Source organism: Moschus berezovskii, chromosome 2 (assembly GCF_049115385.1).
Source record: "Moschus berezovskii isolate FMDL1 chromosome 2, NW_MosBer_1.0, whole genome shotgun sequence".
NCBI classification, from domain to species: Eukaryota; Metazoa; Chordata; class Mammalia; order Artiodactyla; family Moschidae; genus Moschus; species Moschus berezovskii.
In genome coordinates, this window is record NC_142461.1 from 52,100,907 (window position 1) to 52,677,622 (window position 576,716).

Sequence of the window (576,716 nt, forward strand, 5' to 3'; positions counted from 1 at the left end):
TGACAAGCACATCTTTCATGCAGTAGACTATCCAGGAATGTTGGTTGAAATGAATTCTTGATGGCTCTAGGGATGGTTTTCTAGTGTGTGGGAAAAGTCAAGAAGGGGAGTTGGAAACCCATGGAAAATGGAAGAAAGGTGTTTACTTGTTCTAGACTTTGCATGCTTTGTTCTCCTACTTTGGCCCACATCAGCAGTGAAATTTGCAATCATTTCATTCCATGAGTAGTCCTCTGAGACCTTCTAGGCAAAAAGTTAAATAGGAAAATAGGAGTTAAGGCAGGGACCTGGAGCAACCAGCTAAGGAGGTTGCCGAAGTGTGATGGTCTTTAAAGGGTATATACTTCTCCAGGCAGAAGGAGGAGCACCCACCGCCTTTAGTTGTTCAATGCACCTGCTGCGGAAGTAGCACTTTGGCTCGGGCGCCACCCAGCGCCTTGGAAAGTGCCTCCCACGGGAACGCACTGCTAGTTCCACCGTGCAGTCCCAGGAGCACCAGATGACCGGAAAAGGAATGTGCGCGGGCCTGTTGCTTAGCAACAAATGCAGCCGGGACGCTAGACGGCCCCGGAGCGGAGGGAGCAGAGACTGCCTTGTCGCCGGGGGTCGCATCTCTCTTCCGAGGGTTTTCGTGGGGGCGCTGGCAGGAACGATCCAGGAGCCACCCGGTGCCGCCAGCGCGTCCTCGCAGCCATGAGCAGCGAGCAGGTGAGAGGTTGGCTCCTGGCCAGGCTCGTCCCCGCGGCGAAGCTTCCCTAGTATTTCAAAAGTGATAGACGCCTAGGTCTTCCGGACTTCCCAGGTGTTACCTCGCGGGCTACAGCTTCTTTATCGCACTTGTGCTCTGGGATACTGAGATTTTCCGGTGAAAACTTTTATATGTACTCTTTCCAACCGTTTGTACTTGGTGTTGTCATAACAACCAAACAAATCAGTGGAGCACTGCGTCAGCAGTTTAAATTACAGTTCCAGAGTGCCCCCATTGTACTAATGGTGGGTGTGTTTGGGTGGTGAAAGCTCAGGGTGGGGAATTGCCTTTGATTTGGGCTCTAGGATTGGAATCCATGCCCCTTCATAGCGGTGCAATTTTGGGCAAGTCCCCTGATCTGTCTTCTCTCTCTTTTATGCAAAAGGGAAGACTCAGAACAACTTTCCCTTCCTTCTAAGGATATTATGAAATTCAAATAATATAAGATACCATGCCATACATACCACACATGACAGGCTTTGGTCAGTGTCAAATGGAATTTCTTCTTCGGACAAGATTCTCATGGCATGTAACAAAAGATGCATATAAAACCTTGCGTTAGTCACTCAGTCATGTCTGGCTCTTTGCGACCCCATGGACTGTATCCCACCAGGCTCCTCTGTCCATGGGATTCTCCAGGCAAGAAAACTGGAGTGGGTTACCATTCCCTTCTCCAGAATATAAAACTTTGTTGTTCAGTCGTTCAGTCGTGTCCGACTGTTTGCGACCCCATGGAGTGCAGCACGCCAGACTTCCCTGTCCTTCACCACCTCTTGGAGATTGCTCAAACTCATGTCCATCCAGTCAGTGATGCCATCCAACCACCTCATCCTGTCATCCCCTTCTCCTGCCTTCAATCTTTCCCAGCATAGGGTCTTTTCTAGTGAGTCTGCTCTTTTTGATTCAGGTTGCGAAAGTTTTGGAGCTTCAGTATCAGTCCTTCCAGTGAATATTCAGGATTGATTTCCTTTAGGATTGACTGGTTTGATCTTCTTGCAGTCCAAGGGACTCTCAAGAGTCTTCTCCAACACCACAGTTCAAAAGCATCAAAACCTTGGCTAATCATTGTTAGTCAAATCCATTTCACCAGGCTTCACTCATCAAGTTCCCTTTTAATTTTTGCCACAAAAGACTTGCAGGCTCAGAGTTGTTTTCCAGGAGGTTGGAATCAGCTGTGTCTATGTCTGAGCTAATTAAGACTGGGTAGGCTCGCTGACCTTCCAACTGGCCATGAGAAAGTATTTGGCTAGGTGACCGTTTGACATCAGAGGGCTGACAACTCCACCATTAGACCCTGTTTGTTCTTGTTGAGTAGGTATGTTGTCGTGTTCGACTCTTTGCGATCCCATGGACTGAAGCCCGCCAGGTTCCTCTATCCATGGGATTCTCCAGGCAAGAATACTAGAATAGTTTGCCATTTCCTTCTCCAGGGTGTCTTCCCTACCCAGGGATGGAACCTACGTCTCCTGTGGTTCCTGCACTGCAGGCAGATTCTTTATCACCGGGGAAGCCCCAGATCCTGTTCACCGCATGTATCTTAGTTATACCTCACAGAACTAATTGGGCTTCCCCGATGGCTCAGTGATGAAGCTCAGTTCAGTTCAGTCGCTCAGTCGTGTCCGACTCGGTGATGAAGAACTGGCTGCAATGCAGGAGCCACAGGAGACATAGCTTCCATCCCTGGGTGGGGAAGATCCCCTGGAGGAGGAAATGGCAATCCATTCTGGTATTCTTGCCTGGAGAATCCTGGCAAGAGGAGGAGCCTGGCGGGCTATATAGTCCATGGGGTCACAAAGTGTTGGACATGACTGAAGCAATTTAGCATGCACAGAACTAATTATGACGCCTACCTCACCAGTTCCCAATCACCTTTCCCTAGGCACTAGGCTCCCCGGGCCTCCTCAAAGGCCCCGCTGCTATCCCATGAATACCCCAGCCCCTGGTTTTGAGATTTGCTGTCCTGTCTCCTTGGCTGCCTTGTGAGTTAAGCCCTGTTTTTGCCACAAACCTCTCAATCTCATTGTTTTGGCTTGCTCTGCCTGTGGCCAAGGAACCTTGCTCTGTCACATAGTTGCAATAGTTACTTTACAGAACTGTTTATTGAATTGAAGGGTTCAGTTCAGTTCAGTTCAGTTGCTCAGTCGCGTCCGACTCTCCGCGACCCCATGAATCACAGCATGCCAGGCCTCCCTGTCCATCACCAACTCCCGGAGTTCACGCAAACTCATGTCCACAGAGTCGGAGATGCCATCCAGCCATCTCATTCTCTGTTGTCCCCTTCTCCTCTGCAAACAAATGCTGAACAATGATCTGAACTTTTAAATGTCAGAAGAGAATAGGAAGATGTTAAGTGTGGACATTACTCTGGGCTAGCTAGAAAACAATGGTTAACTCCCGGCTTGTATGGAGGAGGCCCTCTAAGCCTCCTGGTACTGAATGGAAAACAGTTGCTTTTAAGCCTGCAAACTTTGTTTAGCTTCATGGTTTGACACTGAACTATAATTCTTTCCTTTACAAGGCTTTATAATATTTGAGGTGGGGGTGTGGTGGTAGTGTTAGAGTTTACTGTGAAAACGTTAAAAGTAACACTGAGTTGTAGATTACATGAATCAATATTTTCTTGATGCTTGCATCAGTCTTTGAGCTAATCTTGAATCATATTCTATGGTGTAGAAATTTAAAATACACCTTTAGGATATTTGCAGTGGTATTTTTCAATAGCTGTTATTTCACAAAGCCCCAGTTGACCAGTTTACAACTAAAAAGCTTCCACCAAAAACCATTTGGCAGTTAAGTTTTGCTTCATCTTAATAAAAGTGATGTTTGGAAATTACGCTTGCCTCCCTGCAAAAGAACCTATATTATTGAAAAAGCAGTGGGATTTTGAAAGAACAGGAATAAGACCATCTAGAATTATTCACATTTTCTATATACTATATTTTTTTAAACAGCAGATGTCCCTCTCTCACTGCTTTGGTTAATCTGTAATTTAAAAACTCTTGATACTTGCACTCATGCTAAGTTTGAGTATAGTTTTCCTTTTGAAAGGGTGGAAGTTTTTTATATTTTAACCTGAAACAAACAGAATGGATTAAACTTTTGGAAATGCCATTTTTATGTGACATTTACTTATGTATTCATTTAGTTTGAAAAGTGAGCAGGTGGTAAAATCATATTTGCTGAAGGAGATTTTAATGTGTTCAGCTCATTAGCGGAAGGTTTAGAGTGATATGGCATTTTTTCAGGAATAGCAATTTGAACTCTTAAGTTAGGTATTTACCAGAAATATAAATCTCTTGCAACTGCTCATTTCATTTTTAAAATTACTTAAAACATAAGGCATTTTGAGTTTCAGTTGAAGAACTTTCCAGTGTTTAAAAATACAAATATCCAAAGAGCACGAAGCACCCCCCCCCCAAAAAAAAAAATCCACTACAGATTTTGGGCAAAGAAGAGAGAAAAACTGTCAGCCTATCTCTACCCAAGTGCTTTTTCTAGTTGTTAAATTAAGTAGTTTTGTATTTATATGATGCTCATTCTGTTTTCCTTCATCCTATCTTCTTGATGTTATTGCTTAAAAAGGAGATGAGAGTAAAATAGTTGGGTATGAAGCCAACAGCTTGGTGATAATTTTAACAACTATAACACAGAACATATGATGACTATATTTAAATCAACCTTATTAAAGTTTGAGATGTGGTAGTTGATTTAACCAGACAACTTCATAACATTATTGTTGACTTTAACCAGGTGCATTCATAGATTCTGGTCATTTCATCAGAATGGTTAAATTTGGATTATACCAGGCTTAAAATATCTTTTTCAATAGACCAGTATCTGAAAATAAAAATAAAAGCTAAGGGCCAAGCCAGACTACTTAAGGAAGACCTTAACTCTTAATCAGTTTTAATTCTGGTAATGTAAAATTATATTAGGAACCCAACAGGAAACAGATGGCATATTCAGAAGGGTTAAATCAAAGAAAACTTATAAAAAGACCATTTGGAGAGGTATGGGCAAAGTTAAGGGAGGAAGCCAACAGAGATAAAATGGTACGTAAGGATTAATAACAGGAAGTCTTCTCCATTCCTGGGTCTTGCACTTCTGCTAAATTGATTCCTAAATATTTTATCTTTTTCAATACTGTTGCAAATTAGTTTCTTAATTTCAATTTTGGATTATTCATTGTTAGCATCTGGAAATACAGTTTTTATTTGTTCACTGTTAGTATAGCATCTAGAAATACAATTTTTGTGTATTAATATTGAATCTTGTGATCTCGCTGAACATTCATTAACTATAATAATCTTTTGTAGATTTCTTATGATTTTCTATACACAATATCCTGCTATCTGTAAAGTATGTTTTAATATATTTTAGATGGTAATGTGTTTTACTTTATATTAAACACTCGATAACATTTGGTTGAATTAATCAATTTCAGCATTAAGAGAGTAACAGTTTGGTTTGTGTGTGTGTTTTTTCATGCAGGATAAACTGCCCAGCAAAGAAAAATCCAAGACACAAGTCAGATTTTTACCACAGTTGTCTATGGTAATTTACCAATATCTCATCATTAAAAAAATTTTTAAATTTGTTTATTTTTTAATCGAATGATAATTGCTTGACAGAATTGTGTTGATTTGTGCCAAACATCAACATGAATCATCCATAGGTATACATATGTCCCCTCCATCTTGAACCTCCCTCCAACTTTCCTCTCCATCCCACCCCTCTAGATTGTTACCCTGGTTTGAGTTCCTTGAATCATAGAGCAAATTCCCATTGGCTATCTGTTTTACATATGGTAATGTAAGTTTGCATGTTACTCTATACATCCCACCCTCTCCTTCCTCCTTCCTTCTACCTCCCATGTCCATAGTCTGTTTTCTATGTCTGTGTCTCCATTGCTGCCCTGCAAATAATTTCATCATACCATCTTTCTAGATTCCATATATATGTGTTAGTATATGGATATATGGTACGTATTTTATTGCTTTTGTAATGTTGTTTACTAGTTTTCACACTTGCAAATAGGTTACTGAGTTTCTGATTAAAAATTTCTTTTCTGATGGAGAATATCTGGAGGTAAGTATTTTAGGAAAAATAACTGTCTTAATAAAGGAGCTAGTAAAGTCATGCTCAAAATTCTCCAAGCCAGGCTTCAGCAATATGTGAACTGTGAAATTCCAGATATTCAAGCAGGTTTTAGAAAAGGCAGAGGCACCAGAGATCAAATTGCCAATATCCGCTGGATCATGGAGAAAGCAAGAGAGTTCCAGAAAAACATCTATTTCTGCTTCATTGACTATTCCAAAGCCTTTGACTGGGTGGATCACAATAAACTGTGGAATATTCTGAAAGAGATGGGACTACCAGACCACCTGACCTGCCTTTTGAGAAACTTGTATGCAGTTCAGGAAGCAACAGTTAGAACTGTACATGGAACAACAGACTGGTTCCAAATAGGAAAAGGAGTATGTCAAGGCTGTTTATTGTCACCCTGCTTATTTAACTTATATGCAGAGTACATCATGAGGAATGCTGGACTGGAAGAAGCACAAGCTGGAATCAAGATTGCTGGGAGAAATACCAATAACCCCAGATATGCAGATGACACCACCCTTATGGCAGAAAGTGAAGAGGAACTACAAAGCCTCTTGAAGAAAGTGAAAGAGGAGAGTGAAAATGTTGGATTGAAGCTCAGCATTCAGAAAACTAAGATCATGGCATCCGGTCCCATCACTTCATGGGAAATAGATGGGGAAACAGTGGAAACAGTGTCAGACTTTATTTTTTTGGGCTCCAAAATCACTGCAGATACTGATTGCAGCCATGAAATTAAAAGACGCTTACTCCTTGGAAGGAAAGTTATGACCAACCTTGATAGTATATTAAAAAACAGAGACATTACTTTGCCAACCAAGGTCCATCTAGTCAAGGCTATGGTTTTTCCCATGTTCATGTATGGATATGACAGTTGGACTGTGAAGAAAGCTGATTGCTGAAGAATTGATGCTTTTGAACTGTGGTGCTGGAGAAGACTCTTTAGAGTCCCTTGGACTGCAAGGAGATCCAATCAGTCCATTCTAAAGGAGATCAATCCTGGGTGTTCATTGGAAGGACTGATGCTAAAGCTGAAACTGCAATACTTTGGCCACCTCATGCGACGAGTTGACTCACTGGAAAAGACTCTGATGCTGGGAAGGATTGGGGGCAGGAGGAGAAGGGGATGACAGAGGATGAGATGGCTGGATGGCATCACCGACTCTGTGGACATGAGTTTGAGTGAACTCTGGGAGTTGGTGATGGACAGGGAGGCTTGGCGTACTGTAATTCATGGGGTCATAAAGAGTCGGTCACGACTGAGCGACTGAACTGAACTGAACTGAACTGAAGAATACTTGAGTAGTCTGAATAAAAGAATTGTGAAGATGCACTAGAAGAAGTAGTGCTAGAGTTGAGAAACACAGAGTTGGATTACAGGCTTTTCACTAGTGGCTCTATGACTGTTGCAGAGTCACTTATCTCTCTGAGCCCCAGTTTGAGTTTAAAATGAGAATAGCTAACTTGGTTTCTGAAGAGATATCTCTTCTAGTACTTTTAGCTATAGGAGAGTTTTTAGATCTTGGCATTCTTTTTCATGATTTTGATGTTAAATTATCGTTGTCCTGTGGAAAAGTTAGTTAAGAGACATTTTCAGCTGATCAAGTGCTGGACAAATTAGATTTTCCTGCAGTAAGATTTACTGTCAAATAATTATATTGAGTTTAATATCATTGAGTTCTATTCTGGTATTCCTGCAAGTTGAGTGTAACTGGAGGTTCAAAGCAAACATTATTTGTTTTGGAACATATTTTACAATCTCAGAATGAACTATGAAATGGAATGTGAGTGGCTTCATACAGAGAAGATTTCTAATACTTTGAAATTAAGGACTCTTTCAGATTAAAAAAAACTCCAAAGAAATATTTTAGGTGAATGTGCTTCAACATTTCAAAGTACATGTTTTAATTGTGAACCTATTTGTATTGATGATGTTAAGATTATCACACCATGTTGTATAAAATCATAGCATCTTCTTTTAGTTTTGTAAATATCTAAAATATTCTATCTTGAGACAAAGATATGTAAAATGGAATAGACATTTTTCTCTTTAACTCATGTACACCCAGGGTGGATTCATGTCAATGTATGGCAAAACCAAGCAATGTAATATTGTAAAATAAAAAATAAAATAAAACAGGTAAAAAAAATTAAATTATCCCATTGAGACATTAAAAAATTTTTTTAACAAATTTTAAAATGGTATATTATTGCAACTAGTTTAAAAAGATATTACTAGTTTATAGATTTAGAAATACCAACTAAATTTAAATTTACTTACTGAATAAATACTCAGTGGCTGAGATTAATAATTCTTCGTAGCCTGTGAAGCATATAATTGTTTAAAATGCCTATTTCGCTGATTTAAACCTTACACTGTGTTCATCTTTGACTGTATCTTGCAGTTTTTCTTTTGTATCATTTGAGTTTTATGTCTTCTTAAGAAATAATATACAACCCTGACGTACACCTTTTCCTATTTGGAACCAGTCTGTTGTTCCATGTACAGTTCTAACTGTTGCTTCCTGACCTGCATACAGGTTTCTCAAGAGGCAGGTCAGGTGGTCTGGGATTCCCATCTCTTTCAGAATGTTCCACAGTTTATTGTGATCGACACAGTCAAAGGCTTTGGCATAGTCAATGAAGCAGAAATAGATGTTTTTCTGGAACTCTCTTGCTTTCTCCATGATCCAGCGGATGTTGGCAATTAGATCTCTGGTGCCTCTGCCTTTTCTAAAACCTGCTTGAACATCTGGGAATTCATGGTTCACATATTGCTGAAACCTGGCTTGGAGAATTTTGAGCATGACTTTACTAGCGTGTGAGATGAGTGCAATTGTGTGGTAGTTTGAGCATTCTTTGGCATTGCATTCTTTGGGATTGGAATGAAGACTGACCTCTTCCAGTCCTGTGGCCACTGCTGAGTTTTCCAAATCTGCTGGCATATTGAGTGCAGCACTTGCACAGCATCATCTTTCAAGACTTGAAATAGCTCAACTGGAATTCCATCACCTCCACTAGCTTTGTTTGTAGTGATGCTTTCTAAGGCCCACTTGACTTCACATTCCAAGATGTCTGGCTCTAGGTCAGTGATCACGTTATTGTGACTATCTTGGTCGTGAAGATCTTTTTTGTACAGTTCTTCTGTGTATTCCTGCCACCTCTTTTAATATCTTCTGCTTCTGTTAGGTCCCTACCATTTCTGTCCTTTATCGAGCCCATCTTTGCATGAAATGTTCCCTTGGAATCTCTAATTTTCTTGAAGAGGTCTCTTGTTTTTCCTATTCTGCTGTTTTCCTCTATTTCTTTGCATTGATCACTGAGGAAGTCTTTCTTATCTCTCCTTGCTATTCTTTGGAACTCTGCATTCAGATGCTTATATCTTTCCTTTTCTCCTTTGCTTTTCGCCTCTCTTCTTTTCACAGCTATTTGTAAGGCCTCCTCAGACAGCCATTTCGCTCTTCTGCATTTCTTTTCCATGGGAATGGTCTTGGTCCCTGTCTCCTGTACAATGTCACGAACCTCGGTCCAGAGTTCATCAGGCACTCTATCAATAAGATCTAGTCCCTTAAATCTATTTCTCACTTCCACTGTATAATCATAAGGGATTTGATTGAGGTCATATCTGAATGGTCTAGTGGTTTTCCCTACTTTCTTCAATTTAAGTCTGAATTTCACAATAAGGTGTTCATGATCTGAGCCACAGTCAGCTCCAGAGTACATCATGAGGAATGCTGGGCTGGAAGAAGCACAAGCTGGAATCAAGATTGCTGGGAGAAATATCAATAACCTCAGATATGCAGATGACACTACCCTTATGGCAGAAAGTGAAGAGGAACTCAAAAGCCTCTTGATGAAAGTGAAAGAGGAGAGTGAAAAGTTTGGGTTGAAGCTCAACATTCAGAAAACAAAGATCATGGCATCTGGTCCCATCACTTCATGGGAAATAGATGGAAAAACAGTGGAAACAGTGTCAGACTTCATTTTTTTGGGCTCCAAAATCACTGCAGATGCTGATTGCAGCCATGAAATTAAAAGACGCTTACTCCTTGGAAAGAAAGTTATGACTAACCTTGATAGTATATTAAAAAGCAGAGACATTACTTTGCCAACCAAGGTCTGTCTAGTCAAGGCAATGGTTTTTCCCGTGGTCATGTATGGATGTGAGAGTTGGAGTGTGAAGAAGGCTGATCGCCGAAGAATCGATGCTTTTGAACTGTGGTGTTGGAGAAGACTCTTGAGAGTCCCTTGGACTGCAAGGAAATCCAACCAGTCCATTCTAAAGGAGATCAATCCTGGATGTTCATTGGAGGGACTGATGCTAAAGCTGAAACTGCAATACTTTGGCCACCTCATGCGACGAGTTGACTCACTGGAAAAGACTCTGATGCTGGGAAAGGTTGGGGGCGGGAGGAGAAGGGGACGACTGAGAATGAGATGGCTGGATGGCATCACCGACTCTGTGGACATGAGTTTGAGTGAACTCCGGGAGTTGGTGATGGACAGGGAGGCCTGGCGTGCTGTGATTCATGGGGTCGCGGAGAGTCGGACATGACTGAGCGACTGAACTGAACTGAACTAAGAAATAATATTTGAAAGTTATTTTTAAAATATTTCCTTTATTTAAAAAATTTCATTTGAATGTTAAGGTTTACATCAAACTTTTCTGACATTAAAGATTTGGACGGGGGGATACTAATTACATTTATTTAAATTTTTGGTAAAACCTGATGTGTTCTTAAATAATAGACATTGTAAATGTTTGGAAGAACAAATGGTAGAATTGGAGCCATCAGGCTATTTCAGCAATACATAGCTTTTCTTTTTTTAGCCGGGGGTGGAGGGGTTATGGTGTGGGTGGGTGTGGGGAGGAATTGCAGAAAACACTGAAGTTACCAGCAGTTTTTCTTTTAGCCGATTCTACCCTCATAGCTTCCATGACAGTAGACTTTTTCACTAAAGGAAGAAAGGTGCTGTGAGTGGGGCTGGGGTAGTCAGCACTGCTCAGATTACCCTGGGTCATAAAGAAACAGACCATTTGCCCTGTGGTCTCTGGTGGAACACACACTTTTTTCCAAAATCAGCTTCTAGTATTGTGTACTCCACCCATCCAGAGAGTTTTTAAGCATACTGTGTGATGACCCAAAGTTTGGAGTTCTCACAACTGGCAGAAGTTGCTGGTATTTAAAAAGTTATGGATTTGCATCCCATAAATTCGATGAAAAAATAAGCCCCAGGCATCTAAGCCCAAGTGAGTATGTGAGCATATAAGGCTTTTCTATCTGAAAGACCTCAAATGATTTTCATTACAGACCTTCATGCTCTCAGAGATGATCCTTGTTAAAATCAAGGGTTCCCAGTACTGGTAGCTGCCAGCCTCTCAGAGCTGGGGATCTGACTCTCACCCTAGCTGCACACCTCACTCAGCACCTTCCCATGAATCCAAGATCCTTTATGGAAGAAGGAGAGAGTGGAAGAGTGGGGAGAGGTGGAAGGATAGAATAGCATTGCTTTTGATGTCTTAGATGATTTCCTGTGAAAGAGCCTGAAGATAGGATATGTGTGCAGTTGGAGAGGTGATCCCAGAAAGCAGGAGTAAAGGATCAGGGAGAGTAAAACTAGGAGAAACCAATATGAGGCAGCTGGGATGATCCTGCCTGAACTTCATCCATCTGAGGATGGTTAGGGTGGAGGATGGTAGCATCTAACCCATCAGCTCTCATCCTGTATTGATGTAGGTTCCTCTTGAGGATGTTAATATTCTACCTAATTCCAGCTGCTCATGTGTGAGTGCAGAATGGGCTACCCTGAGGGTCTTGTGCATGCATGCTCAGTTGCATCTGACTCCTTGTGACCCTATGGTCTGTAGCCCACCAGGCTCCTCTGCTCATGGGATTCTCCAGGCAAGAAAACTGGAGTTGGGTAGCCATTTCCTTCTCCAGGGAATCTTCCCAACCCAGGAATCAAACCCATGTCTCCTGCATTGCAGGCAGATTCTTTACCACTTGAGCCATCAGGGAAGCCCCCATGTTATGGCATCAAAGAAGCCTCATAGCACAAAGCATAAGACACTTTACTGAGCAGAAGCTCTGCATGAATTGAAGGCAGTACAGAACTATTCACTGCAACCACACCTGAAATCAAGAGGTGAGGCCAAGTGGATGTGAAAGAAAGTGTAACAGGGGTTGTCTTGATAGAAAAATCGATGGAATTCTTAGTCCAGCCTCTCAAAAGTTACAAAGCAGAGGGAAGGAGTGGCATATGTCTAAGTCATCTCATGACTTGTTTATCAGCATTAAAAATATGTAGATATTTCATTAAAATTCACCCTTCTGATTTTATTGAAGATCAGCGTTACTTAGCTAATGTGTGGCTGCTCTTTTTGGTTTGCCAGAGGGCCACTATTTATAATATATATATATATATATATAAATTTTTGCTGCAATGCAAGACAGAGAAAAACATGAAGGCCCTCACCACCCTTCACCTGGGGTGCTGGTGAAAATGGGGTGGTAGCTCAGTGTGCAAAGGGATGCTGCAGAGATCCTAAGAAATCAGGTGTATGGGAATTGTTGTACAAGGCTGGTGTTAAGAAGACATTTTGTACTTTTGTAGTGAAAGTGAAAGGCGCTCAGTCGTGTCCGACTCTTTGCGACCCCATGGACTGAACAGTCCATGGAATTCTCCAGGCCAGAATACTGGAGTGGGTAGCCTTTCCCTTCTCCCGGATTGCAGGCGGATCCTTTACCAGGTGAGCCACTGGGGAAGATACTTTTGTAGTAGCTCTAATGCAATAGACCTCATCTGAGTTGCCCCTGTATCCCAGTATGAAAATTTTAGGGAACTTGGACTATGTATTTCTTTCCTTCTATCATTTGCAGCTGTACTTTTAGGCTTTTGCTACATCCTCATTCTCTCCAAAGGGAAGCCTTTCACTCTGAGGACACCTGTTTCACTTTTAGCTCATATATATTTTGCCCTTGTTTCGCTTTATACCCTATAGCCCACTGGGGATTAAAGAAAACAGAGTCATTCATGGTATAGCACAGTAAATGCGTGAAACAGTCACCTAATTTGGTGTTTGTTCTTTGGGAAGTATTGTTTGAAGCTCATTGCAGTTTCTTTCACTTCCTTCTTATTCACTTCCCATTTTATTGAGATACAACTGCATATATCTCACCCTCTCTTTCCTCCCCCTGCAGCTGTGTCCATAATCTGTTCTCTGTCCATTGCTGCTCTGCAAATAGGGTCATCAGTACCATCTTTCTAGATTCCATATATATGCATTAGTATGTAATATTTGTTTTTCTCTTTCTGTCTTACTTCACTCTGTACAAGAGACTCTAGGTTCATCCATCTCATTACTGACTCAAATGTATTCCTTTTTCTTGCTGAGTAATATTACATTTTATGTGTGTACCACAACTTCTTTATCCATGCATCATCAATGGACATCTAGGTTGCTTCCATGTTCTAGCCATTGTAAACAAAGCTGCAATGAGGATTATGTGTCTTTTTCCATTTTCGTTTTCTCAGGATATATGCCTCAGGGTGAATGGCTGGGTCATATGTTGGTTTTATTCCTAGTTTTTAAAGGAATCTCCATACTGATGTTTATAGTGGCTGTATCAATTTACATTCCCACCAATAGTGCAAGAGGGTTCCCTTTTCTCCATACCCTCTCCAGCATTCATTGTCTGTAGATTTTTTGATGAGGGCCATTATGACTGTGTGAGGTAGTATCTCATTGTAGTTTTGATTTGCATTTCTCTAATAATGAGTGATTTTATTTTGGGGGGCTCCAAAATCACTGCAGATGGTGATTGCAGCCGTGATATTAAAAGACGCTTACTCCTTGGAAGGAAAGTCATGACTAAGCTAGACACCATATTAAAAGGCAGAGACATTACTTTGTCAACAAAGATCCGTCTAGTCAAGGCTATGGTTTTTCCAGTGGTCATGTATGGATGTGAGAGTTGGGTTATAAAGAAAGCTGAGCGCTGAAGAATTGATGCTTTTGAACTGTGGTGTTGGAAAAGACTCTTGAGAGTCCCTTGGAGATCCAACCAGTCCATCCTAAAGGAGATCAGTCCTGGGTGTTCATTGGAAGGACTGGTGTTGAAGCTGAAACACCAATATTTTGGCCACCTGATGCGAATAGCTGACTCATTTGAAAAGACCCTGATGCTGGGAAAGATTGAAGGCAGGAGAAGAAGGGGACGGCAGAGGATGAGATGGTTGGATGGCATCACTGACTCAATGGACATGAGTTTGGGTAGACTCCAGGAGTTGGTGATGGACAGGGATGCCTGGCATGCTGCGGTTCATGGGGTCGCAAAGAGTCAGACATGACTGACTGAACTGAACTGAAATGAATAATGAGTGATGTTGAACATCTTTTCATCTGTTTACTAGCCATCTGTATGTCTTCTTTGGAGAAATGTCTGTTTAGGTCTTCTGCCCACTTTATGATTGGGTTGTTTGTTTTTCTGGTATTGATTTGTATCAGTTGCTTGTATATTTTTGAAATTAATCTTTTGACAGTTGTTTCATTGGCTATTATTTTTCCCATTCTGAGGGTTGTCTTTCCCCTTGTTTATAGTTTTCTTTTCTGTGCAAAAGCTTTTAAGTTTAATTAGGTCCCAGTTGTTTATTTTTGTTTTTATTGCCATTACTCTAGGAGGTGGGTCATAGGGGATCTTGCTGTTGTATATCTTCTTTGGACAATGTTTATTCAGGTCCTCTGCCCATTTTAAAAGTTTGGTTATTTGCTTTTTAGCATTGAGTTTTACAAGTTCCTTGTGTATTTTGGATATTAATTTCTTGTTGGATACATCATTTACAAGCAAATTCTCCAATTTTGGAACTGGGCAGCCTTCCATTTGTTGACAGTTTTCTTTGCTATGCAAAAGCATCTTAGTTTGATGTAGCTCCACTTGTTTATTTTTGCTTTTGTTTCCCTTGCCTGAGGAGACATAGAAAAAAAAAAAAAAATATATATATATATATATATCTCACTAAGTTCAGTTCAGTTCAGTCGCTCAGTAGTGTCCGACTCTTTGTGACCCCACAAATTGTAGCACGCCAGGCCTCCCTGTCCATCACCAACTCCCGGTGTTCACCCAAACTCATGTGCATCAAGTTGGTGATGCCATCCAGCCATCTTATCCTCTGTTGTCCCTTTTGCCTCCTGCCCCCAATCCCTCCCAGCACCAGGGTCTTTTCCAGTGAGTCAACTCTTCGCATGAGGTGGCCAAAGTATTGGAGTTTCAGCTTTAGCATCAGTCCCTCCAATGAACACCCAGGATTGATCTCCTTTAGAATGGACTGATTGGATCTCCTTGCAGTCCAAGGGACTCTCAAGAGTCTTCTCCAGCACCACAGTTGAAAAGCATCGATTCTTTGGCGATCAGCTTTCTTCACAGTCCAACTCTCACATCCGTACATGACCACAGGAAAAACCATAGCCTTGACTAGACAGACTTTTGTTGGCAAAGTAATATCTCTGCTTTTTAATATGCTATTTAGGTTGGTCATAACTTTCCTTCCAAGGAGTAAGCGTCTTTTAATTTCATGGCTGCAATTAGCATCTGCAGTGATTTTGGAGACCAAAAAATAAAGTCTGACACTGTTTCCACTGTTTTTCCATCTATTTCCCATGAAGTGATGGGACCAGATGCCATGATCTTTGTTTTCTGAATGTTGTGCTTCAAGCCAACTTTTTCACTCTCTTCTTTCACTTTCTTCAAAAGGCTTTGTAGTTCCGCTTCACTTTCTGCCAAAAGAGTGGTGTCATATGCATATCTGAGGTTATTGATATTTCTCCCAGCAATCTTGATTCCAGCTTGTGCTTCCTCCAGCCCAGCATTTCTCATGATGTACTCTGCATATAAGTTAAATAAGCAGGGTGACAGTATACAACCTTGATCTACTCCTTTTCCTATTTGGAACCAGTCTGTTGTTCCATGTCCAGTTCTAACTGTTGCTTCCTGACCTGCATATAGGTTTCTCAAAAGGCAGGTCAGGCGGTCTGGTATTCCCATCTCTTTCAGAATTTTCCACAGTTTATTGTGATCCACACACTAAGACTGATGTCAAAAGGCATGCTACCTATGGTTTCTTCTAGAAGTTTTATGGTTTCAGATCTTGTATTTATGTCTTTAAATACATTTTGAGTTTTTCTTTTATTTTGTGTGAGAAAGTAGTCCTGTTTGGTTCTTTTGCATATAGCTGTTCAGTTTCCTAATATTGTTTATTGAAGAGACTGCCTTTACCCATTGCATATTTTTGCCTCCTTTGCTGTAGATTAATTGAATGTTGTTTCAATTGAATGCACTGTAAAACTGCAATAGTCAAAAACAGACATACAATGCAATTTGAAATAAAGGAGTGTGATACCTCTAGCTTTGTTTTTCTCTAGATTGTTTTGGCTCTTCAGGGTCTTTTGTGTTTCCACATAAAATAATTCTTCCAATACATGATATTGGGAGTCAGAGATACTGAATAATACCTTATAAACAGAGAAGAAACTTTGAGGTTTAAAATGAGGCAGGCAGAGACGCGAGAGACGCCCGGCTCCGGAGGCGCAGATGCAGACGCGAGAGACGCCGGCTCCGGCGGCGCAGACGCAGACGCGAGAGACGCCCGGCTCCCAGCGGCGCAGATGCAGACGCGGGAGACGCCCGGCTCCGGCGGCGCAGACGCAGATGCGAGAGACGCCCGGCTCCGGGGCAACCGACTACGTGCAGAATCATGGCTGAGAGGAGCTGCCCCGCGCCCAGGGTTAGGGCGGTAGCCGAGAGGAGCTGTACCACGTCCAGGAGGCGGTGGCTGCTTGGGCACCGGAGGGCCAAGAGGAGCTGATCCACATTCAAAGCAGGAGGGGCGGCCTTGAGGAGATACCCCCTCGTCCAAGGTAAGGTACAGCGGCTGCACCTTGCTGGAGCAGTTGGGAAGAGATACTCCACGACCAAATGGAATATAAGAATCCAGTGTTCTGGGGAGGAAGGAACAAGATGGCGGAGGGATAAGATGGCGAGACCACTCTCTCCCCCACAAATTCATCAAAAGAACATTTGAACGCGGAGTAAAGTCCACAAAACAACTTCTGAATACTGGCAGAGGACATCAGGCTCCCAGAAAAGCAGCCCATTGTCTTCTAAAGGAGAGAGAAGAATTCCAGCTCCACCCACCAGAATACTGACACATGCTTCCCTAACCAGGGAACCCGGACAAGTCACCCGTCCAACCCCACACACAGTGAAGAAACTACATAATAAAGAGAACTCCACAAACTGCAAGAAGAGGGAAAGGCCACCCCAAGCAAAGCAATATAAACAAGATGAAGAGGCAGAGAAATACCCAGCAAGTAAAGGAACAAGAGAAATGCCCACCAACACAAACAAAAGAAGAAGATATAGGGAATTTACCTGATAAAGAATTTCAAATTTTGATGGTGAAAATGATTCAAAATCTTGAAAGCAAAATAGAGTTACAGATAAATAACCTGGAGAAAAGGATTGAGAAGATGGAAGAAAGATTTAATAAGGACTTAGAAGAAATAAAAAAGAGTCAATATACAATGAATAATGCAATAGATGAGATCAGAAACACTCTGGAGGGAACAAACAATAGAATAACAGAGGCAGAAGACAGGATAAGCGAGCTAGAAGATAGAATTGTAGAAATAAATGAAACAGAGCGGAAAAAAGAAAAACGAATTAAAAGAAATGAGGACAATATTAGAGACCTCTGGGACAATGTTAAACGCTCCAACATTCGAATCATAGGAGTCCCAGAAGAAGAAGACAAAAAGAAAGACCATGAGAGAATACTTGAGGAGATAATAGTTGAAAACTTCCCTAAAATAGGGAAAGAAATAATCACCCAAGTCCAAGAAACCCAGAGAGTCCCCAACAGGATAAACCCAAGGCGAAATACTCCAAGACACATATTAATCAAATTAACAAAGATCAAACACAAAGAACAAATATTAAAAGCAGCAAGGGAAAAGAAGCAAATAACACATAAGGGGATTCCCATAAGGATAACAGCTGATCTTTCAACAGAAACTCTTCAGGCCAGAAGGGAGTGGCAAGACATACTTAAAGTGATGAAAGAAAATACCCTACAGCCCAGATTATTATACCCAGCAAGGATCTCATTCAAATATGAAGGAGAAATCAAAAGCTTTACAGACAAGCAAAAGCTGAGGGAATTCAGCCTCACCAAACCAGCTCTCCAACAAATGCTAAAGGATCTTCTCTAGACAGGAAACACAGAAAGAGTGTATAAACTTGAACCCAAAGCAATAAAGATGGCTACGGGATCGTACTTATCAATAATTACCTTAAACGTAAATGGGTTGAAATTTTCAAAAAGGCTAGGAAACAATTCTCATAGCCATCAATAGTTCAGTGTTGAGTTCATGAATAGTTTTTAAAGTTTGGGACAAATTGTAGTATTTGCTATTTGAAGTAATATTTGTAATTGGCATATTACGATGTAACATTGGTCTTCATTTCCAACTTAAAATGCCTAAAAATGTCTAACAGGTTTTTAGATTTGTGGATTTTAGTTGAAATGTATTTTATGATGTTACTAAACCTGCAGAAATATTGAAATATTTCAGAGAACTTATTCACTGTACATTTAATTTATTTTATTTATAAAAGTTATGAACTGTAGAAAGTTTTACTTGTTGGGTCAAATGCTTGTTGCTTCAAATGCTTGTTGCATTTGAAGTGCTAGTTACAAGAAAATCAAATACCTTCAGTGTATAAATGCTATTAAGTTTTTAAAGGACTCTGGAGTATAAGTAAGTTTGTTTAAAGAAATTTAGTCTATTCAACTTGAATCAGCTCTGTCAAACATTAATTAAAAGCCTCATTTAAAAAAAATAAATAAATAAATAATGGTGGTGGGAGGGAGGGTTGGGAAGCTGGCTGGAGGTGGAGGTGGTGAAGTTTATAAATCTAATTAAAAATGAAGTTGCATTTCCATTTTCCAAAACCACCCATCCACCAGCGTACTGTGTCACTAGACATTATGTACAATTTTACTTTGCGACAGAAACCATTACATTTAAAAATTCATTACAGCAAGGTTAGTTAGACACATGATGGATGCATCTTTAATCCTGCCATATATTATTACAGTTAAAATGTAAATGATGAAAAATATTTTGTGCTTATCAGCATTTATGTGGAAATGTGTTTTACAGTGATATATGGTGTTATATTTCTATTATTGTGATGAGAAAGAAAGCAATACAAAAAGATGAAGTGTTTATTAAAACATGAAAAAAAATAAAGAAATAAATGGTTTTGCAGCACTGAAGAGATTATAGAAAGTAAATAAGCTAGATCAAACCTGTTTTATGTAGTAATTTTATAGTTTATTTTAATTATTTCAGTTGTAAAATATTGTTATACTGTTAATTAGTTCTGATTGTTCATATTAAACTATTGAAATGCAAAAAATAAATAATTTAATTAAAAAAATAAATAAAATGAGGCAGACAATTCATAAAGTGCAGTTAGGAAGTATATTGTGGGTAGCTTACACACAGCCAGGAAATATTGAACAAATGATCTAGAGGCATTCACAGGTGCACTTAGAACCACTGAAAGGGTTCAGGGGAGTTTAACAGGACCAAAGCTAAAGATAGAATCTGACTACTAGAGAGAAGCATGTCCACATAGATGGGAACTGGGGATTTTTCCTACACTTGGATGTCTTATGACCATTAAACATCTGTGTCAGCAAAAACATATCTCCAGTTTTCAGGTATCAGACGAAGACCAAGGTAACAGTTGAATGGGAATCCATCTGGTTTAGGCATATTCCTTGTGAATTAGGCTAAAGCTTAATCATGTATAAAGGAGAGGGGATTGGACAGTGGGCCTAAGACAGAGTTGACAAAAAGGAGTTAGTTTGGTCCAGTCACACTCATAAGCATGGTGTATCTTTCCATTTCTTTGTCTTCAGTTTCTTATCAGTGTCTTGCAGTTTCCAAGTACAAGTCTTCTGCCTCCTTAGATTTATTCTTGTATATTTTATTCTTTCATTGCATTGTAAAAGGATTGTTTACTTAAATTCTCTTTCTGATAGTTTTTTAGTGTATAGAAACAGCAGATTTCTGTATTTATTTTGTATTCTGCAACTTTACCAAATTCATTGAGTTTTAGTAATTTTTTAGTAGCATTTTTACAATTTTCTATACATAGTATCATATCGTCTGCAAATAGTGAGTTTCCATTCTTCCTTTCCAATTAGGATTTCTTTTCTTGTCTGATTGTTGTGGTTAGAGCTTCAAATACTATGTGGAATAAAAGTGGAGAGAGTGGGCAACCTTGTCTTTTTCCTAATCTTTAAGGAAGTTCTTTCAGTTTTTTACTGTTGAGTATGATGTTAGCTGATTCCTAGAAGGTCTATGTTCACTCTTGCCATCTCCTGTTTGACCACTTCCAATTTGCCTTGAATCATGGACCTAACATTCCAGGTTCCTATGCAATATTGCTCTTTACAGCACCGGATCTTGCTCCTATCACCAGTCATATCCACAACTGGGTATTGGTTTTGCTTTTGCTCCATCCCTTCATTCCTTCTAGAGTTATTTCTCCACTGATCTCCAGTAGCATACTGGGCACCTACTGACCTGGGGAATTCCGCATTCAGTATCCTATCATTTTGCCCTTTGATACTGTTCATGGGGTTCTCAAGGCGAGTATACTGAAGTGGTTTGCCATTCCCTTCTCCAGTGGACCACATTCGGCTGTGGTCCATGTGATCAGATCGACTAGTTCTGGAATGGGTGAATTTAACTCAGATGACCATTATATTTACTACTGTGGGCAAGAATCCCTTAGAAGAAATGGAGTAGCCATCATGGTCAACAAAAGAGTCCGAAATGCAGTACTTGGATGCAGTCTTAAAAATGACAGAATGATTTCTGTTCATTTCCAAGGCAAACCATTCAATATTACAGTAATCCAGGCCTATGCCCCAACGTTGAAGAAGCCGAAGTTGAACGGTTCTATGAAACCTACAAGACCTTTTAGAACTAACACCCAAAAAAGATGTCCTTTTCATTATAGGGGACTGGAATGCAAAAGTAGGAAGTCAAGAAACACCTGGAGTAACAGGCTAATTTGGCCTTGGAGCATGGAATGAAGCAGGGCAAAGGCTAATAGAGTTTTGTCAAGAGAATGCACTGGTCATAGCAAACACCCTCTTCCAACAACACAAGAGAAGACTCTACACATGGACATCACCAGATGGTCAACACCGAAATCAGATTGATTATATTCTTTGCAGCCAAAGATGGAGAAGTTCTATACAGTTAGCAAAAACAAGACCAGGAGCTGACTATGGCTCAGATCATGAACTCCTTATTGCCAAAATCAGACTTAAATTGAAGAAAGTAGGGAAAACCACTAGACCATTCAGGTACGACCTAAATCTAATCCCTTATGATTATACAGTGGAAGTGAGAAATAGATTTAAGGGATTGGATCTGATAGATAGACTGCCTGATAAACTCTGGACGGAGGTTCGTGACATTGTACAGGAGACAGGGACCAAGACCATCCCCATGGAAAAGAAATGCGAAAAAGCAAAATGGCTGTCTGAGGAGGCCTTACAAATAGCTGTGAAAAGAAGAGAGGCAAAAAGCAAAGGAGAAAAGGAAAGATATAAGCATCTGAATGCAGAGTTCCAAAGAATAGCAAGGAGAGATAAGAAAGCCTTCCTCAGCGATCAATGCAAAGAAATAAAGGAAAACAACAGAATAGGAAAAACAAGAGATCTCTTCAAGGAAATTAGAGATTCCAAGGGAACAGTTCATGTAAAGATGGGCTCGATAAAGGACAGAAATGGTATGGACCTAACAGAAGCAGAAGATATTAAGAAGAGGTGGCAAGAATACACAGAAGAACTGTACAAAAAAGATCTTCACGACCAAGATAGTCATAATAACGTGATCACTGACCTAGAGTGGAATGTGAAGTCAAGTGGACCTTAGAAAGCATCACTACAAACAAAGCTAGTGGAGGTGATGGAACTCCAGTTGAGCTATTTCAAATCTTGAAAGATGATGCTGTGAAAGTGCTGCACTCAATATGCCAGCAAATTTGGAAAACTCAGCAGTGGCCACAGGACTGGAAAAGGTCAGTCTTCATTCCAATCCCAAAGAAAGGCAATGCCAAAGAATGCTCAAACTACCCCACAATTGCACTCATCTCACACGCTGGATTTTTACATCTATGTTCATCAGTGATATTGACCTAATTTTCTTTTTTGTGGTGTCCTTGACTGGGTTGGTTATCAGGGTGATACTGGCTTCATTGTAATGAGTTTGGAAGTGTTCCTTCTGCAATTTTTTGGAATAGTTTGAGAAAATGGGTGCTGATTCTTCTTTAAATGTTTGGTAGAATTGACTTGTGAAGCTCCTAGTCCAGGATATTTTTTGGAAGAATTTTTGTTTTATCACTGATTCAGTTTCATTACTGGTAATTGGTCTGTTTAAATTGTCTATTTCTTCCTGATTAAATCTTGGGAGATTGCACATTTCGAGGAATTTGTCCATTTTATTGGCATGTAACAGTTCATAGTAATCTCTTGTGATCCTTTGTATTTCTGTGGTATAAGTTATAACTTATTTTTTATTTCTGATTTTATTTGGGCCTTTATTTATATATTTCTTGATGAATTTGGCTAAAGTTTGATCAATTTTATCTTTTCAAAGATAAAAATTCTTAGTTTCATTGATTCTTTCTATTTTTTTTTTTTTAGTCTCTGTTTTGTAAAGGTCTGTCTAGTCAAAGCTATGGTTTTTCCAGTAGTCATGTATAGATTGACAGTTGGACTATAAAGAAAGCTGAGTGCCAAAGAGTTGATGCTTTTGAACTGTGGTGTTGGAGAACACTCTTGAGAATCCCTTGGACTGCAAGGAGAGCAAATCAGTTCATCCTAAAGGAAATCAGTCCTGAATATTCATTGGAAGGACTGATGCTGAAGCTGAAACTCCAATATTTTTGCCACCTGATGTAAGAACTGACTCATTTGAAAAGACCATGATGCTGGGAAAGACTGAAGGCAGGAGGAGAAGGGGACAGAGGATGAGATGGTTGGATGGAATCACTGATGCAATGGACATGAGTTTGAGTAGGCTTCGGGAGTTGGTGATGGACAGGGAAGCCTGGCATGCTGCAGTCCATGGGGTCACAAAAATTTGTACATGACTGAGCAACTGAACCACTTTGTATATTTCTGCTCTGATCATTGGGATTTTTTTTCTTTCTACTAATTTTGGGTTTATTCCTTTTCTATCATTTAGGTATAAGGTTAGGTTGTTGATGGAGGTTTTCTTATTTCCTGAGGTAGGCTTGTATTGCTATAAACCTCTCTCTTAGAATTGCTTTTTCTGTGTTTCATAGATTTTGGATTGTGTTTTCATTTTCATTAGTCTCTAGGTACTTTTTATTTCCTCTTTGATTTCTTTAGTGGCTCATTGATTGTTTAGTAGCATATTGTTTAGCTTCCATGTGTTTGTGGGGTTTTCTTTCAGGTTTTTTCCCTTATAGTTGATTTCTAGACTCCTACAGTTAGGATCAGAAAAGATGCTTGATATGATTTCATTCTTCTTTAAGTTATAGAAACTTGTTTTGTGGCCTAGCATGTGATCTATCCTGGCAAATGTTCCATATGCACTTGGAAAGAATGTGTATTCTGCTGCTTTTGGTTGGAGTGTTCTATATATATGATCTATTAAGTCCATCTTGTCTAATGTATTATTTAAGGCCAGTGTCTGCTTATTACTTTTTCTGTCTGGATGATCTGTCTATTGATTAAGTCAGGTCTTAAAGTTCCCTACTATTATTCTATTATCATTATTTTCAATTTCACTATTTTACCTTTTAGTCTTCCTTCTAGTTTTGTAAGTGGTTGATCTTTCTTTACTGTGTATTGCCTTTACCAATGAGATTTTTTTCCTTTCGTAATTTTCATATTTCAGTTAGAGAACTCCCTTTAACGTTCTTATAAAGTCAGTTTTGTGATGCTGAACTCTTTTTAGTTTTGCTTGTATGTAAAAGTGATCTCTCATTCAAATCTGAATGATGACTTTGCCACATAGAGTATTCTTGGTTATAGGCTTTTCCCCCCTTTCATCCATTTAACTGTATCATGCCACCCCTCTTCTGGCTTGCAGAATTTCTGCTGAAAAGTCAGTTGATAGGCTTATGAAAGTTCCCTTGTCTGTAACTAGTTGCCTTTCCCTTGGTGCTTTTAATATTCTGTCTATCTTTAATTTTTTTCTGTTTTAATTTACAGTGTGTAATGTTGAAGCCCTCTCTTTGGGTTGATCTTGTTTGAAACTCTCTGTGCTTCTTGGACCTGGATGTCTATTTCCTTTCCCAGATTAAGAAAGTTTTTGGCTATTATGTCTTCAAATGTGTTCTCTTCTTTCTCTTTTATTCTGGGACCCCTATAATGTGAGTGTTGGTAAATTTAATGTTGTCCTGGAGGTCTCTTAAACTCCTTATTGAAAACTTTTTTGTTTCAGCTTGAGTGATTTCCATTATTCTGTCATCGAGTGTTGATCTATTCCTCTATATCATCTGTCTCCTAATTTTGCCTAATTCTGTATTTTTATTTTTCTATATAATTGGTAAGTTGGATACTTTCCCCAGCCTTGAAGAAGTGGCCTTATGTAGGAGATGCCCTATGGGACCCAGCAGCATGCTCATCTCTGGTCACCAGAGCTCAGTGCTCTAGGGTGCCCTCTGTGTGGGCTGTGTGGACCCTTCTGCCATGGCAGGCTGACTACTGACTACCTCCACTCCAGACTGATTGGTTGCCAGGCCCTTTAAAGTATGGAGGCTGCCAGCAACTGGCGGACAGGGCTGGGTCATGAGAAGGCTGGTTGCACAGCTCCAGGAAGTCCTGGAGCTAGTGCCAGCCCACTGGTGGGTGGAGTTGGGTCTTGAGGGGGGGCTGGCTGCAAGTCTTGGTGTCCCAGAGCTAATATCAGCCTACTTGTGGGCAAGATGCCAGGACGAAGGGTATTCCTGGGACTGGTGCTCACTTGCTGTTGAGTGAGCCGGTGTAATGTTGCCAGTGCCGGTCCACTGGTGGTTGGAGTTACATCTCAGGGTCTCTGGCTTTGAGGGTTCCAGAGTTGCTGTTGGCCCCACTGGTGGGTGAGGCCAGGTCCCAGTGCTAATGCTGGGTCCCTGGTGGGTAGAGCCAGTTCTTGGTGTGTCTGTCTGCAAGGTCCAGGATCTGAGAGCTGGTGTGAGTGATGAGAGCTGCCTGATGGTGAGTGGTCCAGTTCCTGGGCCCCTCTGATGGGTAGGGCCAAATTTCTAGGTAGCTGGGAGCTGAAAGGGGTTGATGGCATCTAGTCTGCTGGTGAGTGAGGCTGTGTACCAGTGTTAGTAAGCTAGAGGGAGGCTTCTACAACAGCACTTACTAGCACCAATGTCCTTATGGTAGAATGAGCCCCCCAAAATGGCTGTCACAAGCATCTGTGTCTCCAAGTTGAGTCCCAGTTGCCTCCTTCCTCTCTGGAAGGCTGTCTGGTGTCAGTAAGTGGGTCTGACTTAGGCTCCTTTCAAATTATTGCTTCTTCCCTGGGTCTTGGAGCGTGTGAGATTTTGCCTGTATCCTTTAAGAGTAAAGTCTGGTTTCCGAGAGCCTTCTGGCTCTTCCAAAAGCAAGTGTGTTGGCCTTTAAAGCCAAACATTCCGGGGTCTTGTCTTCCTGGTTGGAGGACCCCTGGGCTGGAGAGCCTCATACAGAGCTCAAAGAGATTCCTTCAGGAGAATCTCTGCAATTGAGATTATTCTCCCTTTTGTGGGTCACTTTCCCAGGGGTATGAGTCTTGACTATGTAACATCTCTGTCCCTCATACATGTCTTATTGTGTCTTATTGTGGTTTCTTCTTTATATCTTTAGTTTCAGAATATGTTTCTATAAGTCTTCAAGTCAACTCTGTAAGACTGAATTATTAGTAGGCTAAGATGGAGCAGATTAACAGTATAGGAGAGCAGGATAAATATATACACAGATTATATTTCAGATAGAATTTAAACAATAAGAGAATTACCAAAGGAGTGCTATACATATTAAAAAATTGCTCACCTGCAACTGGAGGTTTTTTTAAAATAAATTTAGTATTGGTCTTGAAGAAAGTGTTGATTTTAACAGGGATATTGAGGGACACATTGGTGGCTCTGTTAGGGTACTTAATACTAGCTGAAATAACAGACAGACCCTCAAATCTCAAAGACTTAATCTAACAGAGATTACGCCTTGATCATGTAGTCAGATGAGAGTCAGTTAGCAATCTTTCGCCTTATAGCAACACTGGCAGAAACACTTGCCTCCTCACTGGCTGTGGCAGGAATGAGAGCATTATGAATGAGGCACACCTCTTCTTAAACTACCTGATGTGGTGGTCACTTTTCATTGGCTGACTAGAGTTATAAGGCTATGAAGTAACTATAACAGATGCTGAGAACTGAAAAGTTTAGAGCATATTGAGGAGGCTTCGAAAACCAAGATGAAGACTTGTGTTTATTTTTTTTTAAATACTGAGTTTATTTCACATGTATATTTTTGTCTCCCCACCATTTCCATCTGTCTGACCCACCGCTACTACTATTCCTATCATAACATTCCATACATACTTAAAATCAAGCAAAGGATCGAGTTCCATCTTTAAAAACTAAACAGGCATTTTGGGCAACACATGCTTGGCCATGGAACGTGGACAATATTTATCAGACACGGTTAGGAAAAGTTCTCACTCTGCATTATAAACAGGACAGCCAGATATCAACTGTTACAGAAATGAAATAAGATGGAAAATTTTTAACAAACTGTTTAAACTATTTTCTTAAAGAGACTTCCTCCACTGCCAGAGATCTTGAATAGCCTCCTGGTTAGTCATCTGGAAACAATTCTTCACATAATTGATAAACTTGGCTTCCACTTTGGGAAGGGAACCACCTTTTTCTATACTTGCTTGCATTTTTGCTTTAATGTCTTCTACAGAGCTAGGTCCTTTTGATGTTTTAGATGTTTTTTCCTGTTTTTTGAAGGATTCTTGACCTTTTGATCTTGGTGTTGACGGTTTTGAGTCTTTCCCATTTTGGTTTGATCTTTGTGCATATTTGGCTGGAGTATCTCATACAGATTTCTTTACTAGAGTTTTTCTTCAACTTCCTCATCAAAATCGTCATCATCATCATCACCATCTTCATTTTCATCAGCAAGCTTTACTTTTTTCTGGGGAACCTTGCTACCACTTCCAGGAGCAGAACGCTTTCCAGATATACTTAGGAGTTTCACATCCTCCTCTTCTTCATCTTCTGACTCTGCATCTTTCTCCACAGCTACAAAGTGCTGTCCACTGATATGCACAGGCCCTGAACCACACTTCAACCGTAAGACCACAGGTGGTGTAATTGCAAAGCCTGCAAGAGAAACCGTTGGCTGTACAGACATTTTCAAAGTTGCCAGTGTTACTTTAATTGGACTGCCTTCATAATTCATCGCCTCTGCTTCAACAATGTGTAACTCATCCTTTGCTCCAGCCCCAAAACTGACCATTCTTAAAGATAACTGGTGCTCATTTTCATCATTATCCACCTTGAAGTGATAATCTCTGTCAGCCTTTAGTTCACAACCAAAAAGATAGTTCTGGGGCCTCAAGGGGCTCATGTCCATGTCCATTGACTCCTCCATGGGTTGGCGGCATGCACTTATGTGGGAGAGAAGCCGGATGAAATTAAACGACTACTATTCTAATGAGCAGCCGTGCAGGACGGACTCACACCAGGGAAAGCTGTGTTTACTTTAATACAGGGCCTTTTGATCTTTCTGACCAGGGAGCAGAGGTTCAGAGCTGTGTCTTAATGTGACCTTCAGTTACTAGCATTTTCTGTAAATCAAGGTCCATTATCTCCTATTGCTTGGTTTATTAAAGGCTGTTGAACTAACGTCAGTAATGACTCTAGTTTCCTTCTCACTGATGTTATTTATTGCAACCAGGATGGTTAATACTCCTTTGTGTGTCATTGCGTGATAAATACCATGATGGTGTAATTTATCACGCAAACTTTTATGCCATTGAGGGTGAAAGTGCTACTGCTAATGCTTAGGTACGAGGTGTGAATTGGGACTGTCTCCAGCAAACCGGGACTGGAGGTTACTCCAAGAGGAGACAGTGATGGTTCTCTTCTGCCAGCCAGGCCAACCAAGCCTCCAAGGCCATGTCTCCTATAATATAGCATCAACCCCCGTCCAGCCCTTTCTTGCCCTTGCTTTACATCTCTACTCAAACAAAACATCTGAAAAGAGGCCTTGCTACCGTAATCTAACCAAGTGCTTCTCTGTCTTTCCCCACTATATCCCTTTACTCAGTTTTATTGTTTCCTTTGCACTTATTGCTTCCTGAAATTGTGTTATATTTATTCGGAAGTAGCTATCTCTACGGAGAAGGCAATGGCAAGCCACTCCAGTACTCTTGCCTAGAAAATCCCATGGATGGAGGAGCCTGGTAGGCTGCAGTCCGTGGGGTCGCTAAGGGTCGGACATGACTGAGCGACTTCACTTTCACTTTTCACTTTCACACATTGGAGGAGGAAATGGCAGCCCACTCCAGTGTTCTTGCCTGGAGAATCCCAGGGACGGGGGAGCCAGGTGGACTTCCGTCTATGGGATCGCACAGAGTTGCACACGACTGAAGTGACTTAGCAGCAGCAGCAGCAATCTCTATCCCCACTAGAATGTCAGTTCCACCAGGGGAGGGACTTTGTTTTGTCCATGGGTATATATCCAGTGCCTTAAAGAGAGCTCGATACATGGTAGGAATTCAGTAAATCATTGTCTAATAAGAGAATTGTCATACTTTCTACTTCACCATCAACCCCAATATCCCCTCCTAAGTCATCATTTGTGCTACTCCCTCTGGTTTTAGTAAGCTTGTTGCTGCTACTCTGGGAGATGCAGTTGAGACTCGAGGCTAAGTTTCCATCTTTTCTCATTTTTGAAGTTTCTTTGAATACTCTGTTCCACACCATCTCCTATCCTGCATGAAAGCATATAATTTTTAATACTGACTTAACTGAGTACTTTGTGGAAGCAGAGAATACCTCACTGAAAAAGTCCTCATGGAGTCTTCCCTGATGGCCCAGTCATTAAAAATCTGCTTTGCAATGCAGGGGATGTGGGCTCAATCCCTGGTCAGGAACTAAGACCCCACATTCCCCAGAGCAACTAAGCCACTGTGCCACTACTAGAGAATCCATGCACCACAATGAAAGATCCTGTATGATGCAACAAATACCCGATGCAGAAAAATAAATATTTTTTTAAAAAGTCCTCATGTATACAATACTCACAAAAGTGGTGTACTACTTACCTCACAGGGCTATAAAGAGAACTGAAAGAGGTAATTTTTGTAAACTTCTTAATACATAGCACATGGTGTGATCAATATAAAATATATTCTTATCAATATAAAGATTGACAAGATAAAATTTTTTGTACTTTGTACTGTGTCTTCAAAATCTATGTATTTTACTGTTTAACACATCTCACTTCATATGAGCCATATTTCAAGTGGTCAATGGCTCCAGGTGGCTAATGGGTGCTGTTTTGGATAGTGTAGCTGAAAACATAGAAATAGCAGACATAAAACCATTCCTTTTGGGACTATGGGAGAGTGGCTCAGGGAAGAGACTTGGACGATATATTCCTTCTCCAAAGCCTACATTAAGATCTCTTGGAGAGGAAATGGCTGTGGCCCACCTGGGTGCCAAAGGCATTTGCTGAAGTTTTTGTTTTTTTTTTTTTATTCAGGGCGCCTACTTTGTTTTATTTTATTATTTTTATTTTACAATATTATATTGGTTGGTTTTGCCATACATTGACAAGAATTCGCCCCAGGTTTACATAAGTTCCCCCTCCTGAACTCCCCTCCCACCTCCCTCCTCCCTTTATCCTCCCTCTGGGTCATCCCCGCACGCCAGCCCAGAGCATCCTATAACATGCATCGACCCTGAACTAGTGATTCGTTTCACATATGACAACATACGTGTTTCAATGCCATTCTCCCAAATCATCCCATCCTCACCCTCTCCCACAGAGTCCCAAAGACTGTTCTATACATCTGTGTCTCTTTTACTGTCTCGTATACAGGGTTATCATTTGCATCTTTCTAAATTCCATATATATGCGTTAGTATACTGTATTGGTGTTTTTCTTTCTGGCTTACTTCACTCTGTATAATAGGCTCCAGTTTCATCCACCTCATTAGAACTGATTCAAATGTATTCTTTTTAATGGCTGAATAATACTCCATTGTGTATATGTACCAAAGCTTTCTTATCCATTCGTCTGCAGATGGACATCTAGGTTGCTTCCATGTCCTGGCTATAATAAACAGTGCTGCAATGAACATTGGAGTACATGTGTCTCTATCAATTCTGGTTTCCTCGGTGTGTATGCCCAGGAGTGCGATTGCTGGATCATATGGCAGTTCTATTTCCAGTTTTTTGAGGAACCTCCACACTGTTCTCCATAGTGGCTGTACTAGTTTGCATTCCCACCAATAGTGTAAGAGGGTTCCTTTCTCTCCACATCCTCTCCAGCATTTATTGCATGTGGACTTTTGGATAGCAGCCATTCTGACTGGTGTGAAATGGTATCTCATTGTGGTTTTGATTTGCATCTCTCTGATTATGAGGGATGTTGAGGATTTTTTCATGTGTTTGTTAGCCATGTTTATGTCTTCTTTGGAGAAATGTCTGTTTAGTTTTTTGGCCCATTTTTTGATTGGGTCATTTATTTTTCTGAAATTGAGCTGCAGGAGCGGCTTGTATATTTTGGAGATTAATCCTTTATCAGTTGCTTCATTTGCTATTATTTTCTCCCATTCTGAAGGCTGTCTTTTCACCTTTCTTATAGTTTCCATTGCTGTGCAGAAGCTTTTGATTTTAATTAGGTCCCATTTGTTTATTTCTGCTTTCATTTCCAATATTCTGGGAGGTGGGTCATGGAGGATCCTGCTGTGATTTATGTCAGAGAGTGTTTTGCCTACGTTCTCCTCTAGGAGTTTTATAGTTTCTGGTCTTACATTTAGCTCTCTAATCCATTTTGAGTTTATTTTTGTGTATGGTGTTAGGAAGTGTTCTAGTTTCATTCTTTTACAAGTGGCTGACCAGTTTTCCCAGCACCACTTGTTAAAGAGACTGTCTTTTCTCCATGTTATATTCTTGCCTCCTTTGTCAAAGATAAGGTGTCCATAGGTGCTTGGATTTAGCTCTGGGCTTTCTATTTTGTTCCATTGATCTATATTTCTGTCTTTATGCCAGTACCATACTGTCTTGATGACTGTGGCTTTGTAGTAGAGCCTGAAGTCTGGCAGGTTAATTCCCCCAGTTCCATTTTTCTTCCTCAAGATTGCTTTGGCTATTCGAGGTTTTTTGTATTTCCATACAAATTGTGAGATTATTTGTTCTAGTTCTGTGAAAAATATCGTTGGTAGCTTGATAAGGATTGCATTGAATGTATAAATTACTTTGGTAGTATGCTCATTTTTACAATATTTATTCTTCCAATCCATGAACATGGTATATTTCTCCATCTATTAGTGTCCTCTTTGATTACTTTCAGTAGTGTTTTATAGTTTTCTACGTACAAGTCTTTGTTTCCTTAGGTAGATATATTCCTAAGTATTTAATTCTTTTCGTTGCAACAGTGAATGGAATAGTTTCCATAATTTCTCTTTCTATTTTCTCATTATTAGTGTATAGGAATGCAAGGGATTTCTGTGTGTTGATTTTATATCCTGCAATGTTACTGTAATCACTGATTAGCTCTAGTAGTTTTCTGGTAGAGTCTCTAGGGTTTTCTGTGTAGAGGATCATGTCATCAGCGAACAGTGAAAGTTTTACTTCTTCTTTTCCAATTTGGATTCCTTTTATGTCTTTTTCTGCTCTGATTGCTGTGGCCAAAACTTCCAGAACTATGTTGAATAGTAGTGGTGAGAGTGGGCACCCTTGTCTTGTTCCTGACTTTAGAGGAAATGCTTTCAGTTTTTCACCATTGAGGATAATGTTTGCTGTGGGTTTGTCATATATAGCTTTTATTATGTTGAGGTATGTCCCTTCTATTCCCACTTTCTGGAGGGTTTTTATCATAAATGGATGTTGAATTTTGTCAAAGGCTTTCTCTGCATCTATTGAGATAATCATATGATTTTTATTTTTCAGTTTGTTAATGTGGTGTATTACGTTGATTGATTTGCGGATATTGAAGAATCCTTGCATTCCTGGGATAAAGCCCACTTGGTCATGATGTATGATCTTCTTAATGTGTTGTTGGATTCTGATTGCTAGAATTTTGTTAAGGATTTTTGCATCTATGTTCATCAGTGATATTGGCCTGTAGTTTTCTTTTTTTGTGGGGTCTTTACCAGGTTTTGCGATTAGGGTGATGGTGGCCTCATAGAATGAGTTTGGAAGTTTCCCTTCCTCAGCAATTTTCTGGAAGAGTTTGAGTAGAATAGGTGTTAGCTCTTCTCTAAATTTTTGGTATAATTTGACTGTGAAGCCGTCTAGACCTGGGCTTTTGTTTGCTGGAAGATTCCTGATTACAGCCTCTAGTTCCGTGCTTATGATGGGTCTGTTCAGATTTTCTATTTCTTCCTGGTTCAGTTTTGGAAAGTTGTACTTTTCTAGGAATTTGTCCATTTCTTCCAGGTTATTCATTTTATTGCCATATAATTGCTGATAGTATTCTCTAATAATCCTTTGTATTTCTGTGTTGTCAGTTGTGATCTCTCCATTTTCATTTCTAATTTTATTGATTTGGTTCTTCTCCCTTTGTTTCTTGATAAGTCTGGCTAGTGGTTTGTCAATTTTATTTACCTTCTCAAAGAACCAGCTTTTGGCTTTGTTGATTTTTGCTATGGTCTCTTTTGTTTCTTTTGCATTTATCTCTGCCCTAATTTTTACGATTTCTTTCCTTCTACTGACCCTGGGGTTCTTCATTTCTTCCTTTTCTAGTTGCTTTAGATGTAGAGTTAGGTTATTTAGTTGACTTTTTTCTTGTTTCTTGAGGTGTGCCTGTATTGCTATGAACTTCCCCCTTAGCACTGCTTTTACAGTGTCCCAGAGGTTTTGGGTTGTTGTGTTTTCATTTTCATTAATTTCTATGCATATTTTGATTTCTCTTTTGATTTCTTCTATGATTTGTTCATTATTCAGCAGCGTGTTGTTCAGCCTCCATATGTTGGCATTTTTAATAGTTTTTCTCCCGTAATTGAGATCTAATCTTACTGCATTGTGGTCAGAAAAGATGCTTGGAATGATTTCAATTTTTTTGAATTTACCAAGGTTAGATTTATGGCCTAGGATGTGATCTATCCTGGAAAAGGTTCCATGTGCGCTTGAGAAAAAGGTGAAATTCATTGTTTTGGGGTGAAATGTCCTATAGAGATCTATTAGGTCTAACTGGTCTATTGTATCATTTAAAGTTTGTGTTTCCTTGTTAATTTTCTGTTTAGTTGATCTATCCATAGGTGTGAGTGGGGTATTAAAATCTCCCACTATTATTGCATTATTGTTAATTTCCCCTTTCATACTTCTTAGTAATTGTCTTACATATTGCAGTGCTCCTATGTTGGGTGCATAAATATTTATAATTGTTGTATCTTCATCTTGGATTGATCCTTTGATCATTATGTAGTTTCCTTCTTTGTCTCTTTTCACAGCCTTTGTTTTAAAGTCTATTTTATCTGATATGAGTATTGCTACTCCTGCTTTCTTTTGGTCTCTATTTGCATGGAATATCTTTTTCCAGCCCTTCACTTTCAGTCTGTATGTGTCCCTCGTTTTGAGGTGGGTCTCTTGCAGACAACATATATGGGGTTCTTGTTTTTGTATCCATTCAGCCAGCCTTTGTCTTTTGGTTGGGGCATTCAACCCATTTACGTTTAAGGTAATTATTGATAAGTATGATCCCGTAGCCATTTTATTTATTGCTTTGGGTTCAAGTTTATACACCCTTTCTGTGTTTCCTGTTTAGAAAAGATCCTTTAGCATTTGTTGGAGAGCTGGTTTGGTAATGCTGAATTCTCTCAGCTTTTGCTTGTCTGTAAAGCTTTTGATTTCTCCTTCATATTTGAATGAGATCCTTGCTGGGTACAGTAGTCTGGGCTGTAGGTTATTTTCTTTCATCACTTTAAGTATGTCTTGCCATTCCCTCCTGGCCTGTAGAGTTTCTGTTGAGAGATCAGCTGTTATCCTTATGGGAATCCCCTTGTGTGTTATTTGCTGTTTTTCCCTTGCTGCTTTTAATATTTGTTCTTTGTGTTTGATCTTTGTTAATTTGATTAATATGTGTCTTGGAGTATTTCGCCTTGGGTTTATCCTGTTGGGGACTCTCTGGGTTTCTTGGACTTGGGTGATTATTTCTTTCCCTATTTTAGGGAAGTTTTCAACTATTATCTCCTCAAGTATTCTCTCATGGTCTTTCTTTTTGTCTTCTTCTTCTGGGATTCCTATGATTCGAATGTTGGAGTGTTTAACATTGTCCCAGAGGTCTCTAATATTGTTCTCATTTCTTTTAATTTGTTTTTCTTTTTTCCTCTCTGTTTCATTTATTTCTACAATTCTATCTTCTAGCTCGCTTATCCTGTCTTCTGCCTCTGTTATTCTACTGTTTGTTCCCTCCAGAGTGTTTCTGATCTCATCTATTGCATTATTCATTGTATATTGACTCTTTTTTATTTCCTCTAAGTCCTTATTAAACCTTTCTTCCATCTTCTCATTCCTTTTCTCCAGGTTATTTATCTGTAACTCCATTTTGCTTTCAAGATTTTGAATCATTTTCACCATCAAAATTCGAAATTCTTTATCAGGTAGATTCCCTATATCTTCCTCTTTTGTTTGTGTTGGTGGGCATTTCTCTTGTTCCTTTACTTGCTGGGTATTTCTCTGCCTCTTCATCTTGCTTATATTGCTTTGCTTGGGGTGGCCTTTCCCTCTTCTGGCCGTTTGTGGAGTTCTCTTTATTATGTAGTTTCCTCGCTGTGTGTGGGGTTGGACAGGTGACTTGTCCAGGTTCCCTGGTTATGGAAGCTTGTGTCAGTGTTCTGGTGGGTGGAGCTGGATTTCTTCTCTCTGGAGTGCAATGAAGTGTCCAGTAATGAGTTATGAGATGTCAGTGGGTTTGGAGTGACTTTGGGCAGCCTGTATATTGAAGCTCAGGGCTAGTTTCCTGTGTTACTGGAGAATTTGTGTGGTATGTCTTGCTCTGGAACTTGTTGACCCTTGGGTGGTGCTTGGTTTTAGTGTAGGTATGGAGATGTTTGATGAGCTCCTATCGATTAATGTTCCCTGGAGTCAGGAGTTCTCTGGTGTTCTCAGGATTCGGGCTTAAGCCTCTTGCCTCTGATTTTTGGTCTTATTTTTGGAGTAGCCTCTAGACGTCTCTATCTGTCGTTTCCAAGGTGGTTCCCTCTGTTTTAGCTTCTGTTTGCTGGTCTCTTCAGTGTCTAATTTCTGCCCTGATACTAGGGGGTGGGTGGACACTTTTTAAGGCTCAGTTGTTAAGTCCTGTTCTGGGAAGGGAGGAACGCTGCAGACGAATATCTCTGGCATCTGTGGGGAGTGCTCGCAGCGTCTCGGTCACACTGGGTTTGCCCCCGCTCACAGCGCGTGTGCTGTCCTAGTCTACACTGCACATGCTCTAGGTTGCTCTGCCGGGAACTGTCCGAGGCCGGTGCTGGGTTGTATGCACTTCCCAGGTCTGAGCTGCTCAAGTTCAGGTTCTCAGGTACTCCACAAAGGCGCAGACTTGGTTGGGCCTGCGTTTTGTGCCTTCCCTGGTCCGAGCAGCTCAGGGGACCAGGTGTTTGGCGAGCGCGGTCTCTGCGACTTATCTCCTCCCCAGTCGCTGCCACTCGGTTTTCTGGGTGTACAACCAGCGCACCTTCTCAGGGGGATATTGACCGGCCCGAGCCCAAGAAGGCCTGATTAGCAACAAGCCTGCCTGCAGTTTGTATCAGATGCCTTTCTTGGGCCGTGGTTGCTCCCTCTGGCTCTGGCTGCCCTCCCTGCCTGTCTCGGCGGGGGATGGGGGATGGGCCGACCGCAGCCGGCTCGCTCTGCTCAGTCCTTTATTCTGTGAGCGGGGCTGGCCGAGTCTTAGGTTAGAGCTTTCCACCTTTTCGTGGGGAAGCTATCCCAGTCTGCTTTGCTCTCCCCAGTTCTCTCAAATTGTTCTCGTGGCATTCAAGCCCAGTCCTCTCGCTAAGCAGTTCAGCCGGCTCCTCCCTGCCCAGCCCCCGCTTGCTAATGGCATATGCAGGCGTCTGCGCTGCTTCTCCGCTGGGAGTTACCGTTTGGCGGGTAATCTATGGGTTTTAAAAAAAATCTTAAAAAAAAAAAAGAGGGTTATGTGGCCCTCTGAGATTCTAAGGCTTGCCACAGATTTGCCAGTGAGAGTGTTTCCTGGTGTTTGGAAACGTCTCTCTTTTTAAAGCCTCCCCTCCCGGGATGGAGCTCCGTCCTTACTTCTTTTGTTTCTCTTTTTATCTTCTATGTTTTTTCCTACCTCCTTTCGAAGACAATGGGCTGCTTTTCTGGGTGCCTGACGTCCTCTGCCAGTATTCAGAAGTTGTTTTGTGGACTTTACTCCACGTTCAAATGTTGTTTTGATGAATTTGTGGGGGAGAGAGTGGTCTCGCCATCCTATTCCTCCACCATCTTGTTCCTTCCGCCTACTTTGTTTTAATAGGGCAACTTTTCATCTTTCCCCTAAAGTTTTCACTTCTGTGTTTAGGGGGCTGGTCACAGAATGGGATGTGATTAGGTTTTAGATTATGACCCAGAACACATATTTAGTCCTTTTGCTGAAGTTTTGTAGGCTTAGGCTGGGAGGTAAGAAAACCATGTGCTTGCATGTGGAAAAATTTGAAAGGAAATCTCCCTCTGTGATGTAAGGGAAACTTTCTAGAAAGCTGTCCTTAGGGATGCCCGTGAAAACCTGCCACCCTGCTGGAGGGGGTCTGCCACTGGGTCAGTCACACTCCACAGGCTGGGAAGGTGCCAATGGACAAGGATGCTAACTGGCAGCCATACCATGGAAACAATGAGAAAAACCCTGGAACCAGAAAGAGAGTCCCCTTCTCTCACAGAGTTGTTTTGATACCCTTTATTAGTTCTGGTTGGCAAAAGACAGATGTTTAGAGTCCTGTTCAAGAATCACAAAGGAGGGCAAAAAGGGTAGACTTGGAGCTGAGAGGCAATAAAATGACCATTAGCAAAAAGAATAACATATATGTATTTTTACATTTATTTATTTTTAATTGAAGGATAATTGCTTTACAATATTGTATTGGTTTCTGCCATACATCAACGTGAATTAGCACAACTTATATTATCTGCTTTACAGATGGAAGTATGATTCTCAACAGTGCCTTCTCTTACCTAAGTGAAATTACTACCATGGAATCATACTCTACTCAAAGTATCAGCACTTTTTCCTGAGAGTTGCTGCTAAAAAGTACGTTACTTCCAGTAACTTTAGGATACGTTAACCTGAATACACTGTCAGCTTAGTAAGTGGAGCATTCTGGTTATCAGAGGACAAAAATGGTGATAAAATTTTAGTGATAGAGAAAGGAGATGGAGCAGAGTAAGCCCTGGATACTAACTAGATTCAGATAAATTCCAAGGAGATGACGTAATGGACAAGAGGCTTTGCACATTTTTAAAGCTTTCTGATAGGTATTGTTGGATACCACTTTCCTTTCTTGCCTTGCCATATTCCAAGACAAACATTGAGAATTAAAAAAAAATAGTAGAGTATGTCTTTGAATGAACATTTTGGATACTAAGTGCTTTACTCTAAAATTTGATTGTGAGAATAAGTTTTAGCTCTAACAGAGTAAACCTTTTCTTTTTTTTTTTTGCATGTAGGATAAATCAGCCAGCAAAGAAAAACCTAAGACACCAGGAAGAATTCTACCACAATTGGCTACGGTAATTTACGTGTACACTCCCATTGGGTTTTAGCCCTTTTAAAAATGTTTATTAGTTTTCAAACTCATAAATAACTGAATTTATGATTTTGAATTTTGTGCTTAATTTGATTATTTTCTGATTGAGAAACTCTGAAAGTGAAAGTAAAGTCGTTCAGTCGTGTCCGACTCTGCGACCCCATGGACTGTAGCCTACCAGGCTCCTCCGTCTGTGGGATTCTCCAGCAAGAGTACTGGAGTGGGTTGCCGTTTAGGAAAATTAACTATCTAAATAAATGTAATCCATAATTTCCTACTATTCTTTACTGAATATTTGAGTATTCTGGATAGAAGTGTTTCCAAGGTGGTCTAGCAGAAAATATTTCAGTATTGGAATTAGGGAGTAAAGCTGGGGGTTCCGTCTTGTCACTAATGGCTCTGCCATCTAAGGGAGTTAAGCCTTAGATCTCTGAGCCTCAGTTTCTGAGTTTGAAAGTAAGAAGGGTTAATGATTTTTGAGATGCATCTTCCAACACTGAAATTTACCATCTTTTTAAAATTTATCATTATGAATATAAATTGTCATTGTTCTGTGGAAGAGGCAGTTAACAAACATTTTCAGTTGACAAGTACTGGGAAAGATATACTTGACTGTAATAAATTTTTCCATTTAGTAGTTATATTGAATTTAATGACATTTAGTGTGTTCTTGTAACTCCTGGAAGTCGAGCTTAAGTGGAGGTTCAGTGCAAATAATGTTTTTTTTTAATTGTGATAAAATATACATAACATACAACTGATTATTTAAACTGTTTTAAATCTATAGTTCATTAATATTAAGCACATCCGTATTGCTGTACAGCCATCACCACCATCCATCTTCAGAACTCTTTTTATATTGCCAAACTGAAACTCTTTACCCATTAGACACTAACTCTCTGTTTTGCCCTCTCCTCAGTCCACATCTAACAGCATTCTTTCTGTCTCTATGTATTTTCCTATTCTAGGTAACTCATGTGAGTGGAATCATACAGTATTTATCTTTTGATGTCTGAAATATTTCACTCAGTATAATACTTTCAAGTTTCATCCAAAGGATTATTTTTTGAAAGATATTTTAAAAGCTGAGAACAAACTATCAAATTGAATTTGTGTTGCTTTATACAGAAAGATTCCTGATAATTTAAGATGGAGGACATTTTTCACTTACAAAACCTGACTTACTATTCTTAGATAAAGTAAATGAACATTTCAAAATATACATTTTAACTGAAAAAATTTTTAATAATGACAGATTATGCTGCCAAAGTTCCATAGAATTGAGATGTATCTTTTCTGTGGTTCTACAAAATCTATCTTAAATTTTCCAGCTTAAAATACAGGACTTGAAATGTAACAGACACATGTTTAAAATTTGATAAATTTTAAAACAAAATTACCCTCATTTTGTTGCGTCTTGTTAGTATACAGGCTTAGGGATGTAAAATCAATTAAAATTTTTTGACTTACTAGTCAGTGGCTGAGTTGAATACTAATCCTTTCTTGTCATTGGCATATACTAGTCTGAAATGCTTTTGTTGGCTAATTTAAACCTGGCTTTATGTTCTTATTTGGCCATGTCTTGCATTTTTCAGCATTCTTTGAGTTTCATGTGTTTTAGGGGAGATTGTATTCTTAAGAGATTTTTAAAAATTCACTGACAAACAACCAAGAAACTTTTATTTGAATATTAAAATTTGTTCTTGGATAACATTTTCCAGCAGTAGTTAAAACATAGAGTGATTTTCCTTACAGGCCTTTATTTCTGGTGGTGATCCTTGATGTTGAAATCAAGGGTAATTCAGTGCTGGGGGCTCTGATCCTCTCTGAGCTGAGGACCTGATTCTAAACCTTTGTGAACATCTCACTCACCTGAAATCCTTTATGGAGCAAGATCACAGCAGAAGATTGGCAAGGCAGATGAAATGATGGAAAAGCATTGACTTACTGTCTTAGCTTACTTTCCTGTGAAAGAAGAGCTTGAAAAAAGGATTTGTGTGCAGGTAGTTTATTTAAAAGTAGCAATAAAGGATTTGGAAGAGTAAAACTAAAAGCCAGTGCAAGCATGGGCTATCCAGTACTGGTTATGAAAGGAAGACACAGATTCAATTGTCAATGCTTAAAAATAAGTACATTTTACTTTAAAGACTGCCCATCTGGGTTTCTTGAAGAGCCATAGGTTCTAGCAGTAGTGGGTCTGTATTCTGGCATTGTAGGAGCTGGCTCGAGCTAATTAACTGTTGCATTTTTTGAAGACAGAGATTTTCTCCCTAGGCCACAGTCCCCAAGGCCCTGTAACGTTTCCTAGCACTGAAGCTGGGTGCCGATTAGCTATCATCACTAACTTTACTCCCTCTTTTATGATGCTTGCCAGAATTGTGTAGGTATAAGAATTTATGACCCCTGCCTTAAATGATAGAATGAATGTGTGAGTTGCCTGGGTAATCTAGCTGCTAAAGTCATGAGAATAGGAAGATCCTCTGGAGCTGGAATGTAGAGGAACTCATTAGCATTGGGGTCCAGCAAGATGAAAGGCTGAAAAATCACTTGCCAATGTCTGGGGCTGAGTGAACTCTGTGGAATGAACACCCGAGTTAGGTAACAGGCACCCATATCAAACCAACAGCAGAGCACTTGCTAATGTATTCCAAATGTCACACACCATGCCATTCACAGGCTTTAATGTGATTTGCTGTTGGGTGTTTATGCCTTCTTTCAGTTCAGTCACTCAGTCATGTCCGACTCTTTGTGACCCCTTGGACTGTAAGATGCCAGGCCTCCTTGTCCATCACCAACTCCCAGAGTTTACTCAAACTCATGTCCATTGAGTCGGTGATGCCATCCAACCATCTCATCCTCTGTCGTCCCCTTCTCCTCCCAACTTCAATCTTTCCCAGCATCAGGTCTTTTTAAATGAGTCAGTTATTTGCATCAGGTGGCCAAAGTATTGGAGTTTTCAGCTTCAGCATCAGTCCTTCCAATGAATATTCAGGACTGATTTCCTTTAGGTTGGACTGGTTGGATCTCCTTGCTGTCCAAGGGACTCTCAAGAGTCTTCTCCAACACCACAGTTCAAAAACATCAATTTTTTGGTGCTCAGCTTTCTTTATAGTCCAAATCTTACATCCATACGTGACCACTGGAAAAACCATAGCTTTGACTAGATGGACCTCTGTTGGCAAAGTAATGTCTCACCTTTCTAATATGCTGTCTAGGTTGGTCATAACTTTTCTTCCCAGGAGCAAGCATCGTTTAATTTCATGGCTACAGTCACCATCTGCAGTGATTTTGGAGCCCCCCAAAATAAAGTCTGTCACTGTTTCCACTGTTTCCCCATCTATTTGCCTTTAAATGATGGGATCAGATGCCATGATCTTAGTTTTCTGAATGTTGAACTTTAAGCCAACTTTTCACTCTCCTCTTTCACTTTCATCAAGAGGCTCTTTAGTTCTTCACTTTCTGCCATAAGGGTGGTGTCATCTGCATATCTGAGGTTACTGATATTTCTCCTGGAAATCTTGATTCCAGCTTGTGCTTCATCCAACCCAGCATTTCTCATGATGTAAGTGAGTGAGTGAAGTCGCTCAGTTGTGTCCGACTCTTTGTGACCCCATGGACTGTAGCCTACCAGGCTCCTCCGTCCATGGGATTTTCGAGGCAAGAATACTGGAGTGGGTTGCCATTTCCTTCTCTAGGAGATGTACTCTGCATATAAGTTAAATAAGCAGGGTGACAGTATACAGCCTTGACGTACTTCTTTCCCAATTTGGAAACAGTCTGTTGTTCCACGTCTAGTTCTAACTGTTGCTTCCTGACCTGCATACAGATTTCTCAGGAGGCAGGTCAGGTGGTCTGGTATGTCCATCTCTTTAAGAATTTTTCATAGCATTTGTGATCCACACAGTCAAAGGCTTTGGCATAGTCAATAAAGCAGATGTTTTTCTGGAACTCTCTTGCTTTTTCCATGATCCAGCAGATGTTGGCAATTTGATCTCTAGTTCCTCTGCCTTTTCTAAAACCAGCTTGAACATCTGGAAGTTCATGGTTCACCTACTGTTGAAGCTTGGATTAGATAATTTTGAGCATTACTTTACTAGTGTGTGAGATTAGTGCAATTGTGTGGTAGTTTGAATATTCTTTGGTATTGCCTTTCTTTGGGATTGGAATGAAAACTGACGTTTTCCAGTCCTGTGGCCACTGCTGAGTTTTCCTAATTTGCTGGCATATTGAGTGCAGCACTTTCACAGCATCATCTTTTAGGATTTGAAATAGCAGAACTGGAATTCCATCACCTCCACTAGCTTTTGCTTCTTAAGGCCCACTAGACTTTGCATTCCAGGATGTCTGGCTCTAGGTGAGTGATCATACCATCATGATTATCTGCATTGTGAAGATTTTTTTTTTGTATACTTCTTTTGTGTAGTCTTGCCACCTCTTCTTAATATCTTCTGCTTCTGTTAGGCCCATACCATTTCTGTCCTTTATTGTTCCTATCTTTGCATGAAATGTTTCCTTCATATCTCTAATTTTCATGAAGATACCTCTAGTCTTTCCCATTCTATTATTTTCCTCTATTTCTTTGCATTGATCACTGAAGAAGGCTTTCCTATCTCTCCTTGCTATTCTTTGGAACTCGGCATTTAGATGCTTATATATTTTCTTTTCTCCTTTGCCTTTCACTTCTCTTCTTTTCATAGCTATTTGTAAGGCTTCCTCAGACAACCATTTGGCTTTTCTGCACTTCTTTTGCTTGGGGATGGTCTTGATCTCTGCCTCCTGTACAACATCACGAACCTCTGTCCATAGTTCTTCAGGCACTCTAAAATGTCTAATCCCTTGGATCTATTTGTCACTTGCACTGTATAATCATAAGGGCTTTGACTTAGGTCATACCTGAATGGTCTAGTGGTTTTCCCTACTTTCTTCAATTTAAGTCTGAATTTGGCAATAAGGAGTTCATGATCTGAGGCACAGTCAGGTCCTGGTCTTGCTTTTTTGATTGTATAGAGCTTCTTCGACTTTGGCTGCAAAGAATATAAGATGTCCTAACTTGTTTGAGAAAATGTCTGTGTTTATATATTCTTATGCATTTCATGAAAAAAAAAAAGCCTTTTTTCTGATCTTGTTTTGTTGATGCTATCTAAAATTTCATATTTCAGGTGAGTACAAAGCCCCAGTGGCAGCAGGCAGCTCCATCATTCCATTTGAATGTTAAGCAGGATGAAGATATTCCAGAGCAGTTTAGTGTTAAAAATGAACAGTCATATGGTAAGAGCTCTAATATTCTGTCTTAGATTTAAGGAAATTTCCTGGAGGGAAAAAATAATCACAACATGTAGTTAAAGCAATTAAACTATAAAGTTTTTATTATGTTTATATCAAATGGAAAAATTTACCCCAAAAGTGTTTCCTCAGAAAATACTTGATTTCACGTCTTAGTTGTTTCAGACTGTTGCAAATGCTATAAAAGCTGATATTTTAGGAATTGCAATGTTTATAATAAAACTTTGATTAACTGTTTTCAGAATTTGCCTCTGTGTCAAAGACTAATGTTTTTTCTAAGGGGGATTATAATAGGTTGTAAACATTACTTCTAAATTATTCACATTAATATTTTTATCTTGACTTATTAGATTGATTACATTAAATGTTAACATTTTTTCTCATAGTTCTTTAAATTTGCCAAAATAGTTGTACATTCTGTGTTTATAATAATTTTAATTTTAAGAAGGTTCTATTCAAAATAGTTGAAAATTTGAGTTTATTTGCATTTATCAAAATATAAAATTAATTGAATATCCTTGAAATAAAGGTTTCTATTATGATGACATCAAATGAGATTAGTTTAACTTCAAGAAAGGAAATATGGTTACTTAAGAACTTAAAGAATGTAGTTTTTTCATTAAAAGATGCTTCAGTGTTTTATTTTAACCACTTAAATATTAAACTTACTTTTACAGATGACTAATTTACACCTTTTTTTTTAAAAAAAAAAACAATTCAAGCTGAATATAAGGAACGCTTTGGGAAAAAGGGCAGGTTACTTGACCAGATTGATGATAGTCATGCTGGACCATCTACTTCCAGAGGAAAGAGCAAATCTCCACATAAAGAACGAGAGAACTTCAGAAGCACTCTTGTTAATGTCATCATGTAAGTTCTGTGAGCTAACCAGTGTGTGTTACCCTAGTTAGAGTCCTTGGAAACTCTTTAATCTAAAATTATAAGAATTCCGTGCATCTCTAAGGATTCCTGAAAGCCTTGTTGGAATGAGGTTAGGTTATAAATAATGAAAGATTGAGCTTAACTCTATTAAGGTGTCCCATTTTTAAATATCATGAGCTGGAAAGGTATGCTGATGAGAATGATCAGTAAAATTCTGTAATAGGGATAGAAGAGAGTTTTACTCAGCCAAATTTAGGACTATAGTCTGGAAGATGTAGTTTCAATGTGCATTTGAATTCGTAGGCCTCTAGACTACAAAATGCGGGAGGCTTAAAGAGGCAAAAATCAAGAATTGTATTTGGAACTGGCAAAAAGGAAGGATGCTTGTTCAGTAAGGATTGGTTGGGGTACAGAATAGTTGCATAGTTACAGGAATTGTAGATGACAGCTGCTAGCAGATATTATTTTGAGCATAACTGGTGGTATCCTTGAGGTTGATAACAGTTCAGAAAATACAGGTCCTCAGTTATGAAGGAATATGTCTGAAACCACACCCAGCTGGCTCAGTTTTAAATGCTTGAAACAGTTACTCATTTAGATTTTTAAATTCAGTCTTCTCTTTAATGGTTAAAACAGATGTACAACACATGTTTGATAGGTCATAAGACAGGCTGTTGGAGTTAGCATGAACTTCAAGCCAAATCATGTATAAGCCAGAATGACTTCCCTGAACCTCAATATGTGAAAATTTCTTCCATCAGGTGTCAATATGAATACTTGATATTGGTTGAGAGAATGGGCTACTGGTTTTAGGTATGGTGGTTGGTGGAAGATTTAGGGCAGTTTTTCCCCCTATCTGTTTATTCAGGTGATGTGGTGAGTTCCCTGTAGTTGTAGATCTTTTTGTGCATAACAGGAAGGAAATGGGGTAAAGTGATCAGCAGCATGGTCAGGGCAGGGCTTGCCCAGTGTAAAGCGCAGATCTGTTTACGGAGTGTGGTGCAGATGCAAGTCACCAGTTCCTCTTTGCCTGTTTTTTTTTTTTCTGTTGCTTCTTGCCAGTTGTTCAGTGGCCCGTTTCTTTCCGTATGACTCACGGTGCACACATTGCCATTTGTGAACAGAGTTTAGTGACACACTGCATTAAGTCACTCACAGGAAAGCCCCATTTCACTGTCCCCACGTGACATCTTACTGGCTGGATAGGCATCTTGAGGGGAGGGCAGTGGTCACTATGTGCTACAAAGGGAAGGCAGTTTTGTGGGCCCCAGTTAGAATCCAGGCAGGAGCCTCTGTGGGGTGGCTAGGAGTTGGCTTTTGCCAGGCACCACTGGACATTTTAGAAAAGGCAGAGGCACCAGAGATCAAATTGCCAACATCCGCTGGATCATGGAGAAAGCAAGAGAGTTCCAGAAAAACATCTATTTCTGCTTCATTGACTATGCCAAAGCCTTTGACTGTGTGGATCACAATAAACTGTGGAAAATTCTGAAAGAGATGGGAATACCAGACCACCTGACCTGCCTCTTGAGAAACCTGTATGCAGGTCAGGAAGCAACAGTCAGAACTGGACATGGAACAACAGACTGGTTCCAAATAGGAAAAGGAGTGTGTCAAGGCTTTATATTGTCACCTTGCTTATTTAACTTATATGCAGAGTACATCATGAGGAATGCTGGGCTGGAAGAAGCACAAGCTGGAATCAAGATTGCTGGGAGAAATATCAATAATCTCAGATATGCAGATGACACTACCCTTATGGCAGAAAGTGAAGAGGAACTCAAAAGCCTCTTGAAAGTGAAAGAGGAGAGTGAAAAGGTTGGCTTGAAGCTCAACATTCAGAAAACAAAGATCATGGCGTCTGGTCCCATCACTTCATGGGAAATAGATGGAAAAACAGTGGAAACAGTGTCAGACTTTATTTTTTGGGGCTCCAAAATCACTGCAGATGCTGATTGCAGCCATGAAATTAAAAGACGCTTACTCCTTGGAAGGAAAGTTATGATCAACCTTGATAATATATTAAAAAGCAGAGACATTACTTTGCCAACCAAGGTCCGTCTAGTCAAGGCTATGGTTTTTCCCATGGTCATGTATGGATGTGAGAGTTAGACTGTGAAGAAAGCTGATAGCTGAAGAATTGATGCTTTTGAACTGTGGTGCTGGAGAAGACTCTTGAGAGTCCCTTGTACCGCAAGAAGATCCAACCAGTCCATTCTAAGGGAGATCGATCCTGGGTGTTCATTGGAAGGACTGATGCTAAAGCTGAAACTGCAATACTTTGGCCACCTCATGCGACGAGTTGACTCACTGGAAAAGACTCTGATGCTGGGAAAGGTTGGGGGCGGGAGGAGAAGGGGACGACCGAGAATGAGATGGCTGGATGGCATCACCGACTCTGTGGACATGAGTTTGAGTGAACTCCGGGAGTTGGTGATGGACAGGGAGGCCTGGCGTGCTGTGATTCATGGGGTCACGGAGAGTCGGACACGACTGAGCGACTGAACTGAACTGAACTGGACATTACCAGCTTGGCCCGCTTATACCACGTTTTTTCAGTTAAGCTCTCTCAGATCACACAAACTGTAAAATCAACACTTCAAGCCATGGGTGGGTAGGCCTCTGGTTACAAATTCTTAGAAGCGACTGTTTCACTTCCCAGTGTCCTGGTCAAAACAGATGGTCTTTTTGACACTACGTTCCTGTGCCTATCATTTTTGGTCTTCCCCTGATTGAGGATAGAGCCCATTTTGGGTTTCAGCTTTATACAGGGTTGCGGGTTTGAATTTTCCGTTTAAATCTAGCCTACAAAATCATCTCCTAACCCACATGAACATTAAAGTCCAAGGCTCTCCCCGACAAGTGCAACCATAATCTCAGGGCTTGGCTGTTCTTTGCCTTATCATTCCATCTTTTTCCTCCTGAGTATTTCCTTGAGAACTTGACTATGCATTCAGAGGAAATTTGTGACATATTATTCAGTATTTATAGAATTGTACGGGGAGATTTTTCAGATTATCTTTTCTGCCGAGTTTTAAGAAACAGAAGTCTCTTTTTACCTGTAAAACTCATGTCCATTGAGTCAGTAATGACATCCAACCATCTCATCCTCTGTTGCACCCTTCTTCTGCCCTCAGTCTTTCCCAGCATCAGGGTCTTTTCCAACGAGTCAGTTCTTCACGTCAGGTGGCCAAAGTATCAGCTTCAGCATCAGTCCTTCCAATGAATATTCAGGATTGATTTCCTTTAGAATTGGCTGGTTTGATCTCCTTGCTGTCCAAGGGACTCAAGAGTCTTCCAACACGACAGTTCAAAAGCATCTATTCTTCAGTGCTCAGCCTTCTTTATGGTACAACTGTCAAATCTGTACATGACTGCGGAAAAAACCATAGCTTTTAGACAGTCCTTTGTCAGCAAATTTATGTCTGTGCTTTTTAATATGGTCTCTAGGTTTATCATAGCTTTTCTTCCAAGGAACAAGCATCTTTTAATTTCATGGCTTCAGTCACCCTCTGCAGTCATTTTGGAGCCCAAGAAGATAAAGTCTGTCACTGTTTCCATTTTTTCCCCCTATCTCTTTGCTATGAAGTGATGGGACCAGATGTCATGATCTTAGTTTTTTGAATGTTGAGTTTTAAGACAGCTTTTTCACTCTCCTCTTTAATCTTCATCAAGAGGTTCTTTAGTTCCTCTTTGCTGTCTGCCATTAGGGTGCTGTCATCTGCTTATCTGAGACTGTTGACTTTTCTCCTGGCAATCTTGATTCCAGCTTGTGTTTCATCCAGCCTGGTGTTTCACATGATGTACTCAGCATATAAGTTAAATAAGCAGGGTGACAATACACAGCCTTGATGTGCTCCTTTCCCAATTTGAAACTGGTCTGTTGTTCCATGTCTGGTTCTAACTGTTACTTCTTGACCTGCATATGGGTTTCTCAGGAGGCAGGTAAGGTGGACTAATTACAATTCAGTCTGAGTTTCTGGACTTCAGTAGCCTGTTTAATCCCGTTATTAGTTATTGGTATTCTTATATATGTAGGCTTAATTCTAACAGCTTATTTTATATTTTCTGTTTACTATATGTTGCCTTATTTAATCTTTTTTATTATTTCTATTGAATTTTCCATCTTCCTTTATTCCTATTGTCTTAAAAGTTATAAAATGTATTTTAATTGTTTTAGTGGTTACCCTAGTTTTGAAACCATGTATTATAATTTATAGGGGGCTTCCCAAGTGGCACATTGGTAAAGAATCCACCTGCTAATGCAGGAGTTGCAGGTTTGATCCCTGGGTTCCGGAAGATCTCCTGGAGGAGGAAACGGCAACCCACTCCAATATTCTTGCCTGGGAAATAATCCCATGGACAGAGGAGCCTGGCAGGCTACAATCCATAGGGTCACAAGACTCTGATACAACTGAGCAACTGAACACACACATACACACACACACATTGTTATTTATATTTTCTTAAGTTTAAAATGCATTTGATTCATTTTCTCCCTGAGTAATATGAAAGGACTTTGGAGTGCTTTAGCTTAGCTCTGAACTTTCCTTGCATTTTTCATGTGATTGCTTATTTTATTTCCCAATATTTCTATAATATTTTAGTTTTACCAAATCCTTAAATTCCCCATACTCTTTTTTTTCTAAAGTTAACACTTACTTAGATTTACTAACGTGTTTTCTAATTTTTTAGAAAATAGTCTTTGCATTCCGCTTCTTATCTCTAGGTTCATTTTCTTTTTTGCTAAAGTCCATCCCTTAGTAGCTCTTCCAGTGAGAATCTGTAGAGAGTAAACCCCAAACTTCCATTTTATAAAGATCTCTACTAATTTTGCCTTTCTCTTGAAATGATGAGTAAGCTGGCTGAAGGGTTAAAGGATAATAGTATTTTTCTCCTACAAATCTGGAAAACATTAGATTGAAAAATATTAACATTTTCCCCATTTGGTGGTGGTGGTTTAGTCGCTAAGTAGTGTCCGACTCTTGCATCCCATGAACAGTAGCCTGCCAGGCTCCTCTGTCCATGGGATTCTCCAGGCAAGAGTACTGGAGTGGGTTGCCGTTTCCTTCTCCAGGGGATCTTCCCAACCCAGGAATTGAACCTGGGTCTCCTGCATTGCAGACAGATTCTTTACCAGCTGAGCTACGAGGGAAGCCTCCCCTAACTTTATTGACAAATAAAATTAAAGTGTATGATGTGATGACTTAATATACATTGTGAAAGAATTTCTACAGTCAATTTAGCACATCTGTCATCTGACATATTTAAACCCCTCCCTTTTTTTGATAAGAATCCTTAAGTTTTACTCAGCAAATTTTATTTACACAACACAGTATATTCTATAGCCACATGATGGCATGTATTAGTGTTGATGAGAAGCCTGTGTTGCTTTATTTGCTATTACTTTGCAATCTGTGTTTGTACAGTCAGTTTGTCTTTTCCTTTTTTTTCCTGAATGTCATATTTTCATAGTCTTCTATATAGACTTTAAAAAACACAGCTTTATTAAGATATAATTTATACACCATTAAACTTACCCATATTAAATGTACATTGAATGAATTTTAGTAAATTTCTATTGTTGCACAATCTTTACTAAAATCCAGTTTTAGAATACTTCTGTCATCCATAAATTCCCTTTTGCCCATTTCAATTAATCCTCTCTGCCACTGGTTGCCCCAGGCAATCATTGATCTGCTTTCTATCTCTGTAGTTTTATCTTTTCTAAAATGTCACATAAATGGAATTGTACAGTATGTATGTATTTGAAATCCATCTTGTTTATTGTTTGGGGCTAATATAAATGATGCTGCTATGAGTTTCACATGCAAGTCTTTTCATGGATATCTGTTTTAACTTCTGGGTAGATACCTAGTTGTAGAAATTCTGCGTTATGTGTTGATAGGAGGTCTATGTTTAAATTAAGACAATTCTAAATTTTCTTTTGCAAATCATCATACTATTTTACATTCCCATGAGAATGAATAAAGAAGTTTCTAATATCTCCACAGTCTTGCCCATGCTTCGTCTTTTGTTTTGTCATTCCAGTAAATGTACTGTTGTATCTATCATGGCTTTAATTTGTGTGTCTCTAATGACCACTAACGGAGAAGGCAATGGCAAGCCACTCCAGTACTCTTGCCTAGAAAATCCCATGGATGGAGGAGCCTGGTAGGCTGCAGTCCGTGGGGTCGCTAAGGGTCGGACACGACTGAGCGACTTCACTTTCACTTTTCACTTTCATGCATTGGAGAAGGAAATGGCAACCCACTCCAGTGTTCTTGCCTGGAGAATCCCAGGGACGGGGGAGCCTGGTGGGCTTCCGTCTATGGGGTCACACAGAGTTGGACACGGCTGAAATGACTTAGCAGCAGCAGCAGCAGTGACCACTAACAATGGACATCTCTTTTGTAGTTGTTTGGTATTCTCATAATTTCTTTGGGGAATTGTCAGTTTACACCTTTTGTTTTTCAATTTTAAACTTTTTGCCCATTATTAAAAATCGGGTCGTTTGTCTGATTATTGCATTGTAAGAGTTTTTATATATTTTCTATGGAAGTTTTTAATCAGATATAGCCTTTGAAACTATTTTCTTCCAGTCTATGGTTTATCTTTTAATTTTCCTAATGGAATTTTTTTAAAAGCAAAAGTTTAAAGTTTGAAGCTTGATTTATTGATTTTTTAAAATAGTTCATTCTGAATGACAATCGGTTACACCTGACACCAGTCTCGGTGGATGACTTGTGTTGGATAATGGCCCAGGGATAGACGCCAAGGGGTAGGGGGAAAGCACATCCCTAAATCAGCGATGCTCGGGTATGTGATGCTTAAATATGGATCTCATATCTAAATGCCACCTCCTTAGATCTGATGAGGCTGCCACTTTCTGACTAAGTCATTAGAAATGTACGAGGCTAGAGAGTCCAGAACCATTAGAGCACGTTCCTCGGGGCATCCAGGTCTCAGTTGTTGAGTTTTGTTTAGTGAGCATATTACTGTAAGTCCCATTCCTGGGCCTTAAGAGCTTATGCTGTCTCTCCTTGCAATAACCAGATGCACAGAACCCAGGGGTGTGTGGGGGAGGGTGGGGGTGGTGCGGGCAAGGCAGGGGTGGCGGGGGAAACAGCATTCACATGTCTTAGCTTTCTCTCCTCTTTTTCTTTAAGCTCCTGTATTGTCTGTGATTTGGGGGCCAGTCTGGTAAATAGTTTAGCTGATTGAGTCTTCTTTTTTATTTTTTTAACTTATGAATGTGTAAAACTCAAAAAGTCCACATCACTCCTACAACATGACGAAAGTGCCTCAGAATTCACACAATACCAACTTTCTCATGGTTCTGGTTAAATTACATATACCAGTTTATAACAAATGGCAAAATCTGTAACTCTGTTCAAAGTTTTAAAAAATTACTTAAGAATAATTTCTTGTATTTCTATGCCACCTTTACAGTTCTGGTTTCTCATTTCTTAATTAGTAAATTCAGCATGCAAGTTCTATCCCAGGCTAATTTATACACTTCTGGAAGAAACGGCCTCTTAAATTGTCACTCAGCACAAGTGAGATCTTTAGGTGGACATTAGTCACTGCTTTAGACATGTTAGCTTCAAGTGGAAGCAGTCAATTACAGACCAGAGGTTTTTTGGCTACATTCCGTTCCGTTCCGTCGCTCAGTCGTGTCCGACTCTTTGCGACCCCGTGGACTGTAGCCTACCAGGCTTCTCCGTCCATGGGATTCTCCAGGCAAGAATACATTATTACCATCATACAATTAGGTTTTCAGCAGTAGCATTCTGTCTGATTGATCTGTGCAAGGACATTGATGGATCACTTAGCTCTTCAGATGTCAAATATGTGGGACTTCTGTGCTTTATGTATTTACTGACACGCTCATCTCCTATGGATACCTTTTCCCCTCTGTGGTGTTCAGTTTTAGCAGATGAATGCCATCCTCTTCCTTCAAAGACTGTGTGGATTATATGTAATCACGTTTATAATTTCCTTCCTGTTCTCTCTCCAGTGAGAAGCTCTTCTGAGTTAACAGTACTATAGAGAAGTTTACCACACTAGGAAGATCTCTCACTGGTGTCAAGAAATAGATTTAGACAATTGATTTTATTTAGTTTTCTAATATGCAGAAATTAATTCCCAATTTCAGGGTATAGGTTAGACTTCCAAAAGTTTGATTCTCTGTTATTATGCTATTATGCTATGTTTAATTTTTGCTTTTTTTTTTTTTAACAAATGTATTCGAGTCAAATCTCTGAACTGCATAAGCTATCACTATCACCCTCAAACATCAGTAAATATTTTAGCACTTACAATATTGAACAGGATTTCTTATGTGAAATCCTTGACGGACTCGTAGAACACTCTTGGAGAGGGAGCTACTTTCAGTAAAACTATTAGGTCTTAAATTTAACCCTGAAGATCATCTGTCCTATGCAAATAGATAAAACAAAAACTGGGAAAGCTTTAAAATAAAATAAAATAGTTCATTCTTTTAGAGTCATATCTAAGAACCTTTTCCTATCATAAGATTGTAAATATTATGTTTTCTTAGATGTTTTAGCTTAACTCTAGTTTTAGTTTTGGCTCTCATATTTATATATATGCTTTATTTCAGTGTCTATGTTGTGAGGGAAGGGTTAAGGTGGGGTTTTTTTTTGCATATTGATATACAAATGTTTCAGTCCCATTGATTGAAAATACAGTTTTCATTAAATTACCTGGGCACCTTTGTCAAAAGTCGTTTGACTATATATAGGTTTCTATTTCCCTTCAACTGTCTGTATTTACACTGCTATCATGTTGTCTTGATCTCAATGGCTTTAAATTAAGTTTTGAAATCAGGTAGTTTAATTCCACAAAATTCTCTTTCAAAGTTGTTTTGGCTATTCTAGGTCTTTTGCATTTCCATGTATGTACACTTTAATATCACCTTGTCACCTTCTTTATATAAAAAAAGAAAAGCTTACTGAGATATAGTAGACAATGTATTGAATCTATAAATCAGTTTTGAGAGAATTGCCATTTCAATAATATTGAGCCTTCCAGTCCATGAACATGTTATTTTCCTCTATTAATTTAGATTTTTATTTAATTGTTCTCTATAGTGTCTTATATTTTTAATGTACAAATCTTAGTCTTTAAAAAACTTATTCTTAAGTACTTCTCTTTTTGATGTGAATGAAGTTATTTAATTTCATTTTCTGGTTGTTCTTTGTCAGTATATAGAAAAATTGACTTTTGCTTGTTAATTTTGTATCATGAGACCTTACTAGTTACTAGTTCTGGAGCTTTTTAAAAGGTTCCTTAGACTTTCCTACATCTCAACCATGTTCTCCGCAAATATAGATTTATTTCTTCATTTTCAGTTTAGATGTTTTTCTTTTCTTTCTCTTTCATTTTTTCTTAAATCATGTTTAGTACTTTTTTGCCTTTTAGGAATATTTTCTTTTTACTTAAATTGTCTAATTTGCTGGCATAAAGCTGTTCAGATAACTTCCTTGTTCTTAGCCTTTGTGCTCATTTCCTCCCTTGGTACTTGTTGACTGCAACTCCAGGTCTTTTCCAGGAGTCTCCGAGGTAGATTTCAATCTCTCCTTCATGAGTTATTGTCTGTGGTGTTTTAAATTGTTTCATCTCTTCTCTATCTTCTTTTCATGTTCCAGAAATTTATTGAAATAATTCCTCAACTGATGACCCTCTAGTTGCTTCACAATCACGGGCTAACGTTACTACCATTTTCACAGAAAAACTTGAAAAAATAGATGTTTGTGTTACTATCTTGAACCAAAAATCTCTACTGATAAAGAGACAAAAATATCAATTTAGTTCTTTTATTTTTTCAAATTAAAATACATCATATTTTCCCTTTAACAGGTTAAGTGTTTCTAGCATTGATTGATTTATTTCTGAAAGGGATGTTGCTTTGATGGAAAGAACATGGCAGTGTAGAAGCAGCTACGGATAATCAAATCCTTGTTTTTATATTTAATTAATGATGTGTACCAATGGCAAGCCACTCCAGTACTCTTGCCTAGAAAATCCCATGGATGGAGGAGCCTGGTAGGCTGCAGTCTGTGGGGTCGCTAAGGGTCGGACACGACTGAGCGACTTCACTTTCATGCATTGGAGAAGGAAATGGCAACCCACTTCAGTGTTCTTGCCTGGAGAATCCCAGGGACGGGGGAGCCTGGTGGGCTTCTGTCTATGGGGTCACACAGAGTCGGACACGACTGAAGTGACTTAGCAGCAGCAGCAAAGGGGAAGTTATTTAATCTCTTTGACATTATTTCTTCATCTGGACAGTGGGAATAATTATATCACTGTTCCCTGTTAACAGTCAGTCAGTCAGTTCAGTCGCTCAGTCGTGTCCTACTCTTTGCGACCCCATGAATCACAGCACGCCAGGCTTCCCTGTCCATCACCAACTCCTGGAGTTTACTCAAACTCATGTCCATTGAGTCGGTGATGCCATCCAGCCATCTCATTCTCAGTTGTCCCCTTCTCCTCCCGCCCCCAATCCTTCCCAGCATCAGAGTCTTTTCTGGTGAGTCAACTCGTCACATGAGGTGGCCAAAGTAGGTGTATGATTTAGAGATAATATATGTGGAACTATTTAGGGCCTGACTAAGTGATAAGTGAAGAGGAACTAAAAAGCCTCTTGATGAAAGTGAAAGAGGAGAGTGAAAAGTTTGGGTTGAAGCTCAACATTCAGAAAACAAAGATCATGGCATCTGGTCCCATCACTTCATGGGAAGTAGATGGAAAAACGGTGGAAACAGTGTCAGACTTTATTTTTTTGGGCTCGAGAATCACTGCAGATGGTGATCGCAGCCATGAAATTAAAAGACACTTATTCCTTGGAAGGAAAGTTATGACCAACCTTGCTAGTATATTAAAAAGCAGAGACATTACTTTGCCAACAAAGGTCCATCTAGTCAAGGCTATGGTTTTTCCCGTGGTCATGTATGGATGTGAGAGTTGGACTGTGAAGAAAGCTGATCGCCGGAGAATCGATGCTTTTGAACTGTGGCATTGGAGAAGACTCTTGAGAGTCCCTTGAACTGCAAGGAGGTCCAACCAGTCCATTCTAAAGGAGATCAATCCTGGGTGTTCATTGGATGGACTGATGCTAAAGCTGAAACTCCAATACTTTGGCCACCTCATGGGATGAGTTTACTCACTGGAAAAGAGTCTGATGCTGGGAAAGGTTGGGGGCGGGAGGAGAAGGGGATGACAGAGAATGAGATGGCTGGATGGCATCACCGACTCTGTGGACATGAGTTTGCGTGAACTCCGGGAGTTGGTGATGGACAGGGAGGCCTGGCGTGCTGTGATTCATGGGGTCGCGGAGAGTCGGACACAACTGAGCGACTGAACTGAACTGAACTGAGGTGATCAGTAAAGAGCTTCTATTACTGTTCCCAGTGAGCAGAGTTTTCACCTGTGGGCACGGAAAAATAGAGTCATAGAGTGTTAGAGCTGAAAGGATCTTCATTCTGATGGCAAGGATTTCTGCAGGCTCTGTTGTTGCCCCCAGCCTCCTCTCTCCTCCCCTCTCCCAACCTTGCTGCATCCTTTCAGGTCCATGTTACTCTCACAGAGGATGAAGTTTGAGTGCCGGGATTCAGCAAATTAGATAAGATAAGCATTTCTGCCATTAATAAGAAAAACAGTTATTAAGGTCGTATACTTTATAGTGGCAGAATCTGAGCCCAGATGTCCTGATTCCTGAAGAACATGATGGTCAGTAGTATCTTTTTACTATGCAAACACCAAAATAATAAGGGGGTTTCTTTTGCAATTAAAATAACCCTTCTCTTTCCAACCGCAGAATATCTTGACGATCTCTCACCACTCTTTTCATACGCTTTTTCCCTCATTTGATAAACATTTATTTCTTTGTCTTAAAAGACAAAAATCCTAAATCCTAAAGGATTTATGTTCTTTTTATTTAAATTGTCTAATTTGCTGACATAAAGCTGTTCAGATAACTTCCTTATTCTTAGCCTTTGTATTCATTTCCTTCCTTGGTGCCTGTTGACTGCAAGTCTAGACCTTTTTCAGCAGTCTCCTAGGCAGATCTCATTCCTAAATCTACTACATACTGAATTAAACTGAGACATTACCTGAGACACTGCTTGAGACATTGCCTTGACTCTTTCCTCTGGTCCATTTAATTGAAAAGAATAAGTGTAAAGCTCACAGAATAGTGGATTCCTAGATTTTCAAAAGACAAAATAAGTCAGAAGATCCATTCTGGGTACCCTCTTTGGTATGATATTTAAGACAGATATTCAATAAACCTCCTCCACTCACTGGACAGTTAGTGGGAAAAAGTATTTTATTACACTGTCACTAACCTGTATCCATCCCAGATGAAGTTGGGATCTGGAGCATGATACAGTCAATGATAAAGAAGGTAAAGCTGTTTGAGAACAGTTTATTTCTTTGAAGATGTGAACATAGGAGCCCCAGAGGAAGTTGCAAAATGTGGATCATATCTGATACAGATTTTGAAGTAAATTATACCTAGAAACATTACAGTATTGTATGAACAGTTAGTCAATAATAAATACATAGGAGCATATGAACTTCTGTCACTTGTTGCTAACTTTTAATGTGGCCCTAGAAATATGAGAAATGGTTTTTGGAGGAATATATTTGTGTCTTTGGCAAAACTATACTCCCATCCATGCTTTACTAAACCTCATTTATAAATAGTCATACATATTTCAGGAATAATGCAAGAACATTTCTATAAAATTTGAGGAGAGAGATGATTTTGGAGCAGTGAAGAAGAATGAATGAAGCTTATCAAAAAGGATATGGCCTCTGATTTAGATATTTCAAATCACTTCCAGTATAGCTGGGTGTGTGTCTATGAATAAAGAGAAAGTAATCTGGGAGGAATATGGTACCAAGTAAATGTTTTACTGTTTTAAAAATGTTTAATAATGTATTTTTCTTATTTTTATAGACTGCAGTCTGATAAATCTATTGATATATGTTCTAACTGACCTTTATATACATTTGAATAGTGTGTTTGTCATTTTCTTAGGCAACAAGATGCTGCCTTAGACTCAGCAACTCCTGATGAAATCACACTTCCAAAACTAACCACTTCTGCAATAGAGAAAGACATCTTGGTAACAAGATATTTCTTTGTCAGTATAATTAAAAGTAAAGGAAGCCCTTGAAGGTGCTTTTATGCTTTTGAGATTATTCTGCACTTCTTCCTTATGTAACTATGTGAATGTAGGAGTAAATTTGAAGTTCTATAAAATTGCTCTGTTGGATGAATGGAGGAAATTGTACTCTCCCTTGTCTCCTAAGACCACAGAGAATCTCAAGTCACCTTGCTCCTATGTTAAAGCTAGCATCATCATGTATATCTTTTCCATGTCTTTATTCTATGAGAAATTATCTTAGTTATGTAATGTACATTTCACAAACCATATCAGCTTACTTTAGAAAAAGTGATTCTTCAAGGATTTCAAATATAAAATTTTAAAAAAGTAAATATCAAAGGCTTTAGCATTGCTAATTTGAAAGTATTTTGATATTTGAATTCTTTTCTAAGTGACTTGTAAAAGCTTGTGAAAATATATTGAAGTTAAATGTCCATTATTAGAGAAATACTGTCACATCTTAAAATGAATTTCTCATGCACACATTTAATAACATTTGTAAAATTATGGTATGGACTACTAATAGGCCAATTGGAAATTTCATAAATCCTATGGTATAATATTTATGAGGTTAATGAATAGGGAATATTGGTTCACTTACGGCTTTTAATATCTACTTCTAATTGTCAATAATACAAGGTTCCTAAAGCCATTTTCACACAATTCTGCTTCCACATGGGTTCTGTCTAGTACATTACACGTTTGGTAATCTAACTTCATGTTTTATAACATAGTTATGAATTAAGAGCTTTGACTTTCATGAAATAAAAATCATCTTTTTAATATAAGTAAGTAAGTGAAGTCGCTCAGTCATGTCTGACTCTTTGCGACCCCATGGACTGTAGCCTACCACGCTCCTCTGCCCATGGGATTTTCCAGGCAAGAGTACTGGAGTAGGTTGCCATTTCCTTCTCCAGGGGATCTTCCCGACTCAGGAATCAAACCCAGGTCTCCTACATTGCAGGCAGACACTTTACCCTCTGAGCCACCAGGGAGACCCCAAATAGTAGAGATCAAATAATACCAGGGCTTCCCAGGTGGCACAGTGGTAAAAAACCTGCCTGACATGCAGGGGTCACAAGGAAAGTGGGTTGGATCCCTGGGTCGGGAAGATCCCCAGGAGTAGAAAATGGCAACCTGCTCCCGTATTCTTACCTGGAGAATCCCATGAACAGAGAAGCCTGGCAGGTTACAGTCCATGGGACCATGAAGAGTCGGATTCGACTGAATTACTAAACACAGCACACACAAATAATGGCAATACAAATTGCAGAAGATAATTTTTTATAATTTGTAAATTCTTTGTTCTAAAACTTTAGTTTTGCTCAGTAGTTTTATTTTTGATAAATACTTCTCTTATTATAGTACTAAAGTGAAAGTGTTAGTTGCTCAGTCATGTCTGACTCTTTGCGACCCCAGGGACTGTAGCCCACCAGACTCCTCTGTCCATGGCGTTCTCCAGCAAGAGTGGGTGGCCATTCCCTTCTCCAGGGGATCTTCCCAACCCAGGGAATGAACCCAGGTCTCCTGCATTGCTGGCAGATTCTTTACCATCTGAACCACTAGGGAAACCCATTACAGTACTAAACCCATCTCCATTTCTTGCTCTCTTTTCTATAGAGATATTACTATTATATCCACCATGGAATTGATACGGACCATGTAGCACCAATGGAAGATTCTTGGCTGGAGCACGTATTGAATTTAGTCCCCCAGCATCTGAAAGTCCTCACCAACAGCATACTTGCATTGTCGGATGAAATGAGAGAAGATTATCTTCTTAGTGTAAAAAAATCCATAGGTAAATCAGTGTTTCTCTTTGCTTTATGATTTGAATGTGTCATATTAAAGATGAATTTTTAAAAGTTTAAAGTTGACATCTATACCTGAAGCTATTTATTATATTTATTATGCTGTTTATTGTTTTGCTGTTATATTGCTTCAGGTCTCAGGCAAATTTCATTATTAAAATGTAGCAAAAAATTTCAAAACAGTCCTTCTATTTGTAGGGGTATATCCCTTCAACAAAGAACATAACTGAAAAATTTAATGTTAATTAGCATTAATATTACTGATATCATAGAGTGCGATCAATTATAGAATTATTGCAATGGATCAGAAGTTAGCAAACTACAGCTCACAGGCCCAATTTGGTCCACTTCCTGTTTTTGTAATTAAATTTTTGCTGAAACACAGCTACACACGTTCATTTACATATTGTCCATAGCTGCTTTTGTACCATAAGAGACTGAGTAGTTGTGATAGAGATCTTGTGGCTCACAAGTTGAAAATACTAGCGATCTAGCCCTTTATATAAAAGTTTACTGACTAGTGGTATAAACCAATAGACTCTAAGACTGACTAATAATCAGCATCATTTAAAAAATGCTCATTTCTGGACCCATCTGAATTAAAACCTCTGGAGGCAGGTCTTTCATATCTGTGCTTTTTTAAAGAAAGGTTTTCCAGTTGTTTGTGGTAGTAAGCCTGATATAACTGACTCTGTGTCAGAGTGGGAGAAATCATATTGCTTTGAAATGGTCCAGGAACCCTTCAAGGAGGAAACCATTCATTGCATTTAAGACTGCTGTTGAATGTCTCAGTCATGTAAAGAGCCAAATTCTTGCCCCTGAAGAGTTCATAATGTAATAAGAGGGATGGACAGATTACTAAATGATAAAGCAGAGTAGCAAGTATAGTGAGGAGAGAAATCGAGAACATGCTCTAAGGGAGAAGAGGTCATGTCTGACTTATTAGGAAGGACTCGGGGGCACCTGAACTGAGTCATGAAGGATGAACGTGTACTAGGAAACGTGCATGGCCTAGGAAATGGTGGAAATGATAGTAGACTGAAGTGAAAGGCTCTTCTGGGCTTACAAGCCCTTCTAGTGGCCCAAGAAAAGGGTGCATTTCAGGAAGAGGACAGAATATTAAGGGCCTTACAAAAGGCAACTTCTTAAAAGCATTTGAGGGTATAGGAGAGTCACTGAAAGATTTTAAGCAGAGGGGTAATAACATATTCGCATTTTAGAAAGAGCATCTTCAAAGAAAAGTAGGAAGAATAGAATTAGCTGAATTAAGGGCCACAGAAGCAGAGGGAGCTCACTTTACTGATTTCTTAACAAGATAGTTCTATGCTCTTAAGCAATTTAAAAGAGAACAGAGCAATATTTATCTTTCCTCAGTGAAGGGAAACTACTGCTTTGTATTGTTGACTTTCAATTCAATAAGACTACTTTTAGTGGTACATAGCTCAAAAGGAACGGAGAAGGCAATGGCAAGCCACTCCAGCACTCTTGCCTAGAAAATCCCATGGATAGAGGAGCCTGGTAGGCTGCAGGTCATGGGGTCACTACAAGTCAGACGTGACTGAGCGACTTCACTTTCACTTTTCACTTTCACACATTGGAGACGGAAATGACAACCCACTCCAGTGTTCTTGCCTGGAGAATCCCAGGGACAGGGGAGCCTGGTGGGCTGCCGTCTATGGGGTCTCACAGAGTCGGACACGACTGAAGTGACTTAGCAGCAGCTCAAAAGGAAAATGTAATATTAAAAGCAATGATTTTCAAATGAAAGAATGGGACATCATTAAGAAAGAGTACATATATTCTCAAAGACACAGACATCATAGATTTTCTCATAAAAAATTTAAAAATCTCTTGTGTTTATAAATGTACAAATTGCTCATTATTTTAGAAAGCTTAATGTAAACAATTTTAAAGGAGTTAGTTTTGCAGTTGTGTGGGAAATACTGTAATTACTATAAGATTGTTGAGTGGAACTTTTCAATTTTCTTTTAGTTGATTTTGTTTTGAAAGATCCTAGAGAAAAGGAAGATGACAAAAAGGTAGAAGAACTTCCACCCCATCGTGCTGAGTAAGCAATCAATTTTCTCTAAGAATATTGACTTTGCAATCATCTCTGTGTATGTGGATATCTTTATACACTGGTTATATTTTCTCATATATATGTTTACAATTTGTGTACTTCATTTATACAAGTGATTGTACTATCTTTATGTATTTAAGCCCTAATATGTTATGTTTGGGCTTCCCAGGTGGCTCAGTGATAAAGAATCTGCCTACCAATACAGGAGACAAGGGTTCCATCCCTGGGTCATGAAGATCCCATGGAGGAGGAAATGGCCACCCACTCCAGTATTCTTGCCTGAAAAATCCTATGGACAGAGGAACCTGGCGGGCCATAGTTCATGGGGTTGTAAAGAGTCAGACACGACTAAACACAAACACATTATGTTTACAAATTGTTGGATAAATGGATAGGCAAGCAGACGTACTGACAGATGAATGTCTATGTGGTTAAAATATAAGTGTGCTGATGAAAGAACTTGATATACAGATCTTTGTATTTCCACAGCTCCAAGCATGGGCTTCAGATATGATGTGGACATGAAAGCTTGATGGCATTTTGAATGCCTCAAAACACATTGGGAATGTTATAGAAAATATGCAAATATAGAACATATTTCATTTTATTACATGGATTAAAATATAGAATGCATAATATGAAAATTCACTTGCTATATATTTTCCCTGAAATAATTAACATTTAGGAATACATCTCTTAAATAGTTTGAATAGAACTTATGTGATTAAGTAACCACTTCAATTTTGCTTTGTTTCTATCATTTAAAATTGCCCCAAATCATTTATCTTAACAACTAAAAAAAGAGTCAATATATTTTCTGTGGAGAATATTTTTCTCCCAGGTTTAGACAAAAACTATCCTTTGTAAAGGTGGTATGGCCACAAATGACAAACTGAATTAAACTTACTGTATATTACAACAAGACTAAGTGTTTAAAATTAATGAGTAAAAAAAACATTACAGGCATAAAATATAAATGTTTAAATATACTCTGAAAGATGAAGATGGACCATCTTTAATATATAAAATATGATTTTTCAAGTTGGAGGAGTTACAAAATATTATTATTAAACCCTCTATCATTCATGTCTGACTCTTTACGACTCCGTGAACTATATAGTCTGTCAATCTCCTCTGTCTATGGAATTGTCTAAGCAAGAATACTGGAGTGGGTTGTCACTTCCTTCTCTAGGGGATCTTCCCGACCCAGTGGTCGAACCCTGGTCTCCTGCATTGCAGGCAGATTCTTTACCATCTAACCATCAATTACAGAATACATGTCTTTAAATAGAATGTTAGTGTTCCTGATTTTGTAATGACCTTTAAGTCAGAGGTGAAATTTAAGGAGATTTCCAGGCTAGACTATATTCTTAAAATGTTTTAAAAACCATAGGGTTATAAAATGTTTAAATGTTTCCTTTTAAAAGAATATTTGAAGATGTACATAAAACATAGCTGGCTATTCTTTTCTGCTCAATTACTGTTAGTTATTTGTGGACTCCATCAGATCAAGCATTTAGGGAAAAAAATGTCCTTATATGATAAAAATTCAAATCTAATTTTATATGCATTAGAAAGTATACTAAACCATAATGAGTGTGACTTTTATATACTTTAAAGCATAATTACATAACATGTTTTATTGTTACCATGACGGATAATTTAAATTAAACTCAAAAAAGTATTACTCAAAAAGTATTTTGAATATTATAATATTTTTTGATTTTTAAAGAAGATAATTAAATATTTTCTCAGGATGGAAATTCTTCCAAAGCCTTGGAGGAAATCATTTTTAGCTGCAAGCAGTTATATTCGGGATCACTTGAATGCAATGAACCCTACAATGTTGTCGGTGCTAGATTTGTGGCACAGTACTTTTAAGTAAGTATTTCTGGCCTTACTGAAGTTTATTTTTTGTTGTTTGTTTTTTAAGAGAGATGAAAGCTATTCTATCTTAATTATTTCATTTATTATTTTAACTATAAATTGTAAAATTCTTGCAAATTTAACCTAAGTATTTAAACATGGTTATAAATAACATAGAATTATATAGAGTAATAAGTGAGCATCATCTTCATCTCTAATCCAATTCTCCCTTACCCATCCCCCACCCAATTACCACATTTATTTTAAGGAGTGAAGTGAAGAAGTGAAGTGAAGTCGCTCAGTCGTGTCCGACTCTTTGCGACCCTGTGGACTGTAGCCTACCAGGCTTCTCTGTCCATGGGATTTTCCAGGCAAGAATACTGGAGTGGGTTACCATTTCCTTCTCCAGGGGATCTTCCCGACCCAGGGATCGAACCCGGGTCTCCCGCATTGGGGGCAGACGCTTTAACCTCTGAGCCACCGGACTGAATTGCCATGCCTTGTTTTAAATCCCATGGAACATTAGCTGCTGCAATAATCTGTATTGTTCAGAGACCTAGGAAATACTGCCCATGTGACTGGCATGAGGTGAAGTTTCTGGGCAACTGTTGGAGATTATCCATCTCCGTGTGGGTGATGTCATGTTGTGAACACTGGTGGGCACTGTGGTGCTAAAGGTCTTGGCCCTAGAGCTAAGGACAGTCTACCTCACAGTTTAGAAGCTCGAGCTTTGTATGCTTCCCTTGTGCCATCCCATCTGAAGCACTGGGGGGCATCCTAGCAATAGGCATACGTGGACATATGTATTTATAAACTATGCAGAAGTAATATAGTTTTATATTATTTTTCTCAAAGAAGACCTCTCAAAACCTGGATGGATCTCTGTCTAAAGGACACGGCACCCAGGTCTCCAGGGTGGTCCGTGAACCTTTTCTCACCCTTCCAGCCAAAGCCGCCACGGTTTACTTGCAATCTGTTCTCCAGGGTCTCTTGGTTCTTAATAGCAGGTATTGTTATGAGGGCACAATAATGAGCACATTTTCTCGCCTCCTGCAGACCAGTGAAGGGAAAGCTAAGAGCTCTGTGTGCTACAGAAGTGCAGCTGTTGTTTCTGTTATGGGAAGCCCCCTGGACATACACTAGGGAGGCCTCACTGATCAACTTCTCTGAATTCTTTCCGAAGTTGGGATCCTTAGCACACAGGAGCACCTAACCCTAACCAGGAAGCCAAGCCACCCAGAATCACCCCAGCTCTGCCACCCTCTCCTCAGAGGCTCTCCAGTTCCCACCTGTGAGATGAATGTGGGTTTGCAGTCTCTGAGGCCCCTCCTCACCCTCCCTCTGTTCCTCTTTCCCCTTGGTCCTTTGTTTAACAAATTTTAATTTAATCTCTTTATACAGATACATATGTAATTTTGTATGATCACAAATGTGATATATGCTTTTTAAATGCAATGCTCTTTTTCTTTACTTTACCTGACTTCACCAACCTGGACTTTCTTTTCCTCATGGCTTCCCTTCTTTCCACAAACCCAGCAAAAGACGATAACCATTAGTGGGGCATCTTCTCGTTTTTTGCTCTGGGCTCATGTAGCCAAATGTATATGTATGGCCACACACATGTGTATACATACATAGCATGAAACTGGCCTTTGTCAATGAGACTACTTAACTGCTAGAAATGACATCCTTTCAACTTTCCATTGTGTAATGTGGGTTTATTTGTCTTTTTTAATTTGTCAATTTTTTTAATTTTTAATTTTTTAATTATTTTTTTATTTTTATTTATTTATTTATTTTATTGAATTTGTCTTATAGGAATAGGAAGAGGCCATCTCTCTGCCCTATGCTTTTCTCATTCCTTTCTTTTGGGTACTGGTACTCAGATGTCTCTCCTGGACAAGGCCTGTGATCCAATTTTGTATGCAATGATAAGATCATACAATATAGTATATTGCTTTCACAAAGGGTGTTTATATGCAGTGGTACATTTTCAAAACACTACCACAGTGTGGTTTTTGTTTTGTTTTAAAATATCGGTTCACAGATGGAGCTGCCAGAATACGCTGGGCTGGACACTGGAGGACGAGCACCATTGCCTAATGTTGTCCATAAAGGGCTAGACTTTGTTACACAGTGTCAGGAGGCAAGAGACAAAATCAAAGGAGGAAGGGGAAGAAGTAAAAACAACAAAGTTGAGATAAGAAATAAATAGTATATGTGTCCAAAATTAGTGTTCAGGGTTGTAGTGGCAGAGATGTTAGTTGTAGCAGCTAAAGCAAGGACAAGTGAGAAAGAAGCTTTGTGGTCTGTGGGTGGGAAGAGAGCCCTACCAACTCCTATGCTGCCTTTGTTGGTGTAAGTCATTTTCACTCTGTGTGAGTATTAAGAGTGGGCTGGGCTGTCAGAGTGCTGCTCCTCTGAGTAGAAGCCAGCAATGGACACGCAGGGCATCCTTACTCTGAGTCTGCCCTGAATCTCAGCAGGTCTTGAATAAATAGGCCATCTCTGTGTGACCCGACTGGTGGTTCAGATGGTAAAGAATCTGCCTGTAATGCAGGAGACCTGGGTTCGATCCCTGGGTTGGGAAGTTCCCCTGGAGAAGGGAATGGCTACCCACTCAGTGGGAGAACCGAGTGACTAAGCATACACGCTCCGTGTAACAATGAGTTAGGGGTGAGTTGGGAATGGTAATGCAGAAAATCATTGGAATGACTCTAAAATGCCTGAATGTAGAACCCTAAAGGGATGCTCTCTAGATGAAAATGTGCAAATTCATGTCATTCAATATTTAGGCTTATGGAACCCACTTAATGTCAAAAATGGTATTTATAATATAGTCAAAAACCTACATAGCACCCAGGTGTTTTTCCTTGAAAAATGGTGTATGCAGGGGGACACATATATATACAGTGTATATATTAGTGTAGAAGTTATCATAGAAATTACAGTAGAAATCAGAGGATGTCAAAGAAAAGATAAAGTGGATTTTATAAATTCATGGTTTGACCAAGGTGAGTCCAATAAAATATTACTAGAACACTATGGATTAATTTACTGTACAGTACTCAGAGAGGATGCAACTTGATTACCCTTTAAATTAAGGGTGCTTAAAAAGGTGCTTAAACTAACTCATAGTAAGAGAAATGCAAAGAGATTGAAATAAAAACTACATTGAGATATCATTATATTTTCCATTGGATTGACAAAATTCCAATATATTAACATCATGCATTATTAGTGAAGCTTGGAGAAATGGGCCCCTTTTGAGGGGAATCTGGTCATATCTATCAAAATTTATAAATTTATTTACACTTGAATCCAGCAATCTCATATCTGGGAAATTCAGTTCAGTTCAGTCACTCAGTTGTGTCCCACTCTTTGCGACCCCATGAATCGCAACACGCCAGGCCTCCCTGTCCATCACCAGCTCCTGGAGGAAATTAGCTTACAGATAAAACCTGAAAATATAGCAAGTGATAGAGATTCAGGGTTCTTTATTGTGCCAGGTGTTAAGAGGGTAAGCCTGAAACAGCCAAGTAACCATTGATAGTAGACTGGTTCAATAAATGATGGTACAGTCACACAATGGAATGCAGCTATGAAATACAAATGAGAACAGTATCAACATGCTGCTATGGAAAGGTCTCCAGGATGTTTTAGTAAGTGAAGAAAGCAAGTGCAGAGCACTGCCTAGAGTGTGCTACTTCGAATGCAACAAAGGAGGATTATTGGCAACAGCAGAACATGTTTCTCAATTCATGGAGCAAGCACAAGAAACGTGAGCACTTGGAGTGTGATTGAAGAGGCAACCTGGGCCCAGTAAGGAGTGAGATTAGCTTTGAGAACCAGAAATCAAAGTCAGAGACTGACTTGATGTTAAGTCCAGTGTTGGGCCAAGACTGCTGAAGACCCTTCTGCCTGAAATCAGTGATGGATCCAAGGATCAAGGTAGTTTTCAGACTGTGATTAGCATCAAGCGGCAGGTGTGAGGATGGGAGGGATCCATGACCGCTGAGTCTCCAGAAATTGACATCTGCTTGCTTGCAGCAGGTAAAGGATAGGAAGAGTTCAGAGAAGAACCTGATATTCAGTCTGGGTGATTTGGGACTGTTATTTGTTGAGTGTCTTTTTTTCCTGACTCTGTAGTCTTAAACCAATGATTAAAATTATTGTTCTACTCCTAGATTGTTGTAGGAATTGTCCTGAGAAAGTAGGACCAATGTCCGGTAGTATTTTCCCCATCTTCTTAACAATTCAGCCTTTTGTCCAAATAGGGGGTGTTATCAGGGATTTCATGGGAAAAGTTCTATAAAACTTTTGTAAAAGCCTGTCAGTCTCAAAACGGGAAAGATGGGTGCCCTGTGCTTAGAATTGTCTCTAAATCAAGCACCAAGGAAGTGCAGGGAAAATTGGTCTGGTTGCTCAATGGCACAGTGGATTCCAGGGCTCCTGCCCTAGCAACTGCCCTTATTCAGGGCTGCTTCACATGGCATGCGCCTGCAACCTGATTTACAGCTTACAGCTTTAAAGCAGAAAGTCACATTGAACATGTTGAGCTAGAAGCCTAAAGAGAGCAGATTATGTTTAGTTTGTGGCATCATGCTACATTTTAGAAATATTTTATGTAAAACTTTGCTTTGCACTGCTCAGTTGTCCAGAATAACGCATTACCAATGATTCTTCAGCAATGGCTATACCGACTTTGTGCATAATATATCACTGATGTCATGTGCTGAACTCATTATAATCTAGGAGATGGACTTCCACTTGTGAAAGGAATGTAAATAGATGTGAAACGTGTTTTATTTACTAACCAGCATTTTATATTGGTCTTTAAGCAAAAATTAAATGTAATGTTTTAATAGTGTTTACTACTTTTCAGACAGAAAACATTTGATCATGTGGAAATTGAAAAGCAATTTCTTTAGGAAAGTAATCTGTAGTTAAATTGAGGTGAATAACAATGATACTAATAGGTACTATTGCTCTTTAATGTGCTAGAGAAAATTCTTGAGTGAAGCATGTCTGTAACAAGGATCATAGTGTTGTAGTCAGAACTGAAAACTATTGGCTGAAGTAAACACAGTTTTCTGAAAAAATAAGTAAATAAAAACCACACAAGTCCAAAATACTTTTTTATACACTGGGTCATAATTAGGTGTGAGAACTCCCTCACTTCATGGCTTCCCAATATTCAGGATTGCTTTCTTTTCAGAATGGGTACAGTTTTTGTTTTAGGAGGAGTGGACCTTGTAAACTTTGAGCCCTACCTCTTTTCCTGTTATAATTTTTCTAGTTTGAAGAAAAAGTCAGTCTAACTATCCATAAAATTTCAGTTATTATATCCTTCTATTGTATAGCACTCTTTCATAATATCAAACTGTGTTCCTGTTAAATTCAATTATATTATTTTAAAATTAAAATATTTTATGTTCTAGAATATTTTTATGAAACACTAATTTTAGTGGTAAAATCTAGGAATATTGTTTTTGAGAAGGGAACAACCAATTAGCAAAATATCAAATACCAAAAAAGCCACTCATACATAAATCACTGTTCATTGACATCTCTTGCAGAAAGTTACGGTTAGTTGATATAGAAGAATTTCACAATCGTCAGGATGCATTGGAGCTGTCAACTTTTCAGACAATTGTCATGAAACACATGGAATCTGCCAAAGAGACTCTACTGAAAATGTAAAGTTTTGAAATTTCATGTACAAAAAACATACATTTTAAAATGTGATGATTGAGCTACTATAGTTTAACTGCTTTCAGAAAATCTCATTTTAACAAGTTTGTAATCATTTCTGATTGAGAGTTAAATATGATGTCTTTAACTGCCTTGCTCTGTGATGTCTATCCAGATGTTCTATGCAGCATAGATAGTACATAGAAACTAAGACGGTTATAATTGATGTCTTTTTCAATGTCTTGTTTCTACCCTCTCCTCTGAGGGTAGGGTTGGGTAACATGGGGGCGGGGGTGGGTGGGTAATGATCATCAACTAATCGTTCTCCAGATACTTCTTTGAGTCTGCTATGAATACATGCAAGGTAATATGCCTGTTAATCCTGATTTTGGATGGAGGATACAGAAGAGTTTAAAGATGATTATAGGGGAAAATATTCTTTAAAAGAGTTTACAGTTGTATTGGGAGGTTAGACCTATCAAATGAGAATTAAACATCATTTTGATTTGGCCCTTCAAAATGCAGTAGCCACATATGATAATTATTGATACTGGTGCCAGATAATATGTTCTGAAACAATACAGGAAAATTGTCTCTGTTAGAGGTCATTAAGTTATTACAAATAAAACATTAAAATTGGATCACATTTAAGATAACAGAGGACACGAAACTCCAGCTTGGTTTTATGATTTCTGAAAGGTGCTTAGAAAGGTATCTTTTAACAGCTTACGGCTAAATCTTTCCCTTATGTTTTTTCTTCACTAATACATTAGAAGCAAATGCTTTGTTTGATATTACTTGAATGAACTTTAGACTTTTATATAATATTAGTATTTATTTCTTATAAAAAATAGAGAAGTGCAGAATGAAACTTCATAATTAATTGCAGAGAAGAATATGACCTCATAAGCACAGAATAAAAATAAATATAACTTATTCTATAACTTTAGGGTTCTACCCCAGGAATACATTTCCACTGCAAATTTTAGTAGACTGGATGTCAAAGAAAAGAGTAGAGGATAAACCTTTATTGAATTATTTTGCTGAAAGCTGTAGATTGCTTAACTGTATCTCTTGATGCTGCTTAATTGATTTTGAGGGAAGAACGCTCTGACCATACTTTAAATAGGGAGCCAGAATGTGTTTTATCATGGCTGAAAGGCAGAGCATCAGCTCACCACAGTGGAGAAACAATTAGTAAGTGATTAATTATGACATCTATGCCAAGCCCTAACGTCTTCTTAGTCCTCATCCTCCACTTCTCAGCAGTTGCTGTAGTTTATCACTACTGCCTTCTCTAAGTCTCTGTTCTGTGTCCCTGTGTCTATTTCTTTTTTGATCTCTTTTTCTGACTCTACTTAATCTTACTATCTTCTCTAAGAGTAGAGGCTGTGCAGGTATTTGCTTTCACTTTTCTTCTCTATATTCTCAACGGTTTCATGATTTCTTCTCTCTTAGCTGTCTTATGTTTTCTGAGCTCTGTTAAAAAAATTTCTGCCCTCTTATAAAATTTCTACTGTATATCTCCAGTTGAATGAAATGTCAGCACCTGCTTCTCAACATTTCCATAACAGTATTAGTCTTTATTCCAGACCTACCATTCTTCTTCTTCTGGACCATTCCCAGGCCAAGTTGAAAAGTTTTTTACTTTTTCTATCTCTTTTACTCATCTACATCCTCACCATCCCTAGCCAGCCTCCAGCCATATTCAGTGTATCTCTAACTATTCTTTTTTTGTTGAGATACATTTCACTTCTCTTCATCTCTTGCCTGAGTTACTGGAAACTTCTCAGTCCCCTTGGTATCTGCTGTATCTGGCTTCGCTCTCTCCCGTTAGTATTTGCTACCTATCCTCTTTACCTGTTGCTTTTGCAGTAATGCCCCATTGCAGAAGGATTTGCTGTTTATTCATAGAGCATAAGCTTGTCCCAAGTTCTTGTGTTTAGCTCCCAAGAGCATGAGCCTGTCCCAAGTTCTTGTATTTAACTCCCAAGTTTTTCAAAGTCCTGCATACTTTCCCCCACTTACTTATTCCTATTTTCTGGTCTGTTAGCTCTGTTACAGATAGCAAAATGATTAGATATATTAGCCCTACCTCTCCCACCTATTTTTTCATATCTTCTACTTCAGATCCTTTTCTCATGGTCGTCTTTGCTTCATTTTTATCTATTCTTTAGTGAAATTGCCCTCTTCACTACAAAACTCTTCTCTATTACTTAAGTAGAAAATATGTCTCTATCCTTTGATTTCAAATATATCTGCTTTTCTGCTATGACACATTGCCTTCCTTATTCTAAAAGATAAAGGATTATGTCATATTTTTCATATCTCCTGAGACACTGTCCCTAGCACAGAGGCACAAAACATATATTTGTTAAAGGGACAAATACATACATTTAAAACTTTGATCTCTCTTGGAGCATTCAGGCAACTCCTGAACTTATATTGACTGCTTAAAAATTCTATCTTATAAAAGAGGTACAAATATTCCTTAATTTTAGTGTTGGACAGTGGTTTTGTAAACTGAAAACTTGGCTTATCACAACATGTCTGTGAATATGAAATTCATTATTTTCCTTTTATTACAAGGAAGGATATACATTTGAAACTTGTTTTAAATCAGTCACTCTTTTAGAATTTCTCATTAAGGAGGATAAGAAAAGAACATACTTGATTTTGTTGTTTTGTATCTTGTTTTCAACTATCATTGTGAAATAGAATAGCATAAAATACCAAATGGGTTGAACCAAAAAAGGCCTCCCTTGATTTAGTGTTACTCACATTTTAGCTTTAAATTGACAAACCCATGGGAGGCATGCCTTGTAATATCCAGTAAAGATAATTTTTATAATATCCAAAGAGTGTCATACATGGAGTTCAAGTTACATTTTTATCACAGCATCATGTCATTGAGCCATTTTCCATTGTCTATGATTAAAATTTCTTAGGAGGGATGAAATATGCGAGTACTTACATTTCAGAAAGTGGATAATGTCATTTGGCAATATACCTCTCTATGAAGACCTTTGAATGTTCAGAAGTTACTGTTAATGTAAGAGGAATAATTCACTGAAAGTATTAACTTTTAAAAGTCTTTTTGTTCTTTGAAGGTGGTTTCCAGAAGTGCAGAATATTTATTACCAAGGTAATAAAAAAAAACTATTGCCAACTGGTGACAACAGTGCCAAAATGGAATCTTTTTTCAACTGCACTGCTACACTTATGACTTTACAGCTGCAGGAACTCGCTTTGCTTTCCATGCAAGATTTCACAGACTTAATTGCACAACCCCCAGTAAGTAAGATTCAGTCATACCAGTATTCACTTAGCAATTTATTTTCAGTTCTTTGAGAGTAAATAATTATAACTTTTACCAGTGAGAGATCAGAAAGTATATCTTTAGACCTACTACACTTACCTGTTTTAAAAAAGACAGTGTCAACCTACATGTGCAGAATATATTATTATTATTATATTAGTGAGGTTAGTGGCAATAGGTGAAAATTCCCATCATTGGGAAATTTGGGTCATGATGACAGGGGAAAGTTTCTTCAAACAACTCTTTTCTTTCTGTAAGAAGGTCCTGATACAGAGTGAGCAGTCTGGGAATTTGAATATTCTCCTCTTGGGCTCGTTCTTGCATGATTCTAGAGCCCACTGCTATACACATCTTCCTTTTTCTGGCATCTTGACCCTATAGTAGCTACCAACAAGTCTAGCTGGGAATGGCTTTTATCTTTTTTGGTACAGCTTCTCCTTGGGTTAACTGTCTAGGCCATGAGAGGAAGGGTGTATTCTAACTGGGATCAGTGCCCTCCCTAGTCTCTCACATTTGATATGCATGTTTATGGATACTTTATAATATATATATATTATATAATTTCTTTGTTGCAGGATTCTATTAGAGCCTTTGAACATCCAGGTTTTGTCATGAGGCTGATTCTTGATAACGACACCATTAAGTTTGAACCTGATTTCAATGATTATACAGACATCCTCCTAAATGTTTATGATGTCATGATTAAGGCTGTCAATTTTGTGCCAAGAGTTGAGACAAAATTGTATTCCAAATGGGTAAGTTGCTACGATATTCTGATTGCTTGAATTTCCATGACAATATTTCCTTCAAATAACTTCTAGAAGGTGTAGACTGGTATCCTCTGCTTAACAGAATATAAATGACTTAATCACATTGGCTTATAAGGCAGTTTTACTTGAAAACATACTATTTTCCCATTAGCTTCTCTTTAATACCAGTTTCTTAGACCAGTCTTTCATTGAAACCAGCTGAAATCTTTCTGAGGGGGAAGAATTAAAGTTGTGATCAGGTCCGAAGCTATCAGTGAGCATTTGTTGTCACACTTCTACATGCTGTTGACCACTAGTAAATGCTTTTCTTGCTTTGCAAAACACTGCTTCTAATGATTGCCTTCCTCATACACCTTTATCCAGGAATAGTCATGTCACCTTACTTCCAAATCATAGATCCTACTTCCCTTCTCTCTTTGGTCAAATATTTAGCAACATTCTGCTGAACTACAATATTTCAACAGTAGTTATTGCACTCTAGTATATGAAACGAGCATGTCTGAAAATTCATTTACTTAAAAGCTTTTCAAGTTTCCTAAGTCCAAACATTAGCTCTCTTTTTCCTTTTTTATTTTTTTAAATAGTTTATGAGTATTTCATGCATAAAAAGAGTACAGGACTCTTTAAAGTTTTAAGGCTAATGTTTAAAGTTTTAAGTAGTAATAAAGTTAACACCTTCATGCCTTCAATCTAACTTATACAATGACTGTGACCTTTAAGCTCTGCCCCTCAGTTGCCCTTCCCTCTTCATAGTTCTGTTCTTCTACCTTCTAACAAAGGATTCACTATCTTGCATTTCATAGTTATTATTCTGAACTTTTAAAGATGAACTTACTATCAATACACAGCTGCATATTAAATTTCTTTTTAGTTTTTCCATATTGTTGTATAGATGGAGTCATCTTATAAGTAGTCCATGACTTGTTTTATTTTACTTAACATTGTGATTGTGACATTATTCATTTTGAGAATATTATCGTCTCCATAGATCTAACTTTTTTATTTTTACTTTCTCAGGGCCCATTAACTTTTTTTTTCAACTAAGCCTGATCATTTTTGATAGTCTCTTGTACCTAGTTATATATCCATTACTCTTCTCTGTTTGCTGATCTGAGTCCTGCTCCGGGTAGTTTATTTCTGTAAGTGCTTTTCCTTTTTTACTATGGCCTCGTACAAGTGAGAACTTTATGCAGGATGTCTTTGAGGCCTTGATTTGAATTGGTTCCTCTGGAATTTGCATATTGATACGTGCTCTTGAGGCCCCTGCAAACCCAGTACCCTTTTAGACAAAATTTTTGCCTGAGAATTTGGTGGACAATACTGATAGGATGAACATTTACCCAAATCTGTATGAGAACAGGTTTGTGGTTACAAATTCTTAAGACAACCACCCTTTTTCTTCTCCACTGAAAAACAAGGCCCAGATAAGACATTTTCTCTTTATTGTCCCCTCAGCTTGCAACATTCTGAAATTTTGGTTGTGTCACCTCTTAATGTTCCTGTTTTTCTGTGGGGATACCAGTTATGACTTCCCACCTTACTTATTTTATGATGAATATTAATAAGATTCACATTGTTGTTCAGTCACTAAAGTCACGTCCAATTCTTTGTGACCCCAAGGTCTGCAGTACACCAGGCTTGCCTGTCCTTCACTATCTACCAAAATTGCTCAAACTCATGTCCGTCGAGTCAGTGATGCTATCCAATGATCTCATCCTCTGTTGCCACCTTCTCCTCCTGCCCTCAATCTTTCCCAGCATCAGGGTCTTTTCCAGTGAACCAGCTCTTTGTATCAAGTGGCCAAAGTACTGGAGCTTCAGCTTCAGCATCAGTTCTTCCAGTGAATATTCAGGACTGATTTCCTTTAGGATTGACTGGTTTGATCTTGCAATCTAAGGGGCTCTCAAGAGTCTTCATCAGCAACACAGTTCGAAAGCATATTCTCTGGCACTCAACCTTCTTTAGGGTCCAACTCTCACATCCATACATGACTACTGGAAAAATTATAGCTTTGACTATAGGGACCTTTGTCAGTAAAGTCTGTGCTTTTTAACACTCTCTCTAGGTTTATCATAGCTCTTCTTCTCAGGAGCAAGCGTCTTTTAATTTCATGGCTTCGGTCAGTGTCCACAGTGGTTTTGGAGCCCAAGAAAATAAAATCTGTCACAGTTTCCACTTTTTTCCCATCTACTTGCCATGAAGTCGTGATACCAGATGATGTGATCTTCATTTTTTGAATATTGAGTTTTAAGTCAGAATTTTGACTCTCCTTTTTCACCTTCATCAAGACACTCTTCAGTTCCACTTCACTTTCTGCCATTAGAGTGGTATCATATGCATATATAAGGTTGTTGATATTTCTCCTGGGCAATCTTGATTCCAGCTTGTGATTCATCCGGCCTGGCATTTCAAATGATATACTATGCATATAAGTTAAATAAGCAAGGTGACAATATACAGCCTTGTTGTACTACTTTCCTAATTTTGAACCAGTCCATTGTTCCATTGCTTCTTGACCTGCATATGAGTCTCTCAGGAGACAGGTAAGGTGGTCTGGTATTCCTGTCTCTTTCAGAATTTTCCACAGTTTGTTGTGATCCACATAGCCAAAGGCTTTCATGTAGCCAATGAAGCAAAAGTAGATGTTTTTCTGGAATTCTCTTGGTTCCTCTGTGATCCAATGGATGTTGGCTATTGAGCTCTGGTTCCTCTGCCTTCTCTAAATCCAGCTTGTTTATCTGGAAGTTCTTGGATTATGTACTACGGAAGCATAACTTGAAGGACTTTGAGCATTACCTTGCTAGACTGTGAAATGAGTGCAATTATACAGTAGTTTTCACATTCTTTGGCATTGCATTTTTTTGGGATTGGAATGAAAACTGACCTTTTCTAGTCCTGTGGCCACTGCTGCATTTTCCAAGTTTGCTGGCATATTGAGTGCAGCATTTTAACAGCTTCATCTTTTCGGATGTGAAATAGCTCAGCTGGAATTCCTTCACCTCCACTAGCTTTGTTTGTAGTAATGCTTCCTAAGACCCACTTGACTTCACATTCCAGGATGTCTGGCTCTAGGTGACTAACCACACCATTGTGGTTATCTGGGTTGTTAAGACCTTTTTTGTGTATTTCTTCTGTGTATTCTTACCACCTCTTCTTAATCTCTTCTGCTTCTGTTAGTTCCTTGTCATTTCTGTCCTTTATTGTGCCCATCTTTGCATGAAGTGGTCTCTTGGTATTTCCAATTTTCTTGGAGGGATCTCCAAGTCTTTGCCATTCTATTGTTTTCCTCTATTTTTTTTTTTTTTTTTTTTGCATTTTTCACTTAAGAAGGTTTTATCTCTTCTTGCTATTCTCTGGAAGTCTGCATTCAGTTGAGTGTATCTTTCCCTTTCTCTTTTACCTTTTGTATCTCTTCTTTCCTCAGCTATATGTAAGGTCTCCTCAGACTACCACTTTGCCTTCTTGCATTTCTTTTTCTTCAGACTGGTTTTGGTCACCACCTCCTGTATAGTGTTACGAACCTCCACCCACAGTTCTTCAGGCACTCTGTCTACCAGATCTAATCCCTCGAATCTATTCATCATCTCCACTGTATAATCATAAGGGATTTGATTTAGATAATACCTGAATGGCCTAATGGTTTTCCCTACTTTCTTCAATTTAATCCTGAATTTTGTAATAAGGAGTTCATGATCTGAGCCACAGTCAGCTCCTGGTCTTTTTGTTGTTGTTGTTGACTGTATACAGCTTCTCCATCTTCAGATTGATTGTATTCTTTGCAGTCGATTTCATTGTTGATCATCTGGTGATGTCTATGTGTAGAGTAGTCTTTTGTGTTGTTGGAAAAGGCTGTTTGATATGACAGTGTGTTCTCTTGGCAAAATTCCCTTAGCCTTTGCCTTGCTTCATTTTGTACTCCATGGCCAAACTTGCCTGTTACTCCTGGAATCTCTTGATTTTCTCCTTTTGCTTTCAATTTCCTATGATGAAAATGATATCCTTTTTGGTGTTAGTTCTAGAATGACTTGTAGGTCTTCATAGAACCATTGAAGTTCAGCTTCTTCAGCATTAGTGGTTGGGGCGTAGATTTGGATTTCTATGATGTTGAATGGTTTGCCTTGGAAACCAATCAAGATTATTCTGTAGTTTTTGAGATTGCACCAAAGTATTGCATTTTGGATTCTATTTTTGAGTATGAGGACTCCTCCATTTCTTCTAAAAGACTCTTTTTCACAGTAGTAAATATAATGGAATCAGTAAACAAAAATGGACAAGCTTCACATTAGACCCAACAATTTCACATTGCATAAATTTTACAATATGTATTTATTTATCCTAAAGTGCTTTTTCCAAAAGAATGACACCAAGCATCTACTGTGCCCCAAGAGTAGGGTTGAGATGATGGTGTTGGTGATGGGATTCACCAATGTTCTCATGAAGCATATAGTTCTTAAAAAGTGTTATTTCCTGAAATGCCCACTAGGGGACATAGTGGGCAAATGCACACTGGATACCTGAATGAATTACCCAGTTCGCTGAGGAATCATTTGATATTATCAGTTTAAAAGCTGTAGGATATTCACTACTAGTAATGATTTTTGTTTGTGATAGTTAAAAATCCCTTCTCTGGAAAACAGGCAGAGAGAGAGAGAGTGTGTGTGTGTGTATTTAAAGTGTATCTTGGTTCAAGATAATAAACTATATTTGCACATTTACTTGTCTGTTGAGATTTGTTTGCTTATTTAAAATTGTTGTCTGATAACATTATTGCCCATGTTATTCTAACGGTGGCAGCAGAATGCAAATTTTGTAATTAGGTATTTTAGTCTGTTCTAGTTGCTGTTCACAGAATCAAAACTCAGGTTCCAATCAATGAGTAAACAGTCTTTCTTTGTTCCAGATAGATTACTCCTCAAGGTGACAAAGTATTGTGATCAAAGACTATAATCAGATGACATTGAGCTGACTTATTTAAAAAAAAAAGTACAATGCAAGCACTACCTTTTAAGCTAGCATATACAGTTGCACAAATAAAATGTGGATTTTGCTGTTTTGATATTCTAATTCTTAATTTGTGCATGTTCTCAAGTGACTGCTCTTTCATCCATACAGAAAAACAAAGCACACCTAGATAGCCTCTAAGAAAAATATAACATTACATGAAACTTAGATATTTAAAATATGCTGTGATTAGACTGAATTTCCTTCTGTAGACATAGATTAGAAAAATCAGAGTACCTTGAGAGTAAAAAGACAATATGCTAAATTGGGCATTTTTATGTAGCTAAATGATATGGTGTGCTTACTTGGTGGCTCAGCTGTCAAGAATTCGCCTGCAATGCAGGAGATCTAGCTTTGATCTCTGTGCCAGAGAGATCCCCTGGAGAAGGCAATGGCTACTCACTCTAGTATTCTTGCCTGGGAAATCCCATTGACAGAGGAGCCTGGCAGGCTCATGGTCTTGCAAAAGAGCTGGACAAGACTTAAGTGACTAAACAGCACAGCACAAATGATATGGTTACCTTAATTTAAGATATTTTAAATGACTCATATAGTTTTTATCCCTTTGTTTAGGAAAGTAAGTCTAAACCAACAATCTTGAAGCCAATAATTCTGAATGAAATTGTTGAAGCTCACAAAGAAAAGATTAAGGAGGTGGTTATGCGTGAGAGCGTGGCACCCATTGAGCACCTCAAATTTTATGACAAGTATGATTTTTTAATTACCAGAAAGGCTGAGCAAGATGCTGATGCTTTCCTTGCAGAAAATCATCATTATGAGAAAATAATTCAAGAAATTCGCAAATATCAAAAACTCATAGAGGATATACAGTACACATCTAGAAAGGTAAATCACCTATTTTATACAACTGTTCTTTGTACCTAGTGATCTTTTCCCTGGTTTATTAGGATGTATTTCTACACTGTACAGTGAAAGAATTAGACCATTATTATCAACAGACAACTATTTATTGGACTTTTCTATATGCCAAGCATGTGGTAAGCCTTGGCTATATGGAAATAGACAAAACACAAGATTCTTCTGCTCAGAGACCTGAAAGTCTACCCTGCAACCCTGACTTTTAAGTACTTTCTTTAATTTGACCCTTCAAAAATATCAAGAACTAATTTTTTAAATTGCTTTGGTTTTTATAAATACTTTGGAAAATAATGGTAATTATACCAAAAGGTGGTTACTTCTGTTTAGTAGGAGACTGGTAATTAAACATTTTCTTCTTTTGTCCTTTTTAAAAATATTTTCCAAAATTACTACCATGGACATTCATTAATTTTTGTACAGAGCAAATATAACATTTAAATCCCACATTGTCTATGTAGCAATAACTCAGTTCTCCAAAGTTTTTATATCCATTATTGTCCTGAAATAGAATTGGCTTAAGATATATTATTCAAGGAGATTTACTGAGAAGATAGTAGTAGAGTATTTAAAAAACCCAACCTACATCATATTAAAAAAATAAACAAAACTCAATTGTATTAGATTATACACACAAAATCAATATTGTGGAAAAGGCAAAATTATGGGAATCATTTATGTCATTTCATGTTTATTAAACTTTTAATACCCAACATTGCAGACTGTTCGTTTAGGAATGTTTGAGGTGCGCTGTGAGGAATTAATCAGAGCTTTGGTGAAGCGAGCAGATGTCATTTGTGGAAAACTTATTGCTAAAATGTTCAGAGATCATCAGGAAGTAAACACAAGGTATTGTGTTTAATACTTTTATTTGGGGGGGAGGTGGTTTAAATAGAATCAACTGTCAACTAAAGTAATGGATAAAGCAGTATCATAAATGACCTAAAAGAAAAGATAAAGCCAAACTTATTTCTACTTGAATCTAAATAGTATCTTTTTTTCACCATGAATATGTCTTCCCAGTTGTCTGAATTAAGGTGGTATTAAAATGCACTTGCATTTCTTTTGTACAAGTCATGTGGACATTATCTAACTTCACATTTTTAAGTTTGTGTAATCAGTACCCAGAGTGAGTTTTCAAAGTGGATATTCAGAGTAGTTGTCAAGGATACCATATTTGGAACATCATTTTACTTTAATTACCCTTCATGTCCATGGGAACATGTTATCTTAACTACAAACTCATTTGTTGTTCAACCTGGAGATTTTAAGGAAAACTGACTCTTGTTAAGTAAACTCAAAAATGCTAATGTGTAAAGCAGAATACCTATTTAAGACTAAAAGTGTAGTTAGTGCAGTTTTCTAACACTGGTGATAATGTGGCTCCATGAGCCTCTTTCCCGGTATCAGTTACATGGAATAAACCCCCAAAATAATCAGAATTTTTATAGTTATAGTGTTAGAGGAAATATTATTAAAAAGAATATTTCTTTTAGCCTGTGTAGAAGCCTGGAGGAAGGTCAGGCACAGCATTAGGGACATAGACTATGAACAAAGCTGCAGAAGTTATGTTGCAGAAGTGGACACCCAATCCAGTAAATTACAACAGGATGTATTGAACTACAGAAAAAGAACGGTAGAGACGGAAATGGTCAATTTCATTTCACAGTGAAGGTTGGAGGAGGGGAAAATCAGGGAAGGCTGAAAAGTAGCAGTGATACATGAATTCCTTTTGAAGGTTGAGTAGGAGTCCGCCAGGTGAACAATGTGGGTGAAAGAATTCCAGTTAGAGGATACAGTATGTAGAAGGAAGTGAGGTATGAAATGGCATGATGTGCTCCAGGAACAAGGAGCGGGTTTTGTTGTGTTCACAGATACTGTGAGGGATGAGAGGTGGGCCTGGGGGGAGGCTGAAGAGGGTGGCACCACGTGGAAAAGGGCTAGGACTTGGGTGGCTTATCTAAGACCCACAATCATATATTCATCTTAAAGTACCTTTTCCTCTGAAAGTGTAGAATAGTGAATATGTCTTTTACTTATAACATTTCATGCTGAGTGAAATATTTAATTTCAGAGCTATTTCCCTGCCTCTTAGCTGCCCCTAGAGCTCATGCCAGTTCTATTTTTTCCCTTTTTCTCCTAAGTATGCCTCTCACCAGACTCACAGTATGTACAGAGGACACACCAGGACTATTATAGGAACTGTTAGATACAAATACCCTCAACTCCTTGCTCTCATGTGTCTCAACTCACCTCTGCACGGACTCCTTCCCATCTGACCCCCCACATTCTCACAGGCAAGAGTCTGCCAACCATTCAGTGTTCTTGTCTCCACCCACAAGCTCAGCCTCATTGCCTCCGATCTCTCTGGACCTGTGTTTTTGAGTTGTCCCCTCTGTGCCTATCTTAAATCTCTCCTTCCCTGTTGATTCTGTCTCTGAAATTTGCAAACATGTTCAAAACCCTCTTCCATTCTCCATCCTCCACTTCAACTCAACATCATCACCATCCATTCCCTCTCTTTCACCTCACAGCCAATCTTCTTGAATAAATTTCTGTGCATTATCTCAACTTTCTTAACCTCTCACAGCTCTGGTTTTTTTTTTTTATTTCATGTTAAGTTCATTATTTGTATTGCCCACAATTCAAGTCAGTAGGAAATATTTGCATACTACCAGAAGTTTCTGAGCACACCAGCCCATTTTAACCGTGCCTTCCAAGTAGACCACCTTTTGTGCCGTCTCAGCTAAATCTCTGGTAGCATCCTTGAAACTCTAGGTTGGAAGTGATTGTTCATAGTCTTGTCTTTCATACTGGAATGTGGACTGTCTGAGAACCATTACTACATCTTCCACATTTCTGTATCTCTGTCACTTAATACGGTAGTTACGAACGTGATGAATGATCGTTAAATGTGTATTGAATGAATAAATAAGTGAACACAAATTTGCTTTTAATTAATTAGATGTTATATATGTAAGTAATCTATTTTTCATGTAATGGAATATTAAAATAGTATACATGAATATATTTAGGAATAAAATTTAATTATATAAATGGCTTTTGTCTGGTTTTTCAGATTATGTGAGGAATTTGAGAAGATATCTGAAAAAGCTCTTAGCACACCTCCAAATACAGCAGGACTAATGGAAATGAAGGTACTGTTTATAAGCTCTGTATAGTCATATGTGTGTGAGTAAATTATTTTGCTTATTTTTCCCAGGTTTTAATAATTATTGACATGATTATATAGTAACAAATCACTGCAAAAGTTAAAACAGAGACTTAAAATTGTTACACACATACACTCTCTCTGTTTCTTTCTGTCTCTCTCTCTCTGAAGCTTGGTGATACAGGCTGGATACTCCTGGATGGTTCTGACTTAGATCAACTAGTTCTCAGTTGGACTGACCATTATCATTATCTTCACTAACTTTCTTCTGCTCCACTTTCCTCTCAAACTTTAGCAGTCTCACCTGTGCATGTTTTCATGGAGTTAATAGAGACAGAAAAGCAAGCCCAATTGCACATATGGTTTTTAAGTTTCTGCTTATGTCAGAATAGCAAGTAACCTATTGACCAAAGCAAGTCACATGGCCACAGAGTCTGTGAGAGGACACTTTAAGATTAGATAGTGGAAGAGGTGAAATACTGGAGTTATTAATGCAGTTGTCTGTCTACAAGGATCTTTTTGAGAGCACTATTAATAATCATTACTATGCTAACAGGCATAAACCAGAGCTGTCTTTGGAAATCTGAGATATGTAGTCATCCTTCATTTTTTAAATCAATGAATGTTTAATCCTTAAGTAATGTTTTGCTTTGTTTTCTATAGGTTATCTTTTATTCTATCATATATTAAACATTTCTGCGGTAGCTTGTTGAAAAAATATTTTGAGCATAGGACTTATGGTACTGAAAATATCAGATAAGTCTCCTATGCTTGAGGTCTGCCTGATGGTGAATAAAATAATATAAGACTCCTGGCTAATCATCTTTTTATTTTGTTCCTTTTCCATTTGTATAACGTTAAGCTTTTATAGGAACTATTTTTTCCTTTTCTAGCAATTGCAAGATCAAAAATAGAACCTTGTGTTTCTAGATTTTAAACTATTTAAGCAAACCCAGCAACACATGTAAAATCATTCAAAAGTTTGTATAGGTAAGAAATTACAATAGGAGTTCAAATGACTATGTACATTAAATTAATCACTTAAAGAAAATTTTGTTAAAATCATTAGGACCAACTTTTATATATCAGCCTCTATATATATTTCCTCTATTTCCTTTCCAAGTATTTATACTTGGATTTGGGCTCTTGGCACCTGAATGTATGTGTGTGTATCAAATACAAACATGCCTATGGTATTTTTTTTTAAATATTTTATATTTTATGTTAGTTGTTTTAAAAGTGATATTTTAATATGAATGATTTTAAAGGTAGCTAGAGAGTTCCATAGCTGGAAATTCCTTTGAAAAATAATGAATATTGAGTGTGAAGAGTGTTATTTTTTTACCCCCTTAGTCATCGCTGGATTTATATAGGAACTTGGAGTTATTTGCTGTAAATTTCTGTTTATAGCAACATTTAACAGAATTAGCAAATAGGACTCACTACTTGATGTTATATTTCTGTATCTTGAAAAAGTTTATTTTGGTAAGGTCATAAACATCTCATTTTACTCAATACAGAAGTCAGTCCTTTTTTATCAGTAAGAGGAAATAAAAATCCAGTTGTTTGACTGCTTAAAAAGCTGAGTAATCAAATTGCAAAAATGTATTTTCAGTTAGACCTTTATTTGGATTTGCAACAAAAAAACAGCCTAATTATAATGACATATGGTCCCATCACTTCATGGGAAATAGATGGGGAAACAGTGGAAACAGTGTCAGACTTTATTTTTTGGGGCTCCAAAATCACTGCAGATGCTGATTGCAGCCATGAAATTAAAAGATGCTTACTCCTTGGAAGGAAAGTTATGACCAACCTAGATAGCATATTAAAAAGCAGAGACATTATTTTGCCAACCAAGGTCCATTTAGTCAAGGCTATGGTTTTTCCCGTGGTCATGTATGGGTGTGAGAGTTGGACTGTGAAGAAAGCTGATCGCTGAAGAATTGATGCTTTTGAACTGTGGTGCTGGAGAAGACTCTTGAGAGTCCTTTGGACTGCAAGGAGATCCAACCAGTCCATTCTAAAGGAGATCAATCCTCGGTGTTCATTGGAAGGACTGATGCTAAAGCTGAAACTGCTTTGGCCACCTCATGAGACGAGTTGACTCACTGGAAAAGACTCTGATGCTGGGAAGGATTAGGGGTGGGAGGAGACGGGGATGACAGAGAATGAGATGGCTGGATGGCATCACCGACTCGATGGACGTGAGTTTGAGTGAACTCCGGGAGTTGGTGATGGACAGGGAGGCCTGGCGTGCTGTGATTCATGGGGTTGCAAAGAGTCGGACACGACTGAGCAACTGAACTGAACTGAACTGATGAAAAATTTCAAGACAGTGTCTTTTTTTTTAACTGAAGGATAATTGCTTTACAGTATTGTGCTGATTTCTACCAAATATCAACATGAATCAGCCATAGATTTACTCATGTTCCCTCCTACCTCCCTCCCTATCCTACCCCTCTAGGTTATTAGTGAACCCCAGTTTGAGTTCCCTGAGTCATACCACAAATTACCATTGGCTATCTATTTTACATATGGTAATGTATGTTTCCATGTTACTCTCTTTTTCTATTTATAAAAGTGAAAAATAATATGGAGTTGTATGAAATAAATGTTCCTCTTTTCCATAATTTCTTTCTTTGAGGGTAATGGTTCTCTCCAATTGTGTGTGTGTGTGTGTGTGTGTAGATATATAGATAGACAGCAGAGAGTGACAAAAAGGGAGAGCAAGAGAGAGCTGGTTATAAGAAATTTAAAAGAACTTTAAAAGCATTAAAAAAAAGGTACTTAGTTCCTGGACAGGGAAATATGGGGTATAACACAGGGAAAATAAACACAGGTTGGGATAAGTAATTGCTAGTTTTCTCATTTTTCTGTAGGGTAGCAGGTTTCCTTCACCATTTACATTTTTAAGATATATGCATAAATTAATGTTTCAAAAGAACTTTGAGAGAACCACATGTATATATGTACATACACATGGGCACGTCCATGTCCGTGCACATGCGTGCACAAACACACACACACACCTGTATATTCACCCACTCACACAAAAAGAGATCTGCTTTTGCAAAAATGCAGTCATTACTCCTACAAATTATTTTATTCACCTAATAGTGTACCTTTCAGAATTTTCCACAGTTTATTGTGATCCACACAGTCAAAGGCTTTGGCATAGTCAATGAAGCAGAAATAGATGTTTTTCTGAAACTCTCTTGCTTTCTCCATGATCCAGCGGATGTTGGCAATTTGACCTCTGGTGCCTCTGCCTTTTCTAAAACCTGGTTGAACATCTGGAAGTTCACGGTTCACATATTGCTGAAGCCTGGCTTGGAGAATTTTGAGCATGACTTTACTAGCATGTGAGATGAGTGCAACTGTGCAGTAGTTTGAGCATTCTTTGGCATTGTATGCAGATTAGGAAGCAACAGTTAGAACTGGACATGGAACAGCAGACTGGTTCCAAATAGGAAAAGGAGTACATCAAGGCTGTATATTGTCACCCTGCTTATTTAACTTATATGCAGAGTACATCATGAGGAACGCTGGTCTGGAAGAAGCACAAGCTGGAATCAAGATTGCCGGGAGAAATATCAATAACCTCAGATATGCAGATGACACCACCCTATGGCAGAAAGTGAAGAGGAACTCAAAAGCCTCTTGATGAAAGTGAAAGAGGAGAGTGAAAAGGTTGGCTTGAAGCTCAACATTCAGAAAACAAAGATCATGGCATCTGGTCCCATCACTTCATGTCAAATAGATGGGGAAACAGTGGAAACAGTGTCAGACTTTTATTTTTTTGGGCTCCAAAATCACTGCAGATGCTGATTGCAGCCATGAAATTAAAAGACGCTTACTCCTTGGAAGGAAAGTTATGACCAACCTAGATAGCATATTAAAAAGCAGAGACATTGCTTTGCCAAAAAAGGTCCGTCTAGTCAAGGCTATGGTTTTTCCCGTGGTCATGTATGGATGTGAGAGTTGGACTGTGAAGAAAGCTGATCGCCGGAGAATTGATGCTTTTGAACTGTGGTGCTGGAGAAGACTCTTGAGAGTCCCTTGGACTGCAAGGAGATCCAACCAGTCCATTCTAAAGGAGATCAATCCTGGGTGTTCGTTGGAAGGACTGATGCTAAAGCTGAAACTCCAATACTTTGGCTACCTCATGCGACGAGTTGACTCACTGGAAAAGACTCTGATGCTGGGAGGGATTGGGGGCGGGAGGAGAAGGGGACGACAGAGAATGAGATGGCTGGATGGCATCACCGACTCAATGGACATGAATTTGAGTGAACTCTGGGAGTTGGTGATGGACAGGGAGGCCTGGTGTGCTGTGATTCATGGGGTTGCAGAGTCGGACACGACTCAGCAATTGAACTGAACTGAATAGTGTACCTTCTCTGTACTTCTACTAAGTAAATAGGCCTTTTAGTTTCTTCCAAAATCAATAGCCAATTACTTCAGTACAATATATTAAATGATTTGTCATTTCACTCCTGATTTGAAATGCCTCTTTTTCAACAGTAAATTTCCATACGTACTTGAATCTATTTCTGAGCTCTATTCTTGTCCATTCTCTACTCCTGAAGCCAGAACAGGAACTGTTTAAATTACTGCATCTATATAGTGCATTTTGCTGTTTAGCAGAGCTAGTCTCTATCATTTCCCTTTTTCATGATTATCTTTGCCTTCTCAAGTATTTGGGCTTCCCTGGTGGCTCAGAGGGTAAAGCGTTTGCCTGCAATGTGGGAGATCCAGGTTTGATCCCTGGGTTGGGAAGATCCCCTGGAGAAGGAAATGGCAACCACTCCAGTATTCTTGCCTGGAGAATCCCATGGGCAGAGGAGCCTGGTAGGCCACAGGGATGGGCTACCCACTCCAGTATTCTTGGGCTTCCCTTGTGGCTTAACTGGTAAGGAATTTTAAATAGTAAAGTAACATGTTAAATAAAACTAATTGTTATTTTTGAATTTTAAAATCTGTTCTCTTTTGTGGGGGTATAAACTAGAATTCTGCCTAACTGTTGCTAATATATACTATCTTGTAACATGCTTTCATGAGATATTTCTGTGTTCTATAGATGAAGGTTCTTACAGATGTGATACTGGGGACTGTGAAAGCGAAAGTCACTCAGTAGTGTCTGACTCTTTGCGACCCCATGGACTATATAGTCCATGGAATTATCCAGGCCAGAATACTGGAGTGGGTAGCCTTTCCCTTCTCCAGGGGATCTTCCCAACCCAGGAATCGAACCCAGGTATCCCACATTGCAGGCAGATTCTTTACCAGCTGAGCTACAAGGGAAGTCCACTGGGGACTGTAAGGAGAATTGGCCTGCAATGCGGGAACCCTGGGTTCAATCCCTGGGTTCGGAAGATCCCCTGGAGAAGGGAAAGGCTACCCACTCCAGTATTCTGGCCTGGAGAATTCCATGAACTATAACTATGGGGTCACAAAGAGTTGGACACAACCGAGCAACTTTCACTTTTTCCAGAGGATCTTTCCAACCTAGGGATCAAACCCAGGTCTCCCACAATACAGGCAGATTCTTTACTGTCTGAGCCACCATTTACATCTTTATGATATTATGTCTTAATAAGCGTTTCTATATTTGTTTGGTACTTTAAAAATGTCCCTTAATAAAGTACTGTAGTCTTCCTCATAGGTTTAGTACATTCCTTGTTAAATTTATCTATAGTTATATTTTAGTTTTTTGCTCAGGTGTGTCTGACTGTTTGTGACCCCATGGACTGTAGCCCACCAGGTTCCCCTGTTCATGGGATTCTCCAGGCAAGAATACTGGAGTGGGTTGCCAAGTCCTCCTCCATAGGATCTTCCCAACCCAGGGATTGAACCCAGGTCTCCTGCATTGCAGGCAGATTCTTTACTGTCTGAGTCACCAGGAAAGCCCATATTTTAGTTTTTATAACTAAAGTCCTGCCGATGCAGATTTGCAATTTTACATTTGTTAACGATGGTTATGTGACTGTCTCTTCCACTAAACTTTAAGCTCTCTGAGGGCAAAGACCGTGTCTGTTTTTGTCACACTGAATTGCCAGCACTTGGCACAGTATCAGGCATATAGTAGGTGCCACAAAATGCTATTAATGGTATCGCTCAGCGTCTGCTTCTTATGTTCCAGACAACTATAGCATTCTTTGGTTTTCCAGTGCTTTTTGTCTGTTGTTTAGTATTTCTGTTCCCCCTGCTCTGTCAGTAAAGGTTTTCAGGAGGGATGAGAAGCAGACTGTGCTGCAGTCCTCTGTTTAAACCAAAAGTCTGTCCTTCTAACAAGTCTGTACATATTTATGCAATGTATTTCCACAGGCTATTTTTTGACATGAGCTGTTCCTTAAAATGCCATCTGTAATTTTTTTCCCTCAGGCTTATATTCAGAAAGTAGAGACAGTTGATATGGTTGAACTGGGACAAAGACTGGTGGATTCTAAAAACTGCCTCACCTTCCTCATTGAGTGTACCAACTTTTCCCCAGCTGACATTAGACTAAATAATAATGTCTTCCAGTGGTATGGAAGAATGGAAGAAATTTTTGATGAACATAGGAAAATCATTAAGGAGAAAACAGAACAATATCAAGAAGGTCTTAAGGTAGGCATTGTGGATATTTTAAATTATTTTCATTTTCTGGAAATATTTAGCTTCCTACATAGCACTGTCAGCTCCTCTATTTCACAGTTCACATGTCTTAGCTCTCTTCCCATTCATCTTAGTAGAAGATAGTACACATGTTGGATGGATGTGGCATCATTTCTTAATTTTTCAAGGGAGAAAACTTTTTAACTCATTGCCCACAAGTGACCATTAATAAAAATATTATCTTACACAGTTTATAGTACTCTCTTGAGTTTACTTTTGTTAAGGCCAAAGCTCCCTTGGTGAGGTACGCCTTCACACTGTGTAATCGCCAACTTGCCTAAATACTCCACCAACTCTGCTGCTGCTGCTGCTAAGTCACTTCAGTCGTGTCCGACTCTGTGTGACCCCATAGACGGAAGCCCACCAGGCTCCCCCATCCCTGGGATTCTCCAGGCAAGAACACTGGAGTGGGTTGCCATTTCCTTCTCCAATGTGTGAAAGTAAAAAGTGAAAGTGAAGTCGCTCAGTCGTGTCTAATGTTCAGTAATTTGAACCTTCTGTGTGTGTCCTCCAAACAAGATGGTTTGTGATTCGCCCTGTCTGTCCAGCCTCATCTCCTGCCTCTTCCCACTCCTTGCTCTTGTCTCTTCAGTAACCCTGAGCAACTTCTGGGACCCACTCTCCTACACCTCTCATCTCTCGCCCACACTCTCTCTTTCTTCTTCTTCTTTGAATGTTTATCATTCCCTTGCTTGCGCTGGGTCCTCTTTGCTGCACAGGCTTTTCTCTAGTTGCTGTGCACAAGCTTCTCACTGTTCCTCTTGTTGCAACGCACAGACTCCACGATGCCCTGGCTTTGGCAGTTGTGCACACAGGCTCTAGAGCATAGGCTCAGTAGTTGTGGCACATGGGCTGAGTTGCTCTGTAGCATGTGGGAGCTTCCCAGTCAGGGATCGAACCCGTGTTTCCTGCACTGGCAGGCAGATACTTATCCACCCAGTCACCGGGGAAGCCCCACACTCTCCATTTCATCTGGAGTGCTCCACTGTCCCCCACACATGCCTGTCTATCCTGCAAACTCATTGACATCCAGAGAATCCCTTTCAGTCAGACAGTGCTTCTCCTTTGTTCCTATAATAGTTTTAACACATCTCCACTGGGCTAATTATAGTATTTTTTTCAGTTTTTTCTCCCTCTAGTCGGTTACCTCTTTGATAGCAGGACTTTTATTTTTACTTTTTCTCTATTTTTTAACCCTACTGGCTAGCACAGTGCCTGACACACAGAAATGCCACGAGCGCTTCATAGCTATGATCTGAATGACACCGTATTTTCAGTCTCATTTTGCAGATGAAGAGACTTAAGGTTCGCAGGTGAAGGTGAAGAGACTTGTTTCAAGTCAGCCAGTAGAGCTGTTCTTTGATAGCAAGCCTAGCCTCTGTCTGCCACACTATAGCAAATACAATTGATTGGCAGAATATGTTTGGAGCATAAATTATAGACTTAAAAATTTCTTAATACTTCATTTTAAACTGTAAGCGTATATTTAAGTATTTATTTCTGTTTTACATTTAGGCCACTTCAGAATTTTTTAAAACCTGTAGAAAACATCATGAACATTAGATGCTTATGCTACAATATAATAGATTCTTAGGAAATCACTGGGTGACCCAGAATTATCTATACTTTGTGGTAATGTATACCATTCTACAAACTATACTTCACGTTAATGAATTTTTCTTCTCATTTTCCTTCTCTCACTGGGCCAGAGCAATAAATTGCCCAAGAAACTAAAGAGGGCAGAAATCAACCTAGATAATCTATAAAATGTAAAATTATTTTTAATAACCTAGATTTGAGTTTTGAGTGTTTTATTAACAGCTGTTTAAGAACCACTTAATTTGGAATGTCTTTCCAATGACAATTTTGTAAGAAACCTCTCATTAAAAAAACACACACATTTGTTTTACACTGGAGGGGTTTAGTTTTTAGGCTTTTAAATCTGTATATATTTTTCTTTATTTCCTGTGAAGTGAACTCATGGGACAAGAAAAATAAACTCAGAATGCTTGATTTTAGCATTACTAATTGAAGAGATATCTAAATATTAGAATACAAATAAAGAAATTCAGTTTTTTCTAGTTAGTAAAAATGCTGCAGTTACCTTTATGAGTCTTTAAAAAATTGGAGTTCTCTTAGGCCCATACTTGATTATCATGAGATTTTTTTTGAGTGAATATATATTTCATTAGCATGCTAAAGAATACCATTGTTTATCACATTCTTATACATTTTATTAGTTAGAATTTCTTACATTGATGATAGAGGGGTAAACTTTCTCTGATTTATGAATTATAAGAATTATATGAATATGAATTATAGAAACCCATTAGTTTTAAATCCAGACCCTTAAAAATTCTACATGTTTTGGATCCCAGTCATCTTCAAGATTGTCCCTTTCTTTATATTTTGCCAGTGATGAAATGTAATAATTCTGATAACCCTTATAAATTCCAAAACTTTCTCTTGATGCATAGGGGTTTTTAACTCTTAAAAATAGTAACAAAAAATTGTTTTTTATTAGTTACGGTGTGAACGGTTTGTGGAGGAATTGGAAAGTTATGCTAAACAGTCAGAAGAATTTTACTCATTTGGAGATCTTCAGGATGTACAACGGTACCTGAAAAAGGCTCAGACACTGAATGGAAAGCTGGATTTAGCAGCAGACAAGGTATAATTTAAAAATTCTTAGTAGGATGAATTAGTTCAACAGAAAGAGCATTTGACTTTGTATTGGGTATTCATTCACCTTTAAGAAATGGATTCAAAGAGTTTAACGACATTTAATTAGAGATTAACATATATGGCACAAATAGATTTTATAGACGTGCTTCATGGAGAAGCAGCATTGCTGTTTTCTATTGGTAGTAATAACATTTTAGGGGCCTTCCTCTTTTATTTTAAAGATAGAGTTGTATCTCCATCTGCTTTTTAAGTTTTATTTTGTGTCACTTGATCATTTACATTATGTGATAGCACCTGGTTACTGTTTAGATTTCCCACCTTCATGGAAGCCAGCTTAGATTTCACGGCTGTTTTAATGGTCCATTGTTTTCTCCCATCAAGCCACTTTGTTTCCAATACCACTATCTCAGAAACCAGTGTTCTCATTAAAAGCTGGGTGGGGAAAAGCCATACTCTTTGCTATGTAAGATGTTTGAAATTTTTAATTATTATTTTTTTTATAAAAAGGGGAAATAGAAAAACGGGCTTATGTGGTGCTTCAGTGGTAAAGAACCTGTCTGCCAATGCAGGAGATGCAGGTTCAGTCCCTGGGTTGGGAAGATCCCCTGGAGCAGGAAATGGCAAACCACTCCAGTATTCTTTCCTGGGAAATCCCATGGGCAGAGAGACCTGGTGGGCTACAGCCCGCGAGGTTGCAAAAGAGTCAGACACAACTTAGCAATGGAACAACAACAACAAAATATGAAAACAGACCATATTATGATTCTCTAACATTCCTAATATATTGCAGGATTTTGATATTTTAGTTCAGATGATTAAAGAGTTTATAATAATCTCAGATGTGTAAATATATGTTGAGAAGAGAGAAATTGTAGTTTTTTTTAAATTGATGCCACTGAAATTTTAAGTAAACTGCATAATTTGCATAGCTCACTCTTTACTCCTGTATACCCCCTCATCCTTACAACTTCATACTAAGAGGAAATTAATGCTTTCTTTGCATATCTTATTCTACTTACCTTTAAGACCCAGCTTCAGTTGTAACTTCTCTACAGGAGCATCTATGATCGTGCTATTTCAGAAGGCTCTCTTGTCTTTGAGTGATAGCATTAAAAATATATACTATTCAATTTATATTAAATGGCTACTGTTCTAAGGCATTTCTTCTGTTGCTGATTTAATAAGTAACTGGTATTTAACTTCTCAACTGGATTACTAACTCCTTAGAATTGGTACTTTGCAATATACTTTTTTTCTATTTTCCATAGTATCTAACACAATGCTGTGTGTTTAAAAGTATTTAAGTTCTTATTAATTAATAAAAGAAGCTATATCCTCAGTATATCTGGATGGGCAGAGACTTCTTTATATGTATAAATTTACTATTTTACCTAACTTAAGAAGTCATTGTTCTCTGGAAACTGTAATAAAAAAGAAATAGGAACAGCAAAAATGAACAAACAAAATACACACGAAAAAGAGATTGTTATTTTCCAGGTATGGCCTAATTTAAGTTTACCTTTAGCATTTGATGAGAGATTTTGGGGGGGTCACATTGGATATATTTTTAAAACTTAATTTTGACTATCATTCCCTTTCAGAATAGTGTGTTTAATGCTTGTCCTTCCAGATTGAGCAGTTTAATGCTGAAGAGGAGGCATTTGGTTGGCTACCATCAATATATCCTCAGCGTAAAAAAATCCAAGATGGTTTGAACCCTTATCTCCGTCTCTATGAAACTGCTGTAGAATTTAGTACCAAATATAGAGCATGGACAGAAGGACCATATAACAAGGTGAACCCAGACCAAGTAGAAACAGACGTTGGAAATTACTGGAGAGGACTCTATAAGCTGGAGAAAATCTTTCACGATTCTCCCAATGCATTGGCAATGACCAAAAAAGTAAGAGCAAAGGTGGAAGATTTCAAGCAGCACATTCCTCTCATTCAAGTGATTTGTAATCCTGGTTTGCGCCCCAGGCACTGGGAGGCCATGTCCAGCATCGTTGGTTACCCGCTGCAGCCAACAGATGATTCCACTGTTTTCTCTTTCTTAGATATGAATCTGGAGCCATATTTAGATAGGTTTGAGGGTATTAGTGAAGCAGCGAGCAAAGAATATTCTCTCGAAAAGGCCATGGAGAAGATGATTAATGAATGGGATGCAATAGAATTTGTCATTCTTCCTTATAGAGAAAGTGGGACATCTATTTTGTCATCAGTTGATGAAATTCAGATGTTGTTGGATGACCACATTATTAAGACACAAACTATGCGAGGATCTCCCTTCATTAAGCCTTATGAAAAGCAAATGAGGTAACGTGATATTTCTACGACAGTGTTTATAGTATGTTATCAAAATTATCACTCATATATAATATACAGTTCTTTTTGAAAATTGAGTCTTCACTTTATACTTAATATTTTAAATACTACATTGGAAGGGATATTAACCTTTATTTCTCTTAGAAGAGTCTTGATACTTTTGCTATCTATATTCAGAGCAAAGGTAGTAGACAGTGTCCAGATATTCTTTTCTATTGCCCACAGTCCGATCTCATATATTTGATGCTCAAAAATAATCTTGTGCCTATTAACATAGTTTATAGAACATATAAACAATAAATTGAAAATATTATGTATTTTTCCAAATAGACTAATTTGTTGTAGATGACCCTTATCCTGTCAATTTTTTTTTCAGTTTTTGTAATCTGTATTAAGTAGTTTATATTTTACCTTAAAAAAGAGTAAATCCAAATCAGACTGCCATCATCATTGTGAATTTACATGGCAAGGGAAAGCTATCTGGTTGGAGATATCAGCCTTTGGTTAAGGGTACATTATCCTAAACCTGAGCTTGCCCAGCTATTGGTATTGGCTCTGATTGCTCTGCCTCCTGCCCAGCTTGCTCCAATGTGCTCATCAAGAGTAATTTTTGAACTCTGAAAGTGGCACATCTAGATTCTATTTTTAAGAATTATGCATGAGCTCATTAGCTAGTGAGAAATTTTCTGCATTAGCTGGGATTAGATAGAGAGGGAAGAGCACCAGAAGGAGGCAGAGGCATTCATTTCCTTGTGTGAAAGACAAATTTATTGATGAACATGGAAAGGAAAGGCATTTTAAAAAGACATTTTAAAATGCCTGGTGACTTTTTGAACTCCTATGTACATTTCTTGGTGTTTACAATCTAAAATTACAGATCACCACTTATAAATGATGAGTAATATGTTAATCTACACATAAAGCCATCCCATATCTAAGTTCTGTTGCCTTTAACCAATCATTCTTCTTTATGGCTGTGTTATCTCATAGCATAGTGATTACAACTGTCTGGGTTCAAATCTGGCTCTTTTGTTCATTAGCTTGATGCTTATCTCTGTGTACCTTAATATCCCTACTGGTAAATAAATATTACAGTCTGGACCCTGCCTCTGAGGGTTGTTGTGAGGATAAAGCAAATACACCCAGAGACCTTAGAACTGTGATTGTAAAATTGTTAGTTTATGCTGTAATTATAATATTTATTCTTAAGGAAATTTAGTCATTTTTCCCTCTGTATTTATAAATGAACCAATAATTCATTTTAATTCAAAAATGCCACACTAATATATGGGGTCACAAAGAGTCAGACATGACTTAGCAACTGAACAGAACAGAATATACTTATGATTGTGTAGGTTTTTCTTTAAATGCCTATTATATCTTATCAATTGGAATATTTTCTCTTGTAAAGATAGCCATTACGGGTCCAAATTTTTAAAAAACTGAAAAACCAATGTTAAATGAATCTTGGATGTAATTACCTTTCCTAAGCAGAAGTTGAGAGTGCCTTTGATTGAGAATACCATTACTGGCTCCAAAATCTCATTCTCAACTCATGCTCTTTGGCATGGAATTGGATTGCAGAAAGGTTTATTGAGATGACATATATAGAAACCAACCTGTTTTTAGATAGGTGCATCTGTATTAGCGTAAATGTTGATGCTATTATTTAGTTACAGATTTTATAGAGCCAATCTAGTGATTTATCTTTGATTGTAGGTAGATGAATGGAAATTGGCATAACAACATTACGTGTACTGCTAACAGTCTAGTTTTGAGTTTTATCATATGAAACATTTCTTGATTTGCTATTGATAAGCACCACTGTGTTTTGCTTCTCAGGGAATGGGAGGGCAAGCTCCTGCTGCTTCAGGAGATTCTGGATGAATGGCTCAAGGTCCAAGCCACATGGCTGTATTTGGAGCCCATTTTTAGTTCTCCAGACATTATGTCTCAAATGCCTGAGGAAGGGAGGCGATTTACAACTGTGGATAAAACATGGAGAGATATAATGAAAAGTGTCCTACAAGTAGGTAAAAATCTGTGAGAACATGATTATTTTGTTGAAGTAACATTTTTTTTCAAAACAATCCAAGTAAGTCATTGTCTTTTCCCCACATATCTAATATCCCATATTAGATATTATTTTAGAATCCCAGGAGCAAGAAACATCAAAAGGAAAGTAAGCGTTTTGTCCTGATTACTTCTTGAGGTCCAAACTGAACTTGCACTATATAGTGACAATGGTTCTAGCAATGGTTCTTATCAGATGCTCTGGCAGAAAGATAGCAACGCCACCCAGCACGGGGTGTCCTGTCTATTCTCTGGCTCCCATACGACCGACTCTGAAGTGCTCTGCAGTGAGAAAAAAAGCAGTAGGCCAACCACTCAATCATGAAGTTTCTCTGTAGGGACCTAAAAAAAAAAAAAGAGCTGCAAAGATATATATATATATATAAAGAGCCCAATAAATACAAACAAAATGCAGTCTATCAATTAAGCAATGCACAAATACAGTGGAGAACTTATACTTTGAGGGAATTTAATAAAAAACAGTACCACTCAAGAAAATATGGTTTATGGTCAGTTCAAAAGACATGCCTGCAAAGCATAGTTTGTGTCTTAGTGGATGTTAAGATTAAAATAGAAGAAATATTAGTTATTATATCATTAAATGAATGTGAACTTCTCTATTGGTGTTTTGATCAAATATTGATACAAGTTTATTATAAAGTAGGGAGAGGATTATCTTAAATTTTTTCTATCCTAAAGTGGAAATATGTTAATTTTTATTATCTAAACTTTTAAAATTATGACTATAATCCTAAATGTTGATAATATTGTATCAATGACAACTATATGATTTGATAGGAAAATATCCCATAAGATGAACATGGGTCTGTTTATTTAATGTTTACTTCATTTTATGTAATAATACTTGAAACAAAACCTTGTATAAACCAAAATTTTGTAGAATTAATGTCATTGGAATTCCCTATTTAAAGAACCTACTGATAAGTCACATTTTCTTTTTTTTAAATTCATTTCTAATTAATTTGCTTTGTAAATTTAGCTTCTCCTTTTATATATTGTTTCTTTACAACATGGAAAAATCCTTGTAACATGTGTATGTTTTTGTTTGGAAGAGGATGATGTTGCCCCCCATTTTTGTTGCCCCCCCAAAAGAATAAAGCAGATGCTTGTATTCTCCTAGATAATATAATTTTAAAAGTTATTTTTTTTGGCATTTGATGAAGAGAAGTCGCTCAGTCGTGTCAGACTCTTAGTGACCCCATGTACTGTAACCTACCAGGCTCCTCTGTCCATGGTATTTTCCAGGCAAGAGTACTGGAGTGGGTTGCCATTTACTTCTCCAGGGATCTTCCCGACTTAGGGATTGAAGCCAGGTCTTCCACATTGCAGACAGACGCTTTCCTGGCTGAACCAGCAGGGAATCCGAATCAGGCATTTCATCAAAATGCTCTTCAAAATTCATATTGCTAAGAAAATTTAATAGTTCAATGCCTTGAAAGAGCAGCTATACTGAGACTAGTAATAATGGAGACACACTTTTAATTCTATAAAACTGCTGAATTAAAAACATATTAACAAAAAAGCATTACTTACTCTCATTCCCAAATAAGCAGTTTTCTTTGGATGACACTTCATTTACTTTTGCTATAAGATTTGATTATCTTCCTCAAATGGCTTTACATTTTCTTTTTGTCAGTATGTTAGCATCAGGACAGCTTTTGTCTATACTCTCTAAAGCCTTAAAAATAAACCTAAGTCCATATTCTCTTAGGAAGGCTAATGAGGATGACCTGTACAATCCAGAGGTCACTGGATTAAGTGCTTGGTACAAAAAGTCATCACTTTCAGCCTTAGGGGTTTCTAAATGTTCTTTTAGAACTATGCCAAGAGAAAAGGCTCAGAGGTTAAAAACAGAATGTAAATGATATTGTTAATATAAATGGCTTGATTGAGGTTGTTCTGATTCCTTAAGGCATAAACATGAAATAATTTTATGTTTTGGTATCCTCTCCCAACTACGCTTGGCCAAAGGCTGTTTCTCACTGGGAAAGGCTCTCCTACTGAAAGTTCAGTGTAATTCCAGAATTTTCCAGCCACTTTTGGTTAGGATACTTTTGCCTATGAAGACTGAGCTATACCTGTTTGAGAACCTCAGTCTCAAGTTATATTTAGAGCTCTTCTCTTCCACATAGTCAGGTACACCTGAGGCTTTTCTGGAGTGTGTGGGTGGGGACTGTGCTCTCCTACACCGCTTTTCTCTTTCCTGTGCTTATCACCAGGTACTGGGACAGGGAGGAGGTAGGGATGAGGTAAAAGGCGGGGAGAAAGTAGAAACAGGAAGGGAAAAAAAGAAAGGGAGAAAGGAAAATTCACTAATGTAACTGATCCAAGCAAATTATCTGCTCTTTTTGTTGGTAGTCATAATTTGGATGACCTCCTGTCTCTGATGCCCATGCACTGTGCCTTGACTCTTGGTCATCACAACTAGTCTAGCTTTTTGACCAACTATGGACAGGTGAAGTCCACAGATTAACTCGTTGTGCACAGGTGAAGACCCGGACAAGTTCTGGTTTAAAAGAGACTCTACCTTGAGCATCTCCCCTAGGTTTTGTCATCCTTGGCTTCATCTTCACACTGATTGACCAGTGATGGCTTTTGCCACGCTCTTCTCATATGTATCTTTCGCCCCATGCTACAGCAATGTTTCACAGGTTTGTAGCCCTTAGTTTCACCTGGGGTCTGCAGCACCTGGGATCCATCTTCTCTACCTCTTAGTAACCTCGAGCACATGGCCCTTGCCTCTCTGGTCATCACACCACACCACCTTCTCCCAGAGCCTTTTTTTGTTCTGATAGCACTGGAGCAGGTCATCAGACTGGTGATAGCACAGACTTCTGGATGAAGACATTAGCCTTCTGTCTTTACATGCACTTGAAAAGTTTTCTAGGGGCTCTCTAAGAAGAGAGAATATGGGAACAGTGAATTGCCTATTATTTGGAGTTGAAAGAAGTGGATGATCTTTTGCATTCATCCAAATTTGACTTTTGATCCACATGTACCATTTTTATTTCCTGAGTTCAGTTCAGTCACTCAGTTGTGTCTGACATTTTTCGGCTCCTTTCATACAAGGCAGGAAAAGACACTCTTGAATTTCTCCCCAAACTTTTTCCTTTTATAGTCTAACCCCATCTCAATAAATATGAACACTACTCTTCCTGTTTTTCAGGCCCAAAGCATAAGAGTCATTATTTTTCTTTATCCTTTTACTATCATAAATATCACTTGGCACCAAGTATCTCACCAGTTTCTAGGGAGCTGGAAAGCTAAAAATTATGTCTTCCAGACTCCTTAACAGCTAAGTTTCTGGAAATGAATTTGATTTTGATGGTTAGGTACACTCATCAGGGACTTGGAAGGCTATATCTGCTGTCAAAAAATGTCTCTTTTTTTTTTTCTTTTCTTCAACGTCTGGTCACCAGTTTGATGGGTATTTAAAGATGATGATGATCGTGGCTTCCTGAACCCCCCTCTCTGATCCTAGAATCACAGCCACCATGGTGTGTTTTTGAATGCAGTCGTTCCACTGGGGGTGTCCTTTTGTTCTTACTGGGGCAGAGATAACAACCCTTCCGGAAGATCAGTTCCACAGAGTTCTTGGAGTTTTTCTGGAAAACCAGACTGGAGTGTGCTCCCCTAGACCTTCTAGTGATTTTTTAATCACTTAATTCCCTATGTTAAATTTCTTTTTTGTTTAATTACCTAGAAAGATCCTGCACTGAATTCTGAATACAGGTATCAAAACCTCAAAGTTGGGGTCTAGGATTGGTTACCTGACCCACTTGGGCTTTAGGGTAGTTAAAATCTAGTTACCATCTGAAAATGGAACACTGGTGGCACCTAGCAGGGAGTGCAAAATTCACTTACTCAAATTATGCTACTGGTCTCGTGAAATGAAGAGTCTGTTTTATAGGCAATGCTTTGGTGGATCAAGTGGCTGCTGAAACAGGTCAATACAGTACAAATTTGAAATACAAGGTATGTGAGATGGGCTGAAATTTTTCTAAAACCCTGGGAAAACTAAAGAAATGGTCTAATTAAAGGCTTAAATTCTCTGCTCAAGATATGGTCAGAGGATTAAGATGCCTCTTTGATTGCCCTCAGAGAGCCTCTTAATTCTCATAGCTACAATTCTGACATAGCCAAAAATGACAGTCTGATCCAGCAGGTTGCCAAATTACAGTGTAATTTAATTCACAGCCTTGCCAGACCTGTTCTGTGAACGATAATTTCCTCATTGGGAAAGAGTGGGATGGTGAGAACTGAGAATTGGGGATATTTGAGGGAATTTGATGAACTCTGGTTGCCCTGACTCTCACTCTGAAAGCTTCCCTTGCCAGAAGCCTTTTCAGAGTTCTAAGGAGTGTGGGAGGTATTGCAATAGTGCTTGTCTGGGGAGAACCAAAGTTAGATGCAGTCTAATGGATTGATATGACTGCACTTAGCAGACATTCATGTTTCAATAAGCTAGTCACGGAGATGTGAGTCATTCTGTTTACTTACTTATTTCTGCCAAAACCTGCCTTAATAAGATTTAAACAAAGACTGGTTTATAGATGTCTGCAAAATACGCTTGCATTATTCAGAAGCAAAAATTACAACCCCCCTCCCCATCTTACTGGATTGACTCAAAGCATAGTAGGAAGGGAATCCTTTTAGAGGGTACAACTTCAATTAATATTAGTTGTTTGGGTTTTTTTTTACCTTGCCTATAGAGATGGTCAGAAGTGTGGATCTACATTGATCACAGTCAATAGTAAGCAGTTTGGCTATATGATCAAGGACTTAGAAAAAACAAGGTTGAAAGATTGGTAATAAGGAGATCTATCAGTAATCACAGAATAGACTAGAATATGAGTATATTTGTGCTCCATCTAAATATTTAATGAAAGGTAGTGCTGCCAAAGGAGGCACTTAATATAGTTGACCAGTTGGTCTATTTGTGAATGTCAACCAGCGTATGCCATTGTATGCACAGTGAGCTGTGAATGGAAATATCATATAATACATTGCCCAAACTGCAGAACTTTTGAAAGTTAGAGCAATTAATAAGTAAGCCAGGAAAGCAAGCATAAGCCAAAACTCTCCTCATCAAACTGGGAATATGTGTCACCCAGGCTACAGACAAAGAAGTCATAAAGGCAGAGATGGGAATTATGGAAGGATTTGTCATCATGGGCTGTCCCTTACCCAACACTGCAGAGCGTCCAAGCTGCCAACATCAGAAATGAACAAAATGCTTCTGACACAGGATCACACCTGAAGGGGCCAGGCAGCCATTTAGAAGGAATTAAATACAGTGCACCTGTTTCAGAATAGAAGGAGGGATCAGTGATTTGTCTGCACCAGAGGACTTTCCTTTCTTTTCCAAGTTTCTGCCAACACTGTCATTCATTGACTTACTGAGTGCCTTATTGTCACAGTTTCCATACAATACTGCTTCTGCTATGGAATTCACATTACAAAGGAAATAAGGCAATTGACTGATACCCTTCAAGATTTACAGATCCTAATGTGAATATTGACCTTATAAAAAGTGGAATAGCTCATGTTGAAGACTCAGTTGCTATATGAGCAGGAAGAAAATAGTTTGTGAGTTTGGCATGCAGTTCTAGAGGATACATAGCCCATATTCTCAACCAGCTTCGAATAGTTTCTCCCATAGGCACAGTTCATGGGTCTGGGAATTAAGGAGTGAAAATGATGTTGACTTTTCATACTAGTTCAGCCAATAAACGACTCACGACAGTTCTGCTTCCCAACTTTTGGTCTTGCTAGTTGAAATATCTTAGTATCCAGGGGAGAAATGCTTCTGTATGGGACATAGCAGTAGTTTCATTGAGGAGGAACTTCTTGCTTTACTCACTTTACCCTTTTACCTCTCTGTCCTCGTAACTTTCCACCTTACTTACTCTATTCTAGCCATGCTAACTTCCTTTTTTGAATCACACATTCCAAACACACTCCACCCTAGAACTTTTGCGCCTATTGGACCCTGTTCTTCCAAATATCTGCAGAGCTGATCAGTGTCTTTGCTTCCTGGAGTCTTTTCTCAACTATTCCCTTTATAAAGAGGCTCACACTGAGCACCGTGTTTAATTTGAAACCTACCTCTGCCTTTTCTGGCCATCCTGATGCCCGCTTTTCTTAGTTGCAGCATTCATCACCTTCTAACTGACTATATGATGTATGAATTATTTTGTTATTTATCACCTGTCTCCTCTTGGGGGCTGGGGTCTTTGCTTTGTTCACAGTTGTGGCCCAAGCACTGAAAACAGTGTCAGGCATGTAGCAGGCTCTTCAAAAATATTTGTCCAGAGTGAGTGAATAATTAAATTGATATTGATCCTTGAATTATTGCTAGTTCTAAGAATTCTGAGTTCATTCTGAACAGCGTTCTTTAAAAATTCAGTGTTAGATAACTCCTGAGTCCCAAGAGCTGGAGTGATCCTAGAAACATCCTGCATCTTGAAAGGATTTCTATTTTTGGTGAGGTCGAAGGATCTGAAAGTTGAAAGGGAGCATAAAGGTCTACTTGGTGAATCCAGGTTTCCTTTCTAATACTTAATATGTTTAGTGAACATCTGACCAGTTTTCTGTTGTCCAGAGGTTTCTGATTAGGAAGTTTATGCTTCTGGAAGTTTAGTGAACTGGCTTGAGCTTAATTCCATTAAGTGTACTTTCTATGCAGCTTCTCATGGCAGCAGTAATTAGAATGCCCTCTGTATACCCCCAATTAAAGTTTCAGGCCCTGATATCACCAGCATTTGGTTTAGAAAGGTAAATTAGCCAGTAGCTTGTCATTTGAGCTGATGAGAGTGGTGATACTTAGGAAGCAAAAGAAGACACCTAAAATTTGTAAAATTATCCTTTAACCAAAAAATATGGTAGTTAATAATTTCTTTTCCTCTCCAGAAGATAAAAAGTAATTAAAGTGTCAAAGGAGTTGCACTTAGTTTCACATTTCTAGTAGCTTCCTGTTTTAATATCTTACTGTTCTATCTTGAGAGCATTAGCTAATGAGTTGGTACAGTAGGAAAACATCAAAACTTTCTTTTGTTGGTACAAAAAATCTTCGTGTTTCTTTGTGTTTCTGTGAACTGAACTCATCCTCATTCACTCAGTCAATCAACAGATATTTATGGAATGCTTACTCTGCACCAGAATTTTGTGGCAGTGCCAGTGTGGAACTTAAAGCCAGTTTTACTTTACTATGATAATTATCTTACCAGAAGGAAGGCAATTTATAAAATGTTTATTTTAGCTCCATTAAATCGATAGCATGATGTAAGTGACTTACTGCATCCATTCCCCCAGGGTAGTGTCTGTTTGTTTCTCTTCAAGAGATATTTATAGAAGGTGAGATGGAAAGGGTAATTTCAAGTGTATGTGTGTTCTAGGTACCATACTAGGTGCTTCCAATATTTTGTCTAATTTGATCCTCATAACAACTTTGAGAGATTGCTTTTATCCCCATTTTAAAGATAAAGAGACAAAGGCTCCGGTTAAATGATCCAAGGTCACACAGGTAATAAGGATGTCGGTTAGGAACAAGGCTGTGCTTTCCTTCATCTGACGCAGTTTCTATTCTGTTTACCTTCTTATGGAAAGAGAGTTCCTAATCAAGATAATGATTACTTGTCTATATTTTTTTCTTAAGACCATATACCAAGGTATATAAATTATCACGTATATTCATTCAGAACAAGCATATTTGGTTCAGAGTCATTAAGCTGATCTAGATTAATAGGTTTGACCTCAGAAATTCAATAAAGTTTTTTTCTTGCTCAAATGCTTAGTGTTTCCAGAAGTATTTCTTTTGTAATTGTAATATTTAGGGAAAGAAATATGAACTGTTGTTTTAAATAACTGAATTTTTAAACTTTCAGATCTCAGATCTAAAATAGCAAATTGTGGTATATTCTTTGGCTAAAAATAAAACATTGTTAATTTGTGAAAGGAATTTTTCGCATTTATTAGCAACTCTTTTTTTTTTTTTTCCCAACAAAGAAAAACATACTTCTCCAGAAGGTGGCACTCTAAGAACATCATTTTAGTTTTTTAATCTAAGAGTACAAGAGTACTACTCCATACTTTTTTTTAATGAACTGCACATTAAATTATGACCTGAATCTCTGTCATGCTGACTTTTGTGTGCATTTTAAAATGTTTATTTGAAGTATAAAACTCTTAGGAAATATAATAAAATGCCTTTAGAAAATTGCACCACTTTAAAGATAAGTGAATTGTATATGTTGCATATTTCATATGAACCTGTTCTACTGAAAAAACAAATATTAATGATAATTATTTTGTTCTTTGACTAAATTGCTGTGTTCCCATTATATTGTTATATTTTAAAACAAAGCAGAAAATTATCTTTCTTTCCAGTCACATTGAAAGTCTATTAACAAAAACATTTTCCTACAGTGGAATCAAATTTCTATATGAAACAATTTACAGTTGAATTTTTTGATTGATCTTTCAGTGAATACCAAACTCACTTTGGCTAAGTATCAAAAATAAGTTTAGTTAATTAATCTTGAAATTCTATTAACTTTTAACAGTATTCCCTTGATTTAATTTCATGTAAATTTTCTAAATATACCGGTGTATTCTCATGAGGTTTATTTGGTCTGGTGATGAAAATCTATAATACATTTTGATACCTTTTTCTCCCACCTTTGAGCCTATTTAATAAAGAATTCTTCTGTTTTTGTCATTGGTGTCAATGGTGGACACTGAGTTTGGGATTATAAAACCAGGACTAGACCTGGATGATATCAATTGTGTGTTAAGGAAAAATAAAAAGAATTTTATTTTGACTCTACCTAGACTGTGCTTTAATATATATATTTCTAAAGATTTTCTATAAGACTGGTGGTTACTGGTGTGGGTATTTTAAGAAATTAATATACTACTTTCTTAAAATATCAGTTCTTAAGACCAACTTTTGGTTATAATTCTTATTTTGAATCCCACAGCATTAAAGAAAGCTTTATAAAATACTTGATTGTATTTGAGTCACTTTAAAGCAAACAGTGACACTTTCAAGTGATAGAATGTTCAGAAATCTATGCCTTGAAAGTAGAACAATTCTAATCTCCAGAGAGTTCAGGAAGAATGCACCTTGAACTTGTTTTTCAGCAAGCAGAGTATTATAATGCAGGTCCAAAGGTAGTTCTTTGTAATGTAAGATCTTTATTGAAAGCTCATTCTTCCCCACTCCCAAATGCTTATTTTTACTACACTTATAAAACAGGATATGTCTTATTTTATTATTGGTAACAATATTCAAAATAATAATAATGACATATTTTTACAGTACTTTCCCTTAAAGAGCAAAAGTTAAACATATCTCATACTAATTTGTTTCCTCCTATCCTTCTCGTGAGTTCAGATAATATTTTCTTCCCCTGCCCTTCTCTCTCATTGTCTGTCTCTCACAGTTCCCAGCTCAGAATGAGAAATTTTGGCCAACATCACTGAGGATCCAGTTAACGTGGCTTTTATGTAATTAAAGAGGCTGGTTAGATCTAGACCATGCGATGAGTTGACTCACTGGAAAAGACTCTGATGCTGGGAAGGATTGAGGGTGGGAGGAGAAGGGGACGACAGAGAATGAGATGGCTGGATGGTATCACCGACTCAATGGACATGAGTTTGGGTGAACTCCGGGAGTTGGTGATGGACAGGGAGGCCTGGCGTGCTGTGATTCATGGGGTCGCAAAGAGTCGGACACAACTGAGCTACTGAACTGAACTGAACTGAATTGAAGAGCACTTTAAGAAAAAGTATTCACTTTACAATTTGTGGAACCTTTGTTATATTAAAACCATGCAATCTCAAATATAATATGAAGTCAGTATCTAGTATTTTTGAGTTGTGAATTTTCTTTTATTTTTAGGATAAACATGTTCTGTCAGTTGTAACTATTGAGAGGATGCTGGAGAGGCTGAAAAAATCTAATGAGCTTTTGGAACTCATTCTTAAAGGACTTAATGAATATTTGGAAAAGAAACGTCTCTTCTTCCCCAGATTCTTTTTCTTGTCTAATGATGAACTTCTTGAGATCCTATCTGAGACTAAAGATCCCACTAGGTAAGTAAGGCATATCAATATTACTGTATATATCATAATGCATACATCATACATGGCTAAGTTGATCTGCTTAAATTTAATTTTCAGAATAATGCAGAACTTGTATATGATTGTTGTGTTAGTCTCTCAGTTGTGTCTGACTCTTTGAAACCCCATGAACTGTAACCCTCCAGGCTCCTCTCTCCATGGAATTCTCCAGGCAAGAATACTGGAGTGGGTTGCCATTTCCTTCTCCAGTTATATATGATTATGTTTATGTAATAACTTAAGACTGTTGTAAATCATTCCTATAATCAACTTATTTGATGATTAAAACATAAGAAATACCATTGAATGATATTTTTCTACGTGTGGGCTGGGCTTCTCTTTTTATCACATACTGTCTTACAGATTTTTCAGAACACAGCACTATTCTGCATCCCACGCAGAATAAAAGTCAGTGCCCTCTCAGTGCCTTGCAGTCACTCACCAGGTACTACACCATGATCCTTCCTATTCATCCCCCACTGGTTTTCTTCTTGTTTATTCTGCTACAGTCCTTACAATTCTCCCATAGAAGATTTAGCCTCTTCCCTCAGCATATTGTTCTCTTGGCCTAGGATCCTCCTCACCCAAATATTCACAAGACTGCTTTTGTTGTTGTTATTCAGTTGCTAAGTCGTGTCCAACTCTTTGTGACCCTGTGGACTGCAGTGCGCCAGGCTTCCCTGTCCTTCACTATCTTCCGGAGCTTGCTCAAACTTAAGTCCATTGAGTTGGTGATGCCATCTTATCCTCTCTCATTCCCTTCTCCTCCTGCCTTCAATCTTTCCCAGCATCAGGGTCTTTTCCAATGAGTTGGCTTTTGGGATCAGGTGACCAAAGGTTTGGAGCTTCAGCTTCAGCCTCAATCCTTCCAATGAATATTCTGGATTGATTTCCTTTAGGCTTGACTGGTTGGATCTCCTTGCCATCCAAGGGACTCTCAAGAGTCTTCTCCAGTACCACAGTTTAAAAGCATCAATTCTTCAGTGCTCAGCCTTCTTTATGGTCCAGCTCTCACATCCGTACATGACTACTGGAAAATAGCTTTGACTATACAGACCTTTGTCAGCAAAATGATGTTTCTGCTTTTTAATACACTGTGTAGGTTTGTCATAGCTTTTCTTCCAAGGAGCAAGCATATTTCACTTTCATGGCTCAGTCATTATCTGCTGTTGTTTTGGAGACCAAGAAAATAAAATCTGCCCGTTTCCATTTTCTTTCCCATCTATTTGCCATGAAGTGATGGGATTGGATGTCATGATCTTAGTTTTCTGAATGTTGACTTTTAAGCTAGCTTTTTCACTCTCTCCTTTCACCTTCATCAAGAGGCTCTTTAGTTCCTCTTCACTTTCTGCCATTAGAATGATATCATCTGTATATCTGAGGATATCATCTGTATATCTGAGGTTATTGATACTTCTCCCAGCATTCTTGATTTCAGCTTGTGTTTCATCCAGTCTGGCATTTTCATGATGTTCTCTGCAAAACCTGCTCAAACACCTGCCACTCAGGAAGGCCTTCCCTGGACACTAGATTGCAACCCCTTCAAGCACCCCCTAATCACCTTTCCTGATTATCTTCTCTGCCTTTTTTTTTTTTATCATGCTTTTTTTTTTTTGTCATCTGGCATACTCTATAATGTGCTTATTTGCTTACTGTTTTATTCCCTCCAGCAGAACATAAGCTCTATAATGGCTGAGGTTTTTTACCTTTTTCTCCCTACAGCTGATTCTTGATTCCTTAGAAGAGTGTCTAGTATATATCAGACAGTGATTAGATATTTGTTACAATCCTTAGTTTTGTGTCTTGTACTTTCACAGTAAGAGATAAGTAATCCAGAACATGCCAAAAATGAGGAATTTAGTCAGTTCCATCTATATTACAGTGTGTAGACCAAAGTTGGACACCTTCCAAGTAGTTGATTTATTTAAAGTTCTAATCTTGTTGTATAACTTGCAAGCAGTCTCTGAAGATCCCAGTTGAAATAACAATATACTTTGATGCATTTGAAGATTCTTCAGATTAGTGTTTTATCTGTTGGTCAAGATTGATTTGGTCCTTATATTACTTTTAATGTTTTTCAATTCATTGTGCTGCAAACAAAGCCTCATGTAGCTCTTATAATAGTTGTAATTTTATAGGTCTTTTGTGATTATTCAATTAATGATGACCTCCCACTTGACTCATGTAAGTATATTCCATGTGTATGTTTTTTTTTCCCCCTTCAACACTTCATCTGCAGCATCTAGCAGGGGTCTCACGCATAATGCACATTTATGAATTTTGAATAAAGTTTAAAATACACAAAGCATTGATATTTAGGGAATTCTTTTATTTGGTTAATTCTTTTAAACATTCTTTTTCCTGACAGAGTGCAACCTCACTTGAAGAAATGTTTTGAAGGAATTGCAAAGGTGGAATTTACAGAAAGTTTGGACATTACTCACATGAAGAGTAGTGAGGGAGAGGTGGTGGAACTCGTAGACACCATTTCAACAGCCAAAGCCAGAGGTCAAGTGGAGAAGTGGTTGGTTGAGTTGGAGAGAGCTATGATTAAATCCATCCACAAGGTAGCTGGCTATATTTATTATTATTTCTAGTAAAGATGATAGAATGTTAATGTATTACTGATAAATGCATTGTTATTTAAACAAACTGAGTCATAAATTATCAATTCAATTATAATAGATTGAAGGCAAAGATATGGACTGTGGTACTATTTTTGTAATGACTCACTTGAAAAGCAATGCATGTTACAAAAACCTTGGGTTTTAGTCTTGAGTCTATCTCATTTCTTGTGCTCTTGATATTAGACACACTTTGATCTGCATGGTCTATCTTTAGTCTTGTCTAGGAAGTGCCTCTACAGTTTCACATCAGTTTCTATGGTGCTTTCTTTTGTTCTGTGCATATGTGACATATGTACCAAAATGTTAGAAAATCATTAACAGTTACTTCACAGCTCACATTAACACATTATCATCTCAATCACTTGTAATATTTTTTTTTGCTACTACAGAATTTTAAGTCATGGAGGGAAATAGATATCAGTTGAGCAGTTAAATTCATTTTTTACCATAGTGTGAACTTATCATTCAAGTTCCTTACCAGGAGTAAAAATCATGATTCATCAGGGAAGCTTGAGAGCAAGAACTAAAAGGAAACATGGCATCAGGTCCTAATCAACACAGTTTTCACTAAGTTTTCAAATTCTGTCATACATTATTGAAAAATTCATTGGAATCCAGGTATTTAATATACATCATGTACCTTAATGCCCCTTTCTCTCAAATATAATTTTAGTATCTGCTTGAATTATATTTTTTCAATAGATGTAAAATCTTTTGGACAGTTTCCCATTTCTCCCTATTTTGGACTAAATTATAATGAACATCCTTATGATAGAGATGGATTCTTTGAATTACTTATTTTCTCATGATACTTTATATATATAGGCTCACTTGACAAAAGAGAATGAGCTTCCGTAGGTTTTGATAAGTATTGATAAACAATGTTTTCATTTATGTATCTATTAACAATTAAATGAATTTTACTTTGACCACTGCTTAAATTGATTATATGGTTTGTTAATTGATGTGTGCAGGGATAACTCATTATTTTAGACATATTTAATACTATTTCAACTAATAGTATTTTAATTTTGCCAATGTATTCAGATAAAATATTTTGGTTATCATTTCAGACCATTAAGTTGGGTTGGCAAGGAATGGTGTAGGAATATCTTTTCCAAATGTTCATGTGTAAGTTGGTGGGAAAATGCAAGTAAATGCAATATAAAATACTACAGATAGGAGACGTGTGTTACTGTGTTGTGCTGTATGTTATTTGCATGCTTGAAAGGCTACTATGTGCCTAAAGTATGTGAATTTTGTGTCATTTGTAAATGATAAAATATCATGTCCATGGCACCTTTGCCCCTTATCTTATTGTGTTATCATGGGTTTAATGTAGATTGCTACCACCAAAATATATGTAATTTTTCATATATGGTATACATAGTTTATATATTTTATATGTAAAATATATTTTATATATGATATCATAGAACTTTCTGTAATCATGTTTGTCCTTTTCCAACTATATAGAAATCTGTGAATTAGGTTATATGCTTCCTTCTCGTTCTCTCCACAGAATCCTTCTAGAACACATATATATTTCATGCTTGGCATTTCTCTACTGTTCCTTCTAGTATTTCCAGTGTTTCTCCAATCTCTCCTTTTCCACCTGTCTTTTTTGCGGCTACTTCCGGCCTTTTATTAATACATTTTCTTTATTGTCAATAGTCAACATTGCCCTTCATTTCAATTCAGCTCTGTAATATCCTGCTGAACTATAGAAGTCCAGAAAGGTTCACCTATCCTTATATATTTCTCTTAAAAATGTAATTTGAACAACCTTTTCAGAAATTCAAACATTGACATGGCTGTCACCTCATCAGTTCAGTTCAGTTCAGTTCAGTTGCTCAGTCGTGTCCGACTCTTTGCGACCCCATGAATCGCAGCACGCCAGGCCTCCCTGTCCATTACCAACTCACGGAGTTCACTCAAACTCATGTCCATTGAGTCGGTGATGCCATCCAGCCATCTCATCCTCTGTCATCCCCTTCTCCTCCTGCCCCCAATCCCTCCCAGCGTCAGGATCTTTTCCAGTGAGTCAACTCTTTGCGTGAGGTGGCCAAAGTATTGGAGTTTCAGCTTTAGCATCAGTCCTTCCAATGAACACCCAGGACTGATCTCCTTTAGGAGGGACTGGTTGGATCTCCTTGCAGTCCAAGGAACTCTCAAGAGTCTTTTCCAGCACCATAGTTCAAAAGCATCAGTTCTTCAGTGATCAGCTTTCTTCACAGTCCAACTCTCACATCCATACATGACCACTGGAAAAACCATAGCCTTGACTAGACGGACCTTTGTTGGCCCTTAACTATTTTTGGTTGATATGATAAATTAGACTGTTTGAAAAAGTGGATCTATGGATCCACTGAAAACATGTGTAGTAAAGCACATGACTTAGACTTCCTGAATTTACAACTCTCATCTCTCTGTGAATGAAGTCTATATCCACCCTCTCAGCATAGCCTTTGGTGTCAAAGGGAGTGAGATCTGGAAACATAGGAAGAACTTTAGAGGAGTTATGTAGTTTGCCTAATGTGCATGTACACATGTGTACATGGCTGGGTGGGGATCTGATTAAGTTCAAAGTAAGTAATTATCTGAATTTGAAGGATCTCATTTTGGATTTACTTGAACTTACGTTTTGTAATAAAATTGCTTTTGTTTTTCAATCCAAAAGTATCTAGGACATCTTTGGCTGGTCAAAGAAATATTTCATATAATGTGGTTCATACAAATAGATTATATATCAGCAAAATAAAATGCTATATATATATTTGCTCTCAGGTGTATGAAAAATCTTTAAATAGTCTACTCACATACTTTGAATATTCATAATTGGCTAAAATATAAGAAGTAGAGCAGTACAAGTTAATCCGTTTAGGAGTTAGCTCTTCATTGTTTAGCTTACTCAAGTAAAGTGTAAAACTGTTTACCTTTAAGTATTTTCTTTTACAATTAGGTAATTAAAGATGCAATTCTTGCCTATGCACAAAATGAGCGAATTAACTGGGTAAGAGAGTGGCCTGGACAAACAGTTCTCTGTGTATCCCAAACCTTTTGGACATTAGAAGTACAAACAGCTATTGCAAAAGGACAAGAGGTAAGTTTTTATTACCCCAAGGTTTTTCAGCATTTCTTTAATAGTGATTATTGCCAAAATACAATTATTCTAAAAAATTAAGACCATCCACCCAAAAGCCAAGGATATTGGAGCCTCAATCCTGTTATTAGATAGTAGGACAAAGAAACTTCCTAAACATAGAAGGATTAGAAGGAATTACATAATATAATTCTCTTTTATGCCCTCAATAAAACTACAGTATGAAGTATGCTGTGCTAAGTTGCTTCAGTCATGTCTGACTCTTTGCAACCCTATGAACAGTAGCCCACCAGACTCCTCTATCCATAGGATTCTCCAGGCAAGAATACTAGAGTGAGTTGCTATTTCCTACTCCAGGGGATCTTCCAGTCCCAGGGATTAAACCCGTGTCGCTTTCGTCTCCTGCATTGGCAAGAGGTTCTTTACTTCTAGTGCCACCTGGGAAGCCCTATGAAGACAAGATATTAATTGACTTGTTTTGACTATTTTTATTTTTTTGTATTAATTTTTAGTTAATATTTTGAGTAAAGGTTGATTTTCATTATTCTAGAAGATATATGAATTTACTATTATTAATTGAATTGCTATTTTTAATTAAAAACAGAAACTGCATTCAGTGCAATGTTCTTATCCTTAAAGTAGGATTTCAAGCAGATCAACTTTCACTTGACTGGTGGGCCAGTCAGAATCCAGCAATTGCAGATGTTGTTTAAAACTATGAGTTTTAAACATATTTTTTACAGGGAGTTTGGCGTTATTGTATCTAAGGTATTGGGGGAACACTGAGTGTTGGGTTTGAGAGTCTTGTATTCCTTGTAAGCAAGCAGATGTCATAGAGGAAGGAGCTGAGTAACACATGCTTAGTTCATTCCAACTTACCAACAAGTCACTTATTTCTCCTCTGGGGAAGAATAAAGATGTGTGGCAGGAAGTCAGGGATTTTAGGGGAAAAAGTCTTCATGGACATCAAAGCACGGGAGTGAGGGTTTCTCTTACTGCAATAAGCCCTTGGATACTCCTGGACTCTTGGCTCTCTGTCTCCATGTGCATTTTTCTTTTTTCCCTAGTGGGTCCAGAAACTTCATTTTGTCTTTTCACTGTGAAACTACCATTCAGCCACCTCCCCACACAAAGGGATTCCTCCATTGCCAGTGTGGGTTACTGGGGATATGTGTAGCCTTCTGGATCTTACTCCTTGCTGGCCCCAAACCACCAGGACAGCTTTCGCTTTCGTTGTTGTGGCAAATAGAGGGGACAAAGAAACAAGTGTGAGAAAATTGGGCAAATTCGTGGGCATCTTCCATGTTTCTTCAGTTTAAATGTTGTGTCAATTAAACTCCACCCGTCTGCCAAAACCATATTTTTCTCTGGTAGGAATAGGTAGGCGTTGAGGTAGAGAATTTAAGTGTAAACCTTTCTGGTTTCTACTTACCTCCCAAGCATAATTTGAATCTCAAGAGACACACAGTTCAGGTCATTCCATTTCAATATGTCCTCTGCTCAAAACTATCTGCCTGCAATTCTTACCATATTGTGTAAAGATACAAATAGGGGTTTTGTTTCCCCTTGGTTTCCATCAGTATCCACTGATACTGAGGTGAGGTTATTTATTCACTCATTTATTAGTTTACTCCATTTTTTCTGTCACTTAATATGGTACACATATAGAACCATTCGCGCAGAAAGACCAAAGGAGATTCCATGCCTTGAGTGACTGTTATTCCAGGGGAACTCACTTTCATAGATGTAGATCCTCTAAAGCTGTAATGTAGTGGGATTTCGAAAGTCTTTGCTGTTGCTTGCTAGATTGTTCTCTTCTGTTGTATTTTGTGGTGTTTTACATAGCTAAATTTCATGGAATGAAATTAAGCTTTGTATGTGTCTTTAAAAATTCTTTTCTTTTTCCTCTGCTAGTGAATACTCTGGATCAATATGCCCTTCATCTGCTGCCTGTGCACCTCGTCCCTGTCCACATCTCATGCATATTTGGTTTATTGAAGTTCTGTAGCAGCATCAGGAGGGGCACATGTTTTAGTATTCTAAAGCATTGATGATTTAAGAAAATTTAATATGTAGTTCTATCTTGGGAGGGTAGCATATGTTTTAGTATTTTATGTGTTGATGATAACTTTTTCCTTAATTAATGTGTGGTTCACATCCGAAACCGATGACTGTACTTGAGTAGCTGGAGACTTCTTGGCAGCTTCAGAGAAGACTAGGTGTTTCCACTTGCTGCAGATACCCCAAGTTGTCTAGAGCTTAATGCTATAATGGCACCTTGTTTTACATCCTGCTCCCAGAGGACCTGTTCCCCTCAGGATCCGTTTCCATTTATTTATTCAAAGAATATTGACTATGGAACTAGTCAGTATGAGGCATTAGAGGGGCTAAAATTGAATGAAGTAATAAAAACTTGGGTTATTGAAAATATTTATATGATTTTGAGTAAATGTATCATTGTGCATATCACCAATTCAATGGACATGAGTTTGAGCAAACTCTGGGATTTGGTGATAGTCAGGGAAGCCTGGTGTGCTGTAGTCCATGGGATCGGAAAGAGTCGGACACGACTGAGTAACTGAACTGAACTGAGGTATGATAAAAAATATTTTATTCCAGACAAGGTTTATTTTGGCAGATTATATAATAGTAGTTATTTTTAGATTCATTAGTTTACTGTACAGAACAGTTTACAATGAAGAAAATATAACAAAAACAATTTAGTATCATGATTTTTTCAATCTAGCTGATCTGAATTATCATTGATTCATACGATATAGTCTGTCACCATCTTCTCCTCCTGCCCTCAGTCTTTCCCAGCATCAAATCCTACTCAGAAGCTTTTGGTTCTCGCAGCTCCCTGTAAGTACTAGAAGGACTCGTGGGATCTAAGATGGAGCATTTGGAATTAGGATCTCTGTTCATCATTGTTGCGGTTTCCCTTTTGTCGTCTGTTTTTCATCTCTGCTGGTCTCTGTGGGCTTTATTCTGCAGTGAGGGTGAAGGCTTTCGGTAACTTCAGATTGGTATACTCAGAGTCTACCAAGTCTTGTGAAAAGCCCTTTTCTTCCTATCAGTATAGTAGTCCTTGGAAAGAACTGTGATTCGCTCTGCTTAGTCGCGCATACCCTCCTTCATGTTGCTTTGGAGATGGGACAATATGATTGACAGCTCACCACAACCACAGAACATACAGGCGTAAAAAGCAGAAAGGGAAGGGTGTTGGATAGCTACAGACCATGTATGTTTACTTTGTCTGGCCTGATTGAGATTGTTCACCTAATTTGTTTTTGTTGTTCAGTTGCTAAGTCATCTTTGACTCTGCTACCTGATAGACTGTAGCATTCCAGGCTCCTCTATCCTCCGCTATCTCCTAGAGTTTGCTCAGATTGATGTTCATTGAGTCAGTGATGTTATCTAACCATCTTATCCTCTGCTGCCTCTTTCTCCTTTTGCCTTCAGTCTTTCCCACTGAAAGATTTTTCAGTTGAAAGATCGTTGACATTGAAAACCTAATACCTTTGTAGTAAAATGAAATTGATTATTTTTAAGTTATGTAGTATCGCAAGTTATGATTAAAATGTAAATAATACTCTACTCTGTATATGTGCTATGTCAAAAAATTTTTGTTCAAAGGGATTCTGACTGCATTGAGTAATTATATCTTATTTTCTTTCAGGCCCTTGAGGAATATTTGGAAAGATGTAACAAGCAAATTGATGATATTGTCACCTTGGTTCGTGGCAAATTGTCCAAGCAAAATCGTGTTACTCTGGGAGCCCTTGTGGTACTGGATGTCCATGCTAGAGATGTTCTCACAACACTTGTTAAAAAGAAAGTTAATGATGACTCGGACTTTGAATGGTTAAGTCAGCTTAGGTACTATTGGCAAGTAAGTAATATCACTGAATGTTATTACTCAGCAATTTCAGATCACAACTGTTTAATTTCTGCTTGCTAGCTCACATAGGTGATAGTATTGGTAATACAGGATTTTTCTTGCCAATGGCTAACTATACCCAAGCCTTCACCACATTGACGATTAAGGCAGCCAAAAACTGTATATCATGTGTACGAAAACTATGTGTGATCTATATCCAAATACATAGTTACGTAGAAATACATATTCACATATAGACACACACAAACTATGAGGAATTATAAAAACTTACTCAGTTAAAATTGGTCATTATGCTTGCTGAATCTGTAAAATGTTGAAACTAATCAGTTTAATTTTTTTTTTGATTCCTGATACATCTAAAGAATGTACAGATCAGACTGTTTTAGTCTGATTTAGTCATTAAACTTTTATCTTATTGATCAGTTGAAGGAACCTGAAATATAATCTGGAAGAAGGCTTTCATCAGCATCATGAGGAACGCTGGGCTGGAAGAAGCACAAGCTGGAATCAAGATTGCTGGGAGAAATATCAATAACCTCAGATATGCAGATGACACCACCCTTATGGCAGAAAGTGAAGAAGAACTCAAAAGCCTCTTGATGAAAGTGAAAGAGGAGAGTGAAAAGGTTGGCTTGAAGCTCAACATTCAGAAAATAAAGATCATGGCATCTGGTCCCATCACTTCATGGGAAATAGATGGAAAAACAGTGGAAACAGTGTCAGACTTTTATTTTTTGGGGCTCCAAAATCACTGCAGATGCTGATTGCAGCCATGAAATTAAAAGACGTTTACTCCTTGGAAGGAAAGTTATAACCAACCTTGATAGTATATTAAAAAGCAGAGACATTACCTTGCCAACCAAGGTCCGTCTAGTCAAGGCTATGGTTTTTCCTGTGGTCATGTATGGGTGTGAGAGTTGGACTGTGAAGAAAGCTGATCGCCGAAGAATCGATGCTTTTGAACTGTGGTGTTGGAGAAGACTCTTGAGAGTCCCTTATACTGCAAGGAGATCCAACCAGTCCATTCTAAAGGAGATCAATCCTGGATGTTCATTGGAGGGACTGATGCTAAAGCTGAAACTGCAATACTTTGGCCACCTCATGCGACGAGTTGACTCACTGGAAAAGACTCTGATGCTGGGAAAGGTTGGGGGCGGGAGGAGAAGGGGACGACAGAGAATGAGATGGCTGGATGGCATCACCAACTCTATGGACATGAGTTTGAGTGTACTCCGGGAGTTGGTGATGGACAGGGAGGCCTGGCGTGCCGTGATTCATGGGGTCGCGGAGAGTCGGACATGACTGAGCGACTGAACCGAACTGAACTGAACTGGGTGGCTGGCGATGGCAGCCACCATCAGGGAAGCAGGAGGAGCAGAAACAGTACAGTGAACAAGGTTGGGCCTGTTGAGAGTGGGAAGAGAGAGCTGCTGATTGGAGATACAGACTCGAAAATTCTCATCATAGTCAGTTTGTGAAAGGTTTTGGGGATGTATGGAGTGGAAGGAGAAGAGATAAAAGAACCGGAACCCTGGAACACTGTATGAGGCTGTGTGCATAGTGGTTAGGAGCTCAGACTGTGGAATCATCGTTTCTAATGCTATATCTTCCCCTTACTAGTTGTGTGACTTTGGAAGTTAAGTTGCTATCTTCAGACACCAGCTTCCTTACATATAAAATGGTGATGATGATAATACTCAATAGTGAAAACTCGTGGCACAAATGATTGAAAATATAGAAGAATAATGAACTATCTAAAAGAATAATTAAGAAAGCAATCCCATTTATAATTGCTGAAAAAAAAAAACAACCCAGGAATAAATTTAACCAAAAAGGTGAAGGCCCTATAAACTGAAAGCTATGAGATACTAATGAAAGAAATTTAAAACACAAATAGAGGGAAAGATCTGTGTTCATGGATTGGAAGGATTAACATTGTTAAAATGTCCATACTTCCCAAAGCAATCTATAGATTTAATACAATTTCTATCAAAATTCCAGTGGCATATTTCACAAAAAACAGAACAAATAATCCTAATATTTTTATGGAAACAGAAAAAAACCCAAATAGAAAAGCAGTCTTGAGAAAGAACAAAGCTGGAAGCATCACACTTCCTGATTTCAAGTTATATTACAAAGCTAAAGTCATAAATGAAGCTAAAGCTAAAGTAATAAAACCAGTATGGTATTGCCATAAAAACAGACACACAGATCTTTGGAACAAAACAGAGTCCAGAAATAAATCTATATATGTATGGTAATTTATGACAAAGGAACCAAAACCAAGAATATAAAATGTGGAAAGGACAATCTCTTTAATAAATGTTATTGGGAAAACTGGAAACCACATGCAAAAGAATGAAATAGGACCATTATCTTATATCATACCTCAATATTAACTCAAAATGGATTAAAGAATTGAGTGTAAGACCTGAGACTATAAAACTCTTAGAGGAAAACCTTGATGGTAAGTTCCTTGACTTTGGTAATAGGGATTTTTAAAAACAAATTGACACCCAAATCAAAGGCAACAAAAGCAAAAAAAAAAAGTGGGACTACATCAAACTGAAGGCCTTTTGTACATCAAGGAAGACCATCAACAGAAGGGGAAGGCAACCTACAGAATAGGAGAAAATATTTGCAAATTACATATCTGATAAGAGGTTAAATCCAAAATAAAGAACACATACCCTGGGATCTCACTTATATGTGGAATCTAAAAAACGAAAGAAAATAAACAAAGAACAACACGAAACAAGCTGATAGATAAAGAAAACAGACTGGGGGTTCCCAAAGGCTGGGGGTGGGGGTTGAGAGGTGAGAGAAATGCGTGAAGGGAGTCAAAAAGTTCAAACTTCCAAGTACAAAACAAGTAATTCATGGGGATGTAATATGCAGCATGACAACAGTAGTTAATAATACTGTTTTGCATGCTTGAACGTTGCTAAGAGTAGATCTTTGAAGTTCTCACAGGAAAAAAATTCTGTTACTATGTATGACGATGAATGTTGATTTATTAGGATGATCATTTTGTAATAAATGTAAGAATGGAATCATTATATTATATACCTGAAACTAATATTGTATGTCAGTTATACCTTAATAGTGTTAGCAAACTTAAAGAAAATATGATAAAGAACAAATATATCTTCCAAAGTTCTATGGGAAAAAAATTGAAGCCAGTGACTCAAATCTTATCCAAGGAAATTAGATATTGAATTCTTCTACTGAATTAAATGATGTCTGAAAAGTGAGTTTTAAAGATATTGTTTGTAGCATGGCTATTATTTATTGAAGAACTTGAGATTTCATATTATTTAAATTTTACAGTTAAGCTAACTTCATTTTATCTGATTTATATTAGGAAAATAATTTAGAAACAAAGATGATCAATGCTGGCTTACGATATGGATATGAATATCTGGGCAATTCTCCTAGGCTGGTTATTACTCCACTCACTGACAGATGTTACAGGTAAACTCATTAATTTAAAGATCTAATTTGGAAACAAAACTTTCACTCATCTCTAGATCACTTAATTTTTTTAAGTACTGAAAGGTATCCTCTGTTATCTTTCCTGGACTATTAATTCTTTTCTCAACTTGACCTTCAATTTCTTTCTCTGCTGACTTCTTCCTCTTGGCGCTAGACCTCTCAGCCCTAAGTATTGCTGGGCAGTGCTATTGCTTTTTTACATTGTTAGTTTCTCCTTCCTTCTTGAAACTTTTTGACTGTTCCTTTGGATCATTTGAGGCATCCTGTATTTTCATGTATGAATCGTATTTTCATGTAGTGCTTTGTATCGTGCTTCATGGTTTCCTGAATGTTCTCATCTACTCTTAGACTTTTTGAAAAATTTATTTGTTTATGTATTTGGCTGCACATGGTCTTAGTTGTTGCATGTGGGAGGTTTGATCTTTGTTGTGATGTGAGGACTCTTAGTTGTGGCATGTGGGATCTAGTTCCCTGACCAGGAATTGAACCTGGGGCTATCTGCATTGAGAGCTCAGAGTCTTAGCCACTGGACCACCAGGGAAGTCTCTAGTCTTTAGGCGTTAACAGCCTACATCCTGAAGATCCCCAAACCAGTGCCTCCAGCCAAGGCTTCTCTCCTGTAAGGTTTCACCACACACATACTGGTGGATATCTCCATTATATATCTCATAGGTATTTACATGTACATTATTTTCTGTTGTCCTTCTGAATAATAAAAGGCCTTTATTTTTAACTTCCAGTTTCCATTCACCATATTCCAGATTTGTTAAATACTAAATTAAACTTAATTTTTAAATTTTCTTCCAACTGTAACTAGTTTATTGACTAAATTAGTTTCAGGATGCAAGCAGAAAGCAGTTTTATCCTTTTTTATCACTATTCTTTTAAACTTGCTCTATCAAATATTATCCCCATTTATGGATAAAATATGAGCACTGAAGAATTGATGCTTTTGAACTGTAGTGTTGGAGAAGACTCTTGAGAGTCCCTTGGACTGCAAGGAGGTCCAACCAGTCCATCCTAAAGAAGGTCAGTCCTGGGTGTTCATTGGAAGGACTGATGCTAAAGCTGAAACTCCAATACTTTGGCCACCTCATGCGACAAATTGACTCACTGGAAAAGACTCTGATGCTGGGAGGAGTTGGGGGCAGGAGGAGAAGGGGACGACAGAGAATGAGATGGCTGGTTGGCATCAGCGACTCGATGGACATGAGTTTGATTGAACTCCAGGAGTTGGTGATGGACAGGGAGGCCTGGTGTGCTGTGATTCATGGGGTCGCAAAGAGTCAGACACGATTGAGTGACTGAACTGAACTGATCTGATGGATAAAATCTAGGGTACTCTACTCTTTCTTGGATATTCCCTACTCTTTCTGGTGACTCTAATATGTTATTAGAGTTATTCTTTTCAGGTGTTAAAAGTCCATTTAGGTGTAAAATCAGTTACTATTTTTCATCCTATTTAAAATGTCCCTTCCTCCCAGTTCAAGCTTGATTCAAGATTGTGGCCTGCATTTGGGAAGGTATTGATAAATGTGGTCAATCTTTTGTCATTATGATCCCTGTCCATTGCACCCTCCCCTCAATAGCCCTTCTTTTGGCTTCTCCAGTGTTGAAAGTTGGTAGAGGAGAGGTGAAGGAAAGGGAGAGGGAGGTTTACAGGTGACAGGTGTCTTGGGTAACAACTATCTTTTACTATCTAGTGCCCTCCATGATGGCACAAGTTCAGATGTACCAGATGTCCCAAGGGATGTTTATGTGGATTTTGGGAAGCCCCCAATCATCTGATCCTCTGATCTGTGGAAAATGCCTTCTCTGGCTGGCTTCTGGTGACTTTTGCCTCAGCCTCTACTGAGGTCCACTACACACAGACCCTCTTCCTGGGGTCTTCTCTGATCCTGCGTGGGCCTACCGCACCTGGGCCCATTCAGCTTAACTCAAGGCTGGCTCCCTACCAGTGGGATCTAGATCTTGTCAGATGATACACATGTGTTTTGCCATCAGTAAGAGTGCATCTTTCTTACTGTCCCTGTTTTCTCCTACTCTGCCATCAGCAGAAACTGCAGGCATCCTTTTGACTAAATATTTTAAAGCTCTCAGCTTGGGGGTTTAGTCAAAATTCTAATACAAGCTGATCTCTATTTATATACTGTTACACATTTTTACAACTAATATGTTCGTAGGTTTGCCAAAAATTTTATCATCGTCTTTACTCACCATGGCTTTTTCCTTTGTCTAATTTTTGGTTTTTCTCCTTCTGAAGCAATAATTTTAGTCATTGTTCAAGTGAGGTTCTGAAAGTAGTGAGGTATACCAGTATTTATCTAAAACTGCCTCTTTGCTGTTGTTCAGTTGCTCAGTTATGTCCAACTCTTTGTGACCCCATGGACTGCAGCACGCCAGGCTTCACCATCTCCCGGAGCTTGCTCAAACTCATGTCCATTGAGTTGGTGATGCCATTCAGCCATCTCATCCTCTGTTGTCCCCTTCCTCTCCTGCCTTCAATCTTTCCCAGCATCAGGTTCTTTTCCAATGAGTCGGCTCTTAGTATTGGAGCTTCAACTTCGGCATCAGTCCTTCCAGTGAATATTCAGGACTGATTTCCTTTAGGATTGACTGGTTTGATCTCCTTGCAGTCCAAGGAACTCTCAAGAGTCTTCTCCAATACCACAGTTCAAAACCATCAATTCTTTGGAGCTCAGCCTTCTTTATGGTCCAACTCTCACATAAATACATGACCACTGGAAACACCATAGCTTTGACTATACAGACCTTTGTTGGCAAAGTAATGTCTCTGCTTTTTAATAGGTTTATTGTGGATTTTAATGCGGTATCTAGGTTTGTCATAGCTTTTCTCCCAAGGAGTAAGCATCTTTTAATTTCATCGGTGCAGCCACCATCTGCAGTGATTTTGGAGCCCAAGAAAATATTCTGTCACTGTTTCTGTTGTTTCCCCATCTCTTTGCCATGAAGAGATGGGACCAGATGCCACAGTCTTCATTTTTTTAATGTTGAGTTTTAAGCCAGATTTTCACTCTCCTCTTTCACCTTCATCAAGAGGCTCTTTAGTTCCTCTTTGCTTTCTGCCATAAGGGTGGTGTCATCTGCATATCTGAGGTTATTGATATTTCTCCTGACAATCTTGATTCCAGCTTCACCCAGCCCTATATTTCGCATTCTGTACTCTGCATATAACTTAAAATACCTCTTGCTCTTCTTTTTTTCTTGGTCTTCACTAAATTGTTGTTGTTCAATCTCTCAGTTGTGTCCAACTCTTAGCGACCCCATGGACTGCAGCACACCAGACTTTCCTGTCCTTCACTGTCTCACAGAGTTTGCTCAAACTCATATCCATATCCATTTAGTCGATGATGCCATCCAACCATCTCATTCTCTGTCACCCTCTTTTCCTCCTGCCCTAAGTTTTGCTCAGCATCAGGGTCTTTTCTAATAGATTAGCTAGGTGGAAAACTAGATGAACGGTAATTTCCCCTCAGCTCTCCAAAGATATTATTCTACTGGCATTTATTGCTACTGCTGACTAGTCTGTTATTCTAATTATTAGTATTTTTCCTTTAAAAGTAACTTTCTCTGTTGTAGTTTTTAAGGTTTTCTCTTTATTGTTGATGTTCACTGGATCTTATTAGATGTGAAGGAGTTTTTATTTATCCTACTTGGGACTTTTTCTAGTTAATATCTTTCTTCAATTCTAGCAAATTTTCAGCCATTGTTTTTAGAATTTTGCCTTTTCCCCATTCTCTTCCTTCTTTCTTCTCTGTCTTTAACTTTTCTTATTGTTATCCTCTCTCCCTGGGCTATTTCCTGCTACTTATCTTCTAGTGCATAATTCTGTTTCTGTAAGTTTTCTCTGCTATTTGTTCTATTCACTGAATTTTCAAAAGTTCAGAGATTATATTTTTCATTGCTAGATTTCAAGTTTCCTCTTTTATGAGATTGACTTCCTTTTGTCCTCACAATTGTCTGATGTCTATTGCTTTTTATTTAAAGTCTTCCTAAACCACCAGGATACCAAAGAAGGCAGAGTGCCATAAATATAGTAGCCCTATCAGACCATTGTCCAACTGCATAACTGCCTTTGTCACTGCAAGTCCGATTCTTAATTTTGATCTCTCTTTCTGGATTTAACCGTGAGCTCATTTTGGTAGGATTGTTTCCCCAGGTGGTCTTCCATTTCTCAGTTGTGGAGGTGTCCATGTGGAACCGTTTTGCGTTTATCTCTGTGGAGGGCTCTAGGGTTTTCTCTGGTCCAGAACAAAATTTTAATGTTAATTGCTCAGTTTGGGTTCATATGCCCATCAGTAGCCATTCCCTTCTCCAGCAGATCTTTCCAACCCAGGGATCAAACTGGGGTCTTCTGCATTGCAGGTGGATTCTTTACCAGCTGAGCTACCAGGGAATGGAAATTTTGATGCCACCCTCTATGGATGATGTCATTCATTGACTCTTCTTTGTCTCCTGAGTAGGCTGCTGAAGTAATTTCAGTTCCCATTTACACCCAAGGCAACCTTTCAAATCTTCTGGGTTTAAATAGTGAATCCATTCCAGCTCCTCAGCTTGCTCATTTCTAAGAACTTTTGTTTCTGTGTGGGTATAAATGCACTTGTGTTTATTTACAAATTCCAAACCAATGTGCACCTCTACAACTTTAGCACCTAATTACTTTTCCAGCTATGCATTGCCTCTTCTTTGATAATTTGCTTTTCATTCTCTCAAAAATGGTTCTGTATTTCAAAAGTTATCATTTTTTATGTAACATTTCCATATGCTTGCAGTAGAGTAATTGGATGGTTCAGGATCAACTGAATTCTCCAGAAGTCAGCGTTGAATTTCAAAGGTGAATTTGTTCTGATTTTGTCACATATACAGCTATTCAGAAGTAAAATATAAAACAAAGATTTTCATAGGTTAGTAGGAAGGAAGGAAATTTTGCTGAGGAAGTAGAAAATTTGGCTCTTGATTTAAATTTTTTTTTCTGAATGTATATAAAAATCACATTATTAAACAAAGATTGGATATTTCTTATATTTCAGAACCTTATTTGGAGCCCTTCATCTGCACCTTGGAGGAGCACCTGAGGGGCCAGCTGGCACTGGAAAGACTGAAACTACTAAAGATTTAGCCAAAGCTGTAGCCAAGCAATGTGTTGTTTTCAACTGCTCTGATGGGTTGGACTATCTGGCTCTAGGAAAATTCTTTAAGGTTTGAGTTTACTCCTCATTTATGATATGATAACTTCTCAGAAAGACTTTATAATGAAACATAACTTGATGCAAATAAAAGACTTGCTGTAAGTAGAGTTATAGCAAAAGCTTATTTGAGAAGGAGTTCCACCTCCCTCTCAGATAGTAAAGAATCCACCTGCAACATAGGAGACCCAGGTTCAATCCCTAAGTCAGGAAGATACCCTGGAGAAGGGAATGGCAACCCACTCCAGTATCCTTGCCATAGAATTACATGGACAGAGGAGCCTGGTGGACTGCAATCCTTTGGGTTGCAGAGTGGGACATGACTGAGCTGACTAACACTTTCTACCTACCTCTTCAGTCCTTGTTTTATAAAGGGTCAGTATTCCTGATAGTAATGAATGAGTGGTGTCCCTTCAATACACTGGACAACTAGAAGTTTGAGAACCATTAATTTAAGTGAAAGTCACTCAGTTGTGTCCGAGTCTTTGTGACCCCATAAGTATAGTCCATGGAATTCTCCAGGCCAGAATACTGGAGTGGGCAGTCTTTCTCTTCTCCAGGGGATCTTCCCAACCCAGGAATTGAACCTGGGTCTCCTACATTGCAGGCGGATTCTTTACCAGCTGAGCTATATTGCATCATGTAAATACTGAGTTCTCTAACGACTTCATTATTAATGAATTATGATTCAATAATTTACTTTTATAGACATTCTATTTAATATTTTTGGCGAACTTGAAATCCTTTTGTTTTTTCTTATTCTGAGTCAGACTCCCACTCTTAGAAGTTGGTAAGATTGCAAAAACGGTAGTGAAAGTCCCTGGCTAAGTTCATTGGTGTAACCTCTGAACATCTGGTCATTTTGATGCTTTGTTGCTTTAGTTTGTTGTTCCTTAAAATATTAGGTGGCACAGTTGAACACAAAATTATCCATGTGGGATTATGAGTTCCATTTACTTGTTTTTTTAATTTCTATTTCTGTGTACTTTGCAAATTACAATTTAATGATTCTTTAATCCTTAATTTTCAAAGATATCTCCAGAAAAAGTTAATGTTAAAAAAATACTCAAATCATTTGTGTACCTATGACTGATTTGTGTTGATGTCTGGCAGAAACCAATGCAATATTATAAAGCAATTATCCTTCAATTAAAAATAAATAAATTAAAAAAATTACTAGGCTATCCCACAGTATAAAAACATTATAAATAAAGAACAAATAAATGTGTTTTAGGATAAAAAAACTACTCACACTAACAAAACATAACAACCCTACCCTATGAGTAAACTATTCCTGGCTGAAATATGGCCTAGTCATTTTATAAAAGATTTGGAACATAAGAAGTTTCTATAGTTGTGACACTGAAACAATTAGAATATAGTAAAAGAAAGGAAAATATTATAATAAGTAAAATATGAAGAAAACATTTGAATGGTCAGTAGCTATTTCAGCCATCCTCTATAATGATATACAACCTCACTGTAATGATTATTAAAGAAATAAACAGCAAATCTAAAAGATTCTCTGTGTAGTTTAAATAGCCATTATATTCCTAAATGTTTCAAGAAAATTCTGGTATGCACTAAGTTTTCAAATCTATATAATAATATTCTTAATTCTTTGATATAGATTCATATATTAAAATATTGTTTTGTTATTGATAAGTATTGATTATATGGATAATTTGTATTGGGATCATGCTGAATAATGGGGGTACAAAATTAAAAAGACAGAAATCTTACTAGAACCTCACAATCTGTATAACTCTTTGAAGACGTGAATTCATAAGCATTTGTTCTCTGTGATTTCTAATCCTTTTATTATATCATGTGTTAGATTTCTAAGTCTTAGAGTCTTCACTAAACAATGAAAATGTACTATTCTTTGACATGTGTGGTGTTCATGTTTAATCCAGTGTGTTTGAATAGATGGAACTGTACACAAATCCAAGGTTAGCCACTATTAGATTTGTGGCATTGTACTAAATACTTAACATCTTATGTGACATAGCCTTAGTTTCCTTGTATAAAAGATATATACAAAGTGCCATGCATCATGTCTTGCATATACTAGGTACTCAGTGAAATACACACACATACATATACAACCTAGAGGATGTACATTCAATAATCATTTTTGCACTCAGCTACTCAAGTTTGACTTTCCAGTTTTTCCTATGACCAAATGACACATAGTTACTTTTGAGGTAGCTGTAAGTTAAAATTGCAAGCTGGGGCCTCAGACTGTGTTAGCTGGTCATTAAGGTACTCAGGTTACAGGGTAGTCTCATTGACAACAGGAGTCACCTTATTTAAAGGATTATTACAATCCATTCTATGGAGTCTGTAAGGAAAAAGTGAATAAAATCAACTTGTAACTAAAAAATAAGAAAGGCTTTGAAATTATAGATATACATCTAAATGTCGAAAAATACACAAAGAAAGTAAAAAAAAAATCAATTGGAAAATTTTTCAATCGATCAAAATCTTTATTCATGCAGAATAATGAATTGGTAATAAAAGAGTAAGCTGTCTTTAAAGATAAAGGTGAATAAGCAATTTCCTTGATAGGATATTAAATCCGTGAAGAGATGAGGTGAAAATACAACTTTTCAATGTAATATTCAATCAGATAAAATTGAAAATTTTCATTACTCTTTTCTCCCAGGGACTGTTATCTTGTGGAGCCTGGGCTTGCTTTGATGAGTTTAACAGAATTGATTTGGAAGTGCTGTCTGTGGTTGCTCAACAAATTCTTACTATCCAAAGAGGTAATGGACTAGTTTGTCTCTGCATTGTGTGAAAACAATAGAAATATAAGACATAATGAATGGCATGAGTCACATTTATATGTGGAATTGCTAAGTCATTTCATTCTTGATTACCCACAGGTATTAATGCAGGTGCTGATTTACTAGTGTTTGAAGGAACTGAATTAAAACTTGACCCCACATGTGCTGTCTTTATCACAATGAATCCTGGATATGCTGGACGATCAGAACTGCCTGATAATCTAAAGGTACAGAAAAGACAATTATATAATCTGTTTCCTTTCTGTGATTTACAAAGTTAATATATAAAAAGAACATGCTCTTCTTGAATTTTACATAAAACATTTCCTTTTAGATGTTATATTTTAGGCAGCTGTTTTAGAAAAATTTTAAAGCTTTGATTACCTTTAAAAAATATGTAATTTCCAGAACTTCTATTTTAAAACTGATGATAAGTATAAAAATTAGAAAGCATAGGAAATATTGGGAAAGGTACCCATTCTACTGTTTATTATGTGGTATTCCTCAATATTAAATGTTGAAATCAGACAACTGTGAATACTGGGGGAAGATCTGTACATGTTAATATAATATGGGCATTTTCCTATCTTTATGAACATGATTCAAACTGTAAATAAGTTTATTGAACTGTGTTTACAGTTTGACATTTAGATTGCATTTAGTTTTCCTTCTTTATAGATAATAGTGCAATGGGAAATTTTTACTTAAGGCTTTTCTCTATTTTAAGGTATTTCGTTAGGAGATTGATAGGACCAAGAGCTGTGTTGCTGAATTGCCTTCTAACAGAGTTTGAAACAATTTACATCCCATATCAATTCTCAGTTCTCCTTAATACCTAGCACTGTTTGTTTTCTTGTAAGAACAAAATAGCTAATTGACTAGACTAGAATCTTCATTAAAAAAAAAAAAACTTTGATTATTAGTGAAATATGACCTTTCCCCCATATCTTTGTTAGACCTTTTATATCCTTTTCTGGTGAACTGCAAGTTCATGGCTAGTGCGTGGAGAAAAAATGTTGAATAAAAATACAGTGGTGATTGCAGATCCAAAACCAAGCTTTCTGACTCTAAATCCTACATTCCTTCCATTATTCACATTTTTAGAATGCCAGCTTCTTAGATTAGGTGAGGTATTTTTCTTTTCCACAAAAAAAACTTTTGATTGGACCAACTGCTGCCAAGTATTTTTGTGGTATTTCTATTCCTTGTACTTTTCTTTGCTTGATGTGATGTTTTAGTACATTGCCTTTGTGAAGGAAGGTATGATTTAAAAATGGAAATTGGTAAATCCTCCTTCATCTAAGAAGCATTTTGTGACTTTTTATTCCAATATACATTTGGAAAAAATATACATTCCAATATGCATTGGAAAAAAGCAAAATGGCTGTCTGAGGAGGCCTCACAAATAGCTGTGAGAAGAAGAGAAGTGAAAAGCAAAGGAGAAAAGGAAAGATATACCCACTTGAATGCAGAGTTCCAAAGACTAGCAAGGAGAGATAAGAAAGTCTTCCTCAGTGATCAATGCAAAGAAATAGAGGAAAACAATAGAATGGGAAAGACTAGAGATCTCTTCAAGAAAATTAGAGCTATCAAGGGAACATTTCATGCAAAGATGGGCTCAATAAAGGACAGAAATGGTATGGACCTAACAGAAGCAGAAGATATTAAGAAGAGGTGGGAAGAATACACAGAAGAACTGTACAAAAAAGATCTTCACAACCCAGATAATCACAATGGTGTGATCACTCACCTAGAGCCAGACATCCTGGAATGTGAAGTCAAGTGGGCCTTAGGAAGCATCACTATGAACAAAGCTAGTGGAGGTGATGGAATTCCAGTTGAACTATTTCAAATCCTGAAAGGTGATTCTGTGAAAGTGCTGCACGCAACAGGCCAGCAAATTTGGAAAACTCAGCAGTGGCCACGGGACTGGAAGGGGTCAGTTTTCATTCCAATCCCAAAGAAAGGCAATGATAAAGAATGTTCAAACTACCGCACAATTGCACTCATCTCACACGCTAATAAAGTAATGCTCAAAATTCTCCAAGCCAGGCTTCAGCAATACGTGAACCGTGAACTTCCAGATGTTCAAGCTGGTTTTAGAAAAGGCAGAGGAACCAGAGATCAAATTGCCAACATCCGCTGGATCATGGAGAAAGCAAGAGAGTTCCAGAAAAACATCTATTTCTGCTTTATTGACTCTGCCAATGACTTTGACTGTGTGGATCACAATAAACTGTGGAAAATTCTTAAAGTATTGGGAATACCAGACCACCTGACCTGCCTCTTGAGAAACCTGTATGCAGGTCAGGAAGCAACAGTTAGAACTGGACATGAAACAACAGACTGGTTCCAAATAGGAAAAGGAGTACGTCAATGCTGTATATTTAACTTACATGCTAATTTAACTTACATGCAGAGTACATCATGAGAAACGCTGGGCTGGAGGAAGCACAAGCTGGAGTTAAGAATGCTGGGAGAAATACAATAACCTCAGATATGCAGATGACAGCACCTTTATGGCAGAAAGTGAAGAACTGAAGAGCCTCTTGATGAAAGTGAAAGAGGAGAGTGAAAAAGTTGGCTTAAATCTCAACATTCAGAAAACTAAGATCATGGCATCCAGTCCCATTACTTCATGGCAAATAGATGGGGAAACAGTGGAAACCGTGGCTGACTTTATTTTTCTGGGCTCCAAAATCACTGCAGATGGTGAATGCAGCCATGAAATTAAAAGACGCTTACTCCTTGGAAGGAAAGTTGTGACCAACCTAGACAGCATATTAAAAAGCAGAGACATTACTTTGTCAACAAAGTTCCGTCTATTCAAGGCTATGATTTTTCCCGTGGTCATGTATGGATGTGAGAGTTGGACTATAAAGAAAGCTGAGTTCCAAAGAATTGATGCTTTTGAACTGTGGTGTTAGAGAAGACTCTTGACAGTCCCTTGGACTGCAAGGAGATCCAACCAGTCCATCCTGAAGGAGATCAGTCCTGGGTGTTCATTGGAAGGACTGATGTTGAAGCTGAAACTCCAATCCTTTGGCCACCTATTGCGAAGAACTGACTCATTTGAAAAGACCCTGATGCTGGGAAAGATTGAGGGCAGGAAGAGAAGGGACGTCAGAGGATGAGATGGCTGGATGGCATCACTGACTCAATGGACATGGGTTTAGGTAGACTCTGGGAGTTGGTGATGGACAGAGAGGCCTGGCATGCTGTGGTTCGTGGGTCGCAAAGAGTCGGACTCGACTGAGCGACTGAACTGAACTGATACATTTGGAAGGCTCTTTTGGTCTAATTTTTAAATTCACTCATGTTTTTCTTTTATTCGGTAGGATTGATCTGAATATATAAGTATTCATAAAGGCAAAATATCTGTGAGCACCAAATCATAAAAAATTCGGGCCATTATGGGTTGAGTCTGTTAATGCCCTGTGTGTACTCGTCCTTGTTTTATTTATTGTGCACGTTGAAACAGTGGTGCTTGGAGTAGTTTCTTTCAATTTTAGTCAAAAGCTGTTCTCAAATTCTAATAGCTTTTTGTTGTTTTCATTGTTCCTTTTGTGCAGTCTTCTTGGTTAGAGCTGCGATAAAACATCTCTTTTCAAGTACCTATGGAATTGTCTAAAAATTTGGAAAAATGTCTTAGCCTTAAATGAAAGATATATAGATATAAATATATGGGCTTCCCAGATGGCACTAGTGATAAAGAATCCATCTGCCAATGTAGAAGAAGCAAGAGACACAGGTTCGATCCCTGAGTTGGGAAGATCTCCTGGAGTAGGAAATGGTACCCCACTCCAGTATTCTTGCCTGGAAAATTCCACGGGTTGAGGAGTCTGGCAGTCCGTGGGGCTGCAGAGAGTCAGACATGATTGAATGCCTGGAAACTATCTATTTAAAGCTTACTGAAACTCAGAAAGTGTTTTCATGTCTTCAAGATCATCCTAGAAGCTTCCCTCTTCTTCACCCAGCAATTTCAGCCAGTTACCAAAACCAGTCTTGTAACTCCTGCTGTTCCTGGCCAGTGCTATGGCCATGCCTTGCTCCCACCCCTCTTCAGTATTCTCTTACATGTCTTACTGCAGTGGTTCACCTATCACCGTTGCGATAGCTCTTTCTTTATATATATATATGACGTATATATGTCTCACATATTCTTAAACATATATATATATAACATTTTCTTGTACCAGTCATCAGTTTATGGGCACTTGGGTTGTTTCCATGTCTTGGTTGTTGTAAATAGTGCTGCTGTGAACATTGGGGTGCATTTATCTTCTCAAATTAGAATATTCAATTTTTTCCCCCAGCTGTATGCCCAGGAGTTGGATTGCTGGAGCATATGGCAACTCTATTTTTAGTTTATGGAGTACCTCTATACAGTTTTCTGTGGTGGCTGCACAAATTTACATTCCCACCAACCATGAAGGAGGGTTCCCTTTTCTCCACACCCTCTCCAGCTTTTATTATTTGTAGACCTTTATATGATGATCATTCTGACCACTGTGAGGGGATACCTCACTGTAGTTTTGATTTGTATTTCTTTACTAACTAGAGAAGTTTAGCATCTTTTCTGGAGAAGGAAATGGCAACCCACTCCAGTGTTCTTGCCTGGAGAATCCCAGGGACGGGGGAGCCTGGTGGGCTTCCGTCTATGGGGTCACACAGAGTCGGACACGACTGAAGTGACTTAGCAGTAGCAGCAGCAGCAGCAGCAGCAGCATCTTTTCAGGTGCCTACTGGCCATATGTATGTGTTCTTTGGAGAAATATTTATTTAGATCTTCTGCTCATTTTTTGATTGGGTTGTTTGCTTTTTTGCTGTTGAGTTATATGAGATGTTTGTATATTTTGGAAATTAAGCCCCCATTGGTTGCATTGTTTGCAAATATTTTCTCCCAGTCTATTGGCTGTCTTTCCATTTTGTTTATGATTTCCTTTGCTGTGCAAAAGTTTTTAAGTTTGATTATTCCCATTTGTTCATTTTTGCCTTTATTTCCATTGCCTTGGGAGACTGACTTAAGAAAATATTGGTACAATTTATGTCAGAGAATGTTTTGCCTGTGTTTTCTTCTAGGAGTTCTATGGTATCCTGTCTTATATTTAAGTTTCTAAGCCATTTTGACTTTTTTTTTTCTTTTGGTGTGTGTAAAATGGGAGGGAATGTTATGACTTCTTTGATTTACAAGTGGCTGTCTAACTTTTCCAATACCACTTGCTAAAGAGACTATCTTCTCCATTGTATATTCTTGCCTTCTTTGTCAAAGATTGGCTGTAGCTGTGTGGGTTTACTTCTGGGCTCTCTATTCTGTTCCACTGATATGTCTGTTTTTGTGTCAGTACCCTGCTATTTTGATTAATGGAGCCTTGTAGTATTGTCTGAAGTCTGGTTGGGTATGCCTCCAGCTTTGTTCTTTTTCCTCAGGATTGCTTTGGCAATTCTGAGTCTTCTATGTTCAGTTACTAAGTCATGTCACACTCTTTGTGATATAAATTTTAGGATTTAGTTCTGTGGAAAATGTTATGAGTAATGTGATGGGGATTGCATTAAATTCATAGATTGCTTTGGGTAGTATGGAAAATAGGCATATTCTATATCTTCTGACGTCACAAAGTCAATAACATGATTCATTGTGGCATCCAGCCCTAAAGGCACAAGAAGAAGAAAATGCAAGTGGAAATGGGCTCAGTTTCAGTGACAGAGCCTGGCCTCTGTGACACAAGGCTGCTTTGCATGACAGAAGACAGAAGTAGGGAGCTGAAGGACATGTGAGTGTCTCGGGAGATTTGAGGGAGTCTGGTGTTCCAGAGGTGAACAAGAAGTCAGGGGTTCTTTGAGGGTTTGGTCCTACAGTCAGAAGTATTTGCAAATGCTAACACATTCTGATACATAGCTTTCCTCAGAGTAGGTAGTGTGAAACACTCCATTAGTACAGAGAAAAAAAGTGAAATAGATCCTGAATCCTCCATTTCACTCAAGTAAAACCTAGCTCATTTCTGAACAGGTCACAACATTATGAAATCTGTTTCTAATCTCTAAAGGAAGAAATGGTAACAAGTTACTGCTTGAGATTTTGTTGTTGTTGTTCTTCCAAAAATGTAGTTCTTTGAAAGCTTCCTCTAGGAAGTATTTATAATTCCTTATTATTGCCCTTCTTCCACCCTGTAGGGCAGAGGCAGTAGAATAATTATTCTCAATCATTTATTTCTGCTGAGGTAAACATGGAGGGTAATGCTAACACTGATTACATGTACTGGAATTTATTCAAGTTCTGGCAGTTTACCTGGATATACTTTCCCATTCTTTTTATTTACACTCAAGAAAGTATGCCTGGGGTAAGCCAGAATCCAAATTAATTTTTATAGCACTAAATTACCCTTTCATTTCATGCAAGGATGCTCATACTAAAGGACAGAAATGGCAAGGACCTAACAGAAGCAGATGAGATTAAGAAGAGGTGGCAAGAATACACAGAAGAACTGTACAAAAAATATCTTAATGACCCAGATAACCACTATGGTTTGGTCACTTACTTAGAGCCAGACATCCTGGAGTTTGAGGTCAAGTAGACTTTAGGAAGTGTTATTATGAACAAAGCTAGTGGAGGTGATGGAATTCCAGCTGAGCTATTTCAAATCCTAAAAGATGATACTGTTAAAATGCTTCACTCAGTATGTCAGCAAATTTGGAAAACTCAGCACTGGCTGCAGGACTGGGGAAGGTGAGTTATCATACTGGGACCAAAGAAGGACAATGCCAAAAAATGTTCAAACTACCATATAATTGTGTTCGTTTCACATGCTAGAAGGTAATGCTCAAAATCCTTCAAGCTAGGCTTCAGCAAAATGTGAGCCGAGAACTTTCAGATGTACAAGCTGGGTTTACAAAAGGCAGAGGAACCAGAGATTAAATTGACAACATTTGTTGGGTCATGGAAAAAGCAAGAGAATTCCAGAAAAACACCTGCTTCATTGGCTATGATAAAGCCTTTGACTCTATAGATCACAACAAACTGTGGAAAATTCTTAAAGAATTGGGAATACCAGACCTCCTTACATGTCTCTTGAGAAACCTGTATGCAGGTCAAGAAGCAACAGTTAGAACTGGACACGGAACAATGGGCTGGTTCAAAATTGGGAAAGGTGTATGAGAAGGTTGTTTATTGTCACCCTGCTTTTTTAACTTATACGTAGAGCACATCATGTGAAATACTGGGCTGGATGAAGCACAAGCTGGAATCAAGATTGCTGGGAGAAATACCAGCAACCTCAGATATGTAGTTAATGTCACTCTAGTAGCTGAAAGTGAAGAGGAACTAAAGAGTCTCTTGATGAGGGTGAATGAGGAGAGTGAAAAAACTGACTTAAAACTCAACATTTAAAAAACTAAGATCATGGCATGGCATCCTGTCTCATCACTTCATGGCAAATAGAAGGAAAAGGTGGAAGCAATGACAAGTTTTATTTTCTTGGGCTCCAAAATGAATATGGAGGATGACTGTACCATGAAATTAAAAGACTCCTACTTCTTGGAAGGAAAGTTATGACAACCTCAGTTCAATCCAGTTCAGTTGCTCAGTCGTGCCCAACTCTTTGCGACCCCATAGACTGCAGCACATCAGGCCTCCCTGTCCATCACCAACTCTCGGAGTTTATACAAACTCATGTCCATTGAGTCGGTGATGCCATCCAACCATCTCATCCTCTGTTGTTCCCTTCTCCTCCTGGCTTCAGTCTTTCCCAGCATCAGGGTCTTTTCTAATGAGTCAGTTCTTCGCATCAGGTGGCCAAAGTATTGGAGTTTCAGCTTCAGCATCAGTCCTTCCAATGAGTATTCAGGACTGATTTCCTTTGGGATGGACTGGTTGGATCTCCTTGTAGTCCAAGGGACTCTCAAGAGTCTACTCCAATACCACAGTTCAAAAGCATCAATTCTTTGGCCCTCAGCTTTCTTTATAGTCCAACTCTCACATCCATACACGACTACTAGAAAAACCATAGCTTTGACTAGATGGACCTTTGTTGGTAAGGTAATATCTCTACTTTTTAATATGCTATATCAGTTCAGTTCAGTTCAGTCGCTCAGTCGTGTCCGACTCTCCGCGACCCCATGAATCACAGCACGCCAGGCCTCCCTGTCCATCACCAACGCCCAGAGTACACTCAAACTCATGTCCACAGAGTCGGTGATGCCATCCAGCCATCTCATTCTCCGTTGTCCCCTTCTCCTCCCTCCCCCAACCTTTCCCAGCATCCGAGTCTTTTCCAGTGAGTCAACTCGTCACATGAGTTGGCCAAAGTATTGCAGTTTCAGCTTTAGCATCAGTCCCTCCAATGAACATCCAGGATTGATCTCCTTTAGAATGGACTGGTTGGATCTCCTTGCAGTATAAGGGACTCTCAAGAGTCTTCTCCAACACCACAGTTCAAAAGCATCGATTCTTCAGCGATCAGCCTTCTTCACAGTCCAACTCTCACATCCATACATGACCACGGGAAAAACCATAGCCTTGACTAGACGGACCTTTGTTGGCAAAGTAATGTCTCTGCTTTTTAATATATTATCAAGGTTGGTCATAACTTTCCTTCCAAGGAGCAAGCGTCTTTTAATTTCACGGCTGCAATCAGCATCTGCAGTGATTTTGGAGCCCCCAAAAATAAAGTCTGACACTGTTTCCACTGTTTTTCCATCTACTTCCCATGAAGTGATGGGACCAGATGCCATGATCTTCGTTTTCTGAATGTTGAGCTTCAAGCCAACCTTTTCACTCTCCTCTTTCACTTTCATCAAGAGGCTTTTGAGTTCCTCTTCACTTTCTGCCATAAGGGTAGTGTCATTTGCATATCTGAGGTTATTGATATTTCTCCCAGCAATCTTGATTCCAGCTTGTTAGGAGAGTGAAAAAGTTGACTTAAAACTCAACATTCAGAAAACTAAGATCATGGCATCTGGTCCCATCACTTCATGGCAAATAGATGGGAAAACAGTGGAAACAGTGTCAGACTTTATTTTTTGGGGCTCCAAAATCATTGCAGATGGTGACTGCAGCCATGAAATTAAAAGACACTTGCTCCTTGGAAGAGAAGTTATGACCAACCTAGACAGCATGACAAACCTAGACAGCTTATTAAAAAGCAGAGACATCACCTTGCTGACAAAGGCCCCCTATAGTCAAAGGTATGGTTTCTCCAGTAGTTATGTATGGATGTGAGAGTTGAACCATTAGGAAGCCAGAGTGCCAAAGGACAGCAAGGAGATGAAACCAGTCAATCCCAAAGGAAATCAACCTTGAATATTCATTGGAAGGACTCTTGCTGAAGCTCTGATCCTTTGACCACCTCGTGCAAAGAGCCGACTCACTGGAAAAGACCCTGATGCTGAGAAAGACTGAAGGCAAAAGGAGAAGGGGGAGGCAGTGGATGAGATGGTCAGATAGCATCACTGAGTCAATGGACATGGATTTGAGCAAAGTCTGGGAGATAGTGGAGGACAGAAAAGGCTGGCGTGCTACAGTCCATGAAATTGCAAAGAGTTGGACATGACTTAGTGACTGAACAACAACAAAAGAAAATTTGTATCACCCTAACTTAGCATTGAGCCACTCCAGTACTCTTGCCTAGAAAATCCCATGGATGGAGGAGCCTGGTGAGCTGCAGTCCATGGGGTTGCTAAGGGTCGGACACAACTGAGCAACTTCACTTTCACTTTTTACTTTCACACATTGGAGAAGGCAATGGCAACCCACTCCAGTGTTCTTGCCTGGAGAATCCCAGGGATGGGGGAGCCTGGTGGGCTTCCGTCAATGGGGTCACACAGAGTTGGACATGACTGAAGTGACTTAGCAGCAGCAGCAACAACTTAGCACTGACCAGCTAAACCACTAGTTCATTATTTCATTCTCTATTTTATTGATTATAAAAAAGTTGTTGAGAACCTACCCTTTAAAAGAGGTACTATCTTTATAGTAATTCTCTTGCATTTCCACGCCCCGCCCCAGGTATGTAGTAGTTTTAAGCATGTGCTTAAGCATCTCTGTTACAAATTTTTTATTCATGCTCTATACTTTTAACATTTTATTCTTTCCTTTTTTGAATGCTAAATTTATTGATAAAATAGCAGCGCTAAGACCTCTAGCTAGTAATTAATGTAATGCATTGGAACGATCTTGCTTGATGCAAGTCTTTTATTCTCAATTAAGTGTCATAACAGATCACTAAGGCAAAATGTCCTTATTCTCTACCTGCGTTATGTTTTCGGTAACTTAGCTAGTTCCCAAAAGGTATTTATAACCTGTCTGAATGTGACTGTCATTCTGTACAATTATTATTCATTATTTGAATATGATTGTCATTTTATGTAACACTGTTGTTCTCCTGCTTTAGTATAAGAAAACCATGTTTTCATGCTTCAGCTATTGAAATAAGTCCTGATAGAGACTCACCTTTTAAAGTTAAATTTTCTTATTCTTTCCAGATATATTCAGTTTTCTATTTGCCTTCCATCACACAACATTTGTCCCACAACATTTAAAGTACCATGAGGAAGAATTATCTTAGAATTAGGAAAATGAATTTATCTCTAACAATAATTGTCCCGTACTTGTTTTCAGCTTTTTTCCCTTTATTGTGCTTGAACTGACATGGTGACTGAAGATGCAAAAAGGTTAAAAAATATCTCAGAATTCATCACTTATGTAACATACCCTTCTTATTAGGAGTTACCTTAATCAATTAGATATCTAGAGATCTTCACTTAAAGCACAGTCCCCCAACACCAGCCACTTTCTAACAGCTCCAATGAGAAACCCAACATCTCAGCAGAGTCTGATGCTTTTTCCCTGTTACATGTCACTTTTTACAAAGGAATAGAACAAAATGGATACTTAATACTTAAGTAAGTTAATAATTCACCAAAGTCTTAGGTATGACAGAAATTTGAAGTGTTCTCAAAGCATAATTTCAGAAAAAATATTTAGATAAAAAGTTAATGGTTTCTTCATTCTATAACAATAACAAGAAGTTACATTTTAAAATGTTTTATCTATAGGATATGGATATTATAACAATATTATTGCAAAAAAGCTATAACATTGTAGCATGCTATAAAGAGTTGAGCTTTCTTCATGATGGTTTGTTTAGAAAAGCACCTTTTCTCCACTGCCATAGGCACTCTTTCGGACAGTAGCAATGATGGTGCCTGACTACGCTATGATTGCTGAAATCGTCCTGTACTCCTGTGGCTTTGTTACAGCTCGGCCACTGTCAGTGAAGATTGTGGCTACATATCGCCTGTGTTCAGAGCAGTTGTCATCACAGCATCACTATGACTATGGAATGAGAGCCGTGAAGTCAGTGCTTACCGCTGCCGGGAATCTAAAGGTAGAAAACTCAAGTAACTTCTTACGCATTCATTTCCTGTTTGTAAATCTCAGGACCATGTGTCTTTACAGAGCTCCAATAACTGATTGGTTCTATCAACTGGAAAAAAAAGTTCCCTATTGTACTAAAATAATTGATCATTTGCACACATCAAAAAGGACATTTTATGATTTGTAAAACTTAGCCATGTGATTAGTGATTTGAGTTCCATCCCACAGTTTTAATTATATGAAACTGAGTACTACTGAGGAATAAAATTTCTCCTTGATGCTGAGAAATAATTTGAAAGCATTTAGTCTATGTGAACATATGTAACTTTAAAAGAAACAATGTATATATAATTATATGTACAAAATCCCTAGACATTATTATTTAATATAATTATACACTTGCAGCCAACTGTAGACTAGCAGTAATGGATTTGCAAGGTGCAATGTTAAAAAATCCACCTGCCAAGGCAGGAGACACAAGAGACGCAAGTTCTACCTCTGGGTCGGGAAGATCCCCTGGAGTAGGAAATGGCAACCTACTTCAGTATTCTTTCCTGGAAAATTCCATGGAGAGAGGAGCCTGGTGGGCTGGAGTCCAGGGGGTTGCAAAGGTCAGACATGACTGAGCATGCACACACGCATACAACCAGTAATGGATTTGCAGAATAATGTGTGCATTTTAAGATGATATGAATCATAACTATATTGATAAAAAGTCCAAATATTTTAAGATTTGGGTAACTTTTCATTGGAAGTATTTTGTAGAAACATAAAGTATAACTGTTCTTTTTTCTTTATGAAAGTAAGCAAGATAGGTCATCTGTGCTGTCGCTTCGGTTGTGTCCAACTCTTTGAGACCCTATGGACTGTAGCCTGCCAGGCTCCTCTGTCCATGGGATTAATTAACAGCAAAATGCAAACTTTGACCTTGTAGCTTATAAAAATTTTCCTGTTCATGACTGTGGGAGATTTTAAAATATATTCTGTGTGATTAAAAGCAATGGCATGCATTTTTGATGTTCCCAAGGATTCTGATATATAGTGGTAATATTCTATTTCACATTTGTCTAATGTGACTTCAAGTCATTATTTTTAGTAATAAACAAATGCAACTAGAAGCAACAATTTGTATTAACCTGACATGTCATGATTGCATTATGGTCAGATAATGGGAAAGATAATGCTTTGTCCTACTGTATGTCATCACTGACATCTTGACTGTGGAATTGAACTATTAAAGTTAAGCAGCAAATGAATTCTGCAAATGAATCCTATCATTCTTTGTCAAAAGCTAATTTAGAATTGTTGAATGTGTTGGCTTGAATAGTTTGAAGTTTGTTTCTATTTTATCAGGAAACAATTTAAATGTGTGTTTTAAGATGATAGCCTTTCAACAAAACAGACTTCTGACACTTCATAATTGATGTGTGGTTAGGTTGATGCAAAGACAAAGTCCATATTAGCAGAGCTAGCTTTAGGTTTGGGAGCTCTGGTAATTCAGAGACAGCAGGGCTTAACTGCCAGGCATTATTGACTTTGAAAAAGTCCAGTTAAGTAGGAGCATGGAATTTACTAGAAACATTCCAGAGAGCAGGATGAGGGTTCTGGAAACCTAAACTGATGGTGGTGGGAATAGCTTTGGTGTGAAATTTTGAGTGAAGTATAGAAGTGGAGAGAAACATTTTTGAGTTCAGATTTTTTTGTGAATTACATGAACCATCTTATGGGCATGAACAACAAATTGAGTTCAGCCAGGTTTTTAGTAAACCCTGGGTTTACCACAAGTGTTTGGAATTTAATATATATTTTCTGAAATACCCTCTACTCAAGTGTCAGTGCGTTAACCAGCCCTCTCCACGCTGCCAGGGGAACACACTGGTACCAAGTGTGCAGTCAGGAGGTGGCGTGCCACCCTGCCCTCCCACTTATGGTCAGGTGGCTTGTTCCCAAAACTTTCTGAAGCCAGTTGGATATGTTATTGTTGTTATGTCCTTTAATTAATTGTCAGTGAAACTGATGGTTGCTGCTGCTGCTGCGTCACTTCAGTCGTGTCTGACTCTGTGTGACCCCATAGACGGAAGCCCACTAGGCTCCCCCATCCCTGGGATTCTCCAGGCAAGAACACTGGAGTGGGTTGCCATTTCCTTCTCCAATGTGTGAAAGTGAAAAGTGAAAGTGAAGTCGCTCAGTCGTGTCTGACCCTTAGCGACCCCACGGACTGCAGCCTACCAGGCTCCTCCATCCATGGGATTTTCTAGGCAATAGTACTGGAGTGGCTTGCCATTGCCTTCTCCAGAAACTGATGGTATATGAGCATAAAAAGAAGAGGTTAGTTTTTATGAACACTGAGTTCCTTGTTTAAGAAAGACTGAGTAAAGATGAAATGCTAAAATGTTTACTTGGAATTAGGTGTGGATAAGAAAAGTAAGACTGAAAAAGAACAATTCATGAGGATGCTACATTTAGATTGTCTCCTAAGTATCTTTGAAAAGAATGATTATCTTTAAAAAACAGAAACAACAAAACATAGAAAAACTCGAGTGATGATTCATTATTGTTTTTGGTTTTGTTTTGTGCAAGAAAAATTGTGCAGAACTCCACCCTCAGAGAAAAAGCATCAAAAATATGGCCAAATGAGTGAATATTTATATGTTTTAACTTTAAATCTTTTAATGAGTCTGCATTTTTAATGATTATTTGCACTTTATCAACTGACTGCTGGTTTTGAATGCATCGGACAAGCAAGGTCTTTCCCAGGATATAAGCAATGGCAACTCCCAAACTCTTTGAAAATCATGACCAATAGCTTTTTACCCAGAGCATCTGTGAAAAGGCAGTTAGTTCAACTTAGAATTTCATTATAAACTAAATAAAATTCAACCAGTGTAATCATCAGTTTCTAAAATTAATAACAGTGCAGTGAAATGAAAATAAATAACATCTTTGCATGGGTTGAATGCCCTCTGGGGCCTGGGGGCCTGTGTGTATGAACATGCATGGAGTGCAGTTAACAGATGCAGATGTCATCATGAGTACATTTTCTTTCAGCTGAAATATCCAAATGAAAATGAAGAAATTCTGCTGCTTAGATCTATTATTGATGTAAATTTGCCAAAATTTTTATCCCATGATTTACCACTCTTTGAGGTAAGAACATTTTTTACTCTAATGTATCAAAACTCTTCTAATAATGTATTTATCAAGTGTCCAAGTTTTCAAGTCCCATTGAGAAACTTCCACTGTAGAGAACAGAGAAACATAGGTCACTCCATGTTTTATTTAAAATGTATTTAGCTAGCTTTGTTGTTACAAGTAACTTTTAACAACTTTGGATTTTTTTAAGTAGTGCTTTTTTTCCTACTGCAGAATATAAGCACACAAAAGTCACAGAATGTTTGCTTGTAAATTTCACTAGGAAATAGAATCCATGGAGGAAAGTAATTGGTCAAACACACCACTGAATCCCTTACACAGAGGGATACTTTGCAAATGTTTGTCAAAATTAATGATCGAAGAAGTAACAAATAAGCTTAATTTCTTCAAAACAGTGCAGTGGCTTTTATGAAATTGGTTTTTTCTTCAGGATAATTTAAGAACTAGGTTTAATAATATTGTTATATTTTAAAAATTAGATTATAAGTAATTGTAAAGAATTATTAGAGTGATGGTTACAGTTCCTGTATTGTCCTGTGATGTCATTGTTTTTCTTTCCCATTCTCAGTAGAAGTGACTGGGGGTGGTGGATAGTGGGCTGCTGACACATGGTAGAGTTACTCTGTCTTAGCTTCCAACGTGTAGAGACTGAGGTCAGAAGACTCTCATAGGGAGGAGAGAAGTGACACTGCCACTGTGGTGTGCTCCAGTGCCCTTAGCTATCCATAGGAACAATGTTTCATCATTCTGAAAGAAGCTCCCATTAGTATTTGGAATTGACAGTGCAAATATTTTAAAGATCAAGTTTTCAGGGAACTGGTTCAAAATTTCTTGTTAAAAATTTCCCTCAGTTTCCTTGGTACTAGTACACTGTACAGATTTTCCAGAAATAAATATAAGTAAAGCTATATTTATTTTTATGAAATAGAGGTATATCTCTTTTAGATGTATTATCCTATAGCTGTGTATTCATTCAGCAAATATTTCTTGAGCAATATGTCACAAATGGAGCATAACTGGCATTTTCAAATAGGACAGTTCCCTGTTGTGAGAGACTGTCCCATACACTACAAACTGTTGGCATCCCTGGTCCCCAGTGTCTCTGGACTTTCACAGTAATACAACTGGAAGGACAACTCCATGCATTCCCAACTCTCTACCTGGCAGAGAGGAACTGGTGAAAGGAACTGGTCTTGATTGAGAACCACTCATAATTTGAACAGTCTGAGAAGATATTTTTGTTTACTTAGCAAACACTATGTATTTACAAATGGACCAGGCCCTGTTCTAGGAGTTTTATGAATAATTACTCCTAAGAACTGGTGGCTCAGATGATAAAGAATCTGCCTGTGATGTAGGAGACCTGGGTTCAATTCTTGGGTCAGTAAGATCCCCTGGAGAAGGGCATGGCTACCAAGCCAGGCTTCAGCAATACATGAACCGTGAACTTCCAGATGTACAAGCTGGTTTTAGAAAAGGCAGAGGAATCAGAGATCAAATTGCCAGCATTCACTGGATCATCAAAAAAGAGTTCCAGAAAAGCTTCTATTTCTGCTTTATTGACTATGCCAAAGCCTTTGACTGTGTGGATCACAGTAAACTGTGGAAAATTCTTCAAGAGATGGGAAACCAGACCACCTGACCTGACTCTTGAGAAACCTGTATGCAGGTCAGAAAGCAACAATTAGAAATAGACATGGGACAACAAATAGGAAAAGGAGTATGTCAAGGCTGTATATTGTCACCTTGCTTATTTAACTTATATGCAGATTACATCATGAGAAACGCTGGACTGGAGGAAGCACAAGCTGGAATCAAGATTGCTGGGAGAAATATCAATAACCTCAGATATGCAGGTGACACCACTCTTATGGCAGAAAGTGAAGAAGAACGAAAGAGCCTCTCGATGAAAGTGAAAGAGGAGAGTGAATAAGTTAGCTTAAAGCTCAACATTCAGAAAACTAAGATCATGGCATCCGGTCCCATCAAAGTCAAGTGAAGTTGCTCAGTCATGTCTGACTCTTTGCAACCCCATGGACTGTAGCCCACCAGGCTCCTCCACCCATGGAATTTTCTAGGCAAGAATACTGGAATGGGTTGCCATTTCCTTCTCCAGGGGATCTTCCAAACCCGGGGATCGAACCCGGGTCTCCTGCATTGCAGGCAGATGCTTTACCATCTGAGCCACCAGGAAATTCCAACACTTCATGGCAAATAGATGAGGAAACAGTGGCTGACTTTATTTTGGGGGGCTCCAAAATCACTGCAGACAGTGATTGTAGCCATGAAATTAAAAGACGCTTCCTGCTTGGAAGGAAAGTTATGACCAACCTAGACAGCATATTAAAAAGCAGAGACATTCCTTTGTCAACAAAGGTCCATCTAGTCAAGGCTATGGTTTTTCCAGTGGTCATGTATGGATGTGAGAGTTGGACTATAAAGAAAGCTGAGCGCAGAAGAATTGATGCTTTTGAACTGTAGTGTTAGAGAAGACTCTTGAGAGTCCCTTGGACTTCAAAGAGATCCAACCATTCCATCCTAAAAGGAGATAAGTCCCAGGTGTTCATTGGAAGGACTGATGTTGAAGCTGAAACTCCAATATTTTGGCCACCTGATGAGAAGAGCTGACTCATTTGAAAAGACCCTGATACTAGGAAAGATTGAGGGCAGGAGGAGAAGGGGAGGACAGAGGATGATGAGATGGTTGGATGGCATCACTGACTCAGTGGACATGGATTTGGGTAAACTCCAGGAGTTGGTGATGGACAGGGAGGCCTGTCATGCTGCAGTTCATGGGGTTGCAAAGAGTTGGACATGACTGAGCAACTGAACTGAACTGAATCCACTCCAGTATTCTTGCCTGGAGAATCCCCTGGACAGAGGAGCCTGGCGAGATATAGTCCATAGGGTCACAAAGAGTTGGACACTACTGAGTGACTAACAAGCCCCCAGTAGGACAGGTGCTATCATTATCTCTTTTACCCATGGATGAAGGAGGCTGGTGGGCTACAGTCCATGGGGTCAGTAAGAGTCGGACACGACTGAGTGACTTCACTTTCACTTTTCACTTTCATGCTTTGGAGAAGGAAATGGCAACCCACTCCAGTGTTCTTGCCTTGAGAAAAGCGGGAAAGCCTGGCGGGCTGCCATCTATGGGGTTGCACAGAGTCGGGCACGACTGAAGCGACTTAGCAGCAGCAGCACAGATGGTGTAACTGAAGTACAGAGTTGATAAGTTACTTGGGGTCTTGGCCAGTACATGACAGAAAGAGAATTGCAGCCACTCAGCCAGGCTGCATCCTACTGCATTATCTTTGTCTCTCCTTTGCCCAGAGGAAACTTACTGCTCTGAACTGGACTCAGTTTCTCTGTAACAGCATTTAAAGAATTAAATTTAAGAGTGGTTAAACTGAAAATTTGTCAATTCTAAGGTATAACTTGAATGCATGCTTTCATGTTAAGCTCTTCAGAATTTTCACTTTCACTTTCAGAGTGAAACCTTCTCACATAGGTTGCTGTGAAGTGAAATGAACGTCGCTCAGTTGTGTCTGACTCTTTGCGACCCCATGGACTGGGGTCTCCAGGCCAGACGTGAATTCCCTGGACATGAATTTTCCAGGCCAGAATACTGGAGTGGGTTGCCATTCCCTTCTCCAAGGGAATCTTTCTAACCCAGGAATCGAACCCAGGTCTCCCACACTGCAGGCAGATTCTTTACCAACTGAGCCACCAGGGAAGCCCTAATTTGCTATAATGCTTATGAAATAGCCTTAGTGGTTTATAAAGGAATGTTTCTTAGACCTTGAAAGTGACTTTATATTTTCATATAAACTATATGTGGAATTATAATTCTTTCCAATCCTATATTATGTGATTATATTATTTTTCTAAAGCTTCAATAACAGAGCACCACAAATTTGGTGGCTTAAAACAACAGAAATTTATTTTCTCACAGTTCTAGAGGATAAAAGTCTGAAATAAGCTGTTGGTTACCTCTGAAAGAAGGTAAAGATTCTTTAGGAAAGAACCCTTTCTTGCTTTTTCTTAGCTTCTAGTGGCTACTGACGATCTTTAATGTTCCTTGGATTGTCATTGGCAGTTCCCTGGTGGCTTCAGCTTCTGTCCCCATCACTAGAATGGCCTTGTTTCCCAGGGGTCTTGAGTCTGCATCTTCCTCTCCTTTCTGTTGTGTAGATACCAGGCACTGGAGTTAGGGTCCAGTAGGATCTCATCTGATCTAATTAGATCTGCAAAGATCTTATTTCCAGATAAGGTGACATTCTGACATAAATTTTTGAGGAACGCTAAAAGGATTAACATACTACCCACTACACTGATTAAAATACTGTTAAACTAATTTTTACGTATGATATGAGGTATGGATTCAAGTTCATTATTTTGATAAATCCAGGTATCCTAGCATACTTGTTCAAAGACTTTATTTAAAAAATCTTTACTGGATTGTTTTTGCTTGAGAATGAGTTTTCATATGTGTCTGTATCTCTATCTGGTCTCCCTCTTCTGTTCCATTGTTATATTTTGTCTATTTTTATGCTAGTATGATACTGTTTTTATAATAAGCCTTGAAATCAGATAATGTTCATCTTTTAACTTTTTAACTGAAAAATATGTAAAACTACAACATCTGAAGAATAAAACAGGAGAAATCCCTTGTCAATTTGGGTTAGGAAAAATTTTCTTGAATACACCACCAAAAGCACAATGCATGAAACAGTAAATTGATAAGATAGGCTCATCAGAATTAAAAAGTTTGCTCTTTGAAATACACTGTAGGAGAATGAAAGACAAGTTAGAGCTATAAAAAATATTTGCCTATTAGATGTACTTGTAAGTAGAATGCTTAACAAATGGTGAAAACTAACCATGAAGAAAATAAACCAATTAAAATAGGCAAAAGATTTGAGATTGAGCAAACTCCAGGAGACGGTGAAGGACAGGGATGCCTGGTGTGCTGCAGTCCCTGGGGTCATGAAGAGCTGGACATGACTTGGCGACTGAACAACAACAACCAAAGATTTGAACAAACATTTCACTGAAAAAGATACATATATGGCACGAAAGTAACACAAAAGGGTTGCTCTTTAGCAAATGCAAAGTGAAGCCATAGCACTTATTAAAAATACTGATTCTACCAAATATTGAAACTCTCATACACTGCTGAGGGGAATTTAAAATATGACAACCATTTTGGAAAGCAGACAGTTTCTTCAAATGTTAGACACATACTTGCCATTGTTGTGTTGTGTTAGTCATTCAGTAGTGACTGACTCTTTGTGACACCATGGTATAGCCTCCCAGGCTCCTCCATCCATGGAATTCTCCAGGCAAAAATACTGGAGTGGGTTGCCATTCCCTTCTCTGGGGGATATTCTTGACCCAGAGATTGAACCCAGGTCTCCTGCGTTGCAGGCAGATTCTTTACCATCTGAGTGTACTATCCAAGTATTCCACTCCTAAGTATTCACTTGAGAGAAATAAAAGCATTTGTCCATGCAAAGACTTGTGTGTACATGTTTATGGCATCTTTATTTATTTCCAAAACTAAAAACGATGAAAACGTCCATCAGCAGGAAAATGGATTTAAAACCTGGCACCTCAGTATGGTGGACTACTTCAATGCAATGAACTATTGATATATGCATTGATATGTTTGAGTTTTCAACTCTTTATACCGAGTGAAAGAAGCCAGATTTTAAAAAGTAGTACACATAATGTGTGATTTCATCCATATTAAAGTCTAGGCAATGAAAATAAAAATAGAAACAGAAAGCAAATTAGGGTGTGTATTGACTATCTGGGGATGGAGGTAGGTGTCAAGGAGAGGAAATAGGAGGATTACGAAAGGTCATAAGGAAACTTGTGGTGATGGTTGATATGTTGATTATCTTCACTGAGTTGGTGGTTTCACTTATCAAATTATGCCCTTTAAATATAAGCAGTTCATTGTATGCCAGTCATACCTCTATGAAGCTGTTAAAAGTACTGAGCTATTATTTAATGGCTCTATTTTTATCGGTATTAAATATGAGGATGTGAGAAATTTTATCAAGCTTATAAACATATACATATGTGTATAGATGTACACATATACATACAAGCATATATAGAGAGATAATATGAGAGTTTATAGCAATGTAATGTTAATATGAACATCCAAATCATCTATCATCAGGGAATTACTTCAGATTTGTTTCCTGGGGTGAAATTACCAAAACCAGATTACAACGATCTACTGGGAGCTATCAAAGACAACTGTGACTCCATGAATTTACAAATGACCAGATTCTTTTCTGAGAAGATTCTTCAGATATATGAAATGATGATTGTGCGTCATGGCTTTATGATTGTTGGAGAACCATTTGGAGGAAAAACCAGTGCATATCGCGTCTTAGCTGGAGCATTAAATGACCTATGTGAAAAGGTAAATGTGTTTTTAATCCATTAATTTACCAATGATAAGCTCTGTGTAAGATAGAATGTATGGTCACTTAAAAGGATACTTTAATGCAGCAACTTAAAATTATGAAAATACAGAGAAAATAGAAAAGTAATACGAATCAAGTAGGAAGTTCAGCATATAAAGAGTTGCCTCAAAGCCTTTGGTTCTTTTTTTTAAGTTTAATTATAAAGGTAACATGTTCATTATATAAAAAAGTCTAAAAATGTGAAAAAACCTTACACTTTCATAGAAGAGTATTTTATAATTTCATAGGAGAGTGTATTTTATTTTCTTGGTGTTCAGATTCATAATGCAAACTTCCTCTAGTGCTGTCTGTTACTGGTATTGAATTGAAGTGTGTGTGTTGTGTGTATGTATATGCATTATATAATATATATATATAAACATAGTAAATAATGATAATTATATTATTCAGTATTACTGTCCTAGTTGACTCAGTTTGATCTACTTTGACATGCTAAAGGAGTGAGGCTGTTTTAAATTCTCCAACTAATACTGCATTTGTGTCTACTTATCCTTGTATTTCAAATATTTGCACGTATATTCCACTGTTTGTAGCCAAATGGGATTTGTATCATTATACCTTCATTGTGGAGCCTCCCCCTTCAGCCAGTATAATATTATGGACTTGTGTTATTTGCCATGGATCCCCTGTGTCTAATTTCAGTATTGCAACCCCCGCTTTTTCCTTGCACACATATTTGCCCATGTTTGTAATTGTGACTCTGACTGTCACTGTGATTTACTTTTTTATGGAGAGTAAATAGTTTGACTTTTATTTTCTCCATTTGATGGCCTTTATCGTCTCATTGGGGAATTTAGATTCATTTGTATTTATTGTCAAATGGATGTGTACTTACTTCTGTCATCTTTCCATTTATGCTTTTATCCTTCCATGTACTTTCCTTTCTTTGCCTCCCTTCCTTTCACTTCATCTGTCTTGCCTTCTTTTGCTGAGTTTTTGTTTGCATTGCATTCTTCCTCCTTTGTTGTTTTATTATTATATGAACTAATTATTTTGCTATAAAAAATAAATCTCTAAAAGCCAAATGTGGTCCCACTAAAATATTTTAAAAGGTGAAGGTTATGACCATTTATTCTGGTACAATATAAAGCCTCAAAGTGATTCATTACCAGGAAATTCTAAGAGTGACATTGTGGTAAGGTAAATAGGGCTTCATAGTCACTGCCTACAACCTGCAGCTTCACACTAGCTCTGCTGCATTTGGGACAAAAATCTTTCTTTGATGTCAGTAACTTTGTCCTGACTGAGATATTCTAATAGAGCTTTCCAATGCTTCTGAGTTAAGGATGACATATTGTTATTCCCTTCCTGGGAACAAAGAAGAAAACAATGACCTTGAGTTTATTTTACTGCTTCATATTATTATTCCCATATATTTTCTTCAGTTTTGTATTTCATGCCCCAAGCTCCACTGGTGGTGTGCAGAAAGCAGTGGTTGAGAGTTGAACGTAGTATGTTGTTATATTCAGGTATGACTTAAATCAAATCTCTTACGATTATACGGTGGAAGTGACAGATAGATTCAAGGGATTAGATCTGATAGAGTGCGTGAAGAACTATGGATGTAGGTTCATGACATTCTACAGGAGGCAATGATCAAGACCATCTCCAAGAAAAAGAAATGGAAAATGGTAAAATGGTTGTCTGAGGAGACCTTACAGATAGCTGAGAAAAGAATAGAAGCAAAAGGCAAAGGAGAAAAGGAAAGATATAAGCATCTGAATGCAGAGTTCCAAAGAATAGCAAGGAGAGTTAAGAAAGCCTTCCTCAAATATCAATGCAAAGAAATAGAGGAAAACAATAAAATGGGAAATATTAGAGATCTCTTGAAGAAAATTAGAGATATCAAGGGAACATTTCATGCAAAGATGGCTACTATAAAGGACAGAAAAGGTATGGAAGCATAAGATATTAAGAAGAGGTGGCAAGAATACACAGAAAAACTGTACAAAAAAGATGTTCATGACCCAGATAACCATGGTGGTGTGATCACTCACCTAGAGCCAGACATCCTGGAACATGAAGTTGAGTGGGCCTTAGGAAGCATCACTAGGGGCAAAGCTAGTGGAGGTGATGGAATTCCGGTTGAGCTATTTCAAATCCTGAGAGATGATGCTGTGAAAGCACTGCACTCAATATGCCAGCAAATTTGGAAAACTCAGCAGTGGCCACAGGACTGGAAAAGATCGGTTTTCATTTTAATCCCAAAGAAAGGCAATGCCAAAGAATGTTCAAACTACTGCACAATTGCTCTCATCTCACATGCTAGCAAAGTAATGCTCAAAATTCTCCAAGCCAAGCTTCAACAGTACATGAACTGTGAAATTCCAGATGTTCAAGCTGGATTTAGAAAAGGCAGAGGAACCAGAGGTCAAATTGCCAACATCTGTTGCATCACTGAGAGAGAAAGATTTCCAGAAAAGCATCTACTTCTGCTTTATCGACTACGCCAAAGCCTTTGACCATGTGGATCACAACAACTGTGGAAAATTCTTCAAGAGATGGTAATACCAGACCACCTGACCTGCCTCCTGGGAAATCTGTATGCAGGTCAAGAAGCAACAGTTGGAACTGGACATGGAACAACAGACTGGTTCCAAATCAGGAAAGTAGTAAGTCAAGGCTGTATATTGTCACCCTGCTTATTTAACTTATATGCAGAGTACATCATGCAAAATGCTGGGCTGGATGAAGCTCAAGCTGGAATCAAGGTTGCTGGAAGAAATATCAATAACCTCAGATATGCAGATGACACCACCCTTATGGCAGAAAGCAAAGAAGAACTAAAGAACCTCTTGATGAAAGTGAGAGTGAAAAATCTGGCTTAAAACTCAACATTCAGAAAACTAAGATCATGGCATCCGGTCCCACCACTTTATGGCAAATAGATGGGGAAACAGTGGAAACAGTGTCTAACTTTATTTTCTTGGACTTCCAAATCACACAGATGGTGACTGTAGCCATGAAATTAAAAGACGGTTGCTCCTTTGAAGAAAAGCTATGTCCAACCTAGACAGCATATTAAAAAGCAGAGGCATTACTTTGCCAACAAAGGTCCATCTGGTCAAAGCTATGGTTTTTCCATCATGTATGGATGTGAGAGTTGGACTATAAAGAAAGCTGAGTGCTGAAGTATCGATGCTTTTGAACTGTGGTGTTGGAGAAGACTCTTGAGTCCCTTGGACTGCAAGGAGATCCAACCAGTCCATACTAAAGGAAATCAGTCCTGAATATTCTTTGGAAGGACTGATGCTGAAGCTGAAACTCCAATACTTTGGCCACCTGATGTGAATAATTGATTCATTTGAAATGACCTTGATGCTGGGAAGGATTGGAGGCAGGAGGAGAAGGGGACGACAGAGGATGAGATGGTTGGATGGCTTCATTGACTGTGGACATGAGTTTGAGTAAACTTCGGGAGTTGGTGATGGACAGGGAGGCCTGGTGTGGTGCAGTGCATGGGGTCGCAAAGAGTCAGACATGACTGAGCGACTGAACTGAACTGAACTGGAAAAAAAAATGATTGTGAGTAAGTAGAGCACAGTGAAACTATTCTGTATATGTTGTAATGGTGGATACATGATATAATGTATTTGGCAAAATCCATAGAACTGTCCAATACAAAGAGTGAACCTTAGTAAGCCATGGGATTTGTCAATAACAATGTATCCGTATCAGTTCATCACTCATAATAATGCACCACACCAATGCCAGGCTTTAATAATAGGGGAAACTGTGTGGGGTGAAAGGTGGAGGGAATATATGTGAATATATATACAGTACTTTCTGTTCAATTTTTCTGTAAACCTAAAGCTCTTCTAAAAAACTATTAGAAACATAAAAAAGCTTATGCCCTAGGTGTATTAATATCTCTAATTAATTCCATATAACAGTTTTCAAGGTTTTAGTGGAAACTGTCAACTTACCAATATGAACTTTTTCACAACATGAAAATGGTACATATTTCCATATATTTTAATTATTTAATTTTCACTCAAAGAATGTTTTGTAGCAAGAATCATCCAAGTTCAGTCCACGGGACAAATTCAGCCCCAGACCTGTTTTTGTAATGCCAGTGAGTTTAGAATGGTGTTAACATTTTTAAGGTTTGTAAGGAAAAACAGAAAAGAATATCTAGCCTGTAAAGCATATAATACCTACTATTTATAGATCTCGACCAACACTTACTGATTTATTCCTAAGTATCTTATGAGTTTTTAAATCCTATTGTAAATTGTACTTCTAAATTTTATTGTTAAGTTTTTCATTGACATTATTTAGAAAAGACAATCAATGTTTAGATAATGACCTTGTACTCTGGAACTTGTTAAATGAACTCTTTACTTCTGATAGTTCTTTCAGAGTCTTTAGGATTATCTACATATACAAAGCATGTTTTCCATGAATAAAGACAGTATTCTTTTAAATAAATAAATAATTGTTTTCTATTAAGGGGTTAATGGAAGAAAACAAGGTTCAGATTACTGTTTTAAATCCTAAGTCCGTCACCATGGGTCAGCTGTATGGACAGTTTGATTTAGTGTCCCATGAGTGGTCCGATGGGATCCTTGCTGTCAGTTTCAGAGCGTTTGCTGCTTCATCGGTAAGTGCTAACACTTTGCATGTCTATTTGGAAAGGCTATGAGAGTTCTGATTTTTTCCGTTTCAAGTAAACTTTTGTATTTATAGTTCAAGGTACATATTTAAAGTGCATTACTGAATAGTCTGGCAGAGTTTCTATGAAGATCACTTGTAAGTCTCTACAAAGACGGCCAGAGACCATGGTTGCAGGCACATCCTCCTCAGCATGCACAGAAGAAAGGGCACGAGGAAAGGAGACCGAGGAGAGCATTTCTGGTGCTCATTTTCCAGGCTAGGTGACCCAGCAAGGAGAGCATCTGAATAACAGGATCCTTTTGATCCAGCAGTAACATTCTTTGCCCTGCTGCTCAGCTGGCTGTCACTGTCACACCTACTAATTGTTAGATAGACTCCAGTGCTGAAAGAGGAAATTGCAGACCAATTCCAGTACTTCCCTCTAGTGTGCTGGGAGAGCATGAGCTGTCTGTGGAAAGAAAAAGAGAGGGATGTGCCAGCTGCTGACCTCTGGGAAGGGGAGTGGGAACTTACCCCTTCCTGGCGTACCCTGCTGAGGGGCTGCTGCCCACTCTAAGAAAGGCCACAGACCAATAAATGTTAACTTGCTTGTTGTGTTAGCAGTCTCTCCATGGACTATGATCAGATAGAAACAGCTTGTTAAGGCTAGTCTTACAGGAAAAGGGGCCTAGGTTGAGACATTTAAATGTTTTGTTAAATCTTATGTATATATAAATGTTAACCTTTATTCTGACTACCATACATCCTAAATTTAGTACTGTCTACTCATTTAAGCGGAGAAGGCAAAGGCAAGCCACTCCAGTACTCTTGCCTAGAAAATCCCATGGATGGAGGAGCCTGGTAGGCTGCAGTCTGTGGGGTCGCTAAGGGTCAGACGTGACTGACTGACCTCACTTTCACTTTTCACTTTCACACATTGGAGAAGGAAATGGCAACCCACTCCAGTGTTCTTGCCTGGAGAATCCCAGGGACAGGGGAGCCTGTTGGGCTTCTGTCTATGGGGTCACACAGAGTCGGACACGACTGAAGTGACTTAGCAGCAGCAACTCATTTAAGAACAAGACAGTCATGAGTCAGTGTAATGACCGAAAAGCATTAAATCGCAGCTGTACTTTTATTTTCCTGAAGGACCTTGAGCCATGAATAACATGAGGATCGTCTCTCATGGGACAGAGATCTTGCATAGTGTCAGGAGGCACAGGTGGGGTGCACAGAGATCTGGGACCACTGATGAAACTTCTCAGATCCTTTCTTGACACAGTAAATGTGCTCTGGCCCAAATTAATATGGGAAGTCTCTAGATAATGTGTGCTATTGCATCATTCATACAGAAATAATCATGAGATACCTCTCATTTTATACTTAGCTACATAGTATGTGTTATATTTTCCAGGAAGCTACATCCCATAAATATTAATCTCAGGAAGGTTAAGTAGCTGTCCCCAAGTCACACAGCTGGGAAATAGTAAAGCCAGATTAAAAGTGAGGTCTCTCAGTTGTTGCAGGGCCCACCTGCTCACCATCAGGGGAGTGTTTCTCAGAGTGGAGCCTAACAGGCTTAAGAACCCAACAGCAGGAGGAAAAGTTGATCTGAAGGTTTTCTCTCCAAGATAACACACTCTTTCATGCTTCCTGAGCATGGCCAGAGCTAGCTTCTGAGTGTGGGTATGGGTGACTTGAGTTCAGACAGACCCACTCTCTCATGGGTTAATGCTTTTGATCACAGGATGGAGAAGTTGTTAAGGTGGTTTCAAATCCCTCACTACTTCAGCTCAAGTGTGCTTTTGCTGAAGGTGACCCCGAGGCATCATCTGTGTCCAAATGATGCCTTCTTCATGAGGGTCTGGCAAAGAGAATCAGTTTTTCTCATTGTGGGACTGTGAACATTATATTGATATTAATGCCAAATATTATATGACCACAAGACAGTTCAGCCCAAGAAGGATGTGTGTGTGGGTGAATTCATTCAGTGGAGGGAACAGAAAATTTGACTTAACATACAAGAATAATTGATCTGTATAAGTACTAAATAGAATGTCTATAAAGTCAGACAGTCTGAATGAAAATTGTTTTTCCTGGCAGTTGCATTTTTTTTCACTTTTCCAAAACATGTTGTATATGATTTCAGAGACATTGGAAAAGATAAAATCTTAAGATGTTAAAATTTGTCTCGTCCATGGCACACATGGGCTTCTTTAGTGAATATGTATGCATATTCACATGCATATGCATTCTATTCCAAAGGTACCTTTAGATTTTGATGGTGAAATTAGTTTTAGGAGATACATTTTAAAATTGTAAAATAACATGAATGAAGTGTTTCCTTCCATAACCTTTCTTGCCCTTTATTCACCATCTGAATGAACCAGACACCAGACAGGAAATGGTTAATTTTTGATGGGCCAGTAGATGCAGTATGGATTGAAAATATGAACACTGTGCTGGATGACAACAAAAAGCTATGTCTGATGAGTGGGGAGATTATCCAAATGTCACCACAAATGAATCTTATTTTTGAGCCGATGGATTTAGAAGTTGCTTCTCCTGCCACTGTAAGTTCTCAATTTTCACATGTACTAATAAATTTGAAATGTTATAAATGTGTTTATTGCTTAGTAATTTTGACTTTAGATGAAAAAAAGTATTTATAGAATTCATTTTAACAGCCATCTGTGATTCTCCAAGGGCAGACATGTCTGTTGACATACCTTGACAATGATAAGAGTCAGGGATATTTCCCTCTTTGTCTAGGACCATTTGGTAAAGTCATACATGAAAATCTAGATGAGGAAATTATATGAAAGTACGCTTTTTTCCCCCATGAGTTTTCTGAAAACTGTAAGAAATAGATGTACCGAGTCATCCTTCTTTTATAAGCAGTACCTTGGTGGTAAACAGTGATTGTTTTTCCAGGTTTCCAGATGTGGGATGATATACATGGAGCCTCATATGCTAGGCTGGAGACCACTGATGTTGTCTTGGATAAATCTTTTACCTGCTACAATCACTGTTATTCAGAAGGAATTTATAATAGGCTTATTTGACAGAATGGTTCCTGTTTCTGTTGAATTTATTAGAAAACATACAAAGGTAAGAGGGATGAAAGTTTTATGATTTAAAAAATAAATGGAAAATAATCCTAATTAGCCATATATATACATTTTAATGTCTACTTTATTGTCAACTACCAGATATTAATATAATTTCTTAATTAGTTTGATTAAAAACTTTTATTAAAGTTTAAAATTTTTAATTAATGTAGTTCTCCAAAAAAGTATTTTAAACAAAGCATCTTATGGTTTGAGAAAATGTATAGATGATAATCTTTTCCCTTAAAAAAACAAACAAAGTCCCACCTAATCACGTCTAGGTGAAAATATGCTAAAAGATGATCTCTCATTTCTGATGAACTATTATTTCCCTCTTATAAAACTAGAATTATAATACTAACACATTTTCATAGATGTTATGGCTGTTATAACTAAATGAATTCAATAAAAATTAGTTGATACTGTTTCAATTATTTCCTCATTTAAACTGCTTCATAGACTTTTTTCTCTGATTTTTCAGGAATTATCTCCTACTTCAGATACAAACTTAGTCCGATCCCTAATGAATCTGATAGACTGTTTTATGAGTGACTTTGCTGATGAAGTCAAAGTAAGAGAGAGGAATGATCGAGAAACTTACTCTTTACTTGAGGTAAGTCCATGTACTCTTTACATGAGGTAAGTCTTTGAATCTTGCAATAGAAAAGGATTTATTGCTTTCCCCAGTAAATTTTCCTAATTAATTAACCTCATTTTTCCTGGAACTAGAGGCTGGATAATGGGTGGAAGCTGAACAGTAAGAAAGAATCAGGTCCCAAATACCAGGTGTTGATAGGAAAACTCCTTGCCTGGTGTTGTATTGAATCATGAAGTTTCATGGGTGGAGCCCAAATGACCCCCACAGATCTGCTACTGATACCTTGAATCATTTGGCCCAGTCTCAGAGATGATGGCAGCTCTGTTGGTAAAGAATCCGCCTGCAGTGCAGGACCTAGATTCGATCTCTGGGTTGGGAAGATTCCTTGGAGGAGGGAGTGGCAACCCATTCCAGTATTCCTGCCTGGAGAAAATCCATGGACAGAAAAGCTTGGCAGGTTGCAGTCCATGGGGTCACAAAGAATCGGACAAGACTGAGCAACTGAGCATAGCACATAGCAAAGATGATCAGTCCCTAAAATGTCAATGACAGTTTGACAACAAGGTTCACTTCCCCCTTCAACCTCCAAATTATAACTTATTGTTTTATCTTCCCTAATGTTTCTCCTTTTTCATGAGATATAAATATTTAAAATACATGTGTGTATATAAATATTTAGAATGAAGAAAGCAAGAAGATATATAATCTATAAATGTTTTAAATATAGGAATAAAATTATCAACAGACCTTGAATCTTCTTTAATAAAAAATTACATATTGCTAATGGTAGCACTTCTAATGTAGTCAGTGTTACTTTTCTGCTTATTTTTTTTTATGAAATGCATTTTAAATTTCATTTAAAATCATTTTCAAAAAGAGTCTGAATAATAGGAGTAGATGAATAGTGTCAAGCTAGAATTAACAACTTTTATGAGTGTAGTCAGAACTGTTTTAGCTTTGGCATGGAAAAGGAGATTTGATTTTAAAAACAAGCAACAGACCTTCTTATTTGAGCGGTGTCTTGTTCTGTTCCCTCTGCCTGAGTCTGATAAGAAAGCTTGCAGGACAGTGGTTCTAATGATACAGTCAATGCTTGGGTAATTATTACAACAGGGAAATAAAAGTATATGAATTTGTTTTACTTTACAAAACATTGTATCAAAATTTAATAAACATATATTGTGAATTGACTATTCTTTATTAAAATATGCTTTTTTACTTTAATAAAAAGTTATCTCAATATTCTTTTTAATATCAAAGTTCAGCTGTATACTTGAATTAGCACCTGATTTACCAGATTAATCATTCTAAGTTTTTACTGTGCCTAGAATTTATGCTTTGCATCATATTGTCTTCTCTGATAGTAAGATTTTATGACATATAACTTAATAGAAAAAACTAATTATTGCAAAATCCTGAGATAACCTACTACTATATATCAGTTTATTCATTTCCATTCAAAGATATTAATCTGGCTGATCTGATTTAAGCTTCAAGGATGGATTAAAGTTATTCTTTAATGAATTCTATCTTCTCATTTCTCCAAATCAGGGCATTTTTCTGTTTTCTTTGATCTGGTCTGTCGGTGCTTCTTGTAAAGATGATGATCGGTTGAAATTTAGTAAGATTCTTCGAGAACTAATGGAAGGCCCGATTTCAGATATAACTCGAAATAGATTTAAATTGCTGAGTGGAACTGAACAAACATCTTCAAAACGACTAACTGTTCCATTCCCTGAAAAAGGAACAATTTATGATTATCAGTTCATCACTGAGGTAAGAGTTTTGAAGCAAGATCTGCAGCTCTACACCTGTCAATCAGGCAGGGTTTCCCTGGGAGACACATGGCACAGAATGGCTCTGTGGCCACCTTGTCACCGTCTACCTAAGAGACAGCGTGGGGTAGGAGACAGTGTGCTGGATGTGAAGTCAGGCACATCTGGGTCTGGTTTCTTTCTGTATAGCCTTGGGCTGGTTTTTAATCTCCCCAAATCTTGTTTTTCTCATTGATAAAATGAGATAAATAAAAGTACTGATTGGGCCAGTTGTACCATTACATAAAATCACACATTAGGACATCCAGTCCAGCAGCAGGTGAGTACTGCTCAAGGGCACACCACTGGGAGGATCATGGTGCAGGTTAGTACATCACCTAACCTGAGTTCCTGCAGGACCACAAATGGGTTGTTAGGAATTCAGCACTTCCCAAACAGAATGGGCAATATACCCTGGGTGGTATTTGTTCACTTGTTTGTTTTTGTGTAACAGCTCCCATAAGTACAGTAATTGAGGGAAAAGTTTAGGCATACGTGTTATTTAAATATGGGCTTCCCAAGTGGCACTAGTGGTAAAGGACCCACCTGCCAGTGCGAATTCTATCCCTCCTGGGTAGTTCAGTTCTGTTCAGTTCAGTCGCTCAGTCGTGTCCAACTCTTTGCAACCCCATGAATCACAGCACACCAGGCCTCCCTGTCCATCACCAACTCCTGGAATTCACCCAAACCCATGTCCATTGAGTCGGTGATGCCATCCAGCCATCTCATTCTCTGTCGTCCCCTTCTCCTCCCGCCCCAATCCCTCCCAGCATCAGAGTCTTTTCCAGTGAGTCAACTCATCGCATGAGGTAGCCAAAGTACTGGAGTTTCAGTTTTAGCATCAGTCCTTCCAATGAATAACCAGGACTGATCTCCTGGGTAGACCACTCCAGTATTCTTTCCTGGAGAAATTCATGGACAGAGAAGCCTACTGGGCTACAGTTCATAGGGTTGCAAAGAGTCAGATATAACTGAAGTGACTTAGCATGCATGAATTATTTAAATATATACAGATTTTAGTGAAGTTGGGATCACTCTATATCCTCACTGGGCAGTTTCATATCCTTCTTCTTCCCTTAATAAAGAGAACAACTCTATCTCACTGATGCTTCTTTAATAAAGCTTATTTTCCTAAAACTCCCTATATTCTACCATTTCAGTGGACTGTGATCGATTCATTTTCCTAATCTTGAACACTGAAGTGTTTTTGTTGTTTTAGCTTTAGTGCTTTGCTGAGTATTCTTATATACAAGTCATTCTTTATATGTCTGATTGTTTCTTTAAGATAGGTTCATCAAATGGGAATTAGTGTATCAATTAAAAATTTTTTATGATTCTTGAGAATCATATTGCTGAACTCATCTCAGAAGAGATTCTTCACCCTGCCAACTGCAAGATATCTTTTTATCTTTGCTAATTTTATGATATCCTAAATTTTCAGAGCACTTTGCAGTTTATTAAGTTTTCCCACAATCACTTTTATTTCCCAGCCTCTCAGTGAAATGGGAAAGATAGGATTATTTTCCAGATTTTACCATTGAGGGAACTGAGGCCCAGAGATATTTTGTGACTTTCACAGGACTGCACAGTCTCTAAACAACTATCTGTTCCAGGTTTTCTGATTCTTAATTTTTCCTTCCCCATAAGGTGGCAAAAGATTCATGTTAGAAAGATATTTGAGAATATCAAAGGAGCATTCTTTCTTCATCAGTTTTAGAAAGTTATAGTAATTTCTTTGAAATACTGTTTTTAGAGTAATGCAAATTTAGCCTCCTCAAATTTTCTACTCTGTTCTCAAAACTTCCAAATGATACAAAAATGAATAAAGGACAGTACTGTCCTGTGTGAGTTCCCAAACTCTTCAGGAGAATGTCATGTATCGTTCAGTTCTGTCGCTCAGTCGTGTCCGACTCTTTGCGACCCCATGAACCGCAGCACGCCAGGCCTCCCTGTCTATCACCAACTCCCGGAGTTCACCCAAACCCATGTCCATCGGTTTGGTGATGCCATCCAACCGTCTCATCCTCTGTTGTCCCCTTCTCCTCCTGCCCTCAATCTTTCCCAGCATCAGGGTCTTTTCAAATGAGTCAGCTTTTCCCATCAGGTGGCCAAAATATTGGAGTTTCAGCTTCAACATCAATCCTTCAAATGAACACCCAGGATTGATCTCCTTTAGGATGGACTGGTTGGATCTCCTTGTAGTCCAAGGGACTCTCAAGAGTCTTCTCCAGCACCACAGTTCAAAAGCATCAGTTCTTCGGTGCTCAGCTTTCTTTATAGTCCAACTCTCACATCCATACATGACCACTGGAAAAACCATAGCCTTGACTGGATGGACCTTTGTTGACAAAGTAATGTCTCTGCTTTTTAATATGCTGTCTAGGTTGGTCATAACTTTCCTTCCAAGAAGTAAGCATCTTTTATTTATTTATTTTTAGTTTTTTAAAAAATTTATTTATTTTAATTGGAGGCTAATTACTTTACAATATTGTATTGGTTTTGCCATACGTTGACATGAATCCACCCCGGGTGTACATGTGTTCCCCATCTTGAACCCCCCTCCCACCTCCCTCCCCATACCATCCCTCTGGTTCATCCCAGTGCACCAGCCACGAGCATCCTGTATCATGCATCGAACCTGGACTGGCGATTCGTTTCACATAAGATAATATACATGTTTCAATGCCATTCTCCCAAATCATCCCACCCTTGCCCTCTCCCACAGAGTCCAAAAGACTGTTCTATACATCTGTGTCTCTTTTGCTGTCTCATATACAGGGTTATTGTTACCATCTTTCTAAATTCCATACATATGTGTTAGTATACTGTATTGGTATTTTTCTTTCTGGCTTTAATTTCATGGCTGCAATCACCATCTGCAGTGATTTTGGAGCCCAGAAAAATAAAGTTAGCCACTGTTTCCACTGTTTCCCCATCTATTTGCCATGAAGTGATGGGACCAGATGCCATGATCTTCGTTTTCTGAATGTTGAGTTTTAAGCCAACTTTTTCACTCTCCTCTTTCACTTTTATCAAGAGGCTTTTTAGTTCCTCTTCACTTTCTGCCATAAGGGTGGTGTCATCTGCATATCTGAGGTTATTGATATTTCTCCCAGCAATCTTGATTTCAGCTTTGCTTCTTCCAGCTCAACGTTTCTCATGATGTACTCTGCGTGTAAGTTAAATTAGCAGGGTGACAATATACAGCCTTGACGTACTCCTTTTCCTATTTGGAACCAGTCTGTTGTTCCATGTCCAGTTCTAACTGTTGCTTCCTGACCTGCATACAGGTTTCTCAAGAGGCAGGTCAGGTGGTCTGGGATTCCCATCTCTTTCAGAATTTTCCACAGTTTATTGTGATCCACACAGTCAAAGGCTTTGGCATAGTCAATAAAGCAGAGATAGATGTTTTTTTTGAAACTCTCTTGCTTTTATGATGATCCATACAGTAGGGCAAAACAGTTCCATATGTCAAGGTCCAGGGACCTGGGGCATTTTCAGAAAAGTAGACTCATCAGTAAGGCTTGATTGTGGGATACTTGAAGATATGAAGGAAGATGGGTCTGAATTTTAATATTCTTTGAATGACCACAAGCTTAAACTGGATTTTGGAAGAATGGAGAGGGCAATGGGGTTTTTCTAAGGAGAGTTAACATATTTTTGAAATTTTTGTTATAGACACTGCCTTAGCAAATGAAAACTTTAGTTCACAAAGCTAATAGGATGCAAAGATACAGTGTAATGTTACTTCATAATAATAATAATCTCATATTAAGAAATCTTGTCTGTTCTGGATATCTCTTACACATCAACATGAATTTAGCTAATAATATTGAGCCATACACTTAGTAAATTTTAGGTGTTTTTTTCTTTACTACAATTAAAAAAGGAGATATACTACTATAAATAAAATAGATAACTAATAAGTACCTATATACAGCACCAGGTACTTTGGTCAGTACTCTCATGTTGTGTATGGGAAGAGAATCTAAAAAAGAATGGATATATGTATATGTATAACTGATTCACTTTGTTGTACAGCAGATACACAACAGTGTAAATCATCTATACGCCAATAAATTTTTTTTTAAAGAGAAAGAAATCTTGCTTGAAATAATAAGCTGATGTTGCAAGTACCATTATAAAAGTCAAACAAATGTAGCTGATGGTCTGTGTAGAAAAATATTCTATATTGGTTAACATTTATTGAATAAAATTCTTTACTCTTTAACACATTGATTAGATCAGTTTTCTCAATGCTATTAAAGAATCTAATATTTGGCAAAAGTAACTGATCTTTGAGTTGTTATAATCAGTGGTTCCAGTATATCAAATTATTACATCATTGCCATTTCATTTTTATCTATTCAAAAGCCCAATTTCTCCTTAATTTAACACAAAATTTAAAAAATTAGAGTGAAGAGTTTTAAAGGATAAAAACAAATATATACATATCAAGGGTTGTTGGTCTTGATCTTTCATCTTTTCTGCAGTGATGCAGAAGTACAAAGCTTCTGAACGTATTTTACAACATGACATTCACTATTTGGTTATTTGTTGTAAACAGGGAATAGGAAAATGGGAACCATGGGTAAAGAAGTTAGCTGAAGCTCCTCCAATTCCTAAGGATGTGATGTTTAATGAAATCATTGTGCCAACTCTGGACACAATTCGATATTCTGCACTAATGGAATTGTTGACCACCCATCAAAAGCCTTCAATATTTGTAGGACCAACAGGAACAGGAAAGAGTGTTTACATTATTGTAAGTATTGCACAAATATACATATTAAAATATGCATAATAGTCCAAAAAATATTATTTCTTAAATGACCTGATCTGGTAGGCAGTGTTTTTAAAATACTTGTGTATTTCTACATTTCTATGTTGGAACCATAAGAATTTTTGAGTAATTATAAAATTATCAAAATTACCAAAATGTTTCTTTCCAAAAAGAATTTATCTTTGGAAATTGATTGATATGCTACTTTATATCACTAAATTATTGTCCATTTTAAAAGGTATTTTAATGAAAATAGCTTATATAGGACAAAGAATTTTATCTGCCTTAAAAAAAATGTTTTGGTTGATATTTAATTTTCTAAATTATTGAATATTGAACATTACTGTGTGGTAATAAGACTGATTTTCTTTCATCATTTCTAGTATCATACCCACTGTGTGTTAAGAAAATGTTAGCTGTTATAAAAGATATGCCCCAAATCTCAATAGCTTTATGAAACCTGAGTTCTCTTGTGTTTAAGGGGTCGTACTAATCAGAGACCAGTTCTTGCCTCTAGTTTCAGATTTCTGAAAGCAGAAGGCTGGCTGGAACTTAGAGTGAATAGCACCTCCAGCCTTTGGCATGGCAAGTTTCTCCCGGGTCAGCTGGACAACGTGAAATATAAGTGAACCTGATCATTCCTGGGACTCCATTCCATATAACTGCCCACAGCAGGGAGGGAATGCCACTACTCCTCTTCTGTCAGCAAACTGTGCAATGTGAATGTTCCTCTGGAGTATCTAAGGAACCTACCCATCTGTTCTTCTCAGAGAGCAAACATTTGGAAGCTGCCATGAGAGCAGGCAAGATAGCCTTAATCAGGAGGAATCAAAATGACCCCAGTGAATAGGACTTTAGCCTTCTCCCTCCAGCTGTGCTCACTACCCAACTGTGAGAAAGGAAGAAGTTAGAGGAGGCAGGTGGGGAGAGGGGAGGACCTGTTAGTGCCCCTCCCCCAATGCAGGTTCCCAGTCAATTCTCATTTCCCCAATTGTGGTAGTACTTGTTTATAGTTCTTTATTGATTCTATGTTTAATACCATCCCCACTTTGGGTTATATAGTCAAATAATTTTTCTGGTATTATTTGTTGAATAATTTCTTCCCCAACAGATTGAAATGTTGCTTTTATTGTACTAAATGCTGTATGTATCAGGGAATATCCAAGAGTGGGGAGGGAAGAAGTTTAGACTGAGATTTTAAATCAAGGTGTTGAGTTGGACTGAATTTAAAAAAAAAATAAGTGTACAGAAAACTAAAGGATTTATCTAAGATACTATCAAGAATTAGGAAATGAAGACATGATTCAAGGAGGTGGGTGGGGAAAAATAAAGCCTTCTGTCATTTGTACTCCCATCAAATGGCACTCCAGCTAATAAACTGCCCAGGCCAAAAAAAAAAAATTACTTTTCACAACATTGGAACCATACTTCGCATATTATTTTGTAATCTGCTTTTTTTCTTCTTAATGTACTGTAAATACGTTCCTGTTTCATTATTCTTCTACAAGATGATTTGTAGAACACAACATATTGGTTAAGAATCATTGTGATTGTACCTGCCTTCCAGTAAATTCCATTTTGAAAGTACAAATTATATTATGTAAGCTTCCTAACTTATAGTCAGATAACTTGTAGAAAGATAATAAGCTGTATTACAGAAAACATTGATTGGCAGAGAGACAAGTGGCAGTCTAAATTCTTGTCTCATTTCTGAGACCTTAAGCCAAGTTTCTTAACCTCTGAGTCCCTATGATTTTAAGGTGAGTAGGAGTGTGTACTGGAGAAGAAACTGGCAACCCACTCTAGTACTCTTGCCTGGAAAATCCCATGGACGGAGGAGCCTGGTAGGCTGCAGTCCATGGGATTGTTAGAGTTGGACACGACTGAGTTACTTCACTTTCACTTTTCACTTTCATGCATTGGAGAAGGAAACAGCAACCCACTCCAGTGTTCTTGCCTGGAGAATCCCAGGGACTGGGGAGCCTGGTGGGCTGCCATCTATGGGGTCACACAGAGTCGCACACGACTGAAGCGACTTAGCAGCAGCAGCAGCAACAGCAGGAGTGCGTACTCTGCATGGTGTTTTTGGAAATAAGAGAAGCCATGTGCCCAGGGCCTGGACAGACAGAGACATTCCATTGACTTTGTAACTGTTATGTCTATTGATTCCATCTCTTTTCACATTATGACACTTGAAGATTAAATTTGAGTACGTTAACAATGATGCTTAGTGGTTATTTTCAAGTGTCAAAACATAATGGCAAATATGGCTCATCTTATTATTTCTTGTTATTATACAGAATTTTCTTTTAAATCAACTCAATAAAGATATCTACAAGCCTCTGCTGATTAACTTCTCAGCACAAACTACAGCAGCTCAAACTCAAAATATTATCATGTCAAAACTGGACAAAAGAAGAAAGGGAGTTTTTGGTCCTCCTTTGGGCAAGAAAATGGTAATTACTCTCTGTTTCTATATATATATTACAGCACTGTCGCTATTCCTGGTATTTTTAGATTCAGAACAAGGAAACCAGATATACTAGGATTGGACATCTTTTTGTAGTACAGTTTTTATTAATGTATCACAAATGTTGGTTAAGAAGTCTTCTTAAAAGTGTTTTTATATTGTATGTGCATTTGGCAACTTGACATTAAAAACAAGCAGTTGCCTTTTGAATTCAAAGTAGAATATTCACCTGGGAAATTATCTACCTTCCTAATTCTCTCATTAACATTTTCACTCAGCAGAGTCTTTGCTGCTTGCTCTCTAGGCCTTTAAATAACCAAGCTATCAATTGACTTTTCTGTGTTCCTCTGCCAAGAATACCCTTCTCAGCCTCGCTCTTATCATTCAGAATTTATAATCATTTGAAGGTCACATCTTTCTAATTTATTTTAATGTATTGAAGTTGTACAAGGAAAAAAGAGAAGGCATATTGAGAAACAAGTTATATGAGAGGATTAGTAAGTTCTAAACTGTTAACTATAAAGGTAAGTAATAAGACTGTCTCCCTGTTCCTTGGTAAGATGGATGCTAAGAGATAGTCCTGATGTGCAAAGAAATCATCACTTCTCACTTACGTACTTCACAAAAAGGCAATCTTATTCTTTGCCTGAGCATTGTTTGCACCATTGGACACTATATTAAGATGCTAATGTTTTCTATACCTTTTTGCCTTTCATTCTCAGGTTGTCTTTGTAGATGACGTCAATATGCCTGCTCGAGAGGTGTATGGGGCCCAGCCTCCCATCGAGTTACTTAGACAGTGGTTAGATCACTGGAATTGGTATGACCTAAAAGACTGTTCTATGATTAAACTAGTGGACATTCAAATTATGTGTGCTATGGGACCTCCAGGTATGTTTTCTGAGTTTGTGATCACTCTGGCTATATATAAAGAGCAGGAGAAGGAGAAATCCTGTCAGACAACCTGAGTTACAGTGTTTTGTGTATGTATTTTCTATGTCTCTTTGTTTGTTGTGACCTAACAGAGTGACCACAATGATCAACACTGCACAGTGGGTTGCCTTCTTTGTGGTCTGTGCTGTGTGCTATGTTTAGTCACTCAATTGTGTCCGACTGTGCAATCCACTGGATTGTAGCCTGCCAGGCTCCTGTGTCCATCGAGTTATTCAGAGAAGAATACTAAAGTGGGTTGTCTTTTCTTTCTCCAGGGGATCTTCCTGACCCAGGGATCGAACTCATGTCTCCTGCATTGCAGGCAGATTCTTTACCTGCTAAGCCATCAGAGAATCCATTTGGGGTGATTCTCCCCAAATCATACTGCTCTCCCAAATCCTTTTTCTTCCATATTCTCTTCCATGTTTGCTCCCCATTTCCTCTTCCTGCATTCTAAGGTCTCAGATCCCCTGAGAACCCAGATTCCCCTGCAGAAGCTCATTTTCCTGTTTCATTCCTTAAAGTTTCAGCTGTATGAAACATCCCTGCTTTCCCCTATCCCAGTCACTTCCCATTTTAGTAAGTCTCTGAATTTAGACAGACTGATGAAGGAGCTTAAGTAGGAAATGATGAAAAGAATGAATTCTTAGATATTCTTTATACTTTTCAAGGGAAGTTTATGAACTCAGAGATCTCTATGTAGGAAAAAGATTTCTTTTATTCTAGAATATCAGAAATAGCTTGATTTAACTAACCAGCCATCTTTAGCTGTTCTTTTCCTGAACTCAAGTTGTTGTTCTATATTTTTAATAAATGCCTTTTTTTCAATGTGCCATGTCTTAGGGAATTTCTCCACTATTTGCTTCTGAACCCTTGACCTTTATCTGACCTGTATTGCAGACAGTTTGCTCTGAGTCAGTAATTGCTCTCAGCACCCTCTTGGGGCCACTTTGAATGCTATTCCCCCTTCTTTTTTTTCTAATTCTATTACTCCTGGGTCCCAGACTTCAGTTCTGCTTTGCCTTTTCCCATCCCCCAGCAGTCATTTGTAGTAAGTGTCTACTTTCCCTGCCTCTTCCGGGACTGGACAGGGAAGCAGACTGAATCCATGAGATATCTTTTCCTCTTGGACCTCATTTTCTAAGAAAAGACCACCATTTCTGACTGTTACCTGGGAGGAAAGGTTGAAGACACAGCTGGGTATATGATCTTACACCTTTCTTTCTGTAGCCCTTTCTCCATCTCCTTAAGCTTGCCCAGGTAAATCAGTGTTTATTCAGTTCAGTTCAGTTCAGTTGCTCAGTCGTGTCCGACTCTCTGCGACCCCATGAATCACAGCACGCCAGGCCTCCCTGTCTATCACCAACTCCCGGAATTCACTCAAACTCATGTCCACAGAGTCGATGATGCCATCCAGCCATCTCATTCTCTGTCGTCCCCTTCTCCTCCCGCCCCCAACCTTTCCTAGCATCAGAGTCTTTTCCAGGGAGTCAACTCGTTGCATAAGGTGGCCAAAGTATTGGAGTTTCAGCTTTAGCATCAGTCCTTCCAATGAACACCCAGGACTGATCTCCTTTAGAATGGACTGGTTGGATCTCCTTGAAGTCCAAGGGACTCTCAAGAGTCTTCTCCAGCACCACAGTTCAAAAGCATCAATTCTTCGGCAATCAGCTTTCTTCACAGTCCAACTCTCACATCCATACATGACCACGGGAAAAACCATTGCCTTGACTAGACGGACCTTGGTTGGCAAAGTAATGTCTCTGCTTTTTAATATATTATCTAGGTTGGTCATAACTTTCCTTCCAAGGAGTAAGCGTCTTTTAATTTCATGGCTGCAATCAGCATCTGCAGTGATTTTGGAGCCTCAAAAAATAAAGTCTGACACTGTTTCCACTGTAGTCTACAGTGATAGATCAAAACAGTTAGGTATTGCTATGTATTTAGAAGCTCATAATAAACACTGACACTGAAACAGTGGAAACAGTGTCAGTGTTTATTATGAGCTTCTAAATACATAGCAATACCTAACTGTTTTGATCTATCACTGTCAGTCAGTCAGTCAGTCAGTTCAGTCGCTCAGTCGTGTCCGACTCTCCGCGACCCCATGAATCACAGCATGCCAGGCCTCCCTGTCCATCACCAACTCCCGGAGTGCACTCAAACTCATGTCCACAGAGTCGGTGATGCCATCCAGCCATCTCATTCTCGGTCGTCCCCTTCTCCTCCCGCCCCCAACCTTTCCCAGCATCAGAGTCTTTTCCAGTGAGTCTATCACTGTAGACCACTAGTTATATGCTTTCACATGTTGTTTATGTTTTTAGAATCAGCACAGTATAATGCAGTGATAAAAGCAAAGTACAGACTTACTTGATATAAAACAAACATAAAACCTGAACCTATAGGTTTTTAAGCAAATATATATTAAAGATATTATGCATTTTTAAAACCACTCTTTACTGGATATTTCATGGTAGAATCCCTTTAAAGAGACAGTGCATTTTATTGATACATGTAAGGATGATAGTATAAACCAATTTTATAAAATGGTGTTAAATTCTAAATCTGATTTTAAAATTTCATATTCGAAATCATAATCATTATTTTGTGAAAATGAGATATTCCTCCAATTTTTAAAATCAAGAGCAGCCAGTGAAATGGCCATGTGAACCACAAAGACTAGTCTTAGAGAAATTTATTTCAAGATGTGAGGGAAGAATATATGTCAAGGTCATGCTGAATTTCAGCCATGTGAAAAGAACCTTAAAGCGTGGTCAATCAGAACCATCAGGATTATATTAACATTGCGTACAATATTATATTAAAATTAGTTCAATTCAGTTCAGTCGCTCAGTCGTGTCTGACTCTTTGCGACCCCATGAATCACAGCACGCCAGGTCTCCCTGTCCATCACCAACTCCCGGAGTTCACTCAAACGCATGTCCATCGAGTCGCTGATGCCATCCAGCCATCTCATTCTCTGTCGTCCCCTTCTCCTCCTGCCCCCAATCCCTCCCAACATCAGAGTCTTTTCCAGTGAGTCAAGTCTTCCCATGAGGTGGCCAAAGAATTGGAGTTTCAGCTTTAGCATCAGTCCTTCCAATGAACACCCAGGACTGATCTCCTTTAGAATGAACTGGTTGGATCTCCTTGAAGTCCAAGGGCCTCTCGAGAGTCTTCTCCAACACCACAGTTCAAAAGCATCAATTCTTTGACGATCAGCTTTCTTCACAGTCCAACTCTCACATCCATACATGACCACGGGAAAAACCATTGCCTTGACTAGACGGACCTTGGTTGGCAAAGTAATGTCTCTGCTTTTTAATATATTATCTAGGTTGGTCATAGCTTTCCTTCCAAGGAGTAAGCGTCTTTTAATTTCATGGCTGCAATCAGCATCTGCAGTGATTTTGGAGCCCAAAAAAATAAAGTCAGACACTGTTTCCACTGTTTTTCCATCTATTTCCCATGAAGTGATGGGACCAGATGCCATGATCTTAGTTTTCTGAATGTTGAGCTTCAAGCCAACTTTTTCACTCTCCTCTTTCACTTTCATCTAGAGGCTATTTAGTTCCTCTTCACTTTCTGCCATATACTGGTGTCATCTGCATATCTGAGGTTACTGATATTTCTCCTGGCAATCTTGATTCCAGCTTGTGCTTCTTCCAGCCCCCAGCATTCCTCATGATGTACTCTGCATATATTATATAGTATTGTCCTAATATTGTATTATAATGAGAATGTTTGACAGTTTACTGCTTTGGGCTGTGTATGAATCATGAAGGTGGACACTGGGTCTTTCTGTCTGGTTGGATTTCCTTTGGTAAATAGACCTGACCAAGATTGTATCTGATTGAACTTATACAGATCATTTTCAACTAGAAAAAAACACTTTGAGGTTGAGGAAAAAACTGTTTTAAGGTCAAGGTTATCCAAATAATTGATTACTTCTCTCTGTTTGCCATAAATTTGCCCATCTTTCATGCTGTTTTATGCTATAAAGTGTCGAGAAAATGCTATATACGAGTAGCATTGTTAAGGATTGTCCTTTTTGATATTTAGGTGGTGGTCGAAATCCAGTAACTCCTCGATACATGCGGCATTTCAATATTATAACAATCAATGAGTTTAGTGATAAATCTATGTTTACAATATTTTCTAGAATCTTAACCTGGCATTTAAAAACCTGGTAAGTAATTGAAACTGTATTTGTTTTTTCATTAGTGGGTATAAAATCTTTGGGAAACGTGTCAGTATAAGTAGTGCTTCTCAAACTTCTACAAAAGCACCTCTAGACAAGGAAGAAGGTAACAGGCAGCAGTTGCTTCCCTCTTTTGCTCCCATCTCCAGGAATGGGAACAGAACACAAAAAACCTGCACGATCTTTCTCTTTTTCCTTTATTTATCTGAAGTCTTAGATTTTAACCTAAAAATTCATACACATTTTACATCCCGTTGTATAATATGTCCATGTTGGAACGATCAATATTTTGAATTTTTGCCATGTAGTTCAGTTAATGCTGGAAACATTTCCAGGTTTATCCTGTGACTTTGACACCCTCTAGTAAAACTCTTGAGTTCCCCAGGGGTGTCCATGTCCAGGTTTGAGTGTAGCCTTGGAGGCTGTGCCCTGAGAAAATGTTGCTCCCTAGATCTGGACACTCAGCACTTCTCCACAAGATTCTTGGAGGTAGGGAGCCAAGTGGCCCTGAGCAGTACAAGTCTTGGCTCCCTGATGTGGACATCATTCTCAGGAAATTGTCATTCCTTGTCTTATGCAATGGTGATGGAGGGGAAAGCTGACTGCTCATCAAGCCAGAAGTGAAATGAAGCCAATTTTTTCAAATGGATATTCTCTCCCCAGGTTCTTTCTACCGTAATCATTCCTTTGCCCTTTAAAAGAAATCCTGGTTCACCATTTCACTTTGTTTTAACTCTCTTTTTTCTTTTTCCCATTTCCTTACATTTTTTCTGATTTTTTTTTCTCCCTTCCCTTTCTCTGAAAATACCCATTTCACCAGTGTTCTTCAAGGATCCTATCTATATGCGGCTAAGAATGCCAGGTAGTGAAAGCGATTAGCAAGCATCATCTAGTGGATCCTGGGTTTGAGTTACATTAATATGGGTTCCTAGGCTGGCTCTTCTGCCTATTTATTTAAGCAGTTTTAAGCTCATTAAACTGGTCCCGCTTACTCATGGAGTTCCTTTGAACATAAAATAATGAATGGAAAGTAGCTTTAAAAGAAGTAAAAATTATATTATTATTATAATAAGAAATGGTAATTTTATAAACTAAATCAATTGATTTAATATAAGAAAAAATCATGTTAGTTGTACTAAATATCACTTGTATCATAATTCTATGTTTGCTAACATTTTCTTTCTTTTCACTTAAAAATTTTTTAAGTTATAAATTTCCAGATGACTTTCTAGATTTGACAACACAAATTGTAAATGGTACAATGACTCTGTATAAAGAAGCAATGAAGAATCTCTTGCCTACTCCAGCTAAATCTCACTACCTGTTCAACCTCCGAGATTTCTCCCGTGTCATTCAGGGTGTATGTTTGTCAAGACCAGAAACAGCAGAGACCAAAGAAGTGATTAAACGTCTTTGGGTTCATGAGGTAAATCTCTGTGCTACTAAAACATGATTATGCAAGAAACAAAGATTTTACCATGCCAAAAACTGGGTAAAGAAATATCCAGCAATTGTTGAAATGCATTCCACTGTTTGGCATTATGAAGGTCAATGGTCAAGATAATTTTTAAAAATACTTCACATTAACATATTCTATGACACTTAAGATGCTTTATGTCTGATTTTCAGGACTGTCTATTGATTTATAGACAAAGGAGCTATCATTTTAAGTCTCCTTTAAGTGACTTTAATCCTTTCAGTTTGACTTCAAATAATTTTGAGATGGAAATACTTTTTTTTTTGTTAGTTCATGAGTGTTAGCAGACTTATTCATAATAGCCAAAAAGTGGAAGCAATTCAAATATACATTGGCTGATGAACAGACAAACGAATGTGGGCTCTGTGTGTGTGTGTGTGTGTGTGTGTGTGTGTGTGTGTGTATTCATGACACAATGGAGCCCTTTTCAGCCCTAAAAAGAAATACTGATGTATGTTACAACATGAATAAACCTAGAAAATATTACACTAAGTGAAAGAAGCAAGACACAAAAGGCCACATACAATATTTTTCCATTTATATGATATGTCCAGAGTAAGCAAATGTTACAACATGAATGAACCTAGGAAACATTACACTAAGTGAAAGAAGTGAGACACAAAAGGCCAAATACAATATAGTATTTTTCCATTTCTATGAAATGTCTGGAATAAGCAAATGCATAGTGATAGAAAGTAGATTAATGGTTGCCAGAGGCTGTGGGGACATGGAGTAGGAATAGTAAGGAGTGACTGCTAATGGGTATAGGGTTTCTTTGGGGGGGTGTTGAAAAAGATCTAGAATTAGATGGTGGTAATGATTGCACAACATTGTGAATATTCTAAAAGCTGTTGAATTATATGCTCTAAAAGTGAATTTTATGATATGTAAATTATACATAATTAAAAGAATTTGTAATCAAGACTTTAAGATAAATAAGTTCAAAGCACAAATACAGGATAAATTCTTCCCTGCAAAGGTTTAGATTTGTAATGGAAACTTTTAAAAACATAAGGGATGGCAACAGAATAAAAGTTCCCTGTGGGGGAGGGAGGAGGGCAGCTATCCATAGAAGTGAGAGTGAGAGAGTCTGCTAAGGTATTGAGAATGTTCTATATCTTGATCTTGGTGGCAGTTATGTGGGTGTATAAATGTGTGAATATTCCTGGAGGTATACACTGAAGATTTTTGTACCTTATGGTACAGAAATTTTAAAAAAGGAAAAGAATCTTCCCAGTCATCATCCTCAAAATTTTTAAGTCATGAGGTACAGAATGGGGCCCTAGATGCAGGTGTGTTGACAGTCTTTGAGAGACACTGTTTTGGGTTCTTGCTTAATTGCAGTTAGATAATATTATACTTGATTCATGCTTAAACACTGATGCCCAATATGTGTGGTTGGCTTATTTTAGTTTCCTTTCCTCATTAAAAGAAAGAGGGCTTCAGTGTCTCAATCTGTGGAAGTAACTATTGTCATATTTTGGGAAACCCAGTTGTCCAGGAGAGAAATAGCTTTTGGACTATTTGGTCAGAGTAAGTGGGAAGCTTCAATCATTTCATTTATGTAGCCACTGGTGTTATGAAAAGGGATGACACTAGCATGTCAACTTGACAGCAGTGAAAATACTAAAATCATTATTCTTAAACATAATTAGGCTGATTCCAAGGCAGTTTGTAATAATTACTTCTCAGTTCTGTAGTGTTTTCATACCTGTTGTCATTTCATTTTTGCCGTGCATCTATGAGATTTGTAAGGCAAGTATTACCACTTCTATTTTATAAGATGAAGAAGCTGATGCAGACGGGATTAACATTAGAAATTTTGCTGACAGAAATATGTGTTGCTTGTATCATATGAGTATTAGTCTGCTAGTGTTGTCATAATAAAAATACCACAGACTGAGTATCTTAAACAACAGAATTTTATTTTCTCATACCTCTGGAGGCCAAAAGTACAAAATGAAGGTGCTGTCTATGTGGATTTCTGGTGAAGGCTCTCTTCTGGCTCACAGAGGGTTTTTCCTTCTCACAGTGTCCTCACAAGGTCTTTCTTCTGTGTTCCTGCCATGAGAGAATGAGGGCTCTGGTGTCCCTTCCTTTTCCTACAAGAACACCAATCCTGTAGGATTAGGGCCCCACCCACATGACCTTTTTAAACTGGTGGCTCAGAGGTTAAAGCGTCTGCCTCCAATGCGGGAGACCCGGGTTCGATCCCTGGGTCGGGAAGATCCCCTGGAGAAGGAAACGGTAACCCACTCCAGTATTCTTGCCTGGAGAATCCCATGGACAGAGAAGCTTGGTAGGCTCAGTCCATGGGGTCGCAAAGAGTCGGACACGACTGAGCGACGGAAGGGAACGGAACGGAACCTTCTTAATGGACCTCTCTCCAAATACAGTCACATTAAGGGATAAGGTTTCAATGTACAGTTGTGGGCACAGGGGAAACAATTCTGTCCAAAACAGACTGTAAAGTGAAAGTAAAAGTCGCTCAGTTGTGTCTTACTATTTGCAACCCTATGGACTGTATAGTCCGTGGAATTCTCCAGGCCAGAATACTGGAGTGGGTAGCCTTTCCCTTCTCCAGGGGATCTTCCCAACCCAGGGATCGAACCCAGGTCTCCCATATTGCAGGGGGATTCTTTACCAGCTGAGCCCCAAGGGAAGCCCAAGAATACTGGAGTGGGTAGCCTGTCCCTTTTCCAGGGGATCTTCCTGACCCAGGAATTGAACCCAGGTCTCCTGCATTGCAGATGGATTCTTTACTGACTGAGCTATAGAGATATTCATACCACTTTGAGGAAATATTAATAGTTATGTAGCAAACTTGATTAACTATTTTTGCAGTCTCTCAACATATGCATGTAAGTGGAGATCTATTTTAGTACATTGCATCTGCAGTTACTTACAACAAAAATAATTAACATGTCCAAAACAAAGTTCCCTCCATCTAAGACATTCTTACGTTTTCTCTAAAATATGCTTTTATAAAGATAGTAATATCTATAGATTTGCCAATAAATTCAAAATATTACCTGGCCGGGAAAAGGAAACAGTCACTGCAAGGGAGTTGCAAAACTCTGGACACTGGGACCCAGTTTTGTTACCTATATCTGTATGACCAGCAAAGGCAGTCACATCCCTTCTCTAGTCTTTTTACCCCTTCTCTAGTCCTTAGTGCACTTAACACCTCTATAGTCTACTGCAGTCTCCCTAATTTACCTTCATTTATTGGTAACAATGTAACTATGTTTTATTCCAAATATATTATCAAATTTAATATTTAAAATAAATATTATGCCATTCCTTGTTTCAGTTCAGTTCAGTTCAGTCGCTCAGTCATGTCTGACTCTTTGCGACCCCATGAATCACAGCACGCCAGTGTTTTTAATAAAACTCATGGAAATTTATTGAGAGTACTTTTTATATTACTTCAGATTAGCACAGAAATAGCACTTTAGGAAAATAGAGTCTTAAAGCTGCTTTTTAATTATTTTACAGGTCCTCCGAGTATATTATGATCGCCTTCTGGATAATGCAGACAGAAGTTGGCTTATCAGCTACATTCAAGAAATCTTAATAACATATATGGAAGAAAATTTTCATGAGCTTTTTCAAAGTTTGGATTTTAATAATGATGGAATAGTGGAAGAAGATGATTTACGCAGCTTAATGTTCTGTGATTTCCATGATCCCAAGAGAGAGGATACTAACTACAGAGAAATTGCAGATGTGGATGCTCTCCGGGTGATAGCAGAAGCTCACCTAGAAGAATACAACAATATGAGCAAAAAAACAATGAACCTTGTCTTGTTCCGATTTGCCATCGAGCACATCAGCAGAATTTCCAGGATCCTGAAACAGCCTCGCAGCCATGCTCTTCTGGTTGGTGTTGGAGGGAGTGGAAGGCAGTCTGTCACCAGATTAGCTGCCCACATGGCTGATTCTTCAGTTTTCCAGGTTGAAATTGCCAAGGGCTATGGTAACTCTGAGTGGCATGAAGATTTAAAAGTGATCTTAAGAAAATGTGCTGAAGGGGAGATGCAGGGTGTTTTCCTGTTTACAGATACTCAGATTAAAAAGGAGTCATTTCTAGAAGATGTCAACAATCTGCTAAATGCTGGGGAGGTTCCAAATCTCTTTGCATTGGATGAGAAACAGGAGATATGTGATAAGATGCGTCAGTTAGATCGCCAACGGGATAAAACCAAACAAACAGACGGAAGCCCCATAGCTCTTTTCAACATGTTTATTGACCGCTGCCGCAACCAATTGCATGTTGTCCTTGCCATGAGTCCCATTGGAGATGCATTTCGGATTCGTCTTAGAAAGTTCCCTGCTCTAGTAAACTGCTGTACCATTGACTGGTTTCAGGTATTGTCATGTAAATTTTAGATAGACTTCTAGAAAATATTGATTCTCCATCATCAGCATGACTTATTTTAGAGTCCACCCCCACCCACCCCCAATTTTGGCTCAGCAGAATTTTCTGATCAATAATAATATATTTTATGAAATTAAAATTCAAAAATCACTATAACAGAAAAACCTTTTATTACTAGTATATTCAGTCATTGACATCAACTTATTGTAGAAAGTTTTAGGATAAAGTTGTATGTCTGTCAGGTTCAAAGTTGTATGTCTGTCAGGTTCCTGACAGGGAAGAGAGAATACCTGGGAAGGTCTCACTGAGGAAAGTTGAATGATGGAACTGTTCATGAAGGTGTAGGCAGGATTAAAGGAATTTGAGAGGGATGGTGGGGCAGGAAATGGTAGAGCGTAGCAAGAAGATGTTACTACAGCTGGATTGAAAGGGGCATAGGGAGGAAAACGTGTTACCGGAGCTTGAAGCTGTGGAAGTAGGAAAGTCTGACGGGATCAGGAACCCCAAACCTAGAGTTCAGTTTCTGCTAGAAAGCAAGAGGGATAGAAATGCCTCTACCTGTCTCTTCTCCCACCCTCTAGTCTCTTTCCATTAGAAAACCTGGCAGAAAGTCAAAAGGAAGAAACTCCCAGTGACCACTTTTTCTAATAAATTTCAGTGTCAGAAGTACAGAACATACAAGGGCACAGGGTAGGAAGTTTGTGAGCTGTGGCAGAGATCCTGTGAGTGAGATCTAACACATGGGAATTTTTGACCTTGGGGAATTTACATAGCCCCTTTGTCCCTCCAAATTCTGCTAAGATTTCATGAAAAAACATACTTATTGAACCCTTGCTTTGTAGCAGATTTTATTCTAAAGCTGGAGATGAGTCAGAAAATGAAATAGACTAGGCTTCTGCTTTTCTTGAGTTTACTTACATACTTGCAAATTAGTGAAAAATAATTCCATCATACAGGGTAGCATAAATGGAGTAAAAGGTTTTCTGAATCAGTGACCTTTAGGAGGAAATATAAAGGACAAAAAGTGCCAGTACTGAGAGGATCTGGTCAGAGACAATAAATTAGTGAAGACAAGGAGCTTCACAGGAAGAATGAATAGGGTGGAAAAAACTCAGGGTGACAAGGGCATAGTACCTGAGGGGAAAATCATAGAGTTGGGTTGGAAAGGTGAAAAGGACCAGATCAAGTAGAGATTTACAGATTAGCTTTGGATTTTGTTTTGAATATGTTGGGAAGTCTTCAAACAATTGTAAATTGAGAGTATGAAATTAGCTATTAATAATCTGCATTTGGTGAGATCACTCTGACAACTCCATAGAGCGCATAAGCAAGGTGGACAGATAGGACACTGTTGAAATATTCCAGGAAAATGATAACAGAGTTGAACTGCGATGGTGATTACAGGTGTAGAAGCAACAGAGTTGGAAGCTATTTCAGGGATGGTGCCCATAGAACTGGATTTCGAGATGGATAGAGAATTGAGGTGTTTGCTAAGTTGGGAAGATATCAACCATTTGGGGGGAGATATGGACCATGATTCAGACTTGTTGAGTTTGAGGCGATTATGGAAGAAATCAAGGAGGCAGTTATTGATCTAATTCTGGAGTTTAGGGTAAAGGATAGTAACATTTGCCTCAGAAATTTGCAGAGAATTGAATGAGATAATAATAGTAGAACGTGTAAAAAGATACACATTCTATAAATTTGGTTCCTTTTTACATCCTTGCTCCTGCAATACTCATGTACAATTTCTCTAACTCTTGAACAAACCAGAAAGAGTTAACAACATGACATGCATTAGCTACTGGCTCCCTGTCCTAAGCAGTCAAGTACTTGGGGGGAAGTTTCTCCTGAGCTTCTGTCCCACCCCATTCCTTAGGCTTTCCCCTGCATTTCCGCCATCTGTGAAGGACCTCAGTAGTAACAGACTCCTGTCAGTAACTTCGATCTTATGCTAAAGCATTTATCTTACATTCAGTCCTGGCCTGAAGATGCACTACAGGCAGTTGCCTCCCGCTTCCTGGAAGACATTGAAATGTCAGAGGAAATACGAGATGGCTGTATTGAGATGTGTAAAAGCTTCCACACTTCTACTATAGATTTATCGACATCCTTCTATGTTGAACTTCAAAGATACAATTATGTGACACCTACCTCTTATCTTGAATTAATCTCTACCTTCAAACTGTTGTTGGAAAAGAAAAGGAGGTAAAAATGAAATTTCTTATTCCTAAGTAAGCTATGGTGGTTTTAAAACATTTGTGTGGACAAAAATGACATAGCAAAGATGAAGATTTTTATTTCATATATGTGTATACTGTGAGTTTTGTTGAATCGTTTAATGATTTACTCCACAAACATTTTTAGGGTAGGGAGCAGAGCTTATTCTTTTGTGCACATGATTGCCTAGCATGTCATAAATGTATAATCATATTTAAGGAATGAAGATGTGCCACTCAGACCTGCGGTAAGGCCCCAGGGTACTTTGACAGTGCTATTGGGTAGACATCACTAGTGAGTAATTTTTCTTCAATAAGTAATTAGATAATAAATAAACCTTCTCTTTAGGTATTGAATAGCTGGAACCTAGAGACAGCCACTCAATAGACATAGCTAGCTTTCCTTCTTTAAGTAAACTCTTGAGAACATCAATACAAACATCAGTAAACTTATATACTATAGAATGTGTCAATGTGAGCTTTTTTGATGTTGTTGAGGTTAACTTATACATGCAGAAAAGTTGATTCAATAGTTTCTTTGATTCTAAAAATTAATACTCACTCTCCTTGGGTCAGGAAGATTCCCTGGAGGAAGAAATGGCAACCCAATCTTGTATTCTTGCCTAGAAAATTCCATGGACAGAGGAGCCTGGTGGGCTACAGTCCATGGGGTCACAGAGTCAGACATCACTGAGCACATGACACACTTTCCACAGAGACACACTTATATATTATAAAACATAAAAAAACCCACACATATATATTATAAGATGTAAAAATAAATTACCTATAAAGTTAGATGTTTATAAATTTTACTAATCACCTTTAAGGAGGTCTTTTACTAATGAAATTTATTTAAGAAATTTATACATTACATTTATAAATTTTAATATTTTTATTTCCCTGATTTAACAAACTAAACTTTCCCAGGTACTTAATTTATATAAAATCTGGTAAGTTAAATTTACACATATCGCAAGCCTTAAGTTTTTTTGTGTTTGACTGTTACCTATAGACTTGATGGGATTTTTTTTTTTTACTTAAAAATACAAATTAACTCTGTTGCTCAATTATGCAATTTATCAGGGATTCCCTGGTGGCTAAAACAGTAAAATATCTCCCTGCAGTGCAGGAGACTCATTAGGAAAGTCTCCTGGAGAAAGGAATGGCTATTCACTCGAGTATTCTTGCCTGGAGAATTCCATAGACAGAGGAGCCTGGAGGGCTACAGTCCATGGGGTTGCAAAGAGTTGAATACAACTGAGCAACACACACACATACATATTGGGATACAAGGCTGATCTGTTAATCTAACAGACCACATTCCTTTAAATTTTAAATATACTTGAAACACCAAATGTACAGAGTCCTTGACAAAAAAGAAAAAGTTAATTTTTGCATATTAACTATAAATCTTTCTAAATTTTCCTATGGCTATCTCATTATCTCAGGCATTTTGAAGTACTTTTTCTTGTATTATCTAAGATACTATCTAGACTGGTGGGAAACTTCTCAGCCATATTTACAGTGACTTTGGTAATGCTTTCTACAGCAGAGGTGTCATAGCTTCCTATTCTTCATGGTCCACACCCTGTATTGAATCATACCAATAGCATTTTTTCCATCTGCTAGTGAAATCTGCAAGTCCCACCCAAGGCTACTACATAACTCTACTGAATTTTATTATTTCTGACTGTTAACATATTATCTTTCCATTTAAATCTTAGGATGTTAACCTAATGGAAACTTGCTTTTCTAACCCTGTATTTTCCTATCCAGGAGAATCAAAACCTCTTGGAGAGTCTGAATAATTGGGAGGCATCTCTTGTATCTCTCTATGACTATATGCTCACTATATTTAGCCATCCTAACTGGAAGAAGATTGTAAAAATGAAATACAAACTGAGATAAAAGTTGAAAATAATAATTTTCTAGGCATTTTTATATATTCTTGATGACATTGCAAATTTCCTCTTTTTAAAAATGTTCTCCTTTGCCTCTACTAGAATCTCCACCACATAGTTCAGTTCAGTTCAGTCACTCAGTCGTATCCAACTCTTTGCAGCCCCATGGACTGCAGCGTGCCAGGCCTCCCAGTCCATCACCAACTCCCAGAGTTTATTTAAACTCATGTCCATTGATTTAGTGATGCCATCCAACCATCTCAGCCTCTGTCATCCCCTTCTCCTCCCGCCTTCAATCTTTCCCAGCATTAGGGTCTTTTCAAATGAGTCAGATCTTTGCATCAGGTGGCAAAAGTATTAGAGTTTCACCTTCAGTCCTTCCAATGAATATTCAGGACTGACTTCCTTCAGGATGGACTGGTTGGATCTCCTTGCTGTTCAAGGGATTCTCAAGAGTCCTCTCCAACACCACAGTTCAAAAGCATCAATTCTTCAGTGCTCAGCTTTCTTTATAGTCCAACTCTCACATCCATACATGACTACTGGAAAAACCATAGCTTTGACTAGACAGACCTTTGTTGGCAAAGTAATGTCTCTGCTTTTTAATATGCTGTCTAGGTTGGTCACAACTTTCTTCCAAGGAGCAAGCTGCAGTAAATTTAATGGCTGCAGTTACCATCTGCAGTGATTTTGGAGACCCCCAAAATAAAGTCTGACACTGTTTCCACTGTTTCCCCATCTATTTCCCATGAAGTGATGGGACCAGATACCATGATCTTAGTTTTCTGAATGTTGAGTTGTAAGCCAATTTTTTCACTCTCCTCTTTCATCAAGAGGCACTTTATTTCTTCTTCACTTTCTGCCATAAGGGTGGTGTCATCTGCATGTTTGAGGTTATTGATATTTCTGCCGGCAATCTTGATTTCAGCTTGTGCTTCATCCAGCCCAGCATTTCTCATGATGTACTCTGCATATAAGTTAAATAAGCAGGGTGACAACATACAGCCTTGCCGTACTCCTTTTCCTATTTGGAACCAGTCTGTTGTTCCATGTCCAGTTCTAACTGTTGCTTCCTGACCTGCATACAGGTTTCCCAGGAGGCAGATCAGGTGGTCTGGTATTCCCATCTCTTTAAGAATTTTCTAAAGTTTGTTGTGATCCACACAGTCAAAGGGGTGGCATAATCAATAAAGCAGAAGTAGATGTTTTTTTGGAACTCACTTGTTTTTTCGATCATCCAGTGGATGTTGGCAATTTGATCTCTAGTTCTTCTGATTTTTCTAAATCCAGCTTGAACATCTGGAAGTTCACAGTTCACATATTGTTGAAGCCTGGCTTGAAAAATTTTGAGCATTACTTTACTAGCGTGTGAGATGGGTGTAATTGTGCGATAGTCTGAGCATTCTTTGGCATTGCCTTTCTTTGGGATTGGAGTGAAACTGACCTTTTCCAACTACAGTAACCCTGTAGTTACTCTTCCCTTAATAATTGAAGTCTTCAGATCTCTTTATAGCCAGGTAGTATTGTAACCTTGAAGCAAGCGCTCAGATTCCCTGCTGGGAAACCAGTGTGTTAGCCAACAAGGGGTCCCCAGGGTTGAGTCACCACACTGAAACTGCTTCATGCTGGCCGGGGGCCAGACCTTTCCTGTGCTTGCTCCGCAAGGGTTCCACTGAAACCAAACTCACAGATAATATGGTATCCTCTTTCCAATCTCCTCAGTTCACATTGCTGTAACATATTTTGCTCAGAGGAATCAACTTATCACAGAAGTGTGACATGTCCTGACTTGCAAAGTTTTCTTTTTTTTCAGTGATAGCCTTTTCAGTTTTCTGGCTCAAACCAGTTAAGCACTCAGTTGAAGAGTGTGCTTCCATCTTTAGACAATTATCGGGTTGGTTAGTTACCAACGCCTACCTACTTTTTGAAGAGAATTTCTAAAATGCGTTGCTTTTTACTTTGAGACATTATGGCATCTCAGATATTTAAAATGAAACAAATTATAAAGAAGCATTTTCTCTACTCATGATGTGTAATTATCTCTGGAACATGTATGAATGCAAAGCAAAAATTTAAAGTATAATAAAATATTACATTATTTTGAAATCAGTTATTATTACTTTATAAGAATTTTGTACCAAAAAAAGAGCTGAGCTTTATTCTCTGGCCACTTGTATTTTAAATGAAAAATTCCTATTTCACAATACTTAACACATATTAAAATTATGTGCCACATTTGGCAATGTTCAAACAATATATTTTGGGTACTGAAGTCTATTTAAAATAATTGATTATAAAAAGATCTTAAGGAAAATATTGTTGTTGGAATAAACTTCCCAAGATGACTAATTACAGAGGCACATCATTCATCTTGATGGAGGAGATTTCTTGCCTTATACTTAGTATATTTTTCTTTTGAATTTGTTATATGTCTAGATACTGTGATAGATACTGGCAGTACAAAAAATCCCAAGACATACTGTCTGCTTTTAATTGCACACAATCTAAAATTCTAGAGTTCATATTTTTTACCAACTGCTAATATATGCAAAAATATTTCAAACCACTTTTTTAAAGTTGAAGTATGCTTGATTTACAATGTTGTGTCAGTTTCAGGGGTTAAGAAAAGGGATTAAGTTATATGTGTGTGTGTGTGTGTGTGTGTGTGTGATTTTTCAGATTCTTTTCCATTATAGTTTATTATGAGATATTGATTATAGTTCCCTGTGCTATACAGTAGGTCCACTTCTTTATTTATGCCTTGAAAAAATCTGAAAAGCTAAAGAACACTTATTTTTTTCCTTGAAGAAGAAGCCTAGAGCCTGACAGCTAACCTTATTTTATCTCTTTGCTTTCAGTGAAGTCATGAAAATGAAAAAGAGGTATGAAGTGGGTTTGGATAAACTGGATTCTGCTGCATCTCAAGTAGCCACAATGCAATTTGAGTTAGAGGCTCTACATCCTCAGTTAAAAGTTGCTAGTAAAGAGGTTGATGAAATGATGTTGATCATTGAGAGGGAATCTGTAGAAGTTTCCAAAACTGAAAAAATTGTGAAAGCTGATGAAACAATAGCAAATGAACAAGCTATGGCTGCCAAAGCCATCAAAGATGAATGTGATGCTGACCTGGCAGGGGCTTTGCCCATATTAGAATCAGCACTGGCTGCCCTTGACACCCTCACTGCACAGGTAAGAACACAGCCACAGGCTTGCTGGGAGACCTGTTAGCATAACTTAAGGAAGTGCTTACCATCGTGTGCTGCAGTTTGGTCTGTCTTTCCAAAGTCTCCACATTGAATGCAATTGAAATCATTTTCAAATTGGCCAAAAGATCCCCTAATTGACCTGGAAAAAATAAATGGACATACAAGACTAAGACAGTTTTGAAAAGAAAGTTTCAAAATTTTCTGAACAACCATACAGCAATCATTATTTCAGGAACTTTGCAGAGCAACTTTAATTGACAGGGGCATGAATATACACTTTTATTCTATGTACACTTTTTCATATTTAGAAACTTGTAGTTGGATATGCCTTACAGTATATATGGTAAGGTGTCGTGCAGTGTTTGTCAGTGGGTTTTTGTGTGTGATACATATGACAAGTTATTTATGATTTTTAATAATTTATAATTGTTAGTATAAAAATGTATAATTTTTTAATAAAATAAAACATTTTGTTTTATTTTATAACAACATAGCTTTGACAGTATTAAAAATTAAATCATGAAAGGGAACATTTCAGTTAAGAAAGATTAAGATGAATTTTGAAAAATAGTGTTGGCAATCTCAGCTAAACTTTTGGGTAAATTAGTAGAGGATGGGACTTCCCTTGTGGCTCAGCTGGCAAAGAGTCCGGCTGCAATTCAGGAGACCTGGGTTCATTCCCTGGGTTGGGAAGATTCCCTGGAGAAGGGAAAACCTACCCACTCCAGTATTCTGGCCTGGAGAATTCCATGGACTTTATAGTCCCTGGGGTGGCAAAGAGTTGGACACGACTGAGTGACTTTCACACGCACACACAGGAGAGGATGTGTTAGATCTTTTCTTCACACCTTCCAAAATAGGTTTCAGATAGAAATTTAAATATAAATAGTTATATTACATTATAAAATGGTATACAGTATAGGTCAGATGTTAATAATTGTGGAATATAAATGAGGACTGAAGATTTCTTTGTTATAAGAGAAATCAGAGAAGAAAACACTAAGCAATATTGTTTGTAATAGATATGCTCTGGATACTCTCTTGTATTTTTCATAAATAAGAGAATTTTTGTACCTAAAAATGTAATGGTACGTTTTTGTACCTAAAAAAGTAATGAATAGTTAATAAGGGTATGAAAATGTATCATACCTCACTTGTATTTAAAGTCCATGTATTTAAAGTCTACACAGTTCATGGAATTCTCCAGGCCAGAATACTGGAGTGGTAGCTATTCTCTTCTCCAGGGGACCATCCCAACCCAAGGATTGAACCCAGGTGTTCCACATTGCAGGTGGTTTCTTTACCAGTTGAACTACCAGGGAAGCCTAAGGAATACTGGAGTAGGTAGCCTGTCCCTTCTCCATCGGATCTTCCCAACCCAGGAATTGAACCAGGGTCTCCTGAATTGCAGGCGGATTCTTTACCAGCTGAGATACCAGGGAAGCCCCAAAAGAAATACAAATCAAAATAAAATTTCTTTTGCCTGATAGAATGCTTACCCGTGTTGTTAAGGGTATATGTAATAAAACAGGCACCCTTATATATTTTCTGCAGGTCAGTTTGTCAACATTTGTCAAAAGCTTAAAAAAAAAAGGACATTAAGACTTTAATTGTAATAGTAAAAAGGAAAAAGGCATGGAGTGTTAGAATTATGGTTCATATCTATACATCAGAAAGCTATGCAGCATTAAAAATGATATAAATGTTTACTAGCACGAGACTATGTTTATTATATATTATTAAAATAGGACAGTTTAAAACAGCATCTATATTAGATATACTATGATTCCACTGGTTAAAATAGGGCAAATACACTGGTTTATAGCATATACACATGAAAAAGATGTAGAGAAATGTAAAGTAAGATGTTTACAGCAGTTAACTATATATGATTGGTTTTACAGGAGACATATGTACAGTTTCTCTATATTTTTCTGTTTGCATCTATAACTTTTATAGTTTTTAAGAAGCAGCAAAGCTCTTACTTTGGGACAGTCAAAAAAAAGCTCTTTCATGTGTTCTTGAAGTGGATTTCATGTTATAAGTGATCTCAGGGTATTTTCCCATTACTCTTTTTTATTTTTAACTTTGCCTTTGAGATAAGCTTCTCAGCACTTCATGATACGATTCTATTACTGTCACTAGTTTCTGACATTGTCACTGTCAGGGAATAGCGAGTTTCTATCTTATGGCTTAGTTTGAAAATAGGAACCAAACACAAGTTACATGTAAACAATTCTTGCATGTTGTTATTTCAAGGACATTACAGTGGTAAAATCCATGAAGAGTCCTCCCGCTGGTGTCAAGCTTGTTATGGAAGCTATATGCATCTTGAAAGGCATCAAAGCTGACAAAATCCCTGACCCAGCAGGTACAGGGAAAAAGATTGAGGATTTCTGGGGTCCTGCCAAAAGACTTCTTGGTGACATTCGATTTCTGCAGTCACTTCATGAATATGACAAGGACAATATTCCTCCAGTTTACATGAACATCATAAGAAAAAATTATATTCCAAATCCAGATTTTGTTCCAGAAAAGATAAGAAATGCTTCCACAGCAGCCGAAGGTCTGTGCAAGTGGGTCATAGCAATGGATTCATATGATAAGTAAGTAGTGACAAAAAAGAAAACAAACTTTTTTTTTTCAGGTTGGTTCTTCTAATATAAAACCTATGAACTACATAGGTGAGGGGATCCTCAGAAAGTCATGTCTAATGCCTGCTCTGACATGTTTACTGGAGGCAAGACTATACCAACTACATAGTACAACACAACGCTATTGAAACCTTTTGGACTCAGAACATTTTGTTGTTGTTGTTCAGTGGCTAAGTCATGTCCAACTCTTTGTGTCTCCGTGGACTGAGGAGCACCAGGCTTCCCTGTCTTTCATTATCTCCCAGGGTTTGCTCAAACTCATGTCCATTGATTCGGTGGTGATGACATCTGACCATCTCAACCTTTTATACTCTCAAAAATTATTATAGACCCCTAACCTTTTAACACGGAGAAGGCAATGGCAAGCCACTCCAGTACTCTTGCCTAGAAAATCCCGTGGACGGAAGAGCCTGGTAGGCTGCAGTCCATGGGGTCGCTACAAGTCAGACATGACTGAGTGACTTCACTTTCACTTTTCATTTGCACACATTGGAGAAGGAAATGGCAACCCACTCCAGTGTTCTTGCCTGGAGAATCCCAGGGATGGGGGAGCCTGGTGGGCTGCCGTCTCTGGGGTCGCACAGAGTCGGACACGACTGAAGTGACTTAGCAGCAGCAGCAGCAACCTTTTAACAACAGACTGGTTCCAAATAGGAAAAGGTGTACATCAAGGTTGTATATTGTCACCTTGCTTATTTAACTTATATGCAGAGTACATCATGAGGAACGCTGGGCTGGAAGAAGCACAAGCTGGAATCAAGATTGCTGGGAGAAATATCAATAACCTCAGATATGCAGATGACACTACCCTTATGGCAGAAAGTGAAGAGGAACTCAAAAGCCTCTTGATGAAAGTGAAAGAGGAGAGTGAAAAGGTTGGCTTGAAGCTCAACATTCAGAAAACAAAGATCATGGCATCTGGTCCCATCACTTCATGGGAAATAGATGGGGAAACAGTGGAAACAGTGTCAGACTTTATTTTTTTGGGCTCCAAAATCACTGCGGATGCTGATTGCAGCCATGAAATTAAAAGACACTAACTCCTTGGAAGGAAAGTTATGACCAGCCTAGATAGTGTATTAAAAAGCAGAGACATTACTTTGCCAACAAAGGTCTGTCTTGTCAAGGCTATGGTTTTTCCCATGGTCATGTATGGATGTGAGAGTTGGACTGTGAAGAAAGCTGATCGCCGAAGAATTGATGTTTTTGAACTGTGGTGCTGGAGAGGACTCTTGGGAGTCCCTTGTACTGCAAGGAGATCCAACCAGTCCATTCTAAGGGAGATCAATCCTGGGTGTTCATTGGAAGGTCTGATGCTGGAGCTGAAACTGCAATACTTTGGCCACCTCATGCGACGAGTTGACTCACTGGAAAAGACTCTGATGCTGGGAGGGATTGGGGGCGGGAGGAGAAGAGGACGACAGAGAATGAGATGGCTGGATGGCATCACCGACTCGTAGGACATGAGTTTGAGTGAACTCCGGGAGTTGGTGATGGTCAAGGAGAACCGGCATGCTGTGATTCATGGGGTTGCAAAGAGTCGGACACGACTGAGCGACTGAACTGAATTGAACTGAACTGAACCTTTTAATCAATATATTAGGAATTAAAACTGAGAATTTTTTAAAAAATATTTACTGATTCATTTCTAAAAAGCAACAGATACTTTATATAAATACTTCTTTTTTAAAGTTTACATTTTCAAAAAATTTGGGAAGAAAAGTGGTGGCATTTTACACTTTTGCATATCTCTTTACTATGTTCTTTAAGAGAAGACAGCTGGATTCTCAGATCTGCTTCTTCATTCAGTCTATGGTAGGATATTGTTTTGACTAAAGTATATGAAGAAGATACAGCCTCACACAGATGTTTAGTTGACAGGGAGAGCCTCACTGTAGTCCCTGAGGGGGAGGGGACATGTCTTGGATCACATTTTGAAAATAACGCCTAACATGTATTCTTTGATGAAACAAACAGCATTTATGGATGATTATATGAGAAACATTTATATCATATATAAAACAGTAAAAATTGTTGGTTATTCCTTTGAAAAGCAACTATACAGGAAATCATTAAATCTCACATACAATTCTATTTGTATGAGATGTGTACATCTATATTACATTCTGTATGTGTTTTGGACATTGATGTATTCTGTTAGTGATAAACTTTAATTTAATGTTTAATCATTTATTTGGGTTTCCCTGATGGCTCAGCTGTAAAGAATCTGCCTGCAATGCAGGAGATGCAGGAGACACAGGTTAGATCCTTGGGTTGGGAAGATCCCCTGGAAGAGGAAATGGCAATTCACTCCAGTATTCTTGCCTGAAAAATCCCATGGACAGAGAAGCCTGGTGGGCTATAGTCCAAAGGGCCGCAACAAGTCAGACACAGTTGAGCAACTGAGCACACATGCACACATACATTTATTTAGAACGGTAATACCACTGCTTCCATTTTCTAGAAGAGAATTTAGATCTGTAATTTTCCCTACATAGTCCCTTTTATTACTGACATACATATTTATAAGATATCTGGTTTTAGTTAAAGGTATATTCTGAAATTTGAAAAAAAGTAAAATATAAAGACAGGAGCTCTTATATGTATATAATAAGCCTGGAAGAGAAAAAACAAAAGAGTTGGGGAACTGAAGAAGCGGGTGGATACAATATCATTTTAACTATTTTGAGATGAAAATAAAATAATAAGATTAATCCACAAAATAATAAAAATTAAAATGAAAGAATAAAATGACATAAATAAAATACCCTTCCTTTCTTCATTGTTATTAAGCCTTAATGAGTTAGACTAGTTTCCATAAACACTGTAATATTTTACATGTATGTGCTTATTTTCCTTTTCCAAAATCACCAAAATTGACACTGGCAACAATTTAATATTTATCTGTGGTTTAAAAAATATCACTTATTTAGGGGCTTTCCTGGTGACTCAGACAGTAAAGAATCTGCCTGCAATGCAGGAGACCCAGGTTCGATCTCTGGGTCGGGAAGATACCCAGCCTGGAGAATTCCATGGGACAGAAGAGCCTGGCAGGCTATAGTCCATGGGGTTGCAAAGAGTCAGACATGACTGAGCGACTAACACACATATGCAATCACTTATTTGAAAATATTAAATATATTTGATACCTATTTTGAGAATCATATTTTATTGCTGGTATTAACTTTGTTAAATAAAAGATATAGAAATCAGTATAGGTTTTATGTGAAGATGTGTTTTGAGTTATAATAAGGATTTTAGAAAAGTAATTCTACTATTGTGTGAAAATTGTGTAAATCTTAATTATGTTGAATTGGTTCACAGTGCTTTTCAGGTCTACTATATCCTTCTACCTTTGTGTATTTTCTACTAATTTGGGGAGTTTGATATTGAAACTCCACCTAAAACTCTTAATTTATCTACTTAAAATAATTGTAATATATAGTAGAGCTATACATAATCTTGTTCTGTATTTTCCAAGTCTCCTGTAAACGTGTTATTGTTCTTTCATAATTTAAAAAAATTAAAAAGTAAATTCAGTGATGGAAAGTACACTAGAATATTAAACATGTATTTAATTTTCCAATTTTACTTTTGGCAGAGTGGCAAAAATCGTAGCTCCCAAAAAGATAAAACTGGCTGCAGCTGAAGGGGAGCTTAAAATTGCTATGGATGGTCTCAAAAAGAAGCAGGCAGCACTTCGGGAAGTTCAGGACAAGCTGGCCAGGCTTCAGGACACACTCGAACTAAATAAACAAAAGAAAGCTGACTTAGAAAACCAGGTATATTATAATACAGACATAGGCAAATCTTCAGTTACTCTAAATAAGAATAATGTTCACGCTGGTACAAAAACAGCGATACTGTTTTCTTCCAAGTCAGGAGTTGGCAAACAGTGGACCACAGGATAAACCCACCTTTGTATGGCCCACAAGATAATAATGACTGACATTTTAAAATGATTACATATTAAATGATTATACAAGTTTCTATATAATATCCTCAGTTTTGCCTCTTGGTCCACTAAGCCTATATTATTTATCTTCTGGCTCTTTATCCCACAAAAAGAAAAAAGTTGCCAACCATCTCTACTATAGATTATTAGAATATTGAGCTAAATTATTTAAATCATTCTTCATTATGAGTGAGAAAATGGAAAACCAAACTGTTAAGTAACAGTTATATAAAAGTTAATGGCCGAGCTGAGATTAGAACTCAATACCCAGAACCATACTATGTCCACTGGAAATGTTTTTAAGACTAAAATCATTACTCCAACTTAGTGATACCTTTTGTAAAAAGTAATTGCTAGGATCTGATTATGTTCCCCAGAAAAGTCCAAGTATTTTGATATACAGTTAGTATTTATTGAGTGCTTATCATGTGCAAGGCACTGTTCTGCGAACAATGTATATTATGTCACTGATTCTCACAAAAGCTTTCTGAGGGAGGTAATCTTTTTAGATTATTTTCTAGAAACCAAAACACAAAAAAGTTAAGCAACTTGCTCATGGTCAACCCATTTTCTAAGTTTAGATCCAGGTCCAGCAATCTGACTCTATTACTTTTCTCTTTCCCATCCTACTAGGCTGCTTCTTTCTGTACAATATGTGCACAAATTCTATATTTGTACAATCTGTGATATTGTGCTAATCTTAAAAATATGTCCTATTATTTGGCATGGTCTTCAAGTTATCAATTTTTATTTAAATAATATAACTAATAGATATGTGGTTGCTCGCTGTAAACATTTTTCAGCTGTGCTGTATGTTTGAAATTGTTTTCCATAATAAATTTTAGAAAATTCTGGTAATGTAAAATGAGTATGTGTACTAAAAGCTTGCTTTTGAAAGAGAAATTTTGGTTAAAATTTTTTACGTAGTAGTTTCTGATGACAACTTTATTATGGTCCAAGACCTGATTTAACATTTTAGTTGAGAGAAGAATTTGTGAAGAAAGAAACTAGGATGCAAAAGGTAATAAAAAGAGGGAAAATTAACAGGAAAGGTTTTTAAAGACGTATCAAGAATCTTACTAATTACATACCTTCTGCTTTTTTAAACCCATCTTTATATAAACTCTTATGGTGTTTTATATGTTTAACTCTAAAGGCATTTGTTATTATTAATATAAATATTAATAGCATAGGAAAAAGTACAAGCCAAATTCTCATTCCAAAATAATCTAAATGTCTGTTTTTATTAATAATTTACTTCTTTTCATGTAAATTATTTCATTTTGAACTTTAAGATAACCTTTACTTAGTCTTGTCGTCCTCTAAAAATAATGATAAGTCACTTAAAATTAGTCAAAATAATTCAGATATTCCACTGGAACATTGCTATTGCATGGTTTAAAATTGCTTTTGCCCGTTTTTCACATTTGTAATTATCCTTCCTCTTTTTTGAAAATAACATTGCTTAATTATGTATAATCAAACTTGGTTGAGTCTTATGTACAAAGTAGGCTCTCAGCTATTGACTGATGTCCTAATTTAAGGTTAATTGCAAGTGTCTGAGTAGGCTGACACAATTTAGCAGCTTGGAAACTGTGCTTTGTAAGTAAGCATAAATTATTAAAACCTTTAAACTTAACCTTTAAAATTATCATTAAATCAACCGTAAGTTAAATGAGGGGGAAACGTTCATAGAATATTTAAAATAAAATGCACTTTGATTATTAAAATGGAGGGTAAAACTTTCAGTGTCTCATAACCATAGCTCATTTCCTTAAACAGAGCAGTTGTTTGTGTTATATAATAAATATCTGTTATGAGTTTCACAAATTAGATTAAAATACTCTCTCTACTCTGAAAAAATTCTAAAAGATCATGGACTCTCCAGTCTTCATAGTGAACTGCTGCATATTTTTCTTCCACAGAGAGTTAAAAAAAGAAAATTCCAGGTGTAACTTTGTAATTTAAAAATTTATCCCTGAGGTTAAAATCTGGCAGAATTTTTAACTTACTTTACTTGTAGGTGTTGATAAAAGTTTACTTCTATTTTTGAGGTTGACCTGTGCAGCAAAAAGCTAGAACGAGCTGAACAATTGATTGGAGGCCTTGGGGGTGAGAAAACACGATGGAGCCAGACAGCTCTGGAGCTGGGGCAGGTGTACATCAACCTGACGGGGGACATCCTCATTTCTTCAGGAGTCGTGGCTTACCTTGGAGCCTTCACATCTAACTATCGACAGGTAGGGAATATTTGTTCACCTCTAGGGTCTCCTTGGAGAAGGAAATGGCAACCCACTCCAGTGTTCTTGCCTGGAGAATCCCGGGGACGGCGGAGCCTGGCCGGCTGCCGTCTATGGGATCGCACAGAGTTGGACACGACTGAAGCGACTTAGCAGCAGCAGCAGCAGCAGCACCAGCAGGGTCTCCTCTTGATCCTCCTGGTACAACCAACATTAATCTTGGATTTTTTGTTGTTGTTGTTGTTGTTCAGATTTCTTGCTAAATATGAGGGAGAAAAATGTTTGCAACTGATTTTTAGTTGTGTATTTTAATTATTCAGTAAGTTATCTTGGTGACAAAAAAAATGCTATATTAAATACTCTTCTAATTGTTTTAGAATTGTTTTTGAAACAAAAAGATCTACTTTAGGACATCATGTGAAATGGTAGGCCCTAGTAATAAAATTTTAGTTCTTATAAACAAGTATAAAGGTATCAGGATTTTTTTTTTTTGCTGTTTTTAATCAACTACTCTCAATGAGTCTCAAAAATAAATCATTTTCAAATGACTTCAGAAGCTAAAACTTCCTAAACCTTTAGTTTTAGTTTAGGAAAAGATGAGCCTACCTAAAAACAATTGATCAGGGGCATCTTTCCTAAGAAAATAAAAACCAAGTTCCCTGCTTCAAATTCCCACCCCTCTGATGAATTCTACCTCAGTCTTTTCCTTGACCCCATTCCTAACCCTAATTCTTCTCCCTGCTTTTTTCTTCCACTTTTCAGTTTCTTTATCAATGAGACCCAGCATATTCTTCAGCTCTCTTTAGGAATACAACCCAGGACATGGCCCTGCCAAAGCAGAAGAAAGCAATGAGAATAAAAAGAAATTTGAAGCATTTGGCAGTAGCTTCTGGTGTCAAGGGAGGAGAGAAAGAGTAAATGAAAACCCACTTCTAAAGTGGGGCTTTGTCACTTTACAAAGCATTTGTTTTGTTCATGGTCTCAGCTGAGATTCACTTGATTTCAAGGTTTCTCTTAAGTGGGGTTGATTCTTGGAGGCCACTATTTTGGTTTGTTTGCTTGCTTTTAACCAAACTGGTTTAAATTCCTCATATTGATCATGCTTCTGTCTTCAGGCTTCTGGGATCTCTAAGCAATTGTCCTGGCACATGAGTTTCATATTCTTCTTAGCTTTCTGTCTTCATTTGTGTCTGAACAACTATCTACAATTATAGCCTCTATATGAAAGTGAAAGAGAAGAGTGAAGAAGTTTGCTTAGAAAACTAAGATCATGGCATCTGTTCCCATCACTTTTTGGTAAATAGATGGGGAAACAATGGAAACAGTGCCAGGCTTTATTTTGGGGGGCCCCAAAATCAGTGCAGATGGTGATTGCAGCCATGAAATTAAAAGATGCTTGCTCCTTGGAAGAAAAGCTATGAGCAACCTAGACAGCATATTAAAAAGCAGAGACATTACTTTACCAACAAAGGTTCGTCTAGTCAAAGCTATGGTTTTTCCAACAGTCATGTATAGATGTGAGAGTTGGACTATAAAGAAAGCTGAGCACTGAAGAATTGATGCTTTCAAACTGTGGTGTTGGAGAAGACTCTTGAGAGTCCCTTGGACTGCAAGGAGATCCAACCAGTCCATCCTAAAGGAAATCAGTCCTGAATATTCATTGGAAGGACTGATGCTGAAGCTGAAACTTCAATACTTTGGCCACCTGATGAGAAGAACTGACTCATTGGAAAAGACCCTGATGCTAGGAAAGATTGAAGACAGGAGGAGAAAGGTACAACAGAGGATGAGATGGTTGGATGGCATCATCAACGAGATGGACATGAGTTTGAATAGGCTCTGGGAGTTGGTGATGGGCAGGGAGGCCTGGTGTGCTGCAGTCCATGGGGCCACAAAGAGTTGGATATGACTGAGCGACTGAACTGAACTGATAGCATTGACATATTGTAGTTAAGATAATTAATATTTAATATGACACTATTTACCTAGTCTTAGACTTGTTTGCTTGACAGTTTCAGAGCCTGAGGCTTATAAAGATTAAGACAGTTGCTCCTAACTACACAGTTGGTTAATGACAGAGCAGAAATGAGACTTGTCATCACCTGAATCCTCATTGAGCCCTCTTTCTACTCTTCTACATTAACTTGAAATGATAGAAGAAGTAGCTGCAGAGCCTCCTACACTTCTCTGTTTGTCCCCACCATACCCTGGGTGTCTGAACTAGCTCAAGTGCCATGCTGCAAGTCAGCGTCCTGGGGCACCCCTCCAAATCCAGCCCTCTCCAATGACTCCTTCCAAAACACAGCATCTTGTGCTCACTCCCTAGTCATCTGCTTCCACTAGAATGAGGGCTACCAGTTAGACCACCCACACAAATGCTTCCAAAAAGCATTGAGATCAGAACTGAGACCTTGAAATTTACTGACAGAAGCAAAGCAACACTTCAGCTAGACACAAGATCTAAGCTCATAGCTCCTTCCACGAACTCATATCCACTGTCCCCACCTCTGATTCGAGTAGACACATCATCCCATCCCATCTAAGAAGACTTGAAGGCAATTTTATCTCTTCTTTGTTTTACTGTAGTAACCTAGACTTTTACTTATCTAGTCTCTACTGTCACTGTTCCTTCCTTTGAATTTATTCTCCACATCCTACTCTGTAATCATTTATCTCTTTCTCCTGGGTCAGGGCAGCTGGCAGTTTGCTGCTGCTGCTGCTGCTAAGTCACTTCAGTCGTGTCCAACTCTGTGCGACCCCATAGATGGCAGCCCACCAGGCTCCCCAGTCCCTGGGATTCTCCAGGCAAGAACACTGGAGTGGGTTGCCATTTCCTTCTCCAATGCATGAAAGTGAAAAGTGAAAGTGAAGTCGCTCAGTCGTGTCCGACTCTGTGTGACCCCATGGACTGAAGCCTACCAGGTTCCTCCATCCATGGGATTTTCCAGGCAAGAGTACTGGAGTGGGTTGCCATTGCCTTCTCCGGGCTGGCAGTTTATGCAGTTTCCCATTTGATTCTAAACACAAGGGTAGCAACTTCACTTCTCTACCCAGATCCCCACCTGGCTTCCTGTGCTTTCATGTCAAACATCCAGCACCTGTGGCTTATTTTGGCTGACTTCCCTTATGTTCTTAGAACCCACTTTGCCCAGTGCTTGGAGACCTAAAATTGCCTGGGAATTTACTTCTCTTTGAGGTGGGCCTTAATGAAAGACAAATGTGAGAGCCTGAAGGTCTGTCTCCCTTCCTTCTTGTTGACTCAAATCCAAGGAATAATTTACACCCACTGTAGGATCAAGCTGAAACAACCTGTGCAGAACTTTGGCCAGTCCGCCACCTTTCATTGGCTTCTTCCCTGTCCTTATACTGCCTCTCTTAATATCTCTTCCTTAATAAATCACTTCACATAAATCTTCATGTCAGAGTCTGCTACTAGGAAACCCAAGTGAGACAAAAGGCTTTAAAACAATCTTTCTTTTTTTTTTTTTTTAACTCAAACATCAAAGGTTCTGGATACCAAGAACCCATAGTAAGTCGCTACAGCCCCTCTCTCCAGGCTTGAGCCTGAGTAGTTGTCAATTATTCATCCCCCATTTTAGATTTTCTAGTAATCCTCATCGGAGAAGACAATGGCAACCCACTCCAGTACTCTTGCCTGGAAAATCCCATGGGCGGAGGAGCCTAGTAGGCTGCAGTCCATGGGGTCGCGAAGAGTCTGACACCGCTGAGCGACTTCACTTTCACTTTTCACTTTCATGCATTGGAGAAGGAAATGGCAACCCACTCCAGTGTTCTTGCCTGGAGAATCCCAGGGACGGGGGAGCCTGGTGGGCTGCCATCTATGTGGTTGCACAGAGTCGGACACGACTGAAGCGACTTAGCAGTAGCAGCAGCAGCAGTACTCCTCATGATAAAATGTAGAAAATTCCAATTCTCCTGGCATAACTGGGGCCACATGTTTGATTGTAATGCTCATGCCAGTCTCAAAGACAAAATTCTACAATGCTGTAAGGACATACAGGCCCTAGAGTTGAATTAATTTGAACTTTTTTAAAGAGATCTTTTCCCTACCGATAATCAAAGTAAAAACTGCTCTGGTAGTGGTACATACTTTCACCAAATTGTTGTACAGTCGCTCAGTCACATCTGACTCTTTGTAACCCCGTGGACTGCAACACCCCAGCTTCCCTGTCCTTCACCATCTCCTGGAGTTTGCCCAAACTCATGTCCCTTGAGTCGGTGATGCCATTCAACCATCTCGTCCTCTGTTGTCCCCTTCTCCTCTTGCCTTCAATCTTTCCCAGCATCAGGGGCTTTTCTAAGTAGTTGGCTCTTCACATTAGGTGGCCAAAATATTGGAACTTCAGTTTCAGCATCAGTCCTTCCAATGAATAGTCAGGGTTGATTTCCCTTAGAATTGACTGGTTTGATCTCCTTGCTGTACAAGAGACTCTCAAGAGTCTTGCCCAACACCACAGTTCAAAAACATCAATTCTTTGGTGTTCAGCCTTCTTTATGGTCCGACTCTCACATCCATACATTACTTTTGGAAAAGCCATAGGTTTGACTATACAGACCTTTGTCAGGAAAGTAATGTCTGCTTTCTAATACACTGTCTAGGTTTGTGATGGCTTTTCTTCCAAACAAGATGTCACCCTGAATGGTCAGTTTTCCATTTCCACCATCTATTTTGCCACCTGATTATTAGCCAGGGTTCTTGGCTTGTATTTTTAGGTGCTTGTTCAGAGGCCCTCATGTTAATTTCACTTATTCTCTGCTGCTACATTCTTACAGATGTTGAATTGAACCACTTAAATTTCTAACCAGAGTTCATCTGTGATGACATACTATACCTGTCAACTAGAGACAGAATTCCACAGCAACTATTGATTTCATTTTCCCTATTCTTTCCTGTATCATTGGCTATGAAGCCTACACCAGCATCAATATATATCTTGGAAAACCTTCAAACCTCCCCCAAAATCTTCAGACCAACAAAAAAATCAAAACATGCCCATAGGAACTGTGTACTAGGGAGCAGAGTCAAACTGGAAATGCTACCTGCCCCTCCACTCTAAGGGCCATGCCATCTCTTCCTAATACCAACAACCAAATCAAGCCAAATAAAAAACTCAGACGATATTATTAAGTATTCATGAGTGTGCTGTCTTAATTCAATCTTGAATCATGATTAATAACTCTGAATTCCCTTTTATGGGCAGTTTGCTAAGCCTTCACCTCAACCATTTCCCTTATCAGGCTCTGATAATCCTGGGTTACAGTAGGCATATATGCAACTTCCAAAGGGCTTCCCTTGTGGCTCAGCTGGTAAAGAATCCACCTGCAATGTGGGAGACCTGGGTTCGATTCCTGGGTTGGGAAGATCCCCTGGAGAAGGGAAAGGCTACCTCCTCCAGTATTCTGGCCTGGAGAATTCCATGGACTGTATCATCCATGGACTCACAAAGAGTTGGACACAACTGAGTGACTTACACTTTCATAACTTCCAGAGACCCCCCCCAGATACCTAGTCACTTCTTCCCAGTGCCTGTGGAACCACTCAAGAGACCAGTCCTCAGGAAGCCCAGGAAACCTATCCAACTCCATCATACTCTGCTTGACATTTGTAAACTGCCCCCTACAGTTCAAGCTCACTATTACCCTGTGTCAGGTATAGCCTCCTGTTGGGGAGGTTTCTCTTATTTGGAGCTTTGAGTAATGAAGTTCTGCTTCTCATCTAATGAGTGACTTTATGTTGTGTCCCACCATCCAAGAAAGCTTTAATCATACCTAAGATCATGTAATTATGACACAAAAGCTTGGCAGGAAACACTTTAATCAAAATAAAAGTATCATCTATAAACGGACAGTGCGAAATCCTGTGCCATGGATGGGCTGCAGTGAGAAGAACACAGTATCATGTTGTCGATATTCCTGCCAAAGGTGCATAATCTGAACTGACTCTTGAGAGAACATCACACAGACGCAGTTGTGGGCCATTCTAGGGAAGAACCGGGTTTCAAGGTCATGAAAGGCATCAGTTGTCCCCAGACCATCATAGCCTTTTCATGTGCCAAAGGAATATTGGTCCAGTCTATTCAGCAGGAACCTGAGGGATATGGTAGTGCCTGCCATGCCCTCTCAGCTAGGCACACACTTGGCACACACAGCATCCTCATTTGCCCATGGACTGGTATCAATACCACATATATATGCCCCTTCCTAACCGATTTTCTCTCCAGTCATGTCTTTCACTATTTCTGAGTCCTTTGTTCTGTAACCTCACATTGGACCTTGATTTCTGATTTTCTGAGTATGAACCTAAGCTTGATGCACCATTTTGTATTCTTTTTTTTTTTTGGTAATTAATCTATTTTTTATTGGAGGCAAATTATTTTACATTATTATATTGGTTGGTTTTGCCATACATTGACATGAATTCGCCCCGGCTTTACATAAGTTCCCCCTCCTGAACCCCCCTCCCATCTCCCTCCTCCCTTTATCCTCCCTCTGGGTCATCCCCGCATGCGAGCCCCGAGCATCCTATAACATGCACTGACCCTGAACTAGTGATTCGTTTCACATATGACAACATACGTGTTTCAATGCCATTCTCCCAAATCATCCCACCCTCACCCTCTCCCATAGAGTCCCAAAGACTGTTCTATACATCTGTGTCTCTTTTGCTGTCTCGTATACAGGGTTATCATTTGCATCTTTCTAAATTCCATATATATGCGTTAGTATACTGTATTGGTGTTTTTCTTTCTGGCTTACTTCACTCTGTATAATAGGCTCCAGTTTCATCCACCCCATTAGAACTGATTCAAATGTATTCTTTTTAATGGCTGAATAATACTCCATTGTGTATATGTACCAAAGCTTTCTTATCCATTCGTCTGCAGATGGACATCTAGGTTGCTTCCATGTCCTGGCTATTATAAACAGTGCTGCAATGAACATTAGAGTACATGTGTCTCTTTCAATTCTGTTTTCCTCGGTGTGTATGCCCAGAAGTGTGATTGCTGGATCATATGGCAGTTCTATTTCCAGTTTTTTGAGGAATCTCCACACTGTTCTCCATAGTGGCTGTACTAGTTTGCATTCCCACCAACAGTGTAAGAGGGTTCCTTTCTCTCCACATCCTCTCCAGCATTTATTGCATGTAGACTTTTGGATAGCAGCCATTCTGACTGGTGTGAAATGGTATCTCATTGTGGTTTTGATTTGCATTTCTCTGATTATGAGGGATGTTGAGCATTTTTTCATGTGTTTGTTAGCCATCTGTATGTCTTCTTTGGAGAAATGTCTGTTTAGTTCTTTGGCCCATTTTTTGATTGGGTCATTTATTTTTCTGGAATTGAGCTGCAGGAGCTGCTTGTATATTTTGGAGATTAATCCTTTATCAGTTGCTTCATTTGCTATTATTTTCTCCCATTCTGAAGGCTGTCTTTTCACCTTACTTATAGTTTCCTTTGCTGTGCAGAAGCTTTTGATTTTAATTAGGTCCCATTTGTTTATTTTTGCTTTTATTTCCAATATTCTGGGAGGTGGGTCATGGAGGATCCTGCTGTGATTTATGTCGGAGAGTGTTTTGCCTACGTTCTCCTCTAGGAGTTTTATAGTTTCTGGTCTTACATTTAGCTCTCTAATCCATTTTGAATTTATTTTTGTGTATGGTGTTAGGAAGTGTTCTAGTTTCATTCTTTTACAGGTGGCTGACCAGTTTTCCCAGCACCACTTGTTAAAGAGACTGTCTTTTCTCCATTTTATATTCTTGCCTCCTTTGTCAAAGATGAGGTGTCCATAGGTGCGTGGATTTATCTCTGGGCTTTCTATTTTGTTCCATTGATCTATATTTCTGTCTTTATGCCAGTACCATACTATCTTGATGACTGTGGCTTTGTAGTAGAGCCTGAAGTCCAGCTGGTTAATTCCCCCAGTTCCATTTTTCTTCCTCAAGATTGCTTTCACTATTCGAGGTTTTTTGTATTTCCATATAAATTGTGAGATTATTTGTTCTAGTTCTGTGAAAAATATCGTTGGTAGCTTGATAGGGATTGCATTGAATGTATAAATTACTTTGGGTAGTATACTCATTTTTACAATATTTATTCTTCCAATCCATGAACATGGTATATTTCTCCATCTATTAGTGTCCTCTTTGATTGCTTTCAGTAGTGTTTTATAGTTTTCTATGTACAAGTCTTTTGTTTCCTTAGGTAGATATATTCCTAAGTATTTAATTCTTTTCGTTGCAACAGTGAATGGAATAGTTTCCTTAATTTCTCTTTCTATTTTCTCATTATTAGTGTATAGGAATGCAAGGGATTTCTGTGTGTTGATTTTATATCCTGCAACGTTACTGTAATCATTGATTAGCTCTAGTAGTTTTCTGGTAGAGTCTCTAGGGTTTTCTGTGTAGAGGATCATGTCATCAGCGAACAGTGAAAGTTTTACTTCTTTTCCAATTTGGATTCCTTTTATGTCTTTTTCTGCTCTGATTGCTGTGGCCAAAACTTCCAGAACTATGTTGAATAGTAGTGGTGAGAGTGGGCACCCTTGTCTTGTTCCTGACTTTAGGGGAAATGCTTTCAGTTTTTCACCATTGAGGATAATGTTTGCTGTGGGTTTGTCATATATAGCTTTTATTATGTTGAGGTATGTCCCTTCGATTCCCACTTTCTGGAGGGTTTTTATCATAAACAGATGTTGAATTTTGTCGAAGGCTTTCTCTGCATCTATTGAGATAATCATATGATTTTTATTTTTCAGTTTGTTAATGTGGTGTATTACGTTGATTGATTTGTGGATATTGAAGAATCCTTGCATTCCTGGGATGAAGCCCACTTGGTCATGATGTATGATCTTCTTAATATGTTGTTGGATTCTGATTGCTAGAATTTTGTTAAGGGTTTTTGCATCTATGTTCATCAGTGATATTGCACTGTAGTTTTCTTTTTTTGTGGGGTCTTTACCAGGTTTTGGGATTAGGGTGATGGTGGCCTCATAGAATGAGTTTGGAAGTTTCCCTTCCTCAGCAATTTTCTGGAAGAGTTTGAGTAGGTGTTAGCTCTTCTCTAAATTTTTGGTAGAATTCGGCTGTGAAGCCGTCTGGACCTGGGCTTTTGTTTGCTGGAAGATTCTTGATTACAGCCTCTAGTTCCGTGCTTGTGATGGGTCTGTTCAGATTTTCTATTTCTTCCTGGTTCAGTTTTGGAAAGTTGTACTTTTCTAGGTACAAGACTCTGATGCTGGGAAAGGTTGGGGGCAGGAGGAGAAGGGGACGACAGAGAATGAGATGGCTGGATGGCATCACCGACTCTGTGGACATGGGTTTAAGTGTACTCCGGGAGTTGGTGATGGACAGGGAGGCCTGGCGTGCTGTGATTCATGGGGTCGCGGAGAGTCGGACACGACTGAGCGACTGAACTGAACTGAACTGAACTGAACTGAACTTTTCTAGGAATTTGTCCATTTCTTCCAGGTTATTCATTTTATTGCCATATAATTGCTGATAGTATTCTCTAGTAATCCTTTGTATTTCTGTGTTGTCAGTTGTGATCTCTCCATTTTCATTTCTAATTTTATTGATTTGGTTCTTCTCCCTTTGTTTCTTGATAAGTCTGGCTAGTGGTTTGTCAATTTTATTTACCTTCTCAAAGAACCAGCTTTTGGCTTTGTTGATTTTTGCTATGGTCTCTTTTGTTTCTTTTGCATTTATCTCTGCCCTAATTTTTACGATTTCTTTCCTTCTACTGACCCTGGGGTTCTTCATTTCTTCCTTTTCTAGTTGCTTTAGATGTAGAGTTAGGTTATTTAGTTGACTTTTTTCTTGTTTCTTGAGGTGTGCCTGTATTGCTATGAAATTCCCCCTTAGCACTGCTTTTACAGTGTCCCAGAGGTTTTGGGTTGTTGTGTTTTCATTTTCATTAATTTCTATGCATATTTTGATTTCTCTTTTGATTTCTTCTATGATTTGTTCATTATTCAGCAGCGTGTTGTTCAGCCTCCATATGTTGGCATTTTTAATAGTTTTTCTCCCGTAATTGAGATCTAATCTTACTGCATTGTGGTCAGAAAAGATGCATGGAATGATTTCAACTTTTTTGAATTTACCAAGGCTAGATTTATGGCCCAGGATGTGATCTATCCTGGAAAAGGTTCCGTGTGCACTTGAGAAAAGGTGAAATTCATTGTTTTGGGGTGAAATGTCCTATAGATATCTATTAGGTCTAAGTGGTCTATTGGATCATTTAAAGTTTGTGTTTCCTTGTTAATTTTCTGTTTAGTTGATCTATCCATAGATGTAAGTGGGGTATTAAAATCTCCCACTATTATTGCATTATTGTTAATTTCCCCTTTCATACTTGTTAGTAATTGTCTTACATATTGTGGTGCTCCTATGTTGGGTGCATAAGTATTTATAATTGTTATATCTTCATCTTGGATTGATCCTTTGATCATTATGTAGTTTCCTTCTTTGTCTCTTTTCACAGCCTTTGTTTTAAAGTCTATTTTATCTGATATGAGTATTGCTACTCCTGCTTTCTTTTGGTCTCTATTTGCATGGAATATCTTTTTCCAGCCCTTTACTTTCAGTCTGTATGTGTCCCTCGTTTTGAGGTGGGTCTCTTGGAGACAACATATATGGGGTTCTTGTTTTTGTATCCATTCAGCCAGCCTTTGTCTTTTGGTTGCGGCATTCAACCCATTTACGTTTAAGGTAGTTATTGATAAGTACGATCCCGTAGCCATTTTCTTTATTGCCTTGGGTTCGAGTTTATACACACTTTCTGTGTTTCCTGTCTAGAAAAGATCCTTTAGCATTTGTTGGAGAGCTGGTTTGGTAATGCTGAATTCTCTCAGCTTTTGCTTGTCTGTAAAGCTTTTGATTTCTCCTTCATATTTGAATGAGATCCTTGCTGGGTACAGTAGTCTGGGCTGTAGGTTATTTTCTTTCATCACTTTAGGTATGTCTTGCCATTCCCTCTTGGCCTGAAGAGTTTCTGTTGAAAGATCGGCTGTTATCCTTATGGGAATCCCCTTGTGTGTTATTTGCTGTTTTTCCCTTGCTGTTTTTAATATTTGTTCTTTGTGTTTGATCTTTGTTAATTTGATTAATATGTGTCTTGGAGTATTTCGCCTTGGGTTTATCCTGTTGGGGACTCTCTGGGTTTCTTGGACTTGGGTGATTATTTCTTTCCCTATTTTAGGGAAGTTTTCAACTATTATCTCCTCAAGTATTCTTTCATGGTCTTTCTTTTTGTCTTCTTCTTCTGGGACTCCTATGATTCGAATGTTGGAGCGTTTAACATTGTCCCAGAGGTCTCTAATATTGTTCTCATTTCTTTTGTTTTTCTTTTTTCCTCTCTGTTTCATTTATTTCTACAATTCTATCTTCTAGCTTGCTTATCCTGTCTTCTGCCTCTGTTATTCTACTGTTTGTTCCCTCCAGAGTGTTTCTGATCTCATCTATTGCGTTATTCATTGTATATTGACTCTTTTTTATTTCCTCTAAGTCCTTCTTAAACCTTTCTTCCATCTTCTCAATCCTTTTCTCCAGGTTATTTATCTTTAACTCCATTTTGCTTTCAAGATTTTGAATCATTTTCACCACCAAAATTCGAAATTCTTTATCAGGTAAATTCCCTATATCTTCCTCTGTTGTTTGTGTTGGTGGGCAATTATCTTGTTCCTTTACTTGCTGGGTATTTCTCTGCCTCTTCATCTTGCTTATAATGCTTTGCTTGGGGTGGCCTTTCCCTCTTTTGGCCATTTGTGGAGATCTCTTTATTATGTAGTTTCCTCTCTGTGTGTGGGGTTGGACAGGTGACTTGTCAAAGTTCCCTGATTATGGAAGCTTGTATCGGTATTCTGGTGGGTGCAGCTGGATTTGTTCTCTCTGGAGTGCAATGAAGTGCCCAGTAATGAGTTATGAGATGTCAGTTGGTTTGGAGTGACTTTGGGCAGCCTGTATATTGAAACTCAGAGCTATTTTCCTGTGTTACTGGAGAATTTGCGTGATATGTCTTGCTCTGGAACTTGTTGACCCTTGGGTGTTGCTTGCTTTTAGTGTAGGTATGGAGACGTTTGGTAAGCTCCTATCGATTAATGTTCCCTGGAGTCAGGAGTTCTCTGGTGTTCTCAGGATTCGGCCTTAAGCCTCTTGCCTCTGGTTTTTGGTCTTATTCTTGGAGTAGCCTCTAGACGTCTCTATCTGTCGTTTCCAAGGTGGTTCCCTCTGTTTTAGCTTCTGTTTGCTGGTCTCTTCAGTGTCTAATTTCCGCCCTGATATTAGGGGGTGGGTGGACACTTTTTAAGGCTCAGTTGTTAAGTCCTGTTCTGGGAAGGGAGGAACGCTGCAGGCGAATATCTCTGGCGTCTGTGGGGGGTGCTCGCAGCGTCTCGGCCACACTGGGTTTGCCCCCACTCACAGCACATATGCTGTCCCAGTCTACACTGCACAGGCTCTAGGTTGCTCTGCCGGGAACTGTCTGAGGCCGGCGCCGGGTTGTATGCACTTCCCAGGTCTGAGCGGCTCAAGTTCAGGTTCTCAGGTACTCCACAAAGGCGCAGACTTGGTTGGGCCTGCGTTTTGTGCCTTCCCTGGTCCGAGCAGCTCAGGGGACCAGGTGTTTGGCGAGCGCAGTCTCTGCGACTTATCGCCTCCCCAGTCCCCACCACTCAGTTTTCTGGGTGTACAACCGGCGCACCTTCTCAGGGGGATATCGACCGGCCCGAGCCCAAGAAGTCCTGAATAGCAACAAGCCTGTCTGCAGTTTGTATCAGATGCCTTTCTGGGGCCGCGGTTGCCCGCTCCGGCTCTGGCTGCACTCCCTGCCTGTCTCGGCGGGGGATGGGGGATGGGCCAGCCGCAGCCGGCTCACTCTGCTCAGTCCTTTATTCTGTGAGCGGGGCTGGCCGAGTCATAGGTTAGAGCTTTCCGCCTTTTCGTGGGGAAGCTATCCCACAGTCTGCTTTGCTCTCCCCAGTTCTCTCAAATTGTTCTCGCGGCATTCAAGCCCAGTCCTCTCTCTAAGCAGTTCAGCCGGCTCCTCCCTGCCCAGCCCCCGCTTGCTAATGGCGTATGCAGGCGTTTGCGCTGCTTCTCCACTGGGAGTTACCGTTTGGCGGGTAATCTGTGGGTTTTTAAAAAATCTTTAAAAAAAAGAGGGTTATGTGGCCCTCTGAGCTTCCAAGGCTAGCCACAGATTCACCAGTGAGAGTGTTTCCTGGTGTTTGGAAAGTTCTCTCTTTTTAAAGCCTCCCTTCCCGGGACGGAGCTCCGTCCTTACTTCTTTTGTCTCGCTTTTTATCTTTTATGTTTTTTCCTACCTCCTTTCGAAGACAATGGGCTGCTTTTCTGGGTGCCTGACGTCCTCTGCCAGCATTCAGAAGTTGTTTTGTGGACTTTACTCCGCGTTCAAATGTTCTTTTGATGAATTTGTTGGGGAGAGAGTGGTCTCGCCGTCCTATTCCTCCGCCATCTTGTTCCTTCTCCCCTCCATTTTGTATTCTTGAGCATCCTAGCACACTGTGCCCCAGGTGGGGTATCCAAAACTCCAGTGTGTACCCTGATTCTTATTGGTGCCTAAGAGCCCTGCTATAGTCCCATCCCCAGAATAAGTGAGAGTCTGATACAGATGTTTTCTGTGTCCCCTACTAGTTCAAATTGGATTTACTTGTATACCACAGTATTATAATAATCCTGATATTCAGTGGGTTTGGAGTGACTTTGGGCAGCCTGTATATTGAAACTCAGGGCTATTTTCCTGTGTTTCTGGAGAATTTGTATGATATGTCTTGCTCTGGAACTTGTTGACCCTTGGGTGGTGCTTGCTTTTAGTGTAGGCATGGAGGCGTTTGATGAGCTCCTATCGATTAATGTTCCCTGGAATCAGGAGTTCTCTGGTGTTCTCAGGATTCGGGCTTAAGCCTCTTGCCTCTGGTTTTTGGTCTTATTCTTGGAGTAACCTCTAGACTTCTCTATCTGTCATTTCCAAGGTGGTTCCCTCTGTTTTAGCTTCTGTTTTCTGGTCTCTTCAGTGTCTAATTTCCACCCTGATACTAGGGGGCGGGTGGACACTTTTTAAGGCTCAGTTGTTCAGTCCTGTCCTGGGAAGGGAGGAACGCTGCAGACAACTATCTCGCATCGTCTCGCCCACAGCGTGTGTGTTGTCCCAGTCTACACTGCACAGGCTCTAGGTTGCTCTGCTGGGAACTGTCCGAGGCCGGCACTGTGTTGTATGCACTTCCCAGGTCTGAACATCTCAAGTTCAGGTTCTCGGGTACTCCACAAAGGCGCAGACTTGGTTTGGGTCTGTGGTTTGTGCCTTCTCCGGTCGGAGCAGCTCAGGTGACCAGGTGTTTGGCGAGCGCGGTTGCTGTGACTTATCGCCTCCCCAGTCCCTGCCACTCGGTTTTCTGGGTGTACAACTGGCGCACCTTCTCAGGCGGATATCGACAGGCCAGAGCCCAAGGAGTCTTGATTAGCAGCAAGCCTGCCTGCAGTTTGTATCCATGCCTTTCTGGGGCCGCATTTGCCCCCTCCGGCTCTGGCTGACCTCCCTGCCTGTCTCTCTGGGGGATGGGGGATGGGCCGACCGCAGCTGGCTTGCTCTACTCAGCCCTTTGTTCTGCGAGCAGGGCTGGCAGAGTCTTAGGTTAGAGCTTTCCGCCTTTTCATGGGGAAGCTATCCCACAGTCTGCTTTGCTATCCCCAGTTCTCTCAGATTGCCCTCGCAGCATTCAAGCCCAGTCCGCTCTCTAAGCAGTTCAGCCGGCTCCTTCCTGCCCAGCCCCCACTGGCTAATGGCGTATGTAGGCGTCTGCGCTGCTTCTCCGCTGGGAGTTACCGTTTGGCGGGTAATCTGTGGGTTTTAATTGTTTCTTTCTTTTTCCTCCCGGTTATGTGGCCCTCTGAGGTTCCAAGGATCGCCACAGACTAGCCAGTGAGAGTTTCCTGGTGTTTGGAAACTTCTCTCTTTTTAAAGCCTCCCTTCCCAGGACGGAGCTCCGTCCTTACCTCTTTTATCTCTCTTTTTATCTTTTATGTTTTTCCTACCTCCTTTCGAAGACAATGGGCTGCTTTTCTGGGTGCCTGATGTCCTCTGCCAGCATTCAGGAATTGTTTTGTGGACTTTACTCCACGTTCAAATGTTCTTTTGATGAATTTGTGAGGGAGAGAGTGGTCTCGCCATCCTATTCCTCCGCCATCTTGTTCCTTCCAATACTGATATTCATAACTTAAAGAAAATATATAGAAAAACATGGTAACCTCCATCTTTTGTCAAATGAAGCTTTAGAATCATAATTGTCAATTATTTTTTCCATATATGAAGTTCTGAATTCACTAGTAAGTGATCTATCTAAATTTTATCTTAACAGTGGATATAATTTTCATTTGAATACATAGTAGAGCTTCTGAATTATAATTTACTTCAAAATATGATGAACACAAATCAACTTTAAGGTAGTTTCAACCATGATTTGTTGGCTCGAGGTATAATTGAGGATTTTACAAAATATTTGTTTGGTAACGTCCAGCCTCATTTTTATATCTCTCTGTGTTTGTCTCAAAGAACCAAATCAAGGACTGGACAAATTTGTGCAAAAGAAGAGATATCCCCTGCTCTGAAGATTATTCCCTTATGAATATCCTGGGAGAAGCAGTGACAATTCGAGCCTGGAATATTGCTGGATTACCTTCTGACTCATTTTCTATTGATAACGGGATCATCATAATGTAAGGAAAATGTTTATCTCACAAATGTTCTCTGTCAATCAATAAATTTATTTATCTGTACACCTTTTTTAATGCAGCTAGTAAAATTTTATAGTATTGAAAAAATTTGCTTAATTAATTAGTTAAATTAAATATGGATGAGCACATCCTTCTCCAATTAATGTTGAGTATTGGAGACAGTAGTAATTAAACTAAAAACCTCAGATGACTTTTGCTTAATTTTTAATCAATTTTTAGCAAATAAAGCAAAACCCTGCCATAAGTAAGTGAAGTCCCTAATTTTTATTCTTATAGAACACAGGGTTTTGTTATTGTAGGTTAATGAAACATGCAGGGTGAGTTTGTGGTGATGATGTCTTAGTCCCTGCTGGGTGTGGGACCACCTTAAGTGGTATGGATACATTTCTGGGTCCTGACTGATTGGGGCTTTTCAAAAAGTGGTGCTGTCCCTAGAATCTCCTGGTTAGTAGATAAAACCCATGGAGATGAGGTTGGGAGGATACTGGAGACTCATCCAACCTTACCTTTCTTCAGGGTCTTGCCTTTCAGAAGCCAAGGACTTCACTGCGCCCTACTGTGAGGACAATTATTAATTGTGTTATTTTCAAGGTCACATTATGAAGGGTCTTCTATCACTGGGCCAGTCTTGGAGGTTTTAGCATGTTAGGAATAGCACAGGTAAACTATCAGTAGGAAACATTCAGTTTTGTGTTACATGTTTTGATTAGTTGTTAGTTTACTACTGAAAAAATACTTGATATGATAGTACTTAAAGTAAAAATGGTTGAGGCATGCAAATTTTTAAAATAGAATTAGCCACTATGGGTAAAAACCAGTTATTATTAAGTTTTTATGAGTAATATTTATGAAAATTATTCTACAAATTAAAATTATAGTGAACAAATTTCTTAACTGTTCAGCAAATGATCCTGACATATGGAATTTATAGCATTTATTTACTGGACTATTGTAAAAGGACTAAGCTTTCCCAGGAAATACTACTCAGCCATAAAAAAGATGAAATCTTGCCACTTGTAACAATATGGATGAACCTTGAGGGTATTATGCTAAGTGAAATAAGTCAGGTGGAAAAAGACAAATACTGTATGTTTTCACTCCTATGTGAAATATTAAATAAGTAAGTAGATAAATAATTAACAAAACAAGCAAACACATGGATACAGAGAGCAAAGTGGTTACCAGAAAGGAAGGGGTATGAGGGGAAGGTGAGATAGGTAAAGGGAATCAAAGGTTTGGTAATGAATGGAAACTAATCCTTTGGTGGTGAGCGTGCTGCAGATGTCAAAATGTAATATTGTACAAGTAACTGATAATACAGTTTTTAAATTTTCAGTAGAAAAATAAAGAAGTCTACCTTTTACCTTGTCCAGCTGAACTGATTATCTTCAGCCTAAATAATAGTCCAGTTGTTGTTGCTGCTGCTGCTGCTGCTGATTCCCTCTCAGAAAAACCTTTGCTCATCCCAAACAGTTGTGAAAATAATTGATCATGTCCCATATAGTAGTAGTTATGCATTTATTATTTTGATTTGCAATTCATATACCTTTGTTCTACCTAGTAGGACATCTAAACCTATTCCTATAACTGTTATCTATTCAGTGGAGAATAATATACTTGTTCAGTTCAGTTCAGTTCAGTCGCTCAGTCGTGTCCGACTCTCTGCGACCCATGAATCACAGTTTCTAGCAAATAAATACTGTTTCTTTTAGGTCCAGTCATATTTCAATGATACTGGAACTGTTGATGAATATTTCCTCTTTTAAGGTTCCACATCTTTCAGTGATTATTTTTCAAGATGAGCTCCCATTTTAGGAGGTAGAAAATAGTTTTAATGAGCCATAACCCCTATGTGATTGCTATTTGTTTGTAAAAGTGTTGTATTATTAGCAAGAAGTAATGGTAGAAACCTTACTAAGAAGGAAATAATAGCATTTTTCATTCTTGGTTTTTTTGTCAATGGTTTTGGTAATCTTTTACTGAGAGGTTTCAGGAAATAGGTTAAGGTGATCATTTTGAGGGCCTCCCAGGTGACTCAATGGTAAAGCATCCATCTGCCAATGTAGGAGACACAGGTTTTTACCCCTGTCTGGGAAGATTTCCTGTAGTAGGAAATGACAATAGGCTCCAGTATTCTTGCCTGGAAAATTTCTTAAAAGAGCCTGGTGGGCTACAGCCCATAAAGGGTCGCAAAGATTTGGACACGACTGAGGGAGTGAGCAACGCATGCTTGATCATTTTGAAGTATCAGATAAGTCTTCCTTGCCAGTGTCTTCTTCCTTCCCCAGAGATACTTACTTGATAATAATATCTAATACCAAGCACTTACTAAAGACCAGATTTTGTGTTAGATGCTTTTCACATACTATCCCAGCTGAGGGAGGAGTCAATCATTTAGGAAACTGGAAGAATGTATAAAATTTGGACAAGTTAGAACGTACTTCACTTTTAGAGATACTGACACTTGAAAGTCCTTGGCTAATCGAAATTTCAAGGACTAGTGATAACACTGAATGTAATTGGATAGTATCTGAATGTTTCATGGGGAAAGTATCGGGATTATTTAGCAGCTTGGTGAGTAGGTCAGACCTATATCTAATATAACTCTGCTTCTAAAAAATGTCTTTAAGTTTTCATTTCTATAGGAGTCAGGTAAGTTAGGTTTATTTCAGCAGCAATAATAATTGAGAATAGCACCCACCTTTATTTGTCTGTTTTGATCTAATTTTGTGTGTGTGTGTGTAAAGAGGAAAATAGCAAAATCCTTTGAAATGCACCACTGCTATATATCTAAGTTCCTCCCTTCCATGCAGACTACATATATCATCATGTTGTTCAGTCACTAAGTTGTGTCTGACTCTACCCCATAGACTGCAGCACGCCAGGCTTCCCTGTCCTTCATTATCTCTCAGAGTTTTCTCAAACTCATATCCCTTGAGTTGATGATGCCATCCAACCATGGTGTGGTTGATATCATTGAAATTAGATGTAACAGATTATTATATTTCTGTTTTTACATCTGATTTTTGTTGCCCTCTTCCCCATTTCTTATTATTTTAGAATATTTGAATGATCCACCGTTTTTAGTATCCCATTTTAATTTATCAATTTTTAACTATAATACTTTGCATTATTTTTCAGTACAAATTTTCACAATCTATCTAGAGATGTTTTACCACTTCAGTTAAAATGTAGAAGCCTTATAACTGTACAAGTCCCCTCCACCCTCCCCTAACTGTGCTATTGTACTCATATGGATTACATGCATTGGAACTCTGCCCCTTCACACACACTCAGTGTTTTGCCTCAGTATTCATATACATTTGAAAGAACTTAAGAGGGGGAAATAGCCTGTTCTCTTTACCATTTTTGCTCCTCCTTTATTTCTAAAATTCTCTGTAGCATCATTTCTCCTAAGGGTGAAGAACTTTAGCATTAGCATCTGTTTAGAGCAGATCTGCTGGCCCATAATTTTGAGAACATCTTCATTTTGCCTTTATTCTTGAAGGATATTTTTGGTGGACATGGAATGCTGGGTTGACAGTTCTTTTCTTTCAACACTTTAAATATGTTCTACTATGTTCTGGTTCCATGGTTTCTGATATAAAATCTGCAGTCTTTTGAATAATTGTCATCTAAATGTAATATATCATTACTCTCTGATGCTTTAAATATATAAATTTTTCAAATCTTTGGTTCTCAGCAGTTTGATTATAATGAGGCTGGGTGTTGGTGCGGGGTTTTTGGTTTTTTAGTTTCTCCTTTTCAGAATTGAGTTTTGTGAAGCTGTGAATTTACATGTTTCACTGAATTTAGGAAAGTTTCAACAATTTTTTCAAATATGTTTTCCACACCAATCTCTTTCTTCTTTCTGGTCCAAATGACATGAAAGTTCAACCTTTTAATATTTTCTCACAAGTCTTTAAGACTCTTTTTCTTTTTTTACTATCCTTTTTATTATTCAAATTGGATAATTTCTATTCATAGGTCATCAAGTTCACTGATTGTCTACTATTGAGTTCTTACAGTGAAATTTTTATTTCAGATATTATCCTTTTCAGTTCTAAAATTTTCATTTGATTCTTATCATACTTTCTATTTATCTGCTAGAATACCTCTTTCCATTTGTTTTTAAAAGTACTCACCTTTACCAAATGAAGTGTTATTATAATAACTGCTTTAAAGGGTTTTTCCCTGATAATTCTAGCATCTGTTTCTTTGAGAATTAGTCACATTCTGGTTCTTTGTTTATTGAGTAATTTTGGATTGAATCCTGTTATAGCAGCCTGAACAGGTTATGACGCCCCTCAGACTCTATGCACAACAGAGGTCCCTTGTTCCAGCTCTTCTATCCAGAGAGATAGATTTTCACTCAGTGTTTTAGGTGACTGCATCACCACCGCTCTGCTGTGGTAGTACTGTAATGTGGCAGGGTTGACCTGTGGGTAGGGAAGAGAGAACAGAGAGATCCCCTCGGTGCTCTCTGGCTCACACGTAATTATTTTCTCAGTCTTCTATTTTGAGTTTTTGCTACCTGTGCCTGCTGCACAGTTCCCTGCATTAGGCCTATTCTCAGATCAAAACCAGAAGACAGAGAAAATGCACATGCACACACACACACGTACAAGAAAGTCTCCACTCCCTTATTGGTCATTCCTCAAGCTTTAACTTTTCTCCCATTCACTTCTTATTACTTACTTTTTAGAATCTGCTAATTGTTGATTTTTGTATTTTATCCTACTGTCTTCAGTGTAATCAGTGACAGAGATAGGCTCTAATGAACTTCGCCAAGTTTGGTCAACACCAGAAGTCCTTTCTTCTGATTTTGAAACGGTATTCTTTGGACCAGTATTCTTCATTCAGGGGTAATCTCTTATAAACTGTCCATTTTTAGAATGAGTTAACTTGTATGGTCTTTGTCATATATTTTTTTTTTGCTGTTGCCACTTCAGTGGATTATCACATGCAAAATTTATTTGATTTAGGAAAAGAGGATAAAGAAGACTCAGCATGGTTCCTCCCTTAGGATATATGTTAGTTGAGTGATGCAGCTAATAAATTATAGAATTACCATAATAAAATATTATCATTATATGGAAGTACACAAATGTAATATGGATGAATGGCTAAAGAAGTTCCATGAGAAAAGATATCAAGACAGTCTTTGTGGACTGATAGCATTTGATTTTGCCATGAAATGTAGGTAGTACTTGAACATTAGAGGATGGGAAGAGGTACATTTTGGACAAAGAAACAGCATGAACGTGGTATTGTACCTAAAAATATGTGGAAGCAACAGAAGGAAGAGTGAGTCATTTTAGTTTCTTTAGGGAAGCATAAATGCTGTCTAACGCTCACATAATCCTCCAACCTTAAATATATTTCTAAACTGTGTAACAGAATGAAATTTTAAATATAAGTTTTGTTTCTAATTGCTCTCTCACTTCCTTTAGTTTCTTATGGATAGAATCCCGTTTTTATTAGTTTATTGGATCTAAGATATTGCACTATTCTTTTGGTCTCATTTCTTCCTCAATATAATTAATATTATGACATGAATTCTGTCCCCTCACCCACTACGAAATCATATGTTGAAGATATAATCCACTATGTTACTATATTTGGAGATAGGGCCTTCAAGGTGATAGTTAAGGTTAAATAAGGTCATAAGAGTAGAACCCTTATCCAGTGAGAATGGTGTCTTCCTAAGAAGAGGGAGAGATACCATGGACATATGTGCAGAGCAAAGACCATCTGAGGACACAGCAAGAGGTCTGTGTTTTCTGCAAACCAAGGACAGAGACCTCTGCCAGCACCTTGATCTTGAGCTTCCAGCCTCCAGAGACGTTAGAAAATAAATTTCTGTTAAGACAGTCTGTGGTAGTTTGTTATGGCTGCCCAAGCTTATTAATATATTATATAATGCTAATATTGGAGAACTGTGGTTACTTCCATTTGGGACAAATTATCCAATGAAATTCTAAAGTTTGTATTATAATGAGATGGAAATGAATATATTATCCTGATTCACCCCCAGCTTTTTTTTTTTTTTTTGGTCCCAGTCACCTTTTATTTCCTCCTCCTGCTCTTCTGATGCTCTGCATGAATTTGCTGTGCTCACTTATGGAAGAGTACTCTTCCCTAAAGAAAAAGTTTTAGGGAAACTGGCCAAAGTGACAACTTGTGTTTATTGAAACTTCTAAGAAAAAGAAAAAGAATGGTACTCTTAATGCTGTTTACATTTCACAGAAAGTAGAAAGCTATGTGGTTGGATACTATGTCCAGATGGCTGAAACTGGTTAACTCTTTGTGACCCAGCAACACCCTGTACTGTAAACTGGGTGTCTTGTGGTGGTTCACTACTCTTGTTCTTATCCTATAAAAGGAGATATGAGTGAGAATAAAGCAATAAGTATGAGCTCTCTCATGGGGCAAACCCTGACTTTCATAGAATATATTACATCTTTAGTGGTCTAAATTTCAAAGAGATATGATGTCTTCATCTTTTCTCTTTTCCTCTTGTACAAATGATAGCAGATAGAAGATGAAGAAATGAAGTGGCTTGCCCAAGGTCACAAGAGTGATAAACAGCAGGGCCTAGTGAAGAATTGAAGTTTCCTGATTTCTGGTACTCTTGACGGTTATCATTGTGATTTAAGTAGCAAGAACAGCAAACATTTTCAAAAATATCCTTTAACATTTAAGAAATCGTAATTTTCCAAAAGGAGTAAAAGAACTTGTGTTAAGTTTGCCAGATGGCTTTTATAGTTGTCATTCTAGTAGCCTGTTCAATTTAAATGTCTCTGCTTTAAGAACCACAGTTTCTCAAAACAAGTTACAAAATAAAATAACACTATAAAGTATAAACTGTAAGAAGGTGATGCATGCATCTTTAAATAGAGACAAATTGTGACTTGACCAGCATTGTCTTCCTTTACCTTTCAGGAATGCAAGAAGGTGGCCTCTGATGATAGATCCTCAAGGTCAGGCTAATAAATGGATCAAGAACATGGAAAAAGCCAATAGTCTTCACCTAATTAAATTAAGTGACCCTGACTATGTCAGAACTTTGGAAAATTGCATCCAGTTTGGTACCCCTGGTATGTAGTTAAACAATAAGCATGCGTTACAGAAATATATGGAAAGGGCACAGTAAAACCCAAAATGACATAGGGTTTTTTTTTTAAAGGTATTTGAGTCAGGCTCATCTTAAATGATTATTTTGTTAATATCTTCCATTATTTATTGATAATGAATCAAGTGAGAACTTTAGAGTTTATAGCTCTAACAGGTTAGGATGCTTTCTTTGTCTCAAGATTCATTTGGGCTGCGTCTTCTAGTTTAAATTACCTGATTTCTAGAATAGCTAATTTAGCTGCTGTAATTTTTGTCTGTTGTTTGCCCTTCCTTTGTTCTCATGATAGCTCTACTTCTACAATGAAAAGGGCCACTTGATATGCCAAAAATATTTTAACACATTAGTCCAAATATTTCTTTATTCTTCTCTCTACTTATCCTACAAAAGTGGCAGAGGAGTGGGTATGCATTTTATGTGTCTGACTTGCCATTTATACTGGAGAAATTGAAAGCATGCCAAGAAATTTTCAATGAAGTTCTATACACAGGCCACGCTTGTCTATGTAAACCAAAGTACTTATGATTTGAGTATGTTGAGGTTATCAGTCACATTTTGAATCCATATTGTCTATCAAATTTTGACTATTTACTTGACCAAGTAAATTGTCAACATTAGAAAAGGACAACATGTTTAGCCCCAGGACAAGTTAAGCAAATCCCAGTTGCTAATAGAACCAGTGACACATGGAAAGAATAAAGACAGATATACCAAACAGACTTACTGACAGTTTATTTTTGCATATTAATATATTAATTGCAATTTTAGGCTTGATTTGGATAAGAATGAGGTGAAAAAATCTTAAGTCTACCTATAAAATGTTGTGTTTATATATATATGAACACACAAACACTTACACAAGTAGTATTTCATTCATCTGACTGGTATTCTTATAGTACAATGATATGGAGTTACCAAAAAAGAGACAACCTGGTCTTTGTATCAGATATTTTGTTTGTTTAACGGGCAGGATCAGACAATATATCTGTTATAAAAGTAGAAATTGGACATACTTCACTAATCCTTGTTAGGACCACTGTGCACTGGCTCTGGAATCAGAGTACCTGCCTCTTTTATAGTACTTGGTTCAGTCACCTTTCTGAGACTCAATTGCCCCATTTATATTTTGTGCAAGGAAGAAATGAGTTACTGTAATTTGACAGTGTCTGATAAGATCAGCTTATATTAGTTTTTGGTTTGGGATTTATTATGTGGTTTATGTATTAGTTCAGTTCATTTCAGTCCTTAGTAGTGTCCAACTCTAATGCGACCCCATGGACTGCAGCACGCCAGGCTTCTCTGTCCTTCACCAACTTCCGGAGCTTGCTCAAACTCATGTCCATCGAGTCCATGATACCATCCAACCATCTCATCCTCTGTCGTCTCCTTTTCCTCCTGCCTTCAATGTTTCCCAGCATCAGGGTCTTTTCCAGTAAGTCAGTTCTTTGCATCAGGTGGCCGAAATATTGGAGTGGAGCTTCAGCTTCAGCATCAGTCCTTCCAATGAATATTCAGGAATGATTTTCTTTAGGATGGACTGGTTGGATCCCCTTGCAGTTCAAGGGACTTTCAAGAGTCTTCTCCAACACCACAGTTCAAAGGCATCAATTCTTTGGTGCTCAGCCTTCTTTATGGTCCAGCTCTCACATCCATACATGACTACTGGAAACACGATACCTTTGACTAGATGGACCTTTGTTGGCAAAGTAACATCTCTGCTTTCTAATAGGTCTGTCATAACTTTTCTTCCAAGGAGCAAGAGTCTTTTAATCTCATGACTGCAGTCACCAGCCACACTGATTTTGGAGACCAAGAAAATGAAGTTTGTCATTGTTTCCCATCTATTTGCCATGAAGTGATGGTACCGGATGCCATGATCTTAGTTTTGTGAATGTGGAGTTTTAAGCCAACTTTTTCATATATTATCTCTTGATTACATTAGAATCATACATAGTTACATATAATATAGTTTGTATAATGAGAAAGGCCATACAGACAATCTGTCCAGTGTTTTTTAAACTATGGGTCACAACTGTAGGAGAGAGAACCAACTTAGTGGGTCATGACCAGCGTTTGTAAATGAAGTGCAGCGGAGTAAAGCATATTAAGCTGTATAGCATAAAGCTAGTGGAGGTGATGGAATTCCAGTTGAGCTATTTCAAGTCTTGAAAGATGATGCTGTGAAAGTGTTGCACTCAACATGCCAGCAGATTTGGAAAACTCAGCAGTGGCCACAGGACTGGAAGAGGTCAGTCTTCATTCCAATCCCAAAGAAAGGGAATGCCAAAGAATGCTCAAACTACCGCACAATTGCACTCATCTCACACGCTAGTAAAGTCATGCTCAAAATTCTCCAAGCCAGACTTCAGCAGTATGTAAACCGTGAACTCCCTGATGTTCAAGCAGGTTTTAGAAAAGGCAGAGGCACCAGAGATCAAATTGCCAACATCCGCTGGATCATGGAGAAAGCAAGAGAGTTTCAGAAAACCATCTATTTCTGCTTCATTGACTATGCCAAAGCCTTTGACTGTGTTGATCACAATAAACTGTGGAACATTCTGAAAGAGATGGGAATCCCAGACCACCTGACCTGCCTCTTGAGAAACCTGTATGCAGGTCAGGAAGCAACAGTCAGAACCGGACATGGAACAACAGACTGGTTCCAAATAGGAAAAGGTGTACGTCAAGGTTGTATATTGTCACCTTGCTTATTTAACTTGTATGCAGAGTACATCATGAGGAACGCTGGGCTGGAAGAAGCACAAGCTGGAATCAAGATTGCTGGGAGAAATATCAATAACCTCAGATATGCAGATGACACTACCCTTATGGCAGAAAGTGAAGAGGAACTCAAAAGCCTCTTGATGAAAGTGAAAGAGGAGAGTGAAAAGGTTGGCTTGAAGCTCAACATTCAGAAAACAAAAATCATGACATCTGGTCCCATCACTTCATGGGAAATAGATGGGGAAACAGTGGAAACAGTGTCAGACTTTATTTTTTTGGGCTCCAAAATCACTGCAGATGCTGATTGCAGCCATGAAATTAAAAGACGCTTGCTCCTTGGAAGGAAAGTTATGACCAACCTTGATAGTATATTAAAAAGCAGAGACATTACTTTGCCAACCAAGGTCCGTCTAGTCAAGGCAATGGTTTTTCCCGTGGTCATGTATGGATGTGAGAGTTGGACTGTGAAGAAAGCTGATCGCCGAAGAATCGATGCTTTTGAACTGTGGTGTTGGAGAAGACTCTTGAGAGTCCCTTATACTGCAAGGAGATCCAACCAGTCCATTCTAAAGGAGATCAATCCTGGATGTTCATTGGAGGGACTGATGCTAAAGCTGAAACTGCAATACTTTGGCCACCTCATGCGACGAGTTGACTCACTGGAAAAGACTCTGATGCTGGGAAAGGTTGGGGGCGGGAGGAGAAGGGGACGACGGAGAATGAGATGGCTGGATGGCATCACCGACTCTGTGTACATGAGTTTGAGTGTACTCCGGGAGTTGGTGATGGACAGGGAGGCCTGGCGTGCTGTGATTCATGGGGTCGCGGAGAGTCGGACACGACTGAGCGACTGAACTGAACTGAAGCATTAGTTCATGAAATTTTTAAAGTTTTATGTGCACATGTGTATAGTAGATCAAGATTTAAAATGTATTTCTTACTTGGAGTTGTGACCACAAACGTCTAAAATCTGATAGTAATTCTAATAACCACTACATTTTATTAACAAGGTAAGTAAGGTGACAGAGGATGTTAGTTATGTGGTTTAATTAAGACTGTGTCTTCCAGTAAGGGAAGTGTTAAAACTAGTCCCCAAATCTTCTGCCTTTGTCCAGTGCTTTCTGTGTCACTCACAGTTGCTTTAACCTACTTTTTGGAATGAAATACTTTAAAAATGGATAATGATTATTCACAATGCCTTCTACCATTAATCATCAGAGAGAAATGAAAAGTTTTAAATCTATTATAGAAAGAGAAACAGATGGCAGATTTTATAACTTTTTATATTTAGCCTTCAAGTAAAAGAATCAGTTACTATTACAATTTTAAAACATAAGCAACTAAAGATTCTTCCATTTAAGAAGTTCTCTTTAAGTTTTGACCTATTCCAGGACAGTGACTTCTGATCCCTGCCAGGTGGCCTGGGTAGAGAAGGCAGAACTTTTGCCTTCACCCACCTGCCTCTGCAGACCTCCCTTTTTTGTTGTTTATATTGAGCTTTAAGATAGAATCCTCTTTGAAAAAAGTATCCTGCTGCTTAAAGAAAAAGTTTGAAAGCCAATGTCCTAGAAAATAAAGGTACATCTGTATTAGCTACACCAGTGGTCACGGTGTGTGTAGAATGTTATTCATGTTAATATTCTGATGTTAACCAGTTCACACTTCAATAAAGCTGGAAAAATAAAAGACTACTTTAATTTTTAAAAAAGAAATCAGTTTTTATAGAGGAGCTTTTAATGGCTTTGCATTAACCCTGTGAAAAAAATTCTTTGTGTTTAGAGCAAAACTCATCATTATCTGAGCCTTCCTTGGGCAGAACTACTTCTGGTTCAGTGTTTCTTTCATTTGCTCATTTCTTTGTTCATTCATTCATCTTACAAATATTTATTTTGCAGCTGGCATGTGTCACTGAAAACACAGCATGAAAATACAGACTTGGCCTCTGCTGTCTTTGAGTTTATTGGTTTAAAGAGAGAGACAGAGATTATGCATGGGGTGAGGGTTAGGTGGGAATACATGGCAGCTGGCAGTACATGTGACAAAATGACATAGTTGCACATCTCTTAGCTTTCATTTGTACTCTTCCATCATTTTGGTGAATTCCTTCAAATTTAATATGCAGTTCAAGCACCTTTTTCTATGACATCTCTCTTAAGTCGTTCAATCAAGTGCCAAGACTAAAACTTTTAACAGATTTCTACAACTGACCTTAGTGTTGTGTATATAACTGTTTCTCAACACCAGCTCTTTGAGGGTAGTCAGTAAGTGCCCAGTAATTGATTAATCAAAGTTGAATGAAATATGCTGCACAGCTGAACACACTATGCAAATTTTTTCCTACTAATTTGAAGTCTCACATAGGATAATGTAGATAGTAGTGTAGTGTTAGTAGCTCAGTCACGTCCAACTCTTTGCGACCCCATGGACTGTAGCTCGCCAGGTTCCTCTGTCCATGGGATTCGCCAGGCAAGAATACTGGAGTGGGTTGCCATTCCCTTCTCCAGAGGATCTATCCTGACCCAGGATTGAATCCAGGTCTCCCGCATTGCAGGCAGATTCTTTACCATCTGAGTCTGCAGGGAATACTATATTGTAGATAATTCATTAATAAAAAAAAAAGCTGACGTCAGTTACAGTGGCTCAGTGGTAAAGAATCTGCTCCTGAGTCGGGACAATCCCCTGGAGAAGGAAATGGCTGTCCATGCCAATATTCTTGCCTGGATAATCCCCATGGACAGAGGAGCCTGGTGGGCTACAGTCCATGGGGTCACAAATGAATGACTTAGCACACAGCACATATTAAACAAAACCTAGGATGACTTTAACAATGTAAAGAAATAACAAAATTTCACACACACACAAAACAACAAAAGACTTGAGTAAGGCATTGTTTTTTCACTGATCAAATCATAGTCTCACCTTGTACCAAAATGTGCTTCAGATGAACTAAAGAGTTAAATATGAAAGACAAAAAGAGAAGACCTAAATGCTAAAATAAAACATGAGGGAATAACTAAGTTATCTTTGGAAAAGAAGTTTCTAAGAAAATATACAATGGAAAAAAATTTTTTTAAGGTAAAGAATAATAGATTTGACTCAACAAATTTATAATTTAAGCCAAGAAACATTATATAAAAGAAATTTAGAGAATATCAATCACAATTTATGGAATTTATTTGTATCCCAATTTAGCAATCCAACACTAATCAAAGTATTTTAAAATGATGGGTAATCATATCCCCCGACTTGATATTTGATGAAATTGTGAATTACTGATAATTTTTAAGATATATTAATTTTTAAATAAGAGTCTTTAACTTTCAGAGATACCTACTCAAATATTTGCAGATGAAGTTTTATGATGACTGGGATTTGTTTGTAAATAATCCAGGGTGAGATAAGGCATAGATGAAACAAGATTAGATGAAATTGGCAAGAATATACCATTCTCTTTATCTCTGAAAAAAGTTTGAGAATTTCTACAGCAAAAAGTTGAATTTTAAAAAGAAATAAACAGATTTAAAACCAAGCAGAAAACTGGGGGTGATGTTTGCTACAAACAATATTAAAAAATACAAATAAAGTTTTAAAAGCTAGCACATTGTAACACTTGGTGCCCACTGTTCCCTAATAATCATTCTCGCCTCCTTACTATTAGCATCTCCTGTGTTTACCTGGGCACATTCCATTCAAAGTAAAACAATAAATTTCCTAACTTCTGTGAATGTAAGTAGAACTGCCATTTGTGATTGCCAGAAAATACCATTCAACGATACTTCTTTCTTTTCTGTTTCATCTTTTTTTGTTTGTTTGTTCTGATGGCTGCACTGTGCTTTTTCTTTGAAAGAGTAATTTGACCCAAAAGATAAAGCCATATGCCAAAAATGGTGAAGCAGCAACATAGCAGGAATTTGGATCTCTGACAGTTTAAACACACTGTCCTTTCAGTCCTAGACAGATTACCTCAGGCTCCTCAGGCTCATAATTTGTTTATGAGAGATAAATTCCTTCTTGCTGGTGTCACTATTACTTGGGGTTTTTTAATCACTTGCAGCTAAACCTAATGGTGAAAACATGCCCCACGACAGGAAAATAGGCAAATATTTTAGCATACAGTTTCTAGAAGAAAAAGTATAGTTAGGCAAAGAGCACCTAAAGCATCAAGCCCAAAAGACAAATTTTGATAGTATTTTTTACCTAGCAAATTATAGAAGCCATGCATATAGTTTTTCATGCTTTCAGTATCACATAGTGGTTAAGAGAGCTATGTAAGGAGACAAATTGCTTGGTTCAAGTTGCTGCTTTTATCATTCACTAGATGAAAACTTTATTAGAGTCACCTTGCATCAGTTTCCTCATCTGTAAAACTAGATTAATAATATTTGATGTTTTTCAAACTTGTGAGGATAATGAGAAAAGGTCAACATGATGCCTAGTGTTTGTGAGTATAGTGATATTGAATAAAACAGGTTTAAAAATAGAAGAGCTGCAATGAACATTGAGGTGGATATATCTTTTCAAATTCAATAGGGATTGCAGGATCATATGGCAACTCTATTTTTAATTACTTGAGGAACCTTCAAACTGTTTGCCATAGTAGCTGCACAAATTTACATTCCCACCAACAGCAAAAGAGAGTTCCCTTTTCTCCATACTCTCTCTAGCATTTATTATTTGTGGACTTTTTAATGATGGTAGGGCGCACTTCTTTATACTCAGAAGACAAAAATAGTTTTATGGGCAACCAGAAACAGCAGCAATTTAGAAGGCTGAAAGAATTTTGAGAGTTGGAAGTTTATAGTCACTATTTAAAATAACATGAAATCTTTTTCTGATTTTATTCCAGTGTTGCTAGAAAATGTGGGAGAAGAACTGGATCCGATCCTGGAACCTCTTCTACTAAAACAGACCTTTAAGCAGGGTGGAAGTACATGCATACGACTTGGGGACTCTACCATTGAATATTCACCAGACTTCCGCTTTTATATTACTACCAAGCTAAGAAATCCTCATTATCTTCCTGAAACTTCAGTAAAGGCCAGTATCTAAAATAAATGTTTCTTTACCAGCTTTTGCAAGTCTGTATTTTCCTCCTGAGCCATGAGGAAAACAGGTCTAAGTAAAATGGATTTTGTCCTTGTTTGGCATTTCCTGAAATCGCTATAATAATTTCCAAATGTTGCTTTTGTATGTGCAGGTCAGTAATAAAGGAGCCTTTAGTATGCAGTGAAAAACGACCATGATAATTTAATTTCTGCAATCAATATTATTCTTAGATTTTCACTGTTAAAAATAGATGACACACATGCACATTCTTTCTTTGCATAAATGATAATATGCTAATTCTTAGAATGAGGATTCAGGAACAGAGCTCCGTTCTTTCTCAGAATAAGGTTGCTGCTATCTGATTTTATGTAATTACTTAAAGGAACTGTTTTTGATCACTTGTTCTTTTAAAATACTAAACATTCCTTTAAAAAGTAAAGTTAAAATTATAGTCAGTGACTAAAATGACTTGAGATGTTGAACTGTAACCAAGCTTCAGGGGCTTATTCCATTCATTATTCCCAGTTGCTAGCCCTGGTCGGCATTTGATGTTTGACAGATTTTTGTAGAATGAATGAATGAGGGAGGGAAGGATAGTTTTCATTTATAGAAGCTCAGAGGAGAGGATGTTAAGAAATATTCAGATTTTGAAGGAAACATATACAGAGACAAGATTTATCCAGAGAATTCAAACGCTGTTCATTATTAGAAATGTTTAAATTAACATAGGCATCTCTTTATAGAGCCAGAGAAAACACTAAGATGAAATAATTCATGCCCTCAAAAGGTGAAAATACATGAAAGGTGAAAAGCTCTCAAGAGGCTTACACTGTAAATAATGTATATGTCAAGTGACATTATTTATGACTAGAAAGGCATAGAGGGATTCAGAGCTGGGGACACACTTTAGACTGGACATTTAGGGAAGCCAGGAAGACTGGGGGAAGGTGGAGTGACCCTTGAGGTTAGTTTTAAAAACACAGTGTTAAAATATGAAAAATTTTAGCCACTGTTTTTAATTATTAAAATAAATGTGTTATCTAAACCCCTAAAAATTGTGTTAAGTACTACTAGGAGAGGCAATATCTGCTAGTAGTGAAGAGCATTGATTCTGGAGTTACACTTCCTTGGTTCAGATCTCGGCTCTGTCACCTACCAGTTGTGTGACTTTGGCCATGTTGTTTAACCTCTCTGTGCCTCAGTTTCCTCATCTATAAAATGGGAATAATAAATGTCTAGCTCATAGAGTGATATGAAGACTAAATAATCTATGTAAAATGCTCATAATAAGACCCAGCAATAGTATTATGATTGTTAACTATTAGAATTATTATTTAACTTTCAAATTTAAGTGGAAAAGAATGACTCATAAAAGAAAATAAAATCCTGAAGCTGCATTACCAAAATGCTTTTTTAATAAATCACATGGAACATCTTTTTTTTTACTTTTCAGTAAAATTTATGAAAATATCACATATAACATAAATAACAATTTATGTACAGTAATAACTAGTTATAGTTGAAGTCATAAACCACTGTGGTTAGGGACCTATTTCATGATTCATTATTGAAATCCTTGAGATCCCTAGAGTGTCTTATTGCTTCATTATTTTTAATTGCTGGGACTGATTAAAGAGGGATTAGAAAACATAGTGAGGCAGTTACTTGCTTTCATTTACAAATTAAAATACTTCCTCTTGATCTTATTTTTAGGATCTTTTATGTACCTTTTGCTTTCAAAAGTACCCAGGGGATGATTTTGGGTAGAGGAGGGCATCACTGTGCTACTATAATTCATTTGAATCTAAATGAAAATAAAATTTGAAGCCATATTTGTATGATTTTAAATGTTTGCTAGCAAAATGGCTAGATTTGCAAAATCTTGATGTCAAAAGATCTAACATTAATGGAATGTGAATGATTACCTCCTTGTGTCTGAGGTAAAATTTGTCAAACAGACATTTCTCTGAGCACTGTGACACTGGTTTGGGGATTGAAATGAATGTAATCTGTGTACTTGGTTTCTCAGCCCAACAGGAAAAATCTCTTAGAAACGTTAATGATAATTTTTCCATGACTAAATTCTGAAGCAGTAGAGAATTGCATGACAACATTTAATCATTTTTAATCGCAAAGTTTAAAGGATTGTTGCTTATTATTCCATATAAATATATGATTATGCCTAAGTAATCACACTTAGTGGCATCCAAGGCCTGCCATGGGGAAAGCTGGGGGAGAGGTTTAATCGGAGGACAGTACCATGGAGAAGGTGCCTGATTTTGGGTAGAGGAGGGCATCACCTTCACAGGGATACATCAAGGAGCTGATTTACACTTCCTGCTCCCAGGTAGGAAATTTCTCACAAAAACAGAATTACTCTCTCTCCAAAGAAGAAATAATTCTCTTGTACAGGAGACAGGGACCAAGACCATCCCCATGGAAAAGAAACGCAAAAAAGCAAAATGGCTGTCTGAGGAGGCCTTACAAATAGCTGTGAAAAGAAGAGAAGTGAAAAGCAAAGGAGAAAAGGAAAGATATAAGCATCTGAATGCGGAGTTCCAAAGAATGGCAAGGAGAGATAAGAAAGCCTTCTTCAGCGATCAATGCAGAGAAATAGAGGAAAGCAACAGAATAGGAAAGACAAGAGATCTATTCAAGAAAATTAGAGATACCAAGGGAACATTTCATTCAACAATGGGCTTGATAAAGGACAGAAATGGTATGGACCTAACAGAAGCAGAAGATATTAAGAAGAGATGGCAAGAATACACAGAAGAACTGTACAAAAAAGATCTTCATGACCAAGATAATCACGATGGTGTGATCACTGACCTAGAGCCAGACATCCTGGAATGTGAAGTCAAGTGGGCCTTAGAAAGCACCACTACGAACAAAACTAGTGGAGGTGATAGAATTCCAATTGAGCTATTTCAAATCCTGAAAGATGATGCTGTGAAAGTGCTGCACTCAGTATGCCAGCAATTTGGAACACTCAGCAGTGGCCACAGGACTGGAAAAGGTCAGTCTTCATTCCAATCCCAAAGAAAGGGAATGCCAAAGAATGCTCAAACTACCGCACAATTGCACTCATCTCACATGCTAGTAAAGTCATGCTCAAAATCCTCCAAGCCAGGCTTCAGCAGTACGTGAACCGTGAACTTCCAGATGTTCAAGCAGGTTTTAGAAAAGGCAGAGGCACCAGAGATCAAATGGCCAACATCCGCTGGATCATGGAGAAAGCAAGAGAGTTCCAGAAAAACATCTATTTCTGCTTCATTGACTATGCCAAAGCCTTTGACTGTGTGGATCACAATAAATTGTGGAACATTCTGAAAGAGATGGGAATCCCAGACCACCTGACCTGCCTCTTGAGAAACCTGTATGCAGGTCAGGAAGCAACAGTTAGAACTGGACATGGAACAACAGATTGGTTCCAAATAGGAAAAGGAGTACGTCAAGGGTGTATATTGTCACCTTGCTTATTTAACTTATATGCAGAGTACATCATGAGGAACGCTGGGCTGGAAGAAGCACAGGCTGGAATCAAGATTGCCGGGGGAAATATCAATAAGCTCAGATATGCAGATGACACCACCCTTATGGCAGAAAATGAAGAGGAACTCAAAAGCCTCTTGATGAAAGTGAAAGAGGAGAGTGAAAAGGTTGGCTTGAAGCTCAACATTCAGAAAACAAAGATCATGGCATCTGGTCCCATCACTTCATGGGAAATAGATGGGGAAACAGTGGAAACAGTGTCAGACTTCATTTTTGGGGGCTTCAAAATCACTGCGGATGCTGATTGCAGCCATGAAATTAAAAGACGCTTACTCCTTGGAAGGAAAGTTATGACCAACCTAGATAGCATGTTAAAAAGCAGAGACATTACTTTGCCAGCAAAGGTCCATCTAGTCAAGGCTATGGTTTTTCCCATGGTCAGGTATGGATGTGAGAGTTGGACTGTGAAGAAAGCTTATCACCGAAGAATTGATGTTTTTGAACTGTGGTGCTGGAGAAGACTCTTGAGAGTCCCTTGGACTGCAAGGAGATCCAACCAGTCCATTCTAAAGGAGATCAATCCTGGGTGTTCATTGGAAGGACTGATGCTAAAGCTGAAACTCCAATCCTTTGGCCACCTCATACGACGAGTTGACTCACTGGAAAAGACTCTGATGCTGGGAGGGATTGGGGCAGGAGGAGAAGGGGACGACAGAGAATGAGATAGCTGGATGGCATCACCGACTCGATGGACATGAGTTTGAGTGAACTCCAGGAGTTGGTGATGGACAGGGAGGCCTGGCGTGCTGTGATTCATGGGGTCGCAAAGAGTCGGACACGACTGAGCGACTGAACTGAAGGAAGGTGGGAAAACACAAGTTCTCATAACTCAGCCGTCAGGGATGAAGCATATGCAGATAAGCCTGTGTGAGATTTCACATTCAGCTCAAGGTAGGTACATTGAAAGGCATGTGAAAGGGAGAAGTGGGAAGTGATGCTCAGGACACAGGTGCAGACCTTAATTCAAGACGTGAAGGCAGAAGACTGCACAATAGATGCTTAAAAAAGCAGGGGAACACGGGAGGTCAAATTAAGTCAATATCAGGTGTTTATTGGCTTACAGATCCATTGGTGACCAGAGCTAGAAAGTTGCTATAATTTATTGCTGTGAATATTGATGGATATGTAGAGGCAGGAATGAGAGCAGATTGTAGAGGGCTAAGGAATGAAGTGAGGCAGAGACAAAAGAATATACAAATAACATTTTCAGTTATGCATTTAATAGTTATGAAGGCACAAAGAGAGATCCTTCAAGAGCTGAAAAAGATTGTGTGGATGATTTGTTTTTTGCTTTTTGAAAAAAGAGACCTAAGCATGATTACTTTTCCACTGATGAGAAAGTCTCGGGAGAGGGATAACTTGAAGACTCAGGCAGCAGAGAACTATGTGTAAGAGCCATTAAATGCTGAGATGAAGCAGGGTTAGCAGACTGCATCTTGATGGACGCTGGTGAACTGTGTATTCCTTTGTTCATGATAGTGGCTGAGTATCATATTGTAATGTAACATGACACAATATAGTGTGTTATATTGTGATATGATTATATTATAATATGTTGTGGTTGCTGTTGTTGTTTAGTCACTAAGTTGTGTCCAACTCTGTGACCCCATGGACTGTAGCCGCCAGACTCCTCCATCCATGGGATTTTGCAGGCAAGAATACTGGAGTGGGTTGCCATTTCTTTCTTCAGAGGATCTTCCAGACCCATGGATTGAACCTTTGTCTCCTGCTTAACGGGAGATTCTTTTCCCATGAGCCACCTGGGAAGCCCCTAGGTTTTTCTGAAACATCGTAAGGAAAAATCCAAATGAACTTTTTGGCAAACCTAATATATACTCGTGACAAGTCATCACTGTGTTCTTTTTTCTCATATGTCTCTGTTTGTTTCTCTTATCTCCTCTGCTTTTGGATACCACTAGGTCCTTAAACGGAGAAGGCAATGGCAAGCCACTCCAGTACTCTTGCCTAGAAAATCCCATGGATGGAGGAGCCTGGCAGGCTGCAGTCCGTGGGGTCGCTAAGGGTCGGACACGACTGAGCAACTTCACTTTCACTTTTCACTTTCACACATTGGAGAAGGCAATGGCAACCCACTCTAGTGTTCTTGCCTGGAGAATCCCAGGGATGGGGGAGCCTGGTGGGCTTCCGTCTATGGGGTCACACAGAGTCGGACACGACTGAAGTGACTTAGCAGCAGCAGGCTCCTTAAAACATAAATCAGCCGGTCCAGCCAGTATGTAGGTTGGCCTGCAGCCTGATTCCAATTGATTTTAGGATTAATGGGTTGTCAGAAGTTGGACGAATTTGAAATAAGAATTAATTGATCACCAAACACAACTCTCTAAAGTATTACATTTATGACCATGAGAAACTTTTGCAGGTTTTTAATTCAACAATCCAGTTTGCCTATATACTTAATCAGTCTCCACAAATTTTACTTTTCATATATACTGTGCTCAGTCACTCAGTTGTGTCTGACTCTTGTGCAACCCTATGGACTGTAGCCTACCAGGCTCCTCTGTCCATGGGATTTTTCAGGCAGGCATACTGTAGTGGATTGCCATTTCCTCCTCCAGGGGATCTTCCCAACCCAGGAATTAAACCCACATCTCCTGCATTGCAGGCAGATTCTTTAGTGCTGAACCATCAGGGAAGCTCCTTCATGTATACTACTGTGATATTAGAGTCAATTTTAAGATTAGGATTTGAAGCATATAAGCAGAGGCTTTTTCAACAGAAATATTCTTGCAATTGTTGTGTACTCTCATTTACAGGTGACACTGTTAAACTTCATGATCACTTCTGAAGGGATGCAGGATCAGCTTTTGGGAATTGTGGTAGCAAGAGAAAGGCCGGATCTCGAAGAAGAAAAGCAAGCCTTGATATTACAAGGAGCTGAAAACAAAAGGTTTTATACATTATAAAATACAAAATTATTCTTCACTTGTTTCAAGATCACTTAGAATCAATTAAAGTACATATTAAAGATCTACGTTGTTAGGTTTAATAGGTGCATTGAAAGGAAAGACTTGAGTGGAAAATAAAAGGTATTACAGTCTGTATGTTAATTTGGAAAACTGCATTGCAGAGTAAATTTTTTACATACAAGTTTCCCAGGCACTGAAAGGATTAGAAGGCCTGCCACAAGTCAAGGCAGTGTATTTTCAACTATTCCACGAAGTTTTAGCACAAAATTTTAGTATTCATTATGTAGCTGAGGTTACTTGTTTTCGCTGGCGCATAGTCTGAATGAATATGTTGCATATCACTTTCTGCTTGTAATATCTATATCATAGGTAGAAAGGGTAATGCCCTATAAGTCATGAAAAATTTCAGAAAATAAATGGAGTGATACTTTCTATTCATGGGAGCTGAGCTACTTGATGGCAGAGTAGATGGGCTTACTGTCTCTCTCTAGTTACCACATAAATGATCATTAGAAAGAGAAGTGGAGCAGAAAGGCCTGTCTTTTTGACATTTTGCAAGATAAGAAATTAATTATATGGCATCACCGTTCCAGATATTTGTCACAATGTGTTATATTTCTTTAGATTACATGCTCTCTGTTTCTTATAAAAGAATATATACATGAAGTGATTTTTAATGATTTCTTCTTCTGAGAAATTTTTTTTTTTAATTTCAGGCAGTTAAAAGAAATAGAAGACAAGATTTTAGAAGTTCTTTCATCTTCGGAAGGCAATATATTAGAAGATGAAACTGCCATTAAGATATTATCTTCCTCCAAGGCTTTGGCTAATGAGATTTCTCAAAAGCAGGAAGTAGCTGAAGAGACAGAGAAGAAGATTGATAGCACCCGCATGGGCTATCGACCTATTGCTGTTCATTCCACCATCCTGTTTTTTTCTATTGCTGATTTAGCAAACATCGAGCCCATGTACCAATACTCACTGACCTGGTTTATTAACCTTTTCATCCTGTCTATTGAAAATTCAGAGAAGTCAGAAATTTTGTCAAAAAGGTACGTAAAAGCAATACTAATTAATACAAATAATAACTAATGCATGAAATATAGTAATTGATGGCCTTCACTGTTGTTTCAGCATAGTGTTCACCTTACAGCCATAGAGCTAGAATGAACTTGATTAATCATTGTAACAGAAATAAATTTGAGGGTTAGACATTGAACAGATGTGTCCAAATTCACTCTGCCAGGAAATTGTTTACAGAGATATGGAATTATAATGTAATACTAAAAGGAAGAAGCGTTGTTTATCACTTGCAAAATGTATTTATGATTGGAGGTATGGAAAGAGGAAGTAATATCCCTAAAAGGTACAATTCTTACTTTCTGTGAGCTTGCATTCCAAAAGTTACAAATTTACATTTTAATATACACATATATAAAATTTGACAGATAAAAAAGTTTTTAAAAAAGAGTCTGCTGTGATTGTGACATTTGTTTTTATAAATACCTATTTTTCTGTTGGCTATTGCAACAAGTAATGGAATAGTCTATGAGAGAATAAAAATTTCATTTTTTTTGTTGTCAGTGAGATAAATTTTAGCTTGGTATTAAAACATGTTTTTAATAGAGTCTAACATTAAATTATTTCTTGAACAAGACAATTACAATTTTTGCCCTTTATAACTTTATTGATCAACACAGAGCTAGATACTTCCGTTTTCCAACTATTCCTACTCACAAAGGAAACTCAGTTTAATATCATTCACATTTAAGAATTACTTTTTAGAAGTCCAAAATGCTCATCTCCTAAATCTAAAGTGAATTCTTTCATTTATCATGGTAGAATTTTGCTAAATTTTAAATATTCTTAGACTGAGTAATCTTTGGTTAGTATCATTCATTATTTTACAAGCCTGTATATGAGACTAATGGAGGTATAACCCTGACACTTGGCTTAGCAAACAACTTTTCAAATACCTGCCCACAAGAAAGAGAAGAAAGGGAGAAAAAGGATATCTTTAGGGAAGGAATGCATGATGGTAGAGTTTAAAAGTTTCTCTTTATATTATGAAATTTGAAAATATTTCTCTCAGTATCTGACATTTTCAAGGTGAGCAAGGATTACTGAAATACAGAAAACAGAAATTTAAGTGACCTTTCTTATGAAAGTTCCCAGCCATTTGCATTATGTTACTTACTTGAACAAGCGTGTCTGGTTTTCACATTAGATTCTGAGTTCCCTGAGGCAATAATTTTTTTTAATATTCCTAGAATCTAGAACTTATCACAGAGCTAATCACATAGAGTGACACAGTAAATGATGTTCTGCTTTTCATTGCAGTTCTTAATTTCTATCTTGATTGAAACAAGACTACCAGAGTGTTATCATTTTAATTAATTTAAAATCTGTTGGAGTCTAGAGAAAAAGCTGATTTTTCTTTTAAAGACCTATTTTGTATATAAGTTTTATAAATTTGGACAATTTTAGGCTTTAAAAATAGTTACTGGTTCCTTTACTATCTCATTTATATGAAATTAGAATTTACTCACAGATATGATATCTCTTTCTTAGAAAATCAAATTCTTTTACCCAGATGTAAGATTTGAATGAAGTCCAGAAAACAAAATGTGCCTTTTTCTTTTTAGTTAAAATCCTTTCATTTAGAAACAATGAAAATCATATTTATGACTACAGTGATCTTAAAAATATAATTCTGGAACCAAAGAGTAAATATTAAAAAATACATTTGAAAACTTTGAAGTTATTACTATACATACAGAAACATGCAGAAATCAGAAGCATTTGCAAAATAAAGTTTTATGTGAGCACACCTGTGTAACCAACATCCAGGTCAAGACATAGGGCATTATCAACGGCCCAGAAACCACTCCGTGTCCCCTTCTAGTCACGATAACCCACATTCCCCCAGGTAATCACTGTCCTGACTTTTCAATGCTAGAGATGAGTGTTGCCTAATTTAGAATGCTATTTAAACGGAATTACCTGGTCTGTGCTCTTTTTTTATCAGACATCTTGCACTTAACATTGTGTTTGTGAAATTTATATTGTTTTGCACAGTGCAAAGAAGTGGTTTATTCACTTTCATTGTTAAATATAGGCTCATTCCCTATGCTCCTATATTGTTGGGGAAGTGTAAAAGCAAATCTTCTCCCAATCCAGAAAATTTCTCCACAAAGTAGTTGAGAAAGAAAACAGTTTTTTTATTGAATAAGTATTAAACTAGAATGTGATCTGCAGCACCAGCAGCATTCCACTAAGAGAGTACAAAGACAGAAATCTAACTTTCCCGACTTTAGCAAACTGGCTTCATCCAGAAGAAAAACGAATGTCTTATCTTTATGATACGATGTAGTTTGTCAGCTCAGAGTCAGGTGCCCATGAAGTTAGCCCATGAAAATGGCTCTCAGATCTTCAGAAGGGACATTCCTGGGTCATAACGTTGACAAAAAGCCTACCTATATTTCAAAGAGGAGGTACTTATAATTTTAAACTTTCAAAAGTAAGTGCTCTAAGGAAGAAGAGGAGAGGGAACTCTCTTCTTAACATTTTCAGTATAAAAAGATTGGGCCTCTTATTTTTATTTGTCCTTTCACTATACCACAAATGTTTCATTCATTCTACTGCTGAGGACATTTGGGTAGCTTCAGTTTGGAGCTGCTACGAATTTTTGTTGTCTTGTACACTCTTGTATGTGGCTTTTGTATGTACATTTATCTGGTAAGTACATATCCAGGAGTGGAATTGATCATCACAGAGTATATGTATGTTCTATTTTAATAAATATTGCCAAATACAGTTACAAAATGGCTACCACAAGGGAGGCTCTACTAATAATCTTGTTTAATCTTCCTTTTTTTTTTAAGTAAAAGTAGGAAGAAACAAGATCTCATTCAGAAATTAGAGTTCTCATAGAAATCATTTTGTTGTCAATCATTGATAAACATCAGATAATCTGTTAAATATGTACAATTTTTACTTGTCAATCATACCTTAATAAAGCTGGAGAAAAAAACCAAAAACACATTAGATAACCTGTGGTCTCTGGGCACTGATTAGTTTATAGCTATAACAAAAGCATAGAAAGGATATGACTATTAACAGTAGAATACTAAATTGTTGGAGAATCTTAATATTGGTCTAAAATTATTTCTAATTTTCTTTCATGAGAGATTAAAATATCTCTTTCTTTTGTATTCTGATAGTTACTATTCATAATAATTATTATTTAATAATACCAAACATATATTATAACTAAATATATAAATACTATGTATATACTATAAAATAACCATAATAATTGGAATCATCTGTCTTTATAAAATTTTAATGCATTAGAATTTATTATGGCAAAATAAATAACTGTAGTAAAAAAACACAGAAACAAAAATCTAACTAGAATATAGCTTTGTTACAGGAACCACACTGAAATCAATCTCTTTGTCTCTCACTCTGAAAAATACATACAAGATCATACATGCCTGTGTGCATGCACAGAATTTTTTCTTTCCCTTCTACTTCTGTCAAGATAATTTTCCCATGTTATTAAATATTCTTTTGAAATATAATTTTTACCCACTGTGCAATATACTTTTAATGAATGCACCATAATTTTATTCATAATTTTCTTATTGTAAGATTTGCAAGTAGTCTCCAGCTTTTGTATTATAAATAACACAGTAATAAATATAAATGTCACCATCATCAATTATTTCCTTTGGCTAAATCCCAAAATTAGGACAAATGTGTTCACTTCTTTCAGACTCCTGATATAAATTCCTTTTCTGTAAGGTTATTCAAATGAACAAGTTCATCAGAGGGAGCATGAATACCTTATAACACTGTATCATGCGTCAGCATTGAAAATAATAATTTTTCTCATGTTAAGGTTTACTATGAATACCAATCACCCATGTTAGCATTTACAAGGACGTTGTTAGTTGCAAATATTGTGATTATTCATATTTCTATGACTTGTCTATGTGGTAAATAAAAATGTAGTTCATCAAGTTATGTTATTAGTTCAGCTTTTATGGATTTATAAACAGAGTAGCCCTCTTCTAAACTTAATTTAATAAAGAAACTATTAACTTTAGTCTGTTCATTTATAATAATATATCATATAGAACATATGTAAAAGTTTATGAAATATGGAAATCCAGTTTTACTCCAAGAAATGTTTTATAGTTTTAGATAGTCCAAAAACTATTAAATGTAATAGATTAATATACCATGCATTGACCTTTTTTCCAAAAGGAAGATTAAGTTTTGTAAAAACAAGTCAGTTGATGGTAAAAATGCAATTCTACTGAAGTGTTCCTACATTGTGTAACTCTCAAATTGGTGCCCCCAGTTAATGAGAATCCTTGATTTGTTTTGGAAGTAATTGACCAGAAAGTTTATTAGAAGAACACACATCTAAATGGTTTATAATAGGTTTCCCCAAGAGCATTTTTTGAGAGAATAATGCATTTTTATTTACTTTTCTTTCTGTTGACCCTTAGGCTTCAAATTCTCAAGGATCACTTCACTTATTCCCTTTATGTTAACATCTGCCGATCCCTCTTTGAAAAGGATAAACTACTTTTTTCCTTTTGTCTAACTGTAAATCTGCTGATACATGAGCGATTGGTCAGTACTGTTTTAATTTATAGGGAGAAAATATTAATGTGAATTCATTAATTTATGAATTTGTGTGGGAATATATATAAAAGGATTGTTAATAGTTAGCAATTATTATAGTGAAGGTAAGATATCACAACTAGATTGAATTTCACAGAGATGAAAAATAAATTAAGCAGAGTTCCTTATGTAACTATTATTACTCAAATTTTTGTATGTTTTAGCTTAAAATAGTTTCTATCAGAATCTCATATATAAGGATGCATATAAACTTACAAAATGTCTTAATATATGTACCCCAAGTAATAGTATAAATGGTAATGTTTTTAGGAACTTTTGCAAGTTTGTCAAATCTAACCATTGGGCTTAACAATACCATTCATTAATTTTAGCTATGTTTCAAATCTGTTTACTTAAAATATGGGAAGCACTTTAAGAATGGAAGAGAGGTGTGTAAATTCATTAATTTTTATAAATGTATTTAAGCTTTATTAATTTCATATGGTGATGTATTAGTTGAATTTTTAAGAAACATTTATTTTGGTATTTCTTGCAAAAATTTCATAGCAGTAACTCATTGTATTTTATAGAAAATAATTGAAAACATGGCAGATACATGGCTTTCTGTCTTCCCACAACTTTTACAGACAATAAAACTCTAGCAGTCATTTTGGAAGGCATATATTAAAAAAGAATAAAATTCAGATTTCCATGTTTAGATCAGAAATTCTGGAGGAAAATTATCAACAAGTAGCTCTCTAAAATGGAACTATTTTAAAAACTGGTTATAATGATACTTTGATTTCTTATGAATCAATACTGACCTATACCAATAACTAGAATTTTATGGGGGGATATTTGAAACTTGAAAATCAATTTTTTTAAATGGTTGTAAATTACCTATGTATATGATGAACTCATTTCTGTCTCTTCATGCTACTTTGTTTACCAAAGATTAATAAAACTGAGTGGAGATTCCTGTTAACTGGTGGCATTGGCCTGGATAATCCTCATGCCAACCCTTGTACATGGCTTCCTCAAAAATCTTGGGATGAAATATGTCGATTGGACGATTTGTCTGCCTTCAAAAACATTCGTAGGGAGTTTATGCGCTTAAAAGATGGATGGAAAAAAGTATATGACAGTTTGGTATGCTTTTAACTCTCTTGCTTGTTTCACAGTTTTTAAATGGAGAAAATAATGTCAAATAATTTATTCTCATCTGTAAGTAAGCATTAAACAGCTGGTCAAATATAATGTTTCGATTAGGTTATCCCCAGTTTCTAATTGGTTCTGTTTGCACTTCTGTTCAAATTCCTTGGAATCTGTAAAGATGCAAAAAAGTTGCATGGTCCTTAAAAGTACTCTTTTTGGATTTCCATGCCAGGTTTTTATTATCAACTTAGATTTTGGCAGTCATAATGGCAGATGACTTAAAATTTTATAGAACAGATTTTGTTTAGATTTTCTGAACACAGGGCAGAAACTAATAAATATTTTTGTCACTTGATGAGAGGGAAAAAGTAGTTCTCAAATAATTTTCATGAGACCTGATCTTGGTAGTTGGAGATTACTATAGCTAACATATACCATGTTGCTCAGTTTCCCTTCTGGAATTTAAAAAAATTGTTGCCTTCCTTCACTTTTTTCCTTAGCACAAGGGCTAATATTGTGATTACCAGTTAATTTTTTCTAGTGTTTCTACTTTTTTGACATTTTGCTTTCCTTGGGCTTAATATGCAACAGCTCTATTTGGGGGTGGGGGTTGAAGGGAAGAAAAAGCAGGATGCATGGAGAACACTTTGGTGACCTGTTTATTGTACTATGCATGATAGAGTGTGTCTGCACATGAATTTAAATATTTTGGTTTGAATCTCTTTTGGATTGATCCTTGTTAGTAATAAAAATACTTTTTTCCAGAGGCAAATTGCTCTTGTATGTAGTTGAGTCCAGTTTAAATAGAAATTTCCCTATGCTGAAGCATGGAGATTTCTGACCTGAGATACCCATAGCCTTCCCAGCTGTTTCAAAGATGCAAGTGTCTTCTTTTCCCACGTTTATTCCCCTTCCTGGGATCTTGATACATTTCTTCTTGCATATTTTTAATAACATTCTTTGGCTTCTTCTTTACATTGTGTATGTAGGGGGGGAAGGGGAAGGAACCCACATGCGCTCAGTTGCATCCAACTCTTTGCAACCTCATGGAATGTAGCCTGCCAGGCTCCTCTGCCCTTGGAATTTTCTAGGCAGGAATACTGGAACAAGTTGCTATTTCCTACAGGGAATCTTCCTAACCCACGGATCCACCTGAGTCTCTTGAGTGTCCTGTATTGGCAGGTGGATTCTTTACCACTGTGCCACCTGGGAAGCCCCTTCTTTACTATACACATTCTCAAATACTCCTTTCTTGAAAAGATATCAAAAATTTATCAAAATAAAAAATAATGCATAGCCTTCTTTGTTTGCAATAAATGTTTATTTTTATAAATAGATAATGAGAGTAGTTTTTCTGACCGTATAGAGCTTCTCCATCTTTGGCTGTAAAGGATATAATCAGTCTGATTTCGGTGTTGACCATCTGGTGATGTCCATGTGTAGAGTCTTCTCTTGTGTTGTTGGAAGAGGGTGTTGGCTATGACCAGTGTGTTCTCTTGGCAGAACTCTGTTAGCCTTTGCCCTGCTTCATTCTATACTCCAAGGCCAAATTTGCCTGTTACTCCAGAGGGTTCTTGACTTCCTACTTTTGCATTCCAGTCCCCTATAATGAAAAGGACCTCTTTTTTGGGTGTTAGTTCTAGAAGGTCTTGTAGGTCTTCATAGAACTGTTCAACTTCAGCTTCTTCAGCGTTACTGGCTGGAGCATAGACTTAGATTACTGTGATAATGACCGGGAGCTGACTGTGGCTCAGATCATGAACTCCTTATTGCCGATTCAGACTTAAAGAAAGTGGGGAAAACCACTAGACCATTCAGGTATGACTTCAATCAAATCCTTTATGACTATACAGTGGAAGTGAGAACTAGATTTAAGGGACTAGATCTGATAGACAGAGTGCCTGATGAACTATGGAAAGAGGTTCAAGACATTGTAGAGGAGACAGGGAGCAAGACCATCGCCGAGAAAAAGAAATGCAAAAAAGCAAAATGGCTGTCTGAGGAGGCCTTACAAATAGCTGTGAGAATAAGAGAGGCAAAAAGCAAAGGAGACAAGGAAAGATATAAGCATCTGAATTCAGAGTTCCAAAGAATAGCAAGGAGAGATAAGAAAGCCTTCCTCAGAGATCAATGCAAAGAAATAGAGGAAAACAATAGAATGGGAAAGACTAGAGATCTCTTCAAGAAAATTAGAGATACCAAGGGAACATTTCATACAAAGATGGGCTAGATAAAGGACAGAAATGGTATGGACTAGCAGAAGGAGAAGATATTAAAAAGACATGGCAATAATACACAGAAGAACTGTACAAAAAAGATCTCCACGACCCAGATAGTCACAAAGATGTGATGACTCACACTCACCTAGAGCCAGACATCCTGGAATGTGAAGTCAGGTGGGCCTTAGGAAGCATCACTACAAACAAAGCTAGTGGAAGTGATGGAGTTCCAATTGAGCTATTTCAAATCCTGAAAGATGCTATGAAAGTGTTGCACTTAATATGTCAGCAAATTTGGAAAACTCAGCAGTGGCCACAGGACTGGAAAAGGTCAGTTTTCATTCCAATCCCAAAGAAAGGCAATGCCAAAGAATGCTCAAACTACCACACAATTGCACTTATCTCACACGCTAATAAAGTAATGCTCAAAATTCTCCAAGCCAGGCTTCAGCAATATGTAAACCATGAACTTCCAGATGTTCAAGCTGGTTTTAGAAAAGGCAGAGGAACCAGAGATCAAATGGCCAACATCCTCTGGATCATTGAAAAAGCAAGAGAGTTCCAGAAAAACATCTATTTCTGCTTCATTGACTATGCCAAAGCCTTTGACTGTGTGGATCACAATAAACTGTGGAAAATTCTGAAAGAGATGGGAATCCCAGACCACCTGACCTGCCTCTTGAGAAACCTGTATGCAGGTCAGGAAGCAACAGTTAGAACGGGACATGGAACAACAGACTGGTTCCAAATAGGAAAAGGATTATGCCAAGGCTGTATATTGTCACCCTGCTTATTTAACTTATATGCAGAGCACATCATGAGGAACACTGGGCTGGAAGAAGCACAAGCTGGAATCAAGATTGCCAGGAGAAATATCAGTAAGCTCAGATATGCAGATGACACCACCCTTATGGCAGAAAGTGAAGAGGAACTCAAAAGCCTCTTGATGAAAGTGAAAGAGGAGAGTGAAAAGGTTGGCTTGAAGCTCAACATTCAGAAAACAAAGATCATGGCATCTGGTCCCATCACTTCATGACGAATAGATGGGGAAACAGTGGAAACAGTGGCTGACTTTATTTTTTGGGGCTCCAAAATCACTGCAGACGGTTATTGCAGCCATGAAATTAAAAGATGCTTACTCCTTTGAAGGAAAGTTATGACCAACCTAGATAGCATATTAAAAAGCAGAGACATTACTTTGCCAACAAAGGTCCATCTAGTCAAGTCTGTGGTTTTTCCAGTGGTCAGGTATGGATGTGAGGATTGGACTATAAAGAAAGCTGAGCATGGAAGAATTGATACTTTTGAACTGTGGTATTGGAGAAGACTCTTGAGAGTCCCTTGGACCTCAAGGGGATCCAACCAGTCCATTCTAAAGGAGATCAGTCCTGGGTGTTCATTGGAGGGACTGATGCTGAGGTGAAACTCCAGTTCTTTGGCCACCTCATGCGAAGAGGTGACTCATTTGAAAAGACCCTGATGCTGGGAAAGATTGAGGGGAGGAAGAGAAGGGGACGACAGAGGTTGAGATGGTTGGATGGCATCACTGATACAATGGACATAGGTTTGGGTGGACTCCAGGAGTTTTTGTTGGACAGGGAGGCCTGGCGTGCTGCGGTTCATGGGGTCACAAAGAGTCGGACACGACTGAGCAACTGAACTGTGCTGGACTGAATGAGAATTAGTTAGTTGGCAGGGTTTCGAAATGCCTTTGGAGAAATAATGGGAAAAAATCCCCTAATGCACATTTATTGTAGTAACAGGAAACATTTGTGCTATTGATTAATGTTCATATTGACATTAACCTACTTATTTCATGTCTTAGTTTTGATTTTATGTGGCAGTTAAAATTTTCTTTTTATTTCTTATGTCATAGCTTTGCCCCAACCTAATAAAGTTTACATTAGCATTCTTAATTTCATTTAATCATTTTATGTTTTCTTTAAACTCAATTTAAAAGTCAAAATACTGGGTTTTTGGGTTTTTATTAAGTCTTCCAAATAATATTGAATTATATCCACTGTCATTTTAGGAACCACATCATGAGGTTTTTCCTGATGATTGGGAAGATAAAGCGAGTGAGTTTCAAAGGATGCTTATCATTCGTTGCTTGAGGCCGGACAAGGTAAATGCCGTCTTTGGAAGCAGCTCAGTGAATTCCAGACCTTCCTAGCTCCACATGCCAGCCAAACATGTGTTTCCTTGTGTAATCATTAGGGGTGGGCTGGTAAAGGAGCCTTCAGGAAATAGCCTCAATTCCCTCTAATGCAACCATTTAAAAAAGTGTATATTTATTATAACTGTGCTAAATTAGTAACTCACCAGATTATGTTTAATAGTTTATTTATGTTACCGCTCTTCCTTTTATCCCTGGAGAAGGGAATGGACAATCTACTTACTTTACATTTTTGTTCTTACTGTTTTGATGAAATTGATCAATGTTGTTTACATGAAGCTGATTTACTACACCTTCTGGTTCCTCAAATGCTATCCTGTATATAGTTCTTTATTGGCTTTTGGAAAGCTAGTAGAATATTGTTTTTAAGATGTTCATCATCACGCACCGCAAAGGAAAATGTCAACATTATTAATTTTCATTTCTTTAAGTCATAAATTATATAACCAGAAAATCAGCTGACCTGTCATGTCAACAAATGAGAGTACTCATTGATATCCTCATTTGTATTATTAAACTCTATTTAAGAAAACAAACTATTCACTTAACTGTAAAGATGCATATCCACAGAGATATCCACGTAACTCTGAGGAACTATAGACATTGGGAATGTTGGAAGAAAAACTGAAAATATATTCTAATTGTCCACTGTTACTACTGGAGTAAAAGTTTGCATGATTACTTCAAAATTTACCGTATTCACAATTTGAGTTGCTAGGGATATAAGATAATGCATCCATTCTAACAGCAATAGAAAGAGCAACACTTGTATGATGAAGACAGTGTTTTGTTTTGTTTTTTATTTTCTACACATCAGTGATAATACAAGGTAGAGGCATTCTTTCCTCTGTAAGTCAGGGTCTGTTCGATGAACACATGTCATTCTTTCTTTTTTTTTATTATTTTTATTGGAGGCTAATTATTTTACAATATTATATTGGTTGGTTTTGCCATACATTGACATGAATCTGCCCCGGGTGTACATGAGTTCCCCTTCCTGAAACCCTCTCCTACCTCCCTCCTCCCCTTATCCTCCCTCTGGGTCATCACCGCACACCAGCCCCGAGCATCCTGTAACATGCATCGACCCTGAACTGGCAGTGTGGCCTTAGCCAGGGCCAAAGTATCCACTAAGCATAGGACCTCGGGTCCATGATACTCTTAGGAGTTCATGAAAGTGCTTTAATTTCTTTTAAAATGAGAAAATAAACCAGTCTATTATATTTTAATTATACAGAAACAGATGAAAAATACATTTTTTTCTATTTATTGATGGAAGAAGGGGTCCATAATGTGCTGAGGGTCCCTGAATGTCATAGTGCTGCCCAGCTCTTAGATGCTGGAAATAGTTCCCATTGTTGAAGATCATTATTTAACTGCAGCTTGGGGGCCCTTTTAAAAATGAATCTTCACTGAAACTATTAGTGTTAAGCCTCAGAAGTTTTCACTGCAAATATTAAATATGAAAGAATATGAAATAGTTCAAACTCTTGTCTAATATGGCTTCTTCCTTTATAACATTATTTTTTATTTTCAAAGATTTTTTACTTTGTTTTCTAAGGTAAAAACTGTTACACTAAATGGCTCTCTGTGTACCATTAACCTTCTCCCCTCAATATTTGACAGAGAAGTTTCTGATCATATTCTATATTGTTTAGTTAAAAGTGATTAATGAGCCGTTTCTTAACTGCAGCAGTTTCAGTTATAAATTTCTTTTCCCCAGTTTGTTTTTAAAAATTTGACATTTTAATCTGAAAATACATTGAGTACCAAATAGATCAAATATTATTTTCCATAGTCACTCTCTTTTTCAAGTGAGTATAAGGGAGCTAGTAAATTTAGATATTCAAGCTGAGGGACTTTTGTTCATTTTTTGAATCAGTGGAAGTTAAACTTACAGTCCTACTTCTCTTAACTCCTCTGCAGAATGCTTTAGCACTGTGTTATAACTTTTTCTTATATGTTTCCATATCTCCTCTAGAGTTTTCTTTGCATGGGTGGAAGAGTTTAAACATTAATACTTCTGAGCGGTATTCCTGGTTCTCTCCTGTGTATACTCGAGGTGGGGGCATTGTGCCATTAACCTTGTTTTGGCCAGGAAAATGTGAGCAAAAGTGTCAGGGTGGATGCATTTAGCTATCATTGTGAGATTCTCCAGAATATTCCTCTTGCCATCAAAATTGTGGAATCACATGTTGATATTTAAGTACCATAAACAGGCTGGAATCCTGAGTCAGAGCAGGGAGAGTTTGTTGCCTGGACATTCAGATGACTTTTCTGGGATGGTAAGCTTTTGTTGTGTTAAACAACTGAAATCTTGAAGTTGTTTGCTACTATAGCACAGTTCAATTTATCCTAAGTTAACTAGTTACCATTTAATTAGTTACCATTACCTATACTATCACACCTGTAATCCTTAATATATAAATAATTATCAGATTTACCTGGTGGCTCAGATGGTAAAGAACCCACCTGCAATGGAAGAGACCTGGGTTTGATCCCTGGGTTGGGAAGATCTCCTGGAGAAGGGAATGGCGACCCACTGCAGTATTCTTGCCTGGGAAATCCCATGGACAGAGGTGCATGGAGGGCTACTGTTCATGAGGTCACAAAAGAATCAGACATGACTGAGTGACTAACACTTTTAGGACATCTTTCACAGGTCAGATGGTAAAGAAACTAGTTACCATTATCTATACCATCATACCTGCAAACATTAGTATAGAAATAATTATTAGTATACTCTTTTATTACTTGCAACCTCAAACCCTTCAATCTTGCTGTTACCAGGTACTTTAATTCCTGGTCATAAATCACTGATTTTGGAACCTATGTACTTAAAAATGATATATGACTACAGTATTATGCTTTGAAAAGAATAATTTTCCAAAGCAAAATGGTATTAGCATGCCAGAGAAAGGAACAGTGCTATATAAGGCTAACAATTGGACTAGTACTACATAAATAGATTTTATTTCTTTGCTATCTCTAAGTCATGAGATGTATATCTCCACTAGAAAAATCTGTAATTGTTTGATCTCTAATATAAAGTATATATTATTTGTCACCATAGTTTTTTTTTTGTCTCCTTTCCACTGCTCTCCCTTCAAAACTGACTCCATCCCATGGTAAGAAGCCACAAATGCTAGGTTCTCTAATGCCGTAGTTTGGAAAAATGTAAAAGATGTTCACTAACCACCAGTAGGAAAAATGAAATGTTTGCACTTTCCTTGGATTTCAGTAGTTTATAGTGTTTTATTGACAAAACATATCAGATGTATAAATACTGAGGTATGGAATGTTTCAAGCCCATTTACAAAATAAAGAGCTTCTGGCCACAGTTTTCTGCTTCTGGACTGTAAACAAAAAGCAAATTAAACAGCTTTTAATAAGAAACTTGTCAAATATAAGCTAATATGTTTCTCTAACCTCAGATAAATCTTCTGGGAACTTGCAAGACACAGAAAAACATACATAGAAGACCACAAACTACTTTTCTGCCTTTGGGAAGATAGGTGCCTAAATTAGACTGTAATTTTTGTTCCTGACAGATTTCATTTTATAGTTCTTATGCTTGCATAATCAGATTGCAGAAGCAAACCCAATTCCATCACCTTCCAAACTGAAAAGCTTGCAATTTCATTTACCTCAGAAGTTACTGTTTAGTCTTGGGAACAAGCTGGTCTCATTCAGTTTTTTTTTTTTTTTTTTTTAAATTTTTGTATTGACTATTTTCATTTTTTTTAATTGGAGGAGAAAATTCCATGGACAGAAGAGCCTGGCAGGCTACAGTTCATGGGGTCACAAAGAGCTGAACACGACTGAATGACTAACACACATACACACAACTGCTTTACAGTGTTGTTTTGGTTTTTGCTGTATAACAGCATGAGTCAGCTATCTAAGTATACATATATTCCCCCTATCTTGAGCCTCCCCCACTGCCCCACCTGTCTTGGTCATCACAGAACACCAATCTGATTCTCTGTGTTATACAGCAGCTTCCCGCTAGCTAGCTATTTTACACATGCTAGTGTATATATGTCAATGCTACTCTCAATCCGTCCCACCCTTTCCTTCTCCCACTGTGTCCACAAGTCCACGATTTCTATGATCTTGTTTAGTTTTAATGTTAAAAATGAAACAATGAAAATTATCATGTGAGCACCCCTAACTGGGTCTTCCTATGCTACGAGAAGACTCACTTCCCATCTGCCATGTTTGCACAAATTCAGTGAATGACCCCGGGCTGAACCACTCAGAGCTCAGACTTCCTAAAAGTGAAACCATGTACTTTGAAGCCATGTGCTTTCAATTTGTTTGTAAAATTATAATTTAGTGAAGAGCCTTGAGAGGAGAGAGGTTATTAAAAATTATTTTGTTTTTCTTTGTTAATTGTTATTGTTCTTAACCTAGGGAGAAAAGACAGCCATAGGAAAAGAATAATAGGGAAAAGGACAAGGACAAGTTCTGAGACAGGAAGTGAGGATATTTTCAGTTTTCTACCATCAGCTTGATATCTGTTCCCATTCAAAATATCTGAAACATGAAATAATTTCCTTGGAAATGAAACTTTATGCATAGGTGAATTTATTGTTCAGTAATATTTATTTAGAATTTCTATAATTAGAGTCACACTTTCATAAAAGAGAACATCCTAATTTATTCATTCACTCAGTAGATTTTTATTGTACAGGAACAATATATGAGAAATCTCCTTAGGTATATCCATGCCATTGTGGCATTTATACATTTGTTATTACTCTTCTATACCTTTCCGTAGTTTTAAATTTTTTATTGATGTACCGTTGACTTAGAGTATTGCATTAATTTTTGGTGTATACCAAAGTGATTCAGTTATACATATCAGTTCAGTTCAGTTCAGTCGCTCAGTCGTGTCTGACTCTCCGCTACCCCATGAATCACGGCACGCCAGGCCTCCCTGTCCATCACCAACCCACGGAGTTCACTCAAACTCATGTCCACAGAGTTGGTATTTTCAGATTCTTTTTCATTATGGTTTATTATAGGATATTGAATATAGTTCCCTGTGGTATAGAGTAGGATTTTGTTGTTTATCTATTTTATATACAGTGGAGTGTATCAACTAATCCCAAACTAATTTATCCCTCCCTCACCTCCTTTCCTATTTGATAACCATAAAATTGTTTTGTATGTTTGTGAGTCTGTTTCTGAATTTTGTAAATAAGTTTACTTGTATCATATTTTAGATTCCACATGTAAGTGATAGCATATGATATTTGCCTTTCTCCGACTTCACTTAGTGTGATAATCTCTGGTTCCTCCATGTTGCTGCAAATGTCATTACTCCATTCTTTTTTATAGCTGAATAATATCCATTGTACATATGTACCACATCTTTTTGAAAAGTTTTAATTTTGTATTGGAACATAGCTGGTCCTACCACTTCATGGCAAGTAGATGAGGGAAATTTGGAAACAGTGTCAGATTTCATTTTGGGGGGCTCCAAAATCAATGCAGATGGTGACTGCAGCCATGAAATTAAAAGATACTTGCTCCTTGGAAGAATAGCTATGTCACACCTAGACAGTGTTTTAAAAAGCAGACTTTGCTGACAAAGGTCCATATAGTCAAAGCTATGGTTTTTCCAGTAATGTATCGGAGAAGGCAATGGCAAGCCACTCCAGTACTCTTGCCTAGAAAATCCCATGGACAGAGGAGCCTGGTGGGCTACAGTCCATGGGGTCGCTACTAGTTGGACAAGACTGAGCGACTTCACTTTCACTTTTCACTTTCACACATTGGAGAAGGAAATAGCAACCCACTCCAGTGTTCTTGCCTGGAGAATCCCAGGGATGGCGGAGCCTGGTTGGCTGCTGTCTATGGGATTGCACAGAGTCGGACACGACTGAAGCGACTTAGCAGCAGCAGCAGCAGCAACATGGATGTGAGAGTTTGACCATAAAGAAGGCTGAGTGCCGAAGAATTGATGCTTTCAAACTGTGGTGTTGGAGAAGACTCTTGAGAGTCCCTTGGACTGCAAGAAGATCAAACCAGTCCATCCTAAAGGAAATCAGTCTTGAATATTCATTGGAAGGACTGATGCTGAAGCTGAAGCTCCAATACTTTGGCTTTCTGATGCGAAGAACTGACTCATTGTAAAAGACCTTGATGCTGGGGAAAATTGAGGGCAAGAGGAGAAGGGGGTGACAGAGGATAAGATGATTAGATGGTATCACTGACTCAATGGACATGAGTTTGAGCAAACTCAGGGAGATGGTGAAGGACAGACAGGCCTGATGTGCTATAGTTCATGGGGTTGCAAAGAGTCAGACACAACTTAGCAACTGAACAGCAACAACAACATAGCTGATTAACAATGTTGTGATAGTTTTGGGTAGATGTGTGCCACATCTTCCTTATCCGTTCATCTGTCAAGGGACATTTAGGTTGGTTCCGTGTCTTGTTTATTCATACTTTCCCGTGTTTGAATGAATCTATTGTGGAGACTTCAAAAACATTTAAGTAAAGATATTCCTTCATGGTTTCTTGGCTCCCAACCCTCACACACTCAGTCTCTCTTTCCCTCTCTCCCTCTTTCTCAATACACACATATACCTGCACATATATCCACATCAGGACCAACACTGTTTTTAAGGTATTGTGACTTGTTAATGAGTTTTACTTACAAATCTTGTGTGGATAGATGTTCTGAGAATGCACTATTAAAGTTTGGAGATATTTGTAACTTTCTTTAGAGAAGACCACTTTTTTGAGGTTCTTGGTTTCTATAAATTGCTCCTGCAATTCCCTTTAAGTTCAGAAAAGTTACAGGATGGTGGAATTGGTGTTCTAATTTGGAGTGTTGTGTATACACACAACTCTATCCTTGAATATGAGCAGGTGTCCAGTTGGAGTGATTCTGAAGCTTTCAAGAAATTCTCCTTGTTCTTATCACTTCATTACTTCTCTTCATGAGATCAGTTCAGTTCATTCAGTTATGTCCAACTCTTTGTGACCCCATGGACTGCAGCATGTCAGCTTCCCTGTCCATCACCAATTTCCAGAGCTTGCTCAAACTCATGTCCATCTAGTCGGTGATGCCATCCAACCATCTCATCCTCTGTCATCCCCTTTTCCTCCTGCCTTCAATGTTTCCCTGCATCAGGTCTTTTCCAGTGAGTCAGTTCTTTGCATCAGGTGGCCAAAGTATTGGAATGGAGCTTCAGCTTCAGCATCAGTCCTTCCAATGAATATTCAAGACTGATTTCCTTTAGGATGGACTGGTTTGATCTCCATACAGTCCAAGGGACTCTCAAGAGTCTTCTCCTTGGATATGTTTACATAATTTGTTAAGCTAGATACATGGATACTGGTTTATTAAATTTATACTTATTACTTGCTTGGCTTACACCTGAGCTACTGCCTAGAGATGCCAAGTGTGGACTCTTCATCAAAAAGAAGGAATGATATACCTAAACCTGTACATCAGCCATACTGCTTACTGCAAGTCTACTTCCACATCACTACCTGAAAGGGACACACAAGCCCCAAAGTTCTTTTCTTTCTTAAGCATGTTCCCAGGAAATGTACAAGCCTGTTCCCAGGAAATGTACAAGCATGTTATCAGAAAGTCTATACAACATAGTTTTGCCTCTTTTTTGAAAGTATGCCTTCTCTTGCACAGTACTTTTCCTTTGTTTTTTCAGCTACATCAATCTTTCTTGGCGTAGGATTGTATAAATCACAGTAGAATCTACTCGAGTGGTGAACTTTGAAACATGTCGTTTTACTCAAAAATTAAGTAAAGAATTAAGGTTTTTATATTCTTCATCCAGGGTATGTTGAATACTAACTAAAAGGAAGAAAAATACCTTTGAATTCTGGTGTCACCACCCACCTTTTATTGTTTAAATAATGTATACTTTCCATCTAAAAGACAACTGTGCCTTTGACTTTTTATCAATGTTTACAAATACGCAAACAAATGGAGAGTTCTCTGTCATAAAATACCTTTGAATGTGAAGTTTTTAAGGTTTTAGGCAGATTTCAAATATTCCTTCAAATCCTTTCTTGTCCCTTTCTAGGTTATTCCAATGTTGCAAGAATTTATAACCAACAAATTGGGGCGTGCATTCATTGAACCACCCCCATTTGATTTATCCAAGGCATTTGCAGACAGTAACTGCTGTGCACCCCTGATATTCGTACTCTCTCCTGGTGCAGATCCCATGGCTGCCCTTCTAAAATTTGCTGATGATCAGGTACCTTAAAACTCTATTGTTTTCAGCTGCTTCTACCTGCTTATGTCAATAAACCGTGGATATTCAGGCAGGGAATTCTCCTCTACTGCTCCCATAACTCAAGGATTCTTCCACTGTGGCATTCAGATGGTAATTGTTCTAGAAATAGACTAGGGAGTCACAGATACCATCTCCCAAAAGTGTAGATGAATAAGGATATAGGAGAAATGAATTCCAGGTAAACATTCCCACAGATTTCCTTAAATGAACTTGAATGGAAATTAGAGGCTAATAGGTATTTTTACCTGAACTTTATGTAGTAACCAAATTAGTTAAGATATGATTATTCAAAGATCTGGAGGAGACTGGGGTAAGTTCATCTCTTTATTCATAGTTTTCAGCTTTGAATTTTAGGAGTTGCTGCATGATAGCAGGGCTCATTCTTATCCTTATAATAAAAGTCTGTTTAACTTTTTCCTCAACAGTCAAAGACCCTACAGGATGTTTCATTTATTGCCATGACTGTTTCCTTCATGAACTGGCTTGCGTTGTATCTGTTTATTGGCTTCTTAATCAGGAAAAGTTTTCTAGAGCTGTGTGTGCTTGGGAGCTCTGAGGGATGCAGCATGATTAAATTTTAATGTATTTAATATGAACATTTCCTGTGATGATAATATTGATTCTTCAAAATTTGATTTTAAATGACATCTGCACTATCCTCACACAGGGATATGGAGGAACAAAACTTAGCTCTTTATCTCTTGGTCAAGGCCAAGGACCCATAGCCATGAAGATGTTAGAAAAAGCTGTCAAAGAAGGCACATGGGTTGTTCTTCAGAACTGTCACCTTGCCACCTCTTGGATGCCAACCCTCGAGAAAGTTTGTGAGGTAAAAATGCAAGATTATTTTGATGAGATGGTAGTCGCCCAGTGTAATTAGTGATGCATATACCATCTAAGTAACTCCACTCCTGTCCTGTGATTTGCGGGTTGCAGGTTTAGTGGCCTGGCTGGATCTTAGGGTAGGTGGGCTCAAGTTGGGAGCTGGAGGACAGCCCATGGCTGGGCCTTGCCTAATTCTTCCTACTAAGGGCAAGTTCTCATCCCATTGGTCAGAAATATCCTTGATCCAGAGGTGCAGCCTCAAAGATAAGAATAAACCTCAGAGTAAATAGAAAGCAATTTACTTTTTACAGCAGTGGACCAAAAACAATGAAAAAAGCTTTTTGGGGGAAATTCATGTGGCCCCTCTAAACCGGAAGGCTTCAGGATGTAACTTCTCTGAAATTCACTTCTCACCCACACAGCCTGTCATTCTGCCACAAAGGCTGAATCTGAAACCAGAAGAGCACTCCTCCCACCCTTGTTGTAGTGGGTCATGCTACTTCCCTATCTTTGTGGTCAGAGATTCCAGAAAGAAAACCCTATGTAGCTCAGCTGAGTAAATAGAAAACCTGGCACTTGGTTTCAACAGAGAAAAATGTGTCCAAATAATTACCCATGACTCTAGCCCTCTCCTCACTTACAGTCCCTCAGGCTACTAAACTGATAGACCTTACATTATCCAGACATCCACCTGACACTAAGGAGCAGACTGTGGTGTTCTTTATGCCACTTGTCACCATTTTGCTTTGTCTGTCTCCCACTGGAATGTAAGCATGCACTGTTTTTGTTCCCTGGTTTACCTCTAGCACCTTGAATAATGCCTGGCTCATGGGACATAATCAGTGAATAATTATTAAACTTGTGAATGAATAATGCTTCGCTGCTTAGAGCCTTTCCATGGCTTTCCATTGTGTGAAGACAATGTTCATGCCCCCATCATGGTTTCTTCATCTGAGCATTGCCTGCTTCTCAGGCATTTCTGTCTTGACTTCTGTGCTCCAGCCACTTGGCCTTTTTTTCACCTTCATTGGGAGAACATGCTTTCTCAAGAATGTAGGCCTCCATAATAAATCTTATTTCTATCTGAAAAACTGTTCTTTAGTATTTTTTGCCTTACTAACATATTATCATGCTTTGGGCCTTATATTCAATTCAGTTCAGTTCAGTACAGTTGCTCAGTCATGTCCAACTCTTTGCGACCCCATGAACTGTAGCACGCCAGGCCTCTCTGTCCATCACCAACTCCCGGAGTTTACCCAAACTCAGGTCCATCAAGTTGGTGACGCCATCCAGCCATCTCATCCTCTGTCGTTCCTTCTCTTCCTGCCCCCAATCCCTCCCAGCATCAGGGTTTCTCCAGTTAGTCAACTCTTCGCATGAGGTGGCCAAAGTATTGGAGTTTCAGCTTCAGCATCAGTCCTTCCAATGAACACCCAGGACAGATCTCCTTTATTTTTTTATTTTTTATATTTCTTTTTTTTTTCTTTTAAATTTATTTATTTATTTTTTATTGGAGGCTAATTATTTTACAATATTATATTGGTTGGTTTTGCCATACATTGACATGAATCCGCCCCGGGTGTACATGAATTCCCCTTCATGAACCCCCCTCCTACCTCCCTCCTCCCTTTATCCTCCCTCTGGTTCATCCCCACACACCAGCCACGAGCATCCTGTAACATGCATTGACCCTGAACTGGTGATTCGTTTCACATATGACAACATACATGTTTCAATGCCATTCTCCCACCCTCACCCTCTCCCACAGAGTCCCAAAGACTGATCTCCTTTAGAATGGACTGGTTGGATCTCCTTGCAGTCCAAGGGACTCAAGAGTCTTCTCCAACACCACAGTTCAAAAGCATCAATTCTTTGGCACTCAGCTTTCTTCACAGTTCAACTCTCACATCCATACATGACCACTGGAAAAACCATAGCCTTGACTAGACAGACCTTGATTGGCAAAGTAATGTCTCTGCTTTTTAATATGCTATCAAGGTTGGTCATAACTTTCCTTCCAAGGAGTAAGCGTCTTTTAATTTCATGGCTGCAATCAGCATCTGCAGCAATTTTGGAGCCCCAAAAAATAAAGTCTGACACTGTTTCCACTGTTTCCCCATCTATTTCCCATGAAGTAATGGGACCAGATGCCATGATCTTCGTTTTCTGAATGTTGAGCTTCAAGCCAACTTTTTTACTCTCCTCTTTCACTTTCATCAAGAGGCGTTTGAGTTCCTCTTCACTTTCTGCCATAAGGGTGGTGTCATCTGCATATCTGAGGTTATTGATATTTCTCCCGGCAATCTTGATTCCAGCTTGTGCTTCCTCCAGCCCAGCATTCCTCATGATGTACTCTGTATATAAGTTAAATAAGCAGGGTGACAATATACAGCCTTGGTGTACTCCTTTTCCTATTTGGAACCAGTCTGTTGTTCCATGTACAGTTCTGACTGTTGCTTCCTGACCTGCATACAGGTTTCTCAAGAGGCAGGTCAGGTGGTCTGGGATTCCCATCTCTTTCAGAATTTTCCACAGTTTATTGTGATCCAGACAGTCAAATCTTTGGTATAGTCAATGAAGCAGAAATAGATGTTTTTCTGAAACTCTCTTGCTTTTTCCATGATCCAGCGGATGTTGTCCATTTGATCTCTGGTTCCTCTGCCTTTTCTAAAATCAGCTGGAATATCTGGAAGTTCATGTATTGCCGAAGCCTGGCTTGGAGAATTTTGAGCATTACTTTACTAATATGTGAGATGAGTGCAATTGTGCGGTAGTTTGAGCATTCTTTGGCATTGCCTTTCTTTGGGATTGGAATGAAAACTGACCTTTTCCAGTCCCGTGGCCACTGCTGAGTTTTCAAATTTGCTGGCATATTGAGTGCAGCACTTTCACAGCATCACCTTTCAGGATTTGAAACAGCTCAACTGGAATTCCATCACCTCCACTAGCTTTGTTCGTAGTGATGCTTTCTAAGACCCACTTGACTTCACATTCCAGGATGTCTGGCTCTAGGTAAGTGATCACACCATCGTGAATATCTTGGTCGTGAAGATCTTTTTTGTACAGTTCTTCTGTGTATTCTTGATACCTCTTCTTAATATTTTCTGCCTTTGTTAGGTCCATAGCATTTCTGGGCCTTATATTAGAGGCTTTATATTTGTGCCTGTTTCCTCACAGTTTCTCTGTCTCTAGGCTGTTCTCTTGGCCTGTCAAATCGTATTGTATACCCATTAGACATTCAATCCAAGAGACAGGAGCTGCCTCCAATGAATAGTGAAATTAACCCAAGATCCCATGAGTCATGCTACCTAAGTCACCAGGCACAGGCCAGCCAGTAGGAGAAAAGGATGGCACCTTCACTGTTCATTAAAAATATATGTCCCTAAGCAGCCTTCCAATCTCCCCAACCACCCCTTTACCACATGAATGCTCAAATTTTTTTCTTTTTACTGATAAAGATTTGCATTATAAAAAGCACAGATATCACTAACATGGACACTTGGAAGGAGTTAGTGGAACAGGAGAGGGGAAAGCCCAGTGATATTATCCCAAGGCCTGATTTTGCCTTTACAACAGTCATGAGTATTCTGTCATCCTTTATCCTCCTAGTAGGCCTTACTGTCCCCATAAACAAGTATCGCTAATAATGATCTGGTTTAGTGCTTCAGGATACACCAGTTCTTCTTGCCTTTCAAACCTCCCCCTTTTTGTTCATCCCTACTTGGGATTCATTGGAAGGACTGATGCTAAAGCTGAAACTGCAATACTTTGGCCACCTCATGCGACGAGTTGACTCACTGGAAAAGACTCTAATGCTGGGAAAGGTTGGGGGTGGGAGGAGAAGGGGATGACAGAGAATGAGATGGCTGGATGGCATCACCGACTCTATGGACTTGAGTTTAAGTGAACTCCAGGAGTTGGTGATGGACAGGGAGGCCTGGCGTGCTGTGATTCATGGGGTCACGGAGAGTCGGACACGACTGAGCGACTGAACTGAACTGAACTGAACTGACTTGGCTTAATATTGATTTATCTGAGTGTGTGGCTTATTCTCTCAACTTGGCTACAGCAAGAAGATATCATTCTTAATATGGCTCTGGGGCAGAGAAGTATTTCTATAAATATTTCAGCAACGGCAGTGAAAATAAGATTTTTTGGAATGTCTTAGTCTTTGTCATGGCCAACTCTGATTTATGTAATGCCTTTGTAAACTTTATGGTCATGTGTTTTAACTGTATCAGGGAGAGTGGCAACCCTCTGGGCCTTCCCAGTGAAGTATGTCCTTCCAGTGGCAGTATTAGATTTCAAGGCTTTTGCCTTAAATTGCAGCAATAAGCCCTATTTTGTACAACTGTTTCCTCCCACTTCTGGCCCACATGATCCAGAGATTTTCCTTCCATTTTATGTATCTATGTATCTGATTTTTTGTTGTTGTTGCAGGAGTTAAGCATAGAAACAACGCATCCAGATTTCCGAATTTGGTTGACAAGTTACCCATCTCCAAATTTCCCTGTGTCTGTGCTGCAGAATGGAGTGAAAATGACCAATGAAGCACCGAAAGGTTTACGGGCTAATATCATTCGCTCCTACCTCATGGACCCGATCTCTGACCCCGAGTTCTTTGGCAGCTGCAAAAAGCCTGTTAGTAATGGCTAAGTCTTGTTACCTCAGCCCCGTAAAGCAACTCAAGTGGCCCCTGGTCGTCCTGGATGTGTGTGCTGAGTAAAACTGCAAATTAAATAGGCCTTGTGCACTGCAGTGCAGTTGGTTTTGATTACTGATTATTGACTGTACCGAAGTCAATTTTATTAATATTTTATTTTAATCTTACCACTAGGCTCATTCCTGCTCAGCTGATGTCTAGTGGGGTATTATTAATTATGCAGCCTTCTATTTAGAAAGTCAGCTGCAAGCCATTCCCCATACAAATCTGCAATGTTGGAGAATCCTGTTTCAGGATATTAACTGAGCCCTTTGCTATTTGAAGCCATATCTTTAAATTAAAACATAAAAATATTTCCTCCATATAACTATAATGAGAGCCAAAATGATTTTACTCCCTGATTGATGGGACTCATAAGGGTCTTTTTTGTTTTTAGCATCACCAGGCAGGCAGGGAAGCCACCCACTGCTTTCATGATTAGAATTCTATGTGTGAATGTCTGTGACCTAAAATTGTTTCTCAGTGTTTTGCCATAATTAAAAATGGAAGAACGTCTTTTTAAGAGGGTTATGAACCTTGGTAAGTTTTTGCCATTAAAAAACCCACACTCTTGATGTTGGAATATGTTTTAAATACACATCAAAAGAAAACATTAAGAATAAAGAAGTACTTTCATTAAACAAAAGTCTGAGGTAATAAAAGAAAAGGGGGGGGCCTGTATTTAAAAGTAAGTCAGACCTTAATAGTTCAAGACCTGCTGTATGACAAACTTTTGCATTGATTTGGCCCAGAGAGAGCAGGTTACTCCCAGGTAGGTGATGGGGGCATTTCTGCACATGATAGCTAGACAGAAGCCCTTTTGCAAAATGTCACTCCCTTTCCTCTAGATCCATAGGTCTCTCCAATAGTTGTCACAAATATGAGAAGTCCAGGCATTTATGAACTGAAATTCAAAGCAAAAATCTCAAATACCAAAGCAGCACACCATAGTTGATCTATTTTAGCTTTTTATTTGGAAATAATTTTAAACTCACAGAAAAGTTCCAAATATAAAAGTAATATAAAGAACAGCCCTATGCCTTTTACTTATATTTGCTTCCTGTTAACATGTACCATCTGCAGGAAAGTTAGATATGTCATTGCCCTTTATTCCTAGATAAATACTTCAGTGTTCTTATTTCTTAAGAACAGAGATATTATCTTATCCAATTACAGTTATTATTTGTAGTATTATTTTAGCAGGGATACACTATTATATCTAATCTACCCAAATTTGTGTTTGTGTCTCAAATTTGTCAGTTGAAGTAATGTCCTTTAGAACATTTTCCCTGATTTACCGGGGAATTGATTCGGGGTAAGGATCACAGTTAGTTGCCATGTCTTTTTGTCTCCTTTAATCTGGACCATGACCTCAGCCTTCCTTTGTCTTTGATGGCCCTGACATTTCTGAAGAATTCATCTCCTTGGATTGTTTTTAATAGAGCATGTCTCACTCCTTGAGATTAGTCTTAGGTTACAAGTTCTGAGCCACAGTGTGACTGGGGTGAAGTCATGTCCTCAGAGGCTTGTACTGGGAGGCATGCAATGTACATTTATCTCTCACTGATGATACTAATTTTGATCCCCCAGACGAAATGTGGTCTGATTTCTTCACTCTATAATAACTGCTTTGCCCCTTGCAACGAATAATCTGTGAGAAGACACTTTGGACCATGAAGATATCTTCTTCCTCATTAAAATCTACCTGGGACCCGGATTTAGTAGCCAGTGATGATTCTTGCTGGACCCACTTATTTCCTCTGGTGATGCCAACTCCAGAACTCCCTCTGAATTTGACAGTTGACATGCTGTTGTCAGCCGTAGCCCTGCCTTCTCTCTCATTTATTTATCTTTTATAGGTGAACTCATAAATTCTTTACATCTTTTCCAGTGGTTAGTAATTCATTACTATTCTTAAGTTTTTGGCTCAAGTTTTGTCCAGAATTGGTCAGCAGGAGCTGCTTTTGTACTTGTTATAGGTCCCATTGTTTACCATCATTTCTCTTTCTGTTATAAGCTGCTCCAGGCTTATCTGTACCCCAGTCTTGGAACCAGTCATTTTTCTGAAGAGCGCTGTTTCTTGTTTCATGGGGAGTGGTATTAGAGACCAAGATTTGGGTGCTAGACATGTAGCATTTATTGTCTGTAGTTGTGATCCTTTTAGAGAGAACTTGGAAACATATACATGTACTCACAATATGTATATGCAAATCTGCATACACACATATAGTGCTACAGACAACCCCGTGCACACACAGACATTCATACACATGTTTTAGAAGTAACAAGTTCCTACCAATACCTCCAATTTCTGTTGCTCTACCCTGGGTTCTTTCCAGCGTTTCCTCATTCCGTATTCACATGTCCCTTCTTCAGTGGTGAGAAGCCTGGCTCCTACCTCAACACATTTATAGATTGGCTCAGTTCTCTAATATATCCAGAAGAGTTGCAGAATCAGCACAGCATGTTTAACTTTGCTTCTCCCTGCTCTGTGGTTAACTTATGCTCCTTTCCTCTCGTCTCACACTCTCCCTTTTGCTTTTATTCCATGGGGGGAACCTTCTCCCTGCCCTTGGTTAAAACTTTGGGCAGTCTCCTGGCTTTCCTGATTAGTGTCAGGTAATTAAATAACCTAGAGTCATTTTAAACTGCAGAGCCAGTCTTGAATCAGAAATTAGAAAGTACAACATGATACATTAATTGATATTTCAACTTTTATTGAAAACATAAGTTTCTACTCTCTAGTATCTCACCTTGGACCTGGTGAGGCTTCATACCATAGGGGAAAAAGGACAGAGTTGGCATCTTTCTCTTTTCTTGTTGAAGTATAATTTATTTATAATACTGTGCTAGTTTCAGGTATATAGCAAAATGATTAAGTTTTTTTTTCAGGTTATATTCCATGTAGGTTATTATAAGACAATAAATATAATTCCTAACTGCTATATAGTAAATCCTTGTTGTTTATTTCATGTTTGAAAGTGAAAGTGTTAGTCACTCAGCTGTATCTGACTCTTTGTGACACATGAACTGTGGTTCACCAGGCTCCTCTGTCCATGGAATTTCCAGGCAAGAATACTGAAGAGGGTTGCCATTTCCTTCTCCAGGGGATCTTCCCCAGGGATCAAACCTGGGTCTTCTGCACTGCAACCAGATTCTTTATTATCTGAGCCACCAGGGAGATTTATGTTTATTTTATGTTTGATAGTTTGTATCTGTTGATCCCATACTCCTTCCTCTTTTCTTTGGTAACCATTAGTTTGTTTTCTGTGTCTGTGAGTCTGTTTCTGTTTTGTAGATATATTCATTTGTTTTATGTTTTAGATTCTATATATAAGTGATATCATACTGTATTTGTTTTTCTCTGACTTATTTCTCTAAGTAAAATATTTTCTAATTTCATCCATGTTGCTGCAAATGGCAATATTTCATTCTTTTCATGGCTGAGTGATACTCCATTGTGTATATGTATATATCATATCTTCTTAAGCCAATTATATGTTGATGGAAGCCTGAGTTGTTTCCATGTCTTGGCTGTTGTAAATAGGGCTGCTATGAACCCTATTGTAAATAAAGTGCATGTATTATATCATTTTTAATTAGAGTTTTCTTTTTCTTTCAGTTACATACCCATAAATGGAATTGCCGGATCATATGGTAGTTCTATTTTTAGTTTTTGAAGGAATCTCCATACTGTTTTCCATAGTGGCTCTACCAATTTACCTTCCTACCAACAGTGTACAAGGGTTCCCTTTTCTCCACACCTTCTCCACCATTTGTTACTTGTTGTCTTCTTGATGATAGCCATTCTGGCTGGCATGAGGTGGTAATACTGAATTGTGGTTTTGATTTACATTTCTCTAATAATTAGCGATGTTGAACATCTTTTCATGTGCCTGGAGCTCTTTTGACTTGGCTGGGATTTGAAACTGACTGTTTTTGCCTTGTGAGTTCTCTCAGGGGTTCTTCTTTGGTTCCCTTGCTGCTTGACTTCTCTGTGACTCCATCAACCTCGGCAGCACCTTCCCTTCATCTGGCTGTTTCCTCTCAGCCTTTGGGTCTCCAGCCTTCGCTTCATACCGGCTCTTACTGTTGGGATTTCCTTGCCCCATGACACAAGTCCCCTTGAGAAGAAAATCACTGAAATGACCACTGGCTGACATTCCTAGTCCAGCTCCCTGTCTACTCCTTGGGATTCACTCCAGATTGGCCCACCATTGAAGGAGAGTTACTGATGTCTGCACCAAAGTCCACAGTCTGAGGCCATAGGCTGCTCTATACTCCTAGGCATGAATTTTGCATTTTTCCACTCTATCCCACGGAGAAGGCAATGCAACCCACTCCAGTACTCTTGCCTGGAAAATCCCATGGACAGAGGAGCCTGGTAGGCTGCAGTTCATGGGGTCGCAAAGAGCCAGACATGAATGAGCGTCTTCACTTTCACTTTTCACTTTCATGCATTGGAGAAGGAAATGGCAACCCACTCCAGTGTTCTTGCCTGGAGAATCCCAGGGACAGGGGAGCCTCATGGGCTGCCGTCTATGGGGTCACACAGAAGTGGACATGATTGAAGAGACTTAGCAGCACTCTATCCCAGATGCAGGGTACGTGTATCAACTCTCTGAGTGGCCCCATGAATTCCTTCCTGGTAGCTTGGACCCAACATACCCCTCTCCTCTTCCTGGATATAAGGACAAGGGGACTCCCCAGTACAGCAGCTGCACTTTCCAAGGAAATCTCTTCACAAATCCTTTATCAGGTTCTAGTTTGACCATTTTTATATCCTTGTGGAGGATACAAATAATTAACATATTGCATTGTATGTTCTGATTTCTGAATCAACACTGAATTTGTGTTTGACAGTAACTCTCGAACTTTTATGGGCTTCTCAGGTAGCTCAGGGGGTAAAGAATCCACCTACCAATGCAGAAGACACAGGAGATGCGGGTTCAGTCCATGGGTCAGGAAGATCCCTCAGAGGAGGGCATGGCAACCTACTCCAATATTCTTACCTGGAGAATCCCATGGACAGAGGAGCCTGGAGGGTTATAGTACATAGGGTTGGACATGACTAAAGCGACTGAGCATGCACACATGCATGCACATAGGACTTCTGTAGTAACATAAACACTGTGAAGCTGCCCAAAACTTCAATCCAAAAGTTCTTGTAGAGTATCTTAATTGATTTGAACTATCTCCTTTGAAATTTCTCCATGGTGATCTGGGAACAAACATTGGAATTCATAGTTTTTGCCTCGTGGTGCTTAAATTGAAATCCTCCAAAATCATATATATATATATGTAACATTGAATTAGACAAGTTCACTATAGTTTCTGAAAACCTGGTGTCCGTAGAAGCTGTGTGTGTCAACAGAACATGTATACAAATGAGGATATTTTTGCCTAAATAGCCAGTGAAAAAGTTAATTCTGTTTTAGTTTCACTTTGACATGGATATATTTATAAGCAAAAGGAATTACTTTGATTTTAAAGTATGATAAGTATAATGCAATGTTGGGGAAGAGAGAATGATGCTATACTATTTCTTCTCATTACAGGAGGAATTTAAGAAACTACTATATGGCCTCTGTTTCTTTCATGCTTTGGTACAAGAGAGACGGAAGTTTGGCCCCCTGGGATGGAATATTCCTTATGAGTTCAACGAGACTGATCTCAGAATCAGCGTACAGCAGCTGCACATGTTCCTGAATCAGTATGAGGTACTGTAACAGTCACAGCAAGGACATTACCTGTTGTGCACTTTATCACAGAGTGTTTGTACAGTGAGCAAGGACGTCTGATTAATTTCTCCTTTTATAGAATGAGTAGCACGATATCCGTTAACTAACAGGCTTCTGAATGTATCACAGTGGTCCACAGAGGAGTTGGGACCTAGGTAGCAATGAGAAGCTGTATCAGCTACTGCAGCCTTAAAACAAAGTTGTTGTCTCTTTGAACTTTAAAATTGTTCCTGTGCAGTTTATTTTTGTTTAAACAAATAAACAAGAGGATTTTTCCATGAGGGGGAAAACAATGAGTAGCAGGATAGTTTCCCAAAGTTTTTTAAATAGGATTTTGTTGTAAAAGGATATTATAAATGTCCTAGTAGGTAATTAGGATGTCAGTTTATCTATTAACAATCTGTATTTTATCATTTATTTTGATACATAAACACCTATGGCAATTTGAAAAGTGATCATACTATACTTATTTTGTAAAGGGTTTGGGAAGACCATACATCAGCCTGTAACCAAAATGGAAAAAGAAAAAAAAAAAAAAACAGACTGATTCCCCTCTGTTCATGGCTTTATTTTGAGGGAAATGTCATAATACTTTTTTTCTAGAGTTTGCGCCATTTGTCCCAGATCAGACAAACTACTTAAGCTAGTGGTGTTAATGTGAGTTATAGATCTTGGGAAGAAGCCCCACAGTGTCATTTTGTCACATCAGCCACATTAGCCCCCTTGCTCTCCCTGCTCTGTCTCTCTTCTCTCTGTCTGTCTCTCTTGTTCTCTCTCTGTCACAGGCACGTGCACATATGCTTTTTCTCTCTTAGCTACTTATCAGTTGGATTTTAATGTTTGAACTTGAAAAAAAAAAAAAACTGTTTGGGTAAGTCAGTCTGTGTCCTACACGAATTTTGTTCAGAATTAGTTGGAAATCTTAACTAAAACAATCAAAGGCGTGTCAAAAAAACACTTTAGTTATTGAAACTTTTAGTGAATTATGATTATTTTTTTTAAAAAATTTTTATGAACAGGAAGCCACTGAATTCTGTCTCTGTAAAGCAAAGGAAAAACCGAGCAAGATAAATAACAAGAGTTCAAATAACATATCTAAACTAAAATGAGCATTTTATCTGGTCTTCTGTGTTTCTTTGGACAAATTTATATTCTGTACTAAATTAAATAAGTTGAGAAAGCCTTTGATTTTGCAGCTTTAAATTTGGTGAAGCATTCAAAAGAAGCATAGGTTTGATGAACGTCTTTCTTATAATAATATTTATTTTAAAATTATACTAAGAATGGAGGCAAAAAGTATAATGATACAGTGCATGTGGAAGTATCTGAGGTAAAATAGAGTTTTCAATACAAACAAAGAGAACAAGGAGCTTCTTTGATTAGCAATTTGTTCAAAAATCTGTACAGTATATTCTAATTTAAAATATTACTAAGCTGTAGTGGAATCAATTAAAAGTGTCAGCAATTTAAAATTAAGTACCTGTAAAACAAAACTTTGAAAAACATTATAGACAGTTTTCCTTTAAAAATCAAAAGTTATGACCAACCTAGATAGCATGTTAAAAAACAGAGACATTACTTTGCCAACCAAGGTCCGTCTAGTCAAGGCTATGGTTTTTCCCATGGTCATGTATGGATGTGAGTGTTGGACTGTGAAGAAAGCTGATCGCCAAAGGATTGATACTTTTGAACTGTGGTGTTGGAGAAGACTCTTGAGAGTCCCTGGGACTGCAGGGAGATCCAACCAGTCCATTCTAGAGGAGATCAATCCTGGGTGTTCATTGGAAGGACTGATGCTAAAGCTGAAACTCCAATACTTTGGCTACCTCATGCGACAAGTTGACTCACTGGAAAAGAGTCTGATGCTAGGAGAAATTGGAGGTGGGAGGAGACGGGGACGACAGAGAATGAGATGGCTGGATGGCATCACCTACTCGATGGACATGAGTTTGAGTGAACTCCGGGAGTTGGTGATGGACAGAGAGGCCTGGCATGCTATGATTCATGGAGTCACAAAGAGTCGGACACGACTGAGCGACTGAACTGAACTGAACTGAAAACAAAACTTTGAAAAACATTATAGACAGTTTTACTTTAAAAATTAAAAATCTATTAGGATATATGAAGCAGAAATTTTAGAATGGTTGTCTTCAGTTTCTTTATTCTTTTCTTTTCTTTTTCTGTTTATTTATTTATTTATTTTATTTTACAATATTGTTTTGGTTTTGCCATACATTGACTTTAATCCGCCATGGGTGTACATGTGTTCCCCATCCTGAATCCCCCTTCCACCTCCCTCCCCATCCCATCCCTCTGGGTCATCCCAGTGCACCAGCCCCGAGCATCCTGTATTATGCATTGTACCTGGACTGGTGATTCATTTCACATATGATAATATACATGTTTCAATGCCATTCTCCAAAATCATCCTACCCTCGCCCTCTCCCACAGAGTCCAAAAGACTGTTCTATACATCTGTGTCTCTTTTGCTGTCTCGCATACAGGGTTATCGTTATCATCTTCCTAAATTCCATATATATTCGTTAGTATACTGTATTGGTGTTTTTCTTTCTGGCTTACTTCACTCTGTATAATAGGCTCCAGTTTCATCCACCTCATTAGAACTGATTCAAATGTATTCTTTTTCATTGCTGAGTAATACTCCATTGTGTATATGTACCAAAGCTTTCTTATCCATTCGTCTGCTGATGGACATCTAGGTTGCTTCCATGTCCTAGCTATTATAAATTGTGCTGCGGTGAACATTGGAGGACGTGTGTCTTTTTTATTTCTGGTTTCCTTGGTGTGTATGTCCAGGAGTGCGATTACTGGGTCGTATGGCAGTTCTATTTTCAGTTTTTTAAGGAATCTCCACGTTGTTCTCCATAGTGGCTGTACTAGTTTGCATTTCCACCAACAGTGTAAGAGGGAACACCCTTTTCTCCACACCCTCTCCAGCATTTATTGCTTGTAGACTTTTGGATAGCAGCCATTCTGACTGGTGTGAAATGGTATCTCATTGTGGTTTTGATTTGCATTTCTCTGATTATGAGGGATGTTGAGCATTTTTTCATGTGTTCGTTAGCCATCTTTATGTCTTCTGGTCTTACATTTAGATCTTTAATCCATTTTGAGTTTGTTTTTGTGTATGGTGTTAGGGAGTGTTCTAGTTTCATTCTTTTACAAGTGGTTGACCAGTTTTCCCAGCACCACTTATTAAAGAGATTGTCTTTTCTCCATTGAATATTCTTGCCTCCCTTGTCAAAGATAAGGTGTCCATAGGTGTGTGGATTTATCTCTGGGCTTTCTATTTTGTTCCATTGATCTATATTTCTGTCTTTATGCCAGTACCATACTGTCTTGATGACTGTGGCTTTGTAGTAGAGACTGAAATCCGGCAGGTTGATTCCACCAGTTCCATTCTTCTTTCTCAAGATTGCTTTGGCTATTTGAGGTTTTATGTATTGCCATACAAATTGTGAAATTATTTGTTCTAGTTCTCTGAAAAATACCATTGGTAGCTTGATAGGGGTTGCATTGAATCTGTAGATTGCTTTGACTAGTATACTCATTTTCACTATATTGATTCTTCTGATCCGTGAACACAGAATATTTCTCCATCTATTTGTGTCCTCTTTGAGTTCTTTCACCAGTGTTTTATAGTTTTCTATAAATAGGTCTTTTGTTTCTTTAGGTTGATATATTCCTAAGTATTTTATTCTTTTTGTTGCAATGGTGAATGGAATTGTTTCCTTAATTTCTCTTTCTGTTTTCTCATTGTTAGTGTATAGGAATGCAAGGAATTTCTGTGTGTTAATTTTATATCCTGCAACATTACTGTATTCATTGATTAGCTCTAGTAATTTTCTGGTGGAGTCTTCAGGGTTTTCTATGTAGAGGATCTTGTCATCTACAAACAGTGAGAGTTTTTCTTCTTCTTTTCCAATCTGGATTCCATTTATTTCTTTTTCTGATCTGATTGCTGTGGCCAAAACTTCCAAAACTATGTTGAATAGTAGTGGTGAGAGTGGGCCCCCTTGTCTTGTTCCTGACTTTAGGGGAAATGCTTTCAATTTTTCACCATTGAGGATAATGTTTGCTGAGGGTTTGTTATATATAGCTTTTATTATGTTGAGGTATGTTCTTTCTATTCCTGCTTTCTGGAGGATTTTTTTTTATCATAAATGGATGTTGAATTTTGTCGAAGGCTTTCTCTGCATCTATTGAGATAATCATATGGTTTTTATTCTTCAATTTGTTCAGTTCAGTTCAGTCGCTCAGTCGTGTCTGACTCTTTGCGACCCCATGAATCACAGCACGCCAGGCCTCCCTGTCCATCACCAACTCCCGGAGTTCACTCAAACTCATGTCCATCGAGTCGGTGATGCCCTCCAGCCATCTCATTCTCTGTCGTCCCCTTCTCCTCCTGCCCCCAATCCTTCCCAGCGTCAGAGTCTTTTCCAGTGAGTCAACTCTTCGCATGAGGTGGCCAAAGTATTGGAGTTTCAGCTTTAGCATCAGTCCTTCCAATGAACACCCAGGATTGATCTCCTTTAGAATGGACTGGTTGGATCTCCTTGCAGTCAAAGGGACTTTTAAGAGTCTTCTCCAGCACCACAGTTCAAAAGCATCAGTTCTTCGGCGATCAGCTTTCTTCACCATCCAACTCTCACATCCATACATGACCACTGGAAAAACCAATTTGTTAATGTGGTGTATTATATTGATTGATTTGCAGATATTGAAGAATCCTTGCATTCCTGGGATAAAGCCCACTTGGTCATGATGTTTTTAATATTTTGTTGGATTCTGTTTGTTAGAATTTTGTTAAGGATTTTTACATCTATGTTAATCAGTGATATTGGCCTGTAGTTTTCTTTTTTTGTGGCATCTTTGTCAGGTTTTGGTATTAGGGTGATGGTAGCCTCATAGAATGAGTTTGGAAGTTTACCTTCCTCTGAAATTTCCTGGAAGAGTCTGAGTAGGATAGGTGTTAGTTCTTCTCTAAATGTTTGGTAGAATTCAGCTGTGAAGCCGTCTGGACCTGGGCTTTTGTTTATTGGAAGATTTCTGATTACAGTTTCAATTTCCATGCTTGTGATGGGTCTGCTAAGATTTTCTATTTCTTCCTGGTTCAGTTTTGGAAAGTTGTACTTTTCTAAGAATTTGTCCTTTTCTTCCAAGTTGTCCATTTTATTTGCATATAGTTGCTGATAATAGTCTTTTATGATTCTTTGTATTTCTGTGTTGTCTGTTGTGAAAATGATCATTTTCATTTTTAATTTTGTTGATTTGATTTTTATTCCTTTGTTTCTTGATGAGTCTGGCTTAATGGTTTGTCAATTTTATTTATCTTCTCAAAGAACCAGCTTTTGGCTTTGTGGATTTTTGCTATGGTCTCTTTTGTTTCTTTTGCATTTATTTGTGCCCTAATTTTCAAGATTTCTTTCCTTCTACTAACCCTGCGGTTCATAATTTCTTCCTTTTCAAGTTGCTTTAGGTGTAGAGTTAGGTTATTTAGTTGACTTTTTTCTTGTTTCTTGAGGTAAGCCTGTATTGCTATGAACCTTCCCCTTAGCACTGCTTTTACAGTGTCCCACAGGTTTTGGGTGGTTGTGTTTTCATTTTCATTCGTTTCTATGCATATTTTGATTTCTTCTATGATTTGTTGTTCAGCCTCCATATGTTGGCATTTTTAATAGTTTTTCTCCTGTTGCTGCTGCTGCTGCTGCGTCACTTCAGTCGTGTCCGACTCTGTGTGACCCCATAGACGGAAGCCCACCAGGCTCCCCCATCCCTGGGATTCTCCAGGCAAGAACACTGGAGTGGGTTGCCATTTCCTTCTCCAATGTGTGAAAGTGAAGTTGCTCAGTTGTGTCCGACCCTTAGCGACCCCACGGACTGCAGCCTACCAGGCTCCTCCATCCAGGGGATTTTCTAGGCAATAGTACTGGAGTGGCTTGCCATTGCCTTCTCCGTTTTCTCCTGTAATTGAGATCTAATCTTACTGCATTGTGGTCAGAAAACATGCTTGGAATGATTTCAATTTTTTTGAATTTACCAAGGCTAGATTTATGGCCCAGGATGTGATCTATCCTGGAAAAGGTTCTGTGTGCCCTAGAGAAAAAGATGAAATTCATTGTTTTGGAGTGAAATGTCCTATAGATATCAATTAGGTCTAACTGGTCTATTGTATCATTTAAAATTTGTGTTTCCTTGTTAATTTTCTGTTTAGTTGATCTATCCATAGGTGTGAGTGGGGTGTTAAAGTCTCCCACTTTTATTGTGTTACTGTGTTATTATGTTTCCCCTTTCATACTTGTTAGCATTTGTCTTACATATTGTGGTGCTCCTATGTTGGGTGCATATATATTTATGATTGTTATATCTTCTTCTTGTATTGATCCTTTGATCATTATGTAGTAGTGTCCATCTTTGTCTCTTTTCACAGCCTTTGTTTTAAAGTCTATTTTATCTGATATGAGTATTGCTACTCATGCTTTCTTCTGGTCTCTATTTGCGTGGAATATCTTTTTCTAGCCCTTCATTTTCAGTCTGTATGTGTCCTTTGTTTCAAAGTAGACAACATATATAGGGTCTTGTTTTTGTATCCTTCAGTCAGTCTTTGTCTTTTGGTTGGGGCATTCAACCCATTTACATTTAAGATAATTATGGGTAAGTATGATCCCGTTGCCATTTACTTTATTGTTTTCAGTTCGAGTTTATACACCCTTTATGTGTTTCCTGTCTAGAGAAGATCCTTTAGCATTTGTTGGAGAACTGGTTTGGTGGTGCTGAATTCTCTCAGTTTTTGCTTGTCTATAAAGCTTTTGATTTCTCCAGCATATTTGAATGAGATCCTTGCTGGGTACAGTAATCTGGGCTGTAGGTTATTTTCTTTCATCACTTTAAGTATGTCCTGCCATTCCCTCCTGGCCTGAAGAGTTTCTATTGAAAGATCAGCGGTTATCCTTATGGGAATCCCCTTGTGTGTTATTTGTTGTTTTCCCCTTGCTGCTTTTAATATTTGTTCTTTGTGTTTGATCTTTGTTAATTTGATTAATATGTGTCTTGGGGTGTTTCATCTTGGGTTTATCCTGTTTGGGAATCTGGGTTTCTTAGACTTGGGTGATTATTTCCTTCCCCATTTTAGGGAAGTTTTCAACTATTATCTCCTCAAGTATTTTCTCATGGTCTTTCTTTGTGTCTTCTTCTTCTGGGACTCCTATGATTTGAATATTGGGGTGTTTAACATTGTCCCAGAGGTCTCTGAGGTTGTCCTCATTTCTTTTAATTCTTTTTTCCTGTTTCATTTATTTCTACCATTCTATCTTCTATCTCACTTATCCTATCTTCTGCCTCCGTTATTCTACTGTTGGTTCCCTCTAGAGTGTTTTTGATCTTATTTATTGCATTATTCATTATATATTGACTCTTTTTTTCTTCTAGTTCCTTGTTAAACCTTTCTTCCATCTTCTCAATCCCTGTCTCCAGGCTATTTATCTGTAACTCCAATTTGTTTTCAAGATTTTGGACAATTTTCACTATCATTATTTGGAATTCTTTATCAGGTATATTCCCTATGTCTTCCTCTTTTGTTTCGTTTGGTGGGCATTTATCCTGTTCCTTTACCTGCTGGGTATTTCTCTGCCTTTTCATCTTGTTTATATTGCTGTGTTTGGGGCGGCCTTTCTGTATTCTGGCAGTTTGTGGTTCCTCTTTATTATGGAGGTTCCTTGCTGTGGGTGGGGTTGGACGGGTGGCTTGTCAAGGTTTCTTGGTTAGGGAAGCTTGTATCGATGTTCTGATGGGTGGAGCTGGATTTCTTCTCTCTGGAGTGCAATGAAGTGTCCAGTAATGAGTTTTGAGATGTCAGTGGGTTTGGTGTGACTTTGGGCAGCCTGTATATTGAGGCTCAGGGTTCTGTTCCTGTGTTGCTGGAAAATTTGTGTGGTATGTCTTGCTCTGGAACTTGTTGGCCCTTGGTTGGTGCTTGGTTTCAGTGTAGGTATGGAGGTGTTTGATGAACTCCTATCAATTAATGTTCCCTGGAGTCAGGAGTTCTCTGGTGGTCTCAGGATTTGGACTTAAGCCTCCTGCCTCTGGTTTTTAGTCTTATTCTTACAGTAGCCTCAAGACTTCTCCATCTATACAGCACTGATGATAAAGCATTTGGTTAAAGATGAAAAGTTTCTCCACAGTGAGGGACATCCAGAGAGGTTCACAGAGTTACATGGAGAAGAGAAGAGGAGGAGGGAGATAGAGGTGACCAGGAGGAGAAGAGGGGGAATCAAAAGGGGAGAGAGCAAGCTAGCCAGAAATCAATTCCCTATGTGCTCTCCACAGACTGGACCCCTCAGAGAGGTTCACGGAGTTACACACAGAAGAGAAGAGGAAGGAAGGAGACGGAGGTGGCCAGGAGGTGAAAAGGGGGAATCAAAAGGAGAAAGACAGATCCAGCCAGTAATCAGTTCCCAAAGTGTTCTCCACAGCCTGGAACACACAAAGAGATTCAGAGAGTTGGGTAGAGAAGAGAAGGGGGAGGGAGGAGATAGAGGTGACCTGGGGGAGAAAAAGGAGAGTCCAAAGCGGGAGAGAGCAGTCAAGCCTGTAATCTCGCTCCCAAGTAAAAATGGGTACTGAAGATTGGGTTCTTAAAGGTACAAAGTTGATAACAAATACCAAAAAGCAAAGATAAAAAATCTAGAGGTTAGATTTGCAAAAATACAGTATTTAAAAAAAAAAAAAAACAGAGTCACAAAAATTGTAAAATATATATTTATGAAGTTTGCTTTAAAAATATGGTCTTTCTTTTTTTTTTGCAAAGTAATAGTAGGTTGTAAAAATGAAAATTAAAGGAGTAATGGGGACTTAAAAATTAAAAATTTTAAAAAATTAAATTTAAAAAATGATAATAGTAAAAATATATCTAAGACTTTCTCTGGAGCTTTGTGGACAGTGTGGGGTCAGTTCATTTTCAGATAGTTCCTTGGTCTGGCTTGTACTTCTCAAGGTCTATAGACCCCTTCCTATGTAGTCAGTGCTAACTACAGGGTTTTAATCTATTGCACCTGTCACTTCCAAGCGGTTCCCTCTGTTTAATTTAGCTTCTTATTTTGTTGGTCTCTTCAGTGTCTAATTTCCACCCTGATGCAAGGGGTATGGTGGTCACTTTTTTTTTAGGCTCCCTTGTTCAGTTGTGCTTTGAGGAGGGAGGAACACTGCAAACAAATATCACTGACATGTGCTCACAGTGACTCTATCATACTGGGTTTGTCCCCGCTCACGCCATGTGTGCTTACCCAGTCTACACTGCTCAGACTCTAGGTTGCTCTGCTGGGAAATGTCTGATGCGGGCCCTGGTTTGCATGCACTTCCCAGGTCTAAGCGGCTCAGGTTCAGGTTCTCGGGTACTCCACAAAGGCGCAGACTTGGTTGGGCCTGCATTTTGTGCCACCCCAGGTCCAAGCAGCTCAGGTGATCAGGTGCTTGGTGAGTGTAGTTGCCCCCAGGTGAAGGCTGAGACTTATCCCCTGTCCCGTCCCAGCCGCTTGGTTTTCTGGGTGTGCAATGGGCGTGCCTTCTCAGGTGTGCCATGTGTCTCTTCCGGGGAGCTAATCTCTGGCTGCAACCCTCCCGGCGGATGTCAACCATCCAGAAACCCAAGAAGTCTTGGTTAGCAACGAAGTCTGCTTGCAGTTTGGTATAGGATGCCTCTCAGGGGCCATGAGTGCCCCCTTCCGGCTCTGGCTGCCCTCGCCTGCTTGTCTCTGGCGGGAGATGGGCTGGTCTGCAATTGGCTAGCTCTGCTTAGTCCTTTGTTCTGTGAGTGTGCCTGACAGTGTCTTCAGTTCAGTTCAGTTGCTCAGTTGTGTCCGACTTTTTGTGACCAAATGAATCACAGCACGCCAGGCCTCCCTGTCCATCACCAACTCCTGGAGTTCACTCAAACTCATGTCCATCGAGTTGGTGATGCCCTCCAGCCATCTCATTCTCTGTCATCCCCTTCTCCTCCTGCCCCCAATCCCTCCCAGCATCAGAGTCTTTTCCAATGAGTCAACTCTTCACATGAGGTGGCCAAAGTATTGGAGTTTCAGCTTTAGCATCAGTCCTTCCAATGAACACCCAGGGCTGATCTCCTTTAGAATGGACTGGTTGGATCTCCTTGCAGTCCAAGGGACTCTCAAGAGTCTTCTCCAGCACCACAGTTCAAAAGCATCAATTCTTCGGCGATCAGCTTTCTTCACAGTCCAACTCTCACATCCATACATGACCATGGGAAAAACCATAGCCTTGACTAGACGGACCTTGGTTGGCAAAGTAATGTCTCTGCTTTTTAATATGCTATCAAGGTTGGTCATAACTTTCCTTCCAAGGAGTAAGCGTCTTTTAATTTCATGGCTGCAATCAGCATCTGCAGTGATTTTGGAGCCCCCAAAAATAAAGTCTGACACTGTATCCACTGTTTTTCCATCTATTTCCCATGAAGTGATGGGACCAGATGCCATGATCTTTGTTTTCTGAATGTTGAGCTTCAAGCCAACCTTTTCACTCTCCTCTTTCACTTTCATCAAGAGGCTTTTGAATTCCTCTTCACTTTCTGCCATAAAGGTAGTGTCATCTGCATATCTGAGGTTATTGATATTTCTCCCAGCAATCTTGATTCCAGCTTGTGCTCCTTCCAGCCCAGCGTTCCTCATGATGTACTCCGCATATAATTTAAATAGGCAAGATGACAATATACAGCCTTGACGTACTCCTTTTCCTATTTGGAACCGGTCTGTTGTTCCATGTCCAGCTCTGACTGTTGCTTCCTTACCTGCATACAGATTTCTCAAGAGGCAGGTCAGGTGGTCTGGGATTCCCATCTCTTTCAGAATGTTCCACAGTTTATTGTGACACTAGTAAAGTCATGCTCAAAATTCTCCAAGCCAGGCTTTGGCAGTGTCTTAGGTTAGGGCTTTTCACCTTTTCGCGGGATAGCTATCCCACAGTCTGGGTTGCTATCTCAGGCTAGTTCCCTCAGATTGCCCTCAGGGTATTCGGGCCTGGTCCTAACCCTAAGTAATGCAGCCTTCTCCTCTCTGTCCCGCTTTGCTTGCTACTGGAGGATGCAATCGTCTGGATGCTGCTCCGCTGGGAGTTGCTATTAGGCACATAATCTGTGGGTTTTAATTATTTATTTATTTTTCCTCCCAGTTATTTTGCCCTCTGAGATTCCAAGGCTTTCACAGACGCGCCGGAGAGAGTATTTCCTGACGTTTGGAAACTTCTCTTTTTTAAGACTCCCTTCCTGAGATGGATTTCCGTCCCTACCTCTTTTGTCTCTGTTTTTATTTTTTATATTTTGTCCTACCTGCTTTTGAAGACAATGGGCTGCCTTTCTGGGTACCTGATGTCCTCTGCCAGCATTCAGAAGTTGTTCTATGGGATTTGCTCAGCGTTGAAATGTTCTTTCAATGAATTTGTGGGGGAGAAAGTGGTCTCCCTGTCCTATTCCTCCGCCATCTTAGGACTGCCTCCCAGTTTCTTTATTATTTTAAAAGCAATGTTTGAATAGAAAACTTACAGGTCTGCCAGTATGAAAACAGATTTACTCACACACACACACACACACACACCCACACACACACCTTTTAAATTCCATATTACTAATCATCTTTAGTGCCCATGTTCATTCTCAAAGTGTTAAAGTTTTTTGACACTAGTTTATTTGGTCACCCTAGCTTTTTAAGCATCTGAACACAAACATGGAGGTAAACAACTCAATGGATGTGATCAGGGAAAGTTCCAGAGAGGAGGAGTTTATTGGGACTCAATGAACAGAAGGTTTTCAGGTAGATGATATAAAGAAGCGGCAATAAAAATGATTTAAAAAGTACAAATAGGTGAAAAGGTTTGGTGAAGAATAAGTGATTTTGCCAAATTCAGACTTAAATTGAAGAAAGTAGGGAAAACCACTAGACCATTCAGATATGACCTAAATCAAATCCCTTATGATTATACAGTGGAAGTGAGAAATAGATTTAAGGGACTAGATCTGATAGATAGAGTGCCTGATGAACTCTGGACGGAGGTTCGTGACATTGTACAGGAGACAGGGACCAAGACCATCCCCATGGAAGAGAAATGCAAAAAAGCAAAATGGCTGTCTGAGGAGGCCTTACAAATAGCTGTGAAAAGAAGAGAAGCGAAAAGCAAAGGAGAAAGGGAAAGATATAAGCATCTGAATGCAGAGTTCCAAAGAATAGCAAGGAGAGATAAGAAAGCCTTCCTCAGCAATCAATGCAAAGAAATAGAGGAAAACAACAGAATAGGAAAAACAAGAGATCTCCTCAAGAAAATTAGAGATTCCAAGGGAACATTTCATGCCAAGATGGGCTCGATAAAGGACAGAAATGGTATGGACCTAACAGAAGCAGAAGATATTAAGAAGAGGTGGTAAGAATACACAGAAGAACTGTACAAAAAAGATCTTCACGACCAAGATAGTCATGATAACGTGATCACTGACCTAGAGCCAGACATCTTGGAATGTGAAGTCAAGTGGGCCTTAGAAAGCATCACTACGAACAAAGCTAGTGGAGGTGATGGAATTCCAGTTGAGCTATTTCAAATCTTGAAAGATGATGCTGTGAAAGTGCTGCACTCAATATGCCAGCAAATTTGGAAAACTCAGCAGTGGCCACAGGACTGGAAAAGGTCAGTCTTCATTCCAATCCCAAAGAAAGGCAATGCCAAAGAATGCTCAAACTACCGGACAATTGCACTCATCTCACATGCTAGTAAAGTCATGCTCAAAATTCTCCAAGCCAGGCTTCAGCAATATGTGAACTGGGAACTCCCAGATGTTCAAGCAGGTTTTAGAAAAGGCAGAGGCACCAGAGATCAAATTGCCAACATCCGCTGGATCATGGAGAAAGCAAGAGAGTTCCAGAAAAACATCTATTTCTGCTTCATTGACTATGCCAAAGCCTTTGTGTGGATCACAATAAACTGTGGAACATTCTGAAAGAGATGGGAATCCCAGACCACCTGACCTGCCTCTTGAGAAACCTGTATGCAGGTCAGGAAGCAACAGTTAGAACTGGACATGGAACAACAGACTGGTTCCAAATAGGAAAAGGAGTGTGTCAAGGCTGTATATTGTCACCTTGCTTATTTAACTTATATGCGGAGTACATCATGAGGAACGCTGGGCTGGAAGAAGCACAAGCTGGAATCAAGATTGCTGGGAGAAATATCAATAACCTCAGATATGCAGATGACACTACCCTTATGGCAGAAAGTGAAGAGGAACTCAAAAGCCTCTTGATGAAAGTGAAAGAGGAGAGTGAAAAGGTTGGCTTGAAGCTCAACATTCAGAAAACAAAGATCATGGCATCTGGTCCCATCACTTCATGGGAAATAGATGGAAAAACAGTGGATACAGTGTCAGACTTTATTTTTTTTGAGCTCCAAAATCACTGCGGATGCTGACTGCAGCCATGAAATTAAAAGATGCTTACTCCTTGGTAGGAAAGTTATGACCAACCTAGATAATATATTAAAAAGCAGAGACATTACTTTGCCAACTAAGGTCCATCTAGTCAAGGCTATGGTTTTTCCCGTGGTCATGTATGGATGTGAGAGTTGGACTGTGAAGAAAGCTGATCACTGAAGAATTGATGCTTTTGAACTGTGGTGCTGGAGAAGACTCTTGAGATTCCCTTGGACTGCAAGGAGATCCAACCAGTCCATTCTAAAGGAGATCAATCCTGGATGTGACGAGTTAACTCACTGGAAAAGACTCTTATGCTGGGAAAGGTTGGGGGCGGGAGGAGAAGGGGACGACAGAGAATGAGATGGCTGGATGGCATCACCTACTCTGTGGACATGAGTTTGAGTGAACTCCGGGAGTTGGTGATGGACAGGGAGGCCTGCGTGCTGTGATTCATGGGTCGCAGAGAGTCAGACACGACTGAGCGACTGAACTGAACTGAGGTGATTTTGGAGCATCCTTGTATGCCATGCTAACTGATTGGGGAATTATTATATTGTTATTGGTTTCCTTTTAGGAGAGCGTTTGCATTTTAGAAGGACCACTGTAGCAACAGAGTGAACTTAGATGACAGGCTACTTTCAGGTGATGTGCGTTGAATTGTGTCCCCCACGCCAAAATATATGTTGAAGTTGTAATCCATGGTACCTCAGAAGGTGAGCTTATTTGGGAATGGAGTTGTTGCAGATATTATCAATTAAGCTAAGATGAGGTCATACTGGAGTAGGGTGGATCCTTAATAGAATATGACTGATATCGTAAATAAACCTTCCCTGCTCACATCCAGTGAGTTCTTACCTCCGTGTTTGTGTTCAGAAGTTTAAAAAGCTAGGGTGACCAAATAAACTATTGTCAAAAAAACTGTTAACACTTTGAGAGTGAATGTGGGTATGAAAGATAATTAGTAATATGAAATTTTAAAATACTGTGTGTATGTATTATGTGTGTGTGTGTATCATTCATAGCAGGACATTTGGGCACACAGAAAAGATAGCCAGAGGCAGAGATTAGAATTATGCAGTGGCAAACTAAGGAACACCTGGGACTACAGAAGCTGGAAGAGGCAAGCAAGGATCCTCTTAGAAGTTTTGGAGGGAGTGGGGCCCTGCCAACACCTTGATTTCAAACTTTTAGCCTCCAGCACTATCAGACAATGAATTTCTCTTGTTTTAAGCCATCTATTGGCAGACCTAAGGAACTAATACAGAAGACCATCACAATAACCCATGCAAGAGATGCTGAGAGTTTAAACCAAATCATCTGGACTAGGATGGGAAATGTAGAAGAGATATAATATATATGTAGGGACAAGGATTGAAATGACCTAGATATTAAATGGTAAAGGGATAGGAAGAAGTCTCTTAATGTTAGATTTTAGGTCTGAATTGGTGGTCCATCCACTTATTAATCCAGACAGAAAATAGTACCAGGAATTAATAGGTGTATAGTAGATGGGTTAGTGAAATGGGGATGGTTGAGTGGATAAATAATTTAGTCTTGTACATTTTATACATCTGAGATGTCTAGGTTGATAACCATGATATTTGATAGGCTTTTGGCATATAGATATAAAGCCCAGGAAAAGGAAGCATGAATAGAAAGCTGTAAGTTGCTAATGTCTAAGGAGAAGCCTGAGAACACCTGAGATTTAAAAGAAAGGCCTTGTAGAGTAAAAATGAACTAAAGCCTGACTGCTGGTGAGCATCCAATATCAGTAGTAGGAGAGAGGACAGAAGAAATGGAAAGTACAGACAGAGCAGCCAGAAGAAAAGGGGAGAGAGCACACTGAGTAAATAAGGAATATCAGGAATTGTCTATCCTAGCAAATGCTACAGGGGCTCTCTCACTGACATATAGGACTGACTGACCAGATTCCTGCTGTTAAATGACAATTGAGCAGTACTTCCCATTCCTCCAACAGAACGATCATACAACAAACCGGACAAAACTGCTACGCACTCATCTCATATAACCCATCAAGAGATACAGAGAGATTTTTTTTTTGAGGAATGTGATTCACAGTTCCCTTTGATATTGAATCTAATGTAACTCTTCTTCAGCAATCAAAATTTTGTTCTTTGTATTGAAGTGCAATTTACCTGCAACATTCTGTTAGTTTCAGGTATACAATATGATTCAACATTTGTATATATTGCAAAATGATTACCGCAATACTTCTAGTTACCTGTCACCATAGAACTAAAAAATTTTTTTCTTGTGATGAAAACTTTTAAGATTTACTTTCTTCAGTTCAGTTCAGTTCAGTTCAGTTCAGTCGCTCAGTCGTGTCCGACTCTCCGCGACCCCATGAATCACAGCACGCCAGGCCTCCCTGTCCATCACCAACTCCGGGAGTACACTCAAACTCATGTCCACAGAATCGGTGACGCCATCCAGCCATCTCATTCTCCGTCGTCCCCTTCTCCTCCCGCCCCCAACCTTTCCCAGCATCAGAGTCTTTTCCAGTGAGTCAACTCGTCGCATGAGGTGGCCAAAGTATTGCAGTTTCAGCTTTAGCATCAGTCCCTCCAATGAACATCCAGGATTGATCTCCTTTAGAATGGACTGGTTGGATCTCCTTGCAGTATAAGGGACTCTCAAGAGTCTTCTCCAACACCACAGTTCAAAAGCATCGATTCTTCGGCGATCAGCCTTCTTCACAGTCCAACTCTCACATCCATACATGACAACAGGAAAAACCATTGCCTTGACTAGACGGACCTTGGTTGGCAAAGTAATGTCTCTGCTTTTTAATATACTATCAAGGTTGGTCATAACTTTCCTTCCAAGGAGCAAGCGTCTTTTAATTTCATGGCTGCAATCAGCATCTGCAGTGATTTTGGAGCCCAAAAAAACAAAGTCTGACACTGTTTCCACTGTTTTTCCATCTATTTCCCATGAAGTGATGGGACCAGATGCCATGATCTTTGTTTTCTGAATGTTGAGCTTCAAGCCAACCTTTTCACTCTCCTCTTTCACTTTCATCAAGAGGCTTTTGAGTTCCTCTTCACTTTCTGCCATAAGGGTAGTGTCATCTGCATATCTGAGGTTATTGATATTTCTCCCAGCAACCTTGATTCCAGCTTGTGCTTCTTCCAGCCCAGCGTTCCTCATAATGTACTCTGCATATAAGTTAAATAAGCAAGGTGACAATATACAACCTTGACGTACACCTTTTCCTATTTGGAACCAGTCTGTTGTTCCATGTCCAGTTCTAACAGTTGCTTCCTGACCTGCGTACAGGTTTCTCAAGAGGCAGGTCAGGTGGTCTGGGATTCCCATCTCTTTCAGAATGTTCCACAGTTTATTGTGATCGACACAGTCAAAGGCTTTGGCATAGTCAATGAAGCAGAAATAGATGTTTTTCTGAAACTCTCTTGCTTTCTCCATGATCCAGCGGATGTTGGCAATTTGATCTCTGGTGCCTCTGCCTTTTCTAAAACCTGCTTGAACATCTGGGAGTTCACGGTTTACATACTGCTGAAGCCTGGCTTGGAGAATTTTGAGCATGACTTTACTAGCATGTGAGATGAGTGCAATTGTGCGGTAGTTTGAGCATTCTTTGGCATTGCCTTTCTTTGGGATTGGAATGAAGACTGACCTCTTCCAGTCCTGTGGCCACTGCTGAGTTTTCCAAATCTGCTGGCATATTGAGTGCAACACTTTCACAGCATCATCTTTCAATACTTGAAATAGCTCAACTGGAATTCCATCACCTCCGCTAGCTTTGTTCGTAGTGATGCTTTCTAAGGCCCACCCACTTGACTTCACATTCCAAGATGTCTGGCTCTAAGTCAGTGATCACATTATCGTGACTATCTTGGTCGTGAAGATCTTTTTTGTACAGTTCTTCTGTGTTATTATTATTATTACTTTCTGTGTTATTATTTATATTTTTATATTATATTATATATTATATTATATTATATATATATAAAATATTATATTATATATATAATTATATTATATATATATATTTTATTAATATATATTAATAATATATAATTAATATATATAATATATATTAATAATATATAATATATATTATATAATAATTATTTATATTATATATATTATATTATATTATATATATTATAATATTTTTATATTATATATATATAATTTATATTAATTATAATTTCTGTGTTATTATTATTATTACTTTCATAGCAATATCAAATATGCAATATGATATTACTAACATCACGATTCTGTACTTAGATCCCCATGGATTATAACTGGAATGTGTGTCTTAGTCTCTTTTACCCATTTTGCCTTCCCCGCAACCCCTTGCCCCATGGTAGTCATCCATCTATTCTCTGTATCTATAAGTTTTGTTTTGTTCATTTTTTTTAAGATTCTATATTTAAGTGAAATCATACAGTATTTGTCTTATCTCATTTATTTCACTTAATACACTCAAGATCCATTCATGTTGTCACAAATGGCAAGACTGCATTCTTTTTATGGCTGAGTAGCATTATTCCCAGAGAAGGCAATGGTAAGCCACTCCAGTACTCTTGCCTAGAAAATCCCATGGATGGAGGAGCCTGGTAGGCTGCAGTCCGTGGGATCGCTAAGGGTCAGGCACAACTGAGCGACTTCACTTTCACTTTTCACTTTCACACATTGGAGAAGGAAATGGCAACTCACCCCAGTGTTCTTGCCTGGAGAATCCCAGGGACAGGGGAGCCTGGTGGGCTTCCGTCTATGGGGTCACACAGAGTCGGACACGACTGAAGTGACGCAGCAGCAGCATTATTCCACATCTAGTCCACATCTCCTTTATCCATTCATCCATCAATGAACACTTACATTGCTTCCATGTCTTAGCTATTTAAATAATGCTACAGTAGACATAGGGGTGTATATAGCCTTTCAAATTAGTGTTTTCATTTTCTTTGAATAAATACCCAGAAGTGGAATTGCTGACTCATATGGTAGTTCTATTTCAAAACATTTTTTGAGGAACCTCCATACTGTTTTCCATAATGGCTGCACCAATTTACATTCCCACCAACATATGTATTATTTCTTGTCTTTTGATAATAGCCATTCTGACAGATGTGAAAGAATATCTCATTGTGGTTTTGATTTGCATTTTCCTGGTGATTAGTGATGCTGAGTATCTTTCCATGTGCCTGTTGGCCACCTGTATGTCTTCTTTGGAAAAATATCTATTCAGATCCTCTGCCCATCTTTTAATCAGATCATTTGGGTTTTGTTATTGAGCTGTATGAATTCTTTATATATATGTATATATATATATATAATGTACTTGACTGATGGGTAATTCCCAGAGGTGTGTGTATGTCATTGTGTGTGTGTGACTGTGTGTGAATAAAAATCCCACCCCTCACTGTCACCCTAACTTCACCCCAAAGTAACCAGTTTCACAGTAGGGCCTGTCCAGACTTCTTGTGCTCAAATAGTTAACATATATACATATGTATAGTATATGCACAAATTTTCCTCAAAAGCATAATCGTATTTGCATATCACTTTCAGCTTGCTCTTCTTACTCACATATGTTGTGGACAATCATAGTATAGATCTTTGTCTCAATGGCTGCATACACAGCTTCCCCTTTTTGACTATCAGGATTTTATTTCCTTTTTATTTCTTACTATTCAATAATGGTGGTGATGGTTTAGTTGCTAAGTCGTATCTAACTCTTGTGACCCCATGAGCAGTAACCTGCCTTTGTCCATGGGATTCTCCAAGCAGGAATATTGGAGTGGGTTGCCATTTCCTTCTCCAGGGGATCTTTCCAACCCAGGAATTGAACCTATGTCTCCTGTATTGCAGAAAGATTCTTTACCAACTGAGCTACGAGGGAAGCCCTCCACTATTCAATAATAAGCAGTGTTAAAATGAATAACTTCATATATTAACATAACCTTGCACACTCGTTGCCTGGTTCTACACTCTCTCCCAGTCCATGGTCTCAACCCTTTTGTTACAACGGAGCAGGGAAGCAGTCCCAGCATACAGCTGCTATTTCTACAATAGCAGGAGAACACATTCCTGGGTTTGATTGGCCCTGTTGTATGAAGCAGCTGAAATAAACACCAATTACCCATCAGTTCTCAGGGGAATGTTGGCAGGTTTAACCCTTTGTACGTAAATCAAATTCTCCCCTCTCCAGATGTCATTTTATGTCTGCCTCATAAAGCACTCCCAGGGGCCAACTCATCCTCATATACTAACTATTTAATTTGTGCAGGAGTATTTTTTTTTAACCACAGTTTTATACCCTATCAGCAAGGCAAACCCAAGCAGTACCTGCATCTGCAAACTCCCCTCATCGCCATGCTGACTTCTCCCTTCTGGTTCTGCTTGTTTCTCGACCAGGTCTTGGTTCTGAGTTGTTCTCCTAAATTCACTGCCTTCCCTTCTAGTTCTACCAGAGAACTAGTCTCAAAATTCCCAATTCTGAATTCAGTAAATTCTTCCTTTGTAATTAGTATCACATTCTAAAGGAGATCAATCCTGGGTGTTCATTGGAAGGACTGATGCTAAAGCTGAAACTCCAATACTTTGGCTACCTCATGCGACCAGTTGACTCACTGGAAAAGACTCTGATGCTGGGAAGGATTGGGGGCGGGAGGAGATGGGGACGACAGAGAATGGGATGGCTGGATGGCATCACCGACTCGATGGACATAAGTTTGAGTGAACTCCGGGAGTTGGTGATGGACAGGGAGGCCTGGCGTGCTGTGATTCATGGGGTCGCAAAGAGTCGGACACGACTGAGCGACTGAACTGAACTGAACTGATTTTTCCCAAGAGCTATTTTTTTCTGTTGAAGGGATTCCTCAAAGTGGGATCACTGGGATGTATGATGTATACACTTACACCTTTAGCAGATTACTGCAGGAAGATGTGTAGAACAACAACAACAACAAAACGATAGGAAAGTATCCTAAAGTAAAAAATTTCTATATTTTAGTAGCAAACATTTAAAAACATTGCTATAATAAAAAGCCATAAACAATTAAACATCATAAAAATAAAAGATAAGATGACTCGGAGAAAATATCTAAAATTTGTATGACAAACTGATTCTGTATCTTTATAGAGCTTTTGATAATAAAAAAGATACTCATTTATGTGAGGAAAATACCTCAAAGAAAAAAGAGGATTATTTAACAATAAGAAATATAAGTGGTGAATAAATATTTCTCAAATGTCTGTATCGAAAATAAAAATTAATATATGTAGCGTACAGTAGGGTGACTATTGTTAATACTATACTGCATATTTGAAAGTGGCTAAAGAAAACAGATCTTAAAAGTTCTCAACACAAAAAAATTTTTGTAACTGTGATGATGAATGTTAAATGAACTTGTTGTTATCATTTCACAGTACATACAAACACCAAATCATTCTGTGGTATACCTGAAACAAATATGTTATATGTCAATTTTATCTCAAAAATTAATTTAAAAATTAAAAACAATTTTATTGTTTAATTATCATTTTATCTAAATTATAACACTCAGTTTTGTTGTGAGCAGTGAGAGAGAATTCTTTATATTACTGGTGGGTATGTAAATATTTAGGCTTCCCTTTTAGCTCATCTGGTCAAGAATTTGCCTGCAATGCAGGAGACGTCGGTCAGGAAGATCCCCTGGAGGAGGGCATGGCAACCCATTCCAGTATTCTCACCTGGAAATCCCCATGGACAGAGAAGCCTGGGGGCACAAAGAATTGGACATGACTGAGCAACTAAGCACAACACATATAAGTATTTATGGTTAAGCTAAATAAAATTGCAATATGAAAAATCAGTTTATTCGCATTCATAAACACTTAGAAATTATGTATACTAGTGAATACAATAAGAAAGCAAAGTAACAGGGAAAAATATCTCTACAAATTTGATAGAGGTCAATTTATAAAGGAGTTCATATAAATAAGACTATTAAAACTCTAATTGAAAAAATGGATATGAGGTTGCTTCATAGAAGAACAAATGTTATTAGAAATTAAAAGATCGTAAATTTTATTAGTATTCTAGAAAATGCAAATGAACATAATATAAATTATCTTTGGGCAATAAATTAACAAAGATTTTAGAACTGTTTTAGCAACTACAGTTGATACAGTCTTTCAGGAAAGTAGTCAGGAAAGTAGTTTGATAACATTTATCAATTGCTTTTTATAAATTCCTTTCCATTGACATTGTAATTTCCTTTTCAGGAATCTAAACTAAAGAATCATTAGAAAATTTAAGAAGCGTATATTTAGTGAAACATAAATTAACAAAGTAGAAAATTAGGAGTCTTCAATATTAAAATATGATTATTAAGATAGTATTTTCATTACTATTTTCAGTTCAGTTTAAGCAACAGTAAAATATATAATATGAGATTTTGTGGAAAACTATATGCAAAATTGTACATACAGTATGATTCCAGTTGCCAAAATATCAATATATACGGGTATAAAAAGGTGGTGAAGGGAATTAACACTGATTATCTCAGATTTGATTGGTTTTGAACATCACTTAGCAGTGCTGGATTTTCAAGGATGGGATTATGTTCTAATTTATTTTGCATCAGGCACATAGTAGGTGGTCCACTAATGCTGGTTGAATAGTAGGTGAGCTCACAAGTTATGGGTCTTCCCTGGTGGCTCAGATGGTAAAGCGTCTGCTTACCTTCCAGGTGGGAGACCCAGGTTCAATCCCTGGGTCAGGAAGATCTCCTGGAGAAGGAAATGGTATTCCACTCCAGTGCTCTTGCCTGGAAAATCCCATGGATGGTGGAACTTGGTAGGCGTTCATGGGGTCGCATGAGTCAGATACGACTGAGCGACTTCACTTTATGACAAGTTATAGAGGATTTCTTTTCTTTGTACTGACGGATTGAAAATGGCAGACCACAAAAAGAGAGAGACCCTGGGAAAAATTGCAGCAAATTAGCTGGGAAGTGAACATATAAAGGGAAACTGATGATGCAAATGTTTTGTAAACTGTTTAATAACGTGAGCAAACAATAAACACGGTTCTGTATGATGTGGGACTGCTAAGTCTTGCCTGGTTGAGCAACTTGCGCTCTCCTATAGGATCTGCCCTACGACGCCCTACGCTACATGACAGGGGAGTGCAATTACGGTGGCCGCGTGACTGACGACTGGGACCGGCGCACACTGCGCAGCATCCTAAATAAATTCTTCAACCCGGAATTAGTTCAGAATCCACTCTATAAATTCGACTCCAGTGGCATCTATTTTGCGCCTCCTGCTGGGGATGTAAGTACATACGCTCTTCAAGAAAACTGAAAGCAGTAAAGCATGAAATTCCTCTGATACAGCAAAATGGTGAATTTTTTAGCCCCAGAGGCCTTTTTTAATTTTTTGGTTAACCATTGTGTGTCCTTCAGTCTTACAGGGACAGAGCAAACCCTATGCAAAGATGGAGTTAGTGGTTTCCTGTTTGCTGTAATGTGAGGACTATCAGAAACGTTCCTCACCCAAGAATGTCTTCCTCAGTGACCCGAAATTCTCTCACTGTGAATTCAATCCTTTGGGTCAAAAGACATTGGCCCTAATTAAAATGGAAATACACATGAGAAGGGAGTTACAAGATGGTATTAACAGTAATAGTTACTGTGTAGATCATGCTTAATTATTTACAAAGCAGTTACATGTAATTATCTCATTAGAGCATGGGATTAACATTGATGCTATTATTCCTTCTCTTTTACAAGTAAGAAAGTAAGTTCACTAAACTTAAAAGACTTGCAAGATCTCAAAGGTAGAAAGGGACAGAGCATCACACCTGCTTCACAAGACCAAGGTTGTTGGCTCCTATTTTTTCCAGTCCTATCTAACAGATGTATTTGCCTTCAGATTATCACACAGTAGACTTCTAGTGACTGCCAGTATAATTAAATTGGTTCTCATTTTATTCCCAGAAGTCAAAAGGGCACATATTGAAAGTTAAACACACAGCCACAGGCAACAGAGGCACATACCTTGACTCCACATCCACTTGGATGAGTTCTAGCTGAGGGCAGACACTGAGGGAGAGGAAGAGAAACACTAGTTCCAGAGTCCAGGTCACAGATTGGGTGGGACAAGTCAACACAGGAAGTCGTGGTAACAGGATTTCCAGTGATAAGTAAGAAGATGGCAAGATAAAGTCAGGTTGTGTAATGTGACCCATATTGAAAAATCATCAATGAGCAATTGCCCCACCTCACTGTGAAGTGAAAGTGAAAATCGCTCAGTCGTGTCCGACTCTTTGCGACCCCATAGACTATACAGTCCATGGAATTCTCCTGGCCAGAATACTGGAGTGAGTAGCCTTTCCCTTCTCCAGGGGATCTTCCCAATCCAGGGATCGAACCCAGGTCTCCCGCCTTGCGGGCAGATTCTTTACCAGCTGAGCCACAAGGAAAACCCTTGTATATGTATATATGTATTTGTATATGTATATATATGAATGTGTATAATTATACATATTCTTTCCTGATTATACATATTTTCCCTGGTGGCTCAGATGGGAAAGAATCTGCCTGCAATGCAGGAGACCTGAGTTTGATCCCTGGGTTGGGAAGTTCCCCTGGAGGAGGGCATGGCAACCCACTCCAGTATTCTTGCATAGAGAATCCCCTTGGACAGAGGAGCCTGGCAGGCTACAGTCCATGGGGTTGCAAAGAGTTGGACATGACTAAGCGACTAAGCACATATGAGCATCAAGAAAAGTATGGAATCTTTTTTTTTAATCTCTTTATTAAACTTTTTATTTCATATTGGAGTATGACTGATTGACAATGTTGTGATAGTTTCAGGTGGACAATAAAGGGACTCAGTACATGTATCCATTCTCCTCCAAACTCCCCTCCCCTCCAGGGTACCACGTAGCATTGAGCAGAGTTCCCTGTGCTCTAAAGAAAAGTATGGATCCCTAGGTTGGGAAGATCTCCTGGAGAAGGAAATGGCTACCCACTCCAGTATTCTGGCCTACAGAAACCCATGGACAGAGGAGCATGGCAGGCTACAGTCCATAGGGTCTCAAAGAGTCAGACATGACTGAGCAACTAACACTTTCAACATCATGGAATCTTGTTGGAAGTTTATGTAAATGTAAAATATGTGTGCATGAGTATAAAGATTTATATTAATGATGGTTATCTCATGATAATAAAATCTCAGGTAACTTTTACTTTTTTGAATTAAGTGGATTTATCATAAGAGTAAACAGAAAACTCAGAGTAAAGCAGAAAAAAATATACTGTGGTAAATTAAGAACAGTCATCAGCAAATGCAGCACAGAAAGATTTCTGTGGGAGAAATTTCTAAATGAAGTAGCCAGGATATTCCTCTCTCCATTTAAAAATTCATTTCAACTGAGTGGGACTTTTTTTTTTTCTCTTTCTAAATGTGTCCATATCTCCCCCCCGCCCCTTTTTTTAAATGCTTTGGCCCTGGATGAAAGAAAATGAAAGCATTCAGTGTCCAGTCTCACAGGCTCATCCATTCAATAACCTGAGTACTGAAAATTACCTCTTTTCAGTGAGCAAGTTCTACAGGATAATTGATTTCTAACCTCCTGGCTCCTTGTTATTTATTTTTGCAGCACAACAGCTACATTGAATACACAAAGACACTGCCTCTGACCCCAGCTCCGGAAATCTTTGGGATGAATGCCAATGCCGATATCACTAAAGATCAGTCAGAAACTCAACTGCTGTTCGATAACATTCTTCTCACACAGGTGTGTGATCTGTGCAGCAACTGGATTCTGAGGCTGGAAAGGATGGTCCCCAAGCAGCATGAGCCCACACGAGAGAGGCCCTGGCATAGAATTCCATCTCTTCAAGTGGAGAACCATTTTTAGGAAAAGAAAAAAAAAGTACCTTAAAAATAAGTTTAAACATAGAGTAAATGAATGTGTGAGTTTTGTTTTCATCAGGCTTTTGATTTGGAAAGCATCTTTGAGTATAATTCTGCTGCCAGCAGTTCTTTGAGTAGCATTCTTTGAGTATCTCTGAATATTCTTTGATATCATTCTGCTGCTAGGAATTCCTTTTTGCCTCTCTTGGCTTGAATCATGCCCCAGAACATATATAAATATTATGTCCTTTATAAATTTCTTAAAGTGGAACAAGAGTTTCAGAGGTGCCTGGAAGCAGTTTGATGCCAGAATTCATCTAGAATTTTCCCTATTTAAATTTCTAGTCTCTTACTAATGCAATGTATTTAATGACTTATCTTTATCAAATGTTCCAGAACATTTAACCTAGTTTGCATAGTTTTTTTTCACATCAGTATTTTATCAGATTATATAATATTTAAAATAGTAAGTATGAAATGAATTAAAAGATTTAGGAGAACTATTGCCTTTGAGACATGCAACTCTATTGGTGAGAGCATAAATGTAAGGGCACATCAGAATGACCTCTTAAGGCACCAGGATTCAGCATGTCATGGCACAGGTTAGTTCATTTGAATGAAAGATGTTTAATCTTACTTGTCTGTTAAGAGATCTTCTCTTGTATTGTTTTCTGTTAGAAGATATGCTTGTTTGTTTTAGTTCTGAAAGCAAATTAGTCCAAATGGTGAGTTCCCTTAATGATTGCATGAAATTTTAGTAAGTTAAGGATGATTATTCATCAAGCAAATTATTCCCCTAACTGATTTCAAGCTGATCTTTTTTATTTTTATGGAATCTCAAAGTAATAATAATAGTTAATTATTTTATAGTGCTTCTTGTATGGGAGCACTGTTCTAAATGGTTTATGCAGTCCTGTGAGGTAAGGTGCTAATTATTCCCATTTTACAGCTAAAGGACTTATTAGACACAGAAAGATTAAGTAGTTAACTCAAAGTCAGCTAGTACAATTTAAAGCCAGGACAGAGCCAAGAAGTCTGACTCCCACTAGTCTGGCTCCAGAATCTGTGTTCTAAGCTGTGCGATACTCTTTCTAGATTCTAAAAATGGAGTAAATCTCAAAGGCTAGGGGTGCCTAGAGATGCTAGGGGAACTAAGAACTGGAATGAAAGAAAGAAAGTTAAAGAACCAGATTGAAAGAAAGAAAGAAAATGAAGTCGCTCAGTCGTGTCTGACTCTGCGACCCCATGGACTGTAGCCTGCCAGGTTCCTCCATCCGTGAGATTTTCCAGTAATAATACTGGAGTGGGTTGCCATTTCCTTCTCCAGGTTATCTTCCTGACCCAGGGATTGAACCTGGTTCTCCTGCACTGCAGGCAGACTTTTTACCATCTGAGATACCAGGTAAGTCCAAGAACCAGACTTCCCTGGTGACTCAAATGGTAAAGAACCAATTAGGAGGATGAAATAGTGTGCTATCATTTGTGAAAGAGTTCATGGAACTTCTGGCTCTGGTCTGTTGTAAAATAACATCTGCTGACTGGAAGAGGTCAGTCTTCATTCCAATCCCAAAGAAAGGCAATGCCAAAGAATGCTCAAACTACCGCACAATTGCACTCATCTCACACGCTAGTAAAGTCATGCTCAAAATTCTCCAAGCCAGGCTTCAGCAGTATGTAAACCGTGAACTCCCAGATGTTCAAGCAGGTTTTAGAAAAGGCAGAGGCACCAGAGATCAAATTGCCAACATCCGCTGGATCATGGAGAAAGCAAGAGAGTTCCAGAAAAACATCTATTTCTGCTTCATTGACTATGCCAAAGCCTTTGACTGTGTGGATCACAATAAACTGTGGAACATTCTGAAAGAGATGGGAATCCCAGACCACCTGACCTGCCTCTTGAGAAACCTGTATGCAGGTCAGGAAGCAACAGTTAGAACCGGTCATGGAACAACAGACTGGTTCCAAATAGGAAAAGGTGTACGTCAAGGTTGTATATTGTCACCTTGCTTATTTAACTTATATGCAGAGTACATCATGAGGAACGCTGGGCTGGAAGAAGCACAAGCTGGAATCAAGATTGCTGGGAGAAATATCAATAACCTTAGATATGCAGATGACACTACCCTTATGGCAGAAAGTGAAGAGGAACTCAAAAGCCTCTTGATGAAAGTGAAAGAGGAGAGTGAAAAGGTTGGCTTGAAGCTCAACATTCAGAAAACAAAGATCATGGCATCTGGTCCCATCACTTCATGGGAAATAGATGGAAAAACAATGGAAACAGTGTCAGACTTTGTTTTTTTGGGCTCCAAAATCACTGCGGATGCTGATTGCAGCCATGAAATTAAAAGACGCTTGCTCCTTGGCAGGAAAGTTATGACCAACCTTGATGGTATATTAAAAAGCAGAGACATTACTTTGCCGACCAAGGTCCGTCTAGTCAAGGCAATGGTTTTTCCCGTGGTCATGTATGGATGTGAGAGTTGGACTGTGAAGAAAGCTGATCGCCGAAGAATCGATGCTTTTGAACTGTGGTGTTGGAGAAGACTCTTGAGAGTCCCTTATACTGCAAGGAGATCCAACCAGTCCATTCTAAAGGAGATCAATCCTGGATGTTCATTGGAGGGAATGATGCTAAAGCTGAAACTCCAATACTTTGGCCACCTCATGAGACGAGTTGACTCACTGGAAAAGACTCTGATGCTGGGAAAGGTTGGGGGCGGGAGGAGAAGGGGACGACGGAGAATGAGATGGCTGGATGGCATCACCGACTCTGTGGACATGAGTTTGAGTGTACTCCGGGAGTTGGTGATGGACAGGGAGGCCTGGCGTGCTGTGATTCATGGGGTCGCGGAGAGTCGGACACGACTGAGCGACTGAACTGAACTGAATAAGGCAGAAAGGACAAAGACCATATTTTAATGTCCATTTTATATGTTAATACCACTAAGATCAATTATTCGAGCATGAAATCATTCTTATATACAGACAAGAATACGTAGATCTTTAGCAACATTAGTGCATGTAGTATGCAATAGTCTGACAACAGGAGAGTTATAGAGTCTTTGGCTTTTTTTAAACTTGACGGACTGTGCCATATTACAGAATACATAAAACAGTGGTCTTATTCCAATAGAAAATTACTCAGAATCAAACAAACAAGTTTAAATACACTTGGGGTATCTTCTCAGTATGTGATTAAACAACCTCTTTCAATATTCTTCAAATCAGATTGGCAAATACAATTAATGTAATGGGTAGGCAGAAGTTCAGTGTTTCTACTTTGAGTTTACCACAGTTCAGAGGCAACAAGATAGACCAGAACAGCGATTTAGAGAGCAAGGTCATGAGGACAGGAACTTCACATTGTATATTGAAATAAAATATCTTTTGAAGTGAGAGGAGCTAGTGGGGTTGAGAATGTTACTTCTGCAGAGCTGTCTTACCTATGCTGAACTGCCAGAATTGCTTTTGAATGAGAAAATTGCTTCGACCTAAAATATTGTTAAGCTAGAAAAGGAAAATTTGAATTCCATGATGTCTCCTTGAAAATGGATCCCACTTATCTTTATTTGTTTAATAAAAGGAAAACAAATGTTAGAAGATTTAAAAATGGTATTTGTGAAAACTCTTTAAGAAAAGACGGTTAAAAAAGAACCCAAGTTAAATAATTACAAATAACACCCTTTTGCTTTTAATTCTCAGTATCAGTTGGATATTACTTTTAAAACGTATCTCCCCAACTGTGTGATTTTGGTGTGTGAGAATAGGTATGGGAATGTTTGTGTTACTAAAATATTTTTGTTACATTTTTGAAGGGTTATAGGCCTAGGATTTATTTTGGGGGGTGGTGGTTGGGTTTGGTGGAGGTGCACCTCTTGTTAGAAAACAGAGATGTTTTTAATGAGTTTATAGCACATTGTATGCACATCAAAATACAAATAGAAATCAGCATATCATTCTTCAAATGCAACAGAAATAGATATTTCACTAGTTTTGACCAAATATTCATTACCTTCTTTGTTATCTGTAATTTGTTTTATATATTTGATTGTAAACCTAGTACTTTGGGATTGGGGTAAAGGATTACTATATTGGCATAGGCCCCCCCCCCTTTTTTTCTAGCTTGTAATTAATACTAACATTTAATTTTTTATTGCACATTTTTATAGGAAGGTGTTAGGGTACCATTACTTACTAGAAACTTAAGTAGAAGTTACTGTCAATATGTATGGAATAGATCCAATATAGAAACTAGAAAATATAAAATCTGAAGTAAAACTAAACACAATTTCCTGGGACTGAAAAAATATGAGATGTATTCATTTATATTCTAATAGTGCATATTCTCTCTCCATGCACACACACACACACACACACACATTTATTTTGAGGATTTAAAAGGTTTTCTCAGAAAATATAGATTTATTTATACAGTGCCACTATAAACATAAGAAGTAAAAATTGAAATGAAATTCCCCTTCCTTGCTTCCAGTGTGACTTACTAAAGTCTGCCCTATCTCTATAACTCTTCCAACTGTTTGGAAGATTAGAGCTTATTTTCTTTGCCCTCTTGGGTCCAAGGAGAAAGCTATATCTCTGCTTTTGGCAACCAGTAGGCACCAAAGTTATTATTAGCAAATATATTTTTGGCAAGCTTTCTCATAGCAAAACCAGATTTCCTCCTTCTGGGCTTTGATGCCCATTATCACTTGACCACCCCACCATGGTGAATGCTTTTGCTCTGTCCACAGCATTTGCCCTTCCCTCAATTACCAGAGAGCACAGTGCTTCCTCCAGACCTCCTTTTGCCATTGAACATTGTATGTAACCTTCTAACCGTTGTTTTTCCTCCTGAAGCTCCATTCCCATGCCTGTTACCATCATTTCAATAAATCTTATGTGGAGAAGAATCATAGATAAAATAGCAAAGTAGTACTCATTCTTACAAAATTTACTTTAGGAATTTTCCCATCCAGCAATTCTTAGACCTTTGTGAGCATTTCTGATTCATAGTTTGAATTCTTCCCAGTCTCGTTCAGCAGATGCTGGTGCAAAATCATCGGATGAAGTCGTAAATGAGGTTGCTGGTGACATCTTGGGTAAACTTCCAAACAACTTTGATGTTGAGGCTGCAATGAGGAGATACCCAACCACGTACACTCAGAGCATGAACACAGTGCTTGTTCAAGAAATGGGACGGTTCAATAAGTTGCTGCAGACCATAAGAGACTCGTGCATTAACATTCAGAAAGCAATCAAGGTAAGGGCAAGTCCAGCAAGAAAAAAATCATCGAAATAAATCGTTCATTTACTCAGCCAGCATGTATTGGGCACAGATTCTGTGAAAGCGCTTTTCTTGGTTCTGGGATAGAGAAAGAAAATCCCTGCCCTTAAAATGTGTATGGAATTCTGGGGCTGGCAGTTAATAAGTGGGTGAGTATAGAGTATGGTACATAAAGCAGTCATTTGCTGAATGAGATACATGCTAAGAAGGCAGAAAGCATTAAGAGGTAAGAAAGACAAAGCTTCTGCCCTGATTGAGCTTACCTTAGTGAGGGAGACAAACAATTAACAAACAAACTTGCAGTCAATGGTAAATTCTACGGAAAAAAATAAAATGGGATAAGGATGTGGAAGGTGAGAGGTGGCAAACACAGTCATTTGGAGTCAGGCCATTCTGAAGAGAGGCCCGATGGGAGGGGCAGGCTGTGGAATGTTCGGGCAGCGGGTTGAGCCAGCAGGAAGACCCTGATAACAGCAGCCTGGCATGGCTGAGGGGTACTGTAGGGAAGGCTGGCTTGGCTCAAACAGAGTGAGCACAAGGGAGATGGTAGAACAGAGAGAGGAAGGCAAAGGCTCATGATGGCCTTGTCGGCCAAGGTTGGGATCTTCAATTCTATTCTAAAGTGTAAAGGCAAAGGGAGGCCTTTGGAGGAATTTAAGCAGTCAAGTGAAATGACCTGTTTTGTATTTTTAAAGATTGCCCTGACCTCTGCGGAATGGATTGTAGGGAAACCAGAACATAGGCAGAAGCCAATTATAAGATGGAGGTCTTCCAGCTGAGTTGGTTTCTTGTAGTAGCAGTGGAGGTGGAGGAGATTGGTTGGATATGAGTTATTGTTGAAAGAGGAGTCTATCTGGCCGGCTGTGGTATGATCTGGCAGGGCTGTTTGGCTAAGTATTTGGTATCTTGTGTTTCTCCTTAACCTGGTTCTCCCTATTTCCTTCCTGGAAAATGAAGGCCTGGCTTTCCACATTCTATGAGATAAAAGAGGAAAGAGGCCTGAGGGAGCTCAGCAGCCGATACACGTGGATTCACTTAAATCCCAGTTTGGGTATGGGACTTCTGACACCAGCTAAGCCTGGCATTCTTCCCCTCTAAGGGTTTCTTCATTTTCCTTTTCAGGTTTCATTCAAAGTAGGTGATGTGCAGTTTTGTGGGGAAAGACCTAGGCTTGTGCTTTTAAGAAATAAATTCCTTTACTGTTGTTTCAGGGTTTGGAGAATGAGGAAAATGAAATGTGGGTGTTTAATCCATTAAATTTACTCTAAAATTTTCTCCATATGTTAGTTGGAATGATATTGTCAGCTATGGAGAAAACAGAAATGATGGCAGCTGGCCCAGTTGCAAGATCACATAGGAATTTTCAAGGGCCTCAAAGTTTTACCATCTGTTAGGATCTTCAATTTTATTCTAAAGTATAAAGGTAAAGGGAAGTCTTCATTATGCAATGAAGTAAAACGATCTATTTTACATTTCAAAATGGGATAAAATCAATTAGATTTCACAGTTGCAATCCAGGATATTCAACCTTTCAAGGCACTTTGTATCATTTTGCTCATTTTATATTTATCACTATCCTTTTAAGAAGGCCAGGACAGAGGTATGTTAGTTGTCTATTTAATAGATAAATAAACTAAGTCAAAGTTAGGCTGTGACTTAATAGACAGTGAGAAGCCAAGTGTTGATTAAGATCTTCCAAGCTGGGCAGAATGGGCAAAGGTAGTCAAAAGGTACAAACTTCCAGTTACAAAATAAGTCCTGGAGTTACAATGTACAGCTTAGTGACTACAGTCAATAGTACTGTATTGCATATTTGAAAGTTGTTAAGAGAGTAGATCTTAAAAGTTCTCATCACACAAAAAAATGTAACTGTGTATGGTGATGAATGTTAACTAGGATTCTTGTAGTGATCACTCCACAATATACACAAATATTGAATCATTATATTATACATCTAAAACTAATACTGTATGTCAGTATTCTTTATATTTCAATGAAAGAAACTTTCCATTACAATTTGATTAGATTAAAATTGTTAATATCTTTCCAAGAAATAATTCAAAGATTCCATGTCTTGTGAGCCATACCTTTTCTTTCTCCCTTTTTTGGCTATACTTAACTAATCATAACTGTAAACAAGTTTAATTATAAAGTTATTCAAATGCTAGAATACTGTCATGTCAAACAATGGTTAAATGTGTTTCAGGGGCTTGTAGTGATGTCTACAGATCTTGAGGAAGTGGTTAGCAGTATTCTGAATGTCAAGATCCCAGGAATGTGGATGGGGAAATCATACCCAAGCCTTAAACCACTTGGGAGCTATGTGAATGACTTCCTTGCAAGACTAAAGTTTCTGCAGGTGAGTTAATCTGAATGCTCATATATTAGGGTTTTTTAAATTTCATTTTCTTCATTAGGATTTGCGACCCCATGTACGGTAGTCTGCCAGGGTCCTCTGTCCGTGGGATTCTCCAGGCAAGAATGCTAGAGTGGGTAGCCATTCCTGTTTCCAGATCTTCCCGACCCAGGGATCAAACCTGGGTCTCCTGCATTGAAGGTGGATTCTTTACCATCTGAACCACCAGGGAAGCCCATAATGAGCATTATTGTCTAGTTTTTCTGTGCATCCCAAGCATAAATGACCACTACTCAATATCACATATGGTTTATGTAACTGTTGCACTAAATTGTCAAAATACTAATATTGGAAGTAGAATCTCTGGAAGCTTCTTTAGGAGAGGTGTTCATGTTCAGTGAAGTTAGAAATTCAAATCAATGACATTTGAAGAGAAAAAGGGACTCATGTTGATATTTCAATTGAATATTTAGCTTTAAGAGATCCCTACAATGGAGCATCCTACAAGGCCAGACAAGCTACTAGTAAGGAGAATTATTTCTTTCTTGTGCAGCACTCTTCCAGGTCATGAAATCACTAGATTGCTATTTCAGTCCAAGTCAGTAATGGGCTAATTGTCTTGGAAATGTAGAGTGGGCAGAAGCCTGTCTCCTAATTACCTGGCAGTATTGGTTTTTAACTATGTTATTAACAATTCTATTTGTTAGAAGTATTAATTTCCTAGGTACTATATATAATGCATCAAAAATTGCCGTGAGGAAATTTCTCCAGGGATGGACTGACTAAACTCCCCTTCCATAATATAGGCCTTCTGTAGTACTAGACTTGGTGCTAAAGAATTAAGACTGTTCTTGAAAAATGAAGACTCTACCTTGGATGCCTATAGGGGAAAGTTCTTCAAATTCACTTCTTCAGACTGACTTCTATAATTTACCACTTAGTCAGTCAGTACTCAACTACTTGTTATATGATATGAACAGAATTACCCAGGTATCTTGATACTTACAAAGATCTTAAACTGTCACTATCCTGAATCTTCTGGGAGTTTGTTGTACAATAGAATGTCTTCATATGTTGGATTCATTGTATTTTGGTGAAGTAGAAGGGAAAACTTCTAAAGGAATATTCTACTGAGTACTAATAACCAGAGAAGAAAAAAGTAAAAAAAATTATCATCTAACCAGACTTTGTAGGAAGATCTTCCTTTATTCAACTAAACGTGATCTAGCATGCAACAATGTATATTAGAAACTATTTTATGGAACTTTTCTGAAAGAATCACTGTGCTGCGCTCAGTCATGTCTGACTGTGACTCCATGGACTGCAGCCCATCAGGCTCTTCTGTCCATGGGATTCTCCCAGCAAGAATACTGGGTGGGTTGCCATTTCCTCCTCCAGCGGATCTTCTAGACCCAGGAACTGAACCTATGTTTCTTACATCTCCTGCATTGGCAGGTGGATTCTTTACCACTAGCACTGCCTGGGAAGCCCGAAACAATCACTGGGCATGTATAAAACAGTCATTTGTATCTGCATTCATATCATTGCACAAGCTGGTGCAATGGATACAAAATTGATGCCAGAACACATTCTGAATATGCTGGCTATTTTTCAAATTTTGAGAGTATGGCTTTTTATTCCTCCAAGTGTTAGCTTATTAATTTACTAGAAAAAATAATAGGGGGAGTGTTTGGGGCAAATTTTATTAAGCAATGTTGCATTCAAAGTTGAAAGGCTCTAGTGTCTGGACACTTGTGCTTTGACACCACAGCAATGGTACGAGGTTGGCCCTCCTCCAGTCTTCTGGCTTTCTGGCTTCTTCTTCACACAAGCCTTCCTGACTGGTGCCCAGCAAAACTATGCCAGGAAACACACCATCCCCATTGATCTTCTTGGGTTTGACTATGAAGTGATGGAAGACAAAGAATACAAGTATGCTCCAGAAGATGGTAAGTGGCAGCAGTGGAATGAGTTGGCTTATATCTTGACACTGAACAAAAACATCACCTTCTTGCTCAATTTTCTCAGCTGTTAAAAAGGCAGAATGAGCAAAAGAAAGCAAGAAAAAAGGGGATGAAATGAATCTCAATAAAGAGTATATGTCCCTTGTATTGTTTTAGTTTTATACAACTTTGTAATTCTGAAGTTATTTCTAAAAAAAATGTTGGCTAGAAAGTAATCATCAAATTAACAATACATGGGATAATCAGCCATAATTTTCTTTTTATGGCTTGTTGTTTTAATTGATATACAATTGATTTCCCATGTTCTGTTCATTCCTGCTGTACAGCAAAATGATTCAGTTATACATATGTATATATAATATATACATGTTTTATAAATATATATATATACACACATCCTTTTATATTCTTTTCTATTTTGATTTATCATAGGATACTGAATAGTTTTCTGTGCTACACAATAAGATTTTGTTGTTTATACTTTCCATATATAATAGCTTACATCTGCTAACCCCAAACTCCCATTCCACCCCTTCCCCAACTCCTTCCTCCTTGGCAATCACAAGTCTGTTCTCTATGAGTCTGTTTCTGTTTCATAGATTCATTAGTGTCGTATTTTTAGATTCCACATATAAGTGATATCACACGGTATTTGTCTTTCTGACTTCACTCAGTATGACAACTGCAGGTCCATCATGTTGTTGTAAATGGCATTATTTCATTTTTAGTGGCTAATATTCCATTGTGTATATGTACCATGTCTTCTTTATTCACCGATGTTCTCAATGAACTTTTAGGTTGCTTCCATGTCTTGGCTATTGTAAAGAGTATTGAAGTGGACACTGGGGTGCATGTATCCTTTTAAACCATGTTCTTCTCCAGATATATGCCCAGGAGTGGGATTGTGGATCATATGGTAGCTAGCTCTATTTTTAGTTTTCATTACTCTGAGAGATAAATCAAAAAGATATTGCTGCAATTTATGTCAGAGTACCTATGTTTTCTTCTAAGAGTATTGATTATTACATTTACGTCTGTAATCCATTTCAAGTTTACTTTTGTGTATGGCGTTAGTGGTTTAATTCATTTTCTTTTTTTAACATGTAGCAGTCCAGTTTTCCCAACACTATTTATTGAAGAGACTGTCTTTTCTCCACTGTATAGTCTTGCCTCCTTTGTTGCAGATTAATTGACCATACGTGCATGGGTTTATTTCTGGTCATTCTATCCTGTTCCACTGTTTTTGTGCCAGTGCTATACTGTTTTGCTGACTGTAGCTTTGTAATACAGTCTTAAGTCAGGGAGCATTGCTCTGGCTATTCAGGATCTTTTGCGGGGTCTTGTGTATTTTGGGGCCATGAAAAAAGCTACTCACTCTTAAAGTGACTTTAAAGTGGCCACAATTAGTTATTCGATGAGTGTAAATCTGTCTAGATTTAGTATCATATATTCTACACGTATTTGCCTAAGATTTGTCTTAACTCAATCACCCTCTAGCACCCAGTAGTTCAGATATCAATGGGAAAAGCACTACAAAGCAAGAAGGGGGCAGGAAGGAGTGAACAAGGGCTGGGGATGCTGTCACCTCCACTCTGTGCTAACCACAGCTCACAGAAGCAAAGTGACTCACAGACCATGAAAGTGAAAGTCACTCAGTCGTGTCCAACTCTCTGTGACCCCATGGACTGTACAGTCCATGGAATTCTCCAGACCAGAATACTGGAGTGGGTAGCCTTTCCCTTCTCCAGGGGTCTTCCCAACCCAGCTCTCCCACATTGTAGGTGGATTCTTTACCAACTGAGCCACAAGGGAAGCCCAAGAAAACTGGAATGGTAGCCCATCCCTTCTCCAGATCTTCCCAACCCAGGAATCGAACCAGTCTCCTGCATTGCAGGTGGATTCTTTCAGAGCTATCAGGGAAGCCCCACAGACCAGGAAGGGCTGTTAAAACAGGACCCAGTTAGTATCTCCTATCATTTTGTTTTGTGTTTTCCATATGTCCCATGAGAGAGAAAAATTTATTTGTCACCATCACATTTCTTATAAAATTGTTGTTAGGTTGGAGGGAACTTTCATCCCCATTGTGGCTGTTCTAAAGGGGTTAAGATGAATTCTTCTCTTTACACCCTCTGACATAATCTTTCTTTTCGAAGTAAGGAATAGATCACCCATTAGTTAAAGCCAGACATTTACTGGGCTGTGCTTACCAGTCAGCAAGGTCAGAGTATTAAAAGCTCTCTGGGACCTGACTGCTGTCTCCTCTACTTTCTCTGTTCCCATCTATTATTGTGACTGGCCTACAGCCTTAAGATCTGGCTGGAGATGTGGGCATGTAGGATGTGCTTGCAGACCTCCCTGGCCCCCTCAGGCAGGTCCACCCCTTACCTGGCTCCAGGCTCAAGGTGAGTTTTGTAATTCAGCTTTACTAGAGTTATTCTTGGGAAGTTATTGGATGAGTGCTTTGCTAGCAAATAAAACTAACCTTTTATTCCAGCTATTCTTTCCGTCAGTAAAACCTAGAAAGAATAGAGGGTAAGTCTTCCCCTCAACATCCATCACTGGGCTATCCACATGTGACCTTTTAAATTTATAGCTAAAATTAAATTTAAATCTCTTGGTCCCACTAGCCATGTTTTAGATGTTTTAATAGCCAATCATATTGGAAAACACAGATATAAAATATTTTCATCACTGGATAAAGTCCTATTGGACAGCACTGCCCAAGTGGATTTTTTCATATCCTATTTTCACAAACTGCCTTCATCAGTATAGCTGATTTGATTCTAACTGTACAAGGTAGACAAAAACAGGCATTCAGTTCAGTCGCTCAGTCGTGTCCGACTCTTTGCGACCCCACAGACTGCAGGACACCAGGCATTATTGTTTTACAAATATTTTCCAATTGTTCTCTGGATAAAAAAACAGAGTTAAATGAATTGTTCAAGATCACACTGCACATTAGGAACTCTTCACCTATGTCTTCCTAAGTTCCTCATTGCCTCCCTTCATATCTGTGCAACCAATTACAATGAATATTTGTGTGTGCAGATACCCATATTCAATTCATGAAGCTTTACACAAGTGGATAGCCAGGGATGTGATCCAGGTTTCATGAATTCCTTAATTTGTGTTCTTCAGTTGATCGTGTATGACATTGCCTTCTGGATTCTCATACAGACTGAGGTGCAGCCTTGGAGTGAGAAGATTCTAACAGGGGAGGAGAAATTTAACTCTCAGGACATAAGACATCAGCAGAAGGGTGTTGTGTTCCCATGCTGCCTAGAAGCCACTGGGTCCCTACAATGACATTAAGAACTTCTGTAGATTTTGTGGACTCTTGATGTTATAGTCATTGGTCAATTAAAATATAAACTAATGTTTGCCCAGAGAACTTCATGTAAACTAATTTAAAATTCCTTTCCTCTTTTTGTCTCCCACATCAAGTTTTACTAGGCAAAATATAGCTATTCTTAAATTAAGAATATTAACACAAACTCAGAACATTGACTTTATTTTAGAGCAGATCTTCGTTTGCTGACCTAGTATCACTTGCACAGTATTCACCTGTAGAAATTTCAGCTTCACAACTCAATCTCAATCTGTATGCATATGCAAAGTGTTGTATTAACCTGCTTCTTTTATATTTAGGTGTTTTCATTCATGGACTGTTTCTGGATGGAGCTTCCTGGAATAGAAAGATCAAGAAACTTGCAGAATCACATCCCAAAATTCTTTATGATACAGTGCCTGTGGTTAGTATTTTCTCATGATATATATGTGGGGGGCTATTTTATACACGTACATACACATATGCAGTCAATTCTTATTTACAGTAGTTATGTTTTATAAACTTGCTACCAACATTAGTGAATACCGAACTCCTAGGCAAAATAAAAGGTTTTTGCAAAAAAAACCTAGGCAAAAACACCTAGCAAAAATCAGGTGGCCACATTTTTGTTAACTAATCAATATATAACTTTATTTGTGCTTCTGTTTAAAGATACCTTATTTAATATATACTGTTGATTCATTAACATTGAACTCATGAACTATAACTCATTCCTAAACAGTATTTATAAGGCATAGAGCAACCTTCTTGTATGAGGAACACTAGAACACTTCAGCCCTACACTTAGGGGCCTTTTTAAACAGAAAAATCACCAACTGAAAAACAAAATGCAAAAAGCTTAGCTTCGAAAGGATACTTGTTTATATTGTGAGAGTTGAAACAAGGCGGCAGAATATCACCAGGTTCAACTTCAGTTGGGAACATGCTTGCTGGTGACTTAGTTTTTGCTGCTCTGGCATGCTTGCGAATGAACATGAAAGCACAGAATATCAGTATTAGGATTAGGACTAAATCTTAGTGATAGGCAAATCTGCAAATATGGAATCCAGGAATAATGAGGACTGACTGTATACATGTATCCACATCCACACATAGGTTTATGATTTCTCTTACATATACATTGACCTAAAAATGTCAGACTTGCAGATTAAAAGATAATTATATGAAAACCTTCCGTTTAAAAATACTGTTTTCTAGGCACCAGTCTTTAGCATGGGCATACTAAGCTATATAAATACTAAGTTTCCAGCTGTTACTGCATTATGAGAAGATGGCTAGAGAGATTTTCACATAATTTGAAGGGTCAGTCTGGGACAGTCATAAAATACAGGCTGAGTTTTACATGAACTTACATGAATTCTGTTTGTGGGACACTGGGAGCCACTCAGAGACAGGCACTAATCCTTCAGAGCAGTTCTAACAGGTACAGAGAGGGACAGCTGACAATCGATTGCGAGAAACCTGCCATATATACCAAGATACTGTGGGCAGATAAAATTTCAAATATGAGACCCAAACTGAAAGTCACAAGGGCAAAATGTCTGTAATTTCAGGAGTCGATCTGGATCAATTTTTTCCTTTCATATAGAAACTCAAGTTTGTGGTGAATAGGATTTTACGTAGATAATCTGAAAAAGAAGTCATTAGTAAGAAAAACTCCCATGAAAAAAATCCACTTAGTAGAAACAAACCACGTCCAACTTGAGTGTTAAGTCCTTGTATTTAACAGTGTCTGAGCTTTACAGATCTTTATAGCTTTACAGTATCTGAGTAGCTTTATAGATCTCCACAATTATGTAGGAGAGAGACTAGCACCTTTATTAGCGCCTTCATACAGTTTGTGCTTAAACCTGAGAAACAAACAAAAAAAGGAATTCCAAACGAGATGTCAAGAATTGCTATTAGTACTGGACAAAGGTATTCAAGTTCTAAATGAAACAGTTTCCCCTTTTTGATCAGTTTGTTCTTCACTCTTATATTCAGAAATTACTCTAAAATTTTATTGAGATTGGTGAGGTTCAACTATGCTTACATTCTAGGAACTTGACTAATGACTCTTTAAGAATAATCTTAGAGTTGTATTGCAGTTATAAAGGCAACTATGTTTTAAACAGCACAAAGTAATAGCCCTTTAAAAATAGTCACCTAACATGGGGGAGGTGATCTAGTTCAACAGTCACTGATAAATATCCTTTCAGAATATTTTGGGATTGGCCTTTAATAAAGCAATATAACTTTGAGTATCAGTGGGAGCAGTTCTCACCTTTGAAAAGTATATTTGATTTTATTATCAGTGTAAGCACCAAAAGTCATCCTCAGGTAGGTATGGTAGGGAGATGATGAATAGATGGGTAGTATGCTTTTTCAGAGTAGATCACTATTTTTTCTCATTTAGCTTCTAATCTGGTTCTGAAGATAATTCTGAGAGCTCTAAATGTTTTGAGCAATGGCAGCACTGATGACAAAAATAAAATCAATTTAGCCCATAGAAATTTGCAGACATAACTAACCTTATGCCAATAACCCCACATTAGGTTCAAATATATGTAAATAGAACAAACAGCCTTGACTTAAATTTTGTCTACTTCCTTCTAGATGTGGCTAAAGCCCTGTAAGAGAACAGATATACCAGAACGACCAAGTTACACTGCCCCATTGTATAAGACAAGTGAGCGGAGAGGAACACTGTCAACCACTGGCCATTCTACGAATTTTGTGATTGCCATGATTCTTCCCTCTGACCAACCCAAGGAACACTGGATTGGACGGGGTGTAGCACTGTTGTGTCAACTTAATTCATAATTAGAAGGTGTCATTTCCCTGTTTTCATATTCTTTGTTAGATGAGTCAGTAGAAAATATATTTTACTTTTTAAAGAAGTTATTTGGTTTAAATCAATTTGACTAAAGTTATACTTAATATTTAAAATGACTCATACTTCAAAGTTAGGAACTATTCTAACAAAGACTAAATAAGACACACTGGTAGAGTTGCTCTTTTTGAGTAACTTTATTTGGGGAGCGTTCCATAAGCATTAGGAACATACATAAAATGACACACCACTGTTGACAATGAAAAAAACAGCATTTGATCATTTCCAGCTTTATAAATTTTTTAAAAAATGATTCAGTTACAACAACAAAAAAAAGTTTAGATATTTTAGCAAGTATCACCTTGCAGGACCATAATCACATTTAAGCCACTGACTTACTGTTAATGGAAAAAATTCACACTGCATCTAGTTACTATAGTATTCCTAAGCATAATCACAGCTGATTGAATGCAATGTGATATACACCAAAATTCATATGAATGTCACACAGTGACAGCATTGTACAAGTAACATTAATGACCTCCAACAAACACATGTTAAATTAGACTGGTCAAGATAAATGGAATGTTGGAGCCAAACAGAAATGTAGTGGAATTCAGATTGTCTAGTAAGACTTGAAATTATACATTAGGATGATGTAAAAACTAAATACTGGTGGAACCCCAAGAAAAATACTAGCAGCAACTGTTACAGCCCTCTTAAAGGTTTAAAAAAATCTAGCAAATAAAGATACTACCATTTTTGAGAGAATATAAAACTTTATATACTTCAGCATAACCTATTTGCTTTAAATCAGTCATTTATTTTTAAGACTGGGAGTATATTCCAGCTGTTGTTTTTCATAAAAGTTTTAAAATTAAGCAGATTTAATGCTGGAATGCAGAATCCTCCTTGGGCATAAAGACCCCAAAATGAACTATAAATATACCTTGGTTCAGAAAGCAAGATATCTGAATCACTTGAAGTTGGCAGTACTAAATAAAATATCAGCACCTTTTAGCTAGGTTGCTTGAAGGGTCAAGCAATGAGATGAGGACTGTCCTAATTCAGTGCCCAATGCTGAAAGTAATCTATGTATAAAACTCCTACTTGTTATAGGAAGCCATGAAGAAAGCAAGAAATAATTTTTCAAATTCAAGCGTAAATGAAGGAACTAACACCTAATGAACCCCTTGCTTACACCACACAGAAGAAACACTGGCAATACTCTTAATACCTGGATGCATGTGCTGCTCTCAGTTTTGTTTTAAAGTTCATGGAGTAAGAGAAACGGAACTGGGGAAAAGGAGGAGGACTAACTGAAAACATTTTAAATGGAATGGAACGAGTTTGGCTCTTAAATATCTGAACAATAAGATTTTTAAAGCCGCTACACAGGTAGCCAAGCAGATTACAACAAAGCTGCCCGCAGGTAGTTCAAATACAGTTTACCTGGCATAAATGAAGACCGTGTGGCACAAGATGTAAACAGAAAAGCTACATGCATATGATTAGTACTACAAATTATTAGGTCAAAATTCAGGATAAATGTGGCTTGCACTTCTCACAAATCATTCACCATTTATGGCAGGAGAACAGGGCACCTAAAAAAAGAGACTAATCCCTACCAGGCACGAAAAGCACATGTTGGCACAAAATGATGAGTGATTTCAGCCGAGTTACTTAACTGCATCTTCCAAGTCACCTGGTACCATGACAGCCAGGGCATCAATGGAGATCACCCTCAGAACCGTTCTTAGGCTTAACGTACAGATCATGAACATGGTAAACTTGCTGACTTACAGCCTTACTGCCAGCCAGAGCATGTGCTCCAGGTTCCAGTGCCAAACTGGTAGAGCACTGTGTACATTTAAAACTTACATTTCCCAAATAACTAATCATTTCTGTTAAAGTAGGGAATCTGAATATTTAGACCATGTTTGGGTTCTTCATTTTGCTGATATTTTCTAAAGGGTTACAATTTTAAGGGAAAACAAAACAAAACAAAACATTTTACCACATGCTCCAAACCCCTTACCCTCACCAAAAAAACCTGAAACAAAAATAAAAGTTAAAAAAAAAAAGCCCAAATACCAAGTATAATATTAATACAAAGAACCATTATGAATCTTTCATTAAACTGAAGCTCACACAAATGTACAGTCACAAATTTCAGTAGTTTAGGCTGCAAGTTTAAACCCTATGCAAATATATACAAAAATAGTAACTCTAGATTCAAAGAATAAGGGCCTTTTCCCAATGCTAAATCCATACTCTAATGCAGCCTGAGCTTTCCTCTAGGTTCTACAGTCCTACTTTATGCAGCTTCAAAGCTGTGTCATGTTGATCCCTATTACCATATGTAGCTGAATTAAAGGACACTACAATTCACTTTTAGCACAAAGAAAAGTCTGCCCGAAGTCCATTTAAAATATTTTTAAAGTTTAAGTGATTTTTTTCTTTTTGGTTCAATTTCTATTTCTGCATAGCCACAGAAGTTTCTACTAATAGAGACTACTTTAGTGTTTTTTATATGATTATTTCTTTATAAAAAGTCTTAATCAAACCTATATCAACACTGGTTCATGGAGTCCCATTTTCTCCTTTCTTTATCACAAGTTTTATATTTTTAAAAGACCCCTTCATGCAGGGCAAACAGTACTGAGCACTGGTCTTTGTGGTTAGGCTCAAATCTATGAACTTGTAAGTAGTGCAAGCCACTGACTTTTCTTTGAGCAACGTGCTTACAGTACAAGGAACAGATGCAAAGCTGCATGGTAACATTCTCATCATCAGCAGTGACTGCTGGGAATGGTCAAAACTGGAGGTCAAACACAATTTTGTCTTCATAGAGGGCAATTACCAGCATAATGGCAAATCCAAACAGCAATCCTAAATTCTGAAGAATGAATTGCCCCACTGGACAGAAGCCATGTTCTTCATTGTCACCATCACCATGCAACATTTCTGGAAGCTAAAAAATATTTTTTAAATATTTTAAATAATTTTGTATAATCTCATTTTTTAAACATTTTCATACTTAAGAAAGTTAGTGACTAAAGCACAATTACTAATAATTTTGAACATGGTGCTAACCATATTTTAGTCAAACACTTAGAAATTTTATGCTCTAGCTATGTACTAAATAAACACTAAATCTGTGCCCTCCTCACCTCCCAACAAAACACATTATATATGTATTAGTTATTTTTTAAAGTTTTACTGTCTACTAACATTTCTGCTAAAGTATAAAACTTTAGCAGTTTTGCCAATGAAACTCAGAAAAGAACACCACAATTCCCACACTTACTGATATATCTTAAGCTCACTGAGAAAGTAAGATTCCTTTGGGGGATATTTCATTCAAAACTATCATTTATTCACCCTTTTCCATCTAAATTCTCATTTCCAACTGCACATTTCATCAAGGATACACAGTAACAAGACAATTCCAAAACTGATACCTCTATGCTCTTAAAAGCCATTATTTTTCTTCCAATAACAGAAATAGTGTATCAAGGCTGCGCAGCAGAACTACTACCAAGTTATGCATGCTGTCTTCACAATGTATTCTATTCTCTTAACAGTGATAACATTTTTAAAATTTGAAAATTTCCAATATTTTTAAAGGCACAGTGCACTGAAAAGTATAGCTCAGCTTCTAAAGCACAAGCATATACCACATTTAAAAATAATCCATAGGAAAGTATAAAACTAAAATCCTTAATGTGTCTAAGTAAAAAGGATTTGCTGAAGATTGAATGTATGTGCATTATTATAAGCATACATTCTTCCCACCCAAACATAATCAAAATTAAAAAAGAACTATTTCCAATTTTCATATTCATTTTTGTTGTTTGTTTTTCAAGTTTGCAGTGAATATCTACAGGACACTGACATGCTACTCTATTTGACACTAAGCTTTTACTGCAAACAATATCTTGGTACTTTGAGGTTTAGGGAGGAGAAATGCAGTGTTAAGTACATAATGTCTACAAGGAAGAAATATCACTATTCCTTATTAAATAATGATACAATTAACCCAATTACAATGCTCTGACAGTGCTACAGTATATTTAACAATCTCCTGAGAGTCCTATTTAAGAACTACTTCACGCTGGTCATCCGTTCTGTTTATAGAAGTCTGCAGTAGTGTATGCTAATGGAGGTTACTGTTCCTATCCAGCAGAATTAAGTAGTAGAGACCATTGTAAATGTCAAAGGTGAATTACTGTGACAGAGAGTTTAAATATTTATTATTGTTTATTTTACAGAAAGTTTGCCAACCCCTGGGTTAAGACTAAAACTGGCAGGTTCTTACCTATGATTTTAGAAAGAAGACTACTTTTATTGTTATAAAAACTTTTTCCCCAAGATTTTATGGTTACAAAAATTTATAACTTTCCTTACTATTTAAGCATAAACAATGTACATTTCACAGAAATATTCCTTCTAGACATGTGCACATACCAACAAGAAGAGGCACCATAGTGCCTTCCTCACACTCGATTCTGTCCTGAATGCTAACGCCAATATTGTCTGTCATAAACCACAGTTAAGAGCCAGCCAGTACCTACCTACCACAGGTGTTAACATGCAACAGTGCTTGTTGATAAACAGGTGCTTTCCAAAGCTTTCAAAAAACAAGAAACTTTCAACTTGGTACCTGTCTAAAACTAAAACTACTGGTACTGATGCTATCTTATTTAATGACTATATAAATCAATATAAACTTCTTCCTTTTAGCTAAAGTGGTCTTTATAAAATAAAAATGAGATAACGTCTGTCATTGTTGCGTAAACCTCTTAATGGTCTCCCAAAATTCATAAGATTAGACTAATCTTCTTAGCATGGCAAATTGTGTGACTCATGATCTGATCACCATCTACCTAATTAATGACACTGTAGATATATTACCTAATATATGTCCTAAATTAGTCCTAAAATATATGTCGATAGTTTGTCCTTGTCCTATTTATAGAACACTTAGGTGTTTTCAATTGAGACATTATAACTACTCTGCAAAAAGTATTTTCTTATGATTTCATTTTTATTTGCTTGCTTTATTACCAATAATAATTTTATTCCCTCAGAATATAGTCCCAGGAGCAGACTGACTGGTAGAAGAAATGATGTTATTTCTTACATGCCCTTTCCTCTTGATTCTGATAAACTCTTCTACCTTCTTTAATACTTGCCTCAAATTTCCTATTCCAAAAAAAACTTGCCTAATTTTATTTCCCAATTTTTTAGCTAGCCTCTAATTCCACAAACATGGTACATCACTCAATCATAATGTGTATCCAAAGGACTGTAACTGATGGCTACTTTTCTTCATTAGACTATTAATTCCTTACTATAATGACACTCTGGTTCTTTTTACAAGTTTAGCTCTCTAGTATAAGAATTAGCTCATTCACTCTTCATTCAATTAATTATGAACTACATCGCCAGCAACTGAAATATTATAAAAAGGCTGCCTTCCAAGAACTGAATGCCTAATGGGGCAAAAAATGAACTCAATAAATAAATAAAATGTTTAGTGTGTTATTAGTAAATTTAGATACAAGTGCAAATGAGAAAAAGTAAAGTAGGAACAGAGGATGTGAAATGTTGGTGTGGAGACTGAAATTTTAGATAGGGTGCCTCAAGAAGTAAGGGAACTGGCCGGGAGAATGTCTCAGGAAAATACTCCACAGGAGCGATCAGCGAGAGCCAGGACCCTGAGGCAGAGTGTGCCTCCTGGGGGAGCAGAAGTGAGGTAAGGTTAGGAAAATTAGGGATGGAAAGGGAGAAGAAACAGGAGGATAAAAAAACCTTGAAGATCAAAACAAGAACTCTGTGCTTCTGCTTTAATGAGATGGAAAACCACTGAAGGGTTCAAAGCTCATAAATGATATGATCTAATTTAATCTTACAAGGATCACTTGAAAAAAAGAAAATCACTCAAGGTGTGGTGATAGATATAGGGTGTGGTGGCTAGGACAAGGGCAAAAAAGCAGGGAAAAGTTAAAAAGAGATGATGGTGCCTGGAATGAGAGTGGAGTATAGGTGATGAGGAGATGGAGCCCCAGTAGATGTGGGAGGGACAGAAAGGGGAGAGTCACAGAGTGATACTCAAGGTTTGATCTGAGAAAGAATAAACAAGAATAAAATTATCGTTAATAGATAGAGGATTTAAAAAAAAATAGATGGAGGATATTAATGTAGCTTTTTACAACTTTGTATTCTATTGTGTTTTTTCATTTGGTGAAATTTTAACTGTTAATGTTTTTGGCATTGTGCTTTGTACCATTTATTAAATAAAAAATAATAATAATAAAGGAAGTGCTGGTGTAAGGAGTAGGGTTGGCAAAAATCAAGAGCTGGTTTCTGAATATATTGTTTGTAACACCTTTTAGATATTCAGGTAAGCTGGTAGATAACACTAATCTGGAGTTAAGGAAATGGCCTGGACTAAAGATGTAAAGCTAGTGGAGGTGATGGAATTCCAACTGAGCTATTTCAAATCCTGAAAGATGATGCTGTGAAAGTGCTGCACTCAATATGCCAGCAAATTTGGAAAACTCAGCAGTGGTCACAGGACTGGAAAAGGTCAGTCTTCATTCCAATCCCAAAGAAAGGCAATGCCAAAGAATGCTCAAACTACCACACAATTGCACTCATCTCACACGCTAGTAAAGTCATGCTCACAATTCTCCAAGCCAGGCTTCAGCAATATGTGAACCGGGAACTCCCAGATGTTCAAGCAGGTTTTAGAAAAGGCAGAGGCACCAGAGATCAAATTGCCAACATCCGCTGGATCATGGAGAAAGCAAGAGTTCCAGAAAAACATCTATTTCTGCTTCATTGACTATGCCAAAGCCTTTGACTGTGTGGATCACAATAAACTGTGGAAAATTCTGAAAGAGATGGGAATCCCAGACCACCTGACCTGCCTCTTGAGAAACCTGTATGCAGGTCAGGAAGCAACTGTTAGAACTGGACATGGAACAACAGACTGGTTCCAAATAGGAAAAGGAGTGCGTCAAGGATGTATATTGTCACCCTGCTTATTTAACTTATATGCAGAGTACATCATGAGGAACGCTGGGCTGGAAGAAGCACAAGCTGGAATCAATATTGCCGGGAGAAATATCAATAAGCTCAGATATGCAGATGACACGACCCTTATGGCAGAAAGTGAAGAGGAACTCAAAAGCCTCTTGATGAAAGTGAAAGAGGAGAGTGAAAAGGTTGGCTTGAAGCTCAACATTCAGAAAACAAAGATCATGGCATCTGGTCCCATCATTTCATGGGAAATAGATGGGGAAACAGTGTCAGACTTTATTTTTTTTGGGCTCCAAAATCACTGCAGATGCTGATTGCAGCCATGAAATTAAAAGACGCTTACTCCTTGGAAGGAAAGTTATGACCAGCCTAGATAGCATATTGAAAAGCAGAGACATTACTTTGCCAACCAAGGTCCGTCTAGTCAAGGCTATAGTTTTTCCCGTGGTCATGTATGGATGTGAGAGTTGGACTGTGAAGAAAGCTGATCGCCGAAGAATTGATGCTTTTGAACTGTGGTGCTGGAGAAGACTCTTGAGAGTCCCTTGGACTGCAAGGAAATCCAACCAGTCCATTCTAAAGGAGATCAACCCTGGGTGTTCATTGGAAGGACTTATGCTAAAGCTGAAACTCCAATACTTTGGCCACCTCATGCGACGTGTTGACTCACTGGAAAACAGTCTGATTCTGGGAGGGATTGGTGGTAGGAGGAGATGGGGACGACAGAGAATGAGATGGCTGGATGGCATCACTGACTCGATGAACATGAGTTTGAGTGAACTCCGGGAGTTGGTGATGGACAGGGAGGCCTGGCATGCTGTGGTTCATGGGGTCGCAAAGAGTCGGACACGACTGAGCGACTGAACTGAACTGAAAGATGTAAAGAAAGATAAAGTGTTAGTCACTCAGTCATGTCCAACTCTTTGTGATCCCATGAACTACAGCCCGCCAGACTTCTCTGTCCATGGAATTCTCCAGGTAAGAATACTGGAGTGGGTAGCCATTCCCTTCCCCAGGGGATCTTCCCAACTCAGGGATCAAACCCGGGTCTCCTGCATTGCAGGACGACTCTTGACTGTCTGAGCCACCAGCCAAGCACAAAAAATGTGATGTGATACACCCTCATTGTGTGTGTGTGTGCTCAGTCGCTCAATTGTGCCTGCCTCTTTGCGACCTCATGGGCTGTAGCCTATCAGGCTCCTCGGTCCACAGGGTTTTCCAGGCAAGAATGTTGGAGAGGGTTGCAAAGTTAGGAATTATCAGCCAATAAATACTTAAAGCCATGAGACTTTAGCTATGAGACTAGGTAAGATTACTGAGAGGACTTTCATCAACATTCAGAGGTAAGGGAAGAGAAGAAAATCCATCAAAAGACTAAGAAAAGGCCAGAAACGCGGGAATTCAGGAAATGGTGGTGGTACAGAAGCCAACGGCCAAGGAAATCTTCCAAAGAGAAGAGAATGATCAACAGCCAAATGCTGCTGCTAGGAAAAGTGAAATGAAGACGAAAGGGTAAGTGACCAGTGAATTTAGCAATGTTCTGGTGAATGGTATATCTGACAAAGTAACCTGGCAGAGCAATCGGGGAGAAAACCTAATGAGCTAGACTCATGTGAGAAGAGAATTACAAAACAAGAATGGGTAATTGCTATAACTGGGAAGGAGAATAATAAATAGGGCAGTAGCTAGAACTGAAACCGGAATTGAAAAAGATCCTTTTCCACCCTACCTTTTTAAGACAGGAAAAGTAACATGAGGTTTATACACTGATAGGAATGATCCAGCAGGAGGGAAAAATAAATGACGCAGGAAAAAGGGAGAAATTTAAGGGAGTTGGTTGAGAAAGGGGATAGATAAGATTTAGAGAACAGTTTGAAGGAGCTGGATCTAGCTAGGAACACAGACTTTTTTTCATTGTAACAGGGACAAAGGTTAACAGGCATCGACACAGGGAAATGAGTAGAAATGGTGACGGAACTAGTGGGAAGTTGTCTCAGTGGCTTCAGTGTTCTCCATGGAATAGGAGGTAAGGTCATCAGCTAAACATGAGGACAGTAAGTGCGGTGTTAGAGGCTTACGGAGAGAGGAGGTAAATGGCTGCTTCTGGATATAAAATAAAAATTATTTTTTCTTACTGTCCAAACTTGCTATAATAAATATTCTGTAATTAAAAATTTAGGATATATAACTGAAATGAGACTATCTAATAGAGTCTACTAGGAAGAAAAGTGAACACAGTTACCTAGTTAAAAACAGAACGTAACCAAATTATTCTGCAAACACACTGCCTAACACATTTAGGATACAAAAGTAAAATTAAAATTAAACTAATTAGTGTTACAGATTTATTAACTTTAAACTGAAGTTAGAAATAAGGGCAATTACATAAACACCTTGGAATATAAAACATTTTCTGCAGAAGGCTGGAGAGATATAGTGCTTCCTTCCTATTTGCTATTAAGCAAGCTAAAAGAATTATTTTGTTAACCATAAAAAAACACTTCCACCCCAATATTACAAAACCTTCAAAGTACTATAGTAATTTTGTAATTATACCTTTACATATTATTGATGGTTACTTTGAGTAGTATTATTTGATCAAAATTTTCAAGATAACTGGTTGTCAAAGAAGGAATACTCCTACTTAAATATCTTTTTTAATAGATTATTTAAGATATCACATGTCTTTAAAATGGGTTAAATGTTTATTAGTCTTTCAAACTCCATCCAAAGAGTTCTTCCATTTTTGGAAGTTCATTCTACTTACAGGTTTAGTATAAGAACAAAAATATAAAATAAGCCGTCTTACCATATCCACCAAGGCTACGTAGAGGAACATGCCTGCAGTGATTGCAAAGATCCAAAGTGTGATGTTATTGGCATATTGACCAACAGCTGTGCCTATGAGCATGCCTATGTAAGCCATCATGGCAGAGAGGAGGTTGTATACAATTGCTTGCTTTACAGTCATGCCTGCTTTAAGAAGAACTGCAAAATCACCTGCAGTTAAGACATAATGTAAGTTTTAAAACCACAGGATTTTACTTATAAATTCAGGAAAACACCAACAAAAAAAAAAACAAAATTAAGAATGACATAAAAAGATATACCTTTATAACTGAAATTTTATAATGAAATTTTATTTTACTTATTAAACCTTAACACATGCAAAACCTTGGGTGAATCTCAAAGGCATCATGCTGAAAATAGTCTGGAAGGTTATATATGACTCCATTATATGATATTCTCAAAAAGATAAAACGATAGTGATGAAGAGCACTTGGGGTCACCAAGGGGCAAGGATAGAAAAGGGATGTGACTACACAGGGACAGCATGAAGGGGTTTGCTGAGATGATGGAACTGTTATCCTTGATGGTGGTATCAGTGACACAAATCTATATACACGTTAAAATTCAAAGAACTGTATATCAAAAGCAAGGTCAATGTTACTGGATAACTGAAATGAAAATTTTACAGAACACCAAAAAGACGTAAGAAAAAAGAACTTCACCACAGCACTTTTTGTGAGCAACAAATAAAGCTCTCTACTCTGATCTCTGCCCTTTCTAAGGGAAATGGGCTAAGAAAGAACAGAGGTAACAGATTCTAAGTATATTGTATGCAGTTTACATTTATGTTTTCTTTATTCCAAAAGAAAAGTTAAATCTTAATTCTGAAAATCCTAAAAATGTAAAAAGAATAAAGAGACTTTTCTCACTCATCTGTCTAAAGCTGGTAAATAAAGGATTAAATATTGATTAGAGACATTACTAGAAGGGCAAAATGTTGCTAGAACTAATAGTCTTGAAGCTAATGGATCAAAAGTAATAGTTTCATTAATTGTAATTTTTTGTTTTAGCTACTAAATGTACAAACATCCAGTCAATTTCTGAATGTTCAGTAGATGCAAGTTACTATACAGAATACTGAGGGTTGTTTCTTTCCCATGAGAAGGTATCTTACGTGACTAAAAGCACATGATCTAGGTGTGTGTATGTGTTAAGTTATGATTACATGATTCTCATTTATAATAGATAAGTAGAAGTTAACAACAAAGAAATTAGTGCAAAGCATTATTTTCCATGTTCTAATGAAATGCCATAAACTACATCCTGCAACATTATTGGGAAAGATAATACAATCGAGGAGATTACCTACCAATGGCTTCTAAACTGCCATTCTCCAGTTTCCACCTAATATTACTATACATCCTATATCTTCTCTCTCTCATCCTAAATACTTAATTCTCCTGTTGAGACTTGGATTCAATGTCAGTTTTTATCTCTTCTCTAGAGTTTTAATTTCCTCTGGCCTTTCTTCCTCAGCTTCCTCTAAGGAAAGAGTTCCCTAACTTCTTCCTCTACAAAGTTCCTTACCATACTTTCAATAATTCACCCATCTATTGTGTTAAAGGGACAATTTCATTTAGCAGGGTTTAGGTAATATAAAATGAGACTACAGAAGTAGTATTTTCAGTTATAAAATAGTGTTTCCTTTTATAATTTCAAATAGAATTTTTTTAAAATTTTAATTGGAGGCTAATTACTTTACATTATTGTATTGGTTTTGACATACATTGACATGAATCCGCCCCGGGTGTACATGTGCTCCCCATCTTGAACCCACCTCCCTCCCTATATCATCCCTCTGGTTCATCCCAGTGCACCAGTCCCAAGCATCCTGTATCATGCATCGAACCTGGACTGGCGATTTGCTTCACATATGATAATCTACATGTTTCAATGCCATTCTCCCAAATCATCCCACCCTCGCCCTCTCCCACAGAGTCCAAAAGACTGTTCTATACACCTGTGTCTCTTGCTCTCTCGCATACAGGGTTATCGTTATCATCTTTCTAAATTCCATATATATGGTTAGTATACTGTATTGGTGTTTTTCTTTCTGGCTTACTTCACTCTGTATAATAGGCTCCAGTTTCATCCACCTCATTAGAACTGATTCAAATGTATTCTTTTTATGGCTAAGTAATAGTCCATTATGTATATGAACCACAGCTTTCTTATCAAATAGAATTTTTAAAGGAGCATTATTGAATACTCATTGAACCAAAGTATCATAAGTACAAACATCAATTCTGATGCCTTCCTGATATTACTGGGTGGGAAGATGATTACTTTCATCCCTGAATAACCATCAAACAGCATGAATTAACTAGACAAGATTCCTGATGAGATATTTAGTTAATACTTTTTAAAATTACAGTATAACTTACATATACAATCCTCCCCTTTTTTGATGCTGAGTTTTGACAAAAGTATATGTTTTTAAAATGTATATATATTATGTAAACATAACCATCAGACTCTGTTTCTTTACCTGCCCAAACCCCAAAATTTCCTTAGGCCCCTCACTTCTAGTGATCTGCTTTCTGTCCCTACAGTTTTGCCTTCCCAAGAACATCACATAAATTATGTAGTCCTTTGAGTCTGGATTTTTTTTTCCACTTAGCATGATGTAAGATTCATCCATGTTACAGTTTATATCAGAAAATCATGGCTTTTACCACTAAGTAATATTGCATAGATGAACAATAGCTTATTTATCCCTTCAGTAGCTTAAGGACATTTACGTTGTTTCCAATTTTTGGTAATTATGAATAAAGCCACTATGCTGCTGCTGCTGCTGCTAAGTCACTTCAGTCGTGTCCAACTCTGTGTGACCCCATAGATGGAAGCCCACCAGGCTCCCCCGTCCCTGGGATTCTCCAGGCAAGAACACTGGAGTGGGTTGCCATTTCCTTCTCCAATGTGTGAAAGTGAAAAGTGAAAGTGAAGTCGCTCAGTCCTGCCCCACGGACTGCAGCCTACCAGGCTCCTCCCTCCATGGGATTTTCCAGGCAAGAGTACTGGAGTGGCTTGCCATTGCCTTCTCCGCTATACACATTCATAAATAGATTTTTGTATCAACAAAAATTTTTGTCTCCTATATGTGATACCTAGGAGTGGGATTTCTGGCAGCAATTTATAGGAGTTCCGGTTGCTCCTGATCCTTTCCAGCCCACAATGACAAATCTAGTACTGAATTCTCATGTGTTTATCTGTTATCTGCATAACTTCTGTAGTGAAATGCCTATTCAAGTATTTTACCCATTTTTTAAAAATTGTTGAATTGCTGGTTTTCTTATTACTGAGTTGAGAGGTCTTTAAACATCCCAAAAGATTTTGGTCAGATATATATTTTCTGAGTACTTATTCCTAGTCTTTGGCTTGTCTCTTCATTCTCTTTAAGTGTTTTTTGTGAGTTTTACTTTTTAGGAAGTCCACTTTATTACTTTTTTGCTTAGTAGAGCATTCTTTTGGTGTTGTATATAAGAACAACTTACTTAATCCAAAATACACAAGATTTTCTGTGTTTTCTTCTAAAATTCTTTTATATTAAAATTTTTTTTTCATTTAGATCAATGATCCATTTTTGTCTATGGTAGGAGGACTTTTTTTTGCAGGTAGATCACTGGAAAAGAGTCTGATGCTAGGAAGGATTGGGGGTGGGAGGAGACGGGGATGACAGAGAATGAGATGGCTGGATGGCATCACCGACTCGATGGACATGAGTTTGCGTGAACTCCGGGAGTTGGTGATGGACAGGGAGGCCTGGCGTGCTGTGATTCATGGCGTCTCAAAGAGTCGGACACAACTGAGCAACTGAACTGAACTGAACTGATCCAATTATTGCAGAAACATTTGTTGAACAAACTATTCATTCTACATGGGATTTCCTTTGCACTTTTGTTGCAAATAAGTTGCTATACATGTGCGGATTCTATACCTTGTTCCACTGATTTATGTACCTACTTTTTAACCAATATAAATTGTTTTTATTATTGTGGATTTACAGTAAGTCTCAAATTTAACCGTGGTTTACTTTTAAAAATTCTTCTGGTCATTCCTTTCCCTTTCCATAAAAGTTTTTGGAAAAAATTCATTTATCTCCAAAATAGTCTATTGAGATTTCAATTGGGAATATACTGAATCTATAGGGAGAATTAGTATCTTAGAAACGCTGAGTCTTTTGCTCCATGAACTTACAGTAGATCTTCACATTTACTCTGATTTCTTTTGCTGGCAAATTGTAGTTCTCAGCATACAGATTCTATTGTATATTTTGTTAGATTTAACCAAAGTATTGTGTATTTTTTGGTGTTACTGTGAACATTACTTTTTAAAAATTTTAATTTTTAACTGTTCAATGCTAGGATATAGCAGTATAAATGACTTTTATATGATGTTCTTATATCATGATGAATTATTTAAGAATCTATCTTTGTCCTACTCTTATCTCAGGTTATAATTTCCTCAAAGTTATCTGCCTAGTTTTCTACCATTCTCTTGTCAGTAAGAACCTATATAAACATTTGAAAAATAAATCAAAGGAATCCTCAGCTGGAATTTACACTGAATAAGCAAATCTATTCATCTTTTGACAAATCAATATTCTTTCCTTTCTGCTAACAATGGATATCAGTAGCACAAAGAATGAGGTGTGCCTACCAAAGCTGTTACATTAATGCAATCCAATGTTATAGCTAATATGAAATCTTTGAGTTTTTTTTTTTTAAAGTATATACTGTAAGGTTTTTTTCTCTTAACTAATGCATGTATGCACATGAATGTTCAATTTTCCCTGGACAATAGCACATTATGAGTATCTTATTTTGAATTTATTTAATTCTTAGTACTCATGAGAGGGAAGGAAAAAATGGACAGCATTATAGACAGCCATTCTAAGCTGAGTCTTAACACATTATTGACCAGGGATTTTTTAAAAAACTTAATGCCTATGGCATTAATACATCTCCGGTCAATGAAATGTTAGTAACAGAGCTACATTTATTTATCAAAATGTTATTTCCTTAAGTTAAAACATTACTCAATGTCAAGAAAAGAGTTTGGATCATCTGCATTTTTTGATTATCCTCAACCTCACTTCCCCTTTATAAATTCTTATATAGGTTTTCTTATAAATTATTTTTCAAATGTTTCAAATATAGCTCCTTATTGAAAGGGTAGAAAAAAGTGGAAAGACTGCAAAAGAATAATATTGCAACTTACTTAAATTCAGCTACACAAGTTTGGTAAAAACAGAAGAGTAATAAATCAGGTAATCTCATATTTATTACCATAAGTAAGTAAGTAAGTAAGTAAAGTCGCTCAGTCGTGTCCGACTCTTTGCGACCCTGTGGACGGTAGCCTACCAGGCTTCTCCGTCCACGGGATTCTCCAGGCAAGAATACTGGAGTGGGTTACCATTTCCTTCTCCAGGGGATCTTCCCAACCCAGGGATCGAACCCAGGTCTCCCATATTAGAGGCAGACGCTCTAACCTCTGAGCCACCAGGGAAGCCCATTTATTACCATACACCACAGCAAATATGAAATGAGAAATCTGGGTTTTCTGTTTCCTCTGATGGCTTCAATTTCTGCACACCTTTTACAGGGGACCTCCCTATATTATTCTAAGATTTAAAAGTACATGTTGTTTCATATCACATTCCCAAACACACAAAAACCCTACCTGGAACACAATCAGAGAAACAGAAATCTGTTCAGAAGAGGAACATCAAAATTTGCAATTACTGAGTGGACTGAGGATCAGTCTCCAAGGTACTAGAATGTAAGTGACCCTTAAATGATGCAGGGGCCCAGTCGAAAATCTGTCTGTAACTTATAGTCAGTCCTCCATATACTCTATTAAACATGTACAGGTTCAACCAACTGCAAATCGTGTAATACTGTGGTATATACTATAGACCTTTAAGACACAGTAATGGGCACTTTGGTAAAATAGGGCCGATTATCCACTCATCCTCATTTGGAGAAGAACAATGTAGAGAGAGGCATAGAAGCTTCTGAGTCAGAATTCCTAGGCAAGGAGAAAAACCAGTCCCTTGGAGGCTGAGACAGATGTTTGGCAGTTGCCAAAGTTGTATAACTTGGGCTTCCTCAGTGGCTCAGTTAATAAAGAACCTGCCTGCAATGCAGGAGACCTGGGTTTGATCCCTGGGTAGGAAAGATTCCCTGGAGAAGGAAATGGCAACCCACTCCAGTACTCTCACCTGGAGAATCCTATGGACAGAGGAGCTAGGCAGGCTACAGTCCAGGGGATCCCAAAGAGTTGGACATGAATGAGAAATTAACTTTTACTTCACTTCCATATACTACAGAAAAAAAATTCTGCACGTACGTTGACCAGTTCAAATCCATGTTGTTCAAGGGTCAACTGTACATGTTTGTCCCCTTAGGGTATCACTTTAGTACAAAAATCTCAGAATAGTTTTAAGAATTCAAAATAAAATATTTAGCAAGGGCAAAACAGGTTTTATATCAAAGTATCCTAGAATGTGACATATTACACTGCTTTGCCAACATCTTAAACTGCTAAGTGGAAGGAGGACTTGTCCCTATCCACCTGCCTAGCATCTGTCTCAGCCTCAAAGCGACTGGTTTTTCTCCTTGCCTAGGAATAAGGACTAAGAAGCTTCTATGCCTCTCTCTACATTCTGTTCTTCTCCAAATAAGTATGGATAATCTAATCATAGGAGAGGCATATATCTGGCCCTGTTTTACCAAAGGGCTCATTACTGTGTCTTAAAGGTAAAAAGTAGGCTCCACGAACATTATGTAAAACTTCCTTTAGACCACCTCCACATTGTAGATGGATAAAAAAAGCCAAAGCCCTACAGGCCACCTCCAGAGAAGGAAGCTGGGTCATTTCTTTATGATCTTCCTTTTCCAGGAGCTTAGGCAACTAGCATGAGGCAGTTTGTCAACTTAGCACAAGGCACTGGGGGAAAACATACATTTTCATGTCTCCTTTCCTTCTGGCAGAGCAGATGTACATCTGGATTGGAGTTTCCTCTTACAGCAATAATGTTAGTGGCTCAGTCATGTCTGACTTTTTGTGATCCCCATGGACTGTAGCTAACCAGGTTCCTCTATCCATGGGATTTCCCAGGCAAGAATACCAGAGTGGGTAGCCATTCCCTTCTCCAGGAGATCTTCCCGACTCAGGGATCAAACCTGGGCCCTCTGCATTGCAAGCAGATTCTTTACTGTCTGAGCCACCAGGAATGCCCCAAATAGTAACATCTTAATCTCTGGTTTGTGGGGTAGAACAAGTAGAGATTTGGAGTCTCAATATTTCACTGAGGTGTCTTGGCTCAGGCTTTCACCAAAACTCTGCATTGGGTATCAAGCAAGGGCTTCCCTAGCCAATAAGCTATGTACTACATTTGTTTTATGTGTAGTTATCATTGTGTGTCACTCCTTCAATAAGAAAGTACAGGGGGAAAAAAGGAGTAAGTGACAGGAAGGCAACCATCCCTCATTTCCAAAGTCTCTGCTGTCAATTCTGTGCTGAAATGGAGCATGGCACGTGGGTTAAGGAGAATTCAGTATAACCATACTTAATCATAAAGTGGCCTGACATTTTCCTTTTAGGGGGTAGTGGGTGGGTAAGAAGGAAGCTGAAGGCTTTCCTGGCATACTATGGATGTGTGTGTGACTATCCAAGTTTATTACTAAGCAAACTTTTAAAAAAAAGGGTTAAAACTATTAGGCAATGTTTCTTATATATAAAAACTGACAGTCTTGATTTGTGTTGCTACTGAAATGCAAGGAAGTTATTTGGTATATCATTCTCTTACTAGCATAGGAAAGCAGTTAAATATAGCTATGAGATATATCTCACAGTGTGAGATATAATATCTGCATAGAAAAAAACCCTACATTCTAAGAAAATAGGATGTCTAAAAGGGAAATATACTAAGCATTAAAAGAAGGACCTAGAGAAAGTAAGTGATAAAGTTTAGAGGAAAGATAAACCTGAGGCATGGTGTACTGGAGGGCAGTACTGAAGTTAGAGGAAAAAAGACTTAACATGCTACACTAGGGACAGAGCTAGCAGGACAAGCCAATTAGTAAGGGAATAAGCAAAGAAACAGGTCAGGCACCCAGAGTGCAGGTTTGATGAATTGTGTTTGGGTGAAGTCAAAAACAAGTAACAGCAATTCAGTGAGTGAGGCTGAAAAGGTAGGTAGAAGCCAGATGTGAAGGTCACTGAAAGGAACATTAATGATTCCCAGCTTTTACTTTATATGTAAAGGAAGGGGACTAAAAGATTTTGATTAAATAAGCAAGTCACATCTAGTCACATAGTAACATGGGCATATGTCAAGACAACAGGTGTAAAAGATACACTGAACAGATTGAAACCAGAACTGTAAGTACTCCCCAGGGAAAACGCACAAGGAGGAGACAGTGAAGGGTCTGGATAAGGGGTTATGGGCATAAACAAGACACATGATTATATGCCCAAGGTTGACAAGGTAAATAAAACTATAAGGAATCAGTTCCTAAAGAATCAGCACCAAGTAAGCAGTAAGAGATTTTTTTACTTAATGTGAGCAGTTAGTAATTAAGAAAATTATATAAGTTAATTCTACTCAAAGTGAGCCAATCAGTGTACTACCAATCACGATAAATAGTCAAAATGATAGACATTTCAGTCAGAAGAAAGGGCACATGAAGAAATTCCTTGGATACTCAAGAGATGCAGTTTTTTTTCCTTTCAAATTTATGTCACCTTCATAGCCCTCATATTTTCTATGTGAATGTATGTTCATATTTTTTTCTTCCATTTTTCAATTTATAGGAGGAAACCAAAACATAAGAAGAGAAATTAGAAAAATGATTGCTGGGTCAATAAACGCCTAATAATACAATAAAGAAATATCACTGTACACCTTATAAATTGGCAAAAATTAGAGAGTTAATGCTGTGTTACCAGGGATATGGAAACAAAAGAATTCTCAGTTATTACTGCTAGAGAGGACACTAGTTTGGTCATTCTCGATAGTGATATGATATTCTCAGGCATGCATATCTTAGGATCCATCAGTTCTGTTCCCAGGTATATACCCCAAAAGATGTTCTCACAAGGGTCTCTCAGCATCAAGTCTACAGATGTTCAATGCACCATTATCTGTGGTGGCAGGAATTTAAAGGATACATGGTAAGTCCAATTACTGGGTGCTAAGTATGTAAAAATGTGGTATATACGTACCTTCAAGTACTAGGCAGAAACAACAGATTAAATTAATTCATGGAGTTAAAAATATACTGATTAGTAAATAAGTTAGGAAACAGTGGGCTATAACTTAATATTGTTTACATAAAATAAAAATACATAAAAAACAATACACACTTTTGGAAGCACATTAACAAAAATTTCAGTAAATAAGAGAATGATGACACTGAATACTTGCCATCAGCCATTTTTTATGTTTTAACAACTCTAAAATTTAGATGTATTTATATTAACTCTTATATTTGATGAAATCTGATAAATTTTAAGATCATGTTACCTAATTCATGTGGCAGTTCATGACAGAAGACAGCTATAGAAGTACTGATTCCTCCCGTCAATCCAGCACTGAAAGCTGCTCCTAAGGTGGGGGAGGGGGGTGGAAAAAAATCCAAGTGACATTTACTGATCTTCTCTTTTTCTATTTTCATTCATAATGGCAGGTGCATTCTCTTTTACCTAATTTCATAACGTATGAGTGACTCACTAATCTCATACACTACAGTTTTTGAACACATAGAGTGAAGTACAACAGGTATGTGACAACCAGAGAAAGCTAATCAATGAAATAAATATTTCCTATTGAATTAAATTCTCTAATTGTGTAATCTTCTAATTCACTCACAGCTTCAGAGTAGTAACAGTTTCAGTGTTTCAATCTCTGACCTCAGTTTTAAGTCATGTAAGTCTATAACTGCACTTGTTCTTGCAAACTAATATTTATAGATATTCAAATATTTAAAAGTAGCCATAGTCCAACTTTTCTAGGTCTAGAGCATGAATGGTATAAATTATTATTTGTCAGATGGTCCTGAATACTGAAATCAGAGCTATAAATGCGTTTGATACTACTTGTAAAATTCTTTACTCTTTAACAATGACAGCCACTGTAGCTTCAAAAATATGGTCTCTCCAGAAAGAAACCAAAGCCTACTTCTGAATAACTATTTAATAGTCTAGATCTCAAAAGAAAATTATCTATTGATCACATTTAATGTTCTCCTAAACTGGTAACATCAGTTTATATTACGATTCTAACATATGTTTGAATTTAAATTTTTAAACCTAAGATTCAAATTCGTTTGTTCTCAATTGGAAATGTATAAATGTATTTGAAAATATGTTAAGGTAGCTTTTTCAATATGGTAACTATCTCTTCAATAAGAAATCAAGTTACTAAAGAAGTATACTGCAGACATTTGTTTACATGTTCAAAGAAAAACCCACTGAAATTATACCTTTATGCCTCCAAGTAAACTTACCAAAGACACTAACACTGCCTTTGGAAAAGCCAAATGACAGGACTAATATATAATAGTATGCTTGTTAAGCTCCAAGATTAGTACTAAAACAGTGGAAAACGGAAAATGGTCTTAAGGAATAACAAATTACAACCCAAGTTTTAAGCCTACTTACCAATTGCTAACCCATCACTGAAATTGTGGATGCCATCGCCCATGATTACCATCCAAGCGATATTAGCTATTCCTGTTTCTTTCAGATCTGATCCAGAATGACAGGGACCATGTGAATGATGAGAATGTTTGTGGTGCCACTGATGATTATGCTTCCTCAGCACAGTTTTACTCTCATCGTGGTGGTTATGTGCAGCAGCATGGAGGTCATGCTCATGAATGGCATGCATTCCATCACTGTGAGAATGGTCCATGACTTTCTCCTCTTCTATACGAAGGTAATTTTTAGGAGGGGATTCTTGCTGGCCTTCTAAATCAGTCAGTTCAGTTTCATTAAGTCGATCTTCAGAAACAACCGAGTCATCAGTTCCTATATTTATAATGGCAAAGGATATGCTTTATCAACAAGTACATGAATGCATATTTGCTTAATTTAAACCCAGACAAAATAGCAGTGTAATGAACATTTCCTAGGTGAAAGTCTTTTACAATTCCTAAATAGATATTAAAAAAACAAATAAGGAAATATGCATACACATAAAGGGGTTTTTGAGAGTCTAAAAGATGAACCAGATGAAGTAAATGAAGGGAACTGAAATCAAAAGCAGGCAAAGAGAGGAGAGAAACTGGCACTCATGAAGATATGTGAAGCTTAAGGAGCACATCACCAACAGTTGAAAATAAAAGAGTGAAAGTTACTGTAGAATTCCCATGGTAACAAAATAAACCATAATTTTTCAGAGAACAAAGGAACCTTAAAGTTTACCCACTCTAACTTTCTCTTATCATTTAAGAAAACAAAGAAAATTTAAATCTCTTGCATCCTCTAGGTGCTTTACATATCTGAACAAGATCATTTCTAGATTGTTATGAAAATGAAGTTTAAAAACCTGTAAGTGATAACATCTGTCACATTTTTCTTTAAATGAAAGTTGGCCTCTCACCTAGTTTACAAAAGCTATTATATGACAAAGATTTGCTTCACAAAACATATTTTGGGGCAGAGTCTACAGTTAATATCTAGGCTGCCTCTTCTATAGAAAATCATTAGTAATATTCAGGGGAAAACATAAGTTCACAAAGGGGAAAAATTATAGTTAAATATTAGGTTTTCCTGAAAATGTTAAGCTACCTCATTATATCATTCACAAAACACAAGAGATGAATGGATGAGCAGAGATTTTTATGTACAAGATCACTCTCCTTTAAGTACAAAGGCCTACTCTCCTTTTCTCACAAGAAAACAATCATATATGGAGGACACAGAGATTTTTGCATTACCAAGAAATAAAACACTAATTTAAAGATGTTTTGTTTCATTTTTTGTTTTTTTTTTCTGTAAAGTAAAAAGTGCAGTATCTTTCTTGCCTGGTAATATAATGAATTGGCCCTATATCCCAGTTTAATAAATAAGGCTGAAAATAATCAAACATGAACAAAATCAGTTGAGACACATAAAGAAATAAAAGAACCTAATATTAGAGAAGTCACAAAGACAAGAAATTTCAAACAACACAGGTACAATTTAGACGCAAAGTTTGAATTTTTATATTTTAAAGGTTTCTCTTTAGTCAGAACTGTTGTCTACCGGCAAGAGGCTTGAGCTGAAGCCAGTCAGCATCTGGTGTATTATTTAACTTATGATCTGAAAGCTTCCTTCCAATAGCCGATTCTTCTGTGTTCTGCTTCATAAACCATTTCTGTTTTCCCTGAAAAAAAAGAAATATCTGGTATTAGCATTATATCTGCAGACACAATTAGCAATAGTTTTCACTGTTAACATCTATGGAAATAAACGGTACTAATTTTATAAAATATTTAGAAAAGGAGAAAAAACTTTTAGAAATTAATCAAAAGATCTAACCAGATGAAAACTCCAACTAAAGTTGCATGTTTTTTCAAATATTCAACTAAATGGTCCAATTCATACACTTCCAAGATAGGAATAGGGTAAAGAGTACTGTATTATTATATGCAACCCAAACAAAATGTGTGAAACATATGTAATATTGCTCTCATTTAATACTGTGTAGGAATGGGAAATTTTAAAAAATGAAAGCTTATTCCTTTGAATTTCTTTCTGTATTTATCACAATGTCACTTTCCCCTGTATGTGACAATAATAGAGACAATCTTGAATTAAAATCCTAAATCTACAGTTTACCTTTATGACACCTGGACAAGTTAAGTTTATTAACCCTAAAAATATTCATCTATCAAATGAAAATTAGATTCTTTCAAGGACTAAATGAGGTGATATATGAAAATGACTAATTAATTACTGACCTAACCACTTTGCAATAAAGACAACTTTCCTTTTTCATTTAATCTGTTCTCTACTAATCTGTTATATTTCATTGTTTAATTTTGGATTTTCCTACATTATCTCTTAATAGTCTGGCTTCTTCTCAACAGTCTATCACTAACAACTCATCTGACTTAAATTTATACTTCTAATCAATGTTCACTTTTAAAAAAGCAAATAACTATTTTAGAACAGAATGAAAGTAAATCCTTGTTGGTTTTGCTTATGGGCTGTGAACTACGTTTCAGATGTTTAAGTCTTCTAACTGCTACATAAGTAGATTTGTTATGGCTAGCTGAACATGCAGTAGAGTCTCCAAAGATGGTCAACATCCATTCTTTTCCATCCATAAGGAATCTTATGGTGGAATCTATTCAGAAGACTAAGATCATGGCATCCAGTCCCGTCACTTCATGGCAAATAGATGGGAAACAGTGGCTGGCTTTATTTTTTGGGGCTCCCAAATCACTGCAGATGGTGACTGCAGCCATGAAATTAAAAGGTGCTTACTCCTTGGAAGGAAAGTTATGACCAACCTAGACAGCGTATTAAAAAGCAGAGACATTACTTTGTCAACAAAGGTCCATCTAGTCAAGGCTATGGTTTTTCTGGTAGTCATGTATGGATGTGAGAGTTGGACTATAAAAAAAGCTGAGCATGGAAGAATTGATGCTTTTGAACTGTGGTGAGAAGACTCTTGAGAGTCCCTTGGACTGTGAGGATATCCAACCAGTCCATCCTAAAGGAGATCAGTCCTGGGTGTTCATTGGAAGGACTGATGTTGAAGCTGAAACTCCAATACTTTGGCCACCTGATGTGAAGAGCTGACTCATTTGAAAAGACCGTGATGCTGGGAAAGATTGAGGGTAGGAGGAGAAGGGGATGACAGAGGATGAGATGGTTGGATGGCATCACCAACTCGATGGACATGAGTTTGGGTAAGCTCCGGGAGTTGGTGATGGACAGGGAGGCCTGGCGTGCTGTGTTTCACGGGGTCACAAAGAGTCGGACATGACTGTCTGAACTGAACTGAATTCCTTGTACCTAAATTTTCGCAGGTCTTTTGACTTGCTTTGACCAAACAGAATCCAACAGAAGTGATTCTGTGCCGGTTCTGGCTTAGTTTGAGATAAGCCTGGCACCTTTTGCTTTTCCTCAAGGAATTTGCCCACTATGCTATGAAGAAGCTCAGTCTAGACTCTGAAGAGAGGCCATGTGGAGGAGTACCAAGATGCAGAAACAGACTGAGGCGTTCTGAGACCTTTCCAGCCCTGTACTGCCCTAGTCAACCCAGACCAGCAGAGTTTGAGTGAGTCACTCAAGCTGACACCATGTAGAGCAAAAGAACTGTCCCACTGAATCCTGTCTGTTTTGGGGGCTTGGGGTTGTTCTGCTTCACAGCAGTATATAATAGCAACTGAGGAAACAGAAAATGTTCAAAAGAAAGTAATATGGAGACACCATAAAGGGAAGAAAAGAAACATCAGTTTTAACGTGAGATGAAGAAAAAAAAGGAAGGAGGAAACAACAACAGTACAAAAGTCAATGAGACAGAGATAGAAAGTAAAACACCAGCTGGGAGTTTGTTTAACTGCTTTGTTTCTGACTGTCGATTTTCCTAAAAACTTGCCAAGTGACTACCCTCAAAGCCCCAACTTGCTGAAACCAGTCAGCATCTGGTATGTTACTTAACTTGTGTTCTGAAAGTTTCCTTCCAATAGTTGATTCATCTACATAGAACAACAAATGTCTGTTCTACTCAAGTATCACTAATTAGCTTTCATCAAAAAACACTATATACTTTTTCATCTTAGGTTACTTACTGTCCTATTTATCATAAAGGAGGTGAACTGATTTATCTACCTAAACTCTTCTCTTTGGTATTCTTGAAGAATTCCTTACTATTACATTTAGAATGCCACATAGAGAATGGTATACTTTTCAGATTTTTACTTCCCACAATTTCAAATTTACAAAAACTTGCCAGGCTTTGACAATTCTCTTCTCATGCATCAGTTTGCTTTATAAAAATGTGTTTAATTTTGTAAGTCTAGGTTCAAAATGAGTTCAATATTAAATTATAAAATATTTATTTGAACTATCTCTTTGGACTACATTTTACATTTATCTGTAAATTATACAGTCTCTAATATGTAGTACACATCAAATATATAATATTTGCTGCTTCAGCATTGTTGTTGTTGTCCAGTTGCTCAGTTGTGTCTGTCTCTTTGTGACCCCATGGACTGCAGCACACCACACTTCTCTGTCCATCATCTCCCAGAGCTTGCTCAAACTCATGTCCATTGAATCCATGATGCCATCCAACCATCTCATCCTCTGTTATTGTCTTGTCCGCCTGCCTTCAATCTTTCCCAGCATCAGGGTCTTTTCTAATGATTCGGCTCTTCACATCAGGTGGCCAAAGTACTGAAGTGTCAGCTTCAGCATCAGTCCTTCCAGTGAATATTCAGGACTGATTTCCTTGAGGATTGACTGGTTTGATCTCCTTGAAGTCCAAAGGACTCTCAAGAGTCTTCTCCAACACCACAGGTCAAAACCATCAATTCTTTGGTGCTCAGCTTCCTTTATAATCCAACTCTCACATCCATACATGACTATTGAAAGAAAAAAGCTTTGACTAGATGTACCTCTGTTGGCAAAGTAATGTCCCTGCTTTGTAATATGCTGTCTCGGTTGGTCATAGATTTTCTTCCAAGGAAGAAGCATCTTTTAATTTCATGGCTGCAATCACCATCTGCAGTGATTTTGGAGCCCAAGAAAATAAAGTCTGTCATTGTTTCCCCATCTATTTGCCATGAAGTGATGGGACTGGATGCCATGATCTTGAGTTTTGAATGTTAAGTTTTAAACCAGCTTTTTCACTCTCCTCTTTCACTTTCATCAAGAGGTTCTTTAGTTCCTCTTTGCTTTCTGTCATACGAGTGGTATCATCTGCATATATGAGGTTATTTGTTATTTCTCCCAGCAATCTTGATTCCAGCTTGTGCTTCATCCAGCCCAGCATTTCACATGATGTACTCTGCATATAAGTTAAATAAGCAGGGTGACAATATAGCCTTGACGTACTCCTTTCCCAATCTGGAACCAGTCCATTGTTCCATGTCCAGTTCTAACTGTTGCTTCCTGACCTTAAAACGGGTTTCTCGGGAGGCAGGTAAAGTGGTCTGGTATTCCCATCTCTTGAAGACTTTTCCACAGTTTGTTGTGATCCACAGAGTCAAAGGTTTTAGTGTAGGCAATGAAGCAGATGTTTTTCTGGAATTCTCTTGCTTTTTCTATGATTCAATGGACGTTGGCAATTTGATCTCTGGTTTCTCTGCCTTTTCTATATCCAGCTTGAACATCTGGAAGTTCACGGTTCACGTATTGCTGAAGCCTGGCTTGGGGAATTTTAAGCATGACTTTACTAGCATGTGAGATGAGTGCAGTTGTGCAGCAGTCTGAACATTCTTTGGCATTGCCTTTCTTTGGGATTGGAATGAAAATTGACTTTTTCTAGTCCTGTGGCCACTGCTGAGTTTTCCAAATTTGCTGGCATATTGAGTGCAGCACTTTTACAGCATCATCTTTTAGGATCTGAAATAGCTCAGCTGGAATTCCATCACCTGCACTAGCTTTGATCCTAGTCATGTTTCCTAAGGCCCACTTGACTTCACATTCCAGGATGTCTGGCTCTAGGTGAGTGATGGCACCATTGTGGTTATCTGAGCCATTAAGATCTCTTTTGTATAGTTCTTCTGTATATTCTTGCTACCTCTTCTTAATACTTCTGCTTCTGTCAAGTCCATACCATCTCTGTCCTTTATTGTGCCCATCTTTGCGTGAAATGTTCCCTTGGTGTCTCTAATTTTCTTGAAGAGATCTCTAGTCTTTCCCATTCTATTGTTTTCCTGTTTCTTTGCATCACTATTAGTACACACAATTGAAGAAAATCAGAGCCTCACAGGATTTCCAAAACTTTTTTATAACCTTGCAATGTGTATTGTGTTCTAAATTTGTTATTTACAGAGATGGACTTTAAATTCTTTATCTAATCAACTTCTTCTAGATTCTCTCATTATCTTAATCACATTCTCTTCCCCATGCCATGACTCAAGACCTTTTCACCTCTCCTCTAAATATTGTGCAGTAATCTGATTCATTTCCTTCCAGTCAATCTTACTGTGGCATCCCTCCCACCATTGTCAATTCTTCACCTATCCACATGACCTTTCACATGGCCCTTCACAAGCCAAATGCTATTATATCTCTTTCACTTTTCTCTAAGTTGATCCTTCCCAGGTCCTTTGACCATTCCTGAGATAACACTTCACTGAATGCATCATCTTGATCAAATCTCCTCTGGAAGCAATTAAATACAATGCCCTGACTAAAATATGGCCATTAAAATTAAATATACTACTTGGAATATGATATGAAAATACAGATGAGAAGTAGGATTTATTTCCCCATGCATTTAGATAACAACTGGAAATCATGATGGATGAGTCAAAGTTTCAGAGCTAGTTTGTGGCTATACAAGAAATAGAATCACTCTTCCTGAATCCCAGTTCAGAGTTCTATTCTAAGCCATATGTCCCAAGAGGATATATACAAAACATACATACACAAACAAGAATATATCTGTAAAAAAACAGCATTAAAGTGTGGACTGTATATATTATGATGACAATGATTATCCACTGTTCTTGAATTTTTTTTTTTAATATTTGTAGCTAACTAAGAAAATATAAAAATTTTCTAACTTGTTATTTTGTGAAGCTTTCTAAAAATGTCCTCTAGGATTTACTTAAACAGAATATACTGAAAACAATCAACATCAATATCACAATCATGTTAATGAGATGTATTCAAGAAAAGCCTTAGAGACAGATGTGAACAGGAAGTGTGTAAATCACAGTGAATAACAGTATCTTATTTTCTTGTGGGAAAAATTCTTTTAGATATTTGTCTTATTCTACTAAATGTGACCCAAAAGACAGTTCATGACAAACAGTGCATTTAATCAATAGTCCAAGTACCATCTCCGAAGTGTTTTGTTACTTTAAATGAACTACCAGATCCTTCATTTCATTAATATTTTCTTCCTACAAAGCACTCTGAATCTAAATTCTTACCTCCAGTACTTACATACACCACTGGCAAGGCATTTCTGGTATAGAAACTTGTTGTGTGAAAACATTTTCATTAAAAGATATGTCAATGAAAGCCTCTAATACTTGAAAATATTACCTATGAAGACCAATTATGTGGGGTCCCCTTGCTTCTCCCCTGGTGGTGCCGCGGGGGAGAGCAAGGCGTTGGCGAATCCTTGGCCTCGGATGTGGAGCCCCTTTTGCCTCCCTGCGCCAGAGCGGCAAGGAAGAAACCCCAGGGGAAGGGTGAGCTGGCCACCCGCCCCACAGCCCTCCTCACCCGGAGAAGGACACTCAGATGCAGCGGCAGTTCTTTCAAAGCAGTTCCACTTTATTGTTACAAGCTCTCCCTATATAAAGGCAAGCCATGGGGGTTTTGCAAGGGACTTCCTGCCGTTGGCTCCAATCATATTAAAGGTCAGGTCGTCACGCGCTGACGTCACAACAGAGGTCTAGGGTGATCATGCACTGTTCACGCAAGGGGAAGTGCTCAGGGGCCAATCACAATTTTTTGTGATTATCTGGGGCCGCACCCTCCTGACATCCACCAGGCGCCATCTTTATGGGTGCGCCTTTGTCATGTGTCCTTTTTCAGCCATGTGCCCTATATAATTAGACTAGGTTCTGTTTATACATTTTTTGCAATTTTAGTAAGCATAAATTGGCCAATATTTTTCCAGACTATTTAACTAGATAAGAAGCAACACAAAATTAACTGAAACTGGACCTCTATATCTTGATTATAAACGCTAAAAAAATGTAATGACAAAAAAAACCTGGCAAAGATCAGTTTTTCCTCTGAAGACAGTCTATTCAATGATATTTAATACATACCAACACCATGATTAAGAAAAAACACAAGGCCTTCCCAAAAATAAAGGTTTTTGAGTTCTACCTTTCAGAAAACAATTAAAAAATACTTACCCTTTGCTGTTTGTAGTGCTTAAACATTCTAATGCAATGTTCAATGATAAATAATAAGTAAATGCCTCCTAGAGCAACAAGTCCTTTCAATACAGCATCATATTCTTCCAGAAACTTCTTAGATTCGTGTCCATGAGAATGTCCATGCCCATGTGCATGCTGATGACTGTGATCATGTCCGCCCTGAGACTATTAATAATAAGAAAATCTTCTAAACCAGTAATTAAAATGCTACTTTGCAAATATAATCTCCAGAAAAAAAAAATCCCGTTACATCACTTCACTATAAGTAGTCTTCCATTTAATTTAGTTATACTCAGTGGCCTGGAAAGTACTACACTTCATGGTAACGCTAAAACAAAGACCAAAAATTTCAAACAGCTATCGGGGTTAAGATATTAATACCTCCTATAGTGAGAGAATCAATCCAGGAGTAAGAATAGAGGGAATGATGGGTCCTTTGCAAACTGAAGTAAATATGACCCAGATATAGGACTTACTATCTGTAAAACTAAAATAGACTACTTTACCAGCAGGTAACCATTTCTAACTCCCTATAATCTAACTTTATCTTAAGCTAATTTTTATAATATTTTTCTTTTATTAATTATTTCAAAGAAGTAATGAGATGTTATGTCTGCATATACTGTTGAACATGAGCAAGAGTATATACTTCAACATGTGTTTAATTTTCTACATTTTAGATCTTTAGCAAAAATAAATGTGTGTACAGAAACAAAGCTCTTTTAAAACTGCAAAACATGTAAGTTCTATCATATTAATCTTAGAGAATGTAAAAGAGAACTGGTCCTCAGTATTTTCCCTCCTTGTAACATTTATTTACATTCTTTCCTTATTTGCAAGTGGTCAACAGAAGAGGTTTCTAAACCTCTTAAAGAAGATAAGACCTTTACAAAAGGTAATAACTTCATTTAATTAACACTTCTTAAGAAAATAAATAAGTTAAATAGCACTTAAACATTGTTTGCACTTCAACTGTTGGCCCCCGTTCTGAAGCAGACTGTTGCTATGCTTGGTAGGGAGCAAGGGCAGGCAAGGGGTTAAAATAAACGGGAAAATAAGTCAACAGCAAAAAAATGCATATTCACAGTCTTAATATTAAATTTTTAAAAGGCAATGCCATACATTGTTCTAGACACTAGATCAGGAATTCTCAACCAGGAGTGCAGAAGGGAAGAACAGGTGTACACAGCACACAAATACAATACTGTCTCCCAAATACTCCAGAAGGAAAGAGATGAGGACATAAATATTCAAATCTATAATTTTACATTCAGAAAAGAAAAAAGCTCTGTTGTTTTCATAATTTGAAGGACAGACAGTGATACTGGTTCAAACACTCTTAATTGGTGATAAGCCTTTTAAAAGGTTGATAAGCAAGGAAATAGGAGTGTGGTGCATGTGCCTGTACAAGTGCTCAGTCAGTCAGTCATGTCTGACTCTTAGCCCACCAGGCTCCTCTGTCCATGGGTTTTTTAGGCAAGAATACTGGAGTGAGTTGCCATTTCCTCCTCTATGCGGTCTTCCCTACCCAGGGATCGAACCCGTGTCTCTTGCGTCTTCTGCACTGGCAGGTGGATTCTTTACCACTGCACCAGGTGAGAAACCCAGGAGTGTGGACTTATGATCATATCATTAGAAGTGTTCCCAAATGGAAGAACACAAGTGGTACACCAGGTGAAAAGACAAATGGCCCCATGTATAAAGAGCTTAAACACCTAAAATCATTAACTGAAAATGTCTGCCTATTCCTGTTCAAATAAAGATGCCTGTGGAGCACTGGCTATGTGCACAATCATTATAAAATACCATATACATTTCTTCTAATGGCTTTCTTGAAAAACCACAAAGTAAAACACTCACTGATCACTAAATATCCACTTTCAGAACTGCCAATAGAGCATTTTTAAAATTTCAGCTTCACTGAGGTGTGACATATGTAATTTAAGAGAGTGAAAAAGTGCATTGTGATGATCCAGTATGTATATGTTGTGACAAGTGAAGATAAAACTGACACTATTAGTTTTTGCTATTTTAAAATCTAATAAATTCAATTTTAAAAATACTACTTAATTTAAAACTGTACAAATGAAAAAAATACTTCATCCTATAAGCAATAAAACAACAGAAATATTAGATTAGTATGCTACAGCTTGCTAATAAAGAACCCTTTTAGCTGAAATACTATTACTTAGAAAGATTTAAAAGGTTTCTTACATGGGGCAGTAGATGAAGAAGGGCGTCTCCACTCATTGTTCCTACAGCTAGTGCAACAAGGAATGTAAGAAGGAATTTGAAGCATCCTTGGTTAATGATGGGAACCAAGATCACGCCTAGCAAGGAAAGCAGGCTAATGACAGTGATAGAAATGATACCACAAATCCACGCTGTAGGAAGAAAGTAATGATCAATATTAGTATGCCATTATAAACAAAAAAGCTCCAAAGAATAAACATAAGATAATTGAGTCATGGAAGACTGATTATCCTACCCAGACTATGTTTTTTAAGAAACTTTGTTTTTTGGCACTGCTGTGTTTAAAAACAAAACAACTATATTCAAGGTGGTTACCCTGAATACTTAAAAAAAGAATTAAACTCAGCCAAGTTAGAAATAGTATTTTCAGTGGTCCACCTTCTTAGAAACAGGGGCTTAAGATGACTTAAGGCTGTGGTTCACTTATACTATTTAGATTTAAATAAAATTTTGCTAATGTCTAAAGACACAGTCACAGCAATAAAACTGTTTACTTAGAGACTCTAATTATAAAACTTGCCTGTGAGCATTAAAGAATCTAAGTATCCAACACACTATAATCTATGGAAATCTTTCTAATACAAAGTCTAAGAAACTTTTAAATATCAGCTCCAAATAGAAATATACTCAGATAAGACCAAAAAAAGCCTTATTACTGGTTGCTTTATTATATTTCTTATTTTTACAAAGGATAATTCAGTCCTATTTTCCTTTGTTTCATCTTTACCCAGTTACAAATTCCCCTTCCCTCAATTTAGTTTTCTGTACAATTTACTACTTTTAAAATTTCACTATATAGTTTTAACTGGATCAGAACACAGGAGAAATGTTTTCATATGACTTGTAAGAAACAGATGGAATTTTGTGCACATTTCTTTTTCCAGGCTATTCATAAGAAGGTATCACAAATTAATGCCAGAGGTTCAGGAAGTGAGACATTTTCATTTAAAATGAGAGATTACTTTTTTTAATGGCCTAAAGAAATGTTTTAAACTTTAATACTTAGAGAAAATTTCACGGAAGAGTGATACTTTTGAAAAGGTTTAATCGAAAATGGTATTTTCCTAATCAAATCTAACAGGACTATAAATCTGCTGAAAGATTTTATGTCAAGTCTCATGATAAATGAATAAAGGAAAAATGCATTTCTTTATCAAGGTAACTTAAAATTTTCAAAGACAAACAGAAATAAAGGTAGATTAAAAAAAAACTTTAATTGACCTGCTAAATGCTAAACTATCAATAAAACTGTGTTTATTCCTTGGACATTTTAGTCACGCTATCCAATAACCTTAACACTACAGCTAATTCTCATTAGCTAAATTAGTTCTGAATAAAACCATAGGTCATCTGTTATTAATGGAAACACTGTGATTTATCCTATATGTAACAGATAATTACTATGATATAAATACTGGGAAGCTAAAGGGTCAAAAAAGACTGAAACACAGCCAGAGACTGAATACACTGGCTTCCATCCTTCTTAAGGATTTGCGGGCAATAAAGGAACAGAAATTCAGTTCTCAAAGAATCAAGGTCAGGGAAAGATTCATTATAAAGGTAACATCTTGGTTAGTGGATCTAAAAAATAAAGAGATTTCTCCCAACTATGGTTGGGACTACCAGGCACAGAGAACTAGGGTTAAAAACAAACACAAACAAAAAATAACCTGTCGTATAAAGAAAAATATAAGGTCAAACAAGGTTTAAAGACTGACTTCATAATGATGACCAAGTTAAGTTACTTTATTTGTCTGTGCCCCATGTAAAGATTGGAACAATAAAATCAATGGGTTGGAGAGCCTGGTTGGAGAAAAGAGACCGTAAGTATACATGAAGTCAAGGAAGCAATAAAGTTACTGGTCAACTAAACCAAAAAAGGTTTGTCAAAACTACCGCAACTCTCTAGCTCCAATCAAACTACTGAGGGGAAAATAATTTAAAAGGGAGAGAACAAAAGATACAATAACTAAAAGGGTAACACCAAGGCTAATAATGAAAACATTAAACCTGAAGATAAAATGTCTTACATATTAATATACAACTCTCCCTTCCCAAATATATTTTTCCTTAGTTTGTCAATAATCCAATCTAGAGGCAATATATCTCAAAAAGAGCCAATCTAAAAGATACTTTAATCAAGAAATTAAAGAAAAAGAACACAGAATAAAGAGTCTATGAAGGCATAAACATTTTAAAATGTTCTGTGATGATTTACAATCTTAAGTGACTTTTGGTCAATTAGTCAAAACTCAAGTTACCAAATAAATCAAAATTGAATTCGGTGAAAATCAACTGCTAGTATGCTAACAAGTGAGCCAAATACATTGTAGTGTAAGTTGCTCAGTTGTGTCTGACTCTGAGATCCCATGAACTATATATAGCCTATGAGGCTCCCCTGTCAATGGAACTCTCCAGACAAGAATACTGGAGTGGGTTGCCATTTCTTTCTCCAGGGAACATCCCAACACAGGCATCAAACCCAGGTCTCTTGCATTGCAGGCAGATTCTTTACTGTCTGAACCACCAGAGAAGACCAAATACATTATAACTGAAGACCAATCACTAGCAGATTGATACACATATATATTAGACAAGTGTTTACACATGTAATTAAAGGAGAGTCTGTGTGTTAAAGGGTACACAAGTTCATATGTGCACAAATGGGTATATGTCACATATTACACACTCCCAGGTACAGTTTCTCACTTATTAGTGCTGATAATTATATCTCTTTCTCATCCACCTTAGAAAGCAAATCTAAACTAAAAAAGATATCTGAAAGAGAGCAGCTCATTTAATGATTAGAAAATCACTGGTATTTGTGCCGACATCTGAAACTCAGAGAATACAAGAAAACATAATCCCTCAAAAGCAAAAGCCTTACATGAATCAATCCCAGATCACAGCATTGCCCAACTTCCAAGAAGAAACTCAGAAACATGCATGCCTGTATTCATTAGAGCATTATTCACAATAGGCAAGCATACATTGATGAATGAATGAACAAAATGTGGTGCATATATGCCATGGAATATTACTCAACCATAAATAGGAATGAAGTTCTGATACATGCTATAACATAGATGAACCTTAAAAACATTATGCTGAGGGTTTCTCTGGTGGCTCAATGGTTAAGAGTCTGCCTGCCAATGCAGGAGATGTGGGGCTGATTCTGGATCCAGGAGGATCTCACGTGCCACAGAACAACTAAGCCTGTGCACCACAACTATTGAGCCTGTGCTCCACAGACCAGAAGCCAAAACTACTGAGCCCAAGTGCCACAGCTACTGAAGCCCGAGTGCCCTAGAGTCCGTGCTCCACAAGAGAAGCCACCGCAAGCCTGTGCACCGCAACTGTAGAGTAGCTCCCATTCGCCACAGCTAAGAAAAGCTCGAACAGCAATGAAGATCCAGCAAAGCTAAAATAAATCAATAAATTTATAAAAACAAAAATAAAACTAAACAATTTCCTACATTAGGAAAAAAAAACATTATGTTGAGCAATTCATAATAAAGCAGACAAAAAGATAAACATTGTATGATTCCACTTAAATGAACTATCTAGAACAGTCAAATTCAGAGACAAAAGATTAGAGGTTACCGGGGGCTGAGGTTAAGGGGGAATTAATTATTGCTTAATTATTACATAGCTTCTATGTGAAAGTGAAAGTTGCTGTTATGTTCAACTCTTTCCAACCCCATGAACTATACAGTCCATGGAATTCTTTAGGCCAGAATACTGGAGTGAGTAGCCATTCTCTTCTCCAAGGGATCTTCCCAACCCAGGGATCGAACCCAGGTCTCCCACATTGCAAGTGGATTCTTTATTAGCTGAGCCACCAGGGAAGCCCAGCTTCTATCTGTGGTGGTGGTTAAAACAAAAAGTTGTAAAAATAGTGTGATGGTTGCACAACACTGTGAATGTAATAAATGCACAATGGTTAAGACAGCACATTTGATGTTATATATATTTTAGCATAATAAAAATAGATAAAATGGCAAAGTCAAAACCAAACCCAAAGTCCCCTCTTAATCCACTGTTATTTCCAGTAAATCATAGTATTTTCAGAGAATTCTTGGCCAAGTGACTTATTTATCACTTTTGTCTCTCCTGGAATAGCTTCAAATAAAAGGGGAGACAGCTTCATAAAAAAGGATTTATATGAAAAATGAGTATAATTAAACATGAAAATAAGAAGAAATACTAACTTTATTAATCCAAATGGCAATCACTATTTCAAAATTTGATTGAGCTAATTAGGACAGAGGAAGAGGGACAAAAGATTACTACCAAACTTGTAGCTACACAAGATTTTCAGAATATATGCCATTGAAAATACATGTAAGCATAAAGCTAATTAATTTCACATATCTATAACCAATCTAACACAAAGTATTATTTATTTTTGCCAGTGCCAAGAAATAAAAGTTAGAGCCAAATTTCCTATTTCAGATAAATCAGAATTTTTTTAGTTATTTTCTATAGATTACAACTATTCTACCACAACTGTTTCATTAGCAAAATAGTCCTATTATCCCATAAGTTTACGTTATCATACATGTTTTCTTATGCTGATTTCTTATTAATTTTAAATAATAATTTTAGCTTCCTAGCACTAAAACTTTAAGGAGTAGTCATTCTCCTAACAAGTTATAAACATTCTTCAAGGAAAATTACTATTTCTTTGACCTATGAGTAATAAAGTTGTTTTGAATTTACTGTCCTTGAAATACTTTCCCATGCTATTTGCTGCTGCTGCTGCTAAGTCACTTCAGTCGTGTCCGACTCTGTGTGACCCCATAGACAGAAGCCCACCAGGCTCCCCCGTCCCTGGGATTCTCCAGGCAAGAACACTGGAGTGGGTTGCCATTTCCTTCTCCAATCTGTGAAAGTGAAAAGTGAAAGTGAAGTCGCTCAGTCGTGTCCGACCTTTAGCGACCCCATGGACTGCAGCCTACCAGGCTCCTCCATCCATGGGATTTTCTAGGCAAGAGTACTGGAGTGGCTTGCCATTGCCTTCTCCGCCCATGCTATTTAAGTACATATTATTTTCAGAATTAATAACATACACATTTAAAGCTCAAATATCATAATTTCCTAAATGCAAAAAAAGCCAATAAAATTGTTTTGATTTCCAACCAAATTATTTGTCTTTTTTAAATCACAATTTGTTTGGTATAAAGCCAAAAGAAACCCAAAATAACAATAAATGATAAACAATGAAAGAAATCTTGTAAAATTTATACCAACCCAACACTATGCAAACTATTAAGTACAACTAGCAACTGTTTTCTTTATTTGTACCCAGGAAACCGTATGCAATAAAAAACACTAAATGTCTGAAACAAGCTTCACTTATTCTGCAAATTAGGTTGCTTAAAACGTTAAAGGTCTTCAAGCTTAGTTATTCACCAACTCCCTTTCTCATTATCTAGAGAGAAAATGCATTCTTTTAAAAAGAAGCGCTCATCTGTGGAAACTTTCTAATTAACTTGGTTCAAAGCATGTGCAAGATGGCAATTTTCTACACTGTTTCAGCATTTTAATTGGTGGAAAATGCTTAGCAGTCTATTCACAACCCCCCCTTGGTAATTAAGCTAGGGTCAACTCTATGACTAAATGAGCCAATCTTGAGAAACAAATGATTTCTAACATACACAGTATATAGCATATTTGGTTTACAGCAGTCTTTGAACAGTTAATGAGGTAGTAGCTGTGTCACTATGGGAGATTTATACAGAACAAGTTAACCTTCTTAAATGGTGCAGCAGTCATTAAAAATAATTACTAGCAGGGCATTCTAACAATTATTAACATCTATCAGGACATAATTAATTCAAGTTTCATTTCTGACAATGCTAATAACCACCTGCAAACAACTAATCAATATTCACTATTAGTACTGTACTTGTTTTCAAAGCAAGTACACTTTTCGCTAAGGTTTTTTGGATTAAATAAAGTGCAATTTTCAATATTACTACAGTAAAGCATCTGTCAACAGTTTTGTTAAAATATGTAGATTGTATCAATACTATGACATAGACAACTGTAAGTCATAACCCACAGCTAATGTGAAAATAGTTTTTTAAGAAACTGTAAAAATAGAAAAGGCTATTAGTTTTAACTCTAGATGCCTCAATCTTTTCAGCCTCCATTTTCCCCCTGTAAAGAACAAATTAATTTTATTTTTAATTAAGATAAATAATCTTAGACCTAGCACACACTTTTACTCCTGCCAGTGAGAATTTTTAAGTGCCTGAGAGAGACACTGGCTCTCAAGGTGTTTAGTTATCTACAAAGATCAATGAGCATGAACCCAGAAAGAGGACATATTTTGTATATCCAAAGATCATTTTTCAAGTCTAGTGTGTGGACTCACTTTCTCTGCCCTTTCAGATCTTATCAGACTGAACCCACCTTGTCTACTAGAAGTCTATTCTTAGATTTTTTTTTTTTAATGACTAATCTATACTTAAAGTAATACTTACATCAATATTTACCTGTACCACTTTCCTGTCTACATCTGCTTTATCTGTCAAAACACTCAACTCTCCTTATCTCCCTGTCACTTACATTCTGGCCAAGCGCACTTAAGAGCTTTTTCAGCAGGAAGCAGCAGAGCATAGCACAGGGAAAGAGCACAGTGGTTACATTACAGGCTTTAAATGGAAAATACTCTAGTTCCTATCACAGCTCTGTTAGGTGATTTGGGCATGTTACTTAACTTCTCAAACTCCTTTCCTCAGTAAAGAGAAGCAAAGAAAAATGTCTAGCTCATGGGAATAACAAATTAAACTCTTGTAAAAGTGGTGTTTAAAATAGCACATGGTAATAAGGTTCTAATAAATATAGGCTATTATGATTAATTTATCCATTCTGAGGTTATTATTTTCCTATTGCAAAGAAATTAACCAAGAATATGTAGGAACCTAAGAGACTTAGTTACGTATTGAGAGCATTTCTTTTATGTGTAACTCTTTTAAGCATTAAGGAATGTCTCTATCTCAAACAGAACTCTTATACTAGAACACAATATTCATAAACATTATCGTCTACCTTATTGCTCTACTGCTCTACACTATGGAAACTTTTTAAATGCTGCCCTTTCAATCTTTTATCTATTTTATCAAAATTGTTTTTTTCAGCTCATATCATACACATAAATTTAGTCATTTAATTACTATTCAATTGGTACAGAATCTCCCTGTGACACAGGAGACCCCAGTTCAATTCCTAGGTTGGGAAGATCTGCTGGAGAAGGGACAGGCTACCTACTCCAGTATTCCTGGGCTTCCCTGGTGGCTCAGCTGGTAAAGAATCTGCCTGCAATGTGGGAGACTTCAGTTTGATCCAAGGTTGGGAAGATCCCCTGGAGAAGGGAAAGGCTACCCACTCCAGTATTCTGGCCTGGAGAGTTCCATGGACTATACAGTCTATGGGGTTGCAAAGAGTTGGACATGACTGAGTGACTTTCATTTCAATACTACTATATCTTAGGCATTTCAACCAGAAGTGCATTCAACATGATTTTGCACATATGAAGTTCATGAAATACCACTCATTCTTCTTGAGAACACTGTATTATCAATGTACACTAGGCTGACTTACAAATGTTCTTTCTAGGTTAGAAACAAAAGTTTATAGACTAATATTAAGCAATTTATTCATTCAATCAATATATGAGTGTCTACTTTTTGTCCAAAGTACCTTTTATCTTAGGCACTAGTGATGCTCAGATGAAAGACCCAGTCACTTCCTTTAAGCAACTGAAGGCAAACAAAAAGATAACTAATCCAATTATTAAGATCCCTGAACTCTGTACCATGATGGCAATATCCAGAGGGTGTCAAGGTAGGGGACTTAATTAAACCTAGTACAGTCAGTTAAGTTATTCCAGGGAGACCAATCATTGAGGAATCACGGTGGTCAGCCAAGCAGAGATGCTTACAAAGTAAAAAGGCAGAGAAGAATCAAGGAAAACAAGCATAATCTATTATGGGTTTGTTAAAATTAGAGGTAAGAGAGAAGAAATGAATGGTGGAAAATTGTGACAGTAAGTAGACATGGATCATATTCTGAAAAGCATGATTGGGGGGTAAAAACAAACATAGACTTTGAACAATATAGCATAATGCAGTATTCTAAAATAAAACAGGAAAAATATACCTAGCACATCACATCAAATCCATGTCATTATAGCTATGACTACTTACAATATTAAAAAATGTAAAGAAAAATACTAGAGATCTAATGAAAATGTTAAGTAGCATTAACAATATATGGTAAAAATCACACAGGGGATATCAGAATTTCCTAAATTTGGAAAATAGTGCAGTGATTAACCTCAGACTTGGTGGGTTTTATCATTTATTAGTTCTGGGAACTGTGGGCAAGTTACTAACTTTTCTATACCTTACCTTACTTATTACCCGTAAAAACAAGAATCATATAATAGCTTCCTCAAATGATTCAATTAGTATTAAAATTTAGTGAAGAGAAGTATGTAAAACACTTTGCACATATGAATACCAAAATTATTCAGCTTCCCAGAACTGAATTCTACCACTATCACTCACTAGTTTTGAGACCTTGGGAAATTTTTTAGGGTAACATTCTCTACTTCATAGGACTGTTACAAGGAGTAAATGAACTGAGTATAAAACAGTGCCTACAATACATGTTTGGAAATAAATAAAAGTCCATGTATTAAATAAATACTGGCTATCACTAAAAAGAAAAATCTATGTCAGAGTGTCCAAATAAATCTAGCTTAAGTGCTAAGCATGACCTATGAGGGGAACAGAAACACAGACAGGGAAAGTTATGGAGTTGTTTCAACAACTCAGTAAAGAACCAAGGAGGACATGAACTAGAGTTATGACAGAGTGGAGAGTACTGGAAAATACTTAAGACTCAACCGGACTCAACAACTGATTATACAAGTCAAACTAGGAAATGTAAACAGAAACCACAGATAGAGGAAAAACACCAAAGATTTTCAGATTTTATGAAAAAAATAAATTGGAATGACATTCGGGATTCAATAAGAGGTACAAATTTCCTATGGAATAGAAGTTTCAGAAGGAAGTACCTGTAAACATCAAGGTGGAGCAATCTAGCCAAATGGATATGATGAAAAAGTACAAAGAGAGAAGTTTAAAAATAGTTCTGAGTTTACTCATTTGGTTTTACTCTCTAAGTGCCCATGATGAAGTTCATGTGCCAATCACTGGCATTCTGAGACATTCCTAGAGTTTAACCACACTAGCTTCCCTTTTCACATCCTTAAAAATTTTGTAATCTTGGCTTTTCACTAGAGCCCCTCATCTTGCTAAATACTAAGTAATTATAACATAATGTAACTTTAATTAACGGCCCCCTTATTAACATTTGCCCATAAAGAAGAATCTATTTATGAAAAACCTGCATTTCCTTTCCAATCTTTTAGTTCTCTGTCCACAACAAAATGTTCCTATATAGTGCCAGAAGTGATGAGTAAACTGTCTTATGCCTGTCTTCCTCCGATCTTTTCTAAACACACATACTTAAACATGATTAAAATATAATGAAAGACATAAAAATAAGGCAATCATTTGGAATTGCTTTCTGATTCCAACTATATTTTTTAAAAAGTACAGAGAGCTCTTTTGAGGAGAAAGAACTTAAATCTTTCTTACCTGATGCCCCTATATTGGCCTTATCTTCAGGAACCTGATTTTTATCCTTATTTAAATCTTCAACTAAAAGTTTGTCAAAATGCTCAATACAAAGTCGGCTGTCAATTTGATATAACAAAGCAGGGCAAAGATATGTAAATAGATCAGATGAGATTGGAGAGTTGGCACGATGACCATGGTATTTTAACAACTGAGTGACGTTCAAACACTGCAAGAAAATTGATAAAACAAATTAAGAGTACTTTATGAAGATTAGGCAGAAAAAGTACTATATAGTAAAATATATGCTAAATATAATTTTAAAATAATCTGTAATATAAATATCTAGTACAAAGAATGATTTTTAATAGGAATTTATGATAGGAAAAAATTCAACCTGATTACCCAAAACTTGTTATGGATTTTAACCATTTTCCACTGCAACATATAAAAGATAATGACTTTCTGCCATTAATAAGAATGATTTAGAACTATATTCCCAAGATCCTGAAGGAGTGAAGAAAAAAAATCACTTCCCTAGTCAAACTGCAATCATCAGTTGCTCAAGATTCTAATTTGGTGAAACTGTTAGACTTAAGAGTACTTTAGTAACTTTATATTAAAATATAAAAAGATACAGACATTTTTACTACCTAAGGAACCCCAAAGAATATTGTATAGTGAAATTCTATCCCAGTGCTAAAACTGCAAGATTAAAAAACAAAGCTTTATCCACTAAAACTTTTTAAGTACAAAGTATAACAAAACTAAGAAGGAAAACAAATAACAAAAAAAATCTGGACCCATTACTAAACAAATATCTAAAACTAAGGGAATGGAGTATCTCTTTTCCACATATATGCACTCTGGTTGCATGCTTGCTTATTGTATCTTTAATGCAAAAACACAAAATCAAAATATACAAACAAACAAACGATTTTTCTCAGGTCAAATCTTTACATGAGGTACTACTACCCTATCTAATGCATAGACCATTTCCAGAAATCTTGAAAAAATCCCCATTAAGCATCAGGCCTATGAGGATACAAAATAATAAGACTGATGATCCAGACCCCACAAGTAGAATCCAAAGAGTAAACACTAATGTTTAGTTATGATAATGTCTAGTTATTATCAACAAGAGACTCGAGGATATTACCCATAGTAATAAATTAACAATTTCTTTAAAAATACACTAAGATTTTAAAATTTGCTGAAAACCAAATATCTAGTGATTTGTCTAGTTAAGAAACAAAGATATTTACTTAGATGTAAAACACATTTCAGTAATAAGAGACCAAAACAAAGGTTGAGGTCATTTTCCACAATAGATGCTGCTGCTTTTTATATATCTGAACAATAATAAATTTAACAGCTTTTCCTAAACTTTAATGAGAGCTAAATATAAGAATAAGGGTATTGATAAACTTAATGAAATAAAAATGTTTTTAAGGTGATTAGCTGTTTAAAAATCAAGAAGTAACAAATCACATGTGAAAGTATTCAAAGGAGAACAAAAATTTAGAAGAAGAGAACCATCCCATTGCTATTGGCATTTCTCATTATTATATCTTTTTGCATTCACTGTTCATAATATGAGCATGTAGGTCCTGTGATAAAGTGACAGAGAAAACAAACCTACTACATGTGCAAAATACCTGACTTTGGAGCTAGATCAGTGACTGGGAATCACTCTGTAGTTAATTCAATAAGTTAATTATTATGAAAAAGAAACTGTCTAAACAAAAAAAAGGACTTCAATTTTCAAGCATCTAGAAACTGGTTAACAGTAACAACATATAAGCTAACTTGGAGAGTCAAAGTAAGTCTTAAGCAAGAAAGTAAAATAAGGAATAAAATATTTTCTGACAACCTTTAAACATTTAGAACTGAAGGAACCCAAATGTGACAACAAACAATGCAAGTAAAAATGCAGATAAAAATCTTTAATCTGATTTTTATCCCTTAACATATTTTGTAACTGGAAACAAGTTTGAATACGATCTTCTATTCCTCTGCTACTTTTCTTTTTACCTAAGGGTACTTCAAAATCATCTGAGAATTACAGAGCAATTACCTTATTCTGCTTACCTCATGTTGACGATCATCTTCATTATGATCTTTGTGACTAGCAGCTGAATAAATTGCACTTTTTTTAACATGTGGTGCTTCTCGCTTTCTAGTATGTCGAAGTTCACCTTCAATATCAGGATCAAGATCTTGGTGTCCATGACCAGGATCATGACCATTATGTTCTGGAAGACGTACATGAGAATGACCTGGGTTATGTACACGATCAGGTTTGTGGACCCGATTATGTTCATACTGTTCACCCTGATCATGGTTAGAGGGAAAACCTGGTGTAATAACCCCAGAATTTTCATTACTTTTCTTCTCTTTTCTCTTCCTCTTTCCTTTTGGTAGCTTACTTTCAGATTGCTCCTGTGTTTTATTGGTCTCTGTTGAAGGTTCATGGCTAGGCTCCCCATGCTCACTGTGAGTAATGGAATCATTAGGAAAATGGCGAGTAGTGTTATGATCAAGGTGATGACGCAAACAGTGGTGATGACATAAGCGATGACTGCGGTCATGCATATGTTTATCATCAGATTTGACAGACACTTCAATTGTCTCTTTCTCTGGATCACACTTACGGTTTCTTTTTGCTGATACACTGGTCACAGTTTGATTTTCTGAATTTAAATGACTATGGGAATGCTGGTGGTTATGTGAGTGAAAATGCTTTCCCTCTTGAACTGCCAAAATATCTAAGTGAGAAACATGATCGTGGCCAAGATCCTCATGATTAATCTCAACTACTTTTATCTCTCCAAGGCCCAAGTTTGTTAAAAGTTTCTCCAGACCAAAAAAGGATAATCTTCCATTTTCACCATAACGGTCAAAAAGTTTTTCAATGTAATATTTTTTTTCATTTTCAGCATCCAGCACTGAAAATTCGCTTGACTCCGATTCTGTCATTCCACGATGGTGTCTGTGATGCTCTTCAGAACCATGGTCATGTTCTTCATGGCAATGGTTGCAATGATGGAAAATAAATGTCAGCAAACAAATGAGGCAAAATTTTGTGTGCATATGTACCTTCATTTCTATTTTTCCTAAAGGGAAAGAAAAACAAGCATTAGTTTATACTTATGCACATTAAAAATAAACAAAGCTTTTTAGTAGCTGCCAATTTACTAGGTAAATGTTTTACCTCATTTCTTTGATTATGAATTGTCCTTTCCTTCTTTAATCCCCTATAAAAATAGCCACTTTTAACTTATCAGAATATTGTATAGCCCTTCAAATTAATACAAGTTTGCTTAAAACTCACTTGCAAGATTACTGACTCCCTGTTAAGCACAATACTTTATAGTTTATGTACATTTATACAAGAAATGTTGGCTTCCTTCCTATTTGATCCTTTACAAAAAAGTTTATTGGTTTCTGTTCTTGAGATCCTGACCAGTACAATAATGCAGTAAGATGAAATACAATAAAAAATGTGTAAGAATCGGAAATGAAACTGTCATTATTCACAAATGGCAGGACTGGATATGCAGAAAGTACAAAAGAAACTGTAAGAATTAGTAAGTTAATTTAGTACAATTGCTAGACCTAAGGACAATTAACTGTATTTCTCTATACCAGCAATAATTAGAATATGAAATTAGAAAGTTTATAATTTATAGCAGCAAATAGCTAGAAATAAAATTAACAAAAGATGTGTAAGACTTTTTCATAAAAAAAGGATAACATATTAATGAGAGAAGTGAAGGACCTGAATAAATGGATGGCTTTATCATGTTCAAAATTGGATGTTATAGAGATCCAATGTAATGCCCAAATAAAATTCCAAAAGTTATTTTATGAAAACTGATGAGGTATTTTTTAAATTTTTATCTATTTATTTTTGGTTGCCCTAGATCTTCATAGCTGTGCACAGGTTTTCCCGAGTTGTGGAAAGCGGGGTCTACTCTCTAGCTGTGGTGTACATGCTTCTCATTGCAGTGGCTTCTTGTGTTGCAGAGCACAGGCTTGAGGGCACATGAGCTTCAGTAGTTGCAGCCTTTGGGCTCCAGAGCACAGGCTCAATAGTGGTGCCACATGGGCTTAGCTGCTCTGTGGCATGTGGAATCTTCCCAGACCAGTACCTAACCCATGTTTCCTGCATTGGAAGGCAGATTCTTTACTTCTGAGCCACCAAGGAAGCCCCTTGATGAGGTATTTTTAATGTTTATATGGAAACAGAAAGGGCCAACAAACAAGACATTCTGTCTACCAGTTACTAAAGATAGTGTGGATATTTGGTGTAAGAACAAACAGTGTAGTATGAAAACAGAAAAATTCTCTTTTCCTTGGAGCTTAGTCAACTAGATATCCATATAGAAGAAAACTTGACTCCTACCTCACACAGTATGTAAACATCAATTATAGATGGATTGTAAATGTAAATCTAAAACAGTAAATTTTAGAGTAATAAAGGGTTCAAAACTGTACTGCCCAATACGGTACGTTAAAAAAATTACTAAGAAGCACCTTGGCCTCAGGCTTAGTTTGCTCTTAAACAGACAAAAAAAGTATTTTATTAGTTTTATATGGTGATATCACTAGTTAACACAATGTAGCTTTTTACAAATATCCATAAATACTTTAAATTTGGTTAACATGTAATTACATTACATAGCTTTCAAAAAGAACCCATAAGCAGCAAGTTAATTTCATATAGTCCAAAACTTTAGCAGACTGTCATTGAATTGAGCGCTATTCATTATTTTTGGAAGTAGACACATGCAGCTACTTAAATTTAAACTAACAAGTTAAATACAGGATTTCCCTGGTGGTACACTGGATAAGAATCCGTCTGCCAATGCAGGAGACATGGGTTCGATCTCTGGTCCCAGAGAATTCCACATGCTGAGGAGAAACTAAGCCCATGCGCCACCAACTACTCAGCCCGTGTGATCTAAAACCCATGAGTCATAACTACTGAGCCCACATGCTGGAACTACTGAAGCCCATGCTTTTGGAGCCTGTGCTAAAGAGAAGCCAAGACAACGAGAAGCCTGTGTAGAGAGCAGCCCCTGCTCTCTGCAACTATAGAAAAGTCCAACCACAGCAATTAAGACTCAGTGCAACCAAAAATAAAAATTAATTAACTTTAAATAAACAGCTTCTTGGGAGATCCCTGGCAGTCCAGTGGTTACAACTCGGTGCATTTGCTGCAGTGGCTCATGTTCAATCCCTAGTTGGGGAATTAAGAACCCATAAATCACATGGTGCAGCCCCCCAAAAATAAAATAAAATCTGCTTCTCAATCATGCAGGTACATTTTAAATATTCAACACTCATACATGGCTCATGGCTCTCACACTAAACACAGATCATGTCCATCATCACAGAAAGTTCTCCTAGAGAGCATATTTCCAGAATATGGAAGTAAGTGAGTCATTCAAGCAATCTTAAAGTTTTCTAGAATAAACAGGTCAAAGTCATTTTCATCCTGTATTTTATTTAACCCACTATATCCAAAATATTATCATTTCAACATGCAACCAATGTAAAATTTATTAATGAAATTTATAACATTTTTTAATACTATGCCTTTGAAATCTGGCATTTATTTTATACATCAGTTCAGTCGCTCAGTGGAGAAGGAAATGGCAACCCACTCCAGTGTTCTTGCCTGGAGAATCCCAGGGACGGGGGAGCCTGGTGGGCTTCCGTCTATGGGGTCACACAGAGTCGGACACAACTGAAGTGACTTAGCAGCAGCAGCAGCAGTCGCTCAGTTGTGCTGACTCTTTGAGACCCAATGGACTGCAGCACACCAGGCCTCCCTGGGTAGCGATCACCAACTCCTGGAGCTTGCTCAAACTCATGTCCATCAAGGCGGTGATGCCATCCAACTATCTCATCCTCTGTCATCGCCTTCTCTTCCTGCCTTCAATCTTTCCCAGCCATCAGGGTCTTTTCTAATGAGTCAGTTCTTCCCATCAGGTGGAAAGAGTATTGGAGTTTCAGCTTAAGCATCAGTTCTTCCAATGAATATTCAGGACTGATTTCCTTGAAGATGGACTGGTTTGATCTCCTTGCAGTCCAAGAGACTCTCAAGAGTCTTCACCAACACCACAGTTCAAAAGCATCAATTCTTCAGCACTCAGCTTTCTTTATAGTCCAACTCTCACATCCATACACAACTACAGGAAAAACCAGTTTTAACTAGACAGACCTTTGTCAGCAAAGTAATGTCTCTGCTTTTTAATATGCTGTCTAGGTTGGTCATAGTTTTCCTTCCAAGGAGCAAATGTCTTTTAATTTCATGGCTGCAGTCACCATCTTCAGTGATTTTGGAGCCAAAGAAAATAAAGTCTGTCATTGTTTCCATTGTTTCCCCATCTATTTGCCATGAAGTGATGGGACCTGATGCGACGATCCTAGTTTTCTGAATGTTGAGTTTTAAGCCAACTTTTTCACTCTCCTCTTTCACTTTCATCAAGAGGCTCTTTAGTTCTTCTTCGCTTTCTGCCATAAGGGGGGTGTCATCTGCATATCTGAGGTTACTGATATTTCTCCCGGCAGTCTTGATTCCAGCTTGTGCTTCATCCACCCCAGCATTTCACATGATGTACTCTGTATGTAAGTTAAATAAGCAGGGTGACAGTATACATCCTTAACATACTCCTTTCCAGATTTGGATCCAGTCTGTTATTCCATGTCCCGTTCTAACTGTTGCTTCTTGATATTCCTACAGGTTTCTCAGGAGGAAGGTAAGGTGATCTGGTATTTCCATCTCTTGAAGAATTTTCCAGTTTGTTGCGACCCACACAGTCAAAGCCTTTGGCATAGTCAATAAAGTAAAAGTAGATGTTTTTCTTGAACTCTCTTGCTTTTCCAATGATCCAACTGATGTTGGCCATTTGATCTCTGGTTCCTCTGGCCTTTTCTAAATCCACCTTGAACATCTGGAAGTTCACAGTTCATGTACTGTTGAAGCCTGGGTTAGATAACTTTGAGCATTTCTGTGCTAGCATGTGAGATGAGTGCAATTGTGTGGTAGTTTGCACATTCTTTTGTATTGACTTTCTTTGGGACTGGAATGAAAAGAGACTTTTTACAGTCCTTTGGCCACTGCTGAGTGGCATAGTGACTGCAGCACTTTCACAGCATCATCATTTAGAACTTGAAATAGCTCAACTGGATTTCTATCACCTCCACCATCTTTGTTCGTGGTGATGCTTCCTAAGGCCCACTTGACCTCACATATCCTAGAGCCAGGATATCTGGCTCTAGGTGAGTGATCACACCACTGTGGTTATCTGGGTATGAAGATTTATTTTCTGTAGTTCTTCTGTGTATTCTTGCCACCTTTGCTTAATATTTTCTGCTTCTGTTAGGTCCATTTCTTTTCGATCCTTTATTGAGCCCATCTTTGCATGAAATGTTTCCTTGTATCTCTAATTTTCTTGAAGAGATCTCTAGTCTTTCCCATTCTGTTGTTTTCCTCTATTTCTTTGCACTGATCACTGAGGAAGGCTTTCTTATCTCTCCTTGCTATTTTTTGGAACTCTGCATTCAAATGGGTACATCTTTCCTTTTCTCCTTTGCCTTTGACTTCTCTTCTTTGCACAGCTATTTGTAAGGCCTCCTCGGACAACCATTTTGCCATTTTCCATTTCTTTTCTTGGAGATGGTCTTGATCACTGCCTCCTGTACAATGTCACGAACCTACATCCATAGTTCTTCACACACTCTTTCAGATCTAATCCCTTGAATCTATTTGTCACATCCACTGTATAATCATAAGGGATCTGATTTAGGCCATACATGAATGGTCTAGTGGTTTTCTCTACTTTCTGCAATTTAACTCTGAATTTGACAATAAGGAGTTCATGATCTGAGCCACAGTCAGCTCCTGGTCTTTTTTTTGCTGACTGTATAGAACTTCTCCACCTTTGGCTGCAAAGAACAGAATCAACCTGATTTTGGTATTGACCATCTGGTGATGGTCCAAGTATACAGTTGTCTCTTGTGTTATTGGCAGAGGATTTTGCTATGACCAGTGCATTCTCTTGGCAAAACTCTGTTAGCCTTTGCCCTGCTTCATTTTATACTCCAAGGTCAAATTTGCCTGTTACTCCAGCCATCTTTTGACTTCTTACTTTTGCATTCCAGTGCCCTATAATGAAAAGGACATCTTTTTTGTGTGTTAGTTCTAGAAGGTCTTGTAGGTCTTCATATGACTATTCAACTTCAGCTTCTTTAGCATTACTGGTCAGGGCATAGACCTGGATTACTGTGACACTGAATGGTTCGTCTTGGAAATGAACAGAGATCCTCTGTTGTTTTGAGACTGCACTCAGGAATTGCATTTTGGATTCTTTTATTGACTATAATAATTCCATTTCTCCTAAGGGATTCTTGCCCACAATAGTAGATATAACAGTCATCTGAGTTAACTTCGCCCATTCCAGTTCATTTTAGTTCACTGATTCCTTAAATGTTGATGTTCACTCTTGCCATCTTCTGTTTGACCACTTCCAATTTACCTTGATACACATGGACCTAACATTCCAGGTTCCAGTGCAATATTGTCCTTTACCTCCATCACCAGTCACATCCACAACAGGGCATTGTTGTTGCTTTGGCTCTGTCTCTTCATTCTTTCTGGAGTTAGTTTTCCACTCCTCCTGTAGCATATTGGGCACCTATTGACCTGGGGAGTTCATCTTATACTTACAAAACTTTTTTTAAAAAATGTATCCATTTTTAATTAAGGATAATTGTTTTACAATATTGTGTTGGTTTCGGCCATACAGTAACATGCATAAGCCATAAGTTAACATATGTCCCCTTCCTCTTTAACCTCCCTCCCACTTCCCATTGCTCTAGGTTGTCACAGAGGCCCAGTCTGAGTTCCCTGCGTCATACAGCAAATTTCGAGATGGCAGGGCACAGGTTTCCATGCTGCTCTCTCCATTTGTCCCACCCTCTTCTTCCCAGCATGGTGTCTACAAGTCTGTGCTCTATGTCTGTGTCTTCACTGCTGACCTGCAAATAGGTTCATCTGTACCATTTTTCTAGGTTCCATATATATGCACTGATATACAGTATTTTTCTCTGACTTCACTCTGCATAATAGGCTCTAGGTTTATCCACTTCATTAGAACTGACTCAAATGCATTCCTTTCTATCACTGAGTAATGTTCCATTGTGTATACAAATCTCAGCTTCTTTATCCATTCATCTGCCAATGGACCTCTAGGTTGCTTCCATGTCCTATTTATTGTGAACAGTGCCGCAATGAGCACTGAGATACATGTGTCTTTTTCAATTTCAGTTTTCTCAGGGTATACACCTAATATTGGAATTGCTGGGTCACATGGTAGTTTTATTTCTAGTTTAAGAAATCGCCCTACTGTCTTCCATAGTGGCTGTTATCAATTTACATTCTCACCAACAGTGCAAGAGGGTTCCCTTTTCTCCACACCCTCTCCAGCATTTATTGTTTGTAGATTTTTTGATGATGGCAATTCTGACCCAGGCGAGGTGATTTCTCATTGTAGTTTTGATCTGCATTTCTTTAATAATGAGTGACGTTGAGCATCTTTTCATGTGTATATTACCCATCTGTATGTCTTCTTTGGAGAAACGTTTGTTTAGGTATTCTGTCCACTTTTGGATTGAGTTGTTTTTCTGGTATAGAGTTGCATGAGTTTCCGACATATTTTAGAAATCAATCATTTGTCAATTGTTTCGTTTATTTTTTTCCCATTCTGAGGGTTGTTTTTCACCTTGTTTATAGTTTCTTTTGCTGTGCAAAAGCTTTTAAGTTTAATTAGGTTCCATTTGTTTAGCTTTGTTTTTTTATTTCCACTACTCTAGGAGCTGACTCTAGGATTAGTCATAGAGGATCTTGCTGTGATTTATGTCGTAGAGTGTTCTGCCTATGTTTTCCTCTAAGAACTCTGTAGTTTCTAGTCTTACATTTAGTTCTTCAATCCATTTTGAGTTTATCTTTGTGTATGGTGTTAGGAAGTGTTCTAATTTCATTCTTTTACATAGAGCTGTCCAGTTTTCCCACCACTACTTATTGAAGAGACTATCTTTTCTCCATTGTATATTCTTGCCTCTTTTGTCAAAGACAAATCCACACACCTATGGGCCCCCTATCTCTGGGCTATCTTGTTCCATTGGTCTATAGTTCTGTTTTTATGCCAGTACCATACTGTCTTGATGATTGTAGCTTTATAGTATAGTCTGAAGTCAGGACAGTTGATTCTTCCAGTTCCATTCTTCTTTCTCAAGATTGCCTTGGCCATTCGAGGTCTTCTGTATTTCCATACAAATTGAGAAAGTTTTTGTTCTAGTTCTGTGAAAAATGCCATTGGTAATTTGATAGGGATTGTACTGAATCTGTAGATTGCATTCAGCAGTAGAGTCATTTTCACAATATTGATTCTTCCAACCCAGGACCATGGAATATCTCTCCATCTCTTTATATCATCTTTGATTTCTTGCATCAGTGTCATAGTTTCCTGTATACAGCTTTTTTTGTCTCTTTAGGTAGGTTTATTCCTACATATTTTATTATTTTTATTGCAATGGTAAATGGGATTGATTTGTTAATCTCTGATTTTTCATTGTTAGTGCATAGGAATGCAAGTGATTTCTGTGTATTGATTTTGTATCCTGTGATTTTACTAAATTCACTGATTAGCTCTAGTAAATTTTTGGATATACTATCTTTAGGGTTTTCTTTGTATAATATCATGTCATCTGCAGTGAGAACTTTACTTCTTTTCTGATCTGGACTCCTTTTATTTCCTTTTCTACTCTGCCATAGCTAAGACTTCCAAAAATATGCTGAATAATACTGGCAAGAGTGGGCACTCTTGTCTTATTCCTGATCTTGGAGAGAATGCTTTCGGTTTTTCACCATTGAAAATAATGTTTGCTGTGGGTTTTATCATATACGGCCTTTACTATTTTGAGGTAGGTTCCTTCTATGCCCATTTTTTGAAGTTTTTTTTTTTTTATCATAAATGGGTGCTGAATTTTGTCAAAGGCTTTTGTGAAATCTATTGAGATTATCATATGGTTTTTATCTTTCAACTTGTTAGTATGGTGTATCACATTGATCGATTTGCATATATTGAAGAATCTTTGCATCCCTGGTATGACCCCAACTTGATCATGGTATATGATATTTTTAATGTGCTGCTGAATTCTGTTTGCTAGAATTTTGTTGACGATTTTTGCATCTATGTTCACCAGTGATATTGGCCTGCAATTTTCTTTTTTTGTGATAGCTTTATCTGTTTTTGGTATCAGGGTGACGGTGGCCTTGTAGAATGAGTTTCGAAGTGTTCCTTCTTCTGTGATTTTCTGAAATCTTCAGAAGTATAGGCATGAGTTCTTCTCTACATATTTGACAGCATTCACCTGTGAAGCAATCTGACCCTGGGCTTTTGTTTTATCGGAGATTTTTGATCATAGTTTAGATTTCAGTTCTTGTGATTAGGTTGTTCCTAATTTCTTTCTCCTTAGTTCAGTCTTGGAAGGTTGAACTTTTCTAAGGATCTGTCCATTTCTTCCAGTCTGTCCATTTTATTGGCATATAGTTGTTCATAATAGTCTCTTATGATCCTTTGTATTTCTGTGTTGTCTGCTGTAATTTCTCTCCTTTTTCATTTCTAATTTTGTTGATTTGATCCTTCTCCCCCTTTTGCCTGGTGAGTCTGGCTAATGGTTTTTCAATTTTATCTTCTCAAAGAACCAGCTTTTAGTTTTATTAATCTTTATTACTGTTTCCTTAATTTCTTTTTCATTTATTTTGGCTCTGATCTTTATGATTTCTTTCTTTCTACTAACTTTGGAGTTTTTCTGTTCTTTTTTAGGCTGTTTCCGGGAGTTGGTGATGAACAGGGAGGCCTGGCGTGCTGTGATTCATGGGGTCGCAAAGAGTTGGACACGACTGAGCGACTGAACTGAACTGAACTGAACTGAGGGATAAAGTGGAGAAGGCAATGGCAACCCACTCCAGTACCCTTGCCTGGAAAATCCCATGGATGGAGGAGCCAGGTAGGCTGCAGTCCATGGGGTCACCAAGAGTCAGATACGACTGAGCGACTTCTCTTTCACTTTTCACTTTCATGCATTGGAGAAGGAAACAGCAACCCACTTCAGTGTTCTTGCCTGGAGAATCCCATGGACGGGGGAGCCTGGTGGGCTGCCGTCTATGGGGTCGCACAGAGTCGTACATGACTGAAGCAACTTAGCAGCAGCAGCAGGGATAAAGTTAGGTTCTCTATTCAATGTTTTTGCTGTTTCTGGAGGTAGGATTGCATTGTTATCAACTTACCTCTTAGAACTGCTTTTGTGGCATCCTATAGATTTTGGGTCATGTTTTCATTGTCATTTGTTTCTAGGAATTTTTTAATTTCCCTTTTTATTTCTTCAGTAATGTGTTCGTTATTTAGAAACATATTGTTAAATCTTCATGTGTTGTTTGTTTTTTACAGTTTATTCCCCTGTAATTGATATCTACTTAGTGGAGTTATCAGAAAAGATGCTTGATATGATTTCAATTTTCTTAAATTTACTGAGGCTTGATTTGTGTCCAAAGACATCTTAATTCAAACTAGTCACGTTTCAAATGCTCAGTGGCCACATGTGGCTACTAATTACTGTACTGGAAAGTATAGATCTAGAAGATTTATTTGGAAAATTTGGGAAATATGAAAATTAAGAGATAACTCAATGCAAAAATAGGTAGGTTTTGAACAGATTGAAGATTCTCAACCTTAATACAGAATTATAAATTAAAATCACAAGTAGATACCACTACATACCCACCAGAATGAATAAAACATAAAAGATGTAGGCAAGAATATGGAGTCAACTAGAACTTGCATACACTACTGGTGGGACTGTAGACTGGTAACCTCTGGAAAGCTGTTTGGCAGGATCTACCAGGAGATGAACATAAGCATATCCTTTCACATGGCAATGCTCCTCTTGGATGTATGCAGAAACGCATGTACAGGGACACCAAAAGAAATGAATGAACATAAAAATTCACACAATCATCATTCATCATAGCTCAAAACAAACAAAAGGCCAAATGTCCATCAACAGTAGAATGTTAATGAACACATAAATAAATAGAACAATTTTACAATGGAATGCTACACAGGAATAAAAATAAAATTAAAGCTTCACACACTAACATAAATGAATCTCACAAATTGAGACTAAGCAAAAGGTAACTGTATATTTTATCAGTCTTTCCTTTATAATGCATATTATATCCTATATTGAAGGTCTTGAAGCTAAGTCTCCCAAATAAATCTTTTAGATCTACACTTTCCAGCATAGTAGCCAGTAGCTACATGTGGATACTGAGCACTTAAAATGTGACTGGCCTGAACATCACTTTGCTGACAAAGGTCCATATAGTCAAAGTTATGATTTTTCCAGTAGTCATGAACAGTGTGAGAGTTGGACCATAGAGATGGCTGAGCACCGAAGAATTGATACTTTAGAATTGTGGTGCTGCAGAAGACTCCTGAGAGTCCCTTAAGACTGCAAGGAGATCAAACTAGTCAATCCTAAAGGAACTCAACTGTGAATATTCATTGGAAGTACTGTTGCTGAAGCCCCAATACTGTGGGCACCTGATGCAAAGAGCCAACTCACTGGAAAGGACCCTGATGCTGGAAAAGATTGGGGGCAGGAGGAGAAGGGGACAATAGAGAATGAGATGCTTAGATGGCATCATCAACTCAATGCACATGAGTTTGAGCAAACTCCAGGAGATAGTGAAGGACAGAGTAGCATCATGTGTCACAGTCCAAGGGGTTGCAAAGAGTTGGACACAACTTAGTGACTAAACAATAAACAGCAGAAGATAACAAACACTAAATAAAACACTGACTTTTAAATAAATAAAAGTCTATTTATATATAATTTAAAACGGGCAAAACTAAACCAAGATGGCTTAATAGTTATTTTCTGAAAGGAAGGTAGGGGGTGATAATTGGGATTGGAAATTGTAAAAATGTTCTCTTTTGTGAGTAATGGTAATGTTTACTTTGTGATAATTCACTGTACTTATCATACTATTTTTCTGTATACATATAGTACTTCAATAAAAATTTTTTAGTATCAAATTTTATCCAGTGAAAACCAATTAGAAAACACATCGATAAACAAAAATTACTAGGTTCTTAGACAGAAACAGAGTAAGACCATTAAAAGGAGAAGTTATGAGATACTATTGAAGGAAAGTAAAGAAGAATTGCAAAAACTGTACAAAGACCACCTACGTGAATGGAATAAACACCTTAAGATATATAGTCTTCCAAGTGTATACAAATCTAATTCAATGTCAATCAATATCCTGCAGCTGTCAACTTTTTGTGAGACTGCATAAGGTCATCCAAAAACTCATGTGGAAGAGCAAAAACAAAGGGCAATCAACAAAGTTCAGAAAATTAGCAAGATGACAAAGACTTCTTTTTAGAAAGTTACAATAACTAAAATAACACAGACCAAAGAAGAACAGAGTCCAGAAAAAGAATCAGTAACAATGATTTTGTATATGATATAAAGAAGAACATAAGACATTAAGAGGCAAAAATTAAGACTTGAAAATACCAGATGTTAATAAAAAACCTGATGTAAAGAAACAGAAACTACCTTACATTGCTGCCTCAATCCATCCTAACTTAAAAAATATCCTAAGTTGAAAATACATTTAATATACATTATCTATTGAACATCATAGCTAGCCCAGCCTACTTTAAACATGCTCAGACCACTTACCACTAATTAGCCTACAATTGGGCAAAATCATCTAACACAAAGTCTGTTTCATAATAATCTCATGAACTTTACTGAATACTGTACTGAAAGTGAAAAACAGAAGGTTGTATGGGGAAAAAAAAGGTTGTATGAATTGATACAGAATGCCTGTTTACCCCTGTGATTGCACAGCTGACTATGGGCTGCAGCTCACTGCCACTGCCCAGCATCATGATTGTGTTGTACTGTGTATCACTAGCTTGGGCAAAGATAAAAATTCAAAATTCAAATATTGAATGCATAATGCTTTTTCATCACTGTAAATTCAAACTACCCTAAGTCAGAGGTCATCTGTACCGTATGTACTTTTTTAAAGTTTGATACCTAACCACCATCAGTGATTAATCAACATATATTGGAGGAGCAGCAGAAGCCGTATCATGATTACCTGAGAATTTCTTAGAAATGTAAATTCTTTCACCCCACCCAGACCTACTAAATCTGGAACTCTGGGGTTAGGGCTCAGCAGTGTCAACCAGTCTTCCTAGTTGAGTCTGTTGCTAGCTAAAGTTTGAGACACTACCTATACAAGTAAATTATCAAACACTCCCATTTATGTCAAATGATATTTAATTAAATCGAGTATTACCTGAATAAATTAGGTTTAGTTATCATATGTGGCTTATGTGAGTTAAGAATTTTGGAAAATAATCTATAAAATATATTTAATCCCAAAGCTACATTAAGTTGGAGATTTTGTTTTTAATCTAAACACTTCAGTTTCTTATATAATAGTCTCAAGGATAAAGTCACCATTTAAAACATATCAATTTTACCTATAGACTAATGAAAATGAAAGAGCATAGATAATTAAGACAATTGCTATTAATAGCAGAAAGAGAACATTACACACCCTACAATTACCTTGGTTTTCCACTAGAAGATGCTAGTGAAAGGCGATACTCTGAATGAATGTTGCTCTGTTCATCTGACATGTAAATGTCTTGCCGTTTCTTCAGTGCATATTATCCCACTGTCAAATGAATAAGTACCAGTGGTGAAAATAAAACATACATGCATATCAGGCAACATTAAATTAATGACTCCATGCAACACAAAAAATGTCAGTGATCTATATGAGCTTTAAATTGTCATTTTTAAAAACTTTTTAAATGTACTCAATTTGTTTACTGAAAAGATTCTGATATCTTGAGTCCCCTAATCATAATCATTTACATTCAAGAGAGCATCACAGGAAAGCAAATAAATACATTAGTGACATTATACAGGTAATATTTAAATCTGTGTTAAGTATTCTTAAAAGTAAATCATACATTAACTTTGCAACTTTAGAACAGCCATAGCAGATATGTGCCTAAGAATCACTTGCATGAAGTATGCATTTGTCAGCACAGACTAAGCAGCTATTGCAAAGAAACCTCTCTCAAAGGGTAGTGGCTTAAGAAAAAAGCAAATTTCTCTCTCTTAATACCCGTCCAAGATGACTGCTCTAGGTTTGTGAGCCCCAGTCAGTCAGAGACACATCAATCTTACATGAGTGCTATTCTTGTCAGTGGTAAAACAAACAATGGAAATCCAGGTTCAGAAATTTTGAAGCAGCAAATAAAGTAGATATTGCTTTCATCACTTCTCAGACTTCATGGGCAAGAACATAGCCATATCAGCACAATCAATCAAATAAATAAGGAGATTGGAAAATACAGTCTCACCTACAACTTACAGTTTCCCAAGCATTCTCCGGAATCCTTTTCTTAAGGATCCTTTTCTATCCATAGCAAAAAGATCTTCGGGGTGGAGGCAGGAATGGTGGAAATGTTGCCAAAGTCCATTTACCACTCAATCCTAAATACTGGCCTTTACAGGACTCAGTTTTGCCCTAGACAAAATCTTCTGCTGTCACTTACGTTTCACAGTTTTCAAAGTTTTGGGAATTAAGAATATTAGTTTTATAACTGATTTGGTTTTCAATTCAGTAAATATACATAAAGTTATTCACTCAAGACTTCTGGGTACTACAAACAGCTATGCATAATCCTACTGCACACAATTTAATTTCACCTTTTGTTACTGATTTCCAATTTACTATCACAGTGAAAGGTTTAAGTATTCTCTCATTGTGTAATTTCTACATGAAGGGTCAGGTTAATTCACAATTAAGTACTTTAATCATTGTGCTGTGTACACACTATTTCTCATGTAAATACATTACATTTGATGCAAAGAAAAAATGAAACCCACATTTTTCTATAAAATTCACTAACATTTTAACATTAACATCAGACCTAAATACTCAGTGAGGCTAGTGGTTATTTTCTGGTGTGAAAAGTGATGAGAGGAACCAGGCAGGAGTTCTGTGCTGCAGTTTGTGTTCTATCATTACCTGTGGGTGCTGGTTACCCAGGTGTGTTCACCCAGGTGTGTCAAGGTTTACACTTAACGGCTACCCACTCCAGTATTCTGGCCTGGAGAATTCCATGGACTGTATAGTCCATGGGGTCACAAAAAGTCAGACATGACTGAGCGACTTTCACTTTCACTTCACTTTCACAGTTAACATCTGGGTGCTTTTCTAGAGGTGTTTTATATTTCAGACAAAACATAATTTTTAATCCATTAAGAATACATATTTCAACTTTCATTTAGTAAAATCAGTAATATGCAATTTCTAGAAAGACCCATACTTAACCATACCCAAAGATGAATTTAAGTTTTCTAAAATAATGTAAGACTCACAAGAACTTGAACTTGTAAAAATAGTTCAGAGTTTATCCATGTACTCTTTACCAAGTTTTCCCCAATGAAAACATTCTACATAAGCACAGTACATTTTCAAAACCAGGAGACTGACACTGATAGAATACTGTTATCTAGAGATTTTATTCTAATTTCACCAGTTTTTGCATGCATTCTTAAAAATACCATAACAGAAAATCCATTTTTTAACCAGAGGAAAAAAATCATTTGTAACCAAAGAAACTTGCTTAACAAAATATATGATTATACCTAAGAAAAAGGTTAACTAAAACCTTAAAAGGAAGTAATCAGGATTGATAATCTAGACAGCAAGTTCTTCTATAAAGATTTACAAAAATTTTTAATTACAGGCTTTCAATTGTAGTTTTCCTACATAAAATGGCAAATAAATTTTTCAATTTTTAAGTAAATAAAACACTTTTATCAAGAACATACCTAAAGTACACTAATCTGTCTAAAGGTATTTTGCCTCAAGAAAGATAATGATCTTTATTTCATACAAATGAAAATAGGGTTGTAGAAAGTTTAAGATGAAAAGATTCTTAAGTATAATCAACTAAACACATTTTTAAAAAGTACATGGATATCTAAGACCCAGAGGTATACATATGATTAAAGTGATATTTCAAGTTTCTGGCAGTACCCTGACTTGAAAGTCAGGGGCTTTTTCTGTTACACCAGTGTATCTGTGTATCTTAAAAACCAGAACACTGTGGGATAACTACTAATGCAATCCATCTAAAATATACTACCAAAATATTTTAAAGGGAAAAGAAATGGTCTCTAATACTTACAGTCAGTTTAAAAAAAATGTTTATATCACTATGAGTATGCGTGCTAAGTGTCTGACCCTGCGACCCCGTGGACTGTATAGCCTGCCAGGCTCCTCTGTCCATAGGACTCTCCAGGCAAGAATACTAGAGTGGGTTGCCATTTCCTCCTCCAGGGGATCTTCCCTGGGATTGAATCCATATCTTCTTTGCAGGAGGATTCTTTATCGCTGAGACACTGAGGAAGCCCTACTATCACTATATTACTTAACAAAATGATTGATTGATATAAGAAAAATAATAAGCACTGAAATAATTCTATTCCAAATATGTGGTTCCTGTTACTAGAGAGGCCAACAAAGTATATCCTGTGTATAATCTATTCATTTGATTAAGAACAAAGCAAACAACTTTTACGCAAGGGGATTTTTTTTTTTTAAAGGAAAATGTTAGGTCAAATGAAAGAACCAGAAGTTAATGTCTGTCTCAGGTTCTTGACTCTCACACATACAAATACATATATATATATATATATATATATATATATACAAACGTAACAATCAGAGAAAAAATACTATAAATCATTTAGCAATGTTTTAAAACTAGCTATTTCAATGTTCCAGATTGATATTATAAAGGTCAATGAGGTGAAAACCAAGAGAGAAATCCCTAAAACCTTCAACCTGGATTATAGAAATATATCATGTATTAAGTAAACTTAACATGAAAATCTATTCAATAATATACATGGCACCCTAATTTCAAAGAAGACTTCATTTTTTGGGAAAGGTTTCACTATCATGGCAGGAATTTGTTTTATTTATAACCTGAATCACATAAATATAATACAACTGGTATATTACTAAATGGCCTCAGCAAAATTTATCCATGTAGTCAGACACCAATTTAGTTTCTCTCTACAGCAGTATACACAAAATGCATGAGAAGCAATGAGACTAGTTGTTTACTGAAGAAATACCCGTCTAAGGTCTCAGAAACCTGGTCTTGCCACTTACTAGCTATAAGATCGGAGAAGGCAATGGCAAGCCACTCCAGTACTCTTGCCTAGAAAATCCCACAGATGGAGGAGCCTGGTTGGCTGTAGTCTGTGGGGTCGCTAAGGGTCGGACACGACTGAGCGACTTCACTTTCACTTTTCACTTTCACACATTGGAGAAGGAAATGGCAACCCACTCCAGTGTTCTTGCCTGGAGAATCCCAGGGATGGGGGAGCCTGGTGGGCTTCCGTCTATGGGGTCACACAGAGTTGGACACGACTGAAGTGACTTAGCAGCAGCAGCTGTAAGATTGGAGAAGGCAATGGCAACCCACTCCAGTACTCTTGCCTGGAAAGTCCCAGGGATGGAGGGGCCTGGTAGGCTGCATGGGGTTGCTAGGAGTTGGACACGACTGAGCGACTTCACTTTCACTTTCACGCACTGGAGAAGGAAACAGCACCCCACTCTAGTATTCTTGCCTGGAGAATCCCAGGGACGGGGGAGCCTGGTGGGCTGCCGTCTATGGGGTCGCACAGAGTCAGACACGACTGAAGCGACTTATTAGCAGCAGCAGCAGTAGCTATAAGATATTGGGTAAATTACTTAGCCTCTTTAAGTATCCTGTTCTATTTCACAGTAATTATGGAAACCAAATAAAATAATGTATATCCTTTTTTGTAATGATAAAAGTTTTAAATGTTTTTCCATTTTATTGTAAATGTTTAAATGCTATTTAAGTGCAAGTTATTAATAGTAATATAACTTGGATCCTCTGGGATCCAAGTTTACTTGGTAAACTCCAGGAGTTGGGGATGGACAGGGAGGCCTGGCGTGCTACAGTCCATGGGGTCGCAAAGACTCAGACATGACTGAGTGACTGAACTGAACTGGGATCCATTTTAAATTCCATTTCTGATATAAGCACCCAATGTAATGTACATAGAATAGAATCAGGAGTCAGAAACCTTCGTCTCTAGTTCATCCTAGCTTTGTCACTCTTTCCTCTCTAAGGAACAGGGGCAACAGTCCCTACATATATCCACCAACTGAACTAATGTATATGAAATGTGTACTTTGTAAAGTTTATTAACCTTAAGTATTACCACTATTTGATGTGGTACTACACGTCTTTCACTTAGCTTCTGAAAAGTAGAGAACCAGAGTGGGTAAAGGTCCCTTCGCTTTGACTCCTTCCAAAGAATGCTACCAAAAATATTCCAAGAGCATATGCAGTGTTAGTACATCCAAGAACAACTCTTATATTAGAGGAGGCATCCAACTGAGAAAAAGTTGTGAAGAATTACCATGACATACCAGTTTCACTGACTTTATAAAACTTAAAGGCATAAAATTACTGAGTCCTTATCAAGAACCCTTGAATCCTCTTAGACCTTCAAGGTTTCCTTCTTCATTCCCCCACTTTAACTCAGTTTGGAATGTCAATGTAGCTATTACCAACATAAGCTCAATCTCTAATATTTACCCTGCAACTCATTCATACAAAAATAGTAGAGGCATGCTAACGGAGCTCAGGCAAAATTCAGGGCTCCTCCTGTTTCACTTATAAACATGAGCATTGATCAAATGTACCAGATCAAGCAATCACACATCAAATCTATTATTGTATTCTAAACATTCATGTACAAACCTACATTTTCTCATTAAATGTTCAAACTATCTGAAGTCTCTGCTTTTTAACCATTCATTACAGGGAATCTGGAACCACATTGCAGAAAGCCACCTTTGACATTCCCGTGTCTGTTTTGCTGCTTGTGAATACAAAGAACATCTGAGATTTGTAAATGTATGAACTGGCTGACCTTTATCAATCACAAAATATTGTGATGCCTTTTGAAGTTACTAAATGTTTATAATTTTAGTTAGCCTTTCAACTTAATAAGCTTCAACATCTTTCCACTACAAATGCATATATACCTGTACAACATGTAAAGAGGACTTCAAGACAGGGGGCTAACCTTAGGACCTGGATGAGAAACACATGCCTTTTCCTTTCAACCTGCAGAGCTGTGTTCTCCTTCCATTCATTATCCCTGACTGTTGCCTTCATTCTAAGAATAGTTACTGCCACTGCCTCAAATCTTTATTACTCCATTCATCGTCACTCTTCCTATTTTCCTTTTTCAGCATCTTGTCACTGTTACACATGCCGGATTTTGTACCAACTTATCACTCATACGCACTGCCAGGTAAAATGATCCTTCCTTTCCATAAGATTAGGGGGTAAAAAACACAATCTCCGAGGCAACATTTTTATAACATTACCATTTTTTGATGCTGCTGACAACACAGGCTACTTCTTCTCTACCAGGGAAGCTTTCTATCTGATAAATTTTAGCTTACAGTTGTTTGAACAAAGTTAAATGGTTCTGTTCTGCCATTTAGCAGAATCTTACAAAATCATAATTCAAATGTCAAAACTACTTAATTTCTACTAGCAAACAGCAATTTCATTAACAATTATCAATCCATCTTTATGATCAAGTTCAACCTCCAATATAAAGAAAACTACATAAAATTCTTAAATAAACATAGAGTGTTTTAGGGCACATTCTCTGTCTTACAGAATCACATTCAGATACACAGATTGGGGTAGATTTTGTGATATATAGACATTTAGAAAGAGAAAAGATAAGAAAATTATTAATGCCAGGGGAAAAAAAGTTGTGCAGGGTAAGTACCAATTTACAGTACAAATAACCTTTATAGTCATAAAAATATAACACTACTGTTCTAAACCAGAATTACGATATAACTGGTACTGAAAAACTGAGATAGAGGAAATGAGAGGGTTCATGCATGGAGAGGTGGGAAGAGTGCTAAATCCAAAGTCACATTGTGTAACATGTGGAGGAAAGTGAATTACAGTTTCAAGATTCCACAAGCATTTGTTTATAGAGTTTTAATCACATTATATAATAATTTTAACTTCAATTTGTGCTATTGTTTTTAGTTACTTGCTTGGTTGGATAAGTCCAAGATATGGGGAAAAACCACCAAAGTCTGAATACTTTTCAGACAGGTCTTGTTACATACTTTCAAATTGTTTTCTAGATAAATTAAATTTGGTTATACTGCCACCAGCTGAATGTTCATAGTATTCTCATTAGTAGTTGATACTATTAATTTTGGAACAGGTAAAATTCCCAGGTGGCAGAGGGGTAAAGAATGAGCCTGCCAATGCAGGAGATGCAAGAGAAGGAAGCATGTTTGATCCCTGGGTCAGGAAGAACCGTGGAGAAGGAAACGGCAACGCACTTCAATATTCTTGCCTGGAAAATCCCACGGACAGAGCCTAGCACACTACAGTCCATGGGGTCATAAAGGACTGAACACACACAATACAAAATTATCTTATTCTTATTTACATTTTGAAATTATTCCTGGTGTCCCAATATTTTTATAAACATACATGAACTTTTTATATAACATGGCTTAGTCATATTGTCTGCAGAAAACACCTTCAATTCTGTCCAGTGCCTTTTTACTTTGATTACAATGTTTTCCCATTCATGGATAGATGTGTTTCCATGTACATGCACTGAAGTCCATAACTTATTTTTGCAATTTCTTTATGACTTCTAAATTTAAGAAGATTTTTTTTCCTCCCTATATTTAATATGTATTGTTTTCTTTAAAAAAAAAAAAAGGCCGTAATTAAAATTAACATGACCCATAACATCCACTTCTTTTTTCGGGAAAATAAAACAACCGCTGAACTAACAAACAATAGTCTTTTATCTGTTCACTAAGAAAGTTTACATTTTACCCTTAATAAAACTTTCAAGTACGTGTGTTTAAGCAGAAACCTTCAGAGGAAAAGCTCTAAACATTTTTATATACAAATCATAAATTATACTGTAGATAATATTATATTTACACTGTGCTTAAACACTTGTTCTTAAAATCTCTGTCAGTGATTTGATCGTAGTTGATTTCCTTCTTCAGTTCTTTTTTTAAATTAATGATTATTTTCTTGAAAATAAACTTACTTACACCAGTTGCTGTTGTTGCTATATATGCTATATATATCAAATAATTCACCTTACTTGAAAAAACAAGAGTATGCTAATTTAAAACAAAAATCTTAACATATATATTCTAAACATTAACAAGTTATGAAGTCAGTTGAAATTCTACATTAAACAAGGTCCATGGAAATAGAAAGCATAATCCTGTTGCTTTGCAACATATGTCATATATTATATATTATATTATATATACATGGTATCTGTTCTAATTTTGTTGTAATTATACAATTATGTAATAATTACATTATAATTACATAAAATGTTTTTCAAATATTATACTTTTACTGACCTGATTTTCAAAGTAATAACAAATCATATCTTACTCTATATATCTTGATACGGTATATAAATCAATCTTTCCTTCATCATGAGGCTATGTTCTTCTACAACAAAACACAAAGTATACTTATTTGCATGTAAACAGAATAAAATAATGATTCAACTTCAGCAGAGGTGCCTGAGAAATATTACATCAAAACACCTGTTCACAGTCCTGTAAACATGCAATCATGAATTGCTTTATGAGGGAAGTGGGAACAAAGGAGAAAGGAGGAAAGGGAAGAGGAAGGGGCAGGGAGAAGGCATAAAAATAAATATGAAACACTATCTGCTCTGAAGGAGGTACAAGGAAGACACAGTCACCTTTTAAACGAGAGAAGGTAAACTGAGAGACACTGCATAAGGAGCAGCAGAAAAACAGTGATAGTTAGGTAGCAGCTCCAGGTCGAAAGCCACATTACAACTCTAAGCATCACAAACAAGGGTGCTATTCCTCTGGCATGGAAGAGACAAAAAGCTTCCTCTACTATTAATGTGAAGAATACCTGAGAACACATATTATTACCCATTCATTTATATTTGAATGTTTCTCTGCTGAAGTATTTTTACTCATATAAGAACTAGGAAAATGTAAGTATTTTAAAAACAGCAACATGTCAAATAATGATAGAATATGAAGAACTGCCAGGAGTTGGCTGACTTGAAGGGTCAGATAGTTAACATTTTAGGATTTGCAGGCAGTATAGTCTCTATGGCACCTATTCAATTTTGTCATTATGGCACAAAGCAGCAATACACAATATATTCATGCATCCATTAATATTTAATTTACAAAAGCAAACTGATTTGGTCCATGGTCATAACTTGCTGACCCTTGACTTAATCTACACATTTTTTTTTTTTTAATTTACCAATTCAACAGACGACAATAGAGGAAACCACTACTGTAAAACTCAAAACTTCACAGAACATGTAAAGTGAATTCAGAAAAAAAGTTTAGAGGTATGAAGGGCATCTGAAATTTTTTTTTTTTTTACAAACATGAAAATAACAGGGCTGTGGGATATATGTATTTGTGACCTTGTTACTAAAACTGAAAGCAATTTAATTTTCTACTTCTATGTGAATGAAAATAAATCTAAAAACTAAAGTGATCACTGACTGACAACTCTTTGATAATCACTAGAGCATTAAAAATAACTTTCATACAGCAGTTCACAGTAATTAGTAATTCTAATAACAATGCTTCTGGGTCCCATGAAAGTACCTAATCTTATAATGATAAAAGGTATCTCCAACATTCTGATTCACTTTCTAATTCCCAAAAACCACTGCTATGAATGGGAAGGATGGTCCCCCAAAACAAGTGTAAACATGGCTGTACGAAATGTTAATGCAAAAACAACTACCTGATACCTTCTCTTTTGACAGTAAAATACATATTATAAATGGTAAATATAAACCATAATAGTTGCTGTTTAGTCGCTAAGTCATGTCTGACTCTGGGACTCCATGGACTGTAGCCTGTCAGGCTCCTCTGTCCATGGGATTTACCAGGCAAGAATACTGGAGTGGGTTACCGTTTCCCTCTCCAGGAGATCTTCCCAACCCAGGGATTGAACTCCCTTCTCCTTCATTGGCAGGCAGATTCTTTGCCACTGAGCCACCAGGAAAGCCTACAAATATAAAACCACAAAATCATATACCACTAACTCTTAATGAAAATAACTGACACTGTACTTGAAAAAAATTTTAGGTTTTATCCATATACTTACAAATCTGAAACATTCAAAAAACTAAGATCATGGCATCCAGTCCCATCACTTCATGGCAAATAGAGGGGGAAACAATGGAAACAGTGAGAGACTTTATTTTCCTGGGTTCCAAAATCACTGCAGATGGTGACTGCAGTCATGATATTAAGACACTTGCCTCTTAGAAGAAAAGCTATGACCAACCCAGATAGCATATTTAAAAAGCAGAGATATTGACAACAAACGTCCATCTAGTAAAAGCTATGGTTTTTCCAGTAGTCACATATGGATGTGAGAGTTGGACCATAAAGAAAGCTGAGTGTCGAAAAATTGATGCTTCTGAACTGTGGTGTTGGAGAAGACTCTTTAGAGTCCCTTCTACTGTAAACAGATCAAAACAGTTCATCCTAAAGGAAATCAGTCCTGAATATTCATTGGAAGGACTGATGCTGAAGCTCCAATACTCTGGCCACCTGATGGGAAGAATTGACTCACTGGAAAAGACCCTGATGCTGGGAAAGATTGAAGGCAGGAGGAGAAGGGGACAACAGGATGTGGTTGGATGACATCACCGACTCGATGGACATGAGTTTGAGCAAGTTCCAGGAGTTGGTGATGGACAGGGAAGCCTGGCATGCTGCAGTCCATGGGGTTGCAAAGAGTCAGACATGACTGAGTGACTGAACTGAACACATCTGAAACCACCATCCCACTCAATACCTTTTCACATGAAAAATCTAATAGTGAAAATCTATTCGAGTTTGACACGGTATGTTCTATGATGTGCTGACAAAAAATTATTGTGTTCTGAATATTAAACACGGTCTCTTTAACAGTTTAAAATAATTTCAATAATGCTATTATTATTTAAACTTTACAATTTCAGTTTAAAATTGCCTCATATCTACTGACATACTTTTGAATATTCTGATTAAGGTAAATATTTGTTAAGAATATTTGCTTATCTATTTTATTTTGAAAAAACCTGTTCTGTGTGTGTGTGGTCTACTCACAGAACTTACAGAAAATGAAAATGAAAAAAGCTGTTTGGAATACTGATAACTGGTATAATTTGACATTTTAATAAGAGTTTACATAAATGACTACATGAAATCTTATGGTTATTAAAGGTCCTTGAGACTATTTTTCAAATCTCATTCTATAAACGTCAAAGTTCCAAAAAACTTGAACTAAAAAAAGTAAAGGCTATGTGATTTTAACATTTTCAGTACAGTGGAGGCAATAGTTATATGGGACTAAGTTAAACCAGAAGAAACCCAGACTGAAGTAACTGCTACTATTCATATATAAAGTTAACCTCAAAAATACATATTTAACATACAGCCCTCTTTCTGTCTGAAAAATTCCTCCAACATAATTTGCAAGAAAACAAGGACTTATACTGTTCAATCTCCATTCAAACTCACCCTCTATTTGAAAAATTAGGGTGAAAAGCAATAACTTTTTAACAGTTCAAAATGACTCATAGCAACATTAACCAGCTGGAGGAAATCTCAAAGTAAACTATGTAAGAATCTAATTGCAACTTAAAATAGTTTTGTTTTAGGGAAAGGTAAAGATGAAGGGAATGAAAACTTCAAGGGGAATCAAACACTAGGGGGCAGCATCAAACTGTTGGGACAAACCGGAACTCTTGTAACAGCTAAAGTTAGTATATTTTTAATAAGAATTACTCGTAATCAAAGATGACCTTACAGGTTATAAACCTGTTATAAAGCAAAATAACTAGCTGTTTTGATTACCTATACCTCTTTTCCATTTCCTACTGTATACTCTTTTGCAGCTTGTGAATAAGTTTAATATACACTTGTGATAGTCCTTTTGATATACAAAAACATTTCCATTCTTGAGGTAGCCACTACACAGATAAGGGCTGACATATAAAAATCCAAAGTATTTCCTTTGGTTAGTACTGAATTTAAATTTTGTATCACTCAACATTTTTAATTTGATTAAAGAGTTTTGTACATTCACTGGATAAGGTGTCACAAGTTTTATTTGACAAAAAGCTATGGAGTATGTGCCTCCCAAGGAATTTAGTTTGGCAGAAAAAAGAAGTATGTATGTAATTATAAGTTAGAAAATGCAAAATAAGAAGAAATTCTATGGATTATTACATATGAATAACAATAACTATCTTCTTCACTGGCCCAGTGAAAGTGAAAGTGAAGTCACTCAGTTGTGTCCGACTCTTTGCGACCCTGTGGACTGTTGCCTACCAGGCTCCTCCGTCCGTGGGATTCTCCAGACAAGAGTAGTGGGTTGCCATTTCTTTCTCCAGGGATCGAACCTGGGTCTCCAGCATTGGAGGCAGACGCTTTAACCTCTGAGCCACCAGAGACCATTAAACCTCATTCTGGAATAGAAAGTAGTCCCTCAACCACTAATGAACTGGAAGGTTTGTATGTAGAAAAGAAGGTAAAATCATCTGTAGCCCTTTGATTCATTATGTCATTTAAAGGTCGCGGTAAACCATGAGATAGATTTTTCTGGTACTTCCAAGTTCACAGATAAAAGATTAAGACAAAGAAACTTGCTCAAGGCAACCAAACTAGTTAATAATGGATCAGTTTTGAACTTTCAGTCTCATTCCAAGCCCTACATTCTCTCCAATAGTGGCCAAAACAAGGGTGGAGGAAGTGGGGTAACAGAATTCTCTTTTAATTACAAGTAAATAATCATTCCTGTTGTGGTATAATTACCCTTGTTATAACACCTATCCCCTACATTCTTCATAAATGTTTGAAAACACCACTTAGAGAAGTACGTGCCTACCAAACTGGAGGCCTCCTAAAAATGACTTCAAATCAAGTGCTCAAGAAAGTGGAGGAAGTGTGTTGACTTTTAAGCTGGTGCTGCTGCTGCTAAGTCGCTTCAGTCGTGTCTGACTCTGTGCGACCCCACAGACGGCAGCCCACCAGGCTCCCCGGTCCCTGGGATTCTCCAGGCAAGAACACTGGAGTGGGCTGCTGTTTCCTTCTCCATTTAAGCTGTTAGTGGAATACAAAGTAACACGAAGAATAAGTAAAGGGTGTTGTTTAATGAATAAATTGTGTCCCACTCTGAGACCCTATGGACTGTAGCCTGTCAAACTCCTCTGTCCACGGGATTTCCCAGGCAAAAATACTGGAGTGGGTTGCCAGTTCTTTCTCCAGGGGATCTTCCTGACTGAGGAGTCAAACCCGTGTCTTCTGCATTGGCAGGCGATATCTTTATCGCTGAGCTACCTGGGAAGCCCCAAGTTATCATGTGATATACTGATATCACCTCATAACTAACCATTTCTTCTAAAGTAGCACAAGTTACACAGGGGTTATTAACCAGGGAACTGTATATAGAATTCAAGTTTGAGAATCTGGATAGGGAAGAAGGATATACCATAAATTAACCTTAGTTATCCCTTGTTATAAATGTAGGAAAAAAAAAATCAGTTAACATGCAGCACCTGACACTAATATAAATCATTCAAATTAAATCCTATATTTACAGTCCTCACCAGCTTGAAATTAGACATTATGACCTGCCATTACTCTTGATATTTAATGCTTTACTAAGGCATGAATTCACCACTAATATTTAAAATTTTCAGTACAACTGGATTCTCCGTAATCTTATGTATTCCATATACTTAAAATCATCATTCTGAACTTCACCATACAAAAAAGTTTAAAAGCTCCTCCAGTACATCATTCTTATCTTCTAATCACTCATCACTGATAATACACTGATAATCCTCTCTAGAGTATTTAGTGCAGCTAGCGATGTGAGATAACTGGTATGGACCCAAGGTCTAGAACGAGACTGACTCAAGATGACTTAACATCTGGAGAATTAAGTCCTAACAAAAAACAGTACACAAGAGTCTTCAGGCTTTCAACTGAATTACTACAACTACATTTTAAGTCTCCAGTTCTTCCAATATATTATTTGCTAGTTCTTAATTAGGTAAATTTAGATACCCGTCCAAAAAAAAAACCACACACAAATGGAACGTAAACTTGTCACTTGCTCGTTTTGCTCCATCAAGAATGACTCAGTTCCTAGGTGAAACTAGAGAACTGAACGGCGTAAAAGACTTAAAAAAAGTCCACAGTATAACCTACCGTCTTTTTAAATTATGTGCTTTAATGTTACTTTATTACTTAAAACAGGGATTTGAGTGAAGGACACTTCCAACTGAGGGCTGCGGCTCCTGCGGAGCTCTCTCTTCCTTGTGCCCGGCTCATAAAGACAGCCCATGTGGACAGGCTCCCTCCCACGTGAACAGTTCTTTAGAGAAGCCACAGGAAGCCACACGTCGCCTGCGCCCTCACCAGGCCTGGACACTCGGGGATCCCAAGGGAGAAGCAAGGAGTTGAGCAGATCCCTGGACCCGGAGAGGGGGCTGCGAAGGTTCCCCGACGTAGTGCAGCCTGGTGGGCCCCCTAAGGTTCTCCGCCAAAGGGCTTTCACGAACAAAGCCTGGGCAGCCGCGCCACCTCCCGGCTCACCCGGCCTCGCCCACCGACCCAGCCCCACCCGAGCCCTCAGCTCCAGGGACCCCAGCTGGCTTCAATATCAACTCCCCCGCGCCCCGCCTCGGCTTTTCGGTTGGCCGGGGAGAAAGTAAGCCGCCACGAGGCCTCCCGCGGTAGGCGCAGAGGCGCCACCGTCCGTTAGCCTGCCGGGCCGGAACAGCGGCGCCCAGGCTCCATCCCGGGGATCCCCGTGACATACAGGAGGGGAGCACGCGAGAGGAAGAATCGGGGGCGTTCGCCGCCGCCTGTCTCCCAGCCCCTCCGAGACCGGACCGCGGACCCTCCCATCCTCGGGCCAACGCGTCCCCGCCTCCACCGGCCACGCCGCCCTCGGCCCCTAGCCGGCCGCGCGCAGCCCCCCAACCGCCGCCGCCGGCTCAGCGCTGACTCCCCCACTCCCCGCACGGCTCCCCAGCCTCGGCAGGAGGCTGACTCGGGCGCGGGTCCCGCACGCGGGGCGGAGGCTGCCCGGTCGCTAACCCGGCAGCAGCCCAGAGCGCACAGGAGAAGCCGCGGCGCCCACGCGCAGCCCACCGCGCGCTCTGCCCGGCTCGCCGCCGCCGCCGCCGACTGCAGCAGCTGCGGGAAGCCCAGCGCCCCGATCCCCGAGGGACTCAGCCCCGACTCCCCGGTTCCTGTCTCCCTTTCTACCCCCACGCCGTCCCGGGACTCGCAGTCTCCGCCGCGCACGGGGCCGGTTCTGGGGGAGGGAATGTAAACAAATCGGGGTTTTATAGTTACCTCACACTCGAGTGCCGTGTGCATCTCCTCTCCGCTCGGTACCAAACCCCGGCTGCACCAAATCGTGTATTCACCAAAGCCGGCTGCGCCAACTGCGTCGCGGAGGCCCGCGCGTCGGACACCACGTTACGCTAGCGGCGTACACGGCCCACTCAAGTCCTTGCGCAGCCGCACCCCGTCCGCCTATGGGCGCTACGCTCTGGGCGTACACGCACCACCCAGCCATTCACTTCGAATAACGCAAATAGCGTAGGGGAACTGCCCCACTCGAGGATTCCACACGGACCGTGAGAGCAATAGGAAATTCGATTCTACGCAAACTGCGGAGCTCCGCGGCTCCGCGCTAGTTTTGTTCCAAGAAAAGACGCCGCGGGGGAGTTGAGAAGGCTTCTCACGCATGCGTGGAGCGACCATTTACCCCTTGCCTTCCCCGGGCTTTGCATGTCGGTTGCTGCCGGCCGCGGGAGGCGGACGAGTAAGGGAAGCTCTAAATGAAAACGCTTCAGGCAGGTTTCATATTGATAAATTAAAATGTTTATCTGCACAGGAGTTAAACATCTACGTTAATTTAACCCCTCCCCTTTATTAAAGGAACCTTTCAATCTCCGAGGGGAAAAAGGAACTAATACTTATTTAGTGCTAAATGCGAGGTATTTTGCATAGTTCTCCCACCCCCATCTCCCAGTTTATTCTCAAGAGCACGTCCTGTGGGCCTTCCAAGCCTAAAAGAAAAAGTTGAATCCAGAGAGCTTGTCAGGCCCGGAGAGGAATTCTCAAGGCTTCTGACAACTTTCCAATCTCTTCCACTACCTCCTGCTGCTTAATCGATTATTTCTTAACACCCAATAGCAAAACCTCCGGATTCAGCCAAGCAGTTCCAAGGACTCCTGATCATGTCCTGCTCATTCTTGCTCCCATTGCTTTGCTCACACCATACTTGACACATGAATTGTTTCCTCCCCTCTTCAGGAACTATTCACAGCCGGTACTTAAAAGGTGGCTGCCTTTACTCCATTACCCTGCTTTTTGGCATTTGATCTCCATAGTGAGACTTAACTATTCTGTCTGGTGTGTCTGATTCTGTAGCGCCAGAGAGTTACGGGAATGCCTTACTGACATCTTCCAGTGTGCATAAAACCATAATCAACAGTAATAGCAAGATTTACTCTGTGGCAAGTACTTCCTGTTTGCTCTACATGTGTATTAGTTTCATCCTCATAACACAAAGAAGTAGGTATTATCCTGCCCCAGGAAACTGAGACACGAGTAACTTGCCTAAGACCACTAAACAGGTAGGGAGGAGAGTTGAGATCCAAACCCCGTTAGGACTACATATTCTGGTATTATGCATATTTAATGAAGGAAGATTGTTTTGTTTTTGTTTTGTATCCCTACAAAGAATGACTTTTAAATGCTCAGTAAAGGCCTACAGACTGCCAGGATACTCAGCTTTTCATATCCCTTTGTTTCTTTGAAAAAGCCAACCCACTGACCTCACTCCTGCAGGTTTTCACTGCTGCTATTAGGGAAAGGGAGTCCTGAGGTTTAAAGAGATCAAGTCTGAGTACTAGCTTCAGGCCTCACCATTGTCACTAACTGTGGGAGACAATCGCCATGGTCCTCAGATTCATGGATAAATTAAAGGAATTGGTCTAAAATTATTCCGAAGTCTTTAGAGTTTATAAAATCAGAACCAAAGTCTTTAGGATTCATAAAATCAATATATAGTACTTCTTTTCGGTTCAGAGCATAAGAGCTTCCAAATTATCCTGATATTTTAAGGCTATAATTATTTTATTGAACATATTATTTCACCAACTTTAAAATATATGCAATATCTTTCTCCTAAATTTGCATAAGGTAGAGCACTTACATAATATTTTAAGGTGCTTACACCTTCACTGCTTTCTAAGGCAGAGGAACCGGAGATCAAATTGCCAACATCCGCTGGATCATCGAAAAAGCAAGGGAGTTCCAGAAAAAAACATCTACTTCTGCTTTATTGACTATGCCAAAGCCTTTGACTGTGTGGATCACAATAAACTGTGGAAAATTCTGAAAGAAATGGGAATACCAGACCACCTGACCTGCCTCTTGAGAAACCTGTATGCAGGTCAGGAAGCAACAGTTAGAACTGGACATGGAATAACACACTGGTTCCAAATAGGAAAAGGAGTACTTCAAGGCTGTATATTGTCAGCCTGTTTCTTTAACTTATGTGCAGAGTACATCATGAGAAACACTGGGCTGGAAGAAGCACAAGCTGGAATCAAGATTGCCGGGAGAAATGTCAATAACCTCAGAAATGCAGATGACACCACCCTGATGGCAGAAAGTGAAGAAGAACTAAAGAGCCTCTTGATGAAAGTGAAAGAGGAGAGTGAAAATTGGCTTAAAGCTCAACATTCAGAAAACTAAGATCATGGCATCCGGTCCCACCACTTCACGGCAAATAGATGGAGAAACAGTGGAAATAGTGGCTGACTTTATTTTTCTGGACTCCAAAATCACTGCAGATGGTGATTGCAGCCATGAAATTAAAAGATGCTTACTCCTTGGAAGGAAAGTTATGACCAACCTAGATAGCATATTAAAAAGCAGAGACATTACTTTGCCAACAAAGGTCCTTCTAGTCAAGGCTATGGTTTTTCCAGTGGTCATGTATGGATGTGAGAGTTGGACTATAAAGAAAGCTGATCGCTGAAGAATTGATGCTTTTGAACTGTGGTGTTGGAGAAGACTCTTGAGAGTCCCTTGGACTGCAAAGAGATCCAACCAGTCCATCCTAAAGGAGATCAATCCTGGGTGTTCATTGGAAAGACTGATGTTGAAGTTGAAATTCCATTACTTTGGCCACCTGATGCGAAGAGCTGACTCATTTGAAAAGACCCTGACCCTGGGAAAGATTGAGGGCAGGAGGAGAAGGAGATGACAGAGGATGAGATGGTTGGATGGCATCACCGACTCAAAAGACATGAGTTTGGGTAAACTCCGGGAGTTGGTGATGGAAGGGAGGCCTGGCGTGCTGCGGTTCATGGGGTCGCAAAGAGTTGGACACGACTGAGCGACTGAACTGAACTGAACTCTGCATAGAAGTTAAATGAGCAGAATGACAATATGTAGCCTTGACCTATTCTTTTCCCTATTTGGAACCAGTCTGTTGTTCCATGTCCAGTTCTAACTGTTACTTCTTGACCTGCATACAGATTTCTCAGCAGACAGGTCAGGTGGTCTGGTATTCCCATCTCTTTCAGAATTTTCTACAGTTTATTGTGATCCACACAGTCAAAGGCTTTGGCATAGTCAATAAAGAAGAAGTAGATGTTTTTCTGGAACTCTCTTGCTTTTTCGATAATCCAATGGATGTTGCCAATTATGTATTTACAAGGCTAATAATGTCCAGCTGGTACACACAGGTACAGAGGACCATTGACCAAATATACAAGTTACTCAACAGCTACAGCTGAATTGAATTCCACCATGATATTCATCCCTGTTCCAGCCCTTTCTCTCAGGATTCCCTTGATGTCCCACGTTTTAGGAACTAAAGAGTTAATGCCTAGCTAAAAACGACTTCTATTTTAATTGATAAGTCTTTATGCTCTATTAATTTTATATATTTTAAATATCATCTCTGCATAAAACTATAGGGTAATCTAAGAAAATAGACTATATCTTCTACCACTTTTATATGCTCACTCAGACTTTCATATATGCTTAAGTATCAGCATAGTGATTAGGGCAGGACTTAGAGGAAAATTACTATGTAGGAAAAATGACTGAGTTGCAAACTAGTATATTGCTTTCCCTTGGGAGAAGGAATCTCAGACAGTGATGTGTAAGCTTACTCAAAATCACCTGCTAAGGTAAACAATGAGAAGTGCAGAAAAAATATCACTATAATGTTTTATTTTTATCAGTTTCATATTCATATCAGTTTTAGGGAAAGGAATTTCTAATATGTTAGAATCATGGAACTTTCTGAAAGGTCAGACATTTTTTTTGCAGTCATCTCATTTGATTCATAAAGAAGCTCATCTGAACTGTAAAAACAGTTTAGATGATTTGCAATATGGGGGGGGAGAGAAAGTATTGAATTATGTGTAAATGGTTGACCCTCACTTGCTTTGCTTCAGTCACAATTTTATTTCACATATCTAAAATTTCAAGCATGACTAATCTACCTTTGTGAAGCAAGATATAATAAATCCAATGGCTTTTTTTGCACCTCAGAGGGTTAGAAAAGAACCAGCTACAATAAATAAAGGAAATAAGAATCATGCTTCATACCTCAATCTTTAGCTGTGAATAAAGAAAATCTGTCATAAAACTTTCTTTCCCCTCTAGTAGAGGAGAAAATTGACATCATACACAACAAAATTAAGACCCTTTAATTAAATTTATTAAAAATATGAGTGCTTCTGAGAATCAAGATCTCGGGAATATGTTCTAAATCTAGACTCAACAGTTTTAGAGACTCCACATTTTAGCCTGGAAATTAAGGCTTCAGCTTTAGATCTAAAGCCAGAGAAATATAAAAGGAATATTTCCCTCCTTGTTCTTTAAGGCCTGTAACACTATGTAGCATTAAACATGTCAACCCTATGGTCAGGATGGGAATTGAGGCCTGTGGGGTCATCTTTTTCTGATCCCTTGAGGAATTATGGCTCTATCTCATCTAAAGCCTTGCCATTCCTAAAGTGAAGATAAACAGGCCCTCAGAACTTACATGGAAATTCTCAGAGAGAAACACAGAAGCCCTTGTGTCTCTTTCTAAAGAGCAGGACTCATGAAACAGAGAAGGCCATCCTCCTCCAGAAAGCCCACCACTTTGAAAGAGTACACAAAGGCAGGGAGAAAGGCACCAATCTCACCCTAGTGAGAAACACATTTGATTGACATGCCTGGTAAGTGAGATCATTTTAAGTTGGTAGGCTAATTCAATAAAATCAGCTTCAACTTCTCTGCAGAAATAAAAATAGATCAGAGAAATGAAACAAAACAACAAGTCAAGCAACTCACCCAGCCAGGGTAGAAAATTAGCTTTAAAAATTTGTTTTCTTTTATATGCTTTGCTAGATAATGCTAACAATAGACTTGCCAGATCCCTTAGTTTTAATTCACTGTGATACGAACAAAAGACCCTTAACATTAGATATCCCTACTGGGAGAAATACAATAATGTAGAAGCTTAGAACCTCTGATTTCAGCCTCTGATTTGCCCTGGCAAGTCCTTTCAAAACAGGAATGAGACCTAGCCTAGGAGAAAGGGGAAGACCCACTCAGAAGAATAAACAAAAGCAAGAAGCTCAGTGCTAGAGCAAGGATAACAGGCCAATAACAGATTTGACCATGTGACTGATGGAAAAGCTTCTCCCTCAAACCTACTCTGTTGTCCTCACTAACCCCGGAATTCCACGTTTAGAACTTCATTCCTGGGCCTTGAAACCAGAGACTTTGAGGGAAGTTTACTACCATTTTATTACTTATCTATATTGCTGTGAAAACATACTTTTTAAGGTCTTTACTGAAGAGAAAGTTTTTAAGAAGGGAGGAAATTTGATTATCCAGATTCTTGAGGGTAGTGTGGTATAAAAAGGACAGGAGGAAAAACAGACATACTGCCAACTTCTCAATCTTGCTTCTAGCTACCTTGCTCACTCACAGAATACTAAAAAGAAGAAAAACAGAAGGCTTGGTAAGCACCCCCTTGTATCAACCAAGAGGCCCTAGAGGCCAACAGACAATCATCTTGAAATTCCAGGAGCACAGTGGAAATCAACTTTCCAAATCTTAACTCTTATTCCAAAGGAATATGTATTTATCATGTAACATAAATAGTCACATGAATATTGCAGATTTGAAGAATATTTGTGGATGGTTATGGTTCAATTTAATAAAAATTATCAACATGGAAATGAATTAACAGTAAGTTACCATGTAAATATTAAAAGCAAGTTCATTTGTGTAACAAGTTAAATTAATAAAGTCATTTTTAAATTCATTTAAAAACGTCATCATATGAGAGCAAATTTCAAATCTTGCCTAGGGCTTCCAAGATAATTAATGGGACTCATTTCACTAGTGACATTTATGAAAATAATCAAATACACCTTTTAAAGCCAAGATACACTTGGTTTATCTTAACAAATACTGCTTATCTTTATTTATTAAGAATCTGACAGCAAGAAAGCAGCAAAATTCTAAATATACGGGAAGTCAGTAAATGAAATGTCAAAACAAAAGAAGCTTGTAGGGATTTCTGAATTTTTCTTGCACTGTTTCTAAGTAAAGCTCAAATCATATTTTATTTTTATTAGAATAAGCCAGTTTTGCATTCTTCATAGAATGCCATAAATCACCTCTTCTTACCAGCATACATCTTTACAAGTTTTTGAAACTTCCTAATACTTTGTGAGGAATGATTCTGGCAATACTCAATAGTTAGCAACCTAATATGCTTACCCTTTTCCTTGTAAATCTCACTTACAGCCTCTAATGATTTCATCACATTCAAGTTTCATTCCAGTTACAATGATGGTTGTTTTCTCTAAGCTGTTAGATTTCAGTTTTTCTTCCCACACTAAACACATGAAGGTGTATGGTTTAAAATGTGCCAGGTGCCATTTTAAGTACTGAGAATATGGTAACTAATTTTATTCCTATGACAGCCCTGCAAGGTAGATATCATTATGCCCATTTCATAGATAAAGAAAACTGAGGTAGTTAGCAAGGGGTTGGAGCCACAAGCCCAATCCAGACAGTCTGGCTCTGGAGGTTATATTCTTAATCCTTATATTACTTTATTCTTATCTAGATACTATATGCAGGTTCCAATTTTTCTGAGAATATCTCCATACTTTCTCTGCAAAGTTTGGTAATTAAAAAAAAAAAAATAGTAGAACCATAAAGTGGTAGCTTTCCAGGCTGTAAATGTAACAGGTCAATGAAAATTGTAAATGGAATAGAGAATAAAAACATTTAAAGATACTTATTATCTGAACATTTGATTGATCTTTGAGCTTGACTGCTGCTGCTGCTGCTAAGTCACTTCAGTCGTGTCCGACTCTGTGTGACCCCATAGACGGAAGCCCACCAGGCTCCCCCTTCCCTGGGATTCTCCAGGCAAGAACACTGGAGTGGGTTGCCATTTCCTTCTCCAATGTGTGAAAGTGGAAAGTGAAAAGTGAAAGTGAAGTCGCTCAGTTATGTCCCCGACCCTTAGCGACCCCACGGACTGCAGCCTACCAGGCTCCTCCATCCATGGGATTTTCTAGGCAAGAGTACTGGAGTGGCTTGCCATTGCCTTCTCCGTGAGCTTGACTAGCTAAAATCAATTCCAAGGGAGATTATTCCAGTCTCTTAAATTAAAATGTTAATTAGCCAATTTGGTTATACATTTAGATGAAAGCTTTCCCCTCTTTATGGTGACTTGATGTAATTGTTCAAGTACTTATTTATGCTAGTTAAGTCATTAAAAATTAGGCAGAATCAGGTGTATGTTAATGACTTTGATCACAGTCATATATATATATGAGCTATTAATGTGGTAATCAATGAAGAATTGGTCGAGTGCAGGCAAATATATCCCAGCAGATTTAAACTAAAAATTCAGTTACGGGATTAAAAGGTTCATTTCAGTCCTTGGATTTAGATGAATCTACCTCCTCTGCAAGGAGGAAATGGCAACCCACTCCAGTGTTCTTGCCTGGAGAATCCCAGGGACGGGGGAGCCTGGTGGGCTGCCGTCTATGGGGTCGCACAGAGTCGGACACTACTGAAGCGACTTAGCAGTAGCAACCTCCTCTGCAAGGCTACCTTGGGGAAAAAAGGCAAATTTTAAGGGATGAAACTATTTATAGCTAAAAGTTAGTGCTCCTTTGATGTGCAGGCCACTACATAGCTGGAAAATGAGGACAAAGAAAATATGATTCTTTACCTAAAGTTGCTTACAGCCCAGTTAGGGAGGTAATTAAAAAGACAATTACCGTACAGAGTGATAAGGGCTGTGTTCGCGATAATACGGGTTGCTAGTACTCTTGCCTGGAAAATCCCATGGGCGGAGGAGCCTGGTGGGTTGCAGTCCATGGGGTCGCGAAGAATCGGACACGACTAAGCAACTTCACTTTCACTTTTCACTTTCATGCATTGGAGAAGTAAATGGCAACCCACTCCAGTGTTCTTGCCTGGAGAATCCCAGGGATGGGGAAGCCTGGTGGGCTGCCGTCTATAGGGTCACACGACTGAAGAGTCTGACACGACTGAAGCGACTTAGCAGCAGCAGCATGGCTGCAAAAAGGCTAATGGCACTCCCAGCTTTATGCAAGTCCCAGACCAAATCCCCTTCACTCACACTCACTCTGCCTCATTGGAAGCACAAGTAAACTGAGGATTCTGCATGAAGAATACCAAAATCACGTGTCTCTTGTTCTAAGTTATGTGTGGGGTGTTTCCAGAGAGACCAGGAATATGTGCTCGGAGGAAAGCCTTTTATGTTCTTAGGGTGGAGAGAGTCCACAACAAACATTATACATTAACTTTGCAGAGAATCACGTGTGTGCATTAGTCTTTACTTGAACTTTCTAGAATTTACATCAAACAGTGACTACTTTTGAGTATGATTTTAGCATGAGCCTCTTCCTGTATGTTTCCCAGTTCTTTACATTTTTTAAGATATCTGATTTGTGAGCGATGTTAGAAATGTAAGTAGAATGTATCTGACCATTCCAGGTGATACTGATTGCAAAATAACCAAGCTCTGTAGCAGAGATATTTGGGATTTTTCCTCTACACCTTTTTGTTAGGGTGTTTTATTATTTATTATTATAGGAAGCACATTTGGGAAATATTTGCACCTTTGCTATCATCAAAGAGAAATGTTATAAATCACCTGTACTGTCTCCTGTGGTCTAATTTTCCTTTTTATAATTGTATAGGCATAAAGGAGTAGGAAATAGAAATTAGTTGTCAACAGAATCTTAAAAATTTCCAACTTGCTTAGATCTATGAAACCCCTGGAGAACTAGCCAGTCCATTCAAAGACTAGATGAAACCCTACATCCTAGACAGTGGCTCCTCTAAATGAGGTACTAGATTCAATATGTAACTGTGTCTACTGGAACTTTTAATAAAGGTTGAAAGAAAAGGTTAGAAAGCCTAAGTTTGGAAATCCATGTGTGTAATATTAAATTTGTTCAGAGAGCTTGATTGCCTGTGTCAGGCCAGATGGTATTTGAGCTTGTGAAATGAGGCCCAAATTGGAAAACTATACCATCACTTGGGCTTCTCTGGTGGCTCAGCAGTAAAGGATCCCACTGTAATGCAGGAGCCACATGAGACACGAGTTTGATTCCTGAGTGAGAAAGATCCCCTGGAGGAGGGCATAGCAACCCACTCCAATATTCTTGCTTGGAGAATCCCCATGGGCAGAGGAGCCTAGCAGGCTATAGTCCATAAGGTTGCAAAGAGTCAGACACAATTAAAATGACTTAGCATGCATGCACCCAACCATCACTTAGAAAATAATCTCTTTGCAATTATGTTCCTAATTTAGTATCTGTCAAAGACTGTCTTTGAAGCATTTCAAATCTTCTTATCTAGAAGCTACGCTGAGCCAAGATACTAAATAATGCAATACTAAATGATAATAATTATTAATCATAATCATAACAAGCAGTTACGGTATAGTGTTTACTATGTGCTGACATTAATGTTCCAAAGTTACATTATTGATGGTCAACAAACAATAAATATGGGAAAAAGTATTCTTAAACCCATTCCCATGTTTTGCATGGGTAAAAAAAGAAAAGACCGGCTTGGTCAAAAGTTGCTCTTGTCAGTAATTTGAAGCCTAGTTAGATTTTAATATTCTTTTTATAGATATAGGTAGGAGATTTAGGTAGACTAATAATTATTAACTCATTTGAGACATTAGCTGGGAATCATGTGTTTTTTGGGCTTCCCTGGTGTCTCAGCGGTAAAGCACCTGCCAGCCAAGGCAGCAGATATAGGTTCGATCCCTGGGTCCAGAGGGTCCCCTGGAGAAAGAAATGACAACCCACTCCAGTGTTCTTGCCTGGGAAATCCCATGGACAGAGGAGCCTGGTGGGCTACAGTCCATGTGGGAAAGAGTCAGACACAACTTAGCAACTAAACAACAACATATGTTTTCTAGCCTTTATGCTGCCAGCAGGACCAGCTATAAAGCTTTCTGGGGCCCAGTGAAAAATGAAAATGTGGGACCCCTTGATCAAAAGTAGTAAGAATTTCAAGATGGCAACAACAGAGCAATATACCAAGCACAGAGCCTTCTGAGCATAGGGTCCCATGTGATTGTACAGGTTGCATGGCCATGATGAAGCCAGTCCTGACTGACCATTAAATACTTTAGTGAATTATTTTCTAAAAAAATTCTTCCCAAAGACAAAAAAAAAATCCTTGAGAATAAATTTATTTATAAAAAGTAGTCAATAAGTTAATCAAAAGCTTTCTAGATTTTATAAACTCTTTACATGATATGGCAAGTTACTGAGAAGATAACCCCTTAGAAGGTATGGATCATGTGACATTTTTGTTTTGCAGAGACTGCTGAAGTTATAACCAAAGAAGTATTCAACATATAGCATTTCAACATGGGAGCCTGTTTGTTCCTAATTTGAAGAATTCAGTTGTAAAATGAAGTATGAGACAACTAGGAAATTTTTAATACTGATGGGACATTTGATAATAAGGAAATATTATTAATTTTAAAATGTATAGTAATAAAATTGGGCCTAAGAAAATAATTCTTCTCTTTTAGAGGAATAGATGAGAATTAATAGATGAAATAAAATTGTCTGAGTTTTGCTTTAAAATAATCCAGTGAGAGTACAGATAATGCAAGGTTATTTCTGTATAAATTGTTGAAGGGGGTGATGGTTATATGGGTGCTCATTCTATTTTCTCTACTTTTGTGTTTAAAAATTCCATAACAGTAAAATATGGAGCATTGTAATTGGACCAAATAGGCACATTAATGATTTTATAAATGTAGAGCTCTTTAAATACAATTTAAATAAAAATAAAAGTTTTCAGAATTAGCCTGTATTTTTTCACTATTTTAAATAAGAAGTTCAAAAACTAACAATAGCCTTAGAGCTGGAGCAATTCTGAGATAACCAAAATGGATCAGCAATGACATCAGCCAATATGATGCAGTCACGCCTGTGCCTAACACCTATTTTTTTAATAAAATAGTTAGACTGGTCATTTGTGGGGCAAACTGGGCATGTCTTGAAAGTGATGCAGATGTGACTTTAAAATTATTTGGCTCCATTCTAAAATAGACCCACCCTCTTTGAAGGAAACAAACAAAAAATAACTAATTTGCATCTAACTTAAACTTTCGGCTGTATTTATAACAAAATTCTAATACTCCTACTTATATTTCATTTGAATTTTTATACTTTCTAGCATTCCATACTGGAAGCAAAGGGCATCGTTTAAGTATTTACTACATTTGTGCAATATTTAAACTGTTAAATTTAAATGACAATTTAACAGCATTGTTAATTGAAAAGTTTGGTGATTATGATCAGTCAGTTCTAGATTAAACCGGTAGTGGGAACGGTGTTAAGAGTTAGAGAGGATTTGTAACTCTAATTTGGGACGTGTAACCCCAAATTACTATAAACAATGAAGTTCTGGTGAGCTTGTCTTTATCGGCAACAGGTGAATTGACTTGTGGACTAATCATGATTAAGAATGACAGAATCTTACCAGTTTGGGGCTCATCAGGCAAGTTCTGCCAGTGAAACACGATTGACCTGTAGAGGACAGGTAAGAAGGAGACTGAGAAATTCAGGTTCAAATTTCTGGTTTCTTCTTTCTTGTCTCCCTCATCCATCCCCAACCTATGATAAGTTGGCACTTCTTTCAAACCATTAATAATTATTCTGCAAAATGATTTATCCATTCCAACTATTTGTATAAGAGGTAATAGAATGACCAAATATCATTTCACTGACTTTAATGTATAAGCAAAATAATATTATTTAATAACCATCTTCTATGAAGGATGAATGGAGGTTTTAAAGTATCAAATCAATCCACAAAGCAGAAATGAAACAAGGGCATATATTTCTCATTATTTTTGAGTAAACAATAGATATTTATACATTCTGACTTCTCTTTCCTTCCTTTCATAGCCAAGATTCTTAAAAAGGGTTTTTTGTTTGTTTTTTTTCCCAAACAAACTCATCCAGCCCACTTTCTCAACTCACTTACTGAAACTGAGCTTTCACCACTATCAGGTTACTCAAATGCCACCTTAGTTACTCACTCGAATGCTCACCTTTAACTGTATTGTTTCATTTCTCTGCTCCTGTTCAGGCAGTTTAAGCCCTTCCTCCTTCAAATACTCAGGAAATTTGATGGATCTGATGATAGGTGAAGAAGACTTGCCCAGGACACAGAGCATGAAAAGTAACCAGAGGGGTGGTACCTTTCTACCAGACTGACTGCCCAACAAGTCAGAAACCTGTCTAGTTGTCCCACCACCAGCTTTGTTCCCCTTCAGGTAAGAATCCTCCCCATTCATGTTAACAGAGGACAGCACTCTTCTGACAGTTTATCAACTCGCCAGAGACTCCTTTCCTATCTTCTTCATGGTCTTTTGTTCTCTAAACTCACACACATGTAGGCAGTTTCTTCTGGGTCCTCTTATTTATCATTCTACGCCAGTGTTTGTGAAGGAGAGTTCTAAGGATAACTTGTATCAGCATCAGAGACTATAAGGATTCTTATGAAAAGTGCAATTTACCACCTTACCCTAGTGAACCAGCATCTTGGAAACGAAACTCAAAATCTGAATTGTAAATCACCTCTCAGGTAATTCTTACTAAGAAATCGGGATTGAGAATTACTGTTTTACCCACTCAACCTGGATTATTTTGTCCAATCCCATGGCTTCAGTTACTAACTATATGTTGATGACATCTGTCTCCTTGTTTTCCGATATAAAGATTCCACTTGATATCTCTCAGGCAACTCTAATTTAAGATGTCCCAAATTGAACACACTGTCTCCCAATCCTGCCATTCTTCCCTTGTTTCCCCGTAGTTTTCTACTTCACTCCCAAAAGGGGGGAAAAAGGTATTAGTGAAATAGTCAGTCTTGCCTCTCTCTCAATTCATTCTTTCCTTACGACATTCTTTCTTGGCCTCATCACAAGGCACGTGGGATCTTAGTCCCCCACCAGGGATAGAACCCACACTGCCTGCATTGGAAGATGGGGTCTTAACCACTGGACCACCAGAGAAATCCTCCTTATGACTCTTGACTCCTACTTCTCAGTACACCCAAGTCACTCCCCTAGAACTAGACTAGTAGCCTAAAACTAGTTGGCATCTTTCCAAGCCCACCTCTGATTCATCCTCCGCAGTGAAAATGGGAATCATCACTAACTCAATCAGATCACTTCCATGCGAAAACTTTTCAAATCCTCACACCACCCTTTCACATTATCTCTGAAGATTTATCTATTACTTCACCCTAAAACTATACTGTCCAACATAGTAGCCCCATGTGACTGTTGAGCACTTGAAATGTGGTTAGTCCAAATTGAAATGTGCTTTAAGTGTAATTCACCTATTAGATTTCTCAAACATTGTACCCAAAAAAAGTAAAAATGTGTCACTGACAATTTTTCATATTGGTTACATTGCTGAGATGATATGATTTTTAAAATATCGGGCTAAATAAAATATTATTAAAATTTTTTACCTGATTCCTTTTACTTTCTTAATGTGACTTCTAAAAATGTTTAAATCACATAGGTGCTTCACATTATACTTCTAGAACTCTATAATCCAGCCAAACTGAAAGACTTGCTGCTGCTGCTTGTTACTCCCTTAAAAGTTATACTTTTCCTTGCTTAAAGTGTCCCCTCTCCTCTGTACCCCTTTCCCTTCCTTCATCTGATTACCTCCTACTTGTCCTGCAGCAATGTACACACACACATGAAATTTCCTGCCCCTTTTCCTTCCCAAACCAGTTCTGGGTCAGCTGTACTTCCTACACATTTGCACAAACAGCACATAGCTTGCAATGTACGGCACTTGAGGTTTACTTGTCTACACCAATCTTTGTCTCCTATGCGCTCCAATTGCTTGTTAGCAGGACTGTGGCTTGTTCAATGTGGTATCCTCAGTTTCTAGCACATTGCTTGGTTCAAAGTAGATATGGAGTAAATACTAATGGAATGGCTGTAGAAAATGACTTCCATGAAACATGATTAATAGTATGTGGGGGAGGAGTAATAGGCTAATACTCTATCTTTATCCTTAATTTGTCCACACACCCTATCAAACCGCATCCCAAGCCTCTCTTGACCCTAGTAAAATTTTTAAATGTCATCAGTTAATTTAAATGATCAGAGAACAAAATGAACACAACTTTTGTCTTCTAAATATTTTTAAATTGCTTTACTGCTGAATGTTCATTGTGAAAAAAATTACCTATTCACTGGAAAACATTTTTATACCATTTCTGAAGATCAAGTCTTTGGAGGAATTTAAGTAAGACCTAAAATCAAATCATTTTTCTCTGTAATCTCGCACTGCTGGCATTCACAGAGAAGTTTTGAATACATCAAAAATTCTGGCATACTCACATTATAATTAACATTTACCACATTACTCTCTGTTAAAAGGAAAAGTTAGCAGACAACAAATATAAAAGCTGTACAGTCCATGGAATTCTCTAGGCCAGAATACTGGAGTGGGTAGCCTTTCCCTTCTCCAGGGGATCTTCCCAACCCAGGGATCGAACCCATGTCTCCTGCATTGCAGTTGGGTTCTTTACCAGCTGAGTCACAAGGGAGGGCTCTAAATATACAAGCACTAAGAACAGACCATAACTATTTCTCAGTCTCATCAGATATAAATTTTAAGTGACTCCTCAGTGTTCATCCAATTAGATCACTCTGGGTTTTGTTTTGTTTTGTTTAAAGCTTTGAGATTTTTCATGCCTGTGTTCACCATGCTGACGAAATGGCTAACTCAAGTCACCACTGAAGTGGACTATGTAGAAGAGACACAGGAGTCACTGAAAGAGATCCTAATGGCCAAGGCTGGAACAATTTGAACAACAAAATAAATACAGCTTTGGAGTACATGTAAAAATATGAAATAAATATCCAGGAATCCATATGGATATAAATAGATAATTAGATAAATTTTAAAATGAGGGAGAATAAACAAATATCTCAGTAAAATAATTGCAAATTATTTATATGATCCTCTGTTTTCAAGAAGGGGGTGTCCTCATCTTCGGTGTGGGTTATACATAATGACTTCCTTTTAAAGAGAACAGTATGAAAAGAAGCTGGGAGAGTAACTTTATAGGGGGTAAATCTAACAAACACTGACACAGCCAGGTGATCAAAAACTCCAACACTGATAAATCATGCTGATAGTATGTAGCTTTGAAAGAATGTGATTAAAATGGCACTTTCCTGGGACTCTGCAAACAGTCTAGTGGTTAAGACTTCAAGGCAGGGGGTATGGGTTCAATTTCTGGGCTAGGGAACTAAGATCTCACATGCCACACAGAGCAACCAATAAATAAAAAAATAAAATAATACATTCCCTCTGTGATCTTCCTTCCTAAAAATCCCATAACCCCAGCCAAAATCATGAGAAAAACATAGGACCATTCTACAAAATACCTAGCCAATATTCCTCAAAACTGTTATTATCATCAAAAACATGGAGAATTTGAGAAACTGTCAAAACCAAGAGGAACCTAAGATACGATGACTATAATGTGATAAACTGGATGGTATTCTGAAACAACAACAAAGACATTGGGTAAAAACTAAGGAAATCTGAATAAACTATGGACTTTAGTTAATAATAGTGCATCAATTCTGGTTCATCAGTTGCAGCAAATAGATCATCATACCAAAGTAAGATGTTAATAGGAAAAGCTAGATGTTGGCTATGTAAGAACTCCCTGTAGTATCTACTACTTTTCTATGTATCTAAAAGTATTAAAAATAGATGCTTTAAAAGTCATCATCTATTTGTTACTTGCCAAATATTGCCTTTTCATAATCATCCTGTACTGTAGGATAATCACCTTGTGTAAACTCTCTTTTCTTTAGCCTCTTCACTAATACTTCTCTTTATTCTCTTCCTGAATAGCACTCTTTTCCAGCCTTTAATACTGGATGATTCTTCCCATTTCCTGACATTTCCTACATTTCTACCTTTGACTGCCTTGTCTTATCACTTTAGCTCTCACAGGGAAAGAAATCTTACCACTTCCAACAACTTCAACTATGACTTTCATGATGAACATTCCAAGATCTGTATTCCAATCCTAATCTCTCTTTTACAAGTCAGACTAGGACGTTCCTGGTGGCACAGCGGATAAAAATCCACCTGTCAATGCAGGGGATACATGTTTGGTCCCTGGTCTGGGAAGATCCCACATACCATGGAGCAACTAAGCTTGTGTGCCACAGCTTCTGAGCCCACATGCTGCAACTACTGAAGCTCCATGCACCTACAGCCTGTACTCTGAAACAAGAGAAGCCAACCAATGAGAAACCTATGCACCACCACCTGTCTGCAACTAGAGAAAGCCAGCACACAACAATGAAAGACCCAGAGCAACCAAAAATAAAATATAAATAAATAAATAAATTGTTAAAAAGCCAAACCATACTTCACCTACCTAACAGACATATCTGCCTACTGACTTTCAGGGATATCAAAATAAGTATGTTCAAAGAAGAAGCCCTTGTTTTAAACCTTAATTCTGTGACTTGTTCTCTTAACCACAATTAAGAGAATTATAATTGTCCAGTCATGTAATATGGAGAAGGAAATGTCAACCCATTTCAGTATTTTCGCCTGGAAAATACCATGGACAGAGGAGCCTGGCAGGTAACAGTCCAACATGACTGAGCAACTAAACAATAAAAAGGTTATGCAATAGGATTCTTGCATATATCTGTGCCTGTTTTCTTTACCATAATTTCCTCTCCAATTTCATATAAATATTGTTTAGTTCTGTTTCTACTGCATTGATCTTCCTGGATAATAAGCCCCCTTGTGACTCAGACAGTAAAGAGTCTGCCTGTAATGCAGGAGACCCAGGTTCGATCCCTGGGTTGGGATGATCCCTTGGAGAAGGAAATGGCAACCCACACCAGTAATCTTGCCTGGAAAATCCCATAGATGGAGCAGCCTGGCAGGTACAGTCCGTGAAGTCGCAGAGTCAGACATGACTGAGCAACTTCACTTTCACTTTCTATTCCTACTGCATTGATCTTTCTAGATAATTACCAATTTAGCAATCAAAATAACCTTGGCTGACTTGCAGAACCTAGAGGTGAGTCCATGGACAGCTGAGATCGCCAGTCCTGTTATGAGACAGTGATGAGATATTATTGTTTTATGTTCCCTGGGAAAGAAAGAAACATCCCCAGCTTGGAACCAAAGAACACCATTGCTTTTGAGAGACTCAGGCTGACCCCCAATGGACATGAAAGGCAACTAACCATCTCTATTTTCTGTGTGCAGCTTTTGAAGAAAGAGTTCCCCTAGAATCTGGCAGTCCAGGAGCACTGCAGTATGAGGTCCCTGTCCCTGAGACCTGAGAACCTTTTGCCAACATTTCCCAAAGACAAGTCATAATTTGTGGATGGCACTGGAAAAACTCTCCTTCAGTTTCAAGTGTAGCCAGATCACTGATTTCTAATGAAGCCATTAACCATCCTGACAGTAGAATCCAGATTTTATTGAGACAACATAAAATCATCTACCAGGGCCCAAATGGTAAAACCCTGGACTAAACCAGGTGGTTTTCAAATTTTGGGGTTTCAGTAACTTTTTATACTCTTAAAAGTACTGAAGATTACAATGTACATTTGTTTACATGAGTCATATCTATCAATATTTACCAGTTTAGAAACTAAAAGTCAAAAACCTTAAAGATATTAATTATAAAATAAAAAATAATAAACCTGTTATATATTAATATAACTGACATTTTTGGGAAAATATATTTTTTCAAGATAAAAAATTGAGAAATCTGGCTTATAGGAAAAGTAGATTCTCATATCTGCTTCTGCATTCACTCTGTTGTTTGGTTGAAGTGCATTAAGAAAATCCAGCTTCATACAAATAAATAGTTGAAAAAAGTATTTTAATAGCCTCTTCAAATTATTTTGGATATTCTTTGATACTACACCCAAACTCAAAAAGTGGTTGTTCCTCAAAGGTTAGTTACAACACAGAATCTGAAACAGATCAATACAATTTTATGCTCTGCTGCTGCTGCTGCTAAGTCATTTCAGTTGTGTCTGACTCTGTGTGACCCCATAGACAGAAGCCCACCAGGCTCCCCTGTCCCTGGGATTCTCCAGGCAAGAACACTGGAGTGGGTTGCCATTTCCTTCTCCAATGTGTGAAAGTGAAAAGTGAAAGTGAAGTCGCTCAGTTGTATCCGACCCTTAGTGACCCCACGGACTGCAGCCTACCAGGCTCCTCCATCCATGGGATTTTCCAGGCAAGAGTACTGGAGTGGCTTGCCATTGCCTCTCTGAATTTTATGCTCAGTTACCCTTAAATCTTTTAGTCTGTTTTGGTCTTTGAATCACCCATAAGTAATTTTATAATATGCACTGATCATTGGGAAAATACTGATTTACTGAGTTATAAAGATCTTTCAAATGCTGACATATTTCATCATACCATATCAAAAAATCATTTCTGTTAATACTACCATCAATATCATTAGAAAATAATATTTAAGTCCTGGGAAGCTGTCAACTCCACAGTGGTGCATATGAGTTATCCAACATCCAAATTTTCACCTGAAAGCTTGAATTTTGTCATTTGCAACAAATATTGTCAGTTAGTTGTTTTCCTTGAAGTGATAGGCTCACTTTGTTCATTTTCAAGAAAAATGCAGGAAAACACCCATATCTGAATAAGGATATTTTGTTTGTCAGTCTTTTAGGTTGTTTTTTTTTTTTTTTTTAAGTATTCCATGAAAAAAGCAGCCATTTTAGCTCACAACTTAAATCATACAATATGAGACTGAAATAATAAAAGCACTTCAGTATGGACCAGAAAACAACAAACTTTATGTGAGAGCCTGGCAGTAAAGAATACAATGACTACTAGTACATTTTGATATCACAGGCACTGATTTGTGCTAAGCAACTGGGAGTATTACACACCATTGCTGTTTTTCACTATCAGTGGAGTGAAAAAGGCAGGAAACATCTTAGCATTTATTAGGGAAACCAACTTTAACCTTGTGAACTTCCTGAAAGAATCACGGGGCCCTCGGGTTTCATAAAACACTGCTGACAAGTCAATGTGGTATTCCATTTCATTTACCAATATATTCTGGAATAGGTATGTGACATAATTCTGGGTCAGTAAGCCAAAGGGGCCTCTGAGATAGGTTTTTCCTTCCAGTAAGACATGTGGAAGTAGAAATTTCCTTTCTGCATTAGGACTTTTATCTACATGGGAAATCTAGCAATAATCTGCTCACAAGGACAAACAGACTGAATTTGGAAAATGGAAAGATGGAAAACATCTGGGCAAAGTGATGTTATTGCTAAATCACTGAATTATTCAATTTTGTTGAACCTTTTACTATATTCAACTTTTGTCCTATCTCTAGAATTCTTATGTGAAGTCATAATTTCCCTTATTGTTTAAATGTCTTTTGACAGGTTTTATGTTCCTTAAAGATGCTGCTACTGCTGCTGCTAAGTCACTTCAGTCGTGTCCGACTCTGTGCGACCCCATAGATGGAAGCCCACCAGGCTCCCCATCCCTGGGATTCTCCAGGCAAGAACACTGGAGTGGGTTGCCATTTCCTTTTTCAATGTGTGAAAGTGAAAAGTGAAAGTGAAGTCACTCAGTCGTGTCCGACCCTTAGCGACCCCATGGACTGCAGCCCACCAGGCTCCTCCATCCATGGGATTTTCCAGGCAAGAGCACTGGAGTGGCTTGCCATTGCCTTCTCCACCTTAAAGATGAAAGCATCTTTATTCATTCATTCATACTTCCTGTCAACCCATCACTATTCAAAAGACCCCAAAAGTATGGTCACTACAGCTTGATACATTCCAAACTCCCTGAAATGAGCAGCAAAACAAAATTATTACAAGCCATTTAACAATAGCTGAAAGAGGCATATCAAGTTGAACAATTTAAATAGCTCACTTATATGGAGGCAGATCAAATACGAGACAATGAATTTTAATAAAATCATGAGAACCATTAAAAGGAAACACTTGGAATCTATCCAAGTATCAAGAAATCAAATGGCACCTTGAGATTATCATACTAAGTGAAGTAAGTCAGACAGCGAAAGGCAAATGTCATATGATATCACTTACATGTGGCATCTAAAAAAAGATACAAGTGAACTTATTTGCAAAGCAGAAACAGTCACACAGACTTAGAGAACAAATTTATGGTTATGGGAGGGGGAAGGGTGGAGGGAGGAATAGATTAGGAGTTTGAGATTGACAAGTACACAGTGCTATATTTAAAACAGATGGCCAATAAGGACCTACTGTATAATATAGAGAATGCTGCTCAATATTCTGTGATAACGTAAATGGGAAAAGAATTTGAAAAAGAATAGATACATGTATATGTATAACTGAATCACTTTGCTAACACAACATTGTTAATCAACTATGTTCCAGTATAAAATAAAAATTAAAAGGAAAATGGCAGCACTATTTACAATAGCTAGAACATGGACGCACCCTAGATGTCCAGTGACAGATGAATGAATAAAGAAGCTGTGGTACGTACATACAATGGAATATTACTTGGCCATAAAAAGGAATGCATTTGAGTTAGTTCAAGTTAGGTGGATGAACCTAGAGCCTATCATACAGAGTGAAGTAAGTCAGAAAGAGAAATATAAATATCATATACTGATGCGTAAATATGGAATCTAGAAAGATGGCAGTGATGAACTTATTTGCAGGGCAGCAATGGAGAAACAGACATAGAGAACAGACCTATGGTCACGGAGGGGAAGAGAGGAGGGAGAGGGTAAGACGTATGGAGAGAGTAACATGGAAACTTACAATACCATATGTAAAACAGATAGCCAATGGGAATTTACTGCATGAATCAGGGAACTCAAACAGGGGCCCTGTGACAATCTAGAAGGGTAGAATGGGGAAGGAAATGGTAGGGAGGTTCGGAGAGAGGGGATATGGATGTACTTGATGGCTTACTCTTGATGTTTGACAGAAAACAACAAAATTCTGTAAAGAGATTATCCTTTCATTAAAAAATGAGTAAAGTGGCAAAAAAAAAATCAAATTTCAAATTGTGTAGTGGACGAATAAGGAAGTAGTCATTATTCTATGTTAACACAGCAAACATATACCGCCGAAATTGAATATGTATTCATGAGTAAGAGATGTAACAATACATTTTTGAATTGCCAGGTTACAGTAAAGAGTTCTTTTCCAGATAAAACAGGCCCATCTTTTGATACCTATGTATGGGTTTGAAGATTTCTAATTCAAATTCTTTAACCTCTGAATCTCAATGTGAGATTCAGAAAGGGAAATACGACGAAGAAATAAAAGAGAAACAAACTGTCTTCTAGAAAGGAAAAATTATTATCACTTTCATTTATTTCTCCTATCTACTTCCCTTCTGTGTGTCAGTGGAAAAGCAGAAATGGCCCACAGCTATTTGTGCCTTGCAAGATCAGAATTCCTGCCTCTGCAAGGAAAATATAGTCTTCCATATAAAGAATGGCTTTAGGGAAATAATTATCTCTCTCTGTAAAAGTCAACATTCAATTCCTCTAAATTATTAATATAACAATTCTATAACTAAAGGACAGAAATATATGTTTGAAACTCAACATTAAGCGCCATTGATTTACTTATGTATTTTAGTTTAAACTAGCTCTGGAATGAGTAGATATTACCACATCAAGATCTATTATTTTAGAAGTTTCAAAATAGAGAAGTGTAATCTTTTTATCACCAAATGAAGTAACAGCCTTTGAATTATAAGTAGCTACAGTAACTCTGCTTTATAAGCATAATTAGTGGTCTTATATATAGTAGCATTCTGCATTTACTGAAGCTTTCCATCCTGTGTCGTAAATATAATCTAGTTGTTTTGTCTTTTACAGCTTATAAACATTGATCATCATACCCATAAAATTTTGCATTGCTTGTTACCTTAGAATGCAGTAAAATTGGGACTTCCCTTGTGGCCCAGTGGTTAAGACTCCGCTGGTTAAGAGTTTCCACGGCAGGGAACACAGGTTTGACCTTTGGTCTGCCTCTTGAGAAACCTGTATGCAGGTCAGGAAGCAACAGTTAGAACTGGACATGGAACAACAGACTGGTTCCAAATAGGAAAAGGAGTACGTCAAGGCTGTATATTGTCACCCTGCTTATTTAACGTATATGCAGAGTACATCATGAGGAACGCTGGGCTGGAGGAAGCACAAGCTGGAATCAAGATTGCCGGGAGAAATATCAATAACCTCAGAAATGCAGACACCACCATTATAGCAGAAAGTGAAGAAGAACTAAAGAGCCTCTTGATGAAAGTGAAAGAGGAGAGTGAAAAAGTTGGCTTAAAGCTCAACATTCAGAAAACGAAGATCATGGCGTCTGGTCCCATCACTTCATGGCAAATAGATGGGGAAACAGTGGAAACAGTGGCTGACTATTTTTCTGGGCTCCAAAATCACTGCAGACGGTGATTGCAGCCATGAAATTGAAAAATGCTTACTCCTTGGAAGGAAAGTTATGACCAACCTAGATAGCATATTAAAAAGCAGAGACATTACTTTGCCAACAAAGGTCCGCCTAGTCAAGGCTATGGTTTTTCCAGTGGTCATGTATGGATGTGAGAGTTGGACTGTGAAGAAAGCTGATCACCGAAGAATTGATGCCTTTGAACTGTGGTGCTGGAGAAGACTCTTGAGAGTCCCTTGGATTGCAAGGATACCCAAGCAGTCCATCCTAAAGGAGATCAGTTCTCGGTGTTTATTGGAAGGACTGATGTTGAAGCTGAAACTCCAGTACTTTGGCCACGTGATGTGAAGAACTAACTCATTTGAAAAGACCTGATGCTGGGAAAGATTGAAGGTAGGAGGAGAAGGAGACGACAGAGGATGAGATGGTTGGATGGCATCATTGACTCAATGGACATGGGTTTGGGTGGACTCCAGGAGTTGGTGATGGACAGGGAGGCCTGGTGTGCTGTGGTTCATGGGGTCGCAAAGAGTCAGACACGACTGAGCGACTGAACTGAACTGAACTGGAAGTAAGATCCCATATACCATGCAGCAATGGCCAAAAGAAAAACAAAATGTAGTAAAATTCATCCTGTGACGATATCAGTATTTTCCCATATTCTTATTGCAAAGAACATAGATATTATACATTGGTAAATACTTTTTTATTTTTCTTTTTCTAGCTGCACCACAGGGCATGGAGATCTTAGTTCCCCTTCCAAGAATTGAACTCAAGCCCCATGTGATGAATCCTAACCACTGGACCACCAGGAAATTCCTATATTAGTAAATATTCTTAATCACTAATTGAGATTTTTTTCAAAAGTTATTTTTCAGAGGTAACTCCAAATCAAAGACCCAGCAAGGATTAGTCTATTTCCATTCAGTAACATATTTTTGAACCACCCTGAAGCACTAACAGAAGACAAGGTATTAACAAGTTTTAAGTAAATTATGATTAAATGTTGTTGATGTTCAGTCACTCAGTCACGTCTGACTCTTTGTGACCCCATGGACTATGGTACACCAGGCTTCCCTATCCTTTACCGTCTCCCAGAGTTTGCTCAAACTCATGTCCATTGAGTTGGTGATGCCATCCAACCATCTCATCCTCTATCATCCTCTTCTCCTCCTGCCTTAAATCTTTCTCAGCATCAGGGTCTTTTCTAATGAGTTGGCTCTTTGCATCAGGTGGCCAAAGTATTGGAGCTTCAGTTTCAGCATCAGTCGTTCCAATAAATATTCAGGACTGATTTCCTTTAGGATGGTTTGGTTTGATCTCCTTGCGGTCCAAGGGACTCTTCAAGAGTCCTCTCCAGCTCCACAGTCGAAAGCATCAGTTCTTCAGTGCTCAGCCTTCTTTATGATCCAACTCTCACATCCGTACATGACTACTGGAAAAACCATACCTTTGACGATACAGACTTTTGTCTGGAAAGTAACATGTCCACTTTTTAATGGTTAAATGAATTGTTAAAAGTTCATCTAACAACTTGCTCTCATTAAGACTCTACATTTCCATTGCAGGGGGAATGGGTTCAATCTCTGATTGTTGGTTGGGCAGCTAAGATCCTGCATGCTGCATGGAGCAGCCAAAAATGTAAAACTAAAATTTAAAGATAAGTTTCTTTAAACTTTGAAGTAATGTTGTATTTTGAGAAAACATCTTTAATTTTTTTTAAAGCATATGCAGAGCTTGGGGCTAAGATATTTTTGGTGTTTTAATTAGAGATTGAATGTTCTAATTGGGGATTCAATTTACCATTTTAAAAATAGATGTCAAGTGAGATAACTTATTCAATAATTTCAGCAGCAGGATGGAAATATCTTTCTTTAAATTGTCCCTTTTAATCAGGTGCTACAGGGGAAATTATTGGTAGCCTTACTAGCATCTGAAAAAAATTATAGATCATTTGTATAAGGGCAAAGCCTTTGTCATAAGATACTCTGGAAAATATTAAGTGAAAGAGTCTCCTCTACCAATCTGAGACTGACATGCTTATTCTGTGGTTCCACAGTTGTGGTTGTATCCAGGCATAGGTGTTAAACTCTCTGGTGTCATCACAGTAATCCAAGGAAAACATACTGGTATAGAAGTAATGTCAAGAGTAGAATCAGATTTGAGATATATCTGGGAGGTAGAATTGATATGATTTGGCTATGCCCCAGATAAGAAAGAATATGTGTAGGTAGGGAAGGTGATCAAGGATAACTTTTGGGTTTCTGGTATGAATAACTGTATAGGAATCTTCTACCATGAGTGAGAAGACTGGAGGAGGGACAGGTGTAGAGGCTGGGGAAGAGGATGAAGACTTAATAGTTGGAGATATTTTAAGTTTGAGATACGTAAAGGACATCAGTGGAGATCTCAAGTGGGTAATGAGATTTCCAGTTCAAGCTCCAAGGAGAAGTGTGAGTGAAAGTTGCTCAGTCATGTCCAACACTTTGCGACCCCATGGACTGCCCATGGAATTCTCTAGGCCAGAATACTGGAGTGGGTAGCCTTTCCCTTCTCCAGGGGATCTTCCCAACCCAGGGATTGAACCCAGGTCTTCCACATTGCAGGTGGATTCCTTACCAGCTGAGCCACAAAGGGAAGTGTGAGGCAGGTAATTAATTTCAAAGTTGTTAGTGTTTAGATGAAACCACAGGGCTAGATAAGGTTGCTCAAAAATAACTGGGTAGAATGTAAAGAAGGCCCAGGACCTCTGCCTGGACAACTTGAGAAACTGTCCTACCCTATTTTTACCTAACTCCTTTCATATTTAGGTCTCTGCCTAATTTTTACTTTTTTAAAAAGACTTCTCTGGACTACTTAATCTACTTTAGGCAACACCACCTGCCCTACCCAATATGTTTTCATCAAAGTTCTTACTACAGATTGCAATGAATTATTTGTGATTATTTATTTTGTATTTGTCTCTACACTAGAATGTATGTTTCATGAATGTATGCTTCAGGGCAGAGGCCATTTGCTTTCATTTGTGTTCCCAATGCCTGGCACATATAAATGCTAAGCATTGAGTAATGGAAGAAAGTGGATGGGAATAACGGGTGAATGTAAGATGAGTCTGTTGGGGTCATAAAAATTTAGCAATCGTTAAAATATAAACCATACATGAAACAACTTAAAGTATTATCACTCCTCTTGAACTTTTCTAAGGAAGAAAATAAACAGCAAAGAATTTAAGCATTTTACTTTATAATTTCCTTCTTTACTGAGGGTCTCTATTGAGGGTCTTATATGTAAATGTTTATGGAGAACTTTGTATGCTCAGAGTACAAACAGTTCATCAACCGTACAAGTGTTCTATCATAAACTCCCAGAGTTTGGGTCCTGTGTTATTCATCTTAATCTCTTCTCCTTAAAGGTTCTCTTATGTATGCTGAATGGCTGATATATGTTTATTGTTCTAATGTATGCTTTAACTGCTACATTGAAACATTTATTTATATGTTTCAATTGTAACTTTATAATAAAGGGGACATGACATTGATTTTGTTCATGTTTTGCTTATCTTGCTCAATAGTCGCATCTTTATAAACATTCCTTATACCAGAAATTCACTTCTAAAGTTTAATAAGTCTGAGAGATTTCTTCCACAAGACACATAATAGACTGTGCATAGAGCAGACAACCACTGGAAGTATGAAGTCTACAAAATTTGATATTGACAACCGTCTGTTCCGATCTGTGGCATCACTAATTTCCTCTACCATCATCAGTGGCTTTTGGCTGTCCCTCAGATTCTCAATGCAGCATCCAGTCATTTGGTATACTATAGGCTGGAGGAGAAGGGGACGACAGAGAAGGAGATGGCTGGATGGCATCACCGACTCTATGGACATGAGTTTGAGTGAACTCCAGGAGTTGGTGATGGACAGGGAGGCCTGGCGTGCTGTGATTCATGGGGTCGCAGAGAGTCAGACACGACTGAGAGACTGAACTGAAACTGAACTGAACTGTGCAGATGTACACTTTCCTTCTTTCAGATTTACTACCTGTCTTGTTTGCAATCCTTTCCTGGTCTTATTTCCTATTATTCAAGAAATGTCCAGTTGTGTTTTTAATTTGTTGTGAAACAAAATTATTCTGATAATTATAGAATGTTAGAATTGGCAAGCCTTTAGTCTCCCTCACTTTTCAGCTATTGATGTAATTAGTTTATTTTCTGGGGCTTGTTAATTTGGGTAATATAATTGCCTTTAGGGTGTGTTGCTAATGGTGGGAAGCTGGTGCTGCTCAAATCACATCAGTAGTCTTCTCTACACAAAATGACATCAACTGGCCACTTATTTAAATGAGTGTCTTCATTGTTTACTCCATTTTAAAACAGAAGGATAGACAGTTATTGAAGTTGTAACTCTTCTGTTTAAATGAATCACAATGGCAGTTATGAGTCATAGAGGATGGTTTGGTTTGGTTTGGTTTTAATGCAGATTTCTAAACCTACTGTTTCAAATGTTTTGAAAGAATGATCAGAATAAATTATCCAGAGTCATAGAAAATTAGAATTAACATATATCCTTGGTTTAAAACTCTCAATTTTTTATATTTTCTATTTCTTAGGCAATAGTTAACCCTTCATTTAATGCAGTAAAGCAGTAACATTTTAAAATATAATTTTAAGGCAATCTTTGAGGTGTCGAGAATTTACTGATGCATCATCATGAATTTATTTCTGCCAAGAAACATAGATTAATGCTTGAAGATAAAAACAGCCAGGGGACATGGGAAGACATTTATGTGCAAGGAGAGGAATTGTATCTCCAGGCTAAAACGATTTATCAATTTTCCTGCCACTAAAACTTGCCAGCCAGTTTGTGAGCCTGAGATACAGATGAGTAACTCTGTATAGAGAACTCTTCTCGATGGGGAAAATGCACTCAGGGAAATTACTACCCATGGATGATATTTTCCCTGACGTCCTCTTCACCCTTATCTGCACTTTGAAAAGTTACTCTCCAACCGACCCTCTCTAACTACCATCTATGCCCTGCAATAGATCTAAATCCTCCCTGAAATTGAGAAGTGGTTTCATTTTTAAAAGGAAGCTCTTTTACTTTCATTTCCTCAGAATTACAGAAGACTTGTTGTTGCTGTTTTTTTGAAGAATTTAAGAAATTATACATATATTAGTAATGTATATTTTGTGGCCATGAAAATAAATACTCGCATTATTTTCTTTTTCATATGTCAAATTAAAATGTTGTTCATTACTTTCTCATCTCAAAGCTTCAGGAACAAAGCCATCAAGAAGGAAATGGTAAATAGCAAAGTAGTCCTCTAAACAGTCAGACCATCAGGACGGAATGAGATTTATTGCTACCAGGTTCTCACTATTTGAATCTTACTGAGACCTTCATATCCCTAAAGGAATCTGATAAATTTTAGGGTTTCTGATCATACAACTACTGTCTCTTGGAAAAAATAAAGAAGACTATGTAACAGAAAATAACAGAGGTTTTTCATCTCAAGATAAAGGAGGTAAGACCAGGGTCTCATTTAGAATTTTTGAGGTCTGGAACTCTGAAAAGATTGTGATTCTTCACGTGTTGTTGTTCAAATAAAGTCAACACCAGACTGTAAAGTGCAAAATACAAAATTTACATGGCATGTAAACTAAGAGTTTCTCTCCAGTTATTTTTTTGTATGGAGAAATTTGGATACTTTATCTTTGTTGAGCTTTCTTCAGTTTTTCACAACCCTGCTTTGCTGGTGTCCACTGAGCAACAGGTCCAGGATGGCCAAAAGATCTTATCTTAGGCATGCATTTTCCATGTTCCTCTCTCCTCGCAGAGCCTTGTATACAATAAGCACCTCATAAACGGCTTGGAAGTGGGGATGAAGAGGGCAGATGAAGCACTGGCTGATTGGAGTTGTTAACAAAATTTTAAATTGCTAATGCCTTATTGGACAAAGATGATGATTATTCTCTAACAGCCACATAAATTGCTAATTTATGAGTATAACATCTAACCTTCCCTCCTCCTGGGTAGGCAATTGCCACATTTTTTATCTTTAGTGCATGGACACAACAGGCCTTCTTTCACATCTGGATACGACTGAAAGGGTCACCAGATTTTGGCTAGTGAATGATCTCCCTAGTAGGTGATCTCTCTTTTATTTTCTTCCAGAGTACACATTTTCAGGAAATGAAAAAGCCTTTATTTTACATTTTAAATCCTCGGTCTAATTTTTCCCAATCTATATATCTATGAGGGTGTATACATGTGCATGTGTGGCAGTTTTGGTTTGTTTGCTTGAGCTTGGATTTTTTGAATGAATGACTAAAACATCTTTACTTTGATAAAATACTTTTGCAATGTTACAAAGTACATTCACAATGTTTTCAGATTCTTTCCTTTCCAAAGCAAGTTTCTGAGAAAAAAACACAGTAGAAATAAAGGTATATAATATAGTTTGTTCATTTTGCCCCATTTAAAATTTGATAATAAGTTGTTTTATAAAGCCAAATGTTTTCTTTTCAGGGCCAGACTTCTTTTTGAAAGCTAAAGCATGCCAGTAATGGGCTGCTTCAAATTTTAGTGATGTAGAGCCAAAATAAAATTATTCCTTAAGACTCTGTATGTGTAGAGTACTGGTTATTTGTTCCACAGTAAATACTTGCTTTAATATGGCCTCTTTTGTTTAAAGAAACGTATACTGAGCCCAAAAGGACACACTGCAAAGTACAAAGATGCATCATTAAGAAGCAATCTAGGGCTTCCCTGATGTCTCAATGGTAAAGAATCCACCTGCCAATGAAGATGTCGGTTCGATCCCTGGTCTGGGAAGATTCCGCATGCCAAGGAGCAACTAAGCCCGTGGGCCATAACTATTGAGTCTGGGCTCGAGAGCTGGGAATCGCAACCACTGAGTCCACGTGCCGCAACTACTGAAGCCCAGGGACCCTAAAGCCAGTGCTGCACAGCGAGAGAAGCCAGCATAAGAAGAAGCCTGTATACTGCAACTAGGGAGTGGCCCCCCCTCTCCACAACTAGAGAAAAACCCACGTAGCAACAAAGACCAGCATAGCCAAAAATAAATAAAATTATTTTAAAAAATAAGCAATCTATTTAGGTAAATAATACTGGGCAAGGTTGGAGTGGTGGGGGGTGAGGGGAAGGCAAGGAAACTGTATTCTTATAAAAACTTCTAAGGTCACTAAGGCAATTCTAAACAGAAATATTAACATTTACATATTACAACTTGCACTTAGGACAAAAGTCTGATTATCGATGGAACAGAACACTCAAATTCAATTATGTCAAGAAAACACATGTCCTTATATAATCTGACAGAACAGCCCTGAATACAATACTTCTTTATTAAGTGGATTTCAAACTCTACCTGAAAGTGACATCATTTATTAACACACAAACTTTCACCTTTAATTCCTTGGATCTCTCTCTGTTATGTCTTCTGGGCTCAGCTGATTTAGCCTTCCTAATTAATCTCTGCTATTATCCTTCTCGGCTTCCCTGGTGGCTTCGACGGTGAAGTGTCTGCACGCAATGCTGGAGACCTGGGTTCAATCCCAGGGTTGGAAAGATCCCCTGGAGAAGGAAATGGCAACCCACTCCAGTACTCTTGCCTGGGAAATCCCGTGGACGGAGGAGCCTGGTGGGCCACAGTCCACGGGGTTGCAGAGTCGGACACGACTGGGTGACTTCACTTTCACCACTTTCATTGTCCTTCTTGCCAGTTTCTCACACTCAGGGGTCATCAATGACATCCAAACTGTTTTTTGGCTTTTATTTACAAGTTACTTTGTCACATTCACCACAACTTCTCTTTCAAACACTTGAGTTCTCTTTAAACCCTCTGTCCTTAAAAATATCCCCTTGATCTGTGTCTGGGAAGCAGGGCTGACTAGTAACCATTTTGGTGATGTCATATAACTGCTTCGAATTGGAAAAATTTACTTTAGTAGGTCTGCTTAACCCAAAACAATTCTAGGAATGTTTGGAATGCTTGAACTTTAGAGGAAAAATCTAATTCACTTGTTTTCTAATACAGTGCACTAATAGTGAGAACCAATGTGACATACATAAGTACAGTTTTGGAACCAGATAAATTTGAGTTTGAATGCCAGCACTGCCATTTTCTAAGTAGGGAAAATTATTATCTGAGCCTCAGGTTTTTCTTCTGTAAAATATTCCTTACATTGCAAAATGTCTATGAAGATTTAACAGGATAATGTTTATTAAGCACCTAGCATATTTTACTATGCTTGGGAAATTGATCATTGGATTTATTATGGTCATAAATAATTGTTCTATAAAAACACAATTTGAGGATTTTTGGATCCCTCCCCTTACATTTTATGTTCTTGAAGAGTCATCAAAGTTTGCCTATTTATGCACAGTTAAAAAATCCACCTGTTAATCTCTGTCGTTTCCAAGCCAAACTCGGTTCCAGTGCTAGGTCGCTTCCTACTTTCTGCTACAAATTTATTCTGGTTAGTTTGCACGTCTCTGAATGCTGGAGAGTTTACTTGTAAAATGATCTTTTTGATCTCACTGACACTACAACTTTCTCTTTAATCCTACCTTCTGCTACTGCCAGGCCCTCTAATTGGAGAATTGGATCAAGTGATATAGGGATGCTTCAAAGCATCTGTAAACAAAAATTATGGGGGGAATATGTCTTTCTGTCCTACAGGTAACTTCTAAATCAGCATGGCTGACTTCAATATGGCTGACTTCTGCAAAGATGGAAACAATCCTGTGCTCCTACATTGAGTTCAGTACCAAGGACACTAACTCCATCAAATACTATCTTCCAAGAAATCAAAGAACTCACAATCCATATGGCAATCAATTTCCAATTCTAAATATGCCTGTAAAAAACACTCAGCTAATTTCTAAACATGTATTCTGGTAGCAGCTTTCCTTCCAAGTATTTTGCATTACTAAGCATCTAAAAATACATACCTATATGTATTACATAAACAGAGTACCTACACGATGTATATTCTGATTTTGCCTATCTGAGCAATTAAAATTTACTCTTTATTAAAATAAATCTTCAAAAACCACCATCTTTTGTCACATTCACGGGTGACAGTCAAACAGCAGATAGTCAAAAGGAAATAAGGAAGCCCAGTGAATAAATTATGTCTTGAATGATTCTGAGACAAATTAAAACTACAGACAGTCTGTGTTCTATTTGAAAAATATTAAATCCAGACTCTTGAATTTTCTGCTTATTTTTGGAGCAGTGGATCCCCAAGTGCCCTGCACTGACCGATGAGATACCAGACTCAGGCAGGAATTTGGAAGAAATCAGAGGGAGGATCTAGGAAGGGGGAACTATGACAAAAGATAGCTTTTAAAGAAAGTGGGTTTTAGAGGTAAGCAGCTAGTTGCTCAGTACCTGATACAGGGCCCTACTTTACCAGCTTTGGATACATTCTTTCTTCTCTTTTGTTCACTCTCTGCCCATTCTTAGCATGCAAAATAATGTCTTATGTGTATCATTTAAAAATATCACAGAATAAATAAGTGGCTCTTCAAGGGGCCCTGATGGTGGAGATGGTCTTCTAGAATAGGCATCTTATGGCAGCAACTTGCACAAGATTTGTGCTGCATTTTTGCTGACAGGATCAGGAACTATATTCTTAAGTAAAGTTATCTGCTAAATAGAGGATTTCCCATGTAGCTCTCCATGCTTTAAAGACTCATAGACAGAAGATTTCACAACCTCCAGATAACTCGTACTGCTGCTGCTGCTGCTAAGTCACTTCAGTCGTGTCCGACTCTGTGTGACCCCATAGACAGAAGCCCACCAGGCTCCCCCGTCCCTGGGATTCTCCAGGCAAGAACACTGGAGTGGGTTGCCATTTCCTTCTCCAATGTGTGAAAGTGAAAAGTGAAAATGAAGTCGCTCAGTCGTGTCCGACCCTTAGCGACCCCACGGACTGCAGCCTACCAGGCTCCTCCATCCATGGGATTTTCTAGGCAACAGTACTGGAGTGGCTTGCCATTGCCTTTACTAAATGTAATTGTCATCTAATACTTAACCTTCATCTCAGAAAGTTTTGCCCCATTATCTCATGCATATCAATTTACAATTTACTCCTTTTCTGAACTCTAGGCAAATACTTATTTCTTCAGTGGCTTCATCTGTTGTGAATAGAGTCACCATTTGTTCTCCTCTTCTCCAAGCCAACTCAAGTACATTTCATGCCTCAGCTATTATTTCTAACCTTTTAATTATCTTTCTTGCTCTTTGAATGTTCACCAGGATTTTAGTGCCTCAAGTCCTGGAGCCTAAGCTCAGATATAATATGCTGGGACTGGCAAGTGGAACTAAGGCTAAATTATTATCGTTAAGACCGCCTCATGCTTCTTGTTACAGTTTATGTAGACTTGTATCAGCTTTTGTTGTTCTTATTATTACATGCTCTATTTGCAAGTCTATCTTTTCTCACAATTTCAGAGGAAGTCATCTTTTATACTGGGAATTCATAGACATAATTGGTCATTCTCTAGCATTTCTATATGTAATTTCTTTCCTCAAGTAATTACCTTGTATGAATCAACTTTAAATTTTATATTTATTCCTGCTGCTGCTGCTAAGTCACGTCAGTCATGTCCGACTCTGTGCGACCCCATAGACGACAGCCTACCAGGCTCCCCCATCCCTGGGATTCTCCAGGCAAGAACACTGGGTTGCCATTTCCTCTGTCCATGGGAGTCATAAATACATCATAATCTTTGCCCAGTGGCAGGTAAATGCAAAGAATTCAAATATAGTGTTGTTTAGTCACTAAGTCATGTCTGACTCTTGCAACCCCATGGACTGCAGCCCACGCCATGGACTGCAGCCCACAGGTTACTTCTGTCCATGGGATTTCCCAGGCAGGAATACTGTAGTGGGTTGTTATTTCCTCCTCCAGGGGATCTTCCCAACCAAGGGATGGAACCCGCCTCTCCTGCATTGACAGGAAGATTCTTTACCACTGAGCCACCAGGGAAGCCCCTCAAATACAGTACTGATATCTAAAAGCTTAAAATCAAACTCATTCGTTTTATTGTCTTTTCCTCCCTAAATATATTCCTCCTCTTAAGTTCTCTGATTAGGTCTCAGTACCACTACAAGTTTGCCTAAGGTTGAGAGATCAATAATTTTTTTTTTTTTCTATCTTCTCTTTCATTATGTACAACTAATTGGTTTCCAAGTTCTGCTGAGTTTATCTCTTAAATATGGCCCTTCCTTTCTATTTCACTCCACTACCCAAGTTCAGGTATTCAACATCTCTGGATTAGACTACTATAGTTTTTGACTTCTCTCTTCTAATCCGTTGTTCCCTCCTTTCTCAAAGCATTTATCAAGTCATTTTTTTCCTTAAAAAATCACAGTCTCCATTGTTTAATATGTATCTCCTGCCTTTTCAGCCCCTCTTTTGCCACTTCTTTTCCTCCTCTATTTCTCCCAAATCAAATCCAACAAGGTAAAAGCAAACAACTAACAAAAATGCACAACACTATAAACAAATGCAAAAGACTAATAGATATTAGTATTCACATTCAAAAAGTGAAACTATAAAGAGCCTTTAAAAATCAGTAAGAAAATTACTAAACAACTGAATATAAAAATGATAATCAATAAGAAGACAAGTTTACAGAAAAATATATATAAACAGCTCTTAAACATAAGCTGTTCAGTCATGAGAGAAATTCAAATTAAAACTATTAAGATATCACTTTTACCTGTTAGATCTGAAAAACATTGAAAAGTTTGATAACATACTGAGAGGTGGTAGGGAAAAGATGTCGTATATATTTCTGGTAAGAATGTACAATGATACATTACTTATGAAATGCAATCTAACAATATCTCTCAAAATCACACATGCATATGCTCATGAATCAACAATTTCTCTTTGGATCAATGATCTTATAGATAAACTTTCCTGTGTGAAAAATATCTAGATTACGAGGTTATTCACTGTGGCATTGTTTGCAATAATAAAATATTGCAAGCAACGCAACTATTGGGGATATACTTAACACATGCACACAATATAATAATGTTCAGTTTAAAAACAAGTGTTTTCTTATGAAAACTAAAGAAGCTCTCTCTGTACTGAAATGAGAAGAAATATAGAGGAAAATTGTTAAGGGGGAAAAAGCATAGTTCACAGATGAAAACACAGTGCTTAATGTACATTTGTTTGAACATGCTTAAGGAGAAGACTGAAAAGATTCACTGGACACTAATAATAGTTGGCACTTCTCGGGGGACTTGAGTGGGCAGAGGATGGGGTAGTAAGATTTTTCAGTTGAAAATAATGCAACTTATTTTAAAAAATCATACAAATGCTAGTTTTCTTTCTCTGAAATGTTATTTACTCTCATTCCCCACCTCTACCTGGACATGTGTCAGGACTTAATCATTTCCTCCAAAAGACATTCTTTCTAATCTGGAAAAGTTCAGATTCCCTCAAGTCTCAGCTGAACTCTTATGTTAGTTTTTGCAAATTACTTGTGGATATCTGTCATCCTCATTTGACTGTGAAGCTCTAGAAGCAGAGAGGAATGCATCGGCTTCTACTTGTCTCACCAAAGCCTGGGCTGCTTGGCACATCAGCTCATGAATGTTTGTTGAGTGAAGACATGTGTGCTCAGGGCACTGTGTGGGGGTGTGGGTGGAGGGGTCCTGCTTGGGAAACCACAGGGAAAGATAAAAGGGGTGAGACAATGTCTGCCTTTAGGTCGCTTATCAACTAGGGAGGTAGATAAACACCCGTGTAATTATAAGGCAGAAAGCGGTCATTGCCTTAGGAGTTACAAATTTAGTTATATGAGACTTAGAGCAAGGTGACTGCAAGAAGAAATTTTTTTAATGTGTTATATATCTGAAAAATGCAGTAATATTTGCAAAGGGGTTTTGAAAAACCTATGTGGTTTCTTCAAGAAAGGGCAGGTTTTTAATGTGGAAAATCAAATATGTACAGGGGTCAGGCAGCTGAGCCATGTCAGTGAATGGATTGCCAAGTGGAAACTGATTAAAAACAAGATCTAGAGGTATATTAGCTTGGCTGGATACTAGCACCACTTGGGAGATTAAAAAAAAAAAATCCTTATGCTAAGACCATAACACAGGTCAATTCACAGGGGTAAGGAAAGGGATAGGAGGATAAAAATGGAGAAGAAACCCAGTCATCTGCAGTTTTAAGAAACTGCCCAGGTAACAATAATGTAGACCAAGACAGATCTCATTACCAGTGACTTGTTAAAAATGCAGAATTCTAGCCCCACCCTGGATTTACAGAATCCGAATCCTAACTGTGACGATACCTCCAGTGCTTCTGGTACACTCTGGCAAGTTCAAGAAGCTCTGCTCTAAACAACTTTGTCCTTTTCCAAGGGAATGAATGACCATTCATTAAGTAGTATCAGCATTTCCCAGAGGGCATGCATGTTCTAGTTGTCAATGTTCTAATTTTGCCAGTTATGCTGCTACTGCTGGCAACAACTCAAATAACTGAGATCAGGTGGAAGCCGTCAAAAAGTGACTGTATCCTACCAAGTGGCTAGAGAGGGGATAGTGAATTAGCAGGGTTTGTCTAAGGCTTATATTGTTCTAAGGCAGAAGTTTTTTAATGTCGATTTTTGGTAGTTACTTAAATTTTTTTTTGAGCTGTTAAACCGTCCTAGTCAACAACACTGTGTGTGCGACAAAGTTCAATGTGAAACTCTGCTCTCATTTAGGTGGGCAGGATTTTGGAGTACCACCAGCTCAGCAACTGTCCTTCCGCGTCTCCCTGAAGCAAAATTTTAAGGATAAGATGAAAAGAAAACGAGGAAGGTTTGCAGGGCTTGGAATGCTAGAGGAAAACTTATTTACTTAATTTGAACAATTTCAAGTCACCATATTTTCTAAGTGAGGCTTATAACTGCAATACAAACAAAAAAGAAAACTCACTCCCTCATGATCTGTTAGGAATATAACTGGCATAAAAGAAAGTTGAAAACTTTTATCCAACAAATGCTTATCAAGCTCCTACTATGAATCAAGTGCTATTCCAAGTCCTTTAATTTCATTCCTTTGGTGGTAATCCTAGTCAGCCAGCCTCCTGGAAAACTGATGTCACTGTTCCTAAAATGAACAATCTCAGAAGATAAAAGTGTGAATGAGTCAGATCAGCCTGTGGCTCCAGCTGGACGCTGTGAGCAGCTCAGGAGCCTGTCTGAATATCAAGAACCACTGAGGCTGGGGAACAAACACAGGGAGGGGAGTAATTCAGAACTGGTTCCCACACACCTCAGCTCTCAACTTCGCTACGGAGTTTCACTACAGTTTTAAAATTCTAAATAGCAATACTAGGACATGACTTTCAAAGAATAATATCAGCAACTCTTTTTTTCTTACGTGGGATTTTAGTTCCCTGGGGTTTCCCAGGTGACCCGGTGGTAAAGAATCTGCCTGCCAGTGCAGGAGACACAAGAGAGACTATGGTTCAATCCCTGTGTTGGGAAGATCCTCTGGAGTAGGAAATGGCAACCCGCTCCAGTATTCTTGCCTGGGAAATCCCAAGGACAGAGGAGCCTGACAGGCTAGAGTTCATGGGGTTGCAGAGTCAGACAAGACTGAGCACTATTCCTTCCTTCCTTAGTTCCTTGACCAGAGATCGAACCTGAGCCCCCTGTGTTGGGAGCACTGAATCTTAACCACTGGATTATCAGGAAAGTCTCTCAGCAACTCTTATGTTATTCTTTTATAATTTTTTTTAAGTTGTTGCATTGTCTAACATCTTTATCTACCTCTGCTGAAATATGTAAAAGTCACTCCATAGATAAATGTACAGAGTGACTGCAAATGAAAAAATCAGTCAAAACCTTAATCTATTGAATCTCCACTATGCTAAAACATGCATATTTCTGAAACAGTAGATATTTTTATAAACAATTCATAAGAACAAAAATAAAAAGCTTCACAAAATGAGTTTCCATTAGTTTTCCAGTTGTTGTTTCTTTTTAAGAAATTTCTCAGCACTTTCAAAACTTTAAAAGCTCAAAGAATATAATCACTGAGAACAGTTATATTATCCCTTTATTATTTTAAGTGTTAGCAGCTCAGTCGTGTCCGTCTCTTTGCAGCCCCATGGACAGTAGCCCACCAGGCTCCTCTGTCCATGGAATTCTTCAGGCAAGAATACTGGAGTGGGTAGCCATTCCCTTCTCCAGAGGATCTTTCCAACTCAGGATTGAACCCATTATTATTTTAGAGCATGCATTTATTTTGTATTATTTTGATACTGAACTCATTTGTTTTTAAGATGTGCACTGAGCATAGTAACAAAAAAGCAAAAAAAAAAAAAAAAGAGAGAGAGAGAAAGAGAAAGAATGCAATGCAATGTATCAGACAAGCCACCAAAAGCAGAAGGAAAAGGGAGAAAAAGTCTCCTTCTGAGCTAAGTAGAAAGAGAAAAAAGGACTATCATTAAGGCATAAGAAAGGCATCTCTGAAGAAGGAATAAATATCTTCCCAGCAGTGAGCTGGGGGCTGTCGACTACGGTAGCAGAATAGAAGGGTACTGGGTGAGAAAGCATACTCCTCAAAGCCCCTGTGAAAAGAACTTCACTGTAAAAGAATAAATCAATCCACTTACAGGGCATGCTTAACTTCACCTGTTGGGAGGTAAATTCAGTTTCTTTCTCCTTCTTTGAATGAACTGGGAAGGCTTCCGTTTTGCCTTCGGCCTCCCACCACAGGAATGTGTGCTATCTGCATGGTGGTTTTGAAACCCATAGCTCTTAAAGGAGCTGTATCAACAGGTTTTTCCTCCTTAACACTGAGTCAATTGTAAATGTTGAATGGGAATCTTGAACAAACTGAACAGGAATTTAAAACCAGCTCTCTCGCCAAAGTGTTTTTTTTAATAGAATCACAATTTATATTTTTATCACTTCAGCCTTTTTGGATCCAGAACTACAGAACTAACAAAGGACTGTTTCCTGACAGCTTAATACAAAGGGAAGCCTGAAAGCTGGCCTTGTTGTGTTAGTTGGGACAGAGAACTCTTTCCCAGATGGAAAGAGTTCTGCTAATGTGGTTCTTAAAGATGACACAGGAGACTCAAAAATGTCCTTCGAAGCAATGCAAAAATTGCCAAGCTTTTAATATATTTATCTAATGTAGTTCTATGTCCATTGCCTTTCACCCAAATACTTTTCTCTTAACTTTGGCCTGCATACTTTCCATTCTGTCTTTAAATGAAACTGTTTCCAAAGGTGAGGCAAAACACTCAAAGTTTGACTCATCCAGCCCTACATGCTGGTGGCCAATGTCACAGGCAAATTCTAAGCACATTTTAAATTTTTACCCATGATTGCTAAATCCCGAGATTAACAAGTTTTTCTTGTTGCTGTTTTGCTTTTGTCTTTTTTTTTCTTAGGTTAACTCTTTTTGATTAAAGAGTTGGTGTCCAGAATTTGGCTTGCCATGTTTGCACAGCCATTTGTTACTGTTTTCATATAATTTGCAATTTATTCTACAGTACCAAGTGGCTCTCTTAAGAGGTTCCATGGCTTACTACAATACGATTTCTCATGAAAACTCTCAAGCTTCATTTGGCATGAACTTCATTGAAAATGACTATAATCTGATTTCAAACACTGAATATGTATATTTCCTCATAACTGCACAAGAATAAGATTAAAAATAAGCCAACATTCCCAAAATGAAGACACAATTAAGAACTATCCTTAATGATAGGAAGCTCTCTGTAATAAGAAAAAATTGTTGAAAATTAATTTGCTAATTACCATGCACTGATTATTTTAACTGACCAGTTTCTAAAATGATCTGTATATAAAATTTTAAAAGGGATGGTGTTTAGGTAATTGTTTAGATAACTTATTAATGTAGTAGATTCTAGGGCTCAAAGGAACCGATTTGAACATCTGATGACTTTTCACATTTGAGGAAGCAAGATTAAGCAACAACAAAAGTGGAAAAATCTGGGGGGAAGCGGAATAAGGAATCAAAAGATAAAAAGTCAGCAATAAAGCTTCATAAAACAGTGACTAACTACATTTCACTGTTTTTCTCAGTCTCCCTGGGATTTTGTTTGTTTAAATGTTTGGACTCTTCATGAAGTTAAAAAATAAAAAAATTTAAAAAACCTTTTAGGAAAAATACTCAGTCAACTAACCTTCCTAGTGAATCTGACTCTGGAAATTGCACTTGACACTATGACTTTATCACATCTTAAAGGGATATGTCAAAGCTCTTTAAATCATTTCCAGAGGGCATGGATTATCTCCAAGAGTGAGGTAAAGATGTCTGTAATCATGTAAGCATTACTTTTTTAGCCACTGCAAATTATGATGATCAAATACCTCTATAAACTGGAAATTATTAGTTTAAGTTTTATACTGACATGCCTACACATTTCCTTCCTTCCTCCTTTTCTTTCTTTCTTCCTCCCTCCCTACCTCCCTATTTATTTATTTTTTTCCTTTTGAGTTATGGTACCAAAGTAACCCAAAGAATGAACCTGGAACAAGAGTAACTGGTGCCTGTAAATCCTCTCCACAATTCTACTCAACACTATCCTACAGAGAAGGGGCCTGGAGAAAATTAAGAATCCACAGTGGAGATGCTCATGGCAACTTTACTAAAAACAGCCAAATAATGGAAACAACACAAATATTCATCAACAGGGAAGGATAAATTGTATATTCACACAATGGAATACTATAAATCAAAAGAACAAATTATTGATATATAAAACAATATATATGAACCTCATTGACTTAATTTTGCTCAAAATAAACCATATACTAAGAAAGTACAGTTGTAGTTTCATTCCTAGGAAATTCAAAATCAGGCAAAATTTAGAAGTTCAAAGAATGTTTATCACGGAGGAGTTATTGATTGGGAAGTGACTCAGGGAGCCTTCCATGAGTGATAAAAACATCCTAAGGTCCTGTTCTGCTTGAAGTATACAGATACAGCAATGTGGAAAAATTCACTGAGTCACACACTTAAGATTTGTACACTTTATGTATGTTATTTGAATTTAAATTTTCTTAAATGAAATTTAAAGAAAATTCACAATGCAGAAAGGAAAAACAAGCTAGAAAGCCTCTACCAAAATATCAACAGGGTCAACAAAAGTGAGAGATAGTCTCATTTTGAAAAATATATAAAAATTTCCTTTCACCCAGGGTTTTCCTTTTTGAAACTGAAACTGAAGTCACTCAGTCATGTCCGACTCTTTGTGACCCCATGCACTGTAGCCTACGAGGCTCCTCCATCCATGGAGTTTTCTTTTTTAACATTCCCTAAATCACTGTGTATGTGTCAGTGTTTGCTGACACACAGTATGTATATGACTCTTTGCTACCCCATGGACTATAGCCCATCAAGCTCCTCTGTCCATGGGATTTTCCAGACAAGAATACTGAGTACTTTTGGGTTTCCATTTCCTTCTCCAGGGGATCTTCCCCACCCAGGGACTGAACCTGGATCTCTTGCATTGCAGGCAGATTCTTTACCATCTGAGCCACCAGGGAAGCCCAAAAGTGTCTGGACTTAATAACCACAGTGCTTCTCATTACATCTTTCTACAGCTACCCCTCACTACCCCAGGACTTATAGTTTTTTCCTGCTGTGTGCTGTGCTTAGTCTCTCAGTCATGTCTGACTCTTTGCGACCCCATGGACTGTAGTCCACCAGGCTTCTCTGCCATGGAGATTCTCCAGGCAAGAATACTGAAGTGGGTTGCCATGCCCTCCTCCAGGGATCTTCCCAACCCATGGATTGAACTCAGGTCTCCCACATTGCAGGTGGATGTAGAAAGAGGAGAATTAAAGAATGACAAAGTCTTCCCCCTAGACTAGTAGGGTTTGAGGACTTTGGTTAAGTTTCAGGATTTCTTAATTAGGGACACCTTTCTTTCTTCTCAATCATTATGGCAAGTATCTTAATTCTCTTTTGAGGGAGATCGTCATAAAGAGTGACCAGGAGGACAAAAAAGAAGTCGACTCTCTGGGTTTCAGACACACAATTAAAGTTTGGCCTTAAGTTTACTTCCCTTATGGTTCAATAGAATTCAATAAAATGGGAAAGGAGGGAGAGCTGTCCAGGAATGAAAAGACTTCTTTTTGTGTTCTCTGTGAAAAGCGACACAATGGATCTGGTATGTTGGGACCAGAAGGGTGAGAAGCCCCAATATATATTTCTAGTCAAACTCTATTGATATAATTTATGTGCCCCCCAGGTCCCCCTTTTTTTCTAAATAGAACACTGGGAAAACAAATCCATATCTCCTTAGCCACATTTCCCCAGGAATTTTAGAAACACAATATTTTTCTTCTGTTCTTCTCCCTGGGGGCACTCCCAACCCTGGCAGACCATTTCTAACAGTGGAGGCTGTGACTAGGGTGATGATGTGTGAGGGTTGTGGTAGGGCTCTTGAGCTTCAGGTTCTTGCATTCCAATATGGTCTTTGAATTTGAAACAACTGGATTGCTGCCTCATTCACTACCCAAAGTACAGCCAGTTACAACCTGGCTGCATTTATGAAATTATTTTAAAATCCTGGACCAAAATTAATGGAGGAAATTATGGACAATGATCAAACTGAGCATTTAAATAACATGTATGGGGGTGGAGGAGGCTAAAAATGTAGGGCTTATCTATGGTGATGGGATTCCCAAGTGGCTCAGTGGTAAAGAATTCACCTGCCAATGCAGGAAGGAGATGTGGGTTAGATTCCTGGATGGGGAAGATCCCCTGGAGGAGGAAATGACAACTCACTCCAGTATTCTTGTCTGAGGAGTCCCATGAACAGAGGAGCCTGGTGGTTCATGGGGTCACAAAGAATTGCACATGACTTGCTGACTGAGTACATCTATGGTGATAGATATTTTATATGCATTATTATTACACAACATTTTTGATACCTCTGTAAGCTAAAAATTAGCATCCCCATTTTATAAGTGGAAATCTCAGCCTTCAATAAACAAAAGTCCTAAGTGTGCATAGCTGAGGTTCAAGCCCAGGTTCATCAGACTTCAAAATCCTTTTACCTCCTGACCTCTCAGGAGAGGTGCCTTACTCAATACATGCAAAACTTAATTAATCTTTCATCCTATGAAAAGAATATAAATTGTAAATTAAATCAGCTAGAATAGATGGCAATCTCCTTGAGGGCAAAGACTGATGACTCATCTTTACTGTGACATAGAATAATACCTCAATGTGTTAGGTGAATACTTCGAAATAGGTGCACATGAGATAGATGTTGATTTTCTCTGTTACACACACACACACACGTAAGCATCTACAAAATTGTTATTATGGATTCAAATAACTGCATAAAAAATAAAATTTACTCATTTAAGTAAAAAGTGAAGCTAGTAAAAAGGATGGTTAAATGCCAAGTAAGATAACAAAAAGAACTTTAAAGCTCACATATTGAATTACATTTGCTGGTCTTTCAAACTTTAAAGGTACATTGGCTAACATTTCTCATACCAGGAATAACAAGCAAGCACAAAGCCTTTCAAAGAATAACTGGCCCTAAACGTGGAATCACTTCACAAGAAAAGAACATACAAATATGGGATGTTCTGCTTATACAAGATGGAACCTAAATGAGTGGACTAGAATCCAATGATTAGTAAAATTCCACTCTGATGACCAGATCTTTACACCAAAGAACTCAAAAACGTACTAAATGCTTTTTCTTTCCAGGACTTTTCTCCACCATTTCATTTTAGTTTGTCTGTGTGGAAGAAAAGCACTGAACAAGGTTGAAATTCTTAGTGCCTTATCCCTTCTGAAACTTACAGTCTGAAATTAGTTTATTTACTTTCAAATTAAGTCAGAATTTGTTACTGAAAGAATTGTACCTGGGTCTTTAGTTGCAGTATTGCTAATGATTCTTTTCAGTTAAAGACATGCAGAATTCCATTGTTATTTACTTTTTACTGGTAGGATTCTTGGTTTGCTGAATGTAAATAAGAATTCAAAATTATATCATAGAATAAAAGGACTTCCTTCAACATTGGAGGCTCATTTGTCTTTCAGGTAGAATCATCCAGGTTTTCTTTCAGATTTGCGATTGCTGAGTTTTTGCTTCAGAATTCTCTAGGATAAATTTGTTTGTGACCCTTAAATAATTTGTGACTCTTAAATAATCATTTAATCTCCATTAACTAAAAGCATGTCTGATTAGGTCCATTTCTAAGAGTATAAAAAACAAACCAGTATTTCTTTCTTTCCACATTTTGTCTTCCTGATTTTTTCATGTTAGTTAAAACAGTAAGCAGATATTCCTGGACTTTTAATAATGTATATCTCTGCAGTGTAAATGTTTTCTTCATTATTCCAAAATGTTTACTCCCAGTGTTTACTTTTGTGGTTCTCCACAACTTTTAGAATAGTCATTACCTGTCAAAAACGATATCTATAGAGAACAAACTTGTGGTTGCCAAGAGGGAGGGGGAGTGGAGTGGGACGCTGGGGTTAAAGAATGGATAAACAACAGGTCCTACTGTATAGCACAGGAAACTGTATTCAATATCCTGTGATAAACCATAATGGAAAAGAATATGAAAAAATAATGTATATATATATATATATATGTATAAGTGAGTCACTCTGCTGTACAACAGAAATCAACCAACATTGTAAATCAAATATACTTTTAAAAAATGTCTATATTAGTTCATTATATATATTAGTTGAACTAATGAATATTAGTTCATTTTTTGGGGGTCCCAATCATTTTGGATTATTTTTGAGAATCTTCAACTATCTCCTGCATAAAAAATTAAAAAATAAAAATCCCTTTTCCACATTATGGTTCTGTAGTCTGCCTTGTCACATAAATCTCCTTTCTATTCCTAAATTTTTAATGCTTTCCATAGTCTCAGCATTGTCTTAACTTTAATTCACATTTTTTCCTATTCTTTTGTATGAATTTATATATTTCTTCACTTTGAGTGGCGGCCACTTCATTCTGTTTTCAAGTCTTTAAACTTTTGGTTCTCATTGAGTCCCCTAGTGATGGCAATTCATTAATACGTCCAAGTTTTCTAGCACAGCACACTCCCTGAATGTGACACTTCTGCTGCATGTGGGGTGGCGGAGTGGGCATGCTCAAGACAGTGTCACCCAAAAATAAAATACGAAAATAAATATTCATCATTTTAGCTTATGCACATACTTTCCTAAGTAAATACATAGTTTTTTTAAAAATTGGAAAATAAATGAAACTTACCCTTTTAAGAAGATTTCAGTGGATGATTTAGGATGTTTACGTCTTTATTTTAGCTCCATCAAATTCAGTTAATAAGAGTTATAGGGTCTTGTTGGGTCCAGAGGCCGTGGAGACCACAAAAGGAAGGATAAGGGAAGGCCCTCCCCCCAAATTTACATTCATTTAGATCAGTTGGAGTGCTAGGGCTTTCAAATCCCAAGCTTTATACGTGTTTCCTTAAAAAGTGAGTAGTAACTGTTTTCCCAGCCAGCGAGGATCTAGGTTCCCCGCTTTTAAAGTTTCAGGTTGTTCTTCAACTATCCTTTTTACGTTGTATAGCCCTTAGGGGTTCATATCCGACTTCCATATTTAATATATTTTAATTCAGCTTTGTAATGATCTGTATATGCATTCATGAGCTCATCTTCCCTTAGGACTCACTCAGGTAGCAGAGATTAAATTGGCATTCCTTACTATTTTCTGGCAAGTACAAGTCTGACTTCATGAATACCTTTATTTCTGTGCTTGCATCCAAAGGTTTCAGAAAGAGAGTGATTACTTGATTAAACAAATAAAACAAGGTCTTTTGGATGGATACTTTTCTAACACCGTGACTAAACTAAACTGGCAACACACATGTGCTAGCTTTTCTGCTTTACTTGCTCCCCTTCCTGTTTTATTCCTGTGAGTGATCCTTTGAAATCTCAAAAGATTTGTATTCTTTCTCATAACATGAACTATGCCTTTACCTCAACTGTATTTTGTGAATAGTTTGTCTCCCTTACTGGCCCTTAGCCAAATAATACATTTTGCATTTCAAGAGAAAGAATTTTCCCTTTCATTAATCTTTAGGTGAGGGAAGCAGGACCTAAAAGGAGAAAGAATGAGTGGGAGAGAAGCAATGCCCTAAACAAAAAACTGCTCTTGATACAGTCCTGTGTGCTGCCTTCAAGGAAGTCATGGTCTAGAGGAATTCTATTTACTTATTTATTTGGCTACATCGAGTCTTAGTTGCGGCTTGTGGGATCTTGTTCCCCAACCAGGGATCAAACTGGGGGCCCCCTGCATTGAGAGCTCAGAGTCTTAGCCACTTAGACCACCAGGGAAGTCCCCTGGAGGAATTCTTAATTGAAATGGTATCATAACTGCCTTCTACCACCAACTCCATCATATTCTCCTCCCACTGTCCCATCACCAACTGCAATATCCTCTCTCATTTATTTATTTATTTATTATTTGTTTATTTACAGTTTTAGCTGCACTGGGTCTTCATTGCTGTGTGAGAGCTTTCTCTAGTGTCACTGAGAAGGACCTACTGTCTAGTTGCGGTGCAGGGCTCAGGCTTCTCATTGTAGTGGCTTCTCTTGTTACGGAGCATGGGCTCTACGTCCACAGACTTCAGTAGTCCTGGCGTGGGCTCAGTTGTCATGGTTCTCGGGCTCTAGAGCACAGGCTGAGTAGTGGTGGCGCATGGGCTTATTTGCTCTGTGGCATGTGAGATCCTCTTGAACTTTTGGGTGGATTCTTAACCACTGGACCAACAGGGAAGTCTTCCTCTCTCATTTAAATAATTGATCTACTCTATAATATAGTCATTTCTGTATTAAATCTCAGCTCCCCATTAAGTGTCTACTATGCTTTGTACTTCTCTGCCTACTTTGTATTTCTCTGCCAGCACCTAGCCTGGTCCTAGGTTTATGATACATTTTTGCTGAATTGAAATAAATGAGTTGGCCTTGCTTAGGATTACATAGAAAACATTTATCTCAGGTGACATATTCATCTTGACTCTACACAGTGACTGTATAGTGACCAAAAATAACCTAAAGAAGAGAAGCATGGTTGACTTCAAATTTCAGTGTAAGAAATTTTGGTATTTTTTTCCTGAAAAAAACTTTTTTCCTAAAAGATGAGCCACTCTTAATGTTTGGTAGTGTAGGCCTCAAGGTGCAGACAGAAGTGTTTTTGTGATTTTAATACTTTCTGCCTGGCATGGATAATAAGCAAGAGGATTTAAATACATGAAGCACAAGAATTACCTGGCAGTCCAATGGTTAGAACTCTGTGTTTTCATTTCTGCAGGCTGGGAACTAATCCCCAAAATCACACAATAAGGCCAAAAACAAACAACAACAACAAAAAAAAAAAACCCACAAAAATATTAAGTACAATGTCACAAAAAGTTTACTAAATAAAATGCAGCTTAAATTTGAGTTCATCTTTAGTCATATCTTTGCAGTACACATAATTATAAAAAATTTGGTGAATCATTGGATTTTATGTTTCCAAGTTACCCCACATTCAGATCTGTAAAAGTCAGACCGAGTGGCCTGAATTTCCTCATTTGCTGGATCCAGAAAGACAGAGACAGCGAAGGGAAATGGACTACTCTGCAGTGCTCCTCTGTCCCCTGCTTTGTGCCTGTGTTCTTTTGTGTGCAAGCTAAGCTACCAAACCATCATAAGGACACAGAGGAATAAATCAAACATCCTGTGGTTAGGAGGTCCCTGTGTCTGACTGGCTTATGAAGGGAAGCAGGGTATTAGGATTTGAAAAAGAAAGTCAAAATATTCCCTTGTATCTGGGTCTTGTCATGAATAATCACAATTAGATTTTAACCTCTTGGAGTTGACTGGTTTACCTTTATTTCTTCACTGTCACCTAGGCCTTCACACATGTTTAAATAATGAATTTTAAAGGTTACAGTGTCATTGCATATATTGAAAAGTTATGTATATCTTAATTATCATAATGTTCTACCTAGCAAGTAAATATGAAGCACAGATATGTATGAAATTGGTTATGAAAGCTTTTTGATAATTTTTAATGAGAAAATTTAGTAAACTTCTCTGATAATAGGTTCAAGGAGGAGTTGCCTATGCCACTACAGAAGTGGCTGACATGTCCAGGCTGCCAAGGGCCCTGGGCCACCATAACAGTGGTTTCAAAATTGAAAGGCAAAGAAGGTAGTAATTTTAAAGGATCATTACAATTTTAGGAAAAAACATCTGACCAGACACTGAAGATTGTTTGTTGTTAAACTGCATAACCATACCCCTTGTGCCTTGCTGAGGGTGACAAAAGCTTGATCTGGCCCCAGGGTGTGGATGCCATGTAGTAGATAGCTCTTTCCATAGTGTGAAGAGTAAATACCAATAAGGAAGCAAAATAAGATAATGGACAGGGAGGCAGTGATTTTGCTAGATTAGGACATAGGCAGAACCAGAAAGCCTCCACTGTCCGGAATGACCAAATGTTGACTGGGTCATTAGACCCAGACTATGTGAGTTTGTAATAGAAGCTTGCATTTTGCATCTCTTGCTCCATCTCGCTGTGTTCAAGATAAAGGTGCAATTAATAATGTTTAAGAGTGTGATAATTGGGGTCAGATAGACCTGGATTCAGACTTCCCTGATGACTCAGTGGTAAAGAATCCACCTGCCAATGCAAGAGACATGGGTTTGATCCCTGGGTGAGGAATACCCCTTAGAGAAGGAAATGGCAACCCACTCCAGTATTCTGGCCTGGAAAATCCCACGGACAGAGGATCCTGGTGGGCTATAGACCACGGGGTCGCAAGAGTCAGACACGAATTACTGACTAAACAACAAAGACCTGAGTTTGACTCAGGTAATTTATTATGTCATTTTATGTTAGTTATGTGGCCACCACCTCCTTCCCTCCTTCAAGTCTCAGTTTCCTTATATGTAAAATGAAATAATAATTATACCTTCTACATACTTGTTGGGCACTTGTTGTGCAGGTCAGATATATGTAAATAAAGCACTTAAATGCCTGGCATTCTCAGTGGATGTCAGCTAAAAACAAACAATGGAACATCAACTGCTCAGCATCTCATGTCTATAAAAAGGTAGCAGAGTCAAGGAAAGCCCTGAAGCCTGGGATATCAAAGAGATTCATACCTCTGATACAATTCAGCTGCTCTCCACTCTCTGTCCTCTTGTTATTTTAGATCGCCTTCATGCTTCCCATCCTTGCCACTGGCAGAGGCTGCCAAAGACATTCATTCATTCAAGTAGTATTTATTAAATGCCAACTTTGTATCAAGTAGTGGCTTTGTTTTTGGAGATTGTGAACACCTCACAGAGGTAGTTGAAAACATTCTTAAGACAAACACACAAATCCAGTCATTGTCACTTGTAAGAAGAAAAGACATGGGACTCTACTTCAGATGTGTTGACAAAGGAAGACCTCTCTAAGGAAGGGAAATTTAAGCTAACAGGCCAAAGAAAGAGCAGACATGGTTTCCATAGCTTATGGCCTTTCGCTATGGTGCTTGTGATAATTGCCAGACTTATTCATCCTATAACTTCCCTGTATTTGCTATCATAATTCAGAGGTGATCTCAAGAGACATCCAGGACAGATTATTTCCTGCCAAAAATGACCCTAGGTTTGTGGTCACAGATGTAGCTACAGAGCAGTCACATACACACTTGCACAGGCTGTTACCACCTGAGGACGCTAGTCCAGCAGAGTGCCCTGCACAGACTTCATTCACCTGCCTTTTAGGAAGGGATGACTTCTCAGCTTCAAGGCAGAACATGTTAGTGGTCCTGTGCAGTCTCAAAATAAAAGCACACTCAAAAGTGAAAGGTTCTTCAAAAGCAGGCTGGCACTAGGGACTCAAGGTACCATCCCAGAATATCCCAACTGAATTTCTAAGTATTGGTGACATAGAGGACCCATATGACTGTAGACTTGCACCATGATTTATAACCCACTTATCAGGGGAAGAATGTATTTCTTCCTCTTGACATCAGAGGGATCAGGGTCCTCGCTGGCTTCCTAGCTGAGTGGAGCCCTGGGTGCTGTAGCAGCCTGGGGAATGTTAGCTGAGGCCCCTGTTGCTCAAGTCCCCACAAAACTGTCCCCACAGCTGGCCTCAGTGGGGCAGTGCCAGTCCCCAGAGCTGTGATGGGTGGTATCCCTCTCAGGCTCTCAAAACAGAGCAGTTGTTTTTGGATTTGGAATAATTTTCCTTCTTTCCAAAGCAGAATTACTCTTCCTGATTATCTATAAAACAAGCCACAAAGAATCCCACCTGGGTTGTAGTAATCTGTGGAAGTAATAAAGAAGAAATAGTGAGGGGAATGGAGAAGGAAATGGCAACCCACTCCAGGATTCTTGCCCAGAGAATCCTGTGGACAGAGGAGCCTGGTGGGCTGCCGTCTACGGGGTCGCACAGAGTTGGACATGACTGAAGCGACTTAGCAGCAGCAGCAGTGAGGGGAAAATTGTAGGAGACCATGAGCTAAAGACAAGAGAATGTTAGGTAATGTTTGTACACTTAACAACAGTGTCTAAGTAAAATATTTCAGGGAGGTGAAGGAAAGATTTTACAAAGAGTTGTGTTAAATTACTTTCAAGAGGTATAACCCAAGGGGGAAAAAATCTACACACAGTATTCTCTTGGCTAGCTTTCTTACATATTAAAACTTAAAATTATGCAGATAAATTCTCAGGCTAAGACATGTTTTGGCCTAATTAGCAGTACCTCAGACTAGTAAGCAAGACTCTATGATTTTAAAGATAGCACTTATACTTAAGGCAAGAACTAACAAAACTGGCCAGACCTGATTTTCTATCAAGGTTTCCTTGGAGGGAGTTAAAATAAAAAAAGAAGAAAAAGGTAGTGGTCTCGTAGAGAACTGAAGTGACAGAAAGCAGAGCTGGATATTAATAATGCACAAATTTTATGTGATTAATTTAGATTCATTACTTAAGAGAAATATAACTCTCCTATCACTTTTGGAGACTACACGATTATAACTCTAGTTTATGTTTTGCAATTACAAAGCAGTTACAATTGCAATCCAGAAATCTCAGAAATTTACTCCAGAGGACCAGTAAGGAAATCTTTGGGAGTGATGAAAGTGTTCTGTATGCTGATTTCTGTAGTGGTTACAAGGTTTCATACATTCATTGAAACTCCTCTAAACATACACTTAAAATTATTGGACTTTATTGTATGTAGTTTGTACTTCAATAAAGTTGCAAAAAAAAAAAAAAAAGGAAAAGAAACTATGACTTGAAAAATCCAGTATAATCAATGTTACATGCTTTTTTTTTTTTTCCAACATGTTGCTAAATTGATTTTTACACTAGGAAAATCTACCAAATCTCTCTCTTCTTTTGAAAGAGGCTATTTAAAAGCATCAGCATATTCATCTTTTAAAATTGAAGCAATATAATTACTGAGTAATATGGGGAAAGCAAGCAAAAAATGAGAAAAATGACTTTGATAGAAAATATTTAAGATAGTTAAAAGAAAAAATAAAGAGAAAGGATATTGTTCAAAGTCAGAAAGTAAGGACTGTTTGTTTCTAGAAAGGGGGCATAAGTAGAAAAGTCTAACTAGATGGACAGGACTCTGTGGGCAGCCTTAAGGTTGAGCTTGTGGCTGCCAAGTAGTGTAGGCCATTTCCAGAAATTAGGTTGTACATATATTGTATGAATATATTATTTAGAGATCTGATATTAACTAAATCTTGAGTTTTAATACAATGAGCCTTATATTCAGAGCAGACATCTTTTTTCTGCAAAACACACTGCAGTCACTATATTCATATTCAAAAGATTTGTTTCTTCTACTTCAGGACCAGTGTTGTGTCCCTGTTTTTGACAATTAGACCGGCAACTCTTTAAGGAGTGAAAATTCCCCACAGATTCACAACTATCCTAACGCATCCTGCCATATTACTGCTGCCTGGCGCTCCCTCGCTGATCTGCCAGATCCGTCCTGCTACTCACATCTGATGAAGCCCAAAACTGAGGACATCTAAAGCCAATGTATTGATTAAAGATTTTTCATTTTCTCCTTAAAAGTAGGAATCCTTTTAGCCTAAATCCACTGTAGCAGAACTTTCCTCTCTGTTTCTTAAACTCATTAAAGGAAGGGACTATGTGCCTAATGATTTTTTTTTCCACACCCAGTCATTTGGGGGCTGCTCATTCCTGATATACCTGCTGTCCTAAATACTTCAGGGCAAATTATTCTGAGACACTCTGACCTTGAATAGCGTCCTTTATGTCTAATGAAAATAAATACATGCTTGAAATACTGCACAGCAGGCACAGAAATAAATAATTCTGATGTCACCCAACCTTTTTTCCAACAGTTTGTGAGGATTTTGAGAACCCTTGACAGCTTGTGGGAGATGGCATGGAGATGAAGGTTGATCCCTCATTTGTTCTAAGTCCAATGGGACTGAATAGCCCACTGCACTGATGGGCAATGAGTTTGAGAGGCAAAGTGTGCCAGCGGTGAAATCAAGTGTGGGCTCGGCTAGACTGTTCAAGCTCGACTTCTTGGAGCCTCATCTCACACAAGTACCATGACACCGATGCTGAGCCCAGCTCCAATACTGTCCTGAGAACGCTCTCCGAGGCTAAAGGTCCAAGGCATCTAATGTTTTGGGTATATTGCCTAAATATAGTTCTCATTCTGATAGGGACAGAGCAGAGATAAAGTAGGTAATTAGATAGTTAATCCCACTTATAAATAGTTAATATAGTTAATCCCAATTATAAATAGAAAAAGTATGGGAAACTCCTGTAAGTCAATGATTACTCAAGAAAGCAGGCTTCCTTAACTACAAAAACAAGCAGGATTGCTTTAACAACAAAACCATGCAACAGAAGCATGAGACGTGACCCCAAACAGTCAAACAAATGGTGGCATGAGCCTCATATCCTGCCCAGTGAGCTCAGTAAGTTAATGATCTCTAGGACATGCTTTCTGCACACAGAAGAAACAATAATTTGTGGATCTAGCTTGATCATGTAGGGACAAGAAAACTCCCCTGCCCAAGCTGGAAGAGGAGCTAATGATGAAACATGATGTCTATTCAAGAAAGTCAAAGTTCTTCTCCCCCTTCCCACTTTTCCTTTGATTGTAAAACTGTAGCCCAGTAAGTTCTTGGGGTATGGCACCCCCTCACCTGCTGGTTTGTAAGGCTCAAAGGTGTCCTATTCTAATAAATTACTTCTCACTACCTTGCCTCTCGCTGAATTCTTTTCTGTGCTGAGACATTGTTACTGCTGTTGCTCAGTCATGTCTGACTCTTTGCGATCCTGTGGACTGCAGCACGCCAGGCTTCCCTGCCTTCACCAGCTCCCAGAGCTTGCTCAAACTCATGTCCATTGAGTTGGTGATGCCTTCCAACCACCTCGTCCTCTGTCATCCCCTTCTCCTGCCTTCAATCTTTCCAAGCATCACCGTCTTTTCTAATGAGTTGGTTCTTCACATCAGGTGGCCAAAGTATTGGAGCTTCAGCATTAGTCTTTCCAATGAATATACAGGATTGATTTCCTTTAGGATTAACTGGCTTGATTTCCTTGCAGTCCAAGGGACTCTCAAGAGTCTTCTCCAACACCCTAGTTTAAAAGCATCAGTTCTTTGGTGCTCAGCCTTCTTTATGGTCCAACTCTCACATCCATACATGACTACTGGAAAAACCATAACTTTGACTAGACGGACCTTTGTTGGCAAAGTATTGTGCTGAGACATAGAGGACTATGATACTGGAGCTCTTTGGAGCCCCTGAAGTAATGCCAAATGGTTACAGTTCCACTGAGGTGTTGTGACTGATTTGTGTGAGATATGTCTCCACTAATTTGCTGTTCACAAGTCCTAAAATTGCAGTAAATGTTCTGAGATTTATTTAAAATATACATGAGTGGATTGACAACTTTCTTTATATTTTATTGTATTCTACAAGCCTGAATGTAAAAAGAGAGTCTGCATGTGTTAGATCCTGGGATTATGTATCACCTTGAGCACACCCCACATGAACATCAGCCAATATGTACATTGGCAGGAAAATTGAGCAGCACTCCAATAAGGCAAATGATAGTATTATGTATTCAATTCTTCAGTTTTTTAAAAGATTGGATAGGACTGATGAAAAAGTACTACAGTCTCCAGACTTTAGAGTTAGACAAGAGACTTGGCTAAAATAGAATCAAAACTAGATTTTTAATTCAAAAGAATACCTTTCTTCAAGCTGGTTATCTGCCCAGAAAGCTTTTCTTATGGCTTCTTCAGCTAATCAAAGATGAAGTCTCAGAAGACATATATCTAAATGCTTCCTTCCTTTTGTCATTTTCCCAGCACATTCAGTCTCAGACAGTTTGACAAATAAGGTCAGAGTTCGAACTTGTGCACGCTTATCATTAATTCCTCAGAAAGAAAATCGCTGATCAAGTGGGAGTGTCTCTACAGTTTCCATGGGGTTGAAACTAGGGCATTTTGGTTTCTGATGTGAAATGAAAAAGGAAACCTCAGCAAATAGCATTGAAAAGTTTTTCATTTCCTTTGGAAGTGATCACTTAGAAGTGTCACAATATCTCTTGTTTTCTCTTTGTGTAGCTTTTCTTCTTGACTACCATTGAGAAATCTGGTTTCTGTACTTTTAGGTTTCAATAGCAGGATAAACAACTCTTATCAGAACAACTCTCATTAGTGGAGTGTATTAATATAATTTGCTTGATGTTTTATGTTTAAAACAGCCAGGTTGCAACTTGGCAGTGGTAAAGTCATGACTTGGATTAGAAGTTGGCTAAGATTTTCTGAAAGGACCCATAGTGAATACTGTAGGCTTTGAGGCCATATGGTCTCTGTGGCACCTATTCAACTTTGCTTTTATGGCAAGAAAGCAGCCTCAGACAATGCATAAATGAAGGAATGTGGCTGTGTTCCAAAAAAACTGTAAGCCTGAGATTTGAATTTCATATAATGTTCACATGTCAAAAAATATTCTTTTAATTTTTTTAACCACAGAAAAATGTAAAAATCATTTTGAGCCTGTAGATTGTAGAAAAACAGGTGGTGGATCTGATTCAGCATTTGGGGAGTAGCTTGTTGACCTCTGGCTTAAAAGTCACACCAAGCCATGCTGTGCCTTGGAACTGCTGTAAAAATACAAACCAGAAGGCCCCAAACCAGATGTAAATAATTAAATAGTAATCTGGGGCTATTGGCACATTGCACTGCTTAGATTTGTCCTCACGAATCCTCAAAAGACTGACTGAATGGTGGCTTCTCAAAGTTTTCCCAAAAGCACTAATAGTGAGAATCACAGGGGAGGTCTGGGAGGTACAGGTTGTGTGAAGTTGTACAGCCCCAAAAAGGAAATTTTTTTCTAGTTCTGTCTTTTGTCTTAAATGTTGTGAATTTGGCATTCTATTCATAATCTGTTTTCCCCTCAATTTTCTAAAAGTAAAGCTAATGCTCCAGTAAAACACAAAGAAAGCCCTGTTCTTCCAAGGATATGGTAGTTGAATCTGAGAAACCTAAGAAGCAGGTTTTAGCACTACCACACTAAAAAAAAGTCCCATTATTTCATGGCAAATAGATGGGGAAACAATGGAAACAGTGAGAGACTTTATTTTTGGGGGGTTCCAAAATCACTGCAGATGATGACTGCAGCCATGAAATTAAAGGACACTTGCTCCTTGGAAGAAAAGCTATGACCAACCTAGATAGCATGTTAAAAAGCAGAGACATTACTTTTCCAACAAAAGTCTGTTTAGTCAAAGCTATAGTTTTTCCAGTGGTCATGTATGGATATGAGCGTTGGACTGTGAAGAAAGTTGAGTGCCGAAGAATTGATGTTTTAGAACTGTGGTGTGGGAGAAGACTTTTGAGAGTCCCTTGGACTGCAAAGAGATCCAGCCAGTCAATCTTCAAGGAAATCAGTCCTGAATCTTCATTGGAAGGACTGATGCTGAAGCTGAAATGCCAATACTTTGGCCACCTGATGTGAAGAATCAACTCATTTGAAAAGATCCTGATGCTGCCAAAGATTGAAGGCAGGAGGAGAAGGGGATGACAGAGGATGAGATGGTTGGATGGCATCACCAACATGATGGACACGAATTTGAGTAAGCTCTGGGAGTTGGTGATGGACAGGGAAGCCTGGTGTGCTACAGTCCACGGGGTCACAAAGAGTTGGACATGACTGAACGACTGAACTGAGACTAAAAAAAAAAAAAATTGGTCACAGAATTCCATATAGTTAAATAGTTTCACTGGGAATAATTGTTATAAAAGTACACTGCTGCAATATGAACTTGTTTCATTTATGATTTTCTGTGAAAAGGGGAAAAGCTGAATAAAGTTATTAATACATAAAAGCAACGTTTCAGAATGAAAATAACATAGGAAAATAGCAATATCAAATCCACTGAAATGGAGTCTTCCATAAGTGACAACCCCCTTCATGGACCACAGCCTTGTTGTGGTGAAGGAGCTTGCTAACTCAGTGAAGCTATGAGCCATGGCCTGCAGGGTCATCCAAGAGGGACAAATCATAGTGGAGAGTTCTGACAAAACACAGTCCACTAGAGGAGGGAATGGCAAATTACTCCAGTATTCTTAGCTCAAGAATCCTATGAACATGAACAGTATGAAAAGGCAAAAAGATATGACACTGGAAGACAAGCTCCCTAGGTTGGAAGGTGTCCAATATACTACTGAGAAAGAGCAGAGGGCGATTACTAATAGCTCCAGAAAGAATGAAGTGGCTGGGCCAAAGCAGAAACAATGCTCAAGTGTGGATGTGTCTGCTGGTGAAAGTAAAATCTGATGCTGTAAAGAACAATATTGCACAGGAACTTGGAAAGTTAGGTCTATGAATCAAGGTAAATTGGATGTGGTCAAATAGAAGATGGCAAGAGTGAACATTGACATTTTAGGAATCAGTGAACTAAAACAGAAAGGAATGGGCGAATTTAATTCAGATGACCATTATACCTTCTACTGTAGTCAAGAATCCCTTAGAAGAAATGGAGTAGCCCTCATAGTACAATAAAAGAGTCCAAAATGCACCTGCAGTATCTCAAAATGGTGCAATCTCAAAAATGACCAAATGATCTTGGTTCATTTCCAAGGCAAACCATTCAACATAACAGTAATGCTTTCAAATTGTGGTGCTGGAGAAGATTCTTGAGAATCCCTTGGGCTGCAAGGAGATCAAACCAGCTAATCCTAATGGAAATCCACCCTGACTGTTCATTGGAAGGACTGTTGCTGAAGCTGAAGCTCCAATACTTTAGCCACCTGATGCAAAGAGACGACTCATTGGAAAAGACCTGATGTTGGGAAAGATTGAGGGCAGGAAGAGAAGGGGACGGCAGAGGATGAGATGGTTCAGTAGCATCACTGACTCAATGAACATGAATTTGAGCAAATTCCTGGAGATAGTAAAGGACAGGGAAGCCTGGCATGCTGCAGTCCATGGGGTCACAGAGTCAGACATGACTTAGCAACTGAACACACACACACATGTGACACCAGGATGACAACAGAGAAGGTAAAGGCAGGACACAATTCCTCTTTATGTCTTCAATTCTTATGAGAACATGCATATTTAAATTACCAAGTGCCTCCAGAAGTTTTTGGTTTTCATATTCTTTCTTTTATGTCCTACTAGCCTCGTATGAATCTTCTCTTCTCCTCTGCTACCCTCCTCCCACCCCACCAAAGATTTAGCAAGATTTGTCAATTGACATATTTATGTTGTTTTCTCCCAAGGTAACTAATGTCTTAAAAGCCCAAACTAAAATCTGAAATCAGTTTTGATACACTTCTAAAAGACTTTTTTCTGACTCTTTTAATGTAAGCACTTCATATCCTCTTTTAAGAATATAACCCAAAATTGTACCCTGAAGCTGACAATAGTCTTATATCCTGGTGAGTTACCATGACAACCCTCAGATTAGCTTCTGAAAAACAGAAACAAGAGTTCCACCCTATTTCCATCACTGTATTACACAGCTCCATCCTGTCCTTTGGGTCTTATAAGGAGAAGATTGGTGCTAATTCTTCTGCTTCAATTGGCTTCTTCGAAGAGATGAGAATGGGGGAAGAGGCTATACTTTCCTTGAATGATTGCAGCCAAGTAAAGAAGCCCTGCCAAAATCCTGGCATCAGCAATTTGCTTTGGAAGGTAGTTTTGATTTGGCTTTTCAGATTTTTTTTTTTAACCTTTTCCTCTTTTTAATGCGATGAGTATGGTTACACACCTAGAGGAGTTATGTTTTATAAAATGGAGCACCTCACCCCATAGTTTTATAAAACCCAACAAGGACCCACTTAGGAAAGTTGTTATTTTACCTTGAGAAGAGTCTGGAAACTGACTCATTACAGCAGCTCCAAGTTTTGGTTTTATTTGTATACCAACCAGATTGTCACCCTGGAGAAGGAAATGACAACCCACTCCAGTACTCTTGCCTGGGAAATCCCATGGCCAGAGGAGATAGTAGGGCTACAGTCCATGGGGCGGCAAAGAGTCAGATAGGACTGAGTGACAAAACAACACAACATATAATAGTATTAGTTTTTCATCCTTGGGGAAATGATGTTTTAACAATTGGTTGTCCTCTCCAAAAAGGAAAAGAAGAGTACAAATCAGATTTTCAGTCAAAAACAATACATTGCCCTTCTCTTGTCCCCTTGGACTTCATATCTTCAGTTAGCACATCTAGAAATGTCTGGTAACTAAGAAGTCAAAGCATTTGGCCAATAAGATGATAAGCCAGAAACAGTTCATTTCTAGGCCAGTGTTCATGTTTAATTTATTATTAAAAAAAAAGAAAGAAATGCTAACTTTGGCTCTTTTAGAAGGCCTTTAGAATGAAATACTAAATACTGTAAGTCTTGTGCTCCATCATGTCCAAATCTTTGGGGTCCCATGGACTGTAGCCCACCAGGCTCCTCTGTCCATGGAATTTCCTAAACAAGAATACTGGAACCAGGGGATCTTCCCAAGTAGTTGATCCCAAGCCAGGGATCAAACCTGCTTATCTCCTGTCTCCTGCATTGGCAGGCGGATTCCTTTACCACTAGCGCCACCTAGGAAGCCCTGGGCAGCCTGCACACATTTCATTTTAGAGCTTTGCGGCTGCTAAGTTACTTCAGTCTTGTCCGACTCTGTGCAACCCCATAGATGGCAGGCCACCAGGCTCCCCTGTCCCTGGGATTCTCCAGGCAAGAACACTGGAGTGGGGTGCCATTTCCTTCTCCAATGCATGAAAGTGAAAAAAGTGAAGTCGCTCAATCGTGTCCGACTCTTAGCAACCCCATGGACTGCAGCTTACCAGGCTCCTCTGTCCATGGGATTTTCCAGGCAAGAGTACTGGAGTGGGTCTTAGAGCTCTAGAGAGCTCTAAGTTGAAAATTAGGGATTCCAACAGTGAATTCCTAAACAGTGAATTTAGGGATTTAAAGCATCCTGGTCCGCTGAAGTATTGTAGCAACCAGGGACCTGCTGACAAGTGGCCCTAACATTTCCCTCCATGTCATCCTTCATGCTCTGCAATCAGTGAGTGCCGTGTCTGTGGCACACTTCTTACACACTGCCTTGCAGTCCTTGAAACCTCAATTGTTTGCATTTCACACTAGTGGGCTGTTTTCTTATTGATGGGTACCACTTCTCCTACCTGAGACATCCTATGGGAACTTCCATGATGTACAGCTTTATTTCTCAACTCTATTGCCTGAAACCTGAATATTTTAGTATTAGCCATTGCACACTGAAAAGTACTCCTGTTTATGGTAATTTTAAAAGAGGTAAAAGGGGTTTGAGAATTGAAAACTGAGTTGAAAAGAATGCATGTTAGTAAAAACAAAGGAAACTTAAAAGGTAGAAGAAATTCCAGGCCTCTGGGCGGTATTTGGATGGTATCCTGAGAAAAACAACTGAGACTGGAGTGAAATAATCAGTGTGAAGATGTAACAGGAGAGTTTAAGGCTAGATCACCATACGGTTTAGAAAGGATTAAGAAATAGAAAGCTCTAGGACCCACAAAGGGAAACCCATTCCAGTATTCTTGCCTGGAGAATCCCAGAGACAGGGGAGCCTGGTGGGCTGCCGTCTATGGGGTCGTACAGAGTTGGACACGACTGAAGTGACTTAGCAGCAGCAGCAGCAGGACCCACAACAGATTTTCCAACCTGGGGATCTGGCAGAGGGACTGAGAAACCCCAGGGAATTTGACTTTGGAGGCCAATGGGAGACTGAGCCAGACTTGCCTGTGAGTGTCCAGGAGTCTTGGCCTCAGGCCAGACAACAGGGAGGGAACACAACCCCACCCATCAACAGAAAATTGGATTAAAGATTTACTGAGCATGGCCCCGCCCATCAGAGCAAGACCCAGTTTCCCCCACAGTTAGTCTCTGCCATCAGGAAGCTTTCATAAGCTTCTTATCCTTATTCATCAGTGGGCAGACAAAATGAAAACCACAATCACAGAAAACCAAACTGATCACATGGACTACAGCCTTGTCTAACTCAATAATATTATGAACCATGCCATGTAGGTCCACCCAAGACGGATAGGTCATGGTGGAGAGTTCTGACAAAACATGGTCCACTGGAGAAGGGAATGGCAAACCACTGCAGTATTCTTGCCTTGAGAACCCCATTAACCGTATGAAAAGGCAAAAAGATAGGACATTGAAAGATGAACTCCCCAGGTTGGTAGATGCCCAACATGCTACTGGAGAAGAGTGGAAAACTAACTCCAGAAAGAATGAAGAGACAGAGTCAAAGTGAAAACAATCCCCAGTTGTGGTTGTGACCCATGATGAAAGTAAAGTCCAATGCTGTGAAGAACAATATTGCACAGGAACTTGGAATGTTAGGTCAATGAATCAAGGTAAATTGGATGTGGTCAAATAGGAGACAGCAAGAGTGAACATCAACATTTTAGGAATCAGTGAATTAAAACGGATTGGAATAGGTGAATTTAATTCAGATGACCATCATATCTACTACTGTGGGCAAGAATCCTTTAGAAGAAATGGAGTAGACCTCACAGTCAAAAAAAGAGTCTGAAATGTAGTACTGGGGTGCAATCTCAAAAATAACAGAATGATCTCTGTTCATCTCTAAAGCAAACCTTTCAATATCACAGTAATCCAAGTCTATGCCTCAACCAGTAAAGCTGAAAAAGCTGAAGTTGAATGGTTCTATGATGAGCTACAAGACCTTCTAGAACTAATACCAAAAAAACATGTCCTTTTCATCATAGGGGACAGGAATGCAAAAGTAGGAAGTCAAGAGATACTTGGAATAACAGGCAAGTTAGGCATTGGAGTACAAAATGAAGCAGAGCAAAGGCTAACAGAGTTTTGCCAAGAGAATGCACTGGTCATAGCAAACACCCTGTTTCAACAACTCAAGAGATAACTTTACACATGGACATCACCAGATGGTCAATACCGAAATTAGATTGATTATATGCTTTGTAGCCAAAAATGGAGAAGCTCTATGCAGTCAGCAAAAACGAGACCAGGAGCTGACAATGGCATTCAGATTATGAACTCCTTATTGACAAATTCAGACTGAAATTGAAGAAAGTAGGGAAAACACAGAATAGGAGAAACAAGAGACCTCTTCAAGAAAATTAGAGATTCCAAGGGAACATTTCATGCAAAGATGGGCTCGATAAAGGACAGAAATGGTATGGACCAAAAAAAGCAGAAGATATTAAGAAGAGGTGGCAGGAATACACAGAAGAACTGTACAAAAAAGATCTTCACGACCAAGATAGTCACTATAACGTGATCACTGACCCAGAGCCAGACATCTTGGAATGTGAAGTCAAGTGGGCCTTAGAAAGCATCACTACTAACAAAGCTAGTGGAGATGATGGAATTCCAGTTGAGCTATTTCAAGTCTTGAAAGATGATGCTGTGAAAGTGCTGCACTCAATATGCCAGTAGATTTGGAAAACTCAGCAGTGGCCACAGGACTAGAAGAGGTCAGTCTTCATTCCCATCCCAAAGAAAGGCAATGCCAAAGAATGCTCAAACTACCGCACAATTGCACTCATCTCACACGCTAGTAAAGTCATGCTCAAAAATCTCCAAGCCAGGCTTCAGCAGTATGTAAACCATGAACTCCCAGATGTTCAAGCAGGTTTTAGAAAAGGCAGAGGAACCAGAGATCAAATTGCCAACATCCGTTGGATCATGGAGAAAGCCAGAGAGTTTCAGAAAAACATCTATTTCTGCTTCATTGACTATGCCAAAGCCTTTGACTGTGTGGATCACAATAAACTGTGGAACATTCTGAAAGAGATGGGAATCCCAGACCACCTGACCTGCCTCTTGAGAAACCTGTATGCAGGTCAGGAAGCAACAGTTAGAACTGGACATGGAACAACAGACTGGTTCCAAATAGGAAAAGGTGTACGTCAAGGTTGTATATTGTCACCTTGCTTATTTAACTTATATGCAGAGTACATCATGAGGAACGCTGGGCTGGAAGAAGCCCAAGCTGGAATCAAGATTGCTGGGAGAAATATCAATAATCTCAGATATGCAGATGACACTACCCTTATGGCAGAAAGGGAAGAGGAACTCAAAAGCCTCTTGATGAAAGTGAAAGAGGAGAGTGAAAAAGTTGGCTTGAAGCTCAACATTCAGAAAACAAAGATCATGGCATCTGTTCCATCACTTCATGGGAAATAGATGGAAAAACAGTGGAAACAGTGTCAGACTTTATTTTTTTGGGCTCCAAAATCACTGCAGATGCTGATTGCAGCCATGAAATTAAAAGACGCTTACTCCTTGGAAGGAAAGTTATGACCAACCTTGATAGTATATTAAAAAGCAGAGACATTACTTTGCCAACAAAGGTCCGTCTAGTCAAGGCTATGGTTTTTCCCGTGGTCATGTATGGATGTGAGAGTTGGACTGTGAAGAAAGCTGATCGCGGAAGAATTGATGCTTTTGAACTGTGGTGTTGGAAAAGACTCTTGAGAGTCCCTTATACTGCAAGGAGATCCAACCAGTCCATTCTAAAGGAGATCAATCCTGGATGTTCATTGGAGGGACTGATGCTAAAGCTGAAACTGCAATAGTTTGGCCACCTCATGCGACGAGTTGACTCACTGGAAAAGACTCTGATGCTGGGAAAGGTTGGGGGCGGGAGGAGAAGGGGTCGACGGAGAATGAGATGGCTGGATGGCATCACCAACTCTGTAGACATGAGTTTGAGTGTACTCCGGGAGTTGGTGATGGACAGGGAGGCCTGGCATGCTGTGATTCATGGAGTCGTGGAGAGTCGGACACAACTGAGCAACTGAACTGAACTGAGGGAAAACACTAGACTGTTCAGGTATGAAAAAATCCCTTACAGTGATTATACAGTGAAAGTGACAAACAGATTCAAGGGATTATATTAGATAGATGGAGTGCCTGGAGAACTATGGATGTAGGTTCATGACATTGTACAGGAGGCAGTGATCAAGACCATCCCCAAGAAAAAGAAAGGCAAAAATGCAAAATGGTTGTCTGAGGAGGCCTTACAAATAGCTGAGAAAAGAAGAGAAGCTAAAGGCAAAAGAGAAAAGGAAAGATATAGCCATTAGAATGCAGAGTTCCAAAGAATAGCAAGGAGAAATAAGAAAGCCTTCCTCAGTGATCAATGCAAAGAAATAGAGGAAAACAATAGAATAGGAAAGACTAGCTTTCCCTTGCCCACCAAGGGAACATTTCATGAAAGGATGGACACAAGAAAGGACAGAAAAGGTATGGACCTAGCAGAAGCAGAAGATATTAAGAAGAGGTGGCAAGAATACACTTAACTAAACAAAAAACATCTTAGTGACCAGATAACCATGATTCACGGGGTCGCAAAGAGTTGGACATGACTGAGCGACTGAACTGAACTGAACTGAACTGAACCATGATGGAGTGATCACTCACCTAGAGCCAGGCGTCCTGGAGTCCAAAGTCAAGTGGGCATTAGGAAGCATCACTACAAACAAAGCTAGTGGAGGTGATGAAATTCCAGCTGAGCTATTTCAGGTCCTAAAAGATGATGCTGTTAAAGTGCTGCACTCAATATGCCAGCAAATTTGGAAAACTCAGCAGTGGCCACAGGACTGGAAAAGGTCAGTTTTCATTCCAATCCCAAAGAAAGGCAATGCCAAAGAATGCTCAAACTACTGCACAATTGCACTCATCTCATACACTAGCAAAGTAATGCTCAAAATTCTCCAAGTGAGGTTCAACAGTATGTGAACCGGGAAATTCCAGATGTTCAAGCTGGATTTAAAAAAACAGAGAAACCAGAGATCAAATTGCCAACATCCATTGGATCATAGAAAAAGCAAGAGTTCCAGAAAACTCCTGCTTTATTGACTATGCCAAAGCCTTTCTGTGGATCACAACAAACTGTAGGAAATTCTTAAAGAGATGGGAATACCAGACACCTTACCTGCCTCCTGAGAAATCTGTAGAGAGGTTGAGAAGCAACAGTTAGAATCGGACATGGAACAACAGACTGGTTCCAAATTGGGAAAGGAGTACGTCAAGGCTGTATATTGTCACCCTGCATGTTTAACTTATATGTAGAGTACATCATGTGAAATACCAGGTTGGATGAAGCACAAGCTAGAATCAAGATTGCCAGGAAAAATATCAATAACTTCAGATATGTAGATGACACCACCCTTATGGCAGAAAGCAAAGAGGAACTGAAGAGCTTCTTAATGAAAGTGAAAGCGGAAAGTGAAAAAGCTAGCTTAAACCTCAACATTCAAAAAAGGAAGATCATGGTATCTGGTCCCATCACTTCATGGCAAATAGATGGGGAAACAATGGAAACAATGAGAGACTTTATTTTTGGGGGCTCCAAAATCGCTGCAGATGGTGACTACAGCCTTGAAATTACAAGACCCTTGCTCCTTTGAAGAAAGGCTATGACCAACCTAGACAACATACTAAAAAGCAGTGACATTACTTGGCCAACAAAGGTCCATCTAGTCAAAGCTATGATTTTTCCAGCAGTCATGTAAGGATGTGAGAGCTGGACCATAAATAAAGCTGAACGCCAGTGAATTGGTGGCTTTGAACTGTGGTGTTGGAGAAAACTCTTAAGAGTCCCTTGGATTGCAAGAGGATCAAACCAGTCCATCCTAAAGGAAATCAGTCCTGAATATTCATTGGAAGCACTGATGCTGATTGGCTACCTGTTGTGAAGAACTGACTGATTAGAAAAGACCCTGATGCGGGGAAAGATTGAATTGGGAGAAGGGGACGACAGAGGATGAGATGGCTTGATGGTATCACTAATTCGATGGACGTGAGTTTGAGCAAGCTCTGGGAGCTGGTGATGGACAGGGAGGCCTGGCATGCTACAATCTATGTGGTCTCAAAGAATCGGACAAAACTGAGCGACTGAATTGACTGACTGAAGAAATAGCCTACTTGGCTATATTGAGTAGGTTAACTAAGAACAATCTAGAACCTAAAATTTTTTAATTCTTAAAATTATTTTATGACAAAGCAACTTGAGGATTGGGATCAGGGACCAAAGATGCTAAAATAAGCCACCACCACTCATGCCAATAGAAGAAAGCAAAGCTCAAGATTCACATTATCTGAAACAAGACAACCTCATTGAATCTTGGTAGAATTGAGACTTTGAAACCCTATAAATATCCATCATTATTGATGTGGCACAGATATTAGGTTTATTTAGTACGCTCACATCATTGATTTGTTTCTGTGGATGGTATAATAACCCTCAAGGCATCTGTTAGGCTCTTCCTGACCTGTTTCCTGGACACTATTACTCCTTAATGTTTTAATCTTCTTTTTAAAATATATTTTATTTTTATTTACTAAATTTATTTACTTGTCTGTGCCAGGTCTTAGTTGTGGCATGAAAGATCCAGTTTGCTGACCAGGGATCAAACCCAGGCCCCCTGCACTGGGAATACAGAGTCCTAGCCATTGGACCACTGGGGAAGTCCCAAGGTTTTAACCTACTAAATTACGTATTTTCTAAGAGAGAAGTTTTCAAAAATCTAAACTTGGGATTGGCCTCCTACATTTGGGAGCTGAGGATGTTTCAAGCTGACAAAGGGTTTGCATCCCAAGAGTTAATTCACACTTCTACCTTTCCAGGAGCCTGGAGTCTGAGCTTCTATCCCAGGGAGTAGACACCTCCGTACACTTTGCAGTTGGCATTGACCCAAAATGCCCATAGATCTGTCTGGGCCTGTAAGTAATTTTATTTTTAAAATTGTACCCTTGGCACAGCTAATCTGAAGGTGCAACATACAAAAAATAATCTGAAGAGCACAAAGCAGTTCTAGCAAAAAAATATTTATATAAGGCAGGAATTGAAAAACTGTTACATATCTTCTGAATTCAATATTAGTTCCCAGGAAACACAAAAACTGTGTAATATCCTTATCATAGTCTTAAATTGCACAAAATATTTTAATGTGCATATTTTACATTATATGGAAGTTTATCTCCATTTTTTCCATTGTCTATTCTTTCCAAACTTGATGTTCATTTACTATTCCATTTCATTAGTTCTTAAGTGTTTGGCAAATCAAATCACACTTTCTAATTGATTGGCTTATAACAGGAAAATTTTTTACTGTTTAGTTTTGTCCCTTGATTTTTCTGAATATATTCCCTCATCACATTATTTAAGTATTTTGGGATTAATGATCAATTCAAAGAGATAAGTCATGCCAGCAGTACAACTTTTTCATTACAATTTTACATATCTCACTGATTTAACAATTTTCTGATCAGCCTGAAAATCTTTGCTGATCAGATTGCTTATTTGCTGACTAAATTACGCACAAGCCTCAGTCTATTTATCTGGCTATTAACTGAAGGATTGTGGTGTGTTTGCTGTGCAAATTACCATGATGTTATGAACACTCAGCATACATATGCACCACTATCTGTGGATTCAAAATTATCTCATAGTAAGAATTTAAAAGATTTTGTTGTTGTTTCCTTTTTCTTGATTTGAAAATTTATCAGGTGAAGGGATTCAGAACATCCAGGCCCAAATATGCCACTTTGGCATAAGGATTATTTTGAGCTGAAAGTACTTGAGAAACAGCAGATGTATGAAGACTGTTGGACCTCCCCCTTTGTACCTAAAAGCAGTTTGCAAAATTTCCAATGAGAAAGGAGCCTTCCTTGTATCAGGAAGAGAACATTTTTATCACCAGACTGGGAGTTATGGCTGAATTGGACCTGTACAAGCTTCCTAATAACCACTAATTTCATTTAATTTCTAGTCACTGTCCCACAACTTACTGCACCTAGACCAAGCCCCACAATTTATTGTTTTTTGTGTAAAAAGGCATATAAGCTTTGGGGCCTGATGGCTTTTTCAGGTATTTATTTTCCATCTGAAGGATCCTATAAATGTAAAAAAAAAATTAAATAAATGTGTATGTTTTTCTTCTGTTAATCTGTCTTGGTGATGGTGAAGTCGCTCAGTCATGTCCGACTCTTTGCGACCCCGTGGACTTTAGCAAACCAGGCTCCTCAGTCCATGGAATTTTCCAGGCAAGAGTACTGGAGTGGGTTGCCATTTCCTCTTATGTCAGTTTAATTCTTAGGCCAGCCACAGAACTAAGAAGGTAAAAGAAGAAAATTTCCTCCCAGATGAAGCAAAGCACACACACACACATATGAATTATTCTGCACTTTTGCATAATACATTATATGATATTGCCTGATAACTGTGTTATACATCCAATCTTCTATATCATCCTAGAATCTCAGAAGTGAAGGAAATCTTGAGAGACAGGAGGGAAGGGGGCAGGGCGCAATTTTTAAAAGAATAATATAACTGTTTGAGGATGAGACCGATTAGACCCAAGATGACAGAAGGTTTGACTTTCAGTAGACCTTGATCATTATTATGCTTTCATTGTAAAAGCATATGCTAAATGACACACTCACAGGCACTATAATAGCTCCAAATTCAGATCAGTTCAGTCACTCAGTCATGTCCAACTTGTTGCGATCCCATGGACTGCAGCACTCCAAGCTTCTCTGTCCATGATAACTCCAAGGCCAATCATAAAAGACCAAAAAGTGGGCAGTAGTCAATTCCTAGAAATCCCCACCCCTTCTCCCCAAATAGTTGGAATAATTCTCTCACTCATTCAGTTCAGTTCAGTTTAGTTCAGTCGCTCAGTCATGTCCGACTCTTTGCAACCCCATGAATAACAGCACGCCAGGCCTCCCTGTCCATCACCAACTCCCGGAGTTCACTCCCTATGAAATTACCCAGCTCATAAAATTGAACTGGCATTACTGACTCAATGGACATGAATTTGAGCAAACTCCAGGAGATAGAGGAGGACAGAGAAGCCTGGTGTGCTGTAGTCTATGGGATCTCAAAGAGTCAGACACAACTTAGCAACTGAACAACAACAGAAAAACCAACCACCCCATATTTCAGGGCCCCTGTTTATGGAATGTGTATCTTCTAAGGCTGCCTGCCTTCTGAGAGGATGATCCACATTCTGTCTATGGAGTGTGTACCTCTCTCAATAAACCTACTTCTTACCTAGCACTTTTCCTCTCTGAATTCTTTCTGCACTGAGACAAAGAACCGGTTCAAGTCTCAGTCTGAATTTTGGCTGGGTTCCAATTCCATCTGGGTTCAAGTCCCAATGTGAGACCAGTTTCAAAATCAAATTTGTAATCTTTGTATTATTTGGTTCCTCAAAATTATAATTACAGTAGGACTATACTATTGATTCATTAATACCTAGATGAACACTTAAACTGTTTAGAAAGATTCAAAGAACTATTCACTTGAGTTTTGCTACTCCTTATAACCTCCTTTAAAATACACAGATCAAACAATTTAAAGCTTCAAATGAAATAATTCCCTGTGTATACAACAAACACCAATAATTTAACTTTCTATGTGCTAAACTTCATGTAACTGGGAAGAGTAAATTTTGACTCCAGGCTAAGACTTTACCCCTGTTTTTGCCATATTTGTTATTACAGTCATACATAATGGCCTGCTTCAGAGAATCCTGTCCCCTCTACCTGACCTTAAACTAAAGTGCTTTGTTTAACTCACAGGGAGATAATCTGACCATGCCTACCTGTGAATGACTGTAAGGGGAGAAAACTAACACACACCCCTGACTGAGACTTGCCATTCTAGGAGATATTTGCAAGAATTAAATGGTCTTTTTACTTTGTTTCCTTACCTCTCCCTATCTCCAATCCATGAAAGAAGCTGGCACCCAGGCCTCAGCAAGATGGTTACTTTGAGACATTAGTCTGCCATCTTTTCAGTCAGTTGGTTTTCCAGATAAAGTCATATCTCTTACTTCAACACCTCATCTGTGGGATTTATTGGCCTCTCAAGTGACGAGCAGAGAGAGCTTGGACTCGGTAACATTCACTACAGTTAATAGCTCCTGGATTTCCTACTCTGTTAAGGACATGAGAAAGAAGATTGGAAGAGAAAAGGAACAAGGTATAAGAATCTCAAAATCAAAGGTGGCAAAATTTCTCCTTGGATAGTCAGTTTCTAATATGTAGAAATTCAGATTTATGTCTTCGACAAAATATTTTACTAATACCCTGGAAGTACTCTGCCATTGCCGAATCTTGGTTAAATGCCATACCCCACGACATCAAATTTAAAGTTTCAAATAATAAGGAAATATACAAGCAGTTTACAGAGGGTTATTATTCTTTCCAAGGCCTTAGGTCAGTCGCTCAGTTGAGTCTGACTCTGAGACCCCTTGGATTGTAGCCTGCTAGGCTCCTCTGTTCATGGGATTCTCCAGGCAAGAATACTGGAGTGGGTTGCCATTTCCTCCTCCAGGGGGTCTTCTTGACCCATGGATCAAACCTGGGTCTTCCACATTGCAGGCAGATTCCTTACCGTCTGAGCTACCAGGGAAGTCCTTGGTAATGTGTTAAACCTGAAGTGGGTTGAACACAAGACTTACCCTGGCAACAGTGTTTCAAGATGCTCTAGGTTCAAAAAGAAAGGAGGCAATTCTGCTGTGTCTTAAATAAATTTTCTTCTGTCTTTTTTAGGTTGGTCAAAACTGTCTCAGCCTGCCTCAGTCTGAAGTTTTCCTGAAAAGGTCTTTTGGGAGGGGTTTGCTGTTTCTAAATAGTAAAACAATAGCTCCCCATCAATCCTACTCCACTGTATATTCAAGCTTTTGTGATTTTTATAGACTGTTAATTCTCTTTGGTTTCCTCAGCACAGATACTTCCAAACTCCACTTAACAATTTTATGAAACTCTACAGGACTTTGTGTTTGAGATATATCCCACCTCAATATTTACACCTTTGAAGTGACCAGTCTCAGGACTTTGGCATGCTGTTTTCACTGCAAAGTGAACCAATCTAAGAAACAGTGCTGGTTCTGTGGGTTCTCCTCTTCAGGTGTGGTTCCCATATGTTCAGGAATGGTCTTTTCTTTCTTCGTGTCTGCATACTCAAGTAAACACTACTGATGTGAAGGTGCCAGGAATAGGAGAGTGGAATCCTAACCTTTTACTTCTGTGTAGGTATTAAGTTCTTAAGGACATGAAGGGGTGAGGAAGGGGGAGATTTATCTTTTAGTCTCAGGTAAAACTAAAACCTTAGGAAGAAGTTCAGAATCTTTGTAGAATATATATCATCATCATCATCATAATCAACAACAATGTTATTGGAACTGATAATAACATTTCTACTGTGGCCCAGGCTTTGCACTAATCATAAATTATCTCAGCTAATCCTCTGAACAACCCTACAAAGTGGGGGCTGTTACCATCTAAGTTTAAAAAGGAGAAAACTACAGTTTGCTCTGGGAGTAAGTTTGTAGTTCAGTTCAGTTCAGTCGCTCAGTTGTGTCCGACTCTTTGCAACCCCATGAATCACAGCACGCCAGGCCTCCCTGTCCATCACCAACTCCCGGAGTTCACTCAAACTCATGTCCATCGAGTCGGTGATGCCATCCAGCCATCTCATTCTCTGTCGTCCCTGTCTCCTCCTACCCCCAATCCCTCCTAGCATCAGACTCTTTTCCAGTGAGTCAATTCGTCGCATGGGGTGGCCAAAGTATTGGAGTTTCGGCTTTAGCATCAGTCCTTCCAATGAACACCCAGGACTGATCTCCTTTAGAATGGACTGGTTGGATCTCCTTGCAGTCCAAGGGACTCTCAAAAGTCTTCTCCAACACCACAGTTCAAAAGCATCAATTCTTCGGCGATCAGCTTTCTTCACAGTCCAACTCTTGTACCATATCATAATTCAAAATACAGACTGATTCCTTAGTTCCTGCTCTGAAGCACTCACCATCTAAAACTGTGCCTGCTGAACAACTGATTTTTAGAGACAAAAACAATCCTAGATGTGTCTAACAATCAGGTGTCTCCTCGAATTTGAAGGATTACCACGGCCACAGTGTATATCTTATTTATTAATTAAAGAATTATCTATTACTCAGCCCTCAATAATGAATTGCGCCATTTGTGATAACATGGATGGACCTAGAGGGCCCTATGCTAAGGGAGTAAGTTAGACAAAGACAAGTACTGTATGACCTCACTTACATGTGGAATCTGAAAAACAAACAAACAAACGAAACAGAAACAGACATACTGAGAGCAAACTGGTAACTGCCGGGGTGGGAGGAGGAGCTGGGGAGGTGGGTGAAACAGCTGAAGGGGATTGAGAGATGCAGACTTTCAGCTATAAAATAAATAAGTTGCAAGTATAAGGTAAGCACAGGGAATAGAGTCAATAATACTGTAGTAATTTTGTACTGTGACAGGTAGTTACTGGACTTTTTGTTGTGATCATTTAGTAATGTTGGATCACTAATAATGTTGTATGTCAATTGCATTTCATTAAATAAATAAATAAAAAGGGTAGCACAAGCAAAACAAAATCATCTATTTTCTAATTCCCTGACCTGATTGATACTGATAATGAATCAAGAGTATCTGATAATTTATCACTTGCTTACTTAATAGAAAATATGTTACTAGGAAAGTTTGTACTGGTGATTTTCACAGAAAATTTATTTTTACCAAGAATTTTTTGTTCTATGGAAGAAGGGGAAACCTTTGGTTTCAGACAGTTACCATTTCTGTTTCAGTTTTATACATTTACAGGAATATTAGTCAAGAAAGTCTAATCAATTTATTGTGTCAGACAGTTTTCTGCATATAAAACTTATTTTTACTCTAGAATGCATTCTGCTAAAAAATGACTTTTCTAATTATTGTTGGTTTTCTCAGATCTCCCACTAATATCTTCTACACATCTGCTCATCAAGTTGCATAGATTTCCAAATGGGATTAGCAGCCTTAACAACTTTGCTATTAGCTGTACCAATAGCATCCTTTAAGGGTACTTTGCTTATCTTCTGCTTCAGCAAATGCTTTACTGTTTTAGTATCATTTAGTATGCAAAACAATCTGGAATTTGCATCTGAAACATATGAGTTTCTTATTTTTAAAAAAACCATACAAAAATAATTAATGATAATAATAAATGCCTGAAGGAATTTAATTTTACTGTATTTATCCCAATTACTGGAATATTGTAAAGGAAGCAGTCATATAAGTCTTTCTAAAACATTTATACCCATGCATATATCATTTAAATTGTATACATATATTTAGTAGTATATGCATATATATTCCGGAGAAGGCAATGGCAAGCCACTCCAGTACTCTTGCCTGGAAAATCCCATGGACGGAGGAGCCTGGTAGGCTGCAGTCCGTGGGGTCGCTAAGGGTCAGACACGACTGAGCGACTTCACTTTCACTTTTCACTTGCACACATTGGAGAAGGAAATGGCAACCCACTCCAGTGTTGCCTGGAGAATCCCAGGGACGGGGGAGCCTGGTGGGTTGCAGTCTATGGGGTCACACAGAGTCGGACACGACTGAAGTGACTTAGCAGCAGCAGCAGCAGCAGCAGCATATATATTCAGAGAAGGTCTTAAAGAATCTGGGAAAGATTTGGTGGGAAAGTTGACAAATCACTTTTCTGTGGCATAAAAATATATAACTTCCCTCAATAACTGAAGGACTAATTTTGAGATAAGGTTTGTTTTTTTTTCAAGAAAATATCTTCTCACTTCTAATAAACTGTCATCCTCACAATAACACAGAAAATAGGATAGTTGCTGAGCTTTTCCACTTAAAATAGTTTCCTCTTTCAATATATAGAACTATTTAAAACAAGACTGAGAATATTACCTTCTAAAATGTTTTTGTTATTTGATGTCTTTCATCATTTTTTCATATCCTTTTTCACTTTAGTTTATTATAGGATATTGAATATAGTTCCCTGTGCTATACAGTAGGACCTTGTTGTTTATCCTTTCTGAATATAAGAGTTTGCATTTGCTAATCCCAAACTCCCAATCCAATTCTCCCCTACTCTCTCCCCAACACCGACTTCAGTTCAGTTCAGTTCAGTTCAGTCGCTCAGTTGTGTCTGACTCTTTGCGACCCCATGAATCACAGCACTCCAGGCCTCCCTGTCCATCACCAACTCCCGGAGTTCACTCAAACTCATGTCCATCGAGTCGGTGATGCCATCCAGCCATCTCATTCTCTGTCGTCCCCGTCTCTTCCCACCCCTAATGTCTGTTCTTTATGTCTGCGAATCTGTTTCATATCTAAGTTCATTTGTGTCATATTTTAGGTTCCACATATAAGTGATATCATACAATATTTGTTTTTTTCTTTCTTACTTTTTTTTTGGCTGCTCCACACAGCATATAGGATCTTAGTTCTTGGACCAAGGATCAAATTCATGCTCCCTGCACTGGAAGCACAGAGTCTTATCACTGGACCACTAGAGAAGTCCTGTCTTTCCCTTTCTGACTTACTTTTCTTAGTGTGATAATCTCTGTGTATCCATATAGTTGCAAATGGTGTTATTTCATTCTTTTTATGGTTGACTAATATTCCACTGTATATACATATACCGTATCTTCTTTATCCATTCATCTGTTGATGGACACTTAGGTTCTTTCCATGTATTGTTCATTTTAAATAGTGCTGCTGTGAACATAGGGATGCATGTATCTTTTCAAATTATAGTTTTGTCCAGATATATGCCCAGGATTAGAATTGCAGGATCATATGGCAACTCTATTTTTGTACACTTACATCTTTAGCATTTCTGTCATCTGTATCTACTTCAAAAAAAGTAACATGACATTTTTTCTACTAAGTGGAATTTAATTTGCTTTAAATTTTTTTTTTGGGGGGAGGGGAAGCAACAGGTACGCAAAGTATTGAATCTTGCAAGTATAGTTTCTTGTTCACTTTGAGGAGATGATCTTTTCACTAATTTTTTTCTCTCTTCCTTCTTTCCTCCCTCTTTCCCTTTCTCCCTTCCTGCTTTTCTTTTTTCTTTCCTCAAACTTTCCTTCCTCCTTCCTTTCCTTCCTTCCTCTCTTCCCTTTTCCTTTCCTCTCCACTTTCTCTCTTTTTTTGAAAGAAGGTGGCTTAAAAGAAGGCAATCGCTAAGTCCTGAACCTGTTAAAGGGTGTTAGTAGCTTTTAGTAATACACTGGAGTCATTCAATGCATATATATAAGCATATAAGTCATATATAAAGCAATATGTAGTTTTATATATTTTTGAGAGGAGGAATATTGCACATTTTGTTGACTGCAATACCAGGCTCTTGACTAGGTAACTATAAATTATTGAAAATCACAACCCTTGTTGGGAGACTAAATTAGTGTCTAGAATATCAGGAGAATTGGGTAGTCCTAATGTTCACTTTGAACTCTACAGACATTGTGAGAGGGAGTAAATGCTCTTCACTGTGCAAAAAGGAGAAGTCCATCATCTTACTTGTTTGATATCCTAATATGGTTAGAGGTCAAAACAGGAAGTGCCATTGTTAACAAGGAGAAACATGAAAGTTCTGTTCTTAAAAACACCTTGAACCTTCTTCCCCATGAGGACATTTTGAATGCAGGAACTTTGGGTGGGACCATATGATTTCCTGCATTATCTTCAATCAGTGTGGTAAAGTTTGTTTTTGTTTTAAAATGCAGTTAAAGGAAAGATATTTGCCATTTCAGAGGAGAACAACATTCAGTTCCTTTTAGAGTTTATGAGCATCTGTGATCATTTGTCATATATGGCTAAAAAATGACCAGTACTGATGAAATACCATTTTATTTTTAGAGAAAAGCTTCAGCACACTTTCCCAAAATAATTTCTTAAAAAAAATTTTTTTACTTCCTTCCAGGAAGTTTTGTCTATGGCTAAATGTGGGTGCATATACTTTCATGATAAAGACCATCATTTTACCTAAATATACTGATGGTAAAAGCCTTAAGAGCTACGGACTCTGAAACTAGTGAAGTAGAATTCCATTTCCTAGGTTCCTTGTGTACAAATATTGTCATTCTTATAACACTTGTTGGCTTGAAGTAATAGTTTAAACAAAGATGAAAATGTCATAAACCTAAAAAATAAAGGTAAAGAAAGAAAAAATGTGGTAAGTAGATGTTTTAATCTCTAAACTTTCATTTCCAAACTTTCAAATTTTCTCCTAGACCATGTCTGATGATAAACAAATATTCTAAAACAAATCTAATCATTCAAAATAAGGACAGACATACATTTTTTACAGGTAAATGAATCCAAGGCACTTTTTCTGTTTTCCTAACTAAATAAGACTATTTCAAACAAATATTATATAATAGATTGAGAGAACATTTTCAGCTCAGATGCTTAATTAGAAGTTTGTCTTTACTGGTTAGTAATCATCGTACTAAAAATACTGCTTAATACACTACAGAATATGTATACTTATAGCTGATTCACATTATTGTACAGCAGAAACCAACACAACATTGTAAAGCAATTACCCTCCAATTAAAAATAAATTTTAAAAAATTAAAAAGCTAAAAAAATACAGTACAGAAAAGAAGACAAAATCCTCAGATAATGGACCAGGAAACTAAGATAAAACTTGTCTCTATGCAAACTCAGATCCAGTTAGGATTTTGACCATTTTACGTATCTTCTCTGTGGTCTTAAATACATTGAGTTCAGAGGTCCTTATGTATTTATTTCTTCATACAACCTGTAGAAAAAAGTTTTCTGATCTACCCAGCGTAGAATATGATACTTCCTGCCTTAATGAAAAATAAGGAGCATTTTGCAAAACTACTGAACTAGTCTAAGAACAGGGGATGTTGTACCAAATCTCATAATCCAGTAATCAATTAGAACCTTTTTTAGCTTTTTTCTGCCATCAAAATGTGGAAGGGGTGAAGTTGTAGGACCTGAATGAAACTCACAAGAGCTCTCTTTATTTCACATGTTATTGTAACAGAATTCGCTTAAAATTACATTTTTTTAATATGTAAAAAAAAAAGAGAAGCAGCAAGAATGATTACATTACAAGATGGTAAGGGGGTAATCCCAGAGTCTCCATGTTTCAGAGTCTGATGTGGTCAACAGGGCTATTTAGCTTAACTCCTCACCTTTTCTCTTTCTAAGATCATGGTGCTTCTGTTCACTTTTTCTTTTACAAGGTGAGTTGGACACTTAATGCTTTTTAAAATTTCTTAATGCAGTAGGAATTTTGAAATAGGTGGGAATTGAAAAGGGAGAAAACAAATGCAGGATAAAAGACTGTTTTTTAAGTTGATATTTAAAAATTGTGGGATTCTTATAGGGAGAAATTTAAAATCTTAAAAATCTTTAAATTTAAAATATTTTACAGTTTACAAAGCACTTTGAGTAAAATTATTTTATTTGAATGCTCAATAAGGGAAGATTAGGATTATAACATGAGTTACTGGCAGAGCTTGTTTCCTAGTCTAAGACTCAGTATTCTCTCTTTCTCTCCCCCTTGCCTTGCTCCCTCTCCCTCTCTTTCTCTCTTTCTCTTTCCCATTCTGTCCTCCCAACCTCCCATGATTGATTCTGAAACTTACTTTATGGATGTTTAACAACATAAAAAATTAAAAGCTTTTTGAGGGCAAATTTAGTGTTCTATTTTGCATCTCTAGTATCTAACCCAACATAAGTACTCAGCTAAATGCTTGTTTAATGAATGAATGAAATAAAGTAAGACAATTGAAACAGAAATGCCTTTTCAAGTAACAAATAAGAAAATGAAAATAAAAGAGCAATATTACAGATTTTAGACAACTATTCAGAATATCAAGTACTGTATTAGACACTATCTTTTTATCTGTCATCTATTTTGTTAGTCTTATTCAAGATAATACAATTTATTATATGTTATTATTTATAAATTTTCAGGTTACTAAGTCATAATTATAATTTAGAAAAATTGGTCCTGTTTTGCTTACAACATGGAAATCAGAATTCATTCTTTAGTAATATAAAGTTCACTGGAATACAACAAATAAAAATGGTCATATATACCTATCACATCTGGGAGAATAAAAGATTGTGATCATTAACTCATATTTACAACCATTTTTCTTATTTAGTCACTCATATTCTCTTTATACATTTCACAGATTTAAAGCATCAACTGATCATTATCATATTTTCCCATTAGTATGGCTTATCCATGACTAGACTTCAACTGACCAGGCTAAGATAAATAAGTTTCTCTTATATAGCTTTTCCTACCTGCATGTCTAGATAAAGATCCTAATGTGAGGACATTTATTTTAGTTCTACAAAGTCTCTATAGGCAAATATTTGTGTATGTGACTTGGAAGAGAATTTAGAGGAAGAACTAATTTATTATTTATATAAGACTAGTTACTGGCTTCACGTATCAACCAGATACACCAAGGAAAAAGAATTCAAACAACACACAAATTTTACAAAGCCAAATCTATACAACCAATAAAGATGAAATACCCAGGATCTGATTGAGATTCTTAGATTCATACCAAAAAGAAAATAACAAAAAATGGCCCAAGCTTCAACTTTGCCAACTTAACTATGGCTGTCAAGAAGCACTGCATGATGCCATCTAGTGACAAATAATCAACATATGATTAATCACTTAGAAATGATGGGTCAAGGAGGTGAAATTCCCAGGATTTTAGATATAAAGGGGGAAAAACCTTCTGAAAGAATTACATTTGGTAGATTAGTTTTGTTTCTCCTGGTGTATGAAAATTTATCACTGATCTGCAATGTGGGGATTTTTATGTTGAAATACTATATTGTCACCTACCTCCAAATCTGCACTTCCACCTCCTCAGCTTCTGCCCTTCACCATCCAGTCTGCAGTTGAACTTAGAAGTGAGGGGTGCTGTCCACGTTTCAGCCCCTGGTACAGTGACAGGTGGTGGAGGTGGAGCCCTTGAGAAAGCAGCCTCAACAAATGTTTGGCTTTGTTTTGTTTTTTAAAAAAGTGTTTTAAAAAAGGGAACCAAGATGATTCCTGAAACAATCTGTGCCCAATTAAAAATATTAACAACAATAATAAATAAACTGTTGAAAGTTCAAAGGGTAAAACTAAAATAGGGACCAGAGGAAATCATCTTTGTTTTTCTCAGCCAAAAACTGTGCAGATCCAATGCTACACTGTTTCTTGTACCAAGTCCTCACAGAAATTGCCAGAGACCTCTCTCTCTGAAAGGCTGTATGCAGGATTATGCCCTAAGGAAATTAATTTTCTCCAACATTTCTCATCTTTTGTAAACATATGGCATAGATTTTTATTTTAAAGATAAAGACCAAAGATCTGTCAACTGTGGGATTCTCACAGTCCAACAGTTTCTTTTTGGTTAATTTTTTACAGCTATATTAACCAGTGCTGCTGCCATAGATATAAGAAAACAAGACACTTTGCTGTGTTCACATATATCTGATTAAAGCTCAATAGAAATATTTTGGGTGCCTTGGAAAAAAATCAAGTTAAAAAATCTTGGTGAAAAAAAAGCTTATCAAAATCTCCAGCTTCAAGTGTGTTTAGTTGTTTTCGTTTCATTGTTGCCTACATGCTGTGATTGGAGCACAATGTGTGGAAATTGCATAACCATTATTTCCACAAATCAAAGCTCTTGAGAAATGGGAAGGCTGTGCAGGAGCCGCTGCATGAAATGTCGATGAAAAAAAATTCAGCCTTTATGTCTAAAGTCTTCTTTTCAGCTATTGTTTAGTTGTAACTATCCCTGGGCTTCATTTTGCTTTTAAACTAACATTGGAATTAACCATGGGTGAAATAACAGTTTTTAAAAAGTGCTTTCTCTGAATTTCTTATATTTTCCCTGAGTTCAAGTTTCTTTTATTATTTTTGATATCTTGGGCTAGTCTAGGCCATGGCTTCTTAATTCCAACACTAGAACTGTTAAGACATCCAGTGGAATCCCTAAGTCTCAGAGAGAAGTGTGTATACACCCAGCCCAGTCCATTCCAGGTTTATGGGGGCTAGGGAAAGTCCTTTCTCTAATTCATTCACAGTTAAAATAGTAACCAGTCAGATTGCTATTTGGGTCTAAATGAGCCTGAATGCATTACAAGAAAGGGAAGAACAACTTCTCTCTCCAGCTTCCAGCCTTCCTCTTTTGCTCCAGCAGAGAGGTTTGGTTGTACTACTCTGATAGCCGCATGCTTCTTGCCTCAGATGCTAATAAAAGCGTCTTACTACAGATGTTAATAAGAGCAATTAAGAATATCAACAAAAATCTTGGGAAAAAAAATAAAAAGGTCCAGCTATTATTTCAATTATGTAAATTTTTTTTCTTTTAAAAAAAGGAGTTACCCCAAATGAATTAAAAAAAAAAATTCTTTGAATGGTTATTTAGAGTGAGAAAAATAAAATAGACATTTATGTGATTAAAACAAGATTTGATATTGTTACAATACCTAAAGTTGGCTTTCCTGGTGGCTCAGACTGTAAAGAATCCGCTTGCCAATGCAGGATACCCAGGTTCAATCATTGGGTCGGAAAGATCCCCTGAAGAAGGGAATGACAACCCACACCAGTATTCTTGCCTGTACAATTCCATGGACAGGGGAGCCTTGCGGGCTACAGTCCATGGGGTCACAAAGAGTTGGACACGACTGAATGACTATGGTTTTCACTTTCTTGCCTCAGAGCCACCCATAAGCACCTATGATAACTTGGAAATTTCCCCTTTGGCAACGAACACATCTGAGTTAGTCTGGGAATGGGTGGGAATCTCTAACATCCTTTTAGAAATCAGGAGATGAAAATGGTGATTTACTTAAAAGTGAAATGCCGTTATGTTGGGAGATATTCTACTGGGGTGTTTTCTTAGCTCTTTCGATGTGCAAACTCATTTTGAGGAAATTCGTCTGCAAGAAAGGCATAAAATGCAGCTGTGCATTCACACTTTTCAGTCCCTGACATATACTGGGCATAAACATCTTTTTAGGTTCTGGATTTTTGATCAAAGTTTGTTTTCTTCTATAAAGTTTCTGCTTGAAGAGTGTTTCAGTGTTCTTAAAAGTAAATTTCCAAGATTATCAGGCTAAAATAGTGATTAAAACAGAAGTCTGTGATCAGTCACCTAGTTGAACTTTGAATCATGGTGGCAGTTTTTCTTTTATCTTTAAATTTGGTGCCATTTTCTTCCTAATATTTTCACCCCTGGGATTTTTCTGGTTAGAGATGTATATAATTTCCTTTCTGCCCACATCCCCTTCTAAAAGAAATTGTCTCCACCCACAGACCTTGCTGAACAGATGGGCCAAGTCACCCATGATTACATTAGATGACCTTATTCCTTGGGCTGTAAGAGTTGAGGACCAGCGTGTGGAGGCCTATGATGTGTGTCCATCTATACATTCAGTTCAGTTCAGTTCAGTTCAGTTGCTCAGTCATGTCCAACTCTTTGCGACCCCATGAATTGTAGCACGCCAGGCCTCCCTGTCCATCACCAACTCCCGTACTTCACTCAAACTCATGTCCATCGAGTTGGTGATGCCATCCAGCCATCTCATTCTCTATCATCCCCTTCTCCTCCTGCCCCCAATCCCTCCCAGCATCAGAGTCTTTTCCAGTGAGTCAGCTCTTCGCATGAGGTGGCCAAAGTATTGGGCCTTCAGCTTTAGCATCAGTCCTTCCAATGAACACCCAGGACTGATCTTTAGGATGGACTGGTTGGATCTCCTTGCAGTCCAAGGGACTCTCAAGAATCTTCTCCAGCACCATAGTTCAAAAGCATCAATTTTTCGGTAATCAGCTTTCTTCACAGTCCAACTCTCACATCCATACATGACCACTGGAAAAATCATAGCCTTGACTAGATGGACCTTTATTGGCAAAGTAATGTCTCTGCTTTTTAATATGCTATCCAGGTTGGTCATAACTTTCCTTCCAAGGAGTAAGCGTCTTTTAATTTCATGGCTGCAATCGCCATCTGCAGTGATTTTGGAGCCCAAAAAAATAAAGTCTGACACTGTTTCCACTGTTTCCCCATTTATTTCCCATCTGTTCCATGGAACAGATGACATGATCTTTGTTTTCTGAATGTTGAGCTTCAAGCCAACCTTTTCACTCTCCTCTTTCACTTTCATCAAGAGGCTTTTGAGTTCCTCTTCACTTTCTGCCATGAGGGTGGTGTCATCTGCATATCTGAGGTTATTGATATTTCTCCCAGCAATCTTGATTCCAGCTTGTGCTTCTTCCAGCCCAGCGTTCCTCATGATGTACTCTGTATATAAGTTAAATAAGCAAGGTGACAATATACAGCCTTGACGTACTCCTTTTCCTATTTGGAACCAGTCTGTTGTTCCATGTCCAGTTCTGACTGTTGTTTCCTGACCTGCATATAGGTTTCTCAAGAGGCAGGTCAGGTGGTCTGGTATTCCCATCTCTTTCAGAATGTTCCACAGTTTATTGTGATCCACACAGTCAAAGGCTTTGGCATAGTCAATGAAGCAGAAATAGATGTTTTTCTGGAGGTCTTGCTTTTCCCATGATCCAGCGGATGTTGGCAATTTGATCTCTGGTTTCTCTGCCTTTTCTAAAACCAGCTTAAACCTCTGGAATTTCACGGTTCATGTATTGCTGAAGCCTAGACTAAGCCAATTGGATGATATCATTTGAGAATTTTAACTATATTGAAAAAGTTATACATAGGTGATGTAAATTGGATTTGCAAAATCACAGGTATTTGGTTTGGGAGTTGTTCCAGAACAAACCTCAGCCATGTGTAAATCAAATTTATGAGGGATTCAAAATTAAAAAACCTTGTATATAGAGCCAGACTAAGAGAGTGACGTAGAATAGATATGCAGAGAGAAGGTGCTAACAAGAGCTGTATTTGACATTTGTAAGATCCCTCCTTGTCATCCAGGCCTCGTTCTACTTTCTAAATAAACAATTTTCCAGCATAGTTTGGGGTGGCTTTGCCCAGCTGCAGGGTTAATTTCTGACTGTTTTAACCAATCAGCAATATAACATACTCCTGTGCAGGTGATTGGTTCAGAGTAGGCAGGTGAACGAATTAGAGACAAGTGAGGTCAAGGAGAAAGTTGCAGGCCGTTTTTTGGGGAAGTTTCTTCTCTCCAATCCATGGGAGTTGCCTCAAAAGTACTTTCCGTCCTGGTAAATATGAACTAAGAAGCAAACAGCAAATAGCTTTTTCTGATGACCTTTTTAAAGCCATGAGAAGAGGCAATTTTAGCAGAAAAGCACATTGTAGAAGACAGTGCACAGAACCAGTTGTTTTTTAAAGCCTGTTCAGTTTTTGAACTTCTTGATAATATAAACCAATAAAATCCTTTGTTTAAACTATCAATATTTGGATCTTAAATTTGAGTTGAGACTAATAATTTTCTAGGTCTCAGAAAACCAAGCAGTCACTTGAATTTTACCAGCCCCACAGATGAGCAATTCTTAACACTATTTTCTCCATTTTTGCCTGGTTTGACTGGTTCTGCATTATCTAGCAAGGTGCCTGGCATATTTTAGTTGCATCATCAATATTATTACAAAAAACCTCTTCCTTTCTCCCTCTCTCAATAACATTTCCTGCATACAGTCTTTGAAAGTAGTACACTTGGAGGAGGCATCTGACTTTCAGGTTGTATTAATATGAAGTGGTCTTGGAGAAGACAAAAGAAAACAAAACTAATGATGAAACTAATAATGAAATGAGAGTGATTAAGGAAGAACCCAGTCAACTTCACCAAGACCGGGAAAGGTAGAGTGATGGTGCTATGAAGACAGACACCATAACACATGCTTCCTTTTTATATGTACTCTATAGACAACTTCAAGGCTTCCCTGGTGGCTCAGACAGTAAAGAGTCTGCCTACAATGCGGGAGACCCGGGTTCGATCCCTGGGTCGGGAAGATCCCCTGGAGAAGGAAATGGCAGCCCACTCCAGTACTCTTGCCTGGAAAATCCCATGGACGGAGGAGCCTGGTAGGCTACAGTCCATGGGGTCGCAAAGAGTCGGACATGACTGAGCGACTTCAATTCACTTCACTTCATAGACACCTTCATTCCTACCATGATAAGATTTCATTCTCTGCATTTGAAATGCAAGTATATAGATAAAAAGATTATACTTTTTTCCTAATCAAAATCAAGGAGTGTATCTGGATTTTTGGAACATGACTTTACTTAATCCTGATGATCCTGCCTGGTAGGGATCATTCATTCCATGATATGGGTGGGGAAGTGAAGAAGAGAGATTAACTCACCCAAGAGAGTAAGTGACAGAATTGAGATTGGAATTAAAAGTTACACTACTGCTTTATGTTAATTATTAAATTTGATTAATTGATGGCTTCTCTGGCCTTGACATGATATAGTGTCATCTTAAGTGTAAATTATCTCTGGAAAAATCATAAAAAGATGACACTGGTTTCCCCTCCAAGGGCACAAACTATGTGACTGGGAGTGAGAAATGTTTATTTTCTACTGCCCAATGTTTTGTGCCTTTTGACATTTGAACCATATGCTTATATTACTTTATCTAAAAATGTAATAGATTTGGAAAAAAAATCACATCATGAAAATTTTTTGTCTGATAAAATGGTAGATTCTCTCCAGCTCTAAAATTATTTTATTGTGTTCTCCCAGTTTATGTTAATTTCAGGGCGTTAAAAGGTTTTCGGTGTTTCAGGCAGTTCAAATATACGAATGCTCAAGTAGGTGTCGGAGAAGGCAATGGCAAATCACTCCAGTACTCTTGCCTAGAAAATCCCATGGATGGAGGAGCCTGGTAGGCTGCAGTCCATGGGGTCGCTAAGGGTTGGACACGACTGAGTGACTTCAGTTTCACTTTTCACTTTCACACATTGGAGAAGGAAATGGCAACCCACTCCAGTGTTCTTGCCTGGAGAATCCCAGGGATGGGGGAGCCTGGTGGGCTTCTGTCTATGGGGTCACACAGAGTTGGACACGACTGAAGTGACTTAGCAGCAGCAAGTAGGTGTACTGAAAAGTTCTGTCATGTTTGACCAAATAGCTCCTTATAACATTCAATTGGGATCTCTGAGCCTTGAAATTTTGTAAATGTGAAGCATATGAAACTGTCTTTGGTAAAAAGAGACAAGGTCAGCTCCAAATGTTCCTGTCTCCATGCATGTTCTCCCAGTTTAGAGAAGAGACAGATTCCTATCCTGAATGTTCTCCAAACCACTGAAATTGCTTAAAGGGATTTTTAAAAGGTTACTTGTATTTTTGGCAGTATTAATTACTTTTTTTTGAAAAATCAGATAAATTTTGGAAGTTAACCTTAAGATTCGGACATGACTGAGGGACTAAGATTCAGATTAGGGCAAATATCTGGAGAGTACAATGAAGCCCAAAGGGACCTGCCAGCATTTTCACTTGAAAGGATAACTTTACTGTGATTAACAATAAACTATCTAAGGAATGGCTTGAGCAGCAGTTAGGAATCTGGCTATTAATCACTGTGGATATCTCCTGTGGGTGAGGACAAGCTGAAGGCAAGCGTGTTCTGCACATTTGATTTTCTCAGGAACACAGCAGGCACCTTGTAAAATCACTAGGACTGGCCCCACAACCAAAACAGAGGAGAATAAAGAAGATTCATGAACACAGGCACTGGCAATTTGCCTTCATTCTCTAATGGCAAACCCTGCAGGAGACAGGAACATTTGGAGCTGACCTTGTCTCTTTTTACCAAAGACAGTTTCATATGCTTCACATTTACAAAATTTCAAGGGTCAGAGATCCCAATCGAATGTTATAAGGAGCTATTTGGTCAAACATGGCACAACTTTTCAGTATACCTACTTGAGCATTCGTATTTTTGAACTACCTGAAACACCGAAAACCTTTTAATGCCCTGAAATTAACATAAATATGGGTCACACGGCTAAGTTCCATTCTTCTTAGCATTGAAGACAATCACATGTAATTTTGCTGTTATAGGAAGCAAATCAGTTCTGCTAACTAAAGCCCTTAGTATTTTGCACATTATTTTTCTGAATTCTATTTTAGTATTTGAAATGCTAAAAAATTCTGCCCCAGCACTCTTTCTGGAGAAGTCTGTGTTTTGTCTTTTGATCTCTGTTACTGGTTCACAAGTCACTCACGGCTAAGTTATAATGATAAAGGGGGGAGGCTATTTATGGACTTTTGTATTATTTTTTTTCTATTCATCATACTGCATTTCCCCTTCTGAGACTTCAGAATTCTGCTGCAAATTACAAGCAAGGACATTAACAGCCTTTGCTAAGACCTCAGAGCTATAGGAAAAGATCCCTGCATAAGATCCTGGCTTAAAAGGTATTTCGGCCCTGTTGTGTAAGACATTATATTCAGAATCTCAATTTTTATAAGAGAAGAAGAGAAATGTTCTAGTGGAAAAATCTGTTGCATACTTATAGCTGGCAATCCAATAATTCTGGAGGAAATGCCAGAGTCATGCCTCTGTTTCTCTTTGTCCACAAGGGACTTCTATAGACAACTGTCCCAAGTCAAACTAGGAAATCTGGACACCGGTTTCACAAGGGCAGTGCTGAATGGAAGGCATTGAATGAACCACTTGTGTTATTGTCAGACATGAATCTGCCGATGTTGGTATAAGGCCTCACCTGGAGATACTAACTGGCCAATCTAATAGATTTTCTTCCAAACACTCACTCTTATCTGTCAAATATAGCGTAACTTTTAGTTTATCTCCCTCTATTCCGATTTGGCTATAGCTTGCGGGGGCTCATAAAGCTTCATCGATTCAGTTGTCTCGTTTAGTTCACCCCCACGAGAAACTTCTGCTCCCTACTGTAAACTCTAATCTACAGTGTGGCGTCTTCTCTACCTGTGGCCTGACTTCTATTCCCTGTGTAACTGTTTAATGGAAGAAGGTAAAATCCTTCGAGAAAAGTAGTTCACAATCTTCTCTGTCTCACCTGGATAACTTTGTTCTATTCCGCTTGTTATAGTTTTATAAAAGTATTGAGACTTTCCTTAATAAAGATAACTCAGAGCCTCTCTCATGAACTTTGCTGAACTCAAATCAGAAAACCAGAATATATAAAACCCATTAGTTCATGAAGACACGTAAAGAAAACCTTAACGCTCTGTGGCTCAAGCACTATATAATTCTGAAATACAGATGAAAATGCCTTCCTTAAAGAGATGTTATTATGATAAAGGAGAAAAATGTGCATAATGTATTCTTAGTTCTGGAAGCAAAAGTCCCTTATAAGGGAGCTGTTATTATTTCTTATTACGATCCAGATGCTGGGACTATATATTTCCCAAAGACAAAATAAAATGTAGGAAAGATGTAAAAATTCCAGATTATTACCAAGCTCTAGGAAAACTAGCATTGAGTGGGTATCCTTTGATAAATATGCTAAATACCTATTTATTTGATAAACTGACTAGTGGAATTAGAGGTGTGTTTGAGCGCACTCACCAGAGATCTGTGAGTTCCCTGGTGCACTAAATGGAAAATTCTACAGATAGGAGGTAGTTTCTTGCTAGTGTTTGGAATAGATCCCTTTCCCTTACTGTTGCTGGGAGCAATGACTAAACAGAGAATCAGTGCTATTGGGGCTCTTTCATTCACTGTTAGTGGGAGTAAAACTTGGCATAACTCTTTAAGAAGGCAATTTGACAATACCTATTGAAATCACAAATTCATATCCCCTTTGACCCAGCAGTTCTACAACTAGGATTTTACCCTATGGATATACTTGCATTATACTATTGTTTATGAGAGCAAAAATTAGAAAACACCCAAATGTTTGTTAATAAGGGGATGACCACATAACCTATTGTGCCCACATTCTATGATATATTATGCAATTAAAAAATTGATGAGGATTTGTATTTGCAGATAGGGAAGGATGTCTAAGATATCTTTTCAACAAGATGTAGAGCAATATGTGTGGTATGACTGCAGTTCTGTAAATAAGAAAAAGGAAATGTATGTAAGTTGGGATATACATAAAATATTTTTATATGTATATACACAACACAACTATTAACTGTGGTTAATTTTGGGAAGAGAAACTTGGAGTGCTGAGAGGGGGAAACCATCTCCTTATTTCATACTTTTTAAAACCATATATACATAATTTTAAAAATAGATTTTTTTTTAAAGAAAGAAGAGATCCTCTTTGCATTCTCCTGCAGCCTGTAAGAAGGCAACTTGAGGACTGAATGCTACTAGGCAGGTCACAGTGTGGCATTTATCTCCTCAGTAGAAGCACCCTGGGCAGCTACACTGTCTGCAGCGGTCTCCAACCTTTTTGGCACCTGGGACCAGTTTAGTGGAAGACAATTTTTCCATGAACTAGGGCAGGGGGACAGTTTCAGGATGATTCAAGTACATTACATTTATTGTGCACTTTATCTCTATTAAAATATCAGCTCCACCTCAGAGCTGCAGGCATTAGCTCCTGGGGTGGTGGGGTAACCCTTGCTATAGAAACCTCACTATTACCTTAGTGGCTTTATCAGAATCACCTGGCCTACATGGAAAATACCTGTGAGGCCAAACCTCATTCTCTAAGCCAGGGTGAGGGTGTAGAGATAAAATGATATTTATTTTCCAATTTCATCACCGTGATTTTGTTTAAAAAATCTATTTGTCTCAAATTCACCTCAGATATACCAGTGACTATGTAACTGGTAGTCACAATCTTCGTTTCTCATTGCTCTAAATGTTTTAAAACCTGTAAATATTGCCTCTCCTTCATTCATGAATCCCCTGTTATTTTTATAGTTAATAATCTTGAGCCTGTAAAAGCAACATTCTTCCAACAAAAATATGAAAACCTAACATGCATTATTTCCCATGATAGCCTTTCTTATATGAAAGTCAGCATATAACACATATTTGAAAAAAGTACTTACGAATATCCAATTGTGTACAAATGTACAAGTACACAATTACAAAAACATACAATTATGAAGGGATCTTATACTTCAGTAGGTTACAGTAAATGCATCATACAAAAACTATTTCAGGTTTCTCATTTTAAAGGAATTTTAGGCTAATTGCTAAAAAAAAAAAAAAGCACAGAATAGACATATTGGACACCCATTATGCAAGTATGTAAGTATGACTCATAGTTAGAAAATAAGTCATTTATGAGCATAGTCAGTTAGTCTTTATCATTATCTTAATCTTTATTTTAGGTTCTTACACAACATCCCAGAGTTAGGGAGGAGAAGAAATCCTCAAATTATTTCTCCCTTGAAGTGTGCTTTAATTGAAACAGGTCCTTTGACAAGGGTTGAACCCAATGCCCTTGCATATTTCTTATATGGTCTCTTGGGGCAGTTTGGGGATGTGTGTGCAAAACTACTCTGATGTAACTGAAGGAACAAAATGTTGCTCGTTTTTTACCTTGATCCACGTGGAATGGCTGTGAGACCTCGTGGTACAGTTGATGTGTGGAATCATTCTCTTCCTTAGCAAATAATGTTGTATGACACTTGCCACTATGATTTCACTTTTTATGCTTTTAAAAATACATATAAAGAGCTTGATTTTCTTCGTGTTCCTGGCAGATTTAGCAAACTATTATCATTTTATGAGGCTGAAGAGCAGTAGTTCTCAACTACTCAATGTGTGGTTCCTGCATCAGCAGAATTAAATCATCTGGGAACTTGTTAGAACTACTGGTTCTTGGACCTTGCCCCAGACCTACTGAGTCAGAAACCCTGAGTGTGAAGCCTAACGATGTGTATTTAACAATCCCTAAAGCTAGAGAACAACATCTGTGTAGGAATTCCTACAGTGTGGCATCAAGTACTACAAAATATTTCGCTGTATCTATCTTTGGAAAAGGGCAGGTGATGCTGAATGACAGAGGAAGGTGATAGAATAATAAATTTTGTGAAATGTATATTATCTACTTGAAATGCTTCTCCCAGCCTGTGAACAACTGGAAGTTGACTAAAATAAAAGAAAATGCTAATTCTTCAGGCTACATCTTCCTGTTTAGGACAATTATTTACAGTCATTATGAACCTATACAGGGTGCCTAAACCAGCACAAGGCTGTGGAGGAGGGCTGTGCTCTGACTTCTGACCTGCTTTCACTGCTTCTGTGGCTTTGTTGCACTGAGATCTGCCTCTTGAAAGCCCTATCTATCTAACTATCTATCCACCTTCAGGATGGAATGCCCTCACATTTTGCATTTTCAAGCCTCAAAACAGGATCAATACATGGAAATTGTTTATGACAACTAACTTATGCCACTTCAATATGACACATATATCAGTATTTTTTTTTTATCTTAACACCTATTGCTTTTATTTACTTAGATATGTTGGTCTCCCTTGAAGTGTAATCTCTGAAGAAGACTATATCTTCTTATTTTCCTATTCTCAGTGGCTTGATACAGGCTGCACATTCAGAAGTGACTCACAAAGTAATTCGGGAAATAATAGTCATCCTTACTGAACAATTACCATCTGACAAGGCAAGTCAAACTACAAAGACATCACACAGAAAACTATATATACCATTACTTCTCTGTTGTAGAGATTTTTGTAATTTTGTGATACTTTTTAATCATTTTAAAACCCTGTTTTCCCTGCCAAAGCAGTGGTAAAGCCCTTAAAAATAAGAATGTATTATACGCTGGTTCTAAGAAATGGGGAAATAGGGGTAAACCACATCCTACTCTCAATGGAACCAATGAAGACCGTGAATGATGACATTCGAAAGGCAGGTGTGAAGGAACCCAGGGTGCTGATGTGGATTGAGTCCTGTGAGGGTTTATCAGCAGTGAGCTGTTCAAAAACATGACAAAATCCCTGTATTTTCACATAGCCAAGTGAGACATTTCTTGGCTCATTTGTGGGAAGGAGACACAAGAAAGCAAGAAAGAGATGCTCCTGGTTTCAGTTTCTTAGGGTTGCTGTTCCAAGATACCACAAACCTGATGACTTAACAAACCAAATATCATGCTCTTGCAGTTCTGGAGGCTAGGAATCTGAGATCAAGGTGTCAGAAGGGTCCATTCCTTCTAGAGGCCCTGAGGGAGAAACTGTCTTTCTCTTATCTTCTGGTGGCTGCTGACAACCTTTGGCAATTCTTGACTTGTAGTTACACTGCTCCAGTCTCGCATATAGGCCTTTCCACTGCTTTGTGGGTGGGGGCATGAAGGGCAGTGACGAGCTGAGGATGGCTTGGAAATACTGGGGTTCTGCTTTATACTCTCTTCCCTGACTTCACCCACCTAGGAGGATAAGGATAAGATGCATTATTTACTTCTAGTTTTTAAAGTTCTGAAATCATATTTGAAATAAACATGTATTTGAGTTTAATTAAAATAATTCTAAAACATATTTGCTATGAAGCACTAGAGTCAAGAGTTTAATGATATTTTTTAGATTTTTTTAAGTCATCTTGTTGGGAATTCCCTGGTAGTCCAGTGGTTAAGATTCTGTGCTTTCATTGAGAAGGACTCAGGTTCATATCCTGGTTGGGGAACTAAGATCCTGCAAGCCAGGCGGTATGGTCAAACATTAAAAAAAAAAAAGTCATTTTATTATAGAAATTTTTGAACATACACAAAAGTTGAGAAAATTTTATAATGAACCCCCATGTACCCATCATCTGGCTCAGCCATTATCAGTATTTTGGTATCTTGCTTCACCTGTTTTCTATTCTGGATATTTTTTTTCCCCTAGAATATTTTCAAGTAAAATCTAGACATCCTATCATTTCACTTACAAAGAATTTCAGAAGGTATCTCTCACGAAGAATGTTAGTGGGCTTAGGTAAAAGAAGGCCCCTGTGTCTGATAAAATCTTACTCCTAGAATAAGATTCTGCCATGTAGATCAGTTCATTTTTTTATTTTTATTTTTTTAGATCAGTTTAATTAGACTATTTTTTCACACTTAGCACCTGATATCAACCATTCCCCTGACCCAAGCCCACTTCTCTGAGGCTGTTTACTTAAATGAATCACTGTTTTAGTTATGTATTGTTTGGTAACAAATTACCCCCAATGGTAAAAGAATCAGCCTACAATGTGGGTTTGATCCCTGGGTGGGGAAGATCCCTGGAGAAGGAAATTGTAACCCACTCCACTACTCTTGCCTGGAAAATCCCATGGATGGGGGAGCCTGATAGGATACAGTTCACGGGGTTGCAAAAGAGTCGGACATGACTGAACGACTTCACTTCACTTTACCCCCAAAACTTAGTAACTTAAAACAACAAATATTTATCATCTCAAGTTTCAATAGATCAGGAACTCATGAGCTTAATTTTAACTAGGTGATTTTGGCTAAGAGTTTCTCATAAGGTTGAAGTCAAAATGTCAGTGGGAGCTGCATTCATCTGAACGTTTGACTGGAGCTGGAGAATCTATTTCCAGGTTGACTCATCACATGGCTAAGGCAGAAGGCCTTAGTTCCTTTAGCTGTTGGCAGAAGGCCACATGAAATTTTTCAGAGGGCTGCTTGAATATCCTCACAAAATTGTAGGTGACTTCCTTCAGAGTGAGTTCAAGAGAGAGCAGGGAGGAAACCATAGTGCCTTTTATGACCTAGTCTTGCTACTCAGACACTATCACTTCTACCACAATCTGTTTATTCACTATTTGTTTACTTTATCTAGTCACTAAGTCCAGTCTACACTCAAAAGAGGAAGAATTAAGCCTCATTACTTTAAAGAAAGAGTATCATAGAATAGGTGGACATATTTTAAAATCACCATAACCATCAATGAGCAGGACATCATATAAAAATGAAGAGGGAACTAAATTGTGTTATAAGTCATTAATTAACAACTGACTTAGCCTCTAGGGAAGAAGATGCGGTAAGCTACATCTAAACACATTCTGAAATTTCCCTTTATTTTCCTTTTCTTGATTTCTGACTTCTTTTCTACTTGCTGCTGCATCCCAAATAACCTAAAGAATTTTCTAGTTGTCCAACTGCAGTGTTCTACCCAGATAAGTTTTCCTCCTCAAAAAGTCCACTATACTTATAAATTATTGTCTAGCCATTTGCTTCCCATTACACCTAGTTATAATTTCTACTTCCTAGTGCAAACTATAGCAGACCTAGACTTTTAAAATCCAATTACATTTTTAAAGGTGGATGAAATGCATCTGTCAAATCATTTGATCATTAGAAAAATCAACATGTCAAAATTTGTATTTCAACAAATAACAAAAATAAAAGAGAAAAGGCAACAGATAAACTGAAGAATTATGAAATAGGAGAGCTGTAAGTACTTTTAAAGATTTTTTAGTTTAGGTCCATGGCTTTCTCTTCAGTGGATGAAATGAGGCCCATTTAAACATTTTGTTCTAAAAGTCACCCAGCTAGTTAGTGGGCACAATTTAGACTTTCTGTCAAATTTTTTTTTTAGCTTCCAGTTTAATATTCTTTCCAATATATCAGTTCATTTTGATCTTCATTGTTAGACATTTTAATGGATTATTTCAGAATTTTATTTTAGCTTTTCTTAGAGGAAGTCAAGTTGCAAGGTGAATCTACGTAGTTAAGCAAACATTTTGTTGTCCCAAGTAGGACTACTTGGGAATAAAAGAAGGTGTAATTAGTAATTGTGTTAGGTTGACAAATGTAAACTGGAATGTCTTTGGGTAAACTGTTATAAGTGGCAACCTGTTAGTAGGTGTATGATGAATAGACCTGGGTTGTTGTTCTTATAGTGATACTATATTTATGCTTTCTAAATATTTTTAATGCATATGTCAATTTGACTATAGCACATAACAACAACAACAAAAAAATTCAAGAAAAGGATTTTCTTTTCCATAATTGTTTTCCAGATAGTCTTATAGTTCCTTTAAAAATGGTAGGAAAGAGAGGTCCAAATTCCTGATTGAGAGTAATCAATCAATCAATTAATTCAATAGATATGTATTGTTCTAAAAGGTCTTGCAGGTCTTCATAGAACCGTTCAACTTCGGCTTCTTCAGCATTACTGGTTGGGGCATAGACTTGGATTACTGTGATATTGAATGGTTTGCCTTGGAAACGAACAGAAATCCTTCTGTCGTTTTTAAGATTGCATCCAAGTACTGCATTTTGGACTCTTTTGTTGACCATGATGGCTACTCCATTTCTTCTAAGGGATTCCTGCCCACAGTAGTAGATATAATGGTCATCTGAGTTAAATTCACCCATTCCAGTCCATTTTAGTTCATTGATTCCTAGAATGTCGACGTTCACTCTTGCCATCTCCTGTTTGACCACTTCCAATTTGCCTTGATTCGTGGACCTAACATTCCAGGTTCCTATGCAATATTGCTCTTTACAGCATCGGACCTTGCTTCTATCATCAGTCACATCCACAACTGGGTATTTGTTTTTCTTTGGCTCCATCCGTTCATTCTTTCTGGAGTTATTTCTCCACTGATCTCCAGTAGCATACTGGGCACCTACTGACCTAGGGAATTCCTTATTCAGTATCCTATCATTTTGCCCTTTGATACTGTTCATGGGGTTCTCAAGGCAAGTATACTGAAGTGGTTTGCCATTCCCTTCTCCAGTGGACCACATTCTGTCAGACCTCTCCATCATGACCTGTCCATCTTGGATGGCCCCACACGGCATGGTTTAGCTTCATTGAGTTAGACAGGGCTGTGGTCCATATGATCAGATCAACTAGTTTTTTGTGATTATGACTTCAGTGTGTCTGCCCTCTAATGCCCCCTCCCAATACCTACCCTCTTATTTGGGTTTCTCTTACCTTGGTCGTGGAGTATCTCTTCACAGCTGCTGTACCTTACCTTGGAGGAGGGGTATCTCCTCAAGGCCGCCCCTCCTGACCTTGAATGTGGAATGCAAAAGTAGGAAGTCAAGAAACACCTGGAGTAACAGACAAATTTGGCCTTGGAGCATGAAATGAAGCAGGGCAAAGGCTAATAGAGTTTTGCCAAGAGAATGCATTGGTCATAGCAAACACCCTCTTCCAACAATACAAGAGAAGACTCTACACATGGACATCACCAGATGGTCAACACCGAAATCAGATTGATTATATTCTTTGCAGCCAAAGATGGAGAAGCTCTATACAGTTAGCAAAAACAAGACCAGGAGCTGACTATGGCTCAGATCATGAACTCCTTATTGCCAAATTCAGACTGAAATTGAAGAAAGTAGGGAAAACCACTAGACCATTCAGATATGACCTAAATCAAATCCCTTATGATTATACAGTGGAAGTAAGAAATAGATTAAAGGAACTAGATCTGATAGATAGAGTGCCTGATGAACTCTGGATGGAGGTTCGTGACATTGTACAGGAGACAGGGACCAAGACCATCCCCATGCAAAAGAAATGCAAAAAAGCAAAATGGCTGTCTGAGGAGGCCTTACAATTAGCTGTGAAAAGAAGAGAAGCGAAAAGTAAAGGAGAAAAGGAAAGATATAAGCATCTGAATGCAGAGTTCCAAAGAATAGCAAGGAGAGATAAGAAAGCCTTCCTCAGTGATCAATGCAAAGAAATAGAGGAAAACAACAGAATAGGAAAAACAAGAGATCTTTTCAAGAAAATTAGAGATATCAAGGGAACATTTCATGCAAAGATGGGCTCAATAAAGGACAGAAATGGTATGGACCTAACAGAAGCAGAAGATATTAAGAAGAGGTGGCAAGAATACACAGAAGAACTGTACAAAAAAGATCTTCACGAGGAAGATAATCACGATGGCGTGATCACTCACCTGGAACCAGACATCTTGGAATGTGAAGTCAAGTGGGCCTTAGAAAGCATCACGACGAACAAAGCTAGTGGAGGTGATGGAATTCCAATTGAGCTATTTCAAATCCTGAAAGATGATGCTGTGAAAGTGCTGCACTCAATATGCCAGCAGATTTGGAACACTCAGCAGTGGCCACAGGACTGGAAAAGGTCAGTCTTCATTCCAATGCCAAAGAAAGGCAATGCCAAAGAATGCTCAAACTACCGCACAATTGCACTCATCTCACACGCTAGTAAAGTCATGCTCAAAATTCTCCAAGCCAGGCTTCAGCAATATGTGAACCGTGAACTCCCAGATGTTCAAGCAGGTTTTAGAAAAGACAGAGGAACCAGAGATCAAATTGCCAACATCTGCTGGATCATGGAGAAAGCAAGAGAGTTCCAGAAAAACATCTATTTCTGCTTCATTGACTATGCCAAAGCCTTTGACTGTGTGGATCACAGTAAACTGTGGAACATTCTGAAAGAGATGGGAATACCAGACCACCTGACCTGCCTCTTGAGAAACCTGTATGCAGGTCAGGAAGCAACAGTTAGAACTGGACATGGAACAACAGACTGGTTCCAAATAGGAAAAGGAGTACATCAAGGTTGTATATTGTCACCCTGCTTATTTAATTTATATGCAGAGTACATCATGAGGAACGCTGGGCTGGAAGAAGCACAAGCTGGAATCAAGATTGCCAGGAGAAATATCAATAAGCTCAGATATGCAGATGACACGACCCTTATGGCAGAAAGTGAAGAGGAACTCAAAGGCCTCTTGATGAAAGTGAAAGTGGAGAGTGAAAAAGTTGGCTTGAAGCTCAACATTCAGAAAACGAAGTTCATGGCATCCGGTCCCATCACTCCATGGGAAATAGATGGGGAAACAGTGGAAACAGTGTCAGACTTTGTTTTTTTGGGCTCCAAAATCACTGCAGATGCTGATTGCAGCCATGAAATTAAAAGACGCTTACTCCTTGGAAGGAGGGTTATGACCAGCCTAGATAGCATATTAAAAAGCAGAGACATTACTTTGCCAACCAAATTCCGTCTAGTCAAGGCTATGGTTTTTCCCGTGGTCATGTATGGATGTGAGAGTTGGACTGTGAAGAAAGCTGATCGCCGAAGAATTGATGCTTTTGAACTGTGGTGTTGGAGAAGACTCTTGAGTGTCCCTTGGACTGCAAGGAGATCCAACCAGTCCATTCTAAACGAGATCAATCCTGGGTGTTCATTGGAAGGACTGATGCTAAAGCTGAAACTCCCATACTTTGGCCACCTCATGCGACGAGTTGACTCACTGGAAAAAACTCTGATGCTGGGAGCGATTGAGGGTAGGAGGAGATGGGGACGACAGAGAATGAGATGGCTGGATGGCATCACCGACTCGATGTACATGAGTTTGAGTGAACTCCAGGAGTTGGTGATGGACAGGGAGGCCTGGCGTGCTGTGGTTCATGGGGTCGCTAAAAGTCGGACACGACTGAGCGACTGAACTGAACTGAACTGAACTGATGTATTGTTCATTGTATACCAGGCATTATTTTAAGAGCCAGATATATGATAATGAACAAAACATATAAAAACCTCTATGTTCTTGAGGTCTTTATTCTTGTAATGAAAGAAAAGTGATTTTATTGATCTATGCAAGATTCAGGTTTTGCATTGTTTGTTTCAGTGGTGATCCATTACTGAGACAACCCTGTTCTTAGGCCACATTCTTTGGAGACATATATTGTACAAATCAGTAGATTGAGATATAGTAAGGAATACAATGGAAGTCATGGCTTAGACAGTTTTTCCGTGTGTGAAAGTATCTGAGCAATATGGGAGTTACTCCTATGACCTTGAGCTCTGTAGTCTGGTCGTCTGATCCAGTTAGCTGATTTGCTACAACATGGTAAACTCATTTGTCTAGCCTAAGGGAAATATTTTGCCAATTTTACAGTTGGATAGTTTCTTTAAAAAAGAAAAGCATTAGTAGTTATTTCAACATAAATCTGTGTAGATTTCCAACTGAGCTAGAATTTCATGAAAATGATAGAGTCCTACTAATTACGATGTTAAGTAAATCCTCATCCTCTCTGTAAATAACGTAGGTGGTAATTTACTCTTCTGCAGACGTATAAATTAAGCCACCAGGAGGTTAACTAATTTGCTCAAGGTCACAGTATGTGGCAAGGTTGAAACGAATCCAAAAACTTTGGTTCCTAATTTTTAAAATCAGATGGTCTCTTTCCCCATGTTTAGCTATATTTATGAATTAAAATCTTTATATAAATAATAGTCTATATATACAAATAATATCCTGTTTCTAGAAATAATTTATCTATTACCTACTATAATATCAATATGAATATAGTATTAACAATGTTGGGATTCTTCTGGTAAGATCTTTTAAGTGATTATTTTATTCTAATGATCTTCAAGAAGAGAAAACCTCAGAGAGATGAATGAGTTCAAAGTTAAAAAACATTTATATTTCCCAACTTGTTCAGCTATTTGGTGGTAGAGTATAGGAAGAAGATTAACTGAACTTTCCTCGTGATGTTTTATTCTTCTCCTAGGTTTACACTAGGGAAGAGTGGCCTGTAAATAGCTTTCTGAGCTATACAGAATGTCTGATAGTTACTTTCTGACAGTTGACAAAGTTCCAGAATTTGGTGCACAGAATATATTTTTGTAAGAACATACCATCCTTAAGCCAATTATGAAATAGAAAGTTTAGTGGTATATTTACTTTTACCATAATCACCATTATCATCTGAACACAGTTAAGCATCCACATGCATTTAGAAGTTTATAGTGTTTAAAAATTAGCTTTTTAAATTGTAGACAGTAATACACATCAAACTAATATGCACTGACCTTTTCAAAGCCTAGTTCCAGAGAAATCATTTTGTAGAGTATAGGGGGAGTAGGAAGAAGGGAAGGAATAATTTTTTATTTAAAGTTAACTTCTGCACTATCTTTTTTCTCAATTATCTGCATGAATAATAATGAGGAACATTTTGTGACGTAAAATAAAGTCTATGATGTTTATAGTGATAGATAAAACAAAGATCCTCAAATGTTTCTCCAACTCTTGCTAGAGAATGATGATAGAACTTTTAAGAATCCTTTGTACCCTAAGATAATGAATTAAAATAATTTTCTTCCAATTATTCATCCTAACACCTTTTATTTAATAAAAATACAAATAAATTTAAGGAAATCAGTGGGTAAAGATTGCATATAAATCAGCTAAAAGAAAATCTGCAATGATTTTTTTTTTAAACCATAGCCCTGGAAAAGCAGTGTACAGATCCAATGTCTCAAACCAAACAAAAATATCCCAAACACCAAAATAACCAAAATGTATACAGGCACTATTTTTGTTTTTATATAAAGAATACATTTAGGGCTCATACTGCTAATATATTTCTCCAAACATAAATTAATTGTTTGTCTGAAAACTTATTAGGCCTTGAGGAGGGTCTGGTCATAAAATTGATTCATACTCACAAATTTTATTGATATCTTTTAAAAATCTGCACAGGAAGTAACCAGGATTGAATCCTAGAAATCATACATGGCTAAAGTAGATTTAATTTTGGAGGTGTTAATTTGGAAAGATCAAGGGATTAAGGGGGATAAATTACTGCATACAAAAGAAAACCTTAATCTAATTTTCTGGGTGAATTCTTTTGGTCAGAATGGATGACAAACTTCAAACTTTAAATAAAATGCTGTTTGCTTTCCAAGTCTCTCTCTTTTTCATACACACACAAATGCAGAATCCATCTTCATCATCAAAAAAGCAAGAGAGTTCCGGAAAAACATCTACTTCTGCTTTATTGACTATGCCAAAGCCTTTGACTGTATGGATCACAACAGACTGTGGAAAGTTCTTAAAAAGATGGAAATACCAGACCACCTGACCTGCCTCCTGAGAAATCTGTAGGGAGGTCAAGAAGCAACAGTTAGAATCGGACATGGAATGATGGACTGATTTCAAATCAGGAAAGGAGTACGTCAAGCTTGTATATTGTCACCCTGCTTATTTAACTTATATGCAGAGTATATCATGTGAAATGCTGGGTTGGATGAAGTACAAGCTGGAATCAAGATTGCCGGGAGAAATATCAATAACCTCAAATATGCAGATGGCACCACCCTTATGGCAGAAAGCGAAGAACTAAAGTGCCTCTTTATGTGAGTGAAAGAGGAGAATAAAAAAGTTGGCTTAAAGCTCAACATTCAGAAAACTAAGATCATGGCATCTGGTCCCATCACTTCATGGGAAATAGATGGGTAAACAATGGAAACTTTGAGAGACTTTATTTTTTGGGGCTCTAAAATCACTGCATATTGTGACTACTGCCATGAAATTAAAAGACACTTGCTCCTTGGAAGAAAAGCTATGACCAACCTAGACAGCATAGTGAAAAATAGAGACATTACTTTGCTGATAAAGGTCTGTCTAGTCAAAGCCATGGTTTTTCCAGTAGTCATGTGTGGATGTGAGAGTCAGACTATAAAGAAAGTTGAGTGCCAAAGAATTGATGCTTTTGAACTGTGGTGTTGGAGAAGATTCTTGAGGGTCTCTTGGACTCCTAGAGGATCAAACCAGTCAATCCTCAAGGAAATCAGTCCTGAATATTCATTGGAAGGACTGATACTGAAGATGAAACTCCAATACTTGGCCACCTGATGTGAAGAACTAACTCATTTGAAAAGACCCTAATGCTGGGAAAGATTGAAGGCAGGAGGAGAAGGGAATGACAGAGGATGAGATGGTTGGATGGCATCACTGACGCAATGGACATGAGTTAGAGAAAGCTCTGGGAGTTGGTGATGCACAGGGAAGCCTGGCGTGGTGTAGTCCATGGGGTTGCAAAGAGTCAGACATGATTGAGTGACTGAATTAAATTGATGATTCCAGAGCAGGTGGCATTACAGAATGGACTAACAAATCAGTAGAATATGTTTCTTATTATATGAACTACTGTCAGGTAGTTTATTAAAAAGTTGTATAAGCAAATAATATACCAAGAGATCAATGAGTCACTTCGTACTCAAGAAAATTCTAAGAGAACATAGGCAAATTCATCTGAAGCCCTTGAAGTGTTTTGTTATTGAATGATGAAATATACAAACAAGTTGTAATTTCCCCTAGATTAAAAAAACAAAAATGAATCTCTTTGACTCATATCTCCCTTTGGCTACTGTTTCATTTCTTTGCTTCCTTTTATGACAAACTTCTCTGAAAATGTCTCCAATTCATATTCTTCCCTTTCATGCTGGAATTTACTCCAATCAAGTTTTTGCCCTCATTGTGCCATTGAAGTGGTTCATGTCAGGGTCACTGCTGACCCTCTTTTTGTAAAATCAAGACTGGTAAAACCAGTCTTCAAATTATTTGATGATTTACTACAGTCTATCTCTCTCTCTTTCTTGAAGCATCTTACTTTCTTCATTTGGCTTCTGAAATAAACCACTATCTTGGTTCTTCTATTATCTTACCGGTTTTTCCTTCAAAACTCTTCAATGATTTCATCTCACTCACAGCCAAGGTCCTTACAATGGCCCATAAGGCACTGCTTTTCTTCCAGTTTCTTTTCTGTCTTGTAAATTTTGTTTTACAACTCTTTCTGTCATTTCCTTCATTCCTGCAATTTTGGCTTCTCTGTTTTTTTATGCACAGGCCAGGTATGCTCCTACCTGAGAGCTTTTGCACTGGCTGTTCCTCCTCCTAGGATATGTACATGAATTGCTCCTTTACTTCCTTCAGGTTTTTACTCAAGTTACACTCTGTCCATGAACTTCCAACTCTCTCTATGCTCTTTATTCTACTTAACTTTTTTCTTTAGAGTTTATCACCACCTGACATATTACATATTTACTTTTAAAATTGGTTATTATCTACCTCTGTCAGTAGAATATAAGTTCAGTGGGCAAAACCGTCAGCTTATTCCATGCCATAACCTTAGCACTTAGAATGATTGACACACAATGGCCTTCAATAAAAATTCACTGGAAAATGAATGCATAGAAGAAAGAATGATTGACTAAATGAATAAACAAAAACAATTTTGTTCATTAAAATACCTGGTAGTAGATGATAACTAACAATTAATAGCATTTTAATAAGTATTAATTATGCTAAATGGGGATTGCTTTACTTAACCAACATTTTTGATACTCTAGCTGATCCAGAATTTCCTTATGCAGAACTAAAATATTTGTATTGTTATCTGAATCATAATGATTCACTCAGTGAATTAAGGGGAATAGTTACTATATGTTATCGATTTATACACTGTTCACTCTGAGAAGGAAAACAGCTTCACTGGAAAAGAAAAATGCATTTAAAAATTTCCACCTAAAACTTATAGCAATTTTAATGCACTGACCGGTACCATTATTGATAGACATTGACAATTCTACTTTACTCTACTTGGATTTTGGGACGTTGCTGAGGGTCCAGTAGTTCCATGTATGATTATATTGGCTCAATAGTTAGACTTTCCTGGGTATAGAGATAAAAGGTAGGTGAAATAAAGTGCACAAGTAATTTTGAAAATTATTTGGAAAAATAAAATGAAAGTAACCCTTTATCTACTTATATATTACCACTCATTGCATGCTTTGGTCAAATTTGGAAACTGATACATAAAACCCGAAAAAATATGAAACCCTCAAGATTCAGTTTATGTACTTTCTTCCTCATGCTCATTTCTGCTCATAGTCTTACTGCATTTATTCTCATTCTGTTGTTCTTCCAGCTAATGTATAACCTAATGCTGACGTTCTCAAAGCCTTTCAGGATATGATTCATTTCCTTCTCGGTACTACTCCCTATTCCTGTAATATACTTATTGACCTTACTGCCTTTTTTTACCTTTAAAAAAATCCATCTTCCATCAGATTGTGAGTTCCTTGGCAGGGCCAAGACTAACTCTTCATTTGTATTCCTGGTGCCTTGCACAGTGCCTGGCACATAGTAGGCTCTCCATTAGTATTTGTCAAAATAAATAAATTGGGCCTATTTTCAACAGTGACAGAAGGGTAAACATCTACTACTTTCTTGTTTTTAGAATGAAATACATTAATTAGCTGCTGCGTTGAATTGTTTTAAGTACATTCTTACATAGTTGCTTATAACTCAGGGGTTCAGCCCTATAATTTTCAGCTGTGTACCTTCTGGGCTTCAGTTTTCCATGGAAAATGGACATAATAATAGTTAATAATAGAATTATGATGAGGAGTAAGTGAGACAATATATGGAAAGGATTTTGCATGGTGTCCAGAATATAGTAAATATTCAGTTTATGTTAGCTACCTTTGTTCTTCTCATTAGTAATTTTGGTTTGGTTTTGGTAAACAGTGCATTGTAACAGACGAAGAACACAATAAGCATTCAGTTCATATTAGCTGAAATTATTATTGGTTTGGTTTTAGTCTTAAGGCATTATCCAGTTGTAGAATTCATTATGTGTTTGCATAACTCTTCTTTTCATGATTAATGAGGTCCTGAAAGAATTTTCAAGCATTGCAGGTTGCCCTTCTCTGAGTTAGACTTGGTACATGTGTGCATATGTGTGTTTTCTTCTCTTCTCTGTCAAGAGTGTTAGAAAATTACTTAAGCCTCCATAAGAAGGCAACTGACCTTTCAATCACTGAATCAGCTCTCTTGTGAGGTGTGGGCAACAGATTCTCTGGCAATGCTGAGGTTAGCCACACTTGGGACTGAGGAAGAGGGTAGGTGATGCCATGTTTGGATAAAGAGGCAGCATTAGATACAGATCATTTGAAAGCTGGTAAAAGAGCATCTGCCTGACTATCCCTGATGGGTGGATCTTTGGGTAGGGACAGTGGATTGTGATTCTTGATCTTCAAGGAATAGCACAATGTTCTTGAAAAACCAAGACCTTGGGGGGGCAGCAGGAGCATCTGATGTGAAAGGGTTGAGCTCCAAGCTTCTTTGTTTTTTAATCCAAGCGTTCTATTTCTTGCCTTGGCTAAGTTCATCATGGAAGACCATTAAATAATCATAGTGTACCTTGCTGTGAGGTAGACAAGTAAGAATCATCACAGAACATGATGCTAGAAGGAAAAAATCTTTGTCAGTGGAAAGAAAAAGAGTTTCAAAACATAACTGAGGAAGATCAAAACCACAAGTAATGCAGATTCTATAGTATCTAAATGACTGCCTTTTAATTGAATTTTTGTGATACCATTTTTTTATTGTGGTAAAATATAACATAAATATTACCATTTTAACCATTTGCTGGGGGTGGGGGAGCACCATTGTGTGACTTGTGGGATATTAGTTCCCCATCCAGGGATTGAACCTGGGCCTTTACCAGTGAGAGCAAGTACTCCTGACCACTGAACCAGCAGGGAATTTCCATTTTAACCATTTTTATTTTTGTTTGAAATGTAGTTTGCTTTATTATTATTTAGTTTCAGATGTAAAACATAGATATTCAATGTTTTTATAGATTGTATTCCATTTGAAGTTATAAAAAAATTATATTTCCCTGGTTGTACAGTATATCCTTGTTGCTTATTTATTTTATACTTAGTAGGAGGTATCTCTTAATCCTCTACCCCAGACTGCCTCCCCTTCCTATGGGTAACTGCCAGTTTGTTCTCTATATCTGTGAGTCTGTTTCTGTTTTGTTGTAGTCATTCATTTTTAGATCCCATATATAAGTGATAACATACAGCATTTGTCTTTGTCTAACTTATTTCACTAAGAATAATATCCTCAAGGTCCATCCACATTGTTGAAAGTGACAGAATTTCACTTTCACTTTCTATGGCTGAGAAATTCCATGTATATGTACCACATCTTATTTATCCACCTATTGTTGCTTCTATATCTGCTGCTGCTGCTGCTGAGTCACTTCAGTCGTGTCTGACTCTATGCAACCGCATAGACGGAAGCCCATCAGGCTCCCCCGTCCCTGGGATTCTCCAGGCAAGAACACTGGAGTGGGTTGCCATTTCCTTCTCCAATGTGTGAAAGTGAAAAGTGAAAGTGAAGTCGCTCAGTCATGTCTGACCCTTAGCGACCCCACGGACTGCAGCCTACCAGGCTCCTCCATCCATGGGATTTCCTAGGCAAGAGTACTGGAGTGGCTTGCCATTGCCTTCTCCGGCTTCTATATCTAGGTTGTGGTAAATAATGCTGCGATGAATATTGAGGTGCATCTTTTCAAATTAGTGTTTTTTCAGATATATTCCCAGTAGTGAAATTGCTGGATCATATGGAAGTTCTGTTTTTAGTGTTTAGTAGAACCTCCATACTATTTTCCATAGTGGTAGCATCAATTTACATTCCCACTAACAGTATACTAGATTTTCCTTTTCTCTACATCCCTGCCAGTATTTGTTAGTTTTAGACATTTTAGTGAGAGACTTTAAGACAGATGTGAGGTTTTTGATTTATATTTTTCTGATGACTAGCAATTTGGGCATATTTTCATGTGCCTGTTGGACATCTGCATATCTTCTTCGGAAAAAAAGTCTATTCAAATCTTACATCCATTTTTAAATTGAGATCTTTTTTTATATTGAGTTGTATGAACTGTTTGTATATTTTGGATATTAACCTGTTATCAGTCATATCATTTTCAAATATTTTCTCCCATTCAGTAACTTGTCTTTTTGTTTTGTCAGTACTTTGCTGTGCAGAAGTTTTCAAATTTAATTAGGTCCCATTTGCTAAGAAAAAGCATTGTACAATTTATGTCAAAGAGTGTTTCATTTTCTTCTTAGAGTTTTATGGCCTCCAGTCTTACATTTAGGTCTTTAATCCATTTTGAGCTTATTTTTGTATGTGGTATAGGAAAATGTTCGAATTTCATTCTTTCATGTGTAGCTGTCCATATACCCAGCACCACTAATTGAAGAAACTGTTGGTTTCCCATCATATATTTTTGCCTCCTTTTTCTTAGCTCAACTGACCATAGGTATTTGGGCTTATTTCTGGGCTCTCTATTGATCCATGTGTCTGTTTTTGTGTCAATACCAAGCTGTTTTGATTGCTATAGCTTTGTAGTATTGACTACAGCCAGGGAGAGTGATATTTCCTTTTTTGTTCTTTTTTCTTAAGATTACTTTGGCAATTTGGGGTCTTTTGTGGTTCTATATAAATTTTAGGAATATTTTTTCTAGTTCTGTAAAAAATGTCATGGGTATTTTGATAGGGATTGAATTAAATGTGTAGATTGCTTTGGGTAGTTTGGACATTTTAACAATATTAATTCTTCCAATCCATGAGCATGGGATATCTTTCTATTTCTCTGTAACATCAGTTTCCTTCACCAATATTTTATGATTTTCAGGGTATAGGATTTTCACCTCCTTGGTTAAGTTTACTCTTATACCAACTTTGATGAGAGTTTTTATCATGAATGGATGTTGAATTTTGTTAAATGCTTTATCTGAATCTATTGAAATGATCGTGTGATCTTATCCTTTGTTAACATGGTGTATCATATTGATTCATTTGTAGATATTGATTCTTTTTATATATGTTTGAATTTTATTTGATAATGTTTAATTAAGGATTTTTGCATCTATATTCATCAGAGATATTGGCTTGTAACTTTCTTTTTTTGTAGTGTCTTTGTCTGATTTTTGTATAAGGAAAATGTTGGTTTCATGGAGTGAATTTGGGAGTGTTCCTTCTTCTTTAATTTTTTGGAATATTTTAAGAAGTTTAGGTGTTAGCTTTTATTTATGTTTGGTGGAGTTCCCCTGCAAAGTCATCTGGTCCTGGATTTTTGTTTGTGGGGAGTTTTTTTTTTTTTTTTACAAATTAATCTGTGTCAGTTCTGGATTGGCATTAATTAATTTTCTACTTGTTATGAATTGTGCTTTCTTATGTTTTGTTTCCCTGTTTCTATGGATGACTGGTTGGTGGACATTATGAATTATACCATGTTGGTACTGAATATCTTCATATTCCTGTAAATATTATTGAAATTTGTTTTAGAATACACTTAAATTACTTGAAAACAATTTGTTCCATTGGATCTTGTTTTTAATGTCTGTTGGTAGAATCAGTACAGTATTTAATTTAGGTCTATTTATTCCCCATTACTGAGGTAGACTACTACTCAATGGGAAAAGAAAAGGGATATCCAATTTAATGCAGAATTCCAGAGAACAGCAAGGAGAGACAAGAAGGCCTTCTTCAATAAACAATGCAAAGAAATAGAGAAAAACAACAAAAGGAAAAGACTAGAGATATCTTCAAGAAAATTGGGGATATCAAAGGAACATTTTATGCAAAGATGGGCACAATAAAGGACAGAAACAGTAAAGACGTGATAGAAGCAGAAGAGATCAAGAAAAGATGGCAAGAATACATAGAAAAACTGTACAAAAAAGATCTTAATGACCCGGATAACCATGATGGTGGATGGTGACTGCAGCCATAAAATTAGAAGACATTTGCTTCTTGGAAGGAAAGTTCTAACAAACCTAGACAGTGTATTAGAAAGCAAAGACATCACTTTGCTGACAAAGGTCTGAATAGTCAAGTCTATGGTCTGTCCAGTAGTCATGCATGAATGTGAGAGTTGGACCATAAAGAAAGCTGAGAACCCAAGAATTGATGTTTTTGAACTATGGTGCTGGAGAAGACTCTTGAGAGTTCCTCGGACAGCAGGAAATCAAACCAGTCAATCCTAAAGGAAATCAACCCTGAATACTCATTGGAAGGACTGATGCTGAAGCTGAAGTTGAATCTCCAATACTCTGGCCACCTGATGCAAAGAACTGACTCATTGGAAAAGACACCGATGCTGGGAAGGATTGAAGGCAAGAGGAGATGAGGGCAACAGAGGATGAGATGGTTGGATGGCATCACCAATTCAATGGATGTGAACTTGGGCAAACTCTGGGAGATAGTGAGGAACAGGGAGGCCAGGCATGCTGCAGTCCACGGGGTTGCAGAGTCAGACATGACTTGGCAACTGAAAAATAACAATAACACTACTCAATGAGTAATGTACCCCAAACCCCACAGATCACAAGGTATATCCATCATGGTTGAAAGTATAGACTAGTCCTGGTCTTGTTTAAGTATAGGACACTCTTCTCTTTAATCCTCTAGTGGTTCTTTCCTGGCCAGGAGTAATTTCCTCACATGTTTACACTGATCAACACTCTTCTAAATACTCTAGCGGGACACTGAAAAATCTCTGGAGTTCTTGTTTTGTGCAACTCTCCTCTCTCTGGCCTGGCAAGATCTACCTGCCTTGAATCTTCTGGACTATCAGCATTATCTCCTCAACTCAGGTCATTCACTGACCTGTGCCAGGATACACTGTGTTTGTGATATGTCTTAGAAATTTTCTCTCTGTAGTAAGCCATAGCACTTGTAGGGCTCACATCACTTACTTCCCATATCTCAGGAATCACTTTTCTTCATTGTCTAATGCTCAATGCTTTGAAACTGTTATTTAATATGCTTATATGTGTTTTGTGGGTTATTCTTTTTCTTTTTTTGGTTGTTACAGCCAGGAGTATAAATTCATTCCCTGTGCTTCCACCTCTGCTGGAAGCAGAAGTTCCAAATTAGTGCCTTAAAGAAAAAGCATGTCACGGGAAGAAGAGGAGGTGATAGTGCTGGCAATGTTAGAATAGCAGAAATGCTTATTGCTAGAATTCTGTTAGTTATGGCTGTGGAATGGTATTTGTGCTGATAGCAACCAGTCTGATAAACTAAAAAGAACATGGCTTAGCAGTTAGTGATTTGAATTCCAGTTCAGTCACTTACCAGTTGCGTGACTTTGAACAAGATACTTAGTCTGTCTGAGTCCTGGTTTCTTTATCTATGATAAAGGGGAGGAGAAGGGAATGACAGAAGATGAGATAGTTGGATGGCATCACTGATTCAATGGACATGAGTTTGAACAAACTCCAGGAGACTGTGAAGGACAGAGAAGCCAGGCGTGCTACAGCCCAGGAGGTTGTAAAGAGTCGGACATGACTGAGCAACTGAATAGCAACATGATAAAACAGAAATATAACTATTTGACTCATGGTTCTATTGTAAAGATTAGATGGGACGATATATGCAAACTATCTGCTACAGTGTTTGGCACAAGGTAGCCCCTAAGCAAATGTTTATTTCATTTTTTATTTACCGCTCTTATTCCTCATTCTCTTTATTTTTTTCTATAAAATGACTGTTCATTATTTTCTATTGTGGCTTTAAATAGTCTGGAAGAAGAGCAAAAACTTTCATTATAAATTTCTTCAGGATATGGGACAAAGTGTTCTTGCTCCTTTCTTCCTTTATTTCTTCATACATCATACATCCACTATATAAAAGGCAATGTACTGCAAACTATGGAATAAAAATATGCATGGCAGAGTTCTTGCTCTCTAAGAGCTCATAGAACAGCAATCAAGGTGGGCAAGTAACCCACAATATGATAAGATGGCACCACAGAAACACTATTTCTGTTTGCAAAAGAGAAAGTTGGCAGGTTGCTGGCTGACAGATAAAAGCACCATGTCTGTATCCAATCTGTCTTCAGCTTCTTTTGTTGTTTACTTCTTCAATATCTGATTTATTTCAAGGCTCAGGCTCTGATCTAGCTGACCCTGTCACTGAAGAAACCATTTGATTTTTCCTATTTAGTGTGTTCAAAAGTCACTTTGTGGTAGAACGTATCCTTAATGAGCTGACAAAGCTGGGGCCAGAGTTCCCTGAGTCACAGCACCTCATCTGGGGGACTCATTGCCTCTGGACAAGAAGTGATTACCTAAGGCACCAACTTTAGGAAAAGATGAAAGGCATCTCTTTATAAGCTTCCCTTGATCTTGACACTGAAGGCCTAGATGGCATTCTCATCAAGCTTTTACTAGCTCATCACCAACCAATCAATAGGAATTTGGCAGAGAGAAAGAAAGAAAGACAGGATTCTTCTCCTTCAGGCAGGGAATTAAATCCAGCAGAGTTAAAGAAGGACATTCTCACAGTGGAAAAGAACATAGGACTGGGAGTGAGGAGACCTAGATTTCAATTCAGTCCTTTTATGTAAAATGACATTAAACAATTACTTTGAAGTTTTAAAATTCTAGGCTCTAACAACTGTGGAAACAATTAATACTGTTTAGTGCTATGCCTATCAGGAATACCAATAACGATTTAACATTTTTATAACTTAAGAAAGGTTTTTCTTGCAATGTAGCATTAAATTAGTCTAAGACCAACTAAGAATCTTACTTTTGATTAAAGGAGGTAAAATAAATATGTGTCTCTTTCTTTTAATATTACTTTGATAGAAATAGAAGGGGAGGTGCCTACAAACCAGAGAAGAAGTTATACCTTCTGGAGAAACAGATTGACTATCTGTAGCCCCATCTGTGTGTGGGTAACTTGGGTTGTAGGTGTGTCTCTTTTGCTCTGACATCCTGCCAGGAAATTACCCCACTGGCTGTAGACCCAGGGTTCACTTAACTCTTCTGGGGTGGTTGCAAATGGCCATTTGACCCTGAATATCTCTGAAATATACTTCTGGATATAAACTTCTGGAGGCAGGAACTAGTTCTTAATATAGGCCTGTTGAATAAATGCCAGACACCCCAAACCCACCTTAGTTTCTGAGAGGCAGCTTAGAAAGAAGGCTTAGCATGTGGTCTTTGAAGCTGGATTCCTGCTCTGCCACTAATTAAGTGTGTATGTTGATTAACCTCTCAGGGTTTCAGTTTTCTCATCTATAAAATGGCAATCAGTTACCTCATTAGGTTAGCATAAGTATTACATGAAAAAAAAAAACAAGTCAGTACCTGACACAGGGCTGAGGAGACACTTCACTAATCCCAAACAGCATAGGTGGAGCCAAGGTAGAGCAAAAGATGATAACATCAATAACTTGATAGTATAGGAAGAACAGGAATTGTTATTTTGTTTCTCAGATGAGGAGACTGAATTTCAGTGAGCTTAAATAGTAGCTTGTCTCAGGCCACACAGCTAGGATGGGGTAAACCAGTACTACATCTCATGTTTTTAGATTCAGTACTGTCAGGCCAGTACTGTCCCCATATGTCCCCATAATGAACTGCTAAAAGGTGGATAAATGTTATGACTTGTTCAGAACGTCAAAGTTAACCTTGGAATACAGGGCAGTCTTCCTGCTGCTTTCCTCTCAGGTATTTCGGGTCAAATGGTATCTGCCATATTTAAACAACGGACTACTGCACTTTTCTTTGAGATTAAAATGGAATATGTCTGCCAGTTTCTATAGAATACAAGGCTCAGGCACCATCAAGGAAATAAAGAACTTGATGTTTACATGACAGATGACATTGTTTCCAGATAGGAGAGACCTTTTACAGAGATCCCTGAGAGTAGCAATTATCTCCTCTTAAAAAAGGGCTGAGAAATGACAGATGCTGACCTTTTGATTATCATTGGATATAGCCATAAATCAATTCTTTAAGACTAAAAACTCCATGGAGCCAAACATGTTAAGTGATTTACATACTTATTTGTCATCACAACAGCCTAGAGAGATACAGTATATTATTTCTGTTTTATGATTTTTTACCACGGTTATATATTGTGTAAAGGGGTTAAGATTTGAACCTGTGACTTCTTCAAAGAAGCATCTTCCAGGCTCCTTCTCTTTGAGTATATGATACTGCTTTGCTCTTAACAAACAAACCAACAAATTAACAAACAAACCAACAAATTAACAAACAAACCAACAAATTAACAAACAAACAGATATTTCATTCCATTTTCTTCATAAAAATGCAAGTCAGAAATTATTTGTTGACATGTTACTTTATGTCAAGCCCTGTGCTATAGTTCTAAGCATCTTAAAACCTTGTTATGGAGTTTAAGTATCATTATGTTTTAGATTGTGCTTTTGAATTGTGGTGCTGGAGAAGACTTGAAGGGCTTCCTTGGTGGCTGCCTGCAATGCAAAAGACACGAGTTCGATCCCTAGGTCACGAAGATCCCCTGGAGAAGGGAATAGTTACCCATTCCAGTAATCTTGCCTGGTCAGAGGGAGAGTCCCTTGGACTGCAAGGAGATCAAACCAATCAACCTAAAGGAAATCAACCCTGAATATTCATTGGAAGGACTGATGCTGAAGCTGAAGCTCCAGTAATTTGGCAACCTGATGCAAAGAGCTGACTCACTGGAAAAGACCCTAAAGCTGGGAAAGTTTGAGGGCAGGAGGAGAAAAGGGCAGCAGAGTATGAGATGGTTGGATGGCATTACTGACTCAGTGGACATGAGTTTGAGCAAACCCAGGGAGATGATGAAGGACAGGGAAGTCTGGTGTGCTGCAATTTATGATGTTATGAAGAGTTGGACAGGCCTTAGCGACTGAACAACAACAGCATTTGAGGGAAAGCAGTAATTTAGGTTGTTCAAAGCTACTGCCTGGCATGTCTATTAGGCTTAATAATTATTTTGTGGAGGTGGAAGATAGATTAAAAAACCAATTCATGCCAAAGAAAGACCTCCATGTACAAGATCATTGGCTCTTTGTAGATGGTATGAAAAAGAACATGAGATGGCATGTATTTTATTAGGATAAGACACTAAAGGTATAATATCAAGTTCTGAGCCAAAACCAGATACTGTACTTTTAGACATCCTTGTATCACTATGAAGTAATTTAGGGCTGGAGCAGGGGTGGCTAAATACAGCCTGCAGACCAGATTAAGCCCACAAAGATGTTTAGCCCACACTCACTCCCACTGAGAAAAAGCAACAGCATTCAGCTGTGGGTGGATGCTGACTCACCGACTCAGAGCTCTGCCTGTGCCAACCAGCTGCAGGGAGATGGGAGAAGTCAGTGTGAACCTGGCCTCCCAAGCCCTTTGACTAGTATCCTCCAGGACTTGATGATTCAGTCCTGCCTACCACAGATCCTAGACTGGCAAGCTCACCCATGGAGACAGGCATGTGAGAATGGCTGGTAGAAGTGGCAGAGAGGGGAAAGTAGCAGAGTTGCTGTAGATCACTTCTGCCCTGCTTTTGCAGAACTTTAGTTCTCCTAGAATGACTCTTCAGTGTGACTGTGAGTCCCCAGGGTGGGATTCACTGTGCTTGGACCAGTGTGTGCCTGCTGGCTGCTGCCCTTCTTGGGAATCTTCTGCCAGTCATTCACTAGGAACTACCAGCTCCATTGTATCTGAGTCAGGAGCCTGCAGAGGCCACAGCTGCACCTTGCTTTGCTGCATAACGTGAAAAATGTTACTCTTCAGTTTTGAGTTACACTTTGTGTTTGCTCATGGACTCTTCTCACCATGGGCCTTAGAAAGGACACCTTGGGGGTCAGCCCTGAGACAAAGCAGAGCAACAGACACAATACTGGACTCAGAAATGCTGCTTTTCTTTGATGGCAAAAGCTCTGTGCCTGCTTTCCTGTTCTGTTAGGGATTAGCCCTTTGCTAAGGGACTCTGAGTGCCTCATGCAAACAGGTTTCTGGAGGACCCAGCTACCAGCCTGCCAGACATATCCATGTCTGTGTGAGCCCCAGCAGTGGTCACAATCTATATCACAAGGGGACCTTTCTTGCACATGTGTATTCATCCATGTGGGCTGATATAACAGAAAACCATAGACTGGGTGCCTCATAAACAACTGACATGTATTTCTCAGAGTTCTGGAGGGTGGAAATTCCAAATTCAAGAAACAGGCAGATTCTAGGAGAGCCCATTTCTGGTTTGTAGTTGGGCTAATTTCTCTCAGTATTCTCACATGGTGGAAGGGGTAAAGGAACTCTCTAGGGTCTGTTTTATCAGGGCACTAACCCTATTTATGAGGGCTCCACCCTTGTGACTTAGACATTTCCCAAAGGTCCCCCTCCTAATACCATCACACTAGGTGTTAGAATTTCAACATATGAATTTGAGTGGGTGTTGGGGGGCACAAACATTTAGTCTATAGCAGCAAGTTATTAATTAAAGTGTCAAATCCACTATTACTGCCCTTGAGTCAGCACAATGTAAATAATCAGAATTCTAACATTCTGCCTATAACTAGGGAAAATTATTTTAAGAAATCTCTCAACTCTGTATATAACATAATATGGGGTGAAAAAAGTCAAAGGAAAAGAAAAAATATCAGGTAATACAGGAAAAGGAGTTGATAGGATGAAGAATACTAAAGGAATTGGATTTTTAACCCATTTTAGGCTTAACAGAGGGATTACACTTTTGCAAAAGAGTCACAGCATGATTCACTTGCATTCTGTAAATGAAAATTAACTCTAAATTTAAAAACCAAAGTGGACAATAGAAAACATTGACATGTTAAACTATAAAAGAAAACCAACTGTTATATAGAATGGAAAAGACTATGTACCTAATTGTATCAGTCTCTTTTAACTTTCATTTTCAAGGTTATCACCCTTTAGTGAAGATAAACACTACTAAAAGCTTGTCAGCTCTTTTTGAGACAGGAAAAAGAATTCATTTCTCTGCCTGTCTCAAGGAGATAGATGTGGACACCGGTGTCCTTCTACAAAGCAGTCGATGAGTCTAAAGAAGATGAAGTGGCAGCATGTTGATGGAGTATATTCAGAGGTGACAAGCAGTCTTGCAGACAGTAATGTTTTCTTCATTATTCTGCAAACAATACTTTAGGGAGCTCTTACAACAGGAAAAGGGAAAAAAGCTCCATGCCAAGGTTAGAAGTTAGGGATGCATTGTGCTTTGATGAGGGTCAGCCAACAGATGAGGACAAGGAGTTTCTTTTGCCTGAAGGACAAGAAGCACTTTCTTAAAAAAAAAAAAATCCAGAATGTATTAAACATTAATTTAGAATATTCACAGGTTGAAATATGCTTCTGACTATTTTTAAGGTTAGATTCAAAGTTCTTTTAAGAGAAATGTTACAATTCCCTTGGCAAAGACTGTTCCGGGTAGCTCTTTGAACTGTGTAGGTAGTTAAAGCTGTGAAGGTTTTAAAGTATTATCTGGTCCAATTGCCTCTTTTAAAAGAGTAGGAAGCTGAAACCCAGAAAATGTTAATTAAGTTACTTGGAGTAACAGGGCTGAAAGGAGATCCAACCAGTCCATCCTAAAGGAAATCAGTCCTGAAGATCCATTGGAAGGACTGATGCTGAAGCTGAAACTCCAATACTTTGGCCACCTGATGCAAAGAACTGACTCATTTGAAAAGACCCTGATGCTGGGAAAGATTGAAGGCAGGAGGAGAAGGGACGACAGAGGATGATGAGATGGTTGGATGGAATCACTGACTCAACAGACATGAGTTTGATTAAACTCTGAGAGTTGGCGATTGACAGGGAGGCCTGGCGTGCTGCAGTTCATGGACTCGCAAAGAGTCAGACACAACTGAGTGACAGAACTGAACTGATTGGAGTAACAGGGCAGGGTGAACACTAGCACTTTTAGTTTTCTAAGTTTTATTCTATGCTAAACTGAATATACACTACTACTACTAAGTCACTTCAGTCGTGTCCGACTCTGTGTGACCCCATAGACGGAAGCCTATCAGGCTCCCCCGTCCCTGGGATTCTCCAGGCAAGAACACTGGAGTGGGTTGCCATTTCCTTCTCCAATGCGTGAAAGTGAAAAGTGAAAGTGAAGTCGCTCAGTCGTGTCCGACCCTTAGCGACCCCACGGACTGCAGCCTACCAGGCTCCTCCATCCATGGGATTTTCTAGGCAAGAGTACTGGAGTGGCTTGCCATTGCCTTCTCCGGAATATACACTATGGCATGCAAAATTACAGGAAATGGGTGTGCGTGTGTGTGTGTGAAAGAGAAAGTCTGTTGGGCTACCATGTCATGACATTTTTTTTCCTTCTACTGAGGCTCCCCCTGCTGGGTAATACATAGGTAGGGCATCATCTCCTGAAAACATGGCTGCCATTTCCTCTGTGTCCTAAGTGGGACTTCTCAAGGTACCAACAGTGTTCTGCGGAGAAGAGTACTTCTACCCTCCTCCCCTTTTTTGTCTTAAACTCTTTTGATTTTTTTTTTTTAATGTAAGATTTTTAGCATAAGCAGGCATGGGGCATAAGACTGTCATCTTTCCTTGAAGAGGGCCAGCCAACAGATAAGGTAGCCCCTGTGATCCATACACTGGACAATTGGCAGGAATTAGAGTAATGTGTGGAACTGGTTATTGTTGCTACTTGAGTAGCTTTTATGAATTTCATGGGTGAAAAAGAAAACAAAGAGCTATAGCTGTAAATCTTTTATCTTGAGGTAACTTGGGCCTGTTGTTGTTCAGTAGCTAAGTAGTGTCTGACTCTTTGTGACCCCATGAACTGCAACACATCAGGCTTCCCTGTCCTTCATTATCTCTCTAAGTTTGCTCTAACTAATGTCCTTGAGTCAGTGACGCCATCCAACCATCTCATCCTCTGTTGCCCCCTTCTCCTCTTGCCATCAATCTTTCCCAGCATCAGGGTCTTTTCCAATGAGTTGGCTCTTCATGTCAGGTGGGCCTCTAAGGAGCTCAAATTTGTTGGCAAGAAATCTGACACAAGCAGCTGATACAGGAGTGGGTTAGGGGAAGCTCTTTGCCATTCTCTTCACGTTTTGGCTCTAGTGCTTCCTTGCCATGTGACCCTGGGCAGGCTATTTAATTCCTCAGAAACTTAGTTTCCTCATCTGTGGTATAGGAATAATAAGAGTACTTCAAATATCTATTTTGAATGAAAGGAGAGAAAGCATTAAATCAGCTAATACCATGCTGACTCTATACATGTTGTTATTGGTATTCCCTACTACTTCTTTCAGCAGGAGGCAATGGTTAGGACAAAAAGACTGGCAAGGATCTGGGAAATTATTTTATTTCTTCATATATTTAGTTGTAGGCAAAGAGGCATAGGAGTGTTTACTGTTAATTATCTATTAAAATTAAAAAAATTTTTTATAGGGTTGTCATGACACGGGCAGTAAAGAGATCGGAACTGACTTAAGGAATCCAAATTTCATCAGATTTCACCATTTACTGTGAAAGGATGAGGTGCAGATGACATTAGTGCTCAGTTTTTATTAGCTCAGTATGCCCACTAATGGGTCTGGCCCTTTAATCCCTTAAAAAAATTCCTTTCGACTTGATTTTTGGAAGACCTCAGCGGTGTGTCACATGACTCATAACACATTTGCTTTCCAGAGGTGCTGTGGGCACTGCATGCCTGTTGGAGTCTTACTTGTTTCTGGAGGGTATCCTGGAATCAAAGGGTTTGCTATAGCTTCCTCTGTAGGCTTCCACCTTCAGGGATCCTCAGAATAGCTTAGGTCTAGGGACTGCACTGAGTAGCAGAGGAAGTAATCCTCTTCATCTCACCCATCTTTCTCTCCTGGTTCCCCTTGAAGAAAAACTCTTTATAATCCCTACACAAAGCAAGTTATTTAGAAGGATAAGAGAGCTTGAAAATAGAATAGGCTCAGCAAAATTCCTTTTACTTCACAGTGCATGTGAACACACATACACACGGAAACACACACGTAAGCATTCTTGATGTTTTTCATCTGTTTAGAGTTATAGGTCTTGAGAGACAACCTGGTAGTGTTTATACAAGCACAAGGTACTACACTCAGATTCAAGTAAATCATCACATTATTTATGTTTCTTGGATGACACAATTCTGTTTAAACTGTAGGACCAATGTTCTGATACTCTGACTTGGAAATAATTACATTTGGTGGTGGTAAAATAAATTTGGGCATGTGTTATTTCAATATTCATAAAAACACTCACTCTTGTTCATTTTCCCAACGTGTTAGTTATTTAAGAATGTATCTAGAAAATAAATCTTTTTCATATTGTTTCATTATCAGCTTATTTTTCATGTCTGTGTAAGGCATAACAATTAAGGTATGACATGTGCTGATAGTGTTAAAAATATCCATTCTCAAATGAATGAAACTGCAATACTGATTGCAGCAGCTTTTATCTAATTGATATGGATTTACAGAATGATGAAATTTGTTACAACATCATTCCCCTGGAAGAACGTAGACAGTTAGCTCAACAGGTACAAAGCAAACTACTGATCAGAATCATCTTGGAGGATATTGCATCTGTGTATGTGGTATTAACCTTAGAATGATCAGATTGTGCCGTGAACAAATGGTGATGCCACTTTGCTCTCCCTTTATTAACGCTGTGTAGATATATTTGTTAGAACCTTCTAAAACCAATTTCTATAGTTAACCTTTATAGTCCATTGGGCTTAATGACTTACTTTTACATTCCTCTTCTGTTTTCATTGGTTTTAAAATTAGGGTTTTAGAATCTTTTAGCTAACAATACTTTATTTTTTGTTATCTTTCTAAAAAGTAATGTATATTGAAATATTCATTCTACAATAAACTACAACTTTAAATGTATAGTTTGTTGAGTTTTGACAAATTTGTACACTCATATAATCACCATTGCAATCAAGCCATAGCACTTTTCTATTATCCCAAAAGGTGCCTTTCTGCAATTCAAGTTCCATCATGGTCCTATCACTGTCAATTCCTTTTTATTTTTCAGTAATAGCCTCCTGTTTTGAAAAATCAGAGGAACATATATATGATTCTAGTTATACTTACTCAGATTTCTTAAATAAGTGTGAAACTTTAGCTGCAGAAAAGACTGAAGTTGGTTTAAACAAATTTATTTCCAGAGAGGATGTTCTGGTCCTCCTGAATTTCCCTTGGATCCGATTGTTCAGCGGGGCCATCAATTATAAGAACTATTGCAGATATTTCTGATAAATTCTCTTTTTGGGTAAGCAAATCACATGTAGTGAACTAACAGCAGGAATGATTTAAGTAAACTAGCAATTCTCTTGATAGAAATATGATCAAAATAGACAATTGATGAATTCGTATGTTGGAAATTCTGCTTTGTTTTTTGATTATCGACTACATTTGAGTTTATCATCATGAGCATAAGTGAAAATGTGCATCTGTGAGTATGCATGTTTCTTATAGGCCAGAAAGGGAATCAAAAGATAGGAAAGGGTGATAGAAGATCAGTATGTGTGATAACCCCTTAGATTCTCTAAATATTGTGAGCCTAGAAACATGGCTTAGAAAGTGTAGCATAAAACAATATGAATTATAGAGATGTGGAAGCAGAATAATATAAATCCCTTCTTTGAAGAATAAAGGTAAGTTAGATACGGAGAAGGCAATGGCAAGCCACTCCAGTACTCTTGCCTAGGAAATCCCATGGATGGAGGAGCCTGGTAGGCTGCAGTCCATGGGGTCGCTAAGAGTCTCAGACACGACTGAGCGACTTCACTTTCACTTTTCACTTTCACACATTGGAGAAGGAAATGGCAACCCACTCCAGTGTTCTTGCCTGGAGAATCCCAGGAACGGGGGAGCCTGGTGGGCTGCCGTCTATGGGGTCGCACAGAGTCAGACACGATTGAAGTGACAACTGAAGTGACTTAGCAGCAGCAGATATGGGAATCTTGCTTTAAAAAGGAAATCAGCTTCAATGGAAGAAAAATTGTGAGGCAAATGAGACCTAAAAGTACTCTTTGTTGATTCAAGCATTATGCTGTTAATTGCTTCTCTTTGATGATTAAAAAAAAAAGTGCAAATAGAGTCTGTAAGCCCATAGACCTAAACAAAAAAACTTACTTCTAATGGATCAAGTTGAGACAGCCTCTTAAGTAAGATGAAAACTTGGTTCCGCTCAACAGTAATTGGCAGATTCCTGGGATGTGTTTCCATTTATTGTAAAAAAAGCAAAAGCAAAAACCCCACAGATTGATCTGCTTTCATTCTGTTTTATTAGCTAACAGTCAACCTTTGTGTTGTCAAAATGATAAATTATTTTTGAAAAAGTTATGAGGGGACTGCTGCTACTGCTGCTAAGTCACTTCAGTCGTGTCTGACTCTGTGTAACCCCATAGACAGAAGCCCACCAGGCTCCCCCGTCCCTGGGATTCTCCAGGCAAGAACACTGGAGTGGGTTGCCATTTCCTTCTCCAATGTGTGAAAGTGAAAAGTGAAAGGTTCTGTCACTGCAAGGGAGAGGAGAATAATAATTTTCAAAAGTGTTTTGTGATAAGGTGGTACTGCTAGTTGAGCCCTGCCATCAGTCTTAAGCCCAAGAGATACATCTCTATGAAGTGTCATATCGCTGGCTCCAAATCTAACTCTATCAAATATTCCCCATGTAATCAGCTGTCATCCTTGGTAACGAGTAGGAGACAACACCCCTCTTTCACTTTATTCCTGCTTGAGAGCTCCAGCTCGAGAGACTGGCTGAGACCAAGGACAAAACAAGGAGGCTGGTTTACATAAAGACATAACATTCCTGCTCTGTTTCTTCCGCTTCCTCATCCCCTCCTGTTCTCGAACACATCCTTATCCTCCTCCCAGGCCAATAAAGTTTGGTGGAAGGATGTCTCACCTTAGTGTTCTATTTTACTTCCCTCAGCCTTATTATCATCCTGGCACCATTTAATTGAGTCATTCAGAGGTTTCATCTCCTTAGAGAGAGGAGTGAGACTACACAGCCCGCTCTTCTCTTGAAAATTCTAATTAAACCCAGTACAGTATCTTGAACCATCTTTCTATGTAGTTATTGGTGGTGACTATAAATCCTGATCTGTTCTTTCTGTGCTTGATGTAATTCCTGCTTATTTTTTTAAAGACAGGGTTAATCTTGATTCTTTACATCTATTATTTCCTCTTAAACAAACAGCAATTCATAGTCACAATTTATGGGGTAAATGTGCTTAACACATGAAATAGGATATCTGTATATAATGAAAGAGGGAAAAAAACGTATTTTATATCTAGATGCCCAACCATACGTCATAACCATGATCACAATTATTTCTTCATGAAGATAACTTCACTGTATGAAGTTATTTTCACAAAAGATTGAAAATAAGTAAGTAAGAAGAAGGTATGTAATGCTGTTTGATGGTTTTATGTTGTCTCTCCCAGATTCATGTAACAAACTAGATAACTTGTCAAGATCCTTTTTACCTTTATAATAACATGAAAAATGTTACTTTCTGGTTTTAAACAAGAAAAAAAGCAAAATCCAAGCACGGCCTCAAAGAAGGTTTTCTAATCTTTTTTGGTAGCTTGAGGTTTCACAAAGGGAAACAGTAAGTGGATAATCTTCCATATGTTATTAAAAGACATGTGAGAAATTGTAATATAAAACAGATCGAGAGATAGCAAGAGGACAAAAAGTAACTGGGAAGGCACTGTAGTGAAAAGAAAGAGATAGGTAGGAACTTGCACACTATTTTCAGTGTATACCGTCATTCCAAAGATTAGTACATGCCATCTTTCCAAGATGATCACCTTTCTCTAATAGGGGCTTCAGAGGTCCTTCTGAGTTCAATTCAGGACAATTTATTCTGATGAGCAAGAAAGAAAAAAGCATAAAAATAGCTGTTAATCATTTGGGAGAGAAGACCATAGTTTCAATTTGTTCATTTCTTGATGGAATATTATACTTCTGATTTAACTGAAACAACTTGAAAATTTTAGATATTGTTATAATTGTCCTCTTTTGGCACCTGACATCCTCTCTTCATAACTTCAGTGCTTTAATTCTTTTTAAATTTCCCACCTTCTCTTATTTATACGTTGACTTCATTTTTGGAATAAAATGAGATTTGTCTGAAGCAGCTGTAATTTGATCTTTTAACTTCATTAAGAATCTGGCACTGAAATTAACGTTTAGATATTTCTGGGTGTCATTATAGAGTATTCAGTTCAGTTCAGTCGCTCAGTCATGTCCAACTCTCCGCGACCCCATGAATCACAGCACACCAGGCCTCCCTGTCCATCACCAACTCCCGGAGTTCACTAAAACTCATGTCCATAGAGTCAGTGATGCCATCCAGCCATCCCATTCTCTGTCGTCCCCTTCTCCCTCCCCCTCCCCCAATCCTTCCCAGCATCAGAGTCTTTTCCAGTGAGTCAACTCATCGCATGAGGTGGCCAAAGTATTGGAGTTTCAGCTTTAGCATCAGTCCTTCCAATGAACACCCAGGATTGATCTCCTTTAGAATGGACTGGTTGGATCTCCTTGCAGTATAAGGGACTCTCAAGAGTCTTCTCCAACACCACAGTTCAAAAGCATTGATTCTTCGGCGATCAGCTTTCTTTACAGTCCAACTCTCACATCCATACATGACCACGGGAAAAACCATAGCCTTGACTAGACGGACCTTTGTTGGCAAAGTAATGTCAGAGTATTAGGAGGACCTTATTCCTCCTATGCCCTCTCGATCCCAACTCATTTCTCCCTGACCTGATTGCTAATATTTGAAAACTTATCTGATGAATTTGCTTCCTTTGAAATTCAAGTGCAGACACTCCTGGGAAGCATCAGTCACTCACATTTTATTATGAATAAGACTTTCAGTTTCATTGAGATATAATTGACATATAGCAAAGGTGCACAATATAATTTTACTTTGGAAAAAATTTTTTCCTTACAATGAGAACCTTAAGATATATTCTCTCAACAGCTTTCATAGATAACACATAACAGTGTTAATTATATTTATAATGTTGTATATTACATTTCTAGTACTTATTTATCTTGTAACCAGAAGTGACTTTGTACATTTTAGACCTTTTGACAACCTTCACCCAATCCTCCTCCTTCCACTCCCCTACTCTGGTAATCACAAACATAATCTGTTTTTCTGTGAGTTTGTTTTTGAAGTATAATTAACTCCAACAAACACTATGTTGGTTCCTGTTATATAACTGACTCGCAATTTCTATACATTTCGAAATGATCACCACATCTAAGTCTGTTTACCATCTGTCACCATACAAAGATGTCACTTAATTATTGGCTGCATTCCCCAACTCATTTATTTTGCAACTGGAAGTCTATACCTCAACCTCTCTCACCCATTTTTCTACTCCTCCCATCCCCCTTTCTTCTGGTAACCATCTGTTAGTTCTCTGTGTCTATGACTCTGTTTCTGTTCTGTTTGTTCATTTGTCTTGCTCTTTAGATTCCACATATAAGTGAAATCATACAGCATTTGTCTTTTTCTATCTGACTTATTTCACTTAGTTGTAATACTCCATCCATGTTGTCACAAATGGCAAGATTTCATTCTTTTTTATGACTGAGTAGTATTCAGTTGTGTATATGTAATATATACAGCTTCTTGATCCACTCCTCTGTTGATGAACATGTCTTGGCTATTGTAAACAATGCTGCACTGAACGTAGGGTTGTATATATCTTTTCTAATTAGTGTTTTTCTTTTCTTTCAATAAATACCTGGGAATGGAATTGCTAGATTGTATGGTAGTTCTGTTTTTTAAGGAATCTCTATAGTGTTTCCCATAGAGACTGTATTAATTTACATTCCCACCAATAGTGCACAGTGTTCCCTTTATTCCACACCTCTGTCAATGCTTGTTATCTGTTGTCTTTTGTACAATAGCCATTCTGACAGGTGGTAGCTCACTGTGGTTTTGATTTGCATTTCCCTGATTATTAGTGATGTTGACCATCTTTTCCTATGTTTGTTGGCCATCTGTGTGTCTTTGGAAAGATGTCTGTTCAGATCCTTTGTTAGGAGCTGGGTTTTGGTCAGTGGCTGTCTGTGGGGTCGCACAGAGTCGGACACGACTGAAGCGACTTAGCAGCAGCAGCAGCAGCAGCAGCAGCAGCAGCAGAGATTAAAGCAAGAGAACTCTGGCAACTGGTGCTGCTGTTATTGCCATGGTAGAAAGACTGCTGAACGCATAGTTGGGTCTGCCACTCTTTAGCTCTGCGAACTTGGAGTCACTTCATTCTCCTGAGCCTCAGCTATGATATCTGAAATATAGAGTGATCACGCTTGCTTAGTTTACCTAGCAGGATTATTTGGAGCCTCATAGGAGAGTATATGTGTGACAAAAGATTTGCAAACCATGACATTCTATGTAAAGTAAAGACCAAAGCAGAAAAGAAATGTGGCAAAGGCAAAGTCTACCCATGCCACAACAAAGGTGGATCCTGGTAACAGTTTATAATCACACTCAGAATTCTGAGTGTGAGAACACTCAGGGCTTCCCTGGTGGTTCAGACAGAATCTGCCTATAATGCAGGAGACCTGGGTTTGATCCCTAGGTCGGGAAGATACCCTGGAGAAGGGAATGGCAACCCACTTCAGTATTCTTGCCTGGAGAATTCCGTGGACAGAGAAGTCTGGTGGGCTACAGTCCATGGAGTTGCAAAGAATTGGACATGGCAAATAAATGGGGAAACATTGGAAACAATGTCAGACTTTACTTTTTTGGGCTCCAAAATCACTGCAGATGGTGATCGCAGCCATGAAATTAAAAGACTCTTACTCCTTGGAAGGAAAGTTATGACCAACCTAGATAGCATATTAAAAAGCAGAGACATTACTTTGCCAGCAAAGTAATTGAGTCAAGGCTATGGTTTTTCCCGTGGTCATGTATGGATGTGAGAGTTGGTCTGTGAAGAAAGCTGATTACCGAAGAATTGATGCTTTTGAACTGTGATGTTGATGTTGGAGAAGACTGTTGAGAGTCCCTTGGATGGCAAGGAGATCCAACCAGTCCATCCTGAAGGAGATCAGTCCTGGGTGTTCATTGGAAGGACTGATGCTGAAGCTGCAACTCCAATACTTTGGCCACCTCATGTGAAGTATTGATTCATTATAAAAGACCCTGATATTGGGAGGGATTGGGGGCAGGAGGAGAAGGGGACAACAGAGGATGAGATGTCTGGATGGCATCACTGACTCGATGCACATGAGTTTGAGTGAACTCCGGGAGTTGGTGATGGACAGGGAGGCCTGGTGTGCTGTGATTCATGGGGTCAAAAAAAGAGTCAGACACGACTGAGCGACTGAAGTGACTGAGTAGCTAACACTTTCACTTTTAGAATTCTGACTAATAAGATGGTCTGGATGCATACTTTGCCTCACTTTTCCTTCCTCTTTGCTTCCCTTCTCCAGACCAGTCTGTGCTAGGAAAGATGAGAGAGGATAACTCCTGGAGCACAATTCATCCTTCACCTTAAAGGTTTATCTTTGCCCAGGACCTAAGTCTTTAATAGGAGAGAATTATTTAGGTTTGCAGGAAGCAGTAATTCTTTAGGAACAATCTTTTCCAAGATTAGTCTAAGACTAAAATTGGTAACTGTAATGTAGCAACTTGGAGTGATATTATATTTCAAAGAATGCCCTAATAATCTTTAAACAAAGAAGCCATCATTTAAACATGATCAAACTACAGGACTTCTTTGGTGGTCCAGTGGTTAAGATTCTGTGCTCCCAAGGCAGGGGGCACAGGTTTGATTCCTGATCAAGGAACTAGATCCCACATGACACAACTAAGAGTTCTCATGCCACAGTAATAATAAGATCCTGCGTGCTGCACAGCATGGCCAAAAAAGTAAAATAAAATTAAAATATTATCAAGCTGCAAATGTGTTAGTTGTCATTTTTCTTGTTCAAGAAAGCCAATAAGCACTGATAAATGAATAAATGCCTTCTAACATACAGCCATGTGCACCAGAGCTCTCCATGTATAGTAGGCAGAAAAATGGACCATAACAAGTCCACATCTTAGTTTCTAGAACCTGTGATGATGCTATGCCACGTGGAAAAAGGGACTTCGCAAATTGAATTAGGATAGAGAGTTATCTTGCATCACCCATGTGGGCAGAATCTGATCACATGAGCCCTTAAAAGCAGAGAAGTCCCTCCAGCTGAAGGCAGAAGAGATATGTGGAAACAGAACTTAGATTATAAGTGTGAGAAGGATTTGACATGTCATTTCTGTCTCTGAGATGCAAGGGACCATCAGCAGGGAATAGATATGGCTCTTTAAGAGCTGATGGTGGTCCCTAGCTGACAGCCAATAATGAAACAGGAACCTACAACGACAAGGGACTGAATTCTGCCAATAACCTGAACTAGCTGGGAAATAAAGTCTTCCCAGAACCTCCAGATAAGTCCAGCTGGCTGCTGACACCTTGGTTTTGGTCTTGTGAAGTTGGGAGCAGGGAAACCAGCTGAGCCAAACTTGTATTCTAACCTGTAGAAACTGAGGGACTAAGATTTTGGTAACTAGTTTTGGTGAGAATAGAAAATTAAAACACTATGTGAGAGGCAACTGGACAGCAAATCAATGTCTGCTGTTTCAAATAGCCACCCTATGATTTTCCATTTGGTCATATTTGAATCATTATTTTTTTCTGATTACAGCATATGAACATGTGGTATATGACTCTTTAAACCAGCAAGTACCTCAGTTTCAGATGCTCTATACCAGAGCACAGCATCTTTCATCTTTTAGTTACTGCCCCCACTGAGGCCCCTCATGGTGAATTCTGTACACAGCTCTTTCTCTCTATACAGAACTTTTAAACATTGGGTTATACATACATACTTTCAGTAAAATGTACTATTATTAAATGTATAGCCTGATAAAGTTTTCATATGAAAACACTTGAGAGCCACTACCCAGGATCAAGATGTAGAATGCTTCCATCACTTCACTGCATCCCATAGGCCTTTTCTAGTCAGTCCTTTTCCCACTCAGAGTCTTCCACTATTCTGATTCTAATCATCTATTAGTTACCTCTGCTGAAATTCACATAAATGGAATCACAGAGTATGCACTTTTATGTCTGCCTTCTTTAATCAGCATGTTTCTGAGATTCACTCATTGTAATTGTTGTAGTATCAACATGTAGTTCATTCTTTTTAGTATTGCAGAGTTTTCTACTGTATGCATATGTTTGTTCAGTCTCCCATGATGGCTAGGTGGTTTGTTTCCAGTTTGGAGCTATTGTAATAAATTTGCCATAAACCTTCTTGTACATGTCTTTTTGGTGGATCAATCAGTTCAGTCACTCAGTTGTGTCTGACTCTTTGCAACCCCATGGACTGCAGCACACCAGGCTTCCCTGTCCATCACCAACTCCCAGAGCTTGCTCAAACTCATGTCCATTGAGTTGGTGATGACATCCAACCATCTCATCCTCTGTTGTCCCCTTCTCCTGCCTTCAATCTGGAATTCCTAGCATCAGGGTCTCTTCCAGGAGTCAGTTCTTCACATCAGGTGGCCAAAGCATTGGAACTTCAGCTTCAGCATCAGTCCTTCCGATGAATATTCAGGACAGATCTCCTTTAGGATTGACTGGTTTGATCTCCTTGCAGTGGATGCATGTATTCATTTTTCTTGGATACATAAATATAAGTGGAATTTCTGGATCATAGGGTAAATCAATATATATTTTAAGTCAGGTTAGCCTAAATACTGGAGAAGGAAATGGCAACCCAGTATTCTTGCCTGGCAAATCCTATGGACAGAGGAGGCTTGTGGGCTACAGTCCATGGGGTCGCAAAGAGTCAGACACGATTGAAGTGACTCAGCACATCCCCAACACAGACTGGATAACCTGACTTAAAATATAGGTTGATTTACCCTATGATCCACGCTTCAAAATTGATAAAGTATCTCTAGCCATTTTCATGTGATGTATTACTGATAGAAATGCTTCTATTTTTACAAATATACCGCAGGTATCATAACATAGGTGTGTTCTCTGTATGTAAGAAGAGCTCTATTTTTAAAAAACAAGTACTGATTCAGAACTCTCTGTGATTTAAAACAAGGTAGATACAGGAAAGCTTGATTTTTCAAAACTTAGAAGGGTATAGGGAAGGCAGTTCTACTTCCCTCTCTATTGTGTTTTACTTTGCAGCATCTTCTGTTTTATTCAGTAAAAACCATACTTCTCATCTCGTGACCTTTGCTCTCAGCATGAGCAAGCACAACATGAACATTCATGATTTCACCAGTGCAGCCACTTTCCCTTCCTTATCTTTGAATACCTAGGAACCCAACCCTTTGTTTTGCAAAGAGGTTTATATGTGCTCTGAACCATAGAGAGGTTGTTTTTACTTTGGGCAGTTCTAGTGATTTCTGAAAAGTCTAATAGTCCACAGGCAACATATGGGCAGTTACTGTGGACACACACACGGACACATTTCAGTCACGAGAGGAAGTTATTGTGGTTCTCTATCCACGTAATGTGAGCAGCTCCCTCAGATGGTCTCTCCAGGCCATGGGTTGTTTCCCAAGCTCAGGCCACTCTACCACAGAATTCTTTAGACTTTGAGTGTTAGCTCTGCTCCTCTCAATGTGCCCTATGAATTTTGCCCCACCCTTCTCACTTCCTCTACTTTCTTTATAATTTTTCTGTCATTGTAAAAGCTCTGAGTCTTCTTTAAACTTCCTCTTTTGATTCATCGGCAACATTCAGAAGTCAAAAGTAAACATTGCTTATCCATCTTGAAGCATGTGGAAGTTTGGACGTCTCTGCTGACTTGGAGGAAGAGTGTGTGAAGGGGAAGAAAAACAGAAACAGTATTTCAGTTATGTCATGTATTAAGTCTCTGGGGAATAAATTATTTATTAATGATAAAGAATTGGCTCACACGGTTATGGAGACTGGCATGTCCAAACTCTGCAGTGTGGGCCAGCAGTCTTGAGATCCAGGAGAGCTGCCAGTTCCAAGGCAGTCTGCTGGACTGCCAGCCATCCAGTCTTCTACATTGCTGCTCCCCTTGTTCAGGGAGACTGGCCTTTTGTTCTATTTAGGCATTTAACTGATTGGCTGAGGCCCACCCACATTATAGCAAGCAATCTGCTTTAGTCAGAGTTCACTGATTTAAATCCTGATCTAATAGGAAAATACCCTGCAAGTTGACACACAATATTAACCATCACATGTCATAATACTCATGATCTTCCAGAACACATTGTATCTAAATTGAGGTCTCTCTATGCCCCACTAGGGCAAGCTTTCTCATTTTAGGGGAAGAATGCACTGTAACTTAAAATGATATGGATTTGAATCCCAGTGATCCTTAGTGGCTAGGGCTTTCCATGTGGCACTAGTGGTAAAGAACCCACCTGCCAATGTAGAAGACACAGGAGAAATGAGTTCAATCTCTCGATTGGGAAAATCTCCTGGAGTAGGAAATGGCAACCTACCCCAGTATTCTTGTCTGGAAAATTCCATGGACAGAGGAGTCTGATAGCCCATGGGGTTACAAAGAATTGGACATGACTGAGCACACACATGACCAAGATAGTCACGATAATGTGATCACTGACCTAGAGCCAGACATCTTGGAATGTGAAGTCAAGTGGGCCTTAGAAAGCATTACTATGAACAAAGCTAGTGGAGGTGATGGAATTCCAGTGGAGCTATTTCAAGTCTTGAAAGATGATGCTGTGAAAGTGCTACACTCAATATGCCAGCAGATTTGGAAAACTCAGCAGTGGCCACAGGACTGGAAGAGGTCAGTCTTCATTCCAATCCCAAAGAAAGGCAATGCCAAAGAATGCTCAAACTACCACACAATTGCACTCATCTCACATACTAGTAAAGTCATGCTCAATATTCTCCAAGCCAGGCTTCAGCAATATGTGAACCGTGAACTCCCAGATGTTCAAGCAGGTTTTAGAAAAGGCAGAGGCACCAGAGATCAAATTGCCAACATCCTCTGGATCATGGAGAAAGCAAGAGAGTTCCAGAAGAGCATCTATTTCTGCTTCATTGACTATGCCAAAGCCTTTGACTGTGTGGATCACAATAAACTGTGGAACATTCTGAAAGAGATGGGAATCCCAGACCACCTGACCTACCTCTTGAGAAACCTGTATGCAGGTCAAGAAGCAACAGTCAGAACTGTACATGGAACAATAGACTGGTTCCAAATAGGAAAAGGTGTACGTCAAGGTTGTATATTGTCACCTTGCTTATTTAACTTATATGCAGAGTACATCATGAGGAACGCTGGGCTGGAAGAAGCACAAGCTGGAATCAAGATTGCTGGAAGAGATATCAATAACCTCAGATATGCAGATGACACTACCCTTATGGCAGAAAGTGAAGAAGAACTCAAAAGCCTCTTGATGAAAGTGAAAGAGGAGAGTGAATAGGTTGGCTTGAAGCTCAACATTCAGAAAACAAAGATCATGGCATCTGGTCCCATCACTTCATGGGAAATAGATGGGGAAACAGTGGAAACAGTGTCAGACTTTGTTTTTTTGGGCTCCAAAATCACTGCGGATGCTGATTGCAGCCATGAAATTAAAAGACTCTTACTCCTTGGAAGGAAAGTTATGACCAACCTAGATAGTATACTAAAAAGCAGAGACATTACTTTGCCAACCAAGGTCCGTCTAGTCAAGGCTATGGTTTTTCCCGTGGTCATGTATGGATGTGAGAGTTGTACTGTGAAGAAAGCTGATCGCCGAAGAATTGATGCTTTTGAACTGTAGTGCTGGAGAAGACTCTTGGGAGTCCCTTGTACCGCAAGGAGATCCAACCAGTCCACTCTAAAGGAGATCGATCCTGGGTGTTCATTGGAGGGACTGATGCTGAAGCTGAAACTGCAATACTTTGGCCACCTCATGTGACGAGTTGACTCACTGGAAAAGACTCTGATGCTGGGAAAGGTTGGGGGCGGGAGAAGAAGGGGACGACCGAGAATGAGATGGCTGGATGGCATCACTGACTCTGTGGACATGAGTTTGAGTGAGCTCCGGGAGTTGGTGATGGACAGGGAGGCCTGGCGTGCTGTGATTCATGGGGTCGCGGAGAGTCGGACACGACTGAGCGACTGAACTGAACTGAACTGACTGAGCACACACACATGCATGCACGATACTTAGCAGCTATGGCATTTGGAAAGAACTTTAGTTTCAGTAATTATGGAGCAGTGGTTCTTCAGTTCAGTTCAGTTGCTCAGTCGTGTCCGACTCTTTGCGACCCCATGAATCACAGCATGCCAGGCCTCCCTGTCCATCACCAACTCCCGGAGTTCACTCAAACTCATGTGCATCGAGTCGGTGATGCCATCAGACATCTCATCCTCTGTTGTCCCCTTCTCCTCCTGCCCCCAATCCTTCCCAGCATCAGAGTCTTTTCCAATGAGTCAACTCTTTGCATGAGGTGGCCAAAGTATTGGAGTTTCAGCTTTAGCATCAGTCCTTCCAGTGAACACCCAGGATTGATCTCCTTTAGAATGGACTGGTTGGATCTCCTTGCAGTCCAAGGGATTCTCGTCTTCTCCAACACCACAGTTCAAAAGCATCAATTCTTCAGCGCTCAGCTTTCTTCACAGTCCAACTCTCACATCCATACATGACCATTGGGAAAACCATAGCCTTGACTAGACGGACCTTGGTTGGCAAAGTGGTTCTTAACTGGGGGCAATTTGTCCCTCCTTCTACCTCATTAGAAGACATTTGATGATGTCTGAAAACATTTTTGATTGTTATAAACAGAGTGGGAGGAGAACTTGCTTCCTGCCTGTGGTACGTAGAGAGGCCAGAAGTCCTGTTAAATATCCTACAGGGCACAGTCCAGCCTCCCCTAACAGGGAGTCTTCTGTCCCAAACGTCAATAGTGATGAGGTTTTGAAACTTTGCACCAGAGGCACGGTGATATAGCTCACATATAATAAAATTGGAGAGGAATAGAAGATGGAAAATTTAGACAGCAAAGTAACCCATAAAATGATGCTCAAATTTCAAAAACTAATGTGTCCACACTCATGTGGTTTTTCTTTTTTTTCCCCCACCGGTTTCTAAATAGAATATTGGGAAGGTGATATTGTAAGTTGAAGAAAGCATTATTGTAGGGTAAGCTATACTTGGGGAATAGACAGCAGACTCAGGTAGCTAAGAAAATAAGCAAAGATAATTTCTCCCTCATGTCATTGGCCTATAGGACACCACTAAGGTTTAAAGCCCTGGGGAGGCAAAGATGAAGGTGACATCACTGTGAGAAATTGTCTCAGGTCAAAAGAGGGGAGTGAACTGTGGCTAAGAAACCTAAGAGAATATTTTAGTAAGAAGATGTAAAAGGATAACTACAGTATGACTTACCAAATGTCTTAAAGTAATAGATGACTATTTTGTTAGTTCATAATTTATTCTGGCAGTCTGTTTAACCATATGCACAGTCTCCTGAATATGATTTAAATGTTAAATCCTAATTATGAAACTCCAATTCAAAACAATTTTAGGCAAGCCTGTCGAGAATTAATGGGAATGCAAATTATGAAGTCAGTCTCATTAGAGAAATTCACATTAATTTTAATTTTGGACAGGTGTAAGCCTCTCTGAACTAATACCAAGTAGATCTAAATTAAAAATAAAACTGGTCAAAACTTTTAAAAGGTTATATTCCTCTAACCTGACTGATCCAGGAATATGTAACATAATCTCTTAATAAACAATTTTGAGATAATTAAAAATGTATAGATTATTAGGGGTCTTTAAAATATTTAGGACTGATTTTGATGACTTAGTTACCTCATGTCTTGTTTAAACAGGCTTTCTTTGTACATACTGGATTACTGGAGTCAACTAACTTAGCATGCTGTGAGGTCATTATATGTGCCCTTTTGTTTAATCAGTCTGAAAAAAAAGAAAGACAATTCAGTTCTACAAACTGTGACAAAGAGAAGAAGGAAGGCATCAAAGCAAATGTGAAATTCTTTCCAGCTGGCACACACAGTGAATATTGCTAATAACTTCTTGAATTTTCTGTCGTGCCGATCAATATACCCCTTTATTCATTACAGTCAGTTCAGTTCAGTCGCTCAGTCGTGTCCGACTCTCCGCGACCCCATGAATCACAGCACGCCAGGCCTCCCTGTCCATCACCAACTCCCGAGTTCACTCAAACTCATGTCCACAGAGTCGGTGATGCCATCCAGCCATCTCATTCTCTGTCGTCCCCTTCTCCTCCCGCCCCCAATCCCTCCTAGCATTAGAGTCTTTTCCAATGAGTCAACTCTTCTCATAAGGTGGCCAAAGTATTGCAGTTTCAGCTTTAGCATCAGTCCTTCCAATGAACACCCAGGATTGATCTCCTTTAGAATGGACTGGTTGGATTTCCTTGCAGTATAAGGGACTCTCAAGAGTCTTCTGCAACACCACAGTTCAAAAGCATCAATTCTTCGGTGATCAGCTTTCTTCACAGTCCAACTCTCACCTCCATACATGACCACGGGAAAAACCATATCCTTGACTAGACGGACCTTTGTTGGCAAAATAATGTCTCTGCTTTTTAATATGCTATCTAGGTTGGTCATAACTTTCCTTCCAAGGAGTAAGTGTCTTTTAATTTTCAGGCACAGCATCTGCAGTGATTTTTGGAGCCCAAAAAATTAAAGTCTGACACTGTTTCCACTGTTTTTCCATCTATTTCCCATGAAGTGATGGGACCAGATGCCATGATCTTTGTTTTCTGAATGTTGAGCTTCAAGCCAACCTTTTCACTCTCCTCTTTCACTTTCCTCAAGAGGCTTTTGAGTTCCTCTTCACTTTCTGCCATAAGGGTGGTGTCATCTGCATATCTGATGTTATTGATATTTCTCCCAGCAATCTTGATTCCGGCTTGTGCTTCTTCCAGTACAGCGTTCCTCATGATGTATTCTGCATATAAGTTAAATAAGCAAGGTGACAATATGCAGCCTTGACGCACTCCTTTTCCTATTTGGAACCAGTCTGTTGTTCCATGTAGAGTTCTGACTGTTGCTTCTTGACCTGCATACAGGTTTCTCAAGAGGTAGGTCAGGTGGTCTGGTATTCCCATCTCTTTCAGAATGTTCCACAGTTTATTATGATCCACACAGTCCAAGGCTTTGGCATAGTCAATGAAGCAGAAATAGATGTTTTTCTGGAACTCTCTTGCTTTCTCCATGATCCAGCGGATGTTGGCAATTTGATCTCTGGTGCCTCTGCCTTTTCTAAAACCTGCTTGAACATCTGGGAGTTCACAGTTCGCATATTGCTGAAGCCTGGCTTGGAGAATTTTGAGCATGATTTTACTAGCGTGTGAGATGAGTGCAACTGTGCGGTAGTTTGAGCATTCTTTGGCATTGCCTTTCTTTGGGATTGGAATGAAGACTGACCTCTTCCAGTCCTGTGGCCACTGCTGAGTTTTCCAAATCTGCTGGCATATTGAGTGTAGCACTTTCACAGCATCATCTTTCAAGACTTGAAATAGCTCCACTGGAATTCCATCACCTCCACTAGCTTTGTTCATAGTGATGTTTTCTAAGGCCCACTTGACTTCACATTCCAAGATGTCTGGCTCTAGGTCAGTGATCATGTTATCGTGACTATCTTGGTCATGAAGATCTTTTTTGTACAATTCTTCTGTGTATTCTTGCCACCTCTTCTTAATATCTTCTGCTTCTGTTAGGTCCATACCATTTCTGTCCTTTATCGTAACATTATTGGATCATTCATCCATTATTCTTTCACTGACCATTTATTATAACTTGAAATTTGTGCTCAGCCACTGCACTCTGAATGGGGATATAGAAACAACTATGAACAGCTCACAGTCTTGTGGGAGAAACTGACATGACCAAGCACGGTGGTGCTCTGCATTCTATGTCATGGTTATTCATGGAGGAGAGCTGGAGGATGCCTGCCAGTTGCCTGGGAAAAGGAGAATGCCTTAGGAAACCCCTAAGACATTGAGGTTTATTTTAAGAGATGACAGTTGCCTAGTTAGGGTGGCAACATAGTGGTAATGGGAAGTGATCATACCTGGAAATATTTTAAAGGTAGAGCTAACAATTTATGGAATGGAATAAAAAGAGAGCAGTTAAGAATGAGTTCAAAGATTTTAGTAAAAACATTGAGGTTAGAGTTGCTGTTTACTGAGATTGAGAAAGCTGAAAAAGTAGGTTTGGGGAGGAAATGTCTTTGGTTTTTTCACATGATAAATGTGACATAACAGTCAGACTAGGTAGTTGGGATAAATAAGCTTGGAATTCAGGGAAAAATTGACATTGAGTATATATATTTAGGAATTTCAAGCATACATATAATATTTAAAACTGTATAACTGGGATAACTCCCTAACCAGCAATTATAGACAGCAAAGTGAAGCAATGAACTCTTCAGTAAAGTAATGTGTAGAGGCTAGAAGATGAAGAGAATCAGCAAAGAAGCCTGAGATGGAGGGACCATTATGGGAGGAAGGAAATCTCAAGATGGTGTGCTCTCCAGAACCCAAGTGAAAACAGTGTCATGAGAGGGGCCTCCCTCATGGTTCAGTGACTAAGACTCCATGTTTCCACAGCAGGGGGCATCGGTCTGATCCCTGGCCAGGGAACAAAGATCCTTTATGCTGCAGTGCAGCAAAAACAAACAAAAAAAGACTAAAAAAGAAGAAGACAGTGTCATGAGGAGGCAGTGAGGGGCCGAGTCAAAGGCTCCTGGTATGTAATATGATGACAGAATTAAGCCCTGAACCTGGTAATGTGGACCTCACTATAATCTTGTTAAGAGCAGCTTTGGTTGGAGGCTTGAGCTAAAAGTCTAATTAAAGTAGGCTGAGGAGAGAACAGAAGGCGTTGAATTGAAGAAAGCACAAAAAATAGACTCTTAGAAGATATTTTTCTGAAAGAGAAGCAAAGAAATGGGATAGTAGCTAGAACATGAACAAGAACAGAGGTGATGTGTGTGTGTGTGTAGAATGGCTGGCAGCTGATCTGGTGGAAAGGTGTTTTAGCATGTGTAAGCACAAGAATATGGAGCAGAATCCTTTTCTTCCACCTTGGTTAATTGTGTGTGCTCAGTCACTCAGTCAAGTCTGACTCTATGCAACCCCATGGAGCCTGTCAGGCTCCTCTGTCCATGGGATTTTCCTGGCAAGAATACAGGAGTGGATTGCCATTTTCTTCTCCAGGGAATCTTCCTGACCCAGGGATCTAGCCCGTGTTTCTTGCATCTCCTGCCTTGACAGGCAGATTGTTTCCCACTGTGCCACCTGGGTTGTAATCATGTTTTTCCTGAAAGCCTAGAATGTTCTCAATCCTGGTTGCAGTTTAGAATCCCATGGAGAAATTCTGAAAAAATACTGATTCCTAGGGTCCTCCCCCAGAGTTAATTGGTTTGCATACTAGCATTACAAAAAAAGAAAAAATATTCTCCAAGTCATTGAGAACCACTGGGTCAGATGTTATAACATTTTATGTATTGTAAGTGACTGGAAAATTGGATAATTTTGTATGATGGCAGCATCAGCACTGTATGAAACAGGACTCTTGTATTCAGAAAGATAAGATTATGTTACCGCAAGCTGAGTTCTCAAGGAAGCAGGTCAACGTTGAGACAGGTTGAATGTTTACTATGAAGGAAAGGAAAGGAGGCAGGATTGAGCTGAGTGAGAAATCGAGCTACAAAGCAGCCCCACGATGACCTCCGCAGACCTCAGAGACCTGGAGCTAAAATGCTGTCAGCGTTGTCCTGTGTTGGATTGGAACGACCAGAACTACTTGGATGAATCTTATGGGATTCTCCCTGGGAAGGGTGTAGCTCCCTGTAGCGGAAGCTGACCCTGAAGGAGGTGGCAGCTGAACACTGCCTACTGACAGCACGCTCAGCAACTGGGGCCAAAAGTCCCTGAAGGGGGCACTCTGAGGAGAGCCTCACAGTGTCCACCATGTATGTTCATGTCACAGGTTATGTGCTTGGTTTTGGTCTTCGAGACAGGCTAGCAGGACAACATAAACTTCCTTCTTCAGTCCCAGGAGACTCAGCCAGAGTTAGGTTATTTTGAGGAACTTGTTTAAATAACAATATTTGAATCAATGTTATCATTTTTCTTAAAGTCCTGTTGCACACATACGCAAACATAACTGGTTCACTAATGTGATCAAAGTTCATCTATGACTGCAGTTGAAGAAATATTAGTTCCATTTCCTACAGTATGTTCTTTGATAACTAAGAAATATTGAAATTGTGGGAAGGTTTGTACATTTTTTTCTGTCAGTCAATTTACAGTTTAAGTATGTAACAATTTAAAATTATAAATACAACTAGGAAGATGGATCAGTGGATAAAAATAAGATGCTTGAAATCAGTGACAGTATTCATGGTAATGAGAAAAGTTTAGAACAACCTAAGACCAGGGAGGTGTGTTTTGTCCCTGAGACATTTTGCACTGTTATCAGCAGTGCTGATCCCACGACAGTGAGAAAAATGCACAGAGAAACCAAATGAAAAGAGACAGTAAAAGAAAAAGATATACTTAGAAGTTTATTTAAAATGTGAAGCCTGTCATTGAGGAGATGCAAATGAGTCTAAAACACAGTATTTCTTGTAGCCATTATCATTGCAATGCTATATATGTATTTTTAAAGTACATATTTTGAAAGAAAAATCACAAGATATCTTTCAACTCAATAGAGACATCATAGCTAGAGGTTATGTAATGAAAAGCATAAACCCCAATCAAATGAAGGCTTGCTTGATAGTCCTTTAAAAGTCAGATAAACTAAGACTCTGGCTTCATTGCTATGAAGCTTTGAAAGTCTTCCCTTGAAAGCAGAGCCATTGTAGGAAAAAGCAGGGAGAAATGCTTTTATACAGATGTATATCTTGAATTGACTCAATATTCACTTAAATGAGTCTGAAGCAGAAATATGTGAATTGCCTTTAATTGGAAAATTTAAATGTAATTTCCCTCCCCATCATCAGTGAGATAGGGTCTCACAAGGTGGTTTAATTCAATTATAGAAATTAAGAACACTACCTGATTACTTACTCTTCTGTGTGTAATGTTAATTTTTCAGGTGACAAATGTATTATTTATTTTATTGAAACAGAGTAATTATCCAAATGAATTTAAATATTTAGTTTATATTTTATTTACATGAAAAATGACAGTATTTATAATGAAGTAAAGAACAGCATCCACTATCTTTATACACTGAAAAAATGATTTAATGAGTCTTTCCTTTGAAAGTCAAAGACATTGTATCATTGACCATATAATGCCAGAGATTCTACTTATCAGCAAACTGGCACAGTTATAAAAATATCCACTAACAAGTACCTAAAATTATTTTTCATCCAACACACTGTTGGCAACATTCTGGCAACAATTATTCTGACGTAGCTCATAAAGTAATTTTAAAAAACTGTTGTCACCTGTATCCACATACTTATGTGAATCCTAGTTCTCAAAATATTATGACATTCATACCTAGAAGAGAAACTGATTGGCTGTTAAATCTGAAGTGTGCACCAGCAGCAGCAGTAGTTGTAATCTTTCATCCAGCCAGATTTTCTCAAACTGTTAGTAGTTAGTTTCATTAGTGACTTCATTAATGCACTAACGTTGCATCCATTAACAATAAAGGAGGCAGGGAGATTTTATTGTTTTAGCTGATAGCGAGACATTTTTTAAAATTATTTTTTATTGAAGGATAATTACAATATTGTGTTAGTTTCTGCCATACATCAACATGGATCAACCATAGGTATACATATGTCCCCTTCCTCTGGAGCCTCCCTCCTACCTTCTATCCCATCCCACTCCTCTAGGTTATCACAGAGCTCTGGATTGAGTTCCCTGAGTCATATAGCAAATTTTCACTGGCTATCTATTTTGTATATGTTTCCATATTATTCTCTCCATTTGTCCCACCCTCTCCTTATCCCCCATGTCCATAAGCCATTCTCTATGTCTGTGTCTCCACTGCTGCTCTGCAAATGGGTTCATTGGTACCATCTTTCTAGATTCCATATATGAGTTAATATACAATATTTGTGTTTCTTTCTGACTTACTTTACTCTGTAGACTAGGCTCTAGGTTCATCTATCTCATTAGCACTGATTCAAATACATTCCTTTTTATGGCTGAGTATGAACTGTGGCTTCAGCAGTATGTAAACCGTGAACTCCCAGATGTTCAAGCAGGTTTTAGAAAAGGCAGAGGCACCAGAGATCAAATTGCCAACATCCGCTGGATCATGGAGAAAGCAAGAGAGTTCCAGAAAAACATCTATTTCTGCTTCATTGACTATGCCAAAGCCTTTGACTGTGTGGATCACAATAAACTGTGGAACATTCTGAAAGAGATGGGAATCCCAGACCACCTGACCTGCCTCTTGAGAAACCTGTATGCAGGTCAGGAAGCAACAGTTAGAACCGGTCATGGAACAACAGACTGGTTCCAAATAGGAAAAGGTGTACGTCAAGGTTGTATATTGTCACCTTGCTTATTTAACTTATATGCAGAGTACATCATGAGGAACGCTGGGCTGGAAGAAGCACAAGCTGGAATCAAGATTGCTGGGAGAAATATCAATAACCTTAGATATGCAGATGACACTACCCTTATGGCAGAAAGTGAAGAGGAACTCAAAAGCCTCTTGATGAAAGTGAAAGAGGAGAGTGAAAAGGTTGGCTTGAAGCTCAACATTCAGAAAACAAAGATCATGGCATCTGGTCCCATCACTTCATGGGAAATAGATGGAAAAACAATGGAAACAGTGTCAGACTTTATTTTTTTGGGCTCCAAAATCACTGCAGATGCTGATTGCAGCCATGAAATTAAAAGACGCTTGCTCCTTGGCAGGAAAGTTATGACCAACCTTGATAGTATATTAAAAAGCAGAGACATTACTTTGCCGACCAAGGTCCGTCTAGTCAAGGCAATGGTTTTTCCCGTGGTCATGTATGGCTGTGAGAGTTGGACTGTGAAGAAAGCTGATCGCCGAAGAATCGATGCTTTTGAACTGTGGTGTTGGAGAAGACTCTTGAGAGTCCCTTATACTGCAAGGAGATCCAACCAGTCCATTCTAAAGGAGATCAATCCTGGATGTTCATTGGAGGGACTGATGCTAAAGCTGAAACTCCAATACTTTGGCCACCTCATGAGACGAGTTGACTCACTGGAAAAGACTCTGATGCTGGGAAAGGTTGGGGGCGGGAGGAGAAGGGGACGACGGAGAATGAGATGGCTGGATGGCATCACCGACTCTGTGGACATGAGTTTGAGTGTACTCCGGGAGTTGGTGATGGACAGGGAGGCCTGGCGTGCTGTGATTCATGGGGTCGCGGAGAGTCGGACACGACTGAGCGACTGAACTGAACTGAACTGAACTGAACTGATGAACTGTGGTGCTGGAGAAGACTCTTGAGAGTCCCTTGTACTGCAAGGAGATCCAACCAGTCCATTCTAAAGGAGATCAATCCTGGGTGTTCATTGGAAGGACTGATGCTAAAGCTGAAACTCCAATACTTTGGCCACCTCATGCGATGAGTTGACTCACTGGAAAAGACTCTGATGCTGGGAAGGATTGGTGGGGGGTGAGGAGAAGGGGATGACAGAGAATGGGATGGCTGGATGGCATCACTGACTCTATTAGTTGTTGATGGACAGGGAGGCCTGGAGTGCTGTGATTCATGGGGTCGCGGAGAGTCGGACCTGACCGAGCGACTGAACTGAACTGAATATTCCATTGTATACATTTACCACAACTTCTTCATCCATTCATCTGTCAAGTGACATCTAGGTTTCTTCCAGGTCTTAGCTACTATAAATAGTGCTGCAATGAAAATTTGGGTCTTTTTCAATTATAGTTTCTCAGGGTATATGCCCAGTAGTGGGATTGGTCATTTGGTGTTTTATTCCTTGTTTTCTAAGGAATCTCCATACAGTCTTCCATAGTGGCTATAACAATTTACAATGCCACCAACAAAGCAAGAGGGTTCCCTTTTCTCCACATCCTCTCCAGCATTTATTGTTTGTAGACTTTTTGATGATGGCCATTCTGACTGGTGTGAGGTGATATCTCATTGTAGTTTTGATTTGCGTTTCTCTAATAATCAGCGATGTTGAGCATCTTTTCATGTGTTTATTAGCCATCTGTATGTCTTTTTTGGAGAAATGTCTGTTTAGGTCTTCTCACATTTTGATTGGGTTGTTGTTTTTTCTGTCATTGAGTTTCATGAGCTGTTTGTATTTTTTTGGAAATTAATCCTTTGCCAGTTGTTTCATTTGCTATTATTTTCTCCCATTTTGAGGGCTGTCTTTTCACCTTGTTTATAGTTTCTTTGCTGTGCTAAAGCTTTTAAGTTTAATTAGGTCCCATTTGCTTATTTTTGTTTTTATTTCCATTACTTTAGGGGGTGAGTCATAGAGGATCTTGCTGTGATTTATGTCACAGAGTGTTCTGCCTGTGTTTTCCTCTGAGAGTTTTATAGTTTCTGGTCTTACATTTAGGTCTTAATCTATTTTGAGTTTATGTTTGTGTGTGGTGTTAGGAAGTGTTCTAATTTCATTCTTTACACGTAGCTCTCCATTTTCCCAGAACCACTTATTGAAGAGACTGCCTTTGACCCAAGATGGCAGGAAACTTTATTTCATTTTTTTATTTTAATTTTTATTTAATAAATGGTACAAAGCACAATGCCATAAACATTAACAGTTAAAATTTCACCAAATGAAAAAAATACTATAGAATACACAGTTGTAAAAAGCTACATTAAGTTATTTTACAACTGCCTCAAGCTGCAAAAAGAAAAAAAACCCAATGCCATACCTAAGTTATCCCTCTCTCAAAATAATGCCATTTATATTATAAACCAAGAGCTCCCATCAAAAGATGGGAACTGCTTTTGTTAATTCATATATATATATATATATATGGCTGTATCACTTTGTTATACACCTGAAACAAACACAACACTGTAAATAAAATATAGTACAATATAAAATAAAAATAAGTAACAGATCTTTGGGGCTTAACACTGAGTTAGAGTTCCTATCAGAGGGATAACAGCACCACAGCCGCACTGGATCCTCATGAAGGAGGCACACGAATGACTGGGTTACAAGAGTTACAGGAATGAGAGCTGCTCACTTCCCAGAAACTACAGCTCACAGGAAACCAACAAAGGCACGAGATACAGACCATTCACTTATGAATGTGTAAAACTCAAGAAAGTCCACATCGCTCCTACAACATGTCGAAAGTGCCTCAGAATTCACACAATACCAACTTTCTCATGGTTCTGGTTAAATTACATATACCAGTTTATAACAAATGGCAAAATCTGTAACTCTGTTCAAAGTTTTAAAAGATTACTTAAGAATAGTTTCTTGTATTTCTATGCCACCTTTATAGTTCTGGTTTCTCACTTCTTAATTAGTAAATTCAGCGTGCAGGTTCTATCCCAGGCTAATTTATACACTTCTGGAAGGAACGGCCTCTTAAATCCACAGAGTGTTGAGGTGGGGAGTCCCCAGCCACGTCAGATTCGTTTCACATATGATAATATACATGTTTCAATCCATTCTTCCAAATTATCCCACCCTCGCCCTCTCCCACAGAGTCCAAAAGACTGCTCCACACATCCAAGTTTCTGCTGTTGTCTCGTATACAGGGTTATCGTTATCCTCTTGCTATATTCCATATAAATGTGTTAATATACTGTATTGGTGTTTTTGTTTCTGGCTTACTTCACTTTGTATAATAGGCTCCAGTTTCGTCCACCTCATTAGAACTAATTCAAATGTCTTCTTTTTACACAATGGAGTACTACTCAGCGATTAAAAGGAAAATTTAAACCTTTATATTTTAACAGAAATTTGACCTCATCACATAAAGGATGGCAAAAATCATACATATTTTAAAGATAAGGACACTTTAATTTTCAACATGTTGTCTTAACTTAAGCCCCCAAACTCCTTAGGAATAGCTCTATAGCCTCTACAGTTCAGTTCAGTTCATTTGCTCAGTCATGTCTGACTCTTTGTGACCCCATGGACTGCAGCACACCAGGGCTCCCTGTCCATCACCAACTCCTGGAGTTGACTCAAACTCATGTCCATTGAGTCGGTGAGGCCATCAAACCATCTCATCCTCTGTCGTCCCCTGCTCCTTATGCCTTCAATCTTTACCTGCATCAGGGTCATTTCAAATAAATCAGTTCCTCACATCAGGTGGCCAAAGTATTGGCATTTCAGCTTTAGCATCAGTCCTTCCAGTGATTTCTACTGATTTCCTTTAGGATGGACTGGTTGGATCTCCTTGCAGTCCAAGGGACTCTCAAGAGTCTTCTCCAACACCACAGTTCAAAAGCATCAATTCTTTGGCACTCAACTTTCTCTATAGTTCAACTCTCACATCCATACATGACTACTGGAAAAACCATAGCTTTGACTAGACAGAACTTTGTTGACAAAGTAATGTCTCTCCTTTTTAATATGCTATCTAGGTTGGTCATAACTTTTCTTCCAAGGAATAAGCCTCTTAATTTCATGGCTGCAGTCACCATCTGCAGTGATTTTGGAGCCCCCCAAAATAAAGTCTGCCACTGTTTCCAGGAGAAACTTCAGAAATATTGATGTGTATAAATGGGATCCAGGAGAATTTCAAAAAAATTGACTTGACTTTTTGGAACAGCAAAACTGAGCAAAAAGTACAGTTTCCATAGATCCTGCCCTATACATGCATAATTGTCTCCATTATCAACATCCCCCACCAGAATGGTATATTTGTTATAGTTGATGAAACTACACTGATGCAGTATTATCACTGAGAGTCCATAGTTTACATTAAGATTCATTCTCTGTGTTGTCCATTCTATGGACTTAGGCAAATTTATGGGTATTTAAGCAAGGGAGCAGAGTTGTTTTTAGAATTATTACTTTGATAGTCATATAGGCTGTGTTGTAAAATATTGTAGCCATAAAATTAATAATAGTAACATTTGAATTACTTGATTACTGTAGTAACATATAGCTTAATAGCTACATGTGGCTACTGTACTGGACAGCATAGATAAGGCACATTTCCATAATGCAGGACCTTCTAATTGACAGTTATGTATATAAAGAATGAACTGTAGAGTGGAAAACTGGTAGCAAGAAAAACAACTAAGAATTTATTAATGTAGTAGGATACTGACTCAGAAAATGAGGTAAAAATTTATATTCCATAATAGTTTTTGTTTCTTTCTGACTGCACCATATGGCATGCTGGATCTTAGTTCCCCAACCAGGGATCGAACTAATGACCCCTGGCATGGAAGCTTAGAGTCTTAACTACTGGACCACCAGGGAAGTCCCTCTATAATACTTTTTTACACAACATATTTCAAAAAATCATAATTTTTCAGGAAGAAAAAAGAGGAGAAAGTAATCTACTAAAATACAACTGAACTTTAGACTGATTTTGTTATAATCACAGAATTTCCTCTAGAACTTCATAGTCTTTTTGTCTAAGCCCCTATTTGACTGAATCCACTTTAATTGGTCATTCAGCTTATGTTTGAACATAAAGCAGTGAGCACATGGTCTCCTGAGATATGACATGTCACCTTGGAAGACTGTCCAGGTGGAATCTGTCCTGAGATGGCTGATACAGCCTTCTGGAAAGCTCAGGGCTTTCAGGGTTGTGTGTGTTGATTACCAGTTAGGGAAGGAGCTGAGTCAGATTGGAAGGACTCCTGCATTTAGGTCCAAGCTCCACCTCTGAAAACACAGGCAGTCTCTTTTTCTGTATTCATCCTCACTTTCAAATAGAAAATAAATAAATAAATAACCCCCAAAAGACAAAACCCTCTATAAAGAGTCACAGGATAAAGTTATATGGGGTAACACGCTTGAGAAATTTGAAGTGCTGGGGGTGTAGAAGCTTTTATTATTACAAAGCCCTGGGGAATTGTGGTGAAAAAATCAAGTCCAAGAAAGCTGATATCATAGCAGGGTAACCCCTTAAGAAGTTGAAAGTTGTTGTTACAGCAGGTCCACTTTAAGAAACTTGTGAAAGAATAAGACTACAAAGTTATATTAGGTTATTAGAACATGCATCTGTTCCGTCCGTTCAGTCGCTCAGTCATGTCCGACTCTGCGACCCCGTGGACTGTAGCCTACCAGGCTTCTCCATCCATGGGATTCTCCAGGCAAGAATACTGGAGTGGGTTACCATTTCCTTCTCCAGAACATGCATAAGTAAAGATTAATATATTCCTAGTACAGGAGATCAGAAAAAGGCATTCTCCTAAATATATTTCTTACTACTGGCTCAGGTAAGAACATGAAAATTCAGGTCTATAAAGTAGTGCAAAAGCCTTAAGACAGATAGATTTGGAGGACTAGAACTCCTACAAAATGAAATTCTAATATTTTTAAATAGATGAATCTTTGATCCCTATGTTGATTTTTTAAATGGGTTCTTCTCTTTATTAATTTCAACAGAATTTTGTGAACTTGGAAATTGTATGTGTGAAACATACACAATGTCAGGTGTATTTATGGTTTCAGGTTTCTTATGAGAATTGTATACCTTCTCCTCACCCTCCCTCCCACAAAGGATCTTCTGGTCACAGGTTGAGGGCATGCCTTATACACCGTGTAAGCCCATCTGTCTCTGATCTGCCTTTCATTAGCCTACCTTTTGGCTTCACCACCATCATTTTTCCAAAGATCTGTGGCTCTTGGCATGAAGCACTGCTTGGACACTCTTTTCTCCTTTTGGTTCCTAAGACTAAAGAATGTCTACAGATCAGTCATCAAACCTAGATTACACCTGTGGTGATTTTTTTTTTTTTTCTGGTTGAGATATAACTGACATAGAACTTTGTATTAGTTTTAGGTGTACTAAAACTTTTATTTAGAATGACTTTACAGAAATAGAATGAGAAAGTAAAATGTCCAGATATTTCTGGAAAAGTCTGCTAGTTTTAACATCACGTCAATTTCCATTAAGGATAACAACCAGAAAGCTCATTTTTCACCAGTAAAGACAATGACTATATCGACACAATTTGGATTTTAATGAAATAAAAACTGGCTGAGGGGCTTGACTGTTTCACTGCTTAAGAAAATTTAGAAAAAAAATGTCTACAAGTGCTGAAGTTTGCTGTATTGCTATTGAGACAGAGGGAAGAAAGTGGTGCTGGTTTTTAATCTGAAACTAATAATATGACAAAAAACCGTATGTGAAATAAATGCATATTGTTAGAAGTTGCTTAAGCAATTTTCTTTGGTAATTGAATCTGTCCTCATTTATGAAACAAATATACTGTGAGTATCAACTGGGTGCAGTGGGAGATTAAAAAGTAGTAGAGTAAGAAGCGATTTCCTTCAGATACTTAAAATCTTTCTCTTGTAAAAATGGGACTGGCCTTCCAAAGACAGTGTCCTGCTCCACACCCGATAGGCTACTTTCTGTCTAGACTCCAACAGTCACTTTTCCTGGCCTCAGATTTCTCTTTCATGTAATTCAGGAACTTGATTAGGTGAGCTGAGAAATATCATTATGGCTTTATTTCTACTTAATAGCAATAATTGTTTGATCCTTTAATAAAGCCATATATTGACATATTTTATCACATTTAATTTTTGAAAAAATTGTTCTTACACCATTGTATATCCCTGACTTTGAGAGAGTAAATAATATATTCAAGGTCACAGATCTTGGAGGAGACAAAGACAGGATTTGATCCCATGCCCAGGACACCGCGACATGTGTTTTGCACAGTGTTACACCTCTTCTGCAGCACAACCTGTGACTAACCAGAATAAATTTCTCAATCTGTTAGCAACCAGGGGGATCATAGCAGGACAAAGAAGCTCTCACACACTGTATTTTTTTTTTTTTTGTCATAAAGAGCCAAAATATGGTGAAATAAAAGAAATTATCAGGTTCAAGTGGTTAGGAGTGGTGACAACGTGACTATCTCAGCTCAGTTTATCTAAAAATCATTCAACTTTTTGTGACATTCAATTCACCTTTATCAAAAAGCATTTTACTTTCAGATAAGTGTAGATTCCCATGTAGCTCTCAGAAATAATACAGAGAAATCCCAGATGCCCTTCTCCTAGTTTCTCTTATAGTTAACTCCTGAATTACTGCTCTTGGGAAGGAAGACATTTTCCTCTGTCTTCTAGGTTCTTCTGTCTGATTTAAGAATATAATTGACATGAGAGAGATTCACAGGAGAAAAATCAGACCAAAGCTTAAAAACATGTATATGCTGGAGAGGGCTTCCCTGGTGGCTCAGTGATAAAGAATCTGCTTGCTGATGCAGGACAGACACTACTTAGCAACTGAACAAGAACAACAAATGCTGGAAAGACCCAGGAAAACTGAGTAATTCACCAAAATGGCCAGATATCTCATCTTAAATTCCATCCTTTGCTAAAGACAAAACAGGATGTTGACAGTGGGAAGAGTCAGTTATGGGAAGGCTGAGTGCCAAAGAACTGTTGGTTTTGAATTGTGGTGCTGAGAAGACTCTTGAGAGTCCCTTGGACACCAAGGAGATCAAACCACTCAGTCCTAAAGGAAATAAACCCTTAATATTCACTGGAAGGACTGATGCTGAAGCTGAAGCTCCAATACTTTGGCCACCTAATGTGAAGAGCCAACTCATTGGAAAAGACCCTAATGCTGGGAAAGATTGAGGGCAGGAGAAGGGGGTAACAGGAGATGAGATGGTTGGATGGCATCACCGATTGACTCATTGGACAGGAGTCTGAGCAAACTTCGTGGGATAGTGAAGGACACGGAAGCCTCGCATGCTGCAGTCGTTGGGGTTGCAGAGTTGGACACAACTTACCAACTGAACAATGTACCTCAAACCAGGTAAAGCACAGTAAACAAGGATAAGGTTGTTATGTAGACTGAAGTCTATGCCTTTTCTATTGATAACAGTTTCTATAGATTTGGAAATCCTCCTCTTCCTGCTACATTAGGGAGACACCCTTAAAAGTGGAGATTTCCCTGATAAAAGCAAATGTTTCTTAAAAGAGGTAACTCCTCCTCCTTTCTTAGTCTTCCCATGGCTACTGTTTCTTAGAAAATGACAAGCTTAAAATAATTAATATGCCAAAGAGACATACATTGAGGTGGCAAATTCTCCTTCCCTACACTATAGTATATACCACAAAATTGACATTGGTGCAATCCATAAGTTTTATTCAGATTTTACCAGTTTACAAACACTCATTTGTGTGTATATGTACTTTGTTAAGGAATTTTATCACATGGGTACACTCATGTGACCATAACCACAATTGTACACAGAACAATTACATCATCAGTATCCTTTGCGCTACCTTTTTAAAGCCTTAACCACTCACCTCTAATCCCTGGTAATCACTAATCTGTTCTTTATCTCTTTCAGTTTAGCTCAAGAAAGTTAGATAAGTGGAATCATATAGTATGTAATCTTTTGATATGGCTTTTTCCCCCTACTTAGTATAATTTTCTTGTGATCCATCTAAGTTTAGTCAATTCCTTTTCATTGCTGAGTAGTATTCTATTTTATGATATACCACAATTTGTTTAATACTCATTTATGGGAAGACATTTGGGCTGTTTCCAGCTTTGTCTATTATGTGGAAAGCCATTACAAACATTCATATGCAAGTTTTTGTGTGAACATAAATTTTTACTTTCTTGTGATAAATAACCAACAGTACAATTTGCTGGGTTGTGTGATAAAACACGTTTAGTTATGTAAGAAACCACTACACTCTTCTTAAAAGTGGCTACATAATTTTTCATTCTCAGTAGCAACATATGAGTGATCCAGTTGCTCAGCGTACTCACATCAGGTGCGCTGCTTGCAGAGGAGCCTCTACTCTACAAAGAGGTCTGAGTGGAAGCAAGCACACTGACCTTCAGACTGCATGGCCTGCCCCTCCCTGGGAGATATATCACTGCACTGGAATGTGAGCTGGAGGGTGAGGAATGGGTTTTTTGCTTGTTTGTTTACATATGTATATCATTTCTGTCCTTTATCGAGCCCATCGTTGCATGAAATGTTCCCTTGGAATCTCTAATTTTCTTGAAGAGGTCTCTTGTTTTTCCTCTTCTGTTGTTTTCTTCTATTTCTTTGCATTGATCACCGAGGAAGGCTTTCTTATCTCTCCTATTCTTTGGAACTCTGCATTCAGATGCTTATATCTTTCCTTTTCTCCTTTGCTTTTCGCTTCTCTTCTTTTCACAGCTATTTGTAAGGCCTCCTCAGACAGCCATTTTGCTAACAACAGACTGGTTCCAAATAGGAAAAGGAGTGCGTCAAGGCTGTATATTTTCACCCTGCTTATTAAACTTATATGCAGAGTACATCATGAGGAATGCTGGGCTGGAAGAAGCACAAGCTGGCATCAAGATTGTTGGGAGAAATATCAATAACCTCAGATATGCAGATGACACCACCCTTATGGCAGAAAGTGAAGAGGAACTCAAAAGCCTCTTGATGAAAGTGAAAGAGGAGAGTGAAAAAGTTGGCTTGAAGCTCAACATTCAGAAAACAAAGATCATGGCATCTGGTCCCATCACTTCATGGGAAATAGATGGAAAAACAGTGGAAACAGTGACAGACTTTATTTTTTGGGGCTCCAAAATCACTGCAGATGCTGATTGCAGCCATGAAATTAAAAGATGCTTACTCCTTGGAAGGAAAGTTATGACCAACCTAGATAGCATATTAAAAAGCAGAGACATTACTTTGCCAACAAAGGTCCGTCTAGTCAAGGCTATGGTTTTTCCCGTGGTCATGTATGAATGTGAGAGTTGGACTGTGAAGAAAGCTGATCACCAAAGAATTGACGCTTTTGAACTGTGGTGCTGGAGAAGACTCTTGAGAGTCCCTTGGACTACAAGGAGATCCAACCAGTCCATTCCAAAGAAGATCAATCCTGGGTGTTCATTGGAAGGACTGATGCTAAAGCTGAAACTGCAATACTATGGCCACCTCATGCGACAAGTGGACTCACTGGAAAAGACTCTGATGCTAGGAAAGGTTAGGGGCGGGAGGAGACGGGGACGACAGAGAATGAGATGGCTGGATGGCATCACTGACTCTGTGGACATGAGTTTGAGTGAACTCTGGGAGTTGGTGATGGACAGGGAGGCCTGGCGTGCTGTGATTCATGGGGTCGCAGAGAGTCGGACACAACTGAGGGACTGAACTGAACTGAACTGAACTTACATATGTATTTTTTTTACATATGCATTTTTTTGTTTACATATGTTTTTATTTTTCTTGAGGGATGACAGTTGATTCTCAGTTCAGTTCAGTTCAGTCGCTCAGTCGTGTCCGACTCTCCGCTACCCCATGAATCACAGAACGCCAGGCCTCCCTGTCCATCACCAACTCCCGGAGCTCACTCAAACTCATGTCCACAAAGGTGGTGATGCCATCCAGCCATCTCATTCTCGGTCGTCCCCTTCTTCTCCCGCCCCCAACCTTTCCCAGCATCAGAATCTTTTCCAGTGAGTCAACTCGTCGCATGAGGTGGCCAAAGTATTGCAGTTTCAGCTTTAGCATCAGTCCCTCCAATGAACACCCAGGATTGATCTCCTTTGGAATGGACTGGTTGGATCTCCTTGCGGTACAAGGGACTCTCAAGAGTCTTCTCCAACACCACAGTTCAAAAGCATCAATTCTTCGGTGATCAGCTTTCCTCACAGTTGATTCTCAAAGTTTTGTTAATTATTGCTGTACAGCAAAGCGATTCAGGTATACATTTTTATACATTGTTTAAATATTCTTTTTCATTGTGGTTTATCATAGGATAATGAATATAGTTCTCTGTGCCATACAGTAGGAACATGTTGTTTATCCATTCTATATAAAAAAGTTCACATATGCTAACCCTAACCTCCTACTCCATCCTTCCCCTAATCCCTTCCCCCTTGGCAACCATAAGCCTGTTCTATATGTCCCTGATTCTGTTTCCGCTTCATAGATATGTTCATTTGTGCCATATTTTAGATTCTGCTTATAAGTGATATATAGTATTTGTCTATTTCTGACTTACTTCACTTAGTATGATAATCTCTAGTTGCTTCCAAATTGCTACAAATGGCATTATTTCATTTTTATGGCTGAGTAGTATTCCATTATATATGTACCACATCTTCTTTATCCATTCATCTCTTGATGGACATTTAGGTTGTTTCCATGTCTTGGTTATTGTGAATAGTGCTGCTGTGAACATAGGTGGTACATGTATCTTTTTGAATTGTAATTTTGTCTGGATAAATGGCCCAAGAGTGGGATTGCTGGATCAAGTGGTAATTCTATTTTTAGTTTTTTAAGGAACCTATACTATTTTCCACAGTGGCTATCTCATCTTACATTCCCACAACAGTATAGGAGGGTTCCTTTTTCTCCACACCCTCTCCAGGAATTGTTGTGTTCTTGGTTGCACCCACCTAGAGTGGAAATTCTGTCAGGCTGAGTTGAGAGGGGCAACTAGGAAGTGGGATATGGTTCATTTCACAAACTCTTGCTGTTCTTTCTGAATTTAGCAGATTTTCTTGAATAAATGTTTCTTCCAGAGACTTTTCTTAGGAGTAATTTTACAAATTATGGTAGTTTCTCTGGGGAGTAGGTCTGCAGAGCCTCCTAAGCCATAATTCTGTGAATGGAATGTAGTATTGTTGAGTTTTGAGATTCTTTATATATTCTACTTGAAAGTCCTTTGCCAGATATATGATCTTGAAATTCTCTGCTGCTTTTCTTTTCATATTCTGCACAGGTTCTCTGCCAACAAAATATTTTAAATTTTGATGGGGTCCAATTTATCACCCTTTTCCTTTTTACAGATTGTGTTTTTAAGTGTCAAACCTAGTTGTTGGTTCTGAAGATTTCCTCCCATGTCTTTGTTTAAAAGTTTTATATTTAAGAAAATTTTACATTTACGTCTATGATCCTTTTGAGTTAATTCTTGTATAAGATGTAAGGTTTAGAGAGTTTTTTTTTTTTCTTAGCCTATGGTTGTCTAATATCTTTAGCACCATTAGTTGAAAAGGATATATCTTTCCTCTATCAATTGCTTTGCACATTTGACAAAAATCAGATACATTCATTTGGGTCTATTTATTCATTCTCTGATCTGTTCCCTTAATTTTTGCCTCTATTCCACCACTAACACCACATTGTCTGGATCACCATTGCTATGTAGTTAAATTATTGTGGGGTAGAGTGACTTCTTCCACTTTACTCTTCTTTTGAAAAATTGCCTTAGGTGTTCTGATTCCTGTGCCTTTCTTTATACATTTTAGGTTAAGCTTGTCCATATCTACCACAACCCTGTTGGGAATTTGTTAGGAATTACAACTACAGATGAATTTGGGGAGTATGGCCATCTTTACTATATCAAGCTACTTTTGAATCAATAGAACATTTAATTCATTTTTTGTTGGGTAAGTAAAGAATGGAGAAAACTTTCATCTAATTCATGATAAAAGCATATTGGTATCAATTTACTCATCATTAGGTGAGTGTGCCTTTTTTCCTCCTGAACTCTTTGGATTGATTTAATTTTCTATATTAATGTTTACGTGCACAGTTTTATTTCTGTATTGACAAAGGCATGAATAACCAAAGGAACTATGACTCCTATTCAAAATACAATTAAATGTATGAGTTTTGGGGTGAAATCAGATTACCTAGCCAACTGACTCATGGATTGTAGCCCTCCAGAGAGGACTGGGAGCACATGAAACCTTTCTAAGCTCCTCAGGATGGAAAAGTGTGTTTCTAAAAAAGGATGTTTTTCACCGTATTCCCTCCATTAAATAGTATTGAACTCTACCTCAATGTAGCTTTTCCATTTTGTTTTGCCAATTATATTAAGTGAGTGACCCCACACAGAGAGAGGGGAAACTGAACTCCTTTGGCTGGTATTATTATTCCTCCTAGCTGAAAACTAGTATGCATGACGTTTTTTGTAACTACATTTGGGGATCACAAGAACTGTGGATAAGTATGCATGCAGTTGGTGTTACAGTCATGAATTTTTCTGCCTTAAGAATAGAAACAAACCTTCAACTTGATCTTAATATATTGTGCTATAGCTTTTTTTTTTATTATACTATGTTTTTATATCAAAATTTTTTTCATGAACCAGTAGAAACAGAAATCTGATTCACAAGATGTTTTCTTTTGAACAATTTATGGTAGTTATTTCTGCTAGAGATTGGGATGGAAGAAAGTGGATTAAATGATTAAAAACTCAGGCAATAGGGTCCTTGCTTTAAATTAGAGCCAAGAAACTTGTTAACTATATATTTGTATTGCTGCTAGCTTTAGCCTCTTTTATTGACGGTAAATGAAAGTGAAATGCTTTATTCTTGTGTGTTCAAATCACTCTGTATCAAATATCCAGCTATTTGCATTCTCTCTGTAAATTCATACAACAATCTCTGCAGTTATTTGTTAGTATACTTTTGGTGGCATATGACAGAGAGCTCAGCTCAAGGCACTGACCTGAGTAACTGAAAAACTAACTTGTAGATAGAACTGCATCTAAAGGTCCTAACAATGTCATCTGGTCTCAGTTTCTTTCCATCTGTTGACTCTGCTTTCAATTGTGTTGGCTCACTTTTCAGGAAGATTTTCCCTCTGTGGCTGACTGTGGATCAAGGCAGATATTTGTGAATTTTCCTCTCCTCTTTACCCTTGTGACTAAGATTTCAGACTGCTGTAATAGATCTAACTGGGTCATGTGTCCATTAATGAACCAGTTACTGTTGTCAGGGATAGTCTATGCTGCAGTTAACTAGGCTTGGGTCAGAGGCTGACTTCTGTAGTCACAGAAGGGTTTGCATTCCAAACAAGCATTAGGAAAGAGTAAGTAATTCAGAAGTGTGTATATTGGGAGGGATGGAGGGTTACTGGGCAGGCAAAAGTCAACCACTGTCCACTACACCAGATTCTGAAGAGCTGAACATTAAAGAAAAAACTGGGTGATATAACACAAATTTATGCTCCTAAATTAAGAAGAATGGGGAAAATGATAAACAATGGCTTCAAAACAAAACCTTTCATGAAGGTGTTTAATAAAATGATATAGGTTCATCAGCATCATAGAGAGGGTAAAAAACTTTTCCGTCTATCTACTTTGGCTTCTCCAACTGGGACTTTGTAAATTACACCGGTAAAAGAATAACGAGAGAAAAAGAAACAAGTTTATTAACAGGTGTATCATACATACACATGGGAGTAATAGGGACATGGTGAAGGGACAAAGTAGATGATTAAATAGTTATTCCTCACGGACAGAGGGGCCTGCTGTGCTACAGTCCATGAGGTCGCAAAGAGTTGGACACACTTAGTGACTACACCACCACCACCCACTAGGGGATTGTAAATTAAAACTACGGGAGACCTCTGTCCCCAGTAAGTTAATGATTACTCAAAAAAGTAGGTTTGCTTAACCACAAAACCATGCAGGCTTGCTCAGCAACAAAACCATGCAGCAGAAGCATGAGACATGCCCCTGAACAATAAAACAACGGTGGCTTGAAACCCACATCCTGCCCAGTGTGCTCAATAGGTTAATGATCTCTAGAACATGCTCTCTACACTCATAAAAAACAATAATTTGTGGATCTACCCTGGCCATGTAGGGACAAGAAGACTCCCCTACTCAACCTGGAGGAGGAGCTGATGACAGAAGCATGACATCCTCAAGAAAGACAAAGAAGTTCTTCTCCCCTCCTAATTTTTCCTTTGGTTATAAAACTATAGCTCAGTAAGTTCTTGGGGGTGCAGCATTTCTCACCTGCCCACTTGTAAACCTGACAATCATCCTATTCTAATAAATCACTCTTATCTATCACTTTGCCTCTCACTGAATTCTGTTCTGCTCTGAGATATAAAGAACTGTGGTACCAGAGCTCTTCAGAGCCCCTGAAATGACATCTAACTGTTTCAGGAGCACTTGGTGAGAAATCCAAAGGGTACTTAAAACTTGAGCTTATATACAGTCTTAGGCTAAATAAAGGAAAAGTAGTTTTGGACTGCTGGGTGAGGGAGGCAAGTTATGGGGAAATGACCAGGAAAAGAATGGTAAATGGTTTTGAATGGTAAATGGTTATTATGGTTTATTATGCAGATTAAATTTTGGGGGCTCCAAAATTACTGCAGATGCTGATTGCAGCCATGAAATTAAAAGACGCTTGCTCCTTGGAAGGAAAGTTATGACCAACCTTGATAGTATATTAAAAAGCAGAGACATTACTTTGCCAACAATGGTCCGTCTAGTCAAGGCAATGGTTTTTCCCGTGGTCATGTATGGATGTGAGAGTTGGACTGTGAAGAAGGCTGATCGCCGAAGAATCGATGCTTTTGAACTGTGGTTTTGGAGAAGACTCTTGAGAGTCCCTTATACTGCAAGGAGATCCAACCAGTCCATTCTAAAGGAGATCAATCCTGGGTGTTCATTGGAGGGACTGATGCTAAAGCTGAAACTGCAATACTTTGGCCACCTCATGCGACGAGTTGACTCACTGGAAAAGACTCTGATGCTGGGAAAGGTTGGGGGCGGGAGGAGAAGGGGACGACAGAGAATGAGATGGCTGGATGGCATCACCGACTCTGTGGACATGAGTTTGAGTGTACTCCGGGGGTTGGTGATGGACAGGGAGGCCTGGCGTGCTGTGATTCATGGGGTCGCGGAGAGTCGGACACGACTGAGCGACTGAACTGACTGAACTGATGCAGATTAAAGTGGTTTCTACTCCCTTGCTGTTTAGTCGCTCAGTCGTATCTGACTCTGTGACCCCACGGGCTGCAGCACCCCAGGTTTCCCTTTCCTTCACCACCCCCCAGAGCTTGCTCAAACTCATGCCTATAGAGTCGGTGATGCCATCCAACCATCTTGTCCTCTGTTGTTCTCCTCCTACCTTCAATCTTTCCCAGTATCAGGGTCTTTTTTAATGAGTAGGTCCTTCGCATTAGGTGGCCAAAGTATTGGAGCTTTAGCTTCAGCACCAGTCCTTCCAATGAATATTCAGTGTTGATTTCCTTTAGGATTAACTTGTTGGGTGTCCTTGCAGTCCAAGGGACTAGTTAAGACTCCTCCTCCTCCTAGTATGAGAGAGGAAGGACATCTTTACAAATAAAATTTTCTTTATAAATGTAAATTTCTTTTACAAAAGGAAAGCCTGTGCCCTGTTTTTAGAGCTTTTTTCTGTTTCTGCTGGTTCTCAAAGGTCTTTAGCTCAAAATAATACATCTGCCAAAAAGACTGTTTTGGGAGTGGCATATTCTGGTGCCTTTCAGCAACTTCTCTGGGCTTTTGTTTACTCAAATAGAAATTTAGAGGGTTGATAAAATCATTTCTCAGCTGTCTCAGCTCTAACAGTCTATCATTCCATGATCAGTAGTCATCACTCCTGCTGAGTATAATGTCTCATTAAGCTTTGAGTGCTGAAGAAACTTGAGGGTGATGTTACCTCTGTGAATGCCAGTAGCCCTAGGTATTTTACATTTGAGCCAGATACTTGGAGGAGTATATACATATGCACAGTTTGGAAAATATACAGGAGTAGAGAGTGCAGTTGTAGATAGCTTTAGAGCTTTTGGTTTAAATAAGGGCACAAGGTGATTAGATGAAATATTCTATATATTGACTTAGAAACATTTTTGGTTTTTAATTTTGCAGAATGTGTTTTGTTCAGAGGCATCTTGTAGTTATTGTATAGCTGACTATTCCTATTTAGTTAACTTATCTTGTATTTACTGAGATGATAGAAACCAATTTCAAATCTGGGCAGGTCATGATTTGTGAACAATTTTCTCAGAGAGTCATACCTCTCATTCATTCATTTAACTAATAAGTATGGAATGTGTGCTATGTGCCATTCACTGTTTTAGAAATACAATGATGAACAAGACTAATTCCCTGCTCTAATGGGGCTTACACTGTACCAAGGAATATAAACAAATATGTAATGTAGAGAGTATTAAGTGCTATGAAAAAAAAATGAAGGAGGACAGTTGGTTAAGAGTGACTGCAGTGCTGTTTTATGGTCATCAGAGAAGGCCTCTCTGAGAAGGTGACAGTAGAGCACAGACAGAAGTTGAATGGGGAAACAAGTCATGTTTATTCCAGGGGAGGGACATTCAGGTAGACAGATGAACAAATGCAGAGGCCTTGAAGCGGGAACATGCCTGATGCATTTGAAGAATTGTCAGGAGGCTCAAGCGGCTAGAGTAGAGTGAGGGGGGAAGAGTGGCAGGAAATGAGATCAGAGAAGCAGCCAGAGGCCAGATCATGCAGGTCAGAATAAGGGCTTAGAATCTTTTTCAAAGTATAATGGGAAACCTTGGAAAGCTGTGAGAAGAGAAGGAGTAAGATCTAGTTTGCATGGTAAAGGGTCTCCTGGGCTGCTGCTTGGAGAGCCGGCCTTAAGGAGAGCAGAGGGGAAGCCTCAGTGGAAACCCTTGTTGAGACTGTGTCACCTGGATGGGGCAGCTCCCAGGGGAGCAGCAGTGCTTCTACCTCCTGAACAACCTTTGATTCCTATTCTGAGCTACTGAGACAGAAACCAAGCAGATTTCCTGCTCTCACAGTGGGGCTGAGACAGCTATTCTTTATCCTCTACCTGGATGGGGGATGTGATTTACTATTGTTAAGATAAGACTGAGACATATTAAATTTGTAATCGGGTAGTGCCGAACCATAAGTGGTTAGAAGTGCTCTATTGCCAGGAGCTGGGAACAGATGCTTATGGGGAACAGGTGGAAGAAGAGCAATTACCTTATCTGGGATAGTCTGGTTGCGTGTTTGTGACTGGCTGTCCTTACGTTTTGATCTTAACCTTGAGGCATCACAGACTTGGGTTTCCGTTTGGTTACACAGGCACTAAGACGTGAAAGCTGCCTCAGCCTAATGGTTTCCTTTTAAAATTTACTTAACACTATTAAAAACAGCACCATGCATGGTGAAAGGGTGCTGTGGTAAACTTTAATACATTGTGAATTGTATAAACTCTTCTGGGACATAACCACTACTTAAAAGGTTATTTCTCAGGGATGTTATTTCCAAGTTTGAATCAACTGACCTAAAGATGTTTTGTATATGCGAGTGTGTGTGTGTGTTAAGTCGCCTCAGTCCTATCCGACTCTTTATGATGGTATGGACTGACAGAGGAGCCTGGTGGGCTACAGTCCAAGGGGTTGAAAGAGCTGGACACAACTTAGCAACTAAACCACCACCACCACAACCTTATAATTTAGTGTAAAGGCTTTGGTTAATCTCTTTTGTGCTACCTCTGTTCCTCAACTGCCTTAAACTAGGATGGGTAAATGCATATTGTTTGATACTACACTTGTTCATAATTGAACATCATTCTATACGGAATATGTACAGGGTGAGTAGAAGTTCTCCAATGTTCAAACAATTTTAGGAAGTCTGAATAGTCTCTCAGACGTCAGTTATGTTTTGCAGTACTATACATATAATAATGGAGATAATAGTAGTAGTTATATGAGCTTTGTTTTGGACAACAATTAAGTGGTAATTATTTCTTTCCTCTTGTTAAATTACAAATGGAATGCTTTCATTATCATTGTTGTCTGGACCAAATCTTTCAGAATGGTTAATGAGACTATGATGTGGAATTTAATAAAAACTACAAAATCTTCTGCATTCTAGAAGGCTTATTATCACTGTGATGTAAAAAAAAATCTAGAGGAACATAATATGCTTTTAATTAAATCTTGTAGGACACTTAGCCCTATGGTCTTTATTTGGATAATACCAAACAGATTTTATCACTACCCACTCCCTCACCTCAGCTATAAAAATTATAGCTGACTGCTAAATATCCTAGGGATATCCTGTTGACTTTTTCAAAACCAGTGAGGGAGACTTCAAAATCTAGATCCATCTTTTTTAATACAAGAAATTTTGAGTTAAACTGGAACTGAGTGAAATGTTTATTCACTTGATTATTTGAAAGGAGAAATGACTGATGAAGGGAAAACAAATGAACAGAATTCTAACCTCTCAGCTAGGAGGGCAAATATCTGTGTCTAAAAATACATAAATCAACCTCCCCTCTGCAGTGCCACTTTCTCTGTCAAGAAATAATGGCCCAGTGGCTCTTAGTTTTTACTGTTTAGTCGCTAAGTCATGCCTGAATCTTTTGCAACTCTATGGACTATAGCCACCCAGGCTCCTCTGTCCATGGGATTTCCCAGACAAGAATACTGGAATGGGTTGCTGTTCCCTTCTCCAGGGGATCTTCCTGACCCAGGAATCGAACCTGTGTTTCTTGTGCCTCCTGCATTGGAAAGCAGATTCTTTACCACTGAGCCATCAGGGAAGCACCTGTTCTTAACAGTAGAATTTCATTAATTAAAAAGAATATGGGAGAGAACAAGATGGTGGAGGAGTAGGTGGACATGGAGTACATCTCTCTCCATGGATACATCAGGAATACACCTTCAGACACAGAAGTGAATGCAGAACACCAGCTGAGAGCAGACAGGAGTATCTGACCAGTGGGAAAGAATGTATAGAATCATTCAAAACTTGGTAGGATGAAGGAACTAGGGGGAAAAACAGGAGTGTTAGTAAGACTGGACCTGCCCTCGGTGGGTGGGGGAACTGAAGCAGGGGTCCAAGCCCCACTTTGGGTCAATTGTCTGAGCCAAAGGAGAAACATTTAAGTCTGAAAGTGAATCAGCTGATCTGTGGCAGCCTAAATAGAATGAGAATCAGACAGTCCTTGCTGCAGCCACACATACCCCAGACAGGGACACAGGTCCCCTGGAAGGCACAACAGCTGGGAGCTGGAGTTTAGGGAGCAATTCCAGGGCGAGGGCTGATGTTGACTGTGGAGAAACAGATTGAGGGAATGTGAGGGAGGAGACTATAAGGGGAAATGCCTAGGGAGGAAAGCCGGGCAGCCATGGAAGAAAGGTAATAGTGCTGAGTCATGCATAGCAGGTGGAGCCATCACCATAGCGTCTCTCTCCCCAATGCCAGCATCGGCAACTGAACAAAAGACACTGGCCCATCAAATGCCTGACACGCTGAACTACAGAGTAGGTAGTACTCTGAGTAGGTAGAGGACCCCACCCAGGGGGGTCCCTCTATATGCCTGACCTGTGGAACAACAGAGAAGGACGCCAGGTAAGGGAGCTCTCTAAGTGCCTGAATGGGCAGAGCTACGGAGAGAGACTGGCCAAAGAGGCCTTCTGATTGCCAGCTGCAAGAGGTTGGAGAAAAGTCTCTGATAGGGCCAAAACCCCTGGGGTGGAGGTGGTCCGTGTCCCTGAATACTTGGCACTGCCAGGGTCCCTGCAAGCCAAGCAGCTGCGCCACCTTCATGCTCAACTCTCACTGGGGCAGAGCTGCCACAGGCAAAAAAAGTCTTGTGTCTATGTATGCAGGGTTGCATTGGTAGTATCTGACTCTTTGCAACCCTGTAGACTGTGGCTTGCCAGGCTTCTCTGTCAGGGAGCAGGGGGTTCTCCAGGCAAGAATACTGGAGCGTATTGGCCAATACTGGTTGCCATACCCTTCTAGAGCACTACATCTCCTGCTGCACTAGCCACCAACTCCCCTGAGTACCTGGTGTTGCCAGAATCCCTGCAACCCAAACAGCTGTACCATTTCCACACCTGGCCCTCACAAGGGCAAACCCAAGTCTTCCAGGGCAGCCTCAGGAGCAAACCCCAGTGCATGACCCACATGCAGACGTAGAAATAAAACCACAATTGAAACCCAGGGGCAGTGTGGCTAAGGAAGAAGACCCAAAACCTTCCCACCAGCTGTATAAGCTATAGATTAAATCCACATGATCAACTAGGCAGACTCTGTGTCTATGGAATATATAAAAGGTCATTGAGAGCTCCCACAAAAGAAAACACACTAGTTCTGATAACTATGGACATTGGCGGCAAGAATACACAGGAGTAGGACTGGATTAGAATCTGAGTTGCCCCCACAGCAGGTCCAGAGATCAGCACAGTGTTGGAGGGCATCCTAGGGAGGTGAGGTGGACTGTGACACCCAGCAAGGGAAAGGACTCTGACAGCAGTGACTCAAGAAAAACATTTATTATTCTGATGTTTTGATTTGTTCTGTAGATTCTTTTGGATTTTTAAAATTTTTTATTCCCCCTTTTCTCCCTCTGTTGAAGTTGTTAGTACTATGAAATCTAATTAAGCTTTTGAGCTTTTCTTTTTTTTTAGTCACATTTTTTATTGTTGTTATAAACCTCTACCCCTACGTTGGGCTTTAACAGTTCTGTGGAGTTTTCCTTTTATCTTTCTTTCTTCTTTTTTTAAATTTTAATTTTTTAAACCTATTATTATTTTTTCTACATTTCTTCCTTTGTTTGCTTTTCCTACTGTTCTTTTCCCCTTGCAGTTAATCTTTAATGTATACAAATCTTCTTTATTTACCTCTATTTAACTTTTCCTATCTATTCCTTCTTTCTTTTCTCTCAACATATTTACTTTTATTTTCATTGCTTTATTCCCCACTTGGCACCTTGCTTTAGTTTTGTTTTCCAGTTGTGCTTTAGTTAATTTTATTCTGGTAGATATAATTTATGGTTTCCTTTGTTCACTGGGTCAATTTATTGTACTTTATTTATGTTGGACTGTTTAGAGTTTGCTTATGGATGCATATGTATATGTGTATATTCAGTCACACTTTTTATTGTTGTTATAAACCATTGCCTCTATGTTGGGCTTTTGCAGTTCTGTGGTTTTCTTTTCTTTATTTCTTTTTTTTTCTTTCTTCTTCCATTTTTTTCTTTTTTTTATAATCCAATTTTTAATTTTTAAGCCTATTATATTTTTTGTACATTTATTCCTTTGTTCGCCTTTCCTACTATTCTTTTCCCTTTGCAGTTAATCTTTCATGTATATAAATCTTCTTTATCTACCTCTATTTTACTTTGCATATCTTCTTTCTTTCATTCATTCCTCTCAAAATATGTTAGTTATGGTTTCATTGCTTTATTCCCCACTTGGCACCTTGCTTTAGTTTTGTTTTTCAGTTTGTGCTTTAGTTAGTTTTGTTCTTAAATGGTAAATATAATTTTTGTTTTCCTTTGTTCGCCAGGTCAGTCTACTGTACTTTATTTTTGTTGGACTGTTTAGACTTTGCTCATGGGTATGTATGTTATGTGTATATTCCATTATTTTATTCATTATTAGCTTGATTTTGCAACTGCCATTTGTCTGCGGTTCATCTTTGGTTTTTCATTTGGGTATTTACTTTAGTCTCACTTCATGCCATAACAAACCACTTGTGGAATCTTCGCTCCAGATCAGATCACTCAAACTCATGCCCATCGAGTCGGTGATGCCATCCAGCCATCTCATTCTCTGTCGTCCTCTTCTCCTCCCGCCCCCCAATCCCTCCCAGCATCAGAGTATTTTCCAATGAAAAACCATTGGAAAATAGAACAAAGCTGAAGTTGAATGGTTCTACGAACAAAGCTAGTGGAAGTGATGGAATTCCAGCTGAGCTATTTCAGGTTCTAAAAGATGATGCTGTGCAAGTGTTGCACTCAATATGTCAGCAAATTTGGAAAACTCAACAGTGGCCACAGGACTGGAAAAGGTCAGTTTTCATTCCAGTCCCAAAGGTAATGCCAAAGGTAATGCCAAAGAATGCTCAAACTACCACACAACTGCACTCAACTCACACACTAGTATCTCAACATAGTAAAGGCCATATATGACAAGCCTACAGCATACATTCTTAATGGTGAAAACCTGAAAGTATTCTGCCTAAGATCAGGAACAAGTCAAGGGTGTCCACTTTCATCACTAGTATTCAACATAATTCTGGACGTCCTAGATAGAGCAATCAGAGAAGAAAAAGAAATAAAAGGAAGCCAGATCAGAAAAGAAGAAGTAAAGCTCTCACTATTTGCAGATGACATGACACTGTACCTAAAGATAGTACCAGAAAACCACTAGAGCTAATCAGTGAATTTAATAAAGTTGCAGGATACAAAATCAATACACAGAAATCACTTGCATTTCTATATACTAACAGTGAAAAATCAGAAAAAGAAGGAAACAATCCCATTCACCACTGCAACAAAAAAATTAAATATCTAGAAATAAACTTACATAAGGAGACATAAGAACTGTACATAGGTGGCTCAGAGGGTAAAGCATCTTCCTGCAGTGTGGGAGACCCAGGTTTGATTCCTGGATCAGGAAGATCCCCTGGAGAAGGAAATGGCAATCCACTCCAGTACCCTTGCCAGGAGAATCCCATGGATGGAGAAGCCTGGTAGGCTACAGTCCATGGAGTCACAAAGAGTTGGACACGACTGAGTGACTTCAATTTCACTTTCAATGAAAGAAATCAAAGACGACATAAACAGATGGAGAGATATTCCATGTCCTGGGTAGGAAGAATCAATATTGTGAAATCACTATACTACCAAATGCAATCTACAGATTCAGTGTGATCCCTATCAAATTACCAATGGCATTTTTCACAGAGAGTGAACAAAAAATTTCACAATTCACATGGAAACACAAAAGACCCCAAATAGCCAAAGCAGCCTTGAGAAAGAAAAGTGAAGCTGGAGGAATTAACCTTCCTGACTTCAGATTATACTGTAAAGCTACAGTCATCAAGACAGTAAGGTCCTGGCACAAAAATAGAAATATAAACCAATGGAACAAGATAGACAGCCTAGACATAAACCTTGTTTTGACAAAGGAGGCAAGAATATACAATGGGGCAAAGACAGCCTCTTTAATAAATGGTGCTGGGAAAACTGGACAGCTACATGTAAAAGAATGAAATTAGAACCTTTCCTAACACCATACACAAAGATAAACTCAAAATGTATTAAATACCTAAATGTTGTACTAGAAAGTATAAAACTCTTTGAGGAAAACATAGGCAGAACACTCGATGACTTAAATCAAAGCAAGATACTCTATGACCCAGCTCCTAGAGTAATGGAAATAAAAACAAAACAAACAAGTCAGACTTGATTAAGCTTAAAAGCTTTTGGACAGCAAAAGGAACTATAAGCCAGGTGAACAGACAACCCTCAGAACGGGAGAAAATAATAGCAAACGAAACAACAGACAAAGGAATAATTTCCAAAATATATGAGCAGCTCATGCAACTCAATACCAGAAAAACAAGCAGCCCAATCAAAAAGTGGGAAAAAGACCTAAACAGACATTTCTCCGAAGACATACAGATGGCTAGCAAACTTATGAAAAGATGCTAAACATCGCTCATTATTTGAGAAATGCAAATCAAAACTACAATGAGATAGCACCTCACACCAGTCAGAATGGCCATCATCAAAAAGTCTACAAACAATGCTGGAGAGGGTATGGAGAAACAGGAACGCTCTTGCACTGTTGGTGGGAAGGTAAATTGATTCAACGACTGTGGAAAATGGTATGAAGATTCCTTAAAAAACTAGGAATAAAACCACAATGACCCAACAATTCCATTCCTCAGCCTATACCCTGAGGAAACCAAAATTGAAAAAGACACATGTATCCCATTGTTCATTGTAGCAGTATTTACAATAGATAGAATATGCAAGCAACCTAGATATCCGTTGACAGATGAATGGATTAACAATTTGTGGTACATATACATAAGGGAATATTACTCATCCATAAAAAGGAATGCCTTTCCGTTAGTTCTAACGAGGTGGATGAACCTAGAACCTATTATACAGACTGAAGTATGTCAGAAAGAGAAAGGTAAATATCATATTCTAACACATACATACAAAATCTAAAAAATGGTAGCGAAGAATTTATTTCAGTTCAGTTCAGTTCATTCACTCATGGACCGCAGCACACAAGCTTCTCTGTCCATCACCAACTCCCGGAATTTACTCAAATTCATGTCCACTGAGTTGGTGATGCCATCCAACTATCTCATCCTCTGTCGTCCCCTGCTCCTCATGCCTTCAATCTTTCCCAGCATCAGGGTATTTTCAAATGAGTCATCTCTTCGCATCAGGTGGCCAAAGTATTGGAGTTTCAGCTTCATAGAATCATTCAACTTCAGCTTCTTCAGCATTCTTCACTGTAGAGACTTAGATTACTGGGATATTGAATGGTTTCTCTTGGAAACGAACAGAGATCATGCTGTCGGTTTTGAGATTGCATCTAAGTATTTCATTTTGGACTCTTTTGTTGACTATGAGGGCTACTCCATTTCTTCTAAGGGATTCTTGTCCACAGTAGTAGATATAATGGGCATCTGAGTTAAATTCACCCATTCCAGTCCATTTTAGTTTGTTGATCCCTAAAATGTCAATGTTCCTCTCCTGTTTGACCATTTCCAAATTGCCTTGATTCATGGACCTAACATTCCAGCTTCCTATGCAATATTGCTCTTTCAGTTCAGTTCAGTTCAGTTCAGCCACTCACATGTGTCCGACTCTTTGTGACCTCATGAATCACAGCAGGCCAGGCCTCCCTGTCCATCACCAACTCCCGGAGTTCACTCAAACTCATGTCCATCGAGTCGGTGATGCTATTCAGCCATCTCATCCTCTGTCATCCCCTTCTCCTCCTGCCCCCAATCCCTCCCAGCATCAGAGTCTTTTCCAGTGAGTCAACTCATCACATGAGGTGGCCAAAGTATTGGAGTTTCAACTTTAGCATCAGTCCTTCCAATGAACACCCAGGAATGATTTCCTTAAGAATGGACTGGTTGGATCTCCTTGTAGTCCAAGGGACTCTCAAGAGTCTTTTCCAACACCACAGTTCAAAAGCATCAATTCTTTGGTGATCAGCTTTCTTTACAGTACAACTCTCACATCCATCCATGACCACGGGAAAAACCATAGCCTTGACTAGATGGACTTTTGTTGGCAAAGTAATGTTTCTGCTTTTTATTATGCTATCTAGGTTGGTCATAACTTTCCTTCCAAGGAGTAAGCGTCTTTTAATTTCATGGCTACAATCACCATCTGCAGTGATTTTGGAGTTCAGAAAAATAAAGTTAGACACTGTTTCCACTGTTTCCCCATATAATTGCCATGAAGTGATGGGACCAGATGCCATGATCTTAGTTTTCTGAATGTTGAGCTTTAAGCCAACTTTCACTCTCCTCTTTCACTTTCATCAAGAGGCTTTTGAGTTCCTCTTCACTTTCTGCCATAAGGGTGGTGTCATCTGCATATCTGAGGTTATCAATATTTCTCCCGGCAATCTTGATTCCAGCTTGTGCTTCTTCCAGCCCAGAGTTCCTCATGATGTACTCTGCATATAAGTTAAATAAGCAGGGTGACAATATACAACCTTGACGGATTCCTTTTCCTATTTGAAACCAGTCTGTTGTTCCATGTCCAGTTCTAACTGTTGCTTCCTGACCTGCATATAGGTTTCTCAAGAGACAGGTTAGGTGGTCTGGGATTCCCATATCTTTCAGAATTTTCCATAGTTTACTGTGATCCACACAGTCAAAGGCTTTGGCATAGTCAATAAAGCAGAAATAGATGTTTTTCTGGAACTCTCATGCTTTTTCCATGATCCAGCGGATGTTGGCAATTTGACCTCTGGTTCCTCTGCCTTTTCTAAAACCAGCTTGAACATCTGGAAGTTCATGGTTCAGGTATTGCTGAAGCCTGGCTTGGAGAATTTTGAGCATGTGAGATGAGTGCAATTGTGCGGTAGTTTGAGCATTCTTTGGCATTGCCTTTCTTTGGGATTGGAATGAAAACTGACCTTTTCCAGTCCTGTGGCCACTGCTGAGTTTTCCAAATTTGCTGGCATATTGAGTGCAGCACTTTCACACCATCATCTTTTAGGACTTGAAATAGCTCAGGAGGAATTCCATCACCTCCACTAGCTTTGTTTGTAGTGATGCTTTCTAAGGCCCACTTAACTTCACATTCCAAGATGTCTGGCTCTAGGTCAGTGGTCACGCCATTGTGATTATCTTGGTCGTAAAGATGTTTTTTTGTACAGTTCTTCTGTGTATTCTTGCCACCTCTTCTTAGTATCTTCTGCTTCTGTTAGGTCCATACCATTTATGTCCTTTATGAAGCCCATCTTTACATGAAATATTCCCTATTGCTCTTTACAGCAATAAAAATATTAGACTTTACTTTCGTCACCAGTCACATCCACAGCTGGGTATTGTTTTTACTTTGGCTCTGTCTCTTCATTCTTTCTGGAGTTATTTCTTGACTGATTATCTGCCTGCAATGCAGGAGACCTGGGTTCAATCCCTGGCTTGGGAAGACCCCCTGGAGAAGAAAATGGCAACCCACTTCAGTATTCTTGCCTGGAGAATCCCATGGACGGAGGAGCCTGGTGGGCTACAGTCCACAGGGTTGCAAAGAGTCAGACACGACTGAGGGACTTCAATTCACTTCACTTCACAGTAGCATATTGGGCATCTACTGACCTAGGGAGTTCATTTTTCAGTGTTCTACCTTTTGCCTTTTCTTGCCATTCATGGGGTTCTCAAGGCAAGAATACTGAAGTGGTTTGCCATTTCCTTCTCCAGTTGACCACGTTTTGTCAGAACTCTCCACCATGACCCGTCTGTCTTGTGTGGCCTTACAAGGCATGGCTCATAGTTTGATAGAGTTTGACAAGGCTGTGGTCCATGTGGTCAGATTGGTTAGTTTTCTGTGATTGTGGTTTTCAGTCTTTCTGCACTCTGATGAGAAGGGTAAGAGGCTTATGGATGCTTCCTGATGGGAAAGACTGACTATAGGGGAAACTGGGTCTTGTTCTGATGGGTGGGGCCATGCTCAGGAAATCTTTAATCCAATTTTCTGTTGATGGATGGCATACTGTTCCCTCCCTGTTGTTTGACCTGAGGCAAAACTATGGTAGAGCTAATGAAGATAATGGCAACCTCCTTCAAAAGGTCCCATGCAAACACTGCTATACTCAATGCCCCCAAACCTGTAGCAGTCCACTGCGACCCACACCTCTGTTGGAGACTCCTGGACACTCATGGGCAAGTGTGTGTCAGTGTCTTGTGGGGTCACTGATCCTTTCTCCTGGGTCCTGGCATGCAGAAGGTTTTGTTTTTGCCCTCCAACAGTCTGTTTTCCCAGTTCTGTGTAAGTTCTTGCAGCTCTATGGTGGGGTTAATGGCGACCTCCTCCAAGAGGGCTTATGCCACACCCAGGTCTACTGCACCCAGAGCCCCTGCCCCTGCAGCAGTCCACTGCTGACCCGTACCTCCTCAGGAGACGCTCAAACACAGTTCTGTGTCAGTCTCTGTGGGGTCTCGGGTCCTCGTGTCCACAAGGTATGTTTTAGCCCTTAGAGCATCTCTGGTGGGTACGGGGTTTGATTCTAAACATGATTTTGCCCCTCCTACCATGAACTGAACTGAACCATCTTGCTGGGGCTTCTCCTTTGCCCTTGGATGTGGGGTATCTCCTCAAATTTGCTCCAGTGCCACGCAGCCACTGCTACAGTGCCCTGGTGGCTCAGAGGGTAAAATGTCTGCCTGCAAAGTGGGAGACCTGGGTTTGATCCATGGGTCAGGAAGGTCCCCTGGAGAAGGTAATGGCAACCCACTTCAGTACTCTTGCCTGGAAAATTCCATGGATGGAGGAGCCTGTTAGGCTACAGTCCATGGGATTGCAAAAAGTCACACGTGACTGAGCAACTTCACTCTCCAGAATTTCTTTACAGGACAGCAATAGAGAAACAGACATAGAAAATAAACTTATGGACATGGGAAAAGGGGAGGAGAGGGTGAGATGTATGGAGAGAGTAACATGGAACCTTACATTACCATATGTAAAATAAACGGCCAACAGGAATTTGTTGTATGGCTCAGGAAACTCAAACAGAGGCTCTGTATCAACCTAGAGGGGTGGGATGGGGAGGGAGATGGGAGGGAGTTTCAAAAGGGAGGCGATATATGTATACCTATGGCTGATTCATGTTGAGGTTTGACAGAAAACAACAAAATTCTGTAAAGCAATTATCCTTCAATAGAAAATTTTTTAAAAAATGTATATCCCATGAGGGTGGGCTGCAACAGCCTAAAGTTAGAAGAAAAATACCGGTATCAAGTCTAAAAGACTTTGACATTGAGAGAGGACAGAAACAGTATTTCCATACATAAGTAATTCCTTTTCTTAATTTCCCAGAAGGACATTTTTAAGGGAAGAAGGTTTGATCTGTTCAGACAGTCTATCATTTCTGCTTATTTGCTGTTTCTGTAAGGACTAGACAGAACCAGGTATTAGTAGATTGACCAGATAGGGAGACTGTCATGTTCACCACACCAATTGAAATAAAACCATTGGCTCCACAGTGAGGGCATTTTGAAACAGGGAGTGACATAGCAGTCCCATTGCAGGTCACTTCTTCCTGAGATGCTTAGATGGAGATAAAGTAAACCTATACTAGCTGTTTGTGTGGTCCTTTTTCTTTCTCATTTGTGGTTTTTAAACAGCTGGTGCTAGAAATTTTTCTGGATGGTACCCCTAATCCATCCAGCCTTGTTTCCTAGTTCTATTAGATATATTAAGTGCTTACTTTTTAAAAATGGAATGCATCTTGTGATCCTGTGTCTGAGTGATGTTTTAGTACACCTTGGCATCCATTCTGGATACATGCACACACAGGAAGAAGTCAAGGTAAAGGCTTCAGTGGAAGTAATACTATATCTTCAGGATAGGAAGATTTCAGATTACAGAAGCCCAATTGTTTAAGAGAAAATTTTGAGCTTAGAATCATGTCATTTCTTTTAATCTGAAGAAGCCCTGTGGCATCGGGCATGAACTTTGAGATCAGCCTAAAATACTCATCTGTTACTCACCAACAGTGTGAATTTGGTTGAATACTTGAAGTCTCTAAGCCTCAGCTAAAATTATAAGAACAACTGTATAGTATTCTTACAAAAATCAAAGAGTTGATGGACATGAAACATTTACCATTATCTCTGGTCCATAGTAGGTATTTAACAAATTATATATTTTTAGCAATGAGATAATTTGGAATATCTCAGGATGTCCAAACTTCAGAAAATTCTGTTTATTGTATGTTCTGCTGAAGTTAGCACTGAGATTTCTGTTTATAACATATAATAAATATTAAGGAATAAAATTACATTGCACTCAGGTTTTGTTGCGAAAATAACAATTTTGTTCTTGTTTTTTGTTGTTATGTGAATACCAGCAATATTTACATTTTTCACATTAAACTTTAGATAATTTGTTGTTGTCTTGGTCTTGATTATTAGACACTTTATTTAGGAGAAACTTAAATATAGAAGTATATTATGTATAAAGGACTATTTCTGCTAATTTTATTTTTTATATTCCATTGTACTAAAGTGAGTAAAATCTAATAATAGTTGGATTTCATAACAAATTTCTATTTGAACTCCTAGAAATATACACACAAAGGAAAAAAGTCTTTAATAGAGTTATAGGCTAGAGTATTGTAAAACTATAAAGAAATCCTAGTTGATGAAAATGAAACCCAGATCCTTCCATTGTTACTGAAGGAAGTATCCCCTGGTGAACCTATCTCAGGTCGTAGACTTAATCTTCTTTTGTGGTTTCTCTTGGCTTTCTACTGGTACTAATGTTCTGATTCATGGTGTTGGAAATTTGTGATTCCCCCTCCAAAACTCTAGGTGTTTATAGCAGAACTTCCCTTACTTCTTCATTTACTGCTGAGATGAGATTGGTACATTCACACAAAACTCCCAGAAACATCAGCATACTTAAGCTTAGGATACAAAAAACAAGAAAGAGAGTGCCATGAATCTTGCTGATCAGGCTTAAAAATTCTGTGGACTTCAGAGTCCTTAATTCACACGAGATATCAAAAGTATTAGTCTCTCAGTCATGTCCGACTGTTTGCGATCCCATAGACTGTAGCCTGCCAGGCTCCTCTGTCCATGGAATTCTCCAGGCAAGAATACTGGAGTGGATTGCCATTACCTTCTCCATGAGATATCAAGGAAAATTCTTATATCCAATGTTGTAAGATAATTGGAAAATCTTATTTCCATTTATCACCTACCAATGAAGACGAACCCCTTTGTAGTGGGTGCTGTGTGTGTTGCCCAGATCCCACTCTCAGGATCAAGGTACTCATTCCTGCAGCTGATGAAAGAATTTGTTGATGGCTTACAATGGAGTCCCTTTCTAGGAAGTGTCCTCAAGTGCAAGAAGCTTATTTACCTTGATTTCACTCCCATCTTCATAGCTATCTCTATCTAATGACTGGTTTTTGTAGGGTACAAATGCTCAGGGCTTCCAAGGTGGTGTAGTAGTAAAGAATCCCCTGGTCAATGCAGGAAATGCAAGTTCGATCCCTGGGTTGGGAAGATCACCTGGAGAAGGAAATGGCAACTCACTCTAGTATTCTTGCCTGGGAAATCTCATGGACAGAGGAGCCGGGGCTACAGTCATTGGGGTTGCAAAAGAGTCAGACATGACCGAGAAACTAAACAACAACAAATGCTCAGGCCTCTTGCTTTAACTGAAACAACTCTGCAGGACTGTCTTATTTCCAGACATCTCTGAGACACTGTCTGTGGCTGCTGTTGTAAAATTTTCACAGGTCGAGTCCTTCTTCTACCCAGTCCTTTTTCCCTTACCATCTATAGTTGTTCCCAAGAGCATCATCAACCTAAACATTCTGAGTCTTAGAGACTATTTTCCAGGGGGAAAAATGACTGCAGTTGATACTAGAAATGGATTGGTCTTAGGAAGTATAGTCTAAGATGGGGAAGTATAGGATTGGTCTAGGAAGTATATTCAGAGTTGGGAGATGGAGCATTGATAGAACCTGGCATGAGTTTGCAATGTAATTGTTAAAACTTTGACTGGTGAAAGGAAATATACTGGTAGGTGTGATAGGTCAAGCATCTGAGAGTTTCAGGTAAAATAGTGTTTTTAAAGATTATTGAATTGCATGACTATTGCTGGGGTAGATTGATGCATTCAGTTCAGTTCAGTTCAGTCACTCAGTTGTGTCCGACTCTTTGTGACCCCATGAACCGCAGCACTCCAGGCCTCCCTGTCCATCACCAACTCAAACGACCGCACAATTGCACTCATCGCACATGCTAGTAAAGGAATGCTTAAAATTCTCCAAGCCAGCCTTCAGCAATACATGAACTGTGAACTTCCAGATGTTCAAGCTGGTTTTAGAAAAGGCAGAGGAACCAGAGATCAAATTGCCAACATCTGCTGGATCATCGAAAAAGCAAGAGAGTTCCAGAAAAATATCTATTTCTACTTATTGACTATGCCATAGCCTTTGACTGTGTGGATCACAATAAACTGTGGAAAATTCTGAAAGAGATGGAAATACCAGACCACCTGACCTGCCTCTGCATTAGAGAAGGACAATAAAGGCTAAGGGCAATTAATGACAATTATAAAGTGAAGGGTGGAAGCCAGAAGATCTCTTTAAAAGCCTAAACTAATTTTCTGTTAGAATAGTCTGAGGGTTAAAATGAGAAGTATGGGCAGCTCATGCTCAAAAGACCCAAACTCCCTGATGGCTTTCAGGGAAGGGTTTTTAAAGACAATGTGAGGGAGAGGGTCCCAGGGTGTGATTAGCTCATGCACTGTTCTCTGACTGGTTGATGGTGAAATAACAGGATGATGTTTTAGGAATCTTAGTTATCAAACTTCTAGTTCTAACTTGTCTGGGGTCTATGTGCTGGTGGTCAGCAGCTAACTTCCTTCACCTTTTGAGGGTTTTTACTATCTGCAAAATAACTCAAGGATATGCTCAGGATGTTATTAATATCTATAACCCTTGAAGAGGAACTGGAATTCCCTGAGTTTGTTTTATGGCTAAATTATTATTATTTTGTCTTGCTTGACTGTTTTTCTTTATGTTAATATTTTCTCATTTCTCTGACTTCATTTGCTCTTTGGAACTTGGGGAAGACCTAGGAGGCTAAAGTTTTTCTACAAACAAGAGTCAGGGGACACCAGGGGCTTATCCCTGGGAAGATCCTTCTCGGTCTCCATAGGGATTGCATTAATAAGAGAGGCATCAATATTGTTGAATTCAGTAGCAGTTCTCCTCTGTAGGCATGACTGGCAGAAGAAGATGTTAGTATAGGTCTTGGATCAACTGAGGGCAAAAAGAATGAAAGAATCCTAAAATAACAGAGATCAAGTGGCTATCAATAGCTATCAGAAGCAGGGTGGATGTACTTGCTGTCAAGATCTAAGTTTAGAGTGAAAGCATGGTGTGCCTAATCCACAGAGAGCTGTGGAGAGAGAGCAAGGCATTCCTAGGGGTCAAATATCAATAGATTGGAAGTCAACAATGGGATTTCACAATCTATATAACCAAAAGAAACCAAGTGCTGATGATCAGGAAGCTAGGAAAAGGCACGCCAACAAAATATCATAATCCCTTGATCAGCTCACAGACCTGAGCCAGTTCTCAGATTTAGAATTCATTTACTAAAGGGAAAGCCAAGTTCCCATGAACAAAGGACCCTGAAACACCAACAGCATATAAAAAGAGTAATGATTTCTCCAGTCATTCCTGAAAGGCACCTGTGACTATTTACTAGGATATACTTTGGAAAGAGGGGTACAGGAATGCTTTGCTAACGTTGTTGGACATAGGGTCCAAATTGACATTGATACCTGAAGACCCAAAGCATCATCATAGCTACTTTGTCAAGAGAATATGTGTATATAATGGTCAAAATAATGACCCCTCAAAGATGTTATAATCTCCAGAACCTGTGAATATGTTAGGCTACGTGGCAAAGGGAAATTAAAGTTTATTCTTCTACAAGGGAAACATCCCACTGAAAGTAGAGGAAATGAGGATTTCCAAGAAGTCACATCTTCGTAAGCTAACCCTAAAAACTATTCCTTGTTGGTTTTCCAGCACTGATTCTGCTGGTAGTAGTTCCTCTTGGCATTGGCTTCCCTCATGAATATCTCCTTGGGAAGCTTATGAAAGTGGCAGCTCTTGTAGGGTCTTGGTGTTTTCCATCTTATCAAGCAGCTGACAATGAACTCTGCCATACTATGATATCTGGATAGCTCACCATTTTTCTCACACCACTTAACAAAGACTCTCTTGATTTTCTTAACATTTTAGTGCATCATAGCTTAGTAAATAAAATTGTTCTAAAGATTCAGAGATTGAATTAAGGAATAAGGCCTTGATACTTATGTTAAACTTTTATTCACTGAGACTTAACTTTCGCTTACATTTTCCACGAAGATCTAATGGAAAGTACTTTTCAGTATAAAGCTGTGTTATCCAATATGGCAGCATTAGCCACATGTGGCTATTTAATTTTGAATTAATTAAAATTAAGTTACATTCAATTACTCAGTTGTACTAGCCACATGTATCTAGTGATTACCATGGGGACAGTGCTGACATAGAACATTTCCATCATCCCAGACAGTACTACTGGATAGCAGTGCTGCAGAGCCTGACCTCTCTAGTAGGTATCTAGTTGACTTGTCAAGTGCCTTAAATTCTTCACTGCATATGCTTTTCTTCCGTCCCCCTCTCAAGAGGGCAAAGAAAAAATATATATAGAGAGAGCTTCAATAGGCCTTCTAATTTTCCCAAATTTTACAAAGAATAGGTGTAATAGTTTCTCTGGATTACAAATTAAGATAGCACAATAGAATTATATTCTCCGCACTATGGCATTCATTAACAAATAGTAGTTAACATTTATTGTTCGTGTACTATATGTACTATGCCAGGTACTGTAATGCATTTTTATCTCCTTTAATCCTCACAACAGCACTATGTGTTAGATGTTATTAATATCATTCCCATTTTGCACACAAGGCAACTGAGCATAAGAAAGGATGAATGAGACACAAGATCATATAAGTGGCTGAGCCATATCTGAATGTGAATTTTATTAGTTCTGAAGACCATGCTTTGGGTCACACTGAGCTATAACAGGAAAGCTATAGAAAATCAGTTGGCAATAAATGTAAGTAGGTTCACATAATCTGAAATTCTGTTGAAGACAATTTCTACTTCTCTGTAAAATCTCCTGCTTGATGCTTTCTTTCTTCCCGCACTGTCTTGGGAATAACTTCCAGAATGCAAAATTTAGACAGATTTTATTTTTTGTGGGATGAAGCACTCATTCATTTACGGTGCTATAGAACTTTTACCAATATCTTTTCCTTTCCAAATACTATTTAGCTTTTTTCCCCTTCAGTTTAAAATACAGACTATGAACTTAAATAGTTCTTTATAGCAACAAGATGTGGCAAAGCCCTGGGTCTGTGCAGATCTAAGATGCATACTGTGCCAAAATATAGATACCGTTATGATTGCCTGTGATAGTAAGGCTGTTCTTCACTCTCAGAAGTGTCAGCAAATCCTTTTGTTGGCTGAAGCTTTGTATTCCAACTTCCTTAACAATCCCTGACAATCTGTTTTTCAGCTCTTTTAGGATGCTGCAGAATTCTTTAGAAAGAAGATGGATTTTTTTCTTCTTCTAATAACCACCATAATTTTTTAAAAGTGACTTTGTAATGAATTTGTTGCCTATCATGTGCCTAGCAAACTGAACTTTAAATGACCTTTTTGTCCTTATTACTGCAGCTGTCAGTATCCAATTTTATATAGAAAATATAAAGAAAAGGGAATTTAATCCAGAAATTTTTACTGAGGCACACACAGCTTCAGCTGCTGCGGTTACAACAGTATCATCAAATACCAAACCAGACAAAAACCCATGGGGTCTATATCCTAATTCAGTCTTGAAGGAAATTTACAATAGTGAATCTCTATGGCAGTTGAGATTGGCTAAGATTTAGATGACCCATTTCCCTTATCTAATGAATTCAGGCCTTGCAAACTTTGCAAAAGCTTTAAACTGACAAAGTATCAAGAGAGTTGATGTGAAATTGAAAGACAGCTGGCATGGACTCAGAGCCTCTTGAGTTTAGCTCAGGAAGCTGCAAACTTCCACAGCTGCTTGACTGTCAAAATGAAGATTCCAGCATAAAGACAGTCAAAATATTGCTATTAGATGAAGAACTTTGTGCCGAAATCTTTTACAGAGAAGAGTCTTCATTCTGAATAAAGAATGCACATAACATAACATTTGCATTTATCTTATTTTGCTAAGATAAAATGATTGAGAATGTTTCCATCTTCAGCAACTCAGGTTTTAAAAAAGACCAATTAAACTTAAATTTGAAGGGCTTTTAAAAATTTAAATGACTGAATCTTATTCTTGGAAATAAAACCACTTTGATGTGCTTTCTTTCACAAGCTGTCTCTTTCCAATTCTTTGGTCTTAACAAGCCATGAGGATAATGTAATACTTTATTGTGTGATGAGAAGCTCATCAGGGTGTTTCTAGGTAAGAGCATTACCTAGCATTAACAAATTAATAGGTAGAGAAACAAAGCTTGCTAGGTGTGGTGTTTTCAGGCAATACACTATATCATCAGTGATAATTTTTATACATCTCTTTCAAGAAAAGCAAACCCCAACCTGAATGATATTTATGGCACAGTGAAGTCTACTGATGGGTAGATACTTCCACATTAAAAATGTAGTTTCTTGAACAGTAATTATAAGCTTATTGCATTTATGAGAACTAAAAATTTGGCTACATTTTCAAAGGATCCAAGTCCTGACTTTTCATATAGCCCATCACAAAACAGTTAGCAAACAATTTAAAGTGTATCATAGACTGGCCATTTGTATTTGGGAAATAGCATTAAACTCTTGCAGTAGTGAAATCCCGCCAAATAGATTGGTATATGTAAACCATAATACAAGTGGACAACTTAGGAAATAGGGGATAGAATAATTGATGACTTTACAATCATAGCATGTTGTTTAAAATGCAGAAAAATAAATGCATAGATATTTTAAAATCATTTATTTTATTTTGGAAGTAGTAAGCCTTCCTCAACTACTGAAATATAAAATAACTCCCTTTTAATCCTTTTATGTTTACTGAGAATCATAAACTATGTTTAGTTTGTTTATAATTCATATGCTACTTGTCAACTACTTGTCAGCACATTCATTTTGAAAATGATTTTACTTTTTGTAATTATATGGCTTTTTTGGGTATAATATGAAATGCTAAGCATATCAATGTACTAAAACAAAATGGATTTGTAGACTGTGGATTTCTGCACTGGAGACTCAGGTGACGAGCATGAAAACTCTTTGTCTTTACCTAGCAAAGTCAATCTCCTTTTTATTGCTTCATGCCTGTACTGATACTACAATCAGTTCAGTTCAGTTCAGTTCAGTCACTCAGTCATGTCTGACTCTCTGAGATGCCATGAACCACAGCACGCCAGGCCTCCCGGTCCATCACCAACTCCCGGAGACCACTCAAACTCATGTCCATCGAGTCGGTGATGCCATCCAGCCATCTCATTCTCTGTCATCCCCGTCTCCTCCTACCCCCAATCCCTCCTAGCATCAGACTTTTTTCCAGTGAGTCAACTCTTCACATGAGGTGGCTAAAGTATTGCAGTTTCAGCTTTAGCATCAGTCCTACCAATGAACACCCAGGATTGATCTCCTTTAGAATGGACTGGTTGGATTTCCTTGCAGTCCAAGGGACTCTCGAGAGTCTTCTCCAACACCACAGTTCAAAAGCATCAATTCTTCAGCGATCAGCTTTCTTCACAGTCCAACTCTCACATCCATACAAGACCATGGGAAAAACCATAGCCTTGACTAGATGGACTTTGGTTGGCAAAGTAATGTCTCTGCTTTTTAATATGCTATCAAGGTTGGTCATAACTTTCCTTCCAAGGAGTAAGCGTCTTTTAATTTCATGGCAGCAATCAGCATCCGCAGTGATTTTGCAGCCCAAAAAAATAAAATCTGACACTGTTTCCACTGTTTCCCCATCTATTTCCCATGAAGTGATGGGACCAGATGCCATGATCTTTGTTTTCTGAATGTTGAGCTTCAAGCCAACCTTTTCACTCTCCTCTTTCACTTTCATCAAAGGCCTTTGAGTTCCTCTTCACTTTCTGCCATAAGGGTGGTGTCATCTGCATATCTGAGGTTATTGATATTTCTCCCAGCAATCTTGATTCCAGCTTGTGCTTCTTCCAGCCCAGCGTTCCTCATGATGTACTCTGCATAGAAGTTAAATAAGCAGGGTGACAATATACAACCTTGACGTACTCCTTTTCCTATTTGGAACCAGTCTGTTGGTCCATGTACTGTTCTAACTGTTGCTTCCTGACCTGCATACAGGTTTCTCAAGAGGCAGGTCAGGTGGTCTGGGATTCACATCTCTTTCAGAATGTTCCACAGTTTATTGTGATCCACACAGTCCAAGGCTTTGGCATAATCAATGAAGCAGAAATAGATGTTTTTTTGGAACTCTCCAGCTTTCTCCATGATCCAGCAGATGTTGGCAATTTGATCTCTGGTGCCTCTGCCTTTTCTAAAACCTGCTTGAACATCTGGAAGTTCACGATTCACATATTGCTGAAGCCTAGCTTGGAGAATTTTGAGCATGACTTTACTAGCATGTGAGATGAGTGCAATTGTGTGGTAGTTTGAGCATTCTTTGGCATTGCCTTTCTTTGGGATTGGAATGAAGACTGACCTCTTCCAGTCCTGTGGCCACTGCTGAGTTTTCCAAATTTGCTGGCATATTGAGTGCAGCACTTTCACAGCATCATCTTTCAGGATTTGAAATAGCTCAATTGGAATTCCATCACCTCCACTAGCTTTGTTTGTCGTGATGCTCTCTAAGGCCCACTTGACTTCACATTCCAAGATGTCTGGTTCCAGGTGAGTGATCACGCCATCGTGATTATCTTCATCGTGAAGATCTTTTTTGTACAGTTCTTCTGTGTATTCTTGCCACCTCTTCTTAATATCTTCTGCTTCTGTTAGGTCCATACCATTTCTGTCCTTTATCGAGCCCATCTTTGCATGAAATGTTCCCTTGATATCTCTAATTTTCTTGAAGAGATCTCTTGTTTTTCCTATTCTGTTGTTTTCCTTGATTTCTACAATAATACTTTTAAAATTTACCAAAATATCTGTATATGTTCCTTCTTTCCTGAAAGTAAACTCTTGACATTGTGAACCAGATTTTATTCCCATCTTCAGCCCTGATCCAGAAATTCAATGATATGATCAAGGTCTGCTTTTCTTCTTTTGCTCTGCCATTCACCTTACTGAGTTTATTCTAAAATTGGTTATTCTTGCAGCCATTAGGATCACTGTGCATTTCCTGTTGCTGTAAGACAGCTGCTTTTGTTCTCACATAAGTCCTAGGGGTGGGAGAATAAGAGGGAGGGAGAAAGAGAGCATTTTTCCCCAATCAAGGGACAATAGTACTTATGTCTAACACAATTGTTTCAGTCCAATTCCAGGGCTTTCCTGGTGGTTCAGACGGTAAAGAATCTTCCTGCAATGCAAGAGACCTGAGTTTAATCCCTGGGTCAGGAAGATCCCCTGTAGGAAGAAACAGCAACCCACTCCTCTGTTCTTGCCTGGAAAATCCCATGGACAGGGGAGCCCGCCGAGCTACAGTCCATGGGGTCGCAAAGAGTTGGGCACAACTGAGCGACTAACGTGGATGGAGGAGCCTGGTAGGCTGCAGTCCATGGGGTCGTGAAGAGTCGGACATGACTAAGTGAATTCACTTTCACTTTCATGCACTAGAGAAGGAAATGGCAACCCACTCCAGTGTTCTTGCCTGGAGAATCCCAGGGATGGGGGAGCCTGGTGGGCTGCCGTCTATGGGGTCGCACAGAGTCGGACACTGCTGAAGCGATTTAGCAGCAGCAACAGAGTGACTAACACTTTCACTTTCAATTCCAGATTGGTAGAATGCCATGTGTTGATTAGCTTAGACCAGAGTTCCTTAACCAGTCTTGGGTAAGGGAGAAGGATATTACAACTGCTTAGGTTACTTGGAGCTTTCTTTTGAAGATGGAATCAGTTCCTCAAACTGCATTAAAACTTTTAATGAAAGAGTGTTGAAATAAATGGTTAGTTACCTGTTTGAGCAGGCTCTGGGAGTTGGTGATGAACAGGGAAGCCTTGCTTGCTGCAGTCCATGGGGTCGCAAAGAGTCAGACTGGACTGAACTTAACTAGCTGCCTGTAATGACCACTGCACAGGTTTTTAATATGCAGTGTTTCTCAAGCTTATTTGACTAGAAGCTCTTTGTTCTTAGGAGGTTATGAAATGCCAATCTATAAGATTAAGTTCATATTCCTTATTATGGTATGTGTGAGAAATATGCTTCCCAGCCCAAAACCAAGGGATGGACTTGGAGACATGAAGCTCAGTGAAAGTGAGACTTTTAATGATGGTCTTGCAAGATCAGCTGTCTGGTGGGCAGGCACATCCACGGCAGTTACAACAAGCAATGTATTCCCTAACACTCAGGTCCCTCCCCTGGATTCCTCATTGGCTGAGTACTATTGGGTGTACAATCTTCCTGGATGTCACCTAAGTTTCATTATTTCCTTATAGGGTATCCTTCTTTCTCCTTTCCCAACTTACATTCACATTTTTCAACAAAGATTTTCTTGCTAGTTTATCCCATCCCCCAAAATCCTGTTTGCTTAGGGACCCTCCAGGTGCATGAACTACGTCATATCCACAAGTCATTAGACAAGTTTAGAGCCAGGGCACAGGCAATGGGTGGAGTCCTAGCTCTTTGAATGCGTCTGATCTCCCTCCCCAACCTTAACTTTATCTGAAGAGTCCAGGTCTCAACTTTATCTAAAGAGTCTAGGCTTCAACTTTGTCTTGAAAATGGCCCACTTCAAGTTTCTATTTATTACTGTATGGAAAGCTTTTATAATATGGTGCCTGACTTCCAACTACTGGCTCTCTAGTCATGTCAAAGTTATGGTCTAGCAATGACAAATTTATTGCCTCTCTGCTTCTTTTTATTTTCATTAATATTTCAAGACTTTATATTTTTCATCTTTGTTAGCAAGTTCTTTTCCACTCTGATTGCCTTGTCATCCTTCAAATTCCAGATCAAAGACCATCTCTTCTGAAGTCTCCCCTTCTTCACACTCTTCTAGCATCTTGCTCATAATTCATTTATTGCTTCTCCACATAACATTGTAATTATTTATGAACAGGTTTCTTGATTTTGAATGACTTGAGGGAAGGGTCTATGTCTTATTTATCTTTGCAGTCACAAAAGTTGGTGGAGGATTGATGTGAAACGTCTCTTCAGTTTGAATTGTTCATTTAGTATGTTTTTAAACATCTAAGATCAACACTACATTTCCATACATTTTGTGTGTGTGTTCAGAAATATTAGATGTTTTAGTAGCTAACTAAAAGATCTTTATCTGGTGTCTTGAGTTAATCTCAGAATGAGTTGTAAAATAGATTTATTTTCATGATTCATGCTGCCTAATAACAGACTTAAACATCATAAAATTAGATGTAGGCTTTCTGATCAGGCACTATTTGTAAAACTTTAGATAAAAAACAGGCAGGATTGAGACTGTATTTTTATGAGGACTGTTTGCATAGTTGAAGCATCATTTTTAAGTATACAAACAAAGGTCTTTCTACGTGAAAAACCTTCAAAAGTACACTCAGGAGCTGTTACATATATATATATATATATATATATATATATATACTAACTTATAAACATTTAAGAACCTGAAAGTAATTGGTTTTCGAGTGTGTCATAGGTTTAAAATTATTCAGGTGAATTGCAGATTTAATTAATAAACATTTAAAAAACTTTAATTGATCTTTCATATGAGGTCATTACTGGGACAAAGGTGAATTTTGAACTAATTTTCTCTCTGAAAATACATAGAGTATGTAGTTGATCTTATTTGAGCTTACTTGTGGGAGGTGTTTATTTATTCATTTACTCATTCGGTCTAGCATCCACTTCTCCTTCTCTTAAACATTTTACAGTTTTATTTGGAGAAATTACCTCTCCCACATTGTGAGCAGGTGGGTAACCAAGGTAGGCTAATCAGAATCTTCCCAGACTTGAGTTTGGAAAGGTCATGTCCACACTGCTATATTTAAAATGGATAACTAACAAGGATCTATTGTATAGCACATGGAACTCTGCTCAATGTTATGTGGCAGCCTGGATGGAAGGGAGGTTGAGGAGGGAGAAGGCATACCTGTACATGTATGGCTGAGTCCCTTTCCTGTTTACCTGAAACTATCACAACATTGTTCATTGACTATGTGTGTGTGTGTTAGTCACTCAATCATATCTGACTCTTTGTGACCCCATGGACTATAACCCGCCAGACTCTGCTGTTTCTGGAATTCTACAGGCAAGAATACTGGAGTGGGTTGCCATTCCCCTCTCCAGGGGACCTTCCCGACCCAGGGATTGAACCCAGGTCTCCTGCATTGCAGGCAGATTCTCTTTCATCTGAGCCATCAAGGAATCCCATTAATCGACTATACCCCAATACAAACTAAAAAGTTTGAAAAAAATGAATCTCCCCAGACTTAATCTAGGGGAAAAGCAATTGGATCTGATTCATGCCAGGGTAGTGCCCAGGCCAAACTGCCCATTAGGTCTTGCCACCCACATTGGAGATACTCAGGATCCTGTCTTTTAAGCTTATTCTTTTGAGCTCCTCCATGTTCTTCCTGTAAGTTTAAGTTTCTTTCTGTTTAAGTTAGGCAGAGCCAGTTTTTGCTGCTTACCAACAAAGAACCCTGACCAGTATAGTAGTCAAGGTCATTCCACTGTTGATTTGTTTTCAGCCACATTTTCAAATTATATGTTAGTCAACTTTCTTCATTTTACTTCATTTGAATTTTACTGCTTCTCATATGGGAAAAATGCCATGAATCAAGTAGGCACAATTCTTTTTATTAGTTGCCAAATAAATTCAGTTTTTTAAAGCTGAGTCTTGTCATGTTCAATCGTTTTTCTGTAGCCCTTTCCACCTTCAACAAATATAAGCTGCCTGTTAAGATGTGCTTGAGCCATCTCTTTGCAAATCATGTAAATAATTTGGGAAAAAGAGTCTCACTCCTCTTTGCTGAGACAATTTTCTCACAGTTTAGAAACGCTTTTAGAGGAATCAGCTTTACAAAACTAAGAAATCTATTTCTTGTATTTCAAATGAAAAACACAATAGAAAAGATATGTTTACATGATGCATTCTCATACTCTGAGAGAACTGCAATCAATCTGTACTGATCTCTTTTTGGGAAACTTGTATCTGCAGAAAACATGAAGTTTTATTTTATTTGGAGGTATAGGCAGACATTGAAAATCCAGGAACAAAAAGAAGTGCAATTGTATATCTCCTATAACCTAAACAGTGTGTTCTAAGGGCTTGAACTCTATCACAGTGAAAGAGAAATGAACATTATTCAGATGAAGGTTAAAAGGTAGAAATGCTGTTCTGAGCGATATGTCTATAATAATTGAACTTTGGAGCCACAGAGGCCAGTCAGTACTTTACCAGGTACTCTCCAAAATCTTTTTGTAGGCTTTAAAATACAAATGCCTTTAGAATGTCAAACTTATACTTCTTCAATGAAAAAGAAAACCCTTCTAGAATATTAAATGAACTTATAAAGGGGAGATTTTTGGCTAAAAGGAGATCAAATATTTTCTTTTGTCAAAAGCTCTGTTCATCATTGCAAGTGAAAAGATCATGGAATAGCTGCTTAGGATGACAAAGGGACTGTGATAGCTCTAGTTAATGATAGTGCACAGCCAGTTTTGTCTTCTGCCTTTGTACTTGCTTCATGGGAGTCCTCAGCATTGGTTTTCTTTTGTACGCTTCTTTTTCATCCATTGTAGAACTTGATTATTATAAGTTTGAAAATTGTAGAGGTTCTCCCTATATGATATCTAACTTTGTGAGGCAAAATTATACACTGATGTTCAAAGAAGGCAAATGAAAATGTAAGATGTATAATATACATATGTGAAGTCATTTTTTTTCTATACTGGGAGATGTTGGAAGAACAGGGATGGAGGATATTTGAAGAAAAATGTCTGGAGGAGTGTATTCATTTCCTGGAACTGACATAGTGACTCATGGTTCTGGAGGCTATGAGTCTGAAACCAAGGTATTAACAAGGTTGGCTCCTTCTGAGGGCCTTAATGGAATGATACTCCCCAGGCTTCTCTCCTTAGCTGGTATGTGGCCATCTTCTCCCTATTTTCTTCACATGGCACTCTCCTAGTGTATTTTTCTGTCTCTGAATTTTCCTTTACACGAAGGAATACCATATCAGATTAGGGCCCACCCTACTGACCTCACTTGATCCTGATTACCTGTGAAAAGATTTCACCTTCAAATAATATCACAGTTTGTGGTACTAGGAGTTAAAACTTGAGTGTCTGAAATTTAGAGGTATACAATTCAACCCATGACAAGAAGCAAAGGGATGATTAAAGGGAAGATTACACATGTGTTTTTGACCAGGGCAGGGAGGAAGAAAAGTTTTTTCCACATGCAATTTTTTGTGGGCTTCCTGCTGAATTTTTTCTTGTGGCCTTTTGACTTTGCTTGCATTAAAAATTAGAAATGCATTTCATCTCTATTGATTTAGACACTGTGAAAAATTTATCACTATTTTTGTATTAATTGGCAATGATAATAGAATAGAAGGGGTTTCCCTGATGGCTCAACTGGTAAAAAATCCATCAGATTTCTTTCAACAGAAAAAAGACATCAGATAGGAAACTTTTTTATATCTTGCATTAAAGGAGCAGAAAAATGATTTTAAAGGTTTTAGCAGTCCACTGTGGCTCCTTTGCTTGTGTTTGAAAGGGTTTCCCCGGTGGCTCAGATAGTAAAGAATCCTCCTGAAATGTAGGACACCTGGGTTCGATCCCTGGTTCAGGAAGATCCCCTGGAGAAGGGAAGGGCAACCCATTCTGGTATTCTTGCCTGGCAAATTCCATGGACAGCAGAGCCTGGTGGGTTACAGTCCATGGGGTCACAAAGAGTCGGACACGACTTTGCCTGTGTGTACTGATAGAATAGAAATGGGAAATAGATCATGTTAATTTCTTTTGCTTTAACCCGTCTTCAGCAAGAAGCAATTATTACACTGGAAGTCAGGCAAAGTACTGTACATTTAAATAGTCTGCACCTTCAGAGAGTTCTCTTCCACAGACCTTTGTCCTTTTCGTTCATCTCATATCATAATTAACCTTTTTTGACAATTTAGTCAAGTGTTCTGGCTGGGCTTTGTTCTTCCTTGTAATTATCTTAAGAATTATAAAAATGTGATTTCCTTAATAATTAAAATAGAAAACTTTCTTCTGTTTGTGGGTGGTACTTGCGTATTTTTTTTGATAAGGTAAACAGTGAGTGAATAGTAGCTTGGATTAAAACCCAAGGGTAGGTGGATTCACTGCAAAGGCTGCTGGGAAGGAGGATACAGAGAATGTCCCACTCCCCTGCTTCATGGCAGGTAGTTTCAGATGATCTGAACTGGGGTGATTCCTCAGTTTTATTTCAGGGGTATATGTGACCTGCTGAAATACAGCTAATATCTTCCTTAACTAGATCATTGATTACATTTGTAGTCAATAGATTACTCATACAATGAATGATCTTTTTAAAAAGTTACTAAATGAGACTCACCCATTTTTAAGGTCATTTTAATAAAATAAATATCTCTGCTAGGCATTGTGCTAATGATGAGCAAAACATTGACTCTGCCTTTCAAGGAATTCACTGTTCAACAGGTGAGACAAAACACAGACAATGACAATAAAATGTGATAAGGATTATAAGAGGAATATGCACTGAAGTCCAAAGGAGCAGGCAGACTCCTCAGTAAATGATGAACTGGAAGATCAGTTGGAATTGATCAGCTCTTGTTTAGAATGGGAGCAAGTTAATGAGGGAAAGGCTTTCATGTGATAAAAAGAGCATAAGCGAAAAACCCAGCAAGGCTGAGAGCTGGAGAATACCACAGAAAGAAGCATGTGAGCAGGAATTAGATAAAAAAGAGCTTCCTGTGCTTTGTTTGTTCAGAGCTGGAAGACCTGAGTTGCTGCCCAGACTCTTTTCCTGGGTAGTGGTGTGGCCTTGGGTAAGTCACTGAAAACCCTCTGGACCTTAACTTTCCAGTCAAGTCACAGAGCAGCAGAGAATGGTTGGAGCCAGATGTCTTATGGATCAGTTGGCTCCCTGTAAATACTTGGAAAGAGCTCAGAACTGGGTGACACAATTTATAGGAGAGGTGGTACAAAGAAAAGACTGAGATTAAATTTGCTCTTTCTTATTGCATTCTGATAGACTGGGGTTCTGTGATACTGTGATTTACAAGAAGAAATGTATGTTTGGTCTTCATCTCCAATTTTGGCATAGAATTCCTAAAATGCTTGGAAATTCTTAGTGATGAGAGCAATGAGACACCTTTATTATAATACTTGGTTCTTTGTCCTCCATTCTTGAGATAGCTCCAGAGACATAAAGAGGAAAAGAGTGTCTTACTTTTATAACAAGCCCCTTTCAACCGCACTTGAGTTTATGTTAATAAATAAGGTAACTTCTGTAAAGTCTATAAAGATGGGAGCTGTTTGCCAGTGGAACCAACCATGTGATTAGAGGGTTGGAGCTTTTAGTCCCATCCCTCTATCTTCTCTGGAGAGGAGAGAGGGTTTGGAGGTTGAATCAGTCACTGATAGCCAAAGATTTGATCAGTCATGCCTATGTAGTGAAATTCTCCATAAGAACCCAAAAGACGGGGTTTGGAGAGCTTCTGGGTTGTTGAACACATAAGGGGTGTTTGGAGGGTGCTGGGCATTGAAGTGCTTCACATCTTCCACCATACTGTGCCCCCATATCTTCCAAAATGCTGTTTGTGAGTTGCATTCTCTTATAATAAACCAGCATCTAGTAAGCAAACTGTTTTCCTGAGTTCAGCAAGCTGCTCTAGGAAATTAATTCGACCTGAGGAAGGAGGTCCTAGGAACTGCCAGTTTATAGTCAGTTGGGAAGAACCATAGATACCAACCTGGACCTGTGACTGTAGAGAACTGAGAGTAGAGGAGGCATGCAGGAGAAGTGTGTTTTTCTTTTAGAGGGTCTCAAAGTCAAAAATTAAAGTTAATTATAAAAAATACTAAAACATGATCTCTAGCTCACCTGTGTCTCATGTCCTCTAGAAGTGTGACACATAAGCAGTGGTGTGTGCTAGCTCGAGAGAGCCAACTGTTACATTTTCAGGTATTTTGTTAGATGGTTGTTAAGCACAGCCATTATGAAATATTAAATGGTATCAATTTACAATTACATTTTATTACTACTTATACTTGATGTATCTATGTGTATAGTATAATGGGAATACTAGAAAAGGTGTTATGTGCATGCATGCTGTCACTCCAGTTGTGTCTGACTCTGACCGTATGGACTGTAGCCTGCCAGGCTCCTCTGTCCTTGGGACTCTCCAGGCAAAAATACTGGAATAGGTTGCTGTGCCCTCCTCCAGGAGATCCTCCTGACCCAGGGATCAAATGGGCATCTCCTGTGACTCCTTGCATTGCAGGTGGATTCTTTACTGCTGAGCCACCAGGGAAGCCTAACTTCACATCTTTCACTAACATGGTTTTCAGTGACATCACATAGGGAGCTTGAAATTGGCCACAGCTGAAATAGACAGCTGAAATATGGGAGCAGGCAAACACTACAAACCAGGAATTTTATTTCTATTTTTTCTCCTTTCTTTTCTTCTTTCCTCCTTCCTTTCCTTTCTTTTTTTCTTTTCCCACCTCCCTTGCCTTTTTCCATCCTCTCTTGCTCTTTATTTCTTGAAGAGCTTTCTGTTAAATATTTAGCAGCATACCAATGAAAACAAAGGAAGAATAAGAATGACAAAAGAAAAAGGTAACTGCAAACTGGACTTGAGAAGGTTAGGAACAGAAGGGGAATAGGTTTCAGGAAATGACTGAGGAATGAGTGTGGGTTAGCACTGAGATTGAGACTATCTTTCTCACACAATGTAGCTGCCTTTCTAGTATATTTGGAAGAAAGTTTTTGTTGGAATAAAAATCCATGGTGTTTTTTCAAAGTGCAACCTAACCACACCTAGGCATTTCAAATGCTGGCATTTGGCTTAGGCAGATAGGGCAGCAAACAGGACCAGCTGATGTTTGCCTGCACTCTGAAGTACTTCAGAAAATCCACAACTGCTGTGGATGAAGTTAGAAACAGATTCGCTAAGCAGATCATGAATGATTAACTCAATGTGAAGGAAGCCAGAGAATTACTTTGCTCTCTATCCAATGGGTCAAGTGTGCCTGTGGTCCCCTCCTCTAAGACAGATGTACTACTTCAGCCTTCTTGCCATGAATCTTGCTGTCTCCTCAGCATCTTTTCTAGTCTCACCTTCCTGCTTGTCTGAATACTTTACTGCTCTGGCTCTACTCTTGCTGAGTGTTCTTATAACTTTACTTCCATATTCTGTTCTCTTTCTTTGCTACTTTCTTTTTACTCTTCTGTAAGTTTTCTACTATGTTTTCTAGTTTTTCCACGACCTTCTCTTGCACAAACTTCTTGAATCTCCTCTATATTTTCACTCCGTCTGTTTTCACCATCTGCTGTCTCTAAGTTCTTTGGATTCCTGTGCAAAGTGTCACTTTGTAGCAGCGTACTCTTAATCAAGTTAAATTCTTGGAGCCTCAGTTTTCTTTTTGGTGGAATAGGAGGATTTCACCTCCCTCACAGAACTTTTTTGTAAGATTTAAATTATGTTATGTATATAAAGTACTTAAAAATTCCTGGCACCTAAAATGATTAATAAATGGTACCTACTATTTAAATAATGTCAATCAAAACTGAGTTAATTACCTATTAGCATCCAAACTAAACTCCCAATCAATGATTGCAAACTCCATTGCCTGCAGGGTTTAGGCAGAACAGAAATGAATGAAGTGGGTTGTGTTGGGAAATGGTAGAGATGGTGGTAAATCAAACAGCTCATAATATGTCCAAAAGAATCAGTCACTTTTCAATTCTGGCCGATTTATATCCTGCAGAAATGTGAGCCCAAAGCTGCCAGTTCCTCTAATTTTTTAGGAAACAGTGAACGTGGGTATTTTTATAAGTAATTTCTTAACGTAAAAATAACATTGCTCAGTATTGGATAAGAGTACTTCAAGGAAAATAGGTCTATTAGCAGTATTTGGCCTGTGGCCACTAGTTTGAAACCTCTGCAGGATATATTTATTGAGCTGTGTTTGAGCACTTGGTTCCTTGTTTATCAACAGGAAATCCTGTCTTTCACACACAACATAGTTGCCTTTCTAGTAAGAGTGTATTTGGAAGAAAGTTCTTGTTGGAATAAAAATCCATGGTGTTTTTTTCAAAGTGCAACCTAACCACACCTAGGCATTTCAAAGGCTGGCAGCTTCTTTTAACCTTTTAGAGAAAAATCTTTTACTCCTTATCAACCTTAATCTATATTAGTGAAATACTGAAAATCAGATTACTTAATTAGAAAGAAAAGTTGAGAAAGTTTGGGACAGTAGGGATGGGAAGTTTACTAGACTAAGAATTTGATTGGACTTCATAGACCAATGAGTCCATCCTTTATCATCTGGCTATAAGATAGGGTTAAGCCACTTAAGCTACATGAGTGTTAGTTTCCTTATTTGCAAAACTAAGGGCTTCAGTAAGTTATTCTTTACATTTCCTTCCAGAATCATTATTTTGTAAATCAATCTACTCACTTTTGGAGAAACTGATAACTGACTTGTTTAAACCTCCGCTAACTTTTGAAATATGGTGTTTATTAGAGTATAGCTGATATCCTCATGTAAATTCAATTTAATTCATTAAACTTTTTTATTTTATTAAAGATTAATATAAAGAAGGTGACGGGTTAATTACTTGAGGGATCATAAAATAAAGATGAGGTTTCCTTCAGCGAGTTTGAAGTTTAAAGAGGAAGGGAGAAATTATTGGTGGCGGTAGTGGAAATCCAAAACAAGTGAGTAAAGGACAGAACAAAGTATTAGAAGAATGAGGAGGTGGATGAATTTCTCTTTTGACTCAAAGCAAGGAAAGCTTTCTAATTGGCTCAGACTCAGAGGTAATAAAAGAAAAGAGTGGTAATTTGATCACATAAACATTTCTTAGCATGGCAAAAAATGCTGTAAGCAAAAGACAAAGCCAACTGACAAACTGGACGAAATGTTTACAACATGTACCATAAAGGGTTAATATTCCTACTAGAGAGAGAACTGAGAAACAAAGGACCAAAAGGCCCAATAGAAAAAAAGAGAAACAGACATGAACACATAATTCATATACACAAAAACAAGATATAAAAATGATCGAATGCACAGTATAGTGAGTATAGTCAGCAATAGTGTATTATAAACTTTAAAGTTGCTAAGAGAATAGATCTTTATTGTCCCCACCACAAAAAAGAAATAATTATGTGATGTGATGGATGTGTTAGCTAACACTATCGTAATAAACATACGGCAATATACAAAATGAAACAAATCAACAGGTTACTTAAACAATGTTTAAAAAGCTTGAACTTATTGAAATTAGAGAAATGGTATCAAAACAGCATGGATATAACACGTTTAACTTAGAATATTGGAAATATTTTAAAAACTTGAGAATAGGAATTCTCTGGTACAGTGGTTGAACTCTGAGCTTTCACTGTTGGCAGCCAGGGTTCTATCCCTGGATGGGACCTAAGATCCCACAAGCCACGTGGTACAGCCAAAAATAAATAGATTAAAAAAAAATAAAAAGTATTAAAAGTTTGAGAATACATTGTGTTGGCAGGACTGTGGGGAAACACTTATTTTCATACACTGCTGCTGGGAATACAGACTGATACAATCCTTCTGAGGGAAAATTTGGCAAGATATATGGGTCTACCTTTTGACAAACAATCGTGCTTTCAAGAATTTATTCTGAAGATATACCACTGACAATAAGAAAATATCTATGTGCAAAGCTATTCACTGCAGCACTGTTTATAATTGCAGAATTTTGAGAGCAACCTAAATACCCATATACAGGAGAGTTATTGAATAAACTATGGTACATCAACATTATAAAGTACATTTAGAGATATTGTGGATCCCATTCCATACCACAGGAATAAAATAAATGTCTCAATAAAACAAGTCACACATTTTTTCTTGGTTTCTCAGGACACGTAAATATTATGTTTACTCTATACCGGTGGGCTTCCGTCTATGGGGTCGCACAGAGTTGGACACGACTGAAGTGACTTAGCAGCAGCAGCAGCATACTGTTAAGAGCATACTAAGTGTATGTTAAGTGTACAATAACATTGTGTCTAGCTATTGCATAACTAAAAACAAATACACATAACACTAGACCATTTAGGTATGACCTAAATCAAAGCCCTTAAGATTATACAGTGGAAGTGACAAATAGATTCAAGGCATTAGATCTCGTAGTCAGAGTGCCTGAAGAACTATGGACGGAGGTTCATGACATTGTATAGGAGGCAGGGATCAAGACCATCCCCAAGAAAAAGAAACGCAGAAAGGAAAAATAGTTGTCTAAGGAGCCCTTACAAATAGCTGAGAAAAGAAGAGAAGCAAAAGGCAAAGGAGAAAACGAAAGATATACCCATTTGAATGCAGAGTTCCAAAGAATAGCAAGGAGAGATACGAAAGCCTTCCTCAGTGATCAAGCAAAGAAACAGAGGGAAACAATAGAATGGGAAAGACTAGAGATCTCAGGAAAATTAGAGATACCAAGGGAACATTTCATGAAAAGATGGGCACAATAAAGGAAAGAAATGATATGGACCTAACAGAAGCAGAAGATATTAAGAAGAGGTGGCAAGAAAACAGAAGAACTGTACAAAAAAAGGTCTTCATGACCCAGATAATCACGATCAGTCACCTAGAGCCAGACATCCTGGAATGCGAAGTCAAGTGGGCCTTAGGAAGCATCATTATGAACAAAGATAGTGGAGGTGATGGAATTCCAGTTGAGCTATTTCAAATCCTGAAAGATGCTGTGAAAGTCCTGCCCTCAATATGCCAGCAAATCTGCAAAACTGAGCAGTGGTCACAGGACTGGAAAAGGTCAGTTTTCATTCCTATCCCAAAGAGCGGCAATGCCAAAGAATGCTCAGACTACCGCACAATTGCACTCAGCTCACACGCTAGTAAAGTCATGCTCAAAATTCTCCAAGCCAGGCTTCAATAGTACGTGAACTGTGAACTTCCCGATGTTCAAGCTGGATTTAGAAAAGGCAGAGGAACCAGAGATCAAATTGCCAACATCCGTTGGATCATTGAAAAAGCAAGAGAGTTCCAGAAAAACATCTACTTCTTTTTTACTGACTATGCCAAAGCCTTTGACTTTGGATCACAGCAAAATGTGGAAAATTCTGAAAGACATGGGAATACCAGGCCACCTGACCTGCCTCCTGAGAAATGTGTATGCAGATCAAGAGGCAGAAGTTAGAACTGGACATGGAACAAGGGACTGGTTCCAAATCGGGAAAGTAGTCCATCAAGGCTGTATATTGTCACCCTGCTTATTTAACTTATATGCCAAGTACATCTTGAGAAACACTGGATTGGATGAAGCACAAGCTGGAATCAGGATTGCTTGGAGAAATATCAGTAACCTCAGATATGCAGATGACACCACCCTTATGACAGAATGTGAAGAACTAAAGAACTTCTTGATGAAAGTGATAGAGGAAAGTGAAAAAGTTGGCTTAAAACTCAACATTCAGAAAACTAAGATCACGGCATCTGGTCCCATCACTTCATGGCAAATAGATGGGGAAACAGTGACAGACTTTATTATTTTGGGCTCCAAAGTCAATGCAGATGGTGATTGCAGCCAAAAGACTCTTGTTGCTTGGAGGGAAAGTTATGACCAACCTAGACAGTATATTAAAAAGCAGAGACATTACTTTGCCAACAAAGGTCTGTCTAGTCAAAGCTATGATTTTTCCAGTAGTCATGTATGGATGTGAGAGTTGGATCATAAAGAAAGCTGAGCACCGAAGAATTGATGCTTTTGAACTGTGGTGTTGGAGAAGACTCTTGAGAGTCCCTTGGGCTGCAAGGAGATACAACCAGTGCATTCTAAAGGAGATCAGTCCTGAATATTCATTGGAAGCAGTGTTGCCGAAGCTGAAACTCCAATACTTTGGCCACCTGATGTGAAGAAATGACTCATTTGAAAAGACCCTGATGCTGGGAAAGATTGAAGGTGGGAGGAGAAAGGGATGACAGAGAATGAGATGATTGGATGGCATCACTGACTCAATGGATAGGAGTTTGAGTAAATTCTGGGAGTTGGTGATGGACAGGGAGGCCTGGCACACTGCAGTTCATGGGGTTGCAAAGCGTCAGACATGATTGAGAGACTGAACTGAACTGAAAAAAATTTTTTATTGCTAGGTCCACCTTAGTGTTCTGGCAGCGAAGACCCCATGATTCCAACGCAGGCGCCCTGGGTTCAATCCCTAGTCAGAGAAGTAGATCCCACTTACTTGTACTGCAAGGAGATCCAACCAGTCCATTCTAAAGGAGATCAATCCTGGGTGTTCATTGGAAGGACTGATGCTAAAGCTGAAACTGCAATACTTTGGCCACCTTATGTGATGAGTTGACTCACTGGAAAAGACTCTGATGCTGGGAAAGTTGGGGGTGGGAGGAGACAGGGACGACAGAGAATGAGATGGCTGGATGGCATCACTGACTCTGTGAACATGAGTTTGAGTGAACTCTGGGAGTTGGTGATGGACAGGGAGGCCTGGTGTGCTGTGATTCATGGGGTCGCGGAGAGTCAGACACGACTGAGCAACTGAACTGAACTGAACTGAACTTCAACTGAAGATCCTGTGTGCCATAAGTAAATATATATATATTTAAAAGACATTCTTTATTGCTTAAAAATGCTAACCATCATCTGAACTTTCAGCAAGCCATAATCCTCTTGCTGGTGGAGAGCCTTGCCTTGATGTTGCTTGCTGCTGATAGATACATGTGGTGATTGCTGAAAATTCATCTGGCTGTGGGAATTTCTTAAAATAAGACAACAGTGAAGTTTGCCACACTGATTAACTCTTTCTTTCATGAATGGTTTTTCTGTAGCATTTACTGCTGTTTGATAGCATTTTACCTACAGTAGAACTTCTTTCAAAATTGGAGTTAATGTAGGCACTGAGGAGCCTCTTGATGAAAGTGAAAGAGGAGAGTGAAAAAGTTGGCTTAAAACTCAACATTAAAAAAAAAAAATGATCTTGGCATCTGGTCCCATCACTTCATGCAAATAGATTGGGAAACAATGGAAACAGTGACAGATCTTATTTTCTTGGACTCCAAAATTACTGAAGATGGTGACTGAAGTCATGAAAATAAAAGACCCTTGCTCTTTGGAAGAAAAGCTATGACCAACCTCGACAGCATATTACAAAGCAGAGATATTACTTTGCTAACAAAGGTCTGTCTCGTGAAAGCCATGGTTTTTCCAGTAGTCCTGTATGTATGTGAGAATTTGACCAAAAAGAATGCTGAGCAGTAGAGAATTGATGCTTTTGATCTGTGATGTTGGAGAAGACTCTTAAGAGTCAATTGGACTGCAAGGAGATCCAACCAGTCAATCCTAAAGGAAATCAGTTCTGAATGTTCATTGGAAGGACTGATGCTTAAGCTGAAACTCCAATACTTTGGCCACCTGATGTGAAGAAATGAATCATTATAAAAAACCCTGATGCTCGGAAAGATTGAAGGCAGGAAAAGAATGGGGTGACAGAGGATGAGATGGTTGGATGGTATCACCAACTCGATGGACATGAGTTTGAGCACACTCCGGGAGTTGGTGATGGACAGGAAGACTGGTGTGTTGTAGTCCATGGGGTTGCAAAGAGTCAGACACTATTGAACTGAACTGAACCCTGTCACTGTTTTATTAATAAGTTTTTGTAATATTCTAAACCTTCTGTTGCCTATTTAACAATTTTCACAGCTTCTTCAACTAGCAGTAGATTTCATCTCAAGAAACTACTCTCTGCTTATCCACAGAAGCAACTCCTCATACATTCAAGTTTGATCATTAGATTTCAGCAATTCAGTTTCATCTTCAGTTTCCACTTTTAATTCTAGTTCTTTTGCTATTTTTCTGTCACATGTGCAGTTCCCTCCACCATTGAAGTCTTAAACGATTAATTAACTAATTTATTGGTTGCACTGGATCTTTGCTGCTGAATGAGAAGTTTCTCTAGTTGTGGCAAACGGGGGCTACTCTTTCTTGAGGTGCACAGGCTTCCTGTTGAGGTGGCTTCTCCTGTTGTGGAGCATTGGCTCAAGGGCGTGTAGGCTTCAGTAGTCAAAGCATATGAGCTCAGTAGTCATGGCTCCTGGGAACTAGAGCATGGGCTCAGTAGTTGTGGCACACTGGCTTAGCTGCTCCACAGCATGTGGAATCTTCCCAAACCAGGGATCAATCCCATGTTATCTGAATTGGCAGGCAGATTCTTATACACTGTACCACCAGGGAAGTCCTGCCACCGAAGTCTTGAACACCTCAAAGTCATCCATGAGGGTTATGATTTTAATCTAAAGTTGATTCACTTTTTCCAAACTCCTGTTAATTGTTGATATTTTGACCTAATCCCTTGAAACACAAATGTTCTTTATAGCATCTATTGATAGAATGGTGAATCATTTCCAGAAGATGTCCAATTTATTTTGCTCGGATCCATCAGAAGAATTACTATCTATTTGAGCTATAGCCTTATGAAATGTGTTTCATAAAGAAGAAGACTTGGAAATCAAAAGTACTCCTTGATTCAGGGGCAGCAGAATGGATGTTGCACTAGCAGGCATTAAGACATTAGTCTTCAGTACGTCTCCATCAGAGTTCTTGGGTGACCTGGTGCATTATATATGAGCAACATTTTTTCATGAATTTATCATATTTTATTTATTCATTTACCAGTTATTTTTCACTATTTTTGACTAAGAACTGATTTAAAAATTTTTGATTGAAGTATAGTTGATTTATAATATAAGTTTTAAGTACGTGGCACAGCAGTTCAGTTATATATCTATATATTCTTTTCTAGATTCTTTTCCTTCATAGTTTATTGCATAATATTAAGCATAGTTCCCTATGCTATAGAATAGATCCTTGTTGGCTATCTATTTTATACAGTCATGTGTATATGTTAATTCCAGCCTCCTAATTTATCCCTCCCATGGCCCCCCTTTTCCCTTTGGTAACTTTAAGTTTGCTTTCAATGTGCAGTAATATTTTGAAATGAATCTTTTTTCTTGAGCAGTGGGTCTCAAAAGTGGTCTTAAAATATTCAGTAAACCATCCTGTAAACAGGTGTGCTGTCATCTAGGCTTTGTTACTTCATTTATAGAGCATAGGCAGAGTAGATTTTGCATAATTCTTAATGGCCCTAGGATTTTCAGAATGGTAAATGAGTATTAATTAGCTTCAACTTCAAGTCACCAGCTGCATTCATCCTTAACAAGAGAGTGAGCCTGTCTTCTGAAGCTTTGAAGTCAGACATTGACTTCTGTCTGGCTATAAGAGTTCTAAATCTTCTTCCAATAGAAAGTTGTTTCATCTACATTGAAAAATCTTGTATAGTGGGGCCTCCTTTGTTAATTATCTGAGCTAGATCTTCTGGATAATTTGCTGTAGCTTCTACATCAGCACTTGCTGCTTCACCTTGCACTTTTATGTTATGGAGAAGGCTTCTTTCCTTAAACCTATCAACCAACCTCTGCTGATTCAAGCTTTTCTTCTTTAGCTTCCTCACCTCTCCCAGGCTTTATTGAAGTAAAGACAGTAAGGGCCTTCCTGTGGATTAGGCTATGGCTTAAGGGAATGTTGTGGCTGGTGTGATTTCCTGTCCAAATCACTAAGGCTTTCTCTACATCAGTAATAAGGCTATTTTGCTTTCTAACCATTTATGTGTTCACTGGAGTAGCATTTTTAATTTCCTTCAAGAACTTTTCCTTTGCATTCATAACTTAGCTAGCTGTTTGGTCTAAGATGCCTGTCTTTTGGCCTATTTCAGCTTTTGATATGCCTTCCTCACTAAGCTTAATTATTTCTAGCTTTCGATTTGGGCTTCCCCGATAGCTCAGCTGGTAAAGAATACGCCTGCAATGCAGGAGGTCCCAGTTTGATTCCTGGGTCAGGAAGATCCGCTGGAGAAGGGATAGGCTACCCACTCCAGTATTCTTGGGCTTCCCTTGTGTCTCAGCTGGTAAAGAATCTGCCTACAATGCAGGAGACCTGGGTTCAGTCCCTGGGTTGGGAAGATCCCCTGGAGAAGGGAAAGGCTACCCACTCCAGTATTATGGCCTGGAGAATTCCAGGGACTGTATAGTCCAAGGGGTTGCAAAGAGTCGGACACGACTGAGCGACTTTCACTTTCACTTTCAATTTAAAATGAGAGACATGTGACTCTCATGTGAACACCAAGAGGCCATTAAATTGGCATAATTTCACTACTGTTGTGTCTTAGGGAATAGGGAGGCCCAAGGAAAAAGAGATAGATGGGGAAATGGCTGGTCCCATGATCTACTGCCTGAAAGTTAGAGGGTCGGGAAAACCAGCCAGTTGGTGTAGCAAAAACCAATGGTGTAAGCCCTGGTCCAAGTCTGAAAGTCTGAGAAAGAGGAGTATAGATGTCTGAGGGCAGGAGAAGTGGAAGTGTCAGCTCAAGCAAAGAACAAGTTTACTTTTGTTTTGCCTTTTTGTTCTATTTGAGCTGTCAATGGATTGAATGATGTCCACCTGTATTGATGAGGGTATTCTTCTGAGTCAAATGCTTCTCTCTTCAAGAAACACTCAAAGACACACCAAGAAATAACATTTTGCCATCTATCTAGGCATCCCTTAGCCCAGCTGAGTTAACACATAAAATTAACCATTACATCTGGTTTGATAGGAGTGTTGAATGTGTGTGGAGGAGGTGTGATAAACAAGTCTAGAACATGAAGGCAGAGCCATATCCCTAAGGTTTGGCACTTCTCAGGCTTGCAAAGAGAAGCCATTAGGATCAGTTAGGAGATTACTGAAGTAGTTTAGGTGGGAAATAACAAGGAACTTGAATTAAGGTTTTTGAAGTGCGATTAGAATGGAATGGTTGAGAGGGGGAGATTGCAAATATAGAATTGATACAACTCCATACAGTGACTGGTTGCCTGCACAATACCCATTTCCATTAACCTCCTTATAACAGGCTTCAACTGTGGGAGGAATGGTTTCAGTATTTTTATTTAAAAATTGATATTTCCTTGCCTTCCTTGTAGATAGTGGTGTCCAGAAAAAGTTGAGTGGTGTTCCAGGAAAACTTTTCAAAAAGATGGTAACACAGTGGACATTCATAGTTGTCATTTACCATCCCTACCCATCTTTTCTGCTCAGAATATGGACACTGTATTTGGGGTTCGAAGAGCCATTTTAGACTATGGTCAAGACAAAAGGCGTATGCAAGGATAACTTAGCAGAAAGACTGGGGGAAATCCTGGCTCCTTGATGGCATATCAGTTTAGGTATATGTAAGTACATATTTCACACAGTAAAGTGAGTGCACTTTCAGGTATTTATTAGGTAAATATATTTTTTAAAATTACTGGTTAAAATAATTGTTTGTGGGGGTGAAAGGAAGTATTGTTTTGGTCTCTGATTCTTGTAGTTGAATGCAATTCTAAGTGATCCAGTGACTAGGAGAATGAGAAAGATGAAGCAAATTAACTATATTTCATACATGAGTGACTAGAAAAATAACAGTGCCATTAGGAAAGAAGAATTAATAATTTTAACAAAAGGTTATTAATTTATTCAGTGGAAAGTGAAAGTGTTAGTCACTCAATCATGTTTGACTCTTTGGGACCCCATGGACTGTAGCCTACCAGGCTCCTCTATCCATGGAATTCTCCAGGCAAGAATATTAGAGTGGGTTGCATTTTCTTCTCCAGGCATTCTTCCCAACTCAAGGATCAAACCTGGGTCTCCTGCACTGCAGGCAGATTCTTTACCATCTAAGCCACCAGGGAAGCCAACTATTAATTAAATATTTATTTTGCTCCTACCATGTGCCAGACACTATTCTACAGATTCAGAATTGAGTGATGAGTACAATGGACAATGTCTCTGGTCTGATCTTAGTAGAGACAACAATGAACAACAGCAAGAACAATAACAGAACCAGTAGGAAAGACTTGATTGTAATAAGCACTAGACAAAGACTTAACATAGAGTGATATTAAATAGTTATTGGATGGCTCCTATAATAGGGTACTCAGGAACAATGTTGAATTGATGGATTCCTGGGCCAAATCAGTAAAAACTTTAGAAATGTGAATTTAGAGATTGGGAGAGGGGTTGGGCTAAATATTAAGTTTGGGGAGTTTTCAATATAGATGATAGTGGAAACAAAGTAGAGAAGAGAGAATAAAGAAGCTTTACAGTATGTAAAAATGGAGAAAGATTCATCCAAGGTTATTAGAGGAATCTGTGAAGTGCTGTGTTCTGTCTCAACACATGTATAAGATGTTTTAGAAAATGGAGATATTTATGCTGCAGATTCAAGGAAAGAATCCTGATTTTGGCAAGTTTGCAGTCGTCAATCATTAGTGACATTTGAAGAGCTGTTTAAAAAATAAACGTGGTAAAAAATGAAGAAAGCAAATGTGGGCCAGTCTAAACTCACTCTTTTCCCCTTCCAACACACACAGACGTGGGTGATGAATAAGTAGGCATGGTTCCATTTTAAATGCTAGCACTGTTCATAACACAGCTTTTCCTTTGACAGTGTTTAACTATTTCATTTAAACACCAACACAGGCATCTCACACTGGCCTACAGCATTCCCTGAGTTCATTTGATTCCAGCAGCTCATATGATAATTGCTGAGAGAAAATAGCACTTTGAGTCACTCAGTTGTGTAAGAGCAGTATGTTTTATGACTTTTTCATCTCATAAAACAAGGCTAAATTTTCCTTATAGTTGGAAAAAAGTTTTAGACTGGAGTAAACCTGACCTGAGGCTCCAAGTTTATAGGTCCAATTTATTCCTTCTATAAATTCATGGGACAACTCTGTGCGAATTCTCCCACAGGGTGTGAAATCTTACTTTGGTCAGGTGTTCATGTTTTTTCATGTAATTAAACAATTATTTCCAAGTGGATTAAAAATTTTAGAAGCTTTGAAAAATGTTAGTAAAAATAGCACTCTGCTATATTTCAGTTCAGTTCAGTTCAGTCGCTCAGTCGTGTCTGACTCTTTGCGACCTCATGAATCACAGCACGCCAGGCCTCCCTGTCCATCACCAACTCCCGGAGTTCACTCAAACTCATGTCCATCGAGTCGGTGATGCCATCCAGCCATTTACATTGAGTTTTTATCCCAGTTGTTCAAAGAGTGTTTATCAGTTGATGATTTGGCAAATGTTAGCATTTCTTCTTTGTAGGCAGAGAAATTATGTGATGCATTTGAAATGATACTGAAAGTCTAAAGTAGAAGATTCTGGACCAGAGCTTTACACTAATTCCATTCTCCATTAATACTGTTTCTCTTTTTCATCTCTCCGATACAAATAAATCTAGGTAAGTATTTGAAGACACAGTATTAATTAGACTATATTTAAAAAGTTGTGGTTAAATTCTTAATTATTTTTGAAAGTGCTGTTTGAGAGTGGTGATTGTTGCTATGGGTTACCAGTTTATTCTGTAACCAGCCAATTACTGACATATTCACCAGGCTTCTTAAAACTCTACCAGTTTAAACATATAGTCCATGTAGAAATAGTATTTTTGTAATATAGATACAACTTGGAAAAAAGTCCCCTTTTTCCACTTTCAAAAAGCCTTGTGCATGTGTATCTATGTATCTTTCTACCATCTATTGAAATTTTGCAGTTTCCACCTAAGAGGATATACCCCCAAGTGAAAACATAAAGGAGAAAATGCAGCTCTTTCAATTGTCTACTCTAACTAATTCAGTGTCAGGCTCTACATAATTGGAGCTTCTCAGATCTTGTGCAGTGTGAAATTCTCTTAACATAGGAGTCATGTACCACCTGTCTTGTTAACTCATCAGATTTAATAGATGTGAATTGCTGACTGGTTGTGTGAAATGATACTACTGCCCCATTATCAGTAGAGAACAATGTCCACACCTTTATCAAATATTTAACTGTGAATAAAGAGTTTATGGACACAAACGAGTGATTGTTCTCATCTAAGGAACAATATCATGATCTTGGGCTCCTTTTCAGGAACTCAAATCTCATAAGCTAATACCCACAACTTAAACTGGTAGAGGGACGGAAGTTTTAGGTAAGAAAAGCAAAACTGCTAAAAGAAGAGCTAGAGTGAAGGTGATAGTGGGGGACAGACTTTAGTCACCCTTTCCCTAACTCCAGCTATATACTTAGAGATGAAAGTGTGTAAAAACAAAACTAAAATGACACAACCATGGTCAAGATAAGACATGTCCCAGGGCAGGACAACGACAGAACGGAAATACTGAGAGGTGCTAACGCTGGGTGTCACCAGGGTTTGTGTGTTTTGGGTACAGGAAGAATGAAACCGCGCATACGGTAGTCTACTAGGTCCCGGAGAATCAACTGAAACTAGAAGCCTGATGGCTCTCTCTCATGAGGCTATAAAGAGTTGCTAATGACACTTACTACAGGGCTAGGCTAAACCAGATGCTTGGCTAGGAAGGCAGGAGGAGACGGATTAACTTTAAGGAATGATCTGGGCGAGCTGTGCATTTATTTTCACCCCAGGGCAGGAGCTCTAAGCCTTTGATGAAAGTTTCTGAGCTGGTTTCCCTGGAAGATTGTGCAGATGAATCCCCCAAACTGCTAGGTTTGGAAACTATAAGTAAATTTGAGAGAGGAAGAATACTTATCTCTAAAAATGAGCCAGCAAACTAAAATTGCAGAACATATTAAGCCTCTAAATTGAACACAACTTGAACAGAGGATTAATAAATTGGAATATTGTACCGATGAATTTACCCAGAACACCATAGAGAAAAAAAGACTTGAAGGTATGAAAATATGTCTAAGAGCTTTGGGAGAGAATGGATACATATATATGTATGGCTGAGTTCCTTTGCTGTTCACTTGAAACCATGAAAACATTGTTAATCAGTATAATTATATACTCCAATATAAAATAAAAAGATTTTTAAAAAAGTATAGTTAAGAGCAAGAGAGATCATTTGCAATGAATACAATAAGTTTAAAAATTATACTTAGAAATGTGAAGCAAAAGGGAAAATAACTTACAAGTGGAGAATATTGAAACCTATATGGAGTAAACAGAGAAGGCAATGGCAATCCACTCCAGTACTCTTGCCTAGAAAATCCCATGGATGGAGGAGCCTGGTAGGCTGCAGTCCGTGGGGTCGCTAAGGGTCAGACACGACTGAGCGACTTGACTTTCACTTTTCACTTTCACACATTGGAGAAGGAAATGGCAACCCACTCCAGTGTTCTTGCCTGGAGAATCCCAGGGATGGGGGAGCCTGGTGGGCTTCCGTCTATGGGGTCACACAGAGTCGGACACGACTGAAGTGACTTAGCAGCAGCAGCAGCATATGGAGCAAAAAGACAGGTTACTTCCAAAGGCATGGTAATCAAATAGACATTAGACTTCAGTTAGTAACAGATGTCAAGACAAAAGAGATCAAAGCATCATTTAAACTTCAAGGTAAAAGAAGTCACTTTTTAGAAAAAAAGTGTGTTATCTTGTCAGTCACGGATTTTTTGGAAAGAACTAGTAAAGGATTGATTCAGTAAGGACAGAAGTAAACCCAGAAAGATGGGATCAGAAAGAAAAAGGAGAGAGAGAAAGTATAATTTGGACTGCTTATTCTGGTCCTAAGAACCTATCTGTTTATAAAAGATCAGAATTATGCTACACAAGTGCATTTCCTTCGGGGTTACTCTTCAGCTGAATTGAATTAGAAATTTGCTATCAAAGAAAGAAAGTGCCCCATTATCTGCTAATTCAGAATGACTTTCAGAAAACTCATAGAGCCTCAAGTAAATCCTCTTCCAACCTGATTAACTTTCTAGTCTTGCCATTAATTGGGAGATCCATTTAAAAGCAGCTTGTTCATCAATTTTTGCTGATATTGTCTGCCAAGACCATATATGTGGAGAATGTTGAGATTAAGATAGAAATAACTCTGAAAAATTGTCTAATTCAGTTCAATCATGTTGACCCCTAGTTTACAGCTCTTAAAATTAGAAATAAGTAGAAATGGTATGAAAGTAGAAACATATACATGTTCCATACAGAGGATGAAACTGTGCTGAGGGCTATGACGGAACGAGTTGATGGATATTTCAAGCCAGGAGACATCTGCCAAGAAAGAGAGGGGGACAAGCTATTGATCCAGAGTCTAGTTACAGATAATAAAACTAGTGTTAGGAGAATGGAAAAAAGACACTGGCGCCAGGCAATGTGGTGTTTAGAAATCAAACAGCTTTCAGAGAATCAAGTTTCAGGAATAAAAGAGCATTTGTTGAGCACCTCCTATAGTCTGCTACCTGTGTTAGGTGCTGAGGAATTCAGAGATAATGTAAAATAAAAGCCATGGTCTCTAGAGGAAATCAGTTTAGGAGGAAGATAGACATATGAAAATTTTCACAAGGCATGCTAAAAGAGTGATTGAGAAAGGTGCTAAGAAAGTGAGAGAAAGGAGAATTTAACTTTAATTCAGGGTAATTGGAAAGTGTTTTAGAAGAGACTGGTTTAACTTGAATATTGAAGGATGGGTAAGAATTTTATATCAGACAATGGGGACGGGCATTCTAGGCAAAGATACAAAGGTAAGAAGCCTGGGAAAAATAAAGCTTAAGATCCAGATGAAAGTATTCCCAGTAGGGTCTTCTATTTACTCCTTCCAGGACAAGAACTCATCTCTGTTGGGTAAAAGACTAAGTAGATACATCTGAACAGAGAAGGAAGTAAAATGATAAGGAGAAAGACAACTCAAAAGAAAAGAGGCAAGTAGACACACCTATATCTATGTATAAACATAGATATATAAAGTCCGATGCTGTAAAGAACAATATTGCATGGGAGCCTGGAATGTTAGGTCCATGAATCAAGGTAAATTGGACCTGGTCAAGCAGGAGATGGCAAGAGTAAATATCGACATCTTAGGAACTAAACTTGATGGAAATGGGTGAAAGTGAAAGTTGCTTAGTCGTGTCTGACTCTTTGCAACCCCACAAACCTCCCTGCTCATCACCAACTCCCAGAGTTTACTCAAACTCATATACATTGAGTCGGTGATGCCATCCAACCCTCTCATTCTCTGTCTTCCCCTTCTCCTCCCACTTTCAACCTTTCCCAGCATCAGGGTCTTTTCAAATGAGTCATTTCTTCACATCAGGTGGCCAAAGTATTGGAGCTTCAGCATCAACATCATTCCTTCCAATGAATATTCAGAACTGATTTCCTTTAGGATGGAATGGTTGGATCCCCTTGCAGTCCAAGGGACTCTCAAGAGTCTTCTTCAGCACCACAGTTCAAAAGCATCAATTCTTCTGCGCTCAGCTTTCTTTATAGTCCAACTCTCACATCCATACATAACTACTGGAAAAACTATAGCTTTGACTAGATGGACCTTTGTTGGCAAAGTAATGTCTCTGCTTTCTAATATGCTGTCTAGGTTGGTCACAACTTTTTTTCCAAGGAGCATCTTTTAATTCATGGCTGCAATCATGATCTGCACTGATTTTGGAGCCCCCCAAAATAAAGTCTGTCACAGTTTCCACTGTCTCCCCATCTATTTGCCATGAAGTGATGGGACAAGATGCCATGATATTAGTGTTTTGAATGTTGAGCTTTAAGCCAACTTTTTCACTCTCCTCTTTCACTTTCATCAAGAGGCTCTTTAGTTCTTCTTTGCTTTCTGCCATAAGTGTGGTGTCGTCTGCATATCTGAGGTTACTGAAATTTCTCCCAGCAATCTTGATTCCAGTTTGTGCTTCATCCAGTCCAGCGATTCTCATGATGCGCTCTGCATATAAGTTAAATAAGCAGGGTGACAATATACAGCATTGATGTACTCCTTTCCCGAT

The 576,716-nt window shown here is 38.4% G+C and overlaps 2 protein-coding genes and 1 pseudogene across 5 annotated transcripts; 1 reads left to right on the forward strand and 2 right to left on the reverse strand.

Moving 5' to 3' along the window:
• Nucleotides 1-460: 460 nt before the first annotated feature.
• On the forward strand, nt 461-301,513 carry DNAH7 (dynein axonemal heavy chain 7). The gene is made up of 65 exons (XM_055397140.2): nt 461-708; nt 5,240-5,302; nt 37,855-37,917; nt 43,094-43,202; nt 43,940-44,087; nt 57,169-57,256; nt 58,919-59,099; nt 61,102-61,177; nt 62,945-63,070; nt 68,635-68,754; nt 71,860-72,043; nt 72,644-72,823; nt 78,413-78,685; nt 79,437-79,564; nt 81,795-81,873; nt 88,275-88,499; nt 91,072-91,218; nt 92,863-93,548; nt 95,400-95,586; nt 105,556-105,749; nt 108,145-108,343; nt 111,366-111,506; nt 115,186-115,398; nt 118,772-118,881; nt 123,954-124,122; nt 126,778-126,880; nt 127,001-127,128; nt 138,073-138,285; nt 141,324-141,422; nt 147,622-147,870; nt 152,388-152,537; nt 154,921-155,103; nt 155,465-155,641; nt 156,122-156,253; nt 157,790-158,014; nt 162,620-162,817; nt 165,136-165,291; nt 166,028-166,196; nt 170,301-170,427; nt 171,646-171,865; nt 175,415-176,287; nt 178,276-178,505; nt 183,279-183,609; nt 185,886-186,232; nt 189,882-190,062; nt 192,290-192,475; nt 208,060-208,223; nt 215,187-215,341; nt 222,947-223,137; nt 229,476-229,609; nt 230,345-230,680; nt 235,151-235,277; nt 236,223-236,417; nt 240,675-240,767; nt 248,888-249,064; nt 249,771-249,932; nt 254,369-254,569; nt 260,189-260,350; nt 282,984-283,169; nt 285,502-285,639; nt 290,788-291,018; nt 293,249-293,401; nt 295,170-295,347; nt 299,011-299,114; nt 301,307-301,513. Exons 1-65 carry the CDS (start codon nt 694-696, stop codon nt 301,511-301,513), a joined length of 12,075 nt encoding a protein of 4,024 aa, XP_055253115.2. The 5' UTR covers nt 461-693.
• Nucleotides 26,703-27,607, reverse strand: LOC129537605 (nucleophosmin pseudogene; annotated as a pseudogene).
• SLC39A10 (solute carrier family 39 member 10) lies at nt 300,728-384,902 on the reverse strand. 4 transcript variants are annotated; one of them, XM_055397154.2, is made up of 11 exons: nt 384,884-384,902; nt 358,147-358,255; nt 344,506-345,530; nt 342,436-342,643; nt 332,717-332,886; nt 330,479-330,667; nt 323,679-323,799; nt 322,092-322,460; nt 320,956-321,036; nt 311,383-311,573; nt 300,728-304,497 (listed from the first exon to the last, which is right to left on the reverse strand). In XM_055397154.2, the coding sequence occupies exons 3-11, from the start codon at nt 345,517-345,519 to the stop codon at nt 304,339-304,341; spliced, it is 2,502 nt and encodes an 833-aa protein (XP_055253129.1). In that variant the 5' UTR covers nt 345,520-345,530; nt 358,147-358,255; nt 384,884-384,902; the 3' UTR covers nt 300,728-304,338. The 4 variants fall into 4 exon arrangements, with proteins under 4 accessions (XP_055253129.1, XP_055253127.1, XP_055253130.1 ...); XM_055397152.2 differs by lacking the exon at nt 384,884-384,902 and adding an exon at nt 373,127-373,464; XM_055397155.2 differs by lacking the exon at nt 384,884-384,902 and adding an exon at nt 358,953-360,173.
• Nucleotides 384,903-576,716: the final 191,814 nt, after the last annotated feature.

What these genes read in the sequence shown, in the direction of transcription:
- DNAH7 (XM_055397140.2), top strand. An exon ending in CATCCAGTTTGGTACCCCTG is followed by an intron (nt 215,342 to 222,946) that starts GTATGTAGTTAA and finishes ATTTTATTCCAG; the next exon opens with TGTTGCTAGAAAATGTGGGA. An exon ending in TAAAATTTGCTGATGATCAG is followed by an intron (nt 249,065 to 249,770) that starts GTACCTTAAAAC and finishes ATCCTCACACAG; the next exon opens with GGATATGGAGGAACAAAACT.
- SLC39A10 (XM_055397154.2), bottom strand. Translation starts at nt 345,519, where the DNA reads ATGAAGGTACATATGCACACAAAATTTTGCCTCATTTGTTTGCTGACA. An exon ending in TTCTTCATCTACTGCCCCAT is followed by an intron (nt 330,668 to 332,716) that starts GTAAGAAACCTT and finishes TATTATTAATAG; the next exon opens with TCTCAGGGCGGACATGATCA. An exon ending in AGCACTACAAACAGCAAAGG is followed by an intron (nt 323,800 to 330,478) that starts GTAAGTATTTTT and finishes CTTTTTTTTCAG; the next exon opens with GGAAAACAGAAATGGTTTAT.